The following is a 576,716-nucleotide window of genomic DNA, read 5'->3' on the forward strand; positions in this document are numbered from 1 at the left end:
AATCCCTATCTCTGCACAACCAATAAGCAAAATAAGTGAACATCACTGCAGATCTAAATATCCCACATATGAAATGCAACAACAGCGGTGGTGAATGATGATGCCGTGGTTTGCACTGTTACCTAACAGCAACCAGGTACTTGGTTCAAAATTGCAAGCCAGCTGCAGCTCTTCTGAAATGTACATGCATGTATTCCAGTTTCTTTCCAAAGTCCATAAACATGGATGCAAGGTTAACTGATGATTTTAAAATGGTCTGTGAGTGTGAATGTGAGTGGAAGTAATTGTTTGTCTGTCTGTCTCAGTGACCTGAGCAGAGTGTATCCTGCCTCTCACCAGTTACAGCTGGGATCGGTTGGAGCCCCACTGAGACAGTGAACTGGACAGTAGCTAAGAAAACTGATGGATGGTTAAACAGGTAATACTGTATGTTACGTTACTACGATATGTGCAGATATATGTAATATGATTACAGTATTGGTTTACTTATTTACTCTGAACACTGCTATCGACGGCATGTTAACATTTGTTTGATATAATTTCTTTATAATTACAAACCTTCAATTACTTAATTTTCCAAACGCTACCAAACACGATTATATGGTTGAAGCAAATACTATGTTTTTGGACTTTTTTGGCCTAGTTTACTTATCATTGTAGTGATTTGTGTTTCTTGGTCTTTGTTTGGTATTGTTTAGTTTCCTTGTACTTTCTAGTTTAATCATTTAATTCTAATTTCTAGTTACCTGTTCGTTTTGTTCCCCTTTGTGTCCTGGTTGTCTTGGTCTCATCTGTGTTCTCCTCAGCCCATCTTGTCTCATTGCTCTCTCACTGTCCCTCACTTTATGTCTCTGTGTTGTATTTCCTGTTTTATTTTGGTAGTCCTGGTCTTGCGTGCATTGTGTTTACTTTTGCGTCACCCCATCTCGTTATGTTTGATTTGTTTCTCCTGTGTTCCCACCTGCTGCCCTTCCCCTCGTAATCCTGTTTAAATCTTCAACCTGCTGTCTCCCTGGGTAAAGTACTAGAGGTAATTTCCTAGTTGTTTATTTCTAGTTTCTGAGTTTTTGTTGGTTAGTGCTTTTGTGTTTGAGGATTTTGTTTTTTCTTCTTTTTGCTACAGCAATAAAGCTGCCTCTTGGAGTTTATTCCCCTGTCTCTGAGTCCTGTGTTTGGGTCCTGCCTTGCCTGCCACACAGCACCATCATAACAGGTATGGTATTTAACTGCTATAGACCAAAATGTTGAATCACTCTCCATGCCGCAGTTTTTTAAATACATGAATCAGCTAGCTGAAATGTCTTAATATGCTTGGATTGCAAGTCATTCTTGGACTCCAAGAATGATAAAGCCTTGAGAAGAGTATGCAGATTCAAAGAAAAGTGATATTTAAGAGATGATCATACATCACTGACTGACTCAGGCTCACAAACATGCCAACAGATCTCCTAGGTTACACACTGCCTGTAGATGAACAGAGTAGAATAAATTTGCACTTGAAGGAGGCTACCTCTGCTGTGGCGTTTATAGGCTAGCAAAATTTCATCTCACTTTTTAGTCTAAAAGTATGGGAACAAGCTAACTGTGCACATCTTACATCTGTATCATGCAGTTTTGACTCAGATGGCAGAAAAATTACCCTGCTTCCATGCATTTATATATATTTTTTCTTTCATGTGAAAGATGTGCCTCTAATTCTTGTGTGACTTCGCAATTGGTAGCTACTCTCAAACTGGAGCTCCATCATTTCAAGGGGCGCTTTGAGGGTGCTTATCTCTAGTATTACAATTTGCTGAATATCCCCCATTGATAATAATGTAATCTGAGATCATTAAATGTGACTTTTTTTTTTTTTAAGGACAGTAATGTGTGGACTTTAAAGTGACTTGAGGAAGAGCATCAAATGCAAGCTATGTAACGAAGTGAGATTAAAATCTCCTGGGCAAAGACCGTACTCACACATACTCGGGTGCAAAATCATTCCTTATTTTTTAAAAATGCAGCAGGTTAAGCTAACATTTAATAAGCTGAAACAATGCAATGAATTAAGTGTAAATTGATTCTTCAGGTCCAACAGCAAATGCTTATAGGAGCAGGTCAGGAATCAGAGGGGACCACATGCAGGATTACAAGCTAGATCAAATAACAAAAAGCAAGGCTTAGTTTCAGCTAATGCAAAATCCAAAAACGTACACTAACAAAATGAACACGAAGCAGGCATCCAAATAACAAGCATGAGTTACCTAAATTTTACACAGGTGTACAGACAGGGCATACTGATAGAGAGGTTTAAACAACAGATGAGAACAAAGGTAGAGCAGACAATCACAAAGGAAAGAAGACAAACCAGGAAGTAAAAATCAAAGATGCACAACCAGGGATGAGAATTGATAAGAATTTATGATCAGTTCAATTCAGTTTATTTATATAGGGCCAAATCACAACAGTTGCCTCAAGATGCTTTATGTTGTAAGGTAAAGACCCAACAAAAACCCCCAACAGTCACATGACCCCCTATGAGCACGCGCTTTGGTGACAGTGGGAAGGAAAAACTCTCTTTTAATAGAAAACGAAAAAAAAAAAAAACCTCCAGCAGAGGGGAGGGGCGTCCATCTACCTAGTCAAGTCCTAGACATGCTATGGAAGAGAGCCAGAGATGAAGAATAACTAATAATTAAATGCAGAGAGGTGTATAAACACATACTGAATGAAAAAGGTGGCTGAAGAAGAAACAATGCATCATGGGAGTCCCCAGCCTACACCTTTTGCCGTATAACTAAGGGAGGATTTAGGGTCACATGATCCAACCCTGGCCAAATGCTTTATCAAAAAGCAAAGTTTTAAGTCAAATTTTAATAGTAGAGATGGTGTCTGTCTCGTGAATCCAAACTGGAAGCTGGTTCCTCAGAAGAAGGGCCTGAAAGCTGAACGCTCTGCCTCCCATTCTACGCATATTATCGATATTACTTATCGATTCAGCTCCTTATTGCTTCACATTGGGTTCTCATTCACTCTCGTTTGAGAGTCATCACCATATTTAAGCAGCATACGAAAAACATTAATTCGTGTAAATTAATTGCATTCTGTGTGGTCAAATGTTTGTGCATTTTAGAGTTATTTCCCCTTTTTGTTGTGTTCAGTGTTGGGATCATTACTCAAAATTAATGTATTATACACAACCTTTTTTAAAGTAATTCATTACATTACTTAATTAGTCCCTGGAGTAAGTAATTAGTTATACAAATCTTTGCATTACTTTCAGGTTTCTCCGTAAAATGACGTGAAATGCACTTTCTCATAATTACCATTAACTATATAACAGATAGGTTACAGTCCCACGCACCAATACAAATCTGTATTTTAATGAGAACATGCATGTGATCTTCTTTTAGTATTTAAGTATAAACACAAAGCCCACAGCACAAAGCAGAGATGAAAACCAGCACAAAGTGACTTCTACTGTAGAAAAATGGTCGGATAGAAACAGAGGCAGTAGCCTCACTGCTCATCACTGTCTTTGTTACCTGTTCCAGGTCTGGCTGCTGGGCTGGGTTTAGTGTTCACTTAGCTTTAACCTTACTCTGGCTTGCTGGCTAGCTTAGCATTAGCATGCTGTCAGTCCCAGTGCTTGAAAAGAGCCAAAGTTGTGTTAGCCGCATAGTGCTTTTTTTTTCCTCCCCTGTATCTCTCCTGTTTCCACTTTACCATTACTCTCTTGTCTGTTCATGCAATTAAATATAATAAAATGTCCATATCCATGCTGTAGACTGTAGGCTGCGCCACCAATTACTTTCTCCAGCACACATACCTAAAACAGCTGATTGAAGCGCATTTGGAACCAATAAGCAGAATTGATATGCAAGCAGACTAACATTGCCAAGGAATTGAACTCTATTCACATCCCTAACACAACAAAAACAATTATCACAGTGCATCAAATTGTGAAGACTAAACATGATACCAGAAAAGACACATACATACATACAGAGGGAGAAATAATAGTGTTAGAAACACAAGAAAGACACTACCCGATCAAAACAGGAATCAAAATTCAATGAAAATTAGACCATAACATCTATATGTGTGACACAAAACTTGGTTTTATCTCAGCCTGTTTCTGCCCTGCAAAGATAAATCACTCTTTTAATTAATGGCAGTTTAGAAATGTTGTTTAAAAACAGGCCAGCCATGTATTACAGCAGGACAGAGGTTGAATAACATGATAAGAGACGGCCTAATAATCATGTCAGAAGTCTTGACATTCACCTATTTATAGTTCAAAAATTAAAGTCACCAGTTGGAGAGGAAAAAAAGTAACGATAGTGGTAAAACTAAGGTGCAAAAACAAAAAATGGCTGCTGTGTCATTAATTAACTCGGACTATATCCTCTTACCTTGCAGTCCTCATAAAGTGCACATTGTGACCTACAAGCAAATCAGCACTCGTATGCTGGATCAAGTTTTAGTTTAGTCATGAAAATTCTCTGGTCAAATTTGCAATTAATCAAATGACCACAAGGCACTGAAAGCAAACTCTGGCCTTATAAAGACAAGGTCACTGTGTGTCCCTGGGAATTTGCATTTCCGTGTACAAAGGCCAGTCATCAATGTGCAGCTATGACGGCAGTGTTTGCATTGTACTGTAGTCTTCATATACAGGCTTCCAACAGTATAAGATTTATTGTCAAGAAGCAACAAAGAAATAATAAACAAACGCAAATTTCCCTGCTTTTTGTGCAAAGTTTAAATTAAGTCAAAATGCTAGTCTTGAGCTATGCAGGAAATTTTCTCACACGTAGACAAAGTCATTATCCATGTAAGTAACTTAACTATTGCCTCACCTGCAAAAATTGAAGTATCTAATTAGCTATTCTTGGTGCAAATCATGATTATCACATTTGTTCCTGAAGTGTTTTCCTACCGTTAGAAAGCAAAGTGAAGTAGCAACTGCCGAGCAAAGAGTAAATGGAGATAGATTGTTACACAGTGTGATAACAGCATCATTATCCTCTGCAACAAATATAGAAAACATCATCTGAGCACAGGCTTGTTTGAATTATTTCCAAGTTGCAAAGTGCTTTGAGGACTGAGATGTGATACCTCGGCATCATTCCTGCTGTTCAGTTTGCAGAAATGCATAGAGGCCCTACTGCATGTACAAATGCAGATTGTTTTTCTTTTTTAGAATATGATGCTGCTTGAAGTAAAATGTCTCACAGGAAATGTTTTAGTGAGTATGTATTAATATCTGCATAGAAATGATCGGTGCACATGAGTGTGCGAATACTTGTCTTTGTTTTAGCTCGTGTTTTTGCTTTTTGACTGACCTAATCGCTTACTGTATCAAAAAATGTTGATTATTTGTCACAACCTACCTGCATCATGGACTAAAATACTTTTGGTTGAAAACCAGGTAAATAGTTATTATATGCGCTCCTCAGAGATGAAATGATGGCTTTTTGGGAAAGTTACTTTTTATGCTCCCGACAAGCTGTCAGCATGTAGCTGCTAACCCTCAGAAAGGAAAATCTGCCAACAAACCTCACCTGCTTTCTCCCACCTTGAATAGCTATTTTGATAAGAAAAACGTCCTCCATAAATCATCTCTTTAGAAACTTATCATCGATCTAACAGGAAGGCTCTCTGATGATCTTCATTTGTTAGTGATCAATGCCAACAGTAACCTTTGGCCTCCGGTGCTTCATCAAAACTCCAGCGAACTGCCTTCCACAGATCGAAGCAAGTGTATTGATCTTCACAACGCATCCTCCACAGCCTTGTTCCTGTCATATTGATTTTACCCGTTTACAAGTTTTCATCTGTAAAAGAACTTTTACATTAGCATTCATGATCTTCGGATGTTGGTGTTGTCACAGTTCCTCCTCTCCCACACCATCAGATGTCACATTATAATGAAGCCACAGATTCTTTATAGGGCACCTTTGGTTTGTCTGCTGTTGTTTGGCAGCTATGAAAATGTTCTCTCCCTAATTAGGCTCAGCAGCAAAAGACATTTTCCCCCATATCTTGCCAATTATCTCACATTCAGAGTCAAATGTGTGTTTGCTTAAGCAAGTATTTGCACAAAGTTCTATCATTACGCTGCTTTGCTGATATGAGTTCCATATCAGTCATTATAAGTAAAAGCACTGATTGAATGGAAATTGCATTTCAGTCATTACTTGACTATATTAAGACCTTTTGGCTCTGTTAACTAATCAGTGAATTGCTCATTTGAATTGCAGATGACGCGGTCTCTCAGTGCACTTTTACAGTGAGTGAGCAGACCTGAGACTGAATGAGGTCTCATTATATTTGACTTTATACTGACACACACACATACACAAATACTAAATCCTGATATTCCCAGTTTCTTTCATTAGCTTAATTTGCTGTATGATATTATTGTTTGCTTGTTTTGTTTCATTTGAAAGGCATGAGAGCCGTCACTTGTTTAAGCTCTCGCCTTTCTTTTCGTTAGGCAAAAAGGTGTCGCCGTGTTACAAGACACTGATGATGTACAGCTGACAGTTTTGACACCAAACCAGGAATGCTTGTCATTAACCTGCATCTTCACGGAAGACTGCAGATGCTGCAATATGTTGCACACAGCTGTGATTGGATTGTGTATTATTTGCAAGGATGCATGACTTATGAAAGTTTGACTTTGGGTTGCTACAGTAACGACATGCACTCACAATGAGCTGCGATTCCTTTTTTCCCTCCAGTTATAAACATGGACAGAAGTTGGCATTAACCCTCTTAATCACTAAGTCATGTGCAATTGCACGTTGTCAATAATTTGATTGTCATATCAACCATAATTCTACTATGTAAAACTTTTGTAGTATCAAAAGACAATTTTAAGTTGCGTCCTTGTAAATTTGCTTATTGAAGAGACTGTAAATGTATCTTTTTTTTTTTTTCCCCCTTGCCAGTTAGATCCGTTACAAACACTTGTGCCCAGCTATGTCAGACATCATAACAATCAAGTAAAGTCAGATGAACTGGATATAATGCTGCAACAATCAACATTAATATTTTCTAATGTTGCCTGCACCCGCTAGCCCTGTAGTCGTATTTCTCTGGATTTGCATCATGTTTCATAAAATATGCACCTCTTTCTGGCCAAGCTTTACTGTACCACAAAACAGCGAGATGAACAAACACATACACATAAACCTCCTGCCCTAGCACATGCATGTACACAGTCAACATGACAGGATTGCTGGTGTTTGTCTTGTTAGGGTGGAGAAATGAGCAGCGATAAGGAGCTGTGATCCCCCTGTTTGTTTATGTCTCTATCGCAGCAACCTGACAGCAGTCATACTCTTCAAACAAAGACAGATGGCTTCTAGGAAAGTCGGGAAAACTCTGTCTCCCCCACTCTTTCCTGTATCCCTCGATCTATCTATAGTACTATCTCTCCTCCCATATTTCAGTGCTTTCTGTTTGAATACTTCTGCAAGAAGAGACACTTAACAATAATCTGTCATTTCCTGGAAATCTACCAGTTCCACGTATTGCAATGGAAAACTGAGCTGTTTTTAGGATAAGAATGAAATGAAAACATTTTTAAAAATACTAAAATAAATCGGGGTTTACCGGGAACTCTTAAAGGGTACAGGCCTACCATGAAGTCATCTTTAGCATGAATTCAAAACTTGTTTAAATTTATATTCATTTTTTAATTTACTGGTCCTCCAACCACCATTATAATTATAATGGCTACCCACCAAGTAATGAAACAAAGCTGCTAATCACAATAAGCTGTTTAAATCTTGTTATTCTGTTTACAGTTTCTTGATAACTTCATGTAATACAGGAGGAAAATGTAGATTCTGCTAAATTAAGCTATTACAGCATCCTTTATATGAAATCGTCAGCTTTCAGTTCCTTTATAGACAGTTATCGACTGGCACAACATCAAACCTTTATTCAGTGCAGCACAGTACCCTCACTCAAATGGAGTTGCTGATTATGAAGTCAGCTTCGTAACAATGCTTTAAAAACATTATTTGTTACTCAGCTGTGTTCATTTTTACTACTCCAGATTGACTTTACTGGCTCCGAGGCCATTTTTCTTTCTGTTTTATGAACTATTCTATTCATCAGATTGCCTCTTTTCTTTTCACTGTAAAAGACTGAAAACTTCTGCCTCGCTGCGGCTGTGAAAAACTTGCATGACATTTTATGGTTAACGGTCTGTGGGAATTTGTCTTTTTTTTCCCCCCTTGGATTAGAGAAAATCTTTGTGATGAATAAATTTTTACAGCTGTGCCGACTTCGAGACTTTCCATAACCGTTTGAATATTCCATTGAAACATCCACCTACTTTATTTCTATGTGGCAGACTGAAAACTTTACCCTGTCTGCTTCCCTTCCTCTTGTCTGCAAAAGTCAGCAGAAATATGAGTTCTCAGTCTAAAAACTTATTCTTGATCCTTAATAAGTGGAGTATTGCCTCTTCTTTCTGACTCCACAGTTTTTCCTTAAACCGTTCAATCTTGCCTGACAGTTGAGAGAAAGAGTCACTTCCTCCACACTGTGAATGATCACGGTCTGAAAACCTGTCATCAGTTTGGCTCCTTCCATAGGTTCACTTACACACTTTACTGTTTGGAGTCAACAGGGACGCTGAATTCCGACGAGACCAGGTAAGGTGGTTTGGGTGAGTATAGACAAGACGCTGGCTCCCTTGTCTCTCTGAAAGGCAGTGGAGCGGCCACTTCTATCTCACACACTAGCAATCTTTCACCCAGCTATCTCATACCTTTCATTTTAGGGTTTATGAACTTTCATGCATGCAAGAGCAACCACAGACACGTGGGAAATAGGAAAGTGAAAGCACCCACTGCCATTTGTGTGCCAGCTCCTTTCAATTTAGATGATTTCATGCTTTTACAGGTACAAAGTACCTGGGAGCATTTACTTAGATTCTATATATTTACATTTACTGTAATTTAGTACATTTTAGAGCTTCTATTGCTTCATTTATCTATATGTTCTTTGAGTTACTCCACCAGTACATTCCAAGAAAAATGATTATATGGTGCTTAGTTGTTTCTCACAATATAAAATGTATGTATTTATATATTACAATAAACATCTCATCATCTATGTCACTTTTTTCCCAAAAGCGCTTTTTCATCTGAATGACACAGTGGATCATTAATAATCTTAGCCATTAGAAATACCAAATTATTATGACGTGAACTGCTTAGTAGGAGGCAGACTCAACTAACACAAGAGACCAGGTAGAAATCTTCAATCTGAGGTTACACCCAGAGATGAGGTGGTGTGTGTATATATAGATCAACAAAAGTGATGAGGGCTGGTGAAAAGTAAAGATGAATACCTGATTATAGCGCTTGTGCAACAATCAGCTAATTTTGGTTTTTAATATGAAGAGAGGAAGAAGACAGCTGAGCAGTCGGAACCTTATGTGGAGTAGAGATATGAACATTAGTTTTATTTGTGAGGTAAAATGCAAACTGTGTCCAGAACAGAAACCTTTCACTGGATGCATGGATGAACGGATGGATGGATTTCTTGTTTTGTAATTTGTTTTCCAAGGTTTTTGTTTCCTTGCTTGACAGAGCAGAGTGTGGGTGATGAGATGCAGTAGGGCTTTAGGTTGGACTTGAACCCAAGCCAGAGCATCTGCAAGCCAGCTAATTGAGCGAGCCTTCCTTGGTTGCTCCCTTTAAAGTTTGTCTCTACATATACTTGAAGGATATTTCTGATTTATCACAGGTTTATTTTTGTGGAACTGGTTTTTAGTTGTATTGTTAAATGCTAAAAGCAGTGAACTCTGCAATGTTACAACATCCAAACCAGCAGGATGATTCCAAGAGTTATGCCAGGAACAGCAGCAATTCTTAGTGGGGACACAGAGGTCATTGTTGTCATGTTATAAATAATAAAATAAATAAATCATATGAATTTAAGTGACCAGAAACTTAATACCAAATGATAATAAAGTGATATAGTATAACATATTTATAAAAGTAACACATTAATAAGATTACATTTAAAAAAAAAAAAAAAAAATTTTGTTTTTTCATTTTAAGAATTCTTGTTATCTGTTCCACTCACCACTGCCTTGCTCTTTTCACATCTTTCCCTTTTTTCCACTTTCTTTTTCTTTTTTTATCCCAGAAGGAGAACTGCTCTTGTCACTTGTAAACATTTGCACATTAACAGTGCTGTGGTCTAAAGTTTGTCAGCCCCTGGGAGCCCCCCCGCTGGCCTGGGGGCCCAAGCCGTTGCCTGCCTTGCCTGGTGGCAAGCAGTGCCTCTGCCGGGAATGATAATATATTTTAATCACATTATCCGAACCATTTCCTTCAGAAGTAAAGCTGACAGGGAGAGAGAGACAGCACCTAAAATGTTGGACCAAATTTCCTTTTTTATATGCCCCGTATATGATATCACAACTACAGTATGTATGTCCACTGCATTCAAAGCTGACTTAAGGCGTCATCCTGTAAGCTTTATGGATATATTGAGAGCTGGGTATGACTCTGGTCAGATGCAGCACTTGGAACTATTATGAAAGAAATTCTCTAAATTATTGTGAAAGAAATCTTACTGACAGAACACCACGAGGTTAAAAAAAAAAAAAAAAAAAAAAAAAAAAAAAAAATCACCTTTTAACTCACTCAATACTTGTACCTACTTTTTCAGAGAAAAGATCTCTTTCCATGAACAGCCTCCAGATATAAAGAGACAAATACATGCACAGTGGTTTACACAACACAATGCACAAGAAATATGGAAGTTTAATTGGAATTCATTTTTCCTGTTTTGGGTTTCCAAACATGCTTAATGATAATGATAATTGTTATTTTGTTCATTATTTATAGTTTTAAATAAACAAAGAGAGGAACGAAATTGCCTATAAAAATAAATGACAGCAATGAAGCAGATTTAATTAAGAGATCCACTGGAATTTGTAATGGAATGAACATGGTAAATAGTGAATGTCAGTAATGATGGAAAGGGATAAACTAATGAAAGCATGTGCATAACTCGTAATAAGCTACAGTTATAGTTTGAAAACATGGTTTTTAGCTGTCACAGAATGCTTTCTCATTATTGCTTCTTTTACTCAAGTTCAAGATTTAGTTCTTCACCAATCTATGAGAAAAGGCGTCGCATGGCCAGATCTGATGGCATCCTTTCAAAACCAATTAGATAAACTCAAAACACAAGCTGTTTAAGATCAAGGCTGCTTTTCTCTGCTTCTGCAAAGATGTAATTTACAAGATTCTCACCTGACAGTGATTTTATGTGTCAGATGAGAGTGTAGATGCACATGTATGAAAACACTCAGATGTGCTGAAATACCGCTGCATATGCGCATACACCCACAGATGAATGCACACACTGCATTTCAAAATCCAATTAAGCTGGGGCTGTGGGATCTCAGGCTTACATGCCAAATGGCTTTGAGTGTCTGCACATCATCCACCGTGTGAGACAGCTGACAAGATTATGGCCATGAGCGGTGCATTTGTCGTTCGGCCTGATGATAGCATATTATTAGCATGGTAAAAGAGTGCAAATGTGTCCTCCACTATGTGATGGCTGGTGTCACCCATGAAATGAACAATGTGGAAAAGCTTTTTGCGTGTGGTTGATGTGTCAGTGATTTATGTGTTTGCACATTTGTGCATAAATAAGTACACCTCCATGTGTGTGTGTGTGTGTGTGTGTGTCTGTGCTTGGATTTTATCTGTCTGCTTGCCCCTATGTGACTATGAATGTACATTATAAAAATAAAATTAGATAAAAACTGGCCCTCCTTTTGTGCAGAAAGATTTTAAATGAAGAAAAGGATGAAGAAAAAAATATCATGTGGTTGTTTCAAGGCGTGTTTTGAGCTAAATCATCCAAAACCAAAGAGAAAAAAACTAAAAGCAGCCTCAGTTTTCTATTTTACTTACCACCCTAAACAGCTGTCAGGCTTGCCATGCTGCAGCCTCCTCACTTAACGCTGGCTTGATTTGTCTTTCAGAGCAATATATGAATGTCTGCTAAATTGCAGCTGGGCTTCTGTTTTCCCTGCTGCCAAGTTGTTATGAGAAATGTTTTTTGGCTTGGATTTTTTTTTCTTCAGCTAGGTATTGCAGTTCCCTGTAGATACCACAATAGCTATCTTGGAGTCTAGCATCCCATTTCTAAAATATACTCCTTAAAAAAAGCGTGAAAACACATCAGATCTCATTACTTTCATATATTGTTTTAGTAAGTATCCAAAACATACAAGTTTCATTATATAATTTTTCAAGGGATCTTATATCTGTTTTCACTCTTATATGCTTTTCATACAAGTTTCACACAAGACAGATACAAACTTTATAATTTTTATATATTTCTTTTCCATATGGGATGGACTAGGCAATGGGTTAGGAACAAAAGGATGTCACATTGTTTGAGGGAAATTAAAATTATTAACGTTCAGTGGAGTGAATTAAAAAACACCCCAAAACTCTAGTTAGGCTAGTGTCATTGCAAAGTGTCATTATAAATGTAATTGCAGCTATCAAAAGGGTGCTTAGTAGTTTTTATGTTTGGGCATGTTCCCAATGAGATGGTGAATGATGCTTTGATGATCTCCAAATTCTGGACTAAGGCATCGAGAAGCTTCTGGACAATCTGAGGTGCAAACTGGTGGTGTCAGATGGTCCGAAACATGATGTCTTGTAAGTGTTCTGAGGGATTTAGGTCAGGTGAGCATGGGGGCCTCCAGGAACTGACTGCATACTCCTGCCACATGAGGTTGCATCTCATTGCTGTGCACCAGGAGGAACCCAAGACTGACAGTGGGTCCAGAGATTTCATCATACCTAATGGCAGTAAGGAGTGCCATGATGTAGCCTGTAGAGATCTGTGCATCCCTCCAGACTGTTACTGACCCACCAAACCACAATGCTGAACAATGTTACAGACACCATAACCTTCTCTACAGCTTCTCCAGACCCTTTCATGTCTGTTGCATGTGCTCAGGCTGAACCTGCTCTCATCTGTAAACAGCACAGGGTGGCAATGGTGGCCTGGACAATTCTAGTATTCGGTGGCTGATGACAGTCGGGCTCTATGGTGCTGGGCAGTGAGCACAGGGCCCACTAAAGCATGTCAGGCCCTCAGGTGACCCTCATGAAGTCTTCAAGTTTGAGTTATCCTGCTCTCTGATTAAAATGTGTTGCTTTAAATTTTTTGTGCAATGTATATATGGATTAAACAAAGTGTGTAATATCAGCAGAAGACACAGAAGGAGAAGTTATATTCAACTTCTATACTTAACACTTTATGTATGAACATTATACTGCTGATTCATCAGAATCTGAAAACCAAATTAAAGACAGAGAATATGATGCAGCCACTTAAATGTGTGGAAAGCGAACTGCTGATATTACTACAAAATATTACCAGCTTGCTGATATTAAGTTTTAACTTGACTTCTTTTAACTAATGTTTCTTTACTGGACCCTGAGACAGAAGGTCTCCATTCTCCCATAAACTTGCTGTGACTAATAGTTTATCTGAGTGCAAATGCAATAAACCTCACCTCCCACCTTTTTCTGTAACAGTTGGAATCAGGTCTAGGTTGTCGCTCTAAGTTAAATGCTTCAGACGGAGACTTATTGTAGCATTAATACGCACTGTATTTATCTGTGTCAAGACAAAAGGCAAAAATATTAAAAATTTAACAATGAAAGCATAAAAGTATAAAAGTAGTCAACTAGGGATTGTTCCGCAACAGGAGAATGCCTTTAAAACCCGTGTGTGTGTGTGTGTGTGTGTGCTTACTATGTAGCTTTCTACTTTTCCCTCGTGGAGTCACTTTGTAGTTTTTCTTTTCTTTTTTTTTTTTTTTTTTTTTTTTTTTTATCCACCATAGTGTGCTCCTCTTGCCAATTAGCTGACACTTGTTTTATTATTCCTTTTCAAAACCTCAATCCTAAAAAGTGAAAGAGAGAAAGGAGATAAAAAAAACAAACCTCAGCTTGTCGTTACACCAGAGCATCGCCTCTGCACCTTGTACCCCCAGTTGCAAAACCTCAGGAGGTTCGCTCAGAATAGCTCAATGATCAAAAGGCATGAAAATGACATGTTGTTTACACTGTTTTGGTATGGAATTTTGGAGCGCGCGGGGGTTCCAAATATTTGGATTGTCTGGAGTGGGAAACATATCAAAAAGTGTCATGGTTTCATGCACAATCAAGTTTTTCTCTCTATGTGTTTGTCACTCAGGCTTGTGTTTTATATGCTGAATGGCCTAGGGTTAATAATTTGCCAGGCCAAACAACTGTATCACAATTTTTGACCCTGTAGGAATAGTAAGGTACTGTTCTTATGGAAAAACGGTTATAAATTCACAAGGCCACATTTTCCAATTGCATTCTCTCTAGCAGGTTTCTACTAAATTAAGGTAATGCAGTTTCACATTCTCATGCTTGTAACTTGTGCTTGGGCTAAGTGGTAACAATATCCATAGCTCAGTTTTTGATAGCAAAAAGTCAAGATTCTGTATTATCTTTCAAAGTAAACTAATGATGAAAAATACCTGTGAAATCTGAAATGTTTCTATAGCATATGTTTAAAGAAATAAAAATGTAGAAATGTAAACTGGTGGCAGCAATTGTAGATGAGGTTGAATTTGGCACCGTGAAAATCAACATTTTCATTTAATAGAACCTAACCAAAACAGAAGTAGACACAAAAGTGGTCTCAGATGAGACTCATACTTCAATTTTTAATTGTTCCCAATCTAAGTGTTCCTAATTAGAAATGTTCATTTGATTTGGTAATTTTCGATGATAAGGACTAATGGCCATTATGTTTAATTGAAAGACTTGGTGTTGTTTTAATGTTAGTGTAAGTGGGTCATAAAATATATATTGTTATAATTACACATATTTGCCTGTCTTTGCTAGATGCTGTAAATGTGTAGTACATGTGTGCCACATGTGTTATAGGCACAGTCTATGCTAGCATGAATAGATAATTCTAGCTAGCTTGGAAATTGGTGGGTTGAGCTAACCCCCTTCCCTACTGTTTGTATTTGGTTGTAGGAGCAGGCAATTTAATTACTTGGAGGTCTTTCTTTCTTTTAACTTTCATTGTCAGGTATGTCAGATTTTTTTATTTTATTTTATTTTATGTCGAATATGTTCCATGTAAGTTTGTACTTTATGTTTAATGTAAAAATAAATGCGCCAGTTTCTACAATTCCTCTGTGGGAGAGGAGCCGGAGCGGGCAAGTTAATTACTTGGAGGTCTTTCTTTCTTTTACCATTCATTGTCAGACACAACGCAGGAACACACCAGTTACATTAGCGCATGAACGTGAATAGTTTACTGCTAAACAACATCCACAAAAAGTTCCCACAGCGGTGGAAATGTGACACTCAGTGAGACCTAGCATTTTGAAATATGACACTGGAATCTGAAACCTTTCCGATGTAGGACAGAAAACCTTCCAGTGCAGCACATCAAGACTAACTTTAGCAACTAAGGCTGCTTGCAAAACACTTACTTTAGCTTCCTGACTGTTTACACTCAAAAGTAGTCACTGAAACCTGCTGCTTTAATTCTAAGAACAAGTGGCCACTTAATATTGTTGAAATACCAACGCTGGATTAATGGCACTAAGCCTGCAATAAGAGGTAAACAATAAATAGCTTTCAGCAGTTCAGCAAAATTAATCCTCTTTAAGAATTGTCCAAAACGAATATGGTCCATATTCACCGTGGTTTACGGCCCATTTCTTATTCAGAACGTGGCTTGAAACATAACTGTAGCAAAGCCTATATCTGCATCAGTGTTAATCTGCTAAACTAAACTCCATCATATCGTTTAAAATATAGTCTATCCATTTTCCATCCATTGTTGGATTGTGTACTGTTTATATTTTTATACTCTTCAAAATGTTGCAAAACATGTCTAAGATCAAATTAGTTGATGACCAACGTTAATCTCTAATCACTAAAAAATGACCTCATGAAAGCAAATTCTTACTAAACTCCACCCTTCCTTGTCTCTCAGTGTTGGTATCTGTTGTACAGTCAACGTGGGGGACGCAGCAATGACCTAAAGAGTTGTGGGGTAAACATAAGTTAAGCCGGGCCAATGTTTACATGTAGCTCTGTGGTTTGTTGCAATGTGAGTCCCCTGGGAGTCCTGAGAACAGCCAAGCCAAAGTATAAACAAGAAGTGAGGGGATCTTGGTAAAATAAGCTGATAAACTCAGGTCACATCCTTCCCCCTTTTGTTATCTGGAGTAAGGAAGATGCCTCTTTTTGAAGTGTAGCATCTGAGCATATAAACTATATAAGCACTTGAATTGAATGCTTAACTCAAAAAAGGTAAAAGTGCAAAAATTATAGGTAGCCCATTATAGGCGTAGCATGTAAAAGATAGATGAATAAAAGGATAATAATTTATTCAAAAAAAACTATTAGGGAATATCAAAGAGATGAATAGGGATTTGAGCCTGCAGGACCCACTAATGGAAAATAATGACATTGCAATATGATCCCATCATAACTCAAAATAGAGGTCTCATGTGCTCCAGTGTTTGCAAATCATGAAAACATGAACTTCAGATTGGATTTTAGAAACTTTTTCCATTATCTTCTTTTCATGTAGAAACTTAGCAGCTTCTTAAAAGAACTCCATTTAAGTTTTCTGTAATGTTGTCATTTAAATCAATGTGTTGAATCTCTCTGGTGTTAGACAATCAAGCTTTCAGTATGTTAGGCACTATCTGCTGAGTCATGAGTGTGAATATATCAATACACATGTAGGTTATCTATTAGACTTGCTATGAGTTTGGTAATGTATTTTGTTATATGTTGAACTGTGCCATATTACACTGTAATTAACCTGTGAAAAGCTTAAAAGCTGCTGGTATGACATATGATACACACGGAAAGTGGGATGCTATTTATACACAAAGCTATCTAATCAAGCTCCGATTTTATTTGAGATTCAGAAAAAAAAATTGTTGGTGTATGTACAAATTACTGCAACAATTCAGACCATACGTTGTCTTAGTAAGGTGAAAACATGTTGTTATGACCCGCTGTATCTGCCAACAACGTGTTCAGTACCTCAACAGTATACAGTGACTCATCACTTTTATTTTCTAACACAACAAGCGTTGTTATAAATTAATGTGCAAATGTTCTTTGTCAAAACTGAACACAAAAAGAATGTGGAAAACTAAATATTTACAAAATTATTATCTTACTGTTATCCTTTTCAAAGGTACACAATGTATCATCTAAAATTTAATAATATAGTTAGCATTACTAGCTTTTGTATGAAACAAATTCATGAAATAAACTCAAACACAGATTACAGCTTAGTCTAAGCCTCCATGACATCACTAAGTAGTTTGTGGACTGTCATTTTAGTCTCGAGTTTAGCGTTAGGGTCATCACCATCATAGTATTATGTAACTGGAAGTATTCGTATTTGAAGGCACGCTAAGATAGCAGCTAAAGCTAGCAAACTTGTTTAGCTAGGTGCAGTGCACAGAATCAGATACCTGGTAATTAATGCTAAGTAACATTCAAATAAAATACTATAATAAGAGACTAGATTAATGAGGTAATACCTATCCTACAAGGTAGGGACCTAATTGCCACACCTTTAATAATGTAGAACTTTAAGCCTTAAAACATGTGTGAGTTATCAAAGGCTACAGGAAGATTAGCTTGAGACATTGAAAATACTTCTTTCTACCCGCCTGTAAACAAGTTCATTTCTGATGTAATGGTGAGCATTTTATCATTGGCATCTATGGGAAATTACTCACTTTTGGCACCAACCTCGAGTGGCTATAAAAGAAGCTGCAAACGTTGTTTCCTTTTTCAGTTTATCATCATCCTAATATTTTTTTAACGAAGATAAGCTGATGTAAATTGTGGATGCAGCATTATTGCTACATTCACTTGACTGTTTTGTTAAGCCAATTCCAGCAGTCACTGTGACTAAATAAGCCTCTAAATTTTCACCAAAGAAATCTAACTGTGAGAAAAATTATTAAGTAAGCAAGTGAGTGAATCATGCAGTAACAAGTTCCATCCTTTCAGTGGAGAGAACAGATGGTTGTGGTAATGTTGAATTACTGCAGAGCAGAGGGACATAGACACTGACCTCAATAGATACTAACACCTGTAACCATGGTAACTGTTCACAAAGCTGGTGACATCAGAAGCAGTTTTTAAACAAGGAATTAAAATGTCACTCAAACTCGAATTGATTTGAAAAACAAAAATAATAAAATAAACCTTTTCAACAGAAAACTGTAATTTAGCCTAAATGGCCACCAGGTGCTAAAATGAATGCAGCTGTTAACTATCTGTTAGGTTCATTTAACATCATCCATGTGCAGAGTAAATCACATACATGTACCTGTTAATCAGCTCCTTTTCATTCAACTCTCTTTACCTGAGGTCACTAGAGACACCATGGAAAGAATGTACAGCATGGAATATGGTAAACTAGGAAGCGAGTGCAGTAAAGTACTGGTATTCTGGAGAGCTGGCCATTGTTAACTCTGATAATAAAAATCTCATAACACAACTGTGTCAAACCACCAAGGGCAGTGAAACTTACAAAGCAGTTGTTATCTGTGTTTTGACCAACCTTTTATGTGTGTTTTAGGTATCTGTTATGTATTGTGCATATGTAACTTTGGACAACCGAAGTAGCTTTTTCAGCTTTCCAACATTGGTGTTACTGATTATTTTACAATCATTTAAAAAAAGCAGAACAAAAATTTCATTTGTGACACATGCATTAACGTACTGTATCCATGCCAAGCTGGCTGCTGTGTTATAATAAGTATCAATGAACTACAGTATATCCTCTCCACTATAGTGTCTTATCATAGTTTATGCATCTTTATATCATGGTAAAGAAGTATAAAAAATGTAATCAGCACAGTCAAGTTCTTTGTCTCCATTATCGCCTATATCGGCACACTCTGTAATGCATCCCTGCTAAATTATTTTCAATATCTACTATTACTAGTTATCTGTTGATTTCTGTTTGCAGGACAAGTCATAATGATTTGAGTTGCTATTATTTTGCAATTATTAACTTTTTAAAAACGAGCCTAACTTTACAGACTGGAGGTTGGCTTGTAATTGGATTTTTAGAGTGATGTTCTTGTATGTGATTGTGTGCGTTGGCGAATTAGGAGTTGTGACAGTTCACATCTGTCTCTCTACCTCTATCTCTTTTTCACACACTCTCAAACACACACACACACACACACGTCCTCTGTTTCTATATGTGTCCATGAGCACAGGGTCTATACTGTGTGTGTTCATGCAAGTTTAATATGTGTATATGTGTGTACACAGGCAAGAGATTTTTTATTTTTTTTTGTATATCCAGGGCACATTGTCTGGACAGGGAAAATGAGAATGGATGGGATTGTAATTACTGAATGGAGATATCCACACAGTGTGAAATTAGAAAAGGCTGGGCGAAAACCTCCCACGGGCACAGCCAGTAAAGAGAGAGAAGTTGTCATGGTGATAGGTGAATTCAAACAGGGCTTTGCAAACCTTCGGGGAAAGAGGTGCGAGTGCATACGAGCGAGTTGTTCCTTTGTATGTGTGTGTTGGGTTGCGGTGGTTATTTGGGGTGTGTTTATGGATTCCTTTTGTGAACAAGGAGAAAAAAAGTTGCTGCGACCTTGATGAAGACATGCAAAATGTGATGTTTTCAATTTTTCTACATTCGGACTCACAGTAAGCTTTACCTGAACTGAGCGTGCAGTGTGTTACTTACACAGTTTAGGATTTGAACTGGGATGCAGGGCACATATTATGCTTACTTATCAAAAACTCACCTTTTAGAGGTTTAAAAGCTGAGCGACTGACTTTACCCTGAATTAGTAAAACTATGGATGCGCTTCCCTTTGTTGCCTTCCTTTTTTAATGTGCTGAAAAACTGAATTCTAGTGGTTGTTAAGCGGAATAAGCACGTAGATATGCTGTAAATGAATTCATTGTTTTGCTCAAAGACATTCACGGTTACTTTAAGGACACAACAGCACCCTGCTGCCAAACAGGGTGCAACAGCTCTGTCTTCAAGGACACAGTCTGTTGCCAAAACACTGTGTACACTCTTTAAAAAAAGAAACTGTATTTTCAGTACAGTGCCGTATCCTTAAAACTATGACATGTTTGCATCTATTTTGCTGCAGTGAAAGCTGGCAAAGAATAGCTTCCACTTCTTGAGCTTCTCCCAGAATTCTAGGCAGTAGTTTGGCTTTAGAGACAAAACAAAGCATTTAAACAACCATTAAATTCGTATTTTTGTTTATTTAAAAAGCAAGTTGAGTACTGCCTTCTACAAAAGTGGAACCTATAACCTTGTTGAAGATGTTTTATTAATTTTGTTTGTAGTCAAACATTTCATAGCTGTTCTGCGTTGCTGGCAGGCATTAAACATGAATGAATACCATTGCTGTGGATTCAGTTTGTTTCTAAAGAATCATATTCCATAAAGCATTGCACATTGTTCACTGTGTAAATGTGTATCTTATATTGTTCAAACATATTTGTTTTTATGCATTTTACCACTGCTATTTACTGAATACTACTCTTGAAATTAGTCTGGGGAAAAAATTATGTCATCATTGACCATACGGAAGGGCTGGAAGTAATTACAATGAGGATTTTAATTTAATTCATAGTCTAGGACTCTCTCTGGGACAATTTTAGATATCTCTTAATTAAAAACTGGGCAACATTTTATAATATGATACAATGTGATATTTTAAACACTGACATTTACCAGTTTCCATTAATTATTTATTCCTTTTTTAAAATCCTTTTGTGATCATGTAATTGATAAACTTCCAAGCAGATTACTGTGACAAATACTTGTTTCAATTTTAATATAGATTGCGCAGATGAATATCACACTACCAAACAAATTAGGGGCTCACTTTTTACAAAACAGCTGAAAAACATTTGTCTTCTCTTCATTTTCAGATAAAAGGTGGTAACCAAAAAATAGGAAATTCTCAAATAACAGCATGCGTTGTTGTATATTTGGGTAAATGAATGCAATAAGGTAAATAACTTAAAAGAGAGGAGCAATTAGTCTCTTTTTTTTATATATATATATCCTGAAAAGGTTGAAATAAAAAAAAACAGAACAATTAAATCACACAACATCCCTCTTCACCTCTCAAAAATAGCTCTCATTCACAGATTCATTGATGCAGCTGCTAATCACGCTTTCACGTTGCATTGTTTCACAGAAGAATCCCAATACTTACTTTGTTTTTTGCGTCTTTAGGTCAGGTGAAAGGATTTTAAAACAACACAGGAGCAGATAAATAAACACCAAGTGCTTGTTCTATATTAACATTATGTAATATATTCAGAAATAAAAATGACAGGCTGATGATAGAAGCATTAAAGGTTCGGTTCACTAACAAGCTAGCATTGTGGGTATGTGGCCATGGTGGTATGTTGGAGAAGATACCAGTGTGGGATGCGCTGAAAGCACTGAAACCAAGCCATCTATTTCACATGCCACGACTGTATTACGTAACCAGAAGCAGGAGACAGGGAGGAGTAGATTCCTTTGTCATAGTTCAAAGTGCACAGTGAAAAGATAATGGCCTCCTTTTATCAGTAGGCCATAGTAATGAGCTTGTTCATCACTTACGGGAGGAGAGCGTAGGGGAAGGGAAGGATGGGTGGGAGGTCAGAGGGTTGGCGGGTGGTTGCATGGAGTGGGGGCTGAGGAATGCCCATCCATCAGGCGCCATACCCAGAGTCTGGCTAGAGACCCAGCCCCCTCAAACCTCCAGACCTGTTCATCACCGTCTGTACAAGTGAAGAGAAAACTACCACATTATATATGGAGGAACAAAAGTGCCATAATGGTATTGCTTTCAACAAATATGTAGTCTGTTCTCTTTTTTTAAATAAAAAAACAGCCCCAAATATAATAAATTCACGAAATTGTCACATGGGATCTATTCAGTAGAGTTTTAAAACACTCAACTTAAAAAAACCTTCTAGACTAATGTTTTTTAAGTGGACATGCCTGTATTACATATTTTAGAGACTGCTCTGAGGGCACTCTTCACCTTTGCAATGTAGAAAATTGAGTTTCCTAAAGTAGAATTTTAATACAAACCACTCTTTCTGCCTAAGTTAACCAAACAATGAATAAAACAAAAGCAAACAGAGAATGAAAATGAAACTTAAGTTTACATGTAGCATGAAAAAAGCCTTGAAAACATTTGTCTTGAGTTCCACATGGAACAAGTTTTTGTCAGGCTGTTTTCACTTTCATAAGGAATTTTGTAGTGTTTTTAAAAAACATAAAAGCTTATGTTGATAAGCATTGATTTTTTTTCATTGATTCATTCATTGTTTGATATATTTGTCCTGGCCGTCTTCCACCCATCCATCCATCCATTTGCTTATCTAATTCAGGGTCGTGGGGTGGTTTGGCGCCTATCCCAGCTGTCATAGGATGGAAGGCAGGGTAAAGCCCAATGACAGCTAGGATACGGATATAGCAAGTGGTGGTAAGAAGGTTATGGTTTTGAGTCCGCTACCCAACCATGGTAGTAAGTTACTAGCCGTAAGTGTGAATCTTATCTGTCATCATCACAGGCTATGTATCTGTAGTAACATACAAACTACTTTGTGTACTATTGTTGTCATTGTACCTGACAGTCAGTTTCCTAGTCCTCCAGTCTTCCAACTCTAATTTCCCAAAGCAGAGTAATATGGTGAAGATATTAGATTGATTTGTTTTCATATATATCAGTAAAGACAAATTTTGTAAGCAGATTTTGAGCAGGAATCTTGCAGACATCTACATCTACTTGTCACAACATCAGTTTCAGTGCAGCAAACCTGTTTGCTGGGTATTCAGAGCTTAAGGACACTCCCAATGGATTTCGTCACTTGAAGGACAGTCCAGACTATCCAGTCCTGTTTAAACCTGATCATAAGATCAAACAGGTTTACTGCCATGCAGGAGATTTGTGTTAAATACTGAATGTATATATATATTGCTTCATTTAGTTGTCCTGACTTGCTTGTGTATGTCTTTTGCTTTTTCTGCACATCATGTTCACTGATGTGCCCTTAGGAGTTACTGATGTCATATTCTAATGAAAGCATCCAGCACAAATAATCACAATCAGTTCAGCCTTCCAAAAGACTCTCTAATTAGCAACATGATTTAATCAAAGTATCAGCCAAAAAGAGTATTTACTACATAATGTTTTTTTAAAGAGTGAATAGTTTCAGCAATGAACACAACAAAATAACCGAACAAACCTTGTATGTTGATTTTTGCTTAAGTCTATTAATGTAACTCTTATTAAATCAATGGATTTCCATTAAAATTTCTTGCAAGTGTCATACAAAATAAGAAAGACTTGGTCTCAGCTCATTGTGTCTGATTATTACAACCAGATGAAAGGTTTCCAGGTGGCAAAGACTTGACAGACTACCATCCCAATGTGGGGTCGCTGACCTCCACTTTCCTTCTGGTTCAAGAAGCAACCCCCCTCAGCCCCACAGGACATACAGCTTGTAGCTTAGAAGAGGGGGAGGAATATGCATGGATGTGTATGTATACATATGTGCATGAGGTGAAGCCTTGCTCTAGGGAAGAGCTTGTTCTCCTGGTTGACCTTGAATATTCTCATTCATTTCACTGATAGCTGTGAATATGAATGCATCCTTGACTGCACTTTGCTAAGGTTGAAACTAACCGCAACTAACCTGCCTGATCTAACCTGATACAGGTTCTGTAAGGTGCATAAATTTGGTGTTAAATAAATATTTATCAGATCCTTAAAATTCCCAGTAGGTATTGAGAGTGAACACAAGAAGCATCTGAGTGCACAGTTAATGACTCTAAATCTAAAAGGAGTATATGTGCTCATTTAGAGAAATCTGGCCTTGAATTACTAAAGTCTGCTTTGCAAATCGTCTCACTAATAAATGTAATTTGTATGTCTCTTTATTCTTTGCATTCACTGTATTTTGTTATGGTTTATTGCTGAGAACCAAAGCAAGTGTAGCGCAGAGTTTGAAGTATTTTACATTAAGATTTCAGGTAACATTAAATGACATTTGATGGCTGTTAGTTCAGTTCAGTTCAATTTTATTTATATATACTATTGAATATTTATATATTCAATATCGCACTCAATAACGCTCTGCTCCAGCATTCTGCCATCAAAAGAACACTGTTTACTTGTTGCCTGTATAAAAGAAACCACATGCCCTCTAATGTTAACATTCATCCATTTTATATTTCAGTTTAACAGCCATGTATGATTGATGTAGCAGTCCATTTTAGCACACTGTAAATCCTACCAGTTATCCTCCTTACCCCACAGTGAAAAGCATGTCCACCAGTGACAGTCTAAGCTGAATATTATTCAAGTGTCGACATTAGAGTCAAGCACCTTTAAAGTGCTTGACTCAAACCTTACATTTGTTTTAACATTGGTTGAGTCCTCGAGTACAGCTCCAAAAATGGCTGCTGTGAAGTGTAGTGTTTAAATAAATGCATGCATCACTGTAATCATTTTGAATTTGAGGCCCAGGCAAGTGACATTATTATTATTAATAACAAGCAGTAATGTGGAAATGAGATAATAATGATTAGAAGATTGAGATTTATTGACATGTGGTTTTGGTATCTAGTTTGAGCAAATGAACTGTTATGATAATTGTGTATTAAAAACATCTTTAAAAGAAATCACATTTCTTTGCATAACCAGGAAAAAAATTATTAGATACAGCTGTAGGCTAAATTCTACCTAGAGTCATGTATTGAAAGATTTAAGGTTATCCTCTCACACTGGTGCTGGTTTTAACTAACTGCTAAGCCTGTCCCTGAGCCTGGTTCTGCCAGAAGATTTACTCCCGTTAAAAGACATTTTTTCCATCCCACTGTTGCCAAAGCGCTTGTTCATTGAGTGTTATCTAACTGTTAGGGTTTGGGGCTCTTTATGTTTTCTCTGTATTATTATTGTACAATATAAAGTGCCTTAATGTCAACATTTTGATAACCCTCAGGGTCAAGCATGACTTTGGATCAGTGGTTGGCATATTATACTGAGAAAACTGCAAGCAGCAGTACCAGTGACCAAGACACTGGCCAATTCCCAATAGGCACTTTTGCAATAGACTAACCGAGGTACCAGAGCTAAATTACTGCAGGACTAGATACCAGAGTGACACGTTGTTGTGGTTAGTCTGGAAATTCAGGTTAGTGGGAAACTGGGGTCAGGTCGTTTGCCATACACAACTGTGGATTCTTTTAGGCTAATTCTAATGTTATTGGGGGTTGTTTGTAGTAAAATAGGTAACCATGTGGTTGCCATATGGAAGAATAACATTTACCATAAATAACCACATAGTTTTGGATGATTATTCACATTTTATAGTATGGAGTTACGCGGGGGGGGGGGGGGGGGGGGGAGTTGGGCTCATTATTAAAATCCTAGTGCTTAGTTGTCGCTTACTCCGAATGCCAGTGGCAGAACAGCTGCTGTGTTGAAGTGTAGAGGTGCTTAAAAACCACCAAATTCACTCTCTCAGATTTTTATTGCTTGTTTTTTTTTTTTCTTTACTTGGATAATGTTTCTGTGGTTCCGGAGGCCTGGTGTAAAACTGAACAGTTAAAGCTGTCATGTCATGGACAAGTTTAAGGGTTATTAATTCAGTTCAATGAATATTTTGCACAGAGACCTGTGGATTTACTGCAGGTCTTATCTTCTGTCATTTTCCCACTATTGACAGTGTGTTGCTTGTTCCGGCTCACTTATGCTTTCATATTCAGTTAGAGTTCTTCTCATTCAAAAATTCTTATGTCCTCTTATCTCGTCAATCGTTTTCTGACTACCGTCCATGGGCCAATCAATCTAAATATCCTTCAGGCATATTTTTGCTCACTCAACCACTCCCCCATCACCACATAGATCTTTAGATTGTTCTGGGAAACTTACCACCAGTGTCTACATTCCAGACAATATTATCCTTTATCTTCATTTTCAGCCTGTGTCTAGCTGTGACCTCACCCATGAGTCTGATTGTTACAAGCTCAACCCTGGGATTCAGTTTAAAGTTACTGAATAATGTTGAAAAAAACTGCCCATTATCACAGCTCTGGTGCAAATATCCTTAACAAGTAAATGGAAAGGGCTGGTTACCTTCCATTTTACATTTCCATACATTTTTCTCAAGTATACACAAGTTCCCCTGCAGGGAAAATTATGCACTTTCTCCACTAAATTGACCAGCCCAACATACCATGCTTGTCTTTAATAGCACACACAGCGGGAAGTCTGATATATCTGGAGAAAGAAAATAAGGCCAATCTGAGTCTGTCGCAGTTATGCATATTTAATTAATTCAATTTTTTTTCATCTCGACCACAAAAACAATTCCATCAGTCTTGGAAACGGCAAACTATTGAAATTTGGCCTTGTGGCCTTGACGTTGTATCTATTAATATCAGGATTAAAAAAATAATCATTCTTTATTTAATCTTCACAGTTTTGTTTCATTTGAATAAAAAAACTTATTTTATGGTGTTATACAGCTTTTGTTGTGGTGATTTGAACTGGAATACCAATAAATATATCTTTAAAATGAAAGGAAGAAATAATAAAACAACCTCTTGAGAGTCCTTCAATTATTTAGGGGCTTTGGGGCATGGAGCATGGCAGGCTCGGTGGAGCAGTGTTAAAGCTGAGGCACTTTGTGCTTGCAATCGGAGATGAAGAGGCTATTTGTCTGTGTAGTGTGCAAAGCTCTTATCAGGGATTTGTTTGTGGCACAACTTAATTTGCATAAATTTCTTGGAGTGTAAGATGAAAACTCTGCGCTGTTGGCTGGAGCAGGAGGAACAGATTGCCCTCACAATGCACATTCCTTCAAACAACTCAAATCGTTGTTCTAATGTGGAACTTAGATTAAGCTTTTCATCTCAATGGTCTGACCATTAAATATTTCTCCTTTTCTCCAAATTTTCACATGCAACAAGTATCCTGGTTGCTTATCTATCAAGTATTGAATCGTGAAGACTATTTGAAGTTTATTACAATTCCTATTTGTTACAGCTTATGACTAACAGCGTTTATGCCCTATGTTAACATTGTACTCAGGGATTGCTGAGATCTGAGAACATGATGACATGTAAGTGAGTCCTATACCCTCACTGAGCACAAAATGTTTATTTGACATTCCTACATTTAAATCAGTAACAAAAAACTAGCGATCTGGGATGTGTAACATTTTATTAAAACTATCTCTTTAATTTGTATTTATTTATTTATTTATTTATTTTTTACAAATTACAGCAAAATCATGTCAAGTATTACCAGTAAAATGTATGCAAACATAACTTTCCTTATTTTGGTCAGAGATATCAAGCTGGCCTATTAATGAAGTCGAGGTCCCAGTCTAGTTGGCCTTTGTGTGCTACTTGTTTGAAGTATTCTTTATACATACATCATTGCCCTGCTAAACTTGCAATTAAAAGATGTGCCTGCTGATATTCTGTGTGTTACGGATATGTGAATCTAAAGCCTGGCATATCTGCTTGTGTGATGTGAAAATTATTCCAGGGCCTTAATGCTCCATCAATTCCCAAAATAAAACAAGGACTGAAGGAAAGTTGGGAGTAAAATCTAGTGAAGAGTTTACGTATAATGCCAATGATGCCTGCAACCTACAGAGAGATCTTTGGGCTAACGTAAGCACAGCATCACATGCAAAGTTTAAGAGTGACAGGTAAATGGTTTTTAATAAAAGGTGCACATTGAATGGTTGTGGTAAAGCAAGAAAACTGCAGCTACTACCTGAATGAAAATGTTGCTGTATGGGTATAATTATTTTCTACCAAAAGAATTATGATCCTATATTGAAATATTCGTGGGCCATTCATCTTGTCTGAAGCACTGAAATATTGGTGTCCGGGACACTGTGAGCCAAAAGCCATGCACTGTGAAGTTTTAAAAGCTTTTGCAAAGGTGTGTGTGTGTGTGTGTGTGTGTGTGTGTGTGTGTGACACACACACACACACACACACACACACACACACACACACACACACACACACACACACACACACATATATTATATTATATATATATATATATGTTATTAGGCTGTAGAGCATTACAGTGGCTGTTTTTGGATTCAGATCTATTCAAAAAAAGATCTGAATCCAAAAGATTCAGATCAAAAAAACACAGGACACAGTACTGTGGCATGCTGAAAAGATGAGCACATAGACGATTGGATGTGGAAAAAGTATAGTCAGAGAGTTGATAATACAACAAGCAGATTGTTCTCCAAAGCTATTTAAAGCACATGAATGAGCCCTGGGTGACTGGTTCCTTCATTTCCATGAACACATACACATATTAGTGTGTATGTGTTCATGGAAAGGCTGTAGGCACCTTCCCACATATATCCGCACTGCTACCCTAAAGGCTCACTGACCACTAGTGTTTATTTTTCTGTCTCTGAAAATGGTCCCAAACAGATTTACCTGTGCAATGTTTGCTAAAAACTACCCAGTTAGGGATGAAACAAACACCATGCAATGTTTTTGCTTAGGTTTGACAACCACTGGAATAAGAATTCAAATTTTAATGTAAAAAGTTTTTAAAAAGCGCTTATCCTGGTTATAGTCACGGAAACCCTGCCAGTGTGACCCTGGTGCGATAGTTCACCTGGATATTCACTGCTGAATATCCAGTAAACGCTTTCTTTCTGATAATGATAATAATAATAATGGAAGACAAAAAACACACGTGTAGAACCAATAGTCTTTTTATCCATTTTCCAATAAAAAATACATTCATACAGAAACTATTTTACAAAACAATTTCAAATGAAAAAATTTCATTATGCCATAAAATGAACAAAAATAGAGCCTCATATTTTCCATGTTTATCCAATAAAGATTCTCTAGCTAAAGATAGGGCATCTTTGCAGGTCAAGTTGGGGAAAAAATGACATGGCAAATAAAAAAACGTAATACTTAGTGAACACCAGAATTCAAAATTATTACAATTCAAGTGTCCAGAACAATTCACGTCTGAAAGTACTTGTTTTCTTCTTTTTTTCCTCTATTAAACATGATAGGCCACGGGTCTAGGCGATACTGATGTCATTTTAAAATGTACATTTTTTTTTCTGACTTTATTTTTTTTTTTCCCAAAAATCAAAACAAAGATGTTACAGAAGCAAATGAAAGGAGTATGGAGTGCATCTATTTTACAATAATTCTTTAGCCTTTTATCGTTCACATTTGGAAACAACACACTGCACTTGTTTTTGGTCCCACACCTGTTCAAAATAGAAGCTTCCTTACAAAATTCTCGTAGTTTACAATGTAACATGTCTTTGTGTTTCTCAGTGTAAAAACAAAAATAACATTGCAGACAAATGAATGTTCAACAGGTTCACCGGAGACGTGTTGAGTTTTAACAAGGCTACCTGTGATGTTGACAAAGTGAGACATTAAGTAACTGATGAATGAATGAATGTTCTTTCTAAAATGTTCCATCTGTCATAATTTTTGTGTATAATAAAGCGGCGCCAAAATATTTCTACAAGTGGAGAAAGTGGCCATGAGATTATCCACTTGTGCGCTCATCTGATTTTTTTTGTTTCAGCTCACTGAGAAGTGTGACGAAGTCATGTTACCCATGTTGAAACATGAACATAGTGAAGTTGGTACAAACAGCTTGTCCTTGTCTCAGCTTAGGTTACCAGCACAGACCTCTAGCTCTGAAACACAGCTCAGCTGAACTGGTTGGACTGGTTTTTTGTACCGTAAAGTCAGATTGTGGGCTGTTAAAACTAGAACTGAGTAAAGACAATGACTCACCTTGGAGGTGAGACTTCCCGAAACATCCAATATCAAACCACTCTCGTGACTGAGAATGTGGTCAATAGCCTACTTTAAATGAGTCATCCTTTGCTTTTGAGAGTATATGCTTGACATAATGGACCCAATGTAAATGTTGCCTTTGCAGTAAATCTTGATTTGCCACTCTCGGTGGCTGACCACACAACATTTCATGAGAACGTGCTTCCAAGACTCTGTACCTTTGACAGCAAGTTACAGTTAATCTGAAGTGCATCCACGCAATCGTATACTACATAGTAGTAAATCAATATAAAAGTGAATTGCTTTTCCAAGTTCTCCACAATTCTGTCTCAGATCTGGATAATTTTGAAGACTATGATTTAGTTCTGAAATATCTATGATATATTTAACACAGACGTGTAAATGGCAGTCATTATGAAGCTGATATAGTTACTTTTGTTTTAATATTCAAGAGTTTAGAGGAGTTTGTCGCAAGGGAAAAGGGCAAAAGGTGCAACTGTATGGATCAGAGCCTTTATAAAGCTATTCAATAACGCACAACTGCATTCGCAATGGTCATTTGGTGTATGTGTGTATGTATAACAGAGTGATCTATTCAACAGGACAAGGCCACTTACATAAGGCATCGGTAAGGTCAACAGTGCATTTACAGACAGAACAAAAGAGAAAAGCAAAAGTGAAGAAAAAGGAAGAAAAATCCCACAATCAAAATATTTGCAAACAGTGGTATCCCCAACTTATAAAGAGAATGAAAGAAAAATATGGCAAAACAAAATGACTGCCTTATGTGTTTTGTACAATACTATGATACTGAGTATTATGAAGGTAGCTGCTCTTGAATGGAATTTTGTTGTCCTATAAGGTGAGCAACACATCCCCAGATCCCATGCAACTTCTGATATAATGGCAATAACTGTGCACAATTGTTGTTGTTTTTGTTTTTTTCCTTTTAAGATACAAAGCTTACACAGTGGAAAACAAAATGAGCTTTATAGCGTGTATGTTTTGAGACAGGCTACGTAATACATTGCACATTTAATAGCTGCACTAAACAAAACAACCTCCCATTTTTAGACAGGGAGCTGTAGTTTCACCTCCAGGCAGAAAGGGGGCAATCTCTATCCAATCAGCCCCACTAAACTACCCCCCTACTCCTCTCCACAGCTGACAGAATCAGTCATGACAGACAGAACTTTTTGCTTGCATTCATTCTTAGAGAGACAACACATAACCCTCCCTCAAAAAGAAAAATAAACCTCCCGAGTATAACATCACCCTTGCTATGTCATTCACTCGCAGTTCCACAATGCAAGCTCCATCCACTCCATAAAGCCAGCACAGGCATCCAGTTGCAGGCACTCACAGTCCCCATGCGCACAGGCAAACACACTGTCAGTGGAGGAATGGCACCCCAACCCCTGGAGTCCCAAATTTCTCCAGGAATAAAGCGTTGAACACCATACAGAAGAGTCTCTTCCCATCTTCTCCAGCCTAGATCTTTCCCATATTGGAGTCTCTTTTTGCCCTCCTGCTCCTCCATAAAAGCCTTTCAAGAGCAATCACCACAGCGAGGTGTTGGAGGCACTAAGTATGGTGCAAATAATAGCCTGCGTTGCTTCATGTTTTTCCACTGACTGGAACACGACGGTGCCCCTGTTAACGCTCCCAGGACACACCGGCCTCGCTGATCTCCACAGGTCAGGACAATTAACCCGAATCATCCCTCAGAGCTCTCAACATGAAGACCATCTTAGATGTGCCTCTTCATGTGCAGCGCCAGGTGGTCAGAACGGGAGAAACACCTAAGAAGAGAAGAAAAACATCAGATCCAGCCACTAAACTGAAGAACTAAACAAATGACTATAACTTGTTGAAGGTAATAAGTTGCTTATATTAACAACTAACTAGGCTACAATGACTAAGTAAAATGCTTCTAAATTCAACTGAATCAGTTAATAGACCAAAAAAACCCCGAAACACTGTAATAAACAAAGCTATCACTTCGGCTGCAGGAGATGAAGGGAAAGGAAATGAAAAATCTCATTTTTAATTGAAGGAGAATGTTCACACATCCATCCGAGACGCTAATCAACACAAGAACCCTGGGGTGGTTTGTTAACATGTGAAACCAGTGAAACAAACAATATAAAGCTTCTTTTTCACCCACCAAAGATGCTTGTTGGATTCCATTTAGATTAAAGTACCTATGGCTATGCAGCCAATTTTATTCTGCTTGTTTGGTATTGGATACTATTCGTACTCTCTGTGCTATATAACATGAACACGTGATAGATTGAAAGAATGGGCTCATGCCTCCCCCTTCCACCTAGTCCCTTATCCCAGTCTGTATAGGTTTGGCTGATGTTTTAAATAGCGCCCTGGTAGAAGAGACCCAAACTTCACGCTGTTCAGTCTCATCACACTCCTCCCATCCATTGTACTCAACTCTTTTTATCCACCCCCTTGACCTCAACCATTTTCATCCTTAACCTTCATTCATCCCTCCCACTAGCATGTCATTTTGATAAACTAATTTGCTGCTTTCTTTGTCAGTAAAGAAATGCTTGGCACTCAAAATATAAAGAAGGGGAGTAGTTCTTATGAAGAGGGGTTAAATTAATTTACAGCACTTTGTTTTGAGAGGCATTTGCTATTGTAACAAAAAAAAAATGTGACTAATCATGGTGACATATGACAATAAAAACCATCTCACCTGTCGCAGTGACTGCATTTAAATGGCTTTGCTCCAGTGTGCTTCCTGAAGTGTCTGGTGAGTTCATCGCTTCGTGCAAAGCGCCACTCGCAGCCTTCCCATGAACACCTGTAAGGCTTCTCGCCTACAAGAATGAACGTAAAGAAAAGCAAAATATTAAAGCCAGCCATGTCATTTTTCATCTGAGTTCAGAACCTTGCATTTACTTAGCTATTCAAGCAGCCTCTGCAGGTTTACCAGAGAGTTAAGAATTTCTAAATCATAATATGAATATTTTAAACTACAATTTCTCAGATATACAGCCAATATTTACAGTACAGGAGGTAAAATAAATATGATCCTGTGCAGGTGGTTAGCAGATTAGGCTGACTACTGTAAGATGAATAGAAAAACAACCTCGTGCCTTGTGGGCCTCAAGAGCTGTGGTATGCAGCTGTAAGAAGCTGTTAGAGTAGAAGGCTTATGTAACAGGGGGCGAGCTACATGAAAAAAATAGAGACTGTTCCTAATGGTCCTACAGACCATTAACCATCATTAACCATGTGGCTAACGTGGCTGGAGAACGATGCTAGGAATGTGACTTCCTCTGCTAATGGAGGGCCAAGCTGTAAACAGCCTGGCAGAGGTCAAAGGTGACAAGGGAAACTGCTCACATTTGAGCCTCTAACAAAACAGTGCAAATGTCAGATTCCCATAATGTTTCACTCTCTCTCTCTCTCTCTCTCTTTTTTGGGAAGTTGTATGCAAATGAGCGAGTTTCGGAAGCTTTTCCCATGGTGAAATCTGAGAACTGTTGATTTGTTTTCAGGATCCACATCCTCTGGGTGCTACTCGGCCACAAAAGAACATCCCTCCCCTTCGCGTCTCTCTCCCTCTCTCACGCACTCCCCGCCTCCCTTTGCCCTGCATGAAGTCACGTTCCTCTGTGTGAATTAGGTCATAGTTGAGGGCATTCCTCCTGACAAACTATTCAAAGTATGTGGGAGTATTTTTTTCAGAACTTTGAGCAATAACTCAGCGCTTCAGCTCGGCTATCGTCACTTTTGAAAGGCTCACTGTCAGGCCAGTTTACCTGTGTGTGTCCGCTGGTGTGCTTTGAGGTGCGAGCTCTTGGTGTACACCTTCCTGCATCCGTTGAAGTGACACCTGTGCACACGCCTCCTCCCGTCAGGTGATGCCTCCCCGCTGGTCAGACCTGACCTTTCCAGGCTCCTCTCCATGCCCCCAGCCCTTATTTTCCCTGTTGAATGCATCACTGTCTGTATCCCAATCCACGTCTGGGCTACAGAGCCCTCCTTGCCGAGCTCAGGTGAGGATGGTGGTGTGCTGATGATGCCAGAGGCCACGTCATCGCCGTTGTCGGCCAGAATATCAGTTAAAGAGCTGGAGGTGAAGTCGAGGGTAGGGGAGAGCTCCTCTGAGCTGTCCGAGGCCTCGCTGCTGGCATCGGAGTTGAAACCACCAGCATCATGGTTCTGGCTATCCTGATTGTCTTCCTCCTCCTTAATGTGGGTGATCTTTGGGTCCGACTCACTTGACTTGTCCCCGCAGGCAAGCAGCAGCTTGCTCCACAAGTCTTCCTGGGTCTCAAATTTAAGGTCTGTGGCTGAGACGTAAGGCTCGCTCTGGAGGTATCTCTCCAGCTCGAGACATGTCTGTGTAGATGAAAGACAAGATAGAAATGAGTTCAATGGAGCACAGAGCCAAAGGCGTGTAACAGAACTCTTACATTCAACCTGAAAGTCCTTAAAACCACCAAAAAAGACCATTTGTTTTTACAGGAAACACAAGACTCCGGTATTCTCCTCTGCACTGTATTTATTCTAAGCAGCAGCAAAAAAGGGGGTATGCTGTGACACTGTAACATCACCAGCCCTGTTTCTTCTCTGCCTGCAGGAATGAAGTAAGACACAATGTCCTATGCAGAGGATAGTCAAGTACACTCTAAGTGTGTTCTCTGAGCCCATATCAGGGAGGATTACAAGCACCACATTTCCTTCTGAGAGACTGCAAGAACAAGGTGCTCTTACCCACGAACGCAGGCATGGTTTGAATGTGTGTAGGTGTGTGCAGAGGTTGGTCATGAAATTTACATATGCTACAGAGCCCCCCATTGGGTTAGGGAAGTGCTTGTAGATCTTTTAAATCTATCAATTATTCAACATAATGTGGATTTAATAATGCATTTGGAGGCATTGCTAGAAATAACATAGCACACCAGGGACTGAGTGGAGGGAGGTCTGGTTCATGGGGGTTCATAAAAAGCCTGGCATGAATACTGCAACAGCCACTGTGGATTGTGGGCCTGTTTTCTGTGAAAAGGAAGTGAGAGAGCACTTCCTTAACCCTCTGCAGTCAGCAAGCACAGGCCAGATACGAAGGCCACAAACAGGCCTGTGCAGTTTCCTAATGAAGCAAATATAAAATTACAGCCAAATGTTATTATAACAGAACTGACTGGAACAGTGGCAGCCAAAGCTTGAGGAAACCTGGATCCAAGAGGTCATGGGACAAATACATTTTTCGGACTTTTTCCAAACTCCTCCTAAAACGATTTATTCCCTTAGAGAGAAATTGACATTTTCCTAGTTGCTTGGAAGTTTATAGGGTCAAAATGAAAATGAAACTATCCGAGAGGGGACTATCCCTCTTTGGCTGATCTGGTTACAGGCAGCACAAGCATCACTTGACAAAACGCTAAAATAAAGGAAGAACGACAAATCTCACCAACAACATTTTTAAAATATTATAATAATACCATACTGAATAAATAAAGCTTATCTAGAGATGGAGGATGAGATGGAATAAAATTAAACCACAGGTACCAGGCAGCAACTACAAACACCTTTCGTGTGTGTATGTATATATGTATGTATATATATATATATATATATATATATATATTCTAAAAGAGGACTATCATGGGAAAATCTTCGTGTCTTGGGAATGAAAAAGAAGGCATTGACTTCATATGTTTCTTGTCAGCAGTGCTGGATAAATCCCAGGCGAGCTTTAAATGCCTGAGAGGGCGACTTGGAATGAAGCCCGGCCATATCTGATAGACGGGGAGACAGCGAAGACTGAAGAGTAAGGCCAATTCATTTCCCAATCTGAGCAAGAAGCGACTTGTACCCTTCCCGTCACTACCAGTGTAAAACTCCACTGTTTTGTCAACCAGGCGGCCGCCTGGTCGAGCAACGGTTCAATAGAAACCAGCCTCTCTCTTATTCTCTCTCTTTCTGACAGTCTGTCACTCTCATTTGTATGTGTGGGTCCGTGTGACAGCAAGAGGGAGTGAGCGGCAGGCAGAGAGAAAGTCAGGAGGAGGAGATACGCGCAAAGGCGCACGGCTCGCCATTCACTCGCTAAATCTGCAACACGGCGTGTTTTTCATTTATCACAAACCGATGTGCCTGTATAACCTGCATGCCTGAGTCCACAATACGAGCAAACCACCACTGAACAACTGTGCGCGCGCCGTAGCACCAGAAAATACTGTAAAAGTACAACTAATTTAAAGCATATTTTATGAAATGCGCCAAAAAACTAAAGAAGACACGTAATAAGTCTGCATTTTTACAAACATACTAAAAAAATACTGATCTGTCACGAGGGGAACTTGCACCATTTCCCCTATAACCGGAGGCAAACCAAGTTTTGAGAAATAAATTTATATTAGCTGCATTACTGAATCAAACGCGCGCTCACATTACATGAAACTACTCTGACATTTGCCAGTCGGCGCGCAGCTGTCACTTAAAACAAGTTTCTGGAAATTACGCACTCTGCTGGCACTTCACACATGAGCCTGTGGCACTATCTGTCAAACTGAGGAATCGAGTGTTTGGAATCAGTCGTCAGCCTACCTGCTGCCAATACTCTTCCAGAGATGGTAAAGCTGAAAAGTATCCAGTGTCGTGCACAATTTGGAGCTCCTGGAAGATGCTACACATAGGGATGACATCCATTTCACTCCTGAGATTTAGCCACAAGGATAAGCGAATTCAAGCTTGTGAGGAAACGAAGCCTGATGTGTTCAGAGAGAAGCTGGAGTCTTAGCTGTATTTGCATGTATACTAGTCTGGAGTCGTGCACTTCCAGTGGAGGTTTTGAGCGTGAGCGCACAACACCGAACTCTGCAAAAGTCCGTCAGCGCACTGTAAACTTCCCCCCCGATTCAAAATTACAGGCAAACCCACCCCCATGTGATTACATTACGTTACGGCACGTCTACCAATGGGCTTGCAGGAACTTTACAAAGGCCTACCAGACCACTTCCGACCAATAACGAGCGAGAGCAGAGTCATCCTGTGTGCCGTGATTGGTGCAGAGCTAGAAGCCTCTCTGGCTCCCATTGGACTAAATCAGCGCTATTTTTAGAACCGTATATAAGCGAGACTCTTGTCTTACCACAACGAGGAAGTTGAGTTTTCTACTGATTCGACTCTGAGCGTCAGCCGCTCCGGATCAGCGGCAGGAGAAGCGTCCGTCTCTAAATAGACATGGCTATCTTTATTTCCTCACACACGCACTAGTTACTCTCGTTCTCTTGGCGAGTTGCGCTATGAATCATACGAGCGTAAGTCTGTAAAGAAAATTGCTCTCCTGCCTGTAAAACGCAAGTTCATGACAACAATATTCAGACGCGTCTGCAGACTCGGGGGGATCATCAAGAACCTGATCAATTTCTGTGCTCTGTGAAACAAATGTGATAGACTTCATCTTTTCATGGCTGCCCAGAGATCCATGAGCATTATTATGAGTCTCTCTGTGACAGTGTAGACAATTTAATAAGCTATTAAGTTATAATAGAGTTGCCATAAAGATGATTATTCACATAATGCTGTGCGGGTTATTGTAGTGGCAGCAGCTTGAGGCATAGCGTGAGGGACAGGTTAGATTTTGCTGGGAATGATGCACATTGGCAGGCGCTGTGTGCGGATGTGTGCGTTTTAATGTCAGTCACCTGTGGCTCTCTTAAGAGCGTACTGCTTTTGCAGGAAAAAAGTGTATGACTGTAGTTGCTTGTAAAACCGCATCAACTTATTTCCTCTAGAAGGGGGAAAGTAGAACAGGTTAAAAACAGTGTTGCCACCCATGGTGCATGGTGAGAGTTCCTAATGCAAGACGGCAATATACCTCTACTCTAAAATGACACGTTATAAATACATTCTGGCACACTCCCAGAAATATATTTACCTCTTTCACTCCTTTGAATGTAAATTGCTTTGCTTTCCCACATCTCTCCTCCCAGAGATCAAAGAAACATGAATATTAATCTGTGTTAATACATGTACAAGTTGGTATATGATGAGATTTATGTCCTCCTTGTGTGCTATGCTTCATGCTTTATTATGTTGTTTGCATAAAAACTCAGTTCATTAAAAAAAGTCCCACAGGTGATAATTTCCACGTTTTGAAATACAGTTGATAGAAACTATAGCTTGTGCAAGAATTTGACTTTTATTTTGTTAAGTAGGGAGTCAGATTCCTCATATCCTGTCAGCAAATAAGGTTAACTGATACTTAAATCACTTTGAATGTGTCCTCTATCACTCCAAACACTATGACTAACACTGAGCTATCATTAAGATTATGAGTGCCTAGAATACTGTATACAGTAAATTTGAGCAAAAATTCATACTGAATTACATAAGATGCGAGATTAAGTTAAAGTTAAGCAGAACAACAGTGGCATTGACAAGTTAAAGGCAGGCGATGTGACAAACAACATGTTTGGAACAGAGTGCCATTGTCTGGCACATCGGCCCGGTCGAGCGCCTCCACAGCGGAGTCTCTTTTGTTGAGCTCTCGGCTGTGGCCACATTTGCAGCACTCAGCAGCATCACATTTTCGCATGAGTCTGTGGGTTTTATGGACAGATAAGACTAGGATGGGTGCTCTGTCATGACATACATGACTAAAGGGAAGCATCACTGCAAAACTTTCAGGCTGTAAATTGGGACAACAGAATTTACAATGTTACAAACCATAAAGTCAGAACACTCTGATTATTATTACATAATTTTATAACATTATATGTTTTTATGCGTATATGAAAAATGAAGTTAGAGAATGGGAGACTGACCTCTTAAATATTAAGTGATGAGAAACTATGGCCCATTTCTTTACCCTCAGCTCAAATATACCAAGATGTTTAAAATGTGCACGATAAAAGTTACAAGAAGGTTTCCACACAACAGAGGCATTTACAATGCTGTGAAAAAAGTATTTGCCCCCTTCGTGAGTCCTTATTTTTTGCATATTTGCCACATAACATAAAAGGCTATATGTGATAAAGTAATTACCCCCTAATTGCTCCCCAAACTCATTGACTTGATGTCCCACCCTTGACAGCAAGAACTGCAATAAAATGTGTGTTGTAACTGGCAATGAATCTTTCACTTTTTCTGCAGATGGATTTTGACCCACTCTTCTTTGCAAAATTGTTTTAATTCAACCACATTGAGGGGTTTTCAAGCATGAACAGCCTGTTTAAAGCCATGCCAAATCATACACACATCCAGCTAATCCAAGTAGTTTGAGCTTTAGGGTGCAAATTAATAGCCAGAAATTCTCCTTTAGGATTTTCTGTTAGACAACAGAATCAATATGGCAAGGTTCCGAAGCAGCAGAACAGCCCCAAACCATCACACTACCATCATGATATTTGACTCTAGCACAAGGTTCTTTTGATGAAATGCTGTTTCTGGACTCAAACCTTCCAAAAAGTTCAACTTTTGTCTCATCAGTCCACCTGATTTATGTCAATGACTTGTTTCCAATCTGTTCTTGAGTTTCTTTACATTAGTTTGTTTAGCCTGCTTTAATTTATCAGGTTGTGTTTAAGTGATTTACTGATTGAGCAGGTCTGGCAGTGATCAGTGAAATAATGAAATTGAGCTCAGCTTCCCAGAAAATTAGGTTAATCATAGTTAATTCAAGATTTTATTTCAAGTAATTGAAACAATTACTTTTTCCACATACAGCCAAGTAGGTTTGGCTAGCTTTATTCCCTTAATACCGTGAACAAAATCCCATTTAAAAAAATAAAAATAAAAATCCTTGTCTAAAATAAACACTTGTTTGATGGTGTGGAACATGTAAGTGTGAGAAATACGCAAATGATACGAAAGAGGAAGGTTTCAAATACATTTTCACAGCACTGTATATAAAATGGAATTAATCAAAGCTAAGCTACCACAGAATAAAAATGTAACACTTGTAAGCAGTTTGTGGCTGTCTGGATGAAGGTGCAAAGACACATCTGAACGCAATTTTCTTAAAAAGCTAACAGTGCCTAGCTTGATGCTAATGATGCTATGCATTGAAGAGAATGCTAATTGGCTGGAAAGTTTGCCTGAACAGGGAAAGAAACAATAACAGAGGTCACTGTGAGGAACAAGAGTAAAAAATAGATTATTGGACATGAGTAGTGTACCAGAGGATGAAATTGTAATGATGATGTTATGAAGAAAATAGAGAAGCAAGAAAAGCATATATCTCTAAGGAATAGAGAGATGATTAAACTTGTGTATTAACATCATATTTAATGTAAGTGATGGTAGGGAAATACCAGTACCTTAGAGCAGTGGTGCCCAAACCCTGGGCCACGTACTGGTCCGTGAGTCATTTGGTACCAGGCTGCAAGAGTTGAGGCTCGGGTGTGAGATTTATGGTTTTCAGGGTTTTTATCGTTAACTCGGTTTCCCTGGGTCTTTTCCCGTGTTGTAGTTGTGTGTCTTATTTTGAAATAAATAGTTACACGTTACCATAGCGACCAGAGAGCATTAAGGGGCAGAGAGGAGGATGTTACTCTCAATGTTGTTGACGCATTTCAGGAGGACGCTGCTAGTGAAGTTACACAATTACACAGTGAATTCGCGTTAATTATTATCTTTACAAAATACCACAGTTTTTGTCTTTGTCATATCATTTTATTTTGTTGTATTTATCCACGACACCTTAAGGCCAGTCCGTGAAAATATTGTCTGACATTAAACCGGTCCGTGGCACAAAAAAGGTTAGGGACCGCTTACTTGGAGTATGTATCCGTGACCTGATTTATACTACTTAGGTACTATATATTAACTGGTATTACATATGGTTTCTGTTTTGTTTTACCAAGGATGCACAGTTTGTTTTTAATATGCTGCTGTAAGCAACTTCTCTCTGTTAAATACAGCTTGGACCTGCTGTTTCCATCAGCAGCACAGCATAAGCAGATTTTGTCTGCAGACTGAATATATTCATGTATCATTTGCATGTAGCATGAAAAAGGGATACAAATTATGTTAGAAATGCATTTTCATTGAGGGGAAATTATTATTATTTTCATTTGACTTGCATTAGTTATTGCAGTTGTGGCTTGTATGGAGCATGTTTTTCCCTTTATTGTACATTGACAATAAAGAGCTATTCTATTCTGTTGTCCCAAGAATGCAGTACAGTCACAACGTTTTAAAGTGACACTTTTGCTGTCATAAAAAACAAACAAAAAAAGCACTTCCTGCATGAAGTCTATATTTATCGTCTCTGTAGATATGTCATCAAATCAGATTCCTGCCAATTTTTTGTTCTGTGTGGTGGACGCTGATGCAAAGAAAACGAGTCATATAATTACAGTTGCCATGAGTTATCTTGGCTGCAGTGCACGTGGGATGCTGATCTGTGTTAGGATGAATCCATAGCAACAAAATATTGGGCATAAACAGCATGCAGGCAAGCAGCACAGATACTATCACGCCATCTATCCTGTGTGTATTTGAATATTTATCTGTCCTATGTCTCAACACTTCATATACAATGGCTTTCCTACACGACACTGGGCAGGTTTGCAATTACGTAAACGATGCAAACAATACTGGTTCAGAAACGATTTATCAAAAATATCACATCACATGTAAAACAAAGGGTTTTCCATTTTTTCAGTCTACACCATAATTATTATTTTATTTTACACATAATTTTATTGACAATAAGACATGCTGCCATTTCTTTTAACACAGCTAACAGCTAAGAACACAACTTTGTATTCATACCACATGCTGCAAACTGAATAAGCAGCCAGTACATGACACAGGCCACAAAGTCAGGTCTTTTTTTAAAAGTCTAACCATAGACAATGACAGGAATCAAGCAGAGAAAACAACCCATTGCCTGTTTTGCATCCACTACACACAATTGAAATCCTGCATTTGGAAAGCATGCCAAAAAGTGGTCACTCACTTTTAATTAGCTGTCCTAAAATTCTATGCACAGCAGATAATGGCCAGTTCTTAATTTGCAAACAGCGTCTGGTGCCTGATTAGAAATCCATGGCTGCAATTAGGCTAAAAAGTTTTGTTGTTGCCATTAGGAAAGAAAAGTCAGATAGCATAATAACAAATGACAATGATTTAGAAGCCGCACATGTTGTGTCTGCGGTTTTGATTGATAGTCTCACAAATGTATGCCATTTAGTGGAATTACAATTTGGATGCATGAGAGACTTGATTTTGCTAACACATTTAGTGTGTAGCACCCCAACTGCCTTTTACTTGAGTCTAATCAAAATGCAAAGATATTCATAGTGAAAGAAAAGTACAGTATGTAAAAGCAGGGAGCAGGCACAATAAGCAAAAGTCTGTGGAGTGACTGCAGCAAAACAAGCAGAGTTAATTTAATTGGTTCATTACATCACATGTCCTATTGATCTTGGGTTTTGATGCACTGTGGATGAATCAGAATCATAAGACCTCTGTCATTAAAGGGAGTGGAATTCTGTTTCACAGTTGCTGTGTTTAGAAGAGAAAAATATCTCATGGGAGTACTGCTGTAAATCCTGAGGAGATAGAACAGACATGCTCTTCCCTTTTTCAACACCTGCTCTTAAAGTGCTTTTGAACAAGCTTTTCAGTTCCCAGCAGTCCAACATTACAATGTAGGTGTAATGTTGGACCTCCCCCCAACACACACACACAAACAACAGCATCAAGAAATCAAAACAAAAAAAACTTTGTTAATTTAGGTCTGGGGAAGGGTTTAGGTTAACATAGGGGATTCCCATTGTCATGGCAACATTAATAAACATCCTGATCAGGTTATGAAACAGTGCACGGTCTTTTCATTTTTAAACAGGAAGCAAACAGTACTTCTTCATCATTATGGCTACACAATAACAAACATGCGTTTGAGGTTAGGGAGACCTCATGATGGAAAAAGAACCAAAAAAACAACAACTGTGTGTCATTCGGAAGGTGAAAAAATGTTCATTCGTTGTTTTTGTTGACTCATTCATCCTCTCTAAACTTCTGCATGTACTGACTCAATGGCTTTATAACAACATAACCTCACTTCCCCCTTTTCTTCTCACAATGAAACTGAAAAATGAGGTAAATAAATCATCCTGTGAAACTTAAAGGCCAGATGGCCCTCTTACGAGTTCTGGGTCTACCCTCGTGGCCACCCACTAGTTGAGCGCTCCTGGAAACCCTCCAAAGGAAGGAGTCCAGGAGACATCCTGGTGAGAAGCCCAAATCACCTCAGCTGTCGCCCAAAGTGAAGGAAAATCCTCACCTTATTTCTAAAGCTGAGCCTAACCATCCTAAAAATGCATCTGACTTAGCTCTCTTTACATCACAATGGTCTGGGACATTACACAAATGACACAATATGGTTTTACAATAATAATACAAGGTATAATAAATAAACACACACCCAAGTGTAATAAAATGTGAGCAACAATGACAGAGATTTTCATGGTGAAATAATTCTGCTTCAGCTATGTCCACCTGTCAGCTGTACATAAGGTGAGCCATGACTCTGCATTATCTCATTCAAGGATCACGTCACATGTTCTTCTCATACATCGAGGTCAGATTTAAATGACTACAGTATGTTAACCATTTCTTGGAACGTCTGATTTAATTCAAGAAACCCCGGGGAGCATTAAAACAATGATCTGAGAGAAGACGTGATGAAAAGGGTGCTGGAAAGACTCAGATAAATGTATAGGGACGGTGAGTGCCTATATGTCTTGCATGGCATATATGAAAAGCTTTTAAGTGAGAAAAAGTGCGATGTTGTCAAGTGTTGGTAAATTTGTTGCTGGTGACATCATTTTTAAAAGGGACAAGCGAGAGCTCCAAACACTTTGCCAACCATTAGGAGTCCTGTGTGGAGTCCCAAAGCATTTTGAAAACAAATTAGTGCAGTTGATGCTGACCTGAAAGACGGTAGTGTCCGACGAATTGCAATACACTCAGCCTTCTACAAGCTTGGGAAAAACAGAAGTGGTGTAGCAAATGTATTGATGTGCTAATTAGTGTGTGATGTCATTTGGAAACCTTGTATGACTTGACTGAGCAGTGAACAGCTTCTTTTGTTTTTGTTAAAAGAATAGGCCACATGTGCCCTTGGGCAACCATAATGCATAGCTTGGCGGCTGAGAAATAAAACGTCCTGCACTCCATGTCATGATCATCTGAGTGGCATAAAACGAACGTTAAGTTGTAAAGCTTGTTTTCACTGACATATATATATAAGACTTGTGGTAACACATAGCATGAACCAGTTTAACTAAACTGAACTGAATTTAATTCAAGTCACGTCAGTTTTATTTATATTTTGAGAGTTCACACCATCAGTAAGCTCAAGATGCTAAATGTTGTACAGTATACTGGTTAAGCAAGCGTTAAGCAAGGGTAAGGAGAAAAGACATCACTAGCAGGATCTGCCTTAGAGAAAAGAGATAACAAAAACCAGAGCATAGAGATACAACAAATGAGATAAAACACAAAATTAGAGAGTCGATAAAAGTTAATGATGCTTAATAAAGGTGTAAAAACACACCGGGAGTGAAAAGGTGGAAGTGGAGAATAAGTGCTGAGTGCATTATGTGAGGTCTTCCAGCAGCCTGAGCTTTTAGCAACATAACTAAGGGTTCAGTGTCAACTAACTCTAAGCTTTTTCAAAAAATTAAAGTTCTTGTGTGTGTGTAAACAGACACAAAGCTTTATTTTAATGAACAATACACATTGTTTCAGGTTGTGCCATGTCAAAGAACAAAACACGGCAAAAAACATGGCACCTCTGAAGCAGCAATGCGACTTAATACAGTTATGCTATGCGAGGATTAAGAACTGATGTTAACTCTCTACAGTGAAATTTATCTGCAAATGCCTGAAAACTGCAGGTTAGAGTTTTCTACTGCATTTTTTCTATTAATTTCTATTAAATGTTGCAATGTCGATCATTCTGATTACAGTGATTACATCACAGTTAGATGCACTTATGGAGAACCCGTCCCTTGTGCTTGCCTATATAATTCTCTTCAGTGTGTGCAACTAATAATTTATGGACTGTAATCTTGTTCTACTCTCTTGTATTTATAGAGAAGATGATGCAGATAGTAATCCTGTAGGGCTCTAGCTCAGCTAAAATGGAATCATGCATTTGCTGTAACAGGAGTGTTGACCTGTGTACAAAACTGTTCGCTGGTGCATGAATGCACTTATTCCAGTCTCTGTCGGTGAATGCATTCATGCATACGTTTGTTTGTGTGTGCGTGCGTGTGTGTTTGTGCATATCTGAATTTGTGTGTTTGTGTGCACACACCTGTAATCAAAGGGCCATTTACAGGAATAGCTGATGGCAGCCAGAGTGCTGAGGAGGAAACAGCAACAGCTGACTGTGAGTCATCTTCATCTCATGACCGGTTACTCCATAGAAACACAATCCTTCACTTTACCTTGACCAATATGCTGTGAAGTGTGCAGAATTTCTGTGGTTTGGTCTCTTGCGAAAAGCATCCTCTAGTTGAACACTGTACTTTTGTTGTAGATTTGATAGAGCAGCAGGGTGATCAAATGGCAAAAAGACTAACCAGGAGCCAAAGTGTCACAAGTTTGTTCCCTGTATGCATTACAAATGTGGTTGTCAAAGACATTTTCCTCTGCAGAAAAAAAAATCATATAATTTAGTTGTTTGCATTGTTTTAGTTGTACATATGTGCCTGAATTTTAGGGAGCTGGGTGTATCTTCTTGCTGAAATAAAGTGAAACTGAAGAATTCAGCATCTCTGAACAAAAAGAAGCATCCCTTCCACACGATCAGCTAAATGTGTGTGATGTAAAAAATGTAAAAGATAAAGTATTGATTTCAGTTTAGAGGAGCACAGCCCTTATCAATGAGCGCTGAGGTCAGTTGTTTTAGCTTTTGCTTTAGCTCTGGAGATTTATCACCTCTGTTGAATTGTAGCAGGAGTGAGATAAATTGAACGCTGATCCTTGGTGGAATAAGACAGCAGCTTCACCCAGAGAAAAATGTGAGATATGAATCGATGAATTTAACTCTTGCGTGTGATTGATGGTCTAAAATTAAAACAACGACTTATTATTGAATAGTAACCTCAACTTTTGGTTGTGATTGAATAAAACCGAAGAACACACCTGTTGATTATCATATATTGGCACTGAGAACAATCTCTTCAGATGTTTTCAAGCTGTCGACAGATTATTATCACATGCTGTCAAAAACCCTCCGTTGTCCTTTCACTGCTTTTCTACATCATATTAACCAGTGGACAGCTATAATAACACTAGTTAAGTGCATGTTGCGCCATAATGAAGCTACATTTCCACAGTATAGTGCCACAGATTTCAAAGATGGGCGCAGTTTGGTTCCTCATCTCCATTACCAGTCCAGCACTTAGCGAGGGGCTTGAATTAATGAGTCGAATCATCAGAATCTCTACCTGACAAAGCAGAAAAAAAGATGAGAGCTGGTTTTAAAATGACTAAACAGTGCCTTGGGAATTTACGACTGAATCATATGAATGAGATATGCATAGGGCCTGTTAATCCTGGTAACGTAATAAAAAAAAATGCAGTTTTTCCATAATGGCTTATATTGTACTGCACCATTGCTTTTCTTGTTAAAGGAATTATGTTAATGGTTCGGACACTTGGAGATACATTAGTTTAGCAACTTAAACCTAAGTAAGTCCTTACAAGATACTTTTGCACAATACCACAATTTTAAAATGACACTTAGATGAAATGAGACATTCAGTGCTGTGAAAAAGTAAAGAAACGTTTCTTTTCACACTTTTCAGCTCAACAGACAAATCTTAATATTAGACAAAGACGACCAGAGTAAATGCAAACCGCAGCTGATGATTTTTCATTTATTAAGGGAAAAAGTGTATTTTCCCATTATGTCTGGGATAAAAGTGACAGAGCATTTCATAAAAAGAACGTCAAACATGGTGGTGTTAGCGTGATGGTTTGGGATTGCTTAGCCGCTTCAGGACCTCTACGATTTGCCATAATTGATGAAATCATGAGTTCTGTTCCCTACTGGAAAATCCTGAAGGAGAATGTCCAGCCATTAGTCCCCACCCTGAAGCTCAAGCTCACTCGGGTTATGCAGCAGGACAGTGCTCTGAAACAAGCAGCAAGTCCACCTTTGCATGGTTAGAAAAGAGCAACCAACAGAAATTAAGGTTTTGGAGTGTCCTCACCTGACCTTAAATAGGCTGATCCAGTGTGGCCAAATTAAAATAACTGCAAAGAGTTATTACTCATTGCTATTTACCAGCATATAGCACCTGTGACGGCATTTCCACTTGGAATCAGAGCTAAAAATGATTTGTAGGTCACAAAAACTTGCACGTACTGTCCAAGTAGCACACATCCTGTTGCTCATGAGAGGAAGGAAGCAGCCGTATCCCCTGTCAATGTGAAATGCAAAGGACACGAACAAATAGTGGAGGATATGGCAGCGATCTGGAGACACTGGATAGTGTGGAAAGATACTCAATGAAAGGAACACATGCCAGTTGGTTGACTTTTGTCCCAGTTTTGTCAAATTTGTTTTTATTGGATATATTTACTTTGAGTCTCATATTTCCTTGTGAAATGAGGTATTGGAGTATGCTGCTTAAACACACCTCAAATAAGGCAAAAGTAATCATCAGCTTAAGAGCCCCACTTTTGTTCTATATGCGGAGTCTACAGAAGCAGTGCATTCAAGCTGCTGAGTTTTATTTAAACCTTTGTTTATGCAAGGAAGTCTGGCTGACCATTGATGTTCCTTTTTTTGAAACTCATTCATTCATGCCAGGCAGCCACATAACAGTGCTTTAACTCAACTACATTCAGCGGGATTGAACAGAACCACCTCGTCTTTCACATTCAACTCCAAGTCCAACAGGCTCGAGGAGTGTACATCATGGGAGACTTTCCTTCTGCCCTCATCCTCCCACGCAGCCCTGCCCCAGCAGCTGCGAATGTGATGATGGGAGGGAATGACCCCAGAGGACCTTGCACGACCCATCCCTATTCAGATTTCTACTGCGCCTGCCATCCCATAATGAAAACAAACAGGAATGTGACCCCTTCCTTCCCACTGTAACCTAGATTTCCCACTCTAAAGGTTATCCCCCACCCAAAGGTATTCCATATCCTGTCTAAATGCCTTTTATGCAAAGCAAAACAGATCTTGTGAGGAAAATAAGCACCAAAAGATAAAAAAAAAAAATCAAAAAGAAAAGTATTTTATTTTGTTGATAACAATGTGATCACAATAAAAAACATAAATGTCCTTTGCTTACCTATAACGTCATTTGCAGTATGACTGAATCATTTGGTAGCAACATGGCATCTCCACAATGTCGTGGAGTCCCTTGACAATGTGCAAATATTGAAAAGCTGCCTTGTAGCAGTGGCAAAAAAGAAACAGATCCTCTGTCATATTCAAAATATATGTAAATGAAGCCATCCACACAGTTACCCCCATTCATTTACTCTTTGCTTCCTGACTTCCCCAGTGTGTTGCATATAGGTTTTTCTTAAAATATATATAGATGTTGGGATGGCAAAGCATGAAGATGCCAGTTTTTAAAGTTCAAGCATCTCTCTCTCGTGGTTGTTGAGGAAGAGGACTAATAGCTGACAGACTACTCCTTCTGAAAACGTGTTTGCACCACAATTTAATTGATTCTCTTTTTTTTTTTTTTTTTTTTTTTTTTTTACTTTGCAAAAACACTTACACAGCTTAGCTCAAGGGAATAAATGAAAGAGTTAACCGTTAGGTCCTTAACAGTGCTGGATTCCCTTGACGAGGTTTAAAGGCCTTTTATAGACTCACTAGTGAATTTGATGTCTTTGCAGTTTCAAATATGTGATTTTTACCCTTTTCAATTTTAATTATGAATACCTTTTGAAGCCTTGTCAGATAGTGATATACTTTTAAAATAGAAGCTAAGCTTTGCTCAGGAGATTTCCTCAACATTCTCAGTTATGCAACGTTTTATGCTGACTTGGCGTTTCCTATTAAAAGCCCTGATCACTGAAAATCCTCCTGGTGGTATTTCCTCCTTATCTCCTAAAATGTAGACATAATGATCCTAGATCAGCCATGCTGTTTTATAAAGAAGAAGGTTATTTATCTTATGTGTCACTGATGAGTATTGCTATGAGTTTTGCCAGATCACCAAGCTCTCTGAGCAACCTCCTTGCAACTTATAATCTAAACAGAATATTCACGAATACTGCAGAGTGAAGTTGGCAATCCATTTAACTGGGAATTCCCCCCCCTGAGTCCGCTGTAAATGCATGCTTTCCCCATTCAGAGCAGTTGCACTCACGTGTTGTTACTGTATGAATCACTCTGCTGCAAACACTGAATGAGAGAACTCAGTAGGAATAACAGTCCTGTATTTACACAAGCTGTGGGTTATAATGCCAGGGTAATCTTGGGCATTTGTGAGTCACTCTGTCCTTAAACATGTAGTTGCTGTAGCCACACGGGTAACTAGGCAATCATGTCGGTTTCTCGGAGCCCTGTGTGACTCACCCCAGTCAGGTTCGGCGAAGTCTGAGTGCATCTCGTGTCTTGAGGAAAGCGGTGTGGCATTCCGAAGTAATGGACTCTATATTGGGCTCAGGGGATTGTGTGTGTGTGTGTGTGTGTTTCTCAGTATGTGGGCTGGTATGTCAATGCAATTACAGATGGGAGCATTTTGTGTGCATGTCTTTTTGTGTGTGTTTGATCGCTTGCAAGAATGGTAACCAATTTGTGTTTGTTTGTGCCACCCTGGTTCACGCTGACAATGAACGCTGTGATCATAGGCTTGTGTGTAGGTTGTTCTCTGTGTGTGTGTGTGTGTGTGTGTGTGTGTGTGTGTGTGTGGCCAGTGTATACTGGGGCAACCAGTGTGGCAGCAGGGCACTCCCCAGAGCCACTCAGTCCAACAAACAAGCTCTGCTGTGTTTCAGCTACTTTAGGACACCACAGCAATGACCCAGCTGAACCATCGCTACACAATGGGGAAAATGTGAATGGAATATAAAATACCACCAATATTTCAATTTTATTAGATGAATTTACACAGTATCACCACTGTTTTGAATTAAAACCCAAAAACCCAAAACATTCATGTCTTGGTTTTGGTATCTTGACAAAGATCTCAAGAAAAAAAGGGGAAAATTAGAAGCTTTATGCATCTCTACTTCCAAATAGTTGATATGTAATTTCCACTTCCAAAGTATCATTTACTATTTTTTAAATTTATATGTGAATATAGTTGACAAGGTATGCAGTACCTTTTCTAAAGAAAAAAATCCATATGACCTTTCCTTGTAATGCTTCTGCCCTGTGGTGTACTACGATTGCTGATGTAAAAGTTTTGCGTGTTTCTTCCACTTTGCCTGCAGCGCACTGAGCTTGTATGTCACAGCAGGAGTCAAGTTGGATTGTGCAGAACTTTATGAATGACAAGCCAGAGCTTTGAAAATACAGGTGCCTACGTACAAAGCTTTACTATATGAAAAAGGTTAAACATATGTCTATATATTCACAGAACTTATCGAGATTACATTTTTCAAGATGAGAAATAGTTTATTTGGATTTATTACCACATTAGTAATCGTGCATATGAATTGTTTCAAATGAAACCACTGAGTCACTGAGGTGTTTCATTTTGCTCCTTTGATCAAGAATTAAACATTCATGGCAATTCACATTAAATTCACATTAAAGGGCTTCAATAAGTGTTAATTAGTATTGAGTAACATTTACCTTGTTAATCACCCCAAAGCCATGCGTCCACAGTGGAAAATTCATTTTCCGACTCCTGTGGTTGTGTCATGCAGTGTTACCCACAATGCAGCATGACGACAGTGCCAAAGGCTTACCGGGGCAGTCTGTCACTCTGTCCCAATTCCGGGTCCACTCCGAAACCTCCACTCATGTTTTTCTCACACATTCAAAAGTGTCAAACGCTCGAGATGACACGTTTCAACACCTACTGGGTTCATCTCACTTTCTTTTACATCTGGAGGACAAAGTGTTTTTGCCTTTATTCAACCCCTACTTCTTTTTAATTTTGTCACCAATAATTTATGCGTGTTTTTCCAACCTCTCGCAGCGCACAATTAAATCACACTGACAGAAGTGCCGTTTATTCCAGGCTTGAATGAATCTTGGCTAAAAACAAAGAAAAGAGCAGGCGCCACGGAATCTGCCTCTAGTTCATTTATAACCAGTCAACAGTTACAGAGACTGGCACTTTGAGGCATTAAATCATTTTGCAGGGAATACAGACTTTCATAAAAAAAAGTGTGTGAGCAGCATGTGGTGGATGAAAGGTGCCAGGCTGGATCAGCACAGGACAGAGTGACACCGGTGGTGGGCTAATGACACAAGCCTCAAGCTGTTCTTGCACCTGCCATAGATCTGCCTCATTCACATGACATTAACATTGAGGAAAGGGGCCGTGTCAAACACACATAAATACACAAAGCCGGTCATGCAGATACAGCGATGGAGAATGAAAGCACACACTCTTAACATCCACAGACTGTTGATTGCTCACGGTCAAACAGAAACAAACAAATAAGCCATTATCCTTGAGAGCCCAATTAGGCAGTAAATGAGAGTGCTGACTTGTTCGTGGTAGAGAGCAATGCACACATGACTGAGCGGCATGATCTGGCAAGTGTGAAGCATTAAGGAAACTTTTAAATGTCACTCTCTTTTTGTTGTTGTTATAAAGTAATGGCAAATGAATTACCTCAAAGCAAATTTCATGTCAAGTCATCATCCAGGCTGCATCATACTTCCTACTCCTCAAATTAGTCTTTAATTAAAAATAACATCTGTAAATTGCCACTTTTATTAGCTCTCTCTTTATTTTTAACTAACAACCTACATAATCTGTTTTACCTTTTTAAACCACATCCTTTCTGTAATGCAATAATATAGTGCATTAGCATACTATATTGAGGAATCACATTACAGTCATATTACCATGTTGCAGTTGTTACTTATGTTACAAAGGCTAGTCAATCATGCACAATATGCAGATAAAAAGTTCCACACCAGTTATAATTAGCTGCATCCAGGGAGGAGTTAATTGGTGGAACAGTTTACAACTTTTGAGGAGGGGAGATGTGGACATTATTATTTTTTTTGTACAACTTGAAAGGATGAGAATGTGGTGGCAAACTGTAAACTGCATCGGAGACAGAATCAACTCCTCTGCCGCTAACACGTAGGCTCTTTTCAAGCATCTGCACAGACAGCATGCTAACACAAAACTAACAAAGTACCCAGCATGATATTCAAGCTGAGTGTACGGCAACTGAAGACAAGCAGGTACAAGCCTCCATTTGTGCTTGTACCTGTCTTGACAGTAAAATCGCTGTGGCAGTAAAGTGCTTTTTGGGCTTGTTTTCAGCATAGCTGTGGCTTTGTGTTAACAGTTAAACAGCAAAAGAAAAAGCTTGTGTTTGTCCTCATTAGCATAGGAATTTGTGCCAGTGTGGGGGTCTGTAGCCTCAGGTCTGTATAGTAGACTGGTAATTATCTTACAGTGCTTTCCATGCTATATTATAGAGTATTGCAAAACTGTGAGAGATGTGTAACAAATTACTCTCTCCAGGGAGTAATTAGGGAATGTAAGGCATCACTTAAAAAAAAAATATTCCATGGGAGCTGCTGCCATTGATTTTGAGTCCAGTTCATGCGTAATTTGGCATACATCAGCCTTTTCTCCTTCTTTATCTTCTATAAGAATGGCTTTTTAACAGCTACCCTTCCACTGAGACTATTTCTGATGATGCCTCAGTGAACAGCAGATGTATCAGTTGAAGACTCAGAAGATCTCTCAGGTCTTGTGTCAGGTCTTTGCTTATATATATATATTTTAATTTGTTACAGACATGACTTTCAGATACTTTTGATCTGTTGTAGATATATGCATTTCTCCTTTTTTCAACCAAGCGAAGACTCACTTGTCCAGTTTAGTTAGATTTTTAAAGGACACGCTGCACAATACACCTAAATCATTTTAATTTCTTTAGAACTCCTGCTCGAGACTGGGTTTTTGCCAAAATATAAGCAAATGAGGGGTGGCTCAGGACTTTTGCACATTACTATGTTCCACTGGCGACTATGCTTCAAGTCATATTTGTGAGCTTTGTGTCCTTCCCTTTATCTGACTTCACTGTATTGGCTGATTATGTTCATTTTCCCTCCTTTCTTACTTTCACCTTTACACACTAGGAACAGACAGAGGTGCAAGGCACCACTTTTTCTAATGCTGAATGAAATGTCACTTCTTTTATGCCTCTTTGAAAAATCTTGTCCTCCTGGAATCATGAGCTGGAGTTGTGTGTTCAGGTTTTCCCCATTTAGTCGCAGTGAAAACCAGACTTGCCCATATGAAGGCTTTCTTCTTGGAATCTGAGTGAGAGGCCTGTTTTCTTTGAAATCTATGTACGAGAAAATCTGCGTACAAGCTCAGACAACATCAATTATGCACTACATAACACTACATAAGGCTTGAGAGTTCATTGTTAATTAGCTTATTCATACAAAGACTACATATATATATTCAGAAACTGTGGTAAGCGAATGAATAGTTAATCCACAAGAAAATTTGTGAATAGTTTCCATTTTGTTTCTAATGCCAGGTTCAGCTCTTCCACATACTGGAATGACAACCGAAACATTTGACTACAGTTGTTGAGCTAGCTGCCACAAATATTCAACATGTCGTCAACATATAGCGACAGCTATTGCCAGTGCCATTTGTCAGATTCCATTGACACTGCAGAGATGCATGCAAAGTGTCCTTTTGGTATGCTGAAAGATTCCTGTCCTGTTTAAAGATAGATGTTTGGAACTGGTTTTGACATAATCACAGATCCCACTTGCAGCTTTGTGTTTTGCACCTTATCTGGCCTTCATTTCATTTCCCCTGTATTCTTGCTTTCATTTTTACACACTGGGAACAGGCCAAGCTACCACTTTAAATTAAAAGTTCCCTTTTTAATTCTGCTTTGCAACTGTACATCCTCCAGAAATCAGGAACTGGCTATTTTGGTATTCCCTATTTAGTCACTGTCAAAACCAGACTTGCCCATTTGATGTTTTCTTGGAATCTGAATGAAAGGCCTTTTTTCCTTGAAATCCATCTGAGAAGAAACACACACACACACACACACACACACACACACACACACACACACACACACACACACATGCAGAGCGTATTTGCAAATCACCAGATAAGTAGGAGTCTATAGTAAATGAGCTTAAAAATGGACTAAAAGGTTTAAAATTGTAGATAATCAAAACTCAGGTGATATAAAGACCCCTCTCCTTTTTATCTCAACATGCAGTTTGTAAGTAAAACCGTCGTACTTGCTACACTGTCACTGTGCTGGCATATCTCAGTCCCCAGGCAGTATATACAACGTCTACTGAGGTGTTTCGCTGCAATTTATGGGAGTTTGTAGAACTGGGATCCATCATACATCTGCTGGTTTCCCGCTTGAGCTGTTTAATCTGTTCCATGAGAAAATCTCTGTCGTCGTAGTAGTCTGGCAAGCCCAGCCAAATTTTGGCAGAGCTTCCTGAGGACAAAGTTACGTAACACTCCTTCTTTCTTTTTGCCACTCTCTGTCTCAGTTCCTTTTAATCTGTTTTTCTCTTTCTGGTATTGGCAGTTATTCTGCACCTTACTTACTTGCGAGACATTTCAAAGGTCTGAGCTCTTTCTCTCTTTTTCCCCATCTTTCCTTCTTTTTTTTCTCGTCTTACTTAGGTTTTCTGTTTATTCGATCAGGCTGGATCTTTAAGACTGAACCAGGAGGCTGTAGCACACACACACACAAACACAGACATTGCTCCAGAGTCTTACTTCAGCAAAATGTCTCAAGCCCGGACTCCAAGCGCCAAGCAAGCAGTTTCTCAATATTTTGCAGAACACAACACAGCATTACATAACAGGAGGCGGCTCATTCATTCACTCCCTCACGCATGCCACATGTATTTTTAATTTGCTCCCCCTATTTCTTCTTATAGCTATGTGTCCTTATGTGTTCCAACAGCCACACTGCAGGAGGATATGAAAGCCTTACTGCAATCTTGAGGTTTGTCTTTGCAGGTTTTTGTTTTGCTGAAACCTTTGAATTTCACCTTAAATAATTTCATACACAGAATCCAATAGTCTTGATAGAGTAGTATGAAGTGGTAATCGAAATAGTTATGGAAAACTTAAGATCACCAAATAGGAGCATTACCATCTCTGTCTTTTCCCAGACTAACTGACAGTTAAATAACATTTCCAAATAAATTAAAGCCGCTTTCAAACCAGTGTTATTGTTATAATTCAAGTCATTTGTTCCAAAACAACTACTCTGTGGGTGCAGCAATCCAATATTTACCTCATTATCTCTCACATTTCCTTCACGGACGGCGATATTACCCTGCTGTGTTGTGGCAGAAGACTCGGCTTCGTGGGGTGTAAGCTTGAATTTTATGAGTGAAGGTATTAAAGTTAATGAGGTAAATATAATATATCTGCTCTATAGTGTGCAATAGTATCTACAGCGTATTTCAGAGTGTTATATGCTGTTTTCCTGTATAAAATAATAATTCGGGAGAGGGTTGAAAGGAAAGTATGTGGGATAACTTGCATCCATATGCGACAAGTAAGAGGAAAGACACTGAATTTTATTTTAGGGTACATCAGCCCTTTAATTACTAGAGGAATTGATATCATACCCAGGATCTGATCTCCACAGGGGCCACCCATGATAAAGTGAGCTGCGTGGTGCTGTGGAAAATGTGGAACCCAATGAAAAAATATTATCATACAGTTTCTATTTGTGGTTTTCATCTATCAACAGAAAAATAGACCTTGCAATTACATTTTCCACATCTTTTTTTTTTTAGTTTACAGTAAGTAAGATGAGTTGGGTAAATAAGACCTATTTAGTGGAGCGATCTGTCAACACTGGACGGAAAGTTAAACAGCTTGATAATATAGTACATCTAAAATTGGGATTTCTGTTATTTTCACATTTGTTGATTATGTGGCCACTATTGCCATAGTTGATTCTTTTTGTATTGTTCAGATACAACTCAATAAGACCTCTGTTTTGTTCTTTTTTTAATAAAAATCTTTTTAAGTAACAGCTGACAGCGAGACAAGTTGCAATCCTAGAAAAATCCTAGTAATTCTTTGAGTAGTAATTAAATTCCATTTTCTCTACTGTTATTGGGACACAAGTATAAATCATACAGTTGATGATTTTGAATTTGTATGTTTGCTCACTTACAAAGAAATCAACAGTCTCTGTTTTTATGGCACTTTCATTTTAATGGAGAGAGGCAGAATATCAACCAAAAATCCAGAAACATTATACATTACATTGCAAGTGAATGAATGAGTATTCTCTCAATGAAAACATGATTTAGTTCTTGGTGAGAAACCCTTGTTGGCAAGCACAAAGACAAAATGTTTCTTGTAGTTGATCACCTAGATTTCAGACATTTCAGAAGGGATTTTAATAATAATAATAATAATAATGGATTGCATTTATATAGCGCTTTTCGAGAACCTCAAAGCGCTGTACAATTCCACTATTTATTCACTCTCACATTCACACACTGGTGAAAGAGGCGAAGCAGCGCTACAGGAGGAAACTAGAGTCACAACTCCAACAGAGTGACTCTAGGAGCCTGTGGCGGGGACTAAGGACAATAACGGACTATAAAGCACCAACAACCGGTATGACGAACGCGGCCGTGACTCTGGCAGACGAGCTGAACACTTTCTATGCTCGCTTCGAGGCTGCAGCTAAGGTCTCCAACAATGCTAGTGTTGGCGGCGCTAACGGCTGCAGACAGGAAGATACTGCCAGCACCAGAAACGTGCTCGTCATCTCCGAGCATGAAGTAAGGAGAGCCTTCAAAAGAGTGAACACCAGGAAAGCAGCAGGACCAGACGGCATCCCAGGTCGTATCCTAAGAGACTGCGCATACCAGCTAGCTCCTGTGTTCACTGAGATATTCAACATCTCTTTATCTCAGTCGGTGATCCCCACATGCTTCAAAGAGTCCATCATTGTTCCTGTCCCGAAGAAACCCCACCCTGCTTCTCTCAATGACTATCGCCCTGTAGCCCTCACCTCAGTAGTGATGAAGTGCTTTGAACGCCTGGTCAGAGACGTCATCATTTCTTCACTACCAGACACACTGGACCCACTACAGTTCGCTTACCGTCCAAATCGTTCCACAGACGATGCCATCTCTCATCTCCTCCACACATCACTCACTCACTTGGACACTAGAAGGGGGAATTATGTTAAAATGCTCTTCATAGACTACAGCTCTGCATTTAACACCATAATTCCCTCCACACTCACCACCAAGCTGGAGCATCTGGGACTCAGCTCATCTATGTGTCAGTGGATCTCCAACTTCCTAACTGGCAGACCACAGGCAGTAAGGATGGGCGGACATGTCTCAGCCTCCACCACTCTCAGCACTGGAGCCCCCCAGGGGTGGGTTCTGAGCCCCCTGCTGTACTCCACTACCAGCTCCACCACCATCATCAAGTTTGCTGACGACACCGTCGTGGTGGGCCTGATCTCTGATAACAACGAGACGGCCTACCTGAAGGAGATTAGGAATCTGGAGAACTGGTGCCAGAGGAACAACCTCCTTCTAAACGTCAGTAAGACAAAGGAGCTGATAGTGGACTTCAGCACTAAGCAGGAGAGGAACTACCAGACCCCCGTCATCAACGAGTGCCCAGTGGAGAGAGTGGACAGCTTCAAATACCTCGGAGTTCACATCACGCAGGACCTGTCATGGTCCTGTCACATCAACACCGTGGTGAAAAAGGCCCGACAGCGTCTCTACCACCTCAGACGCTTGAGAGACTTCCAACTGCCCTCCAAGGTGCTCAGGAACTTTTACTCGTGCACCATAGAGAGCATCTTGGCGGGAAACATCTTAACCTGGTTCGGGAACAGCACCATGCAGGACAGACGAGCTCTACAGAGGGTTGTGCGGTCAGCTGAGTGCACCATCCGCTCCGAGCTCCCTGACCTGCACTCAATCTACAGCAGGCGGTGCTGGACCAAGGCCAGGAAGATCGTGAAGGACCTCAGCCATCCCAACAACAGACTGTTCTCTCTGTTGAGGTCAGGAAAGCGATTCCGCTCCCTGAAGACCAACACAGAGAGACTGAGGAGGAGCTTCTTCCCGCAGGCGATACGGTCTCTCAATCACACCACCACACAGTACTGACCCACACATATGGTTCTTACACACACACTGGACTTTCTGGAAATTGTTTTTGCACACATTGTTTTTTTGCACAACACTGGTCACTATATTCTTCATTTCCGGTTAATACTTGTACAGCTGCTGTTATTGTGTATATATTTATTTATATTTAGATTTCTTCATACATTCTTATATAGTTCTATATTGTGTATTTTGTTGTACAGTTATTTTATTTTCAACTCTAATTTATATATTTTATCTTATTCCTTCCCAGTTAAATTTACCCTTCATTCTAATTTGTGTTGTACAGTTATTTCATTTTTAACCTTAATTTATATTTTATTCCTTCTTAGTTAAATTTACCCTTTTTAATTTTTCATATTTATTTCCTATCTTATTCATAGCCTTTTCCTTTTTTGTTTTCTTTAGGTCACGAGCAGTTGTCCAAGCATTTCACTACATATCGTACTGTGTATGACTGTGTACGTGACAAATAAAATTTGAATTTGGTGGAGGCAGCTACAGTTGTAGCCACAGCTGCCCTGGGACAGACTGACAGAAGCGAGGCTGCCATATCGCGCCATCGGCCCCTCTGGCCAACACCAGTAGGCGGTAGGGTAAAGTGTCTTGCCCAATGGGCTCGAACCGGCAACCTTACGGTTACAAGACGAACTGCCAACTTTTGAGCCACGATTGCCCCTCTTTCTGTAAAGAGGTTTAGCCCAAACCTCTTTACAGAAAGAGGAATCTCTCTGAATCCTTTGGGTTTCTTGGCAAGTTCAAGCTTCAGCTCCTTCCATAGATGGGAGTGTTGTCTGGACACTGGCTAGGCCACTCAGTGACCTTAATGTGCTTCTTCTATAGCCAGTCATTCGTGGTATGTTTTAGGTAATTGTCAGTGTTGAAAAGGTTACTTTTAAAATGTATTACACTAAAGATTACAGAATACATGGCCCAAAATGTAGTTTGTAGCATATTCTGTTAAGTTACTAAATGTGAGTACAGTATTCTGAACTTGATACTTTGGATTACTTGATATATTGTCATGTTTTTTACAACTACATGAATGTGCTATTGCTGTGTGATTTATTGCTATTACTGTAGGCTACTTGCCACCAAGCTAACATTGTTAGCTGGCGTTAGCTGAGGTTAGTTCATAGACTGCAGACTGTTTGACTTGATGGATAGCATTAACAACCTGCTAGCTGCAAATAATCATGTGCAGCTCTGAAAGCAATACCAACTAGATTTTTTAATCTTACTATAAAATGAGTCACAGTAGGATGGACATTAGGTAAGGCTGCACTTTTTGCAATGAGGCCAACATTAGCTTTTAGAAAAAGAACTGACTTCCAGATGTTTCTTTAGGTTGGAGGCGGAGTCTTTTGAAGCTGAGAGCAGCTTGGTTGCTGGCAAACAGAGTTTGCATTGCACGGTCAGATTTTGCTCATCCCTTTCTTCTTTAAATGTGAAGCGATGTCAGAATTTCCAAGTAAGAAATGCATTCCTGCCCGTGCACTGCTGGCTCTTTTGGCTCCGGGTCCATTGTGTAGCTGACGCCATCAACATTAACAAGATGCTTACATTAGAGCCTCTTATTGCATTTTTTGTTTGGGTTTCCAGCACTGCATGGAATTACCAAAATTAGAGAGGGGATAGCCTAACGTATGAAACAGGAAAAGACTGCTGTGCAATCCATTTATTTCAACAAAGTAACTATATTCTAATTATCACCTATTTAAATGTTAACTGTAACGGAATACAGTTAGGGGAGACCGGGGATAGTTGTAACGTGGGTCAGTTGTAACACTTCCAATTTCTCAAATCAAGGCTAAGTTTCAAATGATGTGACTCATCCTGTGCATGCCCAATTCAGTTCTGCTGTCACATGTGAAAAATCAGCACATTTTGTCAAACACAGACAATTTAACATCAAAAAAAGTAATTTGTATGCCAAAAAGTACGTTTTTCTACTTTATTTCAGTTTCTAATAGCATTATTTGCTTTTCAGTTAAACTCATCAAAATTAAATTGTGTTATTTGTATGTCTATGGGGATATATTCTGTGTAGGTCTTTAGTGCTAATGTTTTAGCCGTTGGCTGTAATGTTAGCTAGTTCATGGCTATAGGAGTCTGGGTCAGTTGTAACAGCAACAGTCTGGGTTAGTTGTAACAATAATGCAGATGTTACAACTTACCACACTATTACTTTAACTTATATTAAACAAGTTGGGGCAACAACATCAGCAGAGAGAGGTTCACTTGTCACATTTGTATATGTGGTTAATGCCATTGGCAACACAATTCCTCCACTGTTTGTGTTCCCACACATACATTATGCAGGCCACTGTGTCAGAAATGGACGAGTAGGAAGTACTGGTAGTGGAAATAAGTCAGGATGGGTGCAAGAAACAGATTTCCTCATCTTTCTGAAGCACTTTGCAAACCACACCAAGGTAAGCCATGATAAAAAGTAATGGAATTGCGATGCTGGTGAACAACTACATTTTTTCAGCTTCATTGTTATGTTCAAAATTGGTGCAAGAGTTGTAGGTTATAATGCCCACTGAGCCAATGAGGCCAAACTCAAGGAAGACCAATCAAAATTAATGAAATATTCAGTTGCAGAAAATTCCATAACTTGTCTTTTTTGGGGGGTTGGAATATGTTCAAAAGCTAGATTTCTGCATTCTGTCACACACACACACAGCTACATAAATGGCTCTAAGTGCATTCATGTGTTGAATAAACAAAGATTATATGTTAATGCTTTGTTAGTACCCTTATTTCATTGTGTTACATTTCACCCCAGGATATGTTACAACTAACCCAGACTATGGGGTTAATTGTAACATTTCACTCTTTGTGTTTGAGACCATACCATGCAATGGGTAATTGTGCTGCAGAGAAAATAGCTGCACTATTTAATAGCCGAGACATGTAAATACTTTGCATTACATTTTGAATCCACTACCTTAAAAAAGCTCCAATTTACAGACAGAAATGTCAAAAATGTTACAACTATCCCCGGTCTCCCCTACTCACGCTTTGTATTTTAAATATGTAACGCTGGTACATGCATTCCGTTACTCACCAACACTGTCCATCTTATATATTCTGGCTGAGAGAAGGAGGTCTCAGATTTTATGGTACACGACCCCTCACTGCAGCGAAGTTGTCCTCTGCCTTTAGCAGAGAAACAGCCCAAGGCATAATGTTTCTACCTCCATGTTTGATTGTGGGAATGGTGTTCTTTGCTTTTCTCTTCCTCCAAAAACAGCAGATCAATTTGATACCAAATAACTCAGTGTTGGTTTCATCACACAACACTTTCTCCCAAGCACTGTCTGAATCATTGAGATGCTCGAGCCTAAACAAACCTATACATGTGCCTTCTTGAGCAGGGGGACCTTGCAGGTGCTACAAAATTTCACTCCATTATGGCATAATGTGTTAGAAAGCTTTGCCAAGCTTCTTGCTGATGGTTTTGTAGCCCATTCCAACCTTGTGTAGGTCTATAATCTTGTCTCTATCATTGTTTGACAGCTCTTTGATCTAGCCCATGGTGGTAAAGAGGTTGGAAACTTTAGAAACTCATCTTCTAGACAGGTGTGCTCTGTAATGAGTTAACATCAGAATTATCTGTGCTTGATTGATGATTAAATGTAATTTGTGTGTCAGATCGGGAACCTAGCCAATCTGTGCGAGCCAGACTTCTGGCTGGGTTGTAAGGGATCAAATAATTATTTCACTCAATGACATGCAAATCAATTTATAACTTATGCAACATAAACATATTTTTAGTTAATATTCTGTTCCTCCTCGTTAAAATAACAATAATAACCATATAAATTACAGACTCTCTACAAGTGAACAAACTTAGAAATTCAGCACGGGATCAAATAATTATTTCCTCCATTGCAGACTTCAAGGCTATAAGGCTATAAGACATAAGGCTAATGACTTACACAAGCGACCTCATTAGCACTCACAGTAGTGACAGGAGGGTGGGGAAAAGATGTTGCATTAAGGCCCAACTACTGCATCATTCTCTAGCCAAAACACAATCAGTAACTGCAACATACATTCCCGAGCATTCAGAAAAGAAACTGTTTCGAGAGCTGTTAACTTGGCCTTTTGCAAAAAATTACAACTTTTGCATTTGAATGTGAGGTATTTAGTAACTGCTAACCTGCTTGTTTCATTGTAAACAGAAATTTTTAAACATCACATGTAGTTACCATTGTTCTGTTAGCACGTCAGGTAGCAAGCTTATTATAAGGCAATTTTAATAATATCTTAAGCATTAGTGATAAAAAGTATCAGTATTATAAATTACTGAAAAACTCATTACTTCACTGACAATGTATAAATTTCCTAATTATAAAATCTTCTTATAAAACTAGAAGGTAGGATGAGTTTACAAGTTGCACCAAGCATTTTAATGAGTAGCAAGATAACGTGTAATACATACTTCAAATAACTAAAAGTAACAGTAAAAAGTAGAGTTCTTTTTGTGTGGCTTATGTATAACAGGATTGTCATTTTCTGCTCTGACATGCATGCAGAAACAAAATTACACATGCAGTCCCTCCCACAATGGGAAAAAAAGGTATTACTGGCACATGAGTCTTGTTTCGCCAAAGCCAAAACAAACACACCAAAGAAACCTCCCGCCTTTCTCACCCAACAATACACAGCATCTAAATGTCATCGCTAAGGCAGTCCAGGCCTTTATTTGGATTGATGTGTGACGATGTTCCCACTGTGATACACCATCCGTTGGTGAGGGGCCAGGGAGTTTGCATGGACAGTCGCCCACTGCGAGGTCCATCTGTGTGGGAGATGCTGCAGAGCTTGGCCCCCTCGCCTGTGGAGGAGATGGATCTCTTACAGGTGCCTCTGCCAGCATGGATCAATTAGGAATCAGATGCACACATGCACAGAAAACATGCACAAGTGCACACCCACTCAATTACACCAAGACATGCACAAAAATAAAATATACATAATTGCTGTTCCTCTCCTTTTGAATGTGTGGGTTTTCTGCTCTCCTCCATATGGAAAACCCAGATTTTCGTTTTCGGTAAAACAATTCCATAACTCTTGACTTTACAGAAAGACATCCGCAGGGCACTAATTATCTTATTATGATTCATTTCAACTCATTATGCTGATGGAATTCATGGAACACAAAAGGTTCGAAGGTTAATTAATAATTATACAAAACCCCCCACATTAAATAAACGTGGGAAATTTTACATAGCTAAAGAAGCACACATGCAGAGACAGAACAATACTTGATATTGCATGAGCAATTTTTTTCTGTTAAATTTTGCTGCTTTTAAATAAAGATGGCTCTTTTTTGAAGGTTAGTGTCCTTTTAAGTAATGATAAGCCATTTGTAGTTCAGAAAGTTGAGAAACTGAGGTATGTTTCTTTGCATGGATTGCACAAGTATATGGGTCCCTGCAAATCCAGTAAGATATTGCCTTGACAATTTACATTTTAGTTGGAAGGGTTGGCTCATGCTGATGGAACTATAGAAAAACAATTGTGCGCATGAATTATTATTATTTTTCCTAAACTAAATTGAAGTAAGGTACAAATAAGTAGCTATGAAGCGCTATATAGCATACAGACTAAGTCAGCTACTAGCTTGCAAGGATAGCTTATCTAAACAGTGAGCCCAAAACAGGGGCAAAAGGAATAAAACTCACTTTACTGACTTCCATGTGTCAAGTTGCAAGAAACAATTTGTTTTTCCATAACAGTGAATGTGTAGATAAAATCACGCTTTACTAACCAGTTCAAAATAACAACATTAAAAGTGATGATATGCAATTGTTATCAGTTAATTCAGCTATCGCACCATGCTGGCCATCTAAGTTTAGCATAAAGCTTTTTGATAAGATGGTGTCAGTAGGTGAAAAATTCAGGGGATCACCAAAAGGGATTTTTGTACATGAATGAAGGTACATGCAAAGTTCACATCAAACCATTGACATGTAGTTTCAGGTTTGCTATCTTTATCTGACCATTTATTTATTTATAGCAAGAAGGTGGTTTAAAGAAGTCACAATGTCCTCTAAAGACACAGCAGTTACTACATACATACTTTCATTAAGACGTTGCTCAGACAACTTAGATTTAAGGAGGGGATTCTCTGAATTGGGAAAAACAAAATGTTCCACCGCTGAAACTTGTGGTTTTGTGACAACATCACTCTCCTCTGCAGTTCTTCTACACTTGCCCTGAACAAGACTTTTCCATGAATAGGTTCTACTGTGAAAGCTTCTACCTGGAAGAGCTGAATACCTTGCTAAAGCATTCCATAGCTGTGGTAAACAGGGAAGTACTAAGAATTCATATTCAGATTATCAGAAAAAGTTCCAAGAATCCAGCAGACATGTGAGTAGAACACCTAAACTTGTCAATTAGCATAATTACTGTGTGATCATAAAAAAGGAAGAGCAAGAGCACGTTATTGTCAAACATGCTAAAATAAGATGGTACAGAGACATCCGAAGAAGTCATTCAAAATTAATGCCTATGCTAAGCCTGGGCGGAGTTGGTCCCGTAGTAAGGTAAACACTGTTCTCATGAGCACCCAAACTGTTCAGTCACGTCACTGCAGTGGTATGTCATGCATATCCAAACACCTGTGATTCTATGCTTTGAACGGTGACAGGCATGTGTATTTAGCAATCAGGTCTGATAAACAAGGCATTTCTGCTGCGAGACAAACCATGAAGTTTCTCATACCTATGACTCACTCCTGCCGTGTTGCCTAACAGACAGTTTTGCTTGCTTAATCTCATGCCAGATTTTGTGACGAGAAATCAAAGTTATCTCAGTAGAACATAAGCCTGTGAATAGCTAATCAGTGCTGGCAAAAAGCAAGCGAGTTAGTTAAATTATTATTGACCTCCTAACTTCGCTAACATCTTCTTGGCTACAGCAGCACTCACATAGGATGTATCAGTGGCTAAGAAGTCATGCTTAAATCCCTTGTTTGCCTGAATTGGGTGTTTCTTTGATGTTATTTTTAGTGTTCTATTGTGATTACCTGAGCGAAAACATATCTTAGTTTTTTTCGAATCAAAGAAAAATGACCCATAGTGCTGAAAGTTTCAGAAGACAGTGAACATAAGCAAAACATTTTTAAGCACAACTCTCAAACTCTCGCTCTACTACTTCAACTGCCTGCAGAGACATTACCTCAGCCTGAGGCTACTTGACAGCATTTAACTGACAAGTTTTAGGCCAGGAACCTATATTCACCTGTCACTCACAGAAAGCTCTGCAAAATGCTGAGTAAATGTAAAACCGATTCCATTGTTATATTATTATACATTTACACATTTTACTTTGAAATAAAATGTATTTGTGTATTAATATCTGGTTAGTAATTTAGCAATTTTGAAAAAAAGCACATTATAAAATGTTTTAAGATTGAACATTCCCTTTATTTTTACAGTTGAACCATACAGCATTTAAGACATTTTTCTAAAGTCATTTAACTGCTTAAGCTAAATAGCCTCACCACTTTTCTGGGGGGAAATTGTGAGCAATTTTGTAAAGCCCTATATTTTCCCGTAAAAGACCTACTAAACATTTTTAGACAGATAAAGTCTGTCTTATCCAAATCATACTTTATTCCTTGGTAGGGTAATTCCCTGTTTGCTTACACTACATGAGACATGCAGACCAAACTGGACCAGACATGCCCTTTATAAGAATTAGAATGATTATATCATGCACATGCTGGCTGGCAGGTGTACAGCTACAATAAAGTGTTACAGATTTATTTTTCCCATGGCCTGATTCCAGCTTCTGTTATTAACAATGGTGTAATGTGGGTCTGTCTGCCTGTGCCTGCTTGTTCCTGAGAAACTCTAGAGGAGGTGTTGCTGTGGGGAAGAAAAGTACATTGCATGAGCTAACATGCCACAGCTTCTCTGACATGCATGAGATTTGGCTTACTCAATCTGCCGTTCCTCCTTTTGTTAACAAAGTTCAATGTTATGCTTGGCCCGTAGTGGAATCATTTAACCTGCAGACTGCATAATTGTTCCATTTTTTTCCAAATTAGTTGCACTTAAATTCAATTTGGAGTACTATCAAAGTGTTTCTAATTTCATAGCTGATTAATGTAATGCTACATGCAGTGCACTATGAATATCTGTATGGTGGGGGCCTCGTATAATGGTCAAAAACACTTTATTCTTTTTGGCTGTGTAACAGATGAGAAAGCGAGTTAGGAAACAGAGGCTATAGTTATTAGCTATAGTACAGAAACTACATTTGTTGCGACTTAATTTAGTGTTTATGAATGTTAATTTGTGTTTTTTATAGTGAAATCCAATATTATGTGCAGTCAGGGGCTTGGCAAGTTGTAAGTCAGAAAGTGAAGAAGCTACCATATTGTAAGTATTATTTCTGATAGGTGATCAGTTGGCGTTAGATTTAGGAGAACAATAACTTGCATGCACTCAAGTGTACCTAGTATCTACGGCACGGTGTACTAATGCAAAGGTCTGAGATACAGTATACGAGTGCAACAACAATCCAAAACCCATATAATATTATACGAGGCTAAATGACTATGTAATAATTAATGAATACAAAATATTATGCTTTGAATATTTCAGACGTCAAGCTCTTAGCCAGCGAACCTCTCATGAAAATTGAAGGCATCTAAACAATACCTCTTCATCAGCATCTCGACAAATTAATGCTTTGGGTACATTTATGATCAGCTATAAGGGGAAAAAAGAAGCAGATCATTTGCACTGTGTGAAACAAATCTATTTCTCCCTTCAGGGCTTTCCCTGGCTTTGATTATGTAAACTGGTTCTCTTGTGCAGACTTGTGAGGTGATCCAATTCATGTAAAGAGTGCTGCAGGCTCTTCTACTGGTGCTGTCAGTGCTTCTCCATGTCCTGCAACCTACATTTCCACAGCACATGCATGTACATAGTCATATTTTTAATTTTCCTTTTTTTCCCCAACTTCCCTGCATCTGTCTATGACTATTTGCATAGCTTCCACATTTTTTTACTACTAGTGGAAGGATGAATTTCAATAAAAATTAAGAGCAAAACAACTGTAATGTAAATAAGAGATTTTTTATATTTCCCTTAGCCTGAATGGATGTTAGAAAACATGGGATCTTTTAAGTGAACAATTAAAAAAGAAATATATATAAGATAATAAACGAGAGGGTAATGGTAAGGAAAGTCATTGGTTCATATACCTCATCACCTCTCCTAGGATAGGCCCAATACACTTCGCCTAGGAGGTCCTCATCACAGCAGATACACCAGTCACACCAGTCTTTCTGTCACTCTCCTGCTCTACTCACCCCTCACTCATGAACAAGACCCTGAGCTTCACTTGGTGCTCCAACTTGCCCCCGGTCTGCAGCGGGCAGTCTTCCTATTTTTGGGAACCACAGCCACAGATTTGGAGATCTCACTTCTCATCTCAACTCAGACTCAGCTGCAAGCCACCCCAGTTCAAGCTGGAAGTCATGAATCAACAGAACCAATTCTGTTCAATTCAATTTAATTTTTATACAGCACCAAAACACAATAATCGTTGCCTCAAAGTGCTTTATATTGCAAGGTAGACCCTACAATAATACATATAAAATCACATCATATACAAAAAGCAGAGATGACATAATGAACCCTAAACAAGAAATTCTTATTCTTATCATATATATATTTTTTTTCATTTGTCCAATACTGTTCATAAATATTATGAACAGTATTAGTGACAAATGGTAGCCCTGTCTGTCCAGTCTGACTTACTGTACTACTGGCAGTGTGAAGCAAGCTCCCACTATGGCTTTACAGGGACCAGCTATTTCTGAAACCAACAACAGCTAGTTAGACACTGCAGGCAATGAATTTACCTCATGCTGTTGCTACCTTCCTGCGTGTGATACAGGAACAAAGGTAACACCTTTGTTGAGTAGACCTTCCTGAGCTGAGTCCTGCACAGTCACATCAGCGGACGTGTTTCCTTTACTCCTTGGAGGGTAATTGCCTTATCAACACTCATTTTCATATGAGCCATGACCAGGTCGTGCCCTGACTGGGATCCAAAAGCATTTGTGTTTTTAAATAAGCACTAATCTAAGCAAAAAATAAAAGAAGAAGAAGAAGAAAGCTATGGAGTCACACAATTAGGAATTGAATGACCGACAAAGTCATAAAAAACCCACCTGTGACAAAATAATATGCCTCTGGGGTCTTTGCAGACCCCAGATAGTAGGATGAGTTTTTTTAGAATGAAGTTTAACTTGAATTTTACTTTTTACTTTTTTAGTTGGCAAACAATGAATATGGATTCAGCATCTACCTCCATTTCTTCAGAAGTTATCAATATGAAAAGCTCATCTCTATTGGCAGAAATCTGAATCTGGAATGCCACAATATCTGATCAGGGCTTCCTGGGCAGAAAGCTCATGTACTGAGAAGACCTTATGGAAATGTTAATATCATTAAGATAAAAAAGTATCAGACAACCTATATGTTCTAAAGAGTAAAACAGACTTTCAGTGTTAGCAATGCATATTTAAGATATGTGAATATTTTATAACAGTAAAAGAGTTGATGCTGTTGAATAGACTGAACCTGTGATTCTGCCATAAACCCACAATGCATCAGCTGATAGTCATGTTTGCTTTTGGCTTAGGAAGTTGCTGGCAGTGATTAGACAGTGAACACTGAGCCTATGCACAATGAAAACTCTGTGTCTGTCACAAAATTAGAAAGTACACGTTGAATTGATATCATTAAACACACCAGCATATCTCTCAGACGCATTAATACATTATTTACATTCTAGAAGGAACTTGAATTTCCAGTCAAAGCACTGACATAAATGTCTTGATGCATGCTCAAAGCGAGGAAATCAAGAAAATCGATTTGTTTATAAGGATACAGTATTTTCAGTTGCTGAAGCCAGGAACTCAGAGATGTTGTAGGTAACAAAACTGCTGACAATGTGTCTCGGGATGGCTGTAGCTCAGGAGGTAGCACCTCATCCAGTAACTGGAAGGTTGGTGGTTCAATCCGTGGTTGCTGGCCAATTAATTGGTGATATGTGTGAATGTAAGATAGAAATCAGTCAGTGGCAGAAACATAACAAAACCATGGATGGTGTGAAATTTGAGTGCTCAAGTAGAATGGAAAAGGTATATACAAGAACCAGTCCATTTACCATAGGTAGACTGTATTTATTGAGGTAAATACCTACAGACTAGGTGTAACTTGCACAGGGTAATCTCTGGCAGGATGTTCAATCAATAGTGATGTGTGATTCATAAACGAGCCAGCAGTAAGAGATAATTTTTTGTAGCGAACAGCAAAAGCCCACTCCCATCAAAAGCGGGCATTGGGCAACGCAGTGCTTTAAATCTCCTCATCCTCAAAGACAGACTAGGATCATACCTTTATGTAAAAGCCAGGGAGAGTAATGATACAGAGCGACAGAGGGGGGCTATAAATGCAAGTGGGTCGAAAAAAAGTGAAATAACAAGCAAAAACAGAAAAGGACCTGCATGTCAATGATATTGGTGACTGAAAAGCTCAGAGTAGAATTTGTAAAATAAGGAGCTGTCTGAAGCTAAACCCATTTCTATTTTAATTTTTCTTTTCTGCCCATATGGAAAATATATATATAAATCTTATAAAGTTTGTATCTGTCTTGTGTGAAACTTGTATGAAAAGCATATAAGAGTGAAAACAGATTTAAGAGCCCTTGAAAAATTATATAATGAAACTTGTATGTTTTGGATACTTACTAAAACAATGTATGAAAGTAATGAGAAAGTGGCCACTTTCATGAGTAAATCATGTAAGCCTTATATGATTTACTCATGAAAGTGGCCACTTTCATGAGTAATCACATATAAGTTTTTACTATTTCTTTTCCATATGGGTGGAGAACAAAAAATGTTAAACTTTTGATCAGGCCTTAATCTCATGTATGTTCACCCTAGTAGTAAGTGCATAAAAATATGGCCTTCCAACACACAAACCATTCATAATTGCTAAATTAGGGTAAAATAAAAAGCCTCTGAATGAGGAGCCATTTGAGAGCCATAAAAGCTGAATCTCTACCGGTCAATAATCAGCTGAATGATTCAACTGTACTGTTTATAAGGTTAGGTCAATCTGCAGTTACCTAAGACTGAAGAAGTCACTTGGATGAGTAATGAAATGTTCCTCAAACTGAAAATGCTGCGTCAACTTTTTGGCACTGACACAAAAACATTTATTGGAAAGGAATAGCTCACCGTCCAGATAAAACTTTGTCATGCAAATCACAGTAAGTTCCTTGATGAAATGATATCACCAAGAAACCACCAAAGGGAAGTAGCATTTCAAAGCAGTATACGCTGTTAAGACTTTCAGCAAGGAAAAAAAGCAAAGAAAAGTGAAGCCAGTTTCTAATGAACAATTTGTGTTTAGTTTACCAAATGAGATGAAATTAAAAGTAATGTGTCCTCATATGTGTCATTATATTTCTTAGTTTAAAGTGTTGATGTCAGTTCTCTATTCGAAAGATGTATTATTGCATCATAAATATAGAGTTATATGTATTGTTTCTGTCTTATCTGCAAAGATTCAAACTGAAGGCTTTTTTTTTTCAATTCATAAAATATTTGGCTATTAAAAAGCTTTTATTTCCATAAAAATACTTGATTTTTACTCTTGTATTTGAGTTTTACCATTTATAATTCTGGGACTGGCTGCTTGTTATTATTATTTTGGTCTTGGTCTTGTTATTAGACCAAGACAGACTTTTAATTCATTTGAAAGCCTGATGCTTAGCCTTGTCCACCCCAGCTGTAATTGAATTATTTTTTATTTAAGAGGTATGACTTAGAGTTAGCCATAGTGGGTAGAATTTGAAGATTCACATCTTTAATATTACCAACAAAATGTTAAACAGCAACACATGCTCCACCACTACTCACCAGAACTGTATCATTTAGAATTTGAAAGATGTTATAATTACATAGAATTGTAGACAAAGACCCTTTGAATTTAAAGAGGCTCTTCAAATCTGAAAGCAAAAAAGGTGATCATCCTTTTTTATTAACACACGTGACATGTTACCTACATGATTCTTCCTGTCTCCAGAGATGTTGCTGCTGCAATCCAGCTATCATGATTAGTGCAAATCAAAAGAATTGTGTTTGCTTGTATTTTTGACGTGTCTGTTAACATACTTAATATACACTTCTTTACAGTATACTGTAATTCCTTGGAATCGAAAATATAACTGAACTTTGAATAAACATCGTAATTCTTGAGAAACTGTTTTGTGCACTGTCCCACATTATCAGAATTTAGCAAGAATCCAAGAGTACCCCACCCCTTTGGCCCTGCGGGTAACAAAATAACATGTTCAGACACATCTCAGCGTAACCATGATGCGATCCACTCAGCTTATGCGATGCAGGGAACCACAAAACAACATCAAATACCTTTTCCCATGACACCATCAAAACCTTTTTATAATTAATTTCAGGCATCGCTGCAATCATATACAGTACAAGCACCGTGTTTGACAATTTCCTGGCACTTCAGAGGGACAGAAGAAACATCGATAGGATTTCACTCAAATTACCACATGCAGGATTTTCATCTTTGGCAAGAACATGGTGATCCAGCGTTCTATCAACATCATGGTTCAAATTACTGTCATTGGGTAGCAATTAGATTTATTGGTTTAGATACCAGCACCAAAAGTGGCATTATGCTTTGAAAACAAAGGGCAGTGAAAGCTTGGAAAACCTGAACTGAGGACTCTGAACATGTAAAAAATGGTTTAATGATAAGTTTGTTTTTTCTGAAAGAAATATACCTTATTTTAGGATAACGACCAACTGTCATTGGGTTTTCCATCTTGTACATTCTCCCATGCACAATGGTTCTGTCTGTCAGTCTCTGTCACAAACATGCTATACTCACTATTACTGTCATTTAGTCCCAAGGGCATTTCTGGCTTCTTCCACTGGTGCTGGGAACTCTCCCTCCACCCCCTCCCAGCTCATTAATGAATGAACTGTCATGTAGGTTTACTGTGGGACTCGTCATCCCAAGAGATGGCATGTGGGAGAACTTTTAATAATTAATACAGTGTGGTGTTTAGAGGAAGAATGTATTTTTATTTAGACAAACATCTCTTGGCACAGGACATAAAAATTTATGGATTAATGTTCAAAAGAAGTACATAGTGTTACAAACAGTGTGGCTAACATGTTGCAATGCTTGTAAGTTTTTTGAAGATGTTTATACTGTTATTATTATGAATGAATAATAATAAGGCTTAAGGCGTCTTCATTTAATATAAGTAACTTCAGTTCGGCAATCTTTATTCTTTTGCTTATCCTACTTATCACAGCTGCTGACCTTTAATCATTACTTAAAAGATGAGCATGAATCCAAAGCATTTTTGTCAGTGATCATCTCTTCTGATTTCCCAAGTGAACTCAAAATGTTACTGGAAATACGCCAATGGATTTAAATCAAACTGCATACTGCTTAATGCTAAACCATAATATTGCATTTATTACAGCACATTGTTTGTAGGAGAAGAGTCCATGCGCTGAACTGGCCTGCCTGCCTGCAGTTTTAGACCTGCCACCAACTAAAAATATTTGGTGCATCATGAATTGAAAAATCTGACAAAGACATTTATCAGTCTGGAAATGATAATAAAGTCATTTTTAAGGATCTGAGACTTCTCCGACCCATGGTGAGATCCAAATGGAAATGTTCCTACAAATGGACTCAACAATTCAACCAGGAGGTCACAAAAGAATCCAGAACATTAAAAAAACTACAGTAATCATTTGCCTCAGTTCGTGTTCACAATTCAATAATGAGACAAAATGGACAAAAATACAAAAATGTTTTAGGGAGCAATACTTTTTCAGATAGGATCAGGTAGGTTTTTTTAAATCATGTTTAAAAAACTGAATTTTACATTTACTTGGGTTACCTTTGTCTAATAATAAAATCTGTTAGATGATCAGAAATGTGTGAGAAATATGCAAAACCAAAAAAAAGTAATCGGGAAGAGGGCAAATACTTTTTCACAGCATTGTACCAACAGCTAAAGCTTCAGCTAAATAAGGAAAGCAAATGTCATGGTTACTAATAATCATGTTGGGACAGCTAGTTAATCTAGTTCGTCAAGGAGCTAAATCTAAGTACATTCCTGTTTTTCTGTTGAACTGACAGCATTGCCTCTGCACTGGTTCACAGGTGGTTCAGTTATAACTTTAACAGGGCAGGTCAAGGCTTGTTGATGGCAAAACACTGAGTGCAAGTGCAAACTTTATGCACAGGAGTTAAACAGTGGGTGCATATTTTTAATACAAAACACATATGCACAGAAATAAATCTCAAACATTCTCCAGTCGTTTTTTTGGAAGTGCAGAAAAATGTTTGTATCCAGTTTCAGGGAGTTGAATATATGTATGCACTGGCTTTAAAAATGGTTGCACCAGCACTTGGCATTTGTTGCCTTTGACTTTCATTCTGTGCCTCTTGAACCTTTCAAGCACAAGCCAAAAAAACTGGTTGCATGGCTCAGGTCAATGAGGCCTAATTCCTGCTTCTGAGAAATGTTTGAATAACTAAAACACCTTCATAATTCTTGAGTAGCTTTGTAATGTAGTGTGTCAGAAATAGAACATTAAAGTCATTGTATTATGTTGTGTATAAAACATACATATTTAATAATGGCGCCCCCCCCCAAAAAAAAATAGATAAATTAATATGAAACAGCAAATACGGCAAACACAAACTGACAGACCCTCAAAGGGCGTGATGAAAGGCCCCTAAAAAAAGGTAAATTTTATTAAGTCTGCACTGTCACTGCGGAGCAGATTAAAGTGGAGGAACAAAATATGCAATTAAGTCCATGAATGTGCTGCAGATACAAAGCCTTCTATATTCTGTTATGAGGTGATGTTTCTAAGGCTTTGGGGATTTCTATCATTTTCTTATTATTGTTTTTGTTGTTTACTTTTTTATGTCTCATATAATGTGCCAACAAATGCAGTCTCAGCTTCACTGAGACCATCATTTTTTTCATTGTTTGAGAACTTCCTTTGGTTTATTTCCATCAAAATCTAATTAAACTCTAAAATGTTCACAGTTTGTCGTGTTTATGTTTAAGCACTATTTTATTCTGTTTTTTTGTCACTCAATCTTTCACTGCTTGACACGCAGGCAGCTGTGTGATAATATTATTCAGAAGCTCTTTCACTTCCTTTGTATAGAGTTTTTAAACCTTTCAGTCAGGCTCTTTAATTTTCCTTCTCATTGTCTAATTACCTCTTTTCCCATCATATCTTTGCCATCTCCATTTGGTCCATCCTTTACTTTGCGTCTGTCTAGTCTGTTTCCTTTCTCACAGTCTCTGTCCTTCCTTCTGTCTCTTTTGGAGATCTATGCTCACTTGATTTAGTGGGGTATATTAAGTGAACAGAAAGTGATGTAGCAATGCTACAAGACTCTTCTGCCACTACTTCAAGGGAGAAATCCTCAAAGTCACTGGCAAATGGCTCCTAAAAAGGACTGTTCAGTTTTACCAACACAGTCTTTCTATAAAGTGAATAATTAAACAGAAATGCCACCTGATAAAACAATGGTTACATTGCACGGACTTCATTTTCCCCTTTATTCAACATACATTGTTTTCTAAGCCTATGAGATGTTTACTATCTCTCCAACTCTTTACATGAATATATTTATTCATAATTAGATTTTCCTCATTGAAAATAAATATATGTAGCCCAAAGACATGTTTTATTAAACTTACTGTACATTAACCTGCTCTCATACTGACAGTGTGCTTCAGACTCCCCTGTACACATTTAAAAACAGGTGATGCAGTCATTTAACCCTATAATGCCTTTTGTATCATATTTGATACATGAGTTTCTGAGACCTCTATCTCATCAACATGATCAATACTTGCCATAATTTCAAAATGTTATGGACAAAACTCCTTTTTTGTCTAAAATTGACATTGTTTTTAACAAGAAGTTGCCAAAAACGCCCAATGTACCAAATACGATACAAAAAATATATAATCAAAATATATCATACACAGCATGATATAGCAAAAAGAGTTTTGTGAATTTTGTTATAAGGGTTAATAAACATCTCAGTTTCAAAAAATCTGAATTTTCTGGCTATTTTTTGATGGGTTGGGTCTAACAAGGTTAAAGAGTCAAATTTCCATATTACTGAAAAGATGTCGAGCTTAAATTTGCATTTCTATCCTGGAAATTCAAAATTTCTGCAGTATTCAAAAAATTAAATATGACCTAATCAAGATTAGGATTAGCTCGCAGTTAAACATTCCAATATTAATTTTAACCCCAAACAGAAACGGAAACCCTTTTTCCAATCCACACATGTCAAAAGTAAATTGTTTTGGAAGGTTTGTATAAAATAATTCACATGACAAGTAGAATATTGAATTTTTATGCCATAGTGTAGCCACAGCCTCCTGGGTTGAAATATTTCACATAATCTTATGTAATTCAAACTAAAGCTTACTAGGAAAAGATATCAAAACATGACTTAACACTATTTTTGGACTGACCACGTTACCCAGTTTCACACAGGCTCAGTAGAGGAAGGAGCGTCAGAATTGCGACTGCATCTCAGCAAGTCTCAGCGGAGCTTCATACATGTCATCATGCATTGCACAACACACCACAGTCTTAGTGCATAATTTAATATTTTGATCCATTTAAGCACAATGTTCTCTCTATCAATTGTCAAGAGTCCACCAACAGACTAACCACCTCGGACATTTAAGGTGGCACCCGTACGCTCATGTTGCCACGTTCAATCTAAAGGCCTGTGATATGTTTATTGAATTATATATCTTCTCGGTCTCGTTTAGAGTCGCCTTTGTCACCACAGGCGATCGATAACCTGGCGCTGCCGAGGCTAACAAGGGGCTTCGTCTGCTGCGGCCAGCACTCCTGCCTGTCACCAGACGGTATTTATTACGTGCTTCGTTTTAACATCCATTCAGTATGAGTGGAAATCAATTTTTCATTTAGACCTAATTGTCTCTGTGCAATGGCAGCTCAAGGCTCTACGGCCCTGAGCCTCGACTCCCTTTGGTGTTACCATGGCCCAGGCCCACCCTACCTTCCACACAGCTGTATTTTACACCTAATTACACATGTCTGAGGCCTACGGCGAGGAGTACGAGGCTTTGGGGAATTGTTCCTGCAAAGACAGGCCAAAGGGACTCACTGTTGGTATCTCTCTGGTAGGGATTTAGTCATGCTTACAGTAACTGCAGTACAAAGAAAGAGACTCAGTGACCCAGACTCACTCTGCCTGTGTTGTTTTACGTCACTGTTGTGAGTTTTGAGGAACTGCACAGCTTAATGGATACATGATGAAACTTCCAGAGAACCTGGAGTTAGACTGAGGACAATGGAAACAGGATTTCATTCCCCTGCTAACCCAAAATGCTTAAACTGGATCCTGTTAAGTACAAATAACTGCTATGTTGCATCCATGTGTTTTTTTTTTACCCTGAGTCACACTAATGTCCTTCAGCTGTTGCTGCTTTGTTAATGTGGAAGTGGATAAAGCAACTAACTGTGAAGATTCAAATCCAAAAACAGCAATTAAAAACCCATATTTAGCATGGCTTGTTAGTGAGTAGCTTTTACTCTTTGGACCAACTTTTCTCCATTATCCCAATGTTGCATTTCCTTTCATGTAGGGCAGCAAAGAAATTGCATGTTTTTTGGAATTGGAAATTATTTTTTATTTTCTAACTTGAGCGTCTCAGCATCTAGTTTGAAGTTGCTGCAGCTGCTTCTCACCCACTCTCCTCACAAACTTCCCACAGTAATGGAGCTATAATCATACACACACAAAAAGGAGAAGAGGAAAAACATTCAAGAATTGGCTGCTAGTAGAGGTATCACACATCTCAGATTTCAGCTTCTCTCATCAGCTAAGCATGAATATAGTGTATGTTAATGCTTCTAGTCAAATCAGAAATCTTGGGCTGATGCTTTGCTTGATTTAGCTTGGTTAGTAAATGTCGAATCACATGTAATATTCTCTTGCTTTACAGTGCCTAGTAAATGAATATATCCCTTGTTTTCTTTTGTTGTTTTTCTTAGTTTTCTTTCTGATGTTACGTACAATGCCTTATTTTCCAAATGTATCTATGGCAGTGAACTGTCATAGTGAATCAGTATACTTTTGTAATCATCAGCACCGCACCTAAAGGAACAGTTGCTTTTCTCCATTTCATTCCTAGTTCTGATGTTTTACTGTGGTTGTGATCAACACCGAACATAAGTGTACGGCAAAGGGAGAGTTAAATTAAACTGGCTGAAGTGTTACTACCTTGGAGCAACTGTGGTAGAAAATCAGTTGCTCTTTTATAGCTACATGGCAATAATGAGAAAAATGTACAGGAATTTTCAAATTCTGTCAAGGAGACCTCAATTTTAATTTTATTTATACAGCGCCAAATCACAACAACAGTCGCCTCAAGGAACTTTATATTGTAAGGTAGACCCTACAATAACACATACAGAGAAAATCCCAACAATCATATGACCCACTATGAGCAAGCATTTTGGCAACAGTGGGAAGGAAAAACTCCCTTTAACAGGAAGAAACCTCCAACAGAATCAGGCTCAGGTGCCGGTCTCGGCCATATGCTGAGACCTAAGAATAGAATATAAAAAGGAGGTTTTAAAAAACAAACACATATATGAAATTATACTTAAGCTTTCTGGGTAGGAAACAACATCAGTAAACATGGGAAGAAGGTGCTGTATTCTGGGCTAGAGAACATGGAGAATTTGTTGGAATCTGATAGCTGTTAGCCCATCCTGCCCTTTAAACATCTATAGTACTTTACTACATCCCAAAATTCAAAGCATAGATGGTTGCGGGACCTTTTTTTGGCTCAAACTTGAAACAAACACCTGGTAGTTGGTTCAGATCACAATCGCATCATAAATGAACCACTTGGAACCGTACGAAGACCACCTCCTCCAAAGAATCTTGGTACGATTGTTTTAGTCCACACCTGAGTGTGATTACTGTGTTCACATCTGCACAAATGAACTGCACCAAGGGGAAACACCAACTGAATGACATCTGTATGAGTCAGAGGGAAAAACAACAAAAAACCACAGTAATCATATTTGGAGAGTTTTTTTTTAATCTCTGCAGTATATTAAAATTACCATAAACTGTTTGTGATTGACAGGTCAAATGTTGCTCCATTACACTACTGCTGCTGTCTTGCAAAATATCACATGCTGACTTCGGTTTCCCTTGTTTATCAGAGCAAAAGCATTGGCTACTGAGGTTGAAAATAAGTATCATAACCTTTTTCTGTTAAGTCTGCATTTAGTCATAACATAAGCTTTACATTTAAACTAAGTTCCTGATAATAATGAGACCATAAAGAGACAGCATAAAAATAGCTGGTGGCTGTAGTGACATTCGAATCAGTCATGTTCAACAGAAACAAATGTATTCAGTCTTTTCTAAGCCTAACAGAGGTTTGATCTGTTTGCTGTGTAGCAATGTTTTTTGACTTTGTTGCTGCTTAGGTTGTTTTTCTATTCCTAGTACAGTGGCAGATGTGATAGGTGCATAGGTACATCTGCACAGGATCTGTTTCACTACTGCAAGACTTCTGTAAACAATTCCTATTTGGGATACTGCAGACACTTACAGCTTCTCAGCATATACAACACAGTGTCTATAAAAGGACTTGCACAGCATCTACAGTATGCACACTTAATACATGGAACTTAAGTGTTCATCTCAAAAGCACGTGAAGACATTCATTATTCGCTCCTTCTACCTTTTGATATTGAATCAAATTTTCTGTTTTGTATTACAATTTAATGAACAGCTTTCATGGAAGCTTTTGCTCCAGTGGATCTGTCCCCCTACAATGCTGATAAAACTCTTATGTCTTCAAACTGCTCTGATGTACATCATATCTGTAGTGCTCTTTCTGGTGCTTGCTGGTATTCAGCTCTCTTCTTAACATAGCTTCAACAACTCTTTCCCATAGATGCATGTTTTTTGTCATCAACTTTATCCATATATAGTTACTACAGCTCCTTTTAGCCTCCAAGACTGTGTTAAACAATTTGTTTACAAAGGATACTGCCCTATCTCCAAACCATCTGTATATCTCCACAGGTATGGACGAACTTCCTTCCCATTCTTCATCCATTCATAGCAGAAGTCACGTCCTCCTTTCTAATCCTCTGCTCTTCCTGAGTCACTGTCCTCCATCCATCTTCCTCTGTTTCTCCTTTTCTACATTCATGAGCTCCTCAAAGTACTCCTTCCAACTTATCAACTCAATGTCTGCAGTCATTAGTACATTTATGTCTCTATCTTTAATCATTCTAAACTGCTGCACATCCTTTCCAGCTTGATCGATTTTAACTACCCAGTCCATATAAATTCCTTTCCTTCTTTAGTGTCCAGTCTTACATACAACTCTCTATAAGCCCTAAACCATAAATGTGATCAAATATGTAAACACATATTTCCAAAAACAACCAAACTACAATGTTATGCCCCAAAAAGTTTATCCTGTTCATCTGGACGTGGCGTTTTCAGTGGGAGAAACGTTTCGTCACTCATCCAAGTGACTTCTTCAGTCTCGAGAGTGTTATGTGTCAAACAATATTGCACCATTACTTTTAGTTTAACTTCTGTGGAAGTTGGTCTTTCCTTTTCACAGTTAATAACAAACAGCTTTCAAGGGGAAAGTAATACACACACACACACACACACACACACACACACACACACACACACACACACACACACTCACTCTTGCAGTCTACCAGGGAAACTGAAAAACACTATCTGTACTGTTACTGGAAATGAATGCATAGCTGGATGAGATCAGCAGTTCTTGCTAAGCTTAGGGGGGGATCTCTGCCTAACACTCCTTCCTGGATGCCAGACTGAGTTCAGCCACAGCAGCTGATAGGAAGCTGAGTCACTGAGCAGCAGATGCTGGCTGGATAGAGTAAGTAATGCAGGGTCAGGGCATTGCTGAGTGTAAATTGTGAAGGGTTTTGTTTATGCACCCCAGAGAGGCTCAGACAGAGCTGGGAGTTGATATGTGCTATTGTAGGCCAGATCCATTAGACATACGCAGTTGACTTTTTTAGTGTTTCAACAAAACTCTAGGATGCCATGCAGCATATGTGTAAAGAATCTTGCATACAGCATTAAACTACATAAAAACATATGGTTTTTCAGAGGTAATTTGCAATCCAAGAAAAAGCAATTCTTTGAATAGTAATCAAATTCCATTTTCTCTACTGTTATTGGGACACAAGTATAAATCATACAGTAGGGATTTTAAGTTTGTATGTTTGCTGACTTACAAAGACACGAACAGTCTCTATTTTTATTGCACTTTCATATTAATGGCAGAGGCAGAATATCTACCAAAAATCCAGAAACATTATACATTACATTGCAAGTGAATGGATGAGTATTCTCCCAACTCAAAACAGGATTTAGTTCTTGGTGAGAAACCCTTGTTGGCAAGCACAAAGACTAAATGTTTCTTGTAGTTGGTCACTAGATTTGCACACATTTCAGAAGGGATTTTAGCCCAAACCTCTTTACAGAAAGAGGAATCTCTCTGAATCCTTTGGGTTTCTTGGCAAGTTCAAGCTTCAGCTCCTTCCACTGATAGGATTGTTGTCTGGAGAGCGGCTAGGCCACTCAGTGACCGTAATATGCTTCTTCTTTAGCCAGTCGTTGGTGGTAAGTTTTAGGTCTTTGTCAATGTTGAGAAGGTTGCTTTTAAAATGTATTCCACTAAAGATTACAGAATACATGGCCCAAAATGTAGTTTGTAGCGTATTCTGCTAAGTTACTCAATGTGAGTACAGTATTCTGAATACTTTGGATTACTTGATATATTGTCATGCTTTTTACAACTACATGAATGTACTATTGCTGCGTGATTTATTACTATTACTGAAGGCTACTCGCCACCAAGCTAACATTGTTAGCTGGCGTTAGCTGAGGTTAGTTCATAAACTGCAGACTGTTAGACTTGAAGGATAGCATTAACAACCTGCTAGCTGCAAATAATCATGTGCAGCTCTGAAAGCAATACCAACTAGATTTTTAAATCTTAATATATAATGAATAACAGTAGGGTGGACATGAGGTACGGCTGCATTTTTTGGAGTGATCTCGTAAAGAAAACTATTTTTGTATCAGCAATATGTTTTTTTCTGTCTGCTTTCAGAACTGCACATGATTATTTGCAGGTTGTAATGCAGCCTTCAGTAATAGTAATAAATCACACAGCAACAGCACATCGAAGACACTGAAGTGTCACAAAACCCAGGTAGCTGCCCCAACTAAAACAACATAGCTGCAGTAGGCTAACATTAGCTTTTTTAAAAAAAAGAACTTACTTCCAGATGTTTCTTTAGGTTGGAGGTGGAGTCTTTTGAAGCTGAGAGCAGCTTGGTTGCTTGCAAACAGAGTTTGCATTGCACAGTCAGATTTTGCCCATCCCTTTGTTCTTTAAATGTGAAGTGATGTCAGAATTTCCAAGTAAATGAACTGTAAATGTAAACCCCAAAACATCCATTTATTTGCCTTGAGTTCCACAAAATAAACAATCTATCCTACAACAATCATAACCATAGTCACAATACTAAATTTAGATCTTTGATAAAGGATTTGTACACAAAAATGGAGCCTTCAAACCTAACAGATGGCTAGTGGTTGTAAAGGGGATTTATACTTCTGAGGGAGAACCTTAAATTGATACTAAATGATAATATTTGGCACACAAACTCATAATTTCTTATCACTATCAAGTTTCTGTTTTTAAAACCATCTCTAGGGGATTTTAGGGATCATATATTATAACGTGCCATCTCCCTAAACTAAGTGATTTTTTTAAAGCCTGAAGTATATGTTTTACCACAAATTTTCATGGAAATACATTCATACCAGTTTGAGATATCTTGCTGACAGATAAATGAGTGTTAGCCGAATGTCCTTTGTGCAAAATTGGATTCTCAGGTGGACGCAAGTGATACCTGTTCTCCATCTATTCAAAATACACAGTTGAAAGGAAGGGGCTTTGTGACAGTGTATGAGGGAAAAAAAAATTTATCTCATTGGAAGTGAATACAGTAAATATCTTCTATGTTTATAGATGTAGATTTCATGCTAGGTGGAAATATAAATTCTGGTAGATATAGTCTGGATATGAGATGGATGCTGACTGCTTCAATCTTCTGGGACCAGCAGTTGGTCCAAGTACTGGTGGGTGTCTAGATTATTTTGTCTGCATTGGCGGCTCTGACGTACAGCAAAGATGGTCAAAAAACACAGCTAGCATAGCAGAACATTGTATCATCACACATGTAAATAATGATAAGCTTTATGATAGATTGTAAAAATGACCAGTCAGCTTCTATCTGTTACCCTTATCTCTCTTAACATGACAAATAAGAAGTTCTAGAGTGATAAATATTGCTTGAATGTTGTTTTTGCTTGATAATATGATTTTCAGCACTTTAGAAAACTCTGCAGGAAGTGTTTAGTGTAGAAACAAATAACACATGTCAAACACCTGTGTTCGAGGGCTGGCTCTCCTGTAGTTAAAAAAAAATATTCGCAAACATAACCCAGACATCAGGGAAACGTATCAAACCTCAACCTTTGACCTATTCAGAATATAAATTCACATTCTTGCCACAACCCTAAAACTCTCGATAAAAAGTCTTGATAGCAGATTAAAAATAATTAAAGTCTCAAACTATCTGTTCAACACATACCAGCAATGAACCATTGCTATATGATGTAATGCAGTGCAATACATTCACTTTCTAATTAAGAGTGAATTGGTCTCATGGTAGCAGCATAAAATAATGTGTTTGGAAATCAGCAGCAGTCTGATAACAGCAGCTGAAGGGAGATCACTTTATATCTTTTATGTCGATAGACTCGTAAAATTCTAACTCTGTAAGCTCCTGTACATTGTCTAAATGAACATAAACATATGTTTATGTTACTTAATGTAAAACCGAATCCGAATTCTGTTTTGTATTTGCTTTCAATGAATTTAGAACATATACATGTGTACCTTTTTTCCTTGCAGTGAACTTGCTTCTAAAAAAAACAGTGCCACTTTATCAGAGACCAAAAATAATATTCTGTATTGCCTTTAAAGTGGGAATCCCAGCAGGCTTTGCATCATGTGACCCATCCAATGAAACTTTGACATGATTAACTCATCCGTCATGATGTCATGCAGTCGGCCACTGAATTTACACACCTAAAGACCCTGTACTCTATAAAAATCTGTGGGCTTCACAATGTTTTACACACACACACACACACACACACACACACACACACACACACACACACACACACACACACACATGAAGTAGAAAATTGCAATAGACTTCCTACAAGAATTCACACACAAGCAGGCACAAAAATCACTCTAGGACTGAAGCTAAATACACACACATGCAGAAGCAGCATGGTGATGTCACTGCACAGACTTCATTTCCAGTGGCTTTAAATCCCCTCCAGTCCAAGTGGAAATGACTGAACATGGAGGAGCCTAAGTGGCTTTGTCAAATTGGAGCAGGGAGCAATATGAGCAGAACAACATTCCACTTAACAATATTCAGCAGCCCAGGATTATTACAGTAATGTGCCTGTAAAAAGCCACTGGATATTACCTGCTTATTATGATGTGTCTAGCAGCTGACACAAGTGTTACTGCATAGCAGGGAACCAGCAGTTCTCTATATAGTTTAAAATGCCAAAGCTCTTTTTAAGGATAAAAATATGTTTAAGAAACATGTTCTTAAAATTTACAGTTGTTTTTTCTAATGCGTCAGGTCATTTCGATATTTTTCTTTTTTTGCCACATTAGGTACACTACCTCATGTCTACCTAAAGATGCTTTGACTCAAGAACAAAACTCGTTTTCAATCTATGTCTGCAATATCAAAAGCTAAAAATGAAAATGTAAATATAAAAAACAAGTAATGTTCCATTATTAAAAGAAACAAAGTAGGCCAAACTGGAGAGACGGAGAGAAAGACCTAGGTCTAGAAAGGTTTTAACAATATTATTTTCTCCCTGCCTTCACAATATTATCATAAACAAGATGGTATTACCCAGTAATGTTTCACTGACAATCTATTCTCTTGGATTGATTGGAGAAAAACAGGACTAAATGCCTATATATCCACTTTTTGATTAAGCACGTAAAAGTGGGTCATGTAATCAGTCATTCCACTGCTACGTCAAGAATGCCCGATTTAATACGTTCTCTTGGATATTGACAAACTGTAATATGAACATCCGAAATTCTACATGGTGCAATGTCTGCAAAATCTCATTACGGTCTCATGTTTCGCTTGGCCTCCCCTCCTCCCTGCTGGAGTACAAAGACAAGAGGGTAATGCCAATAAGAACGAGATAAATTGGGCTACAAAGAGGGGGAAAAAAATAAATCCATGTGTCCATTAACCCTAAGAAGGGGGGAGGGTGGGTTTACTTTATTTATTTTTTATTTTTCTTTGTCGAGTGTGAGTGCTGAGCCAGACGGCAGGTCATTATCCGTATGCTGCCGAAGCTAATTTCTCCCAACTCAGCCAGGCGAACCTCATCCTCCTCACTGTCCTTTAGAAAGGTTATAACTACAGGACCTTATGAATGCTACTCTTGACCTCACACGATCTCAAATTGTTCATAAAAGTTCAGTAAGCGATTATTGCTAAAACTTTTGCTAGGTTTTTAAAGTGAGGGTCTTTAAAATTTTTATTAGCTTGTTATAGTCACCTTTAGCAAAGATAGAACACAAAAATAAAGGTAGCTGCTGCGCTTTTATAGAATAGTCCATTAATTTTTTTCCATGTATTTGGGGTTGCCCAAAACAAATGTAAGAAGTAGAATAAGTTTAGTTTCCTGGCTCATCAACATTACAAGCAACCAGTAGTCAAGGGGGGCAAAAATGAGCACCTAGATGAAAGATGGAACAATTTCTCTGTCTCTGCAATGATAGTCTTTGTATCACTTATACGAACATCAAATTAAATTCTAGAATTTTAAGTAATATCATTTTTTTCAGATTGCCTCCAACATCTTTAAAATCTTCCACATACTGTTTGACTGCCATCTATTATAGCACTGGTTGTGTTTCAGGTGCATTTTATTTGTAATTCAAAAGAGAGTAATCAAAGCACATAACCTTGAAATAAAGAGGCAATTTAGGAAAGTAAAACATCTCTTATTTGCAAGCGTGGCATGTGGGGTATTGAAAGCTACTTAATTAAACTTGAATTTAAAGTACAACTCTGAAACATCAAATAAGACTAAGTTCTCTTCACCAAGAATAAATTAGTTTCCTTTCATGTAGTTTGCATTTTGCAAATTTTGCTGTCACAGTTACGAGTGTTTTGTGGAACAAAAAAAAGCAAAAAGTTAGAAATGTAATTAAACATACATTTAAAGACTCATTGCTTTTTCCACAAGCTGGAAATGAAAGAGTATATAACTTTATTTTAGAGTGCAACTTAATGCAATTAACCAAAACAGCTAGTAAATTGTACAATATGTCTCGAACACCAGTGAATGTGACTGGAAAAAAGAACCAGGCTTCGGATAGATGAGCTGCTCACGAAAATGAGAGGCTAAAGCCTGCTAAGCAATGTCCATAGAGTGTCTTCTAATATATATTGCTTCTAGCTTTCCTTGATATGACTCCCCTGACAATGGCAATGAAAATGGGCTACAGTGAGCAAACAGATCAGCCTACATCAAACATACCCTCATATATTACAGACATAAAAAGTCATTATCCTCAGTGGAAATCGATAGCCGACGTGGTCAAGATGAAGAGACCCCGTGTGGTTTTCGGGGTCAGCTTACAAAGGAACACGACTGCAAATGATATCATTTTTCTATCATTAACTGGCCCCCAGGTCGATGACCATGTTTAAAACTGAGGGATAACGTTACTTATAATGTCTAGTAATGAATGGTGCCCTGGCTGGGATGTGTTCAACATTGATTGAACATGTGGACTGGTGAGGAAATCAGCAAGGCTGAGGTTAATACACCATTGTTTCCATAGTATAGCTGCAATATTGAGGTGTGGGCAGACCTCCTATATGCTGGAGTGTTTTATTTGGAGATCTTATTAAAGGACTGTGTTATTGTTTGTCCAGACTAGCAGTGTTTGTCTACAGTCTAGCAGAAGCATTGCCTATACTTCCAAAGGGAATCAAAACTGCACTTTCTTTACTGTGATACTCTGCAGACGATTAAAACTAAGCATATATTGATATATATTGATGGTATTTTTACCTAATGACCTGATAAAATGAAAACTACTATTGTTGTAGTTCTGCTTTTCTTACGGCTGAAGCATAACTATCAATAATTACATACACATACAATTTACATATGCATATGCAAAAAAATCCCCAAACATTTCCTCTTCATGCAATTGTTACATTGTTCAGACTGGCTGTTTGTGTGTGAGTAACTATGTCATCAAATAACAATTTCTGCAAAGGCTGCTAAATATCCCCATTTGAGTCGCTAGTGACTTAGCCAACATCAACGTCTACTAATTATAGACTTAACAACAGCAATACATGGTGTGAAATAACTGACATGTTCTCCTAAATCAGTTTCTTTTTAAAACTATTTTGTGTCTGAAAGTCCTTTACAAGCTTATTACTAAATGCAGTATACTAATAAATACCTTGGGGTCATCTTATAATTTTTGGTCAGTATGACATGAAATGCAAAGGATTCCAATTGAATTTGGCATACTGCATACTACTACATACTACAGATTAATGTGTACAATTGTCTAATAAATCAATTTTTCGTGTGTTATAGCACTGCTTCTAATGATGGAAGGGAGATACTTGCCCCGCCTGCGACCCTGAAATGGATATGTGGAAAGCATGGATGGCTGGCTCTTGCAAAACAAATTGAAGTAAGGTAATATTGTCTTATTCAAAGATTGCCTGAAAACATTGAACATGGCAGTTTAGTTAAGTTTAGTACAGGCTAAACTTCTTGGTTGCAGTACTTGGTGAAATTGGTCAATTGTTCACAAGCTTTACAATGTCTGACAGGAAATCAGTCTTATGGCTTGTGAAATATCTGCTTACATCTTGTTGAATTAAACTGGCTAAATCCACAATGATCTGTGTTGCAGCACAGGTCAGCTGATCACAACATGTACACACACACACACAAAATGGCTTATTTCATTGTTTGCTCCATGCTGCACCACTACACTCAGCTGTTTCATCTTCCACAATGCTAAATAATAAAAAACTCTAAATTTTATTCTGTTGTTTTTTGTATAATGAGTTAAGTTACTCCTCAAATTAAATCAACTTTAATTTCTGCTCAAATAAACAATCAGGAGAAAGTTGAAAATAAATGCTTTGTGAGGTGGATACTTTCTGGCACATTTAGTTGGAAGAACAAAGAAAATAACAGTGAGTTATAATGAGTCTGTGTGATGGCCATAATCATCTAGAACCATATTATTGTGTTTCATTATGCTACTAATAGTACTAAATAAAAGTTGTCATTTGTCAAATTTTGATACACTATGATACTTCTTCTAGTGTTCTTTATGAAGAAATTGACCATCTAATCTTCATTATGGCTCTGTCACCAGTAAATCCCCCCCAACATGCACGAGCTCAGACACTAGCACACATACACATATCAAGGAAAGCTACTGTGCCTGTGGCTGGAGGCCCATATCCGGCCATCTTTTAGACACAATGCTTCCATTGCTTCAGTGGAACTGTTCAAAAGAGGCAGAAGGGGAAAAATAACAAGTCAAGGAATGACTTACTGCACGTCGCCTTGTGTCGTGGTGCTCACTGCTCCATTCATGTGGACTGCCTATCATCTACAAAATCACATCCAAACAGCTTTATGACAGCAAACGGTTGTGAAGATATATTTCATCAAAATGAGAAGGTTGGAAGATCCCATTTTTGGAAATTTAAACTGTTTGTTTTGGTATTTAGAGCATATGTTGAGTATAACTCAGATCTGCACAGATGGGACCTCAAATACAATGCTGTGAAAAAGTGTTTGCCCCCTTCCTGATTACCTATTTTATTGTGTTTGTCACGCTTAAATGTTTCAGATTATCAAACAAATTAAATTAGATAAATTAGATAAAGATCACACAAGTAAACACAAAATGCAGTTTCTAAATAAAGGTGTTTATTATTAAGGGGGGAAAAATCCAAACCTACATCACCCAGTGTAAAAAATTGAGTGCCTCCTATACCTAATAACTGTTTCAGCCACCCTTAGCAGCAACAACTACAATCAAGTGTTTGTGTCACACTTTTTCAGCGCTGTGGAGGAATTGTGGCCCACTCATCTTTGCAGAATTGTTATAATTCAGGCAAATCTGAGGGTTTTTGAGTATGTCCCTTTAAGGTTGTGCCACAGCATCTCAATCTGATTCAGGTCAGGACTTTGACCAGGCCACTCCAAAGTCTTCATTTTGTATTTCTTGAGCCATTCAGAGGTGGACTTGCTGGTGTCTTTTGGATCATTGTCCTGCTGCAGAACCAAAGTGTGCTTCAGCTTAAGGTCACAAACAGATGGCCGGACATTCTCCTTCAGGATGTTTTGGTAGACAGCACAATTCTTGGTTCCATTTACCACAGCAGGTCTTCCAGGTCCTGAGGCAGAAAAAACATCCCCAGACCATCACACTACCACCACCAAATTTTACTGTTGGTTTGATGGTCCTTTTCTGAAATACTGTGTTACTTTTTATACCAGAGGTATGGGACACATACTTTCCAAAAACTTTAACTTTTATCTTGTCAGTCCACGGAGTATTTTTCCAAAAGTCTCTGTGTTATCAAGATACTTTCTGGCAATCGTGAGATGAGCCTTTATGTGGCTTTTTTTGCCCAATCTCTTTCTTATTGTTAAATTATAAACTTTGATCTGACTTGAGACATGTGAATCCTCCAGTTTTTAATTTGTCTGGGTTCTTTTGTGCCCTCCTAGATCAGTAGTTGCTATGCTCTTGGAGAAATTTTGGCTGGTCAGTCAATCCTGGTGTTACACCCCGGCCTAGGCAACCGGAGTGCAACACGAAAAAAATAAAAAATAAAGAAAAAAAAAAAACACACAAAAAACCCCCCACTAAAGCTCACCACCAAAATCCCAAAACGAAAGTATCGACAAATCTATTTACAGCTATTTACAACAAACTATTTATTTACAACAAAACACCAAACTATTTACAACACGGGGGAGATTGCGACCATGACACACTGAAACACAGGGTTTAAATACCTACAGGGAGCAATCAGGAAAATGGACAGCAAGAGGGAAACTGAGCTGGGGCAACTCAGAACTGACGAGACAGGGAAACGTTAACTGAAAACACTAAGATAACACAGACTTTCAAAGTAAAACAGGAAACACATAACAGTCACGCCAAAAACAACACACTGACAACACCGAAACGTAACAGTTCCCCCCACCCAAAAATCAAACATTTAACACCAAGTGAAAAGTTTGATCCAGACAGACGAAGCCGATGAAGGCTGGAGCTGTCCCACTGACCCTCCAGCAGACGACGAAGGCTGGAGCGGTCCCACGGACCCTCCAGCGAAGGCGGATGAAGGCTGGAGCGGTCCCACGGACCCTCCAGCGAAGGCGGATGAAGGCTGGAGCGGTCCCACGGACCCTCCAGCGAAGGCGGATGAAGGCTGGAGCGGTCCCACGGACCCTCCAGCGACGACAAAGTCTGGGGCGGTCCCACGGACCCTCCCCTCAGCGAAGGCAGACGAAGCTGATGAAGGCTGGAGCGGTCCCACTGACCCTCCAGCAGACGACGAAGGCTGGAGCGGTCCCTCGGACCCTCCAGCGAAGGCGGATGAAGGCTGGAGCGGTCCCACGGAAAACACTAAGATAACACAGACTTTCAAAGTAAAACAGGAAACACATAACAGTCACGCCAAAAACAACACACTGACAACACCGAAACGTAACACTGGGAAATGTCACCACTGTTCCAAGTTTCTCCATTTGTGTTTAATGGTTCACTGAAGGCTTCAAAGCCTTTAGGAATCACTTTTTAACCCTTTCCAGACTGATGAATGTCAGACAGGTTCCATTTAAGTGATTTCTTGATTCAACAGGTCTGCTATTAATCATGCTTGTGTGTTTAGTGGAACTGAACTCAGCTTTCCAAACAATTTGATTAATCACAGTTAATTCATGATTTCACAAGAGGGGCAATTACTTTTTCCACACATGGAAAAAGTAGGTAAGTAGGTTTGCATAAATTCTCTATTGCCTTAAGAAATAAATTTGGTTTGAACAAAGTGGAAAGCAGGACTGATACAGAACAGTGTGTTGTCCAGAAATTTTTTCACAGATACAGTCCACTGACTGTGGACATGAAAAGCCAATGAATCTTCCAAATTCACATACATGTAGCAGCACAGCAGCGTCATAGTTTTGCATTAATTTCAGCGCTGGTTTTGAGCCAAATGTCTTTGGAGTTTGACCATCTATGTAGTCTGTGTGTGTTTTGTGGAGTAAAACATGTTCTAAAACATTTTGTTGGTGGTGTGGCAGAACAGGGTATGATTGACAGTGCTATGAACCATGTGGTCTTTTTACAATCGAACAGAGAGGTGTATATCTGCAAAACACATGTTTTAGTCTGTGTTCGACTCCGTTTATGACTGGGTCTTGTCTCCAACCATGTTATTGACATTCATAATTTCAACTTTCAAGTGCAGTCAGAGTGAGACGGTCAGATCTTTTGGGAACCACTTACATACAGTTTTTATGTGCTTTCTATTAGCCGAGTATAGACTTGTGGGAATGAAAACAGTCTATCTCAATTCGAGGCCAGTTTGATGCCTCAAAACACAAATTACTCCTTGTAAGTTTTGGATGATTTCTAGTCTCAGGGAAATTAATTCAGAACAGTTTTTTTTCTGGTAACACTTTATAATACATCCAACAACCAAGGCCATTATTCCTGTCCAGTTAAATTGAATCTCAGTGTATTTTACATTTTACAATTTAATAATTGTAGAAATTATCTACAAACACTTCAAAGTGGGTACACTAAAATAAGGGGGTAATAAGTAAGTAATTGAAAGCATTATATAACTTTATATATTTTTCTTAATAGCTACCATTATAGATCAACAGACACAGCGATGAGACTGTGAGAATTTTGGCTATCCAGAGGGTGGTGGTAGTAAATATACATTTCAAAACAACCAAATAAGGTGCTTCAGACATCTGATTACAATGCATCGTGGTCACCTTCTTTTGGGAGGTTTCCAAGCACATCCAGCTGGGAGAAGACCCCGGGAAAGATCCAGAACTCACTGAAGAGATAAAGTATCCCTCCCCGCCCGGGGAAAGGGATGTCTGGAATACCCAGTGTAACTTTCTGCCACCACAACCCAGTTGTGGATAAGTGGAAAAAAATTGATGGATGGATGGATGGTGTGAGCTCAAACCACCTATTAGCCTTAGTACAGCCTTGAAGAGCCTTTAGTGCTGTTGACAACTCTTAGGCGTGTTAGTTCATGAAGGAAAATCCACAGACGGTTATGCTAGTGGATCGTTGTGTTACCACTGCCAAATAGTCATGCATATCACAGTTCATCGGACTGAATTTGTGTGTTACATGCTTTTTCTGCTATCACATAGGCCTAAGACTGGTCTGTGCAAGAGATCAAATCACATTTGCAGCAACTTAAAGGAAACAAACTTAACACTAAACAGCTCAGAGGTTGTTTGAACTGCATTATGTACATAAGGACTGGACGCACACTCAAAAAATATCCAAATTTGTAAGATCCTAACAACAAGTTGTCAACAAGATTTCTTGGTCTCTGCATTCCACACACACAGACACACACAGACACACCCACACACACACACTCACACACACAGGGCTCATTCAAAAGAATCCATTTAACTGCCTTGTGTCTCTCATACACATTGTTTTGTCTATACGTGTCATCCAGTTCAGAGGATGCATTCTTACAGGAAGACACAGCAAGGCTTTACAAAGCAGCCCTGCTCCTCCCCCCCCTTCTCACATCCTTCTTTCCTTGCTCAGACATACGCAAGAGGTCAGCGATTAATTTTGGCTCAAAGCTATTTAAAGCTTTTAAAGTCAGTACTAAAATTTTAGGATCAATACAAAAACATAACGGGGAGCAAGGGTAAGGTGGCTGTAGCAGAGGGTTTTATTGCCATGTCTCCCGATTTCTGCAATAATTTGTACAGCACTGCTATGCACCAGTTGGAGACATAGCAGAAGTCTTATGGCGATCTGCACACAGCCTCCAACAGTCTATCCATCTGCTTTATGTAGACTTTAAATCTGTGCAAAGGAAAAAGCAAAAACATCAGATTATCAAAAGGTTTACAAAAGTTTACATAAAACTACATTTATATGCACTTTTACACTTTCTTGGGATGTAACATTCTAATGGTAATTATTTTGTATTGAACTGCAGAGTCTGTCATCTTATGAAATAAATCAGTCCAGAAATGTAAATGACTTCCTTTTTCTGTCTTGGAACATATCTGACACATGACACAAGCATTTCATTCACGCCTCATTGCTTCCATCCACATTACATCCTTTTGTCAGTGAAACGGTCATACTGTGCAGCTGTAACCCTCCTCTTTTCCCTAAAAGGGCCTGTACAATTTCAGGCAGTGCTCACACAAGAATGCACCCACCATTCTAAATGAAATCATTCTTACTCCTCCAGTCTGTGATCCAGTTAACAACCCAGCTCTGCCAGGGAAAAGACAGAAAGAGATAAGAAAGACAGAGAAGAAGAGAAATAGGAATAAAAGTCTGAGATGCCCTTTGCACCCAGCCCTCCCCAAGCTTCCAAAGATCCCTTTTCAAAGAGTTGCAAGCTATGCTGTGAATCAGTAACAATTGGAACATTCACAAACACTGCTCTGCTGCCATTTCCTTCCACTAAGATCTATGATATGCCAAGCATGCCCTCTGAGAGTTACCAGTAGCCAAGCAAGAAATCCCCCCACCATCTCTTCCCCAAGCAGAGAGAACACCCCTGGAGTGCTGAGAAATTGCTCCTGCTGTGTCCCTTCAAATGCGTGTGAATTCCAAATAATGTTCTACAGCCAAATAGGAGTTGGCACGGTGCCGTGGTGAAGGCCTCAAGAGGGACTCACTCCCACGGAGAACAGGGAAGGGAAGAGATAGTTAGGAGGAAGGCGTGGAAAGTCCAGTTTGAAAAGGAAAACTTTAAAATGAACCTGAAAACAGAACACATGAGTTTTCTGGCGTGGCTTTGAATTTACTCATTCTAGCTGGTATCCTTCTGATTCCTAAAACATCTTGATATATCCTATATATATAAAATTGTGTGTGCGTGTGTGAGAGCATTATGTGTGTAAAGAATTTGGCCTCAGTAGGAAAGCTGGACATTGAATCAGCCACATGTATGAGATGATATACTTCCACACAAAAGTTTAAACAGGGTTTGAGGTCAGAGTGAAAACTATAGTAAGTACAGCCTCCATATAGGATACATTAGTTGCTTTACCTCAGATTTGTCAAATGTAATGAACATGATCTGGCGTTTTAGGAGTCTTTAATTAGTTTTCATCTTGTATACTAACGAATGGGTTAACCTTATATCACTTCAACAACAGCTAAAAATGTGCGTTTTCCGCTGACATAGGCTTACTTTAATTATTTCGTGAATTATGAGGTTCAACAGTTTAGTTGCTGCTTACAGGCTTTCCACTGCCCAGAATGTCGGCTCATTTTTTAACCATGTTTGATATTTTCATTGATGCCCTTGCAAAACAATAGCCTGGATAAAAGATTATCGACCAAAAAAAAGTTTTATTCCATGTGCATTATGCAAAACAAACAGTCATTTTATACTGGGTAAGTCTACATCTTTGTTTGATTCCTTGAACCTCTATATGGTTTATCTCACAAAAGTTGAATAAAGTTTTCAGAGTAGCAGAACAGCGCTTACAATAGCTAGGGGGAATCCCTGGAGGAGAGATGCGAAGGCCATGTTAGATAACTATTGGCATGCAAACCAGGAGCAGGAGTTCACTGGCGCTTTCTGTTGGTTGGAAATAGCATACCCAAATCAGAACCCAGACTGTGTGTTTAAACAGAAGTTGTTTTTTCTCTTTGGTTTAAAGCAGCGGGGAGCAGCAGAAGCAGTAACTATAAGCTCATGTGTAGCTTGTGTTACTGATCTTGTGTGACAGGATTTCAGTGACTCTCTGCCTGGCAGTGCGTGCCGTCATTCCAACAAAATACAGTTTCATACGGTCGCAGCTTTATTGCTTTACTGCTTATTTAAAATGTTTTTGGTTCCTGTGTTTGTAATTTTTGTCAATTTTATGTCATTTTCAACTGATTATAGCTTTAATTTGGAGGTTTGGTAAGTGGACTGGTTCGTATGTAGTGTTTTTCTAATCTACTTGAGCACTTAAAGAGCTTTTCATCATGCCTCATTCACACAATCAGTTTTCTGTGGTTTTTCTAACAACTCAGGGTTCAGTATCTTGCCCAAGGATACTTTGGCAGATTAGTAGAATGGAGTAGCTAGGGATTGAACCAACATCCTTTCTATTAGTAGATGACCTGTTCTACCTCCTGAGCTAAAGGCAAATTTTCACAATTCTATTTATTTACTTTGAGTTTGTAACTCTAGCTGTTGTACAGTACTTGTCACACCATGAGACAGGCATGATTAAAAAAGCTCGGGTACACAAAAAGACTTAATATTATTTGGTTGGTGTCAGTAAAAGCAACTATTTAGCTAATGCCAAAATGTTCTCTTACTTATTTGTCATCACAATGAGTTCACGAATTAAAAAAGAAAAACGAATCTGACACACTCTTAATGCACTTGGGACTAAACATGAGCCTTCAAAAACATTACTCAAGGCCTCACTGCACAAGTATATGACCACATTTGTGAGTTTAGGACGCATGCAAAGCTTTGTTTGAATTTGGTTCAGCTTCGTTCTCGTATTTCAGTGAATATAATTTGGAACATGTTGCTGTTTTGAATGGTCTTTTTCCTTAAGGCAAGCTGCTAATATGAACCCCAATGTGCATGAAACAAGATACAACTGCTTTGGAAATTCAATAAACATGCTGTAATAAACCAACCATTGTATCCTTTATTCTTCAGGGTACTGTCTATCTGCCACAAAAGTTCCAATGTGCCCAAAACCATGTGATAGTTCGGAAAAAACCTTTCCAACAGCAGCTGCACTGGTGATAAGAATATATTCCTTTGATAAAGTATCCCAGCACATAATGCCACAACTCAGTAAAAAAAATGTTAAAAAAAATTAATGTAATGTCTTTGTGTGTGCGTGTGTGTGCTCGTGTGTGTGTAATATTGGGGTCAAAAGTAAAACAGAAAATGAATCAATCATATTTACCTATTTTAGGCAGTGCTGCAACGTGGATGCTAAGTACAATCCTGAGCCATAGATCTTTAGATGAAGCAGCTTGGAAGGACAAAACAAACTCCACTCATGACAAATAGGACTCATACATTAACCGTAAGTTTATGCAGTGTCAACTTAGTAGAAACAGCCATACTAGCAGCTCAGCAGGGGAACAAATTGCTCATACATCTCTGGACAGTTTTTAAAAGAGTGGTCGATATTTTTTTTACCCTTATGTAGTACAATTGTGAATTTCTGTTTTTCCCTAACACAAAGTCATTTTTACTTCTCACACTTTTCTCAGTCATGCTTGATTATCCATCAGACCAGTGAGAGAGGAAGGGATTTTTTTTGGCGGGGGTGTTAATGGTTTTGTTGGCATCTATTGTGCAAGAAGAAAAGTTAAAGGGAAAACCAACATAAGGAGTCTTAGTATGGTGTTGTGCCACCATATGCCACGAGAACAGCTTTGATGGATTGCTTCTTAGACTCTAAAACACGGTTCTTGTGAAAGATATTGCTTCACATTGAGTGTATCTCACAGGTGACAGCAAACCTGGCAACCACAAAGACAAAAGCATATGATTTACATATTATTATCATTATTTATTTATGTGTTTTTTGAAATTCCATAACTTTTCTTGCCTTACACCTTTTTGTGAGATCATCCTGGAGAAGATCAGTTCTATCTTGATAAAAATATTCCATCCTATGATAAAGGTGATTATTAAGAACACTTTTGTACCACCATGCATTCAGATCACAATTCTGTTTGCAAAGCTGCCAGATACGACCAAAAAAAAAGAGCAATTTTGTTAAGAAACATATATTTGCTTCCTGTCAAACATGTTTGACAGATGGCACATGAGGTAAGCCTAGCTTAGCATAAAGTCTGGAATGAAATCAAACAGATAGCTTGGCTTTGTGACTACATCCAATTTCACACATTCACTGCAGCACTGAAAATTTCTGGACATCACCCAACAGAGGTGAATGGGAGAAGGCAAATTCGTATCGATCAGGTCCATGAACATTGGCTGGTGTTTAACTTGCCAGCACCTTACTACAAACTCTGTGGGATTTACTGCTAGCAGGTCTCTAGCAAATGGGTGCCATGCTTGCTGTCACCTGCCCATATTCAGATATATCACTTGTCTAAATAACACTGAGTATTTCCAATATTGTTAATGTGTTTGAAGGAGACAGCTTCCTGCAGCTGTGGAAACGATCCCCGGCAGGTTATTTAAAAATTAATAAACATCTTTGTGGCTATTAGCAATTTTCATACGGATATGCAGGTGCTGGTTTGGGTCTTTTCACATGAAGCAGTATTCAAAATCTGCCACCATGCTCTGAGTTTAACTCATTTTGTTGTCCCTCAGATAATATTTTCAATTTTCTTTAAAAATAAGCACAATATCTTCCAAAAAAGCGATAAAGATAGAAAGAATGGGTAAACAATTCTATTTAACCATGACCGAATGGTCAGACCTGACCATGACTAACATGCTTTACCTGCTAAAACATAAGCATTATTTTTTATGTGAAAAGGCTGTTATGCGAGAAGTCTTTCATGACCTGTTTTTCAGAGGTTTACAGCATTTTTTTCTTGTCTTTTGAACAGATCTGACAGTCGATTACACTGAATTACACAGTAATTACATCCTTGCATTACATTGAGAATAAAAATTCTAACCTTAATTCACATGCTTCACTGTGTAGTTTTGCAGCTGCATAATTAGCTCTAAATTCAGCATTACAGCATGTTTGCCTTTGCTTGACATTACAACAACCTAAAGCAAGCCAAGTTTGCCAGTGAACCGAAAAGGAAAGTGGGCGGGAGGGTACAACTATAAGAGCTATAAGTGGGTCAAGTTGAGCCTGCTGGGGAGGTGTTCAGTTGGATTCCAGATGCGAATGTAGGGTGGTGGGAGTTCTTCTTACAGGGAAGGGTCAACCCTGCAGCATGTAGCCCCAAATCAATACCACATGTGGCCTGGAGAGAAGCCTCACTCCTAAAACCAGATGTGCACAGACTCAGGTGTCACTCACTTTTTGATCTGCTTCCCAATCTGACTCACTCTAATGATAACTATTTGCTCTGTTCCATCACACTCTTGCTGGGTAAACTGTCAGTCTGCCAGTGCCACCAGACACACTCCCAGCTTAATAAATAGAATGACTAATGGACATGTAACTTTTTTCAAATTGCCAAAAAGGCCTTTTTCCCATCTACAGTACTTTGAATATTGACTCCAACCGATGCTCAGCATGCACTCGCTTCCTGAAAAACCCCTGGGGCAAAGAATGGAATGCATTTCACATTTTCATTTATTTAATTTTATTTTTCAGTTGGTGTTGGGGGGTAATGAAAAAGCGCTCATAATAGTTAAAGACAAACAATTCTACAGATCTGCAACAACAAGTGTGAAGCATAATTGCTCTGCTGGCTTTGGTCATTCTTTGTGTAATTTGGTTAACTGCTGCAAACCTGGAAATGTTATGTAACTTTTGACCAAAAGCGCTCTCATTTTCTATATTTCATAGTTTATTTAATTGTCATTATGGATATTTCAAGTCAGTTCAACTCTAGTCCTAAAACACAGGCTCATAAACTCAACAGTCATCACTGTGAAGGGGTACGACTTTATTTTGAAGCTGTAGCTGTTCCAGATTCTATAGATTTATTTACATAAATTAAAAATACAAAGAAAAACGGAGTCTCCAATCAGTGTAATCACAGCAGGTTTTGGCAGGACGCTCATCTTTCAGATAAAAAGCATTTATATTCACATCTGTGGGAAGATTGTAACAAGAAGGCTTAGACATGCTCAAAAGTTTAAAATAGCAGAAACTGGTTTTACGATTGTATTGCTTAATTTACATGTATTTAAAAGTAGGTATTTTCTATATGCATCCATCTTTCAGTTTACTGCATGTCAGTCGTATGCTGTTATGCCTTGAGGTAATCTGGAGAAATTTCAAACTCTGCTCCCCAGAGCGCCTCCCGTACTTTGTATTGCTTTGATGGGCAGGTCTTGCTTACAATCAAGCTGTTCCCATGGCAGCTCAACAAGGTAGAGATGTGGTAACTGCACTAGTCACCAACTGTTTCTTCTTTAAATATTTCGCACCTAGTTTGGAATCTGTTTTGGTTCACTGTCCTGTTTTCCTAGAATGAAAATGAATCCATGGCATATGGCGTGGTAATGCCATATGCCATGGATGGACAGCACAAGAAAAATTATGTTCAATATCCCCATATTTTATGGCACAAATGTTCCTTCTTTTTGCGACAGATATAAACTTTTTCTGCTTTCTCACGCCTGTGTTTCATTGGCCACACTCAGATCTGGCTTTTTCTCTGCAATTTGCCTAGAGGGCCACCTCCACTTCTTCAGTGCTAATGTTAAGAGTGGTGTTTTGTAGCTTGCAGGAACCTGGTAAATGTCTGTTTCTCAAGGTAAGACTCTGATCACAATCACCTTCCACTTATGTTTCTATTCTGCTTGCAGCAGTTTTCTTAGTTTTGTGAAGAGAGTACAACTGCATATTTTTTTTCTATTTTGATAGCCCGCAAAGTGCTTTTGTTTTTTTTTTCAAATGTATTATTTTTTATCAGACAGAGTTCACAGCTATCCTAACATAACTGCAAGTAACATGTGAGTGTTTCCCATAATCAGCCTTACAACATAAATCTTGCAATACTAGGTAACTCTAATGTCTCCCTGAAACACGTTGCCATTGAACATTTCTCACCAGTTTGATGGGATCTTAATTTAAAATAAAAGTATTTTACATAAATGATAATATGAGTGACCCGGAACATTTATGTAAAACACTCTTCCTATCAGACAGACAGTTTTCTTTGGAATTTGATATGGGTAGCTCCATTTAGGATTTCTTTCATTACTTATCTTTTTTAGCCATGCTAGACTCATGGCTTTTGAAGCGAAACTATCATTTAGTCTATGTTTAGTCAGTTGATTAAATTATTTTGAGATTGATCAGATTAACATGAAGTATAATACATATATTGAAGTTTCCAACTTTATCTATCTCATCCAATTTGGCAATCCCTTTCTTCTTTTATGGTTGTTGTTTTTTTTTTTTTGTACCTTTGCTCAATTGCACTGGCAGATTGCCCCCCTTCTCTAAGCTCTTCCCTAAAGCCCCAAGGCATAAATTGAGTGGAAATTTTCTTTTAGACAGCAGGGTAATGTAGGTCAGGTGAACATGTATGTGTGTGTGTGTGTGTGTGTGTGTGTGTGTGTGTTATGTAATAGATCTCCTGCAAGCTAACAGTTCAGGGATTTGACAGTTCTTGGCTGAGTTCCAGTCACTCACATTCATGTAGTTACATCTTCTTACCTCTCAGGCCCCAAACCCCAAACATCACCACCATTATAATTGTCTCTTTGTTGCACAAACACTTCATCATTCCACTAACCGTTCTTCTAAAAGAAAAAAAAGAAGAAGAAAACAAACAAGGAAAGCTACACAAAGATTGCTTTACAAAGGAATAGATTTACGGTTACACAAGCTTAAAATGGAACAGAGTTTTGGGGTCTGGCTCTTTTTTAAATTATGTCATTATGTAATATACATTTATAATTATTTATGAATCATTACTGTAGCTTGCCCTTGACAATAATACTTTACAAAAAAGTGCACTTTTTTTTATTTTGGATTTTCTCTAATCATTGCAAGGTCAAAGCGATCAAAAGCATAGATACAGTACAGGCTCAAATATACATACACTCCAAATAATTGTTGGTTAAATGTCCCTTAGCAGGTTTAATCTTAACCAGGCACTTTTGGTAGCCATCAACAAGCTTCTGGCATAATTGTACCTGGATATTTGACCACTGTGTAAATTGGTTCCTGCTCTAAAACCGTCCAATATGGCTGATTTAAAACAATTCTCCAAAGAAGAGTGAGCCAAAATTACTGTGTACGCAAATGCTTTCCTGCTGCCAAGTGTTATTAGGTTTTTTCACACTGGCCCACATGGGTCTGGATGCATTTTCCCCTTAATCAATGCACTGTACAAACTCAACATACAGTAAAAAAGATCCTGACGTCCTTGTTTTTTCCATAAATCCAGCATTTTGTACCATAAAATAAATAAATCTTACAATTTACCATATTCTTGTTGTTATTGTCTGTATTATCTTTCTATTTTGTCAAGAAGAATACGTGTACACATACTTGGCCAATAAAGCTGATTCTGATTAGCCTCACCACCATCATCCCACACACACAAAATGACACACTGACTCAAGCCAGGACTTGAGCTATGATAAACATCAAACCACAGTAACTGCTTTGTATCCATCAAGTCATGCAGGTGAGGGGTTTCACCGATCAAAACAAAAGCTGAGGGCAGGAGACCCAGTGTCATCTTGGTAATACAGAATGGCTGATAATAAGTGCTAGAGCATGACATTGATAGATTTAAGTTCATGAATACGTTTTAAGATTTGCAAATGACATTTTAATTACAGCTTATTCCTTAATAGAGTTTTAGTTTACCATGTATTTGCCACATATTTGCCATCTTTTGTTTCTTATCAAATTCTAGTTGCCATTACTGAAAAAAAAATAAACAAAACAAAGAAAAAAAAACCTTCTTGAACCATCCAGTATTACCCTTTGATTTGGTAATAGTGTTGGTTTGTGCAAATCACTGCAATCTAGTTTCAAAATTTCACAAAATGCTTCTACTTAACAGATAAATAAAAGCGACATTTTAGCTGTTGTTTAATAGCGAACAAGATGTTCAAAAATGCCATGGGCGAAATGTAAAGTTGTCATCTTTACATTTCGGGCCGGTTTATGTCCGACAATATTTTCATGGACTGGCCTTTAAGGTGTCACGGATAAATACAACAAAATAAAACCAGTACCAAAAAAAGAAGATTTATTCATAACACACAGGAAAAGACCCAGGGAAACAGAGTTAACGCTAAAAATGATTTTAAAAAAATAGCGCTAAAAATCGATAAAATCCCCCTGAAAACCATCAATTTCACACCCGAGCCTCAACTCTCACGGCCCGGTACCAAAAGACTCAGGGACTGGTACTGGTCCATGACCTGGGGGTTGGGGACTGCAGGTCTAACTAATATGTGCATAAGTAGTCAGCATATGTTAACAATTTGTTTTCTCGCTTTTTATCTGTTGCTCCTGTTCGTGTATTCGATCATACATTATAGAAAAAGCAGGAATCTATATCCTGGAAACACAGAAAAACTAGCAGAAGCATTAAATGAGGTTAGCATACTTTACTAGCATGGTATATTTTAACCTAACCAAACAGCACATGAAAAATTATTTGTCAACAACATTCTAACAACGCTTGGCCTGATGGACGTTTTAAAGACACCTTCAATACCCAACTTGAATTGTAAGAAAATCAGTTCTCCTCAAAACCTAACCCTAGGAAGGCAGTTTATTTGCAACAGAAGATGAGGACTGTAAGTGAGTGCTTTAAAAGTTTCAATGTAAATGTGAAAAGTTCATTTCACAACAGACAAGCAATACAAATCTTTCTGATATACCCTGTGAAGAACTGTGCTTTGGCATTTATTGAATCTATAAATCCTGCTGTATTTATCCAGTGTTCATGCAGTAATTGTATAAGTGCTGCAATGTGTTTTTACAGTATGCGGAATTTGAAGCATGTGAAAGCCAGCTGTACATCTTTTAAGTCATGAGTGGAGGCAGGGATTACTTCACAGCACATTTTTCTTCAGTGGTAGCACATTCTTTTCTATCCCCAGCATGTGCTTTTGTTTCATAATAGACTCTCAAATGAAAACACAATTTGCTTTGTGGTGTTGATTTTAAGTGTGAGTATGGAAAGCATATGGCGCCACTGAAAGCCACTGTTCTCCCGCTCTTGTTTGTTTGGTCACATCCGCAATGAGGAATTCACAGATGGGACTTGTCGTTCAGAGTGACTAGCTTCTACATCTGCTGGTGAAGGGAATTTACATGCAGGAGAGCAAAACTATAAAAGAGCATCTTTTAGAAGTGGGCCACAGCTGAGTAGCTGGTGGAGAAAATTGCCACCGTCAAGCTGTCTGCTAACAAGACAGAAATCTGCATCTGAGGTGTTTAGCTGATGGTCTTATCTAGGGAGACTCTCAGGCAGGAGCTCAGTGTCTAGCTCAGTCATTTCATAGCATGTATTGGACAGACTGGCTGGTGTAAGAGTTTGAACTTGTAACCTCTTACATCCAGGGTGCTGATATGATGGAGAGACTCTGTTGTCATCTGCAAAATTATTTAAAATATATTTAATATAAATAGTCAGTAAAGAGTCCTTTTTTATTTCATCATGCTGGTCAAAAGTTTTGAAACAAAGAAGATGAAATTACCCAATCATTTCCATGTCTGCATTACAATCAAAACATAGATGTAATCATTTCTGACTGTCCTCAAACTAGCCCACACCCACCATAGACGAACACCACCAGCTCTTTGAAATGTCAGCTTCAAAGCTGATCTTTGTCCACCCTCTCTCCACACAGACAGCAGTGGTGGAGGGGCGCCTCCAACCAGATGTTGGCTAGGTCTAATGCCTGAGGTCAGAGGTTGTAGGCTGATACTGAGGGTCAGGGAGGTTTTGTCGGTAAGGAACGTATCAGCTGGAGACAAACAGACCGTGTCCTTCTCGGACCTTTCATGGTTTGAATTACTGCTGTCATGGTCCGGGCCTGGTAATTGAATTATGCCAACACTAATAAACATCAGGTGATTGATATTTTAAGGAGGTAATTTGTTGCCTGGTAATATTTCACTGATTGTGTTACGATTATGTGAGTGCATGAGTTAATGTCATTCTTATATATATCTTCTAAGGGATATCTCATAACATTAGGGCATTTTAGATGTTATCACGTACAATCTCTGTGACCATCACAGTCAACAAAAAAATATGACATTTCTATCCTTCTGTACTTGTGCATTTTAAAGTCTTTACACTATATATGAAAATGTATATTCCTAACCCTTTACCCAAAATACTGAGTTAAAGAGATAAGCTTTGGCTCCAAGTTACCTTTGGCATTAACTGCTTTTAAAACTATTTGTTCTCTCTGCATTAGCTCAGTATTGGCAAATTGTATTTTGCAAAATGTAATATTGTATTAGAAAAGATTTTAAAGGAGACAAATAAAAACAAAAATAGCAACAAATTCTGACCAGTCACCACTTTTATAATATGAAAATGTTTGGTGTGTGGGAGAACTCATTTAGTCCTAGCTGCTATAAAAACACGCATAAGGTGAGCACATCCAGTAAATGCAATCCATTCAACTCAACACAGATCAGGTTATGGTGAAAACAGGAAGTTACAAACATGTAATGAGTCATGTTGATTACTGGCTCTGTGCCGTAATGAGCCAATCCGCAGTTTAATGCACTGTTAGTGACCATTGTTTTAATTGTTTTGGTCAGTAAGAACTGAAGTGTTCAGAAGCTGGCTAAGGACAAAAACCTAAAGAGTTTAAATATACGGTACCAAAGTGTTATTGTGTCAAAATGTATAAACCATGCATGATGAAGAAACAGTTATGTGGTTGTGAAAGAGTAAATCAGATCTTAATCGTGTAAAGTTTACTCATTCATCACAAATAAAAGACAACAATTTCACAATGTGTTAGTTCATCTCTTCACATTTTCAAAGGACGTCCATATATGACTCACTGGGTGTCCACTGGAACACCCACTTTAACCCACACAGTGGTATTAGAAGTCTTTGGTAAGTAATACACAATGACCTGGGAGATTAAGTTTTCTGATACACACAAAAAATAATAATAATAAGTTTAGAGGCCTATTCCTGTACGTTCAGCATACATGCTTTGGGATGACAGTGACAGAGAAAAACCTGTTTGACATTCCAAGCGAAGGGCAGTAGAACTGAGAAGGACTAAGCTAGTGGAAATTTACTACAGTTTTGTTGTTGTCAGAGTTTGGAGTTGTTAGAGGAGGGGCGCTGGAAGATTATGGGGCAAACAAGAATCAGGGTGGGTTTTACTTTCTGTGAAATCTTTGGTATGACTTGCAGCTCTTCCCTGACTCATGTTGCTCAGGGCTTGTAGATATTATTGGTGTGTATGTTTGTACATGTATGTGCGTACGTGTGTTTGTGGGCACATGTGTCTGTGAAGAGCTTTGAGTGTGTTTTGTCAGTCTGTCAGTTTAAATTTCACAAAATACAAAGCTGATTTGCAGGAAACTTGGTAAGAAGTTGTAAAGGCCATTACCCACTACGCCATTACCCACACAAAATTCTGAAACTTTCGGTTGCAAACTTGTTGAGTAACGTACATACACACCAAAAGCATTGCATTTTTACAAAAAGTGTCCTAAAAAACACACTGTGAGCAAAATGAAGTCGACATCAAGCAATGAAGAGCTGGTCCTGAGGTTTCTAAACAATGAAAAGTAAGAAACTGGGATTCTGAGGTCATCCAGTTCTCACAAAAAGGCCGGAGCATTTCATGGTTTGATCCAGAAGTTGAATCTGTATCACGGCTACTTTCATAATTATTTCAGATGTCAGTGGGGCAGTTAAAGCTCCTGTTGGCAGAGTTGAGACCACATCTGACAAGGCAGAGAAATCCTTTCAGATAGCCGATGGACCAGCAGCATCTAGCCGTGCATCTGAGGTAAAATGTTATTTTCACTATTATTATTCAGTACTGGTGCTGTTTTCAGCTATAATCAGATTTGTTGAAAAATGCAGTGGTCTGATTGACCAGATCTGTGTATTTGAAATGGAAAATATTGATAAAAAAATAATGCCAGAAATGTATCCAGCAAAATTACGTGGTCGGTGTGAATGGCTGCATTAAGAACTGAGTCCTTTGGATAAAACTGCAAGGTATATTTGTGTGTGTGTGTGTGTGTTTTGTACTTTTGCCTCCCTTTACAAAGTGATAGATGCGAGTTTAGATTTTTCAAATTGTGAGTGGCATGCAAAGTCACACAGATCTCAACTACAAGGCTGAGAATCCATTTACTTTGCAGTTTACACTAGATAATACTCCATAAACTCTCATAAGAATAGCTAAACCTCTTGTAGTCATCATAATCAAAAGCCAATGCTCACTCCATCCATCTTAGAACTCCATTCAAGCTAACAACATTACTATTCATCATCAGTATTCACACCTGTCCAAATCCATAACCTCATTGCCTGGAGGGAAGAAAGAAAGGGGAAAAAAAGTCATCTCCATCTCACTGAGAAAGGAAGAAACCAATTCCCCTCTGCCTGCATCTCTTACATGCATTTGTCATACGTCAACCAGACAAGTGAACTCCCTCCTCTCCTTGCACGCAGCTCCTCTCTGACCCAGCTAGCTTTGTCCTGACTCATAAAGAGCGCTAAATGAAAACCATCCAACCCCCCTCCCCTTTTGTCACTCTTGTCTCTCTGCAACTGAAACTCATTTCCTCTACACAGTGTATCAGAGGGGGAAAAAAAAATACAATATCGAAGACAAAGTTGGCCTGACTGCACCCCTCTGAGTAGCTAAGAAAAATAGTGTACGTTTCTCAAGGAATTCCCTGAATGTGGGAGTGGGCCTGCAGATGTTGGAGAACTGTCACCCCTTAAAACAACCCACTCCCCGATGTTGTCCTCCACCCATCCCACATTTCTCATTTGCTTCAGAGCTTTGGATTGTGAGTTCACAAACACATGCATGAATGCATACACGAACAAGACATACATGCAGACATCACTACATACAGACCACTAGTCCACCATACATTCAATCTCAGACTGTATATATGTGTTTAGATGAAATGTGCATTCTCTTTACTTTCTTTTTACCATACCACAGTCAAATACATGTACGCATATACACTCAAGTACACAAATACACAGTGTATCCTTCCGCTTGTCTACACAAGTGTAAACACACACAAAGTACTTGGACAACTAGTGCCTGGACCCTCTGTTTTTCCATTACGGAGCCTGGCAGTAGAACGGTTCAGCACTAGCAGAAACATTAGCAGCAGTGGGAGATGGAACTGATGGCTGAGCTCATAAAAGGGTACAGAGGACATGAGACAAGTTTGTGCTGATGCCCTAAACAAACAAACAATAAAAAAATAAAATTGTTCTTATGGTCATAGATGGTAAATGGACTGGTTCTTATATAGCGCTTTTCTACTCTATCTGAGCACTCAAAGCGCTTTATACAACTAATTCATTTACCCAATGCAGCCACAGCCAGGGTGGCTGTGGCTACAATGTAGCTTGCCATCACCAGTGTGTGAATGTGTGTGTGAATGGGTGGATGACTGGATATGTAAAGCGCTTTGGGGTCCTTAGGGACTAGTAAAGCGCTATATAAATACAGGCCATTTACCATTTACCAGGCCAATCACACCCATTCACACAAGCACTTTTTCTAAACTGTTAAATGCTTACTGTCTAACATTTATACACATTCACACTCCGATGGATGCATTGCAAAGGTGCATAAGAGGATACTCTCGAAACAGAAGTTTAAATTATATAAATATAATTTATAAACTCAGGAGCTATATGATCACACCTAAAAGGACATTTGTTATATTTAACATGTTCAAAATTCATGCTAATGAGGTCAAACTAATGCCACGATAATTAAATATTAAATGCCAAGACATATAAAAATAAATAAATAAAAATAAAAATCATAAGACATGAAATAACTTTAAAAAAAATGTCTATTTGTACCAAAACTTTACCTATTTCTGCCTATTTTGTTTTCTATTTTGCTTGTTTCTTTTGATTATTATAGTTTGATGTCAGAATCAGAATCAGAAAGGGGTTTATTGCCAAATGTTGAGCAGGTTTACAACATTAGGAAATTGCTGCGGTGCTTCAGTGCAAACATAGTGTCATAAATAGCACTTAAATAGACATGAAAAAATAAAAGTAGGGATAAGAATTAAAAGTGCTACGTAGAAAGATATGTGCATGAGCTATACATGAGATATATACATGAGAATAAGAATTAAGAGTGCTACGTTGAAAGATATATACATGAGTGCAGGTGGTGATCAGTGCCAAACATGGAATGATGCAGTGAACACAGCGTAGGGTCATGTGTTAGTGGCGGGTACAGTCATATGGTTATTGTTCATGTGTCCAACAGCAGAGGGGAAGAAACTGTTCCTATGGCGAGAGGTTCTGGTGCGAATGGACCGGAGCCTCCTGCCTGAGGGGAGCAGGTCAAACAGACTGTGTCCAGGGTGAGAAGGGTCAGCTGAGATCCGAGCTGCACGCCGCAATGTCCTGGAGGTGTACAGGTCCTGCAAAGATGGGAGTCTGCAGCCAATCACCTTCTCAGCAGAGCGCACAACACGCTGCAGTCTCTGTTTGTCCCTGATAGTGGCTCCAGCGTACCACACGGTGATGGAGGAGGTGAGGATGGACTCGATGATTGCAGTGTAGAACTGCATCATCGTCCGTGTTGGCAGGTTGAATTTCTTCAGCTGCCTCAGGAAGTACATCCTCTGCTGGGCTTTCTTAATGACGGAGGTGATGGTGGGCTCCCACTTCAGGTCCTGGGTGATGGTGGTACCCAGGAAGCGGAATGAGTCCACACAGGTGATGGGGGTGTCAGTCAGGATGATGGGGGGGAGTGGGGCTGTGTGCTTCCTGAAGTCCACAATAATCTCCACTGTCTTCTGGGCATTCAGCACCAGGTTGTTGTGGCTGCACCAGGACACCAGACGTTCAACCTCCCTCCTGTAGGCAGACTCATCCCCGTCCGAGATGAGTCCAATAACGGTGGTGTCATCTGCAAACTTGATTAGCTTGACAGACTGGTGGGTGGAGGTGCAGCAGTTGGTGTACAGGGAGAAGAGCAGAGGAGAAAGAACACAGCCCTGAGGGGAGCCGGTGCCGATGGTCCGGGAGTCCGAGACATTCTTCCCCAGCCTCACATGCTGCTTCCTGTCCGTCAGGAAGTCAGTGATCCACCGGCAGATGGGATCAGGCACATTCATCTGCACATGTCTTTTCATACTTAAAAAAACAATGTGCCTCTAAAACAGATCCCAATTTCTTCTAGTTTAGGGTTTTTAATTCAGCTCCATGAAGCTGTTCAGTCATGGATAGTGTAAAATCACTATTTTATGAGGGAAGTTACAATGTGGAGCCTCAGCTTTATTGTGTTAAGTGGTGTATATGGCATCATTTCAGTTAAGTGTAGCACAATTGAATCCAATTAGAAGGCATTTCTCTGCAGGTAATCAGTGCTTCAAAACCATACTTAGAAGGCTTTAATTATTTACTTAGTTTCCAGAATGAATGAGGATTGTGAGTTTCAGTTAACACATTTTTATGCTAAAGATATTTCAACTGTTCTTGAATTTGTAAGAACCATTAGTATAAATGAGAGGTAAATTTTGGTACTGCTGTGTTAGATTACTTTGCCATCTACTCACCTAATCCACTATAATTTCACTCTTGACTAGTGGTCCACTCTTCCTTAAACTATCCATGAAATAGAACAGAAATCTGAATTTTCAAACTAAAACCTGTCACTGGGTATTTTTAAATCGCACATTTTACACCAACGGGGAGAAAAAAAAAAAGATTTCTGTTAACCCAGATCACAGCTGCACAGCCATTTCAGATAAAACACCAAAACAAAAATAATCTCAGAAGTGATTTATGTCTTATTACATAACCTGTCCTGACATTTTTGATTGGCCATTTGCTAAAGCCTCCCTAAACACACGATTTATAGAAACCAGGCTCAGATCCAACAGGCCGGCTGTCTCTCTAATCCCCCTCTCCCAGTTTTGTTTTGGACCAGACCAGACCAGAAACAGTTAGTACCATTGCAGATAATAAAAGACAGAACATCAGACTGCTTTCACTGCAGGCAACAAAAGTCAATAACCCTATATAAACACATTTTAGAGGCAGTCATAATTTGAGCTGTGCACTCAGTTACACTAGTTGGTGAATCGTTGTTTTTTGCAGATATGATGAAATTTGGACAATAACTGATAATAATGACATGAAATAAGATTCTCAGTCTTTGATAGGTTTTTTTTTTTGTCACACCCCAATATGTGTGTCATTCCTAAAAATTCTAACAATATAATTCACAATATATGTTGGATGTTGTGTGTATACTGGTTTATTGCTACTTAATTTGTGCTTATACTTTTTTCTCTTATACGGTCAGATACATACATAATCTGCATATCTATCCGTGCAACTTTAACAATATGACAGCCTTCATTAGTTTTGCATTAGCATATACCCTTAGTAATAGTAATTTTTCCTAGCAATTATGTTATTTGGGTGGATGGATGGACTTTGATCAGCAATTATGAAGACTGCCTTGAAAGTTGTCACTCACTGTTACCCAAATGTATTTATATTTATGAGTATTTATATTTATGAGTATTTATATTTATGTGGCGTCAACAGGTGTAGTGATTGTAGTCATGAATGTAGCTCCGCATGTATTCTGTTTGACTCTTCATATATTCATATTTCTATCTATAAACAGAGAAATGATCATTTTACAGCTTTACAGTGTTATTTAAAAAACAGGCTGGAGTTTCTTAGGTGAAAGTGAAGCAATTGTTCTTACAAGCCATCGGTCTGAGGAAATTGTAGGGTCAGCAGTCTATAAATCACTATTTGTAATCATTAAGGAATACTTAATGTGTATGCCATCTGTTTTATATACTTTGCACTATATTTCAGTAAAACATATTGCTATGAAAAAGCCAAATGCAGTTTTTGACTATGAACATGAAATACAAGCTGCAGAGTCAAAATCATCATGTCATCATTATCATCAATCCATTTCTGCCTCCTCATTAGTGGGTATTTATTTCAAGTATACTGTCTCTGCACACTCCCCTGAATATATGCTTCTCCATATGCATTTACCGTGGCATCCAGTGCTGCCTCCGCAGACAGAGTCTCCATGGCAATCTTGGGTAATGAGTAAGCGTGCCACTGCACAATCAGCCGCTAGCTCATTAGTGCATATTTATAAACCCCACCCAGTGGCAGCACACTAAGTTAAACCACCCAGGCTGGCAGACCCTAGTCCATGGCAGCAGCTGAAAGAAAGGGTGGACGAGAGAGAAGTTTGAAAGAGTTACAGACCAGGTCCAAACCGGCATCCAATAATGAACAACAGATTGCTATGGGAACAAGGTCATTCCTGTTATTACCTTACTGGACAAACAATGAGCAAGCAGTAATTCTAAAGCATGGCATATATGATTTCTCACTGGCCTACCTCCACATTCTTCACTTTTATTCTCAAAGTTTAATAATAGTTCTTTTTCATTATAAATATAGAACTGTTATAAGTTTATGGAACACATAAAGGAGGGATTTAGTGAGCTTCAGTCACCAGAGATTGAAGCCTTTTTTTCCCTAGTAAATAAAATGTATATGACAACAGAAGATGATGAGATGTGAGTTTGCTGAGCTACATGGAGGGAAGAAAAATGAAAAATCTAATAGAATATTTGTGAGTTTTTTTACTGTGGGGAAAAGTCATTAATTATTTTAAATACACCTAAAACCTTGGCTTTTATCTATTTTTGCTTCCCTAAATGAGCTCTTTGTATAAAGTATCTAGACATCTTGATATCAAGCATATTGTGGTAATTGTATAGCAAAGGGTGGGGGAACGGTGCTGGTGAAATAAAATCTCTCCCCTCCTGTGCTGTAACTTTATGATAATAGAAATTGTCAGAGCTTTGTAAATGGGACGACAAAGTAATATGATACCATGTGTCCCTCCATCCCTTACATCCCCCTCTCACCACCGCCAGGGTAATGAAAGTGATAATGGTAATCTTTACGGCCCACCATGCCAGCCCAAGACACCAGCGACCCCCTGACACTGATTTAATTAGCTTTCGTCTTCTTCTTCTCCTCCTCCTGCCTGTCTTTCATCAGCCTCAGCACCATAAACTATTAATGGCCTTTTAGGCAATTTAGCCTGATCACTCAAACCAGTCTGCATTCGGCTTGCCTGAAAATGTTTAAAGAGATTAGCGGGATGTGGAAAATCCTTGCCAGCAAAAAAGAAAAAAAGAAAAAAATGGAATAAACCACACTGGGGAAAGGAGGGGGTCTATTAATCTCAATCAAAAGAGCTTTATCATGGTCTGGATACCCTGTGAGAGGAGAGGAGTAGGGTTATTTTCTTTTTGATATGATGATTCAACTAGTGCTTTTCAGTGAGGCTTATAATGCCAAACCATGTGGTATATTTGTTGTGTTTGAGTTTTGATTCAAGTCAACAGGCTGGATAATAATGTTAATATTACGGTTACTAGTGGAGAAAAATCCAATTTTGAGGTTATGTTATTAGTGTGCATTGGATAATTATGTATCAAGTTAAGTGAATCTGAAACTATTCTTTTTAGATTGGTTGAAAAGAAGAAAATGTTTGGAAAAGGTTTTCATCTAGCTCATCATATTTTATCATGAGCTAGATGAAAACATGCTTATGTTGATGGCATCATATCACACTGATCTATTACTGTGGACTTTGTTGCCTTTTGTACATGTTGCTTCAGCCCAGTGTAATTTTATGTATAAGGTCGTGACCACTTGTCCATGTAGGTAAAGTCAGATGTTTTGGGTTTAGCACCCTACTCACAATACCATCAACACTCAAATGACACTAAAGGAAATATTTTTAGGAAACTTGCCAGACAGGCTTCCAGTCACAAATCAACTTTATTTTTCCCAGAATCAACTTTTTGGGACTTCCTTACCTAGATGATTGAACATGCTTCAAGAGAACTTTATTGACCATTAAAAAATGGTGACGCCATCTGTTTTTGATGGTAACATATTGGAAATTACTGTACATAAGCAGTTAAGAAGTTATAACTGTCATCATTCTTCATAGAATATGCAGTCTGTAATTTTATAAAAAGAAATAAACCACGAAATAATACATTGAAAAATAATTGATAAGGCATCACAAATATTTGGTAAAAACAAATATTATTTTTCAATGTTTGTGTTTCAGACTTTTATGTTTCAAGGGTTAAAGTGGTCTGAAGCAATCCAGAGAAGCATTCCCGCACCTTCAGTTATTTGATAAATAAATCTGATAAGCAGGTTAATGGATACTGTCGAATTATGTCGAAAGAGCTAATGTGCCATGTTGCAGTCTGGAATTGTTTCTAATGCTTGCTCAGTAATAAGAAAATAATGACATCCCATGCTCCACTTGTAGTCCCAGTAACAAGTATCTAGATAGAACTACGGAGTAACTTTTTCTGTTTTTAAAAAAATGGTAAGTAATTGAAGTGCAACTTTTCAAATAGCTCTATACATATAAGAAAATATGTGAAGCACTTTTGTGTCTACTAGCTAATGAACAGTTAGCTAGAAAAAACATAATGTGTGATGCTGAGAGGTGAAGAAATTTTAAGAAAGAGAGGAGAGAGAATAGGATAAAAGATCTGTTGATCTAAAATGCTGCAGCAAGAATAGAGACAGGAACTAGAAAGAGAGCATGTTTTTCCAATTCTGACTTCCCTTCATTGACTTCCTGTTAAATTCATAATCACATTTAAAATCCTTCTCTTCACATACAAGGTCTTGAATAATCAGGCCATATTTTGGAGACCTCAAAGTACCTATACACGCTACCAACTAGCTATAAAATGAATGTAAATTCTTAGTTTTCTCACACAGCACCTACTTCCTGTATTTATTTTTGTGGCTCTCTCCCCACGACATCTGGCCAATGAGCAGACTGAACATTGTTACATGGTCTTTAGTGATGCATTTTGGTTTGCTTGGACTTAATTTGGATTTTTCTCTGTGTGAAAACAAAACAAACCATGGCGAAAGCTACAAGTTTATAAATTCATCAACTGATTCGGACCAAAGTAAACAAACTATAGGTGTGAAGATGCCCTACGAGTTAGTGGCACCACCCATGTCAGTTAGCAGGCAGTCAGTTTATTTACCAACTGTAAATAATACTTGGCATTGCTGGAAATGTCTTTAGAAGAAAAGTTAAGTTGAATTAAAGTTCATGAAAACAACAAAAAGCTCCAGTATTTTTATTTTTAGACACACTTGGACAACACAAGTAGGTGCCACAATGAGAATCTGTCTTTTAATTATTCAAACTATATTGATTTCAACACAAGGATTTCTATCAGCATTTTCTGATTAATGAGAAATATTTTTTGAATAAACAATTTAAATGCTAAAGCTTTCACTGTATTCCACATCAGATAAAGATTATTTTGTCATCAAATACAAATACTCGCAGAGAACAGTCAAGCTCTAAGAGATTAGTCATCAACCTGCATTTTGCACTGACTTGTAACTTTAGAGATTCAGACATTTTTTTACAGCTTTCTTTCTTTGCCCTTTATCTTGATGTTGGATCAGTGTTATGAAATAACCGTTTTATTGTTAAGCTAGCAATTGAAAACTGAGATTTTCCTCATCTATAATTTCTGCCAAAGCCTCTGCACATACATGCAACCAAGTAATGAATGACCAGTGTTCCCAGAAATGTGGTATGCTTGATTTCCTGTTGCAACACCAGCAAGTCTGTAGTGTAAATGCATGATTGTCAATCATTTGTAAGTCAGGAGCAGTAAAGTATTACCTTTAAAGTGTCTGTTTTGCTTTAAGAAGGAAAAAACTGATCAAAAGCTTTTATTTTTCTAAAGAACTAAATTTAAATTCAGTTGATCCTCAGTTTAAATAGCCAGAATTAGTGAAAATCCTTCAGCACGTTGATACATTTTTATTTTCCCTGTTGCTTTAACAGTGATCCTCATCTGACCATCTCCAGCTTAGCTACAGCTTCCAAGAAATTCATCCCAACCATTTTTTCTCCCTTAATCACCTAAGGCAGATTCCAGTAATTCAATCAATACCATCAATTCCATTGTTTACCCTTCTGTGTTTTCAGCTCTGGTTTCAATCCAATAAGCCCAAAATTAGACCAAAATGTCCATTTGTTGTTGAGTTGTTGAGTTAAGATTTATGCATGCCTCATTCTATTTTTCAACATGTTTGTCCTTAAGTTAAGATCTTACGTACAATCTGTACGTTATTTAGCATTTAGCATAGTTTTGCTTAATCTAAATATTCAAGTAAGTATGTTATTTTATGAAAATGTTTTCATGTATGAATACCTGGAGGGAATCTACTCTAGTAACAAAATTACCTCACATGTGATGTTTTAAATATTTAGGGGAATGTTATGTCCTTGTAGAATGATTAGCCAAAGGAAAAAAAATTATTTCTAAAAGTATTCACGATCAAATATGACATGATACTAAAGAATGTCTCACTATTTAAAAGCTCTCACTCACACAGCATGCATGGAAAATGCTAATGGTCTGGTTTTGTATCTAATAGCATGGTGACCTCCACAGAGCAATGTGCCTGGGGATATTAACAGCGGGCCATTTGACAATAATGGGACCTTTAATCTGAGCCTGAGCCAAACACATGAATGACATTTCCCAGTCGGTGTTCCCATTCATAAACAGTGGGGGACCAATCACAGTGAGACAGAGTTCAATTGGATAGAAATGAAGCACATCTGTTGAGGGTAAGGGTTTTTACATCAATAGCATATCATGAGAAATACACCTTTTCTCTTTAACCTTTGGTGGGTGTGTTAAATTAACAGGTTGGTCTTAAATGGAACACCAGAATATAGTTACGTTAAAAAAATAATTTGAGATATGTTTCAAAATATGTGCAATGACAAACATTAGCCACAGAATATCTTTATGTTCAACAAGATATTTCCTCATACACTTTCTACAATTTTTGACCATCAGATGGGGGGAAAGTTGAAAAACGTAACCTTTCCTGATAGCACGATTAGCAAATGCTCTAGCCCCAGGCATGGCCTCTTCCTAATACTAAATAGTCTCTGGGCTGATTGAATTCAGCTCATCACTGATTCCACAGGAAATTGGGAAGGATCCAAAGCAAGGAAGAGAACAACAACAAACCAAAACTTCAGCAGACCTCGGTCCTATACTAGGCAGTTCAACATAGCAGTGTAAGTGGTCACATGAAGGTGGTTATCAACTTAATAAGTTAACCCAGGGTCTCCTAATTTAGCTACAAATACTCTTACAAGAAAGAGGAGGCAACATTTCAAAAATCCCAAACATGGGCAGATCTACTGGAAGTAGAACAGCTGATTTTTTCACTAAGAGTTGAGACGATCTATATTAATAAAGTCGAACGTGTGAAGTCAGAAAGTAAAGCTGGAAAAAATGCCAAATATGTAAGATAATAGACTTAACAATATCACAGATTTATCATTAAGGCTTGGAAGAGCAAGACAGTTTTAGCTTTTATTTGTTCAACTCCAGTTGTGTTTAATGGTGACAGCAAGTAAACATAAAAACAAAATTCAAATGTAGAATTAATTGTTGTGTAAATTTGATGAAGGGTCTACAAGTGCAAGAAGTATAACATTTTTGTGTTTTATGTATTGATATTTATGTATCAAAAATTTGCAATATATTGCAGTCAACAGGAACAATCTTGAGTTTAGGATATCATACATATTACTTGTGTTCATTTGTGAAAGACAAAGAATTTACTGTACATGCTACTGAATACTGGGGGCTCAGGAGGTAGAGCAGGTCATCTACTGATCGGAAGATTGGTGGCTCAAGCCCTGGCTCCCCCTAGTCTGCATGCAAAATATTCTCGGGCAAAATATTAACCCCAAGTTCCTCACCGATGCATCCATCAGAGTATGAGTAGTAGTTAGTTAGAAAGCATAGAAACAGTGCTTGTGTGAATGGGTGAATGTGGCATGTTGTATAGAGTGCTTTAAGTACTCTGGGAGAGTAGAAAAGCACTATATAAGAATCAGTCTATTTACTACAAAAATCTTTAGACCCTCACCTACTTACTTTGAGAGCTGTGTGGTCATTAGGTAGCAATTCCACTGCTGATTGCTAATCTAGAGCAAAAACTAAAGTTGTGTTAACATCCAACCGCTAAGTCATGTGACCTTGGACACAAATCTTCTGCCAACTCCTGACAATTGTCCATCTATCAGATCACATAATTTGCATTTGTTTGAAATACATTCAATACTGTAATTATTTAGTAACCTTAACTGCTTTGACTTTACTGAAAAATACATAGCAGTCACCATGTAACTGAGAGCCTCACGCTGATTACAAAATCCATGAAGAAGAGGATTTCTCTCGCCTGTGTCTGAACATGTATTGATCGAATGAAAGACTATTTGTTTGAGCGGAATGATTGCATTTCTTCAAACAACACTGCATAGGGTCTGAGATGTGGATAATCTTTCAGGCTACATGTTTTTACAATATTAAATTTGGGAAGTCCCTTCATTAACGCCACAGGGGATTCAGGGTGTGGAAGACTATGACTTCAATGTGGAAATTTATGTATTGTGTAATAATTGCTTTTTCAAATGGTAATTTCATCCAAACTTGCATTATGAAAACAGATATCCTCGTTGATTTTTCATACTGGACTTCCATATGCATTATACTGACCATAAATATTCTTGATTCCCCTGTTGTATGCTCTGCTAAATGAGGTGTAGGAAATGGCCTGAAACACTGGTATTGACTGGTAACAGATTAAATGTGATAATGCAAACACAAGAATTAAACTGATTTACTCACATCCAAAAATAAATATTTATTTTTTTTGCCTATTTATTTCTCCTGGTTGTCTTAATGGGGAGATTTCGATATCATTTCATATTTATCAACAGGAATAAATAGCCTGAATCAAAATCATTAACAGACAACATATATAATACACTCTCTGTGGCATAAATGGGCATTTTGCTACTGTTTCCCCATGCATATTGTTTGAATCTGTTTTTTTCTTTCCTTTTTGAGATGATTAACTCTATAAAAGACGGTTCTGTATCGTACAGTCCCAGTTCTGAAAGAAAAACAGCCTGAAATACAGCACAAAATGTAAATAAAAATAGAATGTAATGATTTACAAGTCTCATAATTCATATTTATTCACAACAGAAGATAGAAAACAAATATTTAAAGTGAGAGTTTTCTTCAAAAACATTAGTTCATTTTGATTTTGTTGCCAGAAACACATTCCAACTGGGGTGGGTGTAACAAAATGCTGGAAAAGTTTAAAAAGAAACAGCTGGAGAAATATTTTACAACTAATTAGGTTAACTGGAAAAAGATCAGATGACTGGGTATTTTAGAGAAGCAAAGTTTGGTAGCGGTTCATCAATCTGGAAAAAAAAAAGGGGTCACATATTGTAAAATAACGTCCCTGAAAACAAAATTGGGAAGAATATCTGCAGAAATCTCTGTATGCAAAGGACAAGGCTGCAAATTGCCATGGGATGCTTGTGATCTCTGGGCCTTCATGCAGCACTGCAATGAAAACAGGCATGATTCTGCCATGGAAATCACTGCCTGGGCTCAGAAATCTTTTTCTGTGTGCAAATTTCACTGTTCCATCCACAAATGCAGGTTAAAACTCAATCATGACACAAGTCAAATGTGAGCACGATCCAGACACACTGCCATCTTCTCTCAGCCAAGGCTCGTTTAAAATGGACTGAGCCAAAGTGGAAAACTGCTCTGTGGAGTTGAATCTAAGTTTGAAAATTTTTTTGGGAAACATGGGCATGGTTTCCTGCAAAATGAAAAGGAGATGGACCATCTGGCATGTTATCAGTGCTCAGTTCAAACACCTGCCTCTCTGATTGTACCGGAGTTTATTAGTGCCTCTGAAACAGGCAGCTTTCACATCTAGAAAGGCACCAATGGTGAGTAGCATATACAGGTTTAGAGCAACATGTGCTCCTATATAGATGGCATCTATTTTACAGAAGGCCTCACAAGGCAATGCCAAAGCACATATTGTATCAACATGGCTTCGTTGTAGAAGAGTGCTGCCTGCCTGCAGTCAGGACCTTTTAAAAGTTGACTTAAAGTACAAAATAAAAATAAGAAAGACCTGAATCTGTTGAACAGGTAGAACCCTGTATCAAACATCCCTCTCCCTAAAGTCTACCAACTGCCAAGCTTGAGCTAAAAGCACTGCTACACAGTGGTAAACATCGCCTTGGTCCAACTTTTATTTTAGATGTGTTCCTGCCGTTAGAGTCAGGTAATAGTTTTCTTGAAACGGTGCATTTTCTCTGTTTAAAACTTTGATATGTTTTCTATGTTCTATGATGATATTTGCAAATGATTCTGTTATTATTTACATATTACATCTTAACTTTTTCAGATAGCTCGGTTTGCAAGACTTGTAGAAACATTCAAGACTGGAGACAGTGGAAGTTTTGCTAGACATTGGGTAAAAACCAGCTGTTCAGCTAATACTCTATAAAGCTAAACAAGAAATAGCCACTTCCTCTGGTAAACTCCTAAGTGGTGATGATGACAGACCAATTAGCCTGACTCATTAGCTTTCGAAGAGCATTAGAAAATAAAGCTGTGGCAGGATGGACTTCTCTCTGAGTGTTTTTGCATTATTGATTGAGAATTAATGGCGGAAGCAGCTGTCATTAAAAGGGTAAGGGATGGCTCCAGAAAACCTTAGTAATGGCAATCTGGGCCATTTAGGAGTAAGCTTGATGGCTGTTAACCACTTAAGGGTTGGAGCATAACATAAGGCAGAAAAATAGAAGGTTAGAGACAGCTCTGGATGACAGAATGCAAGTTGGATTAGGGGTCGTATTTGACATACATTCTCTTTTTCATTACTTTTATTCAACTGTTTTTTGTTCTTTCTATTTATTTTTGTATAGCAGCAGCAATACAAAATAATGCTGTATTTACTTTCATTTATTGATGTATTTGCTACATTTAAATTGTATTTTATGCTACAGATGACAATACTGAGGACAATATTTTAGGATGAGTGTTACAACAAAGACAGCAACGCCCTATCTGAATATGCTACAGCCAATTAAAATGGACCATTTTAATGTGATTGTATGATAAGCGATATGGATTGCTGTGTGGTATAGACTGTTCACGATGCTTCTTTTTCAATTTTGGTGAGCAAAATCTTTATTTCATTATTGTTGTTATTATGTGCAACTTACTAACCAGTCTTGCTAGTGTCAGGTGATAATGCAGCACAAACATGGTTGTGCCAAAGCTTAGGTTATCCAGCCTAGAATACAGAATACATAAGAAGCACAGTTTCCAGTATACCTGCTGGGCTGTCATTCCACATTTCAATTTCTGTTTCCATTACTCTGTGAAGATTATCATGTGAATACTTGTGTCAGTTTTAGAAATGATGGGTTAAACATGTGAAACTCACAGAATAATGGCACAATTTCCTTTTCAAGGTTCAGTGTAATCCTTTTTTTTTTTCAATCTCAGCATTCACTGACTCACCCTTTTGACTACTTTATATAAAACGCAGGGTCAAAGCTGAAAGCACAATCAGATATTGTAGGTAGAGAGTTTCCCATTAACTAGCTATGCTCCAAACAGACTCACTCCTCTGGGCTTAAAAACCAGACATGTTTTTGTGTCTGTGAACACCTAAGTTTGCCACTGTCCCACCCACACATTACTGTATCATTCAATTGCTCAACAATTTGAAAGGGGAATGTGTGTGGTTAGTTTGTATTACAGGTGTGTATGTGTGTTGTTTTAAAGTAAGCACAGCATGGTATAAAGGCTGCACTGAGTCAGCGGCCAGCCCCAGTGAGTAACACGAAAAAAACAAAACAGCCTGATACTTGAGTAAAAGGTCTGCAGGAAGAGGTATGCAATGTAGTAAGGTTAGCTGTTAGAATCATTCACATGTATAAACATGCATCAGTAGTGATATGCACCAAGAATGTGTCAAAACCTACTCAAACTGACTTCACAAATAGAAAATAGATAAGCATCGTTCACACATCTAACTTACTCCAGTGCAGACGACTATACAGACACGCATGCAAAAACCTGCACACTGCTTTGGTAAATAAACGTCTGGCTTTTATGACACCTGCATTGCTGAGATTTTCTTCTGCATACCAGAAGCATGGGTATCATTCACTCCATAATTACACAGTTGGCTGGAGATGCAAAGCTGTCATCTTCATGTGTTTTTTTTTAAAGTCTTGAGTAAGACAAAACTAATTGTGAAATGAGGCTCTCGGTGAATGTAGGTTATAATTACGTTTCTGCCAGTTCAACTATATATTCACAAATTTACTCGTTAAACCCCAAAAACAAGCCCATTAGAGAGTGATCATGTGCAATGTTTTGGTGAAAATAAATGTTTATTGAAGCCTGTTGAATACAGTGCACTCACTTGGTGGTTACTTTTATTCTGACTTCCAACGAGTTTGGCATTTCAGTTTTTATCTTAGAAAGTCATGTTATTTTTTTTTTATTTTTGGATTACTACATTCAATACATGAAAATCACAGTTGCTGTCAAAATTGTCTAAAAGCATTAAACTAAAACATCAAATAAGAAACTAGAAACACAAACACAGCAGATTAACGCTTTTATTTAGACATCATTTGTATTTTTTCTGGCTAATTCTCTTTAGTGCTTTCTCTAATGATTCGCCTTAATTTATACTTCAACTCACACATGACCAAACATCAAGTCTCAGTGTCTGAGCACTCAGGGTCTGCCGTTTTCATTTGGCTACAAATACTGACATGTGTCGTTCTGAGCGTACATCCATCCATGACAATCGCTATTTGCACACCTACACCCAGTCACATTGTAAGGACTAATGCAGCAGTACGTGATCACTCCATGACTTGAGTAATAGCTGATGACTAACGTCCTCACTTCTCACTCCCACATGACAAACAAGTCTCTTTTGCTCTTTTCACATCCTCCCTACTCCTTCACCTCCCTCATGCTATAATTCATCCAAACAACTCTATCCCCAGCTCACTCCTAATAGCTCAAAAGTAAATAAATAAATAAATAAATCCTCCCATTTCCATTCCTGACCAGTGGGTGCACCCTCCAATCAATTAGTTCATGTTCTATAATGACAGCAGCTGTGAACTGGCAGGACTTCTCCACATTTAAGACTCTCACACTGTGTGTGTGTTGGAATGTATGGCTCCCCTCTATTGACCCTGAGGATGGATAGATGGAAGTGTGCATATGTTCATGCATCACTGTGTTTTTATCTTTAAAGCAGCTGGTCTGTGTCAGACCTGGCTAACCACACAACCCAAATGTGTGTGAGGAGTAGAAAGTGCAGCACAAACTTTGAATTTTCATGTTCATCTTGTAAAAAAGATCTAAATTATTGGAGAAGTTTCTACTTTAGTAGTAGTAATAGTTTTTAAGCATTCTACACAATGTCCAAGTTTCTTAATATATTATGTTAGTGTAGCTGTTGAAAAAGAATGGCTATCAATAATTTTTTAAACAAAAAAACATTCTTGTTTATATTGGGTAACATTTTCTTTCTTTCTATTTTGATTTTATTAATAGATCTCCTCCCAAGGTTGATCATACCTGAACCTGAGTTTGATTTGGGTAAAACAAAAAATACTGCAGACTATTGCTGGTCACATTTTCAATATGTCGTGGCCAGTGTTGGGAAGGTTGCTTCAATTGCAGACTACATAATACATGCCCAAAATGTATTTTGTAACGTATTCCGTTACGTTACTCAATGAGAGTAACGTATTCTGAATACTTTGGATTACTTAATATATTGTCATGCCTTTTATAGCTACATGAATGTACTATTGCTTTGTGATTTATTACTATTACTGAAGGTTACTTGCCATACCAATACCCAGGGGCGATTTTAGCCCATTTTTGGGGGTTCTGAAGCACCCCCAAAATGAATCAAAGCACCCCCACAGATTTCTTACTTTTCTTGACAATATTTGCTGTTTGTGTGACACACTACTAAAAATATAAAAAGCATACAGTACTTGGTTGACACGTAACATTTTAACAACAAAAGTATAGAAATCCCCCCCCCCCCTTCCTAAAATGGTCTGTTCCAGTTCTCCCCTACTCTGACTCTAGCGCTCTGTCTGCCAGAGCAATGGTAGCTGAGATGCGGCGGAGCGGAGGTGTAAGTGCCTGGCTTAAAACAGGACATATTAGCTACATTTAACCTTCAGTTACTCTTTATATAGTTAGGTAGGAGTCAGACCATGTTTCTTTTTATCTGAAAAACATTACATCCAGGTAACCTGCAGTGTTGAAAACTTGTTTTCCTACGATGTTAGCTACCCTACAATCCATCCCGCTCTGTGGTAAAATCAGCGAAATTTGGCCGTCCTGTTGCTCCCATTGAAATGTATACAGCCTATTTAAAATCTAAAACTCATAATTGTCCGTAGCCTACTGTTGTTACCACTGTCCTGTTTGAAATGGATACTAACTGACTGAATGCCCATTAACCTTATAACTCCTGTTGTGTGTGTGTGTGTGTGTGTGTGTGTGTGTGTGTGTACAGAGAGACAGCCAGGTTCATAATGGATATAAGAAAGTTTTTTCAAAAAAAGGAGCCACATTCAGGTAAAAGTGTAAAATCAAATGACCTGTGAATCAGGAATAATATTGGATCAGTGTTTCAATATTTATATCTTTTATTAGATATACATGTGGTTTGGTTATTTGCCTTTTGGTTGAAAGTACACTGAGAGAGGACTTTTTGTTAGTGATCTTAATAGAATTTTTTCATATTAATTTAATTTTTCATCTAATTGAATACAATCTATTTGTGTATGATTGTCAGTCTGAAGAGGGAGAGAGGAAAGAGGGGAACGTGAGGAGAAAGTACAAGGTCGGGAAGAACCAGGTAAGGAAACAGACAGGGAACAGTGACAGGCAAAACAGAAACTGTTAAACTGACAAAGAGAAAAAAAACCTGATTTTACTCACACAATCTGGAAGTTGTGTCCTCCCTATATTAAAGCTGCTATACAGAATCTGCTAAACAAACTGGGTTGAAACATTTTTGACCCTCTTTAACAACATTGCAACTTAACATGATTGGGGAGATTAAAATTAATGATATATTTTGATGTGGTTCAGCCACAACTCTACTAAAACCTCAGCCAGTAATAGGTAGGCCAACTTTTGGACCGTCCAGTTGTCTGTATGACTGCCGCAGTACGTACATGAGGAGCTGTAAAGAGAAGCAGATGCTCTGTTTATATTCTAAAAATGTTTTAAGGTTGTTTCAAAGATTCTGCACTGCAGCTTTAAATGTTTTCCAAAAGCACACATACACTTATCAGTGTTTCTCAAACTTTTTACAGTGTGTACCACCTGATAAAAATGTCAAGCTCTCCCAAGGACCACCATGAAAACATGAAAGTCATAAATCTTACAACACAAAATTAGTATTATTAAATTAGTAAAATTAGTGTCTGCAGTAAAGATTTTTTCATACATTTTATACATTCTACCACAGGCAAAGTTACCTCCATTTTTATAGTTCTTTTTTAAATTAATATTTTGTAATAATTTATTTGTAAATTGTTTTGGGAGTGTTTTTGTATGTATCCAAAAAATCCACTCAGTTTACTTCTTACTCACTATGAGCATCGTTCATTATTCTCCCCCAGTAATTAAGGTTAGGATATGTATTTTTTTATTCCAATCCATTCTTCTTTTGCAGCATTTAAATAACCTTTATCAGATTTGATGGTTTGGTTACAGACTTTTCAAAAAAGTGTTTTGTTTTTCTTTCACAAATGTGGGGATTAAATTGTGTTTAAATGTGCAAAACAGTGATGTCATGTTTTGTGACGAGGACCCAGGCACAGAGAGACTTGATGAATTTAAGAATCCCATGATTTAATAAAGAAATTTGCAGACTTGCACAGAGATGGTAAAATTATGATGACTGATAATGGAGATGAAGACAACAGACAATGAGGACAGGGAGGAACAGGGGTTTAAATGCACCAAGGAGACAGTCAGAGACAACTCGGGACAACTGGAGACATTTAAGGATGCAGGGACTGACAGAGACAGGGAAGATGTCTCATCGTGGCGTGTAAAGTTTATCTTGCTCTGGCTGGGCAGCTCTCTGTGTGCTCAGCACCCCCAAAGCTCTGATCCTAGAATCGCCCCTGCCAATACCAACTAGAATTGTAAATCTTAATATAAAATGAGTAACAGTAGGGTGGACATCAGGTAAGGCTGCACTTTTTGCAGTGATCTTGTATAGAAAAATATTTCGTGCGTATATAAAACAGGTCTGCGGCTCTGAACCGTAGTAAAGGGACCTCTGGCTAATATGTCGGGTTCTGTGTCGGGCTTGTGGCCGAAAACTAGCTTTACTTTGTTGTCTGGGTCAACCTTTCTAGCGAGAGACAGAGAGAGGCATTGAAAGAGCTTATTGCTTTGGAGGAAAACACAAACACAGTGTACAGTCGAGTCTTAATAGCTTACTTACAACTGGGCTCGTCAGGCACTCTTCTTGGCTGCAGTGGTTATTATTATATTTACATGCTTCCATCTCCCGTTTCTGCTCGGTGACAACTCGTACTTTTCAACTCTCCTTTTTCTCCCTCCCTGGCGCTCACAGACACATAATGGGTATGGCAGTCCATTCTCCTTGCAGCACGGACTACACTGCCCATCAGGCTACATTTTTTAGGGCTATGCCTGTAACACTCTGCCTGTTGCCTTTATATTAAATAATTTTTTGAATAACAATTGAAAAAAATATTTCTTCACGTCATTATGCGGGCCGCAAGTAGGGGTGACATGGGCCGTGAAATTGAGACACAGGCATCAGAGCCTCTTAATGTGTGTTTTGTTTGGGTTTCCACCGGAGTGGAATTACCAGAAATAGAGAGGGCATAGCCTAACATATGAAACAGGAAAAGACCGCCGTGTAATCCCTTCATTTCAACAAAGTAACTGCTTTCTGTACATCACTCTTTTAAATGGCAACTGTAACAGAATACAGTTATATTTTTTATTTTAACGTCGGTACTTGTATTCCGTTACTCCCCAACACTGGTCGTAGTGTAGTATTATTGTGTAGTATTTCTATTGAAAAGTTTCTTTGATTGTATTCTTTTTCATTTAGCTGTTTAACTTTGTTTTTCTTTCTATATATAACTATAGCTATCGATATTTATCTGCTTATACAGAGGCACTGTTTACTGGTGGAGTTTACTTTAAGTGTAATGTTTTGGGGATGATGCTTGATTGGTTTTAACTGTTTTGTTTTCTTCTTACCCACCTGTCTGAATGTAGTCCACCCCCACCACCCCACCCCTTTACCCCCCTCTAAGCTCTCTTATTTCAGGAGCCAAAACACATCTGAACTCTGGTCACAGCACTAGAACATTCTCCCATTTTCACCGTCTTCTGCTCCTCTCTGTCATCCTGCCGCTGTGGAGAGAGGTTGATCCATCATGCACACACACAGACACACACAAGCAATACATTCACACACACATACCACTATAAACACGCACACACAGGCAGACTCGCCCACAAGAATGTCATTCCAGGGATAGCTTGATCCATCACAGATGCTGTTACACACACAGATACGCACAGACAGACACACTCACACGCGGAGCACATGCCGAGTATGTGCACATACACATGTGTGCATCTCCCTGCCCACATGTATGTCATTCCAGCAGCTTTATCCATCACTCACACCCTTGCATGGTTGCTTTCAGACGCACACATACAAGTACCATGGATATTACTGAGTAATTGGACAGTCTGTTGGCAGGGGTTATGAGTCCTTAATGATTGTCAGATCTGTCACAGACCCAAGAGATTCATCTTTAGCTTAAATCTCCTCATCAGCTGTCAAGAGAGCCCTCTTCAGTGTGATCAACCCGCTGGAATAATGTTATATAATTGTAACCACAAAAAATAAAAACAAAAACACAAAACTTCAACTACAGTATTTCATGCGTATTCTTTGACGAAGCCAAGAATGAAACACTATATTTTTACATTTTATTTATTACATTTTTTGTCTTTTCAAGCTTATTTCTTAAAGTTAAAATAATTCAATATGCAGTTAAAATTTAGAGGCAGGTTTGAATCGGGGAATGCAAACAGCACATCTGGACAAGCAGAAGCATTTTTGTGTACAAGAACATTGGCACACCCAAATTTAACAGCCAACTCAAGACACAAAGAAGCAGACGAGGACGTCGTCCAAACCTGTTGGGACTAAAATCATTTGGACTGACCTGACCTTTTAGATCAGACATTGGTTATTTGGTTACTGAGCAGACTCACGAACGTCTTTAGCTTTACCATGTTCTCTGTAACTGTCTCTGTAATTGCCCAGTGAAAGATTATGACCAGGCGTCTGAGTGTCAGACTATTTTTTTTTCCTTCTAAATGCATGTTACTTCCTTTAAAAGCATTGAGACATTTAAAAGCATAATCTGTTGGAGGCCAGAGAGAAGGAGGAAGTCACATGTCCCGCTGCTTCCTCAAGGCTTGTCTCTCCCATTGCCACGAGGCCACTCACCCACTCTTTAAACGCTTCCCTCATACACACAAAACCCACCTATTTCATTTTTCATTTTCAGCTATTTTCTGGGGCTTTGCAGCAATATTGATATAAAAAGACTGCAGGCTCCTGAGCTCATGCTGGGATGGAAGGCACCCATCCATGGTGCAGTAGGGAGCTCAGTATTCGCCCCTCCCACACCCCCCTCCACAAAAAGACGATATTACAAGGCCCTTTTACCATGGCAATATAACAGAGTGGGGACAGAGAAGCAGACGTGCTGTTTAAATGTCTGTTGAAGCGTTGCAACTGTGTATGTGACAACATTCAGCCTGGCGATTTTGACTTCATGTAGAGTTGTTTTGATTGGCTGTCTAAACTGACGCCCCTGCCATGGTCAATCACAATTTGTTTATGTAATCTTCACGAATATGGTGTATCGAAGGAGGGTACCCACTGGGAATATTGATGTGAAGTCAGTGATTTATTCTGCACTACAGCATGTAGCCTGCATGGATCGTGAGTTTTTATGCTATATAAAATTATTATGACACTAAAACTAGTACTTATTCAGTTTGATAGAGTACTTTTGCCTCATTTTTGGTTCATTAGAGGAGAAATGAAAAAGAAAAATCAGAGAGCAAGGGAATTCAACAAAGTGGTGAGAATCACACAAGCTCTTAAGCTCTCATAAAGAAATGTTTGAAAGTATGTTTAAAATACAAGTTACTCGCTTTTTAACCTATTAACCTAATTTACATAATATGCATGTCTTAGGAGGAGAAAGCCATATGCCATGTAGGCACAGGGAGAACATGCAAACCTCATGCACAAAGGAGCCACTGTGCCACCGTGGAGCTATTTATTTCATATATTTTATGCAAGTTATTTGAATGAGCTAGATACACTAAGGTGCCCCTTTCACACAAGTCATTCCAAAGTATTCACATTTGTTAACTGCTAAACCCACCCTGTGTTTTCAGTTTAGTCTACAGTTGAGGAATGGCCAATTGCACAAGTGATTTTTGTTGTACATTTTTTTCTTAGTGTTTTGGGAAACTTGGACTAATTAATATAGAATTCTAAAGTTCATTTGAGGGACGAAATGCAGAGTGGCCACAGTAAAAGTATTTGCCCATAGCTAAGAAAGTATTAACTGCCACATAAGTTAACCCAGAGTCTGAGCTTTATCCAAAAGGAGGCCTTTTCCTAAGGATAGAGATGTTGCCTCCAAACTCTAGTAAGCTAAAGGCTAGATCCAAAGAATAGGAACCTGATAGCTGAAAGCCCCGCCTCCCAGGTAGGTATTTCTTTTTTTTTTTTCTTTTTTTTTTTACAAATCTCTACAAACTGCAAGTAAGTCTAGACACTCGGAGCCAACGTTATAAGATAAGATAACCTTTATTAGTCCCACACGTGGGAAATTTGTTTTATGCTGAACATGCGAAAAAAGCTCTTTTCAGTAGGTCTGTGCAGACGAAGTAGCAGCGAGTTACAGACAGCGGGCAATGAATGAGAAGCCAATCAGTAAGTGAAGAATTTAACTCCACTCTACTTCAGCTCTGCTCCACCAACTTTGCCAGACACTTAGTATGCAGTATAGGTGGATAATGCCACATTTAATCAACACCCAACATTCTGCTCTAACTCTGTCTTGTTTTCTCTCTTTCGTCTGGCATAATACCAGAAGTTAAACAGTAAAAGGAATGCCGTACTGCTGTTTTCTTGGGAAAATTACACCTCAAACAGTTAAACACCTTGTTTGAGGGACATAAAATTTAATTCCAGGTTGGTCTCATGCCAGTGCTTCACATTTGAGGTTTTCTGCCATCAGCACAGCATCTGGTACCTACATGCCAAAATCCCACAGTTGGAAGTTGGAAGCTTTGAGCAAATCATACATTCAATTAACCTTTAATATGGGGAAATACAGACACTATGCAATTTATTTTACCATATAATATTCTGAAATTATAAGCGCATTAGTATTATGAGCACATGTCAGAAGTTAATCACATCAGTTTGCGGTGCTTATCTGCTTATCTGTAACACAGAAAGTCTGTCTTAGACCAACTTTAAAGTTACACCATTCACTTCCACCAAAGAGTCAGAACTGTCATGTTTTTCCCCTTTTTGAAAGTCAGTGTGATCTGAAATCATAATTATATTAACTTTATGGTTTGTATTTTGAGTAAGTTCAATAATTTAGACTGCTATGATGATAAGATTAAGCAAATAAACTCTTTGGATTTTCAGAAGAGATATTTTGAAAGCAAGACAGCTCCCAACATTAGATATTGGGCCAAACATGCTCTTTTTACAATTAAGAGCGTTTCCATATAGAGTATACGTTTCCCAGCAGTGTAATAATTACCTTACATCAAACTGTGCACATAGTCTTTTAAAACAAAGTGTGAAAGAAATCAGTGTGACTTGATTGTTCCTTACAGAATGGAAATAAAATGGTATTTCCATGCTCCATTCGCACTACTTCAGCATTGTCAGGAACAATGAAATCAGCTGCTGTGATGACCTCCTCTTGCTATTCCTGAAGTATTTTGTTCTATTTCCTCTGCGACTCGAGCCAGCAGAAGGAATGTCCTATTTCCTGCATGGTGGGGGATTGGTGCAGCTTGAGGGAATCCGGGTTATTGTCAACTACTTACAAAAAGATCCATGGGGGTGTGAATGGTGAAAAATACTATCCTCATATTTTACCAGAACTTAGTCAAGTCAGGTAAAAAAAATTGTGAAATAGATAAGCCTGTACAGTTTTACTTGAAATGCAAATTGTCTCATGCCGACTGTATTAGTACACTGTGTTTAATATATTTGGCTACTGTATAAACAGTCAGAAAAACGTTATTTTGACCCGGTGTAGCTGCTAGTTATATAGTAATAGTAAAGTTAGTGGTTAATTTCATTTGACACCAATACTGAAATTGCACCACTTCACAACGGAAATAATTATTTTTACAGTCTGATGAATAAAATTGCTTTGGTCTCTGTAGCTATTTTTCACTTAAATGACATGCCAGGACTAGACAACCTGACTGTGTTTCAAGTGTAGTGTTTATTTTCATGAAATTATATGAATAATTAATGGTCAATAATCAGTTCAGTTGAATTCACTTGTATTTATATAGGACCAAATCCCAACAACAGTTGCCTCAGAGTATTTTATATGTTAAGGTAAAGACCCTACACTATCACAGAAAACCCCAACAATCAGATGGCCACCTATGAGCAAGCACTTTGGCGACAGTGAGAAGGAAAAGCTCAATTTTAACAGGGAGACCTGCTGCAAGACCAGGTCGATGAGAGGAGCAGCCATCTGCCACGACTTGTTGGGGTTAGACAGAACAACAACACGCTGTGGAAGAGAGCCAGAGATTACTAAGAACAAATGATTAAATGCAGAGTGATGTATGAAAAAGGTGAGTGAAGAAGAAAAACTCATCGTGGGAAGCCCCCCCTAGCAGGCTAGCCCCTAGCAGGCTAGCCCCTACCATGTACATAATGTAACGTACAAAACTGTCACCGGCGCTTCAAAAGTGATTCCCCTAAAGTACAAACCACAAGCATACAATAGTAGATACTGCCCCTGTGACAAACCTGTGTATTCTTAAGAAGCTGAGTAAGGTACTTTTTTCAGTCAAAGTGTACGTGTTAGTTAGTAGGGTGATGGCACTGGCTCATATTGAGAAGGTCTTGGCCTTGAATCTGTCAGCTGGCTGTGCCTTTTGTGGCATTTGTGTGGAGTTTGCATGCTCTCGGCTTGTTTGCATGGGTTTTTGCTGCGTACTGGTACTCAAAAGTTTAAATACATTTCTGTTAGGTAAATTTGTGATTCTAAATTTTACCAAAGGTGTAATTTTGAGCATGAATAAAATTTCTCTTTTCCAGCCCTGTGATAAAATGTTTACCTGTTCAGGGTGTACTGAGCCATCTAAAGCTGGGCATACACTGTGCGACTATATTTTGCCTTAATCATGTGTCGTGCATCGTGTAGTATACATGAGGTAATGAGAAGCGATTAACGCCTCACGACCAACTCCCGATCAACAATTGTATGGTCACAAGAAAATCAAACGTGTTTGAAATTCTGGTCGCCCCTTGTGAGGTTAGCGCACCGTTGAAGAAGTGCCACTGGCCGATTTAACGCAACCTCTCACACTGTGCATGCGCAAACACAGAAATGGAAGTGAAAAAGACGGAGCAGCATGCCAGTGCAGCGTGTGTGCAGTTGTGTATGGACGCACAGTGTGAGCACTCAGGTCACATCGGAGCATCAGGCTGTATAGTGTGAGAACATGCCTTGTGACCTATGAACTTCTTACCCCTGCGATTCAGTTGTACAGTTTGAGCAGGAGCTGAATAACGCGACTGAAAAAATCGCACAGTGTATGCCCTGCTTAAAGTTAGTTGGGATATGCTCCAGCCCACCTTGTGACCCTGAAATTGGAATGGTTAAGACAACGGATGGATAGTAGAATACTTACTACCCATTCCCATACCTATATCGCGATGAATGACAGAATTCAACGTTTTTAACAGAAACTTGATATTGCTTTGAAGACTGGTTGTGCTCCTCTTTCATGTGTTTTTTTTTTAACTCTTTGCTGTTAGGGAAGATTTTCTCGTTTTGCTCATGCCCAGTACTTTAATGTAGGCGCACTTAGGAAGGGACGAGTTGAAGCTCGCATGTGAAAATTGCATGTTTAGAAAAAAACGTTTGAAAGGCCCCGTGGCAATCAAAGCTACTTGTTCTCAATGACATTCTTTCTTTTTTTTAATTTTTAGTTTTGTGCAGGAAATGGAGAGCCATGAGGGGGCGTGGGTGAAAACTGTACACACATTCTGCAGACTCTGTCACTTGGGACCCAGGCTTGTCTCATCACAGCTGTTCCACGCCCACATATGGACACAGAGCAAGGAATATAAAGTATTCAAGCCGGCTATAGCAAACTTTGGCAAAGTTCTCGGCCATGTGTTGCTGAAACTAGAGAGGAGCATCTGCGTCTGAGAGCATTTCTCATGCACATACATGAGAAACGAAATAAATATACGCATTAATAATGAAACATACATTTGGTTTATACAGAAATGGTGGGTGGGGAATAGAAGAGTCTAGAAATTTCAGAGCACAGTTGTTTGTGTCAAATGTCAAAATTTCAGCAATACAATGAAAAGAAGCCCAAATGATCATAATGAAATGCACAGTTACATTTTGATGTGTGTGTGGTGTTTTTTTATTTGTGGCTTATTCCATTGAGAACAACCTCCACAGATTTGAGCACAACATGCTGTATAAATAGAAAAAAAAAGGTTAAAGCTGAATTTTCAGGCAGCTGATGTCAAAATCCAGTCACTCTGTAGCATTCTTGGCTGACAGAAAAGCAGTAGGCTTAGAATCTAAAGTCAAGTAGTGCCGAATTGTCTGTGCTCTATCCAGGTCTATATAGACCTCACAATAATTGTCAAGACCACAAATAGAATTGTGATTTAGTCAAACTGTACAGCTGGTGAAGTGAGCAACTAATTTTCATTTTATCTTCAGGGGCACTGTCAAAAAGCTCTCCATATTCATCCCAAAGTACTGAGTCAGTAAGTACTACCAATCAGCAGGCATTGTGCTTCCCATGCACCCCCGGGGCCCACCTATCAGTCTCATTTGTGGGAGCAACTGGGGTAGTTCAAAGATGAGTGCCTGTGCCGGTCCTGTAAGAGTGGCGTGTTTCTCTGAAGACAGCAGTCTCCTACTTAACGTTGCTGGGGAAAAGATATGGAACAGCATTTTTTTAAATTCCTGTTTTAGAAATTCAGTTGGCACTTTTTTTTTCTCCAGGTTCTAAAGTGGTTTACAAGGATTACCATAACGGCTGATGTCTAACACGGTGCGGTCTCGGGAAATAATCAAAACACTTGAGATACAGCACACATGCATACATCACTGCCAAATGTTATGTTAATATTCATATTTAAACTGCTTCGAAACGGAGCTCCCAATTATACACACGCACGCAAGCAATGCTATTAAAAGTCAGCTCTTTGTGTTTTTCTGTTTTCTTAAATTGAAGTGACTATAAAGCAAAAAATTAAAAACTGATGACAATGGGGTTGGATATATTAAATAGAAAGTAAGTACTTATTTTACTCAGTAAATGTGCAGTATAATAGTCTGATCTCAGTCTTATGGGGTGTCCTTGTATGCAGTAGATAGTCCCTACCAAAGAAACGACCACTGGTGAGAATTATCAGCACCCAAAGTTCACTGAATTCTGTGAGGAGCACGAATTGTTAAAAACCTTAAGGTGTTCACCACGAACAGGTGAACGAGTCCACGGTGAACCGTTACACCACCAAGACTACCTACATGGTTAGCACCCTGAAGAAAATGTTGTGACTATGCGAAATATAAGTAAAATTGGATTGATGTGCATTACAATAAGCACTGTACAAGTGAACAATAGAGCAACAGAACACGATGTATTTGTCTGATGAATCATGCTGCTTTTTACATCTAGTTGATATACGTGTATACGTGTGCATCCCATAACTGTGGAAGAGACAACAACAGGATGCAATATGGAGAAAAAAAAGCAGTCAGTGGAGTCGGTGTGACCAGCTGGGCACAGTGTTGCTTGGAAACCTTGGGTCCTGGCAGTGTTGCAGATTAAATACAATGCTATATGCAATGCTATACTTTTATGGCAGTGATTTCTTTCAAAAGCGATAAAGCACCAGTGGAGAAAAAAAAAACTGTTTAAGAATTAAGCTGCAGACTTAGCTTTTAATTCTCAATTTTCAATACAGTTGGGAATCTGCGGGATTTGCAGGACAAACAATAAAGATCCATAAATGATCCTAAGGATCTCTGCTCAATGCACGTTCATGTGTCTTGTAGCGCTTGTGTCAGTCAGACATCACTTCTCACTTTCTTTTACTTTTCTGCGTTTTGTTCACACTAATATAACTATACCTACAGTGTGGATACAGAGGTAGTAATGAAGCTGCTGCTCTGCAAAGATGCAGCTCAAGCTATGCTTTCTATCTAGATATGGCCTAAATCCTCAGGCCTAATCCGAGTTTACTGAGGATGTATAAGATGATTCCCACACACTTGTAAAACTGTTCAGAAAAGCCAAGCTTGGAGGCTCTGTGAAAAGCCATACATAGCCAATATAGAGCTACTGGTGGTGTTGCAGAGATTTTATAACCAACATGGTGGAGGAAATTGTGAAAGGGAAAAAAGAAGCTCAAATCCTGGATCATATCTAAAGCCTGAACATGTGTGTGTGTGTTTACATGTCAAATGAATGTATACTCTACTTTAATGCTGTTATGCATTAAATAAAAGGCTTTTTTATTGGTAGTCACACACACACCCACACACACACTCACATTTTTAGTCTAGGACTGCCTCTGTGACTCTCCCAGACGTGTAGACTATGGAGGTTAAGTGGAGCTCAGAGGGAGAACCCAGCTGTGATGAGGAACCGCAAATCCCATAAGCCACCAGTTTCAGGGCAGGTTGGCACCACAGGAAGCTTTGATAGGAGATGTGGCGAGAGTGGCTCTATGTCAACCATAAGGGAATATTGGATGTGAGGAAAGAGGAATGTCTTGGCTGGCCTAGCTGACGTGAGAAGAATACTGTATTGTCTTGTTTGGAACAAACTGAGTGCTTTGCACAGCAGAGAGTGCACGCAGTGACATTTCACTCTGAAATATGAAAATGTCTGAAATTCTTTGGCGCTGAGCTAATTCAGAGTAATGTACCCTACCTCATGTAATTTTTTAGACAGCTTTCTGTTCTCTGCAATCAAGACATCAATTGATTTGTAACAGAAGAGTGCGAGGCTGCTTGTTTGTTGTTGGTGCTCAGTGATTTAATTAAGAAATATGCAACTAAGCATATTCTTAACTGATTATCATAACCTCCGTTTAATCAGTTAATGGCACTGAGATTAAGACCTCTTTTGTAAGAGAGATCCAGATACAGGAAAGGATTCAGAACGAAGCAAAAACCAGAGATGATCAACAATGTCATAAATTTTACCTTCTGTCTTTTTTAATAAAATAGGCTGTAGGAAACAATCAGTATCCTCGAATGACTTTTATGTAAGTGTTAATATTACGGAATCGGAAGATTACAGCTACTGATAATACAGGTAGAAAACATCAGTTCTGTAGCATAAACACTACTTTTTTAATAATTCATGATGATACTAAAGTACTAATAAAACTCGTCAATTAAAATTCTTTCATTTGAAAAAATAAAATAAAACTATTTTGTCTTTATAGCCCTGATCTGATCTTTACAAAGTTAACCGCATGACGCTATCTGACATTTTTGTGGGCTATTGAGGAGCTATCCTCATAATGAAATTTGTTTCAGTTTACATTCAGACAAATCAATTCTTTCATCACTTGTTGATGTGATGGATCCATTGACCATCACTTTGAATGCAAAGCAGCCCAAGACTTAGTGGTGTCCAGAGATAGCTATGGCTGACCAGATAGCAGAGAAAGCTTTTCGTCCATGAAAAGCTCCTGACAAAGGCACTCTCTTTGTATACAAATGCAGAATTTTCCAGTTAATTCCTGTTGCTCTGGATCAAGATTCATTTCTCTGCAGACTGATAGAGTGAAGAATGAGTTCAGACCAAAGCTGAGAGGCATGACTGTCTGAGCTTTGTATTTGAACACCAAACAGCACAGCAGGGGACACAATTTCCAGCCTGCAGGCAAGGAGGCTAATCTCCCAATTAGCTATTAAATGTGCTCATTAAAAACAGCAAAGGCAAATGTCCTGGAATAATGTGCAAACACAAAAACAAAAGATGTCTTTCTCATACATTCTTTGAGGAAATATTACTACTGTATATGCAATTTTTGAAGTAGCTGTTTGCACTTAGCACAAGCACTGTACCATGGCTGTGTATCATTTTACAGGCCACCCTTGGCTCCTGTGGTGCTGAGTATTTTACTTGAGTGGGTAGGCTGTTTGATTCTTGAACTATAACTAAAATGACTCTTGCCCACCATCATGGAAAAGTATCAATGTATTACATAAAGTATTTTGTTGAGAATGCAGAAATTGCACATTCTACCTCTCATTGGTCAATTTAAAAAGGTATTTTGCCTTGGGAGAGTGCTATGATATGCTACCTTTGCAGAACATTTACATAATAATCACTGTAAAATCACTTTTAACCATTTGAGGCTCAAACACTTGACATATAAGAGAGATAAAGTTTAAGCAGAATAGCAGAAAAAAGTCAACTTCACTATCGAGCAGGTCCAAGAATACACAATGGCTCCAGGATTTCCAATTTCCAATCTTTAAATGTTACTTTAACACTTTCCAAGAAATGCTGTGAACGAGAAAAAATGTTCCCACAGTTTAACACGTTTTGACAAATTACAAGAGAGAAATTATACTATTAAAGAGTTTTAAACAAAGTAGCAGACAAGTTTAAAGAGTCCATTCATAGGAAACCAAAAAGTATAGTCTTTTTTTTAATTAAAGGCAATTAATATTTAAAACCCCTACATATTTAACTCATTGCCTCATTCAGTCTACAGGGATGAATTTGAAATGCTAGTAACTAATCTGATATTTGAGCTATATGACATACCCATGTGGTAACTGTCTACTTTAGACCATTAGTGTATTAAAGAAACCACTCCCATGATTTTGTCATTTTGGGGTTAAAAGTAAAATGTACTGAAAGACTGAAGTTTCAGGTTGATATCAGACTATCTTGTGGGGCAGCTGAGGACATAAATGGAGCTGAAAATCAAGGGAAAACAAACATCAAGAGAGACAGCTGGACATTAGAGGGATGCACATAAATCCTGGTCCAGATTTGATTATTAGGAAGAGGACAAATTCAATTTAACTGTACTTTTGTGTCTGTTTTGAATACTGTTTGTGTCTGTCTGCTCAAATCATGTCCCTGTCATATGATGATATGTCTACAGCAGAAGGGCATATCATTTAGCTTTGATAAATACTAGACGTACAGCACAAAAAGGTACAACTAGAATATGTGTCACAAAATATTGTCACAATAAGCAGTTCTACCAGCTTTTTCCGGATGGTTTTATTTCCCCTGACAACCTTAATTATTAGGTTATTATTATTATTATTATTATTATTATTATTATTATTAGAAACTGAACCAAATAATGAACCTAATAATCAAGTGCACCAGAATTAAATTTTCCCATGATGAATTTAGGCATGCTTCAAGCTCTTGGGAGCAATCAGACCAAAGTAAGAATTGTAGGTCACATGATACTGTTGGATCCAAATGTCAGTTAATTCCCCCAGTTTTCTGTCAGAGGCATGTGACAAGAGCCTTAAATCCTCTGGGTTTAAATAACCAAGGCAAGAACCCTGATCTTGACCTGGCTGAAATGCTTTGCCAGGACTTGAAGAGGGTTTTGATTTATAAGCATCCCATAAGTATTGTTGACCTATAAAAGTTTAGAGTGAAGTGGTCCAAAATGCATCATCCTTAATCTTATAAGTAACCATAAGAAATAAATAATAGAAGCTGTTGTTTCTCAAGAATGTTATAGCCACTAACCTCAAAGGATTCACTTCAATTCCAGCCTTCTCTTTAGGTAATTAGTGTTCTTAACAGAGGGATAAAAAGCACAACTTTTATACATTACCAAGTCAGACTGTCTTTGTTTATGACTGTTAATAAATGATAAAGGTCATTCCAAACCCTGAGTATGCTAAATGTTTTGTTCTTTTGTGCCGCTGTACATATTGTTTAAATCACGCTGATCATAATGAGAACATGGTAAAAGGGTAAACATGCACTTTGCACTGAAAAGGATCCTCAGCCTGCAGAGGGGTTTGTTCTAAATTCCATCTAAAATTGTGGTTTTCATTCACACGACCGAGTATTGTCATTAAATTCAACAGCTGTCTGTCTTTATTACAATCCAGCAGGCAATCTGCACTGGAAATTATTTTCCCAGTCACACAGCAGATTTTATTGAATTTGTCAATTGAGGCAATTATTACATTTTCCCTGACGGTCCATCACAGATAATATGAGCTCTCTGTGTTACTTAAGATGAAACTTATAAATGTAGGACAATCATACCATGAAAGTGACATGACAATGGCAATAATGTGAAAGAGAGGGAGGCGGCCTGTTATAAAGAACAAAAACACTATGAAAATAAAAGCTGTCTTGACTCTTTAATTTAAGGGCTTTCTCTTGCTTGTCATGACCCTGCCTCAAGCAGCTTGGGGTCAACCTGAAGTCAGGCTCATAAACCATAAAGGTTGGTGCTGGCCGGCGGGCCATTGGAGGAGCTGACCCTGCAGTCACAGTCAACCAGGTGAAAGAGAAACAAAGAAACACCAAAAATGACAAGGTGATTCAGTCCCGCCTTTGTTGCAGTCACGTCAAGCCTTTTTTTAAAGTCAGATTGACGGCATTTACCTTCCTGTGCCTGACATGTCTATCATTCTGCCGTCAATTCCAAATCCAATTTTGCAACACTGCCATAACTGGGGACTTTTCCTCACACTGTCAGTGACAGAGCATTCAAAACCTTGTCTCTGTGTTTGCCCTGAAATAAGTGTTTCTGACTGGCACTTTGTGCGGCTGAATAGCCTGTCTGAGTAACTCTACTCTGTTTGATGTGTAAAACAGCTGTTAACCCCACATTTCTCAAATTACATAGCAGTAAGGTAATTGATAAGAGCGACAAAGAGTGTGATTGTGGTTTGCGTGTTTTCAGGTGTATCTGAAAAGGTCACGAAACAATAAGTGTTTGTGTGTTGATGTTCTTAAGTTGTAAATGGAATTTGTTACTTAGTGTAAGTTAGCAGCCTCTGGGTGTTTTAGATAATTTAATTAGCAATTATTACATTTATTTAAAATACTTTCATTACTTTTAAATAACTACAAGGGGGGAAATAGCATTCTCTTTAACAAACTCTGAAAACATAGAGCAACATTAGCATTTATTTGTAACTGTTATTGCATATTTGCTCCTCTTTTAACAAACACATTTTGTTAAAATGTGTGACTCTTAAAGTTCTTAATGGCTCTGCCTTGTTCAACAGCTTTTTGCTCACTTCTGTTTGCTTCATGGTGTGCAGACTGTGTACAGAGGGACTGCAGAGGTTTTTGTCCTGTGTGCTCACTCCAGCCCGAAGCAAGATTAATAACTCAGAAACAGAATCACACAGAAAATTTAACATAAAGCACACCATCCAGAATAAGCTACAAAGCATTTCACTTTAATGTTTACAAGCAATAAACTTTACACAGAAATATTATTTAGAGAATATTGGTTTGAAGCAAAGATCTTGTTCGTCTCTTCACAATAAATGAAGATTTTTGTTATTTTTTTTTAAATCAAGAAAGTGACTAGACCTGCTGGGGTGTACTCCACCTCAGATAGGCTCCAGTCCAAGCCACATTCACTAAAAAGCACAATTCTGTATGCTGTATGTTATACATTGTTAAAAAGCAACAACACTGAGAGGATAAACGTTACGTCTCTGGACAAAAATCCTCTGCCAGAGCCGAGCCACCTGAAGAATGTTCTGTATGTCTCGACATAGTTTTTACATGCAAACATCATCAGAAATGCTGCAAATATCACGTTTTAGGACAAACAGCTGACGAATGAGGTGGATGTAGGAGCTTCCGAAAATTCCAAAATGTGTTAAAAATGGCAAAGGCAAAATAAAGTGTTTTTTATTATACTTTTTGTGTCCTTTATAGGATAACTGCTTTTATAAATCGCTTGTGGGGATTTAAAAACTCTAATGTACTTTGAATATTTTATAATCATAGATTAACAGTTAAAGCTATGAACTGTCGAAAGAAGAGCATGTTTGTCTCCTGCCAGTTTGTCTGTGCTTTTGCTTAGGGAGTATGCATACATGTGCATATTGTTTAAATACTGCATGTTTTCGCAAGTATTCCTTTTATTTATTGTGTGTGTGTGACAGAAAGAAAGTTTGTGTGTATGTGTGTGTGTCTATGTTTACTGACATTTACATCCACACCTGAAAACTTTGGAGAAACAGTAGTCTACACTGCTGCGGTGCTGGATGTAACCTTTGGCCCTGTCTGACGGCTGATTCAGTTGACGGTGAATTGTTGACCTCATCAGGTGAAACCTGTGACTGAAACTTGTCAGCACACCTGTGATCTTAAAACCTAAGGCAGGAAAAAAGCCACGATTAAGCCAAAAAGGAGTTGTGCAAAACTTTTTTTATCCTTATTTATTTGTCCTTTCCATTCTACAGATTCCTTATATATCCATATCCCAAATGTATTCGTACATACACCTTTTAGAGTCGGTTTTTACTTGTAGAGTATTATATGCAGGATGCTATCACCAATAAGAAGGTGTTTTGAAATCGTGAAACACAGTACAGTTGCTAAATTATTAGCAAGTTAGCACCTGCAATAGTCTGTCCAGGATGTACCTGGCCTCCTGCCGCCTGGCAACCTTCAACTGGATAAGTGGAAGAAAATGGGATGGATATAATCAGACTATTTCATCAGTGGTCATGAAAGTGTGTTTGTCCCTCAAGTAGAATCCCATTTGCAAAAAAAGCTGGAACACTGTGAAATATAAATAAAAACAGAATGCAATGATTTCTGAATCTCATAATCCCATATTTTATTTATAATAGAACATAAAAAACACATCAAATCTTTAACGTGAGAAAATGTACCATTTTAAGAAAACAAATTAGCTCATTTTGGGTTCGATAGCAGGAACACATCGCAAAAATGTTAACATAAGGCCACATTTACCACTGTGTAGATTCCCTTTTCTTTTAACAACTGTGTGCAAGTCTTGGAACAGAGGAGACCACTTGCCGTACTTTGTTGTCCCATTCCTGTTGGATATAGTGTTCTACCTGCTCAACAGTTCTGAGTCTTTTTTGTTGTAATTTTCAGTTCGTGATGTACCAAATGTTTTCAAGGGATGTTAGGTTCAGTTCAGCAGTTTTCTACTACAAAGCCACGCTGTTGTAATAGATCCAGTATGTGATTTTGTAATTGACTTTCTGAAACATGAAAGTCTTCCCTAAAAAAAAGATGTAATCTGGATGGGAGCATGCTGTGTGTGGCACTACAACCTTTATTTACTGTTTAGTGTTGATGGTGTCTTTCCAGTAGCTGTATTTCCATAGACACTAATGCACCCTCATACCATCAGAGATGCAGGCATTTAAAGTGAGCACTTATAGCAAGCTAGATGGTCCATTTTCTCTTTAATTCAGAGGACACGGAATCCACATTTTCCGAAAAGCACTTGAAATTTGATCGCAGAAGAGTTTTCCACTTTGTGTCTCAGTCCATTTTAAATGAGCTTTGGCCCAGAGATGGTGGCAACGTTTCTCGATCGTGTTCACATGCAGTATGGCTTTGTATGATAGAGCTTTAACTTACATTTGTGGCTGGCATGGCAAATTGTGTTCTCAGACAATGATTTCTGGAAGTGTCACTGAGCCCATGCAGTGATTTCCATGACTGAATCATGTCTGTTTTCAATGCAGTACCACCGGAAGTCCCGAAGATCACGTACCCGATACTGATTTCTGACTTTGTCCCTTGCACAGAGGTTTCTCCAGGTTCTGTAAATCTTTAGATGATTACATGTCCTTGAGTTAATGAGATATTTTTAAAAATTCACAATTTTTAGGAACATTCAAAAAACGCTCAGTAATTTGTAGATGCAGTTTTTTGAAGACTCAGCTGAACCACTGACCAACTTTACTTCTTTGCCTCTGTAAGATGCTTTTTTTATACTCAGTCTCTTACTGACCTGCTGGCAGTTAACACAGTTGGAAAATGAAATTGGAAATAAGTGCAAATCCGTACCAAAAAACTGTAAAGTAGTTTAAATCACACATAAACATACCATACCCCTTCATGCTTTCCCTGAAAATCACACTTTTTCTTTTATTTTGGACATGCCGTATACAAAACTGCATGTTTCTTTTTTAAAACTGGCCTGAAAGCATTATAATGCAAAACATGAAGTTATTTTCTTGACCCAGTTAAACTAATGTGGGGCACCTAAGGTTATGAGATCCTTTGAAAAGAGCTACTTGGTTAAATTCTGGAAAATACACGACATCTGGAGGCAAAATACTAGCCGCTTCCACTGTTTTAGTCTATTACGCAAGATCAAAAATACAGTTACAACACCATTTTTTTCTCTTTCTCTGACTCTTATAGTTGTAGGTATTGATTGGTTGAATATGCGAGAGCAGGAGAACAGCTGGTTCATGTTGTGCTCTGGCGTCAGGCCTACTCTCCCAGGATTGCGTACGTGGGTGTAAATCTTGGAGGAGATGTACTTTCCAAGTCTTGTATGACCCAGTCATGGTGGTGGGCCGGGCTTGGAGCTTTTAGTCCAGCAGTTGGAGACTGAAAACAGATGGGGTGAAGAGCCAAGTTTGAGTCTGGGGGGATTCATTTGATTTTATTTTCTTTTTCTCATGTCAAATTGGCTATGTTTTCCTGCTCTGGTTGTTTTTTCAGTAAAGCTCGTCTGCTGTCCATGCCTCTACTGTTTTCCACATTGACTCTCTTCTCCCCTTTAATTGCATTATCTGTTCAGTGTAACTCGTCTTCCTTTCTCACAGCTTGTACATTCTTATCCTGAGGAACCTTATGGTAAATGGTAAATGGCCTGTATTTGTATAGCGCTTTACTTGGTCCCTAAGGACCCCAAAGCGCTTTACATGTGCAGTCATCCACCCATTCGCACACACATTCGCACACAGGTGATGGCAAGCTACATTGTAGCCACAGCCACCCTGGGGCGCACTGACAGAGGTCATCTACTTTCTTCCACTCTTATTTCTCTTCAGTACTCACCTCCTCTATTCTTTCTGAACTCCCCTTCAGCCCCCACCCCCTACAATGTAGACTCAACTCCCACTCTCATAGACTCGTATTTAGTCCCTTCCTCCCCACCTTTTTTTATGTTTCTTCTGCTGTTCCTTCTTTCTTCCACTGCCAGTCCTTTCACCTCCCATGTCCCTCCTTTTTCCTCCTCTCATCTCTCTGCATCTCATTTGAAACCTCTGCCTTAATTCCTCCGTCCCTCCCACCTTATTCTCTGGCCTCCCTTCCTCACCCACTCCATCCTCTTGTAACAGCTTGTGGAATGACAGTATAACATATGAAGCCAATCATATCTGGGAGCGGCTCTGAAATATTTTCTATTTTCCTGGCCCCGCAAGGATTCTTTTTTTTTTCCACTAGCTTCTCTGTTTTCTATTTTCTTGGGATCTTCTGTTACTAATGTTTGATGCTTGATTATGTCAGTTAGTAAGATTGCTATGCAATAAAGCCAGGTAAAGCGATGGCCACCTCCAACATAATAGGATCTCAATAAAGAGTGATTGTAATTTACTCACTTATCTCTTATAGAAAAAAAATCTAAGAATGCATTTAAATAAAAGTAGTTTATTTTATTTATACTCATTCTATCTTTTTTTTCTTCTGATTATTGTTACTGACGTGAGAAGCTGATTTTATGATTACATTTATGCCAGTCTTTTTGGCTACTGTTTAAACATCAACATTTAAACATAAAACACAAAGTACAGAATCTCATCTGATTTTTCTTTTCTGTTCTTAAAAACAAGCATCAAAAACATTTTTATTTTTATTCAGATTTTAGTTTATCATCTTCCAAACAGATTGTAACAGATCTCCCACTATGGTAGAAAATATTAATTTCTATGTTCATCTAGATAAACAGAAATTTTCACATATCTTAATCCTTTGTGCCATAGAGGAAGTCTTTGGCAAACTTAATAACATGACATCAATACTTGGTTAACACGAGTGCACACCGTGTAGTTTAGTAGCACCAGCAACCTGCTGTAGTCACTAACACACACTGAATGCACTCTGCACTCTTTGAGTCACACTTGTTAAAATTATTGTACTCAGCTGTTTGGGGAGACATTTACCTACATGTTATTTAGTTTAATCCCACAGAGAGAATACAGAGATTGCTGATTTTAGGTTTGTCATTGGATTATTAATAAGATCGGCCTTACTAGGCAATGTTAGCCACTCAAAATCTTTAAAATCTCAAAGTCTTCATGACTGACACTGAGTGTTATTATGCTTGCTGTGAACACAAACAGTTTGGGTCTTAAGTATTTTTTAAACTCAAAATAATAAATAAGTGTGAATCACAAACTTTTTAATATCCCTCAGTGGCATTTATTCTGCTGGTATATGAAAGTATTATCTGGGCCAGCTAGTGTATGTGCATGCTACAGTACCTTTTTAATGAGAGACCTGGGTTGCTGAACACTCAGCTTCCATATGCAACCCCCACCTCCCCGGCCCCCACCCCGTCTCCTTCTGTTTCTCTCTCCTGACAGGTCGTTGGATAGCAGGTCTTAATAGGGGTCCCTGTTGCCCAGCAATGCAGGCGCTTCATATCGGCACTACACTGTCTTTTCAAATTCATATCTCCCTCGGGTCCCGTGGGTGGCAGCTTTGGATGCAGCCTAATCAGAATTCTCCTTCTTGTGAGTCCACGTTGTGCAAAAGTGCCTGTGTCTGTGCGTGGGAAAGTGTGTGTGTGTGCTTGTATGGGATAAGTATAAGAGGATAGAGCTATCTTAAAGGTCTCACATGTGGGAGCCGAGACTCCTTTCAGAGATAATTCTTGCTATGTCGGGCAAGATTTCGTCTTGACAGAAAGGGCTGGGATCATACATTTAAGAGTGTGTGTGATAAGCAGGGGTGTGGTGGAGCAGCACTAGCAGAACCTGAGCTTTGTGAAACAAGTTTGTAGCCGTTTATTATAACCTTAAGCATTTTGCCACAGTTCATCAATCACTGTCATCCTGACACCTGAAAATGTTGGTCTGAGTCTTCTCTCACATGGTGTGGTTCATTAGAAGTGAGAAGGTAATCCAATCTTGCCGTAGTAGATGACCCCAAATTGAATTCCTTTAGGGATATTAGATGATTGCTGTTCACATCTGTCAGCCTGCAGTTCCAAGGTTTAAGAAGGCCAAAATTAATTGCAGTATGGACTGGTGCGCATACTAAGTGCTGTGGCGGTTTAGGATACCAACCATGAAGGTATCAAGAAGGCTGGTTGGTTAGCATGGTCTGCTTGATCCAGTCAGTCCCTTTTACTTTACTTACGTTGCTTCTTTTATCGATGCTGTGGATGAATACTATGAACTTTAAAAAAAACAACATACAGTCTGGGTACCTCAAATTAAAATATGTTTTGACAAATTTAAGTCAAAAGTCCAGCATGCTGTAAAAGCATTTTCACCTAAATGACTATTTTAGGTAGCACTTTCTATTACAGCTCGGTAATAAAGTGGTAATAGTATGGTAACAAGGCAGAAACAATAACGCAATAATGGTATTACTACTCAATTACCTGTGGTAGTTTCTGTGTAATAAGGAGGAAACAGAGCTCCAAAATACAAAACTGCTTGTTTCTATTTAATAACATATTAATAACTTATTGTAGGCTGCACGCTGAGAAGGAAAAAAATGATATTGGATCCTTATTTTCAGTTCATATATATGCATACCTCCCCAGTATCATCATATTATATCTATATAGCAATTTGAACCAACCTACATAACTATTTTCCCTGAATTTAGAGCACAAGAACAGTCAAAATCGTGGCCATTTACTCATCTCCCTTTTCCTCTCCTGAACTTTTCAGTGGCTAATCGATGGGTGAGCAGCATTAAAGGAGATGTGTAAATGAGTCCAAACGACTGGGCATTCACAGGCCTCATTTCCTCACTGATTAGATCAGGATCTCCTCCCATACAATGATGTTTTCATTATTCTCCACTCCTCTCCTTCTCTTCCTCCCTTTTCTACTCTCCTTTTGTCCATTTGGTGAGAAAGCTATATCGCAACAGCTCTGCACACACCTTCATATACTGAATGAGCTGAATTACAACTATTGATTATGTGCCTGACACGTAACCTTAAAACAAGTCTTGACCTTACAAGTCTGTGATTTACATAACAGATAGATTAGGTATATTTAGCTAAATGTGTTCACTTGGTCATTTTATGGGGATGTATCTGTGCTAATGAGACAAAAAGAAAGTGCCCAATTTCAATGGAGAAAAAATGTGTCGTTTCTTTTTCTTCCTCTCTTTATATTTTATTTTCTTCATATGTTGCACTCAGTCTCACCCCTTCTATCTTTTTACCCAATTAAATGTCCCTTATTGGCATGAGTGTTATTATGTGCAGTCCTGCCAAACTGTCTGGTTTCCTTACCCAAGTCTCACAGTGTTAGCTCCTGGTACAGAATACATTTACCCGACTGTACAACAGAAATACTTGACATCCTCAGATATCTACCATCAGAAGTGACCCTGCTTGGTATAATGGTGAGATTGTTCCTGATTGCATTGATCTGAAACTATATTTAGCAGCCACAGTGTACAAAACATTTATCAGTGTCTGCAAGATGCTTTGCCTCTAAAGATCCCATCTAACCCCCCACCACACATTTAATTTTAAAAATATATATATTTTTCCAAGGAACATCACTGATGGTTGTTCAGTGTATATTTTGTAGCTTTGATGTTAGTTACTGTAGGAAACAGGGTAAATTCCAAAGAGTTCTTGTTCTACACTGTTTAAAAATTGATAGAGAAGATGAGAATGTTATAAAGAGAAACTGGCAGCTGGATTGTTATTAAATATCAAATAACAGCTTACTGCTCATATCATGATCTGTTCTTGTGTGTGTGTGTGTGTGTGTGTGTGTGTGTGTGTGTGTGTGTGTGTGTGTGTGTGTGTGTGTGTGTGTGTGTGTGTGCAAAAGGACATTCTGTTGCTAAGATTAAAGAAATGGCATTGCTCACATTTCTTCAGAGGTTTACATTGTCCCAAGTGGTTAATTCACTTCGCATCCCTTAAAAATCTAGAGTAAACATTAAATACTGAACATGATGTATTTTATATTTACTTTACGAAAATGGTACATTGATAAATAAATCTAGCCAATACGTGCGAACACATGCACCTAAATTACACATTAAATTGCAAAGACATACCAGCAGTAAGCAGATACAAAAGAGACACAATCACCCACAGCAGTTTCATCTTACATAGAGGATTAGGACAATTAGTTTTGTGTGCATGGTAAGTTAGCATGATTAACCTAATATTAGTCTATTCACAAGAGTCATTTTGATGAAGATGTCACTTCGTATCTGCTTTGTTGCCTGGACTTCCGTCAGAGCTAAGCTTGTATATCTTAATTATTGATTTCAGCTGCTAATGAGTTCCAAAATATTATCTTTAAATACAATTTAAAAAATAATGATATATCAGTATTAGTATGATGAGTTTGTTGAATATGAAAACCGTAATTTTATATCTCATTTTCTATTTATTATTTTATTACTATAGATCCCATGTTATTTTTTTCCCCATGTTATTTTTACTTTGGGACTTCACTTGTCCATTGTCCACTTTTTAAGGGCACAGTGCACATCATGCTGAGATATGTCAGTATCTTGGCATGAGTGTAATTATTTAGTAATCACCTTGTTAATATAAAAATACTATTTTATGTCTTTCAAATTGAGTCATCTTTGGCATTTTCCATTGATCTGATTTTTCAGATTTTCCAAAAATCTGAATTTTTTTTATTGATTTTTAATTTAATATGACCTGTTAGTAATACACTACAAGTTAATTGATAGCGTCCACATATGTGGACATCACATTTTGGGTTGTCTAGACCAAAATACAACCTGATATCCACTTACGAGGACATTATACTGCCACTGTTCTGTTGACATTTAAAATGAATGTCCTCATATGTGGATCTCATTTTTCTCAGAAACAAAAATCAGGTAAAAAACAAAAAAAACAGGTAATTCTTTCTTTTTACATTCTTCAGTTTTAACAGTCAGGGAACATATAAAGGTAGATTTACTGACACTGAGACAAAAACTAAAGGGAAGAAAGCAGGTGATAATAATCAAACACAATGAGACAGGAGGGGAAGTAAAAAAAAAAGTGAAACACAGGAAAAAAAGTGACTTTCAAAATAAAACAGGAAGTGAGAAACCATAAATGGTTAACAGACACAGGGCAAAACTAAATATAATGGCATTGACACAGAAGAATAAAATAGGAAACACTGAATGAACAAATGAAACTGTAACACTAAGGACTCAATTTTAACTTAGGTCTCTAAATTATTCAAGAATAACTAAAAATCAAAAAACAAAACTATGATTGCCTAATGACCATTTACTCTCACTGTGCCATCATTCAGTCTAAGCCTCATTATAAACACACTTCTAGACCAAAGATTAAAGATATTTACAGCAAAGGGGTCTTCTATTGAAGTAAGTGTAGAGAACAACCAATAAATGCAGTGAGAAGTATAATGGAGCCCTCAGATAAACTTTCTTCTTAAAAGTCTCATTAAGGAATATTAAGTCACCTTAATGTATTTCACAACTGGATATTTGAATATAGGTAATGCAGTTTGTAAAGTGTCCTTTTATTACTGGTAATTATTACTTTTGTTCCAGTACAGTATAATACATTTAGCAGCTTAAGCAGCTGTTCGATAAATATTCAACTCAGTGTTGATATAATATGAACAACAAAATAATTTATCAACTGAAAAGAGCAGGTCTGCATTGTCATATCAAAGAAACCCTGAGTAAAACATACTGAAAGGTTTTTCTTTGTCAGCTTGAAAGGACCTCTTAGACCTTGAATTTAGCAGATCAATTCAACATTTTATTGTACAATAGCTTAAAGCTACACTCGACACACATAACAAGCATCTATTCAGACATATAGAGGTAAGATTCCCAGTAGGATTTCATGCATTCTCTGAGTTGTTCTTGTGTTACACTGTTTGTTTGTTTTTTATAACTAAGAAGACCATTAACTAAAACGATTTGACCTTCAAAGTTTGCAAGCATGATTGCACATATTACTTGGATATACACAACAGATACAAACTGTATTCATGCATTCTAGGTGAGGGAAAGATAGTGTGATGTCCTCCTATGAGAGCAGCGAGGAGTTGAGTTACATGCAGTTAAAGTGTCTCCTTGCTGCACAGCGTGTTCCTTAATGTTACTCCTGCCAACAATAAAGAACACAAAAGCCTGGTATGCTGAACTAGCACTTCTAGTTCCCCCTTTTCTCCTGTATTAAGGAAGAAAGTTCAAACCCAGACATGCACTAAAACATAACAAGAAAAGCTTGGAGTATACATGAGTACTTGGTATAACGGTGACTGCATGTACAATTCTAACAGGTTTTGTTCAATAACAATCTAGATACATTTTGCTAATTTTCATTAAATGTAACTGATGCAACATGAACATATTGTGCTTTTTTTCTTTGAATTTTGACAGTCCAAACAACACCTGAGATCCTGTAAGCACGAGCTAACGTCGCAGACACACTAAAGTAAAACTAGTGGGTGCTAGTGATTGCATTGAAATTTTGTGAATTCAGTGACCCACCTACTAATCCAGCAGCCAACTGGTCATCCAGTGGTTGAGTGTGCCACACCGTCATCCTCTGGGCGACCTGCTTTTCATCAAACGATGATTGTAAAGGTCGCTTGGTAGGAAGCAACCGCTCTCCAAACGATCAGTCCTACACGGAGAGATCGTAATCACTTTCAGACAAATTAGCAAAGGTTGGCAAATCTAATTTGTGAATGTAGACAGATGGGCAACACACTCATTGCATACAGTTTTAGTTGACAGAGGTCTCCAACCATTGTGTTCCTTAGTATGACAGTAGCCCAATTCAGTAAATTCTAGGCCAGCTACAGACAGAAAGAAATAGTAAGTAACTGTGATGTAGACATGCTGATGTAGACATTTGATGAAAATGAAAACCACACAGTATTTGTTACATGTCCCCATGGGTATTTTACAGAAATTTCTGGGAGACAGAAAAGGCTTATTAACCCCTCCTGTGATGTTTTAACTCTTAAAATGTACAATTGGTGAAGTAAGATTATTTCACTAACTGGAGATTTATGCTTCAGTGAGAAACCTGTCCAAATCAGGCCTTATTTGTGATTTGTATTTATTTATTTATTTGTGATTGTATTTGGTGGTTTGAGTATGGTTAACTATTTCTGTGTTGCTTTAGGAAATTTGAAGACAGCTCTTGATAAATTATCTTAAAATGTAAAATATCTGGCAGCAGGTTATAAAATCAATTTGAAAACAGCATGATTTATGACTTGTCCATCAATGAGTCAGCCAAACGCTTCTTCTGTCAATGAGTCCAAAGAATCTCAAGTGCAGTTTAAACTGCTGCAAGCTCAAAGCTCTTTCAAGTGATAAATGTGAAAAATCCTAGTTGAAACCAAAATCTCAACCTCTTTGAGAAGTCTTTATCACACAAAGGCAGTATTGATGACATCTAGTCCTTGAGCAAGATTAATTCAGATACCTTGGATGCTCTGCAGTGAATTGGATGTACACAATATTGAAGTGAGATGATGTTGCTATAGTAACAACTGAATCTTTCAGCCTCACTCACAATGTATTGTACTTAATGAACCTGACTAGACAGAATAAATCTCTCCATTGTTGAACACTGACGCTGACTTCTGAAGAGACCATGATAATGTCATGGAAATTAGCAGAGTGCTGTGGATGTGGACTTTGTACCTTTTTAATGTTGAGTGCTTATGCGATATGATACAGTGTGATGTGAGATACTTTACAATCCCCTTGGGAAAACTCATCTTAGACTCACAGCACTGTTGATCTGCAGCAATTGCACTGCAAAGAAGCAAAAAATCAATAATAGCTGTCAGTCAAAAAAAAAATGCATAAATTCTGACGTATCTGAACACCTACACAACAGATTGTTCATATTACCAATATATTCCTAAATTTACTCATTAAACTATACCCCTGAAGGTAACAGGGTGTTTAGAATTGGCAATGCAGATATTTTTTTAGTGAAGTGGCAGTTAAAAAAGTATAAATGAATAATTTAAGCAATAGAATAGACAATGAGGAACCAGAAGACACAAACCACAATCAGAAACACAAAAGCAAGTGACAAAAACATAGTTTATTAGCCTTATTATAATTGTAGTCTACTTTGGGAAAATGAAGAGCATTTTTGGATTACTTTTTTATTTTTTTGGGTGGGGGGGTTCTGTGTTTTACCGTAGCAGATGTAGCTAAGACTTGAAAAGCTACATGCTTTGCTAAATAAGTGCATACAAGAAATCCAATTGTATTGTTGGCATAAAGCTTATCATATTGCTACTTTATGCTGATATGTTACCTAAAGATAGAAAAACGTGTTCTTACCAAGCAACCTTTGTCAAGCAAAGTGCTTACTATTTAACACCAGAACCAAATTATCTGCTTGTAAAGATAATATATTGAATATATATTGGACCAATATTTAAGGAATCAATTTACTAGTGTGATTTAAAATACAACAAATATGATACCAGTACTTTCATTTCAGATGCTTTTAAATACAAGCAGAGTATGTATCTTCAGGCCTGGAGAACGGTGCCCCCCAGTGTGCAAACATTCACAAATAAACACACAGCAGTCACGCAGTGCACTCAGATATTATGAAACAACCACAGACAATATGACATTTGAATGGAATGGTTAGTGAGTTCAACTGAGACTCTCGTTTCAGGGCTTAGACTGTTAAGACTGCAAGTTCCATCATGCAAAGTCCATAAGTACAGTATAAGTCTTTATCTCAGTTATTTATCTCTCTCAGTATCGCTCTACCCCCCTCCCCGATATGACCTCATTCCTAGTCCTTGTCCATGTTTTTGTCACATTTCCTTTCAGTAAAGTTTCCCTGTTTTGTTCTTTACCTCTTCTCATTGTGTTTAGTGTGACATGTTCTGTATTTTCTCTGTCTTCAAACGAAATCAGAGCCCTAACATTAAACTAAAATTTCCTTATAACTCAGACCAGACTTTTTCTGCAGTACTTGGAAATCGATTCTTATTAGTATAGAAACGTGAAAAAACATGTACACACACACATAAACTCTCTGTCTTTCAGTCACTTTCCATTTCTTACCAACTCTAGTCAAAGCTGGCATGTGCAGCGCTCAACCCATTCACGCTTAGTCAGCTGAAAGTGCGGATGCATCGTCTGAACCAAAAAAGCCTCTCTGCATTCCTGTGGCATCATCTAAAGGAACATTTCAGTAAAAAATCAGTCGTGCCATCCTAATGAGATCAAGATGGATTATAACCTGCACTGTGCAGGGAGTTGCCAACTCCTGACACGACCAGCAATGTGCTAGGCTGCTGTTCCCTAAGATGTAAAAGGGCAACTTTTAATCCCATTTCCCCCCTCATAGAAAGGCATAATGAGTAATCGTGTTACCCATCAGCGCAGACTCTGTACTCGAGTTATGTGCATTACTGACAGTGAAAAATGGTCTGCCTGAAATTTAACCCAGCACTTACACTAAGGCGATACAGTATACTATATTCTTGTGTGTGTGTGCGTGCGCGCGTGCGTGCGTGCGTGCGTGTGTGTGTGTGTGTGTGTGTGTGTGTGTGTGTGTGTGTGTGTGACCAAGTGTGAGGAAAAAAGAGGAAGAAGAACTACTCATGGAAATTAGTTTACCACTGAATTTGTCCAACTCAGTTTAGTTATAGGACAGGACAGCACTGGGCTACACAAGTTGTAAGTTCATGAGCACTATCACAAGCTCTTACAAGCAAAAGTGCATTAGCGTGTTAGTGTTAGCATAATTAGACTCACAAAGATCACAAACAGTCATAAAGGCTTAAACTGTAATTTTTAAAGTTGACAAATTTTCTATAATGATACATAATGTCTAAATGCCCACAAATTGGCTTAAAAAGGTAGAATATGTCCCTCCTGGGACATGGGTCCTTGGTACTCTCAGATGACTGGGTATTTTGGTGTGGTTGCCAGCCCGCTGCCTTGGGCGTTTTGGTCCAGCAGGGTTGGATGCTGTTACCTCTGGTCCCCTGAAACCCCCACCCTTGACTGTTGAAACTCTGTCCTGGGCCTCCCTCTTCCCTCAGCTGGGGTGGACGCATGGTTGTCATTTGGACGTGTGGCCTCACATCTTCAGCTCTCTTGGGTGCCATGGATGGCAGGGTCTCCTGGGCCATTCACAATCTGCCTCTGGCTTTCTGGGGGTGGTATTATTGGAGTCTCTCACCCTCATTTTTCAAATACGTTCTGTGACAAAAACACACAGAGACACTCATATTCTCTGTCTCTCTCTCTCATACACACCCTCACACTCTCCCTGTTTTGTCTTTTTGGTGCTGTGCATCATTTGGGTGTGCTTTGTTGCAGAAGCAGCAGTTAGAGACCCGTTCTTTTCTCTCTTTTTTTTCTCCCCCCGCATTAATCGATGATTTAGAATGATCAGTTAACCTAACCCTGATAAAAAGAAAGGAAAAAAAAAAGAAAAACATTCAACTGCTCCCTTATTTTCCACCACAGCAGATAGATCAGGTATCGCTGCAGATAACTAGCCCTCATATTTATTCATCATGTTGCCATTCCATCATCCCAAACATGACATCCATGTGAAACTGTTAGCATGCAAGTCAGGTGAAAGCTGTAATCTTTGCACATCATTCAGGCAACAAGTGAACAGGGAATAAGTAAGAACAATGAAGTTTACTTTTTATTTATATTCTAGTCATGATCAAGTGACCATGGAAAATATTTTTTCCTTGTTTTTTGTTATTCCTTCCCTATAAATAAAGGCAAGAATTCACCGAAACCAGTAGATCAGCAATACGGATATTGACTGAAATGTGGTTTTGGAGAATTGCTACATCCATAACATTAATTGTTTGAATCAAGAGAACCAAGAGAAACATTGTGTATTGATCTTTTAATGGTCTCTAATGCAATCATTTTACTTGATCACATTGCAACCTTTGATACCACTGACCATACAATCTTACTTAATATGCTTAAGGATATGGCTGGTATCTCTGTGTTAAACTGATTTTCTTCGTAAGTGACAGGACTTTCTCTGTTAGATCACTTCTAACCTAACCCTAACCTGTGGAGTTCCACAAAGTTCAGTCTCGGGTCCATTACTATTTTCTTCCTATATACTTCTTTTAGGTGTGAAGTCAGGCTCTAACTCCTTTGTCTTGTTCCTGTTTCTTTGATTTAAGGAACCTTTCTAAATTGTGACACAAGGCATCCTCAGCTGAACTGGAAAAAAATACTCATGCCTTTGTGTCATTGTGTTTTGATTATTGTAAGGCCCTGTTTAGCAGCTTGGACAAATCATCCCCCTCCACATTAGACAAAATTCTATAGCCAGACTATTTATACCTTGTATCAAGCACATCACTATAACTCCCATTTTATACTCTTTACGTTGGGTCCCAGTAGATTTTAGGATTTGCAGAGACATACAGCGCACAAAACAGCCAAGCTCTGGATTACATATCACAGCTTCTTACAAAATATACTGATGCTTGTTATCTTTGTTCACAGTCTCAGAATCTGTTAGTTGTTCTCTGTACACAAGTAAAGACTAAGGCGATAGAGCCTTTTCACTCTGTGGCACCAAAACTGTGGAACAGTCTACCATTACAACTACACTTAGTTGACTCTTTTATCATGTAGTTGACAATTTTGTTGAATTTCCATATTTTAAAAACTACCTGTTTATTTTATCGTGTCTTGTTGTGTCATTTGATTAGCTATTATGTTACTTAATGTTCTTATTTATTTTACTCTTTTTGTATACAAAAAGCTTAATAAATAAACTTTACTTACTTACTTACAGTGTTGGAAAATTTAATATCACTAATTAAAAAGCAAAAAGGGCATGCATACTTAAGATCAAAGTGTGTTTGTGCAATGTACATTCAGTTTTATTTGAACACTAACCGCAGTGAACAAACCAGCTCAAACTTGTGCATCCACACTTGGACAGAATTAGTCTGCTCTAGCTGCAACTCAAAAATGCTTGTCATACAGTTTCGAACAAGAATTATTAGGCAAACCTTTTTTTGTTTATTGCTACTGGCAACTCGTTCAGTCTGAGTCAGACGAATTTTGAAACGTTAGTGAGATTAACCATCGTTAGCTGTGGTTTTGAAGATGCAACCTAAGCATTTTAACCAGCTTGTTTCGTTGGTGAGACACTGCATGCTTATATGGTAGCAAATTCATACAGTACCCAAGCCTTAAAGTAATCTGTGCTTTATCATCGGTTGTATTATAAATACAGCCATCAAAAAAACTTACTCAAATCTAATTTGTCATTGCTCTGAGCACTAAATATCAAATCTTGTTCATCTCCATTATATTTGAATGGAAGCAGAATCTCATGGTTAGCTGAAAAAAGGCTTTTGTGTAAACAATTTGAGTAAAGTGATCCTTAATTTAAAACTTATTAATAATCATTTTTAAAGCAATGTTATATGAGCTAATAAATACATCCAAGGACTAGATTTGATGGCTAAATTGAATGAATGATGGCAGAAAAAAGAAATGAGCACTTCCAAATTAAATATGATTTAATTAAAACTGAGTTATAGTACTAAATGTGCAGGTGTCTGCATTATCAGACTTGGATCCGACTGGTTTGTCTGACAAAATGTTTTGTACTTCAACAGACAGAATGTGATACGAAGGTAATGCCTTCAGGAAAATGCCTTCTTCAAAAGGAAAAATGAAAGAAAAACACCTCAATTTTGAAATAAATCATCTGATTCTGTCTTTATCGGCTCATTCAGTACACTGATGGAGTTAAAATCAAATATACTTCCAGTCTGTGAACACCATCAGATGACTCAGGGACAGATCATCAGTTGCAATAGTTTTCCATTCACCCTTGTTCCCTCCCTCCTTTTCTTCTGTTCTTCCCTGACTCCCTGCAGTCCAGTCATCCCTTCCAAATCCTGGTCCCAACATAACTTCCCCGGCACACTCATAAAGTACAATTAACTTCTATCCCTCTGTCTTATAAATATTCATTAGCGCCAGCGTGTTGTCATTTTGTTCAAAATGATTGCAATCGAATTAGCATAATTAAACATTATCTATGGTAATGCTGGTGGACGAGCAGCCCTGGCGAGACTCCCTAGCCATGTTTCGATGTGTGTCAGAGCTACAGAGAAGCATGATGGATAATACAATTATGTTTGGGAGACAATGGGAGCCCTGTTGTATTGTTATTAATGTGCTCTGTTAATACCATGAATAGGCATGTCTGCAAGATGGTTTCGGCATGTGAGGAAGTGAGAGAAACAGATAAAACGAGAGCTTCTCTGTCTCTTTCTGTGATAGATTTGTCTTTCCTAGTGGTATATGCAGGAATGTGTGTCATTGTGCAAGTTCTTGTGGACTGCAAAGAGAGAGCAAATGTGCAAAGCACAGTGGAAGTGAAACCTGTTTGCCTGTGTGTGTTTATAGGTTTGCCTGATATAAAGTTAATATTGTCCTTTTGTTAAATATGGCATCGATAGCTCTAAAATTACAGAGGTTGAAAAGGTTTTTCAACAAATGACAACTGTGCAGTTTGAGAAGTTGTTATGATAGGTTGAGAATAAAAATGTTAGAAAATGATAACTGATATCCCCCATTTTTTGTCATACAAGCTCAAAAGAGAAATGATGGAACCCATAATTCATGTCTAGGCAATAATGAAAACTTTCCCCAAAACATGCAAGTGTTAACATGAATCTCACCAGAACAACAAAAAAGCGAAAAGTGTGTGAGTATGAGGAAGTATGAGTAACATTTTTTCCTATTAGTGGAAAAGGTTACACATGCTTTCCTATGGCTTCTTTCCATTGTGTACTGATTTTATTTTTCATTTACTTTTATTTGTAATTTTCCTGTGTTTGGTAGCGCTTTCTTTAGAGACCTGACAGGTACGGTATGTGTCTGGATAACTGACACATACTGGTGCTCGTCAACAGTCCCAGAGCAGTTGGTGAAAACTTACACGATCTGTTGAACCACGTGCTTGGGCCCAAAAAAAGACAATACTCTTGTTTATTTGTGTTCATGGACATAAACATGTTCTTATTTCATTCAGAGATATTACAGTTAAACTGTAGTCTTTAGCGTAGGTTTTAAAACGCCATTTTCTAGATTTTGGGGGTTAAAAGTCCAACATACTTCCAGTTTAAATGCCACAGTTTCAGTTGTGCTGAGTCTAGGGCTGAACGATTATGGAAAATAATCTAATTGCGATTTTTTGCCCCAATATTGCGATTGGGATGCGATATGCGATTATTTTTTAAGGTATTTGTCTTCTGTATTATTAAACAAAGACAAGCAATACATCATATAGTATGGCCAATACTATATTACATTAATTTTAAACTGTTCTTTCCTGGAAGACAGACCTCTGTTATGATGACATGAGGTGATGCATGAATTGATGACTGACATTTTTATTTAACTTCTTCAATCACAACAGTATATTTGAACATACACAATAGTTTATTTTTAGCTTACAAACATCTGAGCATAAAGTGCTGACAAGGAACCCTGGTGTAAACATTAAAATGAAAGTCAGTACAATGTGCAGATTGCAGAAATATACATAAACAAAATCAGTGGCTTTACCACACTCAGTTTTTCGACATCTGTGAACTACTAGACAGTCATTCAATTAAAAAATATTAAATAAATAAAACTAATAAATAAAAAATACACACATCTTACTGATCTCTGCAGTCAGTAACATTACACATAAAGTGCAAACATAATAGCAATTGTATAAACACACACACAAACACGCCTTTAAAGTTTAAAGGCGTGAAATTGGACGGTCTAGCCTTCTGATTAGCTAATCAGAAGGCTAGTTCTGATTAGCGTCACCGCTGTCTCGGTGGAGTTTAATAAACTCGGCCGTCTGCTTCTTGCTATCTAAAATATAACCAGACACTGGTGTAAATTCTCGACTGTCTCATACTTCTGTTTAATAAGTTTTCTGTTTGACGTTTAGTCAGCTGTGTGAAAACCAAGGAGGAACCCACCCGGGGGATTAATAAAGTTTTATTTTATCTAATCTAATAACTTTAATCTCAGCCAAACCGATTTACTGACGAACAAACAAAACACTGAAAAAAGCCCAACAATAACATTTTTAGGTTGTCTAAGTGACTTCTATATTACGTTTAACCCGAGCAGCGAAACTCCGCGGTGATCTGAAAATGATGTGCCGGGAGTTGTGCCGTTCTCGGCCGCATCAGTAACCCTCGAGCTCCCGGCTAGCTGTCGAGCTGGTGGGTAGCAGACGCCTCTGAAAACGTCGAAGCACTTTTGCAAATATGGGATATCTTGATAAACCGAGCAGATATTTGATGTTTACACAACTACTTTCTCGCCTGAAAATATGTTAAAAGTTTATTTTGTGACCCAGAAAGATTAGTATGAGTAATTTTAAAACTTAGTAGCGGCCGCCATTGCTGGAAACTGGAGTTTGGCTGGGCCGCGCTATGAATTCTGGGATATGGTAGTAATTTGGACAGCCTTCGGCGCGTCGCTGTGACGTAATCGGTCTACAAATGCGGCCTCAGGAGGATGCAGCCCATGAATTGTATAATATAATCGCAGTATAATCGCAGCCTTTGCGGTTAGAAAATTGCACTTGATCATGTCGCGATATTATCGCAAATGCGATATATCGTTCAGCCCTAGCTGAGTCTAATGAAAAAAGAAGAATTTATGTCCACGTACATGACAAAATAGATTGCGTTTTGCAACTATTTCATAATTTTCAAAGAAACTGGGGTTCCTTATGTAGAGTCTATTGCATCATTCACTTAAATACAGCAAACAGCACAAAATCAAAGCCAACTAAGTCATTTCTTTGCTTATGTCATTCAATCAATCATCTGATTAGTTTTCATTCCTGTAATTGTCTAAATGTTTAAGAATCTTTTCTTCTGAGAACTCCTGAGCTAGAGTAGTGTAAAATGTTTTGTGCATCACAGGTTAAAAAGTAACATAATATAATTATCCAGCCCTAAGTTTTGACCTTTAAATGTTTTTTGTCAATACGTCTGCCTACTTGCCTTTCTGTGCCATACTGACTTTTGCAGAGCTAAAAATATGCCTGCTGTTGCAACTGGATGAATCCTGGGATGAACCCGTCCTCAAATCCTCATGTTTCTTCACGTGCGTTTGGGCGTTTCTGGCTGACAAGAACACTCCCTGTATGACCAAAAGCTAAATAAATAAACAGAGACACTGAATGACTCATAAAAGGGTGTGTGTGTGGGGGTGTATGTGTGTGTGTGTTAAAACTGTATTCTCATCCATTCACCACAATAACACAGACCTCACAGACCAGTGGCTCAGTGCCCACACCCATCCATCGTAATGAAAAGCAGTGTTTACATAGTGATGGTTACTTACAGACAGACAAGCTCACAGGGAAGCTTGATCTATGTTTTATACTTAACAGCAGCAAAAACTGAGAAGCGGGTGATCCAGCAGCCAAAGTTAATCACTTGATCTACTACTGAGTCTCGTTTCGCTCATCACTTTTCTTGCAAGTGGAAAAATATCTGCCGGTGGAAGAAGAAAATTTGTCACAGCGTGTTGAAATAAGTGAGCCCATCGACTTTCAGCTACAGGCGAAAACTAAAGCATAGTGGCTTTGAGCTACCCAGAAACATTTGTAAATCTATGTGGTGTAACTCGGGTAAATCAAATGACGCTTTAACCATAAAAGAGATGGAATGAAAATTTTCATGACATTGTCTGTAAACAGCGAAATAAATGCGTTCCTGATTAAACTCTCACCTCAAGAAAACAAGCAGATGTGTTGTGGGCAGCACGGTGGCAACAGTGGTTAGCATGCCTCACAGCAAGAAGGTCCTGGGTCTGACTGGACCAACTGGCTGGAGTTTTTCTGTGTGGAGTGTGCATGTTTTCCCAGTGGATGCTCTCGGGGTTTCACTTGAGTTTCCTCCCACATACTAAAGACTGTGATTCAAAATTGCCCATAGATATGAATGGTTGTCTGTCTCTCTGTGTAAGCCCTGTGACAGGCTGGTGACCTGTCCAGGCACCTGTACTGTGACCTGGACACCGCCTCTCGTCTTATGGTTGCTGGGATAAGCTCCAGCTACTCCATGACCCTGAATTGGATAAGCAGAGGAGAACAGACAGATTGTGTTGCATGTATCAGACATTTGTTTTTTGTTTTTAAATGAAACAGTGGTTTCTTTATGAATTGATACAACCTCTACTGCCCATAGTGAGAACTGCATGTAAAATATTTACTGTCAGGGGCACCTTTAGAGGTAGAACAGCTGTTCACTTGCATCTCCAAGCCCGTCGACATTAGTTAAAGTCCAGATAAATGTGAGATTAAAAATTATATTTTCAATGGGGCAGGTTGTGTAGCTTAGCCATTTTAAGCTAAATGAAGGAACAGAGACTACTTTTTTTTTTAATCCTCTGGCAAATATGAGCTATATTCATTCAGCAAAGCCAAAATAGCACGAAAAAAAACCAAAAACATAACGGCAAAAATTTCCCCAGGATTCTGTAAGGGTAAAAAATGTACTCAAGAAATGTCTGAATATGTGTTTCTTTTCTACCGACAGCGTCAGAAAAATGCCAGTGATGTGATTTTAACCCAAATTAAAGTATGATGACAGCACTACAGAAGCACCGCTGTAATTGGTTTAATGCCAACCTATCTGATCTGTTTTGATCATCTCAGAGAGAAATGGAAAGCCTTTTCCAAAGTGTCCAAACCCGAACATAAATATGATTATTCCACTATGACAGCAGATATTTTTACTTGATAGCAGAAAAAAGAACATGCTTGAAGATTCCTGCTCTGTGGAGAACATTAGGTACAGAACATATTGATCTGATATTATTACTTCTCATCACAGAGCTTATCTTATCTGGCAAGCTGTGACAAGACTGGCAGCAAGACATAAGAAGTACAAAAGACTGTCATTTCAAATCGTGTAATTGTCACAGTTAAACTATTCTGGCAGCTGTGACACCTTGAAATCATAGGTCAGTACTATAAAACTCAGCAGTCAGGTGAAAGAGGCAGACCGAGCCTGTGGCCCGTTACTTTGCCTCAGAGTTCATAGAGGGCGTAATAAAGGAAATTATACTAATAACTGGTGGGGGGATATGCATAGCAGGTTATGTAATTGTACTCTATATCAATCAATAAAGTCTTGACCTGGGAAATGAGCCCGACATTAAGTCGGGAGTTGGTTCCTTGGCACCTGCTGTGAGCACTGAAATGAAAATCAGCATGCAGTGATGAGGAGAAAGAAAGGCTGAAGCAGAGGGTCTATATCTGATTGAATGACAGGACTGCAGTGTGCCCAATGCATGAATGCATTGTCACAATGCACAATTAAAGCACCCGTTTTTCAATAAATACATGCACTAATTATATCTTGAAGCCCCAAGTGATAACTAATTATAACTCATCAGCAAATGGATACTTAAATAGTACACTAAATTGTACTTGCTCCTTTTAGTAACATAACACTCCAGAGGATGTGTGAGTTGCTAAGTGGAAAGTCAGCAAGTCAAAAATCAGGAGTCGGAAAACACTGAAGACAAGCACGCTGGATTAAATTAGTCTTCAAACAATTCTTGTGTTGCCATTGTCTGCTTGAGAAGAGTAACTTTTGAGAGTCGGGGAAAGTGTTTTAGTTTAAAAATGTCTTGTTCTACATCTACCATGTAAAAAAGTATTAGATTTACAGTTAAAAAATAATGAATGGTATTCAAAAATGCTGAAATTATTCAAACAGCAGTAAAATAAAGTGAAAAATGCTGTGTTTTCACTTAACTTCTGATTAGCTCCTCGCTCCAGTTAATGGAGGTTTTTACATTTATTGTTTTGATTTAAAATGTTTTTATTGTCCTGTGTCTATTTTATGATTTTAGATTTTATTGTCCTCCTTCTGCATAGCTTTTCTGTTCATTAGTCCCCTATTGTTTTACTGCTTAAAGTTCTACAGTCTTACTTTGTCAGCTACCTGTAAAGCACAGAACTATAGAAAATGCTATACAAGCTTATGTTTAAGGACTCTTTAAATGTTGGCTTTTGAATACTAGCAGCATATTTGGGAGTGTCATAGCAGGAATAATATGTTGTGACTTAATAAATGTATGTGAGTCAGTGAGACAGTGTGGTGTGTAGTTGTATTGCATATATATTTTATATATACATTGTATATCCACGTCATTGAAAGCTTTACATGCCACATATAAGGCTGTAATACAGTAGTTTGTGTTAAATGCATCTGTTTGTAGCTCTTTTCAAAGTCCAAGCAAAAGAAGAAATAAAGCAGCAAGAAGCAAACTTTTTCTGTTTGCATCATTTATGGAAATATTTCAAGGCACAGAAAAGAGGTATGGGATTCATGATCTTAGATTTTGTTTCTGCTTTTTACAGATGATGTGGTTCTGTTGATTCATCGAGCCTTGACCTCCAGCTCGCACTAGGGCAGTTTGCAGCGGAGTCTGAAGGAGCTGGGACGGGAATTAGCACCTTCAAGTATGAATCCATAGTTCTCAGCTACAAAAAAAGGTTGGAGAGCCCATTTTTTTTATCATAAACAATTTACTTTCTACCCCAGGTGCAGGAATTTAAGTATCTTAATCTTGTAAGTGAAGAGTAGAGCTGATGGCACACAGTATGGTGTAGTCTGTTATTGTGAAGAGCGAGTATAAAAGTAAAGCTGTCAATTTACCAGTCAATCTGTATTGTTACTCTCACTTATGGTCATGAGTTGTAGGTACGGACCAAAGAAATGAGATGGCAAATACAATCCCGTCTTCCTTCTCTCTCCCCAACTGATCATGGCAGATGGAACCAACTGGTTCTGCCGGAGGTTTCTTCTTGTTAAAAGGAAGTTTTTCCTTCTACTGTCGCCAAAGTGCTTGTACATAGGGGGTGATATGATTGTTGGGTTTTCTCTATATGTATTATTGTAGGGTCTACCTTACAATATAAAGCAACTTGAGGCGACTGTTGTTGTGATTTGGCACTGTATAAATAAAATTGAATTGAACTGAAGTGGCAGAAATGAGATTCCTAGAATGGCTCTCTCTTAAGGATTGGGGGAGGAACTCAGTCAGTGAAGAGGGACTCACAGTAGAGTCACTGCTGCTCCATGTCAAAAGGAACCTCCCCCCTTTACCTTGGTGCTTGGATGTTGAAACTTGGAAGTGATATCAGTCCCAAATTAGCGCATTAGAGAAAAACAAGGTTTGTTTTGGTTCTTTAGAGAGGTAGAGCCATTCAGATATCCCTAGCAAAACAGCATAATATTCATTTTTTGCACTTAAAAACACAGCTGCAGCACACTCATAGATATAGCATGGTCAGGACTCTGTAAATTAATTTTTTTAGTGAGTCATAAATACACAATATTGGCATTACAGATTAGAATTTTGACATAAATAGTGTTTAGTGTTCACTGCCACCATCTTGGATTGTTAACTTGGGGTTGCTCCAACCAAACTCAGGTTTAAATTCTGACTCGGAAATCAGAAATTTTGACTTATTAAGAAAATCATTGTTAGACTGCTGCCCCCCATGATTTGGACTAAGATAAGTAGCAGAAACACGACACCCATTTTTGTCTACAGTACGATGGAACAGCTGCTGGATTTTTGTTATGTAACCTTTGTGATCCAGTCCAATCCATCTCCATAACCATGAGGCCAACTGGTTTCAACTAACAATCAAAAACCTCAGTATGAAAGGTTGAAAAAGGTCAGATCTGAAAGGCCCAGCCAAAATGATTGTCATAGGTTTGCGGAGAGAAACTACACACTCCTTCATAGGTCAATGAAGTGTTTCCTTTAAAGGTCAGAAATGTATGTCTTTTCCACCTACTTTCCTTCAAAGGCCCAACACACTTTTCTGATCTCTGTGACACATAAAGGAGCTCTGAAAGTTTCAGCTTCGCAAACCGGCAACCACGTTTAAACTTCATGCTGGGTGGAGACTTTTGGAGTCGATGGTGTGACGATACCAGCGGCGCTTCAGCGGAACAAGGCACAATGCCACCACTACACAAATGGCAATAATCTCTCCATCAAATAAAAGGAAGAAAAAAAAATCTAATAAGCATATTAACGATGAGAGCAGAGTGAATTTTAATCACAGATAAGGACTTTATCAGCCTTTTGTGGGCATAAATCTATTCCACACTTCAGCTTGTCTGAAAGATATTGCAAACTAGATTGAGCTTGTACGAGACAGGGAGGGAAGAAAAAGTCTTGTTCATTATGAAAACATTAGCTCCAAATCCATTTGTTTTCTATGCTAAAATGGTTCCAGACCAGAATATTAGTCCAATCTGCTCTGAATAATGAAATCATTAATATGAATTTATTAAAACGTGTGGACTTATCCTTTTAATGTCTCTGAGCTTTTTCTTTTTATATCAGACTACCTTTTAGTCCGTGCCACACAGAGAAAGCCCCGTGAGTCGGTTCTGTAATTAAGACACATTAACACATAACACCTAACAGACTTGCTCAATTACCACAACGGCTATTAAATTATATTGGAGCTAGAGGCAGTGGAAATGGTGGTGTTCATTATGGAAACTGCTATCCACATATTTCCATCGCTGAGCAGCTTTATGAACTTATAAAAGATGCCAGGAAGAAAGGACGGATTCTTTTTTACACTGGAATTCCTTTGAATGCAGGTTTAAATGTTATTTTTATAATAACAATAATATTTTGTCACTCTTGAGTAAAAAACAAAGACGATTATTCAAATATATTTGCATGTGTTGTAAACATCCAGCCCCTTCTTTTGTGTATCTAGGCAGGAAAGAAACTCTTTCACTAAAAGTCTTGAGGTTGGATGGCGGTCCAGCCATGAGTTATGCAATGCAAATGTTATTATGCACTTAAAATAAATGTATGTGGCAGAAATGTTCCCTGGAACACTATTTTGAGGTTTTGTAATTTGGGGGTTGGAGCATATTTCAGAAGCCTCAGCTGTACTCACAGTAGAGTCTGTGGATGTGTTTAAGTCATAACAGTTTCATAAACACGGCACGGTCACAGAAACAAGAAAATGTTTTGTGTTGTAGCACCCCCTCCTGGTGGATGTTGTGCTTTACAGTGACGTCCCAGCATTATTATTTGAGAGGTTTACCTGTTGTTTGGTTTACCTAAATAAGAATAAGATTAGCTGATGTAATGTAAAAGTAGGTTTTAGATAATATAAAAATGCAAGCAAGGAGCACAAGGATAGCACTTTAAGTAAAGGGGTTTTTGTAACACAACAACAAGCTCATGTAGGCATTACAGTTATATTTAATGAGGTTTAGTTAAACAAATAGAAACCCATACTCTCAGTCTTGTGGCACATGTGCATCTCATGCCAGTGCTATTTAAACACAAGTATATGCGGTATATATATTTTTTTCTGATTCACATTCATGAGAAATATGCGACTGAGGATATCAGTATGACGAAAAGGGAAGGTGTACAGGAAGGTAGTGAGGCCTGCTATGATTAATGGTTTGGACACTAACAAAAAGAAAGAAGGCCAAGCTGGTTTTACAGAGTTTAAGATCCTAAGATGGGTGTGACCAGTATGGACAAAATTCAAAATAAGCACATCAGAGGGACAGACGGTTTGGAGACAAAGATAGAAAGACAAAGAGAAGGTTTAGATATGTGCAGAGTAAGAATAAAGGATAGACTTTTTTTTTCTTTTGCTCTTTTGCCATCAGAATTATTGTCTAAAGGCGAAGAAAGATGCCCAACGGATTTACTTTACCAAATGGACCATCCCAGCCTTGCCGTATTGGTCTATTTGATTCACCTTTTATTGTTTATTTTATTTTCACTTGCTAAATACGGGACAGACTTGACTGGGGAAAAGAAAGAGGGAAAGAAAAACAGCGGGGAAGAGGGACGGGGATAAAGGGCAAAAAACAAAAAACAAAAAATACATATATCAATCACCTGGATCACCTGTTGAGAAAGAAAAAAGAGAAAACAAGAAGAAGAAGAAAAAAGGGCAACATAATAAACAACATCACGATGATCTATGTGAATGTAACAGTAAATACTAAACATTATTGTGCAGCACGTAAGATCGACAGCGCACAGTGTGATTTGAGGTAGGAGCCAAAAAGGGTGTAGTTTGTGTGTGTGAGCACCCGTGTGTACACCTGTGAGCATGAACGCGCTTGTATTTAAAAGGTTCCTTCATGTAATGATCTGCTAGAGGGTGTGGGGGGGCCACTGCCCCGTCCTCCAGGGCATGAAGCAGGTATGGAGGAGATCAAGACTCCAGACATTCAGAGGCCCTCAGAACACAAGAGACCAAGGAAGACCAACAGAGGGGCAGCCGCGCCACTGTCCCAGAAAGAGCTGAGGAGAGTCCCAGATGAGGGCTCACTCAGCAGCCTCGGAGCAGAAGCCAGGGGGAGTTGCAGTGACGTGCCCGTGAGCTCCGCCGGCAGCCAGCTGTGCCAGAGTGACCGAGCCCCAGGCCGAGAGGCCGAGGGCACCCCACCCCCGAAGTGGCCCGAGCGAGCCCCAGGCTCCAGGCCCCGACAAGCAGCCACCAAGGAGTGAGCCAGTGTGTACCTGGACGCCCACCCCGGACACAAAGAACCACCAATGCACCGATGTCTGAGGGCGTCTGCCACTGGTAGAGGAAGTGGTGGGGGGAGATAGGCCTCCATACCTTGGAGGACCTGAGGATAAAGGATATACTGACACAACAGACAGGAAGAAAAGAGGAAGGCCACAAAGAAGATTTATGGATGTAGTGAAGGAACACATGCAGAGGGAGAGGAGGGCAAGATGGAGGCAGATGATTCACTTTGGCGACCCCTAAAGGGAGCAGTCAAAAAAAGAAGTAGAAGACCAAAGTTTCACATGAATCATTTTGTTTCTCCCAGTTCCCAGTTTCAGTAAAAACACTATGTGAAGTATTATATAAATCCTTACATATTTCATTTTTGTGTCTGAAATCATTGTACGCTTTATCAAATATTCTTTTCAGTACTGTAACTGTAAGTCAGTAAGATTTTGATAAAAGTAGTATGCCATTTGGTATCTGTGTGTTAAATAAGACAGGTTTTAATTCGTGATTTTGTCTGTTCTGACATATGTGAAATGTTTGTGGCATTTTCAGTGTCTTCTGCACAGGTGAGTCTGTGTTATGAGAAATCTGTGTTTCAGAACTGCATTGACAGTGCTGAGAACGACAGTCCTGGCAGGGGTGCAATCACAATACACAAATAACAAGTTGTTATTTGTTAAATCTGTTGCAACAAATGCTTCATGTTCCTATATATTTTTTGTGATTTCAATAGATCAAGTGGCACAACAGACAGACTGAATGACTGAATGACTGACTGACTGATTTACTTAAAGGAAAACTCTTGCTTCACATATTAACACCATTAGAGGGCAGCAGAGAAACATAACAAGGTAGACCCTAAACTGCTCTAATCTCCCTCAATACTATATCCATCCATGCATTCTCCTCTACTTATCCAATTCAGGCTCACAGCCTATCCCGGGTACCATAAGGTGAGAGGCAGGACCAGTCTGTCACAGGGCTATCACAGAAAGAAAGACAACTACTTGCATTCACATTCATGAGCAATTTATAATGATCAATTAATCTACTCTGGGAGGAAGCCCGAGTACCCACACAGACATGTGGAGACATGCAAACTCCACACAGACAAGCCCCAGGCAGATGGTGGATTCAAACCCAAGAGCTCTTTGCTGTAAGATAATCATGGCAACCAGCGTGCTGCCCTAACAGACCATGCTCTAAGATAAAACCTTGTGCAGTGAGAATAAACTATATGAATGAATTCTATAGCATACCTCACAAGGTATAAGTCGGTTGGCCATATTTTATGAGATGTATTGTATATTTCATTTGATCGGTTTTCTAATAAAAGCCAAACACAGTGTGATTGTAAGTCAAGTTTAAACCAATGACTGTTTTCTACAGTCATTGGTTTAAATACAAATTTGCAATTCCAAATTCATCACTGTCATTATAACACAATTAGACTGGTCCATCTCTATTTTATCTACTTTGCAAATGGTTCCATTCTTATATTTAAACAGTAATGGCACACAGTGTTCTTGGATGGCACTCCATTAAACAAGCAAAAGAGTTTTTAGGATGAGACTCAGTTTTAATATTTATATACATCAAGACTGATGGGTCAAATGTGACTTTTCACATGCAGACATCACATTTCCCTGACTGCAACTAGCACAAGAACATATCTGGTTTAGCACAGCAGTAAATCACTGTTAGAGTAGATATTTGCTGTGGTGTTCACCAATGACTACTGTGTGGCTGTGGGTGCTGGAAGAACAGTAAAACTTTCCTGCCATCCATTTTAAATACAGTGACTCCATTAAATGGGCATCATTGGTTGTTTTTATTCCTATAGATATCACCTGTAGGTAGCTTCCTATCCTACAGGCATGGCCAGTAAGCTGCAACCGTGCTTTTCTATCTGTCAGGTTAATCTAACAAAACTTACAAATCACTCACAAACAGAACAGATCTTTGGCTGATAAAGTCTTCACAAAAGTGCAGCAAAGCAGCTGAAAAACAGGATTTCTTTACCTAAAGCTGATTTATATGCAATGTAACATATAAATGGCCTGTATTTGTATAGCGCTTTACTTAGTCCCTAAGGACCCCAAAGCGCTTTACACAACCAGTCATCCACACACTGGTGATGGTAAGCTACATTGTAGCCACAGCCACCCTGGGGTGCACTGACAGAGGCGAGGCTGCCGGACACTGGCGCCACCGGGCCCTCTGACCACCACCAGTAGGCAACGGGTGAAGTGTCTTGCCCAAGGACACAACGACAGAGACTTTCCAAGCTGGGGCTCGAACCGGCAACTTTCCGATTACAAGGCGAACTCCCAACTCTTGAGCCACGATCACCCCCAACATAACATAAAACAATACAACATGAAACAATGTTTTAAATAACAGAAATTAATTCTCTGAACTCTTCACCACATTCAAACAATAAATATGTGATGTACTGCAAAATACATTTATAAGTAAAAGAATGGGAAAAGATTGTAAGACTTTGTCCCTCCATGCAGTGCAAATGAGAGCATCACAAATACAGTTATGAAAATTGGGGTAAATTTTGCTGAGGAAGTATTGAATCATGATCACCTCATAGCAATTTCCAAAGAAAGAAAGACCAAGTCTGTCAGCTTCTGTTTGGATAGGTGGATAGACAGCTCGGCTAAATGGTTCTAATTTATGAGCCCGGGGTCTCAGGTGGGCTGTATGTTAACAACTGTCTGGAGGTTCGGAGAGAGCACACTGGCTGTCTGGCTTGGGTGACAGCCAAATGCTATTCATCACACACTCCCATAGAGAAACACACATTCTCTTCCAGCTGACCTTCTCACTGAAGCACAGAATCTAGCAGATGCTAAAGATATCAAGAGGCAGCTCAGTGAGTGCGAGTAAAATGTATTCCCGTCCAAATTTGTGTATGTTTTCGAAACCTTTCGTTTTCTTTCACCTTTTCTGTTTGATATGCCTGCTACAAAACAGATTCACATTACTTGCCTTGGCTAAAAAGTGCCACTAAGATTCAAAGCCACAATTACAGCTGGTGTTTATACATTGTGTGAATCTTACAATTAATCTCAACTAATGTATGCATTTGGATACTGGATATGCATTATTTACAGTATCCGTAACAGCCTTCCTAAACAATAATACACATAATACAAACAAGAATAGTATTTCTGCTGGTTTCAAAAAAGAATATGTAACACGTGAAATATTAGCTGTGTCTAACTTTTAAATAAGTTAGGTAAATGGACTCTTGTTCTATTGACATCTGGACTTTCAATTAAAAAGTATTTGACAAACATAAATAAATACAATCTTCCTTCAAACTCACATTGTGCAAGCGTGTATGTGTATGCAAAACTCAACAGCTACAGCTCTGCTCACAGTCCTCGTCAAGGAGAGCTATTGATAAAGGAGAAAGGTTCAGCTTGGGTTGTCATGCTGTCTGATATCACGTAACAAGTGGACTCGAAGGTCTGGGTCCAAAGAATGTTCTGCTATGTCTGCCTTGCAACTTCCCTAATTTCTGTTATAGCAATTCCACTTCATGTGAATGAGCTAGAGGGATGACTACTCCCAGTAAAAGCAAAGTTAAGTTTTTCTTTTCTTGATTTTAGGAGTTTTCTTCGATTCTTAAGCTTTGCTGAAACAGAAGAAAGCAGTGACAACAATTTTAAAAAGTAGTTTCCTTAAAAGTACCGCTAGTGTGTGATTAATCTTTCGACACTACGAATAACCCCAGCGATAACTGCCTCACAAACAGTCCGCTGAGGAAAAAGTCCTCGCTGGCTTTAGAAACTGGGGCTGTGGTATTTTTAAGCACTAAAGATCTGTTGCCATAATAAAAGCACAAACTGTGTGTCATCCAAAATGAAGGCAAATAGAAGTAAGCCCAGAGGTGCTGTTGCGTTTGGCGCTAAGCTTATAAGATTAGTGTTTTGATTTCCATCCATTTACTCTCCTACATACTGGTTGTTAATTACAGCAGTACTGTGATGACAAAGAGGTCAGAGCAGATCAGCCACTGGAACTCTGCCTGAGACAAGAAGACTGCTGCTCTCAGTCACCAGGTCAATAGAGCTGCTACTGATAAAATGCACATTGATCTATGGGTTTAAGGTCACTGAATGTGCTTTCAGTTCACAGTGACAGGTTCAAGCTGTTGTGTGGTGGAGCAGCAGATACAAAGGCGACACAACAGTCAGTGGAGGAAAAAACTAAAAACTGTTGTGCGCTCAGAAAACAGATGTAGTGCTGGATGACTGCAGACAATGTCAATGAATATTTTCTCAGATTTTACAGCAGAGGTTAAACCTCTCAACAGAGACATCCAGAGGAATGAAGTCCTTTAACAGGGTTAAAACCCCCTGTTTAAATATCTACTTCCAAACTCTTTCTGAGCATGTTAAAAAACCCAACCCATATTGCTATTTTGATGCTTTTTCCAGCCTTAACTTTGCAAGCTCAACCAGTTTAATCATCATATGTACTTGTGGTAGAATTACATAAAAACAAACATCTTATTGGAATTCCTGGTAGGAAATATGCCAATAAAAAGAAAGTAAAATTTTGTTTTCCAATCTGGAATCCAACTTGGAACTCGCCAGTTGCAATTAGGAAGTTATAATTATGTCGACAGTCACATCCTCTAATTGCTAACCAGAAACAACACAACTTCAAACTTGTGCCAAACATAAGGAAAATTTGTACTTTGCTTGATTTTGTTTTGAATCTCACAGCACACTCGTTCTGCCCACTTCACATAGTGTTTACTCAGCTAACCAACCTTGACCCAAAACCCAACCGGAGCACAACAAACCCTGCCAGCCTGCAATCTCCAACATCTCATGTGGTTTTAGCCGCACAGCTAGCTACTGGCTAACAGGGCATGCTAGGCTACACAAGGCGCAAGAAATGAGTGTGTGCCTGTGAGTGAGTGTGCCTGTGAGTGATTATAATTAGAAAATGTTCCACTCACTTGCAATTACAAGGCCCTCCGCAGAGTGTTATTAAAGACTCATTTTGCTTGGTTGTGCCTCTTAAATGGCTCCCATGTGGTGTTTGTTTGCCTTTGCTACATGGTTGGCGTGGACAACAGAGTTTGCTACAGCCAGGAAGAGAAGCTTCTCCTCAAAATGTTAACCTGTGGTAAAGGGGTCACAACGGGTGCAGAGGCTGTCATGGAAAATTTAATCTGTATATACACACTGATAAAGTAAATTTTTGTTTATTCATTCTAAATAAATGTGGTCCCCCTCTCTTCCTAGCCTGCAAATTTACCCCACAGATAAACTCTTGCGTTCCGAACTTCTAACCCACCACGGCTTTCCTGAAAGAAATCAAACTGAGATCTCTGGTTTTTGTTTTCAGATGAGTTCATGATGTTATCGTAAGACTTTTGTCCCACGGCCATGTAAAAATAATCCAAGTACTTTAATTATGCACAGAATAATTACAGGAGGTTAGGACTGACCTTGTCCTGAGGAAGGACGACGGTTTAGTCAGTGGCCATCCAGGAAAAGTAAAATTGTCATTTTTCTATGTGTACCCAGCATTTATGGGAGACGTTATGATTTTTAAAACTCCTTGCGCTTTTTCTTTGACGTATTGCACCTTTGAACAGTAACAAATTAAAGAACCATAATTCAAGTCTGAACTTCTTTCAGTAACAGTTTCATCCCTGCGTGCTCGTTGACGCCTTGTATGTGTGGTTATGAATAGGATGTAATACAGGTGCTGTTTTTGTAAGGGATATTTTTTTCTTATGTGTGTTTATCCGGCAATGTTACTGCTGACTTTAAACAAATCCCCCTACTATAAAGTCACAACTCCACACTACATAACCTGCTGCCATGTGTCAGAAGAAACACAATCTGTAGACTGCTTTTATATATTCAGGATCTATACTATATGAAATCATGATGATATGAAATTGTAATTATTAATATACCAAAACCAGCATTATGAGCATATCAAAAAAGTCTTACAAATATTGTTTTCAAGTGTGCATTGAGATGCATGAGACTGCTGCAGCAAAGTAAGATCAGAGTGTGATCATGGTATAGCTGAATCTGTGCTGCATGTTTTGCAAAGCAGAAAATAAAGTTATTAATTTGATTTTGGCAATCACCTCCACATATTGCAATATGGCAATTTGATCATAAATCAGTCATCTGCTTTTGTGGCCTTTGCTCATAAATCTAAATCTTTACATTCAGCATTTTGTGATGCCTAAATCTGACCCGCAAAGTAGCCCTGTGCTCTGACATTTATTCACCCTATGTGCCTGTCAGCAGTCACAGCTTAATCCAGGAAGGTGATAATGGAGCCTCCAGCTCCTGGTCTGTAAAACGAATCACCATAAAGTGCTTCCTTCTAAGGCTGAGAAAATTTATAGTTACAGATCCTATCATTTCTCCTTCTGTTTAATGTCTTCAGCAGAGCGATCTGTCTTTCATTAACTCATGCACACTTGTTTATTATAAAATAAATCCACAATTTAGACGTCTGACTGGATAAAGCATTAGCAAGAAACTAGGCTCCTTTACTGTTTAGGTGAGAGTAAAATGAACTCATAGGAGCATTATACTTTAACATTTTGTTTACTTCATTTAAATTTCTGTTAGGGCTTGCTTGTGTTAATTTAGTTGCTCCCAATTTTGTAGATTCTGTCTAGTTTTTATTAGTTTTTATTTAGCATTTCTTTGTTGTTATTATTATTATTATTATTATTATTATGTAATGTGTTTTTGTGAAAAAGTCATCCAAATCTGAATAAAAATATGAATTAGTGTGTCCTTATGCATGTTTTGTTGACAAAGCCAACCATTTTAATATACATATTCTATATATTAGATTTTTTTTAGCTTTATTTAAGTAGTTTTAGTTTATTTTAGTAGTAGTAGAAAAGTATAGTAGTATAATAACCTTGCTTCATCAGGCAATAAGATAAGCTATTTTCTGTCTAATCATTTGCACTATGATTTATTTCTTTATCTTTAATTGTGGATAATACACTCATGGTTTAACTTGTCAATGATCTGGTTCATTACTGGACTACATTAACCACTGGGTGGCGCTGTACAACAGCAAAAATGTGACTAGAAAAACTGCAGTTTTCATTTTCCCTCTTATATTTCTTTTTCTGGGCCATTTACAAAAATCTCCAGTTAATGGTGTAGTTGTGGCTGCTGTCATTGGCAAAGATATTTATTTTCATTTGATGCTAACATCCCACCTACTGCTGACAGCCCTGACCCCTCTCCTTAAGGGACTAATTATATTGTACAATAGCCATCTAACATCTCACAAACCAATTTTGACTGCGCTCCGTCCCGAAGCAGCAGCTGTTTTCTCACTCCACACTGGCCGTCAAGGGTCATGGTCTGCGCAGAGCTAGAATGCTGTTTCCAACCGTGGACCTTCACGGGGCAGTGGAAAAGAATGAGTCAGTGCAGTGGAACCTGAGGGAAGTGGAGCTCCCTCAGCTTGTATGTTTATGAAGAGTAAGGGTGTGTCGTCAAAAACGTTTCTCATCCATTGCAAAGAGCCTTGCTTAAGGGTGAGTCAGGGATAGTCTTGATGGAGGGAAAAGCGCTGTGTTTCCCGTTCTTGCCCTAGATTCATCCAGCCTGTGGAGCTTACAAACATGCATTGTATCATCACCAGTTATCTTGAAAAGACTTTATTCCATGGAGCCCTCTACTGTCATAGAAGATGATTTCATAGTTGTTTAATTACAAAACAAGCGTATAAGGCAACATTAAAAGATTTAGAGGTCTTTAAATTTAACGCTTATACTTATTTTTAACCTCAGATTTGTACCAAATTTACGATATGGTTTCTGCTTCATGCTGTAATGTGGTGAGAAAGAGGCACTGCATTGATGCTTGAGAAGTTTCTTTATTGGCTAAACACCACAAGCAATACCAAATGGAGATGGCAAAGGGTATTAGAATGGAAATGGATAATATTCCCTCCCTCTGAGCTCTCCTGCATCGCATGCACTCACATATCTCATCTCCACCAGTCTGGTTCCCTACATGGGTCTTATTTTCATTGCCAGACACAGCCAGCAGCCTCTGCTTCCATTAACAGCTTACTGCTGTGAAAACATGAAGAGGAGAGGAATAAACTGTGATGCTGATGCTGTGTTGAACAAAAGACCCATACTGGACCAAAAAAGATGCACATTTAATTCCCCCTTCTTTTTTCTTCTTTTTTTTTTTTAGCTTTTAGAGAATATACTAAAAATATAAATTACAAACTTAACTGTGTCTATGCTACTAAAACTGTGTTTAAACTCGTAATTATTACCCATATGAGTATGTGACCCTAAATTTCTTATTATTTTAATGTGTTTCTAAGTTGTTCCTGGGTGTCCAGCTTTGGGTAGTCAGATCATGAGAGCTGGACTTGATAAGCTGTGAATCACTTGCATATGCTCTGACTGTATCATTAATGTATAACAACCTGCTGGCCCATGTGTCTATTTGATAGACAGAGCAGAGATGCCACAGTGTGCAGGATCAAGCGTGCTACATTTTTATAACAATCTCAAAGGCTTCTGCAGAGGTGTGTGGAAAATTAAATGTGTTTTCTTGTACTGTAAAACATTACCACCATGAAATGATCTAATTTTTTAATCCTTCTTATCAAACCTATGAGAGGCCTTCAATGAATTATGTTTTAACCTACAGCACTAAGAAGTCCTAGGCCTAGGATTTAATGCAAAGGATATTAAAGAAAGTTTAATATAATATATACTCAAAGTTATCACTGAATTTCAACATTTTAAAGAATGAGGTTCTAATAGTGGCATAAGTAATAGCAGATTTACTATTAGTAGAATTGCTGCTATGTCCCCTGCAGGAACACCGAATACATTTGCCTTAGTCTTGTACATCACTTCCACTGCGTCCATTATGTTTTTGTTGTGATACTCATCTTTCATAACTGTTCCTCTATTCCCATCTAATCTCTCTGCAAGGGTACCAAATGAGTCCACTGAAGCCTCCATAATGGCCAGAAGAAGAATCCCACTGTTTGATGGTTCAGTATGAAGCATGAGAGCTCACGGTGGGATTCACCTCAGCTGTACACCTCATGAAACGCCCAGGAGAGGCAATCCAATCATTCTGGAGCTGCAGGACCCGGTATGAAACCCATCAGAAACTGGTTTTGGCTGTAGTATATACAGGGAGCTTTATGTTGGGAAGGAAGCTGTTTTTAGATGGATTTGGTCTTGCTGGGCACATCATGTCAGATTTTGTGTTGGTTTAAATATGATATACTGCTGAACCTACTGCTAGAGTATATGTCATTTTCAAATGAAAATAGCTAATGTGGTGTTGGGGAATATACCAAAAGCAGATTTGCTGTATCTAGAATCTTGCTATATCCCAAGGGGATGCAGCTTATTTTAAATTTAGCCAAAAATACTATGAGGATCAGTGTGGCGTTTGGTAGCATGACAAAATGGTTTGAGGAAATGAGAGCTCAGAATGATATGCCTTCAAAACACTGTGCAGTACGTTAATTACATCAAATGAAATTATGCATGGACCTAAAATTGGTAGTTCAGATGAGATGCAATGTAATTTCCTTTTTATGACGTCTCATTTTATTTACCTTTGGGAAACTCAAAATTACTCCCAAATTACCTGAAATGATTCTGAGTGGCTAAAAGGAGTGCAAGACAGAACCAAAAGTTCTGGGGTAAAATATTTAAACCTGTAATTATAGCTGACCCACCTCTCCAGCCCAAGACATTTGCATATTATTATTATTATTACTTTATAAGTATGCATTTCTTTGAATTGAACAGTTATTTTTTGATGACATGTATTGATCTATATGCAGTTTGGGGAAAGTTGTTATTTTTATTATAGGTTTTGTAATTGTATAGCTGCTACAGCTATTCCTATACTTGTATATATACATAACAAATTAAGAGACTATCATCTGGGCTGCCATATGAATCACGATCTCGTGCCCATATATGACAAAAGGGGATACCATGTGTATACCAATAAGTATTTATCCAAATATCTGACTTTACTGATCACTATTACAACAGACAGGAATTCACGACAGTACCTGTATGTTCGCACATAATCACTACAAATGGAGTACCTGACATGTGTTGTGATGTTTGGATCTGACATGCTGTACCTTAAGTGTCCAGCTGACTCATGTGCATGAGCTGAAAGACACAAAGTGGGGACAACGGCAGCCCAGGCCACGTGGAGTTGGTGTCTGGTGCCACCATGCTTACAGAACGTCATTATCCACTTATTGAAAGAGGGCTATGATTTGGCAGCTTCTCAGGACAGCAAGACTACCATGGGCAGTGCAGCCCAGGATCACAAACCATTGTTCTGCTACTGCTGGACAAACAGTATCAGGCTTTCTGAAACCGACTGTTTATGTAGATGGATGAAACACTATGGCTTTATCATTTTATAACTTTTTTGGCATGTCTGGGGTTTTTTTTAGTGTGACAATCAAAGCTCCCAAGTGTTTCACACTCAAAAACATGTAGCAAAGAAAATTTGGCAGTAATAGCAGAATGCCATACATGATTCTTTGGAGTGTACAAAGTGAAACCTACTATATACTTTTGTACCCATTCTGCAACTTTTTGGTTTACCAATTTCCAAGAGTCATTGCAGTAACCCTCCTGTATCTTTATCTAGGATGGGCTGTTAGTGGTAAGCTATGCCTGCTGATTTTCTGCTCAGCACATTTTCCTAGACTTAGATTATTTAAGAGGTCAAAGTTCAAATCACACAAATTAATTATGCTCCTGTAACACTGTGAATCACCAAAGCAGGTAACCTGTAGGTCAATGACTACATCATCAGTGTGCAGTGTGTAGTAAGAGAACAAGTCAGTTTCTCATATCTGAGGTGTGGAGGTGCTGCCAAGCTTCCACAAGAGTGGAAACGTATTAGAAAACCAGTGTCTGACTATATGTGTACTATGTGTAATATTTTCTTTTTTTGTGTTCCACCTCTTCATGCAGTTCATCTCTGCTTATTGCTTATATGCTATGCTGAGATTATTGATTTTACAGCTACTTGAAAAGACAAACGCTGTAATCAGGGGCAGTAGCATAGGGACCAACACTTCATTTGGTATATGGAGCATTTAGTGGATATATAGAAGATTCCCCAGAGGACTGAAATGTGACTTCCTTTTTTTGATGTTTTACTGAAGTTACATTAAACCAGTACAAATTTATTAACTCTGAGTGAATTAAATGGCTCAGTGGCCTAGAACAGTGGTCCCCAACGCCCGGGTCACGGACCGGTACCGGACCACGAGAGCTGAGGCTCGGGTGTGAAATGTATCGTTTTCAGGGTTTTTATCATTAACCCCTGGGTCTTTTCCCATGTTGTAGTTGTGTGCCTTATTTTGAAAGAAATATTTACGCGTTACCATAGCGGACCATAGAGCATTGAGGGGCAGAGAGGAGGATGTTACTCTCAATGTGGTTGACGCATTTCAGGAGGACGCTGCTAATAAAGTGAGTTCGTGTTTATTATTATATTTACAAAATACCACAGTTTTTGTCTTGGTCGTATCATTTTATTTAGTTGCATTTATCCGCAACACCTTAAAGGCTGGTCCGTGAAAATATTGTTGGACATTAAACCGGTCCGTGGCGCAAAAAAGGTTGAGGACCGCTGGTCTAGAACACTCTCACAAAACAGATTCTAAAACTCAAAATAGCCACTCATGTTGCAAGTGGTTTGTTAACTTCATTTCAATTTATTCACTTAATCTGTGTCATTCTCCACAGACAACATTATTATAACAGTCAAGTCTGACAAACTGTCACTAACACAGAAACAGAAGCCAACATTCTGTGATTGAAAGCTCAAATGTCTAAACCGTTTTTGGCCCAAAACGCTGGCATCAGGGTATGAGAACCCTTTTATCAAAACACTCCTTTTCATCACACTCCTCGGCTTCTGCCACTGCTGTTTGTTTTAAAGGAAGAAGCGGAAAGCGTAGCTCTAAGTGTGCTGTTCCATTGTCCGGGACTCTTGATGGTTGACCGAGTTAACAAATGTGTCTTCAGATGGCAGGAGACACTTAAGATAAACCTGGCCTTGGTGTAGTTCCTGTGCCATCATAAGCTGCTTGACATACACAGGAAGTGGCCTGGTTTATGTCCCTTTTAATGACTATATAGTTTAGGAACAGCAACGTGGAGGAAGTGCTTGGTCGTGTTTACATACCCAGGTAACAAATGGCTAAGAGAAGGTACACAAGGAGGATAGAGAGAAGAAGAGGGTGTAATGAGTCATCCTTTGCCAGGAATTGTGTGCCAGGTTAAGTTCAGGAAAGCAAAGAAATAATGGTGGAGAGAGAAAAAAATAACTGGATGCTTGTATGCTTTGAATAATGAACTGTAACGACCTAAGTAGGAAAACATAAAGACTCCTGAAAACATTCCAGATCTCCTTTGGACCTGATTCAACACAAACAATATTACAGTAACTACCCAAGTGGTTCTGTGGGTTTTTAACTAATTACCTTATTATGGAATACTTGGCATCCAAACAATTTGATTTTAAGATATATTTTACTAACATTTCTGGGTGGTGTGGTAAATAGCACCATTGAATTTAAATGCTAGGGCCTTTCTATTTGGATATTGCATGTTTTCCTTGTATTTGAGTGGGTTAATTAGGTAGGTTAAATGGTGTTAAATCTAAATGTTCTCTCTGTGTTAGCCCTACATTACATCTGCGACCTGTCCAAGGTATTTCCCTCCTCTTGCCCTATAACAGCTGGAATTGGCTCCAGCTCAGCTGTGACCCTGAATTGGATAAGTGAAGGGAAATGGATGCTAGAAACTTTTGCCATCCATTAATTTTTTGAATTTATGAATCTATTTTTTACCAAGTGATTAATAAAGCTCTGTACTTTATCTTTTGTTACCAAAGTTTTCCTTTCTTTGATTTCAAGTAATTGCTGCTCAGTATTTATTGTATGTTAAGGATTTCATTCTCTTTAGCTAAATTTGACACTCCCAATTTGCAAAATTACTTCAGTTTCCCATTACAGTTTCTAAGCTGAGAGATTCTATTGTCCAACCCAATGTACAAATGTGGTACAATCCAAGCAGAAAGACAAAGGCAAAACTACTGCACAAAGTTAGTCTGATAGTTGCTTTAAAGAACGTGCCATATAGGGGAAACGGTTTGACAGTTGCTGTGTATCGAGTGAAAATGCTCTGCTCTTGGAGGGAAAAGAATCCAAGCAGCCAAAAAGTAGGGCTGAACCTAGCATCCAGACTCAACCCACCCTAATAAGTTCAAAAAAGGAATAACTGTACAATCAAATGCTGATCACAGGCTGTCAAAAGTGCTCCTGCTAACTCATTCAACTGCTGCTCCAATATATTTCACTAGCATCTGTGCCTGTTTTCAGTGAAACACTGGGTGGTAAAGATTGTTTTTAATAATACTTGAAGTCGTTATTGTGTCCAATCCATGACTGAAATAGCCTTTATTCACTATGAAATCCATTGTAACAGCACAAACAATGTCATCCAACTGGGTTCTTGCAGCTGAACGTACCGTGCTGACAGACATGCATTTACTGGAACCTCATGTGAATAACTGAAGCATGGATAAGGTCAAAGGGGAATTCTTGCCACATAGCTGGCCCACACAAGCAGAACTGCTAATAGACAGAGAGATTCATAGAAATCACATACCCTCCTGTATGCAGGACTCACATACAGTATGTATTGATAGAGGTATGTGCATGCAGACACGGAGAAACACAAACAGAAGGTACTCGGCAGTAAATATCTACACACGCTCAATTCTTTAGCAGCGACAGCAGCTGCTTCATAGATATGTGTGTCTCCACAGTGCTCTCCACATTTCTCCCATTTCCCAATATTAGAGCTAAGCGGGAAGTCCATCTGCTAATAATGCACTCAGCAAATGAGCGATAGCCACCACTCGACATCCAATACGCAGGAAATGTGAACAGCTGCCGTATGGTGAAGAGTTGCTTTCACCAAGCGGACGTGTTGGGGGGCTCCTCCTTCCTCTCTGCCTGTTCTTGTAATATAAGGCCGTCTGTTGCTGTGGCTTGACATACACTGAGGAACACATGCAGGAATCCAGGCACAGGGGGACATATGGGACATGTGAAAACAGGCATGTATCGATTAGATCAAATTCTCTCTTTACCGTCATGATTTAATACAAACCTTTAACTCCATTATTCTGGTTAAAATCAGACTGTGTGGTCAGACTGCTCCTGTTTCACCTTTCACGCATTAAGAAATTTGCTTGTTTCCTCATCCTCTAAGTATTGGTCTTTAACCTGCCTGCATCACACTTTGTTGCCCCCCCAATACACATATTAGGTTACGGTCCAAAGATGCCAAAATTATATCGTCATTTCATTCCTGTAAATAACAGAGATGCCAAGGCTTTCAGCATGTATTGGTATAAAGCCCGTAAGTGTCACAGATGGGTGAGGTGAAAAGGGATACCCTCGCACTCTAGCATGTTTAATGAAGCAGAGTGGTGTAAACTTGCTGTAGATGAGATTTTGATGTGAAAATTCCCAGTGCTTCTTCTCTTTCAGTTAAATTCAATATATTTTTCTTTAAATTTCTTAAATAACAGTTTTATTGAGTTAAGGCTCTGCAGGAATTTCAACTATTTCAAAGTAGCTGAGGCAAATAAATTGGCAGCAGTAAGTAGTGCATGTATATGGAGTGTGTTAACAGACCCAACAACAAGACTCCTGAGCATCTTTATAGTTATATAACACATGAACCCTCTTCATAGTGAAAGGGCAGCATAATTTGTGCATCTGATCGCATCTCAGCACTACACAGAATTTCAAGTAAAAGTAAACAAGCAACAGAATTTTCTGTGTCAACCCAGTAAAATCCATAGCTGCTTTTTTGCCTGATGAATATTCCACTTAGGCCTTTCCAGAGTGCAGTGTGTTCCCACTCTGGCTTGAGCTCAATACTCCTGAGTGTTTGGACCTTCACATGTAAAACTCTTCACCATCCTTTCCCCTTGGCTGCAGGAGAAACATGACAGCGATCAGTGGTTGTTTGCTTTGTGGTCACACATCAGCGGGGTCTGTCATCACCAGGGATGATAAACTAATCTCTTCATCCGACTCCCTAGATTTCCCCCTCAAACCTGCGTGCATGCATGGTTTGTATCCTTGAATGTATTTTGGGTTCTATGGCAGCATGTTCCGTCTTTGTATGTTCCTGCCAGCATGTCCAGACCCTCTGCATGAGCTGCAGTGATCTTAATCACTACATGTGTGCATGAGTTTTTCTGTATGTGTTTTTCAGCCATTGCAGGCCACCCGGGTAATCAGCCCTAACCTGGAAACCCTGTTAGTAATCTTGCCATGTAGTGAAAGAGACAGGAGGCTTGTAATGTTTGCGGTGAACCTCAGGAAGGAAATGATACCAGAGTTGGAGTTGTTGATAGAACACTTGTCTTCATCAGGTCTCATAAACCGTGTATGTGTGTGCGTCCATGCATGTGTGTGCTTCCATTCATTTGCCACAGAGTTTTCTCTGTATGCGTGAATGCCTGTCTTGTGTTTAAGGCTTTCCTCTGCATGTTTGTTCATGCATGTAAATATGTATCTGTCGATGTGTAGATTTTGTGGTTTAGTGTTTCCTGTATATGTGAATATGTGTGCTGTGTCCCTTCTATGTGTACACAGAGTGCTGTGCATGTGTGTACATTATCCCCTAATTCCTTCGTTGATCTCCTCAGCTTCCTGAATCAAACAACCCACCAGATTCTGCACACTGTAAATCTGTAGAGTGTATTTGAGTGAACCGAAATGAAAAGGCGGCTTTTGAGTGGAAGAGGAGATCAGCTGGTGTTAAGTGATGCAGAGGCCGCACACAGGAAGAGGAACACAGGCAGAAAAGGGAGGGGTTGACATATAGGGATTCATTCATTGACTCAAAGACTTAGCATTGGGGAATTTAGAAAACATGAGCTTTAGGGGGAGTGTGATTCTCCTGTTGGAGTGTTTATTGCACACAAGTTTTTAACAGAATATGTGGTCACTTTTAGTAAGTTTACTGCTACAATGTTTAAATACAGTAAATCTACAATGAAGATAAAAAAAAATCAAAGCAACATAATTAAATAAGAATCAAGTCAACAGACTTATATGCAAAAAAATCATGTTCATCAGAGTATGAGATGTCTACATATTGTAAGATATACAGTACTAAAACCATTAGGCCATTGTCACCTCATTCAACCTCATATTTTCACTTCTTTAAAGAGAGCAGCTTGCTCTTTATCTTGATGCCACAGCAATGCTATAAGGATTTTGTCTTTCTCTATCGCTGTCTTTTCTTTTTATTGGAAAAGTTTGGTTTTGTCTGATTTTAATGCAGCTTAAACAGCCTGAACAGTTACCCAATGTAGAACTATTTTCTTTTATGGGAGCCTAAATAAACATCAAAGAAAATTTAGAAGTTGTAGATAATCCTGAAAAACACAATGAACGAATGTATGTGCGTTATTGATAATTCTCCTTTTAATTGTAAACAGAAATGATCTGCTAAATCTGACACATCTTCAGCTGCACGCTCATCATTGAAAATGGCAGTGTATCAAAAATAACATTAAGATACCTTTAAAAGGCCCGCAGCACACTCTACTCAAGTCAACATGTCTCCTTTTCAATGCAACATGCGATGCAGGCAGCATGGTGAACAACAGCACACAAAACACAATACTACCACCACATAAAACAGATATAGAACCCCAACAGTAGTCTTCTTGTCTTCCCGTGTGTTTACATGCTGGCTTCCTTTGTCCCAGTTAATCAGTGGGATCTGGGTGTCTGCCTGGTGCAACACTGGAAAGACAGAATAGACTAAACTCCTGCAGGAGTGAGTCTTTGTGTTATTCATAATCACAGTCGTGCAATAACAAACTACCAGCCTAAATTATACAAAGGGCCAGACTAGCTGCTCATTATCTGGCACGCAGTGAGAAGGGACATTACTGAATCCAGAAAAAATGTGTATTCTTAACCTTCTCCAAAACCGAGACGTCTGAGCGTGAGTTACAGTGTCCTGCACATTACTTTTTACTTTTACATTTTTAAAGAGTCATAGGTTATGCAGGTAATCTGTATAGGGCTTTCTGCATAAGCACTTCTGAAAGCATTTCAGATTATCTCCTGAATCTTAGTGGCCTATGTCTATCTAAATTTAGTTGTCACCAGTGTCAAATTGTTTCCCCGTTTGCTGATTTGCGAGGCAGATTGAAAAATAATGGCTCTCACTGATGTTGGCTTTGGGAAGAGCAGAGATTTGTCTTGCAGATTCCACAGCTGATTATTTAGTGGGAAGCAGGTCAAGGCGTGTGTCTGCTTGTGTGCTTTTGCTAAACTGTGTGGCTTTTTTTTTTGTTTGCATTCGTCCCTTCCGTGTGTTAAACCGTGTGCATCTCGATAAGAATCTCCCATCATTCCTCACTTTGTTTATTTGAGATGAAAGCTTCCTGTACTTGTGGGGGGCACTGGGTTCTTTTCTATAAAGAGATGCAGCATCTAACAGGGCAGATATCTAAGCTGTTTATAGTTTGCTGAAGTAATGAGATAACCTGAATTTAAGAATGTTATTGGCAGATGTTTTGGTCAACAAGTCCTCATATTTGACCGAATAATTCTATAACACCATATATTTTTTTATCCATGTGTTGTCAGAATAATTAGAAAAATTAATTCCTGGTTGGATACATTCATATTTCAACATTTCACTTTTTTAAAAATAAGATGCAACACATATTCATAGAGTTTCTCATTCTCACTTGTAAATGGACCATCAAAAAAGTGGAAAAAAAGAGCAAAAGAGCAGATATCCTGTCATATGTGGGACTGTTTTTCTTTTTTTTAATGCATTTCTTGGTTTATTTGGGGGATTTTCGTTGTTTTTATTTTATTTCTTAGTCACTGATTTAAGAACAAAAAGTCAAGGCTTGAGTTTTTCTTCATTTTTTACCAGGTTGAAGAGTTTGAGATTTGCAAACTGTTTGTCAGAAACATGAAGAACAAGAAAAATATGAATTTCTTCATGTTTTGTTGACAAAATCAAAATGTTCCTTAGTGTGAGGATTTAAAGACGCCACTTTGGGGTCGCCACAGCAAGTACGTTAGCATGATTGCTTTCGTCACTTTTTATGGTAGATGCCCTTTTGACACAGCATCCAATGGATTTGTGCCTCGTCCTGGGATTGAACCAAGAATCTTTATAGTTCAAATGTTTAATTTGTCAATGCTAATGGCCATTACATTTGACAAATTTTGTTAAAGATTGTTAATGATATTGCATTTTACAACTGCTCATGTGACATTTGTGTACAGGCTCTATTCTGATACCAACACTGTGTGTGTTAGCCAACTACAGGCATCAAAAGAAGAATAACTTTTACAGGATTCAACTATAGGATATTTTTAGGAACCTGAACCTTCATGAGTACAGAACCTTTTATAAAACACTTAATCACTGTTTCACAGATTATGTTGGCAGTACAAACATGTAGAGCAGTAATCATCTTGAAAAATTACGTAGAAGTCTGAATTTTATATGACATTAAAAAAACTGTAGCACCAATCTAAATACCGTTGATGTCCTCAGTCCTCGTTTGCTAGTCTCCAAACTGCAGACACGCATACACATTTCGAATTCTTTAACTCAACATGTTTTTGACCATATGATGACAACCATTCGAGGAACTCTCAAAACGAAAACCTCAGCAGTTGATCTTGACAACCATGTTATGTTTACCTCAGGTATGTGGCATTATTAAATGGATTGGTGTGTGTGTGTGTGTGTGTGTGTGTGTGTGTGTGTGTGTGTGTGTGTGTGTGTGTGTGTGTGTGTGTGTGTGTGTGTGTTTCACTATGTGATTCAGGTGGTTGTCTTCTCTCTTGTGCAGCTCAAGTGCTTCTTTGTGTCCTCTAGTCTGGGATGGACACAGCAATGGAAAAGGTGGTTGGACTTTGAATACAGACTAAGCAACTATTACTGCCGACAAACGGTATAATCTGGTTTTTCTGATTATATGGAGACATATTGTTGATGGACCAAGTAACTGTAGCAACTCTCCTCAACTGTCCTCTTTAAGGATGACAACATGCCACCTTTTTGCACACACACAGTGCTTTGTTTTTGCATACACTAACACTGCTGGCTCCACACTGCTGTTAAGTTATGGCAAGCTCACTGTTCATGTCTTGTTTGAGAGACTCTCATAGCTGTCTGCTGCAACTCCATGTGTTTTTAATACCTCCACCAGCCCTGCATCTACTATGTAAGGTGAGAGGTTAATGAGCAGGTGCGAGCCAGGTGTGCCACTCTTCTCGAGTGACACACCTGATCCGCCCTTTCCCACCTCTCCCTGCTACAGCTGAGAGAGAAGGAACACACCCCACAACCACAGTAACGTACTGGCAGACTCAATTTTCCCAGTATTTTGCAATAGGCTTCCTTCAAATGATCACTTTTCAATTTATATTGACTGAATCTGTTCATCCCTCTTGATTTCCTGTCCTTCCATTTTTGCATCTGCCATTCACTGCCTCTTTCACTTTTTGTGACTTTCTCAGTCTTTCAGTTTTACCTGTTTCTTGCTGTTCTTATAGTACAAAGAATTTTCAGTTTATCTTATGTAGACTTCATTGAACCAGTATTAACGTGTAATATGTTTTTGTCCACGAAATTCTTGTGAAATTTTTCTAGTCATACAAACAAGTCATACTTCACCTGATAATATTTGTGATCATTTGTATGTAACCAGTATGATTTCGTGTAGATATCTTTTATTGCAATCAGCTGCACTTGGCCTTAATATAACATCTTAATATAACGTCTGCAGAGTTATCAGATCTCAGCTGCTTATTGTGATGAATAATAAAAGCAAACAAAAGAAGATTTTTTCCCCCTTCAGTGATTTGTACACAAACTCTTCTAACGTGAAACTAGATACATACAACAAACCTTTCTTCCAGGAAAGTGTTACTGAGATTTATATTTAGGAGTTTATAGACAAATTTATAGTATTACAAGGTGCTTCATGACCTTTTTTTTTATAGAGAGAGAGTATACATATACAGTACTTTTTCAGCTGAAGCTTGTCCATCTTTTTTTTGCTCACAACAAGCTGCTGTGTGCATGCCTTCGGCTCTGCTCGTATCCTGTTTATCTTCCAGCACAACCTGTTGCAGTCAGCTTACTAATTGCCATGGGACAGTGCCAAGCACTCCAGTGACAGATGTTTCAGCTGGATGGCTGCTAATGAAGATCGGCTGGAAAACATCCATTGGACTATCCCCTGGAGGAGTCCCATGATTCATTATGCCTGCATTTGTGCCAGAGGCCACTGGATCCACATTATCAGCCAGGACAGATCCCTGTAAATTTGAGGGTTTAGTCATGCAATGAGCTGAAGGTTCCTTATTTAAATGATTAGTGTGTTATTGACATGTTTTGTATTCAGTGGAGCAATATTATCTTTTAATTAGCTAGCCATTGTTGTTATTGGGTTTCCAATTAATACCCTTTGGCAGTTTACCATTTAATGACATTCATCCAGAGCGGGATTCATTTCTAAACTTATTTAGAAAAGAGTGGCTAACACCAAATCCTTGTTCAAAGCATTTGTCAGTAATTTTTGAAAACCAATTTATGAAACAGCCCTGTTTAGTGTGACAGAAGAAGCTCTCCATGTTCTACTCAGGATAAAATATTCACAGGTTTGACCTAAAAACAACCAAACACTTTGAAATATTCATATTTTTCTTTGCCTGCTAAAATCACCTACAGATGCTGGTATAGTCATTTAAATGCATGTAGAAGCAGATCATTTGGAGTCAGGCATCAGTTGGATATTTAAACACATTTCATATATAGTTTGTATTCCTGATAGTGTAACATAGTCAGTCGTTTCTTTATGTAAAAATCAATACTTTATCTGTTTGTGAGGTGGCTGGTTTTGATTTTATAAACTTCAAGAGCTTCAAACTAAAAGAGTTTGACATTATTTCTGGTTATTTATTTTGGAAATTGAGCTCAATCATAATCCCCTAACTAAGAGGATATCTTACTAAAGCACACACTTGTGACATATACAGTAGATTTATAGCGTGTTCTTATGTTTTAAATCTCAGGCTACCTCATTGTTAAGCTAGTGGTTAGAGATGTGACGAAACAGCCACACACGGCACTCGAACAGGACAGATTCAATAACTGTCAAAGCCCCACGAGTGGAGCATGTATGCTAATCACCCCAGAGAATACTGCCAATTGATTCTAATTGGTTCCTTCGAATGGCAGAAGGGTGGCCAAGGGGTTACTCTCAGGGTTCAGATGAATGGAGGTAGGTCTTATCCAACACACAATGAGGCATATGGGAGTGTCTCTTTTGCAAACCCTTGGACAGAATAAGGACTGAAGCCTGAGGTTCTCGTCTCTAAAGGGGCTTAACACTGAATGACTGCGAGTGTTCTAGGAGTCTGAATGCATAATTGACACACTACCTTCCAGTAAAACAAAAATGAATTAATCATAGGTTGGTTTAAAAAAAAAATGGACACATTTGGATACATGGAGCAACAAATATTTTACAGCTAAAATTAATTTGGATTAAAATATAAAAATATCCTAAAATTGTTGTTAGTAAAGAAAAAAGTGCTCAAGAAAAGTGAATAATTTATCACCAGAGGAAGGTTATTTTCATTTAAATAATGTGTTTTATAATGAGATTTTAGTGTATTACACTAAAACATGCAAAAATGAGATGAGATAAATATAATAATACTCCACGTTAAACGAATTCAATCAGCCAAGCAGCATCTACATGTATTAGATTTTTTTTTTTAAATACTTTTTCTTCACTTTTTCTTCCTTTTTCTTCACAAATGGATTACATCAGGTAACTACACACACACACACACACACACACACACACACACACACACACACACACACACACACTAAGAAATCAAAATGGTTTACCACTGCTTTTCAAAGACAGATTTTAGCTAAAAATGGCATTTTTACATTTTTGTAAAATAATAGTACTAAAAATTAAACAAATGCATCTTCACCTGACTTAGTAACCTATTTTGGTACAGTTACTAACAGTTATTCCTTGATATCAATTGCTACTTTACTGTATTGGAAACCTGTAAATTATTCTCATTTTACAGTATGTTTTCACCACTTTTGAGGCTTTTTTCCAGGTTTGTGGGTTTGAAAAACATTTATCCAGACTAAGAACTGGAGACTACACTCTACACTCTTATTGAAGCCAAAGGACAAAAAGGTCTACTGTAACATTAACCAGCACTACAACTGGTTAGAACTAATCTTTATGTAGTTTAAACTCTAAAATGTGAGCACCAGGGGAAGATGAATGTCTTACTATATCATCAGATGTGTTATATTCAAATTTCAAGGCTTAAAGATTTATAGTAATAACCACCAATCTTTTTTTTCTGCCATTATACTTTCTTTAAAGAATAAGTACACTTATAGAGCTCAATAATGATCATACTTTTCTTAAAGCATGAAGACAATGAAAAGCAGTGCTTGCTTTAATCACAATGAAGTGATTGATTTATTAATGTGACATAAGCAGTGGCTCTAATTATAATATAAAACTACTGAATAATATTCTCATCTGTTTCAATTACGCAGATCAGTGTCAGAACTTTACTGACCTTATACTTGGCACTGTGAAAAGAGTGCTGTGAACTAAGATCCTTGACTTGGATATGAAAGTAAATTCTAAAAACATACTCAATTCACAGTTGCCTTTTGTGTTTCTTTGCCATGCTGTCCTTCCTATGTTTATGAGATCCTGCCAACACAGTGACCTCACTGAAAAGTGAACCCAGTGTTTTCTGGGGGCAAAGCCTTACGCTTCCAAAACCGCTTTGCCAGAAAAGCTGAGCACTTTCTCCTATTTACTCTGGCAAGGCAACTCAATCTGTTGCTATCATGCAGTCCAGAAAGTTTCTTTCCAAACCTAATCCATTGGCTCTCACTGTAGAAGGTTAGAGCAAAAGTCATAACAATCTCTCTCTTTGTGTATGTCAAATCAGTCCAACTGTAGCGGCAAAGAGTGTAACGCATGAAGCACTTTTAAATATTCATAGAGTTCATTCAGCCTGCGTCCATACAGATGTTATCCTTCCTATACACAGAAATCCATAATGACCTCATTCATGCTGATTCCAAAAAAGAGGGAAGCCAAGCTGATCCCTCCCAGTTTGTCCATTGTCAGGGGGCTAGTAGTAATCTGGTTTCCTGGTCACATTTGGAGGGACGGTGTTGGTTTTCAAGAAAACTTGGCCTCTGCAGTGCAGGTGCCCCAGAGATTTAGTTTCATGCCCTTTATTTGGAGCACTTGCCATCTGCTTGATCTAGTTTAGTAGGAAGGTCTGATGGTTGTGGAAGGAGTCATGCTCAACTTTCAGATTTGTGTGAGTATCATTTGTCAGAAAAGAGAGAAAGAAAAATCTTTTTTCTTGTGTTAAAAATGTTAGCATCATTCTGTTAAACTCTGTTTCCACAGACCATTTTTGGGTCAAAGTCACAGACAAACTATTTCAGATGCTGATTTCTCTGAACGGTATCCTTGCACACCCTTCCTTTCACCTACTTGAAAACATCCCCCGGATGACAAAAAAAAAGCACTCTGACAGTTCTCCAGTCAGAAGACAGAACAAGCGTTGGAAGAAGATCATGCAAGACAGTTCTTCTAGGGAGAGGAATTTAAAGCATCCAGCAATGTGTACAGCGTCAAGCGGAGCGCCTGGGGGGGGCGAGATGGATGCCAATCTCCCTGCTGTTTTGTCACACTGCTTCTCCTGTCAGCAGACAAAGCTGCCATAGATCCAGCTTGTATATGGAGACTGACACCTCTCACTATGGGACTTGGGTAAACACAACACACAGATGTATGATTGACGCTGAGGCGCTTTTTGCCTGGCTGCCTCTGCAAACCACATGAATGTGGCAGAAGCATGCACTGTACAGACACCTACACTTAATTGTGAGGAGTTCTCAAGGGATAATTCAATAAGGAGAGATCGTTAGAAGGATTTGAACGTGATTTATTGATCTGCAGAGATAAATTAAGCTATTAGGTGATTAGATTCTGATGGTCCAACACAGCAGAACCTAATCCCAGCAGTGAAAGGAATTATGGCAGGACCCCTCCAGAGTCTAGATGCTGGTGGTGGAGATAAAGATGGAGGCTTGGATGTAGCCTTGAGTAACATGGGAGAGGCAGAGATGATGAGCAGGTGGGTTGCACGAAAGCTTCGGAAAGGAAGAGTGACAGATGACCAACGAGACTTAAAGTACACGGAGTCTTCGCGGATTCACCTGAAGAATTTGAGACGAAAGATAATTGGACTAGACTACGGATGTCAGCAATGAGCTTGCCAGCATGAAAAAGTGGAAGTGATGTAAAGCACAGAATAGCCACGAAACACCTGGGAAGCTGACAGATGTGTGATTACAGAGTTTTCTTATTGAACTTATGCATAAGCTTCATTTCGTAGGACATTGTCAGCTTCTCCTTCTACTACAGAAGCAAGGCTGGTGGTGATAGACTTCAGCCACCATTACTGCAAGCTGATCTGAGTCTGGTTTCTGGTGACCCAGTTGGTTCAAAGAAACAAAATCTCTCAAAATCTCACAGGGCTTTGACGAAAGGACCTGAACATGTTCAGCAGTTTTGTACCTGATCAGCTGACACAGAATAATCAGAACCTGTGACATTCCACGTTTTAATGTGCCATCAGACATTTCCTCTTCTTGTCCATACCCTTTAGAGGGAATGTGCCATGGAAGAACTACCACTGAGAGGACCTTTTATCTCGGGTTATCCGTAGCTTACCAGTTTACACTTAAATAACTAAATTTAACTATGTAGCAGCTTAGTATTGTATGCCCACTAGCCAGTTTTTAGCATAGCAACAACTGCTAATGTCTAGCATGTCTTCCTTTTTCCAGCTGTTGTATGTGCTGCTGTAGATATGGTTTGTGTCTGCCAAATAATATCAGGATGCTTTGGTTAATTTTACTCCAAAAAACCTAGTTATTGACATGGCAGTCTTTGTTATGTCATGGATATTTATTTGATTTAGTGTTTGGCAACAGAGAAGCTATTCTTAAACTCAGACTAACTAATAAATGAGGGGCTAGTCAGTGCATTTTGCAGCTGTGTGTAACATTCCAATACATGTTGCAGTGTCAGAAAAAGCATGAAGCTGCTATTTCACCACGCTAGAGCGTTGTGCCTAGCAACCATGTGTTTTTCAATCTGTAGCCTTCTGGAGATGACAAAAACACACTGAACATATGTGCGAAAGGTGCTCACGTTAAGAGATTTTAAACATTGCTGGCAACCGCAAAAGTAAAGGTAGCGTGGGAAACAGTAGGGCAGACACACATGGCAATTGCATTTTCAGTTTGAGGGAAACAACTTGTCAACTTTGGAATGTTGATGCAAACACAAATGTCAGCACTAATTGCTTCTACTGTTGGAGGAAAACATCGAGATCGTGGCCAGTGTGAGACGCATAAATCTGACATGTTTGGCCTGTGTGTGTGAGACTGTGCAGGACACGGTTCGTAGTGGGTGTCTGCACCCTGTCCTTTATGTGTTCTGCCAGTGTCCTCTCATCACTTGATGTGTTGAAGGTCATTAGGTTCCTCAGTAGACAGAAATGAAGTAAACACATACAGGACCTGGCAGGGTTCCAGTGTGGTGTTTAACTAAAAACAGAGGCAGACGTTATTCCAGTTACACCAGGGGCTGCTACTAATAATGACTTCATCACAGCTAACAGGAATGGAAGTTTTGGTCGGTTTACATTCCTGATAACCTCACAGTGTAGACAAGATGATTTATGAGCACAAAAAACAACATGACATGTATCTGCAGTTCAAAGTGATAGCATAGCTATAAATAATAACACTAAAACTAATCATTTTGAAATAAAAATGTCAGTATACAAAAGTGTGCAGCGCGTGACAAGTCGCATAAGTGATTTGCCGAGGTGGGAAGCAACAAAGTAGAAATATTTGAGTAGAATTTTCGTGTATCGTGTGTCTGTACTTGAGTATTTATTTTTCTGACAACTTTTTACTTTTACTCCCTACATTTTAACACAAACACCTATACTTTCTACTTCTTACTTTTTTAAAACAGGCTCGATCATTAAGGTTCATCAGTAAAATTTATGCTGTTATACTTGCAAGTTCAAGTGTGCAGGAAAGAGTGCAGGTGTCTGTATGTTGTAGTCACATCTAGCTAGAGCTACAGGAGAGGAATGTTTCTACAACGTAACTTGCAAGATACAGTAATTCTGTATACTGGTAATTATCTTACTGCACTGAAAGAGCCAGTCTGAATTTAAGAGCAGTAAAACTCATTTTTCTTAGATGATTTCTTATAATGGAAATACATTTATAATAAAAATTATAGATGCTAAATTATCGTATAAATTAGTTGAAAGTATTTTGTTTTTTTGTCGAAAGATTTTGACAGAAGGTTTCTCAGACTTATTGTTATATTGATCGTGGCTCAAGAGTTGGCAGTTCATCCTGTAATCGGAAGGTTGCCGGTTCGAGCCCCAGGTCCGACAGTGTTGGTCGTTGTGTCCTTGGGCGAGACATTTCACCCGTTGCCTACTGGTGGTGGTCAGAGGGCCCGGTGGTGCCAGTGTCCGGCAGCCTCACCTCTGTCAGTGCACCCCAGGGCAGCTGTGGCTACAATGGAGCTTGCCATCACCAGTGTGTGAATGTGTGTGTGAATGGGTGAATGACTGAATGTAGTCTAAAGCGCTTTGGGGTCCATAGGGACTAAGTAAAGCGCTATACAAATACAGGCCATTTACCATTTATATCCTTGTCAAAATCGAATGAATTCTCAGGTTTCTTGTTTTTCCTCCTTAAACCCTTAAAACCTGAATGATGAAATAATTGCCAGAAAATTCACAATTTGGGGATTAGGGGGTGGAGCCTATCCCAGCTACTATAGGCAAAAGGCAGGGTACACCGTGTACAGGTGGCGACTCTGTCACAGGGCTAACACAGATTCACACCCACATTCACACCTATAGGAAATTTAGAAGGACCAGTTAGCCACTAACTGCATGTCTTTGAACTGTGGGAGGAGGTCCAAAGATATTGCATTTATGAGCATAATTTCTATCTTATTTATTGCTTAAAAATGTATTGGCCAATTTAAAATATTAAAAGTATAAAAGAAGCTATTTCCGCTCCACAAATAGCCATGACATGGTTTGTGGCACATGTGGCAAGCCCGCAAACCTTGTCAAACACAAACAAAAGTAAATTATAACACAGAATATGATGATGAGTTTATGATGATGCAAACTGAAGAAGGAGGAGAGGTACAGGTGTTGCTAGGGCGAGACAGATGTCACTCGCTGAGTCCTCTGAAACTGCTGGCAACGTGAAGCACTGTTGGGTTTGCGTTTTTTGTGTCGATGCTTCACCACAGTCTTAAAACTACAGAATCCCATTTCTTCAAATTAAAGAGTATTTTAAGTGGTTTATATAGACTAGGTATCATTGAAATATACAGCGTACTTGGAGTACTTGGAGTTGGACTCTGCAATAGTCGGCCTCATCACTGATGGGGATGACAAGGAGTACAGAGGACTGACCCAAGACTTTGTGGACTGGTGTCAGCTGAACTACCTCCAGATCAACACTAACAACACTAATAAAACCAAGGAGCTGGTGGTAGCTGGTGGTAGACTTCCGCAGGCACAAACATCCTCCACTGCAACCTCCTCCATATATATATATATATATATATATATATATATATATATATATATATATAAGAAGCTTAATGGAAGTGGGGCATACTGAGGGTTGGTGTAACAGAGACGGATGCTATAGATAGGGTGAGATGTTTTTAGATGATCCACTGTGGCGACCCCTAAAGGGAGCAGCTGAATTAAGAAAAGACAGATGTAAAAATAATAACACAAAAGACATATACTAACTAATTCCTAAATATGCAACAGTACACAAAAGGAGAAGCACTTAATCTGGAATTTGTTTGTTTTTCAGCAATAAGGCAACTATGTTATGTTAACTTTCAGTTTGGAATCTAATATCATTGGTTTTAGTGTTTAAAATGCTCGTCTCTAGGAGTGTAAATGAGTGTATTCATAGACATGTAAGTTAGGTGATTGTTTTTCCAGTGGTGGTGTGTATCAACAAGAATTACTGAGGAACAGCAAAAGTAGTCTTTCTAACCAGTGAACCCAGTTATTGGTTAATATTCCAAACTGCTGATCCATCCACTCACAAGCCAAATGAAAACACACAGATCCTGACTAACTACTGGTAGTGATGCTGCAGGAAAGTGTCTGGGGTATTCTTAGTAGCTATTATAGGATTAAGCAGAGAGGTTTACCACAGTATCATTTCAACTTGGAAAGTGCCAGAGGAAGCAGTTGAGAAAGAATTTAAACCTGCAGTTTCAGATTGCTGTCGGTGACCTTACATTAGTGTGGGCAAGACACTGTTCGAAGACGCGGCCGTTTTGTCACCAAAGAACACAAGAATGGAATGAAAGTTAAAAAGCAAACATGCATCACAGGGAAAAATGTGACAGAAAGCAACAAGGTCTGAATTTAGGGTGACACTGTACAGTTTCACACACTTTAACAGTTTTTAAATTATAAAAACAACTGTAGTAAAAGCTAAGCTTTTCACAGCGCAGATGCAATCCATCTCTGTTTATTCACAAAGCTAGTGACCACCTGCTTACGCCCACTTGACCCTTCCACTCTCTTCCCCTCCACACTGCTATAAATCCACTGCAAACCTGATCTCATCTGTCTCCACAGTGGAAAAACATGCCGACCTAATAAGAGGACCCTGAGTTTACAGTACGAGTCAAATGCCGTTTACAAGTTAATCCATCCTCAGCAAATGACCAACAAATACCAAAGCAGCAGCCACAGACTGCCCAGCTGTTTTCGCTACAGACAAAAAGAAGCTTGTTAATTGTTTCTTTATGAGATTAATCCCCTACTTGTGCAGTTATGAGAAGAAGAAAAAAGAGAAAAGCACAAACAGCTGAGAAAACATTTCACCTTTCAGTCGTGTTGGCCAGAGAGGTTTGGATTAACAAGCCATTACATGAATGAAGCTCAACGCAAATTTGTGGTCTCCACAACTCTGAGTGTGCCAAAATTTTAAAAACTGAGCTCACTGAGGTTGAAGTCATGTCAGTAGTGTGAACACATGCAGATTACTGTGACAGTAATGCATCTATTTATTATTAATGTAGTTTAAGTTAAGGTCCAAAGTTCCTCAATTTAAAAATGTATCGCAACATATAATGAACTGAGGTAACTAAGCAGAACAGAAACTTTATTAAACAGATGGTGATCATCATTCTTTCTTTGGGTGACGATGGTGTTGCTGTTGCTAATCATGTGTAGACCCTCCGCCAGTCGACTTCACCCTCCTACCCTATCCACCCACTACTTCAGTGGGATTTGGGACCATGTTCAAAATGTTTTATGGGTCTGTGGCTATTTTTTTTTCTTTGTGGTCTGCTGAGGCAAAAATCTGTGAATGGATGACACTAAAAGTCTGAATAAACGTTAGAAGAAAGCCAGCTCAATCTCGGAAGTGGAGCAGAATAATCCAGGAACATTTTCAAGATCTCTTTCCAATAGTTCCCATCATCTGTAGGTGCTCTTGCTAGTCAGAGGAGTACAATGGGAAAATGGTCTGTGTTTTAATTTTGTAACAGTTTTAGAATCAGCTTCCTCTGGCTATTAATTTTGTCTTTTCTGATGTGTTTAACATTAAAATTACATTTTAATTTAGTTGTAAAACTCCCACAATAGATGGTAAATGGTCTGTATTTGTATAGCGCTTTACTTAGGCCCTATGGACCCCAAAGCGCTTTACACAACCTGTCATCCACCTATTCACACACTGGTGATGGCAAGCTACACTGTAGCCACAGCTGCCCTGGGGCACACTGACAGAGGCGAGGCTGCCGGACACTGGCGCCACCGGGCCCTCTGACCACCACCAGTAGGCAACGGGTGAAGTGTCTCGCCCAAGGACACAACGACCGAGACTGTCGGACCCGGGGCTCGAACCCGCAACCTTCCGATTACAAGACAAACTGCCAACTCTTTGAGCCACAATCGCCCCTTAAGATGCAACAGTAACCAGATAAATTTACTTTGGGAGTTAACTTCGTCTATGTTCTCTGTTGTGTCTCGTTTTGTGTTTGTTTTCCTATCTGTGGTGTTCTTTGATATATTGTATTTGGGTCAACTCTCCACTTTATTCATTGATTTTAACCTGAATTGGAATTGTGCATTTTTAGAATTAAGGGAAACATCATTATCTACTGCATGTCCTCTACTTTCCATTTTCAAGTGGCAAGCTGTAAGAATATATTTATGAAAAATAATCGCTGTTTTGCACAACTGCTGTAGAGTTTAATGTTAGAAGAGTGCTGTGCCACCAAATTATAGTATTTAGGCACTGATAGCTCTGCAACATTTGCAAACCATCCTGATGAGCTACACTGTTTGTCTACAGTGGCTGCTTGGATGAAAATGTCTAGAAAGCAACATTAAATATTACTTCAGTGTGGACCCGTGGGCTGCATTCGTTCTGTAATGCTAAGCTGGCATCTCAAGGGTTGATTAGTCTGCACATAGAAGTACAGCACTAATGTGCTTCAGTGTTTTCCAACTGTGACTTCTTGCATCTTGAAGCTGCCATGTGCACCAGCTAATGGAACTAAGACAAAACATTTCATACAACTGATAACGTCTGTTTGCACAACCAGACCTAAATGGGCGTCAAGAGACCAGAAAAGAACAGGACATGCTTGAGATAAAGTGTAAATGGAAAAAAAAAGCTGAATGTGTCTGAAGTTAAAAGCTATTTGTAAAAGCATATAATGCAAACTATATGAAGAGGAAGATAAAAGGTTGTATTCATACCAAAAACCTTTAGCTTAAGCTAATGTACAGTAACCACCAGGTAATACAACGGGGATTATTTGGATTAGTAGCTAGGAATGAAAAAGGTCATTGAGATGGAACAGCATCAGTGAAGAGAACCACCTGGATTATTTCAATCATTTAGATTATTTAAAATGTGCAGTTATTTTTCACCACAGGTGTACAGTCAGAGCAGCAGAACCTCAGAAGATTGCACAGTTATACATCAGGATGCTGTGCAATGGTGCTTATTTTAAATAAGTGAAGAAAACAGCAAAACTTTGTCATATGAGCATTATACAGCACAGAGTAAATATTTATTGTATTTGTTGAAATTATTACATGTTGAAAATGACACAACTGAAATAGCAAGATTATATATGTATGTTTTTCTCTCCTATTTACATAGACTTTGATTAAAAAAGAACTTGTAAACATATGAATCAGAAAAATTAATAAAAAACACAAATTGTTTAAAAAGCAATTGATCAAAGGTTTATTGGTTCAAATTAGCCCAGTTTATGGGTGCTATGAAACACTGTGGCTTAAAGTTATGATCTTTTATCCCTTGTGCAACAACACTCCAAGTAAGCACACTGATAAAGAAGAGTTTCATTTAAAAATGTCATTCATGTTAATGAAAAAAGCCATTTTTTTAAAGCCACAATGGTGACAACCCACAATGGTCACTACTGCAGGTATCAGTAGTGATACCTGTATAATAAATTATGAACCTGATTAAAACTTCGCCTGAACTTTCAACCTATAAAACTGGCTAGCAGTGGGTTCTTATACCACCCACACTGACCACCTATCCTGCAGCTGCCCTTGTGACCTTCGGAGACCCTCTATTAGTCAGGTCACACACCATATGGGCCAATAGTATCAAACAGGCAGAGGGAACAGTGGCCTCCCCTCCATCAATCCATCACTGACATTAATCCCTTGTCTGCTGCAAGATCTGTTCAGAATTAAATGTTCCACTGTTTAGTAAAAAAAAAAAAACCATACAGAAATACACTTACTATATGTGTGCAGACGTTTTTATTTATGCATGCCACATTCCATTACACGTGTGCATGTTTATGCTTTTGTGTGTTACAGTCAACCTAAATGGGTGGTTGTCTGTCTCTCACAGCCCTAACCTGCATTTGTCAGTGGTTGAGACAACCACAGCACAACTCATTTGCAAGTTAGAGGTTTGCTCATGGATAAAATTGCTAGAACAAAAACAAAAAAGCAGAAAAATACAGCTAGAAGTTATCAGTGCTCTTGTTTTGTTACCCAGGCTAAACTAAAATGAGTTATAGTTGTTGCCGTTCTCAGTTTTTGACATATCCCAGGTGGCCCTTAAATTGACCCTATTCTGTCAGGAGGATTTGCTAATTACATGTCGTACCCTGGGTGGACCTACAATGGACACTGTGGTAAGGCCTGCCGTTTCTCATAGCCTGTGGCAACACTCAACAATCTAAAGTTAGTACTGCTACTCAAGAAACGAAGTGAGAGCTGGTGATGACTAGAGTTTCCTTACAGTAAACCAACAGAGGTTAAGTTTTATCATCGCAAATCTCAATGAAAATATTAGGAAACAATTTCAACAGTGAACATGTTATGTAATGTAACTGAACTGATGCTGCACAGTTGCAAAGTTTTCAGTTCATTTCAGTTGATGTTGATGTGTTTTTTTGTTAAAAAAAATGTTGCCATGGACAGGAATAGTTACAGATGATGTGTCATCTGTCCTTACATGACTCTATCCAAACAAAACACCGGCTAAAAATTCATCAAAGTCACAAATTACTTTGTCTTTAAGGTCAAATGTTTCCACTGAGGTGTTCAGTGGTCACATGGTTTTGTGACTACTTTCCAATGATTTTACAAAAGCACTTTTATTCAAAATGCAAGTATTTGTTTACACTACCAAGGGAGGGGAATTCTTCAGCAATGGCCATTGCATAAAAGGTTTGACTTAAATAGTGAGAAAAATATGCTGGATTGCATACTGCAAATGACAATGCATTTGAAATTCTACTATAATTTGTGTGGTGCAGTAAATAAAACAGTAATTTTCATGTTAGACATGCACATGTTTCCACGTGCAATATACACACACACACACACACACACACACACACACACAGATATATATATATATATATATATATATATATATATATATATATATATATATATATATATATACATATATATATATATATATATATATATATATATATATATATATACACACACATCCGACGTATGCTATTTGAAGTATTTATGATTTGCCAGCATTTGGTGTTGCCAGATCATTGGGCATGCTGACACCAGTATGGTTTTAAGAAAAATCCCTCTCCTTGGATGGCACTGCTTCATCATCTATTTCCCTCCACTTATCCAGTTCAGGGTCACAGGGCAGCTGGAGCCCACCCCAGGGTAGGAAGCAGGGCACACCCCAGATGACAGACACCCTGACAGACACAGAGAGACAGACAACCATTCACAACTATAGCCAATTTAGACTCAGCTATTAACCTAACCCACACATGTTTTTGGACTGTGGGAAGAAGTCAGCTTGCCCAGAGAGCACCCACGCAAGCACAGGGGAAGACACAAACTGGATCAGAATTTCCCACGTCTGGATTTGAATCTAGGGCCTTATTGCTGTGAGGCAGCAGTACTAACCTCACCACCACTGTACTGCTCTAAAACAAATTTCTGCACTTAATAATGAATTTGTCTGTAGTACCTTCATATTCTGTGTGAATATGAGTGATGACTATGATTATTAAGCTGTATAAATGTGGTTTCCATCATATTACAAATAACCAGTTAGAAAATTGTGTCCTACAGAAGACAATTTGTATGGACAACACTAGTTCATCAAATATCCCTTCTTGGGCCAGTTTTAATTTCCCTTATTGCCATGAGGCAACAGTGCTAACTAACATGCCACCATGCTGCCCCCAATGTTATTCCTTATGTATGAAAAAATGATTTGTCAGATGTTACTGACACCCTCCCCCCAATAATGTTAATTTAGGAAATGACCCATTTTTTTTCTTATTCCATTCTAATCCTATTCATTACGGTACTTTAATTTTAACAATTGATCTAAAATTCACTTTGAGATTAGTTTCACCTATAAGGTCCCTGGGAATTGTTGCTGCTGAGATACTGAGAGAACAAACCTTATGGGTTGGAAAAAATAAAAATCTATTGGTACAAAGGGAGGATTAGTCGGCTTAATACTGAACAGAGAACGGCCTCTTAAAAACAACTAAATAAATGAAAAGGGAGATAAATGTGAAACAATATGGGCTAGTATTCTTCCACCTCACAAACTGATCATAGATGCACATTTGCTTCTTTACCTAAGAAAATGAATTCTCACATATTTGTGTGAAGATGCATTCAATAAAAATTAATGTTTTTGAGCAGTTATGGCAAATTCACAGGCCCCTTCTTGCCGAGCTCATCATTGCTCACATATTCTTCCTCCCTTCATCTTCTCATCTGAAGATGTCAATTTTCAATAAGATTCAGCAGTACCAAGTTAGGATTTTTTTCCCCCCATCTAGAAAAAACGTCTTCTTTATAATGCTAAAAAAATTTAATTTTTCAAATAATCCTGACTAGGTTTTATGATAATGACACATTCTATATAATCTGCCAAACTTGGGACATGTAAAAAATAAACCCAAACTAAAATAGGTAAAGGTCCGAAAATACTGACTGCCTACAGTGATCACACTGGTCAGCAGTTGCTGCTGGTATCATCATATCATAATGTGTGTGTGTGTGTGTGTGTGTGTGTGTGTGTGTGTGTGTGTGTGTGTGTGTGTGTCACTCTCTCCCTCGTTTTCTCTCTCACATTCTTCTCATTCTCACAGTAAGAGCCCATAACTTCATTCTTGGTCGCACTCCAAGGGACTCATCGCTGGCTTGACCAGGACCTCATGCATTCAGTTAAACCAATCAAAGCTCCATTCATTCCACCATCCCATAATGCCTAATTCATTTGCAGCCAATAATAGAGAATCTGTTGTAGTTTTAATGGAAAAGCTGCTTATTTTTTCCTGTAAAAGCAGTCGCTGTAAAAAAGAAAAAGAAAGACAGTGTGCTGTTGGAGGAAAAAAAACTGAGGTAATGTTCCAATAAAAAATTCAGAGCCTGTTTATTTTGGATGTGTAAAGAACGCAGATATTACACTCTGTAAATTAGCCAGGCCACTTTCTAAATTAACAAGCTATGACTGTTCTCTCCTCAATCCATCCCATGGCTACTCTGACATTTATTGGGAGACAGAGAGGAAGAAGCTTGATATATTGAATTTTCTTATTTTTTCAACCTTGGAACAACCTCAGGCTGTATGCGGGCTGCAGGTCCAGCTAATTGCCAATGAAATGCTGTACAAATACCCGCTTGTCTCAAATTCTCCAGATAATCCGCTAATTTACTGCCAATATGTTCAGAAGCATGTCTGAGATTTATCAAATAAAATGAAATCTAATTCTTTCTACACAAAAAGTGAACAACATCACGACAAGTGTTTATTTTGTACACCTGAGACATGGCTCCTGTGTAAAACATGGCAGCAGACTCATTTTCTATGGCTGTTTTCCTTAAAAATTAGTTTGTAATTTTGGTTTTTATGTGCAGTGCTTCACCACAATTAAAACTTTCATAATTTGATATCTCTCACGAAACTTAAAGTCCAGTCCTTTTTTTTCTAAGCTAAATTCAGACTCTTGACTGCTTTTAGTCACTCTAGAACTGCATTGGTTGCATATCTTATACAACATTTGTTTAAATGTCAGAAAACTCTTTTCTGACATTTTATTTTTTACACATCGTAATAAAACAAAGTTCTGTTGAACAGTTTTTAAAGGATTCCTTTAATTTGTTTAGATACGCAAGAAACAGCAATCTCAGGCCATGTCACTAATATATTGAATTATTTAAATGGATTTGCTCTTTTAGTGATGACCTGCTATCTCTTAGGTTGGAAACAAATAAACACACAAGTGAGAAATTTTAACCAAAAGCAAAATTTTAAAAGAAGCTTATAAATGAAACCTTTACATTTAGACTAACATCTGATCTAATTCTATAAGTTTTCATATTTGCACGAATTACTCACAAGCTTTACCGTTTTTACAAAATCAACTACAGCCAGAGAAAAGTTAAAGTTATTCATACCAATACTTATATCTGGAATTCGGACAAGAGTGTTTTTATCACTCTCCCGTACAAAGTATACGATTTTACTAGTCGGCTTGACTGAAAATTTTCATTGTACTTGTGAAAATAAAATATATATCAGCTGCACAAGGAGGCACATGACTATATGCAAATAGTAGGAAAATGTGGGCATGGATATGTTTCTTGGATACTTAAATACAGGTGAGACTTTACGTAAAAAAAAATTTAATGTTTCGTAACAACAGCAAGAAACTTTTTAGGAAGTAAAGTTTTTAAGGGGTGGGCGTTCAGGTTGATATGGCAATTTTCTTTCTTTCAGTTGAAGTTTCTCAGCTCAGACACATTTTGGGCAGATATTTACTGCACGCAGCTCACAGAAATTTTAGGCTGTCCAATCTGAGTCATGTCTGAAAGCTGAGGGGGAAAAAAAACTTCTCCACTGCACAAAAAGCCCAAGGGGAGAACTGAGACCAGTTTATGGGTAAAAGCTGAGAAAAACAAGATTTGGTGCAATTGCAATGTCTACACTGTAAAGAGGTTACATTTCTTGTAAACACGCAATCAGCATAGTCAAAAACAATAAATGTCCAGGACTATGTCTGCATGGTGCTGTTGGTTAAGAGACATAGATATTTTATAGCAGCCCCATAAATAGATAGTTACTAGACCTCACAGACAGAGAAAGAGAAGGTTTCATATGTTCAGCACTATCCACACAATGTTCATTCATTAAACAGAACTGCTTCGGAGCATGCACTGACTGAAAAGTTGGGAGTACAAGCTCTGTCTTCACCTAACTTGTGAAAGTTGTGTAAGTTCATCTCTCTGTGGGATTTGAGGCTTTTCCTCCCTGGGACTAAGGCTAATGCTTACTGATGCTGTGTAGTCAGTTCTCTTGCTGACAGAAATGCGCAGACATAGGAAAAAAACACCCTGAAGACATAACCAACCTTGACTCTTCGATGCATTGATTTAAAAAGAGACCACTCACTGAAAGTTTTCAAAGAAAAACATGCAATCAATACGAAGCAGCAAATCCAGATGAAAGCAAGCAAGCAAGCTGAATGCTGACTGTCTAGTTCATGCTATTTTAAACATGTGTCTATAAAGATACATCCAGTGGCTGACTGGTCTATGACAGAGATGTGTGCAAATCATGTCAAAAGTTTACTTGAATACAATGTGTACTGATATGTACTGACGTTTGGTTTCTCACCTCTGTCTTTAAAAATATAGAAAAACATTAGCTCAAAGGTATGCGGTTAAACACTAAGAGCAGTAATTTTCAGTATACTTTGAGCTGGCAAGTGTAAATATAAAGTAAATGTTCAAACAAAATGCCCATAAAGGAGACAGAAGTAAAGGAGGACAAAATAAATGTGCAGATACCTCCTTCAGATCTACCCCTGAGCTCAGAAAGCTGTCAAATTAAATTGGTGTAAAGCTCATAATGGCAAAACGTCCTATAAAATAACTATGAAACTGTACATAGCTGTGTATTACAATGTTCTACACCAACTATCAATCTGAGGGCATGATAGCAATGTAGCTTCATTTGAAGCAGCTTGGATATTGTGTATGTGCTTTTTTTCTTTTTTCCAATCTATTTTCTTTTATTGGAAAGAAAAGTAAAAGTTATTCTCAGTCTAACTTTCAGGAGAAATGTTTTATTTTTTCCTGTGGGGCTTTTAAGGATAAGTAGCTGAAAACTGGGACATCTACCAAATTTTAAAGAAAATATTTCCACCTAGTTCCCAAAGTCTTTATATGTCTATGGGCTAATATAGGAGAACTGAAACCATAGAGTCCCAAAGGAATATTGTAATTCTCTATAAATTAAATACAATAAACATAATAACTCCATGGAATTTAATTGAAAAAAATATCCATATTTAAGTGTTCCCCAAAAAGGAAGAAACTAGAAGGTGGAAGCAGCCAGTGAGCCTGATGACAGAGTGATGATGGCCAATGATGGATGACTAGGAACCGTCCTGATCCCAGAGGAAGGTCTAACCTCAGTAATTACAATTAGACCATCCAATAGTCAATCACACCACTCAATGACTCCCAACTGGCAGAAAACGCTCTACAACAGACACGGCAGTTCTGCATCCAGAGGAAACTTAAGGCTGTTTTAGGGAAAAGGAATGTGCTTCAGCTAGGTTCTTTGGTTATTTATTTTGGTCCAGAGAGTGAGAGCAGCTCTGTTTTTTGGGATGGTTCTGGGAAGAATTTGTCTCCAACTTTGTGTGTTGACACCATGATATGTGTGCTGGAAGCAAAAAGCTTCTGAGCCTCTGTCAGCACTTTGCTTGTATCATCCCAGTAGCGGTCACTGATGATTATTACAGACACATCTGCAGAAAGAGTCCATGTTTGATTTCACGTTTTTCTGATTATAAAACAGCAGTGACACATTTTGAACTCATTCTGACTTCTAACATGACTGAAATCTTGAGAATCATTTGTGATTCAGCCTTTAAAGAGTTTGAAGCTCTTCATTATCAGCTCATAATCATTTATTTATCAACGTTCTTGGGCCTAAAAGCAGCTAGTTTGTGTAGTTGCAACATTCCCTCTTTTACTGGTAGAAAAAAATACATATAGTATAAGCTATTAAGAATGAATAAAACATCTACTTCTCCACTTATCCTGGGAGCAACAGAGCCAAACTGTGTGTGAGGTGAGAGTGGAAAAGGAAACCATTGCACTTCCCTCTCATGGAAAACTGAAGTGTTCCCAAAGAGTTTCATTCACTCACGCAGGCAGTGATTTCCAACAAAATGTCAAAATGACCCTAAAGGCACGCTCTTCCTCCTGAACTGTTCCACTTTCCCAGGCAAAATGGTATACCTATAAATTACCAGCACATTTCTTATATTTACATTTTAAGTACTGAAAATGACAACCTCATCCAAAGTAATTTACTATCAGCGCTCAAAAGGCAGTAACATGAACTGAAACCTGAGTAGGGATTATGTGGCTATTAAATCTAATTTTGTATAATATGTTACTATTAAAACAAAACATGTTGTAGACTTTAAACATAATAAAACCAACATTTTAGTTCCAGGACTTGTCACATTTATGCCATGATCGGATTGCCTAATCACTTTATGCTAATATTTGTACCAGGGAGCCATACTCAGTCTTGCCCAGTTTCTTGTGAGAGGTCTGTACAGCTATGAAGTGTAGGCTGCTGCTGGTAATAATTTGATATCAGTTTAAACTGTAGAGAAATAAAAATATCAGTCAAGTCAGAGAAACAGCAAGGTTCGTGTAAACTTGAATTTTTAATCGTTATGCTTGTGCACACAAGATCAGTAAATCAAAGGGAAGTATTATCATCCAAAAATACACGACAAGGTGGGAACAAAGCTGACTTAATGATTAGGTTTTTTTGGAATTCATAAACTATCACACATCCTACCATTAGTTATCAGACACTATGAGACACACAAAAAATAATTGTTTTATAATTTAAAACAAAAGAATGGAAGGTACAAAAACGAAACTTACTTTTGGCCCATTCTGGGTGGTGCAGAATGGGCCAACTACTCTCCAAACCTATAAGCAAATAGCATAACGGCCAGAGCAGGAAATATTCCTATGTCATTGGAACAGTCATATTTAAAAGTGAAAAACCAGCTGAAGAAAATATTTTCATAGCCATTGATTCAGTATAAAGAGAGAAGCTAACAACTTAATTTCCATGCAAATGTTATTGAAGGATTTTCACTGTGATTTAGTGCCCAGGTCAGTTGCCAAAGATGTGGTGGTATTACTTCAAGCTGTCAGACAATTGTTGTGTTAGGGGTAAAAGAGTGACAGCAGTTGGAGTTGAACCACTTTCTCCTGACTTACAACTGGGCAGAGACACAGAAACGGAGGGAAGAAGCAAAAAAAGAGACAGAGGAGACCGAAACCGAAACAATCAGATGTAAATTTTCCTGTGTTTACTTTTTTTCCTCAATGACTGAAAGCCATTTTTCACTTCCTGATTAAAACAATCCCAATGAGTCCCAAACCTACTTTCTCTATCGGACCTTTTATACAGTATAACCCAGCTTGGATATGCTTCCAACTCGCTATTATGCAATCTGCCAACAATTCACAACATAATTAAATAAGCACAGGAACAATGTGTGTACATTTTCCCTAAGAGTCCAGCAATCCAGTTACCACCTTTACACTGTGAGAGGCAATTTCCTGTGCGGCTCAGCAGATGAGGTTTCAGAGTAGAAACAGGCCAGTAATTAAATCTCAGAGCTCTTGTTAAAAGTGCAGCTGTCGATGGCAAAGCTCTGTGGAAGCAGAGTGTGAATATTTGTGTCATGGTGCAAGTGGGGAACTCTGGCCGCATATGCCAGCCATCAGCACTGGACTGTACAGTATGTTTTACTAAAGAGAATGCAGGAAAAGCCCTGTGGAGCCTTCTCACGCACATGCGAGAACAAATGCAATGGTATAAATGTACTGTGTAAAATGTTTTACCCTTCATGTATGAATATGTGTTAAAATTTCAAATCAAGCTTGAAGTACTTTTTAAAATGCATCTACAGTAAAAGAAAGTAGTATTTTTAACTCTATATTCCTTTATATACAGCAAAGTTGTAAATTGATAACAAGTAACACTTGATAACTTGTTGCTTCATTGCTTGATACTTATATGTTGTTACTAGAAAACCAAACCAGACTTGCTGTATGATTATAATATGTTAAGAACACACAAACCAGAGAATAAACATTTTGTTCAAAAAATAAAAACAAATAAATAAATAATTCAAAACGACATTTTGCAAGGATGCTAATAGCTAAACACACGGCTTGGGAATGAACCTCTAATGAATGCCATTTCCAAAAACCCTATAGGGGTAAACAGACGAATACATGAGTAATTTGATGGTCTTGAGCAGAGATGAGTAAAAACATGAGTCAGGTGTTGTCCATAGCACCACTAAAAACTGTTCTGTACTCCATTTCTTCCCCCATGGCATTCCATTGTGCTTCACATGGATAGTCTAGGTAAACATCCTGCAGACATTAACTTCTTCACACCCACTACTTAAACTCCAGTTTAAGGTTGCTCTGGCCCTCCAGACCTTTTTCTTTCAATTGTCAACAGAAAGGTAAAGGTGAGAGTGTGAGTCCCATAGCTTAGAATATTTTTGTCTGGTTGGTCTGGATACATGTAGTGGACAGATGTAGCTGCCAAATGCAGTGGGGTGGAGTTACTGTAGTGTTTACTGGCTACCCAAATAGCGCTAGTGTTAAATTGCTAGTGTGGCTAAAAAGCTAATATAGTCCAGAAATAGTAGGCCTGCTGCTCACTACCAAACTACCAGCATCATAATTTAACTTTAGTCAAACAACATCTCAATAGAAAAAACCTAGAAATATATATATTTTTAAAAAGTCTAGATTCCCTTTTGCAGGCTCATGTTGCTTTACAAAAAATTAGACTAGACAGGTAACCAGTTATGTATAATTCCCTGGGCATTTCTCAAAAATGCCAGGTTTTGTGCACTTGAGGCTGGGGGGAAAGCTAAGGTGTGGCCAATGGCGGCAATAGTGACCAAAAAGCAAAATACAATCACCATACAGGTTATCCTGCACACTCGGGGTTAAGCACAAACTACTTTTAAAAATCAACTTTTTTAAAAGAACACTGCAGATGCTGTTAACACACTGACAAATTTTAATAATCTGACAAGTTGTGATTAATGACTGACTCAGTGACTCATCATGAAAGTTTGGCATACAGTAATTTGCTGAAAAAAACATTAATGGCACATACATTTCTGTGCCACTCAATTACAAGCTATCAGTCTGCTCCACTCCAATATAAAGTGCCGGGTCCAGCCACTGCCCTCAGAGTCTGTTCATGTAGAGGTACATGTTAGAAGGAAATAAAATGTTCTCATTGTAGTTTGTGCCAAAATGCCAACTCAACTCTAAGACTCGTGTTTTGCAGCTTCACACTGCCAGGATGCTGAGTTGGATTATTCCAATTCCTGGTTGTGGTTGAGCTACATAACCCAAAGGAAAAGGCTGTAAAAACGACATGAATCAATCATGTCCTCAGTACAAAAAGAAAAAGAAATCTCCAGTGATTAAGTTTCTTTGTAAAGGTGCATATGAGGTTCAGCACATAAATTCTACCCCCCTTGGAAGTGTCCATAAAGAAAAGAAAAAGACTATAAACAAGTCGCTCTTTCTCTCTCTCAAACTCTCGCACACACTGAAACATAAATGAAAGACATACATAGCAGATTCATGCAAAGGTTATGAGATTTTAATGTGGAGGGCTGAACTGCTTTTTAACTTAGTTTCCAGTACATGCTTGTTGCAATAACTTGCCCAGTTGGATTTAAACTGGCAACATTTCACAGTCCACAGTACAGCTGGTCAAGAAATTTGACGGTTATTTGCTACATTAGAGGGAAGCCAGTGCCTGGTGAGTATCCTACTTCATGTATGTCCAATGACAAGGACAGTGAATGCCAACTTGCACTTTTACTGCATTTAACTTGCTCTAAAGCTTGTAAAGATGCTATAAACTGTAGATGCCATGTTTGACAGAAAAATTCTCAGTAAGTTGTCAGAGTCCCTCAGTCAGTCTACTTAATAGAACCTGGTGCCTTGTGCCTTTTATCCACAAGATTATGTCTTTTTCTGCTGAAGTACAACTGATTTACGATGAGGGCAACGTGCAGTACGCTGTGTGTAAATTACTCCACAGATAACTACATAGAGTCTCCTTAGATCAGTGGGGCCTCGTCACACAGGGAGCATGGGATAGATTGCTTAAGAGGCCAAAGATCAGTGAATGAGTTGAACAGGAAATACCCAATATGGTGAACATCATTATCCTACTCCGGTCTATTATAAAAGTGTTTGTCATTGTGCATGACACTCTTAAGTGTAGTATTTCTGTTTATTTAGAAGAAAACTCCTCCCATCGTTCATATCAACTTCTCAAAAGTTGACCACTGCTATGGTAGAGAAGGCAACACACATAAATATGATTTGAAAAGAAAACTGAAAGATATTTCTGGTCTTCCTAAATCTGTTTGCAGTCGAGTTTTCAGGACATCTTCTGTTTTAAAATGAGGAGCCAGGAAACACTCAACACAATTCGATAATCACCCCGGCTGTTTAACTCAAACCTGGGAGGCCCTTCCCTGTTTATTTTTCTTGTATCGTGTTGCATTTCTTTTTAATTTCATGGCCAAGTGGACCTCCCTGTTATTGTGCCCCACACCCCACTATCCCCAAGTCCACTCTCATCTCCCTTTAACCCAACTCCTTTTTATACTCCCACAAGGCTCTGGACCTCTTCATCACCCCAGTGGAAAACACTCCAGATCCCCTAAAGGTCACTCTGCTCTCAGACATAGATTTGGCCAATGAGACAGAACCGTCGTTCATGAAAAACACACACACACACACACACACACACCATACTATCCATTGTCCATATAGCTTCAAGCAGATACACAACTTTAATGAGTTCTGTTTTTTAAGAAACCAGCTTTTTAGGTTTGTCTTGGTTGGGCATGCTGGCTAAATACTATAACACTACAACCTGTAAGGTGCTCAATTATCATAAAAACTGCCACTTCAGGTGGTAAAGGTGAGATTATTAGCATTATTTTGTTAACAATGCCTCAAATGGCACGTGTTGGTTATTGGTGTTATGCTGCAAAACTGTGATGCAGCTCTGGATTTCCCTTTAGCCCCTCAGTGTCCTCACTGTTTACAGTTTCATTAAAACCACCTTGATAATCGCCTTATTCAGGATTTCTTCATATAACACAGGATGTGAAGTGGCCAGAACTTGGACAGAAATAATATACATTGTAAATGTCACTTAATTTCTTCTCAGCACACAAATTGTGTGAAATGTTAACAAAAAACTGAACATGCCTGATGGAATGAATGCTGAAAGCAGCACAATTATTGACACGTAGCTGAACTTTTTGTATTTAAATTAGTTTGTATGTTATATTCATGTACGTCATAGTATGTCAAATTAGGCTAAAAAAACAAGAGATGAATGACTGAAACACACGCGCGGCTTTCAGCAGCACTCTTAAATCACTGTATGTAAAGTGCATCCATTATTGTGTCTGTGTTTTGATTCTGACATCTCCACACAGAAGGTGAATGATTATCTGCACCACAAAGATGTCATCAAACAGTCGAAGTAAATCATTCTGGTAAAGTCATTTCATTCAAGTCATTAATGAGGCCAGTTTAGCTATCACGTGACAGAAGTAGTATATTTTAATCAGTCAATTTAGACTCCATCTCATGTAGAAATTTGACTACTGCTGCTTGTAGTTCAAAAGATTACTCAGATTGGGGTGAGACTACTAAATTATTTTAGTAATGTGCCTCTAAATGTGGCTTTTAGAGGTTAAATTGTTTAATCTGGCTAAGACTAGCAAAGCCTCAAATAATGCCGCAGTAAACCTTGCATATTAAGTTTCAGTCAGTAAAAAAAAATAAAAGCATGACATTAAAGAAATTTGAGCATTTTGAGTGTCAGCTTGCACTGTGACAGCTATCAATCACTCATCCACGTCTCCTCTGCAGGGTGCAGCCCACAGCAACCCAGCAGTGGATGTTTATAGAAATCACAAACACATTCAGTTTCTATAACAGGTGAATTAGTCGCTGTCAGGTTAGAAGAGCTGCCAAGCCACAGAGGGCGACTAAAGCTGCCACATTGGACCTCTTTTGTGCACTGCACAGTGGAGGCAGGAAGTTTTGATTGTACTGCTTTATGCTTAAGACGTCAGCTGATCGAGCCTCAGACATTCAAAGGAGCACTTTTTTTTTCTTCCTACATTTAAATTCTTTTAGTTTAGAGGCTTCAGACATTAAGACTTAGTTTCAAGCACAGTTTTAGCATAGCAGAAGCAGCCACGAATAATCAAGAAAAAAAATTCACTATTAAACATGCATTTAGGTCATAGATTGCTGATGACTATCTACTCATAACTTTTAGATTCCAACACAAAAACAGTACTTAGAATTAGCTGTACGGGAAAAAAAAACATCAGGTGAAAAGGAAAGAGTTGAGTGCGGAGAGAAAAACTGTGGGTAGGCACAATGGTTAGGGTTTTACAAGAAGACTTAGATATCATCTGCTTTTCCCAGCCAGTATATTAACCTCAAACATAGTCTTCTGTTCTGCATTGGTTACTTTATTACTACTGTTCTAAGAGGTAGTTCAGAGCTACTGTTTTTTGAGTGAAATGCTCAAATATTCGGTGAGTAGATGCTGCAAAAGTACACCAACTTCAGAGTTCAGCTTCATTAACCCCATTCTTGAATGACATGTACATTTGGTGTCTGATAGCGACAGAATACTTTAGTCATATTCCTCAACTTCCAATCCAAAATCCAAAGTGTAAAAGATGGTGAGTCATTTATTCCTGCTTCAAATAACATACAAAATATCTCTAGTTTCTTTCTAATCTTGTTTGCCCTTCATTTGCCTTCTCCCTGGGTGTCCACAGAGTTTGTTGGTTGACTGGTCTGGAAAAGGTCAGTTCTGTTGAAATAGAGCAGCGTTCCAAGCCAACAAAAGCACAGCCATTTTCCTCCAAGACCCTCCTTAGCAAATTGGTCCTCAGCAGAAGGCAGTTATGCTTTGGCTAAATGCTGCCCTCCTGCTAGCATGCTTAGCTGTAGTGTGTGAAGCCAAGAGAAACTGTCGCTATTTAGGTCTAAGGGTGGTGTGGAAAAAGACATATGTGAACTTGAAATAGGTTGATTTCCTGTGCAAACACACAATCCATTATTTGGGTTTCAAGCTGTAAGATTGCCAGACTGTGTGCTGGTCCAATAGAAAACAGAACAGCTATGTGGAGCACAGATGGCACAGCATATGGGGGAGTTTAAGAATTAAATGACTCAAAAAATGATTTCATTTGTCTAAACCCTATTACAAAAAAGAAAAACAAAAAAAGGAATTCACATATGAAATGTTTATGACATCTGTGCGACTAATTTTGATAGCAAATGTTTTAATTGTGCAGTTTTTAAACGCAGCACATCTTGTGAAAAAAAAAGGCGAGGGGGAAATCAAAATTTAAGACACAGTAGTTTTCAAACTGTATCAAACAGTTGGGTTTGTTGCTCAAAATCTAGAGATGAAAGCCCCGTTAAGCCTCTGCTCTACGCAAAGCATTTAGGTGAGAACATCAAGAACTTACAACATTTGAATGGTGAAAATCTCCATTACAAATTATACAGTGGAAAAAAAAAGTTTTTAAAAAGGTCAAGCTAACATACAGTGCTCTGCAAAAGTGTCGAGCCAACCCTGAGTCATTGTTTGTTTGGTTGGTTGGTTGTTAAACCACTTAACACTCACCTATGAATCATTCAAGCATATAAAAGGCACATAACTCAAGGCATGAACCAGTGTTACTAACTTAGCAAAGAACCTATTTTTAAAATGTAGAATCAAGGAGATTCAAAAGAGTTTTTACCTGAAAAGGTGGCGTATCTCAGCAGGGTGTGCAGTATGTAATATATAATATGGCCAATTCTGGCTTGAAACAACATGGTGATGGACAAAGGAAGGATTTCAAATGCAAAATCAAAGACTTCTCGGTCATTTTGTCATTATTTTATATTTAATATTGTAGACTCTTTTTCTCAGTGGCAGTGGTAATATTGTTGTTATTGTTGTTTTTAAATTAGCAACTGTTAGCTATTAATCCATAATATAAAATGTAAAAGTGTATGTTTCAATCACTCAAAGTCAAAAACCTTATTCAAAGTTGCATCTTCCTTTGAACTCTAGAAGCTGTACTGCGTTGAGCATCAGTAATGTATGTATGAAGTCAAGCCATGTATGTATGTATACAAAGAGTGAGACCACAGAATGAGCAAGTAAATCCCAGAAAACTAGCGTTAAGCTGGTGGTTGAGCAAGGATAGGTGGTTTCTTATCTTGAAGCGTAAAGCTGTTTGATCTTACCTCAAAGTTCCCAAACCACTTCAAGTAAAGACATTTCAGATTACATGAAAGACATTCGACTATGCTCCCATGCTAAAAGGAAATCCCTTTATAAATGTTTCAGTCAGACTCTGATATGTCAACCAAACCAGATGTATAGCTGTGACAGTTGTATTTTTTTTTTTTTTTAATGTATTATTCAGTGAAATCTTTACAATTAATAGCTCTTGAGAATAAAGTCTCAACTGACTTTGTTCAAAGTTGTCTCTGTTGTTACTTGTGCTCATTAAAATTGTATCTCTAACTTGTAAAAGTTAGAGATTTTAATATTTCTAACACAGACTGATCTATGACTGCTCCAGTGTTCATGCAGTATTTTTTTGACAAATGTGACAGCCTAATATCTGTTGAAGCAGAATACATACCACAGGGCTTTATGATATATCAGCACTGTGGCCCCATATTTAACATCTTTGTAGGTAAACAGTTACATGTCTTATAAAACCCAAAATGTAATTAAAGGAATTACATATTTTAACATTTTTACTATACTTATAGGAGTCAGTTAGTTAGTTTACAGTTTTGTATTACAGTGGTGAATGCTACAATAATCCCAGCTTTGTAAAGTTAATTAACAGTGTTTCTAGCTAATTTATAAATTGATAAAAATGTGAGACAAAATCAGGAGCACTTGTACTGCACCAGACAAAGATATTTTCACAACTACATAACTGCATTATTGCATTATCAAATTTGCTAAATATTTTATTGCTTATTATATGACCTGTACTGGAGTAGCTGGAATCTATTTCATAATTTAATTTAACGGGAATAAAACTTTCTTTTTTATGCTTTTTTTCTTATTTTAAATGCTTTTCAGTACATTATTTAAATAATCTTTTATTTAATAGTTCTCCACTGCATCCCAGAAGTATAAAACTAGGACTAGGCTTAGTTCATGTCATGTCATTAGACATGAATTACGACATGTATCCATAAATGTTTTGAAGTGCAAAGCTATGAATGATTTATGTTAAACCTGTGGTTTTAAAAAAATTAAACACTGACAATATTAAACTGTAAAAGCTTAGAAAAACATAAATCTCCACCTGTCTTGCTTACTGTTTTTAGATTTTCTATTACTTTCCATGCTGCCCTACCCCCAGACTGGAGATTTAAAAAAAAGAAAAAAGAAAAAAAGAAAGGCAGATGGCTTCAAACACTAGATTTCCCCCCCATGGGAGCCTCACAAGGAGGTCCAGGACACCCCAGGCCTGTCTGAACTCTATGATAGTCAATTTATCCACACAACCTAACTATATTTATACATTTTCAGGTATAAATATATTTATACATGCCTTAATGCACAGAGTGGCTCAAAGTGAATGTAAAAAAAAATAGAGAGAGAGAATGCTGGGGGAGCAAGGGACAGCGAGTGGGCGAAGGAGAGAAGGGAGAAGGGAGAGGGGCAGATACCAGGAGAGCTGATTTCTCACAGATCTCATTGCATTTGTGTGATAAGAAAGGAAATAACAGCTTCAGATGAGGGAATTTGCAAAGGGACACGTTTCACCTTCCTTTACATTGTGTAAGGCAGATCACAGGAAACACAGAGGAAAAGGAACGAGAGGCATCTCTTGCAAGGATGTGAGCAGACGTCTTGAAATGTACTCAGCATCGCCTGTTTCAGATGTATAAAATCCGACTGAACATTAACACTTTCATACTTGAAGAGAAAAAATTAAAGTTTATACCAACACTTGTTTTAACATTCTGAATTAATTTTATTTACCATTGCAATAACTCTGCAGGAGCGTGCTTTGACGACACTGATGCAGAGACAAACTGACAGGTCGCCGAGTTTGGAAGCATTCTGACATACATGCTACAGAGCAAACACAGCCCGAGGCTGTGGAGGTGTGCAGGAAAACCTCTCTGTGACTGCAAGTTCACTGGCTTGATCCCTGCTATCGTCATGTGTGCTCACCAGGACCATACCAGTGGGTTTACATGTTTTAGCCTGTTGCTTAGCTGCCAGCCCAAGTTTAAGATTTTATCCCATTGAATTTCAGTATTTTGCAAAGGTTTTAGGCATGTTTGATAGTTTGATCTTATCCCAATTTACTTTCTTGGCAGCAATCATCTGGCCTTCCAAGCACCATTTGGAGAACTCCATAATATACACTATTACTTAATCCTAAAAAACCCCACCTCATCCTACATGAAAAGGGTCAAAACAGGATAATCAGATCTAAATAGGGACAAAATAAACACAGAGATGCTTCATATCAGCCCTAAATTCATCCTGTGGTACTCAACAATAACACCAGACAAAGAGCCTGAGCATGCACAGGCAATATCAAACATTACACGGACTTTGGACTAAGGGTTGGCATAGTAAAGACTGGTTAATGCGGTGCTATCAATATTAAAAAGTCACAAAAGTTTAAAAATGGGCAATTAACTGTTCATATAAAGCCACTACCATCATGACTGAGAGCATTCATGGGACCAGAAGGAATGTAACTAATTAGTAAAGTGCATTTACTAGATTGCTTTTCTCAATTACAGGTTTAATGTAATTCTACTTTAAATATTTCTAATTTGTGCTACTTTGTGGTTCTTTTCTACTGTATTTTGCAATTATTTACCTTAAAGAATGACTCACCCCCCATTTTATTTTACAGACATATTACAATGTTCCAATAGTGTATATGAATGTATGTGAATCCTCGCTTAGTTATGGTGCCATGGGTCTAGGCTGCTGCGGGCATCTCATCTTCACTCACTATGTGTTTATACTCTCTCTCACTCTGCATTAAATCATTAGTTATTATTCATCTCTGGCTCTCTTCAGCAGTCAATTTTTTATCCTGTCTCCCTCCCATCACCCCCAACTGGTTGACTGGACCTCCCTCCTCTTACATAGTGCTTTTCTGATCCACCTGAACACTAAATGCACTTTACGCAACATGTATCACTCACCCATTCATACAAACACTTTCGTCCCTCTGCTTAAGGATATTTGGCATGAAGACTGGAACTGCCAGGTTTAGAATCACCAACCTTCCAATGAATATATAATATATTAAACACAATATGGGCTACCCTTACAATATAAAGCACTTTAAAACAACTGCTTGTGATTTGGCACTAATTAAACAGAGCTAAACTGAATTAATAATTAAACTTGTGAGCTACTGTTCAGCTTGGAGCATGTGTTTGGAAAAGAGTTTTCTGGAACATTTATTGGATAAAATTGTATAAAACAGGACATACAGTTTGTTATTTGTGTGACGAAATTGTAATGGTGATAAATTTTATTTTTTGCCTTGCCTTCACTGTTTGAAAAATTGCTCCCTGTGTGAAAAAAAGTTGGGCCAACCAGTTGCCTCAGATTTGTCTCTTCTAGCTCTCTCCTCCACCCCAGTGCCTCTGCACTCGTTTCACAGCCACAGCTGTGCAAAAGCAAATTTATTATCAGCCTCTGTATTTCTGACAGGCTATCCGGCAGACGCTCGGGGTCCTTGAAGTGCAGAAAGGCCTTCCCATCGCTGTGCTCCCCTGCCTCCCAGCAGGTCTGCAAAGTGAATTTACTGCCACTGTCAAAACTTCTGTCAGTTCTCAAAGGGAGAGAGGAGACGGAGACAGAGAGAGAGCGCGAGAGAGCAATATGGGACTTTTTTTTCCCTCCCCTTCCACAGATGCCCGGACATGCAGTCTTCAACCCAGAGGGCCTTTGAAATCATCTCGCTCGTTAATAGTTGTCTCATGGAAGCACGGAGAGAAGGGAAGCTTGACAGAGTTTGAATGGAGACACCAAAGCTCAGTTTTGTCAAGTACTGAAATCCTCATTTTCACCTCACTGTTTCGTAAAAAACTGCTGCAATTCCCTGCCAATGTTTTTCTCTCTTCTTCTTTTTTTCTTTGCACATTCAAGTAAAGTTATGAGTGGGTTGCTGAGCATGACTTCAGTGGCTGATGAGAAATGCAGTCTATTCCACTGGAAATTAAATAATACAAATTTGACTTGTGGTGTGGTGTAAAGAAAGCATAGATTTATTAGGCTTCAGAGGTTATTGTTTACTTTTGTCACGTCTCATGTTTCATTTGGTAATAAAAACTGAATTCCTTGATAATTTTTTCCTCTCCTTTCTTTGTATTTTTTTTTCAGTTTTTCCAATCTCAGTGTGGATAGCGTCCAGCTAAAATTAAAATGTCCTGTAACCGTGTGTAAGGAGTATGTTTAAATGTAACAAGGAAGCAGAGGTAACTGAGCTTTTTTCTAAGGTAGTCCCTTACAAATAAACACCATGTTGTGTTGCTGTCGTATAATAAAGAGGACCATCAGACTTTATCATATAAGATTTATAAAGTAATTGTGTGATAAAATGAACTGTAGCATACAAAATGAAGAGGCTTTAAGATTGAGGGGGGAGCATGCATATAGACCAGTGACTAAAGGCAGACAAAATGTTTTTCTTTTTCTATCAATTTATTGATCTGTGACATCTTCAAATTGTTGCCCAAGTAAAGGTTGTCAGCCACATTTTGATATGGATAAAATAAGTAATAAGCCTAAACTTCAATAATCTGGACGGTTTTTTTTTCACTTTTGCATGAACAATCCAATTAGGCACTTGATTACTGCATGTAGCTTATAATATATAGTTTTCTATATAGTCCCCTGTGTGTCTGTCTTAATTCTATATGCAGGTACCAGCATGACGCCTCGATAATTAACCCACACTGCTACTGCTCTGCTTTGGGGCATCCTGGAGGGGAGGACACTCTGGGGTGAAAACAAACCTGTACTTTAAAAACAAATGAAAATGTGAAGCCATTCATCCCTGAACTTGCCCTCTTCCAGCCGCATACCTTCACGTCCTGTCTCAAAAGGCATTCAAACATAAAGGCGGAGCCAGAAAGACGGAGCACAGCCGACAAAGGCTCCCTCAGCAGCCTCTCCCTTTCACACAGGCTAATATAAAACCACCAGGTTCCCTGTCTGAGAAGCGGAGAAGAAAAGGAAACATCTGCACCTCCTCACCTCCGCCCCCATTTTTGCTCTGGGGCTTTATTTACATGATCATTACAGGGTGACAGCAATATTTTGTTGCGTCTGTGCTCCTCTAGAATTAATGATAAAGTATTTTTACGTGGTATATTTGCCGTTAAATTTTGATATTTGAGAGCTTTAAGGGATTGTCATTGCTGCTTTTCAAAATCTTAAAACCTCCACATTTTTTTCAATAATTCCTAAATTTCTAACTGTTTGGTTGGATGGGTTTGTTCCAGTGCTGTATTTTACTACCTTAAATTGTGGTCACCAGAAGGTGGTACAAACTCTCATTACCATCATTGACTTCCTTGTTGCACCTGCCAGCAAAACACGTCTTTTCCAAATGATTTTCTGACTAAGTGGAACACAGCTGATGAGCTACCATACCTCTATATTGGCGTTTCGAGCTCTTCCTTTCCTGAAAATGACAGTTTATATTTATTTCTTTAATTTTAAAAAGCCTACTGCGTAAACTGGTGCTTCGGTCTGGTTTCACTTGTAATTTGTCGACTCTTCCTCCACCAGCAAAAAAAAGCACTACTCTGAGAAACAGGGATGTGTGCCTGATGAGTCAGGAATTTACTTTTATTCTGCTGCAGAGCACATTATAAACTGGTCTGGTTATGTGTCTTTGAAATGCTGAATGTGAAGGTTGACAAAGAGTGTTCAGGATAGGGGGAGTGAGGCTTGAAGGCATCCATGGGAGCTACCACAAGAAGCGGAGCCCATTCACTGTCAATAACACTCCAGAAACCTCACTCACAATGTCAAGGCTGGTAATAAAAGTCTTGATATTAAAAGCCTGGACAAAGAGTGCTTTACAGGGTTGCAATTTATGCTTGTTTTTAAAGTGCTCTCTCAGACACTGTTGTTTCTAGTAAAGTGTGGAGGCCTTCACTACTTGGAAAAAAACGACACGTATCAAAGTCGCTTCTTATTCAGTTTTGGTAGCCTAGCAGAAAGGATATGGTAAACCATTGATCGATGATCTGTAATTTCTAAATCACTTTCTTAAAAAATTATTTGACAAACTCATGAATGTAAAGTTGTAATTTTGCTGGGGCAGTTACTTAAAACGAGCCAGTGTTCAGTATTAAATAAACTTGCTTCTTTCTTCTATTTAAGATAGAAGTTATATTCATCGACATAGTCATATCCTAAGTAAGCGGTTGCTGGTTAGGAGGCATGAAGGGCTGATGCTTGCAGGTTGGATCATTTCTGGCAGAAATATGAGGTTTGAAGTGTAGCACCGTCTCATTTCAATATGCATTTAATAGCAATTTTTCAATATTTGTCTAGTGTCAACTGACTCGTGTTTGGCTTTGTGTCTCCATTCTAATTCACCCAACAGATGTTAGACTTAAGTTATGTAGGAGGAAATGTGAAAGAAATACTCACAATAATCTGTCATAACTTTGAGAACACTGTAGCCAGGAATGAGGTCCATTGTATTTCATATTCCGTGCCTCCTGCTGTGCTAATGTTTTGTGCATAAATGGGATTCAGCTGTTCAAAAATAAGTGTCTGCAAGATTAGCCTTCTCTTGGCAACTCTTTTGGAGGCCCCAGCATAAGCAAAGGAACTGTCCCTCCAGTATAACTTAATCAGTAAATGGCACCCTGGACTAAAGGTCCCAGATTACAAAAGCATAGCCTGTTGTACAAATCCCAAGAATATCTGGTAAGTTTCAGCTCAAATTACTGCAGAGATTCTTCTTGCTTATGTACCATTGGTTTCATCCATGTTCCAAACAGGCTTTTGTAGTGTAATACTGTCAAATAAAAACAACCATCTGCTGAACACATCTTTCAACAAAAGTTGCCACGGATGACCGCAAAAGACTAAAAAATTTTGGTCATATCGCACAGCCCTAGCCTACTGACACTGATGCTATTGTTTTGGAGATCGAATCCGCTGGGGGTTTTGTTCCTTAGATTCCAGGAGTGCGTAAGTGAGCTTGTGTTCCCTTTTGTAACCAACAGAACATTTTCCGTTCTTTGCTCATGGCTGAAACATTTTCAAGCTAGAGTTGGTGTAAAGTGTGACATAGCTTCACACTGCATCCAAAAAATGAAAGTTGTACGTTGACTCGAGCTGGGGGCATGGCTGAGGGCAGTGTTTCAGACATCTTAACAGCTTGCTTGAAGTAAACATTTTATGAATACAGGCTGAGCTTGTTTTTGTGTTGATTGAATTTATTGATACAGTATTTTTTTATACTGAGAGTTCATTTTCATCAAAAATAGACAGAAATGGCTCTGCACAGTACGGGAAAGTATGCAGTTTCCAGTTTTTTCCTAATTTTGCCAAGGTTTGAAAGTCAGTCAGTAGGATTTGCTTGATTGCTGCTCTTTGGCAACTCTCTTTAAACTGAAATACACACACATTTACACACACACATTTATTTATACACACACACACACATTTTCTGTAACTATCTATAACTATCATATGACTTTGTTTGCAACACTGAGAATGACTCTCAAGCCTTTTAACATCATCATCAAATCTTAATGCAGTTTTTACTAACATGTCACAGTTTAAAATAATAACACCAAACATTTACATTACGCAAAGTGTCACGTCACCAAATTTTCTTTCAGCACTGACACTTGTTTTAAACATTTTGGATAAAAATGTAATATATTAGTACCTAAATATATCTATTAGAGATGTCTGTTAAATCATACGAATACTGCTGTTTCATCTTAAGAAACCCCCTTGCCATTACTTAGTATACGTATCTTGTGTGATCCACGTCTTCTCAGGTCTGTGTTTCTGTGCTTGATTAACATCACCATACTTATTAACTTAGTTTTTACACTTGAAAACAAGTAAAGCAGTGCTCATTTTTCCTTTATCTCAGCAATATCACAAAACTGTACCCAATCTGTCACTTTGTGGCATCAAGAGACTCATTAAACCACTTGTTAATTTCCTGGTTAGATCACCAATTTGTCAAGGCTCTGTGTGCGGGCAGGCAGAGATGAGGATCCAAATGCAGGACTCGGAAAATGGAATGTAACTCAAAAAACCTCAGCTTTATTGCTGGCAGGAAAACAAACATAAAGTGAGGACGGAACACTGAGACCAAGAACACACAGGCATAAACTGATGGTACGACGCAACACTGAGCATGGGAAAACACAGGGCTTATATACACAGGGTAGTAACGGGGAAATCGGCAACAGGAGGGAGACACAGCTGGGAGAGATCAGGGCTAACGAGACAGGGGGAACAAAGCTGCACATACTAACATCAGACAGGAACAAGAACCTTCAAAGTAAAACAGGAAACAAAACACACTTTACTAAGACACAGACTAGACAGAGACAGACTTGACACTGACCAAAGGCTACTAAATGATAATCATAATCACAACAGTATCAGATCATAAATCATAATATAGAAAAACACCAAGATAACTGAAACACCAAGTACCAGAGAAACATAAAGGAAAATCCATGATGCAAAAGTACCAAAACATAATGAACTCAAAATACTGGGTCCAACGGACCCAGAACCGTGACACAATTCACAATTAAAACTTGCATATTTCAGCTGAAGTAACCTTGTTGAAAACTCCAGGAATCTGTTAAACATTGAGCAATATCAACAGACTGGTTAAAGTTTTACACTTATTGAACTTTGGCATCTTGTTAATTAGTTTTAGAATCAGTTTTGAAATTAAAATATAGTAGAGGATTTGTACAGAGGTGTCTGTCAAGCACAGTCTTTCACACACCAGTGCTACACTGCGGAGAAGCTAATCAAGCAGGAAAGCTGAAAACGCCTCTTTAAAGGATCACAGCTCAAAACATGTCCTACTGGACACTTTTGGGATCATTTTCTCTGTGCTTTTAATTACATTATTGCTGTAATAAATGTCATTCATTGTTATCATTGTTATCTGTGGAACAAGCTCCCGGCTTGGATTCAGGAGACAGACACCAGCTCTACTTTTAAGATTAGGCTTAAAACTTCCTCAGTTACACTGCATTACTGCTGGAGGCTTCCTATGATGCACTGAGTTTTCTTCTTCACTCACTATGTGTTTATGCACCTCTCTGCATTTACTCAATAGTTATTAAATGCAGAGATATCATTCTTAATGTCAGACTCTCTTTGACAGCATTTCATGGTCCCGCCACCCCTCCCTGAGCCTGGTTCTGCTAGAGGTTTCTTCCTGTTAAAAGTGAGTTTTTCCTTTCCACTGTCGCCAAAGAACATGCTCATAGGGCTGCATTTGTTTGCACCTCTACATTTTGCTATACTGTTTGTCTTCAAGACAGTTTGAAAAACCTTGAAGGGTGGTTAAAAACTCTTACCTGTGTTCTGTGATTTTCGCAGTATTAATTTTATTATTAATTAAGATCAAAATAAAATATATTTATTGGCCCACTGCATAGTCCGACAGGCTTCTGCTTTGTTATCTATTATTTGAAGTAATTTGTTAAATTAACCACGTGGATCCTGTTGCTGTGACAACTTCTACGGTCTGACCGACTGAACAAGCTACATTAATGATTCGAATAATGGAAACTCTGTATACTCCCTGAAAACAAAAGCGTCTCAGATGGAAAAGCTAAAGGAAAACAAACAAACAAACATGCAGCTCTCTGTGGGTGAAGTCACACAGCCCAGATTATAAGTATCTTTAGTTACAGCCTGTCAAAGCTATTGGTCTCCTCCCCTTGACCCAGACCCTCCCCTGGTCTTGCTGCTGGAACAAAGCCCCTGCTGTGTATGGCTGCTTTGGGGAGTAAGCCTGAGAGAACCCTTAGCCATTTCCATCGTGGCTACGATTGAGGCCGCTCGGGCAAGCTGAGGTTAGTAGGGAAGTGGGGGGGATGGGTGTTTGTTGTGGGGGGCTGAATGACAGATAGGGTGTGTGTGGGAACCATGCCCTGGCCTGCCTGTCCACCTTTGAAAAGGGCCAGCACAGTGCAAATTTGCAATTCAGATCTCACCCTTCCAGGCTTACGTTGGGAACGGCGCATCAATGGCTGGCACAAAGCAGGCCACCGTTGATGGCAAATGTCATTCCCATTTTGATTCTTGACCCCTTTTTTTCCCCAAACCTGGCCAAAAAAAAGGGAAAACTTCCCACCTCACCCCCTTTTTGTGTGCTTCATTTGCAACCAGTGCTCTGTTTCTGCATTGCCACATTAGCCTCCAACAAGAAAGAAAAGAAAACAAAGTTCAGAGCTCCCTTTCACATCGGGGGCAGTAATTGTCATTCATATTGAGATGGCGTGAAATACGTCAAGATAAGAATGAGAGAAAAGAAGCATTGGAAATTCCCTCCTCTGTTCGATGAGAAGCAAGTGTTGTTAACTATCGCGGTCATTATCGTTACACTCTAATTTGTCACTAAGCCATTTAACTCCAGCAGCTAAATAAATAGATAAATAACAAAGCCACGGCTGGCATTGCTGCAACTGGTGGCCGTGGCACTGAGGGGAAAGAAAGGAGCTTTTCACATAACTTGTCCGCTCAAATGTGAATAAGGACAAACTGAAAATGAAGGAAAGGCTCAGTGTTCATCCTCCATGGAATTTCAAATCCTTCCAGGTTCTCAGTGATGCAAAGAAATAGACAAATAAATTGCAAAGTTTAGTGTCTTCCAGCGTATACTTCAGAAAACTTACAATTTCATTTAAAATCAAATTTAATTAACTGATGAATATGAAATTCTGGTCTAAAATCCTCTTAGCAGTTCTACAGAACAGCATCATTGTAGTTTCTATTTTAGATTAGATAGAACTTTATTAATCCCTCGGGTGGGTTCCTCTGGGAAATTTGATATTTTTTGCGCGGTACAAATCTTGTTATAAAATTAATAAAAGCTAGCAATAAATAACATAGAAGGGGTGTGACGGAGACAGATGCAGTGTGTCATGCCATGTTTGACTTCAGGTGGTGTTAAAGAGGTAAAGGGTACTACTTGTTAAAAACACTGCTGTTTCTTGTCATTTCAAAATTCTGGGAATAAAAGCCATGCGGCAATGACCTGACATCACTCTATTCTATGTGTACTGATTGTTTTTATTCTGTAATATTATACTGTCTATTTTATATCTAAATTGGACCTAACTCAAACTGTTTATTTGCATAGTTATAATAAGGTCTCTGTCAACATTTTTGTGTATGTTTCTCCAGAGCAGTTTAATTGAAATGTCCCAGTTAGCCCTAGAGTCTGAGTTTTCCCAAGGATCTATTACAGTGAATGGCTGGGGCCAAGTTTGTTTTCATTTCAAAATCGGGAAAAACTCCTCACGGAGACTCTGCTATATAGCAGTTTGTCTCCTTTATTCATGCAGTGAAATGAAGAGTTTGCTTTTTGGTGTTCTCCTCTGAGACACATTTCCGTATGTTTCATTAGGAGGGTTAAATCTCACAGAGAAGAGGGTAGGCTGAGGTCCTCTCCTGACTGTGGGATCCACCTGACAATACCAGGCATCTGGTCTGAATCTGAAACTTTTAAACTCCCTCAGTTTGTATGCTGACATATGAAAAGCGACGGTTGATATCAATATACAAAATTAATTTGATCTCTGATGGGCTATATGATTATTACTGGTAATATCTTACAGTCTTGCCATTAAATAGGATTATTTTTCATCATTTTATCATTACACATTTAAAATGACCAAGAGTTTAGCAGCATTGATTGATTGATTGATTGAATCTTTATTTTGAACATGTTGAAAAAGTATAAAAAAAAAAATAGAATTAAAAGAGACAAATGAACAAAGCAAACAAAAGGAAAACGAGCAACCACAACTCCAAATAACGTCCATGTTCAAAAAGGAGCATAAACTTGCTTGATCATAAAATATCACCTTTAGGTCATGAAAATATTCGGTACTTTTCAAGAGACAATTTTTTTAGAACGAGCATTATTATAACTTTTAACTTAGTTTTAATGAGCTGAGCCGTTTTTTACCAAGCTGAAACCAATCTTAGTGTGTCCCATAGCTCCAAAAGACCTTTTTCATGATTCGCTAGCAGAAATATAACGTCTCTGAACTCTGCGAGAAGGCAGAAGGATCTATTTTCACCTCTTAGAAGTGCCATCATTTGGAAGGTGGAAGTACACGCTCTAAATCGCATCCCGGTGAGCTGTGTCGCGGCTTGAATGTCATCACCGCCAACAACCCAGCATGGCTCTTCAAAACTCCCCTTGCTGCCTCCTGTTACAGGCGCTGCTCAGCACCATTTGGCTTCTGCATCATCATATTCTCTTCAAGTGTTTGTATTTGGCTCAGTTTGTCTATGTTACACTTTGGGTTCTTTGAAGCACTTAGGGAATAGATAAATATGTTTTCCCCCTCATCATTTGGCATCTTTGGCAAGAGTGAAAATATGGTAAGTATTCAGCGTGTCAATAATTTAGTAGACCCCTCACTAAGAGCTTTAGCTTAGAGCTATCATCCAGACCTGTCTTATATTTTGATGCGAAGCTCTTTGTAATTGCACTTAAATCACAACTTGCTGTATTCTTCTTCACCGAGCAGTTGTGTCTTCTTAGTCCTGTCAAAAGGAGTTTAGTCTTCTTTTTCTTTTCTTTTTTCCCACTATTGAGACACTGACCTCAGCTAATTTGAGTTGCAGGCTTGTCAAAAATAACTCTCAGCAACATATGACAAATGATAGGTTAGCCTTTTAAAGCAACACTGCTGTATGACCTGTTTAACTCAATTACTGTAGCATAACTCAGTAATTTCTCCTACTGCCCACCCAACCATCTCCATTAAACCCCCTTTGAAACCCTGCCCGCCCAGTACTGCACATACACTGACATGCATGTAATCTGGAACTTGTGCAATGGGATCGTGTGAGTGTTTGAATATGAGGTGGAACAAATTTAAACAATGGTAAAATGGGGAGGAGGTGGAGTTGGGGTAGAGGAGTTTCTTTTTTCTGAACATTTTTTAAAAGTTTTGGAAAGAATAAGTTCATTTTTGTTCCAATGTGCAGTAAGACAAGAAGGGAGGACTTGGTCTCATGATAATTTTTTGGGAAACAGACGGAGCTGTGATGTCAGGCAGTTGCACGGTGTGGTTAACATAATGGACCTCAGTGACCTCTGTAATAGCCGCATCACTCCAGAGTCAGTAGGACACCAATAAAAACATCAGTCATGCAAAGAAGGTCAGGACCGTAAGGAGAAACTGCAACAGGATGACTCTTTTTCAGACAGCCTGAGGAATGGTGTTAAGCAAGGGGCACTGGTGTCTTTGTAATCAATAGTATGGTTTCAACAGTATTTAAAAAAAAAAGTATAATTTGCATGACTTGAATTGATAAAAATATGTATAAAAATTATTATTTTTGCTTTGGTGCTAGACTCTTTTTCTAAAAATGGGTTTCAAACTCTGTCTTTTTTAGTGGTATTTGCTGCGTGGTCTAGATAGGATTTAAGTTAACGTAAATGTGTTGTCTCTTTCTATAAAGTCAAAGGAATGAAAACCTCTTGGTGCAGCTTCAAGGCGCACAGCTATGGATTCATTCATCACCTTGACCTCCACATTCTTGCTTTTGGCTGAACAAAGAACTTCACACTGCTTCCTTCTTTGCCTCTAAATTTACTGTTGCCCACTAATTCAGAATAGCTGCACATAAACGTAATTCTTAAGAGACAAGGTTGGAGAGGGGGCCAGTTCACGGGCACAGTTCTGCATGTGTACATGACTAGTGTGAATGGTGCGTCACAGTGTTGGCTGTGTGTGTTGACAGGAAACGAGGAGTACCCCAGGGCTCCTTTCTTGCCCTGGCTCAGACTTCAGGACAGAGAGGAAGGGGGGGGGCTCTCTCCAAGTCTGGAAAAACAATTCCCAGAGACCTACAAACAGCCAAAAGCAATACAGCCACAGGGAAACCTTGGCCACGTTCCAATGCTAACAATTAAAATGAGCAATGTGTTAAAAACCATGCAAGAGGTGACTAAGACTCATTAATTTATGACGATATTCTTGGCTTTCAAGAGGAGTGAGTGATAGCTTAAAAATACACAGTACGATTCAGCCACAAAACAGAAACGGGGTCCTGAAGAGGTAACATGTTGTTGAAAAAACAAAAAGACTTCTTTTCTTGATTGCCTTTATGAAATGTAATAAAAACAACTCAGTCTTGTTAAACATATATTTGATTATCAAAGCAACACAATGATACTTCATGACTTCTTGAGACTCTCAGAAGAAGTTGAATAGTATTGATTCAGCAAAGCGGATTATGGTGTGTGTAGTTGTAATTCGTGCAGCAGAAGAAATGGACTCCATGATGTCATAAAGCAATGTCCATGCATGAGTAAGGGTGAAGATCGTGTATATTTAATCATTTACATATTAAGACTTTTGAGAGAGTCCTCTGTGTGAGTAGCGTTTTGCACCCTTTGCCTGATATGCACGGTGTTTGCAATATTTCTTGATTCAGCAGTTGCTGTTTATATGAATCGGCTTTGAGTGACTGACACGCAATGTCATGTAGAAAAAAAAGGAACCATCAAATCTCTCTAAGAAAGATCTGAAGCAAAACAAGGTTTGAAAATGATTTATTTTTTCAGGTCAGAAATTAGACGTCTCATTTAAATAAACTGCATTGTAAAGTATGAGTATTTATTTTAAGTCTAATCTATTTGTGAACTGTGCGTTTTTTTATTCTGCTGTCATATAAATTTAACTTATCCCTAAGTTGCTTCTCTTTACATTTTATTGATCTGATTAAAATTTTCATTAAATTACTCAAAAACAACATTATGTCTAACAGCAAAATTTCCAGATTTCTAAAGAGGCTGATTTAATGTCAAAGCATCTCTTGAGCTACAAAATGAATGCACCCTTAGTCACCTTGGTGAGGCAGTCTTGTCTCATGAAAAACAAAAACTGCCTGCTTGGTGACAGACATCTAGAAAAGTTGGCTGAAAACAAAAGTGTTGTCAGTCACCTGATTCGAAAGTGACTTTATGTGCCAAATCAAACCAGCACGCTCTCTTTAACATGTGGCAGTTTTTTTTCTTAAAAGCTTTTCTGAACCCGTCTTTCACAGGAAGAAGAGAAGACAAAATGTGAAACTACTTTAAAAATATTTACTTCTTTGTTTTGGTGCTTTTTGAGTAACCTTGGTGATATAACTATTTACCCCTGCTTTATCTGAGAAGAAGCAGGCAACCATTGCAGAAACATTACTCGTTAATAGACAAAGACTTTTGTCATTGTTTAATCATTAAATTCTTAATGGAATAAATACAAATCTTATACTACTGCAAAGTATTGTGCTCTGTCTAATCTTCGCTTATAAGGGGGAAATGTCATGGGCAGGAAAACATACATAGAGACTTCTGCAAATATTTTAAATGGCACTGTGAAGTAGTCAGACTCAAACGTCAAGGAAGGTGGTAGGGAAGCAGACTACGCAGACATTTCAGGTTTCCAAAGGTGAGCAATTTATTTACAGTGAATTCAACTCAAATCAACTCAAATCAAATCAAAAACCACAACAGCTCACTTCTCCTCTCTGCTGCATCTGGTAGAGACTGGCTTTAAATGGGGCCATCAATTTCCCTCTAATTGCCCAGCCAGTACCACTCACTCAAACTGAGGGATCTAAAACTCTACACAGATGATCTAAAAAACACAAAACCTCTTCACACTTCTAATATGCACATTTACACAACTAAATGGCGGTATTAACGAAAGGAAAAACATTCAACAAATCCCTTTAAACCTTAACACAAACAAAAGGAAGCATCTCTATGGAAAAAGAAACCCCTCCACTTGGTTTGACCTGCTGATGTCATGTGTGACATCATCAGGATTTTAAAATGAGGAAATGCCAGGTGGGTATTTCCCCACACCTGACCCTCATGAAGACTGAAAAGACAAACAAAGTTAGTATGAAACGTGTAACTGAGTATTTGCCTTAATTTGCAGAATGTTTGATTTGCCGGCAACAGAACGCTTACACAAACAAACCCGGGATAGTGAGTGAAGCAATGTTACTTGACAAATAGCAAATCATAGCAAATAAATAGAAACAGAATAATGTGTATAATGTGCAAAAAAAAAAAAAAGTCAACACATATGGGACAAATGGAGAGCATTGCAACTGCTCATACACTTTGTCACAGGCACATACTAAACAATTTGTGTGAGTAACCTGTAGAGAGGTAAACTGTTGGTGTACTAAAGCATCCTGTTTTGCTAAATCTCACAGTGAGACACACACGCACATCTACACATTTGTGATGCCTTGTTTGTGTCCACAACATCTGTCTTGCTCCCTAGTCCAACCAGACACGCTATAAAATATGTATGTGATATGTCAAAAACAAATGGAAAAAAACCTCCAGCAGCTCAGCTGTTCATTTATTAAACATGGCTGCTCCATGCATCTTCGCTTTGCTTGTATTACTACCTTTACCTACTGCACTCACGCTACAGACATAACACTCTGTCATACAGAAAAAAAATACACTGTGGCTGGCTTGCCCTGCAAGATGTACAAAGCAGCAACACAACTCTCATGTAAAGTGTTCATTAAGTGTCAAATGTTACCAGTACGGTATCAGTGCCTTGTTACACCAGCTGCTGCAAAAACTCCCATTTGAAAGAGAGAAGAGTTTGTGTAAGGTGGAAGAGGCATGTGGAAGCCTGTTTTTTGGTCTTTTAATTGTTTTCAGCTTGTTAATAGTGCTTTCATAGACTGTTTTGATTAGCTTCGGACATCAGGTCAGGTTAGTTTAGGTTGGGTACGGTTTAGGAAAAGATGACAGTTATGTGCCCATTCACACTGGTAAACTTAACATTGAAACATTATGAGAAATTATACCCATCAAGGGGCCCCAATAAAGCACATTGTTGGCTATAATATATTACTGTAATCATATTACATTTTTCAGTAACATAGTTATGTATTACTCTACAAAATTCAGTAGGGGAGACCGGGGATAGTTGTAACATTTTTGACATTTCTGTCTGTAAATTGAAGCTCTTTTAAGGTAGTGGATTCAAAATGTAATGCAAAGTATTTACATGTCTCTGCTATTAAATAGTGCAGCTATTTTCTCTGCAGCACAATTACCCATTGCATGGTATGGTCTCAAACACAAAGAGTGAAATGTTACAATTAACCCCCTAGTCTGGGTTAGTTGTAACATATCCTGGGGTAAAATGTAACACAATGAAATAAGGGTACTAACAAAACATTAACATGTAATCTTTGTTTATTCAACACATGAATGCACTTACATCCATTTATGTAGCTGTGTGTGTGTGACAGAATGCAGAAATCTAGCTTTTGAACATATTCCAACCCCCCAAAAAAGACAAATTATGGAATTTTCTGCAACTGAATATTTCATTAATTTTGGTTGGTCTTCCTTGAGTTTGGCCTCATTGGCTCAGTGGGCATTATAACCTACAACTCTTGCACCAATTTTGAACATAACAATGAAGCTGAAAAAATGTAGTTGTTCACCAGCATCGCAATTCCATTACTTTTTATCATGGCTTGGTGTGGTTTGCAGAGTGCTTCAGAAAGATGAGGAAATCTGTTTCTTGCACCCATCCTGACTTATTTCCACTACCAGTACTTCCTACTGGTCCATCTCTGACACAGAGGTCTGCATAATGTATGTGTGGGAACACAAACAGTGGAGGAATTGTGTTGCCAATGGCATTAACCGCATATACAAAAGCGACCAGTGAACCTCTCTCTGCTGATGTTGTTGCCCCAACTTGTTTAATATAAGTTAAAGTAATAGTGTGGTAAGTTGTAACATCTGCATTATTGTTACAACTAACCCAGACTGTTGCTGTTACAACTGACCCAGACTCCTATAGCCATGAACTAGCCAACATTACAGCCAACGGCTAAAACATTAGCACTAAAGACCTACACAGAATATATCCCCATAGACATTCAAATAACATCATTTAAGTTTGATGAGTTTAACTGCAAAGCAGATAATGCTATTACAAATTGAAATAAAGTAGAAAAACTTACTTTTTGGCATACAAATTACTTTTTTTCATGTTAAATTGTCTGTGTTTGACAAAATGTGCTGATTTTTCACATGTGATAGCAGAACTGAATTGGGCATGCACAGGATGAGTCACATCATTTGAAACTTAGCCCTGATTGGAGAAACTGGAAGTGTTACAACTGACCCACGTTACAACTATCCCCGGTCTCCCCTAGTCACATTACAGTTAGAATTATGCCATTTCCTGCATGACACGGTATGGCAGGCCGTGGTCTGCCGCGCGGCTGCCGGGGAGGCGGACACACCTGAGCGGCATCCGAAATCACGCCTCGCCGGTTTCTCCGTCTGCCTGAATCTGTTCCTGTTCCCCAGAGGAGGACAGCCGAGCCGGAGTTCGGGGGCGCAAGGTACCTGCTCAGCCAGAGCCGGACGTCGGGGCGAGCAAGGGTCCTGCATGCCGGCCCCCTGTCAAGCTACCTGGGAGCCTCAAATCATGGCTGCGACTGCTCCGCCGCCGCGGGCGGCCTTCGCTCCGGCTCCATTGCCGCCCCTGACCATGCGGCCGGCCGCCGAAATTGATTATCGCTGTGGGACAAGCGGCAGCCAACACGTCCCCGCCGCTGGGCGATGCAGACGGTCGGGGGCTGATGTTTGTTGTTGATGGTGCGTGTTCGGCTGGCGGCTGAAAAGCTGCAGCCGTATCTGTAAGACACAGAAACCAGTAATAAAGAGTATTCTGAAAAACGTGAATATGTGGTCGGGTCTGTTGTGCATCGTTTATACAGGTGCTTCCATTTTTCCCTCCCCAGGGCCAAGACATATAGAGGGGAAAAAAACCCTTATTTTGTTTCTTTTTGTGCACTTCTGCAAGAATGAGAGTGTGGTACTGTGGCATTCATTTTAAAGTTTCTTTGTGCTGGTTTTTAATAGGATAGGTATTTGTGTTGGTTGTGTGGGGCTGTAGCCTATAGGCTTATAATGTTAACTAGCAGTTATGAGACTATCAGATTATAGAGATTATGAGTGCATTTTGGGTCATTTACAGAGAAAGGCGAAAGTAGTGTAACAAATTTTTCATGGAAGTAAATTAGTAAATTAAGTAACATACTGCATTACTTAAGTGTTCTGTGTAATGTCTAATACAATGCATTTCTGAGTAATAACCCCAACACTGATCACAGCAAAGAGTGGTAATACCTCTAAAATTAATTTGCACTTATGTAATGTTTTTGATATGCTGCTTAGAGATGGTGGTGACCCTCGAAAAGTAGAGCCAATGAGAACCACAATCAGAATCGCAAAATTTTTATCAGTTCCCATCTCAAAGTAGTGTAAGGAATTACTTTCTCCGTCACGGACTGCATTACATTTAAGAAAAGAACGATGTGTAATATGTTCCTTTTTTGAGTAACGGCCCTGACACTGTTTGACACCCTCCTGTATCCATATTTGATTCGCCCTAAGTGCTTTAATGCTGTTTCTACTACATGAAAAGCGGACATGCGTAAATGTTGACATGTTTCCCATTGCTTCAAGCCAACACGCTGCTGAATACACCTTGACTTTTGGATAATATCAATCTTCTCATCTCACTCCCAGCAAAATAGAAAATAAACATATTCCCTTGTCATACAGATTACCTTCCGTGACACCAAAAAACTATGCAGTTATAAGTACAGAGGTTTGACAACTTGTCGAAAGAGCTGAGGTGTAAGGCGTGGGAACAGTAACAGATGTAACAGACAAAGAAAAGAGCTTGACCTGCTGAGGCTCTGACCTCATAGCACCAACACTTCATAAGTAACAAGTCACCTCAAGGAAGTGTTGCACAGAGCTGCAATGAGTGTAGAGCAACAAAAATAAATACACACACATTCACATGCACTCGCAGAGCTGACAGATTTGTCCAGTATGTCAAAAGTCAAGCACACTCCCTGTAGCTCTGCTGGACAGCTCTGTGTCATTAGACCTGATTGTCCAGGGCTTCAAATTAGCAAAATTAGAAAAAAACAAAAGCAGCACATTACATTCCCTTTTGTATATCTGTTTGTAGTTAGGATGTGGATATAGTTAGCTTTTAAAATAACATTTTTTTAAAGATGGTGCATGCAACAGTCTACAGGTGAGTCAACATGTCAACGGTTCTTGTAGCAGATGCGCTCACAGGTTTGTGAAAATGCCTGCAAAATTTGATCAAGGCCAAGTAAATAAACTAATAAGACTAATTCCAAGGCATAGCTGTCTGTGTTATTTTTTTTTTCTTAGTAGGAAAATGAAAGGAGAGATGAGACACCAGTTCAGACAAGGAAAAAAAGAGTTGACACAGTTTGTCAAAGGTCAGAGTTAAAGGGAGCCACAAAGGCCACACAATGGCCAACTCTTACAACTGAGCAAAGCATTTATATGCAATCTAGCATGCAGCGTGACTGTTTCCACAATGTAGCAGTTCTCGGTTTTGTTTGTTTGTTTGTTTTTTTCAATTTTTTAAATATTTTTTGTCTTTGTTTTATTGCTGCTGCTAAATAAGTTAAGTGACAATTCAGGTTCATGTGATTTGGTTTGTTTGTTTTACAAACATAGCTGAAAACCTTTGGTAGGGCACAATGGTTTACATATTAAATTTTACTGTAATAAACCTAAAAATGAAGAAGTTGCTGGGTTTAAAAAATGTGAAGCTTTCAGGGTGGGCTACGTCCCAAATGTTTTAAGATTCCTAATAACACCTAAAGAGAGCATTATGGAGGCACTGTGAGGTATGAGAGGATTTATTCCCAGCCCTAGCTCATCTGTTTGCTGCTTATTTTACAATCAGCTGGTGGAAGGAATTTGACTCAGACTCTTAATTTTAAAATTCAACATCACTTCTTTTAGATGAATCAGCCCTTGACTTAAGCAAAGTGAGTCCAAAGTTAGGCAGTTGACACGTTTTTCAGAATTTTAGATGTTCATCAAGAAAAGTTTGTGTTTTTCTCTCTTATAGATTCATCCTGCTTTGAGAAAATTATTATTTTGTATCAAGTGCTTGACCGAAAAAAAACTCAAACTGAGAAATATTTCAACCCAGACCAGGCAGGTGTTTCATGTGACTTACAACTCGGAGCTGCAAGTATTGCATCATTTTGTGAATGTTATGATTAATACAAGTGGGACAGAAGATGATTTTTTTTTTCTTTTGCTATCTAAAGCTTAATATAAGCACATGGACCTCCTGGAAAATTAACTTGAGGTTTGTGTGATTGCTTTAGCGAATATATTTTGTACACTTCATTGTTAGCCTGCAAGTGTGTCCATGCATGTGGTCAGCCAGATTGAAGGACAGGAAATTTGCATCTTAGAAGACTGCAGTGGAGCTAGAATTAAAAAAAAAACATGTATTTGCATGCAATGTGTTTGCCTTCTTTCTTGTTTGACCAATTAAACATGCTGCAATCAATAAGTGAGAATTTACTGATTGCTACAACAACAGCAATCAAAATAAAATTTTAATTAAATTGCAATAAAATTAAGAGTGTTTTAGTAAACCTTCAAAATTCTCTGAAAACTGAAAAAAGTATCAAATTTAAAATGAACAAAGAAACAAACGACTTCAAATGTTCACCACTAATGGTAAATAAAGGGTTTGATTTTTTTGCAAAGCACACTAAACATATGCTTTAAATGTCAAAAGAAAGCCTTAACATCACTCACTGTCCTATAATATGTGAAGAAAAACTAGGGTCAAAGGTCACAAGAAGCAGAAGTCCAGTCATAATCCTCTAATGAACATACACAGTTGATGACAGACATATACATCACCCAAATCCTCACATCTGTGTGACTGAGACAGATATATTGTGCAAAATGAGGGCCAAAGAGTCCTTTAACAAGACGAAAATATTTGCTTTTGTTTCTATTGGTGCAAAATTTTAAATGTAATTTTTTTTTTTTATAATGATATATTTTCTTAATCAGTTTTTTTTTTCACTTAATCTACTGTGATCTTACATAACTATGACTAATGGATACACATTAGTTTCATAAAGGAAAAATATAATGTGAAAGATGAACTTGATGAGCTAGAACTAACTGTATGAGTCTAAGAGGGATCCCACACTGAGCTCTGTTTTATACCCTGAAATTAAAAATGGTTGAGGTTTTAACAGTACAACTAAATTACTTACTCTAGAACAAGGCTATAGTAAAGTGCCACCCAGTAGAAGTATAAAAGTTGTTACTCCATGCCAGCACAGCCCTCGAGCCTGTCTGCGCCCTCATCCATCATGATATCATGTGCAGACTGTGGATAAGACAGCTTTCAGGCAAAGCTGAGCCTGTCATCGCCACAGGGTTGGGGTCCAAGATACCCGCCGTGTGGTCCAGCTGTTTCTAGCACTCAACGTACCCACAATGGTTTGCTTGTGTTAGGAGCAAAGTGGGATACTTTTGCTCACAACATTTAAGCCCTTCCTCGAGACCTCTGATTGCGTCAGTGGTGCACAGCTGTGCTGTAGTGAGCTGACGGTGTATGCTGCAGCACATGTGAGTAAAACAGAGTAGACGGCTGCAGAGGTGTATATTTTTTCAGGTTTTTTTTTTTTTATCCATTTCCCCCATTTCAGTTGGCAAAACAACACATGCATGCTTGGGCAAAAAGCTTTTGCACAAAGACAGGAAAGAAGGGCAAGAGAGGATAGCAGTGCTTCCAGTCCCAGTGCAGCATAGTCAGAGTTTTCAATTTGTTAAATACATCTCATTCCAAGTAGTGCAACATAAATTTATCTTTGATCATTTAGCTCCCATTTACTTGTTTTTTTTTTAAATTTGTTAAATGAGACATTTAGCAGATTTCATTAACAAAGACAAACTCAGTAGAAGCCAAGCATGGCCTATACGGAAACTGGCGTGTTGTTTTAAATACCATTTCATGACACCGGGTTAGACGAGGTTTTCCACCTAAGTTCGAGTCTCAGCTCCCAGTTTGGTTTGTTTTTTCTTTTTGAGAAACCTGTGGTGTGTGCAAAGTTGTTAAAAGGGCAGAAACAGACTGTGGTAGGGAGGTTTGTCCAGTAATTGCAAGGTTAGCAGTTTGACCCTGTGTCCCTTAACACGCTTAAGTGTCCTTGAATCCAAGAGGTTCCTCATGACAAATCAGCACCATGCGGGCATGTCTGTGTGTGTCTGTGTATACAACATTAAAGTGTATATTTACAATTTGAATGCATTTTGCTGCTAATTTTTAAGGTTTAAACAAAGATACTTGAGTATATATAATTCAGTACATAGCATGGATTATATATAATCTATATTATATTTAAGAGAAGAGTTTATATTACATATAAGAAAGTATATATTATATATAGGGCAAGAGCTATACACAGCAGGAATTTTGGAAAGAATAGTTATAACATATTTTGCAAATACTCATCTCAAAAATCCTTCTGATTTAAGTTTCTATTCATGTCAGCAAATAGGAAAATGATTCCTATCTGATGGTTTAAAGAAAGAAATAGATGGTCCTTTGAGACTGAAAGTAGCAAGTTTAGAGAATTCGGTCACTATTTCTCTGTGTTGTGCAAACCATATGTTTATCGGGTATTAAGGGGAGGGACTGCATTTACAGGAAACAGGGCAGGAGCATGAGTGCATCGTGTATAAAGAACATGTATCAGAAAGCACTTAAGCACAAACCCAACGACTTCCAACATCAAAATGGAGTGTCACGCAGGGACAATTTGATTAGCAAACCAGAGAGATACCAAAACCTGATTTGGCTAATTTCTAAATAGGAAAAGCCAAGTTAAACACATTTCTCTTTTGTTGCAATTTGACGTTAACTTTCTGATTTCACACTCACCAATCTAGTACAAGAAATGAGAATTTGCCTCCGGACACGGTGGCGAGATGAATTGGACAGATATTCCTAAGTGGATAACAAACCAACGCCATGTCTAATCAAACCTTCGCTCAGTGTAAGAAAAAAAAAAAAAAAAAAAAACTCAAGAACCGTGACATTCCAACAAATGGGTTAATTACTTTTTAAAAAGCTGCCACTTATACGCATTTGTTTCTTTTCAACTGTGAGTCTTAAGGTTCCTGTCAAGGGTTGTTGGGGCCATAAGATTCACTCTAAATGTAAATAAGTGGCGTATTAAATGGCTGTTAGCCACACGCTTGTTGTAGCAGGAGATAAACTGTGTAGCCTGTTCTCCAAGGGGTCGAGTCCCTAATTAACCCAAAAGTCTTTGTCATTTTCTCATTCGTTTATGGAAACGAATTCAGTGCGGCACCACACAGAGATAAATGTGGGTTACTTAAGTCTCCTCTGCCTCTTCTTCCGCCTCCTCTCATGGCTGATTTATAACAGATAGTGGTGAATATAGGTAATGCAGAGATAAAAATGCTCATTAAGAGTTGAAAGTAAAACAAAACAAGCTGATCAGAGATAAAAAGTTACTTTCCTCCACTAGGAGGATTTGGAGATCTCAGCCTTGTATGGTGAATGATGCCGCTGTATGTAGATATTTAGCAGCATTTTCCTTTATTTGTGGAACATCAGGAAACATGGCATGACAGAGACTGAAGGTCATGAGATGTAGGATGGACAAAGAGGGAAGAAGAATCGCAAATGAAGGAAGATAGATATGGAAGAAAAGAGTGGATGAGGAATAACTTGATTCAAATCTACAGTTTTGCAGGTATGGTGATGTACAGTTTGTGCCTTAACCTGCTGAAACACCATTCCTCAACCTGGGGGAATAATCTAAATTGCATCAGCGAAGCAGTAGCACCATCGAAGCTGAAATTCTGATTCCAAGATAAGACAAATGGAAAGATTAATATGGTGAAGTAGATTATGTAATGCTGTGTTACTGTTCAAAACTCCGATAAGTGCATGCATTTAACCTTGAAGACATCGGAAAGCAGAAAGGACACTGCAAAGACAAAGTAGAAGGAAAGCCAGTAGTAGGAAAAAGCAACATAAGTGAACAGGAAATTTAAAAAAAAAAAATTTAATTATCAGAACTAATATCAGAACTCCAACTTCCTATGATGACCAGCTTTTCACCTGTCACCAGCAATTTGGCTGCCGACACTGCAGGAGTTTGGGGTTTTAGATACTGCTGGCCTGTCAACTAACTAGCTACTGTTACAAAAGCTAGTTTAAAAGCACACTTGCAAAAATTCTAAAATATGACAGAACACAATAAATATTCTCGTTTGGCCTTTTGAATGTCTTCAAAATCCAACTACACCTTTCTGAGATGTTACCTAGATGAAAAAAATGATCATATATTTAATTTTTACTTATGCTTTTGCGATGTGACACTGTAAATCAAAAAGGCAGTGTTCATGTACAATCTTGGTGAGATTAACTAATTTATACTGACTGATTTTTATTTCAGTATTTTATTTAACTAATCCAACTGTTCGCGGCAGATAGGCGCCCCTTCCTGGTCCTGCTGGAGGTTTCTTCCTGTTAACAGGGAGTTTTTCCTTCCTACTGTCGCCAAAGCACTTGCTCCAAAGGTGTCATGATTGCTGGGGTTTTCTCTGTTTTCTTTGTATAATTGTAGGGTCTTTACCATACAGTATAAAGCATCTTCAGGCAACTGCTGTTTTGATTTGGTGCTGTATAAATCAAATTGAATTAAAAAATTGAAAATTTAATTTAACTAAATATCAGTCTAAAAAGGTTCAGTCTGAATTTCTCAAAGATACCAACAGTGCTGGCTTTGTCTCCAGCTAACACAACTTCACACAACGCTATTGCAGACAGGCAGGCAGGCAGGCACACACTTCCCTCACTAGGATTCAAACACATGAACAGTTACTGACGTTGAACACTGCCATTTTATGGGGAATTTCAAGAGATCAATAAAGATCCTGTTTCAACAACACTGATCTGTTAAACAGTTATGATACATGTTCAGCTGGCCAGTGCAGATATAACTTTAGCTGTTTAGCTATTAGCAATTACCCAATGGTCACATTAGCCACTTGTTAAATTATCATTATTGTAGCAGGCAGCGGCTGTGGCTAATAATAAAACAATGCACTGATATTGGAACCAAGACAGCAAGCGTTATCAGTCCTGCCGGCATTAATAGACAGTGTTAATTTAATAGCATAACACAATGAGCAAAGTCTATCAGCAACTAGACAGACACCTACCTGAACAACTCTATTTGATCAGCAATGAAAATATGGTACAACAGACGCACAGCACACCGCAGACAACCTAGAAAAAAATTGTCTTTTATGTACTACTTAGGGTAATGTTTCACATATATTTTGCATGTTATGTAAATTTGTTGGGTTTTTTTCTTTTTGTCACTGCATCTGACAACTTAAAAATAGTGAAACATTAACACAGCCATCACGACCAGTCAGGACTACTGACACTCTGATATCACGGGTCAAAACGTCTATTTCCAGGTTGCAAAAACATTTTCCAAAAGCTATGTGTGCAGTGACCTAACATTGCCTTCTTGTGCACAAAAGGCAAAAATGCCAAATGTACAGGAAAAAGTTTTATTTTAAAAACATTTCCATGTGCATGTCTATGAGCCTTCTGTAAATACGGTATTGCATGTGATAACAGAACAAAGGTGTGTGTAGGAGTACATCATGAAGAGCTGTGCTGTAGCAATGCTGTCGCTTCTTCTATCGCTCACAGACACACACATACACAGTCACATTTGTGCGATGAGCCCTTTGGTGGACTTTCCTCTCAGCGGGGTTTCGCTCTCCCTCAGCACTGAGCCGACACGCTGCAGAGCGCTGACAGCAACACACTGATGTCTGTGTCACGGCTTCCCTCTCGCCTTTTGCTTCATTTTGACTGCTGCAGCAGACTTCCTGCACACTCCAGGTCTTTATCAGCATGCATTCTTGTGATTGTATTTTACATTTTTCATTTGGTATATGTTTCAGTGTACGATTCTGCAAGGCTGACAATGGATGGACAACCTACCCTTCAGGTAGGGTGCAGAAAATGAAGAATATATTAGGACATTGTCTAGTTATCACTTACTGAATACACCATTTTAAAACAGTACAATATGTTCAATATGCAGATGAACTTGACCAACTAATGAAAACACTGATTTTATTAATGCAGTTCCAAAAACTGTACTGTTTTGCAAGATCTCTAACAAGCAGCTTGTTGTTTTCAGTCCATCAAAATGAACTGAATATAACCAAATCCACAATACAGGTCACTTCTTGTAAGGTCTGTTTATCTTATGAACACTGCATCCCTCAGTAGTGACTAAAAGTAATGGAAGCTACAATCGACCGGCTTCAGACAGACTGAAAGGAAATTAATCGGTCAGGATAAAAATCACAAGTTTTGCTTCTGTTAAGGCAATAAATGAGATTAGATCAGTTTATTTAAAGGGTATGGTTATCTGTGGGTATGTAGTATTCTTGAACTGCTGGGTTTTGATTTCACTTGAATAAAAAAAGCAAGGCAAAGGGATTTGTTGCCAAGATTTTTTTTAAATCAATCTCCTTGAAATAAGTGTTTGAAATTTCTTTCTCTTCTAATTGATTTTTGAAGAGTTGTTTTCATCTTAAAAAGTGCAGGGGTTTGTGTGAGAGTACAAGAGACCTGAGGTTATATTTATTTTGGAAATCTTTAGGAAATATGACATGGCACTGATACACATGGCATACATTTAGGAATCCATGGAAAGACGCATTGTGTGTCTCTTTAGGCTACATATGACTTTTCAGTCAGAGTAAGCAAACATAAGCAGACAGAAAGATAGGCCCTCAGGTGTTCATACATCCAGACTTCCAGGTGGATGTGATTTTAACATCTGTTTAAATAAGGATATCCACCACTAGAGACTGGGATTTCACGCTCAGCTGCTTTAAATCCTTTTAAAGATGCTGCAGCTCCTGCTAGCCTCCCCACAGAGATAGCATGGCTTTAGCGGCAGCAGCGAGGTCGTTTCTCTGTTCTGACAGGACAAACGCAAAGCAGTCAGTGGCTCATTAGACAGCAGTGCCCCGAGGGCTCAGCTCCACTTCTCCAACATGATGAGGAAAAAAGAGGGACACTTAACCACATGTGGACTCGCTCGCTGAAGTGTGTATGAGAGAGAGAAATTATGGTACAGTGAAGAAGACAGTGAGAGGCTGACAGAAACAGATGTGGTTTAGCAGGGATGAAAAACATCAGCTCTCTCTGAGGAGAATGTGTCCCCAACCAAACCCTCCTAATAATCTTCTTGAACAGGCCAGAACAAGACTGTGTACCTTACTAATAAAATGTGAATATTGCCTGTGAATGATATCAGTGATGCAAAAGCTATCAGTGATAGAATGTGAACGCATTATGTTTATGTTTCTACTCTACATGAGTGAATGTAAGGCATACAGGTCTCTACATTATGTATGTTATGTTACTGTATTTCTTTTTTCTATTGGTTTTACATATTTATTCCAAACATGCTTATATGTAACTTAACGGTGGTCAACAGCAGGTATTCTGGGGTGTGTGGGCAAGTGCTATTACACCTTCCAAAAGGATTATAGATTTTTTTTACGATTATTTTTTGTCATTGTTGCCTTTGATAGTGGAGATTTGACAGGAAAGCAGGGAAAGATGCACAGCCAAAAGGTACAGGTCAGACTTGAACCCAGGCAATGACATTTCAACCACATGAGCTAAACTAGCATGCAGCAGAATACGGATTTAAATAAAAGCTTAGCAAAAGCTGTAAAATTGACAAACCTATGATACAGGCACAATCACAATATTAGTCTTGCACACTGAAAAAATGGTTACCCAGTGTAAATGTGATCTTTAAGTCTTTGCAACCATCCATATGTAAAAATGGCAGCTTGTGTATCTGTGAGACATGAGCAGCTTTTACACAACAGAGGTACAAACTGAGGTTAAAATGTGTTCACTTGGAAATATTTATTGATGTGGTGATGAGGCTGGTCACATCTGACAAGTGCTGATTGCTCCAGCTTCACCACATGAAATCACCTTATCTGTCTTCTTTAAAATGTACTTTTCTGCCCTAATCAACAGTGGACTAATAATCCCTCTAAGCTGCATTTGTTGCAGCTGTTTTCAGCACAAACAAAGAGCACAATTAGTCAGGCAGCACAATATATACACACACACACACACACACACACACACACACACACACACACACACACACACACACACACACACAGTCTGTGTGAGGTAAAGGTTGTCACAAACATATACTTGTGTTTCTGAGACTCATTAGATTATGTATGTTTGAGGTGGTAGAAAACTGATTACTTCATGAAATTTGTAACAAAAAGCTGTAAAAACATTTTTTTTATGTTGTGCTTGCTCCAATTCTGAGGCAGTCTGAATTATTCATATTCAGACAAAGACATTGAATTAACCACGCCAGAGCCAGCGTAGCCTTAAGATGGAAAACTTCACAATTCAATTTAGCATCCGTCTCATGAAAGAAGCTATTCAGCCCTGGGCCAAACATATTTACAAGTTCACAAAAGAAGCAAGGAAACGTGAAGTTGTAAAACCTGTTTTGCTGATGCACATTTTAAACTTGCATTTGTTTAGTTTAGTAAACTATTTAATGTGTATGGTGACCAAAGGGTGTGTGCAGAAGAAATAGATGGCATACGGTTAGGAAAAGGGTGTCCAGAAATATTATGTAAGATGCTTTTTTTTTAAGAATTTATTATGTGAATGTAAATTCAGATTATATATTTAGGAATATTTATGAGTTTAAATGTGCACAGGTTGCACCATTGCAAAAACACAAAAAGAGTTTGCTGAATCAACAACAATCAGCTGCTTGGAGCAGACACATCCATCCATACTGTCCGGTAGTTAAGTCTGACGTCATTAGCTGTGTCTGGGTCCAAACTGTGCTGCAGGTCCCTAAGTCACTGCGGCATCACTGAGAGTTTAAAACACTGTCTAAATTCTTTCATCTGTAATAAAATGATCCGTGTGGCTGCTCTACCAGGTGTAACTATTAAGTTTAACATCCAGGCATCCATGAAAACCGAATTTTTGAAATTTAACGGAGTTAGAAGTTAGCAGGGAGTTAGCTTGCTAGCTTCCATCTAAATATGATATACCATGTTCTGACTGAGAGATTTCTGAAACAAATTAAGACGTACAGCTAGACATTAATATACTGCTGCATGGGCTGGGCTGTAGTTACATCTAAGGTTTAAAATGATTGGCGACAATAAAAGCCGAGAGAGGCCGACAGTGATCACTGACTGTTTTTAGGGGCAAAGCATTAAAACGTGTTTAAAAAAAAACAAAAACCTTTATTAAACGCAGAGTAGTTTAGCAGGATTCATCATGTCATCATTTAAAGACCAGGTGACAGCTGACAGGTCTGGCCCGGATCTGGTGTCAAGCCGGCACTCCTGGCTGACTTCTGGCATGGTAAGTGGTATGTCATCCAGATATGGGCCAGGCCTGGCGTAGATGGCACTGTTTATGTGATGGTATGCCACATCTGGCCCATTTGTGGTTTGGTTTATGTGGCCCAGGCTCATATAAAACAGGTCTGGCCCGGATCCAGCAACAAACTGGCACTTCTGACTGATTGGTGTCATGGCAGAGTGTACGTCAACCAGATGTGGGCCAGGTCTGGCAATGATGGCACTATTTATGTTCATATTTTCCTATTTTAGTTGGAAGACCCAATGAACCAAAATATAAACAGCACTTGGTGACAACTTTGCTTTTAGCCTTTAACCCTCTGGTGTCCAGGGTATAATTGACTGTTTTTGACTACTTTTGATTTGGCCTCTATATTTCACCTTTAAAAACTGTTTATCTTGCCAATCTGTTATTTTCTCATTTTGACATACTGTATCAGCACAATTTATCTAAATTCAGACAAAATTTAATATGGTACTATTTACCTAAAAATGCAGCCAAGGCTCAGATGCTTTTTATATAACCATTTAAAACTATTTACAGAACAATCAAGTGTTCTGCATCAAATAAGAAGGCACACAAATTATTTATGCAACTCCAAAAATAGTTTGTGTCCACTATAAGACAGAGGAGAACAGCACAGGGATAAATCCTGCAGCTCTGACAGCAGGTGTGTCACTCCTGTTTTCCATGTGGAGACAGCATTTACATCTGCCTTTGGTGGCTTTTTTACAGCAACTGTGACATTCACTAGTGGAACTGACACACAAAACAAAACGATGACTACACTACACACTAACTACACTAGACAACACACTAACTTGAGACTCCAAACACGGTAAACATCACAAATCTCTCATGTATCAAAACTCTCTCTCTCTCTCTTTCTCTCTCTTTCGCTGTTCACTCCTAAAACTTCCCCCTCATCCCAAACAACCAAATGCCACATGTTGCCATATCATTTTTTGATTGGTCGACATGGTACATTTTTCCAGCAATAGGGAAGGAGTGTTTTTTCTTTTTTGAAATGGAGACTCTGGGTCTGTCGACCCCAGAGGGTTAATCAGAAAGCCTTAAGATGGCTAGTTATGTATCAGGCTAATGTTTAAAGCTTTCACTTGAGTAAATTAACTCATATTACTGCTAAGGAATGTTAGCTAAGTTCACAGCATATTCCATAATAGCGCTGCCATACTGCATCACACTCAGTGCATTTCAATCATTTCTCCAGCGAGTTTGATAGCTAGCAAAAAAAAACCTTGAAAAGACAACATTAAAATTCAAGCATTTTCAAGGTTTTCAAGCACCCGTATGAACCCTGCCAGCAATGTGTCTATAGCTGGCCCATGGCTGCACACAACTTACACATGGCCCACGTACCGCAAAGAATAACGTCATTCTTTGCCGTATGTGGGCCATGTGAAAGCGCATTGTGTGGGCCAGATCTGGGCCATACCAATTTTGCAATGTGGGTTTTAACACTTTGTCTTTGTCAGTCATATCGCTGTGCAACCCTGTTCTCCCTTAGGTCGTGTGAGTAAAACTAAACAGTGAACAACTCATTAATTTATTCATCATAAATAAATCCGAAATTTTTCCATGGGACTCGATAAATTATGTAATGTGAGTGCATGTTTTCCAACCATGCTCAGAAGTTACCATTATTAGTGCTGATTATTCAAACACATTTTGCCACATAAATTACTAAATATCAAGAAATGACTAGAACTGAGAATATTTTTTTAGTGTTTTTATTTGCAACTTAATGCGTTGATCTTTCTCATGCGTGATTCTGAAATATCAGCTTTTAATGCTGTAAAGAAAAAATAATATAATGAATTATGATGGTAGATTTGAATCTTTTATAGTGGCATCAAAATGATTCTCTTTTAGTAACATTTTAGTGCATTTTGTAAGGAATTAATTAAATTAAATTTGAATTAATTTGACTTGATATATTCATGTTAGTCAGTCGTTCATCGTATCAGATCCCACACAAACACACACTCCTTGCATACTTGGCCACTGTCACTGGGGTCACATGAGCAAGAGTCTTCAGTGATTAGCACTGTCGCCTCACAGCAAGAGGGCACTGAGTTTTACTCTAATGGCTGGAGTTGGAGTTTTCCCTGTACCCTGGCCAGATATTCCACCTTCCTCACATGGTTCATGTGAGCGTGAATGGTTCTGTGTGTTGACATCTCTGATGGACTCGGGGTGCACCTCACCTAGTGCCCTCTGACAGCTGGGAGAGGCTCCAAACACCCACCCACTCTCTCTCCCTCGTGATGAGCAATTGCCTGTCATTTGGTGGGCTTGTTTTTTTGTTTTTTTTCGTCATGCAACCCTTTCTGACTGTTGCTTCTTTGTAGGCTGAGAAAACATTAAGAAATAAATGTTTATTGGCTTAAAGTGTGAGTTAATTTTTCCTTTACTTTTTTTCCCTCCAGGTATGAGAAACCACAGTTTCCTGAAATTATATTAAATTGTGCTGTAACTACTGTGGTGGACGTGCAACAAAAACCATAACTGAATTTTCAGGTGTTGACTTTGCAAAGTATTATTTTCACCTTACAAAAACAACTACAAGCTGAAGACAGCTTCAGGATCTTTTTATTGTTCTCTGCATCTTGATATCTGCGCTGAGGTTAGCTTGAATTATACACTATATTACATTAATTATACAGAAGTCATATTTCCATGACAAGTGCATTAATTCAATTTTAATGCACTTTAAATTTTATTTATTTAGCGCCAAACCACAACAGCAGTCGCCTCAAGGCACTTTGTATTGTAAGGTAGAGCCTACAATAATACATACAGAGAAAAAAACCCAACAATCATATGACCCCCTATGAGCAAGCACTTTGGCGACAGTGGGGGAAAAAAACTCCCTTTTAACAGGAAGAAACCTCCAGCAGAACCAGGCTCAGGGAGGGGCGGGGCAATCTGCCGTGACCAGTTGGTGTGGGAAAAGGAAGACAGTGTAAAAGACATGCTGTGGAAGAGAGCCAGAGATTAATGACCAATGTGATTCAATGCAGAGAGGTCTAGTAACACATAGTGAGTGAGAAAAGGAAATACTCAATGCATGATGGGAATCCACCAGCAGTCTACACCTATTGCAGCATAACTAAGGGAGGATTCAAGGTCACCTGGTCCAGCCCTAACTGTAAGATTTAGCAAAAAGGAAAGTTTTAAGCCTAATCTTAAAAGTAGAAAAAGTGTCTGTCTCCCGAATGCAAACTGGAAGCTGGTTCCACAGAAGAGGGGCCTGGAAACTGTAGGCTCTGCCTCACATTCTACTTTTAAATACTCTAGGAACAACAAGTAAGCCTGCAGTGCTCATGAAGTGCTCGCACATTAACAATATATGTATGTCCCATAACATGCATTGTGTTGAATATCTTTGGATTAAGTTCACTTCTGTCTTCATCTGATCCCCTTCCTTCTCCTACTTCACCCATTTCTACATTATCTCCCTCTTCTTGTTGTTTCACTGTCAGCAAATTTGATATAATCAGTTTTTATTCTGTTTTTTTTATTAACGCTATCAAAGTTATGATTCATGACTTTTCCATCTTACCTTCACCAATCCCTATCTATACTTTTTTGTCTCATATTATTCCTCTCCCCTGGTAGTTCAAGGTCAGTAGCTTATCAGTGGGATTTCCCATCAACCCCATGGAGCAAGGCTCAAAGCAGGGGGCTAGCTGTCCTGATTAGCTCTCCCTGACCTTTGGTTTTACCTTTTCAGCAGCGTATTACCCCTTCTCTTCAATTCAATTCAATTTTATTTATATAGCGCCAAATCACAACAGCAGTCGGTGCTTTATATTGTACAGTAGATCGTACAATAATAGATACAGAGGAAAAACCCAACAATCATATGACCCCCTATGAGCAAGCACTTTTGACTTTCTCCACTTTCTTGTTTCCAGTTTTCATAATTTTTCTTTTTCCTCTTCAGTTGTTCTTCTTTCTTCACCCCACTGTCACTTTTCTATTATTGATGCCTCCCTTCTTGCTATTCATCCATTTGATTGCAGGGGGTAGAACCAATTCCAGCTAACACAGGGCAATTGGCGAGGTACCCCGTGGACAGTCCATCGCAGAGTAACACAGAGGGACAAATATAGAAGCTCAAATCTACAATTGGCTGCGTCTCTCTTTTTTATCTCTTTCTCTCTTTGCCATTGCAGCCCAGATTTCATCCCTTCTTCTTATTTTCATTTTCACATCCCATTCTGTTTTTCTTTGCCATCTACTCTCTTTGTGTTTCCATCTTTTCTTGCCAGAGCCGTTTACTGTAATTGAATTTGATTTACACACACACACTCACACAGTACCTTTCTCAAAACGATTTATTAATGCTGCTGTAGTAAAAGATGCGGTTGGTTTTTGACAGGTAAATGGCATTCTGTGACTGGCGTGGTTTTGTAATGTGGTGGATTTTGTTTCTGTAGCTGGGTGGTCATGAAGTGAGTTTTGGCTGGAAGCATGTTTAAGGTTTTCCAGAGTTACGTCTGGTTTTAGAATAATTTATAAATTAAAATATTTTTTTTAAAAATGAGACACTATAAGTGCACTCAGAATTGTCTGGTATGAGACAAAATGGTTTTCTTCCATTACAAATGTGCTTGAGATAGCACATCTCTCCTAGGAATATATGAGACACGAAACTGTCTTTACACCCACAAGTCAAGTTTTATTCTGCCTCAGGTGCTTTAACTCACCAGGTGACCCCAAAGGAAGACCACACAACATCACAGCTGAGAAGGGAAAAAATCTCTTCCATGGGCATAGTTTGTCTCAGGATCCACAGGAAATTATGATTCGATCAACCTTGAACTATTTAAATGCTCATCATTGTTACATTGTCACATATGCACCATAGGTCCAGCTTCAAAGAGATTTAGATTCAGATTTTTAAAATCTTAAAAATAAAATTCATAGCTAAATAAAACATATTACAAGAATTACAGCAGAAGACAGGCTGCACAGTCAGTTCTGAACCATAATTTGCACAAATAGAACCTGTTCAGGTAGGGAAATTACATCACTGTTTATCTTTAAAGTGTTGGCAAAAAGACATGTAATTATTCAGACCTGCCACACACATAGAAGTTGTTATTCTGAACTGTAGTAATTTGGCAAATAGGTTTGAGTTCAAGCACGTGATTTTCTTTAAGCAAAACATAAGGCAGCAAATGTAACAGCAGTGAAAGATTTCAGTGTTTAAAAACCTCCAAAACTGACATTTCACTGACTTTTATTTGAATAAAGTGCAAAGGATTGCATAACCTTTCAAAGAAAAAACTCTTGCTGACAGAAGGTGGAGGTTGCCATGAGAGATTTATAAACATGGGAAAATTGAAGTGTTTGAAACCTCTCTTCCCATGTCACACAGACAGCTACAACAAAATTTTCCTGTGTTGCTTTGAAAAATTTGTTAACTGTATATCTAACTAGCAGACTCATAATTAAGATACAGATTTTATATTGTAGTCTCTTGTGTTTACTAAGATGAGAATTACCAACTTCCACGAAAGTCAAACCACATCTATGTGTCTGATATTTTTAGAGCTTGCGTCTGTGTGCGTCTGTTGGGATCTGTCAGTCCCTTTCATACCCTTAAATTTATCCAAATTCCCTTAAATCTCTGGTGCCTGTACGCAGTCTGTCTCCAGCTGTGCAGAGTGACTTTTCATCACATATGATTAATAGGTTCCACGGGCAATTTAATCGTTTACCAACAACTTATAATATTTGAAATTATATGGTGTTTTCAGTATTCTTATTTATATAGGACAAAACTTCATGAGAAGACAGGAATTTCCGTTTTTGATAACCGTCTGGTTCTGTGCATCTACATTTGTTTGAGTTACGGAATTTGCATTATGTGCATATGTGGGTTCTTGCAATAAATTGTTAGCAAGATTAATATTATCTGTGAATTTGGTTGATGACTGGGGATACTGTTGAATATTTGTTATTGGCTACTTTAATTTTAAATGATCGCCAGGTTTTTTAACTGAGGCTATAAATGTATAAAAAGATGCATTTTGAATAAACGTTCTGCAGATTTTTAAACCAGATGCCCTTTCAGACACAACCCAAAGAGATTTGTGCCTCCTCCTGCTCTCAAACCAGGGATTTTGTGAGGTGAATGTGCAAACCAGCACATTTTGTTAGGCCAAAATGAGTCTTTAAAATTGTAAAATGGTTAAAAAGAATGCTACATTTGTTGCTCTAATAACCAGGGGGCGTATCCAGTGAGGGCATTGATTGACAGCTTGCATATCAGTCCACGTGGGCTGCACTAATTAGACTGGAGACCAAACATCTACTGAGGATTTAGATTAGTTTGCTGTGGAAGAGAACTCTTTTTCAAAAACTATTTGACATTACGCACACATGGCAACTTCTGCCCTTTAATGGACATGTGCAAAAACAAAACAGCATGTTGGCAGGACAGAAGGATGAAGGCATGGGAGGAAGGTAATTGGTTTAAACCCACTTACCACAAAAGGTGGCTCTGTCAGCAGACTGAAACAGTCGAGGCAGTGTAGTCATCATAAGCTTTGGTGACAGTGTATCACTGCACACAAAAATCCGGATATGTAATGATGACAATTTATGTTTGGGATCAGTAACAAATGTCTGTATTTCCTTTTGCACAGACTAATTCTTGAATCAGACAGTTCATCACCAAGCTGACACTGTAATGGAAAAGTGAGTCATTTGGTGTTTATTCTGCATTTTCAGAACAGCGTTCACATAGCATGTTAGCATGTGGACTCTGTGTGGAGTGTTTTGAGACAGATTTTTTCTTGCCAGGTTGCTAGATGCCAGGGCTAGAGAGTCATATTTTTGGCAGCATGATAGCAGCAGACAGCTGGCTGACACTGGCGCTCAGAGATGTTAACCTGCCCAGACACTCCTTTTTACCTCAGGCTTAATGCAACCACTGAGCCTCCCCATGGGCGAAGGCCCACTCATACACATGCAGTATAATGAACATGTAATGAACAGCTAAACGCTGTAACAAAAAGCAGATTAGAAATTGTGCCGTTTCTTTTCTCTCAGATGTAGAGCACATGTGTTGAACTGAATGCCTGTTTAAACATTTGATGACTGGCTCTTTGTGACATTGCTGTAAATACATGCATTTTAGACCTATTTAATCATCTTTCTATCGTCACAGAAATGAAAATGCCTCGATGTGTTTTACTATTTGTATTTATTCTACAAACAGGGGTGGATTTTACTCACTGTATCATATATTATCACACACTCGTATCCAGCAAACATCACTCAGCATAAGTGTCAGCTAACTAGCTTTAAATGTAATGTAAAACATTTCCAACACTGACAGGTATCTATTGTGAAAGTTTAAGCCTTCAATTCCAGACTTGAAAACATTTATTTCTCATTAATTATGACAACATAACTGACAGACAGGCATGCTGACAGATACAAGTAGGCAGGCAGTCATCCAGGTAGGCAAGCAGAAACTCAGACAGACATGTACCTTCTCTTCTGCACTGTGAAACACCTCACAAGAATTTAGTGGATACAACTAATATTTAGCATAAAATTCATAATAATAAAGGCAGGGCTAACAGGAAAGTTTAGTAAAACGTTTAGCTGAAGGAATTCTGAATGCAACACTTACTCAACATTTACAAAATCAAAGGAACAACAGAAAGTAAGAAACAACTCAACTACTCTGTTATAACACATGTATTACCCCTCAAGGCCTCAGTGGCAAAAATGAATATGAATATTATCACCCAAACAAAATAACATATGCCTATCAGATGAAATTGAACCAGCAACCTAACAAATTCTGCTACAGTCTTCTGCTCAAAGGGTTGTGTTGTGTAGCCAATGCGGACAGATTATACACTTGCTCATTGTTTACCTCTTTTTGCTCTACGATGCAAATAACTTACTGGATTGTATTCACATGCTGTAGCTTTGTCTCACTTAAAATAATAATAAATTTGGAAAATGTTTGTATTTAATAAATTAAAGGAGTTTTTTCAAAAGGTCTATTTTCAGTGATCTAAAACAAAACCTATGTGTGTTCAAAAGGCCAAAACACACAAATTAAAGTAAAAAGAATTAAATGACACAAAAAGCCTACTATTTAGCAAAGTATCTGTTTAAGTGTGGAAAGGCACAGAGTGTCACAGCAATCCTGTGTTAAGGAAGTATACATCACCTGGACCCAAGAAAGTTCACACATGTATCTATTACTACTAATGCTGCACATTTAGTACATTCACCCAAACAACATAATACACTCCTTCGAGCCGGAATTGAACCAGCGACCTAAGGATTTCTGTTCATGTCACTACAGTCCTCCGCTCTACCAACTGAGCTATCGAAGGGTCGTGTCTGCATGGCTCACTGTGCTTTATAGTCAATGTGCTGACAGAACATGCCCTCACTTATCGGTTGTGGGTGTACCTGCTAAAACATTGTGTTGATCCAGAGGCATTATTTCAACTGACCACTCACATTGTGATCACATGGAATAGCTGCGTCTCATTTAAAAAAAACAAATTAAAAAAATAAGAAATACTGACATAAAGGGAGCAGAAACATTGTTAGCATTACTGTGTACCACGCACCAACTACACACTCAGTACTGTGTAAAGTTGGAGAACTTCAGCACTAGACATTTACCGCCAAAGTGATTGAATGGACAAAAGCACCAGACACTAATAGAAAGACATCAAAGGTTTTGAAAAGTTTGGTTAGTGTCAATGAGTACCCTACAGCTACTACAAGAAGTACCCTGTGCTGGTACATTTTGATTCTCGTAAGTTCTTAACTATGACTTAAAGAATGTACGATTTCTCACTTATTGCCAAAGTTAAATTGTTTCTAAGCCAAAATGTTAGACACAGTGCTTCCCTAATAAACATGACAATGCTTTAAGGCTTTCAAAGGACAAAACATCTCATCTTCATGTCACTTTTCTTAATCTTACTGTGTACCATACGCCACCTGCACGCTACCCTGTACAGGCTAAAGTTGGACGGTTTCAGCACTGGACATTTTGAACTCTGGTAACTTCTAAACTTTGGATGAAAGAAAACTTTGAGTTCTTACTCACACAGTGTTTTTACTAAGATTCTGGAAATGCTAACATCTACACAAGGGTATTCTGAGGATTTTTCCACAATGATTTTGAAAAATATCTACATCCACATGAAAATGCAAAAAACAACAACAAGCACTTGCACACACAGCCAGCCTTACATCAAAAAAGAAGACAAAGGCAAACACCTCTGAAGGCGTGAGACAAAATCTGTTTTCTTTGTCTCCATAAATGCAGAAATTGAGTTTCTGAAAATCTTGACCTTGAGGTTTTTCAAAAGCTCTACTTTCATTGATCTAAAACAACATTTATGTGTGCTCAAAAGGCCAAAACACACAACAAAACAAGCTTATTTTGCAAAGTATCTGTATGCAGACAGGGGCTGAGTCTCAGAGTGATCCTGTGATAATTTGTGAGCACCGTTCTGCCAATGTTGACCATGAAGTTCACATTCTTGTGACCAACTTTACATGACTTAGACCCAAGCACAATCACAGATGTTGAAACTATAACGTGCATATAAGACCCAAGAATAAGCATCACGTTAAGCTTTTCATCCAAGCATAAGAAAATCCTCCTTTGAACCAGCAACCTAAGGATTTCAGCATCACCCACTAGAGTCCTCAACTCTACCAAGTGAGCTGTCAAATGGGCTTTTCTCTCTGTCTTTCTGTATTATATGTAAGGGACCAGTTACACTGTGATTAGAAGTCATCGTTTTGTCTCATTAACAAAGCCCCAAACACTGATAAGAAGATTACAAATCAAATGGACCTTCTGGTAAAGCAATGTCTATATTTTGCATTTCAAACATCATCTGTGTGCAAAACTAAAGGAAAAATGTCAGAATTTGGATATTTTATCTATCTTACGTAAAGCAGACTGTGACCAGTCCTGCTACCATAACAAAACAATGATCAGTTCCCTGTGCCCCTTAGACAATGTTTCCATTAGCAACAGTCTGTCATGTATCCTTCAGCAAAAATAACAAATCTGTACCTGCTGTTCTCATTAAGTTACATCTGACAGTATCAGCTAAACGTGTAAAATTTTCTCTCTAATGTTCATGACCCTGAGGTTATGGTACGTCACCTTCTTTGTAGTGCAATGCTGGCTCATACTACAGATTATATTGGCTTCCTTAGGTTACGTACTCAAAACATAAATACTCTGTAGAATAAAAAAGTTCTTGAACACAAGCATTTTCACTCTAAAATTAAGAAAAAATGGACTGTTAGCAGTGATGGGTGTAATCTCATTACAGAACCCAGAATGAGGTTAAAGCTAAGTGCATGCCGACCCTGGACAAGCAGCCACAACATGTGCTTCAACAGGTAACTGTGCCGGTCTGCCTGTTGAACAATCAATCACTTCGAAGTCTCTTTGTCATGGTTTGCATCTGATTTGTTTTACTGGTTTACTGGTTTGCTTTGTCTTTACACCTTTACGTTAGTGTGTAGAATTGCAGCCAACAGGATTATATTGTTAACTGGTAGTTATGTGACAATGCATTTCAGGTCATTTTACATAGTATCAAGAAAGTAATGTACTGAGCTGTGCAACAAATGACTTTCTCCAGTGAGCAATTAAGTAACATATTGCATTACTTTTAAGAAAATGATAAGTTACGTGTAATACATTACTTTTTTGAGTAGAAATCCCAACACCGACTGTGTCATTTCTGCATAGTCAGTTTTGATGCACTGCAACTGGAGGTTGTTCTCGACTATTTATAGGATAGAAAATGTGAGACAACTGCTACTTTAAGATTATGTAGTTAAAAGGTACATGTGTAGTGGTGAAACTACTTATTACTCATAAAAACAGTAAAATTGCACACATTTATTATTGCATCCACCTGTAAAATGCAAATTAAACCAGAGCGTCTGAAGAAAAACAACAAAACACTGATGCCTAGCTTATCCATGCACTAAAGCTGTGATTTGAGTGAAGGAGTCAAATGTCTACTTTAGGCTTCAAGTCCAGAACCTTAAACTCTTGTTGATCACAGCTACAGATACAGAGTTCATGTCTCCATCCTGTCTCCAAACAATAAGCAGGGAGGATTTGTTTGTGCGGGAGTCAAGAACACTTTGTGAGGTCAGATGGCTGATAATGATTCATCTCAGAGCCTTCAGTTCCAGAAATGCTAGATTAATGTAGCATTTCCCAAATTCTTGAGAATGTTTCAAAGATATAGTTTTGTAGAATAACTGAAAGCATTTACATCAATGATGGTGTTTTGTGGGTGATTTTTTTTCTATTATATACACATACTTTTTTTAAAAAGTATCTAAGTTTGTGTTTGCATGTGTAGACAACAAATGTCCATATAAAGTAAGTGGTCATTCGTGAATGCTGTAAACAGGTTCATCCCTTCTTGCACAGAGGATGTTTTTACATGCTTCATGTGCACACTAACATATGATTTTTTTTTTCTCATAGGTTTGACAGATGGTGTGGGCTTCCATTGGTTTGCTGTAGAGTGAATGGCAGCAGTTCAGTTATATGTTTATGTTCTCAAACACTTGCATTCCAGATCACACAGTTTTACATCTCTTCACACCTCCTCTATTCACCCTGCTCACTCCTCCCCACCCCCAACAACAGCATCCAATACACACTCAACACAAGGCTCCAGCCTGTCTCTCTCAACCACCCAGGTTAGGAGGGAACTGAGGAGGATTAATGGCAAGAAGGCAGCGGGCCCAGATGGCATCAGCTCGAGGGTCGTCAGGTCCTGCGCGGACCAACTGTGTGGGGTGATGGAGCACCTCTTCAACCTGAGCCTGAGGTTGGGAAGAGTCCCACAGCTCTGGAAAACCTCCTGTGTTGTACCAGTGCCAAAGACTTCACGCCCCAAGGACCTCAACAGCTACAGGCCGGTGGCTCTGACATCCCACCTGATGAAGACCCTGGAGCGGTTGGTCCTGGCTCAGCTTCGGCGCCTAACAAGCTCATCACTGGACCCACTTCAGTTTGCCTACCAGCCTGGCATTGGAGCGGATGATGCCGTCATTCACCTCCTACATCGTTCCCTCGCTCACCTGGAGACCGCTGGAAGCACTGTGAGAATCATGTTCTTTGATTTCTCCAGTGCCTTCAACACCATTCTTCCCTCGGTTCTGAAGGACAAGCTGGTGAACTCTGGAGTGGACCATCACCTCACTACCTGGATCCTGGACTACCTCACCGACCGACCACAGTATGTGAGGACTCAGGGCTGTGTGTCGGACAGGGTCGTCTGCAGTACGGGGGCCCCACAGGGAACGGTTCTGGCTCCGTTCCTCTTCACCATCTACACTGCAGACTTCTCCCACAATTCCACCCAGTGCTTCCTGCAGAAGTTCTCTGATGACTCTGCAATAGTCGGCCTCATCACTGATGGGGACGACAAGGAGTACAGAGGACTGACTCAAGACTTTGTGGACTGGTGCCAGCAGAACTACCTCCAGATCAACGCCAGTAAAACCAAGGAGCTGGTGGTAGACTTCCGCAGGCACAAGCATTCTCCACTGCAACCACTGAACATCCAGGGTATGGACATTGAGGCTGTGGACAGCTACAGGTACCTTGGTGTTCATCTGAACAACAGACTGGACTGGACTCATAACTCAGACGCCCTCTACAGGAAAGGGCAGAGCAGGCTGTACCTGCTGCGGAGACTCAGGTCGTTTGGGGTGGAGGGGCCACTCCTGAAGACCTTCTATGACTCTGTGGTGGCTTCTGCTATCTTTTATGGTGTGGTCTGCTGGGGCGGCAGCATCTCTGCTGGGGACAGGAAGAGACTGAACAGGGTGATCCGAAGGGCCAGCTCTGTTCTAGGATGCCCTCTGGACCCAGTGGAGGTGGTGAGTGACAGGAGAACGGCGGCTAAGCTGTCATCCCTGATGGACAACATCTCCCACCCCATGCAGCAGACTGTGACAGCACTGAGCAGCTCCTTCAGTGGGAGACTGCGGCACCCACGGTGTGGGACGGAGAGATTTCGCAGGTCTTTCCTCCCCACTGCTGTCAGACTCCACAACAAAGACTTTAACTGAACAAACACACACATCCACACATGTGCAATAACACTAAGTGCAATAATCTTTTCTGGCATCGTTGTATTTTTACTCAGTTGTATATAGCATTCGTATTCTATTTTTATCTTATTGTATATTTTTATTCTATTTTATTCTACTGTATATAGTATATTATTTTATTCTATTCTGTACAGCTGTGTACTGTATTTATTCTTATTGTATTCTAATTTTTGCGTCATAACTTTTGCACTGTCCACTTCCTGCTGTGACAAAACAAATTTCCCACGTGTGGGACTAATAAAGGTTATCTTATCTTATCTTATCTTATCTCCCTCGAAAGCTGATACATGATTGGAAACTTGCTTAATGCCGCAAAAAAAAAAATTTAACATCTGTTTTACAGCTGATCTCACCATTTGACAGCCTCTGAGCTCCTGGAAAATTCATAAATTTATATTTTTGCAGCAGAGATCAAGTTTGTTCTGTTTTGCAGCAGAAGGAAGTGTAACGTCTCTTGAAATATGGTCCACGTCAAACCTGAGCCTTGGAATTCTGGGAAATACATTTAGCACTCCTCTCAGTGTAACAGAATGAGTTTCACTGTATTAGAAACCATCCCTGCAGTCAGTCACCAGCTCCGGTCTGTGCATGGGAGACTGTCATTTCCCCTGTAATTACATTAAGCATAGAATCTCCCAGAATATTAGTTTGAATCAGGAGGAATGCACAGCATTCTCACCCGGCCACCCTAGCATTGTCTATACTTCTGAATGCCATGTTTGTTTTTGATTGTTTTTCGTAAACACTAAAGTTTCTCAGGGAAAGAGAAGATCGGCCGCATCGGGCTGTGGGATCTCTGCTGCTGCAGATACAGATGTTTATCCGATCAAGCAAACACAGATATAAGATTTCATGAAAGGAAGGAAGACACGTCACCAGCAGTGAAGTGAACTGCAAGGTTGTTGTTGTTTTTTCTAAGCTCCCTCTAGAAATGGATTTCTTAAAATGCAAAAGAACACATGAGCATAAAACCACCTGCACCTACAATGATTTAGCAGTCAATAAAGAAGTGGCCTCTGCACTGGGGAAATGTAGCCTTCACCAAAAATGCTTAAAAATATTGAAGTATATAGAAATGTCAAATTAACATGACAAAGTTGAACATGTTTAAATTTCAAATCTAAAGATTAACATTATTTAATGAAAGTCTCTTACACTATCTATCTCACTGAAACACAGGTCCACAATGAGAAAAATCATATTTTGCTTGATTTATGATTGATTGATGACTCAAGCACGCAAACAGATATAGATGTCCAAGTGCTCTTTATACTCTGTTTATTTATTAGACTCTCTTTTTTCTTTTTTTGTAGTTAGATCGCTTTCTTTGCACCGAATGGGACAGCATATAATTTCATTCCGCTTTTTGCCAAATGACAGTAAAAAGATTTGGATTCTGAATACAAACATTTTCCGAATTACCATATAATTGCACACCTTCTGTTAGCATGAAAATTAGAAAAGCATTTTACAGAATGACTCTCATGTTTATATGTCAGTGAATACAGAAGTAGTATCTTTTAAAGTTTTATTTCTGAGGTGTGAATCTAACAAAACCTGAAAATTAAATGTGATTTGTTGGAGAGAAATGCACGTGATTAAGTAGAAGAGGATGCGAGACTGAGAAAGGTATTCACTGGAATACCATAAACTACTAAGCTTTTATAATGATAGTGATTTAATGCTACTTTAATATTGTTGTCCATTCTTTTGCAAAGTGGCATTCCTAAAGAAGAACCAGCAACTTAGTTCCAAGTAGACTGCAACACTTTATCCTCTATATTTTATGTAACTTCAGGTGATGATTAAAGGAAAGTAAGACGTGGTGTTTTGGAAGTGCTTGCTGTCTGGGATTTAATCCATATTTGCACAGAGAGTGTTTTTCACATCACTGCCATTTAATTGCACTGCTAAGTGTTTCAGAAGGAGACATGGGAGGAGATCTGGGTGGTCTCCCAACTTCCTCTCTCCCTCATGCACATCAAGCGGAGACGTGTGATTCACCATCATTAGCATTCCACTACACTAAACTACCAATGAAAAGCAGCCACAGTGTCTCCATGGCTGACCCCCAAAATTTACTTTGGGATTATAGCAATGTCATAATTTTTCCTTTTTTGTTGTTATTTTCTTGAGATTGGATTAATTACATGTTACCCATCTATGTTATTTAGGAAAAAATTTGGATTAAAGATGGATACATTAAGGCACAATTCACAATTTTATTCTCTAATCCTTTCATAGTTGTCACCAGTAATCATACTGTTAATATACCCAATTTCTACTCATGTGTTGCAGTAAATTAGTGATCTAAATTGGTAACAATGTAAATAGATGTGTTCTGGGTTGAAATTCACAACATGTTTTAGTCCTTGCGTAATACATTCAATTTGCTATTTTAAAAGCCTAACACCTTTCAAATTTTTCATAAATGTTTCCATGTTTATCTAACAAGGTTGGTCACAGTCATGGTGGAAATACAGTATCAGGCTCTCCTTGATCTGATCAGAGAACTGACACACTGTTTCTGACCTCCTCATGGCGTTCATCAGCAGACGTTCACTGTTAAATAATAATATGCCAGAATATTGTTAGCTTTCTCAAAAAGAATATATGTAAAATTAATATTCGTTGCACAGTCGCTGTGCATGCCAGGCCACTGACAGAACAATCATTCCCTTGGTGATTTTGTGAAGTATGTGAGGCCAGGTGCAGTCATACAAAATTAATGCTGGCTTCATGCAAATCTCTCCACCTCAGCCCTTGTTTCCCGTTGTACCATTTGTCTGTCATGTATGCTCACTTATGGCTTGGTGTTTGGATTGTGTTCTTGGGATGTTTTTGCTGAAAATCCGGTGAACGATCTGGGGGTTTAAACTCGGTGCCACTCATTACCAAGTTGCTGGAAAAGAGCATCCTCCTCATTCTTAACATGTAATGCAGAATGTAGACTTGGCTACCTAGAAAGCTGTCTGCCCAGATGCTTTAGCCTGAAGCCACATTGACTCCTGCCTGACTACCGGTCAGCATTGCCAGAGGCACTATCCACACTGGCTCATGCCTGTGCCTGCACAGAGACATCAGTTAACAAAGTCAGTCTCACTTCTGAGTCTATGAGTCCAGGGCCAAAAACTCAGATATGACCCCCAGGGACCCACAACACTGTGTTGTGCTAGCTTGCTGATGATCTCAATAACCCTATCTGCTGCCTCTTTTGAGCACTGATTGATTATTTCGCATCCATAGCTGCAGCCCAAGATGACAGACAGTTTGGTTTAGTTCTGTTTTAAAACCAAGTAGACATGTTTTAAGGAAATATATGATGACATATTTGGTGTCTTTGCATTTAAAATGTTAAATGAAAAAAGGCTTTCATTAAAACAGCTTAGGAGAATGACGCCTTGTGTCTCTCTCAGTTATCAAAGTGTTAACATAATAACATTATATCAAACATATCACAATATTGACAGTGTACCTGGAGTCCTCTAACCTACTGGCTAGTTTTGACAGATTACTTAGGCACTGCGGCTGTGTGTACAAGCAAGCCCATTGCTGAGAGAAAAAAACTGCAAAGACAGTAAAGATTTTCTTTAGCAAACTGTTTGCTGTTCCAGCACGTTATAGTCCATGTCTGTGTGGTGTGAGCTTTTGTCCACATGCCTGCAAGTGTTTTTGTGACACCATGGAGTCATCTGCAGAGCTTTACATTATCATGTGCCAACTATGCTTGCAACCTACGCAAGGACACTTCAAAGAAGTATGACAGGAATGACTATTCAGCCATGGTGTCTTCAGCTGTACATGCCCCCAACAGAGTACATTCATAGGGGTTATTATGCACTTTTTCATCACTACTTGTTAAAGTGATGCATACCAGTGCAAGACCAATGCTTACAAGAATACACGTTTATTGTCACCCACGTACAGACACCTACTCCTTAACTGAACTGAACCACAGACTCAAGGATTTCAACAAAGCTCTCATGCAGCTCTTTATGCCACCAACTGAGCTATCTAACGAGGTCACACTTAGCTTGTGTTAGTTTTAGTCTCTATACACAGTGCACTGTAAAGTGAGGCAGCTGTTGCCCTGAGGATTGTAAATATTCAAAACTTTATCCACCCAACGATCCATTTTCTTACTTATGCAACTCAGGGTCACAGCTCTCATAGGGCAAGAGATGGGTTTCATCCTGGACAGGTCACCATGAGTCATAGGACTAACAGAGAGACCACAACCACACACTTTTATATCCACATCTACCCATTGAATCTCCACACTGAAAGACCTCTCTGTGCTGCGAAGCATAATTTTTGCCTTGTCCAGTTAACTTCAGGGTTAACCCAGGGATTCTCCTGCTAAGGTAGTTCACTTCTCCCATGGTTATATCACCATGGTAACTTGTGTTCCTGATTAGAGATCAACAAATATCAAATCACTACCTACTGACTAGTCAGTTGTCCAAAAAACCGCATCACCTCGAAGATACCTCACACATGCATGTGGTAAGGATTTTTTAATAACATCCCATGTTTTTTGCATTTTACTGGTGAGCAGTAAGAAATATAAATTCTTAGAGGGTTGTCACACCTGCAGTGTTTAGTTCATTTAAACTGAACTCTGGTTCCCTCTTGGTGCCGTTCATTTGTGCAGAACAGTAATCACACTTAGTTGCAGACCAAAAAAATTGAGGCAAGACATTTGGAGGATGTGGTATCACTGCAGCTCTGAATAACTACAGAGTGGTTAGTTTATGCTGTGAATATGATTTGACCTCAATCCAAGCCAACCGTTAGGTGTATGTTGCAAGTTTGAGCTAAAGAAATCTCCCATAGTGATGCTTAGTATTCAGGGATGAAGGAATGGGGTATAGATGTGCAAATGTCTGTACGGCCATAAATTTTCCATGTTCTTCAGTAGTACAGAACACAGCACCTTCATCCTGTATTTACCATTGTTGCTCCCTCCCAAGGCCATTAAGTGTTCTAAAGATTCTTGAGAGGTTGCAAATGACACATTTTGGTTTTCTTGAAGTTCACTTGGATTTTTCCCTTTTTATGAAAAGAAAGTGCCCATGTATTCATGCAATGCTTTTAATAGTAAACTAATGTACAGAATGTTTTCTCTCATACCACTGCTCTGTCTGTAGTAGCTGTGTCATAATAAGTGTTTAACCACTTCATTTGTCCCATAGTACAGTTAAGCCCCTTTTCCATTAGTACTTACTCAGATTGACTTGGTACAGTTCGCCACAGTTTTCAGGGTTTTTCATTAGGTCATAGTACCTGGTACCAGGTACTTTTTAAGTACCTGCTCGCTCGGGGTTCCAAGCAATCCGAGCAAAATGTGATGTCATCAGACTGAGGACTCCACCAACTGGCTCGTCAGTAGTGTCAGTGAAAATTAAAACCGCCATTTTTGAAACCTGGCAACAAGGAAAATGGCTACAAGAAACAACGCTGTGGTCCCAGAGTCTAACAGAAAGCCACAGACCGAGCAGCAGGTATATTCTTGCTTTGAAGTCCACTTTTTCTATGCGTGTTTCTATGACGACAACCACGCATGTTAAGTAGTACTGGATTGCAGTGGAAAACCAGTCAATCCGCGTCGGGTCATGGCATCTGTGGCGAGTCAATCCAAGTAGGTACCAATGGAAAAGGGGTTTTATATCTTTCTTTGTAAAATTAGCCGCTCTGCTGCCAGTACATTTATCCATAATTGTGCATGGTCAGTTGCTGGCAACGCCCTTTCATGTAAACCTGGGGAAATCCTTGGTGTGATAACAAAAAGACACAGGTGTGTTGAACTTTCCATATAAAACTGTGCGTATGGACCAAAAAGGTTTTATTTTAGAAACAGTCATATCACATTAGGACTCCCATATATAGAATATTTATTATACAAAAAAGTTTCAACCACAAAAATGTGGATTCTTGTGATTTTGTTGTTTTCACATTTTTTGAGATGCACAGCCCTGTAACTGTAGATATGACAAGATTTTTCAAACAATTTAACAGGTAAGAGATAAAACTTGATTTTAAAGGCTAAAATTACCTGTAAAAACTTTGCATTATACGACACATAAAAAATGCTGCTGCTGCTTGTTCACATTAGAAGTGCTGCACTTACTTCTCTAGCTAAAAAAAAAAGTTTACATTTTTAGGATAAAATATCTCAGCATGGCTTTTGTGTTCATAAACGGCCATGCTGTTGCAGTTTACTCGAACAAAGCTATCTGGTCTTGACTTGACTTTCTAGGCCAAATGAATTGCGCCCAGCTGTTGACTAATGGTGCACATTCACCACTAAAGAAACATCATGTCACCACTACTTGTGTCCAGAGTGTGGGTGGTGGGGGAAGGGAGGGGGTGGTTGAGTAAATAGGATGGGGGTTGGGGGCAAAGTGGGAGTAGCACCACTGCATTGTTTGACTGACAGTGGGACAGCAAGGGGGAACGGGTGGTCCAGGCCCAGAGACAATGCCTGAGAACATGCTGCCTCTCTGCTAAGCCCCTTTTGTGTGGAAGGGAGGGAAACCCCTTACAAATAGCCATCACCAGCGCAATTCATGCCTTTATCATGTTTTGGAAATGTGCTCAGTGGAAACATGGCATGGTCTGAGATCTCATATTGTTGTACACTTTCAGGGCTACTAATAGGGTATTATGAGATTAGCTCAGGGGGATGTTGAAGCATCTGGCAGTGTTGCAGAGAAAACTGGGGTTTGTGTTACAGATGTAAAACAATATACTGAAAAAAAATCCCCCTTCGAGAAGTCTAAATACCAAAAATTTACCCAAACGGATGTTTAAAAAATCTTTCATTTCTTTTTCTTTTTTTTTTAGATTAGCATTTTTTCCCATTTCCACATTTTGAAATGTGTATTCATGTCTTGCAACTGAGAGTTTTTTATGTATAGAATGCTATGTAAAAAATGAGATTAAAAACTTTAACTCTAAAGAATATCACTGCAATTCTCTGAGATTTCCACATGCAGTGAAGCTCAGCGTTTCAGCCAACATTTAAATGTTCTTGGTTGTTTCACAATTTACTTATCCATTAACAATTAAGCTGTACAAAAACTCAACATTGGATTGTTGGCTTTGCCGCAAAGGCTCCAATAAACGAACTTTTCAGCTATAATGTGTTCACTTAACTGCGCTAATAATGTGAAACTCTATATTGAGGCTTTAAGAAGAACACCTCCTAAAGTTGAGGCTGTTTATTCTAGAGCTTAAGACTGTATGCAGCAAGGACCTGTTTGGGGGGTGGAAAACATGTCAGAGTCTCCACTTACATTCAACCCAATTAACAATACAATGGTGCAGGGATTTGCAAAGAATCAAGTCAGCCAGTTTGTCAGTATACATTTGTTAATTATTTGTTTAAATTTGGCCACAAACAATAATTATCACCTGCAATTAGGTCAGGGAAAAGGAGAAGGACTTTTCATTAATTGTGTTTAAAATCCTGACAACCCCAATTAGCCAACAGGTCCATCCCGGCTGACACCCAAAGACTGCTTTGCCTGTTGTTGAGATAAAACTCATTATGCTTTCTCCGGTACACTGAATGCCCCACAATACTGGTTAAGCCGGTCAACCCTTCAACTTTAAGATGTAATTTGGATGTAAAGTAATCTGGTGTGAGGTCATGAAATTTGTGGGCAGATCGCACTCATTGTGGAAAATGATCCAGTGAGACTGGTGCTGATAGTGAGCGTGTGAGAAAGGACATGACCAGTGAGAGTGCAAATAAAATAGCTTTTGGAATGTCAGTATGTTTTGATGTAGCCAAATATCCTACTGAAGTGTCCTTGACAGCAAACATTTTGCTGCTTAGTCAGACTTTTTAGTCTGTTTTTAGTCAGACCAAAACAAAACACATACAGCACATACAAAACTTAAATAAGAGCCGTAACTATAATGCCAACAACTATAACACACTTTATGATAGGTTGTCTTCAAGAGATCTGATTAGATTAGATTAGATTAGATAAAACTTTATTAATCCCTCGGGTGGGTTCCTCTGGGAAATTCAGTAATGAGAGTTTAATAGTTCAATAAGAGTAAATAGTATACATTATACAGAAATAAATTAACTCTTGCTTAGTTTATTACTATGAGACGTTCTACCACATTGATTTGATTCAGGAGCTTGTAGTGGTTGAGAAGTTGGCACACTTATCAGGGAGTTTACAGTTTACAAGTAACATATGTGACATTCCCAACTGCCAACACTGACGATGTCTGTTCGCCACTCTTACCAAAACACAAAAGCCTGCTCCTTCGAGCCGGAATCGAACCAGCGACCTAAGGATTTCAGCACAACTCTCCTACAGTGCTCCGCTCTACCAGCTGAGCTATCGAAGAGGTGAACTCTGTGTTTGTTAGGTTGTATATTCTACACACAGCTGTGTTGTGTATATATGCACAGTACTGTAGGTGTACTGATTACTGCTGTTTACTGCTGTAGACTTTTATCAGTTGCAGGTTGCTGGAAGCACTTGACTGCTTACAAAAACAAAGTTGGTAAACCAAAAGAGTAAGACTGTTGGTCAAAACATCAAATAAAAGATAAAAGAGCTGAAACCAAACACGGGTCTCATATTAGCTGGTGTGTTCAGTGTCATGGATTAAAATTCTTGTTGAGGAGAATTTTTGTTAATTGACCAAAATTGACTTTTTTTTTTGTTTGTTTGTGAACTCACTGTAAAAATCATACATTTCTGTAGTAGAGAGTTAAAAAAACAAAAAAACAGGAACATACTGTGATTTAATTATTTATCTACTACTTATTTACATTAGTGTTGTATGATTGCGAATGGAAGACGTCTTTTTCAATAGAAAGTCTGTAAAATGTATGAAAATACAGATAAAAGTCTAAAATTTATGTCCTCCTTCACATTTTCCAAGTGGGCTGATTCTAGCCCCCGGGCCTCATGTTTGACATTATTACCTTTTCTTACAAACATAGCAGCTTTTGGCTCAAAAATGGACGGTGTCAGTAACACTAAAAGGGATGTTTCCAAAGGCAGTTCACATGCCATTGGTTCTTGATAGTCCATCTTTTATATGCATTCATAATATAAAAACAATATAACAGCATTTTATATACAGTATGGCTGAAACTACACAGAGACAGGAGAAACTCCAGATTCTTTCTCTCATTATAGCAACAGAGTAACACTAAATATCCATACTGTCATTTGATCTATTTTTAAAACAGGAATATCGTTTCAATATCTTTAAAATTGCTTCCTGCTTCTATGCAAAGTTAGTCAGCTTCAGCGTTTTGCTTGGTTCACAACCGAACGGCTCAGCGAAGGTCATTGTAGCACGTGAAGGCTGAATGTTTCCTGCTGACTTTCCGCACCCAGATGTTCCCATCCCGTGAGCAGGTTTGAACTTGTGCCTTTATCCAGTCACATTTATCTCCAGGGATGTCAGATCTGTTATGAACTGATTTGCTACCCAAACATAGATAACCTAATGTGAAATGTAACTACTGAGTATCCTGTAAAGTCTACAGAGGTATACTGAAACTGTTTTACCTCTGCCCCTTAGATCCAGAAACATTTTTCTTAAACTTCACCTATTGGTGACTTTAAGGACACGACCAGATGAATCATAAATTCAACAACTGCTCATGAATCTGTTATTGCATCATTTCAGATGAGTCAGTTGGCTAAGCAGGATGTTAATATTTCCCAGTCGTCCATAAGCGTTGTATTTCCTTCTCAATAGAAAACAGAATGCTTCCTTTATGACCTTGACTTTTTTTAAGCTAACAAGGAGCTTCCTCCACTGCTTATTAGTCTTCAGACCGTCCATGTTTTGCATTTAGAACAAACAAAACACCAATGAAAACTCTTCAAAACCAAGAGAGTCATCCATTTGTAACATGATCCCAGCAGTTTTTGTGACTCCAGAAAAAATAAACTGCAAATTACTCAACATTTGGATCAAAGTCCAACAATGACCGTCTATTCTACAGAGGATCAATAGAGCTGATAATTGCAACAATGGGCTAAATTGAATTGAATATTGCTTTATTTTAAAGTTGCTACTAATTCCACAAATTGAAAACGAGGCAAAGCACATTACAATAATTATAACAGTCATTTGAGTTCATTTCCATTAAATTATAGCACATTCCAGCCATTTTTAAAATATGTGCGTATTCATAAATTCCGGGCACAGGCACATGAACCTCAACCTTTGTTAATATGAATATATTGTGAGACATTTGCATAATCCACTTCATAATCCACTGCAGCACTCGGCAGTAACAAAGATAAGGAGGGGTAGCCACTGTTTCTCCTGGGAACGCTACACAGATAAACGGAGGAAAAGAGACCCACTTTCTGCTCCTATTATGAGATAAAAACAAGGGAAGGCTTTGCAAAGTTTTCACTTTCCAATGCATTTCCCTTTTAGAGACAGATGGTGGTGGAATATCATTATTTGTATGGTTTTTTTTTTCTTTTTTTCTTTCACAGACACTGAAATTTACTGAATTTCCACAGAGATGAGGTGCATGGGTTATTTATGTATCCACCGCAGACGCAGCATGCTGATTGTATTACCCCGCTTCTGCTTCACGGAGACACTAAAATATGTTTCTTGCAGGTAGTGTTTTTCACACAAAAATTGAAAAACCTCCTGTGTGCAGTGAGAGGAATCACAGGGTGACAAATGAGCAAACAGAAAGCAAACTCCCAGCTCGTCCTCAACATCACTAATGAGACCCGTTTTTAGCTTCAGTATGGATGGAAAAGTGTATGTGTGCCTGCACCTGTGTGTGTGTGTGTGTGTGTACTCGACTTTCTGAGTGCATGAATGTGTATTTCGTGACTGAGGCAGTGAAAAGCTCTCTTAAGTCTCCCAATCGTTCCAAATTGGCCTGTGGGACGATGCCACCACACAACTACATCCATCCCCACTGTTCTGCATGCATTCCTGGTGTGTGTGTGTGCGTCTGCATGTGTGTGTGTTTGGACAATGGCAACACTTCCTTTTTGCCCTAATAGGCAGGGAGCCTCGGCCATTGTGGTCTGATTAGGGTTCCCATTCAAGCTCTCTGGGATTTCTAATTGCGAGGCCTTGTGCAGCAAACTCCCCCTCACTTCCCACCCCACTACACTCCCCTCACGACTACTGTAAGACTTAATGAGACACAATTACTGCCCCCTAGGAGTCCTAGAGCAAGCCAATCACAAAGAGACATAGACCCCCAGTGAATGGCCACTCAGTAGAGAAAGAGACAGAAAGAGGGAGCAGGAGGGAAGGGAGAATCATAAGCCCTCATTGTCCAGAGAAAGCACAGAGAGAAGCCTTTTTTTGGAGAAATATAAATGTTTTTATTTAATGCCGGCTCATAATTAGGCCCCTGAGAGGAAAAAGGAGAGCCAGAGGAGTGGAGAGGGCGGGGAGTTCAATAGGAAAAAAGGCCTGTAGGTACAAAAGAAGGAGAATGACATGTTAGACTTGCAGAGGAGGGTGGGGGGAGGAGGGGGGAGGGAAAAGGAGAAAAGAAAAGGGGACAAATAGATACTGAGGTGAAAAAACACAGAGGCAGAAAAAGAGAACAAAACCAAGTGGAAAAACTTGACAGGACTTTCTTCTTTTCTTCTCGTCTTTTTAGCATTTTAAGCCTATTTGGCGTGGGAAATGGCCTGACATTGAATGATTTGTGCCAGGCAAAGTGAAAAGCCGAGGCAGTCGCTATGTTTTGCAGGTTTGGCACTTCACGTTTGGCTTAAGAGGTGAAATATTCCCTGTTTTGAGGAGCCTTTCTGCCAAAACTGTGGGAAGCAATATAACGGGGACTTACACAAGTTTGGATTTTGAAAGAGCTGCAATAAAAGACACAATTTGCAGACACCTCTTGATTGTATGGGAACATTTACTGTATTATTCTTCCAGATTAGTACAGATATTGTTTCAGGATGTCACGTCTGGGAATTTTGAAGTGTTTTTTCTTGGAAAGGAGAGTGTAGTGCAAAAGCTGAGCCCTTTTATGATGGTAACACACAGGAATCAGACACAACGGATATCACTGACCAAATAAAAGACTTGTTCTCTTGTGAAATGCTGCATTCTTGGTTTAATTCACAGTGCAGTATAATACCCAGCCACCTGGAGGAATGGCAGGTGTGACCTTCCACAAAAAATATGAACAAACAGTACAAATAAAAAGCTTTTAAAGATGTCTGAGTTGGGTTTTTTCCCTTCAAGATACACTTGTACCCAGAACGCACTGTTGAACATTCTCAGAGTGCTTAGAAAACCTCACGGGGCAGTCATAGTCTTTTGGCAAGAACCTAATCTGAAAATCTCACTCACTTTTCTTGCTCTTGACTAAACAAGCAGACGTCGTTAGTGCATCTTTGCCCTGTAAACCCATACACACACACAAGGGACATAAACAGCAACACATATAAACACATACACACTGGTTTTCAGTGTTGTAACAGTTTAGAGGTTTCCTGCAAGGTTTCTGAGCTCACATAGCTCCATGTAACTGTATTTTTTTTAAGTCACATCCTGTTTTGTTTGTCACTTGCAGACTTTGTTCACTGATTCACAGATACCCCAAAGCCAGGGCAATGTAACAGTAAAACACTGATGAAGCAAGAAAGTATGCAGAGTTGTAAAAGGTTATTGTAAAATTTTTACAAACAATTTATGAGGATCAAAGAGTTTAACAGGTTTGTTCACCCGTAAAGACAAGAAAACTACACAGGACACCTTCACACTGCTGGCATATATGAGCTTAAAAATGCCTTCAAATATTTAGTAAGTGGTGATCTGGCTGCAATGCAGATGCATCACCATAACACTTTTGTCAACTTCTAGTGTGTATTAAGAAAGAGAAACAATTCTCAGGGTCCTGTTTGAGGATATGAAAGCAGTAAGCCTACAACAAACTGCTCACTTTGTCATTATTTTGGGAGTATTTAATTAATCATCCGTGCCGTGCAGCCAGCAAAAGACAGAGCAGCTAAACTGATCCAGCGGCGCAGCCATTATTAACTCATGTCGCCTCTGATGCCACTCTAGAGGCAAAGACGGCTCATTTCACTAAGTGCGTATTTCCTGGATTCCTCTGTTCTCACTTCTCCTCTTAATTTCTTCAGATGAGACATGTAAGATGTGAGGGAAAGATTTAAATGAAGAAAGCAAGGCGTCTGAGATAAGATACACTAATTTCTCTCTTTAAAATTATTTTAAGCTCAAACGTGCTCACGCTCGCTTTCCCTCTGTGTCACACACACACAAACGGGCACACGCACACACCGCCTTGGCCCCATGTTCCTTTCAGTGTGTGCAGCCTCTCAGCAAGTGACTGAACCCCCTTTGTTCAGCAGTGACCCTCTTAAGCGCAGGTTGAAGCCTGCAGCCATTCCACTTTGGATTTGGACCCTATCGCGTGTCACACAGCTAAGTCGACCAGGACCGGGCCTCTTCACTCAGACACATGGCAACAAGTACCCATTCACATCAGCAGGGTTTAAGCTAAAATAACACATTTATGAGCAACTGTAGAGCCCTTAGTCTGTTTGCTTCCTTTGAATACAACAAAGGAAAAACATCTATTGTTCTCTATTATGCCAAAATACTTTATTCTTAATTATATTAGTCTGGCTTTTCAATAAGCTGTTTAAAACAAATGGGTTTAAGTGAACAAATCTAAGTTGCTAATTACTTATTTATCTTTATAGTGACCATGCCCCTTTTGCATGTAACCCCAAGCTGAAAACTCGGTCTGTATTCAAACATTCAAGTCAAGTTTCATCGAGGTCAGCTATCTTTAGATTTCATAATCTACATGTGTTTCAAACAAAAAAGAAAAATAGATTCAGATGGATTCAATATTCAAGCATCAAAAACTCCACAAATGCACTAATTTTTATTTATATTTTCCCTTATTACTGACATTGTAGAGAGGACATTACAGTGTATGCTGTTCTCTTTTGCTATTGGTCTTGAGTAAAATCACTAAAAGCAAAAGAGACACTCAATTTTATCTGTTACCTGTCCCAATCCAGAGGAATTAATGCACAGTATGAATTAGTGGTAATTCCCAAGAAGATTCAGTCATATTTTCAGACGAAACGAGAAAGGGACAGCAGGATGCATGCATGTGGCCCTGTGGCGCAATGGATAGCGCATTGGACTTCTAGTTAAAGACATTGAGATGCAATTCAAAGGTTGTGGGTTCGAGTCCCACCAGGGTCGCTGTTTTCTATCTGAACAAAAGATTATGGGCTGTTTCACTTAGATGATAAAACACAAAGAAGGTTTTAGATGGGGGTGTAAATTGTCGATGAAAATATTTAAATAAATTAATTTAAATGAATTATATTCATATCATGCATTAGAAAGAATAAAATAAAATGTTAGAAAAAAGTAGTTTTCCCAACTGTATCCATTGCCATAAATGTGCAGATTGTGCGCAGGTATCAAGATGACGCCACATGATGCAACTGATTAAAGCTCATTTGCACTGAAAACAAGCGAGCTTAACTCACCTATTTGGCAGATTTTATAAAGCCTTAGTATCAAAGAAGTGTTACGATGGTTTATTTTTGGAGCTGCTTTTGTTGCTCCTGGAACAACAGCATCTTATGCATACAAAGTGGAATGTGTCTTTGTCAGTTTCTCTCTGTTGGTTTCATCAGCTTAATCAGGTCCAACTGTGACTTAGATTGACAGGTCATATGTCAAAAGTGGATGTTTCACAAAGCTCTGCATAATTCGAAGAGCTGCTTTTCAACCCTTTTGTATTTATCCAGGAAAAGTTAGCAAATCCCCAAAGCTTTTTTCATTGCTCTGATTTCAATTATTCAGCACCAGACCTTTAGATCTGGTAGCAGCTCAGTGTCAAATACAAATCTGAAACTAAAAAACTGTATTAACATACATTATAACAAGGGAATTATTTTACCTTGAGTTAACCTTAGAACTGAACTTTGCATCTATACATGCACCGTGGCCTTCTGCATAGACGTTGCTTAATCTATAAACTGTGTTATTTAAGAATTTGTTGTCCTAAAGTCTTCATCAGGTGCTTTTTCAGCAAATGTAAGTTCCCAAGGCCTAGCATGTACAAACCTCACATGGATAAAAGTTAAACCAGAGCATTTTCAACATCTCCGTTGGTCAAATTAATGAATAAACAAAGCCCAAATAAAATCTGCAGGTCAGCAGCATCATTGTCAGTACTCAAGACAATCCGCCTTTATTTTTAGATGGAATTTTTATGATTGTGGTTGTACCTTTGCCACTCTTCACTATCTGATATGCAATTCTGAGTTATTTTCTCCTGTTTTCATGCAGTACATGCTGTTAAATTGCTCACATTAACCTTGAGCACCTTAGAATAAAAACAAAAGTTAAAAACACAGATATAGAGCACTTCTTTTGACCCCCTTTTTACCTTCATGTCCTGTATCTGCAAGGCCCCATTACTGAAAAAGCTTGCTCTAACTGGTCGTGTGAACCAGCAGCCCTGTGAGCGAGGCACATCTACGTAAGAACTATCTGCTAAAACCTGCAGCTGTAGATGTTTGAAGATACACAGTGCACAATACTTTGGTGCCATGCTCTTTTTACCATTTGCAAAGTGTGAAGTGAAACCTAAGCAGAGCCAAAGCTGCGCTCAAGCTTTTGCACTTATTAGCCAAGCTGTTAGCTATCCAACATGCTAACACTAAGAATTTCTGGCAGAGCATTGCTACAATCAGTACAATGAGGACTGCTCACTTTTTGAAATTTTGGGTTTCATGCAGGTTTAATGCAGAGTTCTCCCAGAGTGCAGGGTGTTGGATTGATCCAGCAGGAGTTGTACATTTTGAGTTGTCTTAGGAAGGGTATCAGTTATAAAACTCTGCCAGATCAAAGTATTTACCGTGTTTACAAGGAGAAGCCTTAACACCTGTTTTCCGAGGGCATTCTCTCACAGGGAACATTTCTATACTTTAAATTGTGTCATTCAACTTTCTGAACTTCACATGGCTGTAGATGCAACTCAACATAATAGAAAGATGCCACCAACAGGTCACCTGTGTAATCCAATCATCATTTTATAAAGCAGAATGATGCCTTTTAAAAGTAAGACGAGCAAACAAGGAAAAAAACTGGCAACTTCTCGCTCTTAGGTTGAGGGTGTGTCAAACCAGCTGTTTGTGGGACTTTATTTGGTTGGTTGGTTGTTGCTCCAACCCTGAAAACCATATATGGATCACTGTTTTTCAGTCAAGTGTCAAAGGAAGTGATGCATCTGAACGATTGTACGCTTATCTGTGCTCACACACCTGAATGTCTGAAAATCCTCTCTTCAGACAAAACATTCGCTTTTGTTGTATGTTACTTTCTCAGGTGATTAAATAAAAGTTAAACAAAAAGTACTTCAAGAATGTCAGACGATCACGATCATTGCTTTCTTTGTTTAATACTGGCAGAACAATGAAAAATGCTCTCCCGTTTTTATTGTTGCCATGTTACTACAGCGACTACTGTGTTAACAAAACATTAACCGTCTGCACAGTAAACAGGTCGGTAATTATTGTCCAGAAGAACACTACTGTTGAGTAAATTCATTTGGCAGGAAGGATATCAAGTCATGTGTTACAGGTTATTGAATGAATCACATGGCATGTTTAATTTCAAATTGTTATATTGTTAAATTGTTAAGTATTTTTATGTGTCTACTTACTTGACTGGTGTTGTTCAGATAAACCATAAACCCCATGCAGTCTCTGTGATATGTATATAGAAAGAAGACTGTCAATTTGAAAATAAAAACTTTCATGAGATCTCCTTTTTCAGCATCAAGGAGACTTAAAGGTTTTGATGTGACAGAAGCAAGAAAGGCCTGAAGTCAGTCTGAGGATCAATCTTTCCTTTCACATGAGAGTGACGTCCTTTGACTTCAAAACAGATGCAGTAGGCCTGCACATGACAAAATGTTACAGTCACATGTCACTCTCAGTGACTTTGGCTTTAAAAGTGGGGCTGATGCCTTCTCTTAGACAGAAAATTCAAAGGAAAATAAATACTTTAAATGTAATAGTGCATTTTATACACAAGTTGTAATACCTCATATTAGATTATGTTAATGTTGGAAATCTTTAAGGCTCAAAAAGCTTCTTGAAGTGCTAATTTAAAGCAACAGTCATGTTATTGCTTGAAGTCATTCAGGGCACATTACTCTTTGTTTTATTATTGCACAACTTTTTAAATCTCTGGATTCCAGGCTGCAGGCCAGCTATGGGCTTCACTGAGAGTGCTGCCTATATAAAACATGTAAAACATTTACTAGTCTAACTAGTGTTTTCTGCAATCCCAACAGTGCTTCCAATTTATCACTTTATGTTGTCACTTTTGTCCTCTTGCAGCTCAATCAGAGAGATAAGAAGGATAACTTTTAGAGCTTGTGGAATTTTTATTAGGCTGTTTTCCCAGTCCTTTTGATGAGGTGCTATTTTATTGACTTTATAATGAGACTTTTTAAGAATTGAGCTCATATAAGAAAATTATGTTATCAATTTTGCATAAATGTCTTGAAATGTCTAATTTTTAAAAGGAAAACTATAGCAATGTTGATTGTAATATATTTGAAATGTCACATTTTCTGTTTCTGTTGCTTAATTTAAAAAACAAAAACAAACATAGGCTCATAAATGTGGTTTTGTTGTAGTTTTCACCCTGCAGGTTTACTTTGACATGTCAGTGTGATTCAAACATGTAAACAGTTAGTGCGTGTTAACATTTAGCATTTTCAAACCTATATATTTTGTTAAAATTACAAACCTAGTTCCTCATTCAACTTGATTCTCCAACTGATTTCTAAACTGTTTTTACTGTTTTGATTCAAACTGTACTTTCAGTCAAGTGGTTCAATGATTAAATCTTATCATGCAAAGGTCATAAAAATGCTTTACTAGTCTTGCTCTAGTCCCTGATTCAAAGGTCCTCTCATTACTCTCTTTGCTACGCTGCTTTGATGATACAGTGAAAACTGCACCATATACTACTGTGCGATGCAGTGAAGATGTTGTTGTGTAATGGCAACGCAGAGGAAGAGTGTGGATCTAAAAGTTGACCATTTAATTTTGGTAACATTTGATATAATTGAGGCTTTTATCTAGATTACTAAATCGATTTCTGCTGCAAAACATATTGAAACCATATTCAGGTTTCTCTTCCTCGGTGCTCAATTTGTGCACAAATGAAAGTATTTCTGATCATTTATGTGTCCCTAAAGAACTTTCATCTTGTCATTTCAGTTCTGTAACTTAAAAAACCTTGTATTAAATTTAAAAATGTATGTGTCCTGTATTGAGGTTGTTTGGGCCTCTGCTTAGGATGCTTCTGGGTACTTCAAGTTTGGAGGTGTTCTGGGTTTGCCCAACTAGAAAGAGACCCTGGGGTAAACCCAGAACCCACTGGAGAGATTATATTTCTCGTATGATCTCAGGAGACCCAGGAGGAAATGGAAAGTGTGGGGGTAAGGATCCTGGATAAAAGGATCCAGCTTATAGCCTACTGCCACCAGAACTGAACTTCAGATAAGTGGGAGATGATGGATGGATGGATGGATGGATGGATGGATGGATGGATGGATGGATGGATGGATGGATGGGTGGGTGGATGGATGGATGGATGGATGGATGGATGGATGGATGGATGGATGGATGGATGTGTCCTGTCTGTAAATTATATATCGTCACTTTTCTGATGCGGTGAATTCTACTCCACTCGTGGCCCCCTCTGGTTAACATAGAATATGTTCAGAAGCAAAGTGAGCCTGGTCTGATGCTTGCACCCCCACAGTGGAATACAGGATGAATGACATGCAGGCTTTATACACAGTTGGAGACACAGAAGAAGGTACCACAAGATTTTCATGTGAATATAAAATGTGCATAAAACTAATGTGTAAAGAAAAGTACCTACACTCCCATTTCTGCAGTCTCTCTTTCTTGTTCCCCATCTACCCTTCATAATGTATTTCCTCATTGCCTTTTACTTCATTTTCCTTTGTTCTACAGGACATTTTACTTCCCTTGTCTTCATCATTATCTGACCACCTCTTCATCCTCTCCCTTATGTCCTCAGCTGTCATTCCCCTTCCTTCTATCGCCCTCTTTTTTGACCCTCCTCTTCCTTACCACTTTCTCTCCCCCTTCTTCATTTGGCTGAAGCTAAATGTCTTGTGTGAGATAACATCACAGTAGGAAATTCCGCCTGTGTTGCCAGACTGCTCAGTTTTCTCCCCAGGGCTGGCAACAATGTGCGCCCTTCATAAGTGCCTCTACAGCACTCAGGATCTCCACTCATCCTCTGTGAGTCCGGTCAAAAGACCCGCCGGCGAAACCCAACGCTTACAGCTCCACGCCAAAACCACAGCAGGTAGCTAGTAGGATTACTGCAAATACTCTAAAATGTCCCTGTACAATCTTACATTTACTTACATTTACTTACATTTACTACATTTGTATAGAATCTCAGAAATGATAAACTGCATTTTCAATGCAGCGTATTAAAATGCTGAAAGAACTTATAACAATTGTAACAAAATCCAGAAAATGTTTTTGTCATTTTAGCGGTAAAAATGTCATCATATTTCTTCATATTATTTTATGTTTAATAAAAATGGATGACAGGGTTTCTTTTTGTCAGCTTAACCTCTCTGGTTCAGTTTAACAACTGTGTTTCCTCAAAAACTAGACGCTTAAAGTCATTCACTTAATCGTCATCACTGAGGGATCTTATCTTCTGGGGTGTCGCTCATTCAGAAGACAAAGAAATAAAGAGTAAAAAGTAGAAAAATGTTTTTAAACGCTTCACTGCAGAAGTAAAATCCCTAGAGACAAATGTTTGTTTTGGAAGAAACTCCTGAGAATCGAGCACACAGCAGTTCTGGCAAATGCACAGAAGCTGCAGATATTCAACGATTTGGAAGAGCTAATTGTAAAACTTTAATATTGTTTTTAAAAGCAGAGGTTATAGATGCACAGTATGCACACTTAGTTAAATGTTGGACCAAAACAACATACATAGTAATGGCCTCCAAGGATTCTGTCATCAGTGAAGGGCCAACATAGCTCTGAGCCTGTATTATTTTAACAGGCCGTATCTCATAGTATTGATCTCGTTCTTGTACTGTAAATACTCATTTAAGTCAGTGACCCTTTATATAGCTCTTACTGCGAAGTACCACAACACAGCGTTACCACAGAAACTAAATAGTTAGCTTCAGCTTGCTGAGATTAGTAGGTTGTTGTCTGGACAGGTCGAGATGTTCGCGGGCCATGTGGTATAAAAGGTTGTATGTATTTAGGACTATGTCTCTAAGTTTGGAATGTCCATGCTATAAGCACTCGAGGTTCTTTGACAGAGAGGAAAGGAGTGTCTCACTCTGTCAACGTCTGTGACCTTTGGAGCTGAGTTCAGGGAGCCAAGTCTGGGGGAAACAAAACAACAAATTTCTTTAGTTTGACATGTGTAAAATACACCAAAACATTTTTATAAAATCTAATTTCTCCCCCGTCTGTATCATATAATCAAGTTAATCTCAGAATATCAAGTTGTGTTACTGAAAATGAGGACCAATTAAAAAGCTGTGGCATAAAACATTGGCAGATTTGGGCTACTATCAGATGAAAATAATTTGCAAGCAAAATACCATTAGACCAGCGTACAGACTGGCGTTTTTATAGGCGTCTGAACAGTCAGAGCCATTTCTCCTTGAATGGGTTACCCTTTGACTGCGCTATCTCACAAATGAAGGCTCATGCAGCTGCAATCCTTGACAACTGCAGCTCTGAATGCACCTGTTGTCAGACACGTTTGAGGTGAGATAAGCTTAATTACACTCTGGTGCATGCTTTATCATTGCTGAGTGACACTGCTAGAGTTTGTACTGGGTCTGCACTTCCAAGGCTTTAGGAATGCCATTCAGTAGATGTAGTATTTTGTGAATGATAAATGAATTGCAAGAAAAATACTTCATAATCACCTGCAAGGATAATAAAGTCGACCCATGGCTTGCTTCCTTAACTTATACAATGCATGATTAAAAACAGCTCATTCGTTATATACTGAGAATCCATATAAAAATACTATCGCTGGAAATCACAGCTACCTGTCACTCGTTTCACCTCTCTGTACTATTTTGTCCTCACGGCTCTATTTTCCTCCCTCCTCATTCCCACAGTGGCCCCCATTTACTTCAGTACCTCATTCCTGCCTGTTTTGTGGTGGAGGGGGGAGGGGAACCATTGCTTCACAGCAAGAAGATCATTGGTTCTTGCTGTGTCTATGTAGGTTTTCTCCAGAATAAAGACATGGGGTTAATTGGTAGTCCTCAGATGACCACAAGTGTTAAATGTTGGTCTCTATGGAGTCACTTTCTGGGTTATCAAAGTGGTAAGACTTGTGACCCATGGCAAGGCATTTGTTGTTTTTCCATTAGTTATCCAATTTTATTTATATCACACAGGTTCACAACAACAGTCATCTCGAGGTATGTTTTAACGTAAAAACCCTTCAAAGTATTCACCAATGGCAAAGGGTGAATAATATGCTAAATAATTTTCTACAAATCATAAAAATGTGCATCTAGATTGGATTAATAAATGCCAGTAGAAACTGTGATATGACTTAGACACATTGCATAGAGCTTTCTTGCGTTTATGTCACTCAGCAAAGAGAAATAACATCAGTTTATATTTTCAGTAATCCTAAAAACAAACTAAATAAACCCAGAAAAGATGGAGACACATATTGTTTTCGGTTATTTTGACAATAGCAAGAAGGGAGGCCAAACTGCATCACATGACGGTTGTTAAGATGAGCCCAAATAAAATTTAAATACAATTACTTTCAGTTTAAAAGCATATAATGGGTATTAATACAATTAATTATGAAATGTGTTTCTGTTTATCACTGTGAAGCAGCTCTGTGAAAGGTTCCCCTCAAGGCACCTGTTCCCAAAATGTTTGAGAACCCCTGACATTAGTTATTAAATGTGTAGCCAGGTTAGGGTAACATTAGGTTTAGTTAGGCAAGTTTGGGATTTATCTTTAATGATCACTGTGTGTCTGGACTGAACAATCTGAACATTGTCATGGGTGGGTTGGTCAAGTCATGCATGGCGGTTTCTGCCAAGTTTCATCTGGGACAAAGTTGACTCATCACCTTCCTGCGGAATGTGTTGCTCCTCCTGATACAAATAAATGTATGTGCACTGTCTTCAGAGAGCGGCCAACACCCTGTGTTTTATCTAGATTTTAAAGCTGGGTGAATAGGAGACATTTCTGAAATTCATATTTCCTGCACTGTTGCAGACACTTCAAGTAATTTAATCAACATCCTAAATGGAAATGAGGTAAGTTATCATACATTTGGATATGCAATCTGAACACACGCTTGTTGAAGGGTATGAGCTCTTAGTCCTCAGTTTAGATGATTACATACTGCTTCGATAACATTAAGATTCAGGATCTATGGAGTCCAATCCATAACTGACTGCATTGGCAGTGTTTTTGGATTGTCATACTGAGAAATGGAGCTGTTGACAATCACGCACTTTCTAGCTGGTGGATCAACATTTGATCTTTGCCCAACACCACTGGCTGAAATACAAATCCCCAAACAAGGCAGAGCCCCCAAAGTGTTTTATAAATGGCTGTAGACACTCACTGTTGTACTTCACATCTGACCTCCTCCATTCATACTGTTGATGACTTGAGTCATCATTTTCCAAATTTGGGTTCATCACTCCATAAAATCTGTTGCCACTGATTGTCAGTCCAGTTCTTGGGTAATTTGGCATTCCTCAGTCTTTCTCCCTGTTCCCCTCATTAAGAATGGCTTCATGACAAGCATCCTTTTCAATGAGAACATTTCTGATGAGGCTTCAGTGAGCAGTAGATGGATAAGCTGAAGGTCAAAATGCATCTCTCAGGTGATATGTCAGTTCTGGATTTTTCCCTTTTTCTTGAGGACATGACTTTCAGATAATATTCAACTGGTCTAGATTCTTTTCTTTCTTTCTTTTTTGTCCATCGGTTGTCCAGTTTCCTCAAATTCCTCAAATTGTAACACCATGCCAATATATATCAAGTTTTTTGGCGAATAGCTCTTTGGGAATAAGCTTGTTGGTGAAAAAAACACAATTTTTACCCCTGTCAAACTGTGTTATTGTTTTTTATAGGTTCAGCTAAAGAAATCTGTAGCAAATTATGTGTTTTTGTAACAGGCTGTGTAATAATAACAAGTGTAATAATAAAGTTTCTATAAATACAATTTAAAATTGGTTAATTACTAAACTGTCTGTTATCTGTAGATGGAACATTGGTTCATCCTTTGAGTTACGTGCCTTTTTTAGTCCCTGAATTAGTCGCAGGTCAGTGTTAAGTGGCTTAACAAACAAGAAAAAGCATTCCTGTGAAATGGGCCGGACTGAAAAAGAGTGAAAAAGAAAAACTTTGAAAGACCTTCAGAAAGTCTGGAAGCAAAATATAAAGAAATGAGGCGTGGCTCAAGACTTTTGCACAGCTGTTACAGCAGGGGCAAACAGGGGTAAATATTATTCGGGATCACTTGTACATGGTGCGTGTGTGTGTGAGAAAGAGAAAGAGTGAGCTTGGCTGACTGTTTAGACTCTGTGCAGATGTGTGTATGTGTGTGGGTCGTCTTCCTGAGTGTGTTTGTGTGTGTGCCTGAGTGTTTATTAACCTGTCTGTACAATGTGTATGTTAGTCAGATTTTTACCAAATGAGTAAAATGAGGCCACTTAAACGCTCCAGGAAATAAGCTGAGCCGTCAGACTTACTCTTTGCCTACATGTTATTTTAAGCCCAAATTACACATCATCTGATATCCATCCTAAATGGCTTTTCCAGCTTCACTGCTCCAGGTATTTTGAGCTAGAAGGACAGCAGTAAAAAAGGGGGCAGCAGGTTTAGCAGCAGTATAAAGAAAAGAGAAAGAAAAACAGGCCCAGCTCCACTAAGATGATGGAAATCTGCCAAATCCAATTCCCTGAGAAGGAGAGGGCAAGGCCCAAGAACTATGGAGATCCCACTTATCTCTTTTTCAAACATTTACACTCACAGCTTCAGTATTTCAGGAAGTTGATCTTCCCAGATGTTAAAGACTCATGTTGATAAAGGGCATCTAGTATAAATTTAAGCAAGAACGGGTTGAATAAATGTCCCTTGAGCGTCTCTTTAGTTTTATATAAAATGAGGAATACGTTATCTGTACTTTTTGTAGCTAGCAGCAACTATTTCTTTTAAGTAAGCTGATCTATATGAAAGGAAATCTGCAATCAGCCTGTGATCAACAATCATAATTTAATGTTACCAAGAGCGCAAGTTACACTGCAATAATCAAACAGGTCTGAGCAGACTTTGGTTGCATGCAAGTGAACAGTTTTTGCAACATGCAAATGCAATCTTGAAATCATCAACTTGTATCTAGCAACAATTTAATTATCAGAATCAGGATATCTTTATTGTCATTTTTAACAAGTGCAACAAAATAAGTGCAGTCCCTGCGGTGTCAAGAGAAAAAATATAAATATAAGAGAGGTAGAACACAGTCATTCAGTATAATAAATAGAACCTTACTGCACACAGACACTATTGCACAGGATGTCATCCACTGCACAGTATTTGGCAGGTTGAATTGTAGGTGATTACTTGTAATTCAATGCCCTAACAGCTACAGGGTAGAAACTGCTATTTAGTCTATTTGTCTTTGTTCTGATGTTCCTGTATCTTTTGCCTGATGGCAGCAGTTGGAACAGATTATGAGCGGGCTGTGAGGAGTCTTTTATGATATTTCCTGCTTTCCTTAGACAGCGAGAGCGGCGCAGTTCGTCCAGAGAGGGTAAAGAACAGCCGACAATCCCCTGGGCAATCAGGAGCAATCATTAGCTTTATTAATTTATCTGCACTCTAAATAATAAAAGCAAACATAACAGTAAGTCATTAGGACATCTGGTTGCTACACCAGAAACCTTTGCCCCCAGAGGCTGTCGACAGGCTAACTCCCAGATTATACATAAGCCAGCTATTGTCTTTCTACTAGATGAAAAGGTTTGAATATTTCTGGTCTTTAGTTTACAAAAACTGAAAATGTATCTGCCTTTTTTGACTAGAATGAAAAAGATAAGATACTGGCTTACCAGACTCATTACTACAGGAGATAATGAACTACCTATTATAATTGTATTAATTATTAAATATTATTGCTGCTGAACAATTTTACTGCAAAGAATACAGTGAGTTGCAGTTTATTTAAGTGTAAACATAACATCAATATGAAAATGACATGTGCGTTTTGTTAATTCAGTGAGTATTTAATTAGTCCTAAAACAGCTTCTTTTTGTTTATTAACACACTGCTTAATCAAGAAAGGATAATTTGTCTTAAATGGCCCTTGACACACATGCCACAGGTTTTAGATATGAAAGGCGTACTGTGTCACCTCTCGTTGCTTGAGCCTACTCCTGAAGGCCAGACTCTAATGGAACACTAATGGCTTTCAACATGGTTACATTTCTCACCTCGTCACTGCTTCTGCCCTCAGAACAGCCTCACTGAAAAGGTCCCTCTGAGGTTGAAAGCCTCTCATAAAACACAGCCAACGTCTCGAAGTTAAGTGAGCTCTGAGGCTGTCGTCAAGGCTCTTAATGAATCCTCGTGCCTGTTCGGGACCAGAGCCGGCCGAGTGTTGGTGTTTACCGCAGGGAAGACGTCATCGCTGCTGAAGAAAGATCGTAATTATAAACATGCCACTGCTGTTTCCAGTCGTAGCAATTTAAGAACAGACCCCTGTCGCCCTAGGGTCTTAATGACGCCAGGAGAACAAGTGGCAATTTAGAAGGGTTCATGGTAACACCCTCAATGCAGGGCTGGCAGCCTCCAAATTTAAACTACAGTATGGAGGGATTATGAAGGGAGACACGGGCAAGTGGTCAGACTCTGGCAGCTGATTTTACCTCCTGTGAAAGGGAAACACATGACTGTCTTCTGTTGCATTCACTTCTGTATGTGTTTAAAGTGCTGAAATAATTGTTCATGGGTTTTTAATCGCTAAGTGATGTTGCAGTTAAGGTACAATAGCGTCAGTTTAAACAGCAACACTCGTCGATTACAACCCAGGAAGTTATTTTAATAGCTCTGTTCAAGCTGATTCATGAGGTGTATGAACACAGCAATATGTCTACAACCGTAGTGCCAAGATATGCAATCAGTCAGAGTGTCAGACAAGCAATTATTCTGAATTAAATGCAAGACATGACACAAACATGTTGCCCATAATCTCTAAGAGTGTGGGAAACTGTACTTGTAAAGCCTCTGATTTATTTGTTTACTTGTACCTGTTACATTGACCTGGGTATTTGTTCAAAGCAGTCTCATTAGCAGTCTGACTGCTCAGGTTTACTGTCATGTTTGGTGTCTTTTTGCTGCCAAATGTGAGCAATTAACTGGGTGAGGATGTTGCCAATTTTTGGAAACGATAATTCAAATTATTATTGGATGACCCACAGCAAAACTCCACTCCCTTTTAAGTTGGATTTCACTTGTGTTCCCTGAGGTTGTGACCTGTTCAATCAATGCAAATTATCAGCTCATTCTGTTGTAGTGAAACCAGGTGTGCATTATTGGCTTCAGGCAGTAACTGAATGGGCACAGTTTAGCTGTGTGAGTGAAAGTAAAATTGCTTTGCAGCAGATCGCACATTATTGAAGTTTGTGTGTGTGTGTGTCTGTATCCCCTAAGCTAAATTCAGGTGTCAGCAGTTAAAAGGTATTGAGTTAAAGCAACATTACTGCTTTCTTTGTTGTTGTGTGTCTTTGGATTCATACACCTGTACAACCCTGTGCGTATCTGGTCATGTGGTAGCTTGTAGTTTAAAGAGACAATGCCAGCCACTGCTCCATAGTCATTGTATGTACATGTTTTTGTTTATGGGCCTATATTTTTTTTATTATTATTATTTGAAGCACCTGGTGATATCAAGCCTTGCAGTTAGCTTTGGTTTGGGATTTTTTGAGGAATTTGTTTTTTCAGCACTCAAGGCATTTGGAAAAATGGAATTTGGAATTTGGAAGACTTATCTGTAACTTCACCTTCCATCTTTATGATATATTAATTGCTCTATTTTCAAATTCCAAGCTTCTGGTGAGTTTTTTGGTTGTAAAATCCTAAAACTCAGCTACCAAAATAGTGACAAAGAAAGCTAGGCTGGAGCCAAGACTTTTGGGAATCACCCTATCCATGGAGAAACACTGGAGCCACACAGGAAAGTCAGCAGATAATTTTCCAGCAACCCCTCAGGGTGAGTTTTTAGGCTGCATTAGGAAAAGTTTAAATAAGTTAAAAAGTCATCTTATAATAAAAAACAATATTTCAGCATATTTTACACCTTTTGGCTCCCATATCAGTGTGTGTGTGGTGTCAGGAGGTTGGTTAACACAGACATGGCTGTCATGGTCCTGCCCAGCAGTAGACTGATTGGATGGGAGGTATTCGTGTCAATGTTTGCTCTGGTTAATGAGCGGAAGGAAGGTGAGTCCATACAATACACACTCATACACACTCTATCAGTAGTGCAACACTGTCAGGATTTGTGTGTGCGCGAGTGCGTGTTTGTGTTAAGGGTGACTGCCCTAAGCCTCCCAACCCACCCCGGGCTGATTAGTAGTTTGTCTTTAAGTAAACATGGAAGAGAACCGCAGAGGAATCTAACCTGTGGAAGGAAGGAAGGGAGGAATCCTCTATCCATCACTGACCAGGAGATGCAGAATGGGCGCACACTGCAAGATATTCCGATTTCCCCTGGGAAGTGACCGCCTTCCACTCAATAATGATCGCTCAGCCGTTAAAGGAAAAACACATTGTCAAAAAGAAACCTGCTTAAACAAAGTAAGGCTGATTTTTCTGACAGAAAATCGCGTTTATCTGAAATATCAGCAGATTCAAATTTGTCAAAAGTATTTGGCAAGGATGAGCATTTAAGTGAGTATTTATTGCTGAGTGGTGAATTTCCAGGCTGTTGAGTAATTAGCTCAGAGCAATTGACACTTCCAAAATCAGATATCATAGTTATTTATACTCTGATTATTTATCCAGCCAGTGAGAACTTGGTGACAGCAGCATTCCCTCTGAGATCAAGGGTGGCGTCTGAAAGACTGCATCCAAACTTAAAGAAAGTAAACATCTTCAGAAGTCAGGAGGGCCTTCACGTCTTATCTTGAAGACATACATCACATCTAATTAAACTCAGGCCTCTTCTCCCATGCGCACATGAAGTTTTAAATCAACCAAATTACCCTGGGGACCAAGGCGACACTCATTTAAATATTCATTTAATTGCCAGCTTCAGAAAGAAATTATACGCGGAGTTGCAGGTTTCAATGAAATTGGGTCAGGTCAGTTATTGGTGCCTACAGAATGAAGTGGATGATGGTGGCAAAGACAAACATTGCTAACAAAGCATACATGCACATACTTGTAACCTGGAATTTAAGGGCATTAACGCATGCACAGTGGCTCAGACATGTTGCTCTCAGGGGGAATCTAATGTAAATGTTGTAGACATTGGGAAATATGACAGTAATTTCACATGCGCCAACTCTGCCCAAGTGCCATGAGTGGGTGGAGTGTGCTGCCCTTAAAATCTCTTGGCTAACTATTATCTACTGAATATCCAGAGAGGTGGTTAAGAATTGCACAAGGGCTTGTATTTATTAATTTGTTCATAATGCGGAGAACCCGGTAATAAAGCTATAGCAAAAGGAAATTTCCCCTCATTTGTTTTTCTATTGAGTATTCCTGCTATTTATTCTGTTTGGCAGTAAAATTCCCTTTTATTCCATCACCGTAATCTGAGTCTGAATCAACTTTATTGACCAAGTAAAAGGATTTGGGCTTTTTCTTCTCTTTCAGTGTAAGTAACAGGATAGACAACACACAATACTAACAATCAAAACATGTGTAACATGTGTGAGATGTTTATATTCATGGCACATGGTAGAGAGTTCGAAGATGTTGGAATAAATAAGATATGGATAACTAATTAATATACATATATATATATATATATATATATATATATATATATATATATTACTGTTTATAATATGTATAGAACATTATCCAGATAGCGATGCTTGTTTGGCACAAATTTAGCCCAAAGCAGAGGTTCTCTTGCGTGCCAGATTTGACCATGACTCATTGCACTGACTCTGAGGTAAGACTGGTTGCTTGACCAGGTTCAGTTTATATAGGCCAGATGTGAGGTGTGTACTGACATCTGGGTCACATCTCTCCCACAAAAAGCTTCCCCTAGTCTATGTCAAGTGCAGCTAATGACATTTGGGCCAAATCTGACACAAATGTCAGGTGCTCTGAGCTGTATGTGTGCAAAGACTCCCAGATTATGCACAAATGTGTCTTCTGAGTAGTTATTCTTGTTCCTCACCCCAATCAGACTTCATAAACTTCCCTTTAATATAATTGCAGTTGTGACATTCTGTCTTTCAAGGCTAAAACAAAATGCCACTTTATCATCATTGCAGTGATGATCATCTACGCTCTGTGAGAGCTTATGAACATGAGTTGATTTGTGAGGAAGCATCACATTAACTGAGACTTTATTATCTTGTCTGTTGTTAACCCTAATTCCCTTTTTGCTTATCGATCTAACCACATTTTTCAGAGAAACTACTCAAGACTGACAGGGTTGTGGCTCCACGGTGCGAATCAACTTAATTTTACCACATTAAATTATAGAAAGGAGAGTAGTGTTTGAGAGTATCACAAGCCCAAACTTCCCATGAGGAGGTTACAAAGACACAGACATTTCAGAGTTTCACAGCACGCCTCAGTAACTCTGTGAGAAGCCGCCCTCCTTTGCTACCCACCCACCTTTTTCTTTGGCGTCGTGAACTTTGAGAGCCCTGGGAGAATCGGGGGGGAAACCTACCGAGAGTCAAGAAGGGAGGTTAGATAGAGGAGTGGCAGAGTGGGCAGCCCAGAGAATGCAGAAGTTGACTTCTAAACAGATGCAGTAATTCCATTTCCACCCTTTTAAATTTGGTATGCAGGGGGCCAGGGCGTAACCCTAAACCCACTATCGCTGTTGCACACAGAAGGGGGAGGCGCAGTCGACAGTTGGTGGCTGGGGCCACCGAGTCTATCGGCCTTGTTAATCAATACAGGTTCCACTCTGATAGACAGCGATTGGTGTAACCGATGCCCACCCTGCTATTTTGTTCCCTCTGGCAGGAGGAGCAGGCACCTGTTTCTTAAGACTTTCACCTGCAGTTCACAGCTCAGCTGGAGACGGCTGGCCCAGCGTGAGGCATCTGGATCAGCCCCAAAAAGTTCCTGCACATACATAAGAATGTCTGAGGAGTCTCATTTCTTCATGAGAAAATTGTCCCGTCCCGTCCCCCCCCCCCCCCCCCCCCCCGTTCAGACAAAGTGAATGTTGTTTTTGAAAGTAAAACCAGCTGCAAAAAGTATCATTTTTATATGGAAGTGAACCAAAATGAGACACTATTATGTGAAATTAATAGTAAAACAAATTCATTCAGGTTGTTTTTCTTGCTGTGTAAACAAATGTACTGTTTATGACCCTAACATTGGTGGCTTTAAAGTAATAATCAATAAAATAATCAAAAGAATGAACAAAAACTGCATTACTTTTGCATTATACACACACACACACACACAATATCCTTCTATTGGACAGTTATGTATCGGAGTTTCAGGAGCGGGACCACGCCTCCAAACACGCTCCTTCCGGTTCTCATCTATATAGGTTCCCCCAGTTCTGCAAACTGATCGTTCTCGTTTACGTGCCTCACCCTCCTTCCCCCTTTCAATTCTTTAACTTCTTGACTTCTATTTAGTACACGGGGATCTGCCAGGCCCGGGAGCCATCGCCAGTCCCCCTCGAGGCCTTCCCCAAACCGCAGCTCAATTCATGTCCAAGCATTCACCTTTACCTACTAAAACGCTGTCAAACCTAAAATGAGGACGTGGGCCCAGCTAGTGAATTAGCTTTTATTTGTTAACATACAGCATTCATCTAAGTTAGTGAAAAAAGAAAAATGAAAATGCTTCAAAGAAAAGCAATCAGGCCATTTCTGCCCACACCTGTTGGAGCAAGGACAGGTAAACATCCCACAAACTGGCGGTTGTGACTGTAGGCCTGAACGCTCCTCATTCTCTAACCTCTGAAAAAATCACAGCTCAGCATACACTTTGGTTTAAGATTATTCTCTTTGTCATTAGCTCTGATATGTTATTTATGCAGACGTGTGGAAAGAGTTGATGTGTTGCTATCAGCAGTTGATAGTTGCTTCTGGCCACATTGCAGTATGCACTTTGTCATTGTTTTCATATTTATGCATGCAATTGAACTGGAAGTAATATTCTTCTTGCTACTCCTCGGCAGTCTCAGACCATTCTGCTATTTTTCAACTCCTTCCACACAAAGTGAAGTCAGCTGATTACAGTGAGCAGGAAAAGGACTATTTGTTTTTGTTTCCTTTTTTCTGTCTGTCCATATTGCAGGTAAATGAAGTGCATGTAACTCAAGTCATGACTTGGGTTTCGAAAAGTTTTCTTAATGTGCAAATGTGCTGACACATTTGTAACTGGAAACACTTTAGTATGCTGAAATATACTTTAAATTATTATCTGAAGAGAGTTGAAGGTTAACTGGGAATTCAGGATGGATCCAGGGGAATTTGGCAAGAATATATTTTTATTTTGAAAAACCGCAATTATACCACTGACAGAATCCGATTAGTTCTGTGCATTCTTCCTTTAGAATAGAAGAACTTCTGTTTTTACGTGTTAGATAATCTGAGGGCTAGTTTTAAGTTCTTCTGTATGTTGCGAGGTTAACCTATACGTTTGGGATTAGATTGACTTAAAAGAAAAAAAATATGTATCTTATAAATAAAGCTGTGATAGAACAACAGCTATCCATATTTAGAAAGACATGTTTGTCTGATAATGGTAAATAAAAGCAGTTTTGCTCTTTTATTGATTTGATTAGAGGTTTTCTTATTGAGAGTTTAGCCAGAAACCACACAACCCCACACATTGGAGAATCCAAACCCAGCTGAAACAAGCAGCCTTTTGCAAATACTGGAGTTTGGGGCTAATTAGTTCTGATAAAACCTGTGGATTGGAAACACACTGCCTGTCTGCCAAACTGTCTCAGCTCCATTTGAAGCTGCTGAATCCAATAAGAAGTGTGAATGACTTTAATTAGTGCTATCACAATGCTGTATTTGCCCATGTTAGCTTATTCTCTTAGAGCTGAGCTCTGAAACTGTTTGCAAACACACACACACACACACACTATCCTGTCTATTAGGCCTGTGGTGTGTTGCAGTAATCGCTGGCCCAGCATGATCTTACTGAAACATTGGCACCAGCATTAAGACAAACAGCCCCCTCCCTTTCAAACAAGACGATCCCCTGCTGTGCGCTAACAAGACTATAGCAACCACCCTTACCACACACACATTTTCTCCGTAGTAGTTATCCTACATGCAAGAAGACACATGCAAATGTGCATGTACAAACATTTTCATGTAGGCCACAGAAACATATTTACATTGTAAGATATAAGGGCAGGAGTTTTTTCATTGCACTGGATTGTGTCTAAATGACAGACGGCATCAAAAAGGAGTGTTTCCTTGTGGCCTTCACAACCATTTGTTTACAGAAGATTAGTGAAATTAATTTTATCAAGCTCATCTTCAATGTGAACCAGGAGTTTTGCATGCAAAACTGAGTTTATACTGGTTTCCAATTAAAAACCAGAGAAACTAGTTTGTCCATGTGGCTTTAAACAGCGAATGAGCAAAACTGTTTTCTCTTTAGATTTAGACAAGTTAAAATTTGAATGGATCAGGCACTGATGATTGGGAATATGCTGTATCATCAGCAGCAATGACAGCTCTTTTTTCCTACTTGTATAGGTTGGGACTGGAAGATGTTTGATCCACTGATTAACTTGAAAGATTGTCAATGAAAACCAGCTAAAGTACAGAGCAGGCTTCACTGGGGGAAGACAGCCATATTTTTTTGTTTAATTCATTAATTTGACAACATTAATGAACCGAGAAATCCTGTGAAATTAGTCAAAAAGCTAATTTTCAGAAACTGCCCAGATATTAAAGTAGCATTCTTAAATTCTAACTTAAGAGCTGTGACAGAATAAAGTGATCTGGTGTTGTGTAGGTACAAGATGTAATATTTCCATCCTCTGCAGATGAATCCTGTGAGTCTGCTGAGAATCTGATTTGCTTACTATTTTGGTAATGGCAATCACTACAGCACTTGATGCTCCTTATCATTTGAAGGTAGACGTTATAAATTCAGTAGAAAAAACAGCTAACATTTTAGTTTTCTCCTTCATTTCATGTTGCATTTTTGAGAAAATGAATGATTGAGTCAAGTGTTTTTTACCTACAACCCACCACCAAGAGAACAGGCACTAATGTATTAAGTCCACACCCTAATTAGTTCATTTGTATCCTATTAGTTGGCTGTCTGCATTCCTATTTACATTCCTGCATAATGTATTTATTTTTTGATAACTTTTCCTTGTTTGTAAAGGGCGCTGTGACTCTGCGTCTGTGTGTGTCTCTTGGGGGAGTGCAAACAAGGGCAAAGTGATTATAACCCTTCCACCAGGGTGAACATTTTAAACAAACACCTATAGAAGGAAGTCTTGATTGACTTGACTTACTCTTCCTCTCCGCCCAGGCTGAGGGAGTGTCCTCTTCCAGCTCGTATAAAGCCAAATGCTCCCGTGTGTTACAGAGCATGCAGGCAGAGACGCGGTGCTGCACCGACACAAAGGAGTGAGAGAGAGAGGGAGGGTAGACTGGAAGTATCCACAGATTTTCAGAAAGTAAAACGCCTGTGTTGGATATCACACGTACTAAACATACTCGCAAACTGCGTGCGCATTAGCATGAGTTTGGCACTTCTCCTGGATTAACTGGACTTGCAGCCTGCTTGCAAAAAGCAAGTTCGCTCTGACTTTGGAGGACAAAACGCGCACAGAAAACAACGATGGATAGGAGCATCCCGGGATGGTGCGTGCTGTTAACCCTGGTTCTGCACGGAACGCGCTGCTTGGCTGCCAAAGAGCTCCAGTGCCAGGAGATCTCCGTACCTCTGTGCAAAGGCATCGGCTACAACTACACCTACATGCCCAACCAGTTCAAACACGACACGCAGGACGAAGCCGGCCTGGAAGTGCACCAGTTCTGGCCGCTGGTGGAAATAAAGTGTTCCCCCGACTTGCGCTTCTTCCTCTGCAGTATGTACACACCGATCTGCCTTGAAGACTACAAGAAACCGCTGCCACCGTGCAGGAGTGTGTGTGAGCGGGCCAAAGCTGGATGTGCGCCGCTCATGAGACAGTACGGCTTCCCGTGGCCAGACCGGATGAGATGCGACCTGCTGCCCGAACAAGGCAACCAGGACACGCTGTGCATGGACTACAACCGCAGCCAGACCACCACTGTCTCTCCTGTGGTGGCGAAGCCAACCAACCGACCCTTAAAGCCGTACAACACCAAGAAGAAGAGCGGCTATGGTCGTGGGATCCCCGGTAAGCACAAACCAGCAGCGTCTACGTGTGAAACGGGATGCTTCTGCCGTGCGCCCATGGTGCCCGTTACCAGCGACAGCCACCCTCTGCACAACCGCGTTAAAACTGGACAGATCTTGAACTGTGCCATTCCGTGCCACAACCCTTACTTTACACCAGAAGAGAGGACTTTTACTGCCTTTTGGATCGGCCTGTGGTCGGTTCTGTGTTTCATCTCCACTTTTGCAACTGTGGCGACCTTTTTAATTGATATGGAGAGGTTTAAGTACCCGGAGCGCCCCATCATATTCCTCTCCGCCTGCTACATGTTCGTGTCAGTTGGATATATTGTCAGACTGATCGCTGGACACGAAGAAGTTGCCTGCAATAGAGAAAACGGCGGAGAATACATTCACTATGAAACCACTGGTCCTGCTCTTTGTACCATCGTTTTTCTGCTGATCTACTTCTTTGGCATGGCCAGCTCGATCTGGTGGGTGATTCTGTCCCTCACTTGGTTTCTCGCTGCAGGTATGAAGTGGGGTAACGAGGCAATAGCCAGTTACTCACAGTACTTTCATTTAGCCGCCTGGCTCATTCCCAGCATGAAGTCCATCGCGGTTCTGGCTCTGAGCTCAGTGGACGGGGACTCCGTAGCCGGGATTTGCTATGTAGGCAACCAGAATTTGGACAACTTGCGGGGCTTTGTGTTGGCACCGCTGGTTATCTACCTGTTCATCGGTACCATGTTTCTGCTGGCCGGCTTCGTCTCGCTGTTCAGGATCAGGAGTGTTATCAAACAAGGAGGCACAAAAACTGATAAACTGGAGAGGCTGATGATCAGGATAGGAGTTTTCACTGTTTTATATACAGTCCCGGCCACTGTCATAGTGGCGTGTTACTTTTACGAGCAGCATAACAGGCAGACGTGGGAAATTACGCACAACTGTACGTGCATGACGGACCCGAACAGGCAGAGGCCAGACTATGCTGTGTTTATGCTGAAATACTTCATGTGCCTCCTGGTGGGTATCACGTCGGGAGCTTGGATCTGGTCCGGGAAGACCTTGGACTCCTGGAGGACTTTTTGCACGCGGTGCTGCTGGGGTAGTAAAGCCTCAGCGGGCTCCATGTACAGTGACGTGAGCACTGGACTGACCTGGAGGTCTGGGACGGCCAGTTCCGTCTCCTGCCCCAAACAGATGCCACTTTCCCGGGTTTGATCAGGTGGATTGGACGCCCAGTTGCCCAATCTCATGTCATTTGACACTAAAGACTTAAAACCAGCTTTCTGGGGGCAATGTGTCATAGAGAATGATTTTTGTTTTGTTTTTAATGGGTAAATTATTAAACGTCAGTCCCCAAACTGCTAGTTAAAGTCAAGCTTTGTTCCTGAGCACTCCCCTAATGTGAAAGTTTAATGGATTTATGCTCCGGTTTGCTTATAAAACTTAGATCAGTTTGACTTATGGAAAGTGCTCTTCCCTTGCCTTCTTCCAGTGACGTCCAGGGGTTTTGAATAGAGGGTTTGAGAGGGGGAGGGGTGACTAATTGTGTTGGGATTGTCCATCAGCGTGTTGTAATTAGCACATTAATGAGCGCCTAATGGCTTCTCTTTAAATAATGAGACTGCCAGCAGCAGAACAATGTACCTGGCACGAAGAATGCAGAGTCTTATCTGGGCTTAATTGAATGCACACAGCTGACAAGATCCCCCTTGTCGATAGGTTATGTGGTATATCTGAGTATCTCCTTATTCTCACTGCAAAGAGCCGCTGTGTCTTAAACACAATATTCACAATGAGACTGTTCTGCTAGAAATGAGGCCATTGCTGGGCTGTTTTGTCTACAAGATGGATTTATGCGTACATTAATCAATGCCTTAATACTGCCTCGTACGGGTTGCATTTGCGCATAAAGTGTATTTATATAATTATTGGTGTACATACATTGTACATTTGTACATTGAATTTTACGAGACTGTAAATATATATAATTTCCATTTTGATAGAAGATTTTATTTTGAGAATAAAACAACTTTTATTGAACGTTTACTCATGTTTCCTGGTTATTCTCAATACTTGTTTCTCCTGGAATCTGACACTGTCAAACTGTGTATTTCTAAGTTTTTGTTTTTAAGTTGTTGATGCAATTCATGCCTTGAAGCAGCATCTCAGTATTCAGACTAATGAGCAGAGTGCGCAAGGTGCTAAAGTCTCAGCATCTCTGTGCGCAATGGCTGAACTATGACAGCTGTAGTTTCATTTATATTTAACTAAAACATGTAAATTGCTTTTGTAGTCACGTGGGATAAGCTCTATTAAGCGTCCCTGGTGCTGCAGATTTACATGCTGTGAGACGAGGAGAACAATATCGGCACGGCAATGGTGAAACTACAGGTGGTCTTCTTAGTTTAAAGCCCCCTGCGCTTAAGATTTGTTATTAACTGTTGACTTCTGTTCTCTGTCGAGCTTAATGTCTCACATTTTACTTTATCCCACATAGATCGCCCAGTCTTCAGTTATTCGTTTTTGGAACAGCGGTAGTGGAAGAGGGACATTTGTTATTCCCGGTGTTATTTTTGGTTTGGCCATCAGAAGTTAAAGAAGAAACCGTCTGTTAAGCCAGGACAAAAAATGCTTATTATAAGAGGTTTAAGCTGAAGGCTCCCATAACTCTTAATAAGATGGATCATTTACAAATGTGATGACCGAGGCTTCTAATTAAGACGTCAGAGAGGAGAGACAGATTTGAAACTCTCTCCATCGTGATCACGTCTCTGCAGTGTGTGGTCCGCTTATCCTGTTGAACATCATCACCCCATTGTGGTTCTATTTGTGTCCATAATTTGGAAAAGGAAAAAAATGATTCCTGTTCTCCAGCATGATAAATCCACACGCTATTCATAAACTCAAATGTTACAGCAAAACCTTATGTGTTCAAAATTGGGGGGGAAATTGTACTTCGCTAAGAACGAGGGAAACGATAATAAAATGCCGCCATCTTCTGGTCAAATTATTAAAAGCTGTCAGCCATCAGTGACTCACAAAGCACAAAACTAACAGTAGCAGCTACAAATTAGTTTAATTTAACATAAAGCCTGAAAAACCTTCGTTTAATCTGAGAGTATGAAGATAAGGCTCAACTCTTATGTAAGATAATGCCTCTAAAAACAATCTGTCATCTTAATGAAGATCCTTTCAAAAATTTCCATTTCCTTTTTCCCCAAACACTCCCAGTTAAAGCTGTAAAGTTTCCATACATCACAAATCATATGGAAAATTAAATTAAATACATATTTTACGACTTTTCAAATCAAAAATAAGGAGAACAGTTGTCTTCACCTATTAAGTGGTCAGTGATTTATTTATTATTTTTTTGTGAATAGGTGTTTATTCTGTTTATGGGGTTTGTTTTATTACTATTTTTAGGTAAACATATGGACATTTCTGACTCCAACATTAAATGGCTTTTAAGTGACCTGATTCTGTCTGCACACAGGGCATCAGTTCGAATCACTTATTTCCTACAGAGGCCATTTTGACATGTTTCAATTTGTCTCAGAACAAATTGCTCTGCCACTACTTGTTAGGCATGAGACAAGTTTGCTTCCTCTTCCCGTGGTGTGTGTATATTTGTGTTGTGGCAGGGGGGTTGGGCATGCTCCCTTAAGCCCACAAGCAAAAAATCAACAGAGGAAATGGGTCAAGAGGTCGTGCCCGATCCATCTCCTTCTAACATAAACAAGATGCTGACTTGCCAGTTCAGCTCATCACAGCCAGATCCTATTGGTAAAACCCAGAGAGCCCAACTCGTCTTAGTTTCCTCCAATTAGGATCTTCGTGAATGCAGTCTTTGTATAATGACCTAATTCGATGTCAAACTGACTGGTTGGGAATAAATCATGTTAAGATGTCTGAATGGCTTATATGGGCTGTTAAAGGTCACATAGCAATAGGAACCTTTAATTTCATAGAGTATACAGAGCTGGGGGGAGAGCATTTAGCTTTCATTATCAACCATTGTCATGTCAGGGCTGATTTACAATGCAGTCTTAAGCAAACAGTGCTAACTGACAGGTCTGTGATGGACGGAGGACCTCACTGCTTTCTGTCTCGGAGCATGCTAGAACAAATGCCACATTACTCTGAAAAGAAGTGTTTAAGGAAAATGAATGACTTAAAAATAATAATAAATAGCTGCATGAGAAGTTTGACAAGCCAATGTGGCCAAATGAAAACCTGCTTTCTAAGCTCTAAAGTGTCATAAAATTAGCCCACTGATATTCTAATAAGCTTATAAGAAATAATTTTTAATACCACTAGGTAAAAGTGAATGTTTTTTATTTATCTGTGTAGTTTTTGACAGGATTACATAAATGCTATTAAGACCCATCAAGTTTACTCTACCTGCATTTTTAAAATCGCAAATGCCTACATGTCAAGTTATGCGAGGTGAAGGGTGCAGAGGTCACAGGTCAGAGGTCATATTTGTCTGGCATGCAGGGGCAAAAAGATCAGCCCACTAAATAATTATTAGCTGTAACTTGATCGCTTTGGACATATCTGATTGTGCAGAATGGATTCCTCCAGTAAATGTCTTAATGATTAAAACATCCACTTTGTTTTAGATGTTTTTAATTTTTAATTTTATTTTCATTTTTCTTACAAGCAGGGACAGAGTGAGCAAAGATTATCTTTCACTTGAAAATCAGAGTTATGACCAGGGTTAATAGAATACGATTGATGTGGGCATTTGCCGTAAAGTTTATGGTTCATTTAAAAAGTGTAGGTGCTAGCACTTTTGGATCTCTAATACAAACATGAATCCAAAACAGAGTCCAAGATGCAGAGTAACAAACAATGCAAATGGCAAGATAACACAGAGGGAAAGAGGCAGGCAGGAAATCAGTACGATGCAACAAGGGAACACAGGTAAGAGAAGGTTACTTATACACATAAGGGGATGAGAGAGGTGGAGAAAACCAGAACATGGGAACACCAGACACCAGGAATCTGAAAATGCAGGATTACAAGTGTAAAAAATAAAATAAAATTAAAAAAAACTCAACCTACAACAGAGATAAAACAAAAGGGTTGAAATAATAAATAAAACGCAAACTTGGGAAACAAACTGAAGATTTTTAATAATAAACAGGATTCAAAATGACATGACAAATAACGCTTTAGTAAGACACTAGAAAAGGGGCTTCTAAGTGTTTATGCTTTAGAAGAAATGATAATTGCATCAAGGTCCTTTTTAATGATGTACATAAAGCATAAGCTTTGCTCACAGCACAAGCCAGGGAAATGCTGGCTGAAACATTTTCTCCTTTTCAAAAAGATTTTCATGTGTTTGCTGAAATTAATTCGTGAGCTTTTTTGTCTTCTGCTTGGGCTCTTTAATAAGCTAATCTGCAGACAAGAAGCCACAGCTACTGTAAGAAAACACCTGAAAGCTATTCAACATTTCTTCACATAGGCTCGTTGTCTCTCTCTCTCTCTCTCTTATTTATTTATTTATTTATTTACGCTCCAATCCCTGTATCAAGAACATCAAAGGGGGCATGATAGATTTTCTCTTTCTCTGTATAGTCATCAGGGACAACCTTATCCTCCCATTCATCTCAGCTACATCCTCATAGGTGAGAAGGGTGCTGAGGGATCAATATTTTTGATGCCTCTGACATCTTCTCTGATGTGCTGCTGTGGTCAATGTTGAGTTTTCCCTCTTACTTCTCAATCTCCTCCGTCTGTCACCCATGAGATCCGACCGCGTTATAACACCGGAGGCGCTCGCAGGTTGATGCGTCAACTCCAGCTGAGGATCGATGAGAAGTCTAAGTGTCAACTCTTAATTCTCTGCTTTGTACTGATATACAACACAGACTCCACAAAAGAAGAACTTGGTTTCAGAATTAAACATTTAACAATGAATGAAATATGCATTTATTTTTTTATTAAAAAATGGAAACTGACCAGAGCTTTAATCAAAGAAATAATGGATCACACTTACATGGAAATGTAAGCATTAGTTATGTTTTATCAATCATTACAGTCTTGTATATGATTTACTTTTATAGGTGTTGAACTAAATTGAACTGAGTTGAGTTAAAAAATTGAATTGACGCTCACTCCTTTCTGTCCTGTTGGCTGTGTTTCTCCTTTCTTGACCAGAAGGTGGCAGTAAAAGCAGTAATCAGCAAACTATTAAAGAAAATCATTGAGCTGTAATTATTAAATAATCACCCATGACATTGAACCCAAAACCAGAAGTATATAAAGACATTAATGGGTTTCCATTGATAAAGTTCTGTGCATGGCTTCCCTGATTTGGTTGAGAAGAAATTCATTGACTGCAAAGTTCATAATGACAGTGTCCATGCTGTTGGGCCTGAGTGAGAATAATTGTGTGCAGCGAGGTTCCTAAATCTGGAGAAATGCCTACAGTAAGGAAATAAGAGATGTCCAGCTATCACATATCAGCATAATGCATAGATGTCCACATACTTTTGCTTTAATCACATTTTTATGGAGTTTTAGACACTTCTGTAAAAGGTTCTGTGTGTAAACATCTTTTAATTAGCTGGTCTGACCTGTGAAGCAACACCAGTGACAGTGCAGTCCTTTGTCAGAGCACCCAGCTGATGACGTGCCAGCCTCCTAATACTGCTTTGTGTTTTAGCTGCCCCAAATAGCACAGCAGGACAATGAGAAGAGCACGAGGCATGTGTTAAGGAGTCATGCAACACTGTAGGTGCTCTATTGTTTTGTTCACAGTCACTGATTTAAACAGACTGAGCTCAGTAATTACATAGAACTACTGCATGACAATGGACAGTAAATGTTTCTTTGAATTTAAAATAGTGGTTCGCACTGTTGCTTCACAGCAAGAAGGTCCTGGGTTCAAATCCACAGAAAGGATGAGGCCTTTGCGTGTGGGTACTCCAGCTTCTAGGAGTTTAGGATAACTGGTGACTCTAAATTGCCCATAGGCGTGAATGTGAGTGCCCCTCTGTGTTGGCGCTGTGGCAGACTGGCAACGTGTCCAGGGTGTACCCTGCTTCTTGTCCTATGGGGCTGGGATAGGCTGCCAATCTGAATTAGATGAGCAAATAAAGATGGATGGAAAGTCATCAAAGTATTGTTTTTCTGCACAAGTTTAGATATTTATATGGTGGAAATGTCACATAACTGTGTTTAAAAATGACTTCACACAGAAATTGTCTAAGTGCACAAAGAAACCAACAGTTCTTACTGTGAGACAAATAATAAAAGACGCACAACAAATAATCAGTTACTCACGGGAGAGAGTAGATTACTCAAATGATGAAACAACAGCAATGTAAAGCCTGACATTCACAGAAAACATTCATCAACTGCCCATCAACTACTCCTGTACTCTGTTGATGTTCTCCTTCATTAGAAACAAACTGTGCGCCTTTACTTTCAGAAAAAAGCAAAGAATAGATCTAATGTGTCATGATGGCATTATTTCATCTTTTTAGCAGCAGCACTCCCTGACCTGCACGTTAAAATGTAAAAGTTTGCTTTGCATGTTGAGCTGATCTTGTTTGATGGAGGTGACTAGGCTGAAGTCTGATGTAACCTGAGCAGGGTTAGCTTAAGTCAGGTCATGGCTAGGTCATCAGCTGGTCATATGAGAGGTCAGAAGTCAGGTTGGTGTGCATTGGTTGTGGCTGCTAGACGTACTGCGAGACACAGTAATCCAGACAACAGCTGAGCACTGTTACCGCTACTTTATTAAGGTCAGCCTCGATGAAGCAGTCGGGGATTTTTTCCTTACTTATTTTGAACGCCTCCTTTTCTCATAATGAAACAAAAATAGCTCAGGGTGTAAAATTAAACATGCTCAGACCTGCCATGACTGTTTCATAGTGTTAACAGTGAATTTTGTCGTATCAAGATGGCTTTGATTCTTAGAATTTAGCTTTTTTTTGTCATGAAAGAAATGTATTTATTTCTAATATGTAGCTGCTCAACATGTAACATTTGACATGCTGAAATACAAAATCTGCACTGTGTGTTTTAAAGCAGCATTAAATGATTTTGAGCCACTTGGAGGAAATTGAAGAAAATGTAAAGCAAAACTCTGACACATTATGTTCTTTTAATGTTGGCATGATGTACATGTTAGTTAGCATTTGTGTTTACATGTATAGAGAAGCACTACAGCATGGTTAGGACAGTTTTCCTTCTCCTTTTAGCTCTGGTGTTAATCTCCAACAATATCTGTATTCATTAGTAGAAAAACAACTTTAGGTTTCTAGCTGGTAACTTTATTTTTCTGCAAAATTAAAAGGATAAACACATTTTATGAGAGTGGAGTGGTCATCAAATCAAAACAACATGCTAAAAGATAATAAAGTTCTGTAGAGCTGGAGGAAGCTGCAGGGCTCTCGCTATGAGGTCCCTATTTCAGAATTTACAGTATTTTATCAACTGTAAATTTTATTAGTCCATAATTCCCAGAACTTCCTGGTAAAGAAGAATTTATTTATTCACATCTAACAAAATATTTGGTTTTGTTAATGAGGTAAATGTGTGTGCAGGGCCAATAATGAACAGCCACGGTCAGCCAATTAGACCCATGCTCTCTTGTCTTGAGAGCCGTCGTTACGGCACTGCCGGATTGGTGTTGTTGCTCTGGGGTTCGTTGGTGATTCCTTGTCTGTTTGAGAGAACAGTGGAGGTTTTAAGTGGTGCTGAGGGGCAAAGTGAGATGACACTGATGTGCTTGTGGGTGACCGAGGCTTCACTTCTTTGCCATCTGTATTTTCTGGCCTCTTGTCATTAGCTGCACTAGTTCTAACCGTGGTCCCAACACTCGCCTTCATTTGAAAAAGTCCACTATTTGCCACAACTCCATCAGCAGGTTTTTCATCTCTGAGGCCATTCACCTTTGAGCTTCCACTTGGGCTGGATCGTCTGGTTAAAAGAATATCAGTGTCTTCTGTCACAGTTGCCACTCTAAACATGCTGTTTTGCTCTCTATTACTTATCTCCTCCATCAGCATCTCCCTCTTCCTCCTCCACCTCAGCATTGCTTTCACAGAGTTCACCAAATCAACCAAACTTAACAGGACTGATAAAAACGCAACGCAGAGCATGAAGTTGAGCATTAAGTTCTTTTCTGTTGGTCTGGATATGTAGCATTCAACTCCAGATGTGCAGGGAGCCTCATAACAGAGGAAACTCTTAGGAATCGACAAACCAAAGAGAAAGAACTGGGCTGCGCTAAAAATAGCTTCTAGAAGAATTCGTAGAATTATAACTATGAAGTAAGCGCCGTAGAAGCGTGGCGCTCCCACGCATGACCTCCCAAGTGGGAGGTCATGAAGCAGGGCTTTATGCGAGGACGACTCTCTCGAGGATTCTGAATTCTCGCTGCAAGGCGAGCCTCCTCGACTCCTGCCCCAGTAGAAACCTCCAAAATAGGGACATGACAAAACTTTGTGCATGATGTAGGTGGCAAACATCAAATGGAGAAGACCGAGAAGAGTAAGGTGGAAGAGCCAGAGACGGAGGACAGAGACGGGAGCAAATAGATCAAAGCACACGTTAGAGCAGCCTGGCTGCATGGTGTTACAGTTAAATCTGTCCTGTTCGTCACTAAAGAGCGTGAAGCCGGCCAGGAGGAGGACAAGCAGACGGAAAACCAACATCAGTACCCACCAGGTTTTGCCTGTAATGAAGATGGTGAATATGTCTGAATATGTGCTACCAAATCTTTTCAATGCCTAATAAGTAGCTGTATTTTTTAAGTAAAGTTAAATACAGCTAAATAAGCATATAATGTATTAATGTTAGTAATTTAAAAATAATAGCAACAGTAAATTGTCACAGGAAATCCTTTTGTCGTGTTAGAGTGATAAATCATTATAAAGCACCCGCTTATACACAAATAATTCATGAAAACGTTTTAATGATTTCACTCGTTAATTTGAATATTCTGCCACACCGACTTACCAATAAAGGACACATTTTGATTTATAGTGATGAAGAATATCTCTTTTGCCCCCATCATCCTCATTCAACGCCTCTTTTAAACTGGCAAGTCCGACTTCTGATGATGTTTCGAGGTGATGTCCCCCGAGTTGCTCTCTCCTTTAACTTGCTTCTAAAATCACAATGCTGATCGTCAGCGCTTCCCACTAAACACACTGACCTCTAACGCGCTGATAGTGCCTCTTACCCTGTCTGCAGAGCACAGGACCTGCGGAGAGAGCTATTCTTACCGTGCTGCCATCAAAGCATTGTTGGGATGTCTAGGTACAAGTCAACTTTACTGGAAACTGGCCGTCACACTCACACATGGCCAGGTTTGTTATCTGTTAATCATCCGCTAAAGTGAAACAGGCAGTCACACCACAAAATAATTAATTTGATACTAATTAGATAACACCAGAAGCATAATTATAACATGACCATAAAAACATAAAAAATAATTAAAGGACAACGACTTATCAAACGAGAATATTTTGTTTTAATTAAAAACACAAATCAGTCACATCCATAAATAACTTAAATTTAACCTGTTTCAGTTTTTGAACTCTTTACACACTGTACAAAGTTAATTTCCAAAATAACTACACTATATTTCTATATTTTACTGCTTTAGCGTTGAGACACTGAGGTGAAAAGAAACATGGAAAAATTCATATCTTGCCCAAATGAGAAAAACCAAATTACAAAACAAAGTTTTTAAAGGTGAGTGGAAATTTAAAGATTAAGCAGTAGTACTAGCTTGTCATGATTAAACACAGGGATTCAAGACACCCTTTATCAAGGACACGTTGTTGATGATCAAAGACTACCAATCATACATAACTAGTAGATAAGACCTGTGTTTACTGTGCTTCTAATAAAAAAAAATATTTTGGGGTATGAGAGAAGAACTTTGTGGGATTTGAGGCATTAGATATTTGTGAAGTTGCAGTCATACAATTAATACACTTTTCTTTGGTTCATATTGTTATTTAGTTGCGTGCTATCTTACTAACATGTCCTGTGAAAACTTGTATAACTACAAAAATGACCTCATCAAACACAAGGAAAACGGCTCTCTTTTTTTGGCTTACCCCTATATTTGAGGAACTTTGGGTTTCACAGGGTTTGAGAAGTTGCAAAACAGAAACCCTTTAACCCAGACATGTCAGCAAGTCCTTCAAGCATCCATCCAAGAACATGTTAATACTGTAATAAAGACAGTAGCCAGGGTAGGATACACTGAGCATGAAGCTCATGAGACCGGGGCTTTTTACCAGATTTTCCAGATGAACAGTAAATGTGATATATACAGTCAGTAATGCTATAATACTGAACATATATAAACAAAGGAATGTTGGGTAGCCTCCTCACATCTGCAATAGATCAGCATCCAGTGGTCAGTGCACTTATCAGACCAGTTATGTCATTCTCTTTGTTTGAAGTTAGACATTAAATTTTACTTGACTATAAAACATTTTGTTAAGTAGCAACAGCACATTTGAGTTTGACAGTAAATGGATATTGTTTTGTTAAATAAATGTTCAGTACAAAACAACTTTCCATCTTTTCACCTATCTTTTCTCTTTTTTTTCCCCATTCAGCCAGTAACAAAAATTACTGTGTATAATTTGACTACAACGTCTATAAAGACGGTTCACCGCAAGAAATGTGGATTATTTGGGATAATAGGAAACATTTTCTCTGAAACATGTGTTGCAGATACTTTTTCGAAGTAATGTTAACACGTAAGGTAACACGTAACTTCGTCCAGTCCTACCCTGGACTGGCAGCCTTTTTCTGCAACACCTCAAATAACCACTAGATGTCAGCAGAGGGTCGTGCTGTCTCCTGCTTTTGAATTGGTGGAGTCATGTTACTGAAGGAAAACCTGGTGATTTTTGCTATACTGATACATCTATAGGGATACTTTAAATGTATTCTAGCCCTTTCTTTCTATGGTGTTTATTTCATTATCTAATCTCATTTATCCTCCCAATAACTGAAATGAGGAGCATTACAGTCAATCGACATATCAACCAGACTACCTGAGCATAAAGAGGTACACTAGAACTGTAAACCTTGAATATTTCCAGAGAAGAAATCTTTATTATTCTTACTCCCATCAAAGAAATAAATAACCAGTAGAAAGTCCTGTGCTACACTACTAATTGCCAAACACAGTTGAAAATGTTGAAAAGTACTTAGAAAATAAATAAATAATACGCAGGGTTATCTGAAAGACAGGTTATTTAGAATCTCTGAAGCTAGTTAAAACCGAGAGATTTGTCTGGACAAAACCAGAAAGCCGAACTGAGACTTTTTACATTGAGACAGGTTGACAATGCCATGTCCTCAAAAGTTTCAGACCTTTGTCTTGTCCTGGATTTCCTTTATACTCCAAAACTAGAGTTGTCTCCGAATGTCTTTGAATGGTTGACGTGGCAACCAGTAACTCCCTTCCCTCTTACAGTACAAAAATATCGAGGCACTATGAAGGCATTAAGTTAAAGTAGAAACACGTCTTGTTCGCTTAAACTGTAGTTTGCGATTCTTGACTCCAGGTCCATTGGATGGTGCCAGGTTACACTCGCTGTTCCAGAATGTAGCTTTGCATCCTGGGTCCATTCACACTGACACACTTCCACTGAGCACAAACACACGTTTTCTCCTTCAGGCAGCGTCTGTAGCACGATGTCACTCTTCACTATATGACAGCATATTAGTGGTTAAGAGAGGATTGCAGGAACCCATCGGATCCCGCATAGATTGTCCATGCTCGCCGAGCGCTTCCTGGCAGCTTTCCGCACGTCTTTGTACTTGTCATCACATAGCCTGGAGATGGCCTGCAAAAAGGGCATAAAGGAATTTTAAGATATCGTTGTCATTTGGCTGCGTGCAGGGCTTTAATGTGATTGAAGCATTAACGTTTTAGTTTCTAGAAAACTTTTCAAATCTTGTTTAAAAGTAAATAGTGCAATTTGACGCCCCTTTACACATTTTCAATACACCGGAAGATCTGTAAAGGTAATTGTCCTATCCTGCTAAACTTGTTTTTTTTCTTCCTTTCGGCCTCTTAAAAGGGAGTTTTTGCTTCCTGCTGTTGCCCAGTACTTTGCTCGTAGACGGTCGTCTGATTATTGGGATTTTCTCTGTATTATTGTGGAGTCTTTACCTTACAAAATAAAGCACCTTGGCGCTATACAAACAAAATTGAAAGCCCAATCAGCAATTAGTTGCCCTGATCAGTCAGTGACACCTCCGACATGCACAGTCTCTTACAGCCAGCAGGCTCTACAGGAGCAAAGTCTCTCCACGCTACATAATTGGTTCTTTTTAGTTAACTAGTTTTAATAAATGCAGTACTTGACTTATCCCTTTAGTTCCCTTCTCTATGTTGCTAACCCTGAGAAATAATGGTGGCAATCGGGCAAAGCTGAATTGTTACAATCTGGAACAATTTATAACTCCTATATTTATTGGCTTTGAGTTTCTTTATTTTCATCGATTACTAATCAAGGGGAAAATGTAGTAATTTGATGGATAGAAAAGAAAGAAAAAAAATTCGGATGGAAACCTTAACGGTGACGTCTCACCTCCAGTTTTTGAGCTTTCTCCCTGCTGAGCGGCTCCAGGGGGAAGCTGAGGTTGTTCGACTCTGAGAGAGATCGCAGGTCAAAGTAGTACTTGGCGTAGACGCTGGACGGCACGTTGATGTTGAACTGCAGCAGCTCCAGAAACTGTCGCTCCAATTCGTTCCTGGTCGCATGATCATACAATTTCTGTGTCAGTGCACTCCCCCAGTGACTTTTTAAAGATGTTTTCTTTGTGATATCAAGAAGAAAAAACGGCTCCTTGAAATCACAAATCATCTTTCAAAGTTCAAAGTTAGGTGTTGTTGAGTCTTTCATTCTCTTTATGTATTTGTTTGAAACCTTGAGGATTTAAATCCATGACTTGATGAAGAAGCTTATCACACCAAATCTCATGAGCATCGTTTCGGTTTTTCTTGCTGCTTGTCGTTTTTCTTTTCTGTCTTTTTTAAAATTTTGACCCAGTCCCCAACCGACTCCCAAATCAAACCTTAAACCTCGAATAAAATCCTAAATTTCAAGACCATTCCCATCCTTAATGCTAATCACTCACATGTCCTCTACTGTGATGTCCTTGAGAATCTGACAGTAGTCGACATTCCAGACAGCTTGATCATCCCAGACTTTGGAAGCCAGCAGGATAGCACCCAGAACGATCCTCTTCCAGTTTCCTGGACAGATGTCAATCTCTGCATAGGTCAGGAGCCTCTCCAGATAAACCTGCACAATCACATGGATAAAGACTGAAAACTAGATAGAAAATTAAAGCAGCAGATAATCATTAACATGGAAAAAACAGTTTACTAACAGAACCTGATTTGATCTAACTAATAGTGTTGGGAGGTAAACAATTGGGGGGTTTTTTCCCCCTGTATGACAAACTACATTCATCACTGATCTCTCAGAGCCCACAATAGTCACATGCATCACAGTAGTTATGATGCATAGTCTCATCAACAATTTGCACACATGCCTGGGTTGTCGGAACATATCAGGCTGCAATTTCCCGGGGGCCTAAACACAAACTGTGTGCGCACAACTGAAAGGTCCATCTTATCTCACCTTAGGGGGGCAAAGTGTCATGAAGATACCTTTTTTTTTTTTTATGCATTATTTAATGGCAATACACAAATAAATAAGCCTCACCAGTGTGACAATTGCACACTCAGCAGTGAGCTGAGCAGCACTGAACAGTGTCCTGACAAAACGGTAAATCTGCTTCTGCTCCGGATCGTGTTGATTGTAGTCCGGTGGAACCTCTGATTTCTGGATAAATGAAGGGAGGCAGAGATTGGATAAAAGAAGAACAACCATCAGGCAAAGTGAGAAAAGTGGATGATGGTGGATGACAATTTTGCGAGGAGGAAGAAAAGCCAAAACAGAGAGTAGGGTGAGAAAGACAACAAGACATAAAGAAAAGTGCGCAAGTGAAAATGAAGCAACAGAGAGCAAAAATAAAGGGTTTAAAATGGGAGACAAAAAAATCTTAACACATAGAACCAGAGTCTACCAAGGTGCATTAAAAATACAACAGAACATCTGACACAGGTTTGTCAAAACAAGCAGCAGGATAGTCAACAGATTTAAAAATGAAATCGCTTATCTTACCGAGAGAGGGTGAAGCCTCTCATCAAAGATATCTAATAGCGTCCCACCGTCTGCATCTCTGAAAAGGAATAAAACATTTATTTTTCCCGTCTTCTATCCATCCACTTTCTCAAACACTCATCCAATCCAGGGTCAAAGAGCCTGGAGCCTATTCTAGTTATCACAGAGCGAAAGGCAGGGTACGCTTCAGTGTGCTAGCCACAGTGAGCTACTACCGTAGCAAAAACAGAGATGTTCACAAACTGTAAATGCCATGGAGTTTTGGGTAAAGAGATACATATTAACTATTTTAAAGTAGACTATTATGGCTACGTTATGGATAAAGATCACTGCAACTGAAACAGTTTCAAGAAGAGTCTGAACAGTTTGAAGCTTCCTTAAATCCAAAAACACAGATCACTGTCACAGAAGTATACACTCGTCAAGGTCCTGCCGTTTGTCATTACGTGGGGTTTGGAATTCTTTACGTGTTATTCTTGAAGTTTAGATTTCTGTTTTGGTTTCCAGATTTTGTTTAGCAACGTCCTTATTTTTTCCCTCCTGAATTAGTTTGTTCTTAGTTATTCTTTAGTGCATTCTTGTTTCAGTTCTAGAAGTTCTTCATCCTGTTTTATTCTGATAACTCTTATGTCTTGCATCCCTCACATTGAATCCTTCAACAGTCCAGACACCCTTGACACTTTGAGAAGATTAAACATAAGTACAGACTTCAAACTGTGCTGAATTTTAGATGTAATTTTGTGCATTCATCATAAAAAGCTTAAAAAAGACAAAGAGAAGCACAAATAAACCATTCAGAATAGGCAGCAGTTCTGCCTTTAGATTTTGGGATAAACTGAATATATTGTCCTTGATATCAGATGCCCAGATATTAACTGGCAGTCTTTAGGTAACATGAGAATCCTTACCTGTTTTTTATATGGTAGTATATTGCCAATGCTACACTGTAGACAGAAAGAAATGTTTATAATAATATCAGAAAAGCATGTAGGTTAAAAAAAAAATACAAATGTTTCCTTCCTGGTGTTACAACCATTTGATGGTGTATTTGAGGTTGGGCTGGCTGACTGTGTTGTCATCCAGGAAGATGGTGGAGCAGGAGCTGTATTTGCGCCTCAAAGTTCCGTGCTACAAATACACAAACACACACACAAACAAAAGACTGTTATTAGAATTCACATGTTTTGGTGTCATCTATAGCATGCAAGGGTAATGTGCACAAAAAGAATAAAGAAGAAGAAAAAAATAGCAGAAAAATCTGTGCACTCACATTATTGATGAAGAGACTCTTTCTTTTCTCCCGCACTGTAAAAATAAATAGAAGACATTCAACATCTGTAATTTTTCCTAAAATGCCAGAAGGAAAAAAAAAGCCAAACACAAAGCCCACCAAATGTAAAACACTGTAAAACACACTAAACACTATTAGCAAAGTGTTAATAGCAGCTAGCAAAAAAGGTTGCAATAAATTGCTGAGAAAAGACAGTTAAAGGAAGTGTTAAAGGGTAAAAGTAAAGAGTGAGCTGCGACACAGAGGCGGAAATGTGCAGTTTTGCCACTAGATGGAGACAAAGTTACACTACTCACCAGTCCTGTATGCTACCTCTGAAAAAAAGAGGAAGCAACAGCCTTATTTCTTTGCATGAGAGTCACTGATTCATTTAAAGAAACAAATGGCATACATTGTAGGGCAAAGCAAAACGTCCTCATAAATGATCATCAAACAAACATTTCTAATGTCACCATGTTAATGCCTAAATATTCTAATATGGTTTGGGTTCTGATAACAGTGAGGGCATCCCTGAGGGTCGTGAGATACATCTAAGGGGTCAAAATAAATCCTTACAAAAGAGGAAATCTCTGATAAAGTCATTTATTGTTGCTTTTTGTCTCACTTGTGTCACACATTTTGGCTTTTCTCTGGGAACAGTGTCAGCACTTTTAGTACTAAAATAAGTACCTGAGACAAAAAGATCACTCTTTAAGTAAGCTTCTACTGCAAAAGCAATCTGTCATAAGCAGCTGAAGAACTTGTCCAACATTTTTATGCTCATAAGCCAAGTACTATGAATTTTAAACAAAATACAGAGCTGTGCAGTCATGAGCCATCACTCATTTCTTAATATTTTGCTTTCAAGGAGACAGATGTGTAATTCTTTTAAAGTGGCCTCAGGCAATAGTTTTCCAGTCCTTCTAAAGGTCTTTTTTCTTGTCTTTAGACACTGGCTGCTGTGTTGTCGCTCATTTTTAGTTCAGCCTTTGTATAATGATGATTTTCCTGTATAAACCAGTTTTAAATTGTATCTGTAGGCACATTGTTAGTAGCAGTCTGTTACAAAAACGCATAATTTGTTCTCATTTTAGGTGAAACTGAGAAACACGCAGTAATAAAACTGTAGTGTTGCACCAACAAGCAGGGGCGTAATTTTCAGCGGGGTTAGGGGGGTTATGACCCCCCCAATAATCAGACCCAACCAATGTAACCCCCTCAATAAAATTATGAACTATCTTGCATAAATAGGCTGTTGATTTTCTTTACTCATTTCAGGTATTACCAGCAAAATAGTTGCATGTTTAATCATCTGGGAATTTACCCAGATTTATTTATTTATTTAGACAGAGATCTTGACCCCCCCCCCCCCCCCCCCCCCCCCCTAATGTTCAGCACAAAGTTATGCCCATGCCAACAAGGTCATTCCCAAAAAGAGGAAAAGGGGCAATGACAAATGGACAACAAACATAACAAAAGGCAGCCAATATCCAAAGATGCCTTTTGTAATATCCTTCAGGGAACTTGGGTTCCACTTAACACCACTTAAAGCGAGTTTAGGCTGTGCTGAAGAATAAAGGTGGTCAAATATTCAAACATTGGCTTTCAAGCACACTGAATAGCACAAACTCTGTTTTTGTCTTACATCCTGTATTTCAATGTGAATTTGCACCTTTCAGTAAAATGCTGCATGTTGTTTGCATTTTTCTAACTAAATATTAAGAAATGAGGTGTTGGTTGAGACTTGGTTGAGGCTCATTCCTGTATTAAAGGATAGAGCTAGTGTTGCATCGTATTTTTAGTACAAGAGATAATATGAAAAGACCAAAAGCAGACAGAGTTAAAAACAAATTGCAAACACTGCTTTTATATTTGGAGCATTTCTGGATAATAAAACAGCTCAGAGGCACAAAGGCTTACATCACTCTGTGACTACATGAGCAATATCAGCAAGTATAATTTATTTAACACTGATGTCTTTAGGGGATTCTTTGACTTCAGAAAAGAAAGCTATAAAAGCACCATTTTTTTTTTTTGTTTAAAGCCACAAAAAAGATGGAGTTTGTTTCTAAATGTTGCAGATATTAAGCAATGATTGTATTTTAAAAGAAACTCACATCTCACATCATTTTATTCCTTCTTTGTTTGGAGGAGGAACATTAATCAAATGTCACTTGGATGTTCTCTACATGAACAAGTTCATACGCTTCGTACAAAAAGAAATTCAATTCAATATAAAATATTAAAAAGCAATAAAAAGCAAGCATCCTTAGTTGTTTCTGAAATTCCAGCAACAACAACAATCTCATGCTGGGACGTTAATGGATCTTAGTAACACTTTCTCTCTATATGTGCAAGCTTTCCCCAACAGGAAGCTAAAAGTCTTAATGCAACAGCACAAATTCAGCTGGCTGCAAACATTTACGTGTCCAGACTTTTCCCCACACCCTCTTTATTGTGACTGCATTTGAGCAACTTGCAGTGCTGATAACAGGAAGTGCAGCGTGTCAGGCTAACGTCAATAAAGCCAAAACTGTGTTCTGAAATATACAACACTATCTGTATGTTTTTTGCAAACTGTGCTTTCTAAATGTTGGGTTTTTGTCTTTTTGTATATAATTACATCAAAAATAAACACTGGAAACCTGTTACGTGTCTTTCAGCTCCTCCCTTTATGGATCATCACAGCAGATCTTCTGTCTCTGTCTCACATTGTCCTAACATTGCTCCTTGTCACACAAACCCTCTACATGTCCTTCTTCAGTACATCTATGAATGTTCTCTGTGGCCTTCCTCGTCTCTTTTTTGTCTGGCATCTCCACATTCATCGTCCTTGGAAATCATAATATGTTCAGCTCCACCTCCTGTCTTCTTGCCGTCGTCTCCAAACCATACATCGTAGGTCTCACTTCCATCTTGTATTTCTTTCCTTTCACTTTTGTTGCTGTCTTTCTGTCATAAATCACCTCTGAAACTCATCTCCACCGGCTCCACCCTCCCTGCAGACTCTTCTTTACCTCTCTTGTGCACTTTCTGTTGCTTTGGATGTTTGACCCCAGGTATTTGAACACATCTACCTTCAATAACAACTGACTTTCAAACCTCTTCTCTCCACTGCATACCTCCACCTCTCCAGGCTCTCTTCCACTTGATCCTGACTCTCACTAAAGATCACAATGTTGTCTGTGAACATCATAGTCCACGGAGACTCCCGACTAACCCTCATCTGTCAACCTGTCCATAACAATTGAGACAAAAAGGGACTCGCAGCCAATTCCTAATTGAATCCCACGCCCACCTTGAACCCATCTGTCATTGCTATCATACACCTCACCACTGTCTTGCTGCCTGACTTCTTCATGCAGTACCACAGATTGTCTCTTGGCATCCTATCATATGCTTCCTCTAGATCTATAAAAAGACACAATGCAACTCTTTCTGACCTTCTCTATATTTCTTTCTCAAGTGAGTATCAAATGTGATTAAATTATTTAATTACCAGAACCGAAAAACCCTAATAAACAGACAAATTTCCTGTTATGTGAAATTCTATAAAACCAAGCCACTCACCGTCATTCTGTGATTTGCTGAGGAATATTGTGCTCGCCCGTGGATGGTCTGATGGATTGTACTCCATATTCAACTCTGTCAAAAACAAAGAGCAAAGAATATGTACGCCTTCCTGAAATATCAAAGATGAGCAAAAAAAACCAAAAAACACGACAGTAGAAAAAACACAATGTTTTTCAGTGCAGCATTCACACATGCTCCAGACATATGTTGTGTTTAATTTGCACAAATGCTAAACCAAGGCTACTACTTTTAGCGGATTCACAATGGGGTCCCACAGCAGGTAGCCCTGCATGTTTCACGTTGTAGATTTCTATGCAGGACGCCCTTCATGAGGCAAACCCCAAAAGGATGTGCGTCTCCTCCCAGGAGGGATCTTTTGCTTGTTAGTCAAATGTGTGATCTACTACATTACCAAGTTTAACCAACTTTGGTGTATAAACTGATATTATTATCAATATATTAGCATGCAAATACTTACATGTTATAGGACTATAGATTCCTACAGATGCCTAATACTGCAAATGAAATTAAACTAAAAGGCTGCTCAGAGAGCACTCGCTCCTCCAAGCTCATATTTTGCATTTTTAAATGAATTGTAATATTTTCTCCCTCTATCCACGTTTCACCTCCTTGCCAAAATTCTGGCAATCAGCCGTGCACCATTGGCCGACAAGCAGTCATCAATATAACACACCTCTGGTCGGGCTCCTTTTTTATAGTGGCAGAGAAACCAGCAAATAAGAAGACTCGCTCATAAAGGATGACTAGTTTAGTCTGATTTAAATCACAGGCGTTACTCTTGTAAGTCTGTGTGCGGTTTTTGTTTTGTTTTTTGTTCCTCTACTCTAATAAATCCGGGCATGAATCATTCCCATCCAGAGCTAATCTGGATTGCATCATGGCCTAAAGGCATGGGCCAGCGAGGCATTTGTGCACGCATATTATACAGCAGAAGGACTCAGAACAGATGCCAGAAAATCCTTTCATGCCTTGTTCGTTGCCGATAACATCAGCTACTCTGACAACAGAGAGCACAGTTGTTATGAGTGAGAAGCTTTCTCTCTTCAGCGAGCGATCATTTCCACACCCAGCACATCTAAAAACAAATCCCGGCATTCGAAATCACGTGCGTATCAATCATGTGCATAAATATTTGAGAGTAATTGAAGTCAGATGACAAAATTGAATAAGCAACACCAAAAATGATACAAGTACAGCATCTGCTATTATTCACTTAACTCGTCACTACAAATCCTGTAGTGTCCTGCAACAAATTGGAAACATTTTATGAGCCTGTTTTTGGTGATGTCAGCTTTTAAACATTCCCGGCATGCAGTCTCCTACAATACGACAGGAAAAGCCCCAGATTGAAATCCAGACTATTTGATTATAATGCAGACAGCAAGAGGGACACATGGTTGATCATCTGTCCCAGCCCCAGCAACTGCTGGACTACGAATGACTGCTGGTAAATTAAAATGAGAACAAAACAGCTGTGACACTGCATAACAATTACAGTAACAAATTAAATTGCTTGAATAGTTTTGTACAGGGAGAAACAACGTTCACTTATTACAGCAGTTCTGCAAAACAGCAGACTTTGACAAACACCTCCTGTTGTGTGCAATAAAATAAAAAGTAAAAATAGCTAAGATGCAGGTAGGATTTACTAGAAGCCTGTTATACAAGTCTGCTTAGTTTAAGCTTTTTCTGTCCATAAAGTAACAACTGAAGTTCAAATGAACTCTAGTCTTAGAAAAAAACAGCATTAACAGATGAACTGGTTGATGCCGAAAGGTTAGGCTAATCAACGATTCATTTTATTCATGTATTCCAGAATAATATTAATCAAATTAGGTATCTCCTAATTAGTTCGGGCTGTGCTGCTGTTTCCTCTGCTGCTTTCTTACAATATACAGCTGCACATGTGATTTGGTCTCGCCAAAAGCCTCTGAAATCCACCAGGGTGAATGGACCCAGCTTGGATTAGATTTGTGTCAAGTTAGCACCTTATGTAACAGTAGTCAGGAGCAGTTTAAATGGTAGCTTAACTGGTTTTCAATTTGTCTGAAACTTAAAAGAAAGCATGCCAAGAAAGCACAAGGGTGCAAAAATATATATATATAAACTTTATCCCAGTGACAACCGACACGGGACAAAAAAACACATTAAAACATAAAAAAAGAAAGAAAAGCATGTTTGTGTATTTGAGAGTGGGTGGATGAGGCTTGTAGTAAGAAAGAGTAGGAAAGCATTAAGTAGCAGTCCTTTCACAATATATTTTAGTCAGGCCATGATGCATGAGAGCTGTAGTTTGACTTTTCGCTCACTTTGCTGCATTTGTGATCACAGACTTTGACCTGTTCCCAGGATGTCAACGTCATACTGCCATTTCTATAAAGATCAGACTTAGCAATTTATTTATTGCAATTTATTACTATTAGGAACCCCCCCCCACACACACACACACATACCTTTGTATCACGGTGGAGTGATTTCTCAAATGTACCACTGCTGTGTCAAATATATGATGCATGCGTCAGTTTGAGTCTTCCAGTCACACACAGCTAACTCTGCTTTTTACTGCATAGAGAACAATGGTGGAGCCACAGTCAAGAATCTTTCCAGGAAACCAGTAGGCCTGGGGCAAGGCCACATTAGTCAGCAGGACTATAAAATATAGCAAAGAAAATCTATCCATCCATCTTCTTCTGCTTTTCCAATTCAGGGTCGATGGGAGGCTGGAGCCTATCCCAGCTGCAGTAGGGTGAGAGGCAGACTGGTATCCAGCCTTACACAGGGCTGACACAGAGAGACAACCGCTTTCACTTTTCTAGTTGTTTCTGTGGTTCAAAGATGATGTAACATTAAACATTGTTGGTCTCACAAGGTCCTTGAAGTGTTTTTTGACTAGCAGAAGCACTTCTGAATCAATCTCACAGGACCTCTAGGTCCCTCTAGGCCAACCTGCTGGATTTCCCGGGGTGTACAGTAGCTGGTGTCATGTGTTGACACATGATATTCACCACCTCAAGTAAACTTAACGGAGAGTTGTGGTCTGCTTTGGCACACCGAAACAGGAGGAGCTCAGCTAACCTATCAGCTGGCAAACTTACCTGTCTGTCTCACTACTCTTACATAATGGATTAAAAACAGGCACCATGCTTTTAACAGGCCAGTCCACTACTGCACTACACTGTTTCCAACACTGTGTCTGATTTGCTACTTTTTAAACCTTATGGAGGAAAATTTATTGCAAAAAGTATTAATGCATCAATTTTTGTAGAAGTACATGTTATATTTGGAGTATTGAATGTTGCAGCCTCAGCAACAATGTACTGCTGTTTTGTTTTAAGGACACATTAATGCTAATAATTTCTCCAATTCTGCTCTTTAAGTCCAACAACTTTCTATCTAATAGCCAAAAGCTCAGGCAAAACAAAAATCTTCTGGTCCTTTTCATCCATTCAAGGTAAATATTTATTTTTTATGCCTTTAATAATGTTAGTTTTACCACTGAATCTAGATGCTAAGGGTTACTGTTTAGGGTTACTGCTCATAAACTTATAGGTCCTTCCATATAAAAACGAATTTATTAAATGTTCAGACAAGTTAAGATTGGCTGTTTGTTTTTTTTAATTAATTGAAATCTTATTGGATGACTTTCAGTTTTAAATAATAAATTGAGTTCTTCTTGTGAAGCACATTCTGATGTTTATCTTGAAAGTTACTTCACACATTCATTTTGACTTATTTTACTTTACTTCTTATCTGTATTGCGGCATTTAAGCTTCACCCATGACTTATTATCTTATGACCATGTCTACACTAAGAGCAGCTTTGCCTCTGTTAACTTTAGAGCCTGCCTGAGCAGGCTCTAAAGTTCACTGTTATGAATGTGATGCCACTGTTATTGTTGGAGTCTGTGGTAGCATGAAAACTCACTCGCTCCCATGCAGAGAGTAATTCTGGTCACTGTTCAGTCATGTGTATTGTTTTTTCCTCTTAGCAGCGTTGTCTAAATTCATGTACTGTACATGAATGTGTTTAATAATAAATAAATGCTGAGGTGAAATCGCTTTCTGAAGGACCTTACCCACATTTCAAACAGCAGAGCAAGGGATTTCTGAGTACCAGCATCTCAGGAAACATTTCGCACACTGCCAAACTCTGCATCAAGTAGAGTATGAAGTTTCCTACACACCTGCTCTTCATCAGATAATGAAACACAGAGCGGCGCCATGTTGAATAAACTGTGATAGGTCATATGACCGCGATCAGTGATAATAATATTCAAACAGAACCACGTATTACATTGGAAAAACAGTTAATAAATGAATCATCTGCGAGTAATACATATTGTCTTTGCATGAGTTATGAGACTAACTAGAAAAACAAAAAGGAAACTTATAAGAACAAGTACGTGAAGAATTACATCTCGACAAATCCAGAAAAGATATATATAATGCCTGAGACAATATCTAACAGTATAATCTTTGATACACCTGAATAGACATGTTTTAAACCTACTCAGCCAATTAATGTGATCTATGATGGTGCTGACCATCTTTATCAGGCCTTTTCATTGCGTGGTGAAGAGAGGGCACTCTTAAAATGTCCAACACCAGCACATGCATTAAATTCAAAAGATTAGAGTTCTGCAGTGTGTGAGCAGTTTATTCTTTTCTAAGTTAGTTTTCTTTTTTTGGTCCTTTTTTTCATTTTTTTGGTTTTGTTTTAGAGGTTTTTTTTTTTCCAAAATTCCATCCACTATTTGAACGCACACACACTGACCACTGGCTTTGAGTGGTATCAGACCAAGTTAAACAAACAGGACTTGCACACACACATGGCTTCATATTCCCAGGAGAGAAGGGGGGGGCTCCCTGGGAAAGCACTGATAAGCTTAAGCATAAGCACACGCACAAACGTATACACACACAATCACATCAGTTATGCTATAGGGACTACTATGGACAAAAGTTATAAAGTAAGATTTATTGGAGATAAATTATCTGACTTTCAGGATTGGGACCACACCTCCAAACACGCCCCTTCTGGGTCTTATCTAATCTATATATGACCCCCAGTTCTACAAGCTTGTTCTTGTTTTCATGTCACACCCTTGCTCCCCTTTTTTCAATTCTTTCACTTCTTCACTTCTCGTTAGCACACGGGGATCTGCCAGGCCCGGGAGCCGCCGTCAGTCCACATCGAGGCTTTCCCCAAACCGCAGCTCAATTCTTGATTAAGCCATTCGCCTTTAAAACGCTGGCAATCCTAAAATAAGGATGTGGGTCCAGCTAGTAAATTAAATTTTGAATTTTTTTTTACCATTTTAGGATTCTCATTCGCAGATAACTGTGCATCATTACACTCCCAGTGGTGAGTGTTTAAATTCACTACAATCTCCTTACCAAAAGTAAAATGAATAAATAAAACCAGTGCTAATCACACCTTCATTGTACAGTACACCTCGATCTGTATTTCATGACATGCTGGGTTAACGAGAGATTCGTCAAGAAGCTATGCACGAAGCAGTGAGCTTAACCTTATTTTCAGCTTCGTGTAGCATCAATTGCACATTTAGGCCAAGATATCACAGACTGAACCTAAACGTATTGGCATATTGCTTCATCGTAACACTTTTATTTATTCCCTCCTTTAATAATGACCAAATTCTATAAGTACTAGTTTGGGAAATGAGTTACAGCAAGAAAGATAAAACCATTATAAGTAAACGTGTCATGGAAGACTTGGCAGAATTTGAAGGGGATCGGTCACAAGGTAAAATCAGGTGACATGTCAGTTTGAAAGTGCTTTTGATTCTGATTAGCTTTATAGTCAAGAGTTGACAGCTTCCTCTAAGTCCTCATTAATTTAAATGAGACTGTCTTTTAGGAGTTTTCTGCCTCAGCAGCTCAAAGCAAGCAGACCTTTTTGAAGTGATAATTAGTGGGATGAGGTGGTCTTGATGTGTAGTGGCAGACAAATTGCTCTCTCATTACTAGTCAGCAAGCCAAACAAGTACTTTCTCCTTCAAAGCAACCTGAATGGACTTTTTTTCTCCAAAGGAAGAATAAGGGTGCCTAGTAATCTTTTTCTTTGTTTTAGAATATTTTAACTCCTTTATCTGAGTCGTTTCAGCTCTGCAAACATGTTGAGCTGAGCCAGTCATATGTCCCTGGGGAAACACATGACTGCTAGTGCCGTAAAAATAGTAATGCTTCTTGATGTGGAAAGAAGTGGATATATTGAATGTTGTGCCACTTCAGCAATATTCTGTAATGTTACTTTTCTTACTGTTTTTTTTTTTTTTAATTTTGTTACACAATTTCAAGAGAAAATAGAAATAAAACATCTGAAAACTCTCATTTGTTTTCATCTCTTTATCTACTTTTTTTGCATTGCAGTGTTTTACAGCACTGTTTGTCAGAGTCGTCACCACGTTGTTTCCAGATCCTGGGCTCTCTCTGACGTCCACCGAGTCCTCTTATTGTCAAGAATTAATCCTGATTTCTACACACAGAAGTCAGATGACATTTCCCAAAGCAAAAGAAGAAAAAAAATGACATTCAGATAAAAATTATAACTCAACTTTTCAAACGTAATTTCCATTTGGTAAATTTATATCTATTTATACACCTTTTTGCATTGCATGTGCTTTATAGCAGAACTGGCTGCTAAAAGCACTAAAAATCTGTTTCCCGGCTAAGTTTCATTTACTGATGGCACACCCATGTCTACATCAATAAAACAAATAAGTCCTCTTCCTCTTATGAGAAAGCTTCACAGGGCAAAATGTGCTGTTTGTTTAGGCTGCTGTGAGCACATGAGGAGCAGCTGATTTGGTTTTTTTAAGGATGTGTGGTAATAATGAGACACTTAATTAAAGATGTGGGTGTATTCATTTTCCTGGGTCCAGTTTATTTATCTTGTTGTTGTTGCCCTGTACCCTTCCCACACTAACTAACCATTTGATCAGTCATCTTTCTCCACAGTTGCTCCATTCTAGACATCAGTGCAAGTATACACTCACCAAACACTTTATTAGGTACACGTTGATAGTACTAGGCTGGAGTTTGCCTTCGGAGCTATTTCTTTGTGTCATAGATTCAAAAAGTTGCTGGAAGCATTTTAAACTGATTTTTGGTCCATGACATGACGCAGCTGTCATACTGTTGCTGCAGATTGGCTGCATATCCATGATCCTGGATCCTGTTCCACCGCATCCTAAAGGCTCTATATTGGATTAAACTCCGGTAACAGTGGAGGACATCTGAGCACAGTGAACGCATTGTCGTGTTCAAGAAACCAGTTTGAGTATATCATCTCATCTGTCCTCTTCTTTATGAGAATAAGCTTCGTGTGTCTCATTTGACTGCTCTGGTTTATTATCAGCTGACTTGACTTTACCTTTTTTAATGTTACACCTCACTACTGGCTTAAAATGAAGTTAAAATTGAAATCATGTCTTGCCTGTCTGTGTAGCTTTGTTCTCAGTCTGTGTAAATCAGAAAAGAGAAACAATAGAAAGAGCCCCAATGATTAAAATGTATGGCAGAATAAAAGAAGAGAAAAAGGTTGGAAGACAAAGACAAACTGTGTGTCTGTTGATTACGAGTAATAAATAGAGGTTTAGAGAAAACTAAGGAGGTAAATTGGTAAAAGGATAAGCTTTTGGTTTTAGATTTTCAGTGTTTCCTACTCACCTCTCTAGTGCCAAAATCAAAAGATTAAGCATATTATTACTTCACAAGTGCACACAACCCAAACAAAAGGAGGCTTTATTTCAGTTAGGGCTGTATGGCCCTGCACAAAGTCAAGTCGCAGAGCCACGTCTGTCTGCACTTAACCTTTGCCCCTTCTTGTCATCTTTTCATCCTTTTATTCAATTAACCATTTGTGTGAACCTTGGTTGACAGTGTTAAGACCTAAATGACAGCGACCATGATCTTTACCTGCCATGCCGTGGACAAGGAAACAAATGTTCTGCTATTTTATAGATGTAGATTATGTAGATATAAATGTAAAACGCCTTTGAGTAACAAACATGCATATTTGCTTTTACATTAGGAGATATATATTTAATGATAACATAATAAACTACCACAACACCAGGTTCATCAGACTACCTTAATTTGCTCTAAATCTTAAAAAGAAAAAAAAAAAAAAAAAAAAAAAAAAAATTATATATATATATATACACATACATACACATACACACACACACACACACACTGCTTTCGGTTCGGTACGCATATGTATCGAACAATACAAACTTTTAATTTATTTTATCAACTTTCCTTCTGACGATGCTGTCTGTGTGGAGCGCTCAGTGGATCTGCGCTCGATAGTGCAGCCTAGGCGGAGTAGTCGAACGCAGATTCATTGAGCGCAGGGCAAGCTAGCGAGACAGAAGTTAAGCTCTATATATATATATATATATATATATATATATATATATATATATGTATATATATATATATATATATATATATATATATATATATATATATATATATGTGTATGTATGTATGTATGTATGTATGTATGTATGTATGTATATATATATATTATTTTATTTTATTTTTGTTTCCTTCCACCCCCCATACAAATATAAGCATGTGAGTTGATGTGTGATGCCTTACAGGAACAGAAAGACTTGTTTTAATAGAGAAACACAGACAGCTTTGTCAAAGAAAGGCAGATCATGCGACAGCTTTGTCTCTCATTCTCACTTTCTTTATCTTTTCCCTCCAGGACTGGTGTCTCGCTATATATGCAGAATGTTTTCACAGCACAAACCACATGTCAGTTTCTCAACATTTTAGCTTCTATTTCAGGCTTTAAGCCAGCTTTATCCCTCGTGAGATCACAACAGCTAAAAAAGTACAAATGTGAAGGAGCATTGGGCCAGTTCAGCGTGAATAAGATAAAAAGCAGCAATAATCAGTGTCATTTGACATGCTCATCTTTAAAACTGGTGTTATGAAAGTAGGTTCCTAACCAGTGTAAGGAGAACTGCACCAAAATAAATGCATCCTTGCATGTCAAAATAGCAACAAGTGAAATTCTCCTTTGCTGTCTTTTGTGAAACTAGCTACCGGCTTAGTTTAAGACAGCATTCAAGGTCCCAGGTTAGTGAAATGATGGTGTTATGTAGTGAAGCGTTTATCTGTCATTATAAACAGAGCATGCTGGGAGGTCACTTCAGGACTCTAACACTAAAATCCCCCAAGTGACATAATAGCCCACACTGACTCAGACACAACTGTTTAAGGTTGAGGCACTGGAAAAACATCAGTCAAGCTATCAAGATATTTTAATCAAACTGAATTTCCAAGAAAGGCATCTGGTCGTTTCACGCCAACTCACCTAGTTCATGTCATGGGGAAAGAATTACGTGAGGACTTTATTCAGTTAATAGACCAAGCACAATCATACATCTCTACTTCAAATACTTTTTTGAACATTTTTTAATACTTTGGAGATAATTTATAAGACCTTCCAGTTCTATGATTATGTATGTCTTCCTGCACTATAGGCTATTTGTTCTCATTTGGTGACCACTGAGCCCCTCATCCAGCTTCAACAATCCCAGCACGCTTCCCCTTCAGACCCTCTGTTCATCACTGAGTCGCCACCACGTCGTTTCCAGACTCTGGGTCCTCTCTCACATCCATCTAGTTCTCTTATTGTCTAGGATTTCTCCTGATCGCTACACACAGAAGTCAGACGCAATTTCCTCCGAGCAAAAAAGAAAAATCTGAATTCAGATAAAATTATTACTCAACAAACATGATTTTCGTATTAGTTGTTCTTCTCCAGATTCCTCGAAACCAAAGTGATTTGAAACAACTCAGGCTGAACTATGCCTGCCAAAGCCTGTCGGAGAAAGAGCTCAAACACTGTATAATAATGGTTTTCTCTTGATTATCTTGTTTTCATAATTGGAGGAAACCATAATTGCAACTGGGCTTAAATTTAATTACAGTTATGGTTTCCTACCATAATAACAAACTCAAGATAGAAACATTACACGTAATCTCCTCTGTGAGATTATTTCAATAAATTAATTTTATTTACTGTTACTAAAAATCTTCTCTGATAAGATTACTATGCAGGGGAACATGGTGATCTTTTCTTATCTATCTCTAACAGTTTGCATAAACAAAACTTCTAATTCCCTTCTAAGCAGCTTGAAAGCCTCTGATGAAAACCACTGCACATCCTCAGATAACCTCTGTGCACCAAAACAACATTTTCTCATTTCTGTGAACTTTGAATTCAAGCACAACTAACTTTTTGCTCAGTAGGAAGAATAATCGGTCAAGGGCTTTAAAAATTGAGACATTCTATCAGCCTGCTAAAGTCATAGGAAAACAGCCACAAGCATGGATGACAGCATTGCTGGTTGTTTGTAAGTCAGCTGAGAGAAACAACAACTGAAAAAAAAGCACATTTCTCCAACAACATCAGAGCATTTCGAGCTTCATTCAGATGTATCAAGAATCAAGGGATAGTAGTTATTTCATGGCCAAATGATCCGTCAGATCCAACATTAAATTAAACACCAAAGAAAATCTGCTGCTTCGACAAAGACAACGCGATCTTACGATGTTACGATGAGCTCTGGGAAAATGGTGATAACAATTTTTCTGTTTTAATTAAAAATTAAAACGATAACTGACCCTGACCTCCCTACATGTACTCCCATTTAATACTGCAAAGTCAGCCCATTCACTACGAGGCACGCGATGATTTGAAAGCAGCATGTCGTGCTCTAAATTGAGGCGTTAATTCTTGGCAATCAACTGTCCCTTGAGGCTTCTTGTATCTGCTCTGACACAGGCTCACAGCTGCCTCTTTTTTGGGAAGGGACGAAGACTTCTTTCTTTTTTTCTGATGTTGCAGATTCTAATGAAGCCCACTAATCTGTCTGTGAATTCATAACAGTCCGAACACATTAGACACGCTCCGGTTTCAATCACCGCACCGCTGAGACAGACGGCCTCTCAGCGCGAGTAATCTTTATCCTCACCAGAAATGACAGTCGACTCTGAATCTTCATCATGGCTCTTTTCTTTCTCCGTTAGAAAGAGCATCTGCCTCCACGCTCAGACAATTATGCATCCGATTAAAGCAATGGTCCAAAACATATTGGGGGGGAGATTTCGACTTCTCCATGCAATGTTTTCAGTGATCTTAAAGCTGCCTTGTCACAGATACTGAAGATATATTATCAACATTACCCTGCTGTAATGCAAAGCACTCAAGTCAGTAGTCTCCACAAATACCATGCAGAACATAAGTTGAATCTTTACAAGAGGAAGTAACATCGCTGATCAATAAAAGGCAGGTCTCTCACCATGCTGACTCAGTGTGAATAATGAAGGTCAATAGGCTTCCTATAGCAAAATATGTAAGGGAATATGGCTCCAAATGTTTTTAATTCATGTGCACTCAGATTTAAGACAACAGACACGGTTCTTCTAATGTGCTGCTGAGATGTTTCTTCTTTCGGGTTGTTTTCTGCTCTTCTTGAGCTTTGCAGTTATGCAAAGATTTGGCAAAAGAAATCAACACATCTAAAACAAGATTAGATCGGCAGGTGAGAATAATTTCCTCTTTTCCCGCCTCACATGATAACCCGTACAAAGTGTTCCTGGGCGAAGATCCTTTATCAGCACAGAACTGTAAACATGGCAAAGAGGAAAGATGATGCTATCAGATGTGTCAGGGCTGTCCAGCAAGTAGTGGCAAAATGTATGACTAAGAATGAGCACCTACTATGAATGTGGGACTTCTTTAAAAAGCACAGATAATGAGGCTGTATCCTGTATAACATGAATGCAGTTAATGTGGAAGAGGATTCAGAACTCTTTGATGAGCAGGTCAAATAAATTAAAAGTGACTAAAGGGGGAAAAAATAGGTCAAATGCATCTGTAAACATGGAAATTCGACCTCTTTACGTGATTTTGTACAGTTTTTGAGAAAAACCATTTATATGAAATGGTTTGCTGTTGGATGGAAATAGGCAGCCCATTTAGTAGCCACTTTCCAGCGTGAATGGGTCAATTGTAATGCATATTAGCATGTGTCAGTGGAGGGGGCTGCGTACCATGCTTGCAAAACAAAGACCGGCACAAAGACGCCTGCCCTCACGGACAGGATGTTCTCTGCAGCTCCATATCTCTCTGCAGTGCCACATGAGAAGAAAATGCACACAGATCCATGCATGTGCCCGGCTGTACTGAAGGTTGACATGTCTCTGCAGTCAATTCAGTATTTTTTGACACATAAGTAGTGCGAGCAGAGGTGGATATGTGAAAGCTACAGATTCATTTTTCAAGATTTGAAAATGGGTGTGACGTGTTTTTTATTATGTTGTTTTGAGGGTCCTTTTTGCCTTTAGACTAAGCAGAGTCACCAGAATAGAAAAGGCTCAAAACTTTCCCACAGGAATAATAAAACATTTTCATTATAACTTATTTTCATTAGTTTACTGCACCTAACTGGTACATTTGAATGTTTCACTCCATGTTATTATTAGCTGCATTTCATTTATACATATGTGTAATTAGCTTCAATTAGGCTGTTTGTTTAATTCCAAAAATTTATACCAGCCATAAACTTTTATCTTTTATCGTCATTGCGCAAAATGCAATGTTGGCACCTTAAAGGGTTTTTTGTTTGTTTGTTTTGTTTTTACCGTCAACGTTCTCCCTGTCGCTGATGTGCTGCAGGTTGCATCCCGTCTCCTCCCTACTCATATCCGACTCCTGGTGGTACGACTCCAGCCTCGAGTGGGCATTTCTGCGGAGCTTGGGGCTCCCAGACACGCAGCAAGAGGTCGTGCTCCCCATCTTTACCCGTTCACTGCGCGTACAGGCAGGAGCTGTGCATATAATCTATCCTTTCCGTTTGAAACGGAAGCTGAAACGACCCCACCGAGCCGGTGAGCGTAGATCACGAGAGCGCACTTGAAGCATCCATCGTAGCGCCCACAGATGCTGTCAGTCTTTGGTGTCCACGGTGAGGCTGTCACGGGAGATAAAGATGACACTTCTCTAGAAGCCAGAGTAAATAACGGGCCGACCTACACCGCTACCACAGGAATAGTACAACCCGGAGTATCCCGTGCAGCACCGCTGATGATGTGAGCGACGACGGGCGCACGGTGATGTGTGGATCGGTGTTGAGGCTGGCTGTCAGCGCGATACAGCGACGGGGAGGGTGTAAATCCCGAGAAAAGGTTCCGGTTCAAGTGGGTGGATACAAATGAGACAGCAAAGAGAGAGGCTAAGGGGCGAGAGAGCTGATTTAATGATTTATTATTGTTAATTAATGATGGTATTTAATCCCTAATGTCGAAAGGTCCATTTATCTGCGTCTGTCTTTAATTTAATAATCCACCATTAAATAGATGGATCCATCTTTAAGAAGCAAATAGACATTTGCAGGTTTTTACAGAAATGCTGTGTAAATGAGGTGTTACACGATGGTTTGTGCCTATGTGTTAATTTTAAAGAGAAATTGTCTTATTGTGACAGAATAATGCTAAATCTTTGTTATTGTAGACCAGGTTAAATGAGGCCAACTTCAATGATCAGATGAAAACAAGCATTTTATAATCATTACACTCATAAACTGTTTTGTCGTTAAAACCTTTGAAGTTCGTGTTTTCCCAGCTCTGTGAAGCATCGGGCTATTTTGAATAAGCACAAGCGAACAATTAAAACAATTACATTTTTTTTTTTAAAAATCGTGTGTGGGTGGCTGGCAATGCAGGACTATATGATACAAAAAAAATCTTAAGATTGTCAGCAGTCAAAGCACAATAAGACACACTCATGACCAGAGATGGGCAGTAACGCGTTATTGTAATCCGATTACTTTTTTCAAGTAACGAGTAAAGTAAGGGATTACTATTGCAAAAATGGTAATTAGATTACGTTACTTTCCCGTAGGAACACTGCGTTACTAAAACCGTGATTTTTTTGCAAGAATGTCTCATGACAGTGACATAAGCAAGTGCGATGTTTGTGACAACAGCTGTGAGCAGATCAACAATGGATCATATATTGAGTCCGGAGAGAGTATGAGCGTGCAGCGTTTAAAGTGTGGAAGTACTGACCTTACTTTGAGTTTGATTCCATAAAAAGTGACAAAAACATTAGCGTCCGTTGTGCGTGGGAAGAAAACTTCTTTTTACAGCGAAAAAAACCCCTAAAAAATGGGAAACTCACAGAGAAACTCGCGGATTCTTCCACTGACCGCCGCGGCACACCTGCACCAGGGTAAGCCTCCGCCTATGCCACTCCTGCTTTACAGGACCGCTAGTCTTTGATTTTATTTATTTTCTGCTGTGTTTTACTTGCATCTATTTGAAAGAGTACGGAGCCCCCCAGGGGACATGGGAGAAAAAAAAAATTACGGAGGAAAAAAAAAATAATTAGGGAGGAAAAAAAAAAATTAGGGAGGAAAAAAAAAATTAAGACGGACTTTTGCGAGCGCTCGCAAAAGTATTGCGAGCGCTCGCAAAAGTATTGCGAGATCTCGCAATAAGTATTGCGAGCGCTCGCAAAAGTATTGCGAGATCTCGCAATAAGTATTGCGAGCGCTCGCAAAAGTATTGCGAGATCTCGCAAAAGTTTTAGCCGCATTCTTCGGAGGCCGCCAGCTCGAAGCCGACCGGGAGGTCGAGGCACGATGTGCCGGGAAAGCGGTGTTCCTCCCGGCTGTAGTAGGTCTCGACCTCCCGTTAGCTTCGAGCTAGTGGGTGTAAGCTCTCCAAAAACGTCGGAGCTCTTTTGCAAATATGTGATGTCTTGTAAACCGAGCAGGTATCTGACGTTTACACAACTGCATTCACGCCTCAAAATATCTTAAAAGTGTATTTTGTGACCCAGAAAGAGTAATATTACAACTAAGTAGCTGCCGCCATTGTTGGAGTTTTGCGAGATCTCGCAATACTTTTGCGAGCGCTCGCAATACTTATTGCGAGATCTCGCAATACTTTTGCGAGATCTCGCAAAAGTCCGTCTTAATTTTTTTTTTTCTCCCTAATTTTTTTTTTTTCCTCCCTAATTTTTTTTTTTTCCTCCCTAATTTTTTTTTCTCCCATGTCCCCTGGGGGCTCCGTAAAAGAGTGAGTGTAAACACACACAAAAAAAAATTATGTGCGGGAATGTGCAGAAAATAGGTTTAAATATTAAACAAATTTCTTCCAGTCAGAGAATGTTGCATATAATTACATTTTTGCTTGATGCATAAAGTTAAAAGATTAAAACTAATAAAACAAGTTTTAAAAAGAGACTTTTCCATTTGATTACATTTTGTTTTGTTTACATATTGATGGATTATGTAGAAAAAGTAGAATTGGGCTGAAAGAGCTATCGCTTTATCACCTATTCAGGTTGTAAATCGTGTTTTTAAAAAGTAACTAAGTAATTAATTACTTTTGAAAATAAGTAATCAGTAAAGTAACGGGATTACTTTTTGGGGGAAGTAATCAGTAATTAGTTACTGATTACTTTTTTCAAGTAACTTGACCAACACTGCTCATGACTGAAATGATTTTATTCACAGGTTAAATCTTTTATTATTAAAAACAAATGATTTGAAATAGTAACCCACGCTGTCAATCATTGTGCATGTGTGATGTGAACCACATTTATGCATGTTTATGATGCATGTATACAAGAATCTAGGACAACTTTTGAGTGTGTACAAAATTAACCAATGTTTCCACCAGAGTGCAGATCAGGACCAAATTATCAACTTAAGTAGGTTATTGATAGGTTTGTAGCTTGAACCCATCCGCTGGAACGTTGAAGACAATATAATTACACTGCTAAGCAAGACACAAATAGGCAAAGTTCTTCATGTTACTCGTGCACGGGAGAGACCGGACAGAGCGCCGTCCCTTCGCTTGACCCCAGTCGCTCTCGTCCGTCCTCCCGTAACACTGTCCTTTTATTGAGGTTACATGAATATGCATAGGTTCATTAACATACGACGTCTACATACAAACAAAGAGTACCTTGCCTGTGTGTGTGTGTGTGTGTGTGTGTGTGTGTGTGTGTGTGTGTGTGTGTGTGTGTGTTGCTGATCAAAGGGTCAAACATCCTTGGTCAGGAAGAGGGTAGACTAGACCCCCCCCCGGTGAGGAAGTCCAGCAGTTCATCTAAACAGAAAAGCACTTAGACTAGAACAGACGTAGCTACGTTAATCCTACCATAAAACAATTAAAACAAGATGCGACCTCTTCCCGTGCTCCCAGGATGTAGGTGTGCATTCTAGTGTGGAATGCACACCAAGCCTCTGTAGCCTGTTAAAGATCACACAACTTATCACTACACAATTGATTATACACCTCTAAGCATCTATGGTTAAATATTTCTAAGCATAAATAACAATCAACAATACAAACTCTAACAGTTATTATTTAGTCAGAGAAATCACGCTTGAAATACTTTATTACAGCAGCAGAATACAGTAGAGTTTGGCTCCCAGACTCAAAGTCCAAATATGTTACATTATGAAGCAATTACGTCGGTCACGGCAGATGGCTGCTCCTCCCCGAGCCTGGTTCTGCTGGTGGTTTCTTCCTGTTAAAGGGGAGTTTTCCTTCCCAATGTCACAGAGTGCTTGCTCATAGGGGGTCATGTGACTGTTGAGATTTCTTTGACTGTACATTTCTAAAAACTTTCCTTGACAGTTAGTCCTTGGAGAACCAAATGGAGAAAGTACTCGTCATTCTCAAATAACACAACAATTCTTTACTGGGTTACATCTTGTCAGTGATTTTTCCGTGTTATACATTTCTGCAGGTGAAAATGTAGCATCATAGTGCTGACAAAATAAGCACCTACAGCCAATCAAGATATAAGAAATAACACGTCATCTGAACATAAAGGTTTAATTTTAAAAAAAAGTTTGACAGAGATAAAAAGTGAGAGATAATTTAAATGGTAAATGGCCTGCATTTGTATAGCGCTTTTCTAGTCCATAGGACCCCAAAGCGCTTTACACTACATTCAGTCATCCACCCATTCACACACACATTCACACAATTTATATACTTTAAATAGCAACACTTGAGATAACAAGCACTATTCCTAGCTATCAGTTGGTTGCATATCACAGAATTTCGCATCTTTCTCCAGGAATACTTTGATTTTGAAATCTCTGTGTTCTCCAGACGCAGTGAACATTACAAATAGCTCCTGCTCTGACTCAGTTACACATGAAAAATGAGGTAATTATTTACAACACATTAAAAAAGGGAGATAGAGTTGAATCTGTGTATTACTTAGATCCATGTACACCAGGCCAAACTAAGAGACTCGTAATTTAGCACCAAATCGATGATCAGAAACATTATTTCTTTAACGTATACAAGGTATAATGTTTTTGGTGCTAACATTAAAACTGGGATAAGGAAGGGAACACTATTAGAAAATCTGTAGACAAGAATTTTTTTTTCAGGTGTTACTTGGACAATTACTCTGTATGAAACTGTAAAAGAGTATCACATAGATTATCTGATCGCTGTCAGTAAAATCATTTTGTTATAAAAACTGAATCGAATGTGTTTTATAAGTTCTGGTAATTTTTTTAACACATGAGGGCCATCGACATTTTTCAGAGTAAAAAAAAAAAAAAATTAGTAGTAGTAGTATAATTATGAGAGGGTAGTTGCAGTATCGTGTACTGAACAGCAGAGGTCCGCCTTGACTTCTTCAGTGGAGGCGCTGTTCATGTTGTCAAGGTAGTGGGCCCCAGTTTACTGGTAGGCAGCCAGTCTCTAGGTGGAAATTTCCACTCAAACCACACTTGACCAAAGGCCATGAAGATGTTTGAAAAGAGTGATAATGAAACATTAAATAGACTCCCACGCTTAAAAATTTCCATTTTGGTTTGTTCTTCTGTAAACAGCATAAAAGTAGGGGTCATAAACAGCTTGGCTTTAGAGTTTGGGTAAATTGTTCCACAAGTTTGACTTGGAATTTATATATTTGCTTTTTAATTAGGATGTTAATATGTGTGTTAGCTTTAAGAATATTTTTGGTGCTGCATCGTTGGGGAGTTGCAAAGTCTTTTCATGCACAGCAGCGTTCAAGGTTTCCCTCTGAGGCATTTTTCTCCAATCCGCTGTGTGTGAGTGTGTGTGAGTGTGTGTGTGTGTGTGAGAGAGAGAGAGAGAGAGAGAGAGAGAGACGTTTTTGGCAGTAGGTGTGTGTAACAGAGAGTGAAGCTGTATTTCGGTAGTTGAATCCACAGTGCAGAGCACAGAATACGTGTGCATGCATAATTCATTTTGGTGAGTGTATGAGACTGCAACATATGGTATAAGGTGAAGAGATCAATCCAATTTAAATTAAAAATCACACAGAATTATCTGTGCTTTTATCACCATCAACCCCTTTGAGGTCACTGTTATATTGCTATGAGGTTGCTATGGAAACTGTCCTCATTTGCTTCCACTGTTAAGAGTAATTTCGTTCTAAAAATTTTAGTTGGCTCATGAAGCAGCTTTTCAGCTTCATTATTTCTCGGTAGTTTGTTTTTATCTTAAACAGCACACTATAAATACGTGTCTTTAGAAGAAAGGTATTATTTAAAACATTTGTTTTCTGCCCTCTTAGAAGATGTTTTTTTTTCTTTACATTCCATCTAATGTGCTTTGACGCAAACAAGGTTTATTACTTTCCAAAGAGGAACTAACCTTTGGTTTGCTTGGGGAAGCAAAATAAAAGCTGAGGTTTGTTACTCTTCAGCCTGCACATTACATAATCTGTGACCTTTAGGCGCTGGAGGAAATTTTAAACAGGTACAAACACACTGTCCCTGCCATTAGAGTTACAATAGGATATACACAAAGACAAAACTGCTACTCTTTTGCAAGGAAAAGTACTACAAACCTTTAGGAATGTCTTGGTGATACAGTAGCAACATGCTTTATAACTTAGATGCTGAACTTAAGTGCAGCATCAGGATGGAGAAGGCACTGGTTGCTTGATTTGGTACATTTTAGATACAAAGAAATCACTTTAACCAACAAAAAGATGAAACGACTAACATAAAATCTGCCCTGCAACATCACTGAAAATAGACTACAACACTGAGACTAATGAGCCAAGCTGATCTTTATCACTGTAACCTTAAACTGAGCTTAGTTCAGGGAGGTCAAGCTTCGCCCACGGTCCCAGTGTATCAGCTCAGCCTAGCTAATGCCTCAGCCGATCCAGTTTTGTGCATCCTGCTCCCAAATCTCATACTTCACTCGTGTTAGCCTTCTTACAGTTGTTGCTACATCTGCAAGCCATTGTGCAGCCCTCCTCCACCCCCGCTTCCTCTTTTCACTGAGTTTTCGATTTAATCAGTGTAAAGTCCGCAGCCAGTGTTGCTGATGTTTTCATGCTCCACATGAAAGTGTAGGGAGGTCCCAGAAGAGAGCCATACCTTCAACTGTAAATTACTGCAGAAGGAAATATCAGTCTTCTTACGAGAAAAGTATGCCTGACTAGCACGAATGAATATGGCAAATATTTGCCATCAAGGCTTTTAAGTTTTATCCTTTTATTTGCTCAACTAAACACAGTGCAGATGTTAGCATTCAAGGCACAAGTGCTGTACTATTTGCTAACACAGCATGCCTGTGCTGCAGAGGTACATGTATGCAGTTACCTAACTGCATTGAATACTTTAGCCTTGAGGCTGAAGTATGTGTATGCCGCATTCATATTGTGAAACTGATCTTTGTTCTATGAGGGCTTTCACAATTTTGACATACAAAAGCAGCGAGTGAAAGCAAGTGAAGAAATGAATAGAGAAAGTACAATATAACAGCTACAGCACAGGTGTCAAACTCCAGGCCTCGAGGGCCGGTATCCTGCAGGTTAGATGTGTCCTTGATCCAACACAGCTGATTTAAATGGCTAAATGACCTCCTCAACATGTCTTGAAGTTCTCCAGAGGCCTGGTAATGAACTAATCATTTCATTCAGGTGTGTTGACCCACGGTGATATCTAAAACCTGCAGGACACCGGCCCTCGAGGCCCAGAGTTCGGCACCCCTGAGCTACAGTGTGTACAATATTGCATATATTACAGCTCTGTGTTGGCTCCTAATTTCTGAAGTAGTCATAAACAACCATAAGATTTCTACTTCGGCTAATACTATGGCTTTAGTCTAATTACTATTTGAGGTTTTAGCTATGCAACTATTGGAGATCAGTATATACAAATATTCTCTGTTGTTGGCTGCAATAAGTCACATTTGGTGCTTTTAGGTCTTGAACTGAAGACCAACTTTTTTTAAAACCCATCAGATTGCTTGAAAATGTCCTAATACAGAAAACACTGGTGTTATTGTCTCTGACATTTTTTGGAAATAGGAAGAATCCCTATTGGTTAAAATTACCCAACAATTCTTAAAATGATTCAAGCTACCACCCATTTTCTCCTCTCCTAAGCTAGTAAAGTAATATGCTGCTTATATATGATTATACAATTAATAATCATGCAATAATATAATATAGTTCCCTTATTTTATTTAATTTATATAGTTAAGCCCATATGTTGTTGTGCAAAGACACAGTTTTGTAGCTTCACCTCTAAACACCATAATCAATCATTTTAAAATATTAGGACTGTTTTGCAGCATTTGGCTGCATCTACGTGGAGAGTGTAACCCAGTATACTTCATAATTCATCTTTTTACTTCTATAAGCAGTCACCTCATCAATAAACACCATCAATAAAGTATGGTGGTCCATTTCCACTGGCAGCCATACATGTTCGTGCCACAGTAGTGGCTCCATCACGTCTGAGAGACGATGTGATTCGGTTCTTAATATGAGCTGTTTCTCTCCTTCTCCATACTTTTCTCTATCTTTATGCTACAAGTTCATCTTAGTTTCTTCTGAGCATAACCAAAGGTTTGCACCTTGTGTTTCCATTTAAGAAGGCGCCTCTTGATAGTACACACTGACAATAATACGCCTACCTCCTCGAGAAAGTTCTTCACTTGGTTAATGTTGTGATGTTGTTTTTCTTAATCGTGGAAATGATTCTGTCATCGTGCACCTTATTTGACTTCAGGCGTTTTGGCTACTCCTAAAGTTCCTGCTTTCTCTCAGATGTTTATTTATTCATTTTTACTCTATTTTCCAGCTTAATGACGGCCTCCCTCACTTGCATTAACATCTCTGTGGCCCTTATTTAAAGTTACAGTGACCAGCTATAAGTTACAAATTCAACAGTGTGAATAAACTTCAGATTGTCTGCTTCACTTGTCATAAAACATGAGGGAACAGGCTTCACCTGGTCATGAAGCCATGTGTCAGTCAACTGTCCAATGAATTTTGAGCCTCTGATTGTCTGCACTTCAATTACATTTAAGTTGTTTTGGTGTACAGTGGCAAAACCACAAAAATTGTGGCTTTGTCCAACAATTTATGGACCTGTAAAGTGCAGATTTATCTTGCACAGCTTTAACTGCACTAACATAAGATGGCTTCAGTGTTGAGGGAGTTTCATCAGCAGTATGTGAGCTAAACATTATCACACAATCCATGTCACATTTGTATATTTTATTAGATAAACAAAAATATTTTTTTTACAATTCAAATGAGGAAGTACATCAACAACAGAACACCTGGTAGAAGACTGAGCCATTTAAAACAGCAAAAACGAAGTGCAGAAAATATTCAGCTCATCTGATATTAAAGAAATAGAGATATAGAAGGCCTGGATGTTTTCCTTTCATAGAAATTAAAAGAATGGGCGCACGTCTGAGATCACAAACAGTAGCAGACTGTTTGGGTGGCAACTATCAAGACTGATACTGTTATGACTGAGTTAGTCAGTGGGTAGATCCCTTACTGTTACTTAAAGAGCTTTGGCAGCCGCATTGTAACAGATGTCAGGGTCTGCTACTCAGAGGAATGCTCTTTTGTGCATTTGTCTACATTCTTCATAGAAAATCAAATATTTTAATGAAGTATAATCAGAGAAACAATGCGAGCTACAACAGAAACAGAGAAAGCTTTTACATATATTACCAGAAACATGAACACAAAATGATACATTATTTGAGAAAGAATATTTTTACAAAAAAAAGACAAAAGAATTGGCATTACCCTTTAAACAGAGCATTTTAATATTACAATAAGCCATAAATACAGTTTTATTCCAAAATGGATATTCATCATTTCAAAAAGTTATTTAACAGCAGACCAAAACAGTTATTCTTGGGGCCATATTCAATGTAAAATGATTGTTTACAAATTTGATATTTCAATTTTTAAAACATACAACAACTATCTTTGTAGAATATATACGTTTTTATGTGAAATCAGAAGACTTTATTTATCCCTAAGGGGGATAAATTCAGGTAACTGCAATAGAATATAAACTCTAATATCTACACGTGTCCTTGGTTACTTTCTGTGCTTTCTCCAAAGTCCAACTGTGCTCTTTCGTTTCACTTCAAGTACTGTAACGTCACTTCAGTAATGCAAAAATAAAGATTCTTTTGAACATTATTTGATTCTTTGAAACTATACTGTGATTCAGATAATGCCTCTCTCTATATTGGTATGAAATAGATTTCAACGCAAATGGATTTTTATGTTGATTTCATTGACTTTACCAGTGTTTTCTTAAAAAAAAAAAATCTTTTGTAACAAACTAACAATGACAAAAATCCACTTTACAGACAAAATGCTTGATAAATCTTCTTTCTTTTTTTTTTAACCGCATGAAGGAATGCAATGACCAAAAACAGAAGCATAAATAACATATAATCAGGTAAACACACTTTGAGTTGCCTTGTCGCAGTGCTGATGGATCTGCGTAGCAGCTTGTCTGACCTCAGAGAAACATGCTGGTTGCGGGACCTGGCTGACCCCTCGAAGGATTTTTCGTAATTGCCATAAATGAGCGGAACATTTTCAGGAAACACCTGTATTTCCTCTTCCTGTTCCTCTTCATCAGCTGGCTCTCATTGGTTAGCCTCGCTCGTGCGCAACAGCAACAGCAAACACAATGTGTACGACACTTGAGTCTTCACATGCAAAGAGCACAAGATAAGAACAAGAGCGAAACTGGCAAGCTCAAGCTATTTGACTTCCCTACGACACTTCTGAAATTTGGCGTAAATCAGGCCTGAGTGAGCAGAGAATAAAAGACGATGAAAGTAGTTTTTGTTCCAGAGTCTTTTCTTCTTTCTTTTTTTTTTCTTTTTTGGTTTTTTGTTTTGTTTTGTCTTATTTTGCTGTAGAAGTTTGTAAACTGTCTTCAGCCCATGACCACAAACAGCCACTGCTACTCAGCTTTGTGGCAGTAAATGTCCTTTAGTGCTTTTAGCTCTTCAATCAAGGTCTTGTTTTGGTTTTCCAACACAGCCACACGGTTTTCCAGACATTTGACATACTCTTTCTTTTTCCTGCGGCACTCACGAGCTGCTTCCCTGAGGAGGAAATGGAGGAAAAATTTGGATGAGTCTCCAGATGAAAATTTTTTTTTTTTTTTTTTTTTTTTTCTAAATGAATGAAAATATAATATAATATAAGAGTCAAGACAAGTCTGCACAATCCATAAAGAAAACAATGTCTGAGGCTTTTGAGTTTGAGTTTCGTGAGTTCGCGAATCTGTTTACGTAGAGATTCGCTGCAGTGTTTCGTTTTCAAATTTTTAAAAAAATCTGCCGATCACCTACAAAAGCAGAAATCTTTAGCTTTGACCTTTTGTGAATAGTCGCTTTGACACAAAGTGTGAACAGCAACCTCCAGACATGCACAATAACACTTCAGTCAAAGTTTCCAATATGCATGAATTAGGGGGTCCCCAACATTTATTCCCTTGCTTGCTTGCAATCATATTTCCATTACTGACATGGAATGATCTTACACCTCAAATACAATCTTTTACTTCTACTTCAGCTCCTACCTGTTTTTCATCAGCCGGACCTCCCTCTTGCGGGTGATCTCCTCGGCGTGCTGTGATGAGGGGTTCTGCATGCTGCCTGGAGACGCAGCCATTACAATGCTCTGAGCCAGGCCCGAGTTTGGTGAACGAAGCTGGTAGGCGGGGATGTCTCCAGTAGCGGCTGTAGATGAATACAGACAAAAGAATAGGAGATCAAGATTCTGCAACCTTTTACTTTTTGTAGATCTTTGTTGTCTTTATATTTTCCTCATAAAAACTCTAAATCTGTACAAGAATCTTTACCTGCTTCATTTATCCTTATACCATCAGACTAACACAGAATACAAAATGTTGCATTTTTTTTAAGAAAAATTCTTGAGGTGTGTCCTAACATTATGCTGTACTTATTATTTTATTACATTAAAAGCAGGAATTAGGAGCTCTAATAAAAAGATGTTGGCTCAAACAAACAAACTTCAAAACTTTGCTGCTGAAATACAAAGTCAAGCAGTTCCCACTTCTGAGGGATACTAAGCAACACAGCAAGTACCATAAAGTCTATTTCTGTTCTTTTTATGCAGACATTAGTAAGATCTGCTTTTGTTTTTACTTAATTTGCCCTCATAAATTGTGAATTTATGCTCTAGGACCAGAGTTAAGTGCTTTTAACCATAGGAACTAAAGGTCAGAGGCCTGCTGTGTCCAAATACTCTAAAACACCTTCAGTCCTGCTATTGCTAATGTAATGCAATGTAACTTTATAGCCTGAAGCGGTGCAGAATAAAAAACTTGTTATCAGACTGTCCAATCTAAATAAGCTGCTCACCGTTTGATTTTTGAATAGAGAGTCATTATTGCCTTTATATTATACTAACATTTACTGAAACATATGATAAACTGCAAACAATATGACTGCGTTTATTCTCAGTAGAATAAACCCATAAGTTTCGTTTGTTTCCTCACAAGATCTGGTATCGCTCTAACGAGATAACAGCACTTGCATTTGGGAGGTGACGTTTTTGTAAACCACTGTATGCTACTGATAACTGGTAGCCTCTCGAATTCTTAAAAGAAAGTGATGCTAATTCTGGAGAAGGCTGAAAAAAACAAAGCGATTCTGTGGATGTGGTTTATGAGCTGCTTGATTTGAGTCATCACTTTCATGACTCAACTGTGTGCTGCTCTGCCTGCTGCCTCATAACATTTCACCCTCTCGTTTTCACTTTGTTCCTGAGAAGTTTCATTGCTCTGCCCTGACCTGCTGTTCACACACACACACACATACACACACACACACACACACACACACACACACACACACACACACACACACATACACTCATTCAGAAAGAGACACAGCAGGTGCAAACACACATACACGCACAGACACACAGAGCGTCTGTCTCTTTTTCTCTCATTGTGATAACAGAGTGACTCGGGCTGTGCTGACGTCAGTGCGTGCGTCTCACTTGCCCGTTTGCATTCTCTCTTCCCTGCCTGGCTTCTGTTCCAGGAAACTGGAGTGACGTCAAACCCCCAACTATCTTACCACCCCCTCCCCACCTCTCCCTTACTTATTACCCCCTCCCTGCCTGTCTGCCCAACAACCACTGTAGCGATTAAAAGACTGTGTGTGTGTGTGTGTGTGTGTGTGTGTGTGTGTGTGTGTGTGTGTGTGTGTGTGTGTGTGTGTGTGTGTGTGTGAACATACTCGCAACAGCGAGAAAGAGTCTGAATGGAGCAACGCTGAGCATACTAACTAAATGCTTGTTTACTTGCTAGATCTGAATTCAACCCTGAACTGTCATGAGTGTTTTTCCTGTTTTGCAACTGCAAGGACACCAGTATGATCTGTGTAAAGACTCATCTTTACTTTCACAGGGCATGAAATTGAAAGTCGAGTAAAAGTAATTTCAATTTCATAAATATGCCCCTGAATGCAAAAGCTTCTGCTCTCACAGTTTACTAAATAAAAGAGATCCTCTTGCAATTAGAAGCTCCAAATACCAAAAGCATATTTTTAAGAGGACTTACATTCAGGTATAATTAGAGCTATACATCAAATCAAAACATGCACAAATATCTCTCGAAAAAGCACAGAGAAAAGAGTCAGAGTGTTGCAGAGAACACATTATTAAACATGTGAAGAAGCTCTACCTGACTCAGTCTCATCCCCAGTTACAGCCATCTCTGGTTTCCAATAATCCAGCACCACGGCAGAGAGACACCTCACTACAAAAACTCTCCTCTACCACTATCCTTTTCTGCTTTACTTGTATCTCCTTTGCTCCCGCTTCTCCTTTCCTCTCAGCTCTCTGTATCAGAGTGCTCACTTGCCAACTTTACAGCCTGATTACAATTACAGGCATTGACATCACAATGACATCACTACTGCCCGCTGAAGTCAGTAAAACACCCTGGATTAGAGTTCCTCCCACCCTCCCCTCCTGCAGATGAGTAACTGAAGTACAGAAACACAATGTGAGCCAGGCAGGAACGGAGGGAGGGAGGCAGGGAAGGCGGGGGAGCTAATGGGGGGAGGGCGGTAGCTGAGGGGGTGTATTTTTAGCTCCAGTGACGCAACTAGAGCGACGTTCAACAAACAAGAGGATATTGTGTCCCAAGCGGCTGCCATGCAAACTGTTGAGCTCCCTGATTCAAGTTATATGTGTGTGTGTGTGTGTGTGTGTGTGTGTGTGTGTGTGTGTGTGTGTGTGTGTGTGTGTGTGTGTGTGTGTGTGTGTGTTTTGGAAAGTGTTAAGGAAGTAAGAAAATAGTAAACATGGATAATGAAGGTTTTACATTTTTTTCAAGTTTAAGCAAACGTCCATTACTTATCCTGCTGAATTCTACAAAACAGTTATTTAACCAAACCTGTCAAAACAATATTAACCACTTAGTTGCCTGACGGGTCTTTGGTGGGAAAATCAGCAGCCAGGATGGAAAGGACGTGAGTGAAATTTATGGTGTTACTAATTAGGAGGATCATGCATTATTTTTATTTTACTTTTTTTATTTGACAATTCTTGGCACTGTCACAGGTTTAAATTTATCACAGCTCAGCCTAACATTTGCAGGGCTTTCACTTTAGACAAAAACCTGCACTCTAACTCCTGGTAATATCGAGAAAAGAATACCAGAGGAATGAAAATAAAGACAGCAAGCAACATTGATTATTGTTGGTTAACCATTGATTCTGAAATCAATTCAAAAAGGGAAACTCTGAACCTCTTAGTAATAGCAACATGCGTAAAAAATGTTTCTATGACTTTTCACCATGGTTAAAACAATCCTGATTAACTATTAGTACATCCACAGCCCTGCTGCTGAGCAGCTCTATTAGCTTTGTTGTTAATACAGAGCTCTTCAGCTGGAAGGAACGAATTAGCCCAAGCACATAGGTGGTTCTGTTTGTGCCAGCTGGATATGGACTTATGGACTGATAAGGTAAATAACACAGTGTCAGGCAGAGTTACTGAGTTACTGAAAAGGCACCTACATGAACTGAAACCTGACCACTAATATGAGACATTCATCAGCTATTACACTGCAAAACTATCGGTTATGATCATAGGGTATGAAACACGATGTCAGTGCATGTGACTCTGTGAAAGTATACAACGAACAGTCCCTGAAAAGCAGAGTATGAAGTAACGAATTACAAATACTGTTTCAGGTATCTGTACTTTAATTGTAGTTTTTTTCCCGACAACTTTTTACTTTTACTCTTTCTACTTCTTACATTTTCAAAACCGGCTCATTACTCTTGCTTTAATGCATCAGAGGGGAGTTACTATTTCACGTCACTCCAGGCCTTCAAACATCAAACCCATTTGAACCTGCAATTTGAACTGCAAATTTAAAGCTTACATGTAAGTCCTCATGCTTTTACATCAGATAAAGGTTGGTCACATGTAACATTATGTCTATGAGGTAGAACTATCTGTGTTATTTAAAGGTTGCATGGAAATATGTTATTGCGGGATAAACAGTTTAAACCCCACATCTACTGTTCTTCTGTTTAGAGTCAAAGTCACCCTCTACAGTGCAGGCAACAGAAAGCAGAGGCATTTTCTTTTATTTCCTTAATTTTTTCTGCTCACTTTCTGCTAATCTGATTCAAGATAAGAATATTTATAAGAATGAAATTTTAGACTAAAATAAACCACTAATATTATTTTCTTATTACATCAATATGGCAAGTTTCAGTTAGCTTTGCATAAAAGTAGCTGGTAGAAATGTCCTTTAAAGAGATACTTTTTACTTTCTTACTTTGAGTCAATTTCAGAGCCTGTACCTTTTCACTTTTACTTGAGTAAACAAGTGGAATCACTACTTCATCTTTTACTGGAGTATTTTTTAACAATAGTATCTGCACTTCTACTTAAGTACAGACTTTCTGTACTTTTGGAACCTCTGCTGATAAGTCAAGCGCATGGGCGAGTGCTACTTTGATCTTATCATTGACTGTAAATCAAACTAGAACTTCACCTTCTAATTAACATGTTTCGGATGTTCTGAATGCAATTATTTTCTTAAAGCATCAGTTCTCAAACCACAGATGTACTATTATGAACAAGTCAATGAGAGTAAATGAATGGGTTAGTTCGCCTTTTGTGTGTTCATCTTAATATCAGCAAAAAATGATCAGATATTGAAAACTTCCCTCGTCCTAACTAGCTTAAAATGAAAAGTCAGCAGTTTTATCCAGTTAACTTCAGGTTAACAAGCGTTGAGCACAACCAGCTCCTTCACAGAAAACAACTTAATTCTGTTCTTTTTCCTATTCATTACTTTGATCTTCAGGTTAAAGGGTTTAGTTTGCATGGTGTTGAGGCTGAAGTGCAACATCAGAAAGACCGTTGTAGCTGAATTTCAAAAAGGACATGAAAGAAAGACAGAATTTTTTTTTAAACCCAATGAAAACAGGAGCCCACTCAAGGTGGTTCAGGGTATTTACTGATGATTACAGAAGTAGCAGGGGGGGATTCTTCAGTATGCAGAGCTATACTCTCTTCTTAGATTCACTCAAACACTGCAAAACGGATTAGCCAGCACTTCGTGGTGCAAAAGGATACTAATCCAAACCATACTGCAAGACCAACCCAAGAGTTTATCAATCAAAGAAATGGGACATTGTTCAATGGACGAGTCAGTCACCTGATCTCAACCCAACAGAGCATCCTGTTCAGTTAAATACAAAACTCAATGCAGAAAGATCCACAAACAAGCAGAAACTCAAGGGAAGAAAATCATCACCTGTAATGTCCATAGTTTTAGACTTCAGGCAGTCATTAACCCTTTGTCCAAAAAACCAAAACTGACCTATTCGTGTCCTTTAACAGGTACCAGAGGCTCCAAGTTCTGCCAGATGACAGCGATAAGCTCTTTGCTGAGCTATGTGTTACTTTCGATATGAAGCAAGAGACTAGACCTGACAACACAACATGGTCAACAGCAGCTGGACAGAGAGATATCTTAACTAAAGAAGAAAGAGAGTGGCTTGGAGTAGAGCAGATGAGTAAGCCTTCACCACATCTTGATGAATTCAAGCACTTACTCAGAACAAATAATCATCTTTTTGGTGCTTTGAAGATGGAACTGCAGCTGTGTTCAAAGTAAGAAATGAACTTGAGGCAATTTTTTACAAACTTGCTTAAGAAATCACTGAAAGTAAAAGATGAATATATTGCACAATGAATCCAAGTGGTGTGGACACATTTGTGGAACGTAATGGAAATCCTAATGAAACTTTAATATTGCAGAGTTATGAATCTCAAATGTTTTTTGAGATACAATTTACTGTCTGTAGGACGAATTACTGTTACAAAGGGTCTTGCATGTTTTCACTGAGAAACATCCCATAATTTATTGAGTCCTTAATCCCACGATGTCAGATGGGGATTACCATATTATTATTTTTTTACACAGATTTTGATCTCTGCTATCATTTATGGCTTATATCTGTGGAGAAAATAAATAAATAAAAATCTGAGGTGCCGTTAGAAAAAGCCAAAACATTCAATATTTACACCCCAACATGTATGCTGCTGTTTCGTAAAGGATGTTTCTGATATAAATTCAAAGTTGCACCCTACCTTGGATGAGTACCTGTCCTCCCTGGATAAAGAGCTGCTGTGGAGAATCTCCAGGCTGAGCTGCACACTGTAAGACAGTGGCTCCAGGCTGTGGGGTGGGACTACTTGTTACTGGCAGGTTCTGGACCCCCTGTAGACCTGGAACCCCAGGGCTGGACAACTGGATGGCTCTCCCTTGGGTGATTGCAACTGTGTAGGGGATTTCATGAAGTTAGAATGAAGAAATAGTAACATCTAATGCTTGAAATTTGATTTTCTGTGCTCCAATAGCTCACAGAGCTTTATGGTCCTAACAGGAGCCATAAAGCTCTATATGTCACGATCCTGGGTCTTATGACCCAGTGTTTTGAGTTTTAGTTCATTTTGATGTTTTAGTTTATGTAAGCCCTTCAGGTTCCTAAGTTCATTTGTTATCATGCTTAAGTGTTTCTAGTTCTTATTATTTCCCCCTCGTGTTTCCAACTATGGTAAATCTCCCCTGCTTTTCATGTGTTTCATGTCTGTGTCTTACATTGTGAAGTTTGGGTTGTCATGTCTACGTCTCATTATGTTTCCTGTTTTATTGTGAAGAGGTCTGGTATTTCTGTGTTCATCGTGTTCAGTTTTACTCTTCCCCTGTGGCGTTGTTATGTTCATGTTGATCTACTGTGCCTTTCTGTTCCATGTTTCAGATCCCTATGTTCTGTCTCCCCCAGTCTGTTAAGTCCACATGTCTTGAGTTCCGTCAGTGTGTTTCCTGTTTTACTTTCACAGTCTGTTCTATGTTAATGTTTCTAGTTTTGCTTCCCTTGCCTCGTCCTGCTTAATTACTCTCAGCTGTGCTCTCCTCCTGTGGCTCATTCCCCCTCGTTATCCCTCAGTGTATTTAAGCCCCATGTTTCTCTTTGTCAGTGTTGCGTCCTCCATCATAGCTGTGTGATTTTTCCCTGTGGCTCCTTGTGCTTTAGTTTTTCCCAGTTTAGTTTATTTTGTATTGTTTTTCGTGTCCCACTCCACGCCAGCAATAAAGCTGTGTTTTTTGAGTTTAACTTTTGACTCTGTGAGTTTGCGTTTGGGTCCTACTCTTGCCTGCACACAGCCTTACTGTGACAGAAGGACGCAACCAGACAATGGACCCAGCAACTCATAATCCCTCCGCTGAGCTCCGGGAGGACATGATCTATGCGGTGGAGTTTCTATGCCAGGAATGGTTTGCGCTGCCCTTTGAAGAGTACCAGGAGGAGTTAGCCATCCGTCTGCAGAGGATGGTTTCTGGACTTCCCTGGCTATTTGGCACGCTAAACCCTCTCATCCAGGACTTCCTCGTTTCCACCGTACACATCCGCCCGGATCGGCCTCTCCACTATGAAGACTCGGAGGAGGTTCAGCCCGGTCCGCTGGAGGATTCGCGGGCTGGCACGTCTCCTCCCCCTCCTTCCCGGAGAAAACGGCGTTCACGCCGTCAGCAATCCCGAGCAGCGGAGCAGTTTTCTTCCACTGCTGGAGGGCCCGAGGAGCCCGTCCAGCTTCATGCCACGTCAGCTGGAGGGCCCGAGGAGCCCGTCCAGCCTCAAGTCACGTCAGCTGGGGGGCCCGAGGAGCCCGTCCAGCCTCACGCCACGTCAGCTGGAGGGCCCGAGGAGCCCGTCCGGCCTCACGTCACGTCAGCTGGAGGGCCCGAGGAGCCCGTCCGGCCTCACGTCACGTCAGCTGGGGGGCCCGAGGAGCCCGTCCGGCCTCACGCCACGTCAGCTGGAGGGCCCGAGGAGCCCGTCCGGCCTCACGCCACGTCAGCTGGGGGGCCCGAGGAGCCCGTCCAGTTTCACGCCACGTTAGCTGGCGGGCCCGAGGAGCCCGTCCGGCCACCTTCTGCTTCACCACCTGTGGCTGTAGTGCCACCACCTGCAGGACCACCACCTGCTGCGCTACCGCCTGCTGCTTCTGCGCCTCAGCCTGAGGACGACACCTCGCCTGGTTCTGCTACACCTCAGTCTGAGAACTTATACGGACTCATCTCACCCACTATAGACTGTGTGTTGCTGCAACTTACACAGCCTCCTGCCACGTCAGCTGGGGGGCCCGAGGAGCCCGTCCAGCCACCACCTGCGGCTGCCTCACTGTCACCTGGTTCTGCTTCAGCCTCGCCTGGTCCAGCCTCAGAGTCTTCAGCCTCGCCTGGTCCGGCCTCATCAGAGTCTTCAGCCTCGCCATGTCCGGCCTCATCAGAGTCTTCAGCCTCGCCATGTCCGGCCTCATCAGAGTCTTCAGCCTCGCCATGTCCGGCCTCTGCCTCTGCTGCGTCTGGCCCTGCCTCGCCTCAGCCAGAGGTCTCCGCACCTGCTGGCCCTGCCTCGCCTGGTCCTGTTGCGCCAGCTGGAGGTTCAGCCAAGCCCGTCCAGCATCCTTCCATGCCGTCGACTGCAGCGCCATTATCTGGTCCTGCCTCGCCTGGTCCTGCCACGGCCCAGCCAGAGGTCGACACCACACCTCTGCTCGTCTCGCCTGCCAAGCCACGTCCAGCATGGCTGTTTCCGGGGCCTGTCAAAACAGCCTGTACACCCACCAAGCCACCCGACGGGTCTTGTCCACGTCGCCGCCGGCCGCCAGCCAAGCCGCCCGAGTGTGGCCAGCCATACCTGCTTCGCCACTGCCTCCTTCCTCGTGGCCGGCCCCCTGAACCTTTGAACTATGAACTGTTATGCTATCGACCTCCAGGACGACCCCCTGAACTACTTAACTGTGGACTTTTGTGCTGTCACCCTCCAGGTCGGCCCCCGGAAAGTTTTGAGAACTGTCTCCGGAGCTTTAGTGCCTTTCATGGGCTTTTTGCGCCCTTTTTGTGGGACTTTTGCTCTGGTTTTGGTCGGTTTCTTGAGCCACTCTCACTTCTTTATATTTTCTGGGAAACATTTAAAACATGAATGGGAATTTGGTACACAAGGCAAAAACAGAGTTTTTACAAATTTAACAAATTTGAAAATCAATATTTGGTATGACCGCCTTTGTTCTTCAGCACAGCCTGAACTCTGTTAGGCAAGCTTTCTTTTAATTTCTTTTAACAGACTTCATGAAGCGTTCCCCATAGCTCATAGGTCAGTGTTAATTGGATTCATGAAGAAAGAAAGAAACAGAAATGGTCAGGAACAAGAACTGGATCGAAAAGAAGTGAAAAAGCTGCCAATATCTAAAGAAAATGCCTGGACAACTATTACTCAAGACCACTTTAAAAATTACAGGCTCCTTGGAAGCACGGTATAAATAGTGAAGTGTGGCTAAAACTCTTTTGCACAGTTCTGTAAATGTATGTTCCAGAGCAGAAAATGCTGAAGATGACTCTCTAGTGAGTGGACCATTCTCGTGTGTACCGACTGTATTGTCCGGAGCTGGTCTGGTAGATGGAGGTTGGCACTGTGGGGGAGTTGGAAACTGGCACTTCATCCTCCGTCTTTTCCTCTTCAATTTTAGGAACTGCCAGTGAGTTGGAGGAAAGCTCATTCAAAATTTTCCTGCCAAACAAAATAAAGTATTTTCATAAAGACCTTTTAACACTAGCAGACTTTTTATGACATATATCACAATTTATCTTACTCTTCATATCCTCTCACCAATATGAAGGACGCCTGGAGAGAAGCTCCCGCCTTTTCTGTGTGTCTGTTACTGACTCGTCATCCTCCAGTTCTGCTACAGTAGCAATCTGAGTAAAAAGCAGGCAGTAATTAATAGTGATGAGTAATCCACATTGTTTTCTTTTTTAAATTATTTTGGCAACATCATTTGTGCTAAATGTTGTCACTGAGTGGGTGTATCTTTCCACACACTGTCTTTTGTAGAACACTGGGAGGTGTTTGTGAGAGACAAAGATGACGTCAAAGAAGGAATTTGAGCTGCATTTTTTCAAGCCCTACTCTTTTCAACGCATTGCATGTCACAAGAGACAATAACTGTAGTGCGCAAAAGTCTTGCCACTCTTGATTTCTTTATAGTTTTCCAGGGAAAATTATGTATTGAAGTGTGCAAATATATATGGAAATACAGTATAAAAGGCAAAAACTGAGTTTTTACATTTCTAACAAGCTTAAACTCTTAGCGAAAGCTTTTTTGTAACTTTTTTTTAAGTCTCCAGGCTTCTTAAAGGACATTCAAAGCTCTTTTTTTTAGGTATTTGTTGCCTTTTGTTCTGTTCTTGGTCATGATGATCCAACACCACCTCTGTAATATTGAGGTCTTAGCTCTGGGGAGGCTAATCCATGACTGATATTGATTCATTGTGTCTTTTTCCATCCAGCTATGTTTTACTCCATTGGCAGTGTATAGAGAGGTACTAGTCTGCATTCTTAATTCCAACAATTTTCACAAGATCCCCAACACCACTGACTGACATGGAGTCCTAACCCATGACACACACTCACTGTTGCCCCTCTCTCTTGACCTCCTCCGCACATATTGATTATGATTTTAACCAAAAATGTCAAATTTGGATTCATCACTCTGTAAGACTCACCATGTTGATTTTCAACCAAGCTCCTGTGCAATCTTGCATAACTGAGCTATTTCTTTCTACTTCCCTTCCTTAAGATTGGCCCAATTCTTCCACTGAGACATTTCTGATGAGGCTTAAACTGACAGTAGATGGGTCAACTGGAAGGCCTGATGCATTGAGTATTTACAGAATTTTTTCCCTATTTCCTAAGGACATGAATAGATTTTTTAGGCCTGCCACTTCTTTTTTTTCCCTCCATCTGTCCACACAATCCCAAGATATGCCAACTTTGTGGCTGATATCAAGGACTCAACTCTTTAGGAATCACCTTGGTGAGATATATATCTCGATGTCCATCAAACTCTTGTTGTTGACATTTTTCACAGATTCAACTAAAGAAATTGGAATAAAATGATGTGCCTTTGCAGTAGGTTGTTTGCAACAAAGTGCCTGAAGATATGATTTACATTGGTTCACTGCTAAGTTGTCTGTAATGTGTTGACACAGCACTGCTTTATCCCTTGAGATGGGTGCCTGTTTTATGTTTGAGTGATTCATAGATCAGTGTTAAGCAAAAACAAATTAAAAAAAATCATAAATCCTGAAATTGGTCAGGTACAAGGTTTGAACTATGAATGAGTGAAAAGCAGTCAAAGTCCAAATGAAAAAACTTTCAGAAACACTGGAGAACTGTGGTTCAAGCCACTTTCAAATTACAAGAAAGTCTGGCTTTTTAGAAACAACATATAAAGGGTCAAGACATTTGCACAGCACTGTATATTCTGCACAATTATTTGCAAAAAAAAAGTTACCACCTTTCTCCCCTCAAGCATTTGTTTGTTTTCCCAACTGAAACATACTGTGGGAATAATAACAAAGTCAACCTGGTAATGTGTCATAAGCCAAAGGGCTTTTATGACTCACGCTGCTGTGTAATGAATGTACATTAGGATAATATCTGTACCAGACAAAGGTGCCGGGTTAAACAGAGGTGTGTCCATTAATTTGTAATAGAGTGGAGGCTGGAACTAAGCTTGTTAGCTTTATGCTCTGGAAGCAAATTTAAAGCAAGAAATAACTGTGCTGTGCTGTTACGCACACAGTGTTAGTGCTGACTTTAAACAGGATGTTTTGCATCCTCCAGATGTTTAATGGCACTCAATCAGAGTCTTACGTTAAGACTTACTGATGCAGGATTTATTTAAATAACAGTTATTACTGGAAACGTACAGCTAATACCAGCAGTCAATCGGCAACAAGTCAAACTTGCTACTGATAGTTTCACAGATAAGAAGTACAGAGTAGTTTGAAACCAGTCAACAAAACCACGTTGTGGTGTAGATCTATGCCAGCTGACTGTGCATTTCAAAGATATAATCTATTTTCATGCTAATTTCCTTGAAAAAATACTTTCCATGAGACGACAAAGTAACCTCTGCTTTGCAAACAAAGCTGCACAGTAGAGAAAAGTCTGCTTCTCCATTTTAACCACTGTTTCCTTTCTCAGGCCCTATACTTCTAGACACTGGTCCTCAATACAATAATATTAATAACTTCTTGCCAGCATTTTCACATGACAGATCACTGTTATCTGATGCATCTGCAGCTCTACAGCAGTCATCTAAACGAGACACAACATCTCCTGAGAGTGAAGGTTAGACTGATGAGCTTAAACCTCAGTTCCTGCCGCTCGCTTGAATCCTATTAACAGATGCACTACATTAAACCATAAGCCCTGCAGTGTGCCTTGTACACAGCAGTTACAAGTTCATTGACCAAGATATTGATCTCGATCTAAATTAGTGTACAGAGCAGAGTGAGGACAGTATTTACTGCTTTTCTAGGTGTTATTGTCAGGCTTTGTGGCTTAAATGTTCATCTTACTAGAGCATTTGCATCAGGAGTGCTTTGACAGAGATACTCATCTTGAAACATGTTCAAATGACTCGAGGTGTTACTGGAGGCTCGACTTGACTTAAGATTTGTCGGGACTTGTTTTCAGTGACTTGAGGCATAATCTGGACTTATCCTAATGGACTTGAAACTTGCTCTGAAACGTCTGACCTGATCATATCTTGAATTATGTAAGACCTGAGACCCACCCTGAGAGACTGGCAACTTGGCTAAGAGTTGACTTCAGTCTCCTGATTGACTTGGGTTCTGACTCTGGCATGACCCATAGGAGCCTCTAACTACTTTGCTTACTGCATACAGATGTTTCATTAGTCTCCAGTTAAAATTTGGAACTGAAATTAAATTTTGCGTGTATTGACAAAGCTATTCTCTGATGTGAAACACTGAGTCATCCATTAAAAGAGTTCAAATGAGTTCTGAGGCAAGCATGGGCCCTCACCTGGACAGTCTGAACTTGTGGTGATTGTATAACAGAGGCCTGCGGGGCCTGGATGACCCCCTGGATTTGAACTGTCTGACCAGGCAGCTGAACAACAGTCACACCGGAAGACTCTTCTGCTAGTGACGCCTGCAGGCACACATGAAATGATGAATGTTTGCCTGCAACAGTTAGACTTGAGTGTCTGAACACCTCTTGTCTCTGAACACATCTTAAAGTTTGTTTGTTCTCTTCCGGTTAAAACCACCAAACACTTCCTAACCGCGCATGTGTGCACCTGAGCAGCAGCTGCAGGAGAAGGGCTGGTTTCACTCTGGTTTTCCTCTCCATCTGTCAATGAGTCATTTAAACTTCTGTCCAGCTGAGACGATACGGAGCTATCCATAGTCGCTCACCTAGACAGACAGATGGACGGGCAAATTAATAATGATACAACTGAAGCAGACAAAGGCAATCCTAATGTTTTCTTCTCTAACATCATTACACAGGTAAAAGACAAATAAATGTGTTTTTGCAGTCCAATTTCCCCCTCAGTATTCATTAAACATTGGCTACAGATAGACATTTAACCTTGGAATATCGGCAAGAATTGTCTTGTGCTTACAAGACCTGTGTTATATTTTTATATTGTGTTATAAGTGTTCTATCTGCACTTAATTACTTTGTTCAGTACGATTCCGTTCAAGCTTAACTGACACGCAAAAAATATCCAGACAGCCGGGTGCATAGAGGCAGAAATAACAACATTAACTGCACTGTAATGAAGTGCAGAATAATGAGATGGTGAACTGAATGCTCCTCAATCAGTGAGTCTGAAATACAATTTGAGAAGACAGAGCCAACAGAAATAAATGAAGTGAAAACACTCCAAATTATTTGTCCGAAGATCTGTGCTGAGAGTAAGTGTTTTTCAGCTTGTAACAAATTTGCATTATATAACTAGCAAGCTCATTTAGTGTGGCAGCCACCAGGTGAAGCTGGCTGACTGAATTTAGGCTTTTTTTTTTCACAATTTGGACGACAGACTGTTACAAACTCGAGTACAATTTTGTTAGAGGGCAACAATGACAATGAAAGGCTGTAAAGATTTGTGTCCAACTGGGTTTTAGAAAATTAAAAGAGGTTTGCTTCAAATTAGAGGCTGGCTGCAGTGTCAAAACTAAACAAATGGAGGGATTCTAATTCTATTTTTACAGGGTCTCTGCAACAAAAATTGGACTGATGTAAACAGCCAGCATCATAACTGGAAAGCATTAATATTTACATATACACATCAAGGACCCTCATGATGAGCCACAGAGCCCTGCCTTTTAGACTAGCCTCAAACTGTTTATTCTCTTCTACTGATGGCAAACTCTGAAGTTTCTTACTAGTGAAAATCTGAAACATTTCAATAAAATTTAATTAGCAATCCACAGCCGTTTGCCCTAGAAATGTCCTGAACCCGTTTTAATATATTTCGAGATGTGTGAATTTTTCTTAAAGCAGCACCCATATTTGTTAACAAGACAGCCACTTTTTAACGTTTCAAGTAAAACAAATTACACGCAGTTACAACAGAGCTTTGTCGGTTGAACTAAGAAAAAATAGGGGACAAAATGGACTTCCGTTTCAAGGGCAGACCTTACGGGGTGAAAATTTGACAAATGTTGGACTTTTATTTTGAGCAACATATTTTAATACAATTTTAAAATAAATTGTGTTACACATGACGAATTTGGAATAAAAAAAAACAAAGTCTTCACATTGGATATTTTAGAATATTTTACGTAGTTGGGCTTAGGATTTTTATTTTGAAGAGGTCGCGTCCACTCCACTTCCGACATCTATTCCGCCTGACTTGACTTAGCTCAGTAAACTTCAGAGAGGAACTGCTGACAGTTGAGAACATTTTGTTTAACTCCATGATGGTCGGCAATTTATCAGCTGTGGTTACAAAATTAGGCTTTAATGGAGCGTTTCGCACCGAAGATGTATTTGCACATTTTCCTTCGACTCTGCCCGACTGGCGCTGACCAAAAATGTGACAGCTTTGCAGCGACTTACCGAAGTTTTACGTAGCCTGAGTCGTCACTAATGACAGTATGGGTGAACGGCCCGTGCCTTCGCTCACGTAGTTTCCACGTCAGCGCTGATGATGCTGTGCCGAAAATGTCGACAGGCGAGTCAGTTTAACGCCGAAGAGTGTCGAGGTGGAGCGAGAGCATTCACTCCTTCCTGCTTCCTTGTTTACACTCGGCGGGCGAAAAAAACGAGCCGTGGCTAAATTCTTGCTTTAAGTCAACAGAATGCAGGAATTTCACGGGAAGACGCCACACATAAGATCTTAGAATCTGGAAATTAATTCAAATGTCTATCTTTTAGTTTTTCTACCGTGTATGTGTCCGCGAAATGTTTGAAATAAATTGTTTCCGAAAAACAGTCATAGCTACAGCTTAACTCGACCCCTTTATGTTAAAGTTTTCAAAAGGGTAATTGTTTTAATTTAGCATGGTAAGAGAAGTATATTCATATTCATACATTCAATTTTCGGAACAAGGAAATTTCAAATTAAACAACAAAAGTCGAAGTGTGCAATAACAGTGCTACAGTGATAGTTTTGTAACTTGGACACTCATGTTTACAGAGCAAAGTAATGCTGCTTTCTAGTGCCCGTAAGAAGCAATTACACTTTGAAAAGCCGAAGCAGATTAAGAGGAATGTATTGCATTTTGTTTGAGACATATTTTTTTTAACTTAAGAGTACACGGAATTTATATTTAAGAGTGCAAACTTCATAGACTCCAATAAGAAAGTGATGCTTGTGTTGGCAGTTATGTCTACCACAATCAACCAAATAGCCCTGGGCATTTAAATTCAGCTGGATGTTTGATAGACAGTGATTAATAATAATAATAATAGATTGTATAGAGTATAAACTGACCACACAATCTAAAGAACAAATAATGTTTTATAGTTACAAAATAGAGGTTATATTTGGACTGTTAATGGTTACCTCACCTGTTAGAACTACATTATAAACTCAGACTTGTTTCCTGGTGCTAATTTTCCGTATAATGTCAGTCTGTTTAAAAAATGTGCAGATAACTGTGGTTTACTGCAGATTCCGTGATGTACTTGCTGGGTTCCTTTATTTAGCACTGACTGGCTGACCCCTGAGCCACCATCTGTCCTCTTGTATGCCTGGAGAGGCTGCACTGTTACAACAGCGCCACCCGATGTTATCAAAGAGTAGTCCTCTTCATCTCAAACGGTGTGGCATAAATTTATATAATTCAAGAAAAAATGATTATGTGTGTTGTTGGGTGCAATGCATTGATGTATACAACATGAGTGCAGCATGCATTACATTCACTGTAGTGTAAACCATTCTTTCAGCATTATGATGATTGATATTAGTATTAGTCTGACTACAGTATTTAAGTTTTCCCAGTTTTGCTGTCCATCATTTTGTAAAGGTTTTGTGTCATATACTTTAACTAGCACAGCTTTATATTACAAAATTACATTGTCTTAATGCTCCCCCACTGCTGCTCCCTCCTCCTCCTCCATCTCCTTGGCCTATCCTGTAGCCAGAGGATGGAGTCTCCAGATGGCCAAGTACCAGCAACAGAAGGGGGACCCTGGGGTGACACAAAGGCCTGACAGTGGGGAGTTACATATGACCTGGGCCAGACAGCTCTTTAGCACAAAATTAGCCTGGGATAACTACACAACACAATTTCACGCTGATAATACCATCAAAGAAGTATTTGAGCATCTGCCATGGCCTTTCCAGCTTGACTGCCATATTTCTGGAAGATGCATGGCCTTTTTCGGGAAAGTCAAAGTTTAAAATGTGAGGGTAAAGTAATGTCATCTCATGATAACCATACACAAAATGATGAAGATACAGAGGCTTTATAGCTGTGTTTTTTCCAAGTATTAATTTGCAGATTAAAAAGATCAATTGTAGCATCTTATACCAAGTGAAAGACTGCAGGTAATGTCTGCAAAGGGGTAGGCCCATCTCCTATGGCGTTTATTGTGCTTACTGTGCATCCTAAAACCATATACTATATTTTCATTGAAATTGCAAATGGAAGATGTTTCTGTTTGGGGAAACACTGATATTAAATAAGTGCAATACACATAGGAAATTCTATAAATGCCATAACTGAGCTTACCAAGAAGTAGTATATTTGCTCTTTTAATAAAGGTTATGCCAAATAAGATTTAAAATCATCTTAAAGAGGTACCACAGCAGTGCACCACAAGAGGTCACTACTGAAACACATATGGTCCTTGGTTATGTTGACTGGTGGATACTTAATTTTAAATCCTCTTGAAACTAGGAGCTTTTTAGCTTGCGTATCTCAAGACATTAATTATATTACAGATTGAAGTTTGTAGCAGCCCATCACACTACCACCATCATATTTAACTGCTGGTATAAAGTTCCTGTTATAAAATGCTTTGTTAGTTTTATAACAATTGTAACATGATTGAAACCTTCCAAAAAACTTTAGAGTGTATATATCGCCAGTTCACAGAATATTTTTCCAAAAGTCTTGGAGATCAGTAACATGTAGCATTATTCATGAATCATGATCTTAACTGAGGCAAGTGAGGCCTCCTTGTTCTTTTGTGCCCTCGTGGATGAGTCGTCAATGCATAATTCTAGTAGGCTGTAACTTCCAGGAAGATTCAGCACTGTTCCAAGTTTTCTCCGTTTGTCCATAAGGGCTCTCACCATGATTCACTGGAGAAACAACGTTTTAGAAATGGCTTTGTAGCCCTTCCGGACTGATAGATGTCAAGGACTTTTAGGTTTTTTTTAACTCGGGCCATGATGTGTTGCTTTTTAAGATCTTTTAGCCTGCTTGACTTTGTTATTGTTATAAAATATTAAAATGTGTTTCATGATCTGAAACGTGAAAGTGTGAGAAATATGTAAATGAATAAGAAATCAGGAAGGGATCAAATACTTCTTGATGGTACTGTGTGTGGTTACTTGTGGGGCATATCAAATACAGGCTTTCTTGTCTATTAAGAATGGAAGTTAATTTTAGACTTTGGGAAGTGTAATCATCTGAAAAATTGACTCATGGTCAGCTTCTACATCTTCTACATCTCATTATTGTTTTTACTCTTGCTGTTTTTAATATAGAATAAATGCCAGCCAATGACTGTTGCTTGTTTTGTTTGCCAGGATATCCCTTTATTTGGTGGATTTTCTAACCTGTTCTTGCTTTCTCTAGAAAGGTTGAAGGCCAAAGCCATTTTCCCCTTCACCCCTTTGCTTGTTGTAGAAACTGGATCCACTGTTGCTCTGCAGCTACATATATCTGTACCAGAACGTCAGTGAGATGTTTCTTCATTTGCCTCCCTCACTATAATTATAGGTTACTTTCTTTTGTTATGACAGTGTGATTGCACATTTCCTCTGTTATGTTTTGTGCAAATGATGATAAACAAGTGCTCATATATCCAAAGGTGAGGTTGTTTAATCCATTGCGACAGCTGCTGTGGCTGTGGTTGGTGGCCTGTGAGTACTCCAGCTGTGTTAAGAGTTAAAATAGCCTCCCAGCTGCATGCTGGCACTACATGATGGAGCGATCCTGTTGAAACACTGACCATATAAACCACACACACACTTTCTGCATACTTCAAATTCAGCAGTTCTCTTTTCTTGTACTAAACCTCGCACTGCATCCTTTCTTGGCACTATAACTCACTGTGTTCAGCCAGAGGAAGGCGATCCATGTGATCCATGCATGTTCTGAGGAAGCTGTTCCTGAAAGCTCCCCACATGGGTTTGGACTGGTTTTTGTAAAGGGGCTTGTTTTAATCCCAGGTGAGGCAGTAGACAAAAGTAGTAAAGGGCTGGGTACACACGAAACTTTTAATAAGTGGCGTCTCATCAAATTAGATGTTGGAAAAAATAAAGTATACTTCACTGAGTAATAAAAAGAAATGTGCACTGGTGGTGGAAACACACATAATTCCCAAGTCTTTAATTACTTATTAAGTCATTTCCTATTACCAAACTTAATCTCTGCCTAATCCTAATTCGTCCTTTAAAACCAAACTCAAGTCTTAACTTTAAAGCAGCTTCTTAAGTCACAGAAACAAAAGTGTTCCACTTTGGAGGATTTCACACAGCTTTCTGTCCTTGTAAGGCAGAATTACAAACACAGTAAGTTGCTGGTTTCGGCTTTATTTTCATTCAGTGTGTCGATTCTCATTATTTCTTCCCTCCGCTGCCCCGTGGGCGCCAAACATTACCCACACTGACCACAGCGCGGAGTCACGGTGCAACTCCGGCCATCACTACTAGAGGTTGCATTTAAGTCCCGCTCGTAAGGCCTGCAATCCTGAAATAGCAGTTCTACCTCTAATAGGTTGTGGTATCTGTGTGTATCATCATGTCCGTGTTTTATTTCAGTTTCTCAAGAAAAACATTTTGGCCAACAGCGTTTTTTTCCATGGTCAAAATTGTTTTTTGGTAATGAGTCTGTGTTAATGTACCTAACTGAAATCTGTGCATTTTACCTATTTTTCTGGCCTTTCGGGAAATAAAATTAAATTTATACCCGAGTAAATGAAAATCTACTTAAAAAAATAGAATTTTTAATGAGGTCTTGGTTATTTTTCTTTTGGGGAAGGACAAAGCCTCTTTGGATAAGCTTAGGGTTCAATATAAACTGATCAATAGAATAAACCTTAACTTGTATGGTAAATGAAATAACCACATTCTACCGACTGATATAGCTAGATTGTAACAAACTGGTCCAAGTCGAGCACTGATTGCTAAAATAGATTTTTCTTTAATTGATTTAAGTTGGTCAACTTTAGTTAAACTTTACCAGGTGCACGTGAAGGCAACATATGACCGCGCATTAGCTCAGCAGAGAGAGAGGGAGAGAGAGGGATTGGGATCGAGAGAGGGAAGGAAGGAAGGAGAGAGAGAGACACAGCTAAACAGGTGGTCTGAAAACACGCAGAAAACAATGTCGTCCGGCGGGGAGAGGCGGAAAGACCGTTAGCTCTCGCTTCTGTGAAGGAATACCGGGACAGCCTCGGAGCAGAGCAAACGAAAAACCCATGCTCCTTTTAATTTTCTCGCGGATTTCTCCTCCTCCTCTCTTCTCGGTTTTGCTCCGAATCTGGTGAAGATCTCGGATACTAAACCATGAAAGTCACGGTGTGTTTTGGCAGGACCCGGGTGGTTGTGCCGTGCGGGGATGGGAATATTAAAGTCCACACACTCATCCAGCAGGCTGTCATGAGATATAAGAAGGCTATCGCCAAGGTGAGTGGCGGCTACTTTGTTTTCTTGCGGCTTTTGTTTTCCTGGAAACAATATTGCGCCGTGCAGGCAGGCTCTGCGGGCACGCTCAATATGGCGCAAAGTTCACACAGATGCAAAGAAGAGGGGGTGAACAAAAAGAGGGGCTTGTATTTACTCTCTTGCGCTTGCTTTGCACAATTTGCTCATCTCCAAACCGTGAGCGTGTGTGCATTCGCCCGTGTGTTGGTGCTTTCAAAGAAAGGCGCACCGCCATTGTGGTTCTTGTGTTTGTAAACCCACAAAACTTCCACAGGGATTTCTAACTGCGGCACACAACACAGCGGTCCGCGTTTGGCTGCAACCTCGAAGCATAAAACGTGAATTTCTAACGCCGATCTGGGCACGCACTTTTTGTAGACTTCGCATCCAAGTTGCAAGTCCACGGGGTCGTGCCTCTGAAAGTTGCCAGCAGAGATTAGCCTACTAGCGAGTTAGCCAGCAGGCTGCAGGAGGAGGACTTGCAGGACTGAGGTGATTTGGCACCAGGTCAGTGCAATTAGCAACTGGAGAGGCCTAATGTATATATCCCGTTTGAAGAAAGGGACTAAAGAACCACGTTTCTGCTCTTTTATTTGGTTCATCATAGTGGCTTGAAGGTTCAGTTGGTATGTGCAGGTAATGATGGAGCAAATCAGCAATGCAAGAGAAAATAGGGAGAGGAAGATCACACTCGGGGACTTTTTGAAAAGTTATGTAAGGCTGTAGGTAGAATCATCAGAGAAGGAGCTGTCTTCAGCTGCACGGCTGGGTGAGCAGGCACTGGGCCCTGCAGGACGGACAGGGAAACTGCAGAGCCAGTTCCAGCTGACTGTTGGGAGATGTGATGGACCTGACACATAAATCATGCAGATAAAATGGAAAGAAAAGAAAATTTGTAGCTGCAGATAACCTCTGAATTATCTTAGTGTTCGAGGTTGTCTAGTGAGATAAGATGATGCTGGGGAACAGCAGGATCATAGAATATTGTTTCCAGTAGCGCTGACCATTTACATCATCATAATCTGATAAATATTCACTTACAGTGTTGAAATATTCAATGGAGTCATGGCTTGGAGTGACTAAAGCTTTTACATATTCCTGCTTTAAGAACACTTTTGATCCTTATGTCATTCCCTTGATGGATATTATGCCATTAGTTGGTTAGATGTTACAGGTAGTAATTTTATTATTATTCCAGCTATTTCAAAGAATTGAAGTTGCTGCAAATTATCAGTGGATGTAATTTGAATACTTGTGAATAACGGGCTAGTCTCCTTTAAGGAACAAACCTTAAGCAGCAACTCGGGTTTCATAATTTATGAATGCTTTTCCCATCCGTGTGCTAAGTTTAAGCTCATCTCTTTCTGCTGTAATGATAGTGACCCACCTAGAAGTCCTACTGTATTCTCCTCTCCCTCTCCTTTTGAATAATTCAGCTTCAGCAGCCAGGATAAGATCTCTGCATGTTGAGAGGCAGGTTTAAAGAGTTGCTCTGTGAACCTTGTGTGCTGAAACAATACTAACTCAGTAAAGCGTTGTGAAGAAGGTTGAGTGACGTGCAGGATTGGAGCATTTCTTAAATAGTTTTACAACGTGAAGTAGGGCATGAGCTGCAATGTCAAAGTGGAACTGTGTGATTAGCATGATGTTATAGAGGCTGGTGTGTGCAGTTGTATTTGTCCCATATGTGATTTCTGTGACTGGGATGTAACAGATTTCCACTGACTTTCAAGTTTCAGATTGCTGCAGCTGTAAGACAGAAAACTAGCCAGCAAATAGGCTGACACTTCACTTAAAATCTAGACACAATCTTCTACACCTCTTCTAGACAAAAAGAAAGGACAGATTTTCCTCGTGAAAAAGTACAAAATTTGCTACCTAACCCAAAAGCAGTTTGAACAATATTATTTTCTTTGTGATTATTGGGGAGATTGAATCTTTGTAAGAGCATAGATTGTGTTATGTATAATGTGCTGAACCTAAAGGCTGACTTGACTCGTAACACAATTTGTAAGGTCTGGAAAAAATCCCATTTAAATCAGGCTTCACAGTAGTAAGGTTAGATTTATTGCCTGGTGCTACACATGACTTTTTTTGTGGTTACTAGCTGAAATTGTTGTTGAACTTGGCTAGAAGCTCACTTAACTTTAATAGCTATGTTTTTAGACTATTGTCACAATTTAGCAAAGGGCGATCGTCTGGAAAACTCGACTTTGCCGCTTTTTAACGCCAGTCGATGGAACTGTGGTGGGAGCGGTGGCACCGAGGCCACTTTTGATCTAAATAAAATAAACCAGAGCTCTTCACGCACTCCTCACCCACAACTTTAAATCCACAACACTTTAGTCACTTTATCCTCTTATATCTGCGTTTATTGCTTGAACCCCACCCAGCCCTTTTCGTCGCAACCTAGCTTTGAGCAAGAGTCTCAGGAAGTTTGTTGGCCACAGATGTCGTGTTGAAGATCACAGCTTTTTTGCTCGACCCACCTTTTAATAAGATGACCAAATTTATGTTGGGTGTTTTCTCCTGGTTCACTGTTTGCATGGACCTTCTTGTAACTTCCCCTGTCATTAGAGAGGAATGCTTCCTGCAGAAAAGGGAAAAGTGCACTTCTGAGGGCCTTTTGCCATCTCATAAGCATGGAATTAGAAAGATGAGGACACAAGGATAACTGTTTACATTGTACAGTGCTCTCACTTAGACATCTGACTGCACTCGAGAGCAAAAAGCTTTAATTTCTCTCAACGCCTAGGAGAAAAAATATTGTGTCAGATGATCTTCCACTCTCATTTTTCCTTCCACAGATCATAATGCGGATAATCTCTTATGTTCACCATTTAACCAAGAGTGTGGAAACAGCTTTTAAATATTAGACCCTGTGCTTGAAAACTGATGGTGTATTGCTCCAAACCTTAAAGGGGCTGGAATGTTGGCATGTCAGGAAATTTTTTGATAATATTTTTTGTTGGATTGTTCCCAACGCCCACAATCCTCCTCTAGATATCAGGTGTCTGTTAGGTCATTTCCACACGAGCGCACAGCCCACGAGCATGTACAGTTTCACACTGCTGATGCTTCCTCTGGCAGTGTCTGGGCTATTGTGTTCATACTTGACCATTGAGGCAGAGATTTAACATGACGTTGACCTGTTCCAGACAATAGAAGCAGATGGCTTAAACAAATTAAAAAAAATATTTCCCATTTATCTCAACTGCAAAATGCTGATAAGCACACTCATGATTATTTCATTACCAGTGGCATGTATGTAACTAGAGGAAACTGGTCTTTAGGGCAGGGCAATATGGCCAAAAATATTTATTACGATATATATTTGAAAATTTGCAATAACTGTATACTGACAATATAATTGACACGAGACAAAGTACTTTACAACTCCACAACTTTATTAGTTTAAAAAAAATCAATTTATTTTCACTTAAGCAAGCAGCTGTTCTTTGGCCTCACCACCACGCTAGTTGAAGCGGACGCCTCTTCACGTGCTTTAACTGCTTTGTTGTACTCCAACAACTGCTTCTGCTTCAAACACATTAGTGCTGTTAGCTCGTTAACGCCGTCCAGCCCCAAGCACGGGGCAATCCGCGGTAACTCGTTAACGGAGATTTGCCGCGTTAATGCAGTTATGGCATTAACGTCATTTTACCGAGATTAACGCCGACAGCACTAGATGAAATAGGTTTGCGGTAGGGCTGTTCGATATAACGTTATATATGGGATGACGATATAAAAACATCTATTGTTTCATTTTACGCTATTGTTTGTTTCGTGGTGTCGCAAAATAAACTGTTTACGGCAATATTTTTTCATCGTTTTGATGGACACTGCAGTGTCTATATTCATCTCTTAAAGTTCTCTCTTTCTCTTATATTTAATATAGCCACACTACAGACGGACAAGCGCCTGTTTTTATGCGTTGTCGTTAGCAACAACGACGGTAAAACCATCGCGTGTCTGCTTGTTTATTTTCTACATAAACCTTTCACAATAAAGCTCAAGATCCTGTTGAGACTTTTCAAAATAAACTGAATCACGTGAAAGAGCAGATTATTTACGGATGAGAAGCAAAAAAGAGCTGCCAGGTGCTAAAAAATAAACCTTAGACTCAAACGTTAGAACAGGCGTTTCCCCGCAGCACGCCGTGTAATAAATACTCACAAAGAACATGGCGGCCGTTACAACTTATGTCTAAAAATGTCTCGTTTCATACATCGATTACAACACTCGACTCCAGGTACACGACGCCCAGCTGGAAACACTTCAGCCAAGCGAGATTTGCAGAATTTACAGAAAATGTTAAATTTTTGTGATTTATATCGTTATCGGACGATAGATGTCTTATATCGGGATATGAGATTTTGGTCATATCGCACAGCCCTAGTTTGCGGTGTTTCCTCCCTTCGCCACGACGGCCCGCTTGCAGCATGTTCTACAAAAAATTGTGCTTTGGTTGCACAAGCTAACATATGGCCCAGCCCTACTGGCCTTTAAAAATTATGGATTTTTTTTTGGGTGGGGGGGGAGCTTACTTTAAAAAAAAAAAAAAAAAAGGATATAAAAAGGATAAAGGGTTTGATCAAGTGTCAGAGTTGACACTTTGGTGGAAAAACCTCCCTCAGTGTGGCTCAAGCTCAGAAAATCATCACATTTGAGCAGCTGTCAACTGCTGTTGACTGAGCCCAATCTGTCTGTTTTTTCCTTTTAATCTTATCCTGATGTCATTTCAATGTGCTTTAGTGTGCTCAAGATATTACACAATTCATTACACAAATGACTGTTTTTAATTAGTGTGCATCGGCCTTTGATGGCTGACTGAGCCTGGAGATATGCGCTAGTGCGTGTCGTGTGAGAGTTAACCGCCGCTGTTCTGGTCATACGCTAATGGATTAAAATGTTTTCCACTAGATGTATTCTTCATCTTTAAAGCGAAAGTTACAGCTATTGAGGCTGGCCCCATTTTTGTTCAAACAAGCAACACAATTGCATGCATGAAATGGTACATTACGCTTGGCATGGTATCGATGAAGGATGGTGTCATGTATCCATTGGAGTGCAAAGTGTGAGCAGAAAAAGCCTGAATGACAAGTGTGCTCTGCTAAGGCAGCATTCACTCAGGGTTTGTTAGAGTGAAGTGTCTCTGGTCTGCTTTTGATGTGGTTTATTCTGTGGGTTGTTTCCATGTGATTCTTATCATTAAAGTTCCTTCTGTTTGCCACAGTCGTCAAACACCTAGCACCTGTTTTGGCATATAGCAGTTTGCTTGATCACGTTTTGCTTGTACGTCAGTAAAACTTGTTTATTCCTCCTGTTTTCTTGCCAGCTATGCAAGAATAGTGTTATTGATGTTATCGGGGTATTTCCAAAGTACTGACTCAGTTTGACATTATCGAAACATCTAAACAGTACGTGGTTATATTTGTTTGCATATGGGGCGTGTACGTGCCAAGCATACTTTGAGCTATTTATTCCAACTCTGGCAGGAAGATGAGTAGTCCTTCCTATCTAAAGCGATATTATTCAAGTTCAGGTTTCAGAGAAACTTATGTAACCTTTTCTATCCATTTCCTGACTGAGGCCGACGTGCGCAGTCAGACTGGACACTAACAGTCTTGTCGTTGAGGTTTCTAGTGTCTGACTTGTGAGAGTAATGTGAATGTACAGGGAGCATTAATGCTTATCCAGGCAGCATCGCTTACCTGAACAATTTCCATCAGAAAAGAACCATATCCTGTTTAAGTTTATGTGGAAAGATCTTTATGCACTTCAGAGACGTTGAACTGATTTTTGTCCTTGGAACTAGCTAAACCTAAAGATGTGACTGTGCAGTAGCTCTCCCTCGTGTCAGGTCACAAACCTTAAAAATTTTACAGTTCAACTGTTTGATCCTCACGTCACCAGGCTGTACCAGCCAGGGTTTCCTGCTTCCAAAACGAGCACAGTGCAGGATTAAAAGCTTCGCTGATGATCCCCGGGCCGCTGACTTTGCCCTTGACCAAACTACTGTGAAAAATGTTCTAAAACATGACCTGGCACAGCGTTTCATTTCCTAAAGGAGCCTGTTAAAGACACGCTGGGATGAATGAGCGGTTGAAAGAAAATGAGCAAAGTGAGGCTTCCTGTGTGAATGTGGAATAATAATAATACAAAAATCAGGTTGAGATGATCCAAGTATATAAACAGAGTTTTTGCAATTTAAGAATTTTAAGTGTGAAATCACTGGCTTTAAACAGCTAAAGGGATGGTTATCGAGAGCAGCTCGTCTTTTTTCCCAGAGGTTGTGAGAAAGTCTGCCCGTTCTGCGTCACATGATGACGCTCACGTTACCACTTTTCCCACTGTGCTTCTTTGCTGTGCTGTGCATTCTGAATGCTCCACCCCCGTTACAAAACGCTGCTTCACTGTAAGGCATTATACAAGCGAGCTGTTATCCTTATCATGTTGCATATCGTGACACTGATGTGATTTAGAAAATAAAGAAAATAAAGAAGAGTCACTATCGTCAGTTGCCGCTGGGCTTTTCTCAGGAGGAGACACCCCAGCAGCACTGGAGTCACTATTGGGGAAGAACAACTGTTTAGGCGGAGAGGGAGCGAAATGCTAAGTATGAGGTTGTAAAGTGCTGACTGCAGAGTTCTCACATTGTGGGAAGACTGCTGCTTCTTTTGAAGTTCATTTACATTTCAGAAGTTAAGCTCATGTTGTTATCCACAGCTGTTTACTTTAAAGTTAGCACATGAATATTAAATTGACACTTCTTTAAATTGCCTGTAACACAAGAAATCTGTGTTAAGACGCACAATCATTAAGGCAACCCCGACAGAAGATTAAACTATTGCTGCAAGTTCAAACGGTTGTTGGGAAAACTTGGTGAAAATCTTTTATACTGACAAGTTTCATGGGGTTATTTATAATAATTAACATTATATTGACATATAAGTTTTTTAAATTGACTTTCTTCTTCATCATTTTCTTAGCTCAGGCTTTATGATGGTTTGGACATGTGTAAAGGAAGGACAGTGGATATACTGGACAAAGGATTTTGAATATGGAGCTGCCTGGCAGGAGGAAAAGAGAAGACCTCAGAGGAGGTTCTTGGTTGTCGGTGTGACAGGATGCTAGGGATAGGTGTGATGGAGGCAGGTGATCTGCTGTGTTGACCCCTAAAGGGAGCAGCTCAAAAAAAAAATACTATCCTAATATTATTCATTCTCGACTTTAGGGTTATCTCCTTGTAGGGCTCTGGAGCTATCCCAGCACAGCTGCTACATTTTAGATTGCTTCCTAGAACCACTTGAATTTAAGTGATTGTGTTTTCATCTTGGACCTCAAACTTGCTCAGAGAGCAACTGAGCAGCCTATCGTGTTGAGGATCATCACGAGTGCTTAGTGTTAGCTCTCCAAAGAAATGTTTTTGTTAAAGGGTTCATGGTCGCTTGTAGTTTTCTTTTCCCCCCCAAAACTGATGGGGTTTTTATTTTGAATTTGTTCCCTGGTGTGAGGAGGCCAATTCCGACTTCGACTGACCATCCTGATGAATCTGAAAATGCATTTGGTGGAAGAAAAACCTCAGCTGCGGCTAGCATGCCATTCTGCACAGGGCGTTCAGCCACGCCAGTACAATCTTAAATATAATCAAGATGAAATTTCCATTGAACTGGTGCCATTTCAAGTCAGTGGATGAGATACAGCGTGCGTCACAGACATGCGAGTGGCCAGGCTGGCAGTTTCAGGGAATGCAATTGAAAAATGACAGCCCCTCTGGAAGCGGTGTGGTGGTGTCCAAGGACACAACCTTAAACTAGAAACCAAATGTAAATAAGATGCGGTTTTTCAGTTCTGTGAGCGGCGTTGCAGATGTTATGGTGCAGCTAATAATCTTCTTACTAGTTGTATTGGGAACATTACCAATACATTGGTATTCAGGATGTAGAAGAACTGTAGACTTTAGATCTCAGATTTCATATCTCAACTTCAGTTAGATTTTAAGGCACTAATATTAATACTTAAATATCTTCAGGTGCCATGGTGCTTTTCAGGTTGCTTGTTAGGGTCTGAAATGCCTTGGGGGTGTAGGTGTTCAGCTGCATTGCACCTTTTTTTAAAATATTGCGGTAATTGTGTGTCAATGTGTGGATGTGAGAATTAATGCAAGACTGAATGTACGCTCAAATGTAACTATGAACGCCCTTGAGGAGAGTCTGAAAATGTGCATAATCCTTGTCCCAACTGGTCAAGGATTATCACATCATGCCTCACTCTGTGATTTTAGGTTCTTGGGGAGGAGGCCTTTTAAAAGTGGCCTTTGGAAGTACCTCTAACCACTTTGCCAGCTGGCGTGATTAGATGACACAGAAGCATATACTGCACGTGACCTTTAGACTTGACTCCCTGAAAACCTGACTTTTATTTATATTTTTTTATAATTTTCCTCTCGATCACTTGAAGAACACAAGATGAAACTTGCCAACTGAACTCTTGAGCACGATGGAGGGAGGCCTTAGTTAATAAGGGAGCAGATCATGAGACTTAATAGCACAGAGAGCTTAAAGTTGAGAGAGTGCGATGTAAACAGATTACTCGAACTCTGGCTTGGGTCCAGTCGGCCGAGCATTGGCAGCCCAACCATGTGAAGCAAGGTCTGCTCCATATGGAACTGCATCCCTCGGCCGGCCTTGCAGACAGAGTAGGCCATGCAGACACAGGCTGACAGCAGCCTATTTTAGGTGATGGATGCTTCAAAAATTATCAGCAGCACTCGAAGATCTCTTGATGAATGCTTGCATCACAGGGTGGTGTTTAGAGGTCAAAGATTTTTCTTTTCCCCACCCATTCTGTTCAGCTGTAGGCTTTCTTCCATAAACAAGGGAAGAGCCTGAATGTAAACTTGTGCATGGAAGAATGACCCGGAAGCTAGTAAAAAAAGTTTCTACATCTGCGCTCATGTTTTTGTCCATCTTTGTCCATCAAACTTTCTGCTAATAGCCAAATAGTTTCGTTATGAAAGAGAGTGTTCACAGAAGGATGTTTATGAAAAACCTGATTGTGTGGCTGAGTGTTTTCAGGAGAATAAAGTCCTTGTAGAAGCTGAAATCAAGAAAATGTAATGGCTTGAGTGTTAGATTCTCCCCTCCCTAAGTAGAGCAACACTAAAGCTACACTGTGTACGTTTTCTAAAACAAATGGACCCATAAAACATCTGGTATGAAATGAAAACTTAGCAGTCCATGTTATTGAAGCCATTAGCAATTTGAATGATTGCTTACAGAACAGTGTCATTGCTTGTACTGAGAACACTGCGCCATATTCATCTTTGTGCCTTTTTTTTTTTTAAATTTTTAAAGAAAAATTTGGTTCAACAGTTGACCTGCAGTGAATTTACACTGGAGTTCTGTGGCTTCAGCCTCAGTAACATTTAGACGGTCTCAACTGATAGTTATACTAAGCTGGCCAAGTGTAGCTGGGTACTCATCAACTTTCTCCCGTAATAAACGCTGAGGTTTCATAGCCTAGACGACGTCTCGTAGAGCAGAAAGGAACAATATTCTCTTTGGACCCCGAGCTGTTTGGGCAGAGTGTGGAAGGACCTTTTCCTTTCTCTGGTTTAAAACTAAGCAAAGATTGTATGTCTTGCACTCTTTCAATTTTGCTTTATGTTATAAAAGCATGTGAACCTGCCTTTGGAGTTGCATCTGGCTGGGAGAACTGGTCGCTCACATCATTTTCCTAATTATAGGGCTGCAAATCACAAGATATTATTCATTTTCCATGTTGAATTTGCTGATTATTTTGCTTTTCATTTCATTGGTTTTTTTAGGAAAGTAAGTCAAAAATGTTTTCTTTTCACAAAACTGCTACATTTGAATTTTCTGTCAGTCAGGGTCTTCTGTTCTCCCATTTCAGCTCAGATTCAAGTAGAGCAGAACTCTCTATAACTGCTTATTTTATGATCTATTGGCCTGTTGTGGTGCTTGTTAGCAAGAAGTGGAGTCCCTATCTGCCCTCTACTACTTGCAGACTCTGCATGATTTGCTTTAGAACAGAGTATCAGATAAATGTAAAATGAATGTGCATTTGTTTTCAGCGTGCAGACTGGCCTTGTTCATAGGATGACTGTCCCTTGTCCATTAAGTGGACAGACACCGACTGAAATGTCAAGGACTTGCTGTGTGTGGCTTGCTGAGCACAGGGAGAGGATTGTCTCTGAGGAATGTCAGGACAGTGCAGCTCAGATGTAGCGTATCCCTCAGTGCAACGTGCTACAAATTGGATGTTTGATTAAGTCAGGAGAATATTCTTACTAAAACTGTTCTCTTGCTTTTCTGCTGTTGACCCTTTATTTTTGTTCAGATTTTCCAAACTCTTGTTTTGCTTCTGTGTGTTGTTGCTTTCCTCTGGAATTCCCAGTATAAGTGTTCTTAGAAGGTAATTTTATTTTCCCCCTCATAACAGACTTTCTCATTCTCAGCCAGATGTTAATTACTGGCAGCTAAGTGAGAAACCTGGTGGTATTGTGATGCAAAGTGCAAAGCTTAGACTGCCAGGCATGTTCTCCATGGAAACCCAAATGCATTTCAAAGGGATGGCGGGTACTGCATCGGCATAATTCATATTTTTGAAACATGGTTGTAACCAGAGATAAATGCAAGGTTACGCTTTGTGCAAAAGAAAATTTGATGTTGAGCAGAGGAAAGAGGAACCCACATTAGCATAGCACAAATGATTTATGAGTGTAGATTAATGATGTCCCTTTAAATTGAATTCAGTACTTAGGCTGATAAGGCTTTGTCTGCTAAATATAGGACAGGCCAAATGAAAGCTGTGCCTGTGACAGATGATTATTGGCCTTCAAGCAGAGCACAGACACACAAGGGCCTTGAACTCCATTCTTCATCCTCTCCGGGATGACTGTAGGAGTGTTGCAGTTGCTTCTGGTGCAGTTGACAAAGAAAATGGATGGAAAGGTATCACCTGATGCCTGATTCTAAAGACTAGCAGTTTAGGTCATTTTTAAAATAATTTCATCGTATTAGTCCTGTGAGCTAAAGCTGAGGAGCTGATGTCCGTGCAGTAGACTGATGTCAGTCATCTGGAGAAACCGCTCTGTGAGATCGGCATGCTGCTCAACTGGAAAAACTGCTTTCTGCCTGACCAGTTAATGTACAACATTTAGATAGCGCCACCAAGTGGGTACTCAAGCTAACAGAGGGCCTGCAATTTAATTTTTTTATCCTGTCAACTTTGTCGACTTGTGTTGACGTTGCCATATCAACCTTTCTTGTGCCGTTTGTGATTCACAGACATAAAGTGCATGATCGAAGTGCATATTAAGGTTGTACTAGTTCAATTGCAGATTTTTGCCAGTACCAGTTACGAGTTTGGATTAAGAAAAACGTATAAAAAAATACCAACAGAGGCTCTCAAACTCTCACTGAGATGGTTTCTGTTGAGGTGAACAGTAGAGGGATCAACTGAAGGCCTAGATGCATCTCTCAGGTACTGTGTTTGGTCTTTGCACGATTATTTCTCAAGGACATGACTTTTAGATTTATTATTTTAAGGCCTGCAACTTTGTTTTTGTCCTCTACTTGTCCAGTTCCTCAAAATTTTGAAGGGTAGTCTGCACACAGCCTTTGGAGAATCACCTTATTGGTGTGAAAATACGACACATTTCAGTTATACCTGTCAAACTTAATAGATTCAACTAAAGAATTAGGAATGTTCGTGTTACAGACCTTCAGAAAGCCGAGAGAGCTATTGCTGAAAGCTACTTTTAAAAGTAGTAAGTTTCATGTAGTCCCTGTGAAACAGTTTGTTGCTGGAGGAAGCCACCTCAGCCCAGATGGCATCGAATTACTGGTGTATCACAGTGGAAGATGGGTTTTCCTGTCTTTTCTCGTTAGTGGGCAGGAAATTAGTGTTGAGGAAATGCATGGAGGGGGGTGGCTGTGCTTTCAGAGAGACATCAGAGTCATTGAGAGTTCAGTTTATATACTGTAGCCATTTCAAACTCTAATTTGATTAATGGTGAATAACTGACCATTGTTTTGCTCTGGAGAGCAGAAGGGAGCTAAGTGTAGCTACTAACAATGAGGAGGATACAACAGACAATGTATATAAATATCACTGAAAAAATTTAGATATTTTTATGTAACATAAATGAAAGACATTTTTGGTCTGTTGTGAGTTGGTGAAACCAGAAACTGTGTTCTCCAAGACACAAGAGAGAACAGTAGTGATGCTGCGGTGAAGGAACATCTGAAGTCATAGAAAACAGTGGCAGTTGTTTAATTGTGATCCAAGATTTTTTAAAAAGACCTAAAATAAGGATTAAGAGAAAAAGAAAAACACCACAAATAAATGCATGTTATTTTACACCAGCTGGTGCTCTGTTAGGGCTATTTTAGGAAAACTACAACGAGTTCAATAAGTGAGATATTTCTTACTGCAGAGCCTGAAGCCAATCCAGAGATGAGATATTTTGGGCTTCATTGGCAGGTGTAATTTGGTGGCAGTGGATTCTGCTGAAGTTTCTTTCTGCAGGAAGGTTTGAGTTTTGCTTAGTTCACAGAACGTTGCAGAAGAAAGGAAGTGATAAAAAAACAATAAGCTGGAAAATGTAAGATTTGCTAATAAAGTAGCTTGAGAGAATCTTCTCTGCACGATGACCAAACGTTCCAGCGTTTCCCTTTGTTGCATAAATGTTGCACGAAGTTGCATGCAAAAAGCAGCTTGACACATTCCCTCTAAAATGTTGTGGCTTTTACAAAGCTTCCTTTTCAGCTTTGTTCTGTAGAAACGAGTTAAAGCTGAAGAAAATGATTTCTGTAATAAACTGTGCATTCTGAATACTTCTGACTTGAATGCAGCTTATTTTACTGCTGTCAGCAGAGGCAGAATAGGGCCTTCGCGGGATAAAAAGCTTACTGTGTGAAAGAACTGTGTCAGGTTTGGCCTGGGACTGCTGCCTCTTTTGACATGATCGAACAAGATTGTGTGTGTGTGTGCATTCAGCTCTCAAGTTTGCCCTCTCGCACACATGAATTAGGACACCAAACCCAACACGCCTGGCATTTCAAAGAGGAGGCCATTTGTTGAAGACAAGTGCCCCATTTAGACTATCCTGATCCATGTATTGAAGTGTGCCCAGAATCGCAACCCTGTAGGTTGGACTTCAATATTCAGTTGCACTCGTGTCCCAGTAAAGGAATGTATGAGTTTTATCTTGTTTTAGGAACATCCTTCTCTTCATGCAGAATGAGACTTTGTCTGCAAACGAGAATCCATACGCTGGCTAAAGGTTTCTCTGCTTAGGGAAACAAGCAGCCATTTATGTTGAAAAGTCGTAAATCCAGAAGTGGGAAATTGATCTGCTGTAAAGGCTTGTAACTACAAATCACTGCATAGTCAGCCTTGTTATGGCAGATATTATAATTGTATTTCTCAAACTGTGGTGCTGATGGAAGTGGCACGAGGCTGTACTTCTCCAAAACGGCCTCGGAGGGGAAGTCAAGTTGATGGTTGTGTTGAAAAGCATTGTCTGTCCCATTGTTCCAGCCATCAACTGCTGTTTAAACTTCGGTGAAGACGGTTTTGTGACCTTAGCTTTGCTGTAAGCTCTTTTCACCAATGAACCTTGGACATTTTCAGGAGAATCAGGTTTGGCTATTCTTCACGTTTGTTGTTTCTCACATGTAGTTCCCAGAAGAAAGGAAGCATTTGTAGCTGATGTGAGCTCAGTGTAGTCTAGGTGAAGGAGTTGTTTCAGTGGACCACTGACACTTGCTAGCATCAGAGTATTTGCTGCGCTATTTGTACATTGATACAATGTAATTACACAGGTTTTGCACAAAGGAGCCACAGCATATTCACATTGGAGATTTGGATTTTCACATGCCCCTCTTTTTGATTTCAAGTTGAGGCAAGCATTGGATATGGTTTAAAAAAACTGACTTTAGTCTCATTGTATTTAAATGCCCTAAAAAGTTACCTGTTTTGTCTTCAAGGTAATGTGTGTTTTTAGTACTTCTATCCTTCATTTTCTCAGCGTCACTCCCCTTTTGCCCGATTATTAAAGTGGATTTGGTTGTGGGAATCTTATCAGGTAGTGTGATTGGTGGTGGTGTGGTTTCATTGTTGCTGAATATTATCGCTGTGTTGACATGTGCACTCCAAGGTGAGTGCACATGTCAACAGAAACAGTTCCAGCTCCAAATGACTTGATTTACATTTAAAGTGACCCAAGCTTCAAAGTTGCACGCTCTACTTATTCCCCAATTACATGCCCACTGCAGAAGCCTTTCCTGCTGTGTCACAACAGGAAAACCCTTCAGGCATTCTCATGATGCTTGGCTCTTTCTGGTCCTCACATGTGGCCAGATTCCTTAGTGAACCAGATGACTGCTAAATGTCTTTCATCATAGTCATGGTCAATAAACTAGGGTATGCTTGGATTTATCTACCCTCAATGAAAAGTGCATTTAAGCTTATAATTGTGCATCACAAGAAGCTGATTGGTTCTGATTGGTAATCATTTGTGTTTGCTGCTCATTTTTTCTTTATTTCACAGTCAGCAGCTGCAAGTCTGTGTTGCTCTTCAAAATTCATGTGGCTAACTTATTTTACCCTGATGCTGTTTGCTGATGTGTCCACCGTTTTAAAGCTTAGTTGAAGCTTAGTCGCAAGTGAAGCTGTGTGAAAGTCTGGCAAAGAGCAGGAGATGCTGCAAATACCTCTATCTCCACCATCCAGACTCCAGATGGATGGAAAAGCCTAACCCCTGCCAGAGTTTGGAACCATGTGTGCTGTAGTTCACTTGGTTCTCTATAAAAAGCTCCTATTCCATGTTTGTAGAGAAGATTGTGCACCCATCAGAGACTCGTAAAGAAGCTTTTTTTTTTTAAAATATAAAAACCCCGCATTTCATGTCATTGTATAAGGAGCACATTCACATTGGAGATCTATTGATCTTCATATGGGTATGATGTATGCTACCAATGCCTTTAGCAACAAGAAAAATTGATTCTCTAGATACAAAACTTTTCTGCTATCATGTATCATGTCCGTGTCTGTTGTCTCATTGGATCAGACAGTGTCCTGACCCTGCAGTTTATCCTCTTACGTAACCAGCGTTAGACTTGCAGAGGGTAAATCAGTGCAGTGAGTCCTGCTTTGAGCATGCTGATGCTATATTGTTGTTACTATGGAATAAAAATCTAAATTGCAGTTGGGTTAGAAATGCTTAGACTTTAAGTCACGTGATGCTAGCGACCAAAAGCAATGTTTCATTTCTTTTTTTCCTTCTTTTTTTTGCCCCCAGCCCTTGGTACATTTTCAAAGATCATATTAAGCAACTGATGTTTAGGAAGTAAGTAGGGATTGTTTTTCCTCGATTGTGTCCTAACATATGTGCACACCTTGATTAGATCAAATCACAAATTTTATTATTTTTGTAATGCAGATGTAAATTACAGCCCTGAGTCATTTCTGACCCAAAGTCCAAATGGATATGAAATACTTCTAGGGTTATGACTGTTATTTCATCATACGTTTCAGAGAGCCAAAGAAAATGATCTCCTCGCCTCTCTTGCTGTAACTAACACCCCCCTTCAACTTCTCTCCAAAGGAGGAAACGACTGCAGTTTGCATCTCCGTCTCCCAGCGCTCCATCCTCCATGCTTTGTTACCTCCCCCACCATCTGCACAACCCACTTCTTGAAACAACCCCCCTCCCATTTCTCAGCTTTGATCCACATGGGCCTGTGCTTGAGCTTTAAACGGTGCAGCTCTGCATCTTTTTCTTGACACGTATGCACAAAGAAATGTGCATTAGTCCTTTGGAGTAGCTCTATATTCGTATATTCTTTCCTCGCATTTTCTACATATTGTTTTTTCAGTCCTTTTGTTGTTTATTTGGTTTTTTGCCAGTTTTGAAAATGCATCCTAAACTTTCTTGAGGATGCACTGATCTTGTTTGTCATCATTACAAAATGATGAGTGCAGATGTAGCTTGGAGGCTTATAGGATGTTGCCCGTGCACCTGTGGATGGTGAAGGATGTGCTCCAGCTGTTGTAAAGAGGTTTTGCCATCTTCGTTGCAGAATCACCTCTGTGTAGCCCCGATGCTCGACACTTGGGGATGCACACTTTTTTTCCCCCCCTGTGCCTTTCCATCGCCTTTTCAATGAACTGCTCTCTGTTTGAACTGCATCCATAAACATTACGCAACGATGTCTGTAAACCATCAGTGACTGTACCGTACTTTGTTTTCTGCCTGCCTGGGCCTGTCTGTTACATTTGCTGTTAGCACAAGCCTCTGTAGTCCCCATAGATGTTAACTCCTGGGTCCCTACTCCACACCTTGGCCATGCACTTCTGCTCACACCACTAGAAATGACGTAACGCATGCGATCAAATTGGAGATGTCCAGAGCAGACTGCATCAGACCCAAGCATTTTTATAATCCCTATACACATTTGACATATTGTCAATATTGCGATGAATATTGTCTCTGTCGATCAGAGACAGTATTCTTGCTGCAGTCTGCTTGTGGGCACAGTTTAAAAAAACAAAAAGGGGGAAGAAAAAAAACAGAACAGGAAATCTTGAACAGGATATCCGTTATTTGACATCTGGATATCTTATCTCCATCGGAAGGCCAAGAAAAAATGGCTGTTGGGTTCAGATGTATAAATCTTAACCTCCTAGGACCTGGTGTCCACATATGTGGACATCACATTTTGGGTTATTTAGACCAAAATACTCAATTTTGCTCTACAAGGTCCTGATATCCACTTACAAGGACATTATACTGCTACTGTTCTATCAAAATTTTAAAACGAATATCTTCATATGTGGCTCTGATTTTTCATAAAAACAAAAATAAGGTAAAAAAAAAATCAGGTAATTCTTTGTTTTTACATTCATCGGGCCCCAATCAGCCCAAATATCAAAGAGAAATTAAAAATGCATGCTGTGGAAGAGTTCGGGTCTTAGGAGGTTAAAGCCTGATTGAGTGCTTCTTTGTCATTTACTTGAAGCCTGCCAACATGGTGAGGTTTCTCACAAACACACACGAAAACACCCACACACAATCAGTTAACAGTTCATGTTGTAAGTTCATGACAGAGGTTACAGTAGAGTAGTTTTTTTTTTAAAAACCTATTTCAACAATAATTTACAAATCTAATGCATTTGTTAACCCTAATAGGCTGCCAGAATAGACCAATTAAATGTGACCTGCTTCTTGCATTATTAAGATAGATCTATTGTTAATGAATGCCTCTTGCCAGTAATCAGGATATTGACTTTGTGAACTTATAATCAGATATTTGGAGCACATGTAAGCGCACTGTTTCACTTGTTAAAGCCCCTACGACTTAGTTAATATCCACCTACTCTTGGTCTGTTGGCTTCTCACAGTGATCCGCTGTTTGTTTTGAGCAAGCATCCGTAAGCCGAGGTCAGGTGCAGTCTTGGAGCTGCCATAGATGCACCAAATGGCAGTCCTGGTTTTTGTTTTTTTGTTTTTTTGTCTTTTCAAATTTGTCTTTTTTAAGTTTAAGTATTGTAACTTGTGTTCATGTTGTTATCATCATCGTTATTATTATTTTTTGCTTTCTCTTCAGTTCAGACATTGATTTATTGTGTCGTATGTTATTAAATATTTATAACTTACTTCACTGTCAGTAAGTTTCCTATAGTAACATCTTTAAAAATGTATTGGAGTTTGAAAGGTCTTGCTGTGCTTCTCCACAGCGGAACTCTTCTGGCAGCCCGTGCCTCCCTGTGGTGCAGTGAGCTTTTATTTTGGCAGGCTTCCTCTGCATCCCTCTGCTCTTCCACTTATGGATAATAGGACATATCTCAGACCACTACAAATAAGCCTCCTTAGTTTTGCCTTTTCCATTTGGTGAGCTGTAATCTGATACGGCTGAGGCCACTGGCAGTTATTCCTCTCCACTGTCAAACTGTCACATGACGCTGGCAGTGAGAGCGCTGCTCCTGATTCTGTGTGCGAGTCTGTGTTTTTCAGAATAATCCCATGCCACCGCTGTCTGCCTATTGACCAACTGTTCCTACAACTTCTTCTTCTCTTGCAAATCCTCTTGTACAACATCTCCCAATCCCCTGGATAACATTCAGTCTTTATAACTGGATCAGGAATTGTATGTGAGTAAGTTGTTTTTATTCAGACTGTTGTCACCAGCTGCTTTTATACCCAAACTACTGATTTTGATGTGACTCATCCCCCGAAAGACTCCTTGTCATCTCCTTTTCATTTGGGTTGGGAAACAGAATGGCCAAGGTGTGTGCCGCTTTGGTCATAACATGTATGGACCTGCTGGAGCACAGTATGGCTACAGCAGAATTCGTCCACATCATGGAGATGGCAAAAACTTTAAATGACAGCGTTTGTCTGTTAGATCACTGCACTTCAAAGAGGTGTAAGCGTGTGTGCGTGTTTTCTTGAGAGGTGTGAGTTAGATGTGTGTGTTGGAGCTTAATATGAAACTAGGGCTGCCACAAACGATTATTTTGATAGTCGACTAGTCACTGATTAATTTTGCGATTAGTCGACTAATCAGATCATCATCCATTGGACGTAAAACGTACAGCTTATTGCACCAGCAGCATCTGCTCTTATATAACTATCATTAGCTTACAGCTTTAAGTGTTTAAGGTCTGTGCTAACTAAAAATAAAGACAAGATGATAGTTTATAAAATTTTAATGAAATCTGCAGGTTGTTTCAGTGAAATTTAATAAACTCCTTGCTATCTAAAATATAACGGGACACCGGAGTATATTCTCGAGCATCTCACACTTCTGATAATCAGCTGTCTGCTTGATGTTTATTCAGCTGTGTAAAAACTATAACTTTAATCTCAGCCAAACAGATTTACTCAGGAACAAATAAAATACTAAAAAAAAGCCAAACAATAACATTTTTAAAGTTATCTAAGTGACTTGTATATGTTTAACCTGAGTAGCAAAAGACGGCGGTGGGTTTAAAAACGATTTGCCGGGAGTCCGGTGTTCTCACGGGCTCTAGTGAGCCTTGACCCTGGCTAGCTATCGAGCTAGTGGGTAACAGACATCTCCGAAAACGTCGGAGCGCTTTTGAAAATATGTGGTGTCTTGATAAACTGAGCAGATATTTGAGGTTTACACAGTTACATTCTCGCCTGAAAATATGTTAAATGTTTATTTTGTGACCCAGAAAGAATAATAAGAGTAATATTAAAACTAACTAGCTGCCGCCATTGTTGGAAACTGAGCAGGGCTGCTATGAATTCTGGGACAGAGCTACTTAACGGCAGCTGGCATCCTTGTACATGCAGTGCTGCCATCTTCTGTTTCAGTCTTCTTAAATCCTACTACTTATTCCTGCGTCTTTTGTGATCTTACAAAGATTCAAATGACGCGTCGACGATTTTGATAGTCGACGTAATCGTGACTAGTCGACTAATCGTGGCAGCCCTACTTGAAACCCAGTCTGGACAACTAGAACTTGCAGATTCAGAATTAATTTTCATTTGGCGGTGGTGTTGGTATGCACATGCACATATGGACGGATGTGTTTGTGCATGCAAAGCATGCCCAATGTTTATTAAATGTTTTTGAAACTAATGCTATATATACTCTGTGGCAGTAAATAACAGCATCTCCAGTTAGTGGATGGACTTGTGCTGCACCTTCTTGGACTGCAGCTGCAGATCTTCTTCCCCCATGCAACTTCAGTGTAATTCTCCAGCAGCTACAGGTTCTGGTTAGAATGGCCTTCCAGCTCTCTGCAGAGTGAAGCCTCTCCGACCACGAAACAAGAGGCTTTCTGGAGAAGCAGCTGAATGATACAATAGCAGCCTAGTCGTCAAAGAGATGGTAAGGACCAGAGCTGGTTAGTTGCTTGTAAAATGCTCCCAGATGGCAGTATAGTCTGGTAAATAAAATGGAGATATTCACCGAGTTGTAAAATGTATTTGGAGTCATACATATACATTCATACTAAATCTGTTTTTTCCACAAAACCTGTTGCTGGCACTCTTTTTCTTTTTAGAGAAGAGATCAAATGATTTCACATGTATCTCTGTCAAACTGGATTGTTGATCTGCTTTGGTCCAGCACTGTTGAAGCTCTTAAGCTTGATCCATTTTAAAGCACCTTGGAACTATTCCACAAAATAAAAGTTCAGTAAAATGAGAAAAGGGGGGCCTTGTTGCCAAGTAGAGCAAATAATGGTTGTCAACCTTCTTCTATGCAAGCCTTTGGCAAACAGGGTAACATGAGATTTACCAGTTTTATGCCCGGTTCACATCAGTTTTTATAACAGCCAGCATGCTGGAAATAATGTTGTTGGGTGTTGTAATAAATGTAATAAAATGCTAATAAATTGTGTGAAGCCTTGTTTTAACTAGCAAGAACTAACATTTCCATTGTTATAAAGCAGTAACACTAATGTAAAAGCAAAACCTTGAGAATTTAGGAAGACCCAATCTAAAATCAGTCCTGCCTCCACAAAGGACATAATGTAGTGGAAACACTGTAAAGAACAGGCATTCAAACACAGGCAGAAATATGTTTCTAAAAATAAAACAATGGCTGTTATACTAATATCCGTCTTGCATTTCTGCGTTTCTGCAGGATTCGTTTATCTGAATTTTCCTGGACTTTGTGCTTCGGTTTTATAAAAAAGTCAGAGGATATCAGAAAATGTTTTATTGCCTCCGTTGTAAATAAATAAATGCAAGCGAAATGGAACAGATATATTTTCCAGCTGGTGATGGAAACCATGTGATCTGTGAAAATCTTTGCTTTTGACTTCATATTGCCACAGATACCAAGTAGAGGATCTGATAAAGTCCCAAAATGTGTATTTCCACCCCACCTTACTTAACTGACCCTCCACTGCCCCATTATGACTACCCATGGAGAGAGGGTGTAGGGGCCGTATTGGAGTTGGGGCCACCCACTTTCCTAGGAAGAGTGGTGAATGACTGTTTGGGCCTTCCACTGTTTATTTCATGGTTTGATTGGCTGAAGTGAGAAACGACAGCGATGATGTCATTTCAGTCTCCATGGTTTTGGTTTGTTTGTCATCCAAACCTGGGATGTGTCGGTGTTGGAGATGACCAAAGCTCTTCTTGGCTGAGCTTCTGTCAGTGTTGGAGTGGGGAAAGCCAGGATTGAGACTGAGCTAACAAGGATTTAGAGCTTTAAATGTTCGTGCCTTTGAAGAGCAGTTTCTGAAAACATTGACGCAATGATGCAGTTACTGTTTTCATGAAATCATCATGGGGCTGCTTTGAGACTTAACATAGTTTTGCACCATAACTATTGCCACTTACTAATCTATTTATTGTTATATTGCCCACCTGATGTGAGTTTAGGGAAGTTTGTCTCCAAAGCATACATAATGCGTAATAGCAAAGCACTCTTTGCAGTTTACATCTGCTGTGAGTTGTTACTATTGTGGGCTCAACCAGCGTATTCATTTCTCAGCAGTTATGTTGCACTTTTTGGTGATTTGCCCAGTCATCGGGGTGCCAGTATATTAAATGAATTAGCCCGTTGATAATGAAATGATAATAATCACAAGGTACATATCTCAAAGTCAAAGTCAACTTTATTGTCAATTCTGCAACATGTACAGGACATACAGAGAATAGAAACTACGTTACTCTCAATCCCTAGATAAAATAGCAAATGAACATTTAAATATAAGAGTGATTAAAAAATGCAGGTAAAATAATTAAAAAGTAAAAATTTAAATAAATACAATACAATTTTACATATAACAAGAAAGCTATACAATATACAATATAATGGGTAAATGACATTGGGTGTAAACCAGGCAGAGTAGTGCAAATCTGCTGTCAAGTAATTTAAAAAAAATGTTGTAAAAGTACTTATTTCAAAGAAATACTTCCTGGTTGAAAAGGAAAGATGAGAACACTCAGTTCATTAGATGTGGTGCATGTTATGGCTGTCAGAATGGGCTTTTAATCACGCATGAGGGCGTAAAACAGGTTGTTCTGGAAGGTAGAAGGAAGTAGAGCTGGGCGATATATCGAGTTTTTAAAAAATATCGATATATTTTTATACGAGATATAAGATGTGACAATATCCTTTATATCGATATAGTCTATGTTACGTTATAATTATACTTGTGGAGCCGCAAGTTTGCCTCTCTTTCGTCCACTTTCGTCTTTACGCAACGTTACTCGGCCTCGCCTCTCCTTCACTGAACACAACTCCTCGTCCCCCATCGCTTCACCTGCAGGAAGCGACAAGATGGACACGGCAAATCTCCGTTAACGAGTTACTGCGCATCGCCCCGTGTGTGGGGCTGGACGCCGTCAACGTGTTAGCTAGCTAACCACGCTAACGCCATGCAGCCCAGAGGGGCTGCACGGACTAAAATCCTTTCATTTTCTCAAAAGTTGACAGCGCGCCTTATGTATGAATTCTGGTTGTGCTTGATGGCCGCGAACCGATTTTATGTGGAACACGGCGCTCAGCAATCTGTCAAAAAATGTTTTAGTACGACTTTGATAAGCTACGGAGCTGCACCGCGTGATGGATTGTCGGAGGATTACGGCTGAGCCTCGCGGAGTGATACGTACTGTGCTTCAACGTAATATTACCCTACTGTGTATAAGGACCATAAATGGCACCTGTTAAGAGACGTGGTTACGAAGAGGATTTCAAACTCAATGCTGTCAGTCACAGAGTAGAAGTTGGGAACAGAGCAGCTGTGAAATCTGTCTTTGTTATTATGCTCAGCGTCTTTTAGTTTACATTTTGACTGCACAATTGTGAGCTTTTTGTTATGCACAAAAACAACATTGTTTTCTTTTATTTATGGAGCATTATTATTTAATAAATGCTCATAATTTATTTTTGAGTAAATCTGCTCTATGTTAATAAAAGTGCCTGTGTGACATCTGGGACACAGCTTTGACTAAGAACTCTCTTTTTGTTCTTACTTTATGACTTTAAAAAAATATATCGAGATATATATCTTATATCGCCATCCAGCTAAAAAATATCGAGATATGAATTTTGGGTCATATCGCCCAGCCCTAGAAGGAAGTGGCTTTGGTTGAACTGGTTCTTTAAAGTTGCCACAATTTTGTCTGTGAGGCTTCTACCGCTGACAGACAGGATATCCTCCTGTCACATTCCTTCAGAAACCAGACGGGAGCAAACGCGAGAGTGTCTGCTGATAGCAGTCAGTCATGGAGTCAGAAGTGATGCCTGTGGTGACAGGATTTTGTAATACGAGGCGGTGGTGACCACAGAAGGTTGTTTGTTTTTTTGCCCTTGCCAGAATTTACAGAAACAAATTTGTTGTCTTTAATTTTTAACTCCATCTTAGAAAAGTTTATTGAAACAATTACTGAAGGCGTTTGGACCCAAATATAAAACGGTAAAACAGAAACAGGCTTGTAAGCGAAACGTGGCACAGACCTCTCTGTTGCAATCACTGAGACGGCCTTTCAGCAGCTGATGCTTTGAACCTGATGGCTTTGCTTTGTTCGGCCTCAGTAGATTGTTCATCTGATCTGAGTCAGCTGCCTGCAGAGTCTCCTGCACCTGTCCGCCACATTCACTTCTGCTTCCACCTCAGGACGTAAGACTGTGAAATGGCTCACATGAGGTCAGTGGGTTTTTTGCTTTGTAGCTTGGGCCCAGATCCAGACATGATTTAGAAGTGATCTGTAAAATCAGTTCATGGAGCCAATGGAGAGAAGCCAGGGCTGGGTTGATGTGACATCATCTCCTAAAACGAGTGTGAAGCTGGTTTCAGAGGCATTTTGAACTCAGTGGAGTTAAGAGTGATGTTTAATTTATACGGGAGAGGGTAGAGAAAATAAAAGCATAAGTGAACTTTTCAAGGTTGGGCCTCATGACTACTGGTTTTGTTTTGATCTTATTGGGAAGAAGCAGGAGTGGAACGCTTTTCTGATGTGTGGGTCAAAGCGCAGGGTTCATTGAAATGCAGTACTACTTAAACAACAGAATATAATTAGCAAGCAAAAGTTTTGTCTTTCAAAAATGAAGTGTGTTTGCTACACTTCTGTCACAGCAAAATGAATGTCTGTTCTGGTCATTTATATGACACCGAACCATAACACAGAGATTTGTGCTTCATGAAACGATTATTCACGGCTCGACGTGGCTGTCACAACAAGGCGTATAAATGCAAACAGCGTGCAGCTTGTGAAGCTCCGTTATCAACGTAATTTTTCACGCAGTTCAATCTGTACAGCTTCTTGTTACCCTGCTAGAGTATCCATAACCAGCGATACCGGTGGCAATTTGATACACGCAGTCTCTGAAGCAAGGAAAGCAGGTTGCTGTGCAGCCGTGTGTCTCCTTTCATGTCCCTTTCATGGGATAGGTTGCATTTACACACATGCAAGAGAAGACCTGCACATGCAACATAACGCGAAATGTCAGATGCACAAATGCACACACCAGTATGTGCGATCCTAGACGAGGCTAAAGCTGCAGGTTGTTTGCAGTGGAAGAACGGTGGAGGGTGTGTAGTGGAAGCTACAGATGAAATGTGGAAGCACCACCATGGTCTCAAGAAGAGACTCAAAGTGGAGTCATGCCGAGGCAGTCAGGTATGTTCCAGCGTTTTCTTTAGATGGATGATCTTTTATTCTGTTTGTATTTCAGCGCTACAGAAAAAGAGAGAGGGGTTCAACTCAGTGCATCCATGTATTTAGTACTGTGTAGTGAATGCTGCAGTGTTATCATTTCACACTGCTTACTAGGAATGACCTTTGTTGGATAGGATTGGGATTATGTTTGGGATACTGGGATGGGCTCCAGTTGTATTCAATTTCTGATCTTTTGCCAACTATCAGCATCCAAGCTCTTCAATCTATGCTACATTGGTAAATCTTATTGTTTTGAGGGACAGACGAAGCTAAGATGACAAAGTTGCCAACTGCTCCATTTTACTGCAGGGAGTGTCATGAGCAGAGCTGGTTTAGATGAAAACAGTAATCAGGTTTTTAATTTTAGGGTACCAAATCTTTGACGTGTCTTGCTCTTTGGAAAGGTCCTCGAACAGTCTGTCAAGACTGACACTGCACTTCTACAGTTGTTAGATGTAATAGGCTATCCAAAATGCAACAGGAACCCTAAATATTACTGTTTTTAATCATTTATGGTGGTAGGTATCACCCCTACGCTGGGTATTACTTTCTGAGGACCTTTCAGGGGACACATCCCTTTCTTCCTGTCACTGTAATTTCACCTTTTGTAGCTGGACGATAAAGACTGAAAACGACTCCTCCAAGGAATCAATTGAAATCCTAAAATGCACCGAATAACGTTATTGAACTCGTCTCGTGTCATTGTGCGTTCTGTGCCGAGGCCTGCCGAAGCAGGTCTGTTGTGGATGACAGCGCTGAGAAAGAATCAAGTGTCGCAACTGAACTTTTCATCACCGGTTTCTCAAACACCTGAGCTTTTTGTCCCCGACTCACCTTCTGATTATATCTCCTCCTTCCTGTCACACTAGTTGCTGCTCTTGTGGTTTTCTTTTCATTCTCTTCTGCGCATCTCGTGCTTTTCTCTGAAAAGGATAATAAAAATGAAGCATTGCCTCGCTCTAGCAGTGATGTTGAAAGGAAGAAAGACACTTGATAAAGGGCATATTAATCTTTCTTCTTTTCTTCTCTTCCCATCCCTTGTCGTGCTATGACAAGTTTGCAAGTCAGGTGGGGAAATGATAAAACACAAATTAACATGTCTGGCAACAACATTGAAATCGATTGACGGCTAAGTGAGTCTGCCAGCGAGTCCTAGCAAATTATCTCTTGAACAGCTTTGTATGCCTTTTCAAAATCTTCCATTGTCAATTTGTGGTCTCCTATAGGGTATTTAACATCTCAGGCTCACATAGACAGTTGGCAGGTTTCTGCTTTGCTTTTTTGAAAAAGCATTTTAAGAGTCTAGATTTTGTATTGTTTTTTTTGTTTTTTTTTCCTCGCCACTCGGGCTGGATTTCAGTTCCCCTCGTTGTTGTAGGATGAAGAGATGCTGGGCTAAGGGCTGACGTGCTGGCAGGCTAACAGTTGGTGTAACCTTAGACACCACGCCGACGTGCGTCTTCACTTTACCTCTCGACCCTTGAAAGAAACCAAACTTAAAACTAATTTAGTATGTGTAGCTTTCTCTGGTTGACCACAAAAAGGCTTTGCATTGGAAAAAAGGAAACTCTTTAAAGTATTTTTAGAATTCAAGTAAGAACTTTAAGGCCCAGATTTCCCCCATAACTGTTGGAGATGATCGCATCAGTATTTTGTTCTGATTTTTCTTTTGTGATTTGCTTAGTGGAAGAAGTATTTATCCAGAAAGCATTTGACCTACTGCTTCAATTGATGTTGGGTTTTTAGAAAATGTAATTCAAATTACATGTAGTAAACAGTATTACAGTTGTGATACTGTAAACCATCTACGTGCTGTTCCAAAAGGAGTTAAATGTAACACTAACCCTCCGGTTTTAAATGCAGCCAAACAGAACTGTACCAAAGAGTTAGTGTTGTTGAGTAGTGAAATATTTGACCCTCTCTGAAAGAGTAAGAGGCAATGTTAATATAAGCAGCTATTGGTAGTGAGAAAATGAACCTATATTAAGGCCATTTTTGTAAAACGTTGGCAAATTTGTTGACATGACAGGAAAAAAAGAACCTGATGAAATTGAGATTTATTAGCTTGTTTTCCTGAAACCTTCTGTGCTGCTGACTTGTGTGTATTCAAACTTTAAAATAGACTTTAGTTTAGGAAAATGACTTTATTTGAGGGCTGTTGGGATTAAAGTAAACATAGCCGAAATATTTCAGCCTGGGAAATTTCTTTTTTTTTTAAGAACTCAACCATGGCCATCAGTGTAAATACCAACGACAGATTACTGTTTTTCCCCAGTGAGGCATTTCTTGAAATTTCAGGGATCTCATCTGAATCACCTCGACGCTGCTGATGAGAAATTCTTTTGTGTCTCGTGGCGATGATGCAACTTTATAGCAACATTTGAAGGTGCACACAAAGTAAACAGCGGTGAATTTTAAAAAAGAAAAAAAAGTTTCTCACCACCCAAAGACATAGTTTGGGGTTTATGAAGGCAGCACAGGCTCACTGCCATTACTGTGCTTACGTGAGTATTTACCCTCCACCCCCACCCTACCCCCAAGGCCTACGCTGAGCCAGGAAAAACTGAAAGCGTGTCAAGTTTATTAGCAGCCACAAGTTGCTTATTGGATTTCAGTGCAGCTGTGCCAGCTTCACTTGCATCAAGTGTCATGCAGCTTCACTCTAAGGCAGACCTGACTAATTAATCAGATCAATAAATTCTATTGGAAGACAAATCCTCACCTCAACATCGTACAAGAAAGCGACACTGCAACCGTAGATGGTTGTTCTACATCCATATCATTAAGGAGCGTGTGTGGTTTTCCTGACTTAGTTTGGTTCTCGAGAGCAGCTCAAAGTGACTGTTTTAAAAGTTCAGACAATATAACCGAACTAAACAGCTGTTGTCGTTTTATAATTGTTGGTACTTTGAGATTATCAAATTCTTTTGCATGTTATCTCCTTTCACTCGAGTTTAAAGTGAAAACCTTTGCTCCCAGCATTCCCTGTGGTTCCATTGATTTTTCATTTATTTTTTGGCCTTATCTTGTTAACGTGCAACCAGTGTGAAGGTCATTATAGTGATGAGCTCGAAGACAATGCATTCAATTGATCATAATGAAGGCCTGAAGTCTGCTTTGCCTACAATGCTGTGGTCAACTGAACTCAAGTATGTGTGTGTATATTTTTGTGTGACACACAAAATGGCTTAGTTTGCAGCGTTTCCCCCCCATTTTGCACCTTATATACTACAAGTAACTTGTGATTTGTCAAATACATGACAAAAACCACGTTTTCATTTCATGGATTTGACTGCACACTCTTCCACTGCTTGATTTCTGTTATTTTTGAAACAGATTAAAATAAAAAAATAATTTTTACTCCAAAGATTTGAGTGGGATTTGCAGGCACTTGCAGTGAACTTCACATTTCTCTGATTTTGTGGCTCCCATGAGCCACAATTTCCATTTACTCTTCTTTCCTCTCGGGCTTCTTTGGATTTTACTGCATGTGAGGAATTAAAAGATGCAGTCTGCTTAATGATTGTTCATGATTCATTAAATTAATTAGGCTACAGGCGTAAATCTCCTGCGTCTTTCTCTTTGGATTGCATGTGAAATCCTCTTTTGCATTTTTGCACAGGTATCTTTCCCCCCCTCTGTTAATCAGATAAGTAATTTATAAGACCGAGAGCTCTCTCCTTGCACGACTCGGAGCAGTGGTTCACACATGCTGTAATAAAGATACCTTTGTTTGGTTTCTTTTAAAGCTTAATGCGCTGGATAAAGTCTGCTGATTAATCTTACCTGCCTAGTTTTAATGTTTGCTCCCAGACGGTGTAATTTTTGACTATTTTTGGAGAGTAATACGTTATGCTGTCAAGTGGTTGCCTGTTTTGATCAGATATGAGTGTTTCTTTGAATGGCAACATTGTTCTGTGTATGGCTCAGCAACATTTCTGTCTTTTCTCAGTTTATTATCCCTACGTTTCAGTTCCTGAGACAAAGACTAACATTAGTGGATTTGAATGGAAAGACAAAGAGTGATGGTGTTGGTGCCCCAGGAGTGACTTTGACACAGGGTATAATGGATAAGAAACATAATTCAAGACATTGCTGTAGTTGACCTTTGGTGATCGCTCTATGCTCATGCGTGTCTAATTATAGGAAGTGATGTTCAGGTTTTATTTAAATAAATTTACTGGTAAACTATGGCATTTGTCATCAAGATCATAATGAAGTGATTCTGATTCAGGAAGTGAGCGAGTGCACAGAGAAGAACCTAACCTTTTCATTATCTGCACCTCTTTCCATTCAGAATGAATATTTATATGTGAAGACCACAGTTAGTTAGTCTGTTACTACATGCTGAGCTCTGAGTCTTGACACATAAAGCAGAAGGAATGGTTGGTGCTTGAAGAGGACAGCACCAGTCAGAGTGATGTCATCAAAGCTTTCTGAAAACCTTGAGGACATGTATTTACATATATCATGCAACTCCCTAGGACATGTATCTTGCAAAAAATTTGGGGAAGAAGTGCTGAATTATCAAATGAACAAGCCCAGTTTGTGGAAAACATCTTATTACAACACATAATGGGTTTTATTGGATGGTAAGAACAAAAGAAAGGAGAAAAATGGCTCTTATTATTTTGACATGGGTAGTGGGTTGGTCTTTGGGACCCCCAAACAATGAGAAAGAAAAGCCAATGGCAACACAACTCAGGGGTTAAAAGATTAATATCAAAGCACGAGTGAGGCTTTGAAATGATAAGCATGGTCCAAGTGCACTGGTAAAGTTAATAATGTTAGTGTTGGTGTTCACTTCAGTGGAGCCCAGCAGGGCACTCGTTCAAATCGAACCCAAAGTGTACTCGACGTCAAACTGACAGCTAATAAAATGTATTATTAGATTACACACAGTCCTTACACTCGCACACGCGTATCGGTGTGCGTTTGTGCACACGTCTGTCTGCGGTTTTACACACATCGCGTAGCACTTTAGTGGCTTTTTCCAATTCCTGTTTCTCTTCTCACTGATGTCATTGTAGTTGAATGAAAGGGTCTTTTGTACCTTACGCCAGCCTTACTTTGACCCTACAATCCAGGAAACGTACAGTGTGCTGCCCTACCGTGGCTGTGTACACATCCGAACAACAGATGTGATTGAAAGGGGATTTTGTCAGTCGTCATGAACAGAGCACTCACATTGTTTGTCTGCAAGATTGAGATGGGTGATAATATCTACAAGGTGACCTTTTCTCCTTTTTAAAAAAAGGGAGAAAGTCACCACTCAGATTGTTGTAAGCATGTTTTGTTTTTAAGGTTTTAAAATCACAGCTCTTATAAAGATGTTCTGTACAGTCTTGAGGAAACTTTTATTTATCCAGGGAGGGTTTGCCTGAAAAAATAAGCGTGTGCTTCCAGCAGTAACCCGCTTTGTATTTTTACTGTCAGCCTGAGCTGCTTATTACTACAATAGTCCTTCCTTGAGCAGTAAAAAGAAAACAGATTAGTACTTAGCTCCTTTTCACATATCACAGCAAGGTTACCTCATCACGTCTTGTACCAACATGAGTGCAAATATATATTTATTCAAACGTTAAAAGGAGGCGGAGCTTTGTCCTGCTTATCGCACATATCCATCCCCTGATTGTAAACTCCAGTTTATTTCCATGCAATTCTTCAAATTCAGCTCAATTCAGTTTAATTCAGTTTTGAGTTCACAGCAAGTGTCATCATACGAAGGTTTATATTCCAAGGGGGAAAAAACAAACAAAACAAAACACAACCCTGTTAGAACAGGAGCACCATTGATCTGATCATGATCTTTGAGCAACCATTTGGGGACATTGGGGAGGAAGACCTCCCTTGTGTTTCATGATACTTAACCTATATTGGCTATTATTCTATTATTTTATATGTTACCCTTCTGCCTTTTGAATAATAGAGAAAAATAATGGAAAAGTTTGTTGCTTGTATAGAAATATTATGCAATTTGTGTTACTGGGAGAGCAAGTTCAGGCAATATACTCATTATACAGTCAGTGTACTCTCCTGCTTATTCTTTCTCAATACTGTTTTTCTCAAGTTTTTCCTTTTTTTTTTATAAAGTTTTTGCATTATTAAGTTTTATTTTAAAAACCTTTCCTGATATGGTTCTGGAATAGGTTACAGAGTCCGCGCTGAGACATGTTTTCACACCAGTAATCAAGACCACTTCTAGTTATTGGACCAGTGTTAACTGTTTGTTACGGATTGTGGTTCACGAAAGGTTTGAGTCCTGTAATTTTTGATTTGGAACAATCTGGAAAAATCCGAAAGTGTGGATGAAAAATCTAGCTTTTAATTTCAGACGCTAATTCAATTACAGCGAAAGAGATCTCTGACTTTTGCAAGCTACACGCATGAATCAGAGTCCTTTTGTTATTAAAAGGAAAATACCGTATACAGAAAGTTAAACTGGGTGAACCGATAAAGTAAGTGAGGTTTATTGGCTGTTGTGAAATGCCAAAGTCAGGGAAACTACAGTGAGTTGAGCGTGCACACATTCATGCACCACTTAAGTGACAAAAACCCCACTGTGTGCTCTTAATCCACTGTTCATTAGTGGAGCCTGCTGTGAGGATAAAGCATGTGTTTGCCCTCACCATAAGATGAGTGTCACATTGTCTTGATTTTTGGGAGCTTCCACCATCTCATTTCCTTTAAGTGACTTCCTCCCCAGGTCTCCATCTGGCCTGTGTTTAGAATCTACATGCTCTTAAATATTCTTTCAGATCTTCTGTGCTTCACAGCTCTTTCCTCTGCCCCATCTTCCTAAATTAAAAGGGAGGAGGAGAGAAGACTGCAGCAAAATGCATTTTTTAGTGACGGGGAAGCTCTCTGGAGAGTACAAAACGGTGTCACACTCAACTTGCAAATTAAAGTTGACACAACAAATGCTTTTGGATCTGCACTGATCCAGCACCGTAGGCTTTGTGAGTTGGATAGATGTGTAGAGGATTCCCAGTAAGGGAACACTGCAGGCGACTTCTGAAATAATAAACACATTTTAATTCGTATAAAGCATAAGGCAGCAATCTGTTACTTTTATTAAAACAAAGATTTAAAAAAATATGTTAAAAAATGACTGAAATGTTTGACAAAAGACAGAATAAAGAGCAAGGAGGGCTGAAAAGGGAGTTTAAAAAACAAAAAAGAGACCTCATTTACAGTAAGACGAAGAGCAGACTGGTGGTAAATACAGGAGTAGGTGGGAACATGACCTACAGTTTGTCATGTCTCTTTTGTGGCACAGTAATGCATAACCACTGCAAGAGATCATAACAAAACCCAAACCTTTGGCAAGAACACAGAGTGTCTACAAGCTCTGACACACTGTAGCAGAAGGCTGGATCTGGCAGAACAATGCTGCGTTTCTTTAAGGCACATAGGAGTGTCTTTGGCTCAAAATTCACCCCCAAAAAACCTCTTTATGATCTGTGCAACAAAGGGATGATTGATAGAGAGTGAACATTTGAGAACTGGTTTCATTCAGCCCCGAGGTCAACACAGTTCAGTTTCACAAGTTTACATGTACCTAGAACATTTTTAATCTGTGCCACTGAAGACAAGTTGGTATCTGCGGTCAGGTGACACACTGAGTTTTTCCTAACTATAGTAAACAGTGTCAATGTCACAAAATGCCTGAATACCAGGTAATCTGTGCTAAAGCCTCTAACCTAACAGCATAGATTGTTTTCTGTGTGAGAACTGTGAACACATAACCCTCTTTAGCCAAAATTTAAACAACAAAAACTCTATGGCTTTAATTTTGTCCATAGTTTTATTAATTTCTTCAAAATTAAAACCATTACCATCAAATAAAGCTCTAAAAGCTCTTTTCTGGTTAAATCTGGACTGAGTTTGTTAAAATCTGAGTGTCATTGGCTCATTTTGGGGTTTTTTAATTCTTCTGGCCATGGAACAGAGGTGGGACCAAGTCATTGTTTTGCAAGTCTCAAGTAAGTCTCAAGTCTTTATCCTCAAGTCTCAAGTCAAGTCTCAAGTAATGTCAGGCAAGTCAGAGTCGAGTCTCAAGTCACTGGTGTAAAAGTCCGAGTCAAGTCACAAGTCTGCAATTTTGAATTTCAAGTCCTTTTGAGTCTTTAAAAAAAAAAAACAACGAAAAAATAATGTTGCAGTTATGCTAAATGTAAATATTAGACCATGTAATTTTAAAATCTGTGTTTTTCTCAACACATACAAAATAGTGAACTTAGAAAATATACACAAATTGTGAAATTGCACCTCTTTAAAATGCAGCTCAATTAAACCTAGCTCCAAGAATAATTTTCACCGACAGTTCTGAGATAAGCTGCATGTTATTCTTGGATGCGGTTGTAGGACCGGCTTTAAAAACGCATGACAAAAATATCATACACATTAAAAAAAACTGTATCACCAACGTAGCCTGGACAACATTTGCTAGTTAGATGAAGTCAGCTATCTTATCTTAGCATATTTATATGCATATTTATAATCATACGCTTCTTGGAGTGAGTGCATACACTCATGAAGTTTAGTAACTTCAGGTCACTGCAACAAGCCCAGGTACAGTTTACCGACGGATGGGTGCAGGACCTTGAAATGCACCGTGTAGAAAGTAAAGACCATCGTACGTATCATAAGTTTACCAGTCTCACAAATCGTCATCATAAATACACATTCATTAACCGTTTATTAATAGGACCTTTGAGCTCAACGGTAATTAATTAGTAGTGGAAATAATTTCTGGTAGCATCACAGAAATGTAGCAGTGACAATAATACTGTATGCTGTAATCGTACTGGGCAATTAGTGATACAAAAAACCTGTTTTATCCTGTGAATAAAAGTATATGTTTTTGTCAATGTACCATAATAACAGAAGCGAAACGCAATATTGTGTCAGGACAATTCACTATTTATGCACAATAAATAAAGGAGCATAGCGCGACAATTTCTGTTCAGCGCCAGACTTACTTGTAACCTATATCACCAATTATGTTAAGAAAAATGACGTATTAACTACTAAAAAACACTGACCTTCGTGTAAATGCTTGGAGCAGACTAACCTGTGAGCTGGAGTGTTCTGGGACGTTATATTTGATCTTTGAATGGCTGCAATCCAGGCCATCCATCGCGTCTTTGTTACTTCGGAAACATGGCTGAACAATTTCTCTTCAACGACGTAATCCGATAACAACCGATCTCTTTACCCGTCGGCTTCCCGTGGCTGTCATGTGACCGGCTATTGCAGTTAATAATACAACGGCTTCTTGACATTTTTGTGTTTCTTTTTATCGCTGTGATTTCAATTGAAAGCCTGCGTGCGCTAGTACCTCTTGCCACGAGTTCCCAGAATCCTTTGCGGTTCTACCCGTGAATGACGTCACATTTTCAATCTCTATATAATATGCGTGTTAAATTTTATATTTGGGGTAAAATATCAAGTCTTTTCAAGTAAACCGGTTCAAGTCCAATTCAAGTCCCAAGTCATTGGTGTAAAAGTCCAAGTCAAGTCACAAGTCTTAGAACATTTTTTCAAGTCAAGTCTAAAGTCATAAAATTAATGACTCGAGTCTGACTCGAGTCCAAGTCATGTGACTCGAGTCCACACCTCTGCCATGGAATAAATAAAATGTTTATAGTTTAACCCGGCTACAAAAAAAAATTACTTCTGTACTTCCTACAGAAATAAAATAATTGGCATGAAGACTATGATGCACTTGTTTATTGGATAATTGCTCACACCATCGAGGTTGGCGCTCTAGATTTCATTCCGAGGAGTCTATGTCATCCCAGCTGGTCCCCTGTAAATCTGACTCACTTGAGTCTGATGAAGTGGAGGAGAATGAGGCGAGCATGTTTTGAAACACCTCGGTAAAATCTTCTAAAACTTGGAGCAACCTCACAGTAGAGTTCTCCGAGTCATCTGTGTCTGGGCTCGCTGCAGCTTCAGGTGGTACAACAGAAGGTGATGAGGAGGAACTGCTGGGCAACAGCTCTTCAGTGCTTTCCATATAGTTTTGAATCAGAGCGATTGGAGAGTCTCTGCTGTCATTTTCAAAGCTTTGTCCACCCTCACTCACCAAGTAGTGCTAAAAATAAAGAAATCGTTTCTGCCACCAACATCATTTATCATTTATTGTGGCATAAAATACAAAGCTATTCAATGTTTCAGCTATAACACTATTTAATCACCTAAAATAACCTTACCTCCATGTCTATAATTGCGTTGTTTAAGTAGATGTTTTCAAAGTTCACCAGATTGTCATGCAGGCAAACAAGATCCCGGTAATTCGCCTCGCTGCCTTCGTCGTCAGATTCACCGTAACTCCAGAGTTTTTTGGCCTCGTCGTCACTCTCGTCCGATTCGAAGTATACGCTGAGGTCTTCCAGAGACATTGTGGTGCAAAGTCTCGTACAGCACACTGCTGTGATCAGAATGAGTGTTGCTACGATAAATCCACGTATTGTTTTGTATGCTGGACAACAGTTTGGTGCTTTGATTTGAAAAGTACTGTAGAGTTCTGGACTGATGCTGTTACTTCAGCTCAGGAATACAGTTTCCTCATTTAAACAAACAAACAAAAGTTTGTCCTGATAGTTTCATTAATGTCCTCAAAATTAAAATAACTACCATCAAGTAAAAACACAGCCCTTATTTGCATGTATTATTCACCTTATTGCTATTCTTGTTTAACACGCTGTGCGTGAGAAGTTGTGCACTGAAAGTATTAAAACATAGTTTTTTCTTTTTCTTGTCCTTACATGCAAATGTCACTTTCTCCTCACACATTTCTTGTACTGGACAAATTCCAAGGCTGCTACATGTGATGCAATTTATGTCATATAAATGTGTTATTGGGACTGTGTGAAAATAGTATCGTGTAAGACCTTGAAAGATTTGTTATTGAAAAGCTTATTAAGGCCTATATTTCACATCATTTTGATGGCTTCCTGTTAAACAGGCGGCTTTATTTATGCTGTAAGAGATCAAATGTTAAAAAAAAAAAATCTATATCTTATTAAATGATTCAGCATTTTTCCAGGCTTTTTTCCCTTTATAGTTAAAAATTGTAACATATTGTAGAGTATCTTGCGAAATACATCGAGTTAGTCTGCGTCCACAACTTTGCATACAGTGTCTTTATCACATGTCAGTACACTCAGGACTGTGTAATACCATTTGAATACTTCTCAACTGTGGACACTGGCACTTCCAGACATTCCTTTTCACGGTGTCAGGGAGATCTTGGTGCTCACGACTCGGCATTGTCTCGCTAAAACGTAGTGATGGGCTTCCCCTGCTGCCAACCTGTTTGCCTTGGCCTCCTTTCAAGTCTGCTGTTGGACTGTTGAGGGCTCTAATAGTTTAGATCGGTCCTCCTTTCTTTAGCAGAGAGCTTCAGCAGAATAATGTCGTGAGAATTTCAATGAGGCCCAGAGGGATCAAACTAGAGTGAGAAAGAAGATGCCACATTAACTTGTTTGTAATGTTTTGTTTTGTTTTTCTCTCTCCGAAAGTCGAGCGAGACAGTTTGAGGGATGATGTGCACAGAAAGTTGTAATACCCATCAGAGAGCTGTTATGTTGAAACATTGTTTACTATGTGACTTAGTCCCTTGTCTTAAGTCTGGCACTGTGACATTTTGCTGTGAGCTATTTTTGCGCGATGAACTTGGCACCACAGAACAACACACAAACGCACACATCAGTTTTAAAGTCTCTTTGTGCCCAAACCTGGTCTGTCCCCACACTGACATACTATAGGGGATTTGAAATAGATTGTGCTGCTATGTGCACTTATTATGTGTGACTATCTTCTTAAAGCCTCAACTAAAGAGCAGGCTGGATTAGTATTACTTTTTAAATCTGCATCCTTATTATCTTAAAGTGCATTAGATACATTGTATATAAATATTCTAATAAGCTGATGGGTTATCGGGGTCATTCTCAAATTGACGTAACAGTTTTTGTAAAGTAGGTAAAATCCTGGCTTTTTAAGCCATTCTTGAACGCTCACTCATTGTTAATCATAAACAATAAATCAAAGTGTTTAGATTTTATGGTTTTTGGGGAGACGCCCCAGTTGATTGAAAACAAAACAGTAAAATGTGTTTTGGCTGAACTGGCTTAAAGGCAGTGGTTTGTGGCTTTCTTTCCCACAACAAACACAAAAGTTGGACGTGCTGGCTCTGTTTCAGATGAATACTTTGGACTGAATGCTTTCAGTTATAACAGGCAGCGATAAATTAAAAAAAAAAAAAGTTCTTGAGCACAAACAGAAACCTACAGTAATTTGTTTGCATTGGCTTGTTTGCAGATGTAGTTCTGGTGACTGCTGGCTACTGCTTTTCTGTGTCAGATAAGTTTTACAGCTTAGCTTTGATTTCCAGAACTTCCATCTTTTATTTATAGTCGCATACAGCAGAGTGTTCCTAATAAACTTCAAGTTTCATTTTGTTACAAACCGTCTTTGTGTTTGAGGTCTCCATTACTTTTTAAACTAGTGTTTCTGAGACGGTGATGCTTTAGGGTGGTTCACTGTTAATGATTACGGTTCAATCACTACTAAAGTCTGGTCTGGCCAAACTTCTTTATCATTTTTTCCTTTATAAAATCGCTGACATTAAATGTTTTGTGTGTTTGTGTCTGAGATCCATCCTTTAGAATCCACAGGGTCTTTGTGTGTGGGGTTGCACAAAGTGACACTGGCTGTAATAAACTATGACATCTGTCACAGCAGCGAGTGAGTGAGTTAAAGGGAAGCTAAAAAAGAGCAACACATGAAAAATACTAATGCAGCTGTTTGAATTGTCGTGTTTTCACTGAGTGCATTTAGACTCAGACTATCAAAACTATCATTGCTGTATAGTTGCATTTTCCCCCCAAAAAATCAGTTTCCTTCTCTGAGGCAGGCCTGTCATGTAGTATTAGTTTGCCAGTTAAACACATCAGACGTGCGTCTGGTGCCCTTTTGCAGTGAGCTGCGTGTGTTGCAGTGGAGTGGAACTGTATAAGTGGGTAATGAGGCTGTAACCCTCAAGGCTGCTGTGTGTGTGGGACGAAGCCAAACAGTCACTTCAAAAGTTAATACTTTCTCAAATGATGCCAGGACACTGGGCACTTCCATGCATGTGCACTCGACTCGTTCTCCCGTTTAGCTTGGAGCAAGTTACATGTGCACATGTTTTTGCGTGTCAAGACCCAGGGAGGGGGCTTTACAATCATCTGGGAGTTGGATTTCCTATTTAGAACTGCGTGATGGCGGTAATACTCTACCTTTTATCCCTGCCTTATTGTTATTGTAAAGCTACATTTTTCTATAATTGTACAGTGTCGTTTTCTTTCCCCTCTCTTTTCTTAACCCTTCATGCACCCTTGCCTTTATTCCCACTTATTTCAATCAAGCGTGACCTCTGCGTGTGCTTTTCATGTCAGAAACTTTGACACGTAATTGAGCTTGATTATATAGTAATGGTGGGTGGCATTCCTCGCAGGTCTCGATGACTGTGATAGTCTTGCTTTAAAGAGCCAACAATGATGTGATGAGCGGCATGTCAAAGTGTTTGGAGTGTCCGCTGGTGGACTCGTGTAAGCTCCAAAGAGATTTCGAGGGATTTTCAGTCATGTCTACTTTTCTACTGAAACCCTTTATCAGTTCTCATGATGTTTATGCTTTAAGGTTGTATGTACTCATTTCTTTGCATTTAAAATATAAAATGAATAAAATGGGTCTTGAAGGCCATTTGGAATATATGCATCTTCTTACAATTGCTGCCACACTTTTTCATGTGTCGGGTCATTTTAAAACGACTGTTGATTTTCATCTTGTTGCCTCCTTGTTCTGCAGGATGCCAGCTACTGGCTGCAGGTTCACCGGTTGGAGCATGGTGATGGGGGAATCCTCGACCTGGATGATGTGCTTTGCGATGTGGCTGATGACAAAGACAGGGTGAGTAGACATGAAGTCTTTAAAATTTTCTTTTTTTTTCTGTTTTCCAAAGCACAGGAAGTGCTCACTGACCAGACAGATAAGAGATTTTGTTGTGCACCAAAGCGCCTCTTATCGGTTTCTGGATTTTCATTAATGCCGTCGTTAACCATTTCTTTAATCAGTTGAACGCTCCCCATATATTTACATGGCCTCGCCTATCTCTTGGTAAATCTAAGTTAAACAGATCGAGCAGTGTGCTTTACTTTAGAGCTCCTGAACCACGACTTTCTGAGGTCAGGAATGTAAATATTCAGTTGTTTTCTTCCCAAAGTCTACAGCTATCAAACTAGGCACTCATCATTTGTGCGTGCACATAAACTCCAACCTCCCTGACTGTGTTGCCATTCTGATTCAGGTCATGGTGGTTGGTGGGGGTGTTATGGTTAAAAATCCCAAAAAAAGAACAATGAAGGACAAAAAAGTTGGTCCAGAAAAAAAGATATTTGTATAGATAACTGAAACATTTTTTTACTGCTGTTATTCATGAGCAGCGTCTCAGCCACTGGTGGTGTGCGACAATTTTGGGAGAGTGTGTCATGATTTATGAGTTTGATCGTCGACTTGCAAATTCTGAACACATTTTAACGGCTACTAAATCCCTGTGATTTTGACTTTCTACAATAATTAATGCAACAAAACCCCTTCTACTTCTTATATAGTTTTTTGGAGACCTGGAATGTAAATCTGCCCGTCTGTGAAGCACTTTGGGTCGACTTCTGTCGTTTAAATGTGCTCTAGGCTATAAAAAAATAGATGCGACACTCAACTCAACATTTTTATAGTGAAAATTTTAAGTACATTTTCATTTTAAAAAATGATAATAATTGCACAATTCAGTGGCCTACATACTAAACTTAAAGGATAGAAAGTATCAATCCTTTTGAGCCAGTATTGATCCAGTACCAATACCAGGATTGGTATCGACGCTATCGATATTTGGATCTCCCACTTCTATTCGCTGCACTCATTTGTTTTCAGCCAATCAATGCCAGGTATTATTTCTAAGCGGTTCATTTGGCCAGTAATCTGAAAATATATCGAGAGTCTCTGTGAGGTATTCCACTGGAAACAGACTTCTGCACATAGATAAAAACTACTGATTGTATTTTCAAAGATGAAGAGCTGATTTTTCCAAAGGTGCTAACAGTTTTAGAAGTCGTAACATTTGGTAGAACTTTGGCGACCCAAACACGAAAACTCCAGCTAAAGTTAAAGTAAGAATTGAGATTTCAGGTGCACAGGATCTACTTAACTTCTCCCATCTGCTCTACAGTCAGTGGCTCAAAGGAGTCTTTGTGCTTTCTGTGGCGCACACTCTCTCATGCAACCCTTTCAACCTTTGTTTATAAGCCCTCATCCCTCAGTGTTTATCTGCACGTTTGTGAGTTCATGTGTTTATGTGTGCACCCTTACAACGAGCTGTCATCATGCTCATCTTTTCACATCCCTCGGTCTTTTATGCTCGGCTCTCATTGGTCCCTGCAGGCGTTTCGCGCAGAAGAGTGTGCGTACATTTCATACATGACAACCTGTCAGCCTCGCTGACACACATCTGCATCACTCTCACCGCTATGACACAAAATCCTTTGCGGGTGGATGTTTTGCTTTTCTACAAAGTTTGAACGTACACAGGCATCAGCCATAAGAGCAGAAGCACCCGTTTAATGTAGTGTAGCAGAACATTAAACAGCAGAACGAGACATTGTAACGAGATGTTATCCTTTCTATATTAGCCCAGTGAGCGCTTGAAGAGATGCTCTTCCTTTTGTGTAATTATTTATGATGATGACAAAGTGATAATGTTACACAGCTAATACAGATGCTACAATTTTTTTTTAATATAAATTGCTTATGTTTATAATGTGGCTTTATCAAGTGGCGCTCATACCAAAAGAAATATCCCTTATAAGGATGTGAAACAGCACCACAACCAGCTTTCTAAACATTCTTTCAAGTACCAGCGATGTCAGTGAACCTTAATATTTTTACTTTTAAATTTAAATTTGTCATCAATAGTTTTAAATGTTCTCCCATTGTTTTTAGTTTTTTGAAAACTGTGGATTTGTGTAGATTTAACACTCTAACAGGAAGAGTCTGATGTGCTTTTTACACTGATCCACATTCATGTACACTTAGCGCGAGAAAAGAGGGGAAACGTAGGGACATAAAACATGCATGAGTGTGAGTGACTCCGTGTGTCCCACTGAACATGACTGGTGGTCTCCTGGCAGCTGTGACTCATCTCTGCCATTGCACAGGAGCTTTTTAAAGACTGGAAGGAATGTCTGGCCCATCACACAAGGACACTTTTATTAGCTTACACTGGAATGAAATGGGCTGCGTGTAGTGCTCATCTGGGGAATACAAGTATATACAACACAGTTTAATACTTTACCGAGTGTTTGTGTCTGTATCTGTGGAAGCACCTTTAAGTATAAAGTGTGTATTTAACACAGTACAGTCAGTATCATCGTTGCCAGAAAAAAGTGGCAGTTTGAACTCACACAGAGGGAATATTTTTTCAGATGCCATCTTTTCCTTCTTTCATCAGACTTCCTTCCTTTCCCCCCCTTCATACCATATTTTCTATGAACTGTAACAACATCAATAACTAAGAATCTACTTTGGCTGCTGACTCTCTTTATAGTTCATAATTCAGTTAGTAGTCATTGCTTGTAGTCATAGAAGATACCTGTTTGATTGGCTGGATGGTTTAAATGGTATTACTTGGGACATTCACTGGAATAGAACAGAATAACCCTTAATTGTCATTGTACATGTGCAATGAAATTGTGGGTGATCCACACCAACAGTGCCAGAATAAAATATAAACAGTAGACAAAAAGAATAAGTAGCAAGCAGGGGAAATGTATATAATCAAGAGGGATACATAGAAAAATAAGAGAAGGGCACAAATTAGAGAACAAGTTGCAAAGTGCTTGGAAGTAGTGCAAAGAAAAGCCTGACTAGAGCCCATGTGTGAGTGACCCAAGCGAGGTGGGTTACTCGGATCATGGCTCAGAGTGGTGCAGTGAGTGAGTGGGCTGGGGTGGGGTTAGGGTTAGGCCCAGGGCAAGGAGCTGTTAGTGAGACTGGTGGTGCGGGACCTGATCGACCTGAGGTGCCTACCAGAGGGCAGCGGGTCAAACAGGTGCTGGACGGAGTGCTGTGATGGCCCAGGTTTTACTGAGACAGGAGGATCTGCCGATGACCTCCAGGGGTGGCAAAGGGCAGTATTAATTATACTGTCTGCAGCCTCCCTGTTCTCAGTACAGCATTACTGTACTATATGTGCTTAATGTATTTAAATTACTCAGTCAAGGAACAATATTAATTGCAAGTGAATGAGCTAATTATTAAATAGAAACCAAATCTCTCTCTTGCTCTCTCTTTCTAGTCTTGTGCTGTGGCTCCCTCTTCCCTTTCTCCCCTTCATGTTCATGTTTATTAGCCATATGGAGGTGTGGTAGTTAATGTGTGGTGAAAGCATGATAGGTGAAGCAAAACTGGAATAATAATGGAGTCTTAAAAAAAAATATATATATATTAAAAAATGTACGACTTCTTTTTCACTCGGGCGACCCAACACTGTACATTGTTACTAATGGAGATCATGAAGCGTCTTGCTTTGATTGGATTACATAAAGGTGGAAATTTTTCTGCTACTTTACGATAGATAAGTACAGCTGTACAGTAGTCACCTGCAGACACAGTGTACGTGCTAAGGTTTGGCCTGCAACGTAAAAATACTTTGATCATCCTCACCAATCTTTATTGTGTTGTCTAAAGTCCAGGGGCAGTACATTAATAGTTACCTAAGACATGCACACACTCTTCTGCACTGCAACACACACGTACACTCTTACCCACCTTATATCTTCCCCTCGTGCTTGCATTGTTTTTTTGTTTTTTTTTCCAGGAGCCCAACGAAAATATGCTAGATTAAAGCTTCCCATCCTGCCCCTGGACACTGGACCTTCATATGCGAACACTCGGATATCTTTGCTACCTTCTGTCATCCAGTTCTCTTTGCTCTCTTCTGACGCGCACCCACCGACGTACCCCGGGAGTCTTGATGACAGACTTGTCCCTACACAAACTCCTGCAGCGATGTCACAACCCTAAGTGACGGCACCTGGGCTGTGCCAGCACCACATTCCTCTGAGCGTGTGTGGTGTCAGGGTGTGCCGCACAGCTGCGCTTGCCTTCACTCCATCGCTGACACGTCTGGCCCCGGTCAGCATGGTGTCTGGCTCTGTGACAGGCGCACTGAATATTTAGCTCCGTGTGTCGGGGTGTACGTGTGCAGACATCTGTGCCTTCTTCAAACATGTTAAATTTACACAGCGTCTTCATTGCATCGGTGTTTAACTTGGATGTGGAAAAGTTTGAGTGTTTTTGTACGTTTTGTTATGTTTTGATTAATACGATACACTGAACAGAAAGACCGAGTGATGTTCCTTGTATACTAGTTCTGGCTTGAGTTTGCCTTATGCATGTTTTTGATTTTGATCCAGGCGATATCTTAGTCTGAGCTGAATATAGAAGCGTCTTCCCGTGTAGGAGACGAATAGACACAGACAGGAGGGGCCGCTGGGTTAAATAAACCCAGAGAAGTTTCTTAAAACCACTCCATCAGTCTTCTGTTTATCTTGTCACAGAATATCAACAGACGAGCAGGCTACCACTCACAGTTGGCGTTGCGCGTGCATGTGTGTGTGCATGTGTGGAATCGGAGCAATATGATCCTTGTGAGCAAGTGTGCTGACTGTCATTCATGCCTTTGCAGGGCTTGCTACTAAATTACTTAGTGTTACTTTCTTTGAAGCTTTTTTTTGTGCATAATTTAAGATTTTAATGTTGACACTATTAAAAATATATTTAATAGCTTTTGTGCAAGAACTAAATATTTAAATGATCCCATTGGTGGAAGATATGATAATAAATATAGCTTGAAAACAAGGCTGCCACCTATTTAAATCAAAAAGAAGCGTTTACACGTATTGATCTAAAGTCTTTGTATTTGTTGTGTCTGTGGTTGGTATTGATTTTTCTAAGTGCATGCACTAGGATGGGGAAGTGCTGTGAAACTGATCCCCTCTGAGGCCTCTTAAAGGCAGATGCTGACTGATGCTGAGTATGGAGATTTTTTTTTCCTCAGATAGGAAACGGGTCATATTGGAAAGAGAGAGGAGCGCTTGGGAATTGAAGGGTGTAGTGAAATATTTTCAGTAAAACTGATTATGTATTTCTCACATTATACTCTCATTGCCTTGTTGTTTGGGGAGGATTTTTGTCCAGATTCTGAATCGAACCTTAGACAGATACTGCCGATCTGAGCCACCTGAGCATGAAAAAGAAAGTTGTTTTTTAAAAACCATATAGGGAGATGGATACCGTGGATAGTGCTGCTGCGAGGCGGATTTTGGTTTGGACCACTGCCTGTGTGGAGCTGTTCCAACAACAGTTGGTTGAGATATATGTATCAGATGACCTCTCATCTATGTGGTGGTTAAAAAGTAACAAAAATAGCATCTTACATACTGAAATAAATTCTGTCGGTTGCAAGTGAGAGTTTTCTTTAATAATTCAACAATTGTCAGTTTCATGCCAGTCAGCAGCAGCACTGAAAAAAGCTCTGGTTGTAGAAGGAACTGTGTACTTCTACTTATACAGCTGCGTGTTTGCTGTTTATGACTTTTATCCTGTTTTTCAAACTCCTGGAGCTGCTGCTGTAAACAGAAAATGCATAAGCTTCTGTGTACTTTCTGTTCACTTCTAGTTCTAGAGAAAGCCCTCTAAGAACTCGTGGAAAACTAAAAGTGCAGGATGCAGAATACGATATGACTATATAATATAAATATTTCCCCAACAAACAGAGAGGTTGTCTTGTTTTGGACTGCTAAAACACATCTCACTTTTACCAAACTACGGCCGACCGGGCCCCTCCTCCAGGCCTCAGTGATCCTCCTCAGGGAGTGTTAGTGGTGACCTCATTTATTCCAGGCTAGCCCTCCTCCTTCTCTTCCTCCTCCCTTTCTCTCTTCCCTCTTTCTAGCCTCCTAATGAGAACAAGATGACAACTTTATACCAGAATCAGATGGGTGACACAGAATTTTTCTGAGCAAGTCTTCCTGCATGAGTCGAGGGGGTGGACACAGAAAGAGCAATCAACTCTAGAAATGCTATGCATGAATATATGGAAGTGACTGCCTTTTTCAAAAAGTTAATATAGTATCTTAACTATTTTCAGTTGCGTGTTAGTGTCAAAATGTTTTTTTTCGCATTTGTGTTGAGGTGAGTAGACACACAAAAAGTAGACTTTGAATGACTGTTTTTTGCTGGCAGATGTCAGAATTAATATTCAGAATAATTACAAATGATTTTATACTGGCCAGTACATACAAACATATACATTTAGTATAATACAGACTGTATATTGAGCCATTGTAACACATGCACAACAGCCCTGAACTCAACTCGACGTCACCCGACAGAGGCGCCAGTGTCTGGCGCAGTCATACGCACGTTAGTTGCTCTTTAACCTGCCTGCTCCTTACTGAAGTCTGATGTGCAAATAATGCCACTAAAGGTCCAGTACATAACTGCATGCATTATATGCGGAGTTCTGTGATTGCATTATTGCGGGGTCTTTACCTTACAATATCAGGGCTCGCAATATCGCTAGCCCGACGTCCCGGAGCTAGCGATTTTTTTCAGTCAGGCTACCAAAATCTATCTCTGCCCTGCCCGTCGGGCTATTGTAGGAAGGAAAAATATATGTCAATGCTTTTGCATTCTTTCGGAAATGTAGCTGGGTAATTATGTCATTGGCATCGGTGAGCCACTGTCAATATGTGACATATTGAAATCGCGTTTGAATTTGCGCTTGTTTTTTTTGCTTTCACTTTGCAATCGGGCGAACTGTGTATAGAGAGCGACAGCACTGATCTGTGAGTGATGATAATTTGTGCACCAATTCCTCTGACATCGTCTTATCAATCGTTAGCTTACTATGCAAACATGACAAGTGAAATCTCCCGCAGCTTAAACATGTGAGAGGTTGATCGCGCAGAGAATCGCTGACCGTTATGTGTGTGTGTGTGTGTGTGTGTGTGTGTGTGTGTGTGTGTGTAAAAGCAGCAGGATATATATTTTAGTTCTGCTGAGCCAAATAAGACAGGTCAGGGTGAAGAAGTGACAGCCAAAGAAAAGCTTACCACAAAACGGAAAAGTTATGACAAATCAGACTATAAGGCAAAAAGAAAGTGCAGCTTTATGGTTTCATGGACAAAAGAATTTCTGTGGCTGCAATATGATGAGCTATATAACCGGGGCTGCACATAAGTGGTCCGCAGGTGCGCATTCGCTGTCAAAAAAAACAAAAAAACAAAACAAAAACGCGCACAAGATATGAAGTTGCAACGCGTGTTTGCATACATAAGATTTTCTGGAGGAGGACAGACATTTGTTTAGAACTCTTAAAGATGTCGAAGAAGCTCCTTTAAGCAATTACATTGGTGTTCCTCTACCTCCAAAGAACTATCAGAAGGAGTCCGAACCACAAAAGAAGCGCGTATTCTCGGAAAAGTGGTTGCAGGAGGTGAGCTGGCTTCAAACAAATGATGAACGCACAGAGATGTGGTGCGGAATGTGCCGTGAAAATCCCACTCTAGCGGACAAAAACAGTGCTTTTTATATGGACGCAAACGCGCGTTGCAACTTCTTATCTGGTGCGCGTCTTTTATTTTGACAGTGAATGCGCACATGCGGACCACTTATGTGCACCCGTGTAAATAACATAATGTTCTGCCGGGTGTGTTGTTGGTTTTCTATCGATTTCTGAGTCGACAAGCGCCTTTGTTACTGGGACCAGTCATTTTAAGAAAGGCCCCCATTAGAACCCATGAGAAATGCAAGAAATGCATTATTGCTCAGTCTGCAATATCTTTCCCAGAACAAACACCAATTGCAAATAACATACTAAAAATAAACCTGAAAAATCTGTTTAGAACAGCGTACTATGTTGCAAAGAGTGAACTACCGCTGGCACAATTTAGCAGTCTTTGCAAACTTCAAAAAGCAAATGGCCTAGATCTTGGTTCCACTTGCCTCTTACCCGTGACTTCAGTGGAAATTTCAAATTCAGGATCTGACACAGACTGATTCATGTCCTACACAGTTCTTACAAGTTCATAGAAATTTCTGTTCAATTAGAACCAAGTATTTGAGTTGATGATTGTAATTTTTATACAATGTTGTAATTTGTTTTTCAACAATTTTTGATTAATGTTTTGTTTCCTTTACAATATTATACTTTAATGTATAATATTGTAAAGGAAACAAAACATCAATCAAAAATTTTCTTTTTTTTTTTTTATTCGGGCTACTTACATTTATTTTGGGCTACCAAAAACTGAAGAGTCCCTGCCCGAAGGGCTACCAGGGATTTTGAAATTTTGAGAGCCCTGAATATAAAGCACCTTGGAGCGACTGTTGCAGTGATTTGGCGCTACATATAGATAAAATACCAAACACAAGCCCACATGCTCAGGCACGATGGAGAACCAGTATTTATGTTCTCTGCTGACGTTATGATGAAATCTGATTTATGGTTCCTTCGTAATTACATTATGACTCCAAAAAGATCAGAGTCAGATTCTTCACTATGATGAATGTGATATTAACATCGATCAGATTACCTATTTTGGAGTCTTGTCAAAACAGTCGTGCCCAACCTCGCCTTGTCGTTCCGTGTGAAGCAACACGAAGCTTTTATGAAATGAATTTACGCGTACTTGCTGGATTGATGACATCCACTTGGCTTGCCATCAGTGCGGAGTTCAGCATGTTTGTCTTAACAAGCACTTACTCTCTCCCTCTTTGTAAACCGTTTAAGCTCGTTGTTTGGAGCGCGTTTAATAGCCGTAGCAGACGTACTTGTTTAAACAGAAGAAATGTTGCAAATGTTAGAGCTGTTTAAACTTCGGAGGTGTGTTTCCGCTGCTGTGCCTGGTCATGTTTCAAACAGCCCACCTCTTGTGCTCTGCAGACAGTGGCTTACTCACCCGACAGATGAATACTATGGCGTTATTTTTGTGCCACAAATTTATGAATTTAGGTTTTCTTGACCATAATTGAATTCTTTAGGAAGTGCATGCAATCTTTAAGCCTGTATCAGTGAAATGTAGGCCTTTTCTTCATACTGTCTTTGAACTAGTCTGTATCGTGTACAAATCATAGGTATACTGTCTTGGTTGGTATACAGTTCTGTCTTTGTGCTTCCCAGATGAAAATCAGCGTTAGACTGTTTGATGTTGCGATGAATTTGTGACTTCTTCGTAGGTCTTCCTGCTTTAATTAGTTGCAGTATGCTGGCATTGATGCCACACATTTAATAGCCTATTACCTCTAAATCAGGGCGACAGACTGGCAACCTGTCCAGATTGTACCCTGCCTCTCGCCCTATGACAGCTGGGATAGGCTCCAGCCCCCCCAACGACCCCGACAAGGATAAGCGGAACAGGACGGATGGATGGAAGGAATTACCTCTAAATAATGAAGTGAAAATCAACATTTTAAACATATATTTTTGCTGAATGGAGTCAAATGTGTGCATGCAGAGTGTCAGTATATGAGCAAGTAAATAAAATCACTTGTCTTTTTTTTCTTTACAAGTCATCCGTTCTTACTGTGCATGTTTATATTACGAACATGATTAAAATAAATAGGATTTATGTGTCACAGTGAACTTAGCTGACCTATTGTTGCTGTTATGGACTCATTATATCATTAAAAAAAGGTTACACTGCCTACGAGCTGCAATAATTGGTTATGTGTGAAAACCATGGTCTCAATTTCTTCTATAATTAACATCAGATTGCAGATTGCTTCATCATAAATTTGTAAGATTGGACAGAAAAACAGTTTAAATAAGATTCTTCTATACCTCCTATGCCCCTAATAAGCCGTCTATTATTCACAGTGCTGTGTGGAACGATTACTCACCCACACTTAAGCAGTCTCAGCACTTCACCTTGAGTAACTGTCACCCACACGAATCCAGAGTAATGATTACTCAAGTGTGTTTGTGTGTGCATGCATATGTGCGTAGACTTCCTGCATGTTAAGTGCATTTGCACTCTGTGCATTGTGTCTTATGCGTTCATCTTTTGTATTGCGGGTCCTTCAGCATAATTGCAGGTTAGCAGTGAGTTAAGCGTCGCTGGCTGTCATCTCCTTCTGTGGTAACAGTGTGGTGAGTCTTCGCTTCCCTGCCTCGTTCTGTGTCTGATACGGTCAGAGACCAGAGAACCGACAACACGGCCTGAGCTCGACAACACCGTACATGGACATGGAGAAATAAATCCATGTCACGCTGAAGAGCGTAGGAAAAAATTCAGTCGCTTTAAAAAGTAGACTGACTGACATTGTAATAAACTATTACGCCACTCTGTCGTCATGGTGATAAAGTGAAATTGGATTGAAAACTCTAAACTGAGGAAACATAGCTTACGCTGGCTGTTGTAACCATATACACTGTTTTTGAAGCTAAAAATGGTACTTCACCTCTATTTATATTGAACACATCGGTTCACATCCGGCATAAATACCTCGTGCATTCACTTAATTGTATCATCTCATTTTAGAACAGCTTTAATTCAGCGTCCCGTACCAGTTTTAGTTCAGTGCTGCCTACCAGCAGTGCAAGCTCATTTAAACTTGGCACAGGGAGCTTTCAGCATGGCAACTAAACACTGATGAAACTAAAATAAGAGTGATGAGCTGAGGTGTTTTAGCAGGGCACCGACATGATTCTGGGGTGTGGATGTTCACCCAGAAATCCCAATATTCAAACATTCTTTGCATGACTGCTGCTGTTCAATGTATTTCTGATTTTTCTCACTTTGTGTTAAATTGATGGCAATGTAGTTCACATGACCCCCTGTAAGACAAGTCAGACTATATGGATTTTTGTTTAGAATAGTTGAATAAGAATATGCTTTTATAGCAAAAAAGAAAAAAAAAACATAAATTACTCCGTTAACTCAAAAGATTTGAACAAAAGGCAGCAGCTGCCAAAGAGAAAAGACTTTTGTTAATCCGTGAACCACACGTTTGACTAAAACCTGCTTTCGCAGGAATTTGCATTGGCCTTGAGGTTTTTAATCTTAATTTGTGATAGAAAACTGTCAGGAGGAAACAAAGACTACGCGTAAGGAGTCAACAGGAGTGTTTGGATTACAGCGTCTCACAACAGATGTTTTTGTGTCTCTGTGTTGGCGGTAATGAGATTATGACTCCCCTCGCCCCCGCCTCCCCTCCTTGTCTCCTTTATCTCTGCTCCTCCATCCACTCTCTTCGCCATCCATCTCTCTCTGCTTTTTCTCCCCTGCCTCAATGCTTGATTTCCTTTTTTGTGTGGGTTTTTTGCTTCCCCACCACAATAGTGTTTTAATCAAGATATTGTGAAGTATTGAAGTACTGGCTGCGTGTTGTACTTAGGTTTTGTGCGGTAATATAGTCCTCATATAAAAATCTTCAACTATCATGATTGAGGAAGAGTAAGATCAGGCCTGTCCTGCCATCTAGTGGTGTTGTTGTGTCAGTGCATCTTTCAGTACTTTTGCATAGCTGTGTGCAAATAGAAAAGTTTTCTTTAAAGTTGAGTTGGAACAGCAAAAATATAGACGTGGTGACTTCTGGTTGTTGCTGCAGAGATGTTTGCTTTGGCTCTCACACAGTTTTAAGACTGTTCACTCTGTAACTTTGTTAGTCTCCTTTTTAAAAGTGGGATCTTGTGCTTTTCCACATTTCATGAGCTTATGTCGGCTTATGTACAAGTCGTCCCTGTGAGCCCAAAGCTCAGGCTTCAGACTACTCTAAACACTCAGACAGGTTATGTTTCCTACTCTCTGCTCGGTATATCAGTGAAAGCAGATGTTCCAGATGTGGTCCTCTTGGGCATACATTTCAGATGTTCTGGTTATGAGCAGCAGTAAATAAGACCGTGATCTTAAAGGGTGAATGGGCTTAAAAGGGGTGATGGCTTTAAAAAGAGAGGAGCAAAAAAAAGAGAAAGCTTCTCTCTTTTCTTTTTTTCTTTTTTTTTTTTTACACAGTGGATAAACTGATGGTCTGGATCAGAGCCTGGTGTCAGATAAATACGGAGTATTTTGCGCTGTGATTCATGCAAAGCTGCTCAGTCCAAGAATAAAAATATGCAGGTGTCAATGAGCATAGCAGGTTCTTTTGAAGGATTAAACATGGAGCTCCTCAAGCTCTTTAAAAAGGACCGTGAGCTTCTTGTTGTCGCTGTTTCAGGACCGGCCATTCTACCAAAATAACTGCTAACGACAGCCTCTGGGCCACAGAAGCAACAGTGGGAGACCACAGAGACGAACATAGACAGTGATGCTGTGATCGTCTGACCCTGTGGGGGCTCTTTGATTTTGTTGGTCAGGGTCTGGTGCTGAGGGTTGTTTCAGTGACCAGTGGAGGTCATACATGCAGAGTGCAGATTTTCTTGCAACGTGTGGGGGCAGGTCAGCTCGTTTTTCCAGTGAAGTTTCTCACCGCTTTCAGGAATCTCTGCAGAGATATTTACTGGTGCATGATCCACCACGATGCACCTGGCTTAAATTAACAAGAGTCTCCTGTTCCCCTGCTTCTTTTCTTTTGTCTGTTTCTCTTGTCTGCCTGGTTTAGATATTAAAACTGACAAACACACACTGGTTAGGGTCCAAGCCCAGAGGGCAAAACTGTTCTCTAGAAGATTTTAGCCCCCCCCCCCCTTGTAAACATTGAAACTGTTGTTAAGAAACCGCTCACTTGCACTCTGTCTCCGTCACACAACAGATTCAGCAGATCAGTGCCCACAATGACTACACTGGAGCACAACGCACAAATATAGAAATACTATAAAACCAAGCATGAAAAATTCTGTACTTTACAGGTCGTTTTAAACAAAATTATTGCCACTTAAAAATGTGCTGCTTGCTGCTGGAAAGGAAAGCAATAAACTCATTTAAATATTTTCATTTAAACGCCTGCATTTTTAAAAAAAAATTGTTTTTTTATCATGGCTTATTTTTTTTTATCTTTCTTAGACATTTTTCTTTGAGTCTTACTTTTCTATGTTAACTCACTCCCTCACTCCGTACGTAGACTCTGCCAGAGGGGTTCTCACCACGGTGACTCAGCCAGCCCAGCTGTGGTCTGTGAGAACGGGCTGCACAGTCAGGAAGTGGTGTGGGACTATTTCTGTGTGTTGTGTCTGCATTATGTCTAAAGTTGACACAGTTTTGAAAAGAGCCCCAAGGGTTTTTGTAATAGTTCATCACTTGTATATGTGGGATTTCCAGCCAAAATCTTAAATGTACTTCCTGTAAATCCTGTGAATTTAATCCAGAATATTCTAAGTATCAGGTAATGTAACAACTTATTGTGACAAATATCAGAATATGTGGGATTAAATGAATCCATCCTGCATATTTTTCTTAGTAATTTTCGTATAGGTTTTAGTAGGTGGTTATTTCTGTGTTCTTATATAGGCTGTAACTGCACTAAGATCTCAAAGACCCAGTCTGTCCTGTAGTACTTTCTCATTGCACCAGCAGGGGGCAGTGTGGGTTTAGGATTAACCAGGCAGAGGTCATGGACTTGGTGCTGCTTGCAGAGGGGGTAGAGCAGGAGTAATTGTGTCTCTTAAAGCTGTGAGGCCTTGCATCACGCTCCCCCGGGTGTTTTCTGTGCCTGCTGGGACTGTAGTTACTGTTAGGATGCTTGTAGAAGGTTCTTTTAGAGTGTTTGTGGGAGATGGCAGGAAATAGGTGATTTTATGTGTTACTTACACTAATACTGAATGCCCACAATTCTCTGGCTCTGTGGCAGAGGTCAGTAGAGGATGTAGCATAGGATCGATAACACACAGGGCATTCATCTTGCAGTATTAACTGCAAGGTTTCTGTTATATCCTCATCCAAATCTCTCATGACACGTTTTTGAAACGCGTAGCACGAATTGCCATTTCCAAAATATTCCCCCGATCTTGCGACCTCCACCTTTAACGACCAACAGTCATCATTTCCTCTCTTCCTCTACCAAAGGGCAACTATAAATTTTTAATTCCTACTGCAGGAAGTGGCAGAAAGCAGGCAGGAAGTGAGTGTTGGGGGGAATAAACAGGATGTTGTGATGTGATCGACACTGTTTGTGTAGTCACTTCCTTCCAGCATCCGCGCTTTGATGGTCGTCAGGAATAAATCAGAGTGAGAAAATAAATTGTTTTCTCTCATCTGCAGGCACAGACTCGACTTGAATAGAAATATTCTGTGAAAGATTGCCATTGATCTTCCATTTAAAATGACATGCAATGAATTGAGGACGTTCCTTGATTGTTTGTTGTTTTGCATCTGGGGTCCCATTTTATTTTGCAGCGCATTTTAGTTTAGTCATTGAAATCTTTTGAAAGCATTCCAATTCTCACAGTGTTGGTCACCATACATGATGCTATACTATTTTTGGGAGGTTTGCTACCCTTATGTTAAAATTAAGAAAGCAATAAAATAATAAACTGTGAAGTGTGCACAGAAGTTTTAGTGAACATTTATATTATTTGTACAGTTTCCTGCATGTGCTGTACATACCTTCACTCAAAATATAGACTTCCTTTAAGCAGCTAATTCCAATGCCAGAACAGCGTGAAGCACGGAAAACCACCTTCTCACAACAAACTCATTAACCTCTATGAGTCGGAGTTCTTTCAAATGGACTCGGCACTTCATCTCACCTGTCAGCACTTCATCCTCCCATTGTTACACTAAAGACAACCCAAACACAGCACTGCTACTCCAGAAGAGCCATATAATGGTTTGCATGCTGTCAGGGTTTTCAGTAGCAGTTCCTGTTGTTTGTACTTCTGCCCCCAACTGTGTCCTGATGACATGGTCATAGATTTGTCAGGTAAAAAAATAGAGCCTTAATGTTACACCTATGCTCCCAGAATATCGCCGATAATAACAATTTAACCAATTGATCTCATCTTTTTTTTTCATAATTCTTTCATTAGATTTTTGCTAATCCAATTCTAAATGTATGTCTTGCCAAATAAAGAAGCAATGACAGGTGAAATGTACAAAACTGCATCCTAGATTGGAAAAATTTAAATGGTGGTGAGGCCAAGACATATAATCACAAACACTCCAGATCCTAGTCAGATCAAGCACCGGACGAAACCTCAACCACAAAGACCTAACCTGGCAACTGCAGCATATAAAAACATCCCAGTGCCGGACACTACAGGGCACCCTTATAGGTCCTGTGTTGATAGCCCAAGGTCAGAGCTGTCGTAGCGGCACAAGGGGGACTTCAATAATATTAAGCTGCTGGGGGGGAAGAATGTACATATTGGACTAAACAGAACCAAATGTGTGACAACTACAGCATTAAAACCTAAAATCACTGATTAATCAAAAAGCTTACTGTTTTTGACGTCATCCTAACATAATTTCTGAAGGAAGTGACAACTTTAAAAAAAAAATAAAAATGAAGCCAGTGTGAAGGTGAGTCTTAAAATGTCACCAAGTTAAAAATCATGTTTTGATGGTACAAAGAATAGCTTTGGACTGCTAGGCGACCGTGGCTCAGGGGGTTGGGAATCGCATCTGTAACCGGAAGGTCGCCGGTTCGATCCCTGGGCTCTCTGTCCTGGTCGTTGTGTCCCTGGGCAAGACACTTTACCCTACTTGCCTACTGGTGTTGGCCAGAGGGGCCGATGGCGCGATATGGCAGCCTCGCTTCTGTCAGTCTGCCCCAGGGCAGCTGTGGCTACAACTGTAGCTTGCCTCCACCAGAGTGAATGAATAGTGGTATTGTAAAGCGCTTTGGGTGCCTTGAAAAGCGCTATATAAATTCAATCCATTATTATTATTATTAACACACTATTGATACTTAAGGCTTAAATTATGCACCGTTGCCCCTTTGAATGGCGTTTGCAGATCTGCTAGGCTTCACCTCTGCCAGTTCAGTCAACTGGACCTCTGAACCGTGGACCATTTCAGCTTTTAGAACATCCTTAACCTTTAATCGCCCGAGTGTCATACAGGCCATTCCATTCCACCTTAATAATGATCTGTTCTGAAGACTTTTGGAGTAATTAGAGTAATTTGTCATAAACATGAGCAGAAAAATCAAACGGCCTGTGTTTCTGAGATCACTGAATGATGAAACCTGAAGAAATGTGTTTTATCAATGGGGTTTTTTTGTGCAGTCTACACAATTCAGGCAAAATTGTTGCGTCAGTACGTGATAAGTGGACTCCAGTGCAATTGAGCAGATCTCCTGGTGTCTTCACATATTTACATCTGCCACAAAAGACTTTTCTCAGAGTGGCGTGAGCAGCATTTTGCCTGATAGGCTGTGTAAACAGATGGCCACATTATCGGGAGCTGCAGGTTGAGGGGCTGCCGGATGTGATGGAGTGCCCTGATATCCTGCCATTCGTTTATTCCTTCATTCACAAACTCTGGCATGTGGGGATAAAGGCCAGTGCCTCTTTGCTCTCAGCGCATGTTAAATCCATTATGGCTAATCAACAAGTGCCAAGTTCACCCCAGCTAGTCTGGAGAAGCATATGTGTATGTGTGTGTGCGTGCTCTTCTTTCTTTTTTCTTTTTTTTGATCTGAGGGACTCTACGTGAGTGTTAAGTAAGCAAATTCTTGACTTGCGGCCAGCCGCGCTACTTTCTGGCTGTTTTTATCAGATCTAAACACCACTTCTGAACGCTCCGGTCAGCAGTTGACCCAAATGGGAAGACATCCTGTTATCGCCTGATATATGAAGTGACTAAAGTGTGGGAAGGATGTAAAGTATGTGTTTGTGGTACAATGGCTCCTTTTGTATCGTGTCATTTCTGGCCTTTAACACACTTTGCCATTAATTAAGCAGATTTTGGACCTATTGATTCGAATCACATGTGTTTTACATTTTTCTACCATTCTGGTAGAATTTGTTCTTAGTGAGTTTAAAAGCAAAATTTAAACCATACACCAAAAAAAAACTAAACAAAACTAAAAACTGCAGACTTGATGGTTTTTGCAAGCAGCAACCATGATTCAGCCAAAACTTCCAAAAGCTAATCAAAAATAATTGCTACACAGTCAGCAAAAATGTAACGCGTACATGATTTGTAGCCATGGTGCTTGCACACACAACTGTTAGGACCTATGAACCAAATGGCTGCTATGTCTGCAGACTGTGGTAAACCTCCAGGGTACAGTCATGTAGGAAAGTGATTGTGCATCCAAGAAAAAAAGAGGAAAACGTTACTATTTCCAAAGTCACAAGGGACTGTGGTTTAGGCAAACGATTTCCAGATGTATTTCCAAAAAGACATTTTTACAAGTCAGATATTACAGGAAATATTTAGTTCTGAAGTTCCAAACTAAGAGGTTTGATTCATCTGTCATTGAAAGTTCAATGCTTGGGCCCCAAAGTCATTTTAAAAAAAATAATAATTGAGTCAGGACCCATGTGATGAGCAAGAACTCTCTACCGTCTCAGCTACTGTTAACCTCATCCCAAACATTTGGTTGCTATAACAGAGACAGCCATGAAGACGATGCAAACACAGGCACGCACACACACACAGAAACACATTTTTAATCAGCTCGGTTGCCATAACAGAGACGCTGATAAGTCTGACTTTGGCTCCTGGAGCTCTCGGAGGACGAGCAGCAGTAGAATCGTTTGTGAATGTGAGATGCGGATCTGCGGTGTTGGTTCGCATTAGGCTCAAACTCACTATCTGGTGCACGCTTGTGACCCTCCTTGCTTCCCGCAGCACAGAACCATATGGAAACTTCAGCAATTTAATAAGAGTAAAGCTCATCATTCATCAATTTATGCAGCATATTGGCACTAACCATGTTAGACATGTGGCACATGGGAATTTCATCGCTGTAAAGTAATGGTATATTTGTTGTTTGATGCAGTCAGCATCTGCATAGTTATTTACTCGGTTTCCGAGTATTATAGCCAGGTATCTAAACTGTTAGTAGGCAACATGTTTGTTATGAGATTGCACACAGGTGAGTGTGAAAGGTTTGTGGATGTTGCCACAGAGCCCTCGAATGGCAAAATCTGACCTTGCAAACCCTCTTGCATATCAAATGCATCCAGATGTTGAGACCGCATAAGAAGCTTTCTGAAAACAGCACTGGTGAAATCACCGCCAATGTAAATGTCAGATTTTCATTAAGGCCACAGTGTCCAGTGAAAATGCCTGCAGATGTGTGCAAAGTGTCTCCAGAGCGAAAGTAGAATCTGATGATAGTTAGCTTTAACTCTGCAGTGTGATCTAAAACTTACATTCTATGTGAGATAGTGTAATGGCAAAGTCAGCGTCCTCCAGCTTCTTTATTTTTGTTCCAAAAGCAGCGTCGCTGCAGGCTGCTGTAGTATAGAGTTAGCAGCAGAAATGGCCGTCATGTCCCCGGGGCTTTGGTCTAAATGAGATTTGCTGGCGGGATGATTCAGTCTGAGGCAGGGCTGGAGATGGACCTTTATGAAATAACCCTCGCAATCTCTCACAGAACAGCAGGGGAGAGAGCAGACACACATGAGCACATTGATGTACTTAAATAAAAAAAAACAAAAAAAACGTGTGTGGACACAGTGTCAGAACATAGACCGGATTATATTTGGCATACGGTCATGCACAGAGATACACACATAAGCCTTCTTTGGAAATACTTCGACTTCAACAGCTAAAGTTCAAAGAAGAGAATGTTATCAGTGCCTTATGCAGACTTTATTATTTTAATATACAGAGCCTGTAATTATCTTCATTAACACCTCTTTAACCTTTATCTGCGTGACTGTAGTGTGACTACACTGATATGTAGCAACAATAATTGCAATTCAATACTGGATCCACACAGCTGCGCCCTACATTTGAAGCTGTGACCCCCTCTCGCCTGTCATAGAACCAGTTGTGTAATTGTGCAGTGTTATTTCAGACACACAAACCACTCAAAAACCAGTCCGACCCCAGGCATGGGGACTTTTCTGCTGCCGTTGCTGTTCCTGAGATGTTTTTGCCCACACTGTCACAATGAGTTAGAACACAATGTGGCAACTCATAAAAGGCTCCAAATGTCCGGAGTTGGTCTTTGTGAATGTCCTGGTAAATGTGGTCACCAAAGAAAGGAACAAACACAGACCCTTTTAAAGTTTTAAGGATTAATTTGAAGGGGGTGAAACATCCCTATTGGTATTAGAGCAGCGGTCCCCAACCATTTTTGCGCCACAGACCTGATTATGTCTGACAATATTTTCACAGACCAGCCTTTAAGGTGGTGCAGATAAATACAACAAAATAAAACCAGTACCGGTAGCATGATTGGAAGGTTGGGGGTTCAAATCCACTAAATGGCTACCCTGAGGTACCCCTGAGAAACGAACCATCCCTACACCCGGGCGCCCAATGGCTGGCCACTGCTTCACTGAGTGAATGCAGAGAGGAATTTCCCCACAGGGATCAATAAAGTAAAGTATACATTATTATTATTAACACACAGGGAAAGGCCCAGGGAAACTGAGTTAACGATAAAAACGATGAAAAATAATGCTAAAAACCTTGAAAACCATAAATGTCACAATTCTACGGAATTTCTACTAGAGCTCGACTGATATATCAGCAGGGCCGATATTGGCTGTTACTAATATGTTGAGTGATTGGAAAAGTCTTCTAACATGCCCACCAGAGGGCGCTTCTTTGATGGCAACACCATTTGATCTGAACAAAACTGGGCGTGTCATAAACAAGTAATCCATGGCTTTTAACAGCAGTCATATTAAATTAGTAAGGACTCATAAATAATGTCGAATGGATAATGGGAAATGCATTTTTATATTTTGTGTCTGAAAGCAAACGTGGGAAAATAATTGGCGGACGCGTCAGATTTTAAAAGCACCAAATATCGATACCAGTTTGGCTCTGAATTATACATATATTTATTCTCACGTTCCTCGAAACGATCCTGTTTCTTTATAGTCTCGTGGGAGTTTAAAAAAATGTTCCTGGCTTAACTACTTTTAGGGGAAATCATCTCATTGTACAAGCTGCCTTCAGTGTCTTTATATCTCTGTTCGCAGCATCATTTGATGATGGTGTCTTCTATAATAACGGTTATCTGTCAAAGTAAGTGCATTACTGACAGCTTAGCTCTCAAAGTATCAGACTTCACATCCTCTTTTCATGCACGTTGAGGACTAGTGATTTCTGTGACACACTGATTTATATTTTCATTTTGACAAGTTGGGATAGTCGTACTCTGAGCTTTTGTTGACAGCTTATAGCCCTCTTTTTGCTTTTCAAGCACTTTTTTGACCTTAGAACAAAGTCGTGGCATCTTTCCTTACTACTTTCTCATTTTTTGTTTCGTATCCTCATTTATGTTCCCAAATGCCTCCTTTTTCCTTAACCTCCTTCCTCGTTCTCTTTCTGTCCAACCACCTCTCTCCCTCCTCTCCCCTTCACTCTCCTCACCCCTCCTCTTCTTGTCACGGTAATTGGCTCAGAAAAATTATGCAGACTTATTTTAGCCCTCTCTGAAATCTCTTTGCTTGGCTCACGCAAGATTAATTGCCTAGTAGAGAAGCAGAGCAGCACTTGTTGTCCGTTTGGTTGAATTAACATTAAAACAGAGCCCCGGTGCAGTTGTCTTTGAACCGGAGCCACTGAGAGCTCCATCTCTCTGCACGCCTGTTTCTTTTTCTCTTCCTGTCCATCTCTTCTGCTTGTTTTCTGCCTGTCTTTCTGTCTTAAACTCCTCAGTACCACCCAGGCCTTCGCCCATCATGGGAATTTTAGCCTTTGATACTTTGCAACTGGGGAAAGGTTGAACTTTTGGTCTGACAGGGCTGATCAAGAGCAATCTAGACCAAATCTGTCTCAGATCAGCCAGAGAGAAAGCTTTTTAATGGAGATGATGAAGATGATGCAATTATTCCATAACGGTTGTAAGAGGACTTTGTATGAGTATCAACTCAGTCATGGGAACTTATTTCTGAAGCTTTTTCAGGGAATTGCGATAAGACTCAAGGATGCAGAAGTCCAACTTGGCCCATATAAGGAGATTGTGAGTGGCCATGTTTGCAAATGAATTCACGTCCATAAATATCACCATGTTTTCTTTCTTTGCTTAGTCAAACTTGGACGTGCACATACAACCTCGGATTTTGCAAAGATGTGTGTTAGGAATCGCACTGTGAAACTGTGTGTTTCCATGTCTAGTCAGAGTGCACCTTCTGCTTCAGGGTTGGTGATGAATTGCACGGGCTTATCTGTCACACATGACTAGTGTACCGAATTCAGAATACCAAGTAGATCCATCCAACATATATCGTCAATATTCAGGAGCACAGAGAGAAAACTACGTCAGATGCTAAAAATGAGTTTCTTTATGGCTTATTTTTTTATCAACAACTTTTTATCTCATGTCAAGACAGCTCTCCCGCATATATTGGATTTACCTTGGGAATGCCAGTTGGACATGCCTGAAATGCCTCATCATTTTAGTCAAACACCTGAACCACACACTTAGTTCCTTTCAGTGCAGACGAGTAACAGCTCTAGCCCGAGCTTCTTCCAAATAACCCGGCTGCTCATCCTAAAGGTGAGGAAGCTCATTTTCATTTTGATTTTATTCCCCTCCTTCACAATCCACGGTTCATGGGGAGGCAAGGAAGGTCAAGCAGTCAGTTGATAGCTTTGAATTCACGCTTGGCTTTTTTTACAACAGCTGACCAGCACTTCTTTGAAATCCCTGCACTTGCATTTTGATCTGTCTACAGAAAACAAATAAGTCATTTAAAAAAAATTTTTTTCCTCAGAAGTTAAAATGCTGCTTTTAATCCAGTTTATGTGTTTTAGGTCATTCGTTGAGTGTTTTCACTTTAAAGGGAGGATAAATAGATAATTCATACTCATCTTTTATACTAATCTTTTTTGGGGAAAGGCTGAAACGAGGTCTCAGGGTGTTTCATTCACAATTTAGCATTTCTCAGAAACTGAGTGCTTTCGAAACCACATAGCCTGTCTTTCACTTGCAGTGTACATTATTTATCAAACTAGAAGTGCTGCTCAAATCATCTGGCTATACTCGGGCCAGTCACAGATCTCCTTAGATGTTTCGTACCCATTCACATTTTAAAAAATATAGACTACAGACAGCTTCTTAAATAGCTTTATTCAGCTTTATGCATTGAAAGTTGAAATTCAACAGTTCTACTAAGAGTGACATATATTTGGATATAACTTTGAATATAACCTTAGTGCATTTCCCATAAAATCAAATGTGACCATTTCAGCTTGTGGCCTGTACCATTTACTCTGTAGTGTTATGCATCCCTATTGTTTCAAGGGACGTACGACACAGTGCAAATAGCAGAGGAAGGTGTGCAGTGGTGAAGTGTCAGCTCACGTGTTGTTACTAATAAAGAAAAAAGATGTCTTTATTCCTAGAGAGGCAGCGAGTAAAGGGAAGACAACAAAGTGTGATCCATAAAGTTGACGTGAGGAGTGACCGCCTTTGTTTGCAGCATTTCTTCAGGATTGATAAAGGATAAATGTAGTGAATGAGAGGCTTCTGTTGTTGCTCCTATTATTTTGTTTTCTGTAGACATTTTTCTGTCAGCCACGCAGCGTCTTTTCCACGGAGATCAGAGTCAGACAAGACGGGATCGCACGCTCTCTCTAATCCCCTCTCGTGCCTTAATGCAACAGAAATGTGTCATTGCTGAGCTGGCACCAACATCCTTTTGTTCACACAGCAAATTAGCCCATTTGCTTGCTCTTCCCTTACGGCTTTGCCTCCTACAATGGCCATTGTGTAAGGTATCGTTGTCAGGTTTCTGCTGTCTGTGCGAGACTGAAAGTGCTTATTTCAACAACAAGGGCGGCGTAGTCGGCCCCACTCTCCTATTCCCTTGGTATTCGGTTAAGTATCGGTGTCTTTTAAGACAAGCATTACTTTGCAGAGAGTGGGATAATGTACTTTTTATTCCCTAAGTGGTATGGAAAGCATGGGATACTGGAGAAAAATGTTAGATTAAATGGGAATCTGCTGTTTAGCTACCGTTAAAGTCAAGAGGATTGCTTTCAGATGCATATTTAACCTCTCACACTTGAATTGCACAACACTTTCTTAATGGTGAAATCAAATCTCCTCAAACCACAGTTAAAACCTGTATTTGAATAGCGCACCGTCACGTCTCGTATCACAAGGTTTGTTTCGTTGTGAGGGGAAAAAATGCCAGACGAGCGTTGGTGTATTTCAGCAGAAGTAGTTTCGTCTTTTTACTTGTAAATTAAATCATTACAGTGGGGGAGGGAAAAAGAGTAGACTGTTTGGCACCCACTGGTTTTTGTATGGAAACAATGCGTTTGTTGTTTGGCGATTTGATATTGTGTAACGTATAATTAGGTTTGAAGCCTGTGGGGGGAGATTAGTTCACACAGCACGAATGAAATCCTGGCCAATAAAAGCTGATGTTGTCTGAAATATCTCTTGGCTCTCTCTTAGTGAACTGTAGGATTCGGGGGGGGGGGATTGCAGAATTGCACCCCAAACATGTGAAAGTGTCAAACACCTTGTTGTTGCTTTAAGTTAAGTTATAGTGTAGATGAAAGGTTTAGGGGTGTGTTATAAGAGGTGCACTGGCTTACTGAAGTAGCTCATTTGTATTTTCTCTCTTTTTTTCGTGTTCATGTTTTCCTTTCAATATCTTCTCGACTTTCATCCATGCAGGTAAGTCGTTCTCCCTTCTTTAAACCGTTGTTCCAGTTCACCTGTAAATCCTCTGAATCTTCCCACAACAGTCCACTGAAACCTGCTGCATGCGGGATTCAGTTTACATTAGAAGTTCTGTCAAAAACATCATCCTCATACTGCGCTTTGTCTGATACAGTGTGCTAGTTTGTGGGGAATTTATGCAAAAGGAAACACTGAAAGTTGGGCCACTTTCGGAACAACACCTGGAGCAGCAAGTTATGGCTGCACACTTATTAAAAAGTAATGCGCTTCATCTTGCAGGCTTGTAAAATAAATAAAATCTGTATAACAATCTATTTTAGAAGAAATAAAGTTTCCCACTTGGCTCCCTCAAGTAGATTTGCACAGTTCTCAGAAAAATGTATGGGGTTTTTAAATAGATCAGTGACGCGAACAGACAGTGTGACTCACATTGAGCTATAATATATTAACTTGGATCCTTTGTCAGAAACCCAGATTTTTATAAATCCAAGCTTGTGACTAGTGCCGCTCCCAGAACAGTGGGATAAATATGTAGAGTGAAAATACTCTACATATGTACATATAAATGTACATATACATAAGAATAAAAGCTAGTAGCAGTATGCTAAGCTTTGTTTCGTTTATTTCTTTTTTTTAACTTGATGCTTTTTGCCGCACAGGGTCAAATATTACTTGAAAGCTTCGGCTGACGTCACAAAGATCCAATAAAGGTGATCTTGGACGTCGGTGGCCATGACACAGTGGCCTTATTTTAGAGCAGGGGTAGGCAACTTCAGGCCTGGAGTGCCGGTGCCCTGCAGGTTTTAGATATCACCCTGCGTCAACACACCTGAATCAAATGATTATGTCATTACCAGGCCTCTGGAAAACCTCAACACATGTTAAGGAGGTCATTTAGTCATTAAAATCAGCTGCGTTGGCTCAAGGACGCATCTAAAACCTGCGTTGCCTACCCCTGTTTTAGAGGGTGGACAAAAGTTTGGATGTACTTTTTTTCCCTGTTGCTTTCAGTTGTTTGTAGTTATGTTTTACTTTCACTCACTTGTTCGGTTTATTTACCAAAATTAAAGGAAACCAACTCAGCATATGGCCAGTCATAACACTAAACCTGCCTGTGGGAAGGAGGCGCTTACTCAGTGTGTTTAAGTGCAACCGCAAGGAGTTGGGAGTCAGGTGGGCTAAACTATTACCTAAACCCTGTACATTGTAGCATCAAAACCAAGGGATGTATTGTGTGTTTATTATCGACACACCCGGCAGTAAGTAAACTGGGTGACTTGAGAAGAATTGGAAATAAAATGTCGTAGAGCAGAGATAACCTTTAAAAGACACAGAACCTGATTCTGTAATGCGCTCAGGGTGAAGAAGGTGAAACTAATCAAAGTCACACTCTTAATTAAATCCGGATTTTGTTGGGCAGACATAGAAACTAATAGATAGACAAAGAAGAGCCCTTTCTCCTCCCACCTGAGTGGAGTCTGACTGGCCTAATCCCAGCCCAGGTCTGCTCAGGAGTCTCCGGGGTGCAGGGGGATCTGCCGAAGCTCTCAATCTTATTGATTTGTGTCATTCCGTCCCAGCTGCGACTTTGATGTGACAGTTTCATTTGAGCTCTGCTTATGGAGCCTTTAATTAGATTTCAGTGCTGGGGCTCCTCTCCTGAGGATGGAGGTGGTGAAAGGCAAAGAGATTTGATGATGGGTTTGGGGAGGTGTATGTGTGTGAGAAAGAGAGATGAGGAAACTTCGGGTTCTTTTAAGGTAAGAGTTAACTTCTGCGTTGGTGTGTATGCAGGTTAGAACTCATAAATTTGCACAGAGTTAACTTGTGGGGGTGTGTGTTTCCTCCTGAGAGTGAGTGTGGGTGTAAGAGATAGACTCGAGGAAAACCTTGACGTCTGCGCTACCTCGGCCTGGATTAAAGCCTAAACTCGCAGGGCTAATACCACTGCACCTCAAATCCACTGGCTCTTACCTCTGACTTAGCAGAAGCACTTCAAATCTCAAGTGGACTATCTGTGGTAATGGGAAAGCTGCCGCAGCCTGAAATATTCTCTATGCAAACTTTAGGTGTCCCATTGTCAACAGTGGTCATAAAAGCAGTTAGACTGACCCAGAAAGGCCTCCCAAGTGAAATAAAGGTTGAAGCAGTCACTGAGTTGGAGGCTTCTGGCCCTTTTTATGAGCTTTAAGTTGAATTCAGACCAAAGCATGCACGTTTTATAACACACCTAGTATTCATAATACGATGCGATATACAATACTATAATACAATTCAGCTGATAATTTATAATTGAAGTTGCTTCTACCTTTACTGACTGGCTCAATAGGTAAAGTGTTTTAAAAACAAGCACAAAACATGTAACTTATATTTAACTGTTAGTATTTAAGCAATCAAATAAGACGATTAACTGACAAATAAAAACTGTCATGAAACTAGGGCTGTTCGATATAAAGATATATATCAGATATAGATATATATCATTTCATCTTACGCTATCATTTGTTTCGCGGTGTCGCAAAATAAACTGTTTACGGGAATATTTTTTTCATCGTTTTGATCCTCGCTGCAGTGGTTATATTAATTTCTCAAAGTTCTCTCTTCCTCTTATATTTAAAATAACCACACTATGGACGGACAAGCGGCTATTTTTACGTGCTGTCGTTAGCAACAACGACGGTAAACCCAGCGTGTGGCTCCACCGTCCGCTCGTTTATTTTCCACAAACCTTTCACAATAAAGCTGAAGATCCTGTTGAGGTTTTTCAAAATAAACTGAAATGATGACAAAACACATTATTCTCAAACATCAAATTTCAGAATATGCATCAAACAAATTACCTCAAATAAAAACATGAGTTTTTACAGTCACCACGTGGATGCAGGCGCAGAGAATACCAGCATGGCCAGTGAAGATGAGAGGTTCACAGAATGTACAGAAAATGTAAAATTTAAGTTATATGTATCGTTGTCTGGACGATAAATGTCTTATGTCGGGATATGAGATTTTGGTCATATCGCACAGCCCTACATGAAATATATTCATTTTATATAGTATTACTTCAGTTGGTCCAGAACAGAATCTGCAGGACTTTTCTTCATTTTGCTCGCAGCCTGCACTGTGCTGTGGACTGAGCACTTACCCACTCACAGTTGTACCTTTCTTTTAGCTTAAACAGCTTCTAAGAAATGCAGTTTTCAGGAAGAAGTAGATGGGAAATATCAAGAGTGCACAAAATCCTTCGAACCCGCCGGAGCCAGTTGCGTATGCATCAAGGCTAATCTAGTGTGATCACCACCTTGGAGACACTTAGTTATGTTAGTCCTGTTCTTCTGTAATGGCACTAATCACTGTAATTTGAGCAAATTGACAAAGCGAAGATGATTCATATAAGGTCACGGTATTATTTATGTATTAATGACCAGCGAATTCCCTTACAAACGCACACAAAAATGAGGTTGTGTGTGTGTTGGGGGTTGCTAAGGGGCTGTGGGGGTCTCGGGTCTCAGATGAGTGTTAATCCCAGCAGAGTTTATCCTCTCCTATTTCAGTTGTAATATTTCCTAATCCAAATAAGGAGCTTGCGTAATGAAACCATATGAGATGTAATTACTATCAAATGGAGTCAGGTTTTCTGAAAGCATCAGCACAACTATAATTTCTCATTAAACGACCGTCACTCCCGAGGTGCTCCCTTGGCCCTCAATTACAGCAAGGCTTACGAGACCTCCGCCTGGCTGGAGAACGGCTGCATATGTGGGTCAGTCTTACATCTTGAGGTTTCAAATCCTTGGACAGACATATGTGCGCATAAAGTCGCAGATGCCGTCTAATGACAGGCACGCAGTTTGAAAGTATCCCTAAATCCTCCATAACACAAAGTGTTTCTGCAGATTTTTTTAAGGGCACTAACATGTTTAGTATTAGCACTTTCATTCCCACCGGGGCTGCTCTTATACAGATCTGGACTTTATTTATGATGGGTTACTGCCCACACAGCTCAGGGGTAATAGTTGTTCTGCAAATATTCTTTTAATGATGTCTTCAGAGATTATATTGGTGTAGTTCTTGGAATTCTACCATGTAGTACTTGCAGGCTTTATGAACAACAGTATGTGTAAGTGTAGCAGAGTGCAACAAATATATTTCTCCATGGACTTGGAGAACAGGTTTGGGGTAAAGTAGCCTGTGTAGGAGCAGGTTAGAAGAAAAGGTGCTCATCCAGTCCAGTGTCTCATTACGAAAGGGTCCAGGGTCGTCCTCCAAGTTAACACACTCATTTAAAAAATAGCGAGTTGGGTTGTGTCTGTACAGTGTAGCGAGGAATGCTCAGAGCTCTACATTGGAGAGACCAAACAGCCACTTCATAAACGCACGGCACAGCATAGAAGAGCCACCTCCATGGGACAAGACTCGGCAGTCCATCTGCATCTAAAGTACAAAGGTCACTTTTTTGAGGACGCCAATGTTCACATTTTGGACAGAGAAGACAGGTGGTTTGAAAGAAGAGTGAAAGAAGCCATCTATGTCCACTGTGAGCGACCATCTTTGAACAGAGGCGATGGTTTATGAAACCAACTGTCTGCCATCTATAATCCAGTTTTGAGATCCCTTCCCAGACTTCTTAACGCCCACTCACATCCTGGGCCTTTTGAACTCAGGAAATCAAATGGGGTGGGGCTAGGTTTCACAGCGGGTTCACCTGAAACCTTGGCTGATTGTGACCTACACCCATTTTCACACCTTGGCTCGTGTGATTAGGTAGAGGATCGTTAAGGGGTTCATGACCCCCTTGAGGGACACTCCCCTAGGATTTAAATCTGGGACTCTCCACCTAGAACTGAAGATGCTTCTCAGATGAGAGGTGAAACGTCTTCAAGAACTTAAAGTCCAGACGCTTTTCTTTCTAAGCTCTTTAGATTGAGTTGGGTTGCTCCAATTTAATCTACCAGTCTTTTATTAGGAAGGCAACATCAGGCTCAACTTTGAGATTGCTTTCTTAGCTTTGTAAAATACAATGTAACAAATAAATATGCCCAGGAATATCATTATACTGTACAATATGTGCAAGTACAGTAGTGCAACACAGCAGCACAGTCTTGTAGTCTTTTAGCGACTGAGCGCAAACACAGGCAAACATGAAGAACATCAGTTTAATTTACAGGCACTGCTGTCATTAATATAAATGGTTCTTTGAGCTAATGCAGAGCTCCTTTTGTTCATTTATTTATCATAATGTTTGAAGTTGTAGAGCCTTTTGATTAAATCTCATGAAGCAAAAGAAAATATTACAATGCTTTTTCACAGCACTGTAAATGAAAACTGAACCAAGATAACCCTTACCCTCTGTGTTTTCGTTATTGATGTAATTTGTTTGCACTGGATTGCTCAGTGGGAGTCATTAGGCTGATGCATACTGATGGTCATGCTAGTTTCTTTCCCCCCTATTCTCACTAGTGCACCTTCTCACATGGGTGAATGTAATTTTTACCATATTTGCAGTAAAAACTCCCCCCAAAAATCTTACACCGACCAGAAAGAGAGAAAGCAGACAACTAGGGAAGAATTGTCGTTGAAGCTTTTCAGTATTAGACTGCGGTTTTCTGTTAAGCAGAAAATTATTGCAAACATAACATTAAAAAGAGTTCGGACCTCTCCTTTGTGTTTGAGATTTTGGAGCATTTTTACTGCAGATATCTGGAAAAATGTGTGGCCTGCTAGGTGCAGCATGCACAAGAAGTTTACTCTGGTTTTTCAGTGATACTCTGGTATTGCATTTATTGCAGGTGCGTGTGTGTGTGCTTAGGGACCGTGCACGGATTCACATTGATAAACAAGCTAGCTCCAGTGTTGGCTGATGATGTGGCATTTCAACCTCTCATCCAAATATGGACAGCCCCCAAAAACAATATTTACAAGACTCTAATGCGTGTTCATCAGAAATAGTTGTAGCCCCATTAGTGTGTTAGCTTTATGTGTGAACAAGTAATTTCCTTTGCTGCTGCCATGCGATGTGTTTGGACTTCTCTTTAGGCTTTTAAAACTTGAAAGGTCTCTTATAAAGTATATGCTTAATACAGGCAATAGAGTCTGTCTTTTTTTTTCTTTTTTCCAAGTGTGTGTGTGTCTCTTCAACGTCCTTTCTGCCATTCAATCTCCCATCAACCCCCCCTCTTTTTCCTCCCCCTGCCTCCCATCACTTCCCACCTTCTTTACCTCAGCTGATTTATTGCTAAAAAAAAGAGTGGGTTCCCTTTCGCTGATGGCTGTTTCATTGTGCAACAGAAAATGCCCCACCACTCGAGCCAGCGTGAGGCTTGCCAGCTGTGTTGCTGCAATCTCTTTCTCTCTCACACACTCACACACACACACGCTGATTTCGCTCATGCTACACTAACACTTCTCCCAGCACCACTTGTCCAGGCCAAGGGAGTGACAGAATAATTCCCGGCAAAGAGAGAAAGGAAGCTGTCCAGTTCGCTGTGTTCTGAGCATCTCAGCCAGGCTCTGTGAAGAAACAGCTTAGTTTAAAGCACCGTCGGCTCCATCGTGAGAGCTTGTGCTATTTCCGACGAGTCTTTCTCATGGACGATTGGTCTCGCCTCTTTCCTCCTTTCACCCACTTCCTCTTCATTCTTCTGCTAACCCCATCATCTCCTTGCTCCTTGTCCTTTTCTTATCTATTCCTTCCTTTTTCTTCCTTTTCTCCCCTCTCTAGCTTCTTCCATCCAAACGTATTCTTTTTTTCTTTCCTCACACTTCTCTTGTGTTTTGCATCTACATTTTTACATCTTATGCAGCCATTTTTTTTTACCCCCTTTTTAAAAAAACAAATTAAAAAAAAAACAACCTTTGTTGTACCTGAGTCACCTAGGGCTGTGCAATATGACCAAAATCTCATATCCCGATATAAGACATCTATCGTCCCGATAACGATATAAATCACAAAAATGTAACATTTTCTGTGAATCTCAGGCAGCTCGACTTGCGTGAAGTGTTTCCAGCTGTGCGTCATGTAGCTGGAGTCGAGTGTTTTAACCGATGCATGAAGCGATACATTTTTAGACATAAGTTGTAGCAGCCGAGGTTTTCTTTGTGAGTATTTGTTACACGGAACAGCCTGTTCTAACGTTTGAGTCTAAGGTTTATTTTTTAGCACCTGGCGGCTCTTTTTTTACTTCTCATCCTTAAGTAATCTGCTCTTTCAGTGATTCAGTTTATTTTGAAAAGTCTCAACAGGATCTTGAGCTTTATTGTGAAATGTTTATGTGGTACATAAACACGCGGACACGCAATGGTGTTACTGTCGTTGTTGCTAACGACAACGCATAAAAACAGGCGCTAGTCCGTCTGTAGTGTGGTTATATTAAATATAAGAGAAAGAGAGAACTTTAAGAAATTAATATAGCCACTACAGTGACCATCAAAACGGTGAAAAAATATTGCCGTAAACAGTTTATTTTGCGACACCACGATACAAACGATAGTGTAAAATGAAATGATAGATGTTTTTATATCGTCATCCGATATATATCGTTATATTGAACAGCCCTAGAGTCACCTGTTTACTTCTCTTTTTTTCAGGACACATCCAGTAAGTGTGCTGTCTGTTTCTCATATTACGTAATGGGAGTAAAATGAATAACACGTTTGTTATCGTGAAATAGGCACATGGAGGAAAAGTAAGACCTTTGTTCTACACTTTACACATTTTTTTTTTTTTTGTCAGCTAAAGGGGAAAAGCCGTTGTTTAAGTTGAAGAAATGTGTGTTTTCTCATGAAAATGGAAGCCATCACAGCAAAACATAAACAAGGAATGTCTATTAATGTCTTTCAAATTTGAATTTAGACCTTTTTATGTAATCTCAAAGTAGTTGTAAGTAAGTGTAAGTAACTGGTTGGCTGTAAGTGATTGGTGTTTTGATTTCTGTAGCCATAGTTCATGAGTTTTTAACCGAAGGTCCATCTGACAACCACTGTTCATGATGCCAAAAATGTGTATTCCCTGACCAGTTGGTTGCTCAAGGTTGCTTGGAGTCGTCGTGAAATTACTGCTAAAGCATCATCCAGGTGCTGCTAGAGACCTGTTGGTGATCCCTGCAACCACTGGTGTGTAAATATGTGCTATAAGTGTGGGAAAAGTGTCTACTCTACAACTGATTAACAAGTGGATGCTAGACGTTTGCTTACTAGGTGATAACAACAGCAAGCAAGTGGGATACTGTACAGTACCAAACACCTCCTTGGGGTTGCAAGTTGCTGTAGGGTGAGTGGAAGACGCCAACTTGTCTGTAAATATTTGCAAATTACTCACTAAGCAGTAATGAAACTGTGAAAAGTGCAACACAGTAAATGGACACCATTTGGTTTCAAAGTAAAATACACTCTTCTTAAAGCAAAGTTTTCACACAAGTGAGCGCCTTTCATGAAGATTTTTGGCGACTGTTGCAACCATCTAGCAACCAAAGCAATTGCAAGGACTGTGGCACTGAAACCTAAGATGACCTGTTAGCTTTATGAGTTTATGGTGAGAGCCACAGGTTCCTCCCAAGAGCTCTTATTTTCATGTAGATTGTCTTACTTAAAACACACCTATAAACGTAAACGTCCACACACAGACCTAGACTCAGTATCGTCTGCTACGTGTTCCCTACTAAGTACTGATTACCTCTATGGAAAATGGGTAATTAAAGCTAAATGGCTAAATATAGCCCTAAGTGTGATTAACAGTGATAGCATGTGATGTATGGTGCTCATTAGTTTGCTAGCTTACAACCCCCTCAACCCAGAACCCAGAACCAGCTTATCTACGTACGCACGCACGCGCGCGCACACACACACACACACACACGCACACACACACCCCGTTGTGTGGCCGTTCAATTAAAGGAGTCCCCGTTTGCTTTTCAGCCTCATCTTTATCTCCTTATCTCTCTGTTTGATGGCAGGAGTGGTGATCAATACAGGACGTAAAGTCTGTCGGTGCCATCTCCGTCAGATCAGGTTTCACAAGGATATGTTAGGCTGGGGTGTGCTCGGTTCAGGCTTGGTTTTCTACTTGTTATTTAGTCTAACGTGAGTTCCAAAAATTTATGTTGAGCTTAAAAATGGAGTGACCTTTCCTTTAGGCTCACAAAGGTAAGAGCTAAAACGATCAGTCGTGGTTACTTTACAAATATACAACTGGTTCACCAGATACGGTGCACAATATATCAGTGAGCATTGCTGAGCAGACTAACCGATTTTCCTTGTGCTATTTTGTATATTTTCTTTTAGCCAGCAGCACTGGCTTGTCTGGGTTGTTTACTCTGGTAACTGAAATGATAGAGACGGATCACCACACAGTTCGGCCCTGAAGCTGCTGTGTGAAAAACTGTCCATAGCTCACCAGGTTTATTCTGCAGAAACGGCCTCCGATCTCGGTACAACTGTGTGGGGATTTCATATCAGAAAACATGATTTCAAGATCCAAAACCTTTTAGTCCTGGACAGCTGATTTTAAAAAAAGTAGGCCAGTTTGGGTAAGAATGTTAGTGGGGACTGAATGTTTAGATATCTAACAACTGAATTTATGTATATATTTGTTACAAAATGATTTTAAGTTTGAAGAAGTGGTCAGGGCTAGTTTGTACTTCCAGTAATATTGAAATAGAAGGAACTCCTCCTGCAGTCTGTAGTTTACAGTGCACACCAGAATCTGCCTGCTGTTAGTGTATATACACCAAACTTGTCAGAGTGGTGGTGCAGCCTTACTCTGGGGTCCTCTCACAGTTCTAAGACATGAATGTTAAGGAGTTGGTGATTCTAAATTGGCTAAGTGTGAATACAACGTATATAAAGCAGTCAATGACATGAGTGATAAGTTGATGATGATGGAGATTATTTTGTTTTTAGAGCGGGCAGCCTCAATGAGAAACGAAGCTGTGCTCATGCCGATAGATGTATTTTGCTCTACCCACCAAACCAGAGGATATTTAACTCTTACAGAGGTTTCAGTAATGGGTTCAGCGTGCAGTATCAGGTTTTTGGCCATAGGAAATGGTCTGTGTGTTTCTATTCACTTGGATTTTTTTTCTTTCTTTTTTTGTGCTGTATCAACATCTATCAGCTTTCAGCAGCTTAAATTAAACACACTTCTCACCCAGCTGAAAGACTGTCCGCACTCTGTGTTGTTGTTTTTTTTAAAGCTCAGATATCCAGAATAGTCAGTTTAGTTGTCGCAGGTAAGTGAATGAGCAGATGGGGCTCAGTTGAGAACAAGGCTTCTCTAATTTGACAAGAGAAGATGAGCCTGAAATAAAACTCCACGGTGGGAGTCGATAGAAAAAATCTTTTATTTCATATAACCAGATTTAAATGATTGTAAAAGAATAATACATCAAATAATTGAGTCATAAATAACTAGTTTGTAGGTATTCATTAAGTAATTACTGAAATGAATTTGGAGGGGCAATACGTTTTCACCAAAGTGATTTAAATACAGCAATAAAGAACACTGACTGGTACGGCAGCAGCATCACTGCAGCCACACTGTTTCTCCTCTGAGGTTTGACTAATGGATGGACTGTCCTCTCCAGCAGCCTGGCTAAAATGTCTAAGCCATATTAGTGGAGAGAATGGGAGGTTTAAACCTGAGCCTTTGGAGAAGCCTTATGTGGGTCACCTGCTTCTATACCTGCTTGGCTTCTATAAACAACAGCATTTCAGTCAGGTTGAGGTCTGGACATGACTGGGTCATTGCAACACCTTGATTCTTTCCTTTTTCACCATCACTGTGCTTGATGGTTGGTATTAGGTGTTTGTGCTGATATGTTCTTTGGTGTTTTGCCAAACATGACACTGTGCATGATGTCCATGCACCTTGACTTTGGTCTTGTCTGTCCAAAGAATACTGTTCCATAACGCCATAACCTTTCCAAACAAGCCATGAACTTTAATATTTTACGTGCTAACCGAGGCCTGCAGAGTCTGAGTTGTAGCTCTTGAGTTTTTTTCCAGTTTATCTGAGTATCTCACAGTCTGCCAATGGGGTGAATTTGCCAATCCAGGGATAATTAGCAACTGTCTTAAGTGTTTTTCACATGTGGATAATGGACTCCAAATTGTTTGGAAATGGCCTTATGATCCTTCCCTGATTGATGGGCAGCAACAATTGTTTCATTGTTGTTAATGTCTTTCCTCCTTGCCATTAAAGCTCAATGCTTCAGATCAGATCAGAAGACAAATGTCTTCCAAAACCTGTCTTCAAGTTTATATTTAAGAAAAGAAATCAAAGATAAAAGTATATGGCTATGCAAAGTAAATATTTTGCAAGTACTGTTTCCGTACATGTGGCTTGAGTTGAGTAAAAAGCGGTGTACTAGGGGAGTATCTTTCAGGGAATACGAGTCACAACTCAGCCCTGCTCTCATTTTGGAGAATGAATTACCTTCAGTGCCTCGCTCCCTCACTCCCTCCTGGCTCTGCCTGATTGCCGTTTTCATTTGTCCGTTTGGCCTCGACTCAGGCTGCACACTGCTTTCCCCCCACATGTTTTCTATTGTCTGGATTAAAGTGAAATGGATAGTAGGTCATCAGTGTGACTGGGATTGTTTCACACTGGTCTGAGCTGTCCCCATTACACAGTAATCCTAAATGTGTGCTTTCTCACAAATGAATGTGTTTTTGTGTCAGATTGAGTTTTGAATGAGAAACTGAATGAACGAAACGGCACGAAGGTGTTTTTTGGAGTGGATGTTTGAAAGGTTTGGGAAGGTTGGCTCGCACCTGGTCAGTGTCGGGTCTCCTTCCCCTGTGTTTAATACATCTCCTTCTCCTTTGTGTGTTTTTTGTGAAACTCATTGAGGTCAAGGTTACTGCGTGCTCTGCCTGAGCTCACCCAGTCTCTGTGGGAGTTTGGGGTTGCATTGCTCGTCTGGCAACCTCAGCTAATCTTAGTCACATCAGTCACACATCCAAACCACTGCCCCTTTGGCTTGTGCTGCTCAGATTAACACTTTTCCACAAAGACTAATTGTTGCAACATTCTTTTCTGAGTACAAAAATGAGTCAAATTAAATTAAAAAGCAAGAGAAAGTTTTAAACAATCAGACATCTTGAACTTTACGCTATTTTACGCAGACTTAAGTAATTAAGGATTGCACACTGTTGAGAAAACAAAGTAAAAGTATGTAGGGAAAAGTGGCGTTTGTGGGCAGTAAACGTGTTTCGTATTTGTTTCGTTCATAGTGCGCGCTTCGAATCTGCTTTACAAAACTTCCTCTAGTCTCAGGGAGCTCTTCTCCAGTGATTTCCCACAAAGTCTTAAATTTGTGTTTCTGAACCTTGTAGATGTGAGTGGATTAGAGTGATATCTGGTGACTGTGAAGGAGTGTTTCAGAATAACTAAACACTTTTATATCCAGCACTTCTTGCATTAACTGCATTGTGAAGTTAATGCAAGAATCTAGTAGTGGCTCTGAATACACATTTAATGCTCCAAGGACAGCGATGTGTTGAAAGGGAAGCTTTAGAAAAGCAAGTGTACTCTGATGTCAGTTATGACGTTTTTAATAGAAATATATATTTTTGGAGGATAGATTTATTACACACAAAGTGAGATAGGACTCATTGTGATACATGAGACTTTCCACTGTGTTTTAATTGGAGGATGTCGTCCCTGCGTTGATGCACTATTCCTCAGCGGTCCTTGTTGAAAGAGCTACAGAAGCTACGTTAGGAGTCTCAGGAGGTTGTAGTTGAGGAAGGCCATCATTTGTGTCGTGTGTGGGAGCTTTGAACAAACCGGAATTGGTTAGGTTTAGACACTATGAGCAGCTTGGTGTTTATATGTGATGCCAAGAGGTTCGTTTACGTGCACCCGTACGTGACAAGTTAGAAGTGACAGGCTCCTCTGTATATTGCCCTAAACTGATTAGTCAGGCACAGATGCTAGATACTAATCAAATTTCAGTTTTGCCAATGATTTTTGCTTCTAGCTATTACAAAAACAACATTTTTGTGAGCTTTCTGCCAACAGTATGTATTTGGGGAAAGTAATCTAACATTTTTTATTCTGTGAACCCATAATGATAATAAAGGATTCTTATTCTTATTCTTAACAAGGTCACCTGATTTACTTTTAGCAGCTTGGAACAGCTAACTCTTTGTCGCTCCGTGACTACTGTACAGTTCCCCTGGCACATCCCATCTGCATCCACAGACATCCTGTGGCGAAGGCAGACCGAACGGCATTTGCCTTTCCGAGACCATCAAATACATCTCATAATCGGGGCCTAACTCCCTACCAGATTCCCCACCATCGTCATCCCCATTTTCACTCAGTTCTCCCTATTTTCAGTATTTAATGTCCTGGGAAATAAGACTGTCTTTACTGTTCCAGTTGGTTCTAAAGGTCTCGGATTCATACCAGAGGCTGTGTTTTAAGCCACATGCTTTTCCTTTTTTTAATAAAAGCTGAGGAAAATACCATATATCCTACCAGATATGTGATAATGTACCTTTTTATATGACCTCGCCATACAGCTTTCCACCACCAGCTACATTAAAAACTTTCACGAACCTCTCAGTTTACAAGTCAAACGTCTTCTTTCCCTACTTTTGATAAATTGCTCTCGCCGCCTTCATGTATATGTTACTGATGTAGCAGAAACCATGTAACCATAACTCTTGTCACAGCGTTTTCACCTTTTTTAGGGTTCTAAAGAAAGACATAATGTACAGTCGGTTTCCTGCTTTTACCTAATGAACCTGTCAAGAGTCGTGTTCCTCCTGTTTCCCAAACCTCAGATTTCATGAGTGAAAGAAATGGATGTAATGACAAAATAAGTATGTGCTTCATTTTTTAATATTTAAAGTAAATATCTATTTTCAAATAAGAAATGATCTAAAGTTCATCTTTTAAAAACTTGGAGTTTTATCATACTGTCATCTGAGGTTTTAAGTTGCAACCATTCTTTAAAACTGATGGTGTGTCTCGTCTTTTCCCGCATCGCTAGATATCTCATTTTGAAACTAAACTCCTCACATAAATACTGTGGTATACTGACCCAGGAGTAACATTGGTCACTGCCTGTCTGCACCGTGTGGGTTTTGGCTCTGGCTAGCTGATGGTGAGGGCTTTGATGGCTGTTGCTTTTGGGAAAAGGCCTGTTGCAACCTCGCACTTTCGACATAAAGTGTGTAACCAAGAAAATTTGTTCCAGGCTGCTGTTTCTTGACCTGAGAGGAGAGTCGGGACGACATGCTTTGGATTACACAGCTGTGTAGGTGAAAGTTTAGCGGTTACTTCCTTCATTTTGCTGACGTTGTCCTTTTTGCCCTCTTACTTCCTGGTCTGAAACTGGTATAGTGCAAGCCAAAGAACTGAAAGGTTTTGATTCCCAGAATCAGGGTAATCTTTGATGGCGAAGAATAACTAAAAAGAAACGTTTGAGCTCTTTGATTTTGGCTTGAAATAGCCTTCTACCAATATTTATATCTGAAAAATTTCAATTCCTTTCATACGTTATTACATTTTTAGTCTTTAGCTTCATTCTGGACTGTCAGTGCACCAAACCAGCAGAACATAAACGCAAACTGGGACCTGTGAAAGTAGATAACAATCTAAGATACCAGTGTCTGCTTGTAATTTGACGAGCAGTGCCCATGCATTAGAGAGTTAACACATAAAGAGAGAATTTGTTAAAATGAAAATCACTAATAATAAAAATAATCAGTTTTATCACCATTTTTAATCCTGTCTTTCATTTATAATTTCAGTGACACATTTGGTATCGTGTCAGGATCCAACGTCTCGTCATTTGCAGTGTGTATGACAAGCATAATTTCCCCTCTGCTCAAATAATCAGTCGAGCTCACTTTCGTTTTATGCGTCTGCGTTTATTGATATATACAGTTTAGATTAAATAAATCTTATGAAAGAACAGAGGATATGCAATGTGGAGCTTGACATGAGGGAAAATGCGGTCTGTTGATGTAATATAATTCTGTGTGAAACTGTAATGACTTGACGTTATTTTATGTGACGGGGGAATAAATCAAACGCTCGATAGATGGAGGCTCAACTTGGAAAGATTTATGTTTTGGAGTTGATAGCCAGAACTAAGGCAAGTGTAACTTTTGGACGGTCGCACCGCAAAAGCCTGGGGAATTTCGATGAAATAAAAATGGGCAATTGCTGATGTGGCACAAGCGGTGACTGCGTCTTGCTAAATTCAATCCTCTCCCCAACACACATCCGTGAGGATTAATTCCCCTTTGAGAAACCTCTGGTTTCCTCTCTCTGGCCCCGCTGCCAGCATATTGTTCTAGCCAGAGTTATGATGATGATTTACGAGCTGAAAGTGACTGCTGAAAAGTGGGCTGACTCACACTTTCCACTGTAATTTGCTCTTCAGTAATTGTTAGTTTTTGAGTATATAAAGGAATCTAAGTGCAAGAAAGGGGATACAAGTTGATAAAAGTATCGAAGGACAGCGTTTGGCAAATCTGCTTAACACATATCATCTCATTGTTATTGTGATTTTACAGTGTGTAAATAAAGTTGGATTAAACTGATTCACCTGAATTAGTTCATAACTGCTCTAGTATTCCATGCTGTGATTTCTACAGTTGCACACAAGTTTCCCTGAGAATTTACTGTTGCTGTGTTAGCCACAGTACTGCTATATTTTTGCTATGTGACATCAATCTGTGCTTTAAAAAGGGATTTACAGAATGAAGAGAGAGTTGCATCTTTTTCCAACATTTCAGAGGCTTTACTTAAATTATGTTAGGGAGGCAGTACAGCCCGTCAGCAAATTATGTTTTTATTGGACTTGTTTTAGAGAACCAGCCGGTTCTCAGTCGGAAAAGGGTGGAGTGCCCACTCCGGGTCGGGGATGAGTTCCTGCCACAAGTGGAGGAGTTCAAGTATCTCGGGGTCTTGTTCGCGAGTGATGGGAGAAGGGAGCCGGAGATCGACAGACAGATTGGGGCTGCAGCTGCAGTAATGCGGACGCTGCACCGGTCCGTCGTGGTGAAGAGGGAGCTGAGTGTAAAAGCGAAGCTCTCAATTTACCGGTCAATCTACGTCCCTACCCTCACCTATGGCCACGAGCTGTGGGTAGTGACCGAAAGAACGAGATCGCGGATACAAGCGGCGGAAATGAGCTTCCTCCGAAGGGTGGCTGGCCTCTCCCTTAGAGATAGGGTGAGAAGTTCGGCCATCCAGGAGGGGCTCAGAGTAGAGCAGCTGCTGCTCCACATCGAAAGGAGCCAGCTGAGGTGGTTCGGGCATCTGACAAGGATGCCCCCCGGGTGCCTCCTGGGTGAGGTGTTCCAGGCATGTCCCACCGGGAGGAGGCCCCGGGGCAGACCCAGGACACGCTGGAGAGATTATATCTCTCGGCTGGCCTGGGAACGCCTTGGTATTCCCCCGGACAAGCTGGAGGAGGTGGCTGGGGAGAGGGAGGTCTGGGCCTCTTTGCTTAGGCTGCTGCCCCCGCGACCCGGCCCCGGACAAAGCGGATGAGGATGGATGGATGGATGTTTTAGAGAAAATTGTTCCAAAATACCTCTTTGCTAACTCTTAACTGTCATCTGCTTGGGTTTTTTGGTTTTTGATTGATTGATTTGTTTATTTATTGTTTGTTCATATGAAGACCAGAATCAGCCATTTTTTCCACCTGGCATACACCCATTGTTGCTAACATGATCCAGCTTATGACAAGTGTGACCGCCATGTGTAATATTCCTGACTTGCTAGGTGCTATTTTCTGGTTGTCGTAGCTCTAGCAGTCTGTGTACAAACTTAGTCTATATCTAGGTCTGCTCTTTGTGTGTGTGTGTGTGTGTGTGTGTGTGTGTGTGTTGTAGGGCTGCCACAAACGATTATTTTGATAGTCGACTAGTCACCGATCATTTTTGCGATTAGTCGACTAATCAGATAATCATCCATTGGACGTAAAACGTACAGCTTATTGCACCAGCAGCATCTGCTCTTATATAACTATCATTAGCTTACAGCTTTAAGTGTTTAAAGTATGTGCTAACTAAAGATAAAGACAAGATGATAGTTTATTAAATTTTAATGAAATCTGCAGGTTGTTTCAGTGAAGTTTAATAAACTCCTTCCTATCTAAAATATAACAGGACACCAGAGTATATTCTCGAGCATCTCACACTTCTGATGATCAGCTGTCTGCTTGATGTTTATTCAGCTGTGTAAAAACTATAACTTTAATCTCAGCCAAACCGATTTACTCAGGAACAAATAAAATACTAAAGAAAGCCAAACAATAACATTTTTAAAGTTATCTAAGTGACTTATATATGTTTAACCTGAGTAGCGAAAGACGGCGGTGGGTTTGAAAACGATTTGCCGGGAGTCCGGTGTTCTCACTGGCTCTAGTGAGCCTTGCCCCCGGCTAGCTATCGAGCTAGTGGGTAACAGACGTCTCCGAAAACGTCGGAGCGCTTTTGAAAATATGTGGTGTCTTGATAAACTGAGCAGATATTTGAGGTTTACACAGTTTAACATATTTTCTCGCCTGAAAATATGTTAAACGTTTATTTTGTGACCCAGAAAGAATAATAAGAGTAATATTAAAACTAACTAGCTGCCGCCATTGTTGGAAACTGAGCAGGGCTGCGCTATGAATTCTGGGACACAGTCTTCTTCTTCGGGGTTTAACGGCAGCTGGCATCCTTGTACATGCAGTGCTGCCATCTTCTGTTTCAGTCCGTTATTACACTCTGAAATCCTACTACTTATTCCTGCGTCTTTTGTGATCTTACAAAGTTTCAAAGGACGCGTCGACTATTAAATCAGTCGTCGACGATTTTGATAGTCGACGTAATCGTGACTAGTCGACTAATCGTGGCAGCCCTAGTGTGTTGCAGTGTTTACTGTTAGCTCCATCTCTGATTTATTCTGCTCAGCTCAGTGGGCAAGAATATCAGCAGTGCATAGAAACCTCAGGTCAACTCGAGTTTTGCAGGTGTAATTGCAGAGCTATGCAGAAATGTAGCACATAATAAAGCCGGATGGATTGCAAATCATTTTCATTTGGATTTTATAATTACCATAAAAGTTCTTTCCTTTAATCTGAAGTCCTTTAGTTTCATATTTCTTTTGTTATTATTAGATTCTTAATAACACAAATGGCAAGTTACATAAAGGAAAAGTTGCAAATGTAGTTGTGTTTTCGATAAGTACTCTTACTTTGAAAGACAAGTGAAAAATACACATAGTGCCTTGCAAACAGCAGGTTACATATTTATTTTTGTTGTCTTCAACATATTGACACAGTTCCACAGACCAATCAACACCTAATTCTCACTCTACATCCTCTGTTTTTCTCAGAACCTTGCTAATTGGATGTCACCCTTGTGTTGTTGTGTGTGTGTGCGTGCGTGTGTGTGTGTGTGTGCCTGTGAGCGTGCGCTCCTATGCGTTTAAGCAGCTCTCCTGTGGCAGGGTCAGGGCTGTGCTTGTCAACAAACCTCAGCAATTAGCTTTGACTCGGGGCTGTTTCTTAGCTCGCAGACAACAATTCAAAACCTCTGACAGAAATAACACGTAACCTCGAGGGAGCATCTGTCAGTCACAACGCTGCCCTGTACTGCTGAAGCTACGGCATATTCACTTATTTAAAACCCATGTTTGGTCAGTTTCCAAGGGAAGTCTGGCAACAGCTGATGTTCCCTTTGACCTTATTCAGCGTGTAAAGTAATAGCAGCCAAAAGCCAAATCCACCGAGACACTGAAAGTCAACTCGGATTATAAGTAATGTATTTTTAATTTTTGTTTAAACATTTTTACTTTACTGTGCATTTTAGCGTTACGTATGACACTCGAGCGGAACATTAAGCTTGAAGTCTTGTGCTGCATTCAAATGATGGACATGTTAGTAGGAAATATGACATTCCAAACCACCAATCTTCTGCTCCTATTGTTACGACTTAAATAATTCCACCCTTCCAAACTTTGGCGCATGCCGCTTGCTGCAATCTGATACAAGCTTTTCATGGGAATGCAAATTAAGGCTTGAATGCATATTTTGGGGTTTAAAAAAATACTCTTGGGGACTTTTCTTGAACAGCATTTATTCCTGACAGTTCCTTCTGAAAGCTTGAGGCGCGTTTGCTAGTTAAGTGTTTTTTTTTTTTTTAGCAGCTACACTCTTGCAACGTTTGTGTCTTATTGGTGTACCCCGCAGCAAGCGTTTGTTTTTGTACTGAAAAATGTTTATTACTATCTACTCATCTGCATATGGATGTATTCACTGTAAGCAAATGGTCCCGTACATGCGCAATTTGTATGCCGTGTAGAAAACAATGCAATGCAAATACTTCCAGTGACTGTTTCTGGGTTTCAATAATTTAAATTATGCGAAAAACTTTGAGGTCCCTGCAGGCTTTTTCAGGCGTCAAAGACTGGGAGCTTAATGCCATAGAATAATAATAATGCAGAAAAGCGTCAGGGATAATGGGCGAATGTGATTAACGATCTGTCCAAAATGGCTTTAGCGGCAGATATTTGTATGTCTCAACAGGTTTTATGATTGCTGCTGTTTTTTGTCAGATATCCCAGCGCTGTACGGCTTTTATTTTTGCAATGCTAATTGCTGCAGATTATTTCTACTTTGAGCGATATCAGGTAAGCTCAGCCTGAACACATTTTTAGTGCCCGCTGCAGCTGAACCGATTACCATGTAATAACAGCCACATGGGCTGAAAAAGCACATGGGGTTGAGAGCCCTTCTTCTGTGGTGCCCTCGGGGAGTAGCCCGGGGAGGCAGGGAGTTTGCTGACTCAGCCCTTGTGGCCTGAACTGAGCTTTAATGAGGGAGCAGCAGACTACACTCACAGGTTTATATAGATTTGTACACATAAAACACACAATTACAAACACACAGCACACACTCCCTTTTCTCATGAGTCTCACTAAAGCGCACACACGCTCGCACCTGAGCACACACACCTGTTTTACTTGTCAGTCCACTATTTTCACCTCTTCTCCTTTCTTTTCTGTCTTTATTGGCACTTTCATTACTTCTGCAGCGCACACATAGCCTCGCCCTTTGACCTTTGTAATCCTCATTAACGTGCGCTCACATTAGCCTCTGGCTGTAGCGAGCTGTAATTCGAAGTAAATGTGTTTGCGTTTATGTAAAGGGACTAATGGGGAAAAATGAGTGTTGAGGTCTGTAAATGTTTTTAAGTGTGTGTGTGTGTGTGTGTGTTTGTGTGTGTGCCCTGGAGAGTATGTTTCTCTCACCAGGGGAGCCTGTCCAGCAAGCTATAAAACTCCACAGCTCTCAGGCTAAATGTGGCTGAAATGAAGGTTTAATGTGCTGGAAAAATGGTCGTTGGATTTGAATGGTGTGTGTGTGTTTTAATGGATTCTGTGGGTGTCTTTGTGTCTCTAGATGTAATTGTGTGTGTATCAATGCATTTCTTTTTATTTGTCCGTGTGTGTGTGTGTGCGTGTGTGTGTGTGATTTAGAGAACTTGATGTGTTTTAATTTGCACTGTATGCAGCCTGAATGTCTTGAAGTGTTAATATTTTGTGCTTACAGTTTCTTTTCATCTTTAGTGTGATGAAGATGATGTTTGGACTTTGATGTTACTTGTGAGAATCATTGAAGCAATAGACGCACAACGACTCCACCATGGAATTAGTTTCATTTATTTTAGTCATACGTTACGTACAAATATACTACTTTTAAAAAGAAATATACTACTTTTAAAAGAACCCTCCAGTCATTTTGTACCATACGTTCATAAACGGCGAGGTGTGACCCTTTAGTTCCCCGTCTCTGCCCATAAAAAAGTCAAAAACCGCATGGAATAGAAATTTGGCTGATCTTCTTTGGTCATTTCTCCAGTGGCGCCCCTCGACCTTGGTTTGAGTGGCGGCTGTTTTTTAAATCGCTGCTTGGATGTCCCGGTGTGACCACTTGCACTTGAGCGCTTGCGATGGACTCTTGTCATCGCTGATCAGAATTGGGTCAGTTTGACACTGAACTTCTCTCTTGGTTGCCCGTAGTGAAATTAGACCGTGTTTCTGCACGGTGTAAGATCAGAACTTCCTGAGATTAGTATAAAAGATTTTCTCCTCCGACTGCAGTCGAAGCGAGGCTTCTTATGTAGACACCTTCGCTTGTAGTGATTGTTTTGCTTTCATACTCCTGAGTGTTACCTTACTGATTAGCTCTAGCCCATGATATTAAAAGCAGTATTCATGATGCATATGCAACTAAAATTGTTGATTAAAGAACTGCTTGCTTCGAAGAAGTGAAATGCTTCTCCTTTTGAATTCCCTCCTCTTATAAATGTTAAACTGGCTTCATTTGAAACTCTTCCTCTAAGAGGAAAATCTATTTCTGACGCTAAATAAAATCGATAAACCTGGAAACCCTTATTACTGATCTTCAAAGAGCCCTTGCAAAAACATATCTTTATTTCACACACAGCATGGTATTTTTAAAATATATATATTTTCCTTGAGGTGAAATTAGTATGTTGTCTGTGACTAGCTGCTTTTGGTCAGTTTTTCTTTAAAGTTCAGGTGTTTCCTTTGGTTAGGATCATGTCAATAAACCCAGATAAAGTGAAGTGATGTCTTGAAGATGTTTGAGCGGTTGAGCACGTGTGCTAGTTTTGAATGTGGTTAATATTTTGTGCATTAGGGGCAAACCTTATCACAGTCGTGCTTCTGCATCAGATCTCACCTCGAGGGACGCTCGGATCACATCCCTCAAATTGGCACGTGTTGGATGGATTTTTCATTTTCTCCTCAGCTAACTGAAGCCAGCTGAGCACATACGCCGGCCTAGTGGGAGTCGCAGAGAGATGGCATGAATGTAATCTTTAATCTAATAAAGGGACTCTGCAGACGCTGGAATTAATCAGATCTGTGAGGTCTTTGAACATAAAGACGTGGAGTGAAAGACGAAGCTTTTTGAGTGGAGGGAGAATATGATTGGACATAATGAGTGTGTCTCTGTCATAGAATAAAATAGGGGGGGGGGGTCTAAATCACCTCAATTTTCCTTTGGACTTTATGTGCGGTCCCCGTGCATTTGAGCCGAGAAGGACCACCATGGCTTCTATTTATCTGTGCACATTTTCAGGGAAGCCACCTCTACATTTATAGAACACCAGCTATGATTTGGACTTCCTGATTACACCCAGTAGGACTGATTTTTGAGCCAGTGTGGTTCAGTTGGTGTTAATGCCTACCTTCAAAAATCACAGTGTGCTGTGTTTTAATTATTCTTATTTGCCTCTTCCTGGATTAAATGGATTAAAATCAGATTTGCAGATAATGAAGTCTCTCCTTTCCCGTGTAGTTTTAAATATGGGGGGAAATGCATGAATGCTGCTTAATTTCAAGTCTGAGGGAAAATGAGTAGGTATTGCTACAAAAGAGTCGTTCATCATTATCATCTTCTTCTTTTTAGGTGTTTATCATTTTTTGTTTCCTGCCATTGCACCTTCTTTGTAATTGTTCTCTATATCCAGATTACAGCTAAGCATTGTCATTCCATAAAGTTAAAAATATATATATTTTTCCTGTGCCATATTACTTCGATACTGCGGTGTAACATTACGCTACATATTTCTGAAATCTGACCTTTTGTGCTCTCTCCTCTGTTTTTCCTTTTTCCTGCAGTTAATAGCTATATATGATGAACAGGAACCCCATCATGGCGGTGATGGCACCAGTGCCAGCTCCACAGGCACCCAGAGCCCCGACCTGTTTGCTGCAGACCTCAGCGCAGGCAGCGGAGCCTCTGCTTTCCAGCCTTACCAGGCCGCCAGCGAGATCGAGGTCACGCCTTCGGCCCTGCGCACCAGTAAGTCGCGAGACTGGAGAACACGCGTTTCTGGATCAAATACCATTAGGGTTATTAGCACAGGCATGCATTATTTTGACAGATGGATCATTACCCTAAAGATACAATCAGGAACTGCAACATTGGCTGATTAATATTTAATTCAGTTCGTCTTATATTCCTCACGTTATCATCTTCATTGGAGTCAAATGTCATCAACCACAGCAGTATAGAGAAAACACAACAAATCACCTTATCACGTCCCAGCCGTACCGTCGCCCTGTTCATAAATTTTGTTAATTGGACAGGAGGTGCCTTTTTTTTTTTTTTTTTTTTCAGACACAGATAGCCGTTTGATCCCCGGCCAAAGTGGCTAATTGGTTCTATTCGCTGCCTCCTAAATCAAATGTGACGCTGAGGCCATTCACCTCTGCAGTTTCGCTGGCCAAGTCGCTTCTTCTACTGCAATTACTCTGAGTTTGGATGGGAAAGTGACTCGTGTAGGTGATTTGTCAATTCGGATCAAGCGAGATCTTTTGCACAGAAGCAAGCAAACATGTACACGCAAATATACAGAAAGACAACCGTCACCACCCGTCCATATTTTTATCAGACTACCTAAAGTGAAAGAAGTGTTCCTTCTATTTGTATTAGAATAATTAATAATTATGGTTTTATGGGCGCCAGTTTAGCTCAGTACGTTGAGCGGGCGACCACATGCCATGCAGCTGAGAGCAGCTGGCCCGGGTTAGTGTAGAGTCCTACCTGCAGCCCTTTGCTGCCAGTGTTGCCAACTTAGCGACTTTGTCGCTATATTTAGCGATTTTTCAGACCCCCTTAGCGACTTTTTTTTTCTAAAAAAGCGACTAGCGACAAATCTGGCGACTTTTTTCTGGTGTTATTGGAGACTTATTTATGACGACTTTTTGACGTGAAAGCGGGTATCGCTTTTACTCTCAACAAGCAGCGGTGCTGCCGGGGGCACCTCACCCGTTCCAAAGCGCTCACGGGCGGAGGATAGTCCTCCCCCAGCTGCTATCAGGGCAGAAGATGTTCACACCTATGCGTCCGAACTGCAAATGAATCGCGCATGAGCGAAGCCTCTGCTCCCGCACTGACTGTAACGCAGTCAGTTCTTCTTTTACTGTTATGCTGTTTTGTGGATCAGGTTTAAAACTACTTATAAACACACACACACAGTGTAACTCCACCAGAGTGCCTATTTCGGGCCACTTTTGCCGGTCCAAGCCCAGATAAAGGAGCAGGGTTGGAATTGTGACATTACAAAAAACAATAATTGCTAAAATAAATTTAATTTGTAGTTCTAAATAAATTCTAAATGCATTTAGGATGTTTTTTACTCACTTTATGTCTCTTCCCTGATGTTATTTCTCTCTCCAACAACGTAGGTTACAATTATATTAGCATGACCAATTATGCAAATTAGGCAGTGACGTCATTTAGCGACTTCTAGCAACTTTTAGGACAGCCAATAGCGATTTTCCTTACTGAGGAGTTGGCAACACTGTTTGCCGCATGTCTGCCCCTGCTTTCCTGTCCTCTCTTCACCGTCTATTGAATACAGTTGATATAAAAAAATATGGTTTTATTAATATAAAATTGAATAACAAAAATAGAGAAAATCATAAATTCAAAATATTTTTTTGGTCCAAAAGAAATGCGTCTAATTCATACCAAGGTTTTTTTTTTTTTGTTTGTTTGTTTGTTTGTTTTTTAATGAATACGATGCAGACAAAAAGATATTAAAGTAAATCTATAGTTACAGACTGTATTAAAACAAATCGAAGGCTCATGTTTGCCTTTCTTTTTCTCTTTGTATTTATTTGTTTGTTGGTGCTGCGTTTTTGTGGTCTCTTTTGGAGGCGGGTAGTTGTCAGCTAATGCTAATGCTAGCTAGCTAGCTCAGTCTTATTTAAACAGAGAATTAGTGTGTTAGCATGTAGTGATCACAGCAGCACTGTAAAGTAGGCTCCTGCACTAAACTAGAAGTTTGATTAAGATTTTTCACTTTTAGCATAGAGCTTGTTTACCTCTAGACTGGATGTGTCGAGCACCTTTATGTGTAGTTATCAGAAAGAGTAAAAGTTAAAAGGAGTTTTTTTCATTACTGTCTTTTAATTAGCACCAAAGCCCTCTACTGTCTTATTCACTAATGACCTTTGAAATAGCATTGACTGACAGAGACAGCACAATTTTCCTTTTCTCTTGGTCTCAATAACACACACACACACACACACACACACACACACACACACACACACACACACACACACACACACACACACACACACACAGTGTGACGGAGGTCACTTTAGCCCTAATTGCGTTTCTGGATGAGAATGCTGATTGTGAATTTTCAGTAAGAAATTGACATCTCTGCTACAATCACACCTGCCAGATACGTCCAATTTAACTTTCTTCATAATAAATTCTAACCCTGCTTAATTGACGACTCAGAATCTCATCAGCTGAATTTTAATGGGTTTTAAGAAAAATGTCTGACATGGAAGAGAAAGAATTCGATTATTTTTTTCATAAGCACCCTAATGAGACTAGCTTTCAATCACTGATTTATGTTGGAGAGAAGAGGAGATGAGAAGCGCTGGACTCTGTGGGGCTTTGCCAGTTTTCTTGTTCGGCCCAGGAGCTTAAAAGAAAAATGATTAAGCTTATTAGACAGAGAGCTCTATCGAAATTCACAAATGGATTGATGTTATTTTCTTGGCTTTGTTAAATGGAAAAACCTCTGCAGATAAGAAAATAATAATTAAGGGACAATACTACTGTTGTGGATGTGTGAGGCTTTCAGATGCCAACTTGAAAAAGATTGTCTTTTTGAACATAGCAAAAAAACTGAGCTTGGTGTACCCTGTGTGATTTTGCGCTATTCCACATGAGAGATGATCAAAGTGAAATAATTGTGATGATTTCTTTAGTTTTGTTTGTATCTTGTTTGTTTTTTGTTTTTTATAATCTGTTATATCTTGTAAAGCACTTTGTGATTTCTATCTAGAAATGTGCTATATAAATAAAATTTTACTTACTTACTTTTTTTTCCTCCAGAGCAGTAGTCTTTTGTTGCACAGTGATGGTGAAAGTTGGCTGTTGCATCTTGTCTTGTGATCAGAGATGGCCTGGGATCAAATGAAGGTTGGCCATCTCACAGCGTGACTGCTGCTTTGACCCGTGTCAACTAACAAAACAACAAAAATTGGGCATAAAATGATTTCACTCCATATCACACTGGTGCAAATGGTAAAAATCCCCAAAACAACCTGATATGAATAGACGAAGGTAAAAACAGAGCTCTGTTTGTGTCGGAGATGAAGAAGCATCATTTGTTTTGTGTGAACTAGCTGTAATGAAGACCAGGAGGGTGTAGCAAAAAAAAATTATTTGAGGAACTTTTTGCATACATCATACATTTGACATACATCAAAGTACGCTGTATGGGGACCGTAATCATGGCTTAGAGCAGTGGTCCCCAACCCCCGGGGACCGGTACCGATCCGCAAGAGTTGAGGCTCAGGTGTGAAATTTATGGTTTTCGGGTTTTTTATCGTTAACTCAGTTTCCCTGGGTCTTTTCCCGTGTTGTAGTTGTGTGTCTTATTTTGAAAGAAATATTTACCCATTACCATAGCGACCAGAGAGCATTAAGGGGCAGAGAGGAGGATGTTACTCTCAATGTTGTTGACGCATTTCAAGAGGACGCTGCTAATAAAGTTACACAATTACACAGTGAATTCATGTTTATTATTATATTTACAAAATACCACAGTTTTTGTCTTGATCGTATTGTTTTATTTTACTATATTTATCCGCGACACTTTAAAGGCCGGTCCATGAAAATATTGTCTGACATTAAACTGGTCCCTGGGGCAAAAAAAGTTTGGGACTGCAGCCTTAGAGTTCCCAAATCCTGTTTTTATGTCGGGAATGTTATTGCCGAACTGCCCTGCATCCCTTAAATATTGCAATTACTTCTAAATGACATACCTGCTTTTAATAACTCCTCATTTAATTTGATTAGGTCTTGTACTCAAAGAGTTATGCAGACTTTGGTGTAATTTATTCTGTGTTTTGTTGCAGCTGCGTTCATGACATAGGTGCTGTCATTACGCACTTCTTTTTTTCTCACTTATGAGATGTCTGAAGTAGTGTGAAATTTGAGCTGGTGAACGGTATCTTAACCGGCACTCATTAACCAAGCTGTTGTGCTGTAGTTAGAATAATTGTTTTCTGATCACTGCGTCTGACAAGACGAACAAAAGGTTAATGACTGCAGCTGTGCCGCGAGATCACAATGGCATTTAAGATGAGCGATGACAAAGAAGGGTAGCGACCTGTCTTTGTTTAAAGCATTGTGACTGCGTGAAACCGCCAAGCATTTTCCACAGAGCCGATGCAAATTCAATAGATGTGGGTTCGGGACACATTAGTCTTGACCGTGATTCGGTTCGAGGGAAGCACCCCTGCATCCTAATGCCTCCTGGGAGTTGCAGTTTCAGCTGTAGGTGTTGTTGAGACCTGTCAGGCAGCCCGCACTCTGTCCCCTCCTGAACTCCATCCCCCAGAGAGCCACTGCCTCCCACAGCTCAGAGCGATTCATATCCCACGCTCTGGATGACCCAGAAGAACCACCGAGCCAAGTACATGAGTGTACACATTTACACACTCTCATCAACCACTGTAGCTGTGGGCTCTAGTACTTCCAAACATAAACAACATTGGTCACTGATTTGTGCACATCCGAAATTAAAACTCATCATTAATGTGTATTCTTTACACAAGTTGAACACACACACAAAGATCCACTTAATGTGAACGCATCCTACTCTAAACAAAACTATTAGATGATCTCATGCGCAAACTCAACAGTTTGTCAGGAAACACAAATAAACAGGCGAACACAGTCAATCTAGTCTCACAATACACACACACACACACACACACACACACACACACACACACACACACACACACACACACAAAAACAAGCTGTTGACTCAGATACACACTCTTTGGGAAGATCACAGCATTTCCTGTATGAGCACACACCACCATCTCCAAACATCTGAAAGCTTGTAAACAGCAATATGTTTTGGAAGAGAACATGGGAACATGACACTTGGCGTGGTCGTCCCAAGACAACGCTCTGGCTTTTTAAACACTTCTAACCTTTTATAATCCGTGTCTCCTGCGTGGTCTGATGGCTGCCCTTTCAGCTAATCAAATGAGCTCGTGGAAATTTCCAGAGGTTATTTTTATTGTCATAACGTCGTGTCTTGTGTACAAGCGCGGGCTGCGGTGTTTTCGTGCGCGCTGCCCCTGTTGGAGGTTGTTATTTGGACCTTGGCCCACCGCCCACACACTGGAACTTTTCAGAGTGAAGAGTTTTAATGGAAGGCATCCACTAACGCTGGGGTTTCTCAATAGGCTCTTCCTCTTATTGTTGTTCCCACACAGAGCCTGCTGCTCTGCGTTATGGTTGAGATGCACTGACAGTAAAGCAGGGCTGCCTGATTAGACTTGTGGCGATAATTCACATTAATTCACAATGGGATGATAATGGAATCTGTTTCTTTTATTAGCCCACATTGTTTGAGACGTAAAATTTGTTCCAGCAAATTTACATCAATCATCTCCAAACTGTCTTCTTCCTCAGCCTTTGCCGTTAGTCTTTAACAGCTAGAGCCGAGGGTTTCTTTTGTTGTTTGTTTGTTTTTTGTTTTTTACATAAGTATGAAAGTGGAACTTTTCCATTGAAAAGTAAAAAAACAAAAAGGTACAACAATGCTTTGACGCCCTGGTGTATGACCCGTTCCTCAGATATGCCCCTCCACGTCCGGCGCAGCAGTGACCCTGCTCTGATGACCATCAATGGGCCGTTCAGCGGCGGTGAGTCACGGGTCCAACCAGATGAGACGCCATCAAGGAAGAACCCAACCCGCTGGTCGACCACCGCTGGCTTCCTGAAAGCTCGCCACTCGTCTGGCACAAATAGCCTGGAAAGGAAGGTTGGTGCTTGGATGTCAAAACCAGACATGGCTTTGCGCTAGCTAATTTTGAATAATTTGACGGTAATGAAGGAAATTGCACACACAAAACTGCATGAGGGATGCCATTGTCTTTTTAGTACAAATGCACTAAAGGTTCCTTTGCATCTGTTATATATCAACATCTTGTTTTCGTCACCATAGAACTCCTTAAAAGCTGCTTTATGGCTTTTTGTACTTTCCCAAGATGAAACTGATCACATTGAACATTTGCACCCTTCTGCTCGGTTTGTGCCTAAAGCCACATACCTCCACACTGTTGTTTAAGATGCACCACCCAATAAGTGTGAATAAACATCATCGACTAAGAGATGCTCGTTGTATCTAGCTTGCTTTTATTTAACCACAGAAGCCACAACTCTGCTATTTGGACATCTTTGATTTTCTTGTTTTTGTAGCTCTGCTGAGCCACAGATAGACTCACTTTAATTCCAACATCTTCTGTCTCTCCTTTTCTTTTTGTAAAAGTAACTGTTTAATGTTTTGCTCCGAGCCCACCAGACACCCACCGACTTGTATTTGTCAGTGTGAAGACTAGGGCTTCCACGATTAGTCGACTAGTCACGATTACGTCGACTATCAAAATCGTCGACGACTGATTTAATAGTCGACACGTCGTTTGAAGTAGTAGGAATTAAGAGTGTAATAACGGACGGAAACAGAAGATGGCAGCACTGCATGTACAAGGATGCCAGCTGCCGTTAAACCCCGAAGAAGAAGACTGTGTCCCAGAATTCATAGCGCGGCCCATTGCGGCCCTGCTCAGTTTTCAACAATGGCAGCAGCTAGTTAGTTTTAATGTTACTTTTATTATTCTTTCTGGGTCACAAAATTAAAGTTTAACATATTTTCAGGCGAGAATGTAACTGTGTAAACCTCAAATATCGGCTCAGTTTATCAAGACACCACATATTTTTAAAAGCGCGCCGACGTTTTCGGAGACGTCTGTTACCCACTAGCTCGATAGCTAGCCAGGGTCAAGGCTCACTAGAGCCAGTGAGAACACCGGACTCCCGGCAAATCGTTTTCAAACCCACCGCCGTCTTTCGCTACTCAGGTTAAACATATATAACTCACTTAGATAACTTAACAATGTTATTGTTTGGCTTTCTTTAGTATTTTATTTGTTCCTGAGTAAATCGGTTTGGCTGAGATTAAAGTTATAGTTTTTACACAGCTGAATAAACATCAAGCAGACAGCTGATTATCAGAAGTGTGAGATGCTCGAGAATATACTCAGATGTACACACACCAGCTCACAACTATAAAGTGGTCCGGTCTGTCTTTAAAAAGACTTGTGAACAAATTCAGCGCAGGTTGATTAGCCTTTATTGTTAAGGTTTTAATGCTTGATGTGCATTTTTCAGTAAGAAAAGAAACATTTACTTAACAAAAAGCAGACATGGCATATGTCTGAGAAATGTAGTAACAGTATTAAAAGTAAAAACTAAAACTATTCCTTTTTTTTTTTTTCTTGTAGGGTAAAGGGATGGACACGTACCGCAGTCTGCCACGAGATGCTGGGACCTGGGCCAATCAGAGAGAATTCCAGAGAGAGACAGCACGGTCATCGCTCAGCGCCAATCATCCCATGGTGGACCGCTGGCTGGAGAGACAGGAACAGGTAGGAGTTTATTTCTGCATGTGTACTACCAGGGCTTTCCTTCAAAGCAGTGCATTCTGTCTGTGTATTGTTCCCAAAGTGTGTGTGGAAAGTGAAGACATGAGGATTAATCAACTGTTCCGGAAGAAAGCACTGCATCTGTTAGACTTTTATGGCTTTACATGACGCGCACACCTGATAAGTTCAACTCTCCAGGTCAAGAGATTTACAGCCAGTTCTACCCTGAGACTACCCATCAGGCCCAGGCTCTTTGAAAGCCTGTCTGAGTGGCCTAGATCCACTCCAGAGCCTGAGCGCAGTTCTATCACTCCCTTTGGATCTCTGCAGAAAGGTTAAAAAGTGAAGAATTTCTACCATAAATCCACAATGAGCGAGCAGCTGAGGGTGGGGAAATAACATAATGTTGATATAGTAAATAACATAAGCACCCGTAGTACATGTGGTTTTGTTTAACTGGATCCCCAGAACATTGCCGAGTTGGGGGATCTTTTCCCACTGGGGTCATGTATGCCATGAAGTATAACATGGAGTTTTTCGGAATATCACGATAAATACTGATGACTCTGTATGATCTGCATGTATCCTTTGGATTGTATTCGGTTTGGAAATGAACAGTTTTCAGTTTCATAGCTTCAGGATGTTTTTCTGTTGGTTGGCCTTTCAGCTTTGCACTAGTAGAACTGTTTAGCTTTGATGACTTGGGTTTAAAGTCGAGTCCTGTGTTGAAATAATGATGATCTCTTGTGTAATGCAGAAGATGAAACGGAAGTAAACAAAGCAGTCGATTCGGCTTTGATCCACAATCGTTGTGAAAACTGAGCGTTCATTAAAATGTTTCACTTTAATGCCCATAGTGTAAACTGAACATATAAAGACTAGCATCAAAGTGTGGTTGTGGAGATGAGCTAATCTTGGGTTTGAATGCGTCACGTTTAATGGATTTAGATTCTGTGTCTCTTGGTTTGTCAGCTCTTAACGCTAAACACATGGCCAATTGAAAATGTTGAATTTTATTAACATTCAGGCCGTTTCTTCATGCTCATGAAGAAATCCAACATCATCAGCGTTTTTTTTTTGTTTTTTGTTTGTCACCCAACAAAAAAGTAACAAATTCAAACTATTTATTTGTTTGTTTGTTTTTCGTTTTCATGCACATGTGCTTTACAATTAGCTAAACCTTGCCTACGCTGTGCTCTGGTGGAACCTCATTAAGAAATAATCTGTGATATGTCATAATTTCCTGGTGCTCGTTCTGTAATAGCCAGAACAATTTAACCCGTTTCTCAGAAGCTTTAAAAGCAGTTTGAAACTGTTTATGGATTAATGTTGATTTATTGTCTTAAGCACTTAGATTCTCTGCAAAGTGCCATTTAGCTTAAAGTGGTTGCTTCCTTTGTTGTTATATAAGGTCTTTCGTAAACTGGTTGATGGGTTAAATGTACAACAAGTTGTCACCATTTATTAGTTTGGGGCTGCGCCGTTTTCCTCCTTCCGCCTTACAACAGGTTTTAGTTTGATGGGGATTAAGTGATGGGATAAGTGCAGGATGTGTAGTTGGTATTAATGACCTGCTGAAAGCCATCTGCCCTCCTAAAGTCACACACATGCACACTCGAGCACGTGTTCCCCAACCATATGTTCATCCTGACAGCTCCCACAATGACAGGACCCTCTACAATATTCTGTGTGGCCTTGGAGTGTGTGAGTGTGTGTCTGTCTTATTTGAAGCTGTCTCTCTCCTTGTGATGGAGAGAGACAGCTTTTTGTTGTGCTAGCTCTGCAAGAGCTCAGGTGGAGTGTGTGTGTGTGTTTGTGTGTGTGTGTGGCCGAGCAGAAAAAAACCCAATGAAACGGTTTGAATCTTGTTACATTACATCATATGTAAAGTTGGACTGGTTTTTGCAGTGTTACAAACGCAGTCTTGAGACCTCATGAGTTGCTTGTGTTGGCCGACTCTGCACGGGAACCCTCTGTGTGTAGGGTTGTATCACATTGATTTAAGCTCCAGTTAGCTTACTTTGTTCCAGGAAGGATGGTGCAACTTTAGTGCATGATGAGAAAAGCCTTGATTTTGTTCCAGACTTTTACTGTAATCAAATAAAGAATATGAGATATACCAGACCAGGGGGATGGGGTGGCTTGTGTTTGAAGCTAAAGGCTGCTGGTATACACTTGATTATAGACCGTGACTGCTGCTTTATTAAGTTTAAAATGCTCTCGTTTGTCTTATTCTATTGTTGCATTGACCGAAACACTGTTCATCGCTATATTTCATTTTGTTAGTCTGAATTTAAATGAAAAGGAGACATTTCTTTGTTTTATATAGAAATGCAACCCTTTAAACCAGACCTGGCCCTCTGAGAAGTTTTGTCTTTAGACATCATGTCTGAATTATGAAATAGCACAAAGTCTGCTGCCTGTTTAGGTAAAAACAAATGTTCATTTTTAGCTTTGCATTTGTATTTTTTTTAATTGTTTGATTCAAAGTTGAAAAATTACCCATTTATCTTATACTAAAGTTGAAGTGTGTCGCTGGATTTATCTACTATGTAAAACAATGCTTTTAAGGTGGAATAGTGTTAGCATTAGCATAACTGAAAAACTAGCTTCATACTGAGCTTTGTTGATGAAAGCCCTCTGTGAAGTGAGCGTGTGCCTTTACCTCCTGTTGGGTTCAAAAAAGGTTTTTTTTATGTGGATTCCTTGTTGCTAAGTGCATTTAGCTTTACCACAGTAAAGGCATTTTTGATTAACTTTGAAAACCTGCAGAGTAGCTAGGTCAAAGCAGGAAGTGTTGGATAAAAATTTAAGTCGACAGAACATGTGCTGTGCTTGGGGTGCAGCTCATCTAGTAACCGATAAAGGAAAAGTCTTGTTGAAATCAACCAAAACCAGGAGTGCAAAAAGAGAGCAGTCTGAATCCTGAGATTATTTGTGCATATGCCATCATTATTTTAAACTTTAAAAACATTTAATATGAGCATCTACTTCCACTTTGACTATAGCAAGACGGTGCCATTTAATTATCAGATGTCACTTTCAGCACCGTCTTCGTACACAGTGTAACAGACTTTTGATTGACCTTTGCTCAGGCTGAAGGAAAGCCATCTCACTAGACTCCATGTGAAAATCACAATGATCAAGGTAAAAAAATCCCCTCCCTAAAGAATGCAACTAAATAAGTGAGTGACTGAGATTTCAGCTTTAATTCATTTGTACACACCCACACAGTGCTGAAGCAAGAAAAATCACCTATATAGGTGTAGCATGGATATGCTTGACCTTTGATATTATAAAAGGTCAACATTTAACTACCAATTAAACATACAACATTTAGGTCCATACCTCTGTGTGCGTATGTGTATGTATAGTGCGAGCAGCAGGAAACATCCTGGGCAGGTTGCCAGTCTGACGCAGGGCTAACACAGCGAGACAGACAACCACTCACACTCAGCTTGACACCTATGGGCAATTTAGAATCACCAGTTAACCTAACCCCACTAACTGCGTGTCTTTGGGCTTTAGAAGGAAGCTGGTGTACCTGGAGGGAACCCACGCATACACAAGAACATGCAAATTTTACACATAAAGACGCTAAAACCCTACATCCTACCCTAACCCCAGCAATCCCTGGCCAACATGGCTGCACAGGCATGTAAGCCATGGGTCATTAAAAAATAACACCACACATTAGCAGAATATAGACCAAAAGAAAAAAACTGTAGAGTTTGAAGTTATCGTGGTGCATAAAAACCTGTGGGAGAAACTGCAGCAAGGGTGTGATTTTTAAGCATCTTCTCTTAATAGTGCTGATTTGGAATATTTCATGTATTTTTAATGGATGTACAGCTTCTGTGTAGTTCCTAAACTTCCTCTTGAGAAGCAAGAAGAATCCCTCCACGGCACAATTAGCCCAGAAAGCCATTTTCCAGCAGTGTATAAAACCTTTGTTAACAATATAAAATAGAATGGTGTGGTGAAGAAGAATAGCAGAGCAAGAATAGAATATGCAGTGATTTAATTAGAATAGAGCAGCTCGGAATGATGAATTAAGCAAAGCAATTTCCTCAAGTTAGTTTCATCTTATCTTTCCGGAATGAATAACGTCGAACAGACGAGTACGAAAATGAAGAGAAGAATTAGAATAGAACATCATATATTGGAGTAGGCCTATTTTACTCCTGAGGAGAATTCAGCCTCTCTCATAACAAAACGCACAGAACAGGGCATAGCTTTGCACTGAAGTGAGCCAGATTGAATTGCATTGAAATGAATGAAACTATTCTCTGTTCCAAAGTGGTTAATTGTGCGTGCCTGGAGCAGCACTGGCAGCTTCCTGACACACAGCTAAAAAAAAAAAAAAATTGAGCTGCAATAGTTTTGAGCAGCGTTCACAAGCCCCCTAAACTACCAGCCTCCTTTGGCAACAGGTAGGGGGTCGCCATGGCAACAGCGAGCTGTCATTCGAGTGTGTATTAATGAGAGCCGGGTGGAGGTGCCGAGGCTATGCAGAGAAAAGAGGCCTGCACTGTGCTGCCGTCTGCGTTTGTGTGTATATTCATGAGTCGTGAGGGCATTTATGGATCTTTGCATCTGTGTGTGTGCGTGTGTGTTTATGCATTAACATGTCTGTGGCATCGTCTGTGTGTGTGTATGCGTTGTGTGTATGTTTTGTGTGTCAGCTGTGAGCAGGTGTCAAAAATCCAAACAGTTTTCGAGTGGGTTGCAAATCAACCAATTAAGAGGAAATACCAAAAGCCACTGAACCACCTGCAGTGTTAGTGAGCTGAACCCTGACAACACACACACACACACACACACACACACACACACGCACACGCACACGCATACACGCGTACACACTCACTGTAACATGTCAGGGTCAGTCTTCGACGGCGGTCTCTGAGGACTTGCAGGTCAGTGCATGTCTGCTTCTGTTTGGTGCACTGGGTGTATTTCTTTTTAATATATGGCATCTGTGTTTATGTGAATTGCACTTGTATGTAGTTTTGATACAAAACTGTATATTTGTCTGCGTTTATTTGTCCATTAAATGTCAGCAAATTAATAAATTGTAATAAATTGATTTAAAAAAAAAAGATCAGATTGGTGGATAAAAAAAGTAAAGAACTCCAACTCACAATTTTACAATTCAAATAAAGGCTCCTTTTATTTCTACCTAAAAATTCAATAACTGAGAACTGGGATGAACAACTCACAGGACCGCAGTGAGCTTCTTTCTGTGCATGTGTAATATGCCTGGAGCCCATGCCTGGAGCCCTTCCCTTGACATTCCTGATACCCAGAGCTGGAGCTTCCATAGTGTTAATGCAGGAAATGTAGTTTCTCTTCTCAACTCATTTCTAACACTCATACATATCATTAAACTCAGGCATAATGTTGTTTTTGGGGGGTTTTTTTCTATTAGTTGAAGTCATAAACAATTTTAATTCTATTTACTTATTTAATTTGTTTACAATTGTTGTTGTATCTGCATATTTATGCCACGATTAGAAGGAGTAATCTGCTTACTCCGTATTCTTATTAGGATTGTTTCATACTTTTAGGTGAGTGGTGGACTGTGGGCTAGTTTAAAACAATTACCATTTGATAGCAAGACTTCTTTCCAGACAACTATAACATAAAGTCAAATGATTTTGGAAGAAAATGCTTTTGATTTTTCTATCAGCAGCTCCAGGGGTGCTCGCTACAGACTATCTACTGACAAAGCTGCAGCCGCCATGGCCTCAGAAACAGTACAGACCTCATTAAACTGGCTGTAGCCTTTAAAAAAACTGAGATTTTTTTTTCAAAATGTAATATTAAAAGAAAAAAAATCCTTGGTAGCATAAAGCAGCTCAGTGTATCACAGCATGTGATGCAGCGATCACAGAAGCTTGTTTTGCTGCTGCGTGTCCTCAGCCATTAGACTGCTGGGGGACCAGGTTATCTTTCATGGTGGGATGGAGGCTTCACACGGCTCACTGGGGATGTTGTTGTTACAGACATTCTGACGGTGGATCTGCTCACACACCTACAGACCTGTGCAGGAATGTCAGTGCTTTTGCATATCTGCACTGTGAGCTTTGCTACACACGAGTAACATGCTACATTGCAAGCTTGCAGATACTAGCACAATGTTATGATCCGTCCACATGATAAACGTACACGAAGATTTCATTAAAACACAGAAGTACCTTATACTTATATTATGGATTCAAGGCACTCCTTAGCCAGAGTGATCAAGGCCGTGTGCACACCTACACAATAAAAGCAAATTACACTCGAAGTGTGCACAAAAACAAAAATGTGTAAGCACGCACACAAACGCACATTCCTCTGCTGCTTTGCTGTTAACAAGCCTCCATGCATTGTGTGTAGTGGAGGGTTGAGTCCCTCAGGTGCACAGTGCAGCTTTAGCAGGATAAATCATGCAAACCTGAGCCGCACAGTCATAAATCACCTCAGACTGTGTGAGACTGTGTTCGTATGTGCACTGAAACCTGCATGTTCAAGTTTTGTGGCATGTCTGTGTCTCTGTGTATATGATTTTCTTTTATTTTGTTGTTTTTTGTTTTTTTCATTTGTGCAGCTGTCTGGTGTACATATCATTTTCTGTGTGATGGTTCAGGAGATTTGTGGGTGCATACTATAGAGTCTGTGTGTGTGTGTCTGTGCGTTAATAAGACAGATGAAAGTGATGGGTGAAAGCAGTACGATCAGTGCAAACAGATTCTGTGCAAGCGACCAGTAGGTGCTGCTGCGGAGCTTAGATTGAAGGTGTTTCCTTCTGTTTTTGTACAATATGTTGGTGTGGTGTAAATGAGTGTATCGATAAATGCTGTAGGTGTGTGCAGATGTGTGAACAGTGTTAATCTGCTGTCACCTTGTTATAATGAGCCTCTAATCTTTTTTTCTTCTCACTCTTCCAATGTTATTATTTTAATTTGAACTTTGTTATTCTGTCTCATACATCATAACCCTCATGTCTTTTTTTGTGCCACTCTTTCATCTCCATGCACACTGTAGGTAATTACAGTCTTCTTTTCATTCAATCAGTTTTCCTTTCTTTCTCATCTTAACATTTGTGCTCATTAGCTTTGATGTCCACTCGTCAGACATGACATACACCTACCACAGCATACTGTCATTTATACATTTTTCCTTTTTACTTATAGTAGTGCTAATTTAGAAAAAAAAATCTCCACAGCACAGATAAAACTATGCTTTTCTAGAACTAAATGGCTTCATTAACACTTGTAAAGAGTACTAGGAATAGTATACGGATACAGTTATGTGAAAAAGAAAGTGCACCCTCTTTCAGCTGTGACATTTTATGTATTAGGACATAATGGAAATAATAATCTGGTCCTCTGCAGGTCTCAAAGATGATGTAAATACAACCTCAGGTGAATTATTACACCATGTTGTTAGTTATTTAACAATAATTAAGCCAAAATGCAGAATGTGGAAAAAAGCTGAGTTTACCCTTCCTGCTTCCATAGGAATTAAGGTGGTAAGTAGCAGCCAGGTGCCGCTAATCAGATCTGTTTAATTAATTCATCATCAGCAAGTGTGAGCGCACCTAGAAAAGCAGGACTCTTGACAGTTTGCTGGACTGGAGCCTTCAAGTGTTAACACAGTGACATCAGCAATGATCATAAAGAAGCAATTGTTGCTGTCCATCAATCTGGGAAGGGTTGTAAGAACATTTCAGAACTATTTGAAGTGCGTCATTCTAAAGTGTGAGAGATTATTCGCAAGAGCAAAACATTTGAGACTGCTTCCCAGGAGTGGATGCCCCACCAAATTCACCAAGTCACCAAGGTCAGACCGTGCATTGTTCAGAGAACCTGCAAAAAATCCTGAAAAAACCCAAGAACTATATCTCAGACTCTACAGGCCTCAGTTAGCATAGAAAACGTCAGCACAAACGGCCACACATTAAACTGTCAGGCTAAATGGTGGAGGGGCAATGATTTTGGCTTGCTTTGCAGCCAGAGGACTTGGGAGGCTTGCAGTCATTGAGTTGACCGTGACCACTTCTGTATGCCAAAGACTCAATCTGTCTGACAGAGTGTGTCATGCAACAGGACAAGGATCCCAAGCACATCAGCAGATCTACAGCAGGAATGGCTGGTGGGAAAAAGAATAAAGACAGAATCAAGTGAATGGTCCAGTCAAAATCCAGACCTCAACCTGATTGAAATGTTGAGGCAGGACCATAACAGAGCTGTGCAGACAAATCTCAATAAACTAAAGCAAGGTTGTGGAAAGAGCCAAAATTCATCTAATAATATGAAAAGAGCACAGAAAATGCTTACTTTAAGCTATTACTGCTAAAGGGACTTCTACAAGTTGTAAATCATTGAGTGTACTTTGTTTTTCGCACACTGCACCTTCATTCTGGCTTAATTTTTGCTAGATAAGATGAAGATGAAATCTTTTATTTGCCTTTTTCACACAGTCACCAGGTCTGGGTGCATATCTGGGGGGAATCTTACAGTCAAATAATACAAATATAAAACAAAACGCACACAGAGGAAAAGGTTTGATTTTTAAGAGCTAAAGATAAGAACAAAGAGGCATGTGTCAAGTAACTGACATATTGCCAGTTATGCAATTGTAACTAATGACAGAGTAATATGGCATGTTTACTATCTAAGGACATATCTACCTAATTGTCATACCACCTCCTCTTTCTTTCACATACTTGTGAACAAAAGATTAAATTCATTTATATCTAGTAATCTGGTATTGTGACAAGACTGGCTATGTCTAACAGGAGGCTCTTCTTACACTGTGAGAAGTTGAAATACGATCCAGGAAGTATATGGAATATCTCCATGAGCTTGCAGTGTTAACATACTGGCAGTTATTTATCATCCATCTCAATGATCATGAGGTTAAAAGCAGAATAATGCTATCAGTCCCATTGCCAGCTCACATGTGCTTACAGAAATTTCTTTTAATTCTGTATTGTTCCCATAGAGCCAAAGCTGGCCTTTCTGCAGCTCATGTTTCAACTTTAAACAGACTTGAACTGTGAGAATGAAGTCTCAGATGTTTATGTACTTAGCCAAACATGATCAAAGTGACCTTGAAATGACGGTCTGCTGGTTGTGACCAGCTATTGCTAGCTTGTTTAAGCAGTGTGGTTGTTAATTTTGTGTAGTAGTTGTTTCATGTTCCGTGGGAGGAGTTGTTTTTATTAATTATATTCATACACAGAGAGATGGCTTCATTTTATTCTTTTTCCTGTATTTCTAAAGGCCTCTGAGGAGGAGTGATGTTGCTGTTGTAATAATAAGAAGGTTACAGTAACAGTTTCTTTCACACATGACTGAAGGACAAGGACATCACGCTTACAGCCTCAAAGCCACCTGGAATAACCGCCCGTGTTTGACTTGCATGTCTCCGTCCTTCATTTACAAACGTCTCCACGTGTGAAATCCAATCTCACATATTCATCATTGTTTATTTGACATGTGCTTCCGCTGCTGTTGATTGAACAAATTCTTTGCTTAAACACCCCCCTCCTCTTTTTTTCTTCCTCTGCTTCAATCAGGAAGACGTTTAGTTGAGTAGAATTAGCGTCAGCTTTTTTTAGAGCGACACATCGTAACTCCAAAAAACTTTCCATTTCACTTCATCTTTCCGTTCTCACAGATCCCGCTCCTCATCTCTCTCTATTGATCCTCCTCTTCTCTCACTGGCACTGGCACTCACTGGCCTGCTCCAGTCGCTTTGTGGAGCATTGGACCTCATAAGACTTTGTTGTTACACTATCTCTTACCGTACACTACTAAATCCCCATTGCACTATTTGCCTATTTTGCACCACTATGCCTTCTTACTTGAATATTGTATATTGTATATTGCATAGCTTTTTTTTTGTTATACGTAAAATTGTATTGTATTTATTTAAATTTTTACTTTAATTATTTTATTTGCATTTTTCCAATCACTAGGGTTTGAGAGTAACGCAATTTCTATTCTGTGTATGTCCTGTACATGTGGCAGAATTGACAAATAAAGTTGACTTGACTTGACTTGACTTGACTCTTTGCTCTTTATATCCCGTCCTCACATCAGTCCCTTTGTTTTGACTCCTCTCATTTCTCTTTTCTTTCTGTCTGTTCTTTGGTCCTCCACTCCTCATCACCTTTGATCTTTTGGTTTTAATATGACAGAGAGCTGTGGGAGCCCAGATCTTTTCCAGCTGGGAGGGACGCAGGGAGAGAGCCAGAACAGAGAGACGGAGGAGAGATGAAAGACAGCTCTCCCCCTCTTGTGGGTACACAGTTTTCCCAAAGGGAGCTCCATCTTAGGCTGCAAGCTGCTGTCAGGACATTGCAGGCACACACGCGAGCATGTAATTCCATGTTGCTCACCTGCTACCAAGAAGTAATTACACCTAAAAGAGACCTGCGCTGGTTGGACAGATGGTAGCTCTTTCTCAAAACTTAATCCACCTGTTGCCTGTTGATGTTCAGGAAGGGTTAGAAACACATACAGCAGAGACTGAAATCCAAGATAAGGATCTCAGTTTTGTACATCTGCAGCGCTCTACGGGCTCCGTGAGCAACAGAGTTTATCGGCGGTCTATAAAACGATCAAAGACAGATGAGAAGGATGACAACAGCAGGTGCCAGCTGTTATCAGAGGAGAATCAGAGATCTGACAAAAGAGGGACGGAGCTGATTATTGACGTCTGTTGTGCTCTGGAAATGAAACCTGCCCACCGAAGAGTCGAGCAGATTGTCCTGAAATGAAGGACGACGAGTACACATCCAAAACAGCTGATCTCAAAACCTGCAAGCAGGTTCAAAGTGCATTTTTCTAACCATCTGAATAAAACTGTAATAGTGAATATAGATGAAACTTTTTTTCATCCCTGGGCTTTAGCCTCCAGAGTGATTTGCCAGTTCACTACAAATTAATTCATTTTGCCCTCATTTGCAAAACACGAGAATTTCAATTTGTTAATTAGCTTAGTTTTGATTTCTGTCCAGAAAGGGTCCAGAACATGCAGAAAACTTTATAATAAATGCAAATCATCAGTTGACAAGACCAAAAAATGTCAAATGTGTGACATGCTGTAAGCCCTAGGTGGATTTTTCTAAAATGTAAAAATAAATTATCAAATTTTGAAATTGGGGCTTAATTTAAATTACAGTTCCCTGAATTTTAATAGTAAGAATAAACACTCTTATATATGCACTATATTCAGTCATAGCTCAGCTAAAGTTTTTGACTCATCAACGGTGCTGTGAGAGTTACAGAAGTTCTGCTGAAGGTACCGAACGCATTGCTGCAGGAAGGAAAAAGCCAGAGGGAGACGATAGAGAGAAGTTTTGTTTTTCCCCCTTGACTTGTTTATATAGACACGCTCTTCTCAGCTGCAGCCATTACAGTTTGAGTCAGTCAGAATAATGGCTTTCAATCTGACATCTCTACCGCTGTGTGTGTGTGTGTGTTTCTTGTCACTATTATCTATAGCTCCCTTCCTCTCAGAGGGGTAGTTTGGTCAGCTTTACCTGTTATTTTGCTCTATTGCAGCGGCTCTATCGGGAGTGTCATCTTGGTAAATGGTGCATCACATAACAAGCTGTGTGACTGGCCACGGCCCATGCTGCTCACCTCTGTTGTAAGGGCATATGGCGAATACACCACGAAGATTAGACCTGCGGTAGCTCTAAGACCTCTGATGAAAGCACACAAATGAATAAAAACTTCTTCAAGTTTGACGTAAATTTCTATAAAGAAAACGCTGTTTGGGTTTTTGTTACTGTGGCAGCTAAAAGGTTGACGTTGTAACATCAGGAAGTACTTGGGTTCATTATCTGATTATTTTGTTATAAATGATATCTACTCTTCATGCTCTAAAACATTCCCCATACCCTCGCCACTCCAGCTGTGTTCTGTCTCCAGGTGAATAATTTTAGAAAACTACCAACATAAAAGACGCTTCGTTGCGCTAACACCATTAGAATGTCCAGGAAGTAAATATTGCTTCAAACGTGTTCGCCACTTCCTTCCTCTGTCAGGATATTTGTCTGAAATTGAACTTACTTGCAGAGATTTGAACATGCTGCATTAGTGCAGAGCTTGCTCAGAAAGCTTCAGTGTAATCAGCTGGTATGTACTGTTTATGCAAAGAATCATGGTATGTTTGAAGTTGACAGTTCTTTCGTGACTTTTAAAAGATCAATCAGCAGCTTAATCAGCCCGGGAGGTCAGTTTAAAAGAATTACGCAGCCCTCCTCAGCAGACTCAGTCTGTGTTTTTTCTGTCCAACTGAACATGCTTGCGCTGCTCATTATTTTGAGCATTCATGTTGATTAGATCCCTGAGTTAAAACCTTTAGAAGCTGACACGCGCAACAGCAAAAACTTCAGCAATGGCACCGTGCCTCGTTACTTTTATGCAGCACGTTTTTGCAACATACGCATATGCACCCCATCCCCTTTATTTGCTCTCTACATGGAATGAATTGCACTTCAAAGTTTATATATGCAAGTAAGTGCAACGTGTGTAGGCTTGATCTGTTCCAGTTGCCACATATTTCGACTCTCCATATGGGATGCATATGGTTTAAAGTCGAACACATTCGCTCTTCCTCCTGTTTCTCGCACCTCCACTCTGTGTGGCTCGTATCAGTGGATGTCGCGTCACCATTCAGGATGTGTTCAGGAGTGACAATGGCAGGTATAACCCCCACAGCAAACATTAGATAGTTAACCCCCTGGTGGTATTTCCAGCTCACTCGTGCGACTCTCCTTTAGTATTTCTAAATACTCCGTTTGAATGATTGACACATCCGGAGAACCTCAAACTTTCAGCTTCTTTTTTGTTTTGACAGCCAAAAGTGTGAAAGTGTAAAATGTCAGAAGATCTCAGAATCCCCTCAGATTTATAGCTGGGAGTTTTCAAAGTGTCATTTGTCATCCTTTGAACGAGGTTTGTCGTGGCTCTCTGTCCCTCGTGTAATGCGTTTTTGTCTGTCTCGCTATCTGCCTCTCTGTCATCCTTTGAGTCACTCCCTCAATCTACTGTTCCTTTTATTCTGTAGTTTTTCATTTCTCTGTCCCATCACTCGCTTCATCTCCCTTTCACTCTCTGGAGGAATACTGATACACCTCTCTGTAACCTTTGTATTCACTTAATTTTTCTTGTAGACTACATCTGATAACTTTGGGAAAGGAATAAAGTTGGCTTAAAAGGGAAACCCCCCCCTTTGCCCTCCTCCGCGTCTTCAGTCAGACTCACAATACGAGCGTTTTTAACACAACCCACAAATTTACTTCAAACGAGACTGACTGAGCTCTTAGGGGACATCTCTTCTAAAATGTGAGTTTTGAAATTGCTTTGATTCCTGATGAGGCCTCCATTGTCTATTATGTTTGAGTAAATTGCATTGCATATTTTGGTGCGCTGATACCCCTCCACCAACCCCAGCCACTTTGATTGAATTGGATCGGAGAAATTGCAGTTGAATTAAGTGGATTGCTACAGCGGCTCTGCGGTAATTTAGGAAGTGCTGGAAGTCTCATTTTGTGCGCGCCGATATTACTGCTGCCTCCTGTAGTTCCATGAGGTACATGAGTGTCGCAGAAACAGTGCTGTATGTGTGGAGACGGGGCCGAGGAAAGGACGTGCCGTTACTGTCAGCATTTTTTTTGGCCTTCAAAGACACCTAAACTTTTCTGGAATGTGATTTTGTACATTTACCTAGAAAATCACAGTCACCATAGTCTCCACTGTTCTGCAAAGGCCTTTCACCAGAACCATGGGGACCTAGAGCTGTTAGGGACTGGCAGTAATGGAATAACCTAAAGAGTTAACACAATACTTTTGTTCAAAAGAGTTAAAGTTAAAAGTCTGCAAAGTTATAAAAATGTTATGACTATCTCGAGGTTACAAGAGCGCAGCAGAGGGAGGACATCGAAAAAAATACATTATAAAAAAAGAAGGGAAGATTTCCTTCCAGGAGAAAGAAGAAAAATATCCTACCATCAGGAAAGCTGAACACATTAAAATGGAAAATATAAACATTTACACACTCTTCTGGAGGATCAAGTAAGATCAAGGAGGGGATGAGTTTTTTAATGTTTTATTTACCGGTCTAAATAAAGGGCTTACAATCCAGCCCTGTGAGATGTGTATAAATCAGAAGAAAACACACAGGATAATTTTACCTGAAACCATCAAATATAGAGAAGAAATGAGAAGAGTGACTATTCTGCAGATTGGCCTTGAGAAATCATTTAGCCCGTCAAACACACTCCTCCTCATCGGGCTCATCGGGAGACATCAGATATGGAGAGTTGATGAGGATGACCTCTACATTCAAAGAAAGAATTATATTTGCATTGAAAGAAGGAAAAGTAGCTTCTTTGATAAGGGTCACAATCAGAGACTGTGCAAACGACCTTCACAAGAGAGTGTTTTGGAAGTGCGCTGTATCAGCAGGCCTTTAGAAAGAGGCATTAAGAGGGAGGGAGATGATTTCAAAGAAGGTGACTGTGGATTGGGAGTGATGGCACTGTAACCGGCACAGAATTTTCCTGCATAAGGAATTTTCTTGAGGAATAACGGTCTCTGCATCTCCTAGTTTTGAGCTGGAATCTGTAGTACGGCTGCCACCAGTCCAACCACGCCTGAAACCCAACAGTTTGAAGATGGGACCATCGTAAAGCTGTGGCAGTGCAAGGATGGGTTGAAGATAATGTGCCCACATCTGGTGAATGGACGTGTTGTTGCTATTGAATAGAAGTTAACGCTTTCACAGGGGCCGGTGAGAGAACTACGCAGATCAATCAAACTGATGGGGATGTTTGGCAACAAAGGAAAGCTGGCTGGGACTGAGTCACTGCGAAATAATCCTGAGCCGGGGGAAACGATCCATGCCAGCCTGGCGCTGCAGACACAGAACCCAGAGATAACAGACGTGACCAAAGAAATGCAGCCGATTTCATCTTATTAACGCCGAACCCTGAACTTTAATGTGGGGCCTGGTTTACTATATGTGGTCTAGTTCATCCTAATAGTGTTGGATAACACTGTAAACCTGACTAAGGCTACAAAACCAAGAAGGTCCACGTAGACTCACAAGAGCAGAAATAAAATAAACATGTTACAGTTTGATACAAAAACATCGCTGGCTATAGAAAGTTTGCATTATATATGTCATGGTTGCTGTAACTGACAGGTGGATGCTAACGCATGCGGCTACCTTTCTGCTCGGCTAATTAGAATCACTGTACTGGGCAAACAGCCATGCTTGTGGTGTTGGTGTTATAGGATACATTTAATGCAATTATCTGACAAAAGCCTGAGCAAGTCCACCAAAAATAGAACATACAGGATTTCATTTGTATGCTGCTCAGCAGAAATGAGCTGGTATCTGTTTTCTGTATGTTAGACCAATACAGTGTATCGATGCACTTTGCCCTCCACCCAGGCTGTAAAAAAACAAAACAAAAAAAGATGCACACACTAAACCGAGGCTTCAAAGCAGGACTTCAAAAACCACTGGGTGACCTCCCAATGGCAACATTAACCTATGGGCAGATAGCATGACGCCATAAACCGGTTTAATGGTCCCAAAGCAACTGAAATGGGCTGAGACCAAAGGAACTCAAATGATTGAAGTTAAGGTCGTCTTTGTTCATATTATGTTTAAACGATCAGGCAAAACAAGCTTTTAAAAGTTGAGGAGGACCAGTTAAGTTAACACTCATTGTAATTCAATACAGAAACACAATAAAATATTGTTATTCCATTTTTAACAAGCACCACTCACTAGAACAAGGGAACATTTCCTCCCCTTACACTGGAGGAACTGTTCAGCCATGTCACAATACGGGAAACTCTTACAGCAAATTGTTTAGGACTCATTTAAGAGCAAGAAAAATATTCAAATCCTTCTCTGTGCCAGGATTTAAGAGAAGTGACACCACAAAGATGCATACACTAAAGATAAAGTAAAGTCCTTGAAAGTGAAATACATTCAAAATTTCACGTTATCTTTTGAAATCTTCTATATATTTTTCAATATGCCCTTCATGCAAAACCGCACAATTCACGCGAACACGTAGCGTTCTCCTCTCCTTGTGTAGCACCGCGACAGGCTGCCGGGATGATATAAACTCCGATAACGTCCCCTTGGCTCAATAAATCCTCGAGTTATTGACGATGCCGTCCGCCCGTCTGGATCCCATTATCAAAGTGTCTTCAAAGGAGACTAATTGAATTAGTGCAGGGATCTGTAATTGAAAGCTTGCTTTTAATGATGCATTGTGGTCTTGCACGGAGACAAGCATCAGCATTCATTATACGTCTCTGTGTCGGGATGGATTGGACTGTGTGCAGCACAATATCAAACTTATCAGGGACACGAGTTTATTTGATCCTGCATCAAATGTTTAAAGCTAGTAAAGCTGAACTTGAGATGAGCTAGTGTTCTTTTGCTATTTGCTATTTTTATCCTCTCAGCTGGATGTTTGCCTCCTCTCTGCCAGAATGTGAATAAGACATCGAAGGTCATGTGCAGCCATGTTTGATCATTACATCCCTTGACGTGATGAAATGTGTGAGTTCATTCAGGTGGCCTCTAATGAACCTTTTGAGTGCTTTCAGTAAATGTTCTGGTGAAAATCTGAAGCTGTCTGTATTTGTTGTCTAACTCACCCAGAAATTGAGTAGATGTTTTTTGTTGTTGTTGTTTTTATTTCCTCCTGAAAGGGTCACACAGCCACGGCCCCAGAAACTATTAGTGGTTTTGTGGTGTTGTTGTTATTGTCTGTCTTTAAGGAAAGATTCTCATTCTATTGAAGCACTTTCGCCTTGTGTATGAGTTGCTCTGCTTGAGTTATTTTAGGCAAAGTGCTAATGCTAACAAACCAGTTCTCTGTTTTAAAGTCTATCACATCATTATCTCCAACGTTACAGGATTTTTCCATGAGGGGAAAAAGAGCTTAAAAGCTTACAGCAGCTGTGTTGAGCTCACAGAAGACCGAATGCTGCAAAGATGGTCTGGAGCTTTATTTGAAGTCCACCTTTAACTTTCATCTGTCTGTCAGCCACAGATGGTGTGTGGTGGCTTTCAGGTTAGAGGTTAAAGGTTAAGGCTAATTTATAGTCTTTAGTTCAGTGTTTCATCCGGTTGGGAACATATGGAGTTCTGCTGGAGAGGACACAGATACCAGTTAACACAGATAAATGTTTGTGTGCTTGTGTTTTAATGTAGCATTGGTTATCTTGAAAAGGAATGTTCATCGAAGTAATAGGACTGTGCAATATAACTGCATGTATCTATGACATTTTGAAATAAAACAGAGGCAATCACATATTAATGAGCACCATTCATTTGTAAGTGTTTTTAAAAGTAAAGATTTAGACCTCGTATCATAATGAAACTGAAAATAAAAAGGTGCTATATTTTGATGATATTTTGTGATATATTTATATTTTTATCGTTGGCTTTTGAGATTTTAAGGAGTGCCCTTTTGAATTTTACTGTTTAAAACTGCATATTTGCTGCACAGTAGCCAGTATGTAACACTAATCATATAAGACCACCTAAGTTGACAGGTCATGGATGTTGACCAGCGGTTGCAACTGAACACAGGCAGCCTGATATAGTCTTATTCTGTTTTTAAAATCTAAAAAATAAATTGCCAAGAACAGAATGCCTGATTAGCCTGCCTGTGTGCATATAAAGCTTTATTTATACTTTGCTAAAGGCCATCATAAAGGCAATTTCATTATTCCTGAACCGGCTGTTTATTTTTACTGATTTTAAAAATGCAGCATTTTGCAAAGATTGATTTTTATGTGAGGCGCCACTTTGTATGATTCTTTTTTTTCTTTTTTTAAAACTTTGACTTGACTTAATTGGCACTGCTAACAGTCAGCTTGACAAAGCAAATCAACGCTTCTCACCGCTGCACCAGTTCAAAGCACTTCCTGTGAAGTCTTTCTCAGAGGTTGTCACTATGATGGGCAGCTTTAACATCAAACCTAATGATCAAAAACTTTCCGTACTCCGGAGACACGATCATTCATATTTAAATGGATCGGGATTTTAAAATTTTAATGCGAGTTTCAAAGAAATGAAAGGATCCAGGTACGATGCCACAAATGACTGTAACTACGGTTGTTACTGATTTTAAACATTTACGCTTCACCGTCACATTTAACGTCTCTGCAGATTTGTGTTAGCGTCTTCAGAAAGTTGTACTCGTTTCTGCAAATAACACTCACTCCTCTATCTGTCTGCGTGTGTGTTTATGTGTGCGTTTATGTGTGCATTCGCATCAGTTCGTAAGTGACAGTATGGTCAAAGTGGCAGGACAGGGGAGTGGGCAACACTTCATTAAAGTGCAGCAATACTCCACTCAGTCTCCCTCCCATGCATACACACCAGGTGCAGACCACTTCATTTAGTCTGAGAGATAGAAAGGACAGACCCCAATGGATTCTCCTATTAATCTTTAATGAGCCCCCGGGCCTGAAAACTGCCTGCCTGCCTCTACTTTTCCACATCCAGGAAACAAACAATGACTCGGCTGGAAAACACATCGGCCGCCGGCCCTCGTACCTGCCTGTCTGCCTGCTAGCCATTAACCCCCCAACTCGACCCTGAATTATTAATGCTTCTATCCTTTGCTTTGCTCGCTCGGCCCCCTCCCAGCAACGGGAATGGGCGACGTCTTGATTGTGTGGTTTGCAAAGTGTGGCGATGCCTCTCAGAGTGTCTCCAGCTGGACTTCTGAAAAGGATGCCGAAGTAAAAAGAAAATTTGTTCCATTAAACCGGTCGAATCAAGTTGTCGCCAAAATTGTCTGAGAAAAACGATTTTTTTTTTGTTTTTTTTTCTTTACAGCGAGTACTTCCTTTTTTTTTAATTGCACGTCTCTTCCCATCATCTCTTTTGAAGCTTTCAGTCATTTCACAGAAAGTTCATCAGCAGATGGCGTTATCCATGTTTCACTAGTAAACTTTCTATTGTGTTGATGTTATTTGACGACAACTGGCAAATCCATCTATGCACATTAGCCCATGGGAGTTGCCATGAATGAATAATATGATGTTGTTAATACATTCTTCCCGGCACACTTTGTCTTTTATAAATGTCTCTCATTTTGTTCCTCTAATGAAATAAAACAGCGTGTGCTGTGATGAATGTGGATCTCATTTGGTCTTCCCCAGATAGCGACTCCTCTCCCCCCTCTGATGTCCCCCTGCCTCACTTCCTCATCTCCTGATAAGTGTTGAATAGTATTAGGACTAGGCGCTCTGAGGTGCTATTGTTTCTCTGCCTGCTGGGTTTTTTGCTCTGGTTTTTGTGTGTTTTCTTTCTAATGCGCACATGAACAAGGCTGCATGGTTTTGGCAAATATTCAGTGGAGGATTAGATCATAGGTTTGCACCATTTTATAGAAGAGTTTTTCTGCAATGTCAAAATGACACATTAGAATGTTCTCTTTTAAAATATTATTATTATTACATAACTTCTTTATGATCATGTAAAAAACTTGGAATTCGGTGCTTCTCTCCACCGATCAGAGAGAGCTCTTTTAAGAGCCACGCTGGCTTCTTTATAGTGTTCCCCATAGTGCTTATATTATCAACTCTGTATCCAGGAGACTGAAGCAGAACACTTTAATGTTCTTCTTCATTGAGCCATTTTTGAACTAAATTTCTTATTTGATGATGCAGAGAATATTGAATATTATTAGATACAGCCACACTAAAAGTTGCAGAATATAGCACTGAAACTTTATTGCATTTATGATGCAGTTGTCTAAGTTGTAAGTGCTGCACTACTGTAAGGGGGATGGATGGATTACAAATTGTCAGCATGTCTAACATGTTTGCTGTTGTTTATCGATGCATATGTGATGGAAGATCAGTGATTCCAATTCCAATCAATTGTATTAATGTTGGTGGTGGTTGTGTAAACTGCATTGTGTTGCACAGCTTGTTCACACACAAATTGGGCAAAACAGCGATGAGACATAAGACTGTCCTGCGCTATTCTGCACTGTATGTAGCATATATCATGTCTTGTACAAAAACCCAGAGAGAGTCAGTGGAATGAATAAAAAGTTGACTTGGATGCTAAATAAATGTTGCATGGAGAGGTTAGCTGGCTAATGGCTTCGATGTAAAAAGCGCGTTATTTATACTTTGTGTTATTACACTAATGATGATGTTTTCAATACCTTGTTTTGGGGGGATTCAGGGATTTTCAGAAATACTGTTAGAAGTAAGCCCTTTTTTATTTCTTGCGAAACGTTTGTTCTGCAGTTAGCTCAACAACAATTACAATTACAATTTTTGCAAAGCAGTACTTTTTTTGGTGGGGGATTTTCTGAACAGTTGCTAGAGGGCTAGAAAAAGCCTCTTTCGACGCTGAAACAAGGAGCTGATGTGTGATGATCCCTGCTATAAGTGGCAGGGAAGTCGAGTGCCAAAGCTGATATGAAGAAAAACTAAATCCTGAAACAGAAAGCTGAATGTCTATGGATCAAAACGTTTAAGCTTTATGCATCTCTTCAAATTTAGAATAGAAAACGGTCACAGGTAGCCAAATCTGTGACCAAAACCAAATCTTGCTAAAAGCAATGTGGTCAGCAGTGGTTTTGCTCATGTGGTGTAAAAGATGCTGTTTTTCATCAGTGTTTCCCACTGCATGATGAAATAATTGTATGTGATGGTTTGGCCAAAGGTTTTTCATGAGGTTAAAGTAAATCTTGGTGCTGATGGACTAACCTGGAAGAATTCAGGGTGCAAAGTTCAGTGCAAAGCAATGCTTATGCTCCTAGTGTGGTTTTGTCTCAGTGTATTAGTCAAATCGCCAGCGATTGGCCCTGACATTGAAGTTGGGTCAGTTTGGCACAGAGGTTGTCTGGTTTAAAGCTCCACACAGCCACACTTTATTAGCAGGAAGACTGGGAGTGCACTGGGAAATTTAGAGGTGGGCATGGTGAAATGAGCTAAATTTCAATTAGAGGTGCTCAGTGGTTTTAATGGGTGGAGTCCCAGAATTGTACGATTTCACCAAGTATGAGACGCATTAGATTTCAGCATTAGTCATTAGTGTTTGAACGCTTATTCCTAACCTGGTCCCTGGATGGCATAGACCAAAACAAAACAAGGTGTAAAATAAAAGAAATGTACGTCCTCAGAGTCCCAGGTGTGTATCCCTGTAAATATAAAAAGACATTTAATTAATATCTAAATTCCTGTAACTTTTCTAACTATCTAGAGTCCTTGACAATTCAGGTTTTTGTCTGTTTGTAAATAATGCGTATACTGCATTTGTCACGTTTGTTGACTTTTCTGTTTTCACTGTTACAGTCAGCACTTCGGGCTGGCAGAAGACGACTTAAATTAAAAGACAGCAGCCGAAAGTTCTTCACACTCATGCTTACACTCGTGTGCTGCCCTGTAGCTCCATGTCCTCAAGGCAACCAAAGTGTCATGGCAACCGTACGGCAGCCACGGTAACAGCAGGCTCATTTTCATACTGATGAGGCCAGTTGCCGGGGAGGCCTGCGCCTCTGCTGCCGCGGCCGCTCGCTCCTCTCTCCTCTCCAATGTCGCCCTGAAATTTTAATGACCTTCTTTCTCTGCTTCTCATTTTTCTCCTCTCGGTGCACCTTGGTGTGTTTGTGCACGCGTGTGTGTCATGAATGTCAAGTTCCCTGTCCAAACTGACACGCACAAAGTGTCCACAGTTAATACAAGAAGAGAACAAAGGCGATGTAATTTTGATGGCGTACGGCTGTAAAGGGCATGTATTTTTATGGCTGTGGAAAACCTCCTCTGGTCTGCTCCTCTTGGCCACATCAGGTTTGCATTTAAGACTTTTTGGGTGGTGGACGGCACTGTTTTTGTGTCAGCATGCAAACAGAAAGGCAGGAAACAAGATGGGTGAGGAATATTGGCTCGTAAATGGCCTAATCCAGCAGCGTTGATCGTGGTCTTGTCTGTTTGTTGTACCAACTAGGAAATGACACTAGGTCCTGAAGATATAACGGAGGTTCGGTTCTCTAACTTGACACATTTTCAACACGTTGACACGCCGGTTATGCATTCCTGATCTCTGAAGTCTGTCTTGAAAACCTGCTGCTAGATCATAGCCGCACATCTCTGAGGTCTGTGAGAAACCATACGCTTCTTGGACTGCGTTCAACTGACGTGAACGTTGGCCAACTCATGGCCGAGCACGAGTGCCCAGTGTGACATATGGACCAACTGGAGTGGCAGAAAATGCTGTGTAGCCTGTTGACAACATCATTTTTCTGTAAAGCATAGATAATGTGAGTGACTGTCAACCACTTCATTGGCTGGCAAGAGAAACTGGAAAATTGTGTATGCGGTTTCATCCTGCAGACATTTAGTCATGGGTGTGTGTTGCCAACAGTCGTATGGACATCATTCAGTCCTTGAACTAAAACAGGATTCATCTACCTCACACTTGTAATCTGGTGGCTGAGCTGAATGTTTCAGATTAATCTGTTTATGTAAAAGAGATTCAGGCTCAAGTCTTCTTGTGCTTTTTGAGTGTCACTCACACCAAATTCTTCTTTTTTCTCTCCTTTTGTTTCGTTCCAGGAGGAAGCGGCAAGAGAAGAAGAAAACGGACGGATTGAGCCTGTTGGCCGAGCTGACTCCATTGACCACACTGCTGTGAGGTCACTAGAGTAAGTCACTCGCTGATCAGCGTCTTTGCCTTCGCTAGAATGATGGTTGTAGAGGACGCGCAGCTTTGTCAACCTTTGCTGGTCAATAATTGCACTATACATTGAATTATGTGTGTTTAAACTAAATGTATTGGCTGAAACTTGCAATATTTGTGGTGTCGCCACACCTCTGTAAGCCAGCGCCTGATGTCTTGCTAATACTGCGATACTGTTTCCTCATCTCAGCAACCTGGTACGTGCAGTGTTAAGTATGATGGACACAACCTAACACGAAGAAGTAACAACTTTGGTTGTTCGAGACTAGAATATCTCTTCAGAGTTGACCGTTGTAAATCTGTTCTCCGCTTGCTTTCTTCACATAATAGGCACTTAAAAGCTAAAGCAGCAGGTTCTATATTGTAGCCGAGGTTTGTTTGTCGAAAATCTCATTTTCAGCCCTGCTTTCTGATTTACATAATTCTCTTTTGTGGGAGCAAAATGATCCTCGTCTCGCCATCAGAGCTCTCCCACGCACTAACCCATTCAGCTTCTGTTATTAACAACTGTGTTTTGTTTTGTTATTTTGCTCCATTGCATGCTTCCAGTTTAATATGCAGGTATGGTATTATTATTCCTGTGATTTCCCAGAGACTCTGGTTTCTCCTGCCTCTTAGTTGTCAGTAAGGGGCCCATTTTCCCTGGGCTAATCATAGTCGTTGTATCAAAGCTGTGGATGGATTAGATCTTGCATCTTTATAATATTTGCCAGTGTATGGTCAGCCTCAGAAATGCAAATAGCTGGAACTGTTTTGGGTTTTCTTTGCTTTTAAATGGATATCAGCACACATTCTAATTTACATATAAATGCTTTAAGAATGCAACTTTCTGTCAGTTTTTTCATTATTAGGTCTCCCCCGTCGCTGTTTTCAGTTTCTACATGCAAAAGCCAAAAACATCAGTAAACTTGAGCTTTTTGTAGAACTTTTTGGAACGTTTTGGTTTGTTGCTTACTCAAGGACATCAGATGTGCTTTAAAAAAAAAAAAACTACCTCTGCAGAAATGCACAAACATATCTTGTTTGTCAAGTCGCTGATGCACACACCTCTCAAATCTGAGTAACATGTACCATTTGTTCTCAAGGAACCTGATATGTTGATCCAGCATCTTGTCAGGAAGTTGCTTCCTTTCTTCTTTTTTTCTTGCCAAGTTTGACTGTGCATTTCAGTGCTGCCAGAAGAGATTTTCCAGCAGAGCAGAGGAAGCTGAATTCCTCTTTAGGGAACTTATTAGTGCTACAGTGTTAAATTTCAAATTTTGACATATTTCTTTCTTGGATAAGTGGATGTTAAATGTGTCTGTGTGGTGCGGTTACATTGATTTGACTTGATTGTTTTCTGTACCATTTGGTTTAGGAACTTTCTAATTAACACTCAGTTTCTACCCCACTGTGTACAACTTCAAACAGCACCCATTCGCTTACATGCAGCTTAATTCCGGCTTTGAAAGGGCAATTTTCCACTCCACAGATATTAATGTGTCGTAGGATTAAGGTCCCACGCACCAAAAAGCAAACACACTGCATTTGTCTCATTACACCCTCTGAAGAGCATCTTAAGTCCGAATTGGGGGTGTGAGGGTTTTTTTGAAAACCTTTTTTTTTTTGTTTTCCCGTACATGTGTTTGATTTCTTTGGATTGCTCTGTTTTATTGTGCTTTTTGTCTCCTCTGACTTCTATTTTTATTTGTTTGTTTGCACCACTGAGCTCTTGTCATAATGTTTCTGTCTTCATTGCCTCATTTCCTGTTTTTATTTTTGCCCACATGGTGTCACCCCTCTCCTCTGATCTCCACCCCGCACCTCCTCCCCAACCCCCCTACCCACCCCCGTCTCTCTCTGTCATTCATCCGTCTCCGATCCCAGAGACATTGTCAAACTGGTGGAGGTGTCAAACGACGGTGGGCCCCTGGGGATCCACGTGGTGCCTTTCAGTGGCAGGGACCGCAGGTAAAAATAACCAGAGCAGAACCGCTGTGCTCTTCAGACAGGCTAGAAGAAAATAAATCTTAGGGCCATTCAGACATGGTGTCCACGGGTTTAACTACGTTAACAGGTTTTTGCATAAAGGTCTTAGATATTTAAAATATGTGTGCGCAAAGGGCCAATTCAGCCCAATTCAGCCTTTTTTTTGTTCTGTGACCTGCAGTGCTTTTTATCCATCTAGATTCTTTTGATACCAGTTGCCAGTTCTGGGGTATCATCTGTCTGATTGCTCTTGAATATATTGCAGTCCAGCTGCAGTAGCCTTATGATGCTCAAACAGCCAGAAAATACATTTAATGTATCAAGTTCCATGTTGGAACTTTCTTTCTAACCAACTTCTACCAACTTGCATGCATCTATTCATGACAGTGTTACAAGACGTAAATATTGACAGCAATAGCTGTAAGATTAGCTACAGTAGCTGCGCCTCATTAGGCGGATGTATACAGCAAGAAATGAGTTCCTGTAGGTAACTGCTCATAGCAAAGTTTGTGGGGATTTTTTTTGTCTTTAAGTAAGCAGATCATGAATTCTGGATAAAGACATTCCTGCTGATTTTGCTTTTTTTTCCCCTGTGCCATCACACTGGTCTTGAGTTTTCATTAAATCCAAAACAATCAGGCTAAAGTCCAATATTTGTTTACTTTTTTTAATACAGCATGTCATAAAATTGTAAAATTTCTTCATGAATATGCCTAAAAGCTTTAGTTATAAATGTGGTTTAGTTTGTGGCAACTTATTTATAAAGTATTGTACTTTTGATTAAAAACGCCACTATGTTTAAATTAAATTGTGCTATGGCCACAGTCCAGTTTTTCCAGTGTTTCCAGTTTGGCCTCACTAAGAGGGGACAGATGTTGCTGGTCCACTTTGCACCCGAGCCGAGTGTTTTCCCTTCATAGATGAGAAAGTTTGCTGGACAACGACTTGGGGCAAAATATCGAGTCGTTTATTTGCAGTTTATGCATCAGAAACTGTTCAATAAACCGGTTTTTGATCATAGTTTTGAGACATGTCTGCAGATGGTGACGTAAAGAATGTGTTTTTTCTTGATTGCGTCATTGCTCGGCTGTTTTTGGATTCTCAGTCTTCATGCTTGGCTGGCTTTTGCTGTGCTGCATCACATTTCGAAAGCCAATATCTCAAAAACTGGCCAAAGTACAACATAACTATCTAGACTGATGGATAGCACTGCAGAGCACACAAAAGCGCTATAAAGATCAGACTCTTATGTATTTGGGGTTCCACAGGAAAGTGTTAGCAACACACGATGCAGAACACAATTATAACATGTAGCATTATGTTAAATTCTTTCTGCTAATCGGCTGCGTTTAATTAGGATTTTTTGCAAACATTTGGTCTCTGCCTTTCTTTTCTTTTTAAATATATCTTTTCACTTATAGTTTTAGTTTTTGCCACTGGCACACGTCTGACAGGTTTTATATTTAAGAAAAGAAAATAGGAAAAAAGAAAATTGCCCACTTTAGCTGATGACTTGTCAGCCTTATTGTAGTCTCATAAAAGAAATTCTCTTTGGTAGAATTTGGTTTCTGGTAACAAATGTCACGAAATGTGTTAATTTGGCCTTTTTGATTTTTTGCAAAACCCCTGGAGAGAAGCGGGCTGCATTACCTCAGAAACACTCCCTCACAGTAATGCCCATGCATGCCACACATTCCTCTTTGGTGGCAAAGTGTAATAACTTCATCACTCATACAGGCTGAATGACAAGCACGCACACACACATGCGCGACCACAGTGGTTTTCATGCCGGCATCATGAAGCAATTTGCCAGTTTACAGTGATTAATCATGGCTGTTTGGGGTTTGCAGGTGACCGTTTTATTTCTCTGTGGCTGCTGTCACATCAGCTTTACTTTATTTAAAGAATACACTGAGCAGTGCACTCAACACACACATCTATACGCTCTCATTCAGAAGCGCACATGGAACGAAACTCTGAAGGAATTAGTGGAATTTCACATCTGGTTTTTGAAGATCCACATCATGAATGCCTTTGAGGTTATAACAAAACTATAGAGCCAAACCCCTGCAGCTAGCTGTCTGCATAGTTTTAAAGCTGAAGTTTACATGTAGACCTTAAAAAAATAAAAAAAAAGCATAAACCCCAGCATATTAGGTCTAATATAATGTCATAGTGCCAAGGTATTTCCTGTCTCAGATATTTTCCCACCAGCCAACCGCAGCCCCGCACATTCCCAGATAGGGCTGTGCGCTATGACCAAAATCTCATATCCCGATATAAGACATCTATCGTCCCGCTAACGATATAAATCACAAAAATGTAACATTTTCTGTAAATTCTGTGAATCTCGGGCAGTTCGACTTGCCTGAAGTGTTTCCAGCTGTGCGTCGTGTACCTGGAGTCGAGTGTTTTAACCAATGCATAAAACGACACATTTTTAGACATAAGTTGTAACGGCCGCCGTTTTCTTTGTGAGTATTTATTACACAGTGTGCTGCGGGGAACAGCCTGTTCTAACGTTTGAGTCTAAGGTTTATTTTTTAGCACCTGACGCCTCTTTTTTGCTTCTCATCCGTAAACACGCTGCATACTCTTTCACGTATTTTCAGTTTATTTTGAAAAGTCTCAACAGGATCTTGAGCTCTATTGTGAAAGGTTTATGTGGAAAATAAACACGCGGACTTGTCCGTCCGTAATGTGGTTATATTAAATATAAGAGAAAGAGAGAACTTTAAGAAATATAGCCACTACAGTGACCATCCAAACGATGAAAAAATATTGCCGTAAACAGTTTATTTTGCGACACCACGAAACAAACGATAGCATAAAATGAAACGATAGATGATTTTATATCGTCATCCGATATCGAACAGCCCTATTCCCAGACTTCCTCTACGTATCAGTCTAAACTAAGACTCCCAAATGCCATCACTGACTGTAAAGTCTCCGTTGTACTTTATTGAAAATCAAGATCATATCACTTTTCTCTCTGCCCAATGTAATCAGCCTAAAAGCACATTTATAATGTGCTTTTCTGCTATTGGGGAAATGTCAGTTTGGGTGGTTCACCAAGATTAAGATGCCCAGCTTTCATCAGAGAAATGGGCCCCTCCACAGCAAATCACATTGTGTTCTCACTCAAATTCAATCAGCTGAATTGTCTCTGAACTTTTTCAACTCCTGAACTTTTCTGCCCCCCGGAGTAATCACATTCTCATTCATATTGAGTTATAAACCCGAGGCGAGGGCAAGTATTAAAGCCTAAAATCAACCCAATTTACCTAGGCAACACTCGCTCACACTACCCTCGAAAAATCCTTGATGCTCTCAGACACGGGCTGTATGCCGAAGAAGACTCGATTAGGGTCGCGCCGTCTTCCCTACCCATAGCTGATTTTCTTCCTCGTTCTCTGGTCTATAATCCAAAAAGCGCCCTTTCAGGTGAAGTTAGCCCCTCGCTGTGGCTGTGCGGGGAGTCATAAGCCAGTTTGCCACACTGGATTACAGAGCGACAAGCGTTGAAGCTCAGCATGGCTGAAGAGCTACAGCGTGATATACCAGCTACTGTCTGCCATCAGTCTTTAATACTGTTGTTTTTTTTTCCTCTCAGAAACCACTCTGTTTACTTTGTATTCAGAAAAAGGACAGAGGAGCTTAAGAGTTTCGAAAATTAACACATGCAAAGCGTCAACCCGACCAGAACTACATTTGAGGTTTTGAATGTGTTGATTGCCTTTGAATAGATGCCTCCCCCACACACAGCCTCTAAAGCACCCTGATGTGATGCGACTATTTTCTCTCATAAGCCTCATTGGTACACTGATGATGCAAATGACAGGACCACACTGTGCTCTCTTCACTAGTACTGCATGATGAAGCAGAGGCAGCAATTAGGCATAGCTGTCTTTTTTGCCAAAAAAAGGGCTTTTCATTAGCTTCACATTGATGATTCTTGAATAACCATCTGGCCACGGGAAGAGGGATTGTTAAAATAAAAAAGAGAATTATTTTCTGTGGTCAGAATAATCTAAACTACCGTATTTCCCGGACTACAAAGCGCACCTAAATATTAGCCGCACAAGCTAAAATCAGGGGAAAATCCTGTTTTGTACATACATTAGCCGCACCTGACCAAAAGCCGCAGGTGTTTCAATGTTGACTTATCATATGTAAGAGAATATGCACAAAGGGAATTGTCAGGAAAGAGATGGCTGTTTGGAGACATCACTTTTATTAATATTTTGAAAAACAAGTTATGGGTACATGTAGTACATAACATTTGCACATGTAGTACATAACAATAACCTACAGCACACCAGAAAAATAGATTCGGACTACCTTTTAGGCTCAGGTGCAGTGACACGGCTTTAACAAGAAGAAAAGTCAGTCATTCACCATCTTTCTCTTCTTCCTGCGCACTAAAACCACCAAAGTCCTCTTCTCCAGTGTCGGATACAAACAGGCTCAGGATGGCTTCGTCATCCACTCTTCTTCTCTCCTTCGTTGTCACTTTCAAAACCAAAGAAATCCTCATTGTCAGTGTCAGAGTCGAACACCCTCAGAAGGGCCGTGGCGGTGTCCTCCTCTCCATCATGCAGCAGTCCAGCCCTTCAAAATCCGTTGGTGATCGTGGATGTTTTCACACTTTTCCACGCTGTCAGAATCCACCGGTGGAGTTGGGCATAACTTGCTATTTGGGCATAACTTGCAAGTTTATCGCCGCTCATCATCCACGCCTCCCGCTGAATGCGTAGCGCTACTTTGAAGTTTGTTTTTCGCGCTACTTCGTACGGCACTACGTTGCCTGGCGGACGGACATGTGACTAACATACCACTCTTGAACCCCGATCCTTCCGCCAGGCAACGTAGTGCCGTACAACAGCGGAACACACAAAACAAATCGTCTTACGATATGACAAAAATCACGGACAATCCATAGAAAAGCCGCACCTGACTAAAAGCCGCAGGGTTCAAAGCTTGTGCAAAAAGTAGCGGCTTATAGCCCGACATTTACGGTATATCGAATATCAAAGCGAAGATTTTATAACCCCTCACAAGGACAAAGACTCTTAGCCAGCTTTTATACAGTGTGCAAAAAAGTCCTAGTGTATTCTTCACCCGGCTGTGCAGGCCACAGTGTTTTAACAGCCATGTTGAGTCCACAGACACTGCATCCTCTTGACATGAACTTCTGAACATTTCAGGACTCTTGGCTTGTTGGTCAAGCGTCTGGAGAGAGGAGGGAAGGCCGAGCAGCAGGGCCTCTTCCAGGAGAACGACTGTATCGTCCGTATCAATAACGGAGACCTGCGAAACATCAGATTTGAACAGTAAGACTGCAGCTCACGGGAGCCGTTGTTGAGCTCTGCTGATCCCTGGTCTTCCTGTGTGAATGGCTTTTTCGCACCATCGCCTCTTCCCTAGCTTTTTATACCCATAGTCTGAAACATTCTTCTTCTTTTTTTGGCTGCTCTCCTCTCTCCTCATGCCTATTTTACTCCCTCTCCTGCCGGCGCACAGTCTCCTCTGCTGCCTGTCACTGTGCTAAGCTAACCTTTCCCTACTTAACTCCTGTAGGTCAGAGCCTCAATTCCTCAAGTCGTTCCTGCAATCCTCTTAGCCTTTATTCCCTTGTGTTTCAGTAACAGTAACAGCTCTACTGGACTCCTACTCTCACTACTTTCTCTTTTCTTCTGTCAGAAGGAATGGGAATAAATCTCCTAAAATTCACAGCTTCTCCTTTTTCAGTGCTGTTCATGTCTCCTGCTTTTATTCCCTGCCTAACCAAACTCACACATCCACCCATTTTCTAGATCCCGTACGATGCATGAGAACCTATATGCTGTGTATACAGTACATGCAATATCTGTAATGCAGCGATGCTTTTTTGTTTGCGATGTTTTTTTGCCAGCATTACATTTATACGAAAAGTATATGCATGTTTTAAATGCAATAAGCTGCTCCAAACTGATGAACGTTATGTAAGACACCTATTATGCAAAGTACCACCCACATGTGACCATGTATAGATGCGTCTTGGTGGATTTAACCGTTCCTCGAAACGTAAAGAGTCAAACATATATTTCCCCATTTAACAAACTAATAAAATCAGAATCTAGTCACACAGATCATATTGGTTGGTTTCTGATAAGTTCAGGCTTTGAGACTTTTGCTACCACCTCATTATAATGGAGATTATTGGGATTTTACTTTAGTATTATCTCTTACATGACACAGAATTCCTGTGTTGATAATACCAGGAATATGCTGTCAGATCTGTTTACTGGGTAGAAATTGAGCAGTTGCACCAAAAGTATGAGTGGAGGTATATAAGAATAATTTGGGTGAACCAACAAACTCCTGGATCCCGGTCATGTTGTCATGTTCCAGCCATTCCCACAGTTGGAGCCACAAGTTATGTGATGGGTGGGAATAAAGCTTCCATACATAGTGTTGCGACAAGTGCATTAGTGCAACAGTTGCTCTTGTTATTTATTTTCATAAGGGGGCAGACTACATCTCCTCCGACACTCGATCCAGCCTGAAATTGTAAAGACACCGTGACGAGACCGTCCCCCTGAGGGAAGGTTGTTGGTAGCTGGGAAAAGAGGCCCGGAATTTCACAAAGAAATTCTTCGGCAGCGCGACTTTTGGTTATCGGTCTGGGGATGGAGGGGGAGCGATAGAAATTCTCGCGGCCTAGCATTTTCTCAAACGTCTGTTCAGCTGTCAGGGGACCCACGTTTGCTTTATTGAAACAGGTGGCGCTAACAAGGCTTTGGTTTTACAGGGCGCTGACAGCCAACATAAGTTTCCATTCACACCTAATGTACACGAGCTCAGACCGAAGGGGTTTTAAAAGAGGATTTTCTGCAAAGTATTCGACGACTGGAGGTCTCCTTCATCTGGAGCCAAATGAGGGGATTATGCGATGGAGCTGTTGGGGAGGGTTCAGTCACTTTCTAGAGCCGCTCACGCTGGCAATGAGTATTAATTAACATGTCAGAATGTTCAGGTGGGCGAAGATGGATTTTATATATAGTACGACTGGGTGTGTGTGTTTGAGAGACACTGGGTAGATGGAGTGCTCCACTTGGCAAGTTTGTACAGACAAGTATTGCACTTGATTGTTAAGTATGTTGAGTTTTGCCTCTGTGTCTATCCTTTGTTCTCTCCATGTCCTTAAACCATCGTAAAACTGGCAAATTTCCTCCCACTGTCTTTATCCCAGAGCCCAGAATATGTTCCGTCAAGCCATGCGCTCTCCGGTCATCATGTTCCACGTGGTGCCGTCATCGATGAAGGCCCACTACGAGCAGCTGTCCCACGCTGAGAGGAACCCCGTGTACGCCTCGGGCCGTTTCAGCCCCGACTCCCTCAGCGGCAGCACTGTGTCAGGCATCGACCACACGCCACAGCGGATGTCCCGGCACGGTTCCCAAACGCACCCACACTCCCAGCCGTACCCCCATGTGCTCTCAGAGCCGACTGACGGTTACCCCCCTCTGCTTCACCCCGCGGTTTCTGCGGCCAAGCCCCCGACAGGTCACGCCCATTCACCGCAGAAGGGGATGAATTCCACGCCAGCAGGAGGCTATACGAAAAAAGTCGGGAGGAGGCTCAGCATTCAGCTAAAGAAAGGTGAGGAGAGGTCTCCACAAAAACGCACAAACTCTGCCTTAGTGATGGTTTCAACTCAAAGATAATAGATCATAAACCATAACTAGTCTCATAAGCTTATTATTAACATTAATTATGTCTTAGAATGTCATGACGTTAAGTTTTTCATTGTTAAGTAAATATTAACACATGATCCACAAAAACATTTGGAGCTTTCATCATCAGAAAAGATCTTTATTGTTTCTGAGGAAGAAAAAAGCAAAGTCATCCTAGCGGCTGTAAAAGGGTTGGGTTTGTTGTTGTTTTTGAAGCATACTGAGACTCTTTCCAGAGGATCTGTGAGTCTCTTCTCGTGCTGTGCATTTCTCTGGCTTTTTAAGATTTAGAGGAATACACAGCATCAGTCTAACCTTTTTATTTCTACCCAATAAACAAGCAGCTTCCCGATTCCTTGCAAGCAAGTGTAGGAACACTGTTGGAAGATGGTTCAAGCACGGAAGCGTGGAATATGTGAACGAGGCTGTAAGAGGCTTAAAAACCCCATCCAGAGCTATCCGTACTGATGTAAGATGTGAAAAAGTGGGTGATAAAAGCAAACAGCATCTGCTTAGATGGAAATGTGGAGCAACAGGCGACGTTAGGACTGCAAAGCTGCAGGGATCCTGGTGTACGCTTTGACTGACAGTGGACACAGGTGGTGCAAACCTCTGCCAACAGGATTCCAGGTGTCGGTGCCAGGTCTCAGGGCCAGAGAGCTTGTTGCTAAGCAGCCGCTCGTCCCCGTGCACTGTCAAATGCCACAGCAAAGAGTCTGACAGGGCTGCACCATATGCCCGTTGAAGTTTTCACCCAAACCTGTCCTCTCTCATGGGGCGGGAATCAAGCCAGAACATAAAACATAAAAACGTCCAGCTGCTTTTTAAAAATTCCTGACTCACAGTTCTTACCATCCATTCTTCTGTCAGGTTTTTTTCACTCTTCTCATCCTCATCTGCCCTCTCGCTGACAAAACACTTGTGAAAACGCTGCATTCTGTGCATGATATGGCAGGAGATCTGCTATGTTCACAGTCAAAGATGTTATCTTTTCTCATTCCACCTTTGTTTGCTGTTGTTGGAGCAGACACTTACATGGATTAACAGTGATTCCCAAGAGGCTGTTTGGCTCATCTGTTTTGTTTTGAGTACCGACTTAAGCCTACAGCTTTGAGCGCAGATTAAGCTCCTGCATTTCTTATGTGCTTGAATCAGACACCAGGCTCCTTGCAAATCCCAGGGAGTATCAAAATCAATCACAGAATCTTATTTCTGCACAGGAAATTGCTTAGGTATGTCTTAATCAAGCTAATGGGAGTTTTAAAGATCCTCCTCCCTGTTTAAAGCCAGGAACTCTACAAGCATTTACCGGTGAGTTTAATGCCGCACCTCGAATGCCTGCGGGAAGTTGATTGGCTCATCAATGCAGGGGATTAGGTAGAGGATGTGAAACAGGATGGCTAAGTGTTGTGCTATTCTTTTCATCGGCTCATTCAGACAGGCAGGGGGGGATTAAGGCCAAAACCCCTATACAGCAAAAATGCTCCTCATTGTTCTTATATTAACTTTTTTTGACACACATATCTGTTCAAATGGTTTATTTACAGAAACATATCACACGATCACAAGTTCTGAGCACTTGTACAGTAATCTTTATGTGGGAGAAGTTACTCAAGTATGTTGATTATCTGGAGAAATACACCAGACATTGTGCTGTTTTTTCCTTCACACATGCTGCAGAGAACTCTGTGTCAGACATCCACTCACGACCGTAAATGCTCAGTTCAGTTTTAATTCACTGCTTTTTTTTTACCTGCAGTATCTGCAGTTGTCCGGTCCTGCTCATTTAGACGTTTCTGTTCTGGACCTGCAGGTTTTGTGTAGAAAGGTTTAGAGCTGCATTGCATTTGCAGATGAAAAGTTCTGGTTACCCGCTCCCTAACCCTGTTGTGTAATGCGTGTTGTTTTTTTTGACCCAGGTTGTTTTTCAATTTCCAATTAAAAATCAAGCAAAAGTATTACATTTCTTCAGGCTGAACTTTCTTATTGGCACAACATAATTGCGTGTAATTATTGACTGGTTCAAACTGAGACTTTAAAAGCATGCATTTTCATTGCCCTGCAATGTACAAACTACTTTAATTATTCACCACAAACCTACTTAAGTGCTGTGCTGACAGGGTAGAGGATTTCTCTTCATTTCCTGCAACTTCAAGTTGCCCAATAATAGGAAATAGTTTGTTTGTCTGCTAGGAATATGGATAATATGAGACAGAGACCTGCGTTCCTAATGGCTCATAATGATGCACTCGTACGAGGTTGCAGGCAAAACTTACAAACGTACACAAGCCAAATGCAATCCGCCCACAGAAACACAGGTTAATGAGCACATGTAGATCAACAACATCTCGGGGTACTGTGTGCCTTATAGGCCAGGTCACGAGGGAAAGGAGAGACTCGTTGGTGTATTGTTCTCAAAACAGAGTCAGTTTTCATAAATGATAGTGTGAGAGGCATTTATTGTGAAATTTACAGCACCGGTTGTCGCTGTAATGCTGATTATATTGCCTCTGGTTTTTTTCAGCATTGTGATATGCTACTGATTATTTCCTGAAAGTATGATGTAATCATTCAGCTGCATGCTGAGCTGAATCAGACAGAATCAGGCGGATCGTGTTTATCACGATGTTGCAGTAGTAAATTCACAGTGGCCTAAACAATGGCCTCACTTATTAACGTGGATTGCAGTTATCTCCTCTGACACTGGGGGACGCACTCTTTAATTCAGGTAAGGTGGGCCACTTGTTACTGGATGATGGTGCTGGAAAAACTGGTTAGGAGTGTGCTCTATTAAAAGAGATGAGGTACTCATTGTTAATGGGTCAAGTGTTCCCCTCGGGTGGGACAACTATATTCATACCAACCCTTTACTCCTAATGAAAGAACCCACTTGACTCTCAGCTAAATGTCTCCCAAAACACCAGCCAATATTATTGCCCTCTCAGATACAGGAGAGTTTTATCAGTTGAATGTTAACATATTTTTAGCAGCTTGAGATCCAGAGGTACAGAGGAGACTGTGCGTCAAGATAAAACCAGATCCTATCATTCGATTTTGCATCCTCACTTATTCACCCGCTCATCCCGCAGGCCCCGAGGGACTCGGCTTCAGTATAACGTCACGGGATGTTCCCATCGGGGGCTCAGCACCCATCTACGTGAAGAATATCCTGCCTAGAGGAGCTGCTATCCAAGATGGCCGTCTCAAGGCAGGAGACAGGTTGCTAGAGGTAAGTGCAGAAAAGTGCGGTAATGCTTTACAAGGCGTGTGTGAGGAGGCTTTAATTTAGTCATTTAATAAAGTCTTAGATGGCGATTGTGATCTGGAAGGTAGATGTGCATCACGTAGGAACGGTGATTTCGTTCCAAAACACGCGAAACAGCAATTTTAAATATGTGATATACGCTGCTTGCCATCTGCTGAAGTGTAACAAATTCCTTTCTCGTAACTGTTTTAAATGGAAATGTGGATCCTGAAATTAAATCAAAGACTATGCTTCCACACGCTATCTCGTGCAGCAAAAACAGAACGGCTTTTGAAGTTGCATCATCCCACGTTGCAAACCATTTGCATAAAGGATTACACTGTGCAGCTCTGAATGTACGGGGTTATTCCACCAAAACTTTCAATCCTTTTATCCTCATGTTTTTCTCATTTTCAAACTTTGTTTGAACTAGGGCTAAAGCGACTAGTTGATCGACTAATCAAATTAGAAAACGAACCATCTGCCGCTTTGATAAAAATGTAAAGTGTTGCTGCTTTTCTGTCACGGCCAAAAGGCGTAATTAAGAGATTTGAGTGTTTCACCTTTTTTTAAAACAAGCCTAGATAATAATCCATACAAGATAATGTAGAGTTTAACCCAATTACTGTGCCTCCTCCTGTTCAGGTGAATGGCGTGGACCTGAATGGGCGGACCCAGGAGGAAGTGGTCTCCTTGCTTAGAGCTACACCCATGGGCGGGGCTGTGGGTCTGCTGGTTTTACGCCAGGAGGACTCTTTCCTACCCCGAGAAGTGGTACGTTGGCTGCTCGCCTCACTGCAGCTCTTCACCCTGTCACCATAATGAATTACATATCATGACATATATATGTAACTTATGTATATACAGAGATGGTGTGTTCTGGCACATGTGTGTGAGCACTTCCGTGTGTGATCCTGAGCTGTCACAAGCCCTGTTAATCCTTCCAGTGAGGGCTGTGCCGTCTTCTCATTTCCCAGCTAACACAGCACGCTAGCCGAGCATGCAGATTGATGATCCTGCTCCATCGCCGCACCGCTCTTTATTATCAAGTCGCGGCTAGCCTCGGTGGAAACCTGTAGAGCTGTCTTTTCACCCTCTCCTTTCTTCTCGATTTCACTTTGTCTTCAGTCTTTCATTATCCATCACCCTCCTCTCCATCCTCCTTCACCAGCTCCCTTTCTTTCTTCACATTTGGTGGGTAACCTTCTCTGCATCTGCATTTCCATCTCCTCTCACTGTGTTTTGCCTCCAAGCTGACTCGGTAGATTGATGGATGTGTGGATGAAAAGACAGACGCAGGGCAGGTAGCAGGCAGAGAGTGAAAAACACACTTGGCTTGAATATCAATCAGGCGTAGTCTACACACATTACATTTTACAAACTGAAATACAACTGTTTGTGAGCAGTTTTTGGATGCTGCTGCTGTCACTCAGTCTTGGCAGAAGCCACTCTCAGTGATTCATGCATACTGATGCTAATTTAGTTTTCATGTTTGTTTATGTTCATGAAGTTCATGTTTTTACATGGTGCCAGATGTTGTACTTAATTATCTTTGTAGAAACATGTAACAGGATGCTCGGCATGTATGGCGTTGCCTCAAAGTTGTGTTTTTTAATCAGGAAGGGAGCTTATAATGACCAAGGCAGAAGCAAGATGGCAGAACACAGAGAATTAAGTGGCTTTATTAATGTGTGGGAAGTGAACAGTGGAGGCTGTGGGTGCGCTTTAAACCACATTGGTGTTTACTCTACAGCAACAGTCAAGGTTTCTCTGCTATCTCCCTACCTCTGCTAGCTTTAACACACAGCTTATCGAGTACTAACGTGAGTAATGGCACCAAACAGCCTTAAATCTCTGCTCTGCTGTAGCAAAAATTTATTTCTCCCTCTACCTTCAGAAGCCATGACAGCCAGCAGAGCCACAAACAGCTATTCACTAGCAAGCGGTGCCAATCAAACGGCTGATTGGTGACAATTATCACAGTGAGCGATGCAGATGAGGCTATTGGCTGGCTGTCGCCATGGGTGAAGTTTGATGAGGCAAACTGCCACACTGGTCGATACTCATCTTTAGATTACAGCAGAGCTTTAAGTCTGGCTGACTCTGCATAGCTGGTAGTTAGATGGCAGGATTTATTTGATCTGTGGTTATCAGCTGCAGAGGGTGGAGAGTGCGATGTGAAAGGGCTGAAATGGGACTCGAGGGATATGAGGTCCAGTGCTCAAAATGAGCAGCTCGAGTCTCTATCTAAAGCTAGACTGCACTTTTTCTTCTGCGTTTTAGAGCCTGTAGAGACGAAACAGTCTGTCAGTTAACAACAACATAAGGGTGAAAGATGTTCTAAATTCACAGTAGCGCATTACTTGGGTAATTTAAGCTTAAAAAAAAACGAGATCGGGCTTTCTTGGCACATAGTTATGAATTACAAATGGCGATTACTAAGCCTAATATATTAAATCTAATGTAGAGTAATGAAAAGAATTAAGTGAGCAGCTGTTGTATTACAGGTGACATAATTCTCAGCAGGTATAAAAGCCCTTAATCTAAGCTGAACAATCTATTTTATCACTAATGTGAAACTACATCAGTGTGACACGTAATACGCTGAGCAGGAAATTGAGCTTACACTGTAATGGTAGGATAACAAAGAAATTGGAAATGTTATTCAGATTTGCTGTATTTTTATTCAAATTCCTGCATCACCAATGCAAGAATCTGGCATAAAATCACATTTAGTTTCAGAGAGAAGCAGGATTGTAAAAAGCAGCTCTGTCCTTTACAGTTTTGAATGTAGTTAAATTCAAGCAACTTTTTCAAAGCGGTTACTAAACTGTGCCGAATGCATTTGACGATCCTTTTTGAACCGCACTTTGGGCGTGGCTAAATTCTGGTGCTCACCAAGATTTGTTGTTGTTGTTGTTTTGTTTGATGACTGATGCTGACTTTTTATTTACAGTCAAAACTGTGTGAATGTTTCAGAATCTCGGTCTACACGGCGGATTTTACTTGTAAAGATTGTGGCTGTGAATTTATTCGGGTCGTTTTTCTTGCGATGAAAGCAATCTGGATGTTTGTCTCATCTTGCGATAGGGCACAGCTGGATGGTTAAAAAAATCTAGAGTACATGAAAGTGAAACTGTAAGTTTGTGCAGATGCAAAGACAGCATTTCGATGATATGACATTTTGTCTTTGCGACCGCTTCAGTTGTTTCCGAGCCACGGTTGATACTCAAAGTCTCTGCACTCGTCAGATTTATCATTTTCATATCCTGCATGTGCTTTTTCTTGAACTGCCTAACTTTATCCACTAGTTCCCTGATTTCTGTTATAGTCGAATGTTCACTGTTTATGTAAATGAGTATATTTTATTTCCTGATTACTTTTGATTCTTCTGTCCCTCCTCCATCCTCTAGAATGCTGAGCCCCAGATGCAAATCCCCAGAGATTTGGTAAGACACCACCCTTACACCGACCTGCAACAAACCTCCACCTCTCTTCTTTAACAACTCTTTATTTAGCCCAAACTCCCCCTCCTGCTCTTATCACCCAACTTATGCATGCATCCAGCCTCTGCTGCTAAACTAGCTGGTTAATCAGAGTGCAAGTCGGTACCCTACCTATAGTGTTAGTCACTAATTTAAATCTCTAGCTAGAGTCGCTGTAACAAGTCACAATTTCATGCTTCATCAGTATGTGGCTGTTGAAGTTGTGCTGCAGTATAATTTGCTCCATAACTCCCTTCAGAGCTGTGTTTGCCAGTGAAGGTGGAAGTTTGCTGTATTTGTTAGCTGTGGATAAGGCTGTCAGTCTGGCCTTGTTGCTGCAGACCCGCTCCGATATGTGAGGCGAATAACAAACCCAGTTTAGTTTAGGGGGAAATGCAGACAGTGCAGTGAAACGTGCACAGACACTTTGACAGCTTTAATAGATTAACGGTTTCCGTAATTGAGGAATTTAACATAAAGTATATAGCGTGCTATAAATGTCTGACAGAGATTCTTAATCTTGGGATTGTACCCTATGGAGTATGTTTCCGAATCTACCTTCTGTGAATAATCAGCCCTCATCAGGATGTACAGTGTCTCCAACTGTTACAGTGTGGTCTTTATGGCACACATTACCCAAAAAGGCTCTCGATTGCAGCAGCTGTTAAAAGCTCGTCTGTTTTTACTGCTCGTATTAAAAAGCTATTCAGATTTCCATAACTCTCCATTTACATGCCAAATTTGATTTGTGATTTAACAGACTTCACATCTTCACATCTGGCCTTACCTTCAGGTTACATCTGGCTGAGTGCAGGTAATTGGTTAGGTTTTTGCGTGGCACATTAGAAGTGTAATTGCCCAGTTAATCTGATTGGCGGTTCTACCTGCCAGCTGTGGGGATGATCCTTGTCGTGACGAAGCGTTATGGCGGGGCGTTGTTGACTATTGTGACTGCAGCTGGCACATTTCATATGTGTGCACATGTGCAGAAAAGATGACGCGTATCATTCCAGAAGCATTAGAATAAGTGCAGATAAACACCACTGTGTCTCCCGTTGCTGCATTTCAATGTCACATTTTAAAGTCGGAATGGTATAAGCCATCCTTGGAAGAATTGTGCTGTCTTCCTTCCAAAAGTGCACTATAAGTTTAAACTTTTGGAATATTTATTGGGAATTAATTGCTTTGCTTTTGCCTTTTACTCACATTTCTTTTTTCTCAGTAATGTAAAGAACAATCCAGGTGGTCTGTGTGGTTTGTGTAGCAGTTTCATGTGGTTTTGTCTCTTTCTGACTCTGATCTTTTTAGGAATTGATGCTAGCCTAATTATTTATATATATATATAATGTAGCAATTTGCAATTTGCGTCTTTAATGAAAGAAAATAATGTCCGTTTCCTCAATTTTGGATGTTTCCCACCCTAAAGATCGATGTGAACCAGAGCCAGACTGATAAGAAAAAGCACCACAGTCCTGCTGTCTCCTCTCGCTTCTCTTTTCAACTCCCTTCTTTCCTGCTTTCCAAACTCCAAACCTCCAGATGAGCCTTCTCCTTACCCTTTCCCGGAACATCAACCGCCATAATGGATTCAGTGCCTTTCAGATGTTATCTGTTGTCAGGCGCCTCATTTTAAACATCTCACTGCCGATAACAGCAACAATAGCAGAGGCACCATGATGGTGTAAGGGGCAGGGAGTGGGTCCGAAAGAACATCTTTTAATGGACATGCAAGTATTAGATAGCTTTCCAATGGAAAAGGCGGGATAACATCAGTGCCCCTGGGACAGCAGCTCGTTATTATTGTCCTCATTCTCGTATTAGTTTTCTTAAGTGACCACATAATAAAAACAACTATAGAACATTGTGAAAATTCAAATCACTCTCAAATCATTACTTATGTTCAGCCAACTGTCCAAAGTTGAAAAGCATTTAATTAAAACATCTAAAGCTTTCAATTCTTTAACAGTAAGCAAAAAGCAGGCTCACGTGCCGCATGGGGAGCTTAATTATGTCTGTTGATTTTCTTTAACTTTTCTGTTATGCATCTCTACAGTGCAGTTAGTCGTGTTAAAAAAAGCTAACAAAACTTACTATGTAGACAGCTTTTAGATCCGCGGCTTTGCCGGCACTCAGCTGGGTTTTTGGAAGCCGGCACAGCATGACTCATCCTTTGAGAGAGCTCTGTCAAGGGTTACACGGCAGACAAAATGCAGCAAGTGAAGTGGAAAAAGCACTCGCTTTATGAAATCGGTCCAATGACCCAAAAATCACGCGCGATTTTACAGTAGTGCTTTAGAGGTTGGCTAAAACTTTTAGTTGTTTTGTCATGTTTACGCGGTAAAGCCACCGTGCTCTCCAATCATTGCAATAAAAATGGCCAATGATTAAGGAGACTCCTGTTTCTTTTAGCACTTCATCCATGGCATTAGCGCCCATGACCCTCTTTGTTACATATTTGGTCAAGTCACTTTAAACTTTCTGGCCAAATAGGTTCTTTATTGCAAGTAGTGTCTTGGACTCAGTAAGTGGTCCATGTCTAAGGGGCTTCTGTGTCTAACCTGTTGACTTTGACTGCTCCCTTTAGCATCCACAGCAGCCTGTGACAGCCGGGAAACACCATTGGCTGATAGAGGTAACTGCTGCATGACATCAACAGCATGGGCTATTATGTGCTGTATAGGGGGAAAAGGCATGAAAGGCAAATGAGATACTTTGGGTGGCTGCACAAATAGACTGGGAGTCATTTAAGCAATCCATTGCTTTCCCAATGGTCTGTAAAAACAAAAGAATTTGTTGGGTTTTCTCTTCTGTCTCTTCCTCGCCCCCTTCTTCTCATTGTTTCGTCTCCTGTCTCTGTCTTTGTTAGTTCCCCTTTTCTTTATTTCACTCCCCCCCGCCTCTCTCTCTGCCTCACACACGCACACTTAAGACACACTTTAAGACTTAAATCCTCTTCTCTGCACCTGGCTGCTACAATACAGTGCTGATCAAAGGCATCCGTCTTTACATGCCTGCTCTGATAGTTTCATAATGGGCCCATAACGTGAACATTCAGCTCCATTGTTTATGCCATTAGTCATACTGGCTTATGGAAAATTACTGCAATGCTATATTGAAAAGCCATCAGCAGGAGCAGCAGTAATGCTACAGCAGCGCCGTGCCAAGATGCTATCTATCACATGTGAATGTTTCTCTCTGCACACAAAGCTGTTATGAAATGGTAATTTGTTAGCACATTTTGGTGTAATGATGAAGGATTTTTTCACAGCGTGATAAAGCATTCAGCATGGCCGCCCATGACACGGCATATATTTACAGAAGAATCTGGCAGCATTATACTGTATTTGTCTGTGAGGAGGTCAGAAGTGTGGTGCTGTTGTGTGGGAGGGGTTTGTATTTTTGTTTTTAAACTACAACTTGCATGACAAACCAAAGCCGTGCATTAGTGCAACATTTCATTTGCAGCTCGTAATAACAAGTCAGTCGGTGAAAACCGTGAGCGCATGATGCATCAAAGCTTCTATGTTCTGCTCTTTGTTTCAACGCTTCGTAACATACAGCACCCGATACAGCAGTTGTTACATGAAGTAAAGTACCGAACGTGTCCGGGGGTTTTTTTTGGACTCCTCTAAGGTTTTGCAAAAATATAACAAACATTACGCCATATTTCATTTATACAACTGTGCACAGTTTATTTGTTAAGCAATAAATGCTGTCAACGGTGGAATATGGGGTCGTAATTCATTTTTGATTAACTGAAAGAGAATGCACAGTCACCAAAGTTTTCATTCCAGGAAGTTAATGAAATTATCTCACATATTTCTGGATCATAACAGCAGACTCCATGGCAGGCATTCAGATTCAACCTTTGGAGAAAGGTTGAATCTGATTGGGGTAATAATTGCATCATATCTCTATCTCAAAAGATCTGATATGATATTCCTCACTCTGCATTTTCCACATTAGGTGGCTGGTTATTGCTGCTGCATGTCTGATGGCCTACGTCAGCATAAATCTATCTGGCAATAACGGTGACAAGTATTCTTATTTAAAGTCTAAAATGCTGGTGTCTTCTAAGCGAGCATAACTAATAAAACAAAGCCTGACTTTAAAGCAGTACCTATTGTGCTTTTCCTATTATTTATATGTATTCAACAGTGGGGACGCTGAAGCCTGAGGGTGATAGGTGGAACAAAAGGGCTAACACAGAGTGACTGACAGTCATTCATGATCACAATCACACCTATGCTCAATTTAGAATCACCAATCAATCTAACATACTGTGGGAGGAAGCTGAAGTACTCAGCGAGAGTGCATGAAAGCTCCACACAGGAAGCTCCTGGCTGACCAGTGGATTCCTGATCCTAGTCACTCTACACATGTGAGCCAACAGTCCTACCCACTGTCTGTGAAGGTTCTCAGTCATCCAGGTTATTGCAGTCTAAGAAGCTTGGAAGGAAAAGCGTCTGGACTTCTTGAGGTTTTTAAAGACGTTTCACCTCTCATCTGAGAAGCTTCTTCAGGTCTAAGAGCAACTGGTGGAGAGTCCCAGATTTTAAACCCTATGGGAGTGGGTGTAGATCACAATCAGCCAAGGTTTCAGGCGAATCCATTGGTGAAACCTAGCCCCACCCTATCATGTGATTTACTGAGTCTCTGTGTGAGGTCAATAAGTCTGTTAAAAGATAATATTACTGTACCTAACTGTACTGCTTTCAGCCTCAAATAATCTTTGCATTTCAATTTCTGTCCTTCTACTCAAATACATTGAGTAGTCATGACTGGTGGACAGTTCATAACTTACTGCAACCCTGTAAAGTTTTTCTGTTGATGGGGTATCTGTTGCTCTTACTACTGTACATGATCTGAATATTGGTGTTATCGCCACCTCAGGTAAATAGCAGCTTAGTGGGGTTTTTTAGCTGTAATGTAGCAAGAAGTCATTACTGGAGTTACATAACTTGTATCATTATTAGCACAGGAGAATAGCAGCAGTGATTAATGGTTGCAGCTCGGTGGCAGCAGGCACAGTGGTGTTTCTGTGTTTTCCAGCGGCCCGGTGGTGACACATACAAGTCAATCAGAGAGGGCCATTCTACCACAGAACAGGCCTTTTGGCTTAATTAAAGTGATGTTTCAAGCTGCCACCTGGCCTGTACCCTCACGCACACACACACACTACAGCCACCCATACAGCACATTACGCACACACACACTGTATGCAGCTACATAGACTATCAAGAGCCTTTTGCACGTTGCAAACTCTAAAACGCACGGGTCATATGGCACGATTTACACAAACACGCAACACCTCAGATGCACATGCACCACTACACATTTGCACATAAGTATACTCGCGCACTAGCACACACGGGCGTAGAGTGACTGGGAGCAGCTGCTAGTGTAATTGCTTGGGGTTGGATGAGGTTATAAATGGTTTCTAGTGGCCGAGAGAGAGGGAGAGCTAGAAAGAGGGCAGCTGATTAGTTTTGGACTGCAAGTTGAACGTGTGTGTGTGTGTGTGTGTGTGTGTGGATATCAGCCTCCATAAGGCTGTAAAGGAAGTGTCTATCAGCATAGTCATATCATAGAAGGATAGCATGTTTTTTTTTTTTTTTTTTTTTGTTCACACACACAAATCATACCAACACACACACTTCCTCTCTTTCCCCCTGTCACTGGCTTTCTCTATGACACACATACACACTCCACACACCTGCCTTCCTCTCCTCCTCCGTGCTGTGCCTGCCTCGGGTGCGTCGATCACACAGGTATTTGATATTCATGGTTTATTAGCATGGAGCTACAGCGAGACACATCAGAAAGAGTGGGAGAAGAGAGAGAAGGTGAGGGGGAGGGGGGACAAGTAGGAGTCATGAATAGAGGGGAGAAAAGGGGGAAGCAGGAAAGGAGGGTGCGAGAAAAGGGGAGGAGAGTGGAAAGACGAGGACGAGGGAAGAGGCTACGAACATTTATTTATTTTTTTCTTCACTGGAAAAAAGGATCATAGCAGAAACGACCAAAGTCAGACACTTTTTGGGTATAGTGTGGATTGTAAAGGGTGAGATGGAGTGATGCTGATGAAGATACAGGAACACAGAGCGAGGATGGCAGTGCATAAAGCAGCAAAAGAAAGCCAGGAATATGAAAAGATTTGGAGTATGAATAAGCAGAGATGGACTGTGCTACAGTAGGCAGCCAACAATGCTCTCCACGCCTGACTTCTCTCGACCAATTACACCCTTCACTGCCCCCTTTTTACTTCTCTCTCTCTTTTCAGTCATCACCTCCAGCCCTCCTCCCCCCCTTAAAATTCCCCTCAACTGACTTTTCCAGATGCCATCAAATCGACAGGTTTATATAGCCAAAGTCAAGCTAATCATTCCAGGCCCCGCAGTGGAGAAGGAAAAAGCAGGAGTCTGATTCCCCGTAATGCTCAAGTTTTAGTTACTGCACACATACAAAGAAGAGCAGAGGCTTTGAAGGTGTGAGACTTGCATTAGATGTGCTGCACTGGAGAGGTTTGGGGAGGATGGATGGGAATGAGTGAAAATGAGAATGCGAGGGGGACAGAAGGCTTCAGAAAGCTTGTGTGTGTGAGAGGGCTTAAATAGGAGAATTTAATGCGTCATCTTTTCCTTCTTTTAAGTGTCAAGTTTTATGTTACAGCCAAAATTTGGTCAGCAGTTAACAAAAAACAAAAGTTATTGCTCCGAGTTAAAGCCTGTTAATCCTCAAAGCCTCGTCCAGCTCACTGTCATCACCTGTGCTGACTTTGAACACTCCAGTCCCATCAATCTGTGGTTGTTCTTATGTAGAAGTTCTTCCATTTCTTAAGTCGGATAACTGAGAAAGAAGGAGCTGCTTACTTTATGGATGCCACCTGTGAACTAGACAAAAAGCATTTTTCCTGTGATTTCAGAGTTTTCAGACAAGCGGTGTTTATCTGAACCGAGTTCAAATTTGAGGCTCACATTTTCAAGTGCATCTTTCTGCACAGTACTTTGAGAAAAGTTCGTTTTCCGTGTGGCACAATCACTACTTTAGCGTCAAGGATAAAAGCAAAAACGATGGCTCTTCAAATTTAGATGTTTTAATGTTGGGTGTGCTCGTAGGAATAAATGATAAGAGGGGGAAACGAGGAGCCGAAGAGATGGGCGACGGAAGAACAAGTAGAAGCTGGGGAAGGGAGGTGGCGCAAAACAGGGAGGAGATGAGGAGATGGAGATTTAAAAAATAAATAAATGTGAAAGAGCAGTATAAAAATACGAAAAGCGGAGAGAGTGAGAGATACAGGCGCGCAGTGAGAGAGGTGGCAGTGTCTCTCCTTTTGTGTTCCACGTGGATTCATCCCTTTCTGTCGGCCTTTCATTCACACTCCCTCGCTCGCTCACTCTGTCATTGTCATGCTCGCACTCTCTCATTCTTCTCACCCTTTTCTTTTCGGCTCCTCGCCTTTCCACCCTCTCCATTTCCCCCCCATCCCTCCTCAAGCCCATCGCTACTTTCCTTTCCATCACCTTCATTCAGCTCCTCTCACTTTGAACCTTCTTTGCCTCCTGTGCCTGTGTGGGTTTTTTTTCTTCTGATTTTCTTGTTGGTGTATTTTCTCTGTCTGGTCTTAATAACAATAATAATCAGTTAGATAATTCAGGATCTCAGAAAAACAACAATTAAGCTTTATTTAAAAGTTGGTACACTGCGTCCAATTTAAGATAAATATTTTGGATCATGACTAAAATTTAGATTATAGGTTATCAGAAGGTTGTAACTTTGTTATACATAGTAATAAAATGTTACTTATAATTTTGCTTACACACTGTAAACAGGGATGTAGTAGGAGTAGAGCACATTTGATGCCCACAGTTGGCCTTAGTGGTAAAATCATGTACTTCAGAACTTTTCCCAGGCTGACCCACAGCTCCTTTCCAAAAAAAGAAGGAAAAAGTAGCCTCTCTGGCGGTTTATGCTAATCTTAGCTCCACAGACTTCTCTCCACAGATGGTACCATACCTGATCTGTGGCAGGCCCACTCGCTGCCTGTTAAAGTGCTGTCACGCAGGATGCCTCGTGAGTGGCACGCTCTGAAACCCATTATTTACACTGCTTCGCTCAAGCTGTGACTGCTGCCCTCGCAGCCAATGGAAAGACGGCATCCACGCAGCAGAGTGCAGGGATCGAGGGAAAATTGATATTATAGGTGTAAAGTAACTGAATTATATAATTGAGCTTCGAGATTGTAGTAAGAGCATCAGAGAAAATCTTTTGATTTGTTCCTCTCAGTAATGAAGAAAAGAGGTGCAGGACACAGACTGAAACACTGCTGGAAGTCTTTAACTGTTTTGCTCTGACCTTTGTGACTGCCTCAAACAGCACATTGAACCCTGTGGTGTGGAGTGCACATATTGCATGCTGAATGAGAGTCTCATCAATCAGAAAGAAGAGCAATGAAGTTAAATAGCAAAAATAAAATTTTGACATCGTCTTCAAAATAAAGAAGCCCAAGGTTTCGTTTTTGCAAAGATAATATTCATTATATTTCCACACTAAACCATAATTGTGTTGGTTGGTGGTGGAAATTCTTTGCTAGTGCGCATTTAATGTGTAAAATCAACATTGCAAATGCTGTAAACGAGCCTGCGGTGGTTTAACGACTGTTAATACCTACAAAAAGACACAATACTAAGCCCCCTCCCTAAAATGTTATTAGAAGCATCTGTAGCTTCAATGACAGCACGCATTTGCTGTGACATGATCTTGCTAATCATATGCAATATCACAACATTGATTTCCATCCAGAGTAGCACTGATTTTGACAAGTTCTCGTATTAATGTTGGTCGGGATTTTGGACTCTGTGGAGTCCGATGCATGTAAGAAAATGTCTCGTGCTCTCAGAAGTGATCCTGATGAATCCTGGCGGGAGCATGCCCGTGCTATTAGCGAAGAAAAAGTACAATTAATTGAAGCAACCTCTACCCTCTTTTATCAAAAACTGGTGGAACCAGCTGATGAGCAAGCACATTTTAGCTAACAGAGACCAGCATTAGCTAGAAATGCAGTAAGTTATAGCATTTAAAATAACAGGCTTAACTGATTAGTTAATTAATTAATTGATTTTTAGCTGAGTTTGCCATCTGTGGATACAGTATCAGTCTTAACTATGTCTACCAGACTAACTGCTAACTGCCGTTGCTGGAAGGCTCTCCAGTCTCTTTTGTGTTTTGGAAAGGCGAAAAGGCTTTGGAGCATCTCCGATGTTACCATTTATTTTGCTCTCAGGGTTACCAGATATACTTTCCAGTCCAATTATCTTGTAAGTTTTGCATAACGCTGTGTGAAATATGGCAGTTAAATTCAATCAAACTATTAGATTTAAATCTAAAAGGGAACAGGAGGCTATTTTCAGCCCTGAAATAAAACCTCATTTACAGATCAGTTCTATTGTGACTTCACTTTTCTTCTTATTCACTTACTCACAGCTCAGGAGTCACTTTTTAATTAGCCTTAAATTTATTCCAGCAGAATGAATTGCACCAAAATAATTAAATTCCTGTTGTCTTTATTATCCTGCAGCACTCGTATCAAATCGACTCGTGCTCTGTTTTTAATTTTCTCACAACTTTATTCCAGGTAGCATTCTTTTGTCTTTCTGAAACACGCAGACACCCTGACGGTGCTCTTCGTGCTTCCTTGTCCTTTATCTTCCTCCTCCTTCCTTCCTCCCCTTCCCTCCCCGTCCTTTTTACTCCATCCTCACTTTGCCCTCCTCCTCCGCCACTTTGCCTCTCCCTCCATCCCTCTTTCTCCCTCCTCGGTTGCACCCAGAGTAATTCCATCTCTCTCCCAGCAAACAAAGGGAGCTAATGACATGCTGACACCGAGCCCGATGATTGAATTCATTAGGCGTGCACAATAATTGCCAGGCGCTAGCGTGCACGCACCCATCTATTCAGAGGACAGCTGTCAAATAACAAGCAAGAGAGAATAGCTTTTTATTGTTGGAGCTGGAAGAGAGAGGGAGAATGAATTTAGAGAAAGAGTGAGAGAAGCACCTGTTGTGGAGGGGAAGAGACAGAGAGAGCACTCAGCATGTCAATTAGGCTGCTGTGTTCATGCGGGGTTACTGGGAAGTTTACTGCCTGTTTGACGCACTTGGCATCATGATTCAGGTGCGAGGTTTGTGCTTTTTTTCCTATAGGAACACTTTTAGTCAGACGTTTTTAGTGGAGACATTCAGCTGTGACTTAATATCTAAGCCACAACTCTTAGTTCTGAGGTGAGGCCCTAGTCCTGAGTATACAGGGATGTTTAAGAAGAGTACGTCTTGACATTTGTTGGCCATATTTGGAGTCTCCGTGTCCTTCAAACACTAAATGTAGTTGTGGCGTTGATCTGGAGTGCATCTGTGCTGTAATGATTTGAAATTAACAGGAGATAATCATATTGGACTGAGCTTGAACACCTCATAAGGCTGACATTAATCACAATATAGATGCAGTATATACTCAGTAATCTAATCAGAAACACGCACTGGCAAATTTGCAGTTATTGAACACTTCTTAGTTGTGTACCTGCAGATGCTTCACAGTAAATGCTCTCCAATTGCATTTGCTTTGATTCACGCTGCACTTTCAAGTACATGACAGAAGTGTTCAGTTAGCCAAGATATTGGCTGTTGTGGAGCTTCATATAACTGTGCAGTGTTTGTTGTTGGTGGATGGGAAGCAGGTTAGTGTTATGTCATTTCTCATTTGTCGGAGCGGGCTACAATCCTTCTCCAAAATTCTTCCACTGTAGGAGACTGCACTGCAGAACTTACTCGGACTTGCAGCTTATTCACTGGCACCAAAGATCAAAGCTAACACATCACATCCCAACTATTATAAGATGCCATTTTGATGTCAGAATGGATATTTCCTTAATTTATCTGGTTCAGCGTTGAGTAATGAGAGCCGTGTGCCTTAATTATACAACAGAAGTCTCTGCCTGCATATACTAAGCACCTGATTTAACACTTAAGACTGGTAGTCTAACACTAATAAATCTGTTGTAGATAATGAGCTTGCACTCTGATTTACCTCCCTGCTAACTGCCCTGCTGCAAATTATATGCAGGTTCTTTTCATTAACCTCAAGTAGCCAAATGAATGTCCTTTTAACTTTTGTACTTTTGCTAACCCCAAGAAGACGGAGAAAGTGTGGCAAGGCTGAAGGGGTGTTTGCTTTACTGCTTAGGCTAAATGCATGAATGTTTTTTGGTTTGGATGATTAAATATTTATTACGGTGTACGAGCATTTAGATGTATTTAAATGTGATTCTGTCTCGGCGGATTCTCAAAAGTTCTTTTGTAGTCGCTGGTCGGGTTGCTTTCGCTCCGTAAATTGGGCTCCATATCTCAATCTTTGCTCCGCCTCTTACAGAAGACAGAGGAGGACGAGTTGGTCCTGACCCCTGATGGGACCAGAGAGTTCCTGACCTTTGAGATCCCCCTCAGTGACTCGGGTTCTGCAGGTTTGGGTGTGAGCGTTAAAGGCAACCGCTCCAAGGAAAACCATGCAGATCTGGGCATCTTTGTCAAATCCATCATAAATGGAGGTGCAGCCTGTAAGGTACAGTAGCCTCTCTCATGAATAATAAAGCGTCTGAATGGAAATAAAGAAGAAAGATTAAAAATGTGTTCATTCATGGAGGCAAGTTTTTTTTTTATATGAAATTGAAATCTAAAGATGCTGATTCAGTTAAATCTGACTCTAAATGTTATGTACACCAGCAAGTCCTAACTGACACCTGGCCGGCGGCAGAATCATTAAGTTTAGAATTAAATCTGTGTGTCTTTACATTACATTAGAATGTCTTTGTCTTAAAGCTTTTTATATTTTAGGTGTGATTTTTCGATATGCCAAACTTTAAAAAGTAACTTTAACCTTCTAACAGGGAACGTGAGGTAAACGACTTTCCTGGTTCTAAGAAACACTTAAGCTGTGATGAGCTCTATGAGCACAAAGCAGCCTTTCTTCCATGGCTGTCTGTAGTGCTGCAGTCGGTTTCAATAGTCCTTCAACTTGATTGTTTTTCATACAAACAAGCTTGTGTTGACAGCTCATGATAATGGCCTTGAAAGCACTGTTTTCTCCAAGACATTAGATCATGACTAGAAACAGGATCCTCTTAGTGAGTGAGGTCGTTTGTCTGATTAGATCAAGGTTATTGTTAAACCGGAGGTGTAAGTGCTTTTAGGTCTATTTACAGCGTTTATTGTTCAGTCAGTAAAAATACACAATGCACTTTTTCCATAGTGTTAAAAGTTTAAACAGCATATGTAATTGGTTGTTTATTAAAAGGACGGGCGACTGCGAGTAAATGACCAGTTGATTGCTGTCAACGGCGAGTCGCTATTGGGCAAAACCAACCAAGACGCTATGGAGACGCTACGCAAGTCCATGTCAACTGAAGGCAACAAGCGTGGTATGATCCAGCTCATTGTGGCCAGGCGAGTTGCCAAAAGAAATGAGGTAGGAACCAAGGTGAAGGATGGATTTGAATGTCTGGTTCTCGGCTGTGTGAATTTATATAGACCAGGACAATCATTACTTTTTAATTAGAACCGCTGCTTTGCCGATTTTGCTAATGTGTCTTACTGATGATTAAATGGGAGTCTGAGAGGGCTTAAAGCCTCAGTTTTAGAACTTATCCAGCATATTGGCCGTTATATTGCCTGATGTTGGCTGTTTGGAGATAAATCAGTGTCAGAATTTCCAACGTTGAAAAATTAAAAGTGGAGATGGAAGAAACGCCCTTCAACCATTGACATTGCTTAATTTGTCCACCAGGGGGCAGAGCGTAAACGACTGATCCATGACTTGTAAAACAGTTATTAACTTATTTTAAAACAGCATTCACATATCACCTTAGTAAATGGGCTGATTCTTATATAGCGCTTTTCTACTCTCCCGGAGTACTCAAAGCCCTCACCTTAGTAAGGACTCATAAATAACTAAACTAGTGCTGTCAGCGCTAATGCGTTAACACAAACTGACTCGCGTTAACGCATCAAAATTGGCAAATCCCCGTTAACGCAGATTAGTCCGTGTGAGGGGTTCCTCGGCGTTAACGACTAACGCGATTAACAATTAACTCATCTGGAGCATTTTGGGCAGCTTGTCCGATTTGTCCATTCTCCACTCCAGATGGGTTGAGTGCGCTAAAACCTCATTTAATTGCGTTAATCGTGAGGACAGCATTAACGCGTTTACCCACGTTAACGCCGTATTAACATGTTAAAGCTGACAGCACTAAACTAAACATAACAAATGTTAGGGAAATCCACACATGTGGCTGTTATTTTGGATTTTAAAGTGACTAAATTTCATATTGGTCTGAAGAATGCTGTATTAGTCGGGATCTACTCAAGTTCAGCATCATAGCTGTGACCAGCACGCTTTTGTGTAAACCATGCAATCAGAAGATTTTACAACTAGTACAGCAACTATAATAATTTACTGTTTTTGCTCACTCTGAGCATATATGACCTTTTGCAGCAGCCGACTTGGCTTTCACAAATTCAAACCTCAGAGTTGTGCAGAGTTGAGCCGTTTCATTGGGAAAACTGTGGGGAAACATCGTGCCCAAGGCCGTGTCAACATTAGTTTTTGAGCAAAAGAAGGTGGCGTTCATTCAGTATTAATGCTCGGGCTTTTTTGTTACCAGCTGTTCTGTGATTTGAAGCAGTGTAGTGAGTTCTTCGACTGCTGCTGCTGATTCACAAAACATCCAGATTTAGACGCAGACTGCAGTTTGGTAAAGAACTGCTATTTCAGTCTGCTAGAGTCCAACCTTACTTTTAGTATTTTCAACTCTAATGGGGCAAATTTCACTTTCCAATCTGTTAGTATTCAGATCAGAATATCTATAGTTGCAGTTTCCATGTTGTTGGGGTTTTTTTTGTTTTTGTTTCTCTAAAATTTGGCATTGCTGTTCTTGAATATAGCCACTTAAGTCATTAGGCCTGATTTCTGTGAGTTCCTTTCCGTGATAAATATATAACAACCCAAAGCCAAACCACTGGGAAATACCCTTATAAGCATCAATTAATTATTTCATAAAATAAAAGGAAGCAGTCAGGTCATAGCATTTCACCAACCCCTTACATTCACTCCTGCCTCCCTCGAGGCAGGTGGAGGAAAAATACACGGCTGCGAACTGAGCTGCGCAACTTTTCTCCTCCCCTCAATGTCATGTTTTTACATTCTCCGTACACCTTGGCCTGTCGCCTGCTTGAAAGCTGAGGCTGAATCTGTGTGCACCGCTGCTGCGTGTCTGCAAATGGACGCGCACATCCGTGTGCACGTGTACGCCTCTGGCAGTGCCTGGCTTCTCTGCTCTCCTTTTCCAACCTGGTGTGTCAAAGTTTTGATTTCCCCTCGGTCCGCCTCGTAATTGAAAGCAGAGGCTAAGCCTGGAGGTGTGTCTTGTGTGTGTGTGTGTGTGTGTTATCAGCCTGTGTGCGTGTATATATGTGTAGTGAAGCGTGCAGTTTGTGCTTTTGTACATCCAGCTTATGCACATATGCATTTATTTACCAGGATATTTCTGCGTGTCCGTTTGCCAACACGTCCTATGTATATGCACACGCGTGTGTGTTGCCGACATGTCGAAGCAGTGAGACTTCACAGAGAGCGTGGTGGATGAATAAAATTCGAGCGCTGGGAGTCTCGTCAATCTTTGCTTCACATGCAGAGCTGGAGGCATGGCCTGAGGCTGTCCAAGTGTCTGGCTATTTATAAAAATAGAGTCCGTGACACTGAGAAAACAAGAGGAGGAAAACAACAATTTAATACACTTGTTCTCAAAGAGACTGGTCTGAGCTCGAAGCCCCATAGGCTCAGTATAGATTAACGCATCATAACCAGCCGTCAATCAAATATTACTTAAAATCTAATAACACCTAATTACTATAGGATAAGACCTATAGCTCATTTGACATTTAGCGACATATGTGATCAGATAAATCTTTATTTACTCTCCCTCCCGTGTCCCCGTCAATCCGATATCAATCTCAAATGTTTGCTTTTGCATAAATCACAGGCTCCACCATTTCCGATCTTTCCTCCATCCCCATAGAAACGCAGTGAACTCCAACCAGCCAACTTCCACATCACCGCTGGCACCCGAAGGGATCGAGACCTTCCAGGAGTTCAATTATCAGCCTGAATATGCAATGAGCTGCGGTGTGATTTGTCCACGTGCCCTCAGTACGGCGAATCCCATCGGCTATTACCGAGGCATTTCACCCCGGCCCCTCAGTCACCCGATTCATTAACTACCTCATTTAAAGTCAAGAGCAGCTGCATGCCGGCAGTCACAGCACCATATGGCGACCTTCGAAATGAGTCGCTCTCCGTAGTTGATTTGTTTTATCCATGTGAAGTTTTCATTAGTTATGTTTGCCATCGTTCAAACGGTTTAATCTGTTCAGCAAATGACTTTCTTCATTTGTAGTGCAAGAAAGGCATCCAGAAAAATTAAGACGTGTTAGCAGTAAAACTGGTAGAAACTTTTATTGGCATACTAACATTTTTTTCTACAGGAGGAGTTATTTAAAAAGGAAATGTCTATGATTTTCTTACCTTTCTACAAGAGCTATTATGGTGTCTTGCTTAAGGGTTTTGAATTTTGCCTTATTTCCAGTGTGAACTTATTGTATTACTCTACACTTCGCAGGCCTGTGCTGTATTTTTACTTGCGTGCATTTATTGGAAAGTTATAGGTTTCTGTGCTAAATAACGTCTTGCATTCACAACACAAGATCGAGTTCAGGGCTGCTGCAAGGGTTTATTTATTTATTCCTTTTTCATAAACAGACTTGTCTTGTCTAAATGACCCCGGTGAATCCCTAACAAGAAAGAAAAAGCAGTTTGATCGATGAGCTAAAGGTGATTCAGGATGTGAACATGTTTCTAGTCTTGCACAAAGAGCCTTCTTTTCTGTAATCTGCCTCATGACACTTTTGCCAGCATCCTAATATTACCACCATATGTATGCTCTCATAAACTGAAGTTTTCTGTTACATCCCTATCTATTCGGCAGTGTTTATAGCGGCACAACCATTCACTGAAGTGAAAGGGATCATTGGGCAAAGACCTTCTGCCAAACTCAAATTCCAGCCAAGCTAGTCATAGTCATTGATTGGAGTCATTTGGTCCCAGTATTGAGTCAAGTTTGATAGTGTCATTTCCTGATATGTGTTAACATTTATGACTGTTATCATTAGAGCTGTCATCACCTTCAGAAAGAAATGCAAAAACCATACAGAAAACATCAGTACATCCAGTGATCCAACGGACAAAAGACACACGTGCACACACCTTCTCAGGCAGTAGATGTGTGCAAAAGGGTAACGGGGCATGCAAATGGTCTATTTGTCCAGCAAGAAAGACTGTCATCATGGGTCTTAAGGGAAATGTCAAGATGCTAGGAAGCTAATCTTCCCCAGCGGGGGATCACCAGCTCGGTAACAGCCTGTGGCTCAACAGCCGAATGGAAATCCATCCTCATTTATCCTTGTTACCACATTGGTAGCATTAGCATGGATCGCCACCCCTGTGTCCAGCCATTACTATTGAACAAATGTTAGCGATGCTAGGTCCCTTCAGAATCATTCTCTCACTTTTGAGTAAGACTTAACTTCTAGCACTTCACTCTGTCCCCGTTAAAAAGGATTATTTGTTCTTTGTTAACCTTTATAAAAACACTTCACAGGTGATTCAAACAAAGGAAGGAGTTAGTCTTTGATGTAACATCAGCTTCCTCTTCATTCAGGAGACACCAGGGAGCCCACTGGGACCCCAGCAGATTTTAAACACCTCCCTAGATGACCACGAGCGCCGAATCTCCCACTCGCTGTATGGTGGCCTGGAGGGCCTCGATGACAACTTGATGCCCCGGCAAGGCATGCTGCCACGCACGATAGGTGAGTTCCAGCATAACGAATTAATTTTGACCTTTTTTTTGTACTCATTCATTGGCAACTGGTTCTAACATTTCCTGCCTTGTTGTAGTTTATGGCCATTTGCAGGTGCAATGTGATTCCCTGTTTCTTCTGCTTAAGGATGTTTATAGGGTCACAACTGCAGCATTTTACAGCAATTACAGCATTTTGTTTTGTGTGTTCTCTAAGCTAGCCTGCCAGGTTTTGTCAGCATGAGCCAGCAGTATCATCTGGAACCAGTGGTTTTTAATGTCTCTGTCAGGCCGCAGGAGGCAGAGATGGACAAATGCCCCCTCGACAGTTTGTTGCTTGTATGTTTTCTGAAAGTGTCACGCGTGCATTGGTTCTCAAACCTGCAACTCTCCCTGTTTCTAAATAACCCTTTGCTCAAACATGCTCTGAGCTGGTTTGAAAGTGACTGCGTGCGCGCGTGTGTGCGTGCGTGTGTGTGATTAGCAAGCATATTTGTATCTGTGTGTAAGAGCTTTGTGCGCATCTGTGCAGGATTGCATTTGTGTAGCACTTGAGTGATTGATGGATGGGTGGTTATGTTCGTTAATGTCAAAGAAAGGATTCTGTGCACCAGATGGTGAAATCGCAAAGCTCGCCTGTTTTAATTTCAAGAAAGAACAAAATGACCTGACCATCTTCCTACATCTTGTCCTTTGCAGTTGTTTATTTGCTTTGAATTCTTCAATTTCTCTTCTGCTGATTCATTGCAAATGAGCCCAAAGGGGAAAAAAAAGACACAGAAAATACTTTTAATGTAAATAAATTAACACTTTCTCTGTCACTCATAGCTTACACTTTTATATATACTGACAGTGTCAGAGTCAACCGATTTGCATAAATGGAAAACACTTTCAGATTAAGTTGCATTGATTAATGAGACAGATTTGCCTAGAGCTACTTTTTTAAAATACAAGATAAGAGTTACTTCAACTCTTCTTACTGTTTTTCTCCTTAATAGGTGAAGCTCCTCCATGCTGCTACAGTGGCTGCGTTCATCCATGCTTAACAAACAGCAAGCACATAATGAGCGTACAGGGTTGGGAGTGAAAGCACGAGGCAGATTTACAGCAGTTGTCTGCTTAGCAGTGGCAAATGAGATCGCTGTCACTTTGCCGACCAGACAAACTGATGTCTGAATCTTTTGTGAAGCTCGAGTTTATCCTAATGCTTCATGAAGTTAATACATCACTTTGTGTATACAGTTCAAAATCAGCATAATCTGCAGGGGCCTCCAGAATGTACTGACCAGACGTGTTTCAACAGTTGCTGATCTTTAGTTTTGTTGGACGGGAGAAGGCTTTCTAAAGACTGCAAAGAGTCTTTTTCTCTGCCTGAAACGAAAAACAAAAAGCAGTAAAGCTGTCAAGGTTGAACTGGAGCATAGAAGAGCTTTCTGCAAACAGTGGGTGGTTAATATGGGACTTTGTTAAACTTTAAAATCGAACCTGGCAGAGGGTCTTTTACAGAAAAAAGAAAATAATACGAATAAACAGTTTTGATTTTTCGGGGGTAGCTATTAGATAGTTACAGAAGTTTCCTGCGTCTTGTTAACTAAGCAAATATTTGAGCATGCTTTGGTTGCAAGTCAGTCTATCTATGTCGAGAGCAAAAACAAAAGAGGGGGGTTTTGAACAGATATTTGTTATCCGCAGTTTGGGTATGCTGAAGCCCTGAAAAACTAGCCGTTGCACTTGGACGCCAAGTCAGTGTACGAGCTGATGGGTTCTCAGGTTGTTACCAGAGTGGCACAGTCGTTGCAGTAATACTTTAAGGATTTTTTTCCTCTTTCTTTAAGCAAGAGATTCGATCCAAACAAATGGAAACTAAACAAACAAAATAATCTTCCAGAATAAAAATCAAAGTGAAGTTTGGCCTGTTGGTGAGGATGAGATTGTTTGTTAGGTGAAATTAAAGGAAGGCTGTACTAAGAAAAAAATATAGAAATTGTTATTAATATCTGCTTTTCTACTGTCAGTCTCCCTTAAATATGATTAAATATTGTCCAAAATGTGGAGCTGCATCCAGTCACAACCTTTACAAGCGAGAGATGGATTTTGTGAAACATGATGAGGCTCAACTTAAATTGAATAATGTCACCGCAGTGCTGCTGTAGTGTTGCAGCTCATGCCCCATCAGTATTTGTGTCTCCCAACACACGTGCCACGTGCTTTTTTTGATCTTCTGTCACGTGTCTTGTTTTTGTGATTTCACTGTGAACTGACTGGGCTAAGCAGGGAATATCTGATATCAAAGCACCGAGAGTGGTCTGTTTGTCCACCAGGATCAGGCACCGCATGCTTGAAACCTCCAAGGCTGGCCTATGAGGGCTGCACACTCTATAATTGCTATGTGTCACAGACACGTGACTCTTTTCTCTGCTTATTAAACACTTAATCAGCCCAGTGGATTTTTTCCCTTGACTGTTTAAGGAGGCATTTCAGCCTCAATATATCATGTAACGTATTCTGAGTCTTCTTTTTGACACGTGGTTTTAAAATCAAGTGGGTTATAAAAGGATTTTTTTCATGTACTTGAATCACTACAGATAAGCAGTTTGGGCTTTTTAGAACATTGCTCTGTGGTTTTGTGAAGATTGGGAGAGGTAGGGAAAGGATTAAATCCTTATATGAACTCTTGTTTAATTTGCCACTGTGGACTCGGCAAAGAGGATAAAGGTCAGCAATCTCAAACTTTAAGCTGGTAGACTCTGCTTTTCTTAGTATTTTCCTCATAAATTAACATTTTAAAGGTATTTTTTCAAATGTCTTTTGTGTTGTCTATAACTACATTTTTATAAAAATAAGATTTGATGGGGACCAGTCAAACTAGGACTCAGTTTGAACTTTATTCCTCTTCACATGAGGTTAGTATGTATATACATGTAATAAACTGTAATAATTATATGATTGTTGATCTTAATCCTGTGAAAATCACCCGACAGTAATCTGTAAAGTAAAAACTGCAGTGCAAATTACCCACCTGCTTAAAGTGAGTTTTGCAAAAATCATTAGCTGAACATTTTTTGTGTCATCTGCATCTTTCTTCTCCTTCTTTCTAGGGTGAGAATTATAGAGGCTGTGCTGGCAATTATAAATAAACATTGGATGGAGGGCCGATAGTCCGGCCAAACCCATCATAAACATCAGAACTTTTCTCCCAAACAATTGATCTTTCATCCCCGTTCTTAAAGCTATTAAAACTTTTTCTAACATTCATTCCACATCGAATTCTTCCCTTTATTTATGTCTACCTATAAAATGACTGTTTTGGCCCTCAGACCAGGTTTGCTGCAGTAAATGTCAAGTTTTTGATCATGACTTGACTTTAGAAGGTTGGTTCTATAGAACCCTTCTTGTTTGGATTGGAACAGTTTCTTTAATGAAAGTAGCGCTGGTGGAATCTAATGTTTGTCTTATAGAAAGATATTTTAGAGCTTTTTGACACCGTATTTGAGTGAAAGAAGACACCTCCAAGAATATGTCCAAACATGGGCGGAAAAACCCAAACTTTGGACATGGTTTCACACCACTACAACATAGGGTAACAATCGTGGCGTCTTTCTGTGTAATTTGGGTCAACCACCACTTTTAAAGTGCATGTCTGGGAGTTGGACGAGTGCTCTGGCCCGTGCTTACGTTTGTATTGATGGACCAGCTGCAGGATTTGCAACTTTAAGTTGTAGTAACTCCTGATGATTGCACGAGCTAACTTGTCACCCTTTGTACTTGAGTCAATTCCCTGTGAATTAACATAAATGTGGTGATTCGCCAACATAGGCAGCTGTGTTATGACTGATGTGAATACAGTGGAAGGGTCTGGAAAAACAGATGCACGGCTATGAGCTGCTCCATTGCTGCTAGTCAGGAGCTGTCAGGAAGAGACTAGAAGCAGGTCCCAGATGGGAACGCATGTGAACACAAAGTAGAGCTTTGCATGCTCAGCAAACCTTCTTAAGATAAATACAATTGTGTGTGTGTTTGAGTGCTGGAGGGGTCTTTCACAGTTCCTTGGAATAAGCCTGTTCTTGCGTTGTGAGGGTGCAGCTAAACATAAATCATGCATTAAGCTTTCTTAGAGGAGAACTTGGTTTCGAACATATCAGCTTGAATTTCGGACCACATGCACTCTTAGATCGCTTGCTGAAGATGCCAGGGATAAGAGAGCAGCTTAATTATTCCTTCAGGCCAATAGCTTTCAAGGCCCAGCACCCCTGGCAATAACCTCTTTGCTAATTATGCAAATACATTGAGACAAGACAAAATTAAAAGGAGGGAGGGGGGGAATGCTCCGCATGGCTTTCACCTCATGTTATCCTCCCCTCCTGCTACTTCCAGTTTCATTCAGAAAGTCTTTTGTACCCCCTCCTTCCCTCTTGCCAGTTCCATGTCCCCCTTTTTTCCTTCAAGTATTCAGCAGTTGTATACAAAAAGCATCTAATAATACTGGAGACTCACCAATGAAATGCTGCCTATTGTTCCACTGCAGCGCTGTCTAAAATTATTACAGCCGTTGGGAACAATAATTTGTGTTTATTGGTTCGATTCTCAGGTGATGTTGGGTGTGTGCTGCGTCCACATGGCACAGCCATTGTCGCTGGCTGTCGGCTGCCCTCGGGTGCTGGCACTAAAACAAAGAAGCTTTTTTTTCCCCGTCCTTATACCGAGCAACTGAGTTGACAGATTCATTGGTTTCCTACTCAGTAGCTGCCAGTTGATTGTACTGCAGTGATTCAAACTGTGACATTGATGGGATTCTCAGTGTTGCGCATTGGACTGCTTAGGGAAATGGGATTAAGTGGTTCTGTGAATGCACATGTGTGCGGACGCTTGTGTAAAATGTGTGTGGCTGTGGTCTGAGAGAAAAAAGTGGCCATGCTGTGCTGGAGGACCCGCCCGGACTCCCAGATTCACAGTGAATAACAAACATGCACAGCAGGAGGCGGGGCTGAAAGGAGGGCAAAGACACACACTAAAACCACTAGAACAGTTGTAGTTGTTCAGGGAAGGTTAAGGCCGTGCACTTTGCACACTTCTGCAGATCCAGCACAGCACATTCACACTGAGTGTGAGAGAATTCATGCTTGTACACATCTATATATCTATATATCTATATCTACACATCTATATATACATCTATATATATTCCTAGAAATGTGTGCATTTATTTCTTATTGTCTTTTTTCTCCCACTACTTTTTTAGTCACTACCAAGCACAAGGAGGCTGTAAATATTAACTATTTCATCATTGGCTTCTGAGCTCTCAATTTTGAAACCAGAACCATATTTAGAAGGTGGAGGGCAAAGTAATCAGTTCCTGCTGCTAACCTTGATTTACAAGCAGCTTCCCATACATCACTTACAGATAACTGCTGAAGTACTAGAATTTCAATCACCAAAACTGCAGCACAAACATCACTGTAAGTCATATTATTCCTTTAAAATAACACTCTAAATAGGGTTTTGTGTGGCGCAAGCTTTACTGCCTTATTATGTTTCCAAAATGGGATTAAAAAGTACGTTGTGCATCAGTCAGTTCACATAAATAAGATGTCACTTTGAACATTGACCGACAACATTTTAATTGACCTCTACACACAAATTTGCATACCCTAACACACTCAAACCTCCTCATCGCTCCTTTGTTTTCTCCTTTCAGCTCATTTACATCAGGTCATTCACCCATGCTAGCTGGATGAAATGACATGCTGCGGCCCTGCGGTCCCCTTGGTGCCTGGTTAAGAGAAGCAAACAGCAGGCCTGGCTTAGACCTCCTGGTCTCTGACAAACAAACTCCTCCCTAAGCTCAGTACACAAGGCTTTTATGAAGCATTGAAGATACCCTTTTTGATGCCAGTTTCAAAATACAGATTAAAGACAAAGTCATCTGCTGCATATCAATGAGAGTTTTTAAGCTGTGCTTTTCAGAGGCGGAGAAAGGAGACTATTTAATTTTTTTTTTTCTGCTTCAACACAGACTTTTTTTTAATCTTTATTTGTGAGGGCACAGCTTGAATTAATCATAGTGTTTTGACATAAGAGCACCATTGTGCCTGCTGCCAGACTCCTCTTGGTATAAGCTGATTAGCCAGAAGCCGTTTCACTCACCGTTTTTAAACTTCAAAATATGTTCCGTGGTTTCAAAAGTTACCCGTGTTTCATTGTATTTTGTTGTCCCTTTCCAATTAAACTGTGACTGCAGTCTCACGCTTAATACAGTAGTTGTCTTCTGTCACAAATAAATGAATTCCTGAGGGTTTCTCCAGTCAGCGTGCTCCTTTTTTCAGTTTTCATGATTTTCACCTTGGCGCCAATATAAATCGCGGATGCTGTTTTCTATGTAGGGATTATTCCAATAAAATAAAATCGCTGATGAGACATAGTGTCTTCTCAACTCTCAGGTTCTCCATATTGATAAATCGCTGCAGCACTGACTGATTAGGAAGTGTGGCTCAAATGTTCTCTCTGGAAATAACTCCTGATTTACGCTCAAGCACACTGACGGGGATGCTGTGTGGTTTGTACAGTAGACGGCGGCTGAGTACCAATTCATTTGTTGAGATGTGCACTTGTCTCATACATCTTACTGAACTGTAAGAAGAAGCAAGACTCTAATTTGAGTCGTGTCAATAAAACATATTGTTCTTCATTAGTGAAAGTCATGAGAAATGAAACCAGTCAGAAAGAAGCGGTATAAATGTAAACTAACTGATTTTGTTAGATTGCTTTACTCTGTCACACCGAGCTGTAAGACTTTGTGTTCTGGCGTGTTGATTCTCCGTCCTTTTCTCTCTTATTATTGACTTGAGAAATGCTGCTGTTGCTCTGAGTCTCAAGGACTAACATAACAACTTGGCTTTAACCTTTTCATTTTTTCTACATGTATATTTATGTCTTTGTCAGAGTGGAGATATACAAGTCTTCTTTGTGAAGTTGGGAACACAGAAAACTTTGGATCTGAAGGACCAAAACACATAAACACAGCGATGAAAACATAAGAATAATGAAAAGTATATTTTTGTCCCCTGCAGGAAACTATCAGCTCTCACCGACCGTCAACATGCCGCAGGACGACACTGTGATCATAGAAGATGACCGGCCGCCACTTCTTCCACCCCACCTTTCCGACCAGTCGTCCTCGAGCTCGCACGATGATGTCGGCTTCGCAGCTGATGTGACTCCACCGTGGACCAAAGAGCTGCCCAATCAGAATCACAGGTAGGCGGAAACTGTTGTTTCTGGTTAGCGTACAGTTTAACACGTTTTCCACAGAGCTACTGTGCCTAAATCTAACAAAACGGCATATAATATCTGAAAATAAGGTTTCTTGGAGAAAAACTTCATATGCAACAGGTTGTTTGTTTTTACAGCTACTTGAGACCTCGCAGTCATGCGGTATCAGGCACTAGATGTTAGCAGCGGGCTCTTTAAGCTCTGTAAACTGTGAGATGGTTCCTGTTCGTTCGATGCTCTGAACACTCGTTCTGGAAGCTGTTCCTTAAAATTTTACATTATAGCCCAGAGCATCATGTTGCCTCAGTAGCTGGCCTTTTCCCACAGTGCACCCCGATGCAACTTGTGACTGACAAGAGCAACAGAAAACATTGTTGTTCTAACAGATTGCTGCCATTACTTATTTAATGATTTGCCATTCGAAGGGCTGCACTGTACTGAGACCTTCCTGTCTTATTCAGCATGAACTTTTTCAGCAGTTTATTCTGGAGTAGCTCTTCTGTAGCATCAGACTACACAAGCCAGTCTTTGCTAACCAAAACACTGTCACATGTGCGGCTCCTTGGACCACTTCTGTTGGGCCCAGTTGTCGAGTCTGACCTTTGTCAGAGTCCCTTAAATCCTTATGATTGCTCATTTCCCTGTTGGCTCAACTTCAAGCACTAACTGTTCACTTGCTGTCTAGTACAGTATATCTCACCCTTTTGTGAGGTGATAATCAGTGTTTTGTCTGTCAGGTGTTTCAGTGTTGTGGATTATCGGTGTGCAGATTGTTTGTTTTTCCAGCTGATTGCTCTTTGATTGTAAGCAGCGTTTCCTGGAGCAGCTACTTTTCTTTTTCCCCCTACTATCCTCTCAGTCTGATGTCCTTTTCTGCCACAGTGATGATAAGGACATCTTGAGTGTGTCAGTGTGAGAAAGATTAACAGATATTTTTCTCTGTCTGTTTTTGTCTGTTAAGTTTTTCTTCCATTCTACTGCTGCCTTTATCTCCTCTTTTGCTTTCTTCCATCCAGATAACTCCTTGTCTCCTGCTGCCAGCCTTTCTGCCCTCTCAGTTCTGCTGTTTTTATTTTAGTTCTCACCGTCGTGCTGTCTTCACCAACCCTGTTTCTCTCATTGCCCCAATCTATATTCCACTAGTTCCAGTTGCTCAGCTCCCATACCTTCTTCTTGATTTTTGCCCCGTCCCTCCCCGATGCCCTTCATGTTCATGTTTGAAGGCCTCGAGTTCAAAGAGGACAGCTTCTTTGAATCCTTCTTAACTTATACCATGTTCAGCTTTCTTCTTCCCACTTTTCTTTCTTTCTTTTCTGCTTGTAGAATGTGTTTACTTTCATTTTGCATTCCTTTTATATAAAAAAAATTATGACAACTATTTCAAAACATTCCTGTTTTTGGAGTAATTAAATCCATTGAAATGATTTTGAACACATATTTGTCTGTGAGGTTTTCCGTGTGTGAGATCAGGTCCAGCTCATCTTAACCTGTCGCACTCTCCATCCAGCTCTGCGGCTCCAGATGAAAATCATCCAGATGGTGCTTTCCAGAGGGAAGGTTTTGGACGCCAGAGCATGTCAGAGAAGCGCACCAAGCAATTTGGAGACGCCTCTCAACTTGAAATCATCAAGACACGCAAGTCCAAGAGCATGGATTTAGGTAGAGTGTTTAAAAACTTTCTGCTTCTCTCCATCACTCAACTTCGACTTAAGAATTCAAGGATTTTCCAGATGCTACAATAATGCCTTTCATATAGACTAAAGCCGTTTGTACACCCTCCTCTTTCATATTCATATAGTGCTAATACTTTTTAAAACATAGTCGGCGTGTTGCATCAATCATCTTTGACTCAGAATATCCCGATGAAAGCTTTTTAATCCCATTCACATTAAAATCCAGGTTATGCTTATAAAGTAATTGTGTTTAGACGTCCTAAAGTTTAGAAATAACCAGTTTAATACCCATTGATACATAAAGTAAAAGCAAATAATCCACGAGGACCCACTATTGTTAATTCTAAAAGAAAATGTGAACAAATTAATAGTAAAGGCATATACAACATGAGTGCTATACCCATGCTTTGTTTGTTGGTGAAGAAAAAGTTGCATATGGCTTATGAAACTTTTTGGTGAAGTCAGTGTTTAAAAGTAATTTTTATCAGTTCAGTAAACCTAGTTAACTAGTTTAACTGGATTTCATTTAACCTTGAGTGCATATCTTTGCATGCTCCTCGCGTTTCACACATGTACCTCGTATTTAAATGTATTCCACCCCCTTTGCCTCTTGGTTTGAAAACACACTCTGCATCTCTCGCCAAAGTCAAGAACTTCACTGTGTTGATTCACCTTGAAATGGCTTCGAACAGTCGCTGATTGCTTTGGCTGCACCAGTCTCTCTGCTCGCACTCTCTATAATCATATCTAATCTTCCCGACCAGATTGCTGCTGTGTGCCATGTTGATATCACAACAAGTCTGATTGCTATCCTCAAACCCTCTTTTCATTTCCCATCTCCCCCCACACCGACCCCACCCCCCTGGTCTCGCATGGCTTCCGATCCTAATTGAGATGAGGCTCGTTCTGATGTTTGCAGCGCTACCTGTATGTTGCATGTGGAATGTCGTGAGCACTAACTGAACCCCAAATGTTTGTATCCCTTCTCTCTTTCCCCCCCTTCCTTTAACAGTAGCCGACGAGATTAACCTCACACCTCATCCTGAGACCTACACAGGTAAGGAACGGTGCACTGAAAGGTTGATTTAAAAGCCAAAAAACAAGAACATCTTCATCATATTTTCATTCTTGAGCTGCATCTCAGAAGTGTGGTACTGAAGGGTACAGGTGATACCGTATTTTTCAGACCATTATAAGGCGCACTGTCGATGAACGGGTCTGTTTTCACACATAAGGCGCATTAAGTTAAACAAAACAGTCAGATAAGTCAAACTTTAATCAGCTCATTCTTCTTGCTTCCTCCACTTCTGTACCATTGATTCATTAATGTTGAATTCTCTAGCAGCTGCTCTATTCCCATATTGTTGCAGTATATTAATGACTAACCTCATATTGTGGATGGATTATCTCAGTTTGTTCTCCTGACTGAAGTTTAGTCCGTTTCAAACATCCTGCCGTGGGACTGCATTTTCCCCTAACCAGCCGGGACCCTCTTAGCGTTCATCTTCCAGCTTCACTGTGTTTATGTTATGCTAACATAGCTGCGTTGCTAGCGATCATGTAGCACATCACTATATACCAGCTAGTCCAACTTCAGTAACCCAACAAATCATCATCATCAACATCATCATCATCATCATTTATTTATATAGCACTTTAAAAACACACCTGGTAGACCAAAGTGCTGTACAATACAAATATAAATATAGTAATAAGATAGCAGAAACCAGACATGGCAATAAAATTAATAAAAAATGTCAGTTACCCACAGAGTTAAAAGCCAGCGAGTAAAAATAGGTTTTTAATAAGGACTTAAAAACTGGCACTGATGTAGCCTGTCTAATATGGAGAGGAAGGTTATTCCAAAGCTTCGGCGCTGCAACAGAGAACACTCGGTCTCCTCTAACTTTCAGCCGTGACTTTGGGACCAAAAGCAGCAACTGCTCAGCTGACCGAAGGGAACGAGTGGGGACATGGGGCTTCAACAAGTCAGACAAATAAACAAGTGCCAGACCCCTTAGAGATTTAAAAACCAATAAAAGGACTTTAAAACGGATCCTAAATTCAATTGGAAGCCAGTGTAGAGAGGCCAAAATCGAGTGATGTGATCAAATTTCCTTCTAAAAATTGCACTAGTTGCAAGCGTGACAAAGTGCCCTGCCCAACCAATATTAAAAGAGAATTGCAATAATCTAAACGTGAAGTAATAAAGACATGAATAACACTTTCCAAGTCACAATTGGAAAGAAAGCACTTAACCTTCGTTAAACGTCTGAGGTGATAGGATGCTGATTTTACCACCCTGTTTATGTGGTCATCAAAGGTAAGTGCAGAATCAGTTTTTACTCCGAGATTTGTGATCGAACTCTTTAGTTGGGAAGTCAAAGCTGCAAGATCAACATCTTGAGTGTGAGAAAAACGATTTGGGCCAAATAAAATCGCTTCTGTCTTCCGATCATTAAAATTTAAACGTTTTTTGCCATCCATGCTTTGACATCACTAAGGCAGTCAAGCAGAGGTCGACTTGGGAGACTATCAGAATGACTAAAAGGTAAATAAAGCTGGCAGTCATCTGCATATAGATGGAATGACACTTTGTTTTCGGAAAATCACGCCAAGAGGCAAAAGGTACAGTGAAAGCAATAATGGCCCAAGAATAGATCCCTGTGGCACACCCCAAAGCAGAGGGGCCACAGAGGATGAAGCCGACCCCAACTTAACACAAAAGGTCCTATTTAAGAGAGGACTTTAACCACAAAAGTGCCGAACCAGAAATCCCCACACAGTGCTGTAAGCGAAAGATCAGCAAATCGTGATCCGCTGTGTCGAATGCAGCGGTCATGTCCAACAAGACCAGCACCGCATATTTACCACAGTCTGTCGCTATCAGGATGTCATTCATAACTTTTACGAGGGCTGTCTCCGTACTGTGAAATGGCTTAAAGCCGGACTGAAAGATTTCTGACAATTTAGAGTCATTCAAGTAATCCATCAACTGAGTATAAACAATCCTTTCCAGAATCTTACGAAAGGGAAGGTTAGAGGTGGGTCTAAAATTTGATATGACTAAGCCAGGTTTCTTAAGTAAAGGATGTATGACTGCATGCTTAAATTCCCTAGGTACTTGACCAAACAAAAGACTAGTATTAATGTTCAGAATGTGTGGTCCGATGGTAGGAAATACCTTTTTAAGAAAACTGGGAGGAACAACGTCATTTGGAGAGCCACACGGTTTAGCATTCACTGCTGTTTAGTTTTGTCTTCATTTATGTTTGAAGTGATAGCAGAACTGTACGTTTAATTTTTTCAGAAATCTCTCAGTCAGAACATGGTATATCATGTTTAGGTAACTTCCCGCTAACATCTAACTCTGTTAAATTGAATAAATTCTGTTTTCATGGATGCCTGGATGTTAAACTTAATTGTTACATCTGGTAAAGCAGCAAGGCTGATCATTTTATTAAAGATGAAAGAATTTAGACAGTTTTTAAATCTCAGTGATGCCGCAGTGTTCGTTTGACTTTGGGACCTGAAGCGGATGGAGTTTTTTGACAGATGTTTGAGCGCCATGTACCACATAAAATCGGTTGGAGGTCTATAAGCACAACCAGAATCCATACATAAGGCGCACCGGATTATAAAGCGCACTGTTGATTTTTGAGAAAATTAAAGGATTTTAAGTGCGCCTTATAGTGCGTAAAATACGGTATTTGGTTTATACGTCATATGAGGCAGTTGTGTTTAATCTTATAAATGTCCTCAAGATGGGTTTTTAGATATAAGTTACTCACATAGTAATGTGTGCTTTCTGGGGAATAGGCTTTCCAAAACTGGAGGAAAAAGAAGAACTGTCTTCATTTGTTATAACAAAAGTTCAAGTTAATGTCCTCCAGCAACAAAGAAGTTTACTCAACTCTGTTAGAAACCAGCTTAGGCCCCACTGATCCAAGTCCTGCATATCATCTTCCCCTTTACTTTTTCTTTTATAAAACAGATCGCAGATTAATTTAGCAACACATTATTCAACCTTCTTGCAAACGATTTAACTGCAGATTAGAGTTGGTTTTATAACTACACCCTTTTTCTTTCTTTCTTTTTTTTTTTTTGTACCAGAGAGATCGATTCATAACAGGTACAAGGCAGGAATTGCACAGGAGCTACAATGACAGCCATTAAATTAAACATTGATCTACAAACATAGATTATGCAGCTTGCTTGCAGGGTTCGTTTTTAAAGTTTACCCACTGCTCGAGTCTTTATGCATTTGTGTAGTGTTCCCCGTGTTTAGTGTTTGGCTCGATCGCTGGCAAGACAAATTTGTCAGTTTGCAAAGTGAAGACTCGTAGCCCTCGCTGCACTTTAAGGTCACTGCTGAACACGGTTGTGAAAGCAGTCGGGTGACTGCAGATTAGATTTTCTCCCGTTTTGCCTCAAATGCCGCTGTTGCGCTAATTATTTTGTGAGCGCGTGGCAGTAGAGGGAGCAGAGAGAAAGCGCTCTGTCCTTGGTTAAGGCAGTGAGCTGACAGCGAGTCATCAGTCACTGTCAAGTCTTGTGTATTTTCGCTGTCGCTTCAACTGAATAAAAGGGTCTGCCTCTCAAATTGGTGACATGGACGGAAGGAAGATGTGCGGAGCAGGAGCGAGAGGGATGAGACTTTAGACTTTGAGAAATAAGATGTTTTGGGGCAGCTCGCAGCAGGTGTGAAAAACAAATAAAAATGCAGATTGATGCCGAGGCCACCATTGTCATTCTTTTATGCAACCTCTTGTTTTTTTAACAGCATGTGGGTAACAGTGATTTTGTTCCCAACTTTTAATCATGTTGTGATGGCCTGAGTCAGCGAGGATGGGAGTGCTGCATATTTTATAAGCCGTGTCTGCCAAATGGTGGCAACAGATGAGTCAACTGTACTTGTTGCATAATCTGATAACAGCCAGAAAAGTAACAACTTGGCATCACATCTTAAAATCCATCAAGTTCTCATGCCTAAAATGACACAATACATTATTCTTAATAGTTTAATAACAGGTTTCTTTAAGTCGCACATATAACTGTTTGATTATGGTTGGGGGGAAACATCAACGTCAAGCTAAAACACTGGTTGATTGAAGCAGGAGGGCTTTAATGTCAGAGTTAGATGCTTTGTACGCACAACTGTCTGTCTCCGCTTCCTAAATGACAGCCAATGCAGCAGAGACCACAAACAGTCAAGACACAGGCTGTTTGAAGCATAGAGAAGGATGCTGTGTAAATGTAAACGTTCAAATCCAGATGTAAGCTCGTTTCGGCAAATGACTTCAGATGACTCCAGAAGAATGCTAGTAGTGACCGATAGTATCCCTTCTTTTAAAAATCCCTTGGATCTGAAAACAGTTTACCATGAAACTGGTTATGTGGTTACGGTTTAATTACCGTTGGCTTATCTTTTTCCTTTTCACTGAAATTTTGAGAGTCTAATTTCAAAGACTAAATGTGCTGAAATGACTATAATCTAATTGTTATTTGGTGTGAAATTCATGAAAAATAAAGTGTTTTTAAAGGCTGGAATCAGATTCCCTTTCCATTCCCCGATTGGTTTGACTAATAGATTCCACCCTGTTTTTTTCTTTAAGTGCTCAGTGTTTATTTTTAGCTTGTTGGCCTCTGGTGTCACTTTACCGACTTTTTTTTCTTTTCCCAATATTTGAACTCTCCACTAAGTACAAGCGATCCATGGTCCATTTAGCAAAGGCAAAACACGACCATCCTGCTGAAACCAAAGACTCTGACAGCTCCGAGAGGGGATACAGCGGCCCTCCTCTCCTAAGCTGTGATTGACTGAGATGTTTGTTGGCACAGGCCACTGCCACATGTTGGACGAGGACACTCCATTGACGGAGGACAATACTGGACTGTTGGCAGTCTCTGAAACTGCATCCAGATTTCTTGCAGGTCTAAATCTGTGAGAAAGTGACCCCTGCGTGATCTCTGTAAAGTTCACACTTCAAGCTCATTTATATGAATTTTGGGAGGTAGGAAAGGTTTCCCAGAGTGAACTATGGGCTATTTTTGAAACATGAGTCAGTGTTTTTGGTGGGGAGTGGGCCTAAACTGTTGTCTCAATATCGTAACACTGACAAAAAAACCTCTTGCAAAAGAAAAAGCTGGTAACTAAAAACCTGACATGACTGCTGCCTCAATCAACCATTATGCCACCAACTGGGCTCGTGTGGCAATATAATTACAACAGTATAAATGGAAATATAACGATTATCTTAATCTCACCGGTTGCCAGCGTGTGAGCAGTCCTCTGTATGACCTGTATGCTTTTTGAGTTACTAACTGAATAAGACGAAATGTCCTCACCAAGTTACTTAAAAGTCAAATCTTATATAAAGCAAAAGTTTTTTTTTCATGTTTGTGACTAAATGCCATTTGTCAGATCTCCAACTCAGTGTAAACTATTCTTTCTTTTTTTGAAGACTGCCGCTGAAGTGTGACTTTTGTGAATGGCACTGGGCAAAGCCTTTAAATAATGTGGCTGCACAGCGTGAAAAGCCTATCAGGCCGGCTCTCAGTAAGACGTTAAGGGAACAGGACAGGCTGATGAGAATGAATGGGAGGCTGCTAACCCACAAGCTTGTTCATTCTGCATGTATTCAATTTTCCAGCTCTGTCCCCCCCCCCCCCCCCCCCCCCCCCCCCTCTCTCTCTCTCTCTGTCTACAGTTTTTTATTTTGGTTTTTTTTTTTTTTTTGGGTCAGTCTCAATGTGAGTAAGCTGCCTGGCAAAAATTTTTTGCTTGTTTCCAGACTTGGCGTTTGTGAATATACGACAGCGCTGGCAGGTCATTTTAATATATTACAATACATTTTGCCCAAATTGATTTTGTTTAAAGAATGCCAGCAACATTCTGCCTATAAATAACAATCGAAATCTTTGCAGAAGCTTAATGTGACTAAAATAGGTTGAAAGTAATCTCATTCATATATTTGAATGTTTGAAAGAAGGCCCGGTCATATGCTACAATGTACAGATTCAGTGCTCTGCTTACTGTTACATGTTGACTCGTCTCACTGCTCTATTTTCGTCATGTCTTTGGCTTTTATTTGTATGTCACTTCCTACTACTCCAAACTTTGTGCTATTCTTTTGTAGCCTATCGTTTTCATTCAGCCTCCCGTGCCGTGACAGCTCGTGCTATTCTGTTAGGATTTGTGTATTTTGCAGCCTCCTCATACACTCTGAAGTGACACCACCCAGGAGATTAGGGGCTATTTCATTTACCTCCCAACCTCCTCACCTTATCTTTTTTCCACATTTATTATTCACCGTACATGTACTGAGCCTGTGAAAGGTGCCATATGGGAGCAAAAATTATACCTGCACCACTGTCTGAATAGTCTTAGTTTAATTAAACTGTCATGTTTCTCCAATTTTGCTGATGGTTATTTTCATTTAGAGCCACATCTCGTAATGAAATTTGTACTCGATCAGTGGCGTTGTCGCACGTGCACACAGGAGAAGCTGCGCACACAATCGATAAGCCTCCCGTCTTAGTGAAACGAGCATGCCAGGTTTGATTACGATGCATTGTTGTTAGAGGTTATTGCTTATTGTCCCTTAGGAGACCGCTCATCTTCAGGTAAACCAGGTGTTTTAGTCACGCTTCAGTAAAGTAGTAGTTGGACTAATGAATTATTAACCAATTATTACCAAAAGATCAAGAGCTATACTAAAATGTTCATGTTTTATGATGTTTTTATGACAATATGACATCAGCCTATTATACTGTCAGGGTGTCATATTTAAAACACTGTTATTCAGCTAAAGCTCACATGACTACAAACAGTTTTTTGTGTTTTTTCCTTGGAGTAAGCCCGTCTTTTGTTGGCGTTAACAAGAAATTAAGCCTTTAATCACACATTGTGGAAAAAGAGACTTAACAGTAGACACGTAACATCAGCTGTCTGTGTATGGTGTTCCTGCAGCCTCTGCATTTCCTCGTCATCATCATACACACACGTGTGTGCGCTGAGGATGCTGCTGTAGAAGCGTTCACCTTGAGGGAATGGTGAAGCTGGCTGGAACAAATCCCAGACTGCGAAAAATAAATAAATAAATAACTCACGTACTATACACAACAGTACTGCGGCTACATAAAATCAAAGCGGACACACTGGGGAAGAGTCTGAGGTCATAGTTGGACAGCTTTAGTGTGCTGCTGTTGTTAAACATGTGTGACGTTGCTGAGTCAGTGTTTACGGTGGGAAAAACGAACACGCCCATCCTCTACGTCCGTCCTCTGAAGTCATCCTCTCACATAACTCCTGTTTTTGTTTCATATCCTTTGCATCATCATTCGCCATCCGTTGTCCTTCAGCATATTTTAAACACAGTTGTCTACTCTTTAAATTTTCCACAACAACTCTGTTACCTTATCTTCTAAAAAAGATTGCCTGGTCAGCAGGATCAGAGGAAACAAGGCAGCATTAGTGACAAAATCCATTCATGATTGAAGCAAAACAGGACTCATGACTCCTACGTCTAACATAAAAGACATGATGTGGTTGCACATTAGAACAAAAGCCAGCAGCTCACACTCAGCCCTTGTTTGTTAGTTTGAAATCAGCGTTCAAGTTTCCAACTGTTCTGATTACTGTGACCATGCAGTCAAAGTTAATTATAGCATCAGCTCTATGTAGCCACAGTAGCTGCTTAATGTACCACCTCTAATTCCATATTGTTGCAGGGACATTGCCATCAAAAGTAATCCTCTGGGTCATCAGTTCCTCTGATGGCAGGAGTCCACGAACAGTCTTGTGATCACTCCTAAAGCGATAACGTAGCGAGCTGTTTTTTGCTCATGGCTAAAATGTTTTTAGATAGTGGGAGACTGTGAGTCAGCTGCTTGTTGTTTTGAAAGTGTCAAAAAAGCTGCTATGCAGGCATTATACAGATGTGGTACACATGGATAAGTAAAGGATGATGAGAGCTACACTACAAATAGGGCTGCCACAAACGATTATTTTGATAGTCGACTAGTCACCGATTATTTTTGCGATTAGTCGACTAATCAGATCATGCATCCATTGGACGTACAGCGTACAGCTTATTGCACCAGCATGCATCTGCTCTTATATAACTATCATTAGCCTACAGCTTTAAGTGTTTAAGGTATGTGCTAACTAAAAATAAGATGGTAGTTTATTAAATTTTAATGAATTGTGCAGATTGTTTTGGTGAAGTTTAATAAACTCAGCCGATTTACTCAGGAACAAATAAAATACTGAAAAAAGCCAAACAATAACATTTTTAAGTTATCTAAGTGACTTATATATGTTTAATCTGAGTAGCGAAAGACTGCGGTGGGTTTGAAAACGATTTGCCGGGAGTCTGGTGTTCTCACGGGCTCTAGTGATCCTTGCCCCGGCTAGCTATCGAGCTAGTGGGTAACAGACGTCTCCGAAAACGTCGGAGCGCTTTTGAAAATATGTGGTGTCTTGATAAACTGAGCAGATATTTGAGGTTTACACAGCTACATTCTCGCCTGAAAACACGTCAAACGTTTATTTTGTGACCCAGAAAGAATAATAAGAGTAATATTAAAACTAACTAGCTGCCGCCATTGTTGGAAACTGAGCTGGGCTGCGCTATGAATTCTGGGACACAGCTTCTTCTTCTTCGGGGTTTAACGGCGGCTGGCATCCTTGTAGATGCAGTGCTGCCATCTTCTGTTTCAGTCCGTTATTACACTCTTAAATACTACTACTTATTCCTGCGTCTTTTGGGATCTTACAAAGCTTCAAACGACGTGTCGACTATTAAATCAGTCGTCGACGATTTTGATAGTCGACGTAATCGTGACTAGTCGACTAATCGTGGCAGCCCTAACTACAAACAAGGCAACATCTTAACAATAGAGGTGACGTTAGTTTTTAAAAAACATTTTTGCCTGTTGTAATAATACAGCTGGCTCCTGAAGAAAAGTTTTTCATTTGTATGAGATGTGTTGCCTGTATGCTAAACTTATATCCTCATATGTCAGCATAGAGATCCATTCTAGTGTATAGTACAATAAACGATACTATAAAGCATTAATGGGGTCGCTTGAAGGCCTCTGCTGTGGATGGAGAGGTCTTGGTCAGAGTTGTTTGTTCATTCACTCCGTACCGCTATATCCCCCATCAGGTTCTTCCACAAAAGACGTGGGGCCATCGCTGGGCCTAAAGAAGTCCAGCTCGCTCGAGAGTCTCCAGACAGCAGTAGCAGAGGTAACTCTGAACGGGGACGTCCCCTTCCACAGGCCTCGCCCTCGTATCATCAGGGGGCGGGGCTGTAACGAAAGCTTCAGAGCAGCCATCGACAAATCCTACGACCGACCGGCCGCCACGGAAGAGGACGACGAGGGCATGGAGACATGTAAGGCATCAAATGGACCATTTTAATGTGACCGTCTTTTCGCAGCATCACAGGTTTGATTCCCACAGTGACCACGCTGTCCCCCTAACCGGGCGGTTCCTTCGCCTACACTGTGTCATGTGAAATGTTATGTGGCATTGCATTGGGTTACTGAAATGATGCCGACTCGCACGAACAGCAATGATGATTCCCAGCAGGGATCATTATTGAAACGGATGAAGTGTCAGTACCTAAAATTTTGAGGTGGCTTTCATGCTTGTGCATGGGAGTGATGGCATTCTGACTAATGCTCAATATCTGGCAGCTGATATTATCACTGCTTGTGGCAATGGCATATGGGTGAGTCAGGATGTAACCTGCACTGTATCAGATATCACAGGGTCACAGTGTCACTAAGGGGCAGCTTATGTGGAGTTGACAGAGGAGCTTCCATCTTTTGGGAAATCTGTTCAAATTTTAAACTGCTATATATAAAAAAAACAGCTTTTTAATTTATAGTAAAAGTCAAAATGTCTCAAAACCTCTCAAGCATACATTACTTTTTGAGCAGTGTTAAGTCAATTTAGGTAAAGATTACACAGGGTAACCTGATAAACAATCCTCCTTCTTTGCTTTAGTCTTTTTATTCTGTGTAATCATGAACTAAACAATCCAAATATAAGAACTGAGAATGAGACAGCAGTGTACCTACTGTATCTTTAATCTGATGTGCTGATTGTCCAATGACTCATTAACGATTCAATAACCGCAGTATTGCAAAAGTATGAAGATTATGTAATTTAGGTAGCGTACCACACCATAGTGTCATAAAACTCTACAAATGTGTCGCCGTTCACCATAAATCTGTGTCTAATAGTCTCTAATGGTTTCTGTCTCGTTTTAGAGCAGAGCTCTTTAAGCACTTGTAATATGTATTTAAATTGTATTAGTCTCTTGGTGCTTAGGAGACATAATTGCGCGTTTATGACTTATAGATTTTCATTTATTAAGGTTATTGATTTTCACATGTGCTACAGTCCATCTTAAAACTTACCTGTTCAATGGTTAACACGAACGCTTTCTCCGTTCCTTTCCAATTTTCTTCCCCTGTCGTCTTCTGTTTTTATCGCTCCCTTCCTTTAGTGGAGGAGGACACTGAGGAGAGTTCACGGTCGGGGAGAGACTCTGTGTCAACAGTAGCGGACCAGACGCCGCTGTCGATTACCGAAAAGCCACTGGTCAACGGCACAAACCGCACCAAAGAGGAGAAGAAGAAGGACAAAGACAAGGGAGGGAAGGAAAAGAAGAAGCCAGAGGGAGGGAAGGAGAAGGACAAGGGAAAACCTAAGAAGGGGATGTTGAAGGGACTCGGGGACATGTTCAGGTAAAGTTTTAAAACTTTTGAAGAGAGTAACAGTAACTAATCAAAGACTTTATGGTTTCATTAAATAGCAATCAGAGCTGGAAGCAGACCAGTCCTCATTAAATTTTACAAAGTTCAGTTTAGTTTTAAAGAAATTTCTGTGCATGCAATGTCAATATTTTTAATATATGCAAACAGATTTAAGCTCGTGAGCTTATAATGCAACTAGGGTCATCTTATGGACTGAATCTGTGTATGTAGTCAGACACACACTTGCATTTTCTTTGTATTATTTTACTATTTTTACTTTTTTGTTCAACTTTGCCTGAGAACAAATTGCAAAACATAATCGCTCAGTTACGGAGGCCCTGAGAGGCCAAATGGACTGCAACTTAAGAAAACAACAGTAATAAGAAAAACGCTGCAAAAGCACACAAAACACAACGGAAATAGGAAAAAACAGATTTCCAAAAGCACAAGGGGAGTGTTTCTGGGGAGGCAATAACCTGACGGACCAGTTGCAGGAACCCAAAACTTGTTTGTTTTATCACGATTCATACAATACTGATGACGGATTTTTAAAACAACTTTATTTATCTCCAAGGGGCATTTAAGATAATAGTTAGGCTAACACACTTGCCTCTCATCTTTTCTTTCCACACAAAACCGATAGATCCTCCACTTCTTTTAAGTGTCTCCCAGCATAATTCTTAGCATATTTTGGTTCCTGCAAGTGGTCCGTTGGGTTATTGTCTCCCCAGAAACACTCCCCTTGTGCTTTTGGAAATTAGTTTTTTCCTATTTCCGTTGTGTTTTGTGTGCTTTTGCAGCATTTTTCTTATTACTGCTGTTTTCTTAAGTTGCAGTCCGTTTGGCCTCTCAGGGCCACCGTACACAGTGTGTTCATATTTTATCTTGAGGTGTTGTAACTTGTGTTTTGCCTTGTGTAGCAGACAAATCTGCCTCCAACGTGTGCGCTTGTCCCCTTAATAAAAGCACGACGGCAGCAGATGATTTTCATTTGGGTGTAAAAACGTCATGTCTTTGAGGGTTGCTGTGTCCTGTACCCCGCCTCCGTAACTTTTTAAGAGTGGAAAAAGAGAGAATCAATATCAGTTCAATATCTGATGTTCAATATCAGAGCTCGTGTCAAAGCCACAGTGATCGATGCCGTGAACAGTTGATACCGCCTCATTAAGTGAGCTTTGTGTTCTGTCTGCCTGCGTGAAGAGCAAGAACCTTAAATCACTCATTATAGGTCTAGACATGGACAAACTGAACTTTGTTTTTTTTATTGTTGTTTTTTAGACAGATGTAACATTTCGCCTCATTTTTGGAACGCTTGGTAGAACAGAAAGACCTGCATAATGGAGACGATTGACAAGCCTGTTATACAACCGTGGCACTGCTAAATAGTCTGAGGAAACCTTAATTAGACTCCCAGACAACTTGACCTTTGTGGTTTATCTCCCTCTAATTAATTTCTTTTCAGCCTCTGATATTACAACTGTTATGCTCTCTTATAGCTAAACAGCACACACAAACGCACCTCTCATTAGCGTGTTGTCTACATATTCCCTCCCCTTTCTCTGTCCCAATCCTCATTACTATTGGAGTACAGGTCGTTTGGTCTGCAGGTCTTCTCATCCGATTTGTTGGAAAGCTTTAGATCTTGCCAGTAATTTTATCTGTCTGTTATATTGACCAAAGTGACAGTGACACAGATTGGGGAAAACAGCGAGTATATCAGACAGAGTATCAATATTTGATGGGGAGAAATAATGAGGTCCACAGAGATGAGGAGATAACGAAAATATGTGCAAAAGAAGGACAGGGTTTGGAGCAACAGGTAGCGAAAGACAAACGCAATCTTTTGAAATAAAAAGTAGATGAGAGAATAAAAGGAGCTTTAAACTCATGAGGGTGGGGGAAGGGGAGTGGATTATGTGGATTTGAGGGGAATTTTAACAGTGAACGGTCAACATTTATAGATCAAGTTTATAAAATGGAGAACCAAAAATTAACATTAGAATGCTTTCAAAAATTTGTTTTTGCTATCAGTCAACTTAAACAGAAAAATAAATAAAAGACGTGAAAATTCAGATAAATATTTGGTGATACTGCCCTTTAAACAATAAGATCCTCTTGCTCAGTGTTTCAGGGAGTTTTTGCAGGTAGGCTGGGCTAGTAGTTGTTCTTTTCACTGAGATGGTACTGTAATAACTTTGTATAATTTAAGGTTTAAGCTTATCTTTATTTATCTCAAACTGGGCAGGGCCTAAAACGAGCCATTGTAATCTCTCTTTAAGCCAGCTTTGTTCTGATTGGCTGCCCCTTACAAACAGAGGGGCGTGTTCCTGAGATGACCATATTGAGAAAATCCCCTCTCGGTGACATCATACAGAATTAGGAGCAGGAAAGTCTCATATGGAGCTTAAATTAAACTTTAAGCCTTTTTTTGGGCATCATGCTGTCCACTAATACATCCACTGTAACACTACAGAATATAGTTAATGTGATATATAATATTTAATCCTCAAAACATAGGAGTAAAATGCAAAGTACAGAAAAGGGGGATCAGGGGTTGAGACAGTGCAGTAAGACAATAGTTGCATATAAACGCTACATTGTTATACACATCGACAAATACTGTAAATAATCCCACTATATTAATTTGACCTAATTAGCTCCAACATACACGTACTTGAAGATATGCATTGCACATACTGACATGCAGAGGTTTATAGATATGCACAAGCTGCAAATACATGCTGGCTTTTGGATTTAAAGTGACAGGGAAGCTCACGCGTACAATTTCGGTCACAGACAACCGCACACTGCAGTAATCTTCTTTCCTTTCTTACAGATGCACATGCATTCACACCGACTTAGCGCTACTTTCCTTCTTATCCTGCCATATGTTAATGATTGGCATGTATTGTCAAAGCATCAATGTTATCCTGCTCTGATTGGCTCAATATTGCCCACATCAGATCTGGTCCATTAAAACGCCGTCTGGCTGCCTGTTTGATCCACGCCCAGTGTTTACTGGCCGAGACAGCTGTGTGCCCCAAAATAATGATGTGAGATGCATTCAATCCATCTGTCTGTGTGTGTAATCTGGACCTCATACTAATTTTAAAGGGCACATCCCAGAAAGTTTGGCTTCAGTAAACTTGATATTGAAGCAAGTTCCTGAAGAAGTTCAAATTTTGAGGGGACCGGTTCATTTTATGGATGCAAATTTTTAAGTTTAAACAGTAATTCCTCCAATTTCATCAAAATATAAAATATAAATATATTTAAACTGTTGTGTCTTATAATTCATACTACTGGGCAAGAAAGTATTGTATCTAAGAGGAAAATTAATAAAGTGTATTATTTACATCACAGTTTGTTGTTTATTTAGATAAATGACACTGGTAGAGACCTAATCTGAATATATATCATATCTGAACAGAGCAGGAAAAGCGTACATGTAGCTTTTTTACTAAAAGACACACAAAAAAAATACCACATCCAGATTCCAAAATAAGCATAAAGAGAAAATCCAAAGGAGGAAAAAAAGTCCCATCAACACCCACATTGTGTGACTGAAAGGTGATATGTGGGAGCTACAGTTTAGTGAACACCACAGCAGTGAGCATTTAGCAACAAATATGTTACTAAGAGGGGAAAAGCATTTGAATTTATGTATTCCATTAGTCAGTGTCAACACGTCGTGATGAAACTTAAGGCAAAGGCTGGCTGTGTGGAGAACAATGGCATAGGTTTTTATAAGTGTGTCCGTGTCACTCTGTGAATTGGGAAGTTTGAGACCAAGAGTAGCTGTACAGCATGTTAAGAGCTCCCGATGAGTGTCATGTGTTTGAGCGAGGCAGCGTTTGTGAGTGTCGGGGAGCTTTGATGTGTTAGCATGTAGGAGGAGTGGATCAAGAGAGGGAGGCCCTTAGAAGTTGGAGGACCGTGTGTGTGTCTGTGTACGCACTCGCGCACACGTGTGTGTGATCAACAGAGTTGCCACTGCCTGACCCTCTCATGTCTCGAAGGCCTCACACTCAGTCCCAATCAAAGCATCATTACCATCAGCCTCTGCCAACAGTGCGGCCCACCAACTGTAGCCCTCCCTCCCCCTTTCTCCCGCTCCTCTCCTCTCTCGCTCTCTGATCATCACTTGGACACAGAAGCAACACCCAGTCTATGGGCTTGGCATCTGCGAACGTGGTCATTGCCAGGAAATTTGAGGGCTACACTAAATTTGCAGTGGTTTTAGTGCATGTTTGTGTGCGAGTAAGCGGAGCAAGCTTAGACTCGGAGATGGCTTGAATAGCGACGAGGAAAGATTAGTCATGGATGAAGGGACGTCAATGCATCGTGCTCTGTTATTTTGCTGCCCGCAAGATAAAATGCTAATAATTGCGGTCCTTATAGTCGTAGCTGTAATAATATATTTATGTTGAGGTATTGCATGTAGTGCTGGGTGTTCCTGCAACTTAAGACATGGTATTCAATCTTGCAACACTACACCAACAGTGATGCAGCATGAGTGGGCTTAGGAAAGCGGCAGTATTTTCAGTGATTTCACTTTGATTCGATTCTTTATTCTCTTCTTCATTTTCATTGGGTTCTCATTGGCTCTGCTTTGAGGGTCACCACCATCGCTAAGCAGAGACATTACATTCATGCAAATTAATTGCATGCTGTGTAGTCAAATGTTTGTGCATGTTGGAGGTATTTACCCTCTTTGTTGTGGCCAGTGTTGGGGTCATTACTCAAAAAAAAGTAGTTAGACATGTTACACAGAACACTTCGTGATTCTACTTTAGAAACACGAAGACTGCAGCCTGACTGCTCATCACTGCTCTTTTGTTACCTGTTGAAGTTCAGGGTCTGGACGCTGGGCTGGGGTCGGCATTCACTCAGCTTTAGCATCCCTATGGCTAGCTTAGCATTAGCATGCTGTCTGTCCAGGTGCTTATAAAGAGCCAAAGATTCATTAGCTGCATATTAGCAGTTGTTTCTGTCTTAGTTTGCACTTTAACATCGTGCATTCATACTTTTGTACAATAAAAATAAAAGTAATGTCATATCCACACTGTAGAAAGTACCACTGTTCCTCCTGGTGTGCAAATGCAACCGATGACCGGAATCGATAGCCAAGCAAACGAACAATTCCAAGGAATTGGACTGCTGGGAACTGGTTCTCGATTTTATCCTTAGTGGTTAATTGTAATAACAGTCCTTCCTATAAATCTGTGTACCAGATATGGTGAGTGAAATTCTAATGCGTTTCTGTTTTTATGTTACTTAGAGCTAATATGCAAGTATTTGTAAATGTGCTCCCATGCGGATCATGGCTGTGCCTTCGCTCGATGAGGGGAAATTCCACCCTGTCATCTAAATATAATCACTTCTGGGTCTTAAAAAACTAAGATGGGGCCAAATGGCGCATCGGGTGACATCTGGGTTGGTACATCGATCATTTATATGGATATATATTTATATATATAGTCCATGGTTAATCTGTGTATAGTGTAAGACAAATGTGAGGCATTCTGCAGACTCAGTATACAGCTGGATTGATTAAAATATTTTAAAACAGTGTAACAGTTCCATCATTGAAATAAATGACTGAAAAATTCCGATGAAACACCTTCCTTGGAGACATGAATTTATATGAGTAATTTCACATCAGGAAAAAAAGTTGGATTGATGAAAACTTTTGCAATAATCTAAATGTGGCCTCGATGTGACAGAAGACACCAAGGCAGCCTTAAAAATCTTAGTTTTAAAATTAAAGGTGTACACCTCAGCTGTGGATGTAATTCGATTAAATCAGGTCAGTCCATTCATTGGTTGTTGATGTTTTGCTCATGACCATCTGGTTGATAGTGTGTCTCTGCCCAGTGGAAATCAAAAACAAGTTACTTGGCAATTAGAGTTGCTCCTCACGCACGTCTGATTATGCGAGTTCCCGAAAAACTGCGGCACGCTACCAAAAACTTGTTTTCACTTTTTGTGCTATTAAAAGGATTAACGGTGTTTCACGGGTGGTCTGCTGAATTGAATCAGCTCAGTCCCTGACATTTTGAAGTGATCTTTTCAAACCGCAGAAAGCAGTCAAAGCCTCTTTATCGATGCTGTTGCACTCACAACACGAGGTGGGCCTAACTGTGCCTGGAATATAAGATTATTAAAAGCCCTGGTGTCATGGTTAATACTCGGTCTCCTCCTCAAAGTTTTCCTTTTCAGTCATAAATCACACTGTGCGGGTGTTTGCGCGCGTTTGTGTGTGTGTATGACAAGGCTGTTTTTTAAAAGGGGCTGTTAATGAAAGTTAGTGGTGTGGAGAAAGTGTCAACCGTCTCTCGCCGTGATAGATCACTCCTGCTCTTAGCATTAACGGCAGGCTGTCACTCTGAGCATTTCAGACAGCCGTAGTTAAATTAATCAAGTAATGGCCCTTAGTCTGCGCCCCTCCCCCCTCCAGCTGCAGTTTTTCCTCCTCATTCCTGTCTCTTAGCTTTTCTGTTTGTCTTCTACACTCCATGGTATCAGTATATGCTGTCTTTGGGGTTAGTACTTAGCACAACATTCAAGGGAAGTTGTATAGATGGTGTGAAAAACTAATTTGCAAAGCATTTTGTCTGTGTTGGGTATTAGATGGTAAAGATGTGACAGGAAGCGGGTCGAACTCTGAGCAGATCGCTCGTTTACCAGAAAGCAGCTTGCTTTTTCTTTAATTTATTTATTCACTCATTTTGTGGAGAAAGTTCACAAGCATTTACCCAGTTGACATGTTATGAGCATATGGATGATGCAACCCCATATTTAACTGTACCCCGGTACTTGGTCCAGCGGTCCTCAACCCCCGGGCCACGGACCGCAGTCGTTTGGTACCGGGCCGCGAGAGTTGTGAAATTTATGGTTTTCAGGGTTTTTATCGTTAACTCGGTTTCCCTGGGTCTTTTCCTGTGTTGTAGTTGTGTCTTTTATTTTGAAAGAAATATTCACGCGTTACCATAGCGACCAGAGAGCATTAAGGGGCAGAGAGGAGGATGTTACTCTCAATGTTGTTGGCGCATTTCAGGAGGACGCTGCTAATAAAGTTACACATTTACACATTGAATTCACGTTTATTATTATATTTACAAAGTACCACAGTTTTTGTCTCGGTCGTATCATTTTATTTTGTTGTATTTATCCGCGACACCTTAAAATATTGTCTGACATTAAACTGCTCCGTGGCGCAAAAAAGGTTGAGGACTGCTGCTTTAGTTCTGTGGAGCAGAAGTTGATCCACCAGTTTGAGCTATGCCTTCCTGTATGATGTCACCTTTATAGGTGCAGCTGAACTAGCGTGCGGTATCGAAGCGGTTTCTCCTTTTTTTTTAATGTCTGTGAATCTACTGAAACAAGATGCTAGCAGCGTTGCAGTGCAAGGGCAGGGACACAGCATTAATCAAAGTACCCTTGGTACTCTTTAGTTTCACAGTACCTAAAACAGCGTAAGGATATAACTTGCCAGGAGCAGCAGAATATTGTCACATAATTAACCTGAAATATAATTTATATCTGCGATGTTGTATCTTGGGTCAAGCTTTTTAACCAGATGCTTACAGTCCCGCTTTTCCGTCTTGTAGCCATATCAGGAATTTCTGCTCTCGCTCTCAGACTTGCTGTTGCGTACACCGAACATAAACACGCGGCCTCGCTAAAGCTGTGATATTGTGACACTTAGAGTTTTTATATCACAACAAAATTTATAACTGTATCATCACATATTATGTAATTATGGTATATCTGCTACTAAACTAGTAGAAATATAAACAATATATCAGCGACTTCTTAAAAACGCCACAAACAGAAAAAGTCTTGGAAAGTCTTTTTTTCTCTCTCAGTTTATTTATGTTTTTAATGAACTATGACTTTGATCCACATCTTTTACTAATTTCCATACACTTTTTATCATACTCTTCTTTTTTTCATGTCTCATTTCGTTGTATTTTTCCACAAAGAGAATTACACGATTCATATGACTTTAATTTAAATTTGCATTATGCATTTTTCTCTCCGGCCTGCATTCATTTATTTTTCTCTCTTACCTTTTCCCCCGCGCGCTGCCGTTTTCTTCTTTCTCTTTTATTTTTCAGTGTTTAACTCACTCCTACACTCTCTCACCTCTGGGTTTTATGTGCAGCTTCATTTGCTTGTTTTGTTGGTTCTCGTGCTTCTCTCATCGATTTACTTTTGTATTTACTTTTATTGCTTTCAGTTCTCTTTCTTCTGTATTGATTTCCATGCAAACCACAAATTCACGTACCTGTCATCTAAGTGTTTTTCTTCTTTCTCTTTTGGACTTATATTCAGGCAATTTACACTCATCCTCTTTATTCTTTAAGCGCCCTCTACTTTTGGAGTTTGCACTTTCTTTTTTTCCATCGCTCTTTCTTCTGAAGCTTTCTCACACAGACGCTCACACATTCCTTTCAAGGTAGTCTTTGTGCTCTTCGCCATAGTTTAGTTTTTGGTCTTAATGGTTCATTCAACGAGTTTCTCTTGTGCGTGTTCATTTTTTTCCTCTTGTTCGCTGTCTTCCTCTTTCATTAACACACAGACACACCTCTTTGGTTTTTTCTCAGCGCTGTCTCTTTCGAAGTCGTAGATATTCTCTGCGGACCAATTTCCCTGTGAATAATCACGGCGGTTCATTGTCGAAGCGAGCGTGCTGCCAAAGTCATTTCTTCAACAGGCTGCAGCTTTATACTGAGTCAATCAAGCTGAAATATCTTCGCAGTGCCTCCTATTCGGTGAATCGTCACTCCCTCCCTATGAATATAATTACTGTGATGGGCTGCGTCTACGCCTTCTCCACAACTTTAAAAGAACTGAATTGGGTTTGAATTTGTGAGAGCTACTTTTCAAATGCTTCATTTGTGGGCTTGATTAACTGTTAAGTCGTAGCAGTGGGCTGTTTCTGTGATCGCAGACAACATTTCAGCCGTATTGGTCAAAAGTCGGGTTATTGTCAAGGTTCTGGCAGACACATCTGTGTTTCAGACGACAGTTTTGCATCACATTAGCTGATTAAGAGTTTCTTGAAATTGCACCGTAGCTTCTGACTTTCTGTCTAGTCATGCAACTGCAGCAGTAACTTGTGACGAATCATAATTTGAATACAACAGAAAATATTAAAGTGAAGTATAGCAGCATTAATGAAGTGGTGGATATTAATTGTTTATGTCTTCAGGTTTGGGAAGCACCGAAAGGATGAGCGGCTGGGAGAAAAGATTGATCGTAAAGGCTCCAGCAAGTGGAGGCCAGAGGAGACGCAGGTGTCGGACGAGGAGACCATGAAGATGAGGATGGAGCAAGAAAGGTGAGGCAACTTATGGTTGGATAACGTGATATCGATTCATTAAAATCCTGAATCGATTTTTTTAATATTAATTTATTTTGCCCGAAACGCCAAAATCTCACGTTAAACCTCACAAAATTTCAACAACCACCAAACAGCTAAACAGTAAATGAGAGCAAGTACACGGATTCTGCACAAAGACGTAAACACAGAGCGCGCACCCGCCGACGGATCAGAATCAGCGAGATGTCGCCTTTCTCACCTGACGGCACGGACATGGTCGGAGCTGAAAGCCGACAGCTCGCTAATTCTGATGTTTCAGCGGAAAAAACAAGATTCAATCCGTGAATCTTGTTTTTTCTCTTTCTGTCTCTGTACTTCAAGAACAGTTTCCCGTCTAAAAATCAGTTTTCTTTATTCACTTGCTTATTACGCACACGTCTACCGTTGTTTACAGCGCTGTCGGCCGCTGTTTTTTTTCTTTTACGTACTTCCGACAAGAAAGCCTCATTTCTGCTGTTCAATACTGAACAAATTTAAACTTTTTAAAATTATGCAGATGTGCAAAACGCTTAGCTGTGTCTCTAATAAAACCGCTGTAACTTTGCTCTGCTTCACTTCAGCAGCATCAGGTAATGTTCATATGTTGATGGTTTTCTTTTGTTTTTGATCTACTGCAGAATATTTTTATAAAATCTCAGGCCAGGAAAGTTGCCTTCATGTTTTTCTGTGTTTTATCTTCAGCTACTTTGACACAAAGGCATCTGTGATGCTTACACCTTTGATAAAGTCTCGCAAGTGTTAGCTTTCTTTTTGTAGATATAAAAATATGGAAATGTACTGATGCATGATCTGAATTATAATATTTCTGACTCTGAGGCAAAATTTCCCGGGACCTTGTGAATCGGAATTGAATCGATTCTAGAAATCGGTGAAATAAAATTGAACTGAATTGAATTGATAAGTATTTAGCTGAGTCAGCAGTTCAGTGCAGGTGAGTTGAGCTCTTCCTCATTTACATTTATAGGCCCAGCTTCTGCAGGGTGAAAACACAAAAAGAAAAGATTTGAAACAAACCGTATGTAGAAAAATTCTCAGACAAAGTCTCCTCACAGGGAAAAATATGTTTAGTGCCAAACCCAAATTATTCAAAAGTATGTGGACACCATTGTCCACATTTTACTGTACTTTTCTCTGGTTCTCAGCTAAGCACGTTATTATAGTTTCAAGGTTCTCTACCTGAACAGTCAATATTTGAGCATCAGTTCGTTGGACACGTATTGGGTTTTTTTAGTTAGAATCAGAAGACTGATTCAGAGGGTTCGTTTGGACATGCATCTCACTCACAGCAGCCATCAGGCTTTGGTTCACCTCACTGTTGCCAGCTAAGCAGCTTTGTTGCTAGGCTCAGCCGCTTTTCATACCTGAACCTACAGAAAGTACTGCTTTGCAAAGGTCTCACTGCAGCACTGGAGGCACAGCTCTGTTCAGCAGCGAGCTCATGCTCACAGGTCCCGTGGGTTGCATGATAAAAAAAAAAAAAACACTCGCAGTAATCATTTAACTTGTAAAGATGACTCAAACTGTAGCACAACCATTATCTTTATTACATCTAAAGTTTCAGAGCCCAAAAAAAATGATGGTTGAAGCAGCACGGGATTTTCAGTTTAGTGTGAAAAATCTGAATGAAGTTGCATAAAAATTAATTGAAAGAGCTGCTTTCTCTGTTTAACAGTTTAATAAATCGATCGTCTCTGTGTTTAAATAATGACTACACGGTTAAAGAACCTGTGCCTTCTTTTGCTTTTACTACGTGGGTGCCCAAAACTAAAAAGCCTCAAGTGGCAAGTCCTTTTCCCACTGCAACCCACTCTTTCCTCACCAAAGGAAATGTCAGGCAGGCACAGTGCCAGGTTTTTGGGGGGGGGCAGCAGTTTATAAATGCCAAGGCCATTACAGCCCTGCCAGCTAATTAAATCCCTTGCTCTTGGTGTAGGGCAAGAGTCATTACTCCCCACAGTTGCTTATTATGAAAATTTGGTTTGTAGTCTTCCTTTGCGCCTGCAGAGCAGATAGTCTAATAATATGATAATGGCTGAGTCTTTATTTTTAATTGGTTTAAAGTTAACGCAAAGGCCACATCAGATGATTTGGTTGTTATGCTGGATATAGTTAAAAGTTCAGACTGGTCCTTTTGTGTGTTAATCCCGTCCAAGACAGACTCAAGATAGACAAGGCGGACTCACTTTTTCGTTTAATAAGAGATTGCCATACACTGAAAGTAAATACTGGACTCTGTTCAGAGATGAGTACTAGCTACTTATTTCTTGCCCTTAAATATCACAGTCACGTGTGTTTGTTACACACAACTTGGACTATTTAAGCCTGTTCAGGACTCCATTATGTTATTTCACATGCATAAAAACACGGATGACACAAATTACATGTAGCCTACTGTAATGCTTTTGCAATAACGTTCTGATTCAAAGTAGATTAAACTGCGTTTGCTTTTATTTCCAACTCTCAGAGAGGTGAAGCTTTTTGAGCTCAAAACAGAAGTAGAAGTTTACAGAACTTAGATTTTTTTTTGTTGTGCTGTTAAATGAAATGTAGGTTACATTATTTTTAAACTATATTAACCTTGATTTATTAGCATCATAAAATGTGAATTAGTTAACAGCCTATTTCTAGCTGATAAAGCATAAGTCTCATTAAAAGTCATACTAGAAATACTAGAAGTAAAGATGGCATGTTGGGGGTTTTTTTCTTAGGTTTTTAGGTTGAGTTGTAGATTCTCAGTTCTCTTTGTTAGTGTGAACAATTTTAGTTGTGTTGAGTTCTTGGGGCCAAAGAGCCAAAAGAAATCTGGCAAAATGGTTACAAGAGAAACCAAAAAATGTCCAGAGAGCAGTAAAAAGTTCCTGTTTGAAGCAGAAAATAAAATGAGATCATAGTATTTCTTAGGTCAATGTGTTAATTAGTTTATAATGTGTTTGCTCTTAGAGGCACTCCATCCAGGCGTGACTCATCCCTGAACACCCCAAAAGCACAAACACGCTTCTTGTTTATATTTAAGCTGAGAGATGCTGATATTGACCGAGAGATCCCTCGGAGCACATGCTCAGACTGCGGCTACCTTGGTGTTAAACAACGATCCAGTTTGCTGTATTGCCAAGCCGCTCTGCAGAGGTTCCGTTGGGAACTTCGGCACCTCACTGCAGAAGGTATCGATTGACCACTGCCAGAGGCTGTGGTTAATCCAGCTGTGATTGACTAGATGAATGGATTTCCTCACAGGTTTAATTCTCAGGTCTCAAAGGACCCTAGCCCCAAGGCAGACAGACAAACCTTGACAGACAGTTCAGATTGTACGCTACTGGTGGAGGCTATTTGAAGAAAAGATAAATATACAGGTATGCGAATAACTGTTCAGTAGTGTCATAAATTTGTTACGTTATATTATGTTACTTGATCTAAATCGAATCGTCTTTACTAAAATTACTGTACTCGCAATACTAATGCAAGACCTCATAGTATTGTACTGTTTTAATAGAGCACCTTGCTCTCAGACTTGTCAGACTTTCTAAAGTTTCTAAAAGTAGACTAGGAGACAGAGCACTCTGTTGTGGAACAAGCTTCCACTTGACACCCTCTGTATAGTAAGATCAGCTTTAAAATGTTCCTTTTTGATAAAGCCTGTAGTTGTCGCTCTGTCAGGTGACCCTGAACCATCGCCTTAGTTATGCTGATATAGGCTCAGGTTGCTTGGGGTCTTTCCGTGATGCACTGAGCATTTCTTCTCCACTTACATCTTTTCATTCCCTATATACAAATACTGCTTATGGTTACATTTTTTCTGTTTTTTCCTATATTTGGTGTTTTGTCCTTGCTGCCCCTCTGATCATGCTAGAGGTCTTTTCCCCTTTATAATGGAAACCCTTCTTCCAACCATCGCTAAGTGCTAACTCACAGGCTATCGTTTGATTGTTGGGTTTTTTTCCAGATCAGTCCAGATAAACGTTTTTTGTTGGGCAGCACAGCAGGTTTTGCCTTAGCCGTCTGTAGACTAAATCAGATCATGCTCTGACATAACTGTTTTAAACAGCAGTCACATGACCAGAGGTTACAAGTTCAATCTATACCACAGACTTGCTGTATATGAAGTAATTTGTCACAGTGAACTTCCCTTGACCTCAACACTTGCTCAGTACTGCTACTCTTGTTCAAGATGAACAGCGTCAGTCTAAGTACAATGCAGTGTGTGTGTGTGTGTGTGTGTTTCTAAAAATATCCTTAATTCACACAGAAGTGTGAATTAAGGATATTTAAGGCATGCATTGTCAGACACTTTTAGTATTAACCTTCAAAAATCACAAGTGCTTTAAAACCAACTGCAGCTAGTTGTCGCTAAATCATAGAACATTTCCACGTCTTTCAGCAGCCATCTTGTCCTGCTGGACCTTCTCCCTTCATGTATTTCCTGCCTTTCACTGTAGTCTGTCAGTTGTGTCAGCAGTACCGGTAAGAGAACGCTTTGTTACACAATGACTACAATAGCACATAATGGACCATTGTTCTGGCTTGATGTGGTAGAAAGGTCACTTGTCAAAAATTTCTTCTACCATAAAATCCCATTCTGCCATTTCTATACCCTTTTATCTGCCGCCTCTTCCTCTCTTTCTGCTCTACATTGTTTTTATTCCCCCTCTGGGTCTTTTGCCACCTCTCATTGGATTTCTTAATGATTTACTCTACACGGTAAGAGTTCTTGCATCTGTCATTAAGGTTATTTGTTTACGAGAAACCCTTGTCACATGCAGGTATTTTGGGATTAAGAGTAATGATATGGCGAAGTGTGGTTTTCCTTCCTGTCCCATTTCAGTCAGCGCTGCATTTTAAGTGCTTGTCATGTTGACACAGACAGTCATGGTCTTTGTCTTAAAGTAACATTTCCTGCACTCTTTAAAAGTAATTCAGAAAAGTTGAACACCTTGCTGTTTTCTGGGCAATGACAGCTATTGGTCATGTATATGTAGCTTATGTAGATGAAAAAAGATGGGTGCAGAAAAACAAAACAAACCCCAACACCACAGCTTGAACTCTCACAGGCTCTGGGGAGGCCAATCCATGATTGATGGCGTTCCACTGTGTGTTTTTTCCTATACTGGTATGCTTTCATTGCGTTGGCAACGTGTTTGGGATCCTTGTCATGCTAAAAAAATGAAGCTGTTGCTAATCAGTGACTTTCCAGATGGTTTTGCATGGTGGATCAAAATCTGGCCGTATTTTCCTGTGTTCATAATTCTGTCAGTTTCGACAAGAGCTCCATCTCACCGGCTGAAATGCAGTTCCGGACCATGACAGACCTTCCATCATGTTTTACAGATGGCTGTAGACATTCACTGTTGGATTGATAACAACTTGAGCCAAAAATGTCCATTTTGGGTTCATCACTCTGTGAAACCTCTGGCCACTGATGTCAGTACAGTTCTTGTGTAATATGACACACCTTGTCAGGGTCCGTTATGAATGGCTTCTTCCTTTGAGGCCATTTCTGATGAGTCTTTGGCCAACACGAGATGGATCAACTGAAGGGCCAGGTCATTTCTCAGGTCCTGTGTCACATCTTTGCTGGATTTCTTCATATTTATTAAGAACATGACTCTCATCTGCTGTAGAAAGTCTTCTTTTTGTCTTTGAGGGCTCCAGTTTCCTCAGGGACATACTCCATGCTTTCAGTTAATCGAATGAATACGAGAGGAAAAACCAGCTAACGTTAAAAAAAACAAACAAACATTGAAAGACTTTTACAAAACCAAGAGAACTAAGTGGGAAGAATAGTTTTGAAAAAGTTTGACAATGTAAAGGAGGTCTAACTTCCTGGAAGCAAAACGTAAAGATAGTATAGTTTTATCCGTAAGCTCATAAGAATTCAGAGTTTCTTTTTCACACAACACAGCACGAGTGTTTCAGTGATGCATCCTCCTAACTCAGCAAGTGGCCTTGTTGACCCATGCAGTGCCTTGTTATGGAAAGGGGCTGCACAGAAAAGGCCGTGCGTTGGATTGGTATGTCTGGCCTTATCTTATCAGCCACTGTGCTTGTGCATACAATCAGTAGTTGCTCCCACTACTTCTGCTGCTGTTGCTGTTTCACTGATGGAAAACAGTTTTTCCTCTGGGTTTAAAGATAGATCCCTCAAGGGCCTCACTTCCTTCTGCGCTATTAGATAATCGCTGAGTCCACAAATAGCAAAGACACAGCGTGCGACTCCACAAGCTTTCAAGTTAAGTTGTTGGAATAAGTGTACGTTTTTGCCACAAATGATTGTCTACCCCCTGACCAGATTCAGTGGGGAGCCGTTGAAACCATCAAGTTCATTAACAGCCTACTTTTTAGTAGTGAAGCATTTCTGCCCACTTGGCCTTGATTTTTTTTTCTTCCTTTCTTTCTTTTTTTAACACATTTTGTAGTCTCCGGTAGGGAGCCCTCGTTATTAGAGTTATTGTTTCATTATGCACACCATGCAATTTTTCTGGAGGAAATGTTTCAGATTTTAGCCCACTGAGTTTTCAGTGCACTTGCACCCCCTACCTTGTCACCACGGCGCCTGTCCCATTCACTTTCCCACTGCCATTAAAAAGAGGCCTGCAGAAAAGAGAGCAGTATGATAATTGGTAGTTGTAAAGCTCTGATAATTGGCAAGGCTGTAATTACGGGGGCTGCGTGATAGGTAGTTCCCCCGCTATAGAAAATAGCATTGCCAGTTATTCACAAGATAATGGCCTGAAGAGAAAGAGCGAATGTGTGATTTTTGTGTGTGCGTGACAGACAGAAAGATGTCAGATGTGTGTCTGCATGTGTTGTTGAGGGAGAAAGAAAGAGAAAAGCATGTTAGCTATATATTAGCACTACTCTGTGAATACAAAATGCTTCCCTTGTGCTAGGTGTTATTGGGGGCAAGAGATTGTCATGCATTGTTTATGGTATTATTCAGTGGGGAAAATTGCATAAATAATAGACTCCAGATCTTCTCTCTGTTTTGTAATGGAAAGTTAAAAAGTGCAATAACCAATCAGCAGATGTTACAATGGTTCATCTGGTGTTTTGTTAATGTGACGACTGAGATTTACAGCATCTCTCATCTAGATTGGACACGCTACAGGACTTTTTTTTTTATATACAAAGAAAAAAGTAAGGCACCATCCCAATTTTCCATGAAGCCCTACATCCGTTCTCTTTTTTTAGTTGCAGTGTGCATTTACAATTTATAGTTGGCTGCTGTCAATGGCCAGTGGAAACCAGACAACTGAAAATATCATACTGAGAAACCTGGCAGTTAAAAATAAGCAAATAATTAGTGAACCTGCTACTAGTAAGTATTATTTGGATTATTAATTATTCAGTGAATTGGGTTTGTTGTTCTGAAAGAGTGCTGTCTTCAATTTTTCAAACCAAAAGTTCAAAATACAGTGGAACCCCAACTAACGAAATGAATTCGTTCCCGAGGGTCTTTCGTAAGTCGAAGCACCCATTGCGCGTTTTGAGTGAGGCGATGCTGAACCATAGGTTATAGGCTAATTGCTAACTAGAACAGCAATACGTCGTTCAAGTGGAACAGCGAAGCGCAAGAACGGAAGCCAAGGGGTTGTCACATGATTCGGAAGGCATTGTGGGCATTGTAGGCTCAGCCAATCAGAGCCAGCGGATTTCGTTACTCGGGCATTTTGCCGTAACACGGGCAGAAATATTGCTATTCAGTGCCTTCGTAACTTGAATTTTTCATGAAATGGGGTATTCATAAATCGGGGTTCCACTGTATCCCAAAAGACACAAAAATTGTGTTGAAGAATTATTCAACTTTGATGGCATTTCTCTCTGCCTATTGGGGACTCGACATGCACTTTTATTGAGCAATTATTCTACATCTTCCCCAACTATATAAGCCTACCCATGGCTCTTGAGCTACCTATGAGCTAGAAGATTATATCTCATTTAGCACATCTCTATTAACCCTGCAGACATCACTGGTGTTTAGTTTTCCATCTTTTTTTACATCCACAGTTGTGGTTTTGGAAATGCTTCAGCTAGCTAGCTAACTTATGGCTAACCATCATACAGTCCTTGTTTTCATACAGGTCTGAATGTTGCTTTATTGTAATGCCTTTTAGATTAGCCATCTTATTGGTGAAGAAATGGCTCTAAAAGGTGCTTCAGGGCTTGCTTACTGAAATAAAGGAGCATTAGGACCCAGAAATGTAATTTGAGTAAACCAGCAAACACTTGCCAGAAGAAGCCAAAGAGTAAAGTTTTTTCCTCGAGCCGAAGTTTAGCAGATAAGATCCCTTTTTTTTTCACCTTAAAGTTTTAAAAAACAACAACAACAACAGCCCCCAGGCTTCTGCCAGTGGGTCACAATGGATAAACCTATCACCCAATAGTAAATGTATAATAAATACATTTCCTGGTTAGTTTTTTTTAACCTTGATTTTTAAGGAAAAGTACAAAATGCAACTGATCAGACATTGCCTAGATTTTTACTTGGGATAAACGGCAATATTATGTCTTAATATGATCATTTCAACCACAAGATTGTTATTGGATTTTAATATAAACAACATCATCTTTACTATCAGGATCCAAGCTAAGACCAGAGAGCTGAGGGAGCGTCAGGCCAGGGAACGAGACTACGCTGAGATTCTGGATATAAGTCGATCGCCGGAGAGATCCTCTGAGGAGGACCACCAGTACGCTGGCATCAACCAACTTAACAGCTCCATGGACAGTGGCCATAGTCGCCCCCACAGCCCCCGTGATGAGCACCCTCACATCCATCCACAGCACCAGCACTCCGATACCCTCTACACCCAAGTTAGCAAGGCGCGCAACGAGCGACCTCCGTCTGCAGACAGGTAAGAAGTGAACTGATGCATTTCAAGTGTTTTGTGAATCATGTGGATTTTATTTCATTTCTCTATTATTTATTTTAGTATTGGCAAAATTAATTCATGAATACCTCTGGAGTCAGATTCCCCCTCAGAAGCCACTTCCCTCTAAGCCAGGTGACGGGCTGCCAGTCACAGTTCAGCAACCTTCTTACCTGTACTTCCAAAGTGCGGCTCACCTGTGGTATTTCAGTAAAAGGTCTGTCCAGGTCTCATTCCGCCTCGCCTCCCCAGCTCTCGTAACTCTGAGGCGGCATTATTGCACAGAGACGGCAGGCTAGCTATCACACCTGGAGGAGAAAATAATCACAGCAACAGAAGGCAGGCGGTAAATGTCAGCTCGCCGACTGCTAGACACCATGAGCTGCTCTCAGGGGGATGTGGGAATACTCGGGGGAGGCAGTGAGTGAATGGAAACCTTTGAATATCTGTCTCTTTTTCTGTCTCTCTTGACCTTTCTACCTCTCTTTCACTGTCTTTTGTGCTCTTGTTGGTTTCACCTTATTGCCACCTTTTCACTTTTATTGCATTTCCATCATTTTCCTGTCTTCCCACGGACAATACTACCTGAGCTACTGGCAGCTCAAACCTTCAGTCTCATTAATTGAGAGCTGTCAGTCATTTTTAAAATAATCACCCTGGCTTGACATAAAGAGCCTCTTTGTCATTGACACTGTTTTGTTTCTGTAGAGCAGCCAAATGGCACCACGAGACTCCCCCGCATAACCAAACGCCAACTCCACAGCAAAGAGCAAACAAAAGCCAGATTGTTTTAAAAATCATGCAGGTCGTCAGAAGCAGAGTTCTCAGCACTGCACGCCGGTGCTGAGCTGCTCCCCAATCCTGCTCCGATCGATGAACGCGGAGATTCGTGGCCCTAAGATGGATTTGGGGAACTTGAAGCAAATTGAGGAAAACCTGCTGTGCAGCAGAAACGTAGTCTGTGCGGGCAAGTAGCTCCACAGCTGAATGAATGGGTTTGTCTTCCTTGTGGTTTTCACGCATCCCCAGATGACCTCAGCAGCCTGTGTCTACTTCAAGAGTGCCGTAGCACGTATCGATTCATAATTCATTGTGCTGCTGTTGTCACTGCACACTTCCCTCCTTTTTTATTTTTTGTTCAGTCCCTGATGTGGCACTGTATTAAGGCATGCAGATGCACAACGGAAGATGATATACTAGCATTACAGATACGAAGCCTTATTTAATTAGGTGATGGAATTCACCCGTGATTTAGGCTTTAATCATCATCATCTTATTAAAATCTGTAGCCATTTCACTCATTTACCACATAAGCAATTAATGAGGTTTTTTCTCCTCCCTCTCACTCAGACTACTGGGATTTTCTTAGTTTAATACCTCTTAGAGATGGGGAAGCATGAGTTTTGTGGAAATGCTGCTGCAGTTTAGGATCGGCGACAGGCAAATGGATTAGGCTGAAATAATTTTAATAAGCAGATTTTTTTGAAAATTAAATCTCTTTCATCAAGCAAACATTTTAAGTCTTTACTACTTACAAATATGGAAATATAAGGATTTTCTGATTGTTTCTTTGTAAAGTTGAATGTGGCGATTCTGGACCGAGAAAGCAAGTTAAGGACAAAATTGTGATGGAAAGTTTGCGTGTTCTTACAAAGAAAACTATGAATCGATTTGTAAAGAGACAGTCACATTTGTCAACAAATAAGGAATTAAAACAACAAATACATCCCTAAAATCATGCTCACAAAGCTTTTTTCGTTGTTTTCTCTAAGACATCACTGTTTAAAAGAGACGTGACTCATTTGGACATCAATGTAACCAATATTGGTCTCTTCTGATAATGTAAGTGGCTCTGGCAGGTTTCAGAGCAAATAATAAAGTCTTTCCTTGCTTCAATAAAGAATTTTCTATAATTTTGCACATAGCTGATACACTGTTTCTTTTCATAATGTCCTCCTAGCTACCTATTCTCCCCCAGAACACTTGCTCTTTTCAGGAAGCTTTGATTACAGCAGTGTAGCAGCCGGGGACACAAACGTCTGAAAGATATTGTGTTCCTTTCTCATCTCCCCCGAGTATTAGAAGAATATACCTTTTGAGAGATTCGGGAAGCACGTTTCCTGTTTCCTGTCTGCCCCCCTCTGCTGAACAGGAAGTGAATTAGATCCTGCAACGCCAAGCACATCGGGGTGGGTGGCAGAGTGTGTGCGTGGGGGGGCTCTCACCTGACAGAAGGGGGGGTTTGTTATTGTGGGATTCAAATGGCAGTGTGAGCTGATATCAGAGCTTGAGGATTGTGGAGATTTAATCAAAGCAATAACATGTCCTTAGAAGCAGGCAGTGAAGGAAAATGTTATTTTTCCTCCAACATTAACACTTCTCTCTAAAATGGCACGCGTGTGAAAGGTTTCATTGTAGTCAGCGTAAATGCTCGACGTGCACAGGATGTCGCTCTGTGTTGCGTTCGCTGTTTTTACATCGTTCAAACCAGGAAACTGTTTATTTGCTCGAGAAAAGCAGATTGATCTCTGACCATCTGTTAAGTTGTGCCCATTACACGCCCCAAATCATGGCTTTCAAAATGTCACAGTTGTGTTTTCTGCTGTTTGTGTGCGCCTTTTGTTGGTGCCGCGATGTTGTGACTGTCACAAGATTATGACTCGCAGTAAAACTGAAGAAGACAAAGCTGTGGCAGAGCGATCTAGGTTCAGCATGTTACATAAATATAATAATTATCTTCGCATAGTATCCTTTTTAACATGGCTACATTTTGATTTGCACTGAAAACACAAAGCACAAATTAAAACGCCGATCTCTGCGAAAACCATAAGATGCAGAGCAAAAACAGAACTGCATGCATCGCAATGCTAAAGTATGTAAACGTGCATAAAAAAGAGCATAATAAATCATGTGAATGTTCATGTGAGGCATGAAAATAATGTGTTGCAGTAGTCTATACGAGGCCTGCCAGCTACAGTATGGTAACCTTTATCCCAGTTGTTCTTCAAGTCACAGAATAACACAATGATTGACAGGCCATAAGACTAATAATAACACAAAAAGGGGCAAAACAGCTTAAATACAAGGCAACACGACACCGAACAAGACACAAGTCTTCCTTTTTCCTGTTACCACTGTTCCTTCTGCTGCTACTAATAGTTGCTGATCATCAGCATTGTCACCTTGATCTTCCCAAAACATGTTATCCAAACGCGTTCTAGCCAAAAGGAAATTCATCTGTAACCTCGTCTGTCACTTTGAACACAGCGAACAATAAGGCTAAAAATATTCCCGAGTGTCCAGATTAGAATACCAGAATCCCACCGCCCCCGTTAGTCTCTTAATTCCCTCTGGGCCTGTAAAACGTACTATTGGCTTTCTTAGCGCTGTCGTGCGGGTCACTCCAAGGGGAAACGCAAAAAAAAGTAGCTGCAGCTGCATAAATATCCAGTGGAATTCATTTTTAATTGCCTCTTTTTCCTTCAAACAAAACACGGTCAGAAATTTCAATTTAACCGCAGTGGTGTAAAAACAAAAACAACTAAAGAGGCTGGAAGGAGCTTCGTGTGTGCCTTTGGGAGCCGTCTACCGTTTCCTTTGCTTTAAGGAAAATGACCACACAGTCCTATAGGCTCAAGCAGTCTGCTGCAACAAGCCTGAAACAAAATTTTGCTGCTTTCAGGATAAAATGTGTTTCTTAGATGTCTCTTATCCACAGCCGCATATTTTAGCGAGACAGCATATTGGAGCACATGATGTTTTAGTTGTTACTCTGTGGTTTACCGCGTAGGTGGTACGGTGTAGTATCAGGTTGAAAACAGTCTTTTTTTCTTTCTTTTTTAATGTTTTTGTTTTGGCTCTCAACCAAATTGCATAACCTCACTGCTGAGACATTATTTTCTTTCTTTTGCTTTCCGAAGCCTGCCAAGCTAAATATTGTTCAAAGTGTGGTGATTTTATCCCCTCTCCCCCAGTGTTTACCCGCTATTGCGACTAGTGCTTTTAGTATTTATACTTGGCATCTGGTAACATTTGTAGCCTAGGAAGCGTAATTAAGAAGTAATGGGAGACAATATCCCATGAAAGTTTTACCAGCTCACTCACTGGGTGCTTCTTTTGTGTTTACTGAAATTAATTACCTGAATTCAGTGAAAACATAATGTAGACGGCATGTTTTTAAGCAGCTTTATTAGCTCTCGACGTTTGCTGTATCACACTCTGCCCCTGTTGTGTGAGAATAAGTGTGCAAAGAGCCAAGTGAATTAGCAACCATTGTTTTATTCCCCTCCCAACTACGAGGCAGCAGTGAATGCTGGGAAGGCTCCGAGGGATTTGGCGTGATTTGATTCTCCACATTTTCCGAGGAGGCGGCGCTCTTATTGAATCGGCTCCATTACATTTCATCTCCACCGGGGGAATAAGAGGCCGCAGAGGGAGCACGCACGGCCGTGTTGTATCGCAAACGCAACAGAAACGGCAACGTGCACAAACAAATCGACAAGTACTCACCTTGCAGCTTTTTATAGGTTGATAAGATGAGGTGTGTGTGTGTTTGCACCTGCGTGCATTTACTATTGGCTTCATGTGTTTTCTGTGTACATGTTATTTAGTAATGCGAATCTCTGCTGGTGGTTTTGTTGTCTTTTGCCTAGTTTAGATGCAGGTGCTACTCCTTCTGTTGGGTTTTGCTCGTGTGCACGTGTGTTTGCAAAAAAACCCAACTTTTTTTTTTCAAAGAGTGAGGGTAACAAGTCAGAGCTGTGACTCAGAGATAGAGAGTGATGGCAGGTGTGCAGCAGCATGCAGTGAATACAAAGCCCCTGCCTTTTCTAAACCTCTAAAAGGATTTCTGTTGTTGGTGAAGTGAAACCAGAGCTAGATTAACCAGCATTGTGGCCCCATTGTGTCTGCGTTCCTGAGTGCATATGACAGCGTTGTTACATTTTCGTTACCACTCGGGGGTTTTGCACAAGTCGCTTAGTCATAGTTTGGTTTCAAGCATACATTTATGTAGGAATAAACACCGATTATGCTTGATGTTGGCTAAAAAATGCTGAAGAATATCCTTATTAAGTAAGCATGGCCATTTTCCCCCAGCGGTCAGTGGAGACCAAACGGAGATCAAAGGAAAAGAGTTCAAATTATAACACAGTACAACTCGAGAGTAATGGTGGGATGGGTGCTATTAATGTGTTAGAGTTTGCCTAAGGTGTAATTTGTACATCTTATATGGACAATGGAATATAAATGTAGGGTTTATTTTTGTAGGGGAATTGTAGCCACGCCATTAAAAGTTAGACTCGGTTATGAAATTTGGTTCCAAAGTACTTGGAATGTTATTATGCTTACCGGTTCATCTAAACACACTCGCCTTTCATTCTCTTTTGAGTAGACGTGCATCTAATCCAACATTCCTGTCTAGTCGGGATCTTGTGATTCTCATGAGTTTAGAGGACAAAGAGATTTAACGGGATTTTAAAAGCTTAAATAGAATTATGTTACATTACATACAGTGTACAATGTAGGATGGGACCAGCAGAAAACAAGTCTTTTTTTTCTCATTACACCCTATAATTACCAAATGACTTTGTCAGTGATGTAATCCCACACACCGTGCTTCAAATGACCTCCTCTGTTTGGACGTAGAGGAAGTTGCGTTCTTTGACTATTTAACCCATTATTGAATTGTCTTATTTCTGAGTAATGTGAAGTTTACCCACCAACGTTTTTACATTTTGCTATAATTTATACCCTAAATTAAAGTCAGTAAGTAAAAAAGTACATAGAAAAGTTTTACTCCTTCCGCCAGATCAACATGGATTCGTAGGAAGTTGCAGCTGTGACTTTTCCCATGTTCGCAACCATTTAACAGACAACCGACTTGAGAAAAATCAAGCTCGGTCACATCTTTCTGCACCTCAGCTGCTGCACTATCACAGTCAAAATGTTGGCTTTCACTCCGATACTGCATATGAATGTGCGTTCCCACTACTCACTGAGCAGAACAGGATGTCTTACTACAGCTTGGGGAACGTCTCTGCTTGAGGGTCATCATGATTGCTTGAATTTGTTGCTGTGAATGTTGATCCAGAGCCTGGTGATGAGAACGGGGACAGAATTTTGATAAGCTGCCACCTTTTTTGCCTCGAGTAAGACACGTCTACATAACACAGACATAACTGAACTCTTGCACCTGAGAAAACTCAAATCTACAGCAGAAGGTAGCTGAGAAAATTGGGGATCTGATCGCTGCTAGCATATATTAAAACTATAAAAATGTACCTTCACTATCACTTAAAGCTAGCAAGGTTTGTTTAACCTGTGAAGACTAGAATGCAGGTTTCTGTAGGCATGGCAGGTTAACAAACTGTAGGAATAAAATTGTCCTTACTGAGCCCATAATCATCATCGTCATCTGGCAAATGCTGGTGATATAACCTCAACTCTCTTTTGCAGGAAGTCAAATACTGATATTAGGCCCAGAGTGTCGATAACGAGACGCACCAGGTTTATGGCGATATTTAGACAAGTCTGACACTCAACTCATAGCATTTAAAGAAAAAAAATCCTTGGGCTGCACATTTAAACACAGATTCAGTGCCATTTTTCTTTGCTCAGGGATGTTTTTGAGCGGTATCGTTTAATCCAAGATATAATTGTTTCCTAAACGTAGCCAGGGAATTTTTGTTGCCAGACCCAAACAGCGAGTGAAAAATAAAATTAAAATGAAAACAACCTCCAAATTTGCACTTGTTCACTCTTTAAATGAAGACATTTTAGTTCTCTGAATCAAATATCAAGGCATCATTGCCAAAGGACACATTGAGCATATCTCTGTGGGAGATGGTGGTACACTTTCTTTGTGGTTTCCAAGTGCACACAACAGGTCACGCATTACAGCTTAACTTTATTTTTTCCCCTCACACCCAAAATTGGGTAAAAAAAACTCTATTGACTAAAATTTGAACTAAAATCATTTTGTAATGATACCAGTTTTTTGTTTGTTTTTTGATACTCTAACCTTGGGGTCTGAGGCTCTTTAGATTCAGTCAGGGTTTCTGCAGGATACTAATCACATCTTACTTTATGAATTTGGGACTGCAAACCGTGGAGCGATCATGAGTTTGAGTTTCACAGTGACTTATGATGCAGACAGATGGAATCCAACTGATATGTGTGAAGCAGCAGTGGGAAAAAAACACTGATACAGATGTTCATTCATCACCTAAAAGGATGCATTCATCTAATGAGTAACAGTTTGGAGAAAATAAGGGAAGTGATTGTGCTTAATGTGGCTCTAAAAACATTAGGACGTCTCATTTTGATCTTAAAGTGTACTGGGTGTTTTTTTTTTTTTTTGGTTCTTTTAAAAGCGAGTTTTTCCTTCCCACTGTGGCCAAAGTGCTTGCTCATAGGAGGTCATATGATTGTTGGGGGTTTTCTCTGTTGTATTATTGTAAGCCTCAAGGGGCTTACAATATGAAGCCCCTTGAGGCGACTGTTGTTGTGATTTGGCGATAAAAATAAAAATATTGAATTGAAATGAAATTTAATTTCTGTAATGCCATGTTTTAAAGCATGTGTGGGCTAATTACGCGAAATGCATACTTTCCATAGTTGTATTGTCTAAATCTGCCGCTCATGTACTACATGAACTTTCTGAAGCAGCAGCAGGATAAAAAAAAACTGCCTGTTCTACACATGCAGCTTTCTGTCTATTTAATACAAACCGCTGAACAATGAATTGCAATGAACAAGCTGGGTTATACCACTCCTCATGCCTGCTGTTTTGCCAGCCGGCCTTCCATTTAAAATCATTTGAAATAGCTTCCACTGTCCTTTAATCAGAATATTTCATATATTAATGATTATGAATCGGAGTATAGCGTGAGATGGGTTGTATTAAAGCTAAGGCCGGTCAGGAACCATCTGCTTCTATATGGGAGAATCAGTTATACTGTAAATGAGGAGAGACAGGCCAGTCGTCTTGCACTCCTAATCCTTGGATCAAGGCCAACAGCTACAGAAGAAAGATGTGTTCTGCCCCGGGGAATCCTTTATGAATGTGGGAGAGGACGCCTCTGTGGGTTTTTAGGGGTCATCTGGGTGTTTTCTGGGTTGGAACGAAAGCAGGCAGGTGAAAGCTTTATTTCCACGTTCTTCTTTTTATTTATTTTGGAAGAGCAGAGTCATCCTGTTTAAAAACGGTGACTATGTCACTTGTGTTTTATAAACCAATGATTTAACTAACATTTTTAGGTTCTTATTCTGGTCCTGTTTGTCTTCTCCTTAGAAGGGAATAAAAACTTATTGTTGGTTCAGAACAAAGCAGCTGGAGAACAAACTTCACTCAAAGTCACAGCTTCGACTGTTAATTTTTTTTCTTGGTCCAAATCTCTAAAGTCTCGTTATTTTAGATTGTAAAATATGAGTTGTTTTAAATAGCTTTAAGACCAGGTGGATTTGGCCCTGTCAGAATACATGGAGGCCCTGTAAATCAAACTTACGTATATATGGCCTCAACATTCAACCCTGTGGAGATGTAGCTGGTTAAATGATTGGTTCTGACTATTTCCTGCAACAGAAGACTGTTGAATATGAATTTTACTGATTGAAATAGCTACATGTCACACAAGTGAAGAAAAGTATGACAGATCATTCCCCTCTGTCTTTACAATTCAAATCTTATTAAACCCTTACATTAGTAGATTTAAAAAGAGAGGTAACAAAACCCAAATAAAAAGATAAATTCAATCAGAATTAATTGAAATGAGCAAATATTTGTGCATTGAAAAGAATGTATTCATTTTTACACACTCGTCCCTCCTTTCTGAGGCTGCAAGTCTGTGAACATGATGCGTCTGCATTGTTCTCACGGATTAGTTCTCATATTTACACATCGAAGCATTGACAATACACCCGACGCATTTTTAAGGCGAATTTCACCACAAAAGAGCCTTCACGACCATCATAATGTAACAATCTGTGTTAAACAATGACGTTTCCTGCAACACTAAAATATTCATATAATTAATATCCTACCAGCAGCTACCATTTAATGGTCTGAGAAGTGTGACGTCAAGTAACAACATTCTCAGATTCATAGTAATCCCTCCACAAAAATAACAGCTGTGCAGAAGCAACAGAATCCCCCCCTTAAGTGCATTGTTGATTGATACAGTGATGAGGATTATGTCTCGTATTTATGTGGTGGATATCGATGCTTGACATTCCAAACATTTTAATGACAGACAACCTGCTGTGATCGCACTAAACACTGCCACCCTCTGAGTCCTAATCAGAATTAAGTGTTTGATCTGAGCTTACGTGAATATGTACAGTAATCCAAGATTACGCTGTCATCAAAATAATTAGTGGAGTGCAGTTCAGAGTGCAAAATAGTATAGGAAAAGGGAAATGTCTTTAATATAAGTTTGATGCACTGAACTTTTATTTTTCCTTTATCCCAAATTTACAAGCTTATTCTTGTAGTCTCTGTGAGATTAGAAATTTTTTTTAACCTACATGAATGATTATTTATTTATTTATTATTATTTTCTTTTTTGAAGCAAAGCCCACACCAGGAAAAAAACATTTGAAGATTCATAAAACAAAGATGGTTTTCTTAATTGGCACCAAAACCTGATATAGATTCAGATACTCGATCTGTCCTCATGAAAAAGCTTTTTCTTCTCATTTTTGGGTCAGTAACTTTATCTCAACCCTTTCCATTTGTGAGTAATGTTTCTCACAAGACCGCAGACATGGGGTGGAAGCCCTTGGGGACACTGGAAGGTATTAGAGTGAACAACAGAAAGCAAGGAGTGGTTAGTATTGAAACTGCAGTGCGCACACACACGGATACATATTGTGAGATTAGAGGCGAGGAAGATCCAAATAATGGTAGCTGGAATTTATGAGTATAATTGAGTTTGAAGTTTTTAGAAATTTACTGTGTCAGTGTTCGACTGTATGTGTGCGCGTGTTTATTGTCAGGGACAGTCTGAGGGCCATCTCCACCCAGTATTGACCATGTCTGATGGCGTAATGATGTCATTCCTTCTTATTTGGAGCCAGACTGTCCGTCCATCTGAAGACCTTTAGTTTTAGATTTTCTGAAAATGCCAGCAATGAAAGAGTGGTACAAAGTACAAGAGACTGGATGGAGAAAATATTGGGGGAAAAAGTAACAATTAACTATTAACTGCTTACTGTTACTACACGTGACATTGCTTATTGATTAAAAAGTTGTTGTACATGAACTAACCTAAGTAAATACATTTCTCAGTTTGACCCGTATGTGCTTCTTTACCACAAGAATAGTGCTTAAAAGATATTGTAGTTTTATTTTCTTATTTTATGCAAAAAATAAATAAATAAATAAATAAATAAATAAAAATTTTAAACATGTCCAAATAACTCAAAATAAAATCCCCATTCTTAATTCAGTTTAATTCAGTTATATTTACAAAATAATTTGGTGCTATATAATGTAAAGACCCTATAATATTACAGAGAAAACCCTAACAACAAGATCAGGGGGTCATTATGAGCGAGCACTTTGGCAACAGTGAAAGGAAAAACTCCCTTTTAACAGGAAGAAACCTGTGGCAGAAGCAAAGGTTATTAATAACAACTTAAAGGTGCTGTTGCTTATAAATAATTTGTATTAAGGTTAATGCATATTAAAAGTAAATAGTTAAGGAGAGAATGGTCTTAATTATTGGAATTGTGATTTTACAATATCTTAATGCCAAATAAATCGATAAGTGCTTCATAATGACGGAGGCTGCAATATGCTCCTAATATTTACAAGCCAATAAGAAAGTAGGAACTGGTAAATACGTGTTTTCAAAAACTGTGAATGTATGAAAGGAATCACATGTTGCCTTTAAACCTGACAACAAAAACCTTATTAAGCAATACAGGTTTGTAGTAAATCAGCATAGCAGCAATAAAAGGATTTTATGAAACTGGAACATCATGATGTTCCTCGAAGTCGCATTGCATTACTTTGTGACTATTACAACGAGAAGAGTTCTTCGACCAGGCAAGTTGAATAACTGTTTTTATCAACACCCCAGGGAGGTCGTTATAAGTTAAAGAAGTCGCTCATAAAAATAAAACTGTTCTCACCATATCTCCAAAAATCTGAGAAAGGTTTTTACATTTAAGCTTTTACTGGGTCAGATCAATTATTTAGCACGATTAGCATCCCTGTGTGTTTTGTTACTAAGATTCTCACCGATTTCTGGGTTTCTTTTTGTGTCTTTTTTGGGGGGGAGGGGGGATTATTATTCATTCAGTTCAAAGGTTAGAAAGAAAAATGTTTTCTTCAGTTTTCTTTAAGCAAGAATAAAAATCAAAACTGTCAACTTAAAGGCACGACTCGTCACAAAGCCTGGAAGCAGTGAAGCCATTAATGTCACAAATGTCTCTGCAAAATCCACTTAAGGTATTTAATATTCATCAGATCAAGGAATTTGCCAACATTTCTAATAGCACTCAAAAGCGCTTAACTGCAGCTGAGCCATCTCTGACAGTATGTTGCGCATTAGTGTGGCGGTAATGGTGCGCTGCCCGCGCGACATATTCTGCTTTATTTCCCACTGTGAATGGAATGCAGCCTGTCACAGTGGGAGCACGAGGAGACGGGCAAAGCAGAGGTGTAAGTGGGGAACTCTTGACCATCTGCGTTTTAGCACAAGAGCGGGATTCAGAGTCTGGTCTGAGCCTAAAAGGCTGTTGACCCACATTTTGTGTCATAGATGGCACTTTGTATCACTTAGCTGTCTGCATGCAACTCCCCGTGTCCCTGTGTGTGTGCGTGTGTGTGTGTGTGTGTGTGTGTGTGCAGGTGTTTAACTTGCAAGCATCATACAATAACTTGGGTGGAGTTGTGTCAATTCTTATTTACAGCATTTTATTTCATTTTTTTGTTAACTGAACTACAGTGTTTGTTTTTAACAAAGAATCATTAGTTGCATAAGAGGAAATCTGTGTAAATGAAATCTCTTTGGGACCGCTGAATGGACGAAACAAGCAGTTAAAAGATGTTTTCTTTGTGCTCTTGTAAATTATTCATTTTCTTTGAGACGTGAAGGCATAACAGAATAATTTATAATTTTCATGAATGGAATCAAACTGGAGATGTTATTACATGTCAGCTTTGTAATTACATATACTACTTGACTACTAGAACAATCGAAAAAATTGCCCCCATTAAAAATTAATAATTTATTCAAATCATGATAATAAAGAATAGGGTAATAAATCTTAGTTGAAAGACTCTTCAGGACTACCATTACATTCCCCCTGGAGCACCAACCCCTATCATGCATTAATCCATCCTAAACTGGACCACACTGGGAAATCCTTGGCAGGTGGGGTTATGTATTACCTAATTAGAGTTTTGATTTAAGACTCATCTCTAAATAATGGAATCACACACACACAAACACATGTGCGTACTGGGTGGAGAGATGTGGAACATATAAACGCAGGATGGACTGTGTTCGTCTAATAGTAGCAGGTATGTCAAACTAGCAGAGTAGGTCACTTGCACGTTTTTGCAAGTTAATGCAAATGTGTGCATGCACTTGCTAGAAAGACGGGACCTAAAATGACCAGTTATTCAAATATGTGCCGTTAGGTAGACAAAGCATGGCTCTACCTGGGTTGTCCCTGTTTTTTTCCCCATTTTTTATTTTGATTTAAATCACAGCAGATCCTGAGAGCCTGCTGGTTTTCATTAGAACAGCCTGTTCCCTCTTAAGCCTCCCTCCCCTTCCTCTAAACCATAAACGCCTATGTCAGTCGGTCTTCAGTGCACGCTAATCCCACCAGCGCAGATATATGGCTACTTTCAAGTAGCTCAGTCATGGATTTCACATTTTCCTTTTCGTAATTCCTTCTTCAAAATGACCGCGGACGTTAAAGTGCTCCCATCTTGCATCCTGATGACCTCATTACAAATGGCACACGGCATGTAGGTAGATGTACAACAACAATCTGGGACAGTGTAAGTGGGGACTTTGGTTGTAAAGAAAGAGAGGAAGGAGGGGGTCGCGAGGAGTTGTTTGACAACGAAACAGTTGAGCCATTAGGGATGTACTGGCTGAGTTTGCTGGGAGTTACAGCATGTTGCAACATCCTCGGAAATTTTCACGCTCCCGTTCCTCCCCTCTTTAGACCTCCTCATGCTCATCCCCTATTCAGATGCTTACTCCCCAACAGCATATGGCATTCAGTATTAATGTATTTATGCTTCATCTTGCTGCTCTCCTCTCTGGTGTCAAACATTGCCGCTTTCGTTTCTTTTCTCACAAAATACCTGGAGCAGCAGGAGGTTGGGAAGTTAAAGAGAAAGTGAATCTACTCAAACTTTTCAAGCTTTGCAGTTTGCATGCGTACGCAGAGGACTCCAGAGTGCCTCTGCTTACAGCTGCACCGCTGTTGGAGATGCATCACTTCTCAACTCCGCGATTATTATACCTTGGAGTACACATTGACAATAAACTGGACTGGGCTAAAAACACCACAGCACTTTACAGGAAGGGCCAGAGTCGTCTCTATTTTTTGAGGCGACTGAGGTCCTTCAACATCTGCCAGAAAATGCTGAGGATTTTCTATGAGTCTGTTGTGGCCAGTGCGATCCTCTATGCTGTTGCATGCTGGGGGAGCAGGCTGAGGGTCGCAGATGCCAACAGACTTAATAAACTGATCCGTAAGGCCAGCAATGTTGTGGGGATGGAGCTGGACTCCCTCAAGGTGGTGTCGGAGAGGCGGATGCTGTCCAAGATAAAGACAATGTTGGATAACACCTCCCACCCACTCAATGACATGTTGGTCAGTCACAGGAGCTCGTTCAGTGAGAGACTGAGATTACCGAAAAGCACCACTGAACAACACAGGAAATCATTCCTGCCTGTGGCCATCTCCCTGTACAACGCATCCACTTAACACACTGTTTGCTGCTACAACTACACATGTTTCTTTTCCAAATATTTATTTATAAGTGACTTATGTATGTATGTATGTATGTATGTATATATATATGTATATATTGTACTATTCTTAGTTAGCGTATTGTCTGTCTTGTCTTAATGTTGGTTTAAAATGGAGCACTGTAACAAAAAATAATTTCCCCCAGGGATCAATAAAGTATTCTGATTCTGATTGATTCTGATTAGATCAGAGTCAGCAGGAAAGACGGGGGAAATGAAAAAACACAAATATGCACACGACAGACCACAGGGCATCAGAGGAAACTTTTTCATCACGCTGTCGGGAGCATAGTGTCCTCTTTGAAATAAAGATATTTACGATTATCCTTCCTTGGAAAAAGCAAAGCGTGACTGGTTTTTGATTTCATTCTGCGCCTGTCTTCTTCTTCTTCTTCTTCTTCTGTAGCTCATTACCAGAAAACACGCACTCATGCCTTCGATCTTTTCTACATTTTATCCAGCACGTCCGCAGCTCTTACACCCGCACTCCCTTCTCAACAAGACTTGTTCTTGCACCACATAAAAATTACATTAGGGCTCTCATCTTTAAATGGCCTATGACATTTATAGATGGGTTGAAGTGTGCATTCTCTGTGCCGTTTCGGCCCGGGGTCTATTAAAGCAATTGAATCGTCTTTTCATCTCGTCTTTGAAGTGTTGGGAGAATAACTGTGCTGTCCAAGTTCTGGTTAATCATTAGTGATAGCAAAGCGCTCCATGTGAAAAGCACTGCTTTTATAGCAGCAGCAAGCACAGCATGGGGGTGTCTGTTAGGCCCTCGTAGATAATGTAATCTCTAGTCTGGTAAGGGGAAAAGGAGAAATGGGGAGAGATTTTGATGCAGCAGGGAAACTGTTTTTATGTGTGCTCTCTTTATGCCTGTGGGGTGTCAAACAGAGCTTTGGTTATGAGAATCCTTTATTTGTGTGATGATGTAGCCATTAGGGCCCTGTGTCGTGCCTCTCCGTCTCATAATGTTGCTCTGGATGTGAACTTCTACAAAGGGTTTCGGCCTGTATTCATTTTCTGATGGTTAGATACGACGCCCGCCTGCAGGCTTCTTGTCTCATGTGATGCGCAGCTACGAAGCAAAACAGCAGAGAAGCAGAGCTCTGTCCTCGGCTGGGAGTCACCTGCCATGTGAACTGCTGGATTGTTGTGTTTAGCCTCAGGAGACATGAAAACTTATGCTTTGACTGCCTGACCTGAACATTTGAAAAGTGGGAATTGTACAGGCTTGGTTTTCATTCAACCAACACATCATTTTTTATCAAAAACTATATCAGGACTGGACAAGATGAGATGGTCTTTGGCGATTCCGTGTGCCGTCGGGATGCTGCGTGTGCTGAAAGATTTCAAATGCATTTTTCATATAGTTTGCAGATGAATTATCGAAATCTGCACCACATAAGTGGATATTTTCACTACTCGTAATAAATCCAAAATAAATCTCTCGTTCTGTTACAACGTTAGACCATAATAGGCAATCTTACAGACGAGCAGAGCTTATTAAGAGTGTTTTTCCTTCATCTGATGAAGTATGATGATTTATGGTTTTTTAAACTTGATACCGTTTCTTAGCCAAAAGCAGACATTGATAATAATAGAGACTGTTTTCACTAAGAGAGTTTAATGTTTTGCACCTGGCTTTCATCATACACGAGTTGCATGTGTGCTGCTTGGAAAGATAAACGTGAGCTCACTGATGATGAGTGACTTTGCACCTTGCGAGACCCTCGGAAACGTGCGATGCATTAAGATAGTGTCTCAACAAAAGCAGACAGACACACTGATCTCATCTGTGTGTTGATAAACTGCTGTGTATGCAATTTTCAGAAAATATACTATTTACTCACAAAGAGTTCTGGGGAGCCCAGTTGCTTATCCACTGTTTCATTCACATATGACCTGATGCCAGGCTGTTGTTGATCATCATCCTCCTGTCTGTCTTCTCTTTGCTCTTCTCTAAGAAGTGCAGTACAAGTGTTTTACCCATGACATTATGGCGATATAAAGGCTGTCCATCTGAGTCATTTCAGTCTCCGATTCGCTGCAGCTCTATGGGTGCATAAGTAAATGTCAATCTAGATGTGTGCGGTTGGGTATGAGTGTGTAATTTCAGGAAATGGACATCAGGCCTCCCTGGCTTGTCTTCAGCTCAGCGTGCTGCCCACAATGCTGAGGCCTCAGGTTTCCCACACGGAGGGCAGAAAATAGAGGGCGTTCCTCCAAAGCTGTCGGCAGAGCTCAACCAGCAGGAGCTGCAGCCTGCATCACAACGACTGTTTTTTATTTAGAGGAGGAAGGCAGGGATACTGAGAGGGAGTGGGAAAGGAAAGGAGATGATGAGGTCTGGGGTGGTCAAGAGAGGACTGGAGGAAAACCCAGAGAGGAGGGAGAGTGGAAAATAGTTTGGTACTTTTTCTGTTATGTAGGGGAAAAGAACAGAACATCCAAATTAGGAAAAACTATCCACAGTATTAGTATTTAGTTTGATCTAAATTCCAGCAATTTGCAGTCAAAAGAATGACAGAAATATCTTATTTAAACGAGGATGCTTTGGTTTCAAGAAGAAAAACAGAGCAGTTGACATGACCAACTATAAAGTACAAATAATCATCGTTACAACGCAGGACAAAATGCGGTTTGGGCATCCGCAGCTTTGTTTCTGTTGTTTTTTTGTAAGTCGCCCATTTCAACTATATTTAGCCCTAAAGTTGTGTTTGGTTCCTTTTGGAGCATATTGTGTGTGACACCCAGTCTACAGACCTGCCTAGCAACAACTTTCTATGGTTACATGTATAAAAAAAAAACCCAAGAAATTAAATATGATCACTTGTGACTCCAAAGCTAAGATGGTGACGGCCATTATGACTTCATTTTAGAAGTCTAGTATCAAGTTAAGCCAAACAATCAATCACCTGACATTTGACTGCTGTTTATTCAGGTTACTGTGGTGCAGTTCATTAAAAATAAATAAATATAAAAATAGATATCTGAGTATTTAGTGCATTTTCATGGACTGTCTTAGCCCAACACAAATAGACATTTATTCAAATTCATAAGATTGTTGGGAGAATACAATGTTGCCAATAAAATAAATCTTCTTTTCGAATTGCATCGGGCTGCTGTTGTTTGCAGCCCCCTCTCTCCTCTCTGCTTTAATAAGTGTAACTGCATTTGGGATTAAGAGACCCCCTGTTTCAGCGACTTCAATGTAATTATCTTTGGCCCCTTTCCACGCACACAATCACACACACACAACTATAGGGCTTTTTTGTTTATTTAATTAGATGCAATGATTTTATGGTGGTGGGAAAAAGAGGAAAAGTCATTAGACTAATTACCAAAGTCTCAGTAGCAAAGTGTGTATCTGCACTTTGTCATCGGGATAAAAGATTCAATGTGTCGTCCTTTTATGACACCAGAGAAATGACTCGAGACTGCTGCGAATGATTTGCCAAACAAAACCCTTCCTTTATGCTTCCGTGTTTTTGCAAATCTCCAATAAACTTGGCTTCTCTGCTAAGACACCAGGCACGTGGAAAGTCACCGAGTTCACTTTCCATGTATGTTGCTTATTTTCTTACGATCTACATGGTTGGGTGAGGATGTTGATTTGGGTCAAGAAGAATTTAATATGTTTTGGTGTTGGCTCTAAAAATAGGGGTTGTGTTTGGTCAGCTTTGAGTCCGCGGTAGAATTAGTTGTTAAAAAATGTATTAAATGCCCTTTTTATTTAATGTCTGTAAGTAACCATATTCTCATATAATTCCACTTGAATTCATTTGGATGTTCACTTTGGGATCTGTATGACTTCTGTTCAGTATGACAGTGAAAGTGATCCAGTGCTGTTTTTAGTCACCAGTAGTGCTAGAAAGCAGTTAACACCATGTGGGTATCTTACCTAGCATGGACGCCTCGATAGCTGGTTAGCTCAGACATTTGCTGACGTGGGAGTAAACTTTGTTCTCAGTTTGCTTTGTTCTTCTTCTTTGGACTGAACACTGACCAGCTAATGGCAAGTTTCCATAACATCTGCTAGTCGTGCAGAAGTGTCTGTATGCAACTCTCGAAACTGTGGCTCGGCAAAGCAAAAAGAAAATACAACTACTAAAGATGTAATGTAGCCAAACTGAGTTGCAAATTAATTATTTACTGATGTTCTGAGAAAAGCCACTCGAAGCAAACTCAAAGAAGATAAATCACAGGAAAAATGTCCGTCCCCACTATTGTGTACTTGGATTAAAACCACATTAACTTTATTTAAAAATCTGTGGTGAAATAAGTGAAACTGTACCGCCCGTGATTGAAACCATGTTTTTAGTTTCACCACACCGCCCTACTGTGATGGCAGTCAGATGGTCTGTTTTCACATGATAGATGGGCTGAAGAGGAGCCTCACTGCCATAAGACACGTTCGTGTGTTTAACATTTGAACAGATGACCAGATTGATAGAAAGATCCTTTTGATTCCTCATTCATTTGTCTTTGTCCTCACACAAGCAAGACTCGAGTTAAATTATTGTCCTTGTTAATGTGTAATGACTACGTGATGACAGGGGAGGCTCATGCCAAGACGCCTCTTCTTTGATTGGTAATTGGGTTCTCAAATCACCTTAAATCACACACAAAGGGGAAACATTCTAGATTAAAGGGATCTCAATTACTCCTCATTTACCTGATATTTTCAAGACGTCAGGCCACAACCTCCCCTCTTTCTTCACATATCCTATTCCATGTACTGTCCACTTAAGGGCTACTGACAAGAAGCAGACATCTGCAAGCAGTGGCCCTTTGCCCCGACAGACCGCCGGTTCCAAAACTACTCGCCTTTAGTTCTCGTGGGTTAAAGAGGGAGAATGTGAGGATAAGAAATTGAGCAGTGCTTTTTAAAAAAGAAAAAAAAAGTCCCAGAGGCCTCCAGAAACATTAAGAAAGGAAGGGAGAGATAGTTTAGTGGAAGAGAAGGAGGAATCTATGAAGTGTTGACAGCTTTGTTGCTTGGCGGTGAAGAAGGGAAACTTCTTTTCCAGTCTCCCCTGATGAGCCATGTCAGTATTTCTTAATATATTTCTCTATTAGTTGTGAGTCTTTTATAAAATAAAAGGATTTTCCACATTTCCAGTAAGTTTTTTTTAATTCAGTTTTAAAAGATTCATAAAGTTGGAAAGCAAAGAAACATTTCTACTGCTTTTTCTTGTAAAATACAGACGAGTGGTCCCTCTCGAGGCCCTTAAGATTAGCCAAATAAAGAATAATTGGGGACGGAAATCTTAGCGATTACGGCTCATAGCTTCGTTCTAAGGGGTCATAAGCCAGCAGCCTAGGACCATTACTCTACTAGTCATACTACTGTAAGTGATTTTTTTCCCCCCTTGTTGTGTCTTAGTGGAACTTAAAAGAGGAAGAGCGTAGTCGCAGCCAGACCCGTGCGAGGCCTATTGATCCCTGCCAGCGTCTTTCTCTCCCCCCTTTAGATAATGGATTGCCAGCACATCCACTCCTACCCCCATCTCCCCTCCCCTCAGGCCCGTTAGTACAAATAATGTCTAATCAATATGCGCCGCAGTCCCCGCGAATATCCTTTTAACACTAGATTTATGTCACAGCAGCGCACACTCTCTCTTACTCATTTCACTTACCAGCCAATCAATTTAACCAATCACAGCGAAGACCCGTTTCTCTTCATCGTATGCAGTTAAATACATTTTTATTTTAGTTTAGTTCTAATTAAATGCCCTATATCAGCATGTCCTCAGCGGCGTGCCTTGATTGGGTTAGATTGTGCAGTAGCGGGGCAGTTTGGTCACACATCTGAGGCTTTATTGACTATTTGGAATCTATTATGTAGATTTGCATTGATTGGAGATTTCAGTTCATCACTCACTGTCTGCGTGCAGTTGTCGGTGAACAAGTTGTAATGGCAGATCGCTGCATCAAGAAGGGATTTTTCTCTGCTTTGTCACATCTGTCACTTTGGCGGGTTTGACACGTTGTGTATATGTCGGTGCGCGTGTTACATTTTAATGAGCAGGAGGTCTGGTGTCTTATTTAAGGAATATATCAGCAGGACACAGGAGAGCGCTTCTCATAATTATTCAGTTTAGAAAATCTCAAACTGGTAAAAGGCCAGTATTGTTTCTTTGTTTTCACTCGTAAAGAAAAGCGTGGAAGAGGCTATGTGCTGCTCCATGCCTTTCTCTGCATCGGTATAGATATACATATTCATGAGTGGGTGAGGAAGAATGTGGGGTAAACGATCTGTCTCATGAGGGGTGCTCCTGTGGCAGCAAAGCCAGCACTTAGTGCACTGAGGCTCGGGCTGCCCTGAGCTTCCCCTCTCAGTGGATCTGATTTCCGTGGCTGTACGTCGGAAGCAGTGATGACAACCACATGGGCAGAAGCTGTCTCTCTCCCTCGCTTGCCTGTTTCAACGGCATTTGACTCAACAGTTGTGCCTTTTGAGGAAATCAAACGTTTCCAGGGTTATGTGCCCCCTTTAATCAGGCTAATACAGTAGTTTGGTCTTGCAAGGGAAGCCTAAGTATGATTTGCTCTTCGAATTATCAAAATCATTTTGTTGTATGCTGCTGTTCTGCTTCTATCTTGCAGGATGTGACCTCAAAGTCGCTGTGTTATTGTGTTTTTTGAGGTGGCACCAATTTGTTAAATAGATCAAATATACACTTTCCAATTACAGCAGAAACACTCAAAACTTGGTTTTGAAACTGTAAAAAAAAATTAGCTTCTGCGATTTCCATAATCTGAACCTGAATGTGCTGTTTTTCTGTCTTGCTCATTCCCTTGTTCCTTTATACATAGGTCTCTTACTTAAGGCCTACACTGTGTCATTAATTGACAAGTAATCCTCGACAAAAGGAAGCTTATGCATTTTTATCAGGTATTTCCGTATATTAACATTTAATGCCATACGAATTACGTCCAGATTTCGTGTGCTAATCCCCTTCCAAAATAGTAGATTTGGCTGTAAATGTTCCATCACTAACACTAATCCAGAGTGTATCCCTATCATGTTCCCCGAGCTATTTTAAGAGGGCACGTCTGTCATTTTACTGTATTTAAAAAAAAAAAAAACAGATGTTGGAATTAACTAACCCTTGTATCCTGTCAAATTTTGTGGATTTTTCACGCTTCGTGGACCTTGACAACCCAGTGACCGCACACTGACGGAGGAAGGTAATGGCAAGTGGTATTTATATGTTAATAGCTAGCTTATTCCTTAGTGTAGTACAAACCAGTTTCTTGCCAGAAACCAGAACTGGATCATGCAGTATATTTGCCATTTGCAGGTGGTTAATCATGGTTAATCACAGCAAATGGTAATAAACTGACTTGTATATTCAGTGCTTTTCAGTAATTGTCCCGTCGTTTGTGGCAAATTCTAAACATCTGATCCTGAAAGGGTAATACAAGTTTGTCTGTGCAGTTACTTTGATCCAGTGTCTGGTGAGCAGCTACACTTCATGGAAATGACAAATACAGACAGTATTTGACTGGCGTTTCCTATGAAAGTAAAAATGAAAATATGCTGTCTAAAAGTACATCCTGTTAAGTAGTGAATAGTAGTGAAAAAAAACTGTTACAAATACTGCAAAAGCTTTTTGTTACAGTTTCCTTTTTCATGTTCTTTATCAGATAAGCATTAGATGCCCAAGTCTTCCAGTGCAGCTAATGACCCTCAAGCTTAGAACGAAAGCTTATATGCAGCTGTGAGTGTGGCAGGTGTGGTTAATGTAATTAACTATATTGATGTTTAAAGGAGGTGGTCAAACCCAGGAATACATTACAAGAAAAATAGGAATATTCTCAGAAGTGTTGATAATATTTCTTAGTTTCCATATAATCGTCCATCTAGTACAGCGGTTCCCAACCCCCGGTCCACGGACCGGTCCATGAGTCGTTTGGTACCGGACCGCAAGACTTCGACGCTCGGGTGTGAAATTTATGGTTTTCAGAGTTTTTAGTGTTAACTCAGTTTCCCTGGGTCTTTTCCAGTGTTGTAGCTGTGTGTCTTATTTTAAAAGAAATATTCACACGTTACCATAGCAACCAGAGAGCATTAAGGCCCAGGGAGGAGGATGTTACTTTCATTGTTGTTGGTGCATTTCAGGAGGACGCTGCTAATAAAGTTACACAATTACACAGTGAATTCACGTTTATTATTATATTTACAAAATACCACAGTTTTTGTCTTGGTCGTATCATTTTATTTTGTTGTATTTATCCACGACACCTTAAAGTCTGTGAAAATATTGTCTGACATTAAACCGGTTCGTAGCACAAAAAAGGTTGGGGACCGCTGATCTAGTACATAGAAGTGCAATGTAAATATGTGAAACTAAGTAGTAAAGGCCAGCAACTACAGTAAAAATACTCATTATGCACAAATCTATAAGTCAATTACTAGAACAAATTTCCCTGTGAATTTACAGTAAACTACTGTGTACTACATATGCCAGTATAGTACTGCTAATTGTGTGGTTACTATTGCAGTGTTGCCTTTATGTTTCTACTCATAATATATTATTGCATTCAGTATTTTCTATAAAATCCTGCTTTATTTAACATAAAAAATCCACATTGGGGAAAAAAAAAAAGCTGGGCAGATACGATTAATCGCTGTAGTCATGGTTACCCATTGTTAGGTAAACCTTAATACGAGAAACCATAGCATACATACATGCAAATGGAAACACTGTATCAGTACAGCACTTGAGGATAAAGTATTTAAATTTAACTTTTAGATTACAGTATTTATTTCAGCAAAAGTCCAATTTAACTGACAAAGAAAAAAATGCTGTATTAGTGTAAAATTTCACAGTAGTTTGTTGTTAATACATCAGTAGTATCTGTATATAGTACAATATAAGAATAAAACAGTGTAATCGTCCTGTTTTACTTCATACAAATACCAAAAAAGGAGGAAATACAACCCTGATAATACGTTCAAAAGTCGTTTATGTTTAAGCTGTGACCTAGGATATACTACATGTACAATATAAATATACATGTAAAGGGCACGCTCCCATGTTATGGATTTCTAAGTGTGTTTATTTGGTGGCGGTTGCACCTGTTTGGTCCTGTTAAGGCTGCTCTGAGGCGATACTATGGTTGTGAGTTTGCGCCGTATAAATAAAACTGCAGTGAATCACAATAGGCATAGTTCCAGTACAGTCACTACAGCAGTACAACTATTCCTGATACACCGAGGGAGGGAGGCAGCTTAACAAATAAGAGCTGATGGGAAAGATGAAGAATAGGGGGAGTGAAATGGAGAATACATTACATTTCAAATCTCATTTGTGGAACTCCGGCAGATATGAAAATGCAGGAGATTAATAAATGAAGGAGAAAGTGTTCTAATATGCACAATCAATTCAACATCTCTTGCCTCCACAATACAATGTAAAATATATTACAAGTGATTGAAGAGCTTTGTTCCATGATGAGATGGCCACCATTATGCACCATTATACTCCAGCTCTTACAATATGATTAACAGCACAACAGGCAAGGAAGAGGGGAATCATCATCTAGAGACAGGCGGATCCCTCGAGGCCTCCTGAGTTGTCTTGTCTGGCCGTCTAAAATACGGTGCTGCCATAGTGAGGTCACTCCAAGTGCGTGCACGCGTAGACCTATCACGCCAACCAGCTTCGACACTCAACTAATGGCAAAAAGGCCTTTTAAAGTGGCACACTAAAACCCAGCACACACCCACGAAGCCTTAATGTCTTATTTATGGCCCCCTGGTTTGCTATAAAACCAGCCTGTGTCAGCAGCTAGTTGCAGGATCTCCAGGGATTCATTCACTTCATGCCAGTACGTAGACTGCACCCTCGCCTGTGTTCTTCCTTATTCAATTCTTCAACCGTCAGGGGCTCGGTCTTCTTCAGCACTGCGACACAAACTATGTCTGCAATTTGGCCGGCTAAAAAATGCTTTTAGTGATAAGAAAAAGTTGTTTTTTTATTTAGCTAGCTTGTTGTGGATATGGCCACAGCACTTTATCTCTGCTTCCCACTTTCCCATGTATCATCTCCTCTTCTCCCCCCTGATCTCTTTGAAGTCTTTACAGAAGGCTCTCACCGGACTCTGCCTTTTGTGCTGTCATTCAGTCTTATCTCTGCTCCCCTTCTTACTGTCTGCCCTTATCTATAAATATTTCTTTCCCTTCGGCCATCCTTTTAGCATCCCTTGACTTGTCGCTATCTCCCGTAACCTTGTGAGCTCAGCATCTCTTCTGACTTAAATGAAAAACTATCCAAATTTTACTTTCAGAAACCCAAACCCTACGTTTAAATTTAAGGCTAAATTTAAGACAGACTTGTTTGCTAATGTAAAAAAGATGCATTTGAATTCCTGGTTTCAGTCTGCCACACCTTTTTTTTTTTTTTTTTTTTTTTTTTTGTTGCCTGCCTTTGTCTCCCACCACCATCTTGCCTCCTTTGTCATCTCCCTCACTCATCCTTCCTTCACACTTGGCCTGCTTTATCCCCTCATCCTCCCTTCCATTACTGTCTTCCCTCTTTGCTCCTTCATCCTCCACCCTCAGCCTCCCTTATCTTTCTCATCACAGCTTTCAGAAAGAGTTCCCATCTTGAGGTCTTGACAGCATTCTCTAGACAGAAACCAGCCTCCCTGAGGGATCTGAACCGTGGAGAGATGTGTGACGGGTACCTGCCAGAAACTCTGTGACTCCCTTTGAGTTTTCCATAGGGGCTCTTTGATGGGCTGCACTTGTATGTGTTTCGTGTGGGTGCATGTGTGTCGTTTTGTTGCATCAGGCAGAGCAGAGGATCTGTGCCGGCCTCGAAAAACAGATTTTTTTTCTTTCTTTTTTCTATTCAAACAAATGCGTAAAAATAAAACGTCCTAATTAATTAGAGCCTTTATGCGTCTCCATTTACAATATTAGGTTGGCGCCATTTACGACTAGAATTTGTTTTAATGTTGCAAGTGTTATTCTTCTGCCCACTGAAGTTTAGTTTGCCTCCCCATTTTGGATATTGGTCTTAAATCATAAAGTAACATTGAAATACAAGGACAATAAAACAAGCAACAAGTGTAGCTCAAAATTAGTATGACTGCATTACATCCACAACACAAACATCGAAAAATGTTTTAGATTTTTGCTTCATAAATTAGTCTAAATTCTAATTTTTTCTTTCTTTTCTCATTTTAGAATCACTGTTTAGATGCAGTGACAATTCCATGCACAAAGATGCGCTAGAAACATTAAATAAAGCAGACATGTTGCACCTATGTGTAGGGATGGGTACCGGTATCCGGTGCCATGATGGCACCGGTTCTGACATAAACGGTAGTAACCAGACCGAAAAGCAGCGCACATTTTGGTGCTTTTTTTTTCCTGAGATGTCATACACTTTGGATTCTAGCCAATCATTTTACGTTTCCGAGGGTAGTAGGCAGGCCCAGGTACGTACGTTCTTTTAGAGCAGAGCTACAGATTTAAAATGCCCAAGGCGAAGCGGTCAAAAGTCTGGCTGTACTTCACAGCAAAAGATGCAAACTCAGCAGCCTGCAACAAGTGCTTTAAGCTGATACTGTGATACTGTCAAAGGAGGTAACTCCTCAAATCCGATGAAACACCTGGCGACGCATAGCGTTTTTTTAAAAGCCGAGAAATGACCTGTATGTGATAGATTGCTGCGAGACCTCACACCGGGCACATCTACTGCGGGTGTGGTGCCTGTTATCGGACGCGGAGCTAGCAACATCCCCCCAAAACCCGAAGAGGAGAGTCCTGGCCCCTAGCCCTGCCAGTGTAGCAGAAATGATGATGATGGCAGCAGCAGCCGTTCTTCTCTGCGTGAGGAGCTTAATGTTGTTCGTGTGTAATTTACGTTGAGTAGGCTAACCACGTTATTACATTAATGCATGTAAGGTGAACTAGCAAACACCGTCATAGCTACATGCGGCCTTCTTCTTGTTTGATGGCAGATACTCCCTTCACCCTGGCCAAAAACGCTAAAATTACCAAAGAAAAAGTGGGAAACAGTTAAACATGAGAGGTTTTTGGACAAAGTTTGTGTTTTTTCCATTGTTTAAGCACTGCTTCCAGCCAAGAGTGATGCCATATATGCCCTATAGCTGCAGAAAACATTATCTTTTTACAAAAAAACATGAGAGGTTTTTGGACAAATTTTGTGTTGTCTATTCTTTAAGCACCGGTTTGAGCACCGTTTAAGCACCGGCACCGTTTCAAAAGTACTGGTTTGGTACTGGTATCGGATAAAACCTAAACAATACCCATCCCTACCTATGTGCAGAAGCATTTTATGTAAACACCCTTACCAGTCACACAGACCTGATGTAGTCACCCTGTCAACTCCTCTGCTGCTAGGCGTCTAACTAAGCAACGACTGAGCCTAGGAGGATGTTTTGACAGGGGTTGTGAAGCAGGGTAGCCTGAATAGAGACCAGACAGCTTGTTTGTTTGTTTGCTTTCCCCTGTGCTCTCTTACCCTTAGGCAATGAGTATGACCAAATCTAATTCTGAATGCAACATATGATATTCCAGCTTAGTGGAAATTTTTGCATCCGGCAGCTACAAATTAATTTTCATATCGATAATTCTGCAGCTTGGAAATGTGTTTGTGAATTTTGTGATCTATAGCACAGATTTTTTTAAAGCATTTTTTCTGGTTCTGCAGTGAAGACTGAAACAATTTTTTTCCTATATTTGTTTTCAAATCTATCGTTTAATTGAAAAACATAACGCCTGCAGCGGGAAAACTATTGCTGGGATTTGTCAAAATGTGGGTCATTACTACACAGCTCCCCACAATCCAACACAGCCCAGACATACGCAGACGCATCCAGGAGAAAATAGTGAAAAAATTGTAAACTAGTCTAAAATAGCGCCTGAATTTTACTTCTAGTACAAATTTGCATGCGACTCAACAAAAGCCAGAGAATTTCCACCTGTTTGGGGAGTTCATGCTGCTTAGATTTGAATGGCAGGAAAAAGTGGAAGAGGGATTGACACAAGGCAGGGGAGAGCACGAAAGGGGAAGCGTCTGTACCCTGCTGATGCTATGGGTATTTTTCACGGTGGCCCTGCTTTGAAACATTTGTCCTGAAGAGAGGCAGGAAAGTCTTTATGCGCCTGTAGAGCCTCTCGGTGTTCATGGCTGCAGCTGGTTGTGTGGGAGCATTCGGCAGAGGGCTGGGAGGAGGTTACCCAGGATTTCCTGTTAAACAACTTCAGCTTCTGTTTTGCTGGGAGAGATGAATGGTTTTAAAAAACATTACTCTGTGCTGCTAAAGGGCATTAATATCTGGTGTTGATCTGAGACTTAACACTTTTCAAGTAAAGATATAAAGCCATAAGAAGGGACAGTTCCCAAGGAATTACATTGGAGATTATTGCAAATTTTTATTATTGTCACAATGTAGCCTTCTACGTTCACTTTTCTGTTGCCATATTATAAATGATTATTCAGTCTTTTGGCTTTTAAACTCATAATTGTCGTACTCAAACTGGACCTCAAGGATCATATTTCAAGGCTCATCACTATCTGAAGTAATAAGCCCCGACTCGTTGAGTATCTGACTCTTTATTGCAGTGTTATTGAAATCTTAAGCTTGCAAATATCAAGGAGACGACTCTAACCTTTAAATTTGTCTAGGAAAAAATAAATCCAAGATATTTCTGTGTGCCGTCTGTGCTTAAAATAAAACAGACACAGGATTTCGTGTTTCTTTTGCTCAGAATGTTTTGGGGGGTTTTGGTGGTGGTCTGGAAATCATGTCCTCCAAAAGCTCCTATATATACTGAATATTTCATGAGGCTGTTGTGTAGAGTCCCAGTTTTTAATGAATGCTTCCTGAACCACTGCTGCACTTTAGCTTCATTCCCAAGAGTGATTTGGAAAAACAAATGTCCTTTTTTTTTTTCAGCTCATGTGAGATACATGCGTTGATTTAGTAACAAAAATACTCATTTGATACATTTTTTTAAGTCTTTCACAGAACAAGCAACTAAGTAACAGATCAGTAACAACATAGATCATATTCTGACCATATTCTGAACATTTAATACCAAGTGGCAAGACGTAATGTTTCCCATCAGAACATTGTAATTAGCTGATCAGTTTCAGTCAACAATGGTAGAAAAAGAAAGAAAGCAAACAAGTCCGGCCTTTGAAATGTAATATTGCAAATATAGATGGTTCGATTTAACACAGAAGCACTGGCTGTTTTCTTTTCGATAAATATGTTTTACAGGAATCGCTGTCAGAGACTTGCGTTTGTAGAAAGATGTTATCTGGGTGGTTTAAGGGCATACGAGACTGAGGATGGGTTCATGTTTGGAACATGGTTTTGTCAAAATGCAGCCTGAGAGTGAGCATTTTCCCTGGCATCCAGGACACGTATTACCATGGCAATTATACATCAAATACTCAATCTTTCTCTCTCAAAATTGCCTGCTGTCACAAGATGCCTCCAGTCTCATTTTCTTCCAATGCTGCCCCGAAACGGGGAAAAAGGCCCCCTGCCTCCTGATGATAATGGATCCTAATTTGACTTAGATTATGATTTATCAGATGCTGCTCATGCTTCAGTCGGAAGTATTATGCAGCTCTCTGAGAATGGGAACCATTACAAGTGAGACATCCATCCGTCACCCACCGGTCGCCATAACGGAGAGAACAAGAGGGCCATATGAGCTGGACCGTGATGCCTGCCCCAGAAATTAGACTGCTCCAATTTGATTTCTTTTCTCTCTCTGTGGTGTTCTGCCTCTCCTCCCCCTTCATTTATGACTGCTCCCCTTTCTCCCAGTCCAGGTCAGGCCAAAATTGTCAGCCGGCATTGGACACGAGCATCAGTCAAACCCTAACACTTGCTAATAAAAGGAGCATTGGAATTGTAATGTATGCCTGCTCGACTTACTTTAAGTTAAAATTGTCTCTACTCTGCTCCCATAGATGGGATGGATCCTTTTGTAGTTGCCGTGAATAATCTCCCACTCAGAGTGTCCACTTCCTAATGTACAGATCATTGTGACCACTAGCAAATTTACTGCACTGAGTAACTCTGTCTTTGATACATGCATAGATAAATCATTTTTTGAGACCTTAGGATATTTTGCCTCTCATGCATATAATAGGTTCAAAGTCATTACTATCCATTATTGAAGTTTTATGTGTTCTCCCATTTTACTAGTCTATTTTCCTGGGGTTTCTATTAGCTCCTTTTTTTTGCCAGTTTTGAGGTTTGTCCACAGCAGGTGATGCCCTCTGATGGACGGTAGAGTGAGATTTACCTTTACCTGCAGTGCTCCCATCGAAGACTTTTATTGTAAGCCCAGGTTTTTGTTTGTTTATTTTGGGGGTTTTTGTTGTTAATCCTGATCTTGATACAGAGTTTAAGAAAAGGTACTAAGATGGGGCATCTTATCTTACTACTACTACTACTGAAGCTAATAAATATTACCAAATAAATGCCAAGTACCGTATTTTTCGGACTGTAAGGCGTATTAAGCGAAACAAAACAGTCAGATAAGTCAAACTTTACTCAATTCATTCTTCTTGCTTCCTCCACTTCCGTACCATTGATTTATAAATGTTGAATTCTCTCACAGCTGCTCTATTCCCATGTTGTTGCAGTATATTAATGACTAACCTCATATTGTGGATGGATTATCTCAGTTGTTTGGTCCGTTTACAGCCTAACCCTACGCGATTGCATTTGTTCCTAACCATTGGGAACCCTCACGTTGACTTTTATTGAGTGGAAAAAGGTTATCGTTCATCCTCCAGCTTCACTGTATTTATGTTATGCTAACATAGCTGTGTCGCTAGCGATCACGTAGCACATCATTATATACTAGCTTGTCCAACTTCAATAACTCTACAAATGTCACTGCTGTTTAGTTTTCTGTCTTCATTTATGTTGGAAGTGATAGCAGAGCTGTACGTTTTCATTTTTTCAGAAATCTCTCAGAACTTGTTTAGATGGAAGCTAGCGAGCTAACTTAAACTTAATTGTTACACCTGGTAAAGCAGCAACACTGATCATTTTATTAAAGAGTTTAGACAGTTTTTAACTTTCAGTGATGCCGTTGTGTTTTGGACCTGAAGAGGACGGAGTTTTGGACCCGGATTACTCCGCGAGGCTCCTGACTACAGCAGCCGTAATGCTCCGACAATCCATCAGGCGGTGCGGCTTCGTAGCTTACCGGAGTCGTACTAAAACATTTTTTGACAGATTTTTGAGCGCCGTGTACCACATAAAATCTGTTCAAGGTCAGTAAGCACAACCAGAATTCATACATAAGGCACACTGTCGATTTTTTGAGAAAATTAAAGGATTTTAAGTGCACCTTATAGTGCAGAAAATACGGTAATAGAAAAGAAAGTGTGGGTCACAGCTCTCCTTTCCAGTAGCGCTCTAGACTTTGAGTCACTGAATAGCAACCCTACATCCTAATTAAAAACCACTGGTAAATCTGAAATCCTCTATCACCTCAACAAAGAAATAATGTTTGAGTGAAACTCTGTGATGCTTTGCCAACATGAAAAGACAAGAGCCAAAGAACTTGTTCAACTGTAGTTTCTCATTCAGACTGAACTTTATTCACGAGTATGAAAAAGTCAGCCCTTGTTATCAATGTTTAGTTTAGCTGAGCCCTCATAAAAATGTAAAAAAGCCAGTCGGACTCTTTAATGCTTCCCTAATCCACCGCTGATAAGACTGCGTACTCACCCTGCTGGTTTGAAAATCCTCTCCTCTTCCCCTCACCCTTTCATCTCACACTTTGCGTTCTCAAACTCTGCCAGTAATTTGCACAACCTGTAGGAAAACGCTGCTCTTGTGGGCACAGGCAGGTTGAAACTAGTTTTCGCTTCGCTGCAGAGTTGTTAAAGCACCACTACAAGTTAATAGCCTAGAAGAGTCTACTTTACGGCCGTGTTGACACAGAAAGGAATAATTAGTAGGATGCGATGCTGCCAGCGGTAAAGCCATTAACTCGGACGACCCTTTCTCCAAACCCTGTTGCCTGGTTACAGTTTCCCCAGGTGACCAAATGTGCTGAATCATAGTGATCAGCTGTGACTCACTAAGACAGTGGCCTGCAGGCGTTAGTTATGATTGGTGGGATCGTAACGGCAATGTGAAGCTCAGATATATTACAATAAGTGACTTATCTGACAGCACAGATCTGTCGGTTGACTGATTGAACGGTGTGGCCTGATGGATGCCGTCTCTGCTTAACCCTCAAGTCAGTGTCAGTGTCTGTAGGGGGGAAAGAGCAATGAAGCAAGGTGTGATTGAGATGGCGCGAAAGGGTCTGCGAATTTATATCTGAGATGAATAGACTCTGAAACAGACAGGCGGTGAAAGCGACGGAAAATGTGCTTTGTGTTTCAGAGCTGTTTCAAATTTCACAAAGGAAGAAGAGTCTAAACACGAGTGTGTGGAGATTTCCACGGTTTTAAATAATCTCATTTTCCTTACGCCTTCTCTGCGCCGAGGAGATTGTCATCTATCATTGATGGATGAGATTAGGCTCTTTTCTCGTACTGTTACATCAAAGCACTACTGATGGTACTGCGATGGCATCTACAGGAGTTGCTGTTAATGTGGATAAGATCAGATATTCCCTATTTTAGCATTTCAATGCGGAGCAGGGAGATGGAATTGAAACCTACATGGGT

The 576,716-nt window shown here is 39.6% G+C and overlaps 6 protein-coding genes, 4 long non-coding RNA genes and 3 other non-coding genes across 28 annotated transcripts in view; 6 read left to right on the plus strand and 7 right to left on the minus strand.

Moving 5' to 3' along the window:
• Positions 1-961: 961 nt before the first annotated feature.
• LOC101486930 (uncharacterized) lies at positions 962-218,431 on the plus strand. Of its 3 annotated transcripts, none has more exons than XR_013094202.1 (6): positions 962-1,030; positions 1,124-1,213; positions 87,244-87,348; positions 162,839-162,973; positions 176,016-176,181; positions 217,815-218,431. It is a non-coding gene; the product is annotated as an uncharacterized LOC101486930 (long non-coding RNA). The 3 variants fall into 3 exon arrangements; XR_013094203.1 differs by having other exon boundaries at positions 87,244-87,343; XR_003025087.2 differs by lacking the exon at positions 162,839-162,973.
• Positions 28,865-36,844, minus strand: LOC101486264 (Krueppel-like factor 6). The gene is made up of 4 exons (XM_004565531.5): positions 36,526-36,844; positions 33,732-34,314; positions 32,660-32,783; positions 28,865-31,748 (listed from the first exon to the last, which is right to left on the minus strand). Exons 1-4 carry the CDS (start codon positions 36,625-36,627, stop codon positions 31,697-31,699), a joined length of 861 nt encoding a protein of 286 aa, XP_004565588.1. The 5' UTR covers positions 36,628-36,844; the 3' UTR covers positions 28,865-31,696.
• LOC143413419 (uncharacterized) lies at positions 122,926-123,794 on the plus strand. Its single transcript, XR_013094031.1, has 3 exons — positions 122,926-122,962; positions 123,350-123,411; positions 123,632-123,794. It is a non-coding gene; the product is annotated as an uncharacterized LOC143413419 (long non-coding RNA).
• A 34,652-nt stretch (positions 218,432-253,083) lies between the features above and the next one.
• On the minus strand, positions 253,084-253,170 carry trnay-gua (transfer RNA tyrosine (anticodon GUA)). Its single transcript is given in 2 exon segments — positions 253,084-253,119; positions 253,134-253,170. It is a non-coding gene; the product is annotated as a tRNA-Tyr (tRNA).
• A 13,086-nt stretch (positions 253,171-266,256) lies between these two features.
• Positions 266,257-266,344, minus strand: trnay-gua (transfer RNA tyrosine (anticodon GUA)). The gene is given in 2 exon segments: positions 266,257-266,292; positions 266,308-266,344. It is a non-coding gene; the product is annotated as a tRNA-Tyr (tRNA).
• A 5,778-nt stretch (positions 266,345-272,122) lies between these two features.
• Positions 272,123-272,215, plus strand: trnar-ucu (transfer RNA arginine (anticodon UCU)). Its single transcript has 2 exons — positions 272,123-272,159; positions 272,180-272,215. It is a non-coding gene; the product is annotated as a tRNA-Arg (tRNA).
• A 12,438-nt stretch (positions 272,216-284,653) lies between these two features.
• On the plus strand, positions 284,654-288,464 carry LOC112436358 (uncharacterized). Of its 2 annotated transcripts, none has more exons than XR_003025043.2 (4): positions 284,654-284,808; positions 285,178-285,340; positions 285,447-285,570; positions 288,292-288,464. It is a non-coding gene; the product is annotated as an uncharacterized LOC112436358 (long non-coding RNA). The 2 variants fall into 2 exon arrangements; XR_013094256.1 differs by having other exon boundaries at positions 285,464-285,570.
• Positions 288,465-291,840: 3,376 nt separating this feature from the next.
• LOC101487122 (frizzled-8) lies at positions 291,841-294,681 on the plus strand. Its single transcript, XM_004565532.4, has one exon. The coding sequence runs from the start codon at positions 292,114-292,116 to the stop codon at positions 293,857-293,859; it is 1,746 nt and encodes a 581-aa protein (XP_004565589.2). The 5' UTR covers positions 291,841-292,113; the 3' UTR covers positions 293,860-294,681.
• Positions 294,682-301,238: 6,557 nt separating this feature from the next.
• Positions 301,239-302,680, minus strand: LOC101472089 (gap junction delta-4 protein-like). The gene is made up of 2 exons (XM_004565565.2): positions 302,626-302,680; positions 301,239-302,341 (listed from the first exon to the last, which is right to left on the minus strand). The coding sequence occupies exons 1-2, from the start codon at positions 302,678-302,680 to the stop codon at positions 301,239-301,241; spliced, it is 1,158 nt and encodes a 385-aa protein (XP_004565622.2).
• A 439-nt stretch (positions 302,681-303,119) lies between these two features.
• On the minus strand, positions 303,120-325,923 carry LOC101487415 (cyclin-Y). The gene is made up of 11 exons (XM_012923060.3): positions 325,404-325,923; positions 312,685-312,759; positions 309,432-309,449; positions 309,115-309,149; positions 308,878-308,972; positions 308,753-308,788; positions 307,845-307,902; positions 307,383-307,502; positions 306,790-306,956; positions 306,240-306,402; positions 303,120-305,489 (listed from the first exon to the last, which is right to left on the minus strand). The coding sequence occupies exons 1-11, from the start codon at positions 325,555-325,557 to the stop codon at positions 305,373-305,375; spliced, it is 1,038 nt and encodes a 345-aa protein (XP_012778514.1). The 5' UTR covers positions 325,558-325,923; the 3' UTR covers positions 303,120-305,372.
• Positions 325,924-334,278: 8,355 nt separating this feature from the next.
• crema (cAMP responsive element modulator a) lies at positions 334,279-351,700 on the minus strand. Of its 3 annotated transcripts, XM_004565534.5 has the most exons (8): positions 351,588-351,700; positions 349,819-349,936; positions 349,542-349,670; positions 346,314-346,402; positions 346,078-346,214; positions 342,730-342,918; positions 336,653-336,812; positions 334,279-336,173 (listed from the first exon to the last, which is right to left on the minus strand). In XM_004565534.5, the coding sequence occupies exons 2-8, from the start codon at positions 349,924-349,926 to the stop codon at positions 336,029-336,031; spliced, it is 957 nt and encodes a 318-aa protein (XP_004565591.1). In that variant the 5' UTR covers positions 349,927-349,936; positions 351,588-351,700; the 3' UTR covers positions 334,279-336,028. The 3 variants fall into 3 exon arrangements, with proteins under 3 accessions (XP_004565591.1, XP_004565592.1, XP_012778526.1); XM_004565535.5 differs by lacking the exon at positions 349,542-349,670 and having other exon boundaries at positions 351,588-351,699; XM_012923072.4 differs by lacking the exons at positions 342,730-342,918; positions 346,078-346,214; positions 346,314-346,402; ... (1 more) ...; positions 349,819-349,936; positions 351,588-351,700 and adding an exon at positions 338,789-339,088.
• Positions 351,701-356,461: 4,761 nt separating this feature from the next.
• pard3ab (par-3 family cell polarity regulator alpha, b) overlaps positions 356,462-576,716 on the plus strand; it is a 248,872-nt gene continuing 28,617 nt past the window's right edge. Inside the window, exons 1-24 of one of the 11 annotated variants that reach the window (XM_076876533.1) lie at positions 356,462-356,835; positions 395,402-395,503; positions 442,029-442,212; positions 448,044-448,231; positions 449,751-449,894; positions 472,526-472,614; positions 474,516-474,599; positions 479,825-479,950; positions 481,852-482,261; positions 485,425-485,564; positions 486,225-486,353; positions 488,993-489,028; positions 491,649-491,696; positions 500,486-500,674; positions 501,407-501,577; positions 505,884-506,034; positions 513,092-513,278; positions 514,801-514,952; positions 515,979-516,023; positions 525,139-525,369; positions 526,492-526,732; positions 535,962-536,090; positions 544,706-544,981; positions 566,180-566,202. In XM_076876533.1, the coding sequence (XP_076732648.1) occupies positions 356,716-356,835; positions 395,402-395,503; positions 442,029-442,212; positions 448,044-448,231; positions 449,751-449,894; positions 472,526-472,614; positions 474,516-474,599; positions 479,825-479,950; positions 481,852-482,261; positions 485,425-485,564; positions 486,225-486,353; positions 488,993-489,028; positions 491,649-491,696; positions 500,486-500,674; positions 501,407-501,577; positions 505,884-506,034; positions 513,092-513,278; positions 514,801-514,952; positions 515,979-516,023; positions 525,139-525,369; positions 526,492-526,732; positions 535,962-536,090; positions 544,706-544,981; positions 566,180-566,202 (3,595 nt within the window). In that variant the 5' untranslated portion in view covers positions 356,462-356,715. Of the gene's footprint in view, positions 356,836-395,401; positions 395,504-442,028; positions 442,213-448,043; positions 448,232-449,750; positions 449,895-471,489; positions 471,761-472,525; positions 472,615-474,515; positions 474,600-479,824; positions 479,951-481,851; positions 482,262-485,424; positions 485,565-486,224; positions 486,354-488,992; positions 489,029-491,648; positions 491,697-500,485; positions 500,675-501,406; positions 501,578-505,883; positions 506,035-513,091; positions 513,279-514,800; positions 514,953-515,978; positions 516,024-525,138; positions 525,370-526,491; positions 526,733-535,961; positions 536,091-544,705; positions 544,982-566,179; positions 566,203-576,716 lie in introns of those variants that run through there. The other 10 variants (XM_004565537.4, XM_076876530.1, XM_012923061.4 and 7 more) reach the window with 10 other exon arrangements.
• Positions 391,262-392,128, minus strand: LOC143413553 (uncharacterized). Its single transcript, XR_013094152.1, has 2 exons — positions 391,762-392,128; positions 391,262-391,643 (listed from the first exon to the last, which is right to left on the minus strand). It is a non-coding gene; the product is annotated as an uncharacterized LOC143413553 (long non-coding RNA).

This window comes from Maylandia zebra, linkage group LG18 (genome assembly GCF_041146795.1).
Source record: "Maylandia zebra isolate NMK-2024a linkage group LG18, Mzebra_GT3a, whole genome shotgun sequence".
Lineage (NCBI taxonomy): Eukaryota > Metazoa > Chordata > Actinopteri > Cichliformes > Cichlidae > Maylandia > Maylandia zebra.

Excerpts from the sequence above, each read along its gene's own strand:
- LOC101487122 (XM_004565532.4), top strand. The coding sequence starts at position 292,114 with ATGGATAGGAGCATCCCGGGATGGTGCGTGCTGTTAACCCTGGTTCTG.
- LOC101487415 (XM_012923060.3), bottom strand. The coding sequence starts at position 325,557 with ATGGGGAGCACGACCTCTTGCTGCGTGTCTGGGAGCCCCAAGCTCCGC. Across the intron at positions 308,789-308,877 it reads CTCAAATACACCATCAAATG|TGTAGCATTGGCAATATACT; the intron begins GTTGTAACACCA and ends TTCTGTCTACAG. Across the intron at positions 306,403-306,789 it reads GACATCACAGTAGAGGACAT|GAACGAATTGGAGCGACAGT; the intron begins GTGAGTGATTAG and ends TCATGCGACCAG.
- LOC101486264 (XM_004565531.5), bottom strand. The coding sequence starts at position 36,627 with ATGGATGTCATCCCTATGTGTAGCATCTTCCAGGAGCTCCAAATTGTG. Across the intron at positions 34,315-36,525 it reads TGGAAGAGTATTGGCAGCAG|ACATGTCTCGAGCTGGAGAG; the intron begins GTAGGCTGACGA and ends TCATCTACACAG. Across the intron at positions 31,749-32,659 it reads AAATGCAGTCACTGCGACAG|GTGTTTCTCCCGTTCTGACC; the intron begins GTGAGATGGTTT and ends TTCTCTTCTTAG.
- crema (XM_004565534.5), bottom strand. The coding sequence starts at position 349,926 with ATGGATAGCTCCGTATCGTCTCAGCTGGACAGAAGTTTAAATGACTCA. Across the intron at positions 349,671-349,818 it reads CTCCTGCAGCTGCTGCTCAG|GCGTCACTAGCAGAAGAGTC; the intron begins GTGCACACATGC and ends GTGTGCCTGCAG. Across the intron at positions 346,403-349,541 it reads CACAAGTTCAGACTGTCCAG|ATTGCTACTGTAGCAGAACT; the intron begins GTGAGGGCCCAT and ends CTTTTTACTCAG.
- LOC101472089 (XM_004565565.2), bottom strand. The coding sequence starts at position 302,680 with ATGGGGGCAAAAGAGATATTCTTCATCACTATAAATCAAAATGTGTCC. Across the intron at positions 302,342-302,625 it reads TCAAAATGTGTCCTTTATTG|GCAAAACCTGGTGGGTACTG; the intron begins GTAAGTCGGTGT and ends TCTTCATTACAG.